We start from the raw sequence: 576,716 nt of genomic DNA, 5'->3' as shown, positions 1-576,716 counted from the left end.
GTAGAGTTACTGAGAGTGAGAGAGAGAGAGAGAAAGGTCTTCCTTCCATTGGTTCACCCCCCAAATGGCCGCTATGGCTGGCGCTGCACCAATCCAAAGCCAGGAGCCAGGTGCTTCCTCCTGGTCTCCCATGCAGGTGCAGGGCCCAAGCACTTGGGCCATCCTACAATGCCCTCCCAGGCCACAGCAGAGAGCTGGACTGGAAGAGGAGCAACCAGGACTAGAACCCGGTGCCCATATGGGATGCCGGTGCCGCAGGTGGAGGATTAGCCAAGTGAGCCATGGCGCCGGGCCCAAAATTTCTTCCAAATTTGTAAAAAACTCATTTAAAACTTAATAAATTCTAAGAACTAGATCCTATTTCAGAATGTGATTATTCTCAAAACTTGTATAAATGACCTAAAGAATACAGTTTTCCCCCTACCCTATAATTTGAAACACTACCAATGAAATTTGCACATAGCAAAGACAGTACATAAACTAGTTTCTTCACTTAGGATTTACTAATTATTATGTTTGCATAATTTTACACTTTTATGAAAGGAAAAGAATCTGTTAAGCAATTTGAATACTTTACATAATAAAGTTAATAACTATTTTGGTATATAGAGCAAAAGAAAAAAACCAGAATTTAGAATGCTTTGTCATGCAACTCATTTGCAATTAATTTTAAAGCCTTAACCTACCTCCAATATTATTGGCAATCCCATCCATACACTATGTATTAGACCTGAGACTCTGTCACCAGGAAGTATTCTCATGTTTCTTTTGAACACAGAAATTCTGCCCATTTTCTGTTCTATAACCCAATAGAGCCCACACTGATGAACAATATTGTCTACCAGTTTCCTTTATATGAGCTATCAAATTCAAGTGGGTTTGGAGATAATGAGAACTGCATTTTTGAGCATTTAAGTGCTTAATGACCTTTAAAACTATTAGCACTGGGAAATTTTATCACCTTCTTGAGGGCTTGGTGATCTTTTTCATAAATTTGGTACAGTTCTTACCATTTTCCTCAGTTATAATAAAAGTTATTCTTTTCCTGGGCTAGAGACTCATTCATGTTTATAAGAGGTTATTGTCAAATCTTTACTAGAGATTAAAACTCCCCAATGTTTTCCCTTTTTCGAACATGACAGCTAATGTTAATTAAAGCCAAAATCAAATAATTGGTAGAGCATGAGATTAAATGATGACTCTTCTATGTGATGGCTCAGATATAAGAATTCCTATAAACTTGGAGAAAACTGATGTGTATATAAATATGGCTTAATTGGGGGTGGGGGCAGGGTAGCAAGTAAAGCCTCTTCCTGCAGTACTGGCATTCCATATGAGCGCCAATTCAAGACCCGGATGCTCCACTTCCGATCCAGCTCTCTGCTATGGCCTGGGAAAGCAATGGAAGATGGCCCAAGTCCTTGAACCCCTGCACCCACATGGGAGACCCAGAGGAAGCTCCTGGCTTTGAATCAGCACAGCTCCAGCCATTTTGCCCATTTATTGAATGAGCCAGCAGATGGAAGCTCTCTCTCTGCCTCTGCCTCTCAAATAAATAAATAAATCTTAAAAATGGCCCAAGTCCTTGGGTCCTGCACCCCATGGGAGACCAGGAGAAGCACCTGGCTCCTGCCATCGGAACAGCGCGGTGCACCGGCCGCAGCGCGCTACCGCGGCGGCCATTGGAGGGTGAACCAACGGCAAAAGGAAGACCTTTCTCTCTGTCTCTCTCTCTCACTGTCCACTCTGCCTGTCAAAAAATAAATAAATAAATAAATAAATAAATAAAAGGAAAGAAAAATAGCTTAATTTATGCAAAGTGGTGAAATAATAAGGAAACTGAGTCCTTTGTGAGTAATAAACAATTATTAAGATATTACCATTATCTTCAGAAAATCTGCCATCCTAAATATTTTTCTCTTTTTACTTTTAGATTGAGGACTTGGCACTAGCATTATGGCATAGTATGTTGAGCCACTGCTTACAGCACCTGCAGCCCTTATCCGAGTGCCAGTTCAATTCTGGCTGTTCTGCTTTTGAGGCAGCATTCCTGCTAATACCCAGGAAGGCACATGGTGGCCCAAGTGTTTGGGCCTATCTCACCCACAAGCGAGACATAGATAAAATTCTTGGTTCCAGGCTTCAGCTTGGCCCAACTCTGGCTATTGCAGCTATCAGCAAATGCAATCTCTGTCTCTCTCCTGTTATAGTTTTCAAGTAACTAAATAATTTGATGGCATTACACAGTGCAAAGAAATACTCCTGTTTGTATTGAAATTGAGATCACAAAGGGATAGGTTATAATTGCTAGAACATTAATTATGTTGGAAAGACAATGTGAATTTATACATAGGAAAACATGAATGAATTTCATAAACACGTTTGAACAAAAGAAGTCAGGGCCAGCGCCATGGCTCAATAGGCTAATCCTCTGCCTGTGGCGCTGGCACACCAGGTTCTAGTCCCGGTCGGGGTGCCGGATTCTGTCCCGGTTGCCCCTCTTCCAGCCCAGCTCTCTGCTGTGGCCTGGGAGTGCAGTGGAGGATGACCCAAGTGCCTGGGACCTGCACCCGCATGAGAGAGCAGGAGAAGCACCTGGCTCCTGGCTTCGGATCAGCGCGGTACGCCGGCCGCAGCGTGCTGGCCACAGTGGCCATTGGAGGGTGAACCAACGGCAAAGGAGGACCTTTCTCTCTGTCTCTCTCTCTCACTGTCCACTCTGCCTGTCAAAAAAAAAAAAAAAAAAAAAGAAGTCAGATACCAAACATGGCATGATTCCACTTAGAAATCATAACAGCTAACCTTGGCAAAGATGGTAATAATGTGAAAGACACATAAGAGGTTTCCAAGATGCTTTTGATCTAGATGAAGGTTGCAAAACATTAATTTTCTGAAAATGTATGGAAATCTACCCTCAGAATTTTTGTACCTTTTGTTTTTGTTACAGTTAAATAAAAATCTTTAGATATTTTTGGTAATAATTTGGCCCAGAATTTTTAAAAAATGTTATATATTTATGTTTATATCCTCATTCATCATTGGAAAGTACACAGACTCAATAGAACACAATAGTTTGTTTTTTTTTTTGTTTGTTTGTTTGTTTTTTTGACAGGCAAAGTGGACAGTAAGAGACAGAGAGAAAAGGTCTTCCTTTTGCCATTGGTTCACTCTCCAATGGCCGCCGCGTTAGGCGCGCTGCGGCCGGCACACCGCGCTGATCCGATGGCAGGAGCCAGGTGCTTCTCCTGGTCTCCCATGGGGTGCAGGGCCCAAGCACTTGGGCCATCCTCCACTGCACTCCCTGGCCACAGCAGAGAGCTGGCCTGGAAGAGGGGCAACCGGGACAGGATCGGTGCCCCGACCGGGGCTAGAACCCGGTGTGCTGGCGCCGCAAGGAACACAATAGTTTTAACAGTGTACAATGTTAGGACAAGTATAAATTCATAAAGGACAAAGTGTAGTTGTTAGCTTTCTGTTTCAGTCTTCCTTTGTTACAAATTGTGTTTATAAAATATGTCTCTAAGAATCGTTAACCACAACCAGCTTTGTTTTTCTCCATTGCATGGTATAAAGAAGTTACTTTCATTGTCAAAATTATCTTTCTCTTGCATTTTTTGTGTTTTAAGTCTCAAGGAATTCCAGCTCTCCTAAGAAATCATCATTTTCTCTCTACTGTGACAACAGATTTTGAATCCTAATATTAAGAAAAAAATTATTCTGCGGAATTTGAACTAAATATTTCTATTATATTTTCAGAATAGCACTAATGTTTTATCTATTACTATCAAATTCCTATATTGTGTACCAAAGCGGGACATATAATTGTTAAAACACTTAATACCTGGGGTTGGCACTGTGGCACAGCAGGTAAAGCTACTGCCTGCAGTGCCGCTATTCCTTATGGGCTCCAGTTCGAGTCCTGGCTGCTCCACTCCAATCCAGCTCTCTGCTATGGCCTGGGAAAGCAGTAGAAGGTGGCCTAAGTCCTTGGGCCCCTGCACCCATGTGGGAGACCTGGAAGAAGCTCCTGCCTCCTGGCTTTGGATTGGTGCAGCTCCGGCCATTGTGGCCAACTGGGAAGTCAACCAGCGGATGGAAGACCCCTCCTCTCTCTCTCTCTCTCTCTCTCTCTCTGTGTGTGTGTGTGTGTGTGTAAATCTGACTTTAAATTAAAAAAATAAAAAATAAAATCACTCAACAGCTAAAACTGTATGGACTGCATTTGTGCACCACAGAATTATCTGCTCAATATATCTCATTTTTTCTAGGGGCTGGTGCTGTGGCATAGTAGGTAAAGCTGCAACTTGCAGTGTCCACAGATCATTTGGGCACTGTTTCAAGCCCCAGCTGCTCCATTTCCTGATCAATCTCTCTGCTATGGCCTGGGAAAGCAGTGGAAGATGGCACAAGTCCTTGGGCCCCTGCACTTTTGTAGGGGGCCCAAAAGATGCTCTTGTGTTCTGGCTTCAGATCAGCCCAGCTCCTGCTACTGTGGCCATTTTTGGAATGAACCAGCAGATGGAAGACCTCTCTTTCTCTGTCTCTCTCTGCCTCTGCCTCTCTGTAACTCTGTCTTTAAAATAAATAAATACGTCTTTTAAAATGTGTATCATTTTTTTTTCAGACCGTTAGCACATCAGTCGAAGAAATTTTGTTGATATTTACTAAGTACATCTCACAGTAGAAATAGGAGGAGTATGACAGAAACAGTGCAAAGTCACTAACTTGTCCATGGTTATATGTTTAAAATAGAGGTGATTAAATATTTCATCTGTGTTCTAACACAGAGAAATCAGAGACTGTTATTAAAGCATTGAAAGAATCTGTACAAGTGGAATTCTCCAGTGTACAACCGTATAACTCCTCTTCCTTTACCTTGTATAATAGAGCTCACCTAAGTTCATTGCTCAGGAAGCCACTTGTGCTATCTGTATAAGTAAATGGCATGAGAAATCCAAAGAACACTTTTGCAATGAAAAATAAATCTACAGGATCTAAAAGTCACCTCCACACCAAAGTACAACTGAAAAACTTGTGTTATTCCAGGTTAGATCCTGTAGCCACCTACCCTATGAAGCTCTCTTCAATTTTCTGAGGGCATGTGAAGTAAATGCTTTCTGAGTTCAATTTGTACCATCAATGTTATATATACACACCCTGGACTCTTTCATGTTTTTTCATAATTATACATTTTCATGTTTATTGTTCTTATATGAGTTGAGATAAAACAGTGACAATGGATGGTTGACTTGCATATAATCAATGCAAACCAAGTGATTACGAAAAAAAGATTAAAAAGGATTATGAGCAATGTTAGTTTTCAGTAAAACACAACCACAAAAATTAAGATGGTCTTAGAACTGTATATATGAAACAGGAAATCCATACTCTTTATGTAAATTTTAAAAAATTATTAAAAAATATAGTACCAAGATACAAAAAGTTATCAATTATATCATTTAAAGAAATAACATTATAAAAGTGTCATTTTGTCATCTCCCTTTTAGAGTTAACAGAGAAACATTTTCCATATTCTCTCAAATGAAAATTTATTGTTGAGTTGTTTGGAATTTGAGAATCATGTACACTTGCAGAAAAAGGTTATCAACAAGTATTGTCCATGCTTTACGTGCTAATTATTGGGGAATGATCTTTCAACATATAGTGACACATGATACATAGTTTTGTAAAATAGCTCACATTAGAGAAAAATCATTAGATAGTAGGCAAATGTATATTTTGTGTTTTTGTTTTTAAATGATTGTAAATAGGGATAGACGTTTGTCTCAGCAATTAACATATGACTTCGGATGCCTACACCCCAAATTGGAGTGTATGGTTTGGGTCCTGGCTCCATTTCTGATTAATCTTCCTGACATTTTGCAACCTGGGAGGCAAAAGGTGATTGCTAAGGTACTTAAGTTCCGGACACCTATGTGGGAATCTCAGATTGAGTTAGAGGCTCCTGGCTTCAGCCTGACCAAGCCCAAGATGGAATATCACTGTGTCATTTTTTCACTCAAGTGAGAATGAAAAAATGAGTAAATATATTTTTAAGTGAGCCCAGGATTGTTGAAATTTCTCTTTTTTTTCTAAGTTTTCTAAGTTTTCTCTTGAAAATAACTATTTCTAATTCTAGCGTAGAATTAAGGACAGTTGAAGGTTATATCAGTCAATCAAATGTAACACAATTGTCCAATTCTTTGCATCATTTTTTCCTTTCTTTGTCCCTTTCATTGCCTCTCATGTTTGCTGTTGGCCAACTATTTTGTGCTTTTCTACCTGTATTATATACTACACACTCCTTTCTCATGTCCTCATGATAAAGTATATACTCCATAATTGATTTAGTATACAATATTATGCAGTCCTAAGAAATTATATGTGTGCATTAGATATTAGATATTTTATACCATTGAGATTATCCTAAAACAGGAGAAAATATAGAAATATTTTCCCAAATTAAGAATATTCTGAATATAATATAGTGAGAGCTTTGTATATCAAGGCTAAAGTCATCTAAATCCTGTAAGAAATGTGAATATACAAATATACATATAACACACATTAAACGTACCTACTAAAAAGATACTTCATTTAATAAAATTATTTCTCAAAGGAAAAAAAGCTCAGTATTGTGTGAAATTAAATAAAATATAAAAGAGTATCCTTTGCCTTCCCTCATGGCTTAGGTGCAAAATCACTATATGGATTGTTTCCAAGATACTATGACAACATACATGATAAGATTTTCAACAAAGTAGAGGTATTTAATCTATAGATACTTTATTATCATTATCAATGCAGTACCTAATGGGAAGCTCAGAAGGTTGAGTGGAAATTTTAAACTTACAAACAGATAAAAGATCACATAAGGAGATCCAAAGTAATTTATAAACTCAGCAATAAGGCTTTGAAGTTAATTCAATTATACCATAAAGAAGAAACAAAAGAGAGTTAGATTGCATGAATGATAAACTTTCCCATTATATATACTATGCCCCATGTAAGGTAAACTGAGAGTTCAATTAAAGCAGGAAATATTTATAAATATATAAAAATAAAAGTTATATGGACATCTGAATAACTTGGAGACATTGGAAATCATATTAAAAATTGGTCTGGCTGGCACCACAGCTCACTAGGCTAATCCTCCGCCTGCAGCTCTGGCACCCTGGGTTCTAGTCCCAGTTGGGGCAACGGATTCTGTCCCAGTTGCTCCTCTTCCAGTCCAGCTCTCTGCTGTGGCCCGGGAGGGCAGTGGAGGATGGCCCAAGTCCTTGGGCCCTGCACCTGCATGGGAGTCCAGGAGGAAGCCCCGGGCTCCTGGCTTCGGATAAGTGCAGTGCGCCGGCTGTAACACGCCAGCCGTAGCAGACACTTGGGGAGTGAACCAATGGAAAAAGGAAGACCTTTCTCTCTCTCTCTCTCTCTCTCTCTCTCTCTCTCTCTCTCTCTCTCTGTCTAACTCTGCCTGCCAAAAAAATATATATTGGTCTGCTAGTCATGCAAGTATATATGTATGTTAATAACTTGTCTTTAAAAGTAGGTAGAATAATTTTAAAATGTTAGAATTACCAGAAACTATGAATATATTGATTTGCATAGAATGCATGCACCTTGGGTTCTTATTCTTGGGAGTTTAAGTTAAAGTGATCACCTGTGTTTTTAATCTATCATATTAAACTTTTTTTTTTTTTTTTGACAGGCAGAGTGGATAGTGCGAGAGAGAGACAGAGAGAAAGGTCTTCCTTTTGCCGTTGGTTCACCCTCCAATGGCAGCTGCGGCCGGCTCATCACGCTGATCTGAAGCCAGGAGCCAGGTGCTTCTCCTGGTCTCCCATGCGGGTGCAGGGCCCAAGGACTTGGGCCATCCTCCACTGCCTTCCCGGGCCATAGCAGAGAGCTGGCCTGGAAGAGGGGCAACCGGGATAGAAACCGGCGCCCCAACTGGGACTAGAACCCCGTGTGCCGGCACCACAAGGCGGAGGATTAGCCTGTTAAGCCACGGCGCCGGCTCATATCATATTAAACTTTGACTTGAGAAAGCATGGATGAAATAAACAATGGGAAAAGAGTTAAAATGACACAGAAAAAATGTTTTCCTATTTTAAAAACTGAAGCTACTAATGATTTCAAGGACTGTTATACTGATCACACAGAAAATGTTATATTTCCATAGTAGAGTATGGCTCCCACAGAATGTCACCAACCCATTTTGGTTCGCATCATCTTTCTCTAGGAGTATTATTTATTTATTATTCATTTGCTTGTGTTTTGAAGTAGAAAGATTTGTAGGGAAAGAAAGAAGATGTAAATCAGGTTAGTATTAGAAACAGCAAACTTAATTTTACTTACTTAATTTACTCACAGTGTCTTTTACCCATTTGCTCCCAACAAAAACTGATTTTAAAATCCTTCTCTCCCTCTCCCTCTCCCTCTCTTCCTCTCTCTCTCCCTCCTCTCCCTCATCTACCTCTCCCTCCTCTCCCTCTCCTCCCTCTCCCTGTGTGTAACTTTGACTTTCAAATAAATAAATCTAAAAATAAAATCCTATTTCTCTGCTGGTGTCTCAACCTCATTGATGTTGCCCTACTTGTTCATACACACACCCACACTCTCATAGACTTACATATATTCATATTTCTTCCTCAACAGTGTTGTGTTTGAAAAAGGAACATTGTTCTGCATAAAAAGAATTTGATCTCTTTAAAGAATTAATACAGTTCCATTCCTTCAAATCCATTTTCTCATATAAGCTTTCATTTTTTTTTGGTTGTATGTCTTTAATATTCCATGTGTTCCTCTTGTTTAAATGTATCTACATAGTACTTCCCCTATTGATGATGCATCAGCATAGTGTAAGCCATCTCTAAATGTCTTTCAACTACCAAGCACTTTATATATGCCAGTAATACTGAAATGAGTCAATGATTCTGTTAGTCTGAAGGGGTGTAACATACTTAAGATGAGAGAAGGGCATATAGATACACAAGTTATGATCCAAGGAGATAACTGCTAGATTAGAGTTGTGCTCTCTATCATAAGAGCCCATACAAAGTTAAAACCAGCACTTCTTGTGAATGTTTGGTCCAGGCCTAACAAACAGGGGGCCACTGGAGTTGGATCATCACATTACAATAGATATTTACCAAGTATTAAAAAAAGCCAATACAGAAAAAAATAATTTATAGAAAAGCAAAATTAAAAAGTCTGATAACATGTAGGGTCAAATGATAAGAGATCTAGAGTAGACATGGTCCAAGATAAAACTCATTAATGACAAAAAAGTGAATGCAAAAACATGAATTTATACAAGATTAAGTAAATTAATGATTTCTTAGTATAGATGGAGCAAACGTTTGCCATTTCTGGATAACTTTGAAACTTGAAATGGAGTTTGATTACTTCTTTGTCTTCTGCCCAGTAAAACTGTAGAGGTTTTAGAGAATTATGCTTTTTCTTTATTCAAAACTATGGCTTCCAATAAGTTCCGAATAATTAATAATTCTAAGACTACTTTCAGTCTAAACCTAATTCTCACTCAATGCCCCAGTTAAAAGACACAGACTGGCTGAATGGATTAAAAAAGAAAAGGCATGTATTTGCTGCTTACAAGAAACATCTTAAAGCAAAGGCACACACAGACTGAAAGGATGGAAAAAGATATCTCACATTAACAGAAACCAAAAAACATCTGGTTTGGCCATCCTAATATCAGACAAAATAGACTTAAACACAAAGAAGAGGCACTATATAATGATTAAAGGATCAATTCAACAGGCAGATGTAACTATTATAAAGGTATACACATCTAATTACAGGGCACCTGGCAAGAAAAAGAAATGAAAGGGATTCAAATCAGTAAAGATGATGTCGAATTATCCCTATTTGCAGATGATTTGATTCTACATATAGGACACTCAAAAGACTCCACTAAGAGACTACTGGAACTCATATAATTGATTGGTAAATTGCAGGATATAAAATCAACACATAAAAAAACAAACTTTTTATACAGAGACAACATCATGGCCGAGCAATCCCATTCACAATAGCTACAAAAATGTCAAGTGCCTTGGAATAATTTAACCAAGGATGTCAAAGATCTCTACAATGAGAATTACAAAACATTAAAGAAAGAAATAGAAGATGACACAAAAAATGGAAAAATCATCCATGTTCATGGATTGAAGAATCAATATCAGCAAAATGTCCATTCCTACAACAGTAATTTACAGATTCAATCAAAATAGCCTGGTACTGGTACAAAAACAGATGGATAGACCAGTGGAACAAATAGAAATGCCAGAAATCAATCCAAGCACCTACAACCAACTTATATTTAACCAACGAGTGAAATCCATTCCCTAGAGCAAGGGCAATCTCTTCAACAAATGGTGCTGAGAAAACTGGATTTCCACATGCAAAAATATGAAGCAGGAACCCTATCTTCCACCTTACACAAAAATCCATTCAAAAAGGATTAAAAACCTAAATCTTGACCCTATACCATCAAATTACTAGAGATATTGGGGTAATTCTGCAAGACATTGGCTCAGGCAAACAGTTCCTAGAAAAGTCCCCAGAGGCACAGGCAATCAAAACCAAAATAAACAAATGGGATTACATCAAGTTGAGAAGCTTCTGTACTGCAAAAGAAGCAGTCAGGAAATTAAAGAGCCAATCAACAGATTGGGAGAATTATTTGCAAACCAAACCATACAATGATAAATATTAATAACCAGAATATATAAAGGGATCAAAAAACTCAACAACAACAAAACAAACAACCCAATCATGAAATGAGCAAAGGACTTAAACTGACATTTCTCAAAAGAAGAAATCCAAAGGCCACAGACACATGAAAAAATGCTCAGGATCACTAGCATCAGGGAAATGCAAATTAAAACCACAATGAGGTATCATATCAGCCCAGTTAGAATGGCTTTCATACAGAAAACAAACAACAAATGCTGGTGAGGATGTAGGGGAAAAGGTACCCAAATCCACTGTTGATGGGAATGCGAATTGGTAAAACCACTATGGAAGACAGTATGGCGATACCTCAGAAATCTGAATATAGTCCTACCATTGACCCAGCCTCCCACTACTGGGAATTTACCCAAGGGAAATGAAATAAGCAAATATAAGAGTTATCTGCACCCCCATGTTTAGTGCAACTCAGTTTACAATAGCTAATACATGGAATCAACATAAATGCCCATCAACAGACGACTGGATATTGAAATTATGAGACATGTACTCTATGGAATACTACACAGCAGTTAAAAAAATGAAATCTGGTCATTTTCAGCAAAATGGATGACTCTGGAAAACATCATACTTAGTGAAATAAGCCAGTCCCAAATGGACAAATACCATATATTCTCCCTGATCTGTTATAGTTAACAGAGCACTTAAAAGGAAACCTCTAGAAGTGCAACTGACACTAGGAGAAGCAATGACTTGCACAGCCCTTGTCTTATCTGTTGATGAAGAGTTCATTATTCTTTTTTATTTAAAACCATCAGTTGAACTCTTTAGTTAACATAGAATTTTTCATAGGTGTATAATGTCAATTGAAAATAGATCTCAGCAAAAAACAAATATAGGAATAAGAGAGGGAGGAACTGTACAGTTCAGCACACATTCCCACATATTTAGCCCTAAGGGTAAAGCTAAAAACTTGCCATGGGACTCCAAACCCCATCAAGCTGGGTGGTACTAATGCCATCTTACAAGTTAAAGTGATTAAATTAGGTATCACATAGATAGGATTAAGTGTCAAAAGGATTACATAAGTAAAACCAAGTGTCTGGTAATAACAATAGATTGATTTCAAAAGGAGAGAATGTTCAAACATGGGAAGCAGTCCATACAGTAGAATCATCGAATGACAAATGCCGCAAACAGCACTCTAACCTCAGCATCAGCCCTTAAGGCATTTGGATCTCGCTGAAAAGCCCATGAGAGTATTTCAGGCATGGAATGCCAAGACACTGTGGCAAAAAATGTTCTACATGAAGGATCACTGTGAGTGAGACACCAGTAGAAAGAAGGGGCCATCAAAGAAGGATATATACTTTTCTCTGAAGGGAGGAGAGAATTTCTACTTTGCTTATGCCCTGTCTAAATACTGATGGAGTTTGTGGTCTCAAAAGGCTTCCATAGCCTTGGCAGCTCATGCTAAGAGCTTGGGTTTTCAATGACATCATAAATAAGAGTGTTAATTGTTAAATTAGCAACCAAAGTCACCGTGCACTTATTCCCTATGAAGGACCGCTGTCCTTAATGAGTTGTACTATGAGAATTATCTGCAAAACTTGTTCTCAAATAGTAGTTTATACATTGTGGGGGGGGGGGCTTGCAAACTGTTGAAATCTTTACTTAGTAGTATCTTAAGTATATAAAGTTAATCAAAAATGAATTTTAATGAAGAATGGGATGGGAGAGGGAGTAGGAGGAGGGATGGAGGTGGAGGTGGAGGGTGGGAGAGCAGTTATGGAGGGAAAGAGCCACTATATTCCTAAAGTTGTACATATGAAATTTGCATTCATTAAATAAAAGATTTTTTTAAAAAAAGTAAATTATTATTATAATGTACACTTATGTGGGGCATATGTAGTGTTAGTATGTGCTGCATTTCTCCTCCTGCTTGGATAGGTAAGAATAGTCCTTCATTGTCTATCATTGTGATTAGTAGATACTTGTTGAATAAATGAGTGAAGTAAGGAAGTTAGAAATGAACCAAGACAAAAATGTAAATGGTCACATAAGTTATTGTACTTTGAGAATAACTAACCCACTCTGCCACATGAAATTTCTCTCTCCTCTCCATTTTTGAAAAGCTTTCCCAAAAAATTATGTTAAAAAGATAGGATAACTGGGGCATGTGAGACATGCATTCTGGAAATATGGCGACTTATGGATCCCCAGAAGTCTGTCTTCTGGGCTGCCATTGTGGAATAGTAGATTAACCTGGTTGCCTGCAGAACCAGAATTCCATATGGGCACTGGTTTGAGTCCTGACTGCTGCACTTCCAATACAGTTCCCTGATGATGCACTTGGGAAGGCAGCAGAACATGGCCCAAGTCCTTGGGCCTCTGAACCCATGTAAGAGACGCAGAAGAGTCTCCTGCCTTCATCCTGGCCATTGCAGCCATTTGAAAAGTAAACAAGAGAATAGAAGACCCTTCTCTCTCTCACCCTCTCTGTACCTCTTTCAATTACATAAAATAAATCCTTTAAAAAGTCTTCCCATCTGAACATTAATTACACTGGAACAGTTTTTGCAATTATAGAATCTACTGAAGGCTGGAAACTTCCAAAAGAATACTTGGAAAGTAAGTGATCAGTTTTAGAAAATATCATCTCTGAAAATAGTAGCAGCTACCATTCATTTCCATAGTCCCATGGCAGCTGGCTGCAAATAACTTCCTGGAGCTGATTGCACATAGCTTGTGGGAGCTAGTGTGTCAACAAAGGACCTTGTCCTTCAAATATCAGGGACTGTGTTCAAATCAGACTGGTCATTATTATCACAGGAGTGTAGACAAGAAGGCTATGGATATTGTTTGCCTCCCTTATTGTTGTAGGTCCCTTTTATGACTGACATAATCGCAATAGCATTAGTGAGTTAGTACTTTACTTTTTTCCTTTATTTTTTCTCTTTTTCTGTTTTTTGATTGCTACACATTGTAGAATAAGACATTCATAAGCAAGTACATAAATGGAAGTAAATAAAAGTCATTGCATATATCAAGTAAAGGGGCAGGTTTAGAAAAGACCTGAAGATTTCAAGTTTATATTTTAGACTGATCCTCAGTACAGAAACAAACTCTAACTACTAACAGAACAAAAAGCTAAACCTCTACAACAAAGGAAATGACCAATAAACCCTGAGGAATGAAATGAATTTAATCTCCCTTTACCAAATTATATTTAAATGCTCAGTTTTTAAATAATAAAAAAATCACAAGTTATAGGAGGAAATAGGAATTCAGAGCCCACACATCAGAAAAGATACATAACCAACAGATACTCTGAAAAAAGATCAGAGAGAGATATGCTGGACAACAATGTTAAAACAACTGTCTAAAATATGTACAAGAATTAAAAGAAGATGTGGATAAGAAAATAACAAAAACTATGTGTGAACAAAATAAAAAATATCAACAGATAGGAGCCTTATAAACCAAGTAAAAAGAAATTATAGGACTGAGAAGTACAATAAAATATAAAAATTTCACTAGAGGAATTAAATCATATCTGAGCAAGCAGAAGAAAGAATCAACTATCTTGAAGATATGACAACAGAAATGTTCTAGTCCAAGGAACACAAAGAAAAAAAGATTAAATAAAAGTGTATGTAACATAAGAAATTTCTGATATTAAATAGACCAACATGTACATTAGTGGTGTACCAGAAGAAGAGAAAGTAATCAAAATCTTTCTAAATTTTATGAAAACCATAAAAATATTCAAGAGGCTCAACAAAATCCATGTAGGATAACCTCAAAGAGACTCATTGCAACACATTATAATCAGATTGTGGAAATGCAAAGATAAAGACAGAATTTTGAAAGCAGCAATAGAAAACTGACTCATTAGATACAAGGTAACCTTAATGAAATTTTCAACATATTTCTCAACAAAAACTTTGGAGATCATGCTGTAGAATCAATGTTTGTGTCATCCCTAAGATAAATATGTTAAAGCCCTAATCTCCAAATTGATGGTATTTGAAGATGAGTACACCAGAAGGCAATTAGGTCAATGAAGGTAGAGTCTCTATTAACAGGATATAATGCTCTTATGTAAAGGGACATAAGAGATGATTTCTCTATCAAGTGAAGGTATATCAGTATAGGAAAAGTTGGCACCCTGCTCTTGGACTTAGCCTCCAGAGCTGTGTGGCCTAGAAATCTGTCTTTTAATCCACTTATTTATGGCCTTTTGTTATGGAAGGCCAAACTGCCTAAGACAGAGGGATGATTTATTCAAAGTGCTAAAAGAAAAATAAAATTTGTCAACTAAAAACTCTCATTTTGTAGAACTGCCCTTCAAAGTGAAAGAGAAATTAAGACATCCCTGAATAAACGAAAGCTCAGGACTTTTATTATAATTAGCTCCTGCCCCTCAGAAAGTGCTAAAGAATTCCGTAGGTTGAAATGAAAGAACATTAGATAATAACTTAAAGTTGTATGAGGAAATGTTTCAGTAAATGCATAGGAAATTTAAAATATCAGTAGTTACTGTAAAAATGTTCTCTATTGTGTGTTCTATATGATTTAACAAAGACTTTTTAAAAGTCCAAAAGACTAAGTTACTTAGTTTTGGTTTATAAATCCAGACATTTTTAATTATATTTAATGATTGATTTACTTAGTTTAATGGTAGAGTGACAGAAGGAGAAAGAGAGCTTCCATACACTGGTTTAGTACTTAAGTCACCACGAAAGCTAGGATTTGGCCAGGCTGAAGCCAGGAGCACAGAACTCCATCTGAGTATTGCGCTTGGGTGGTAGGAGTCCAACCATTTGAGCCATCTCCCATGAAAATTAACATGAAGCTTGAACAGAAACAGAGTAGTCAGGGCTGGAATGTGTGCTCCAATATGTGATGTGGGCATCCCAAGCAGTGGCTTAAACACCTGTGCTACAATGCCAGCCCCGCGATCTTCAGATATTTTTTCCGATGTAAGAGACTAATGTATTACAAGAATCTTAGTTTATGTATAGGGGCACACAATGCACAATATTGTAAATTTGTGACACCAGCTGTGAATGGAGTTTGAGTGACAAAGTCTATAGACAGAGGGAAAAAGCTTCTATCCACTGGTGCAAGCCGCAAATGGCTACAATAGCCAGGAGTGGTCCAGGGTGAAGTCTGGAACCCAGAGTTCTGTCTATCTAATTCTCCAATGTAGGTTTAAAGGGCCCAGGTATTTATGCCATCCTACCCTGCTTTCCCAGGCAAATTATTAAGAAGCTGAATCAGAAGCAGAGCAGCTGGAACATGAATGGCTCTCCAATTTGGGATGCCAGCATTTCCAACAGCAGCTTAGACCACCACACCACAGTGCTGCCCCAGCCCTCTTTCTAACCCTAACCCAAGAATATATTTTAAAAAGAAATTTGATTATACATTTTTAGAAAATATTCACTCTATGTCTAGAGACTAAAATGGATTGAAAGTGAAAGTATATTTCATGCTTAAAGAGAACAAGAATGGCTACACCCATACACAAAATGAAGAACTAAAATAAAAAGTTTAAAAGAGATAAAGAGAAATTGTATATTAACAAAAGATTAAGGGGCTGGCGCTATGTCACAGCATAGAAAGCTGCTGCCTACAGTGCCAGCATCCCTATGGGCATCAAGTCCTGGCTGCTCCACTTCCAGTCTAGCTCTCTGCTATGGCCTGGGAAAGCAGTAGAAGATGGCCCAAGTCTTTGGGCTTCTGCACCTGCATGGGAGACCCATTAAAAACTCCTGGATCCTGGCTTTGGACCAGCACAGTTCTGGCCGTTGCAGCCAATTCAGGAGTGAACCAGTGGATGGAAGACCTCTCTCTCTCTCTCTCTCTCTCTCCCTCTCTCCCTCTCTCCCTCTCTCCCTCTCTCTCTCTCTGCCTCTCCTTCTCTCTCTGTGTAACTCTTTCAAATAAATAAATCTTTAAAAAATAAAAGATAAAAAATTTAGTGCAGCGTGAAGATACAATAATTGTAAACATTTTCGTACTTAGAAAACAATTATAAAAATATATGAAGCAAAATTTGAGGTTTTTACAATCACATTTGGAGACTTCAGTACCCCATTCTCAAAAAATGGGCATAACAACCAGTGAAGTGAAGGGTTTAAGCAACACAAACTAAATAGATCTAAAAGACATACCACTCTATCCAGCAAGAACAAAATAAACAATTTCTCAAGAACACATGGGACATTTTCTAGGATTTGCAAGCCCACAAATAAAATCTCAGTAAGTAAAAATGTAGATACTGTGCAATGTAACTTCACCATAATGATATAAAAAATCAGTACCAGAGGAAAAATTGAACAATTCACAAATTTGTGGAAATTAAACAACAGACTGTTCAACGATCAAAGAAATCACATGGGAAATTAGAAGATGGTAACAAATGAAAAGGAAAACACAACTTACCAACACTTAAAAAGCAGAGCCAATTCCAAAACGTTACTTTACACCTTAAGGAGCTAGAAAACAACACTTGTACTGAAATAAAAATCAAAAGAAAAAAGGAAATAGTAAAGATTAGAGCAGAGATAAAATAGAGAATACAATACATAAATCAAGGAGAAGAAAAGTTGGTTCTTTTAAAAGATGAATAAACTGGACAAACCTTAGCTAGACAAAAATAATATTCAAATAACTAAAATCAGAATTAAAAGTATTATAACTGATTCTATAGTTATATTGTAAGAAAGCACTATGAACTGTATGTCAAGAAATTGAATAACCTGGAAGTAGTCTTAGAAAAATACACAAATAAATGATGAAGAAAAAGAACATCTGAAGAGAAATAAAATTAGAGAGAAGATTCACCCAGAAATCAGAAATCTAACAAAAACTCTGAACCTCATAGCATCACCGCTTGCATCAATAAAACACTTAAAGGACCAAGATTACAAAAGATTGAAGAAAAACTCCCTAACTCATTCTATGAGATCAGCATTACCCTGATATCATAGAGAAAGACAGAAAAGGAGAAAATTATAGGCCAATATCCCTTAAGAAAATTACTAAAACTTTTTCAGCAAAATCATAATAAACTACATTTGTCAATATATTAAAAGACTTACACATCCCATGAACAAACAAAACATATTCTTAGATGGCAAGGTGATTCATTTGTCAGCATGAAAATTTATCAATGTAACGCACCATATGAACAGAACAAAGAAAAACCACCATCTTCTCAACTGATGCAGAAAAAGCATTTGATGGTTTCAGCAGCACTACATGATAAAAACAGTCAACAAATTAAGAGTAGAAGGAAACTAAGCATAAAAAAGCCATCTAGCAAAAACAACAGACATCATACTTCATGATGAAAGCCTGAAAGCTTTTCTTCTATGATCAAGAAAATGGCAAGGATGCCTGCTTTCACGACTTTTGTTCTCCATAGAATTGAAAGTCCTTGAAAATGCAGTCAAGAAAAATAAAAGGCACTGAAGTGAGAAAGGGAGAGGAAAACTTAATTGTGTATACAAATGATAGCATCTTATACATATTGAGAAACCCAGAAATATACACACATACACACACACACACACAGAGTAGCAAATTTTAAAAAGCAGCACACAAAAAAGCAAATAAAGTCAACACACAAAAATTAATAGCCTTTGTATACATGGACAATTCCATGATTGCGAATGAACTTCTAAGATCAGTCCCATTCACAATACCTGTAAAAAAAAAAATGAAATACCTTGAAATACATTTAACCAAGGATATAAAAAATCTCTGATAAAAATTACAAAACATTAAAGAAATAAAACACATAAAATGGAAAATCTTCCCTTTTCATGGATTAGCAGGATCAATATCATTAAAGTGTCCATACCACTAAACGCAATCTTCAGATTCAATGCAATATCAATCAAAATACCAACGACATTCTTATCAGATATAGAAAAAATGATGCTGAAATTCATTTGGAAACACAGGAGACCCCAAATAGCTAAGGCAATGTTACACAATAAAAAATCCAGAAGCATAACAATACCAGATTTCAAGACATACTGCAGGGCAGTTATAACCAAAACAACCTGGTATTGGCACAAAAACAGATGGATAGACCAATGGAACAGATTAGAAATTCCAGAAATCAACCCTTGCATTTACAACCAACTTATCTTTGACAAGGGGCTAAATTCATTCCTTGGAACAGGGCAACTCTCTTCAACAAATGGTGCTGGGAAAACTGAATCTCTGTACGAAGGAGTATAAAGCAAGACCCCTATCTTACACTCAAAAATAGGTCAAAAACCCACTCAAAATAGGTCAAAGACCTAAATAGATAACCTGATACTATAAAATCATTAAAAACATTGGGGAAACCCTGCAAGGCATTAGCATATCTAAAGAGTTCTTGCAAAGGAACCCTGAGGCTCAGGGAGGCAAAGCCAACATTGACAAATGGGATTACATCAAATCGAGAAGCTTCTGCACTGCAAAAGAAATACTAGGCAAAGTGAAGAGGTAAAAGAATGGGAGAAATTATTTGCAAACTATGCAACTGATAAAGGATTAATATTCAGACTCTATAAAGAGCTAACCAAACTCAAAAACAACAACCCAGGTAAGGAATGGGCAAAGGACTTAAACAGGCATTTTTCAAAAGAAGAAATCCAAATGGCCAATAGACACTTGAAAAAATGCTCATGATCACTAACCATCAGGGAAATGCAATCAAAACTACAATGAGGTTTCACTTTGCCCCAATTAGAATGGCTTTCATATATAAATCAACAAAGAACAAATGCTGGTGAAAGTGTGGGGGAAAAGGTATCCTATCTACTGTTGGTGGGGATGTAAACTGGTACAGTCACTATGGAGGACAGTATGGGGCTACCTCAGAAATCTGAATATGGACTTACCATATGACCCAGCCAATCCTCCTGGGAATTTGCCCCAAGGAAATGAAATCAGTATATGAAAGAGTTACCTGTGCCCCCATGTTTATTACAGCTGAATTCACAATCACTGAGGTACAGAATTGACCCAAATGTCCATCAACTGATGACTAGATAAAGAAATTATCGATATGTTCACCATGGAATACTACACAGTAATAAAACAAAATGAAATCCTGTCATTTACAACAAAATGGATGTAACTGGAAAACGTTATACTTAGTGAAATAAGTCAATCCCCAAAGAACAAATACCTTATGTTCTCACTCATCTGTGGTAACTAATAGAGCACCTAAAATGTAATCTACAGAAATGAAATCAACACTTTGAGATATGATGACTTTGAACAGCTCTTGTCTCTTCTGTTGAGGAATATTTTTTCATACTATTTGTTGAACTCTTAGTATAGAATTAATCTTATATGTATAAAGATAATTGAAAATAGATCTTAGTAAAGAAGTAAGAATGAGAATAAAAGAGGGAGGAGGGAGAAGGGGAGAGGACGGGTAGGGTAGGAAGATTTACTGTGTACCTGAATGTACCTGAATTTGTATTTATGAAGTGCATGAAGTTTTAATGCTTTAAATAAAAGGTATCTTAGTAATGAAGGAAAAAAAAAACTACCAAAAACAAATTGCATTTCCATGTACTTCACAATGAACCATTTGAAAAGGAAATCAAGAACCAAATTAAACTTATAATAGTACATAAAACCATTTAAGATTAAACCAAAAAAGTTAATTTTTGGTAAATTGAAACTGCAAAACATTGATAAAAGAAATTAAGGTTGACATAAACAAATTGGGAGATATTCATGTTCATGAACTTGGAGACTTAATATATTAAAATATCAATGCTACCAAAAGCAACATAGCATTTCATTGCGATCCTTGTCCAAATCCTAATAAACACTTCTTCAGATATTGAAGACTATTAAAAAAATTTTTTTGGACAGGCAGAGTGGACAGTGACAGAGAGAAACACAGAGAAAAAGGTCTTCCTTTTGCCATTGGTTCACCCTCCAATGGCCGCCGTGGCTGGCGCACTGCGCCAATCCAATGGCAGGAGCCAGGTGCCTATCCTGGTCTCCCATGGGGTGCAGAGCCCAAGGACCTGGACCATCCTCCACTGCACTCCCTGGCCACAGCAGAGAGCTGGCCTGGAAGAGGGGAAACCGGGACAGAATCCGGCACCCCGACCAGGACTAGAACCCGGTGTGCCGGCGCCGCTAGGCGGAGGATTAGCCTGTTGAGCCACGGCACCAGCTCGAAGACTATTAAAGTTAACATGGAATTTCAAACGAGCCCAAACAATAAATACAATACTTAAAAAGAATAATAATAAAGAACAGACTTGGAGGACTCATGCTTCCTAATTTTAAAACTTCATACAAAGACATAACAATCAAAATAGTGTGTGGTCCTGGGGGTGGTGTTGCAGGACAGAGTAAGCTGATGTCTGCAATGTTGGCATCCCATATGGGCACCTGTTTGAGTCTTTGTCCCATTTGGACACTTGGACAGCGTTCTGGGCTCCTAGCATTGAGGACATCTAGGGAATAAAGCAGCAAATGGAACAATTTGTCTTTCTCTCTGTCCCTCCCTCTTTGTAATTCTGCCTTTCAGATAAATAAATCTTAAAAAAATTGTGTGTATACTGACATAATGCAGATAGATCAAAGGAAAGGAAAGCAGTCTGAAAGTAAACATTCTATGTATGTACAAACAATTTTTCACAAGGGTAACCAAGACTGTTTAATGAGGATTGAAACAATCCATTCATCAAATGATGCTAGAAAAATTGGATATCTGTGTATAAAAGAAGGAAGTGGAATGCTGTTCTAATACCATATACAGTAATAAGTTCAAAGTAAATATAATGACCTATGTAAGTAGAAAAACTGTTAGCATAAAAAGAGGGGAAAATCTTTATGACATTGTATTTGACAAGAATTTCTTGGATATGGCACCAACGTCACAGGAAATTAAAGAAAAAATACCCAAATTGGGATTCATGGAAAGTTTTAAAGTTTTTTACCAAGATACATCATAACAGCATAGTGCAATGGTTATGCCGCTGCTTACCAGACTAGCATTTCATGAGATTACTGGTTTGAGCTCTTGTTGCTCTTCTTATCCAGATTCCTGGTAATGTACCTGGGAAGGCAGCCACAGGTGGCTTAAGTTCTTGAACCCTGCCACCCATATGGGAGAACCAGATGGAGTTTCTGGGTCCTGACTTCACCTTGGTTCAAACCGGCTGTTTCAGCCATTTAGTGAGTAAATTGTAGACATAAAGTCTCCCCCCCCCTCTTTCTCTCACTCTCTTTCTGTCTCTCTGCCTCTTGCTCTCTTTCTTGTGACTCTGCCTTTCAAATAAATAAATGTCTTTTAAAGTCATATTACATAGTAAAATGGAAACCCACAGAATGGAATATTTGCATTATATATCTATCTATCTATATCAAATCAAACCCACAGAATGGAATATTTGCATTATATATATATATATATATATATATATATATCTCAAATCAATATCCAGAATATTATATTTAGAGAACTCTTGGAACTCAGCAACAAGCAAAGAAAATAAAGACTTCAATAAATTTTCCAAAGAAACTTTATAAAAGAACAGTAATAATATGAAGAAAAGTTCTGTATTACTTGTTATTAGGAAAATACAAATAAAAAGTACAGTTAGGTACCATCTCACACTGATTAGGTCAGTTACTATATAATAAAAGATGTAATAAACATTGGTGAAAAAATTGGAAACTTTGTATAGTGATAGTGGAAATATAAATTGATACAGCCTCTATGGAAACTAGTATGTAAATTTTTCAAAAAGCTACAAGGAGAATTCCTTATAATCTAGCAGTTCAGGTTGAGTATATACCTGAATGAACTGAAAGCAAAGTCATAAGGAGCTATTTGTACGGCCATTTTTATAACATTATTATCCACAATAGATCAAACTGGGTAGCAATCCCTGTGTCCAAAATAGAATAGTGGACAAGGAAAATGTAAGTTTACAAGATAATACCATGCAGACTTGAAGAGTAGAGAAATTCTGATGTGTGCTACAACATGGAAGAACCTTGAGCATATTACACTAAATGAAATAGGCCAGCCATTGTAACACAGATCCAAAAGATTCCAATCATAGGAGGCACTTAGCACAGCCAAAATCATAGAGACAGGGACATAGAATGGTCATTACCCAGAGCTAGGGAAGGAGTGAATTCGTTTTTATTGTCTAATGTGTGTACAATATCAGTTTTAAAAGATTCAAGAGAGGGATAGTAATGATTGGTTCCCCCACAATATGAATGCACTTAATACATTCCACTTAGTAGTACAACTTACGAATGGTATACTTAAGATGGCTAGGATTGAAAAATTATGTTATATTTTTACTCTAATTTTTAAATTTAGCATAATGTAATTAATTCATAAAAACAAATGTCAAAAAATTTGCCTGTGATTTCCCTTTAATCAAAGTTAGAATTACTTCCAGGATTAGCAAAAAAATTAAATGGTGAGATGACAGAATTTTACAGTATTTAAAACAAAAACCCTCTGACTGAAAACAAAAAAGTGCTTACAGTGAAAAACTGGGGAATAAAAGTCAATAGGTCAATAGAGGCCTATAATCCCTTGCTTTGAAGGAAAATTAAGGCAAAGAGAAACCTAACACTCACTGGATGACACAGGAGTGGGTGTCTTTCTTCTTCAACAAGTTAGAAATCTAAATTTCTACATGTGGACAGGTATTCATGCAGTTCTTCAACTGCATTGCAGTTTAAATAATCTTTTTTGCCATCTGATCTAGGTACTTCATGACCAGACATAACGTTATATGAATTAAATAATCATCTTATTCATGAAATTTAAGATTATTTTGGTATCTAGAGAGACCGTCTAGGTAGAGACAGTCTTACTTTGCCTCTATATATAAGTGATATTTTGTGAGAATGTGATGGTACTGCCCTCTAATGGGTGGAATGTAAAAGAATTTACTCAAATTACAATGTATAAAAAATGATCCAATATTGATGATGATGAAAGCTATACTTTGCTACAGGTCCACAAACACTTTCATTATATAAATCCTGTGCTTTATATCCCTAAAATGTAAGTAGAATAGGTATTATGTGTCCTATTTTAATATCAATTCTAAAATCTAAGTAAAGGAATATCCATATTCACAAAGTTAATCAAAGTAGGAACTTAAGATTTCTACCATATATATACATATTAAAGATTTATTCATTTATTTGAAAGGCAGAGTTAGAGAGAAGCAGAGAGGAGGTGGGGTCTTCCATCTGCTGGTTCACTCCCTAAATGGCCGCAATGGCCAGAGTTGGGCCGATCCGAAACCCGGAGACAGAAGCTTCTTCCAGGTCTCCCACATGAGTACAGGGGCCCAAGGATTTGGGCCATCTTCTACTACCTTCCCCAGGCCATAACAGAGATCTGAATTGGAAATGGAGCAGCCGGGACTCGAACCAGCAGGCATATGGGATGCCTGCTCTGCAGGCTATAGCTTTACCCACTACACCACAATGCTGGCCCCTCTACCATATATTTTTAGATTTTTTATCTTATTGTTGAATGAGAGTTCAAATCTAAATATTCTCTTAACAGGTGATAAAATTTGGTCCGGAAGAAGTTATATGAACTGAAAAAGTGTTCTTACTTCATAAGAACGGCAAGACTGGGGCCTGCATTGTGGTGCAGTAGGTTAAGTACCCCATGAATGCCCGTTGGAGTCCTGGCTGCTTCAGTTCTGATCTAGCTCCATTTTAAGGCTTCTGGGAAATCAGGAGAAAATGTCCTAAGAGCTTTGGCCCCTGCTACCCATGTAGGAGGGACCAGTATGGAATTTCAGGCTCCTGGCCTAGAATCAGATGTTCCTGGCCTTGAACGTCTCTGAAATATACAGAGGAAAGTTTCTCTTTAAAATTCCAAAAAAGGCAGAGGCATTGAAATATATATCAATAATTATGAGATTTGCTTAATCTAAACAAGTTGTGAAATAATTAATTCCATACATTATATAAATAGGCCCTTTCTCCATGAGTAATAATGATTACAAGATACATTTAAAACAAAGATTCATGCTGTATATTTCTACTTATACTACAAATGAGAAGAAAGTAATTTTTAAAAAATAAAATGATTAATGATATTATTTTAATTGCATTGGTCTTATAATTTTATTTATCTTTAATTTATATAACTTATTTGGTTTTTGTAGTTTCACAATAGTTATTTAAAAAGGTATGTGGGGGCTGGTGCTGTGGAGTAGCAGGTAAAGCCGCCACCTGCAGTGCCAGCATCCCATACGTATGCAGTCCTGGCTGCTCCACTTCCAGTCAGCTCTACTATGGCCTGGGAAAACAGAAGATGGTCCAAGTGTTTGGGCCCCTGCACCCACAGGGGAAACCCAGAAGAAGCTCCTGGCTTCAGATTGGCGCAGCTCCAGCTATGGCAGCCATCTGGGGAGTAAACATGCAGATGGAAGATCTCCTCCTGTGCCTCTGCCTCTCTCTAACTCTGCCTTTCAAATAATAAATAAATCTTTAAAAAAGGGATCTAAGTCTATTTTTATAGTTGTATACACTTTAAAATTTCCTAAGAAAATAATTCATTCATCTCTGGGTATCTATGTTTTTTTTTCCTTTAAAGAATTATGATGGCATGCCATTAATGGTAGATAAAACATATTGGATACAATATTAATAAGAATCTCAGAATTCATTTAATTAATCTCAATAAACTCATTGTAATGTATGTGAAGGGAAATAAAACACCCAAAAAGCCAACTCAATACTGAAGGAAGGGGATAAAGTCAGATGACTAGCACTAACCTGCTGAAAGACCTACTGTAAAGCAATAATAATCAGCATAGAGTGGCATTGATGGGAGAATACACAAATAGAAGAATAGAGCAGAATATATAACTCAAATCCATGGGAATATAGCCACTTAATCTTTTACAACAGCTCAAAGGCAATAGAATGATACAAAAGAGATTCTTTACAACCAAAAGTGTTAAAAAAAAAAAAAAAAACTAGATGTCTACATGCAAAAATGAAAAATGAATCTAGACACAGATTTAACACTTTTTAAAAAAGATTTATTTATTTGTTTGAAGTCAGAGTTACAGAGAGAGAGATGGAGACAGAGAGAGAGAGAGAGAGAGAGAGAGAGAGAGAGAGAGTTCTTTCATCATTGGTTCACTCCCCAATTGGCTGTAACGGCTGCAACGCCCAGAACTGCACCAATCCGGAGCCAGGAGCTTCTTCCATGTCTCCCATTCAGGTACAGAGGCCCAAGGACTTGGGCCATCTTCCACTGCTTTCCTAGGCCATAGCAGAGAGCTGGATTGGAAGTGGACCAGTCGGGACTCGAACTGGCGCCCATATGGGATGCTGGCACCGCAGGTGGCAGCTCTACCCACTACGCCACGGCGCCAACCCCAAGACTTAACACTTTTCACAAGAATTAACTAAAGATAGATCATAACTTAAATAGAAAACACAGAAGTGTAAAAAAAAATCCTAAACATAAAATACAATACTGTCATGGGTATGATGAGGTTACAGGTGTATCATCAAAGGCACAATCCATAATGGAGATAATTGTTGATCTGAACCTCATTAAAATTAAAACTCTATCCTATGTAAAAGAGAACTACAGGAGAATAAAACAATCCACAAAATAAAGAAAGAAAATATTTGAAAAAAAAATCACATTTGAAAAGCAATTTTTTTAAAAATACATAACAGCAAACTTTTTAGATGCAATAAGAAAGCTAATCCTACCATGTACCCACCACTTGTGGTCCTTGGTCTTTACCCTAAAGAATTGAAAACTTGTGTCCCCTCAAAAAGCATCTACATGGTTATGCGTATCACCTTCATTTATAATTTCTAATATGTAGAAATACCAATATTGTTCAATAGATGGGTGGATCAATAAACTGTTACATCTAGTTAATGGACTATTACTCAGTAATAGAAATGAGTTATCAAGGTAAGGTAAGATATGGAGTAACTTCAATTCATGTTACTAAAGGAAAGAAATCCAAAAAGGCAGTTATATTACATTCTGGAAAAGAACTACAGGCAATAAAAGATAAAGAGTTAGCAGGAGGAAAAGTTTAATAGCTGGAACACAGAGGACTTTATAGCAGTAAAACTACTCTGTATAATGCTGTATTGGTAGACACACATCATTATACATCTGTCTAAACTCATAGAATATATGACACCAAGAGGAAGCTAATTTGTACTATAGACTTTGGGTGGCAATAATGTATCAATGTAGATTTGTAAACTGTGAAAGAAAACCACTGTGATGTAAGATGTTATCAAAAATATTGTGCATGGGAAAACTCTGGACCTTCTAAATTGCTTTGAAAATAAAAATCTCTAAAATACAAAGCTTATTTTTAAATACATGTTGGAAAAGGTAACTGGAAAGTGAAATATAGGCAGAAATACAAGAACTTAAAATTACAGTTTAAAAACTGTGACAAGGGCTGGCACTGTAGGGTAGCAGGTAAAGCCTCCTCCTGTAGTGCCAGCATCCCATATGGGCACTGGTTCCAGTCCCAGCTGCTCCATTTCTGATCCAGCTATTTGTTATGGCCTGGGAAAGCAGTAGAAAATGGCCCAAGTCCTTGGGCCCCTGTACCCACGTGGGAGACCTGGAAGAAGTTCCCGGCCTGGAAGAAGTTCACGTGGGTACAGGGGCCCATGGACTTGGGCTGTCTTCTACTGCTTTTCCAGACCATAGTAGAGAGCCAGATCAGAAGTGGAGCAGCCAGGACTCGAACAGGTGCCCATATGGGATGCCGGCGCTTCAGGCCAGGGCTTTACTGGCTATGCCACAGTGCCAACCCCAGTGATTAATTTTTTTTTTTTTTTTTGACAGGCAGAGTGGATAGTGAGAGAGAGAGACAGAGAGAAAGGTCTTCTTCCTTTTTGCCGTTGGTTCACCCTCCAATGGCCACTGCGGCCGGCGCATCGTGCTGATCCAAAGCCAGGAGCCAGGTGTTTCTCCTGGTCTCCCATGGGGTGCAGGGCCCAAGGACCTGGGCCATCCTCCACTGCCTTCCGGGGCCATAGTAGAGAGCTGGCCTGGAAGAGGGGCAACCGGGATAGAATCCGGCGCCCCAACCGGGACTAGAACCCGGCGTGCCAGTGCCGCAAGGTGGAGGATTAGCCTGTTAAGCCACGGCACCGGCCAGTGATTAATATTTTTAAAAGGCAATACTTATCCAGGCAATTTAGAGATTCAGTATAGTCCCCACCAAAATACCAATGGCATTCTTTACCAGAAAAAAATAATCCAAAAAGTCAGATAGACACAGACACTTGAAAGACACAGCAATCTTACAAAATAGATAAAGGCAGAAGCATTGCAATATTTGAGTTTCATGCACATTATAGAGTTCTTATAACCAAAACTGTGGTACTGGCATAAACAGACATAGACTAGCACAATGAACTAGAGACCCCAGTGATTACACATCTACAGCCAACTGAATCTTGACAAAGGCACCAAAGATGTACAGTGGAGAAAAGACAGTATACTTAATAAACGAGTTGGTGAACTGGATCTCTATATGCAGACAATTGAACTTGATCCATCCCCTACCTCCCCATAGGACATAAGTGTAAGGATATGAAACTACTAGCAGGAAATATAGAGAAAACAATATTCAAAGACATTGGCATAGGGAACATACTTTGGATTCTAGACCCACAAACAACAGAGCAGAATAAACACATGGGATTGTATCAAACTAAGAACCTTCTGTACTGTAATATAAACAATCAAGAGTCAAGAGGTAACCAATGAACTGAGAGGAAATACTTTCAAGCTATGTATCTAACAAAGGATTCATATCTGAAAACAAAATAAAGTAAAAGAACTCAAAAACAACATAAAAATCTAGTCAAGAAGTAGGTGAATCTTCTTAATGGACATTTCTAATTGTATTTCTACTTTCATCTAGCAATTTCATCTAGATGAATCTACTTTCATCTAGAAAGTAGAAATACAACTGATTAACAAAAATGAGGAAATGCCAAACATCACTTACCATCAGAGAAATGGAAATCAAACCACAATGATGGGGCCAGTGCTGTGGTGCAGTAGGTAAAGCTGCTGCCTGCAGTGCTGGCATCCATATAGGCACCAGTTTGGGTCCTGGTTGCTCCACTTCCAATCCAGCTCTCTGCTGTGGCCTGGGAAAACTGCAGAAGATGGCCCAAATCTTTGTGCCCCTGCACCCAAAAAGGAGACCTAGAAGAAGCTCCAGGACCCTGGCTTCAGATCGCCCCAGCTCTGGCCATTGTGACCATTTGGGGAGTGAACCAGCAGATGGAAGACCAACCCCACCACCCTCTGCCTCTGCTATCTGTCTCTATAACACTGCCTTTCATATAACTAAATTAAAAACAAAACTACAATGCAGTGTCATTTCACTCCATTTAGAAAGATTATTATTAAAAACACAAAAATATCAAGTGTTGGAAAGAATGTAGAAGAAAGGGAACTGTTACACTATTGTTAGAAGTGCAAATTAGCATAGCCATTATGAAGAACTTTAGAGAATTTATTCAGAAAAATTTAAAAAAAAAACAAATATAGTGAACACAGCTAGCTCACTTCTGAGTATATCCACAGGAAAGGAAACCAGTGTATGAGTCATCCGCCTAGAGCTCTGTTCACAGTAGCCAAGATATGAAATCCATCTATGTGTCCATCAGTAGATGAATTGATAAAATACATGCATCCAAAATGTTGTAGCATTCTTCCATACAAAAGAATTAAATCCTGACATTTGCAATAAAATGAATAGACCTAGAGATCATTATGTTAAATGAAATAAGCCAGACTCAAAAAGAAAAAAATATTACATGTTCTTACATGTGGAAGATAGAAGTTTATCTGAGGTGACTTTCAAGGTGTGAGGGATAAAGGAAGGTTGGATAAAGGGTATTAAAACACAGACAGATGTAATAGTTGCTACTGTTCTGCACCCTAGTAGGACACCTAGTTCACAATGATGTATTATATATTGTGTATAGAATTGGAAGAGAGAAGCTTATAGGATCCAAAAGTAAGGGCAAAATTAAGTAAATGGAAATGCAAATACTCTGATTATATATTATTATATAGCAGTTTATGCTCTCTACATGTGTTGAAATATTGCACTGTACCCCATAACACTACAAAAAAAATCCATGTGAAATGAACGCTTCTGGGGTCAAGATGGCCTACCCGGTTAAGCTGCGACCTGCAATGCTGGCCTCCCTTATGGACACCGGTTTGTGTCCCGGCTCCTTGACTCCTGATCCATCTCTCTGTGAATGGCCTGGGGAAGGCAGTGAAATGTGGCCCAAGTGTTTGGGCCTCTGGCATGCACACAGGAGACCTGGAAGAAGCACCTGTCTCTGGCCTGGCCCACCCAGGCTGTTGTGGCCTTTTAGGGCAGTGGACCAGCAAATGGAAGATCTCTCTCTGTTTCTCCCTCTCTAATTCTTTAAATGTAAATATTTACAAAAATTTGCCTAATAAATGAAAAATACATCTGAGAAAAACTTAAAACTCAAGTGCTTTTCCTGATTATGTCTTTTTGGAAAGGCCTCATTTAATTTATAGCACTCTCATTTATACTATCCATATGAGGTGTTAACTATGGATGTCAACCTGAAATTAAATTAACTTCAGTAAACAGAGTATCTACCTTCTAGGATGCTCCCATGTAAACAAAACACAGATGGGAGGGCATAGCAACATACAAATATTACAGTCACATCAAATATCTGTCAACAAGAAAAAGTTATTACTTTAAACAGAAGGCTTACTCATATCATACGTCACATAGAATTCACAGAGATTGTACGATTGTATAATAAGGAGAACACTTATTTTCCTTTATCTTACTTACGTATGAAACAACATACTGGGAAAGTTTTTCTTTTTAAAATTTCATATTACTATTCCTTGGCATTTTTTTTTTTACTTTTTCAAGTTGCTATCTTCATATTTACACAAGTGTAATTCATTTTCGGAGCTTTCTTACCCTATGAAACGTGAAACGACAAAAAAAGGACCTTAGCCCACAAAGACTTAAAACAAAAAATATTTCTTCCAAATTCTTTTTCCTGCTTGTTTCTAATAAAAAATAGAATGGAGATTTTTGTTTGTCAACATGTGGAAAACCAGTTGTTCATTCACTGAAAGGTATGTCTTTAAGCATTAATCAAGTCAGGATACAGATTTGGGAAAACAAATTCATTGTTTTCTAAAAATCAGCAAAAATTATCATGAGTCAATTTTTATGGTTTTGAATGTAAGAACAAAATTTTTATATTTAAATATGTGAAGTTTGATACCTTTTCTGCATTTTGTATTCATTAACCTATAAAGTGCATAAATTTTTGAGTACTTTTTGACCATTATGTTAAAATAATAAAATCTTCCTATAGCTAGTTACTAAATATGTCTTATTGCTGAATATTTTCTAAATAGTTTTTAAAGGACACTAAGAAAAACGTAACCAATATTTAACTTCTACTGAATGCAATTGATTGGTAACTCAACATACAGAAAGCAGACTTATTGACTGTAGCTTCAAGTTTTGTTTTTTTGGTTTTTTTTTACTATTGACTTAGACACATTTGATTATGGCACCCAAATCTAGGCAAACTTGCAGAATACAGATAGGTAAATTAACAGGTTCTCTCTTTGTTATTATCTATCATAATCTGAATTTAATTTTCCCCTGGTCATGCATTATTATATTTTCTAGAATCTAAGACAGCATCAACTTGAGATATACCATATTTTATGTGCCACTGAAAACAAACAGTGAATTAATCAACTGGAAGATAACAACGTAATTTCACAGATGTTGCCATTTGATTTGGGAAAGCATTTCAAACCTAAGAAAAGTTCTCTTTGATAAACCTTTTATTTCCCTGACATAAAATCCTAAAAACAGCAGAATTTCAGGTTTCAAATCTTATATTTGTTTTAATATCCCAGTACTGATAAAAGTTCTTTTGTAGTAGTACTGTCTATTCTCACACATTCTATGTAACAGCTCTGTTTATTTTTATTTAAACTCTGAGTATGCATTGTTAAGGTTGTTAAGGATGTCCTAGTAGATTTTATGCCTATACTTACTAGGAGAAAATGTATTTAAGTAAAGCAGTGAATTTTTGCTTCAACTTTTCTTTTGGTCACCAAATCTTCACCCAACAAGGTAGAACTTTGTTATTCAAGAGATGTGAATATTTGAAATCATTCAGAACTTAAATAATTTTATTATAATATGTGAAAACAGATTTATTTTATACCAACAAGTATACGCTCATATGCATAGATAGATAGATAGATAAATGGTTAAACTTTAAAACAGTGAATATATTTGAGGTAATTTGCCATGGCTAATATTTATGAAACTGTAATATAACTAAAAATGGTTACAAGAAAATAGACATACTATGTCCATCAGATTAAACTGTTTTAATATTTTAAATGTTAAAGTTCTACATGTTTCAAAGATATCATAGTCCAAAATTTAAGCAGATGATGATCTGATCACTGGAAAAGCATTTAGCTATGTTGTTGTCTAATGAATTTGACAGCCTTGAAATTAGAGAAACTATCAATGACTGCTGGGTTTGGCAACAGGGGATAATCATGATTGAAACAATTTAGGAATTTCTTCAATATTATTCATCTAGGGCCATAAATATTGTAACTGAACATCAGTCAATACCTTGCAGGAAATTTTCCTTAATCCATTTCATTTTAGAGTGGCACATTGATCTTTCACTAACAAATGTGTGAACACAACCAGCTTTACAAAATTCCATAATTTAGGGATTGTCTTTATTTTGTCTTTACAGTTTAGGCTTTCCAAGTAAAGAATAATATATATACCTATGCAAAATGACTAGTCAGCCATTTGTTAGTCTTAGAAGAGAATCCAGAAAGATGTGAATTCAAGTATTTTAGAACTCAGCTCATTCATTCTATATCAAGAATCAGTTTCTGTCCTAATTGCTTGGCATTTTACATTAACCATATATTTTACTTGAATAAGAATGGTAAGTAGACATACTTAAAGTCTACGTTCCATTTTCTTTATTACACTTTCACTTTAGTTAAATATTCTAAACGGAATTAGATAGATGTGTCACTATACCACATCAAAATCAAATGAGGCCATGGGGAGCATGTTAATGTGCATCAGAGTTCACCTAACTTTAATGTCTTTATGATCATCTTGTATTTGAATACCCCTTAGTACCTTATGAAATTAACAGACTGACATTTACATGCAGGTCTAAAATAACATAGCAATGGTGTATTTGTCTAATTACTGAAGTTTCCAGCTCCCTCATGAACAAAGCAGGAGTAATGAACCATTTTAAATAATGTCACAGTAATGTTGTAATACCCCAGTGCTTCAAAGAGCCACTTTCTTCAAGTAGGAAATATAGTCTAAGCATGTATGTAAGATGTGAGGAATAACAGATGTTTGTCACACTTTGTAGATGTGTTGGATGACATTTCATAATTCTGAAAAATGTTCCCAACTATTTTAAGAAAGTTAAAACCATGAATGCAGGCATGGCATTAAAATAGCGCAGCTATGAATGTTTCAACATTTTGCTAGAACCCCTACTATACCCCAAAGCATGGTAAAACACTGGGACAAATAGCTGTTATGTGTTCCACTGCTTAATTCATCAATTTAACTCAACAGAACCACAAAATCCTGTTCATACTTTCATTCACATTTTCATATATATCAATACTGCATCCCATATGTATGTTATGTTGAACCTTAAAGGGCTTTTAATATGTTCATGATGAATAACAACTTAACTATATTGTAAAGGGTCACACAAAATACTTTGGATTTTGATGGTTGCCTTCAACAAGTTGTTTAATGATGTATTCAGTTTTTTTAGAGTTTCATCTTTTATTTTTTAACTTCTTTAAGGTAAACAAAATTCACATATTTCATATATACCAATTTCAGAGCAAAGTTATACTTCCCAGCCTACCCTCACTCTGCTGACATCTCCACCCTCCTTCCTCTTTCCTTTCCCATTCGTTCGTTTAATTTTTACAATGATTTACAAATAGTAAGAAAAAAAAATTGTTCCTCAACAGTAGATACAACGGCTGTAAATAATCATCAAATCTCAGAATGTCAATTTCACTCATTGACATTACATTTTTGATGTATTTTAGATTTACTCTTGTTAAAAGAAACCCAGATGGCATGAAACACATTGAAATGTGCAGAAACACACTGAAATGAGGAGAATCTTTAAAAAAAATCAAGTGGAAAAGAATTTGTAATCATTATTGATATATTATTTAAAAGCATGAATAGAAGGAAACAGCAGACTAAGAAATGACCATGACTTGAACAATAACTATATTGAAACATATAAAATAAAGTCAATACATGGATAATTATTTGTCTGAGAGAATCTTGCACACTCTTGGGAACTTTAGTTGTATTAGTTCTTAAATTTCAGTCATTTCTTATCATTTATCAGCTCTACTGATGTCTACACAATGTCATTGTTTTTGAAGAAACATAAAGAAAAAAAAATTTTGACAGAGTTATAGACAGTGACAGAGAGAGAGAGAGAGAGAGAGGTCTTCCTTCCGTTGGTTCACCCCCTAAATGGCGGCTATGACCAGAACTGTGCTGATCCGAAGCCAGGAGAGCCAGGTGCTTCTTCCTGGTCTCCCATGTGGGTGCAGGGGCCCAAGCACTTGGGCCATCCTCCACTGCCTTCTCGGGCCACAGTAGAGAGCTAAACTGGAAGAGGAGCAGCTGGGACTAGAACCGGTGCCCATATGGGATGCCAGCACTGCAGGTGAAGTATTAACCAAGTGAGCCACAGTGCCGGCCCCCCATGAAGAAAATTTTATGAGACTTTTATAAAGTCCTAAATTATATTCTTCTGAAATACATTATTTTACATTGTTCTTTTTCCTTTTTGCTTTCCAAAATGTAGAATGCCTTACTTTCTTCTGAAACTCTTCTAAAGTTTATCATATATAATCTCAGCTGTTTTAAATTGTTATAATGTTATGATTCTTATAATTAGATACATTTCAATTTAATAAAACAATGTCTTGCTCATTTTCTTAAACAATAGAGATGTTTCTGGATCATGTTCAGCTAATTAGAAAGTGGCTCATACAATGTTAGAATATGTACATTAATTTCCTGATGCAGTAAGTCAAAGGGGAAATGTGGCAATGAAAAGTAAGTTTGAAAAAAACAGTCTCAAAAGAAATGAAGTCAGAAAAAAATAACTACAGTCTAAGAGTCTTTGCAGACTTTATTTATACATAAATGCTGAATCAGGAAATTGGCACATGGCTGAGCTACCATTAGTAGTCATTGCCAAAGGGAAAAGAGATTTATTTTATTATTGCACTTTTCAGTGAGAATCGTTTTATGATGTTTTCCCTGTGGATCCATAAATCAATTTATCTTATCGCATTTACCACACACAACGAGTGTTGTCATAGATTTTTTTTTTTTTGGTCTAATACTGAAATTCAGGACACTCATGTACTTCTATTATTCTTTCTTTTCCTGTAAATGCAATTAACTAATTTCAGGAACCTCTTCCTTATCCGATAACTCATTATGTAATTTTTAGATTCATATTAGAATTAATGCGACTAGAATACTCACAACACACCCTTAAGTCTAATGAAAAAAAAATCAAAATAAGAGGTACTATTTTAAAACTTATTTCTCTTATAATCTCTAAAGCAAAATAGTTTTTTTTTTTTTTTTTTTTTTTTTTTGGACAGGCACTGTTAGTGAGAGAGAGAGACAGAAAGAAAGGTCTTCCTTCTGTTTGTTCACCCCCCAAATGGCCGCCACGGCTGTTGCAGTACCGATCTAAGCCAGGAGCCAGGTGCTTCTCCTGGTTACCCATGCGGGTGCAGGGCCCAAGCACTTGGGCCATCCTCCACTGCCTTCCCGGGCCACACCAGGGAGCTGGACTGGAAGAGGAGCAACCGGGACAGAACCGTTGCCCCAACCAGGACTAGAACCCCAAACGGGACTAGAACCCAGGGTGCTGGCGCTACAGGCGGAGGATTAGCCTAGTGAGCCACAGCCAGCAAATTAGTTTTTAAAATTAATATGATGCAAAACTTTACTGAATTATGATAATTAAAAAACCATTGGGATATCCCACATAATATTTCTGAGAAGCAATTTGTCCACCAATAAAGGTTGTATAACATTTCACATGTTTGTTTTCTGTGACCCCTTCCTGAAAACCAGCGATCTGATTTAGCAGTGCAGGTCTGGAGCCTAAATCTCATGATTTACGTAACATATATCAACCATAAATCCCCAACAAAGAACTACGAGTATTTATAAATAATAGAGTTGTATTAGGAAATAAAGAACAAGTTTAAAACATATTATGTACTATGAGGTGTGAGTCTTAAAAAACCAAGATACGGCTGGCGCTGTGGTTTAACAGGCTAATCCTTTGCCTTGCGGTGCCGGCACACCGGGTTCTAGTCCCGGTTGGGGCACTGGATTCCTTTTTTTTTTTTTTTCATTTATTAAACTTTTATTTAATGAATACAAATTTCCAAAGTAAAGCTTATGGGTTATAATGGTTTTCCCCCTCCCATAACTTCCCTCCCACCCGCAACCCTCCCCTTTCCCGCTCCCTCTCCCCTTCCATTCACATCAAGATTCATTTTCAATTCTCTTATATACAGAAGATCAGTTTAGTATATATTAGGTAAAGATTTCAACAGTTTGCCCCCATATAGCAACACAAAGTGAAAAAAAATACTGTTGGAGTACTAGTTATAGCGTTAAATAACAGTGTGCAGCACATTAAATACAGAGATCCTAGATCTTCTGTATATAAAGAGAATTGGGGCACCGGATTCTATCCCAGTTGCCCCTCTTCCAGGCCAACTCTCTGCTATGGCCCGGGAAGGCAGTGGAGGATGGCCCAAGTCCTTGGGCCCTGCACCCGCATGGGAGACCAGGAGAGGCACCTGGCTCCTGGCTTCGGATCAGCACGATGCGCCGGCCACAGTGGCCATTGGAGGGTGAACCAACGGCAAAAAGGAAGACCTTTGGCTCTGTCTCTCTCTCTCACTATCCACTCTGCCTGTCAAAAACAAACAAACAAACAAACAAAAACAAGATGCATTTGTGTGGGTGAAGTTTCATCAGGACACCTTCTGTAAAATGTACCTCTTAATACCATTAGATCCCATGGTTTAGCTATTATACATTTATGTAAAAATTATTTCAAACTAGTTACTTCTGCCTGCAAACTCATCGCTTGAGCCTTTTAGTAGCCATGAAATGAAATATTGTGAGATTCTAAATCTTTATACTCTTCTACTTACAGTGATTAATAAAGGAGAGCAAAGAATAATAAAATTTTTATTTCCAAGGTCTATTGTCACAGGTACCAGGAATTTAATTCTTTTATCCTATATAAAGTACAGTCTCTGGAATAGATGAAAAATCATTTGGTTGATCTCCTCAATGAATCTGTTATGTGAAAAACAAGACACCAGCGAGAACATAGGAATGATAGCACCAAATAGTCTTTATACAAAATTTTATTAGGACTATAGAAAAATGATCTCCTTAAATACCCATCTAAAATGTAGCTAATTCTGGTTATTTATTTATTTTTAATCTTCAGTTTATAACCTTACTGATAGAGTGAAGTTAAGGCGACTTTGTTTATTGCTATAAACAAGGAGAAATGGTCGTTTAGTTTGGCATGACAATATTCATTGATTTGTGTTTTGGGGAACTATTGTACAATTATTTTAAGCATGTAACAGACTGGAAAGAAAATGCTTTTATATTATTGATAGTATTACAACCCATATGGCAGTTATTGGAACCACTGACACTCTTAAATAATCTAATTTTCAATTAATTATCAATATCATTGGAAAAAATAGTTTTTCTTCTTTTTTAAAAAGGTCAATCAGTGACTCATATTTATTTAAAAGTAAAAATATGCTAGAGAATTTATTTCACTCACGATATGACATAATCAGGCAGATGATATAACTATTTCAAAGGAAAAGCCGAAATCACTAATCTATGTGGAGTAAGAATAATGGGATATTGAGGTGAAATGCTGCCGAGAACAAAACTTATTTACACACTGGAAGGAAATTAATTGAAATAATAACTGACAGGAAAAGTATATATTTTACCAGATATTTAGAACATAAAAAGTGTTGCAAAAAACAAAAAGAGTAAGGAGGAGTATAATATAATAAATCTGGAAGGGAGTGCTAATAAAGATGGATAGTTTTTCTTGTAAGAATTTTCTGTAATATCACCCAATTTGATTAAAAATAATGTCAAAATATATTATTTTTATCACAAAAATAAAGATTAGTCTCATTAGAGTAGGCCTGATTTTTTACGTAGGAGCAGAAAGAGTGTTGATTTGCCATAGGGGTGTTCTTAAGTTTGCTTTGCTGATTGTTTTCATAAGGAATCTCAAATTGGACTTTTAAAAAGCCTCTTGAGGCTAAGAAGCCAAGCCAAAAATTCACAACCAGATTTTACCTGCAGTAGTTATGTATTTGGATGAATTTCTCTCCTCTGGAGTTCCCCAAAATCTTCAGACATTTCTTGGATTCTCAGGAAGTGACTTTTATTACTCACTGTAAGGCTGGGACCCTGTTAGCGAGGAGCCACCCAAGTCTTTTCTAGAGGGCTCTATAATCATTGACTTCATGAAGTCAACCTTTGTTCCTTTAAAATGTTGGCTCATACCTGATTGAATGAGCATCAATCTCACTTGCCATTCCAAGAAAGACCTTTGTTGTATAATCAGCATTTCTAATTATGTCTTATCATCAGAAAGGATAGTTTTTTTCACTGAACCTATCCAGATAGCTATATTAACATTAAAACAATGATATTCAGTAAAAATTTCTAGATTTTTGATGGGTCTATAAGGAAGAATAAGATAATTTATAAATGTTTAATTTCAATTTACTAACGTAGAGTTTACTGAGTGATTGTAAGGCAGAGTTTAAGAGAAAAAAAGAAAAGTCTTCCTTATATACACAGAAAACTGAACGTTAAAACAATATTGTGGCAGGTGTTTAGTTCTATAGTTAAGACATTAGGGGGGACTCCCCCAGATCTCAGATGGAGTGCCAAAATTTGAGTCCTGGCTCTACTTCTGATTCCAGCTCCTTGTTAATGTGCACCCTGGGAGGAACCATGTGAACACTCAAGTATTCAGATCCCTGACACCAGATGGAAGACCTGGAATGAGTTCGAGGCAACCAGCTTTGGACTGGCTCAGTCACAGCTGTTGTAGGCTTTTGGGGCAAGAATCAGTGATCTGTCTCTGTCTCTCTGCTTCTAATATAATAAATTTTGAAATTAATTTTTTGTATAGTCCTTGCCTATTTTCTTATTGTCTTTTTACTTTTTATTTGTTGGAGTTATTTATCTGGTGGAACCAATAATCTTTTATGTATAATGTAAATTTACAATGTTATCACAAAAAATAAATATATTTTTAAAATGAACACAATCATATTCCAAACAACATTATAATCCTCATTCAGTTTATTGAGTTCTATATGATTGTTATTCCACTGGATCTTATGTTAGGAGTCTCATCAACCCATGTGTTTCATGCAATTCCACTAGTACGTAATCAAAGCTTGTTTAAGCAATGATATTAGAAGTTCATACCTTAAAGTGCTTGGCAGTCCCTTTGCCATGGGGTTTCTGGAAGTCATTCTCTACTGGAGAAAATGCATGTTCATTGAAGCTTATTTCAGAGCTTTCAATGAAGGATCAGGATATAACAACAAATTCTGCCCAGAGAGGGGAGGATATAAATGGCTATGGTTAACTTACTAGTAATCATTTTCTGAAGTGAAGAAATCGTAATGAAGTAGGCAGGCATACAGGTTAAAATCAATTAGGTTTGTGAGCTAGAAGACCATGCCTTTGCCACACCCCTGTGTGACCTCAAACCCTGCCTGATACCTTCACCACGCCCCTGTGTGACCTCACGCCCCTACCTGACCACACCTGGGTGCCCACCAGCCAATCAGGTTAATTAACGACTCTCCTTGGGAAGTGGGTTAAAAGCCTAGCACACTGTGTGTCTGGCCCTTCCCCTCTTCCCTGGCTTCTAGACAGGTGAGGGCTGGTTGTAGCCCTGCGCCTCCAGGGCATGTGGCCTTCCGGTCACCTGTCCTAGGCTTCCTGGCCTAGATGCTCCTCCATGTGGCCGGTTCCTGGTGCTCAGTATGAACCCAGATATACCTCTCTCTTAGATAAAGCTCTCACTCTCCTATGCATCTTTCATACTAAACAAAAGCCTAAAATGTACCATGCTGCCTCATTTATTTATGCCGATATTTAGAATTCTTCTCTAAATATTAGTCAAGAATCCTCTCGGGCTTACTAATATTGGGTATTTATTAATAAGCATATGGTGATATCATATGGCTCCCCAAATTTTGGTAACATATGTGGCATCCCAGATGGCGTTTCTGGGGAACGCTAAGGGGCCACATTTCCATATACTTTAGGGGGTCCTTTCCGATATCAGTAACAGTAATCCAACTGGGACTAGAACCCACAGTGCCAGCGCTGCAGGTGGAGGATTAGCCTAGTGAGCCGCGGCACTGGCCCCAAATTGTATTTAAATAAAAATGAAATATTTAACATCTGTTGTACAGCAAGGTGACTAATATATATATTTCAAAATATCTGCTGGCACCATGGTTGGGACACCGGATTCTGTCCCGGTTGCTCCTCTTCCAGGCCAGCTCTCTGCTGTGATCCGGGAAGGCAGTGGAGGATGGCTCAAGTGCTTGGGCCCTGAACCCTCATCGGAGACCAGGAGGAAGCACCTGGCTCCTGGCTCCAGATTGGTGCAGTGTGCCGGCCGTAGTGGCCATTTGAGGGGTGAACCAATGGAAGGAAGATCTTTCTCTCTGTCTCTCTCTCTCTCACTCTCTAACTCTGTCTGTCAAAAAAAAAAAAAAATCTAACAAAAATATCAAATGTCTTCACACAAAAAAGGATGGGTATGCTAATTAGCTTGATTTAAAGATTCTATACTATATGTAAGCAAAAAATAAAGTAGCACATGGGGATAAGTATAAATAATGATTTTTAAATCAAACACCATAGTATTTGAAATGGTAAAGTCATGTCTTGCATACAAATATGAAGAGGAACATGTGTTGAATTTACTCATGTGATATAAGAGATAGGAAGATATAATGAGCATCTAAAAAATAAATCAAACACCACATGTGTGTACAAAACATAGGGATGCTGAGGTTGGTTACAAATGAGGAAAAATTTTTTCATAGAAGAGAAAAAAATCAACTAAATTACTACCAAAATGTCTGAGTATATCGCTGTTTTTTGCCATAAAAACAGTGTTTGTTAAACTTTTAAGTCTTTGTGAAATGTTAAAAATTATTTACTAGTGTAGTTTTAATGATTTTATAACTATTTTAAAATTTATTTATATAAGTAAACATCTTTGCTTTGATTACTAAGTTTAACCCATGCCTATTTCCCTGCTGGACTATAGACTTTACTCTTTATTCATTAAGCTCTTTACTTAGTGGAGCTAATAAGCCTTGAGTATAAGTAAATTAAAAATGAGCTGTCTGAAAAAATAATAAAGTTTTAAATCACCAAATAGGACAAAATTTTGGCTAAGATTTACAAATAATTCAAAATGGCTCAAACATAATGACCAGGGCTAACATCTGGCAATTCTGGTTTGATAATGCTATCAGTGAGACATATTTTTCCATTGAAATTTTTTTTCTACAAACGTATCCTATACTTACAATATCACCAAAGTGATCCAATAAATAGTGAACTGTATAGTAGCATGACAGATGACTATGTGAAAGTTGGATTACATTTTTTCTATATTGCATTTGACTAAATATTGAGACAAGAATCTTTAAATAAAGACTGGGATACACTTTCACTTTAAATGTCACGTTTTAAGGGTAGGCATTGGTAATAAATGAATAAAGGGCAAATTCTGATTTTTTTGCAATGCTTTCCAAATATCTAGTGGCAAGGTTAGAAATGATTCTTGTATACAAAATGCTTACAATATTGTCCGCTTTTCCAAGATATGTAAAAACTAGACAAACTATTAACTTAGGAAGCTCCATCAGTCCCTCAGGGTGTTAGTCTTCTTTTCATTCTGTCTCCCTCTTGTTGAATGTGCCATGAACCAGAAACTAGCTCCCCATCTCCACAATTCAAACTGCCAGGCACTGTCCCTTTGATAAGTGTACTTTTCATTAAAATTGGTGTACTCTTGTCCACAACTTAAAGGCCTCTTACTTCTACTGACCCGAGTCTCCCTTGTTAAGGTAACAATTCCATATAATTAGTTCCTGCAAAAGGTCTCCATACAGAATGGGTGGGTATTTCAGAGATTGTGATGGGTCAAACAGATTGAATAATGGTATATCCAAAGACAATCATGCTAATACCATTACATGTAGTTGCATCTACATCTATATATTTAGGGAAATCATAACGTAGTTAGTAAGTTATATTTGCTAACATAGTTCTCAGTCCATTAGCTGATTTTGAATTCTCAGTGCCTGAGAAAATTGTCCTGTTTTATTCTGGTGTTCTCAACAGTTACTGACTGACTTGGATGTGCCTATTCACCAATCTAAGGTCCAGTCTGGGGCAGGAATAATGAAAAGAATGTCTTTTATGATTGATGTAGATTTTAAAAAAAGAAAAGAAAAAAGCATCATTTGCTTTAGTTCTGTCTCTTATGCTACCCATGTCTCATGTGCTTCCTCTGTATTCCGACCACAGGTGTTAGATGATGGGCAAAGCCACCAGATGCACATGCCCTGCAAATCAGGGATAACACACCAACTGCCCATGCTCAGGCTTCTGTTTTTCAAAAAAAAGAGAGCCATGAGGTGACTTTGCTACCTTTCTCCATTTTTTTATTCACTGGCATGACCTGTGACAAATTTAGACATGCTAATTCCAGAGGGAAGCAGGAAAACATTTAAAAACAATGGACCCAGACATTGTGGTTTTATTCTGGGGAGACTGTTATATCTATTCTCTAATTTATTTATTAAATGGCTCACAAAATTATTGTGATAATGTTTAAATAATATTATTTTCAAATTATTATAAAATTGATTATGCTCCTTGTAACAACAGATGAAAATAAATAAAAGGAAGGATTTTTAAAGATATATCTATACACAAAAATAGGATATTTTTCAGTATATATAAGGTACATATACAGATCGATGTAAACTCATAAAATTAGGCCATTCTACTTACTTTTGTATCCTAGTTAAATGCAATAATAAATTGTATACATACACTTTTTAATACTGTGTGCAAGGCCTCTTTTAAGTGTCAATACAGTAGCTTATGAAATGCAACTATTAAATAAGCCTTATGTCATCCCTGTGTTATAGGATAAAATTTATAGTTCACACTGCCAGTTAATACTGGAGCTGTAAGTTAAACCAATTCTTCAGCATCTTGCCAGGGCACATCTATGTAATTAACTGAACCCACAAGAAATTTTTAATAAGAACAAGGTTTCATGGTATGAATATTTGAACTCTTTCCCTGTTATATGAAAGAGATTCCAAAGTACCTTTGCGGGAAAAATTTTATTTAACCCATTAAAAATGAAACTAGTGAGATGTTAAAGCCATTGTAAAAGACACTAAAAACAGATGTGGAGAGCAATAATGACAATTTAAATGTGCACATAGTGACACAACTAGTCTTTCAAAAAGTGGTAGGGAGGTCCCTTGAACCTCCAGTGGACAAAATTTACATTTATGTAGGCAAGAGTTATTTTGCATCATTATGAATATCTATAATTTACAGAGTCAAAAAGACCCTTTCTGGAATAAGGTAATGCTGAAATGTGTGCTATAGGCAAGACACCATTTTCCATTGAGGAACACATTTTCTCTGCAGATAAATTAATTGTTCCCAATTTTTTCTTATAAATAAAGCTTCAGTAAATAGTGTGTGTGTGTGTATATATATATATATATATATATATATATATATAATATACCTATTAATTCCTTGGAATAAACGCCTATAAATATCAATCTCTGACTGATAGATGTTTCGAATAAGCTTCCAAAAAGATGGTTATGAATGCCTATTTTTGCACAGATAATGCACATGACATGCTCTTCTAAATCCCCAAATTCTCATGACATTTCACTAGTGGCTAAAATATTTTATGCATCACACTAAAGTTAAAATTGAAGCATTTTTAAAACTGGAAACTTGAAAAATATTGCTTTGGGTAAAATAAGCTGTGTGTTCTAAGTCCTTAAATAAATGAATCATAGAGCAATGCTTTCAGAAAGGCTAATATAAAGGAATTTAGTCCATTGCCCCTGTTTTTTTATAAGAAAAGTTACATAGATGTATTCATATACATGGAAGATTCATGAAGTACTGAAGAGGAAAGAAAAGTTTCATTATATTTGTATGAATGAATGCAGATGAATACTGACTCTACACATAAGAATATTTTGTGGGACTTAAAATATACATATAGAATCACAATAACCCCAAAAATATAGCAATTGGAAGTGAAAAATTTAAAATAACTTCAGCTCTCCCAGAATCTTCAAAATGATGTTGTAAACTTAAATCATTTGCTATAATGACTGAATCCTGTTCTACAAAACAATATGTACTGCAGTGGAAACACTCAGCAAAGTGAAGAGGCAACTGACAGAATTGGGAGAAAATATTTGCAAACTATGCAACTGATAAAGGGTTAATATCCAGAATCTCAAAGGAGCTCATGAAACTCAACAACAAAGAAACTAGTAATTCAGTTAAGATATGGGTAAAGGACTTGAACAGGCACTTTCCAAAAGAGGAAATTCAAATGGCCGACCGATGAAATACTCAGGATCATTAGCCATCAGGGAAGTGAAAATCAAAATTAGTCAGGTTTCCCCATACCCCAGTTAGAATGGCTGTCATACAGAAATCAAAAAACAACAAATGCTGGTGAGGATATGGGGGGAAAAGTTCCCTAATCCAATTTCGGTGGAAATGTAAAGTAGTACAGTCATTGTGGGAAACAGTGTGGTGATTCCTCACAAAGCTGTAAATAGATCTGCCATATGAGCCAGTCATCCCATTCCTAAGAATTTATCTGTCGAAATGAAATAAGCATATTAGAAAGCTATCTGTACTCCCATGTTTATTGCAGCTCAATTCACAAAAGCTAAGTCATGGAATCAACCCAGGTATCCATTATCTGATGACTGGAAAAATAAGTTGTGGTATAGTATGGAATACTACTTAGCCATTAAAAGAATGAAATCCTATCTTTTGCATCCATTATGCTTAGTGAAATGAGCCAGATCCATAATGACAAGTACCATTTTTTTCCCTGATCTCTGATAACTAATATAAAAAAATGTAATGTGTATGAGCAAAATTGGCATTTTGATATTTGTTGATTGTCTACAGCCCTTCTCTCTACTGTCGAGGAACAGTGTTATTTTCTGCTTACTATTTGTTGAATTCTTCCCTTACTGTAGTGTTAATCTTAGGAGCATGAAATAAACTGAAAATAGATCCTTGTAAAAACTAAAAGAATAAGGAAGGGCGGGGGAGGATGGCAGCATGAGCAGGAGGGACAGTAAGGTGGGAAACATCACTTTGCTCCTAAACCTGTATGTATATGACATGTATGAAATTTGTTCACCTTAAAAACAAAATTAACCAATTTTTAAAACCCAGTATGTTCAGACCCTAAAAACTGGTACCTGTGAGTATAATCTAACTTAGAAATAGAATCTATGCAAATGTAATTGAATTAAAATGAATTTATAACCCCATTACTGTGTGTTTTTTTTTTTAATGGGGAGATCTGAACACAGAGACACCTAATTATGCTATAGAATAATGGAGATATATTGGATCAATACATATCTGAGCAAAGAAATGCCTAGGCTTTCTGGCAATCACTCTTAATTGTTTTTTTTATTGTAAATTTATTTATTTATTTGAAAGTCAGAGTTAGAGAGAGAGAGAGAGTGAGTGAGTGAGTCTTCCATCTGCTGGTTCACTCCCTAAATGGCCACAATGGCTGAAACTGGGCCTATCCAAAGCCAGGAGCCAGGAGCCAGGAGCTTATTCCAGGTCTCCTATGTGGGTGCAGGAGCCCAAGGACCTGGGCTATTTTCTACTGCTTTCCCAGGCCATAGCAGAGAGCTGGATTGGAAGTGGAGCAGCCAGATCTCGAACCAGCGCCCATATGGAATGCTGGCAGGTGGCAGCTTTACCTACTACATCACAGTGCCTGCCCCACAAATGTTGAAATAGGTATGGAACTTATTCTTCCTTAGTATGTTGTCCTGGCAAAAATCATCAATATTCAACCTCAACATTTCACCTACAATTCTTTGTAAAATTATGCTAACAAATTTTATACAACTTAAAACTGAACAAATTTACTCTTTTCTCTAAGAAAATGTCCATTCTGACTTTAAATAAATACTGTGAAAAATTTAAGGTCCTTTCTTGTAATTCAGCTCCAAAATTCAACTCAAACCTCTGTGTGTATGTGTGTCTGTGTTTGCATGTGCATTAGATGTAACTTAAGGCTGTTCTTATTGGTGTTGGCAACATTAATCACAGCATAAATTTTTCTAATATTTCTCTGATTTTGTTATCCTGTCACTTGTCTTCAAATCCTGTCAATATGCTCTCTAAATATATGGACTCCAATAGTCTACAAAGAAAAATAATTTTCATAAGTCATGTCATAAATCAAAAAGAATCCATAGGGATGAGGTTTCATTTATCTCAACATTACCTCCACTCTGGATTCCAATTCATTTCTCATCAGCAATATACCTCTCAAATTTAAGACATCAGAATGGATTTCACAGCACAGGTGACAAAAGGTCTTCCACAATCAATCACACATTTTGAAATAATTTCCTAGCACAGTCTTACTAAATATACTGCTGACCTTCAGATCCTTAATGGAAGAACCATTTGTTTAACCAAAACTCCATCATATAAGATGGGGGAATTAAAAGTCAAGAACTCAACACCTTGAGTTAAATAAATTATCAGTACAAATACATAGGAGCTGAGAAGCTCAGCCAAAACACCTATCACAAGACTTTAAGAGTATCTATAGAAAATTAAAAATAATATACATTATAAAAATGACATAATTTGAACTACATTGTTTAAGGATTTCTGTAAAAACATTTTAATCTCTTTGAAGCAGAAATAAAAGAAATTTATGACAGTTTTGTAAACATAAATTGAGGCTTAGGTTTGTCATATTTGTTCAGTTTTTACTTAAATGTTTAGAATGTTGTTAATCTCCCTTTTCTTGTCACTACACTCTATATCAGGAACAGTCAAATTGTTTGTGTAAAGTTTTGTTCAGAACATGCTCTTACTGACTGGTTGGGTGGCATTTTCTAAATGAGCCCTCTAAATAGTATTGAAAAATATTCTCCAAAAGGTCATTTTCTACAACTTCAAAGATCATTTCTTCTTGAGATTTTGTGGGCATTATTTTCTGCTGCATGACTTTTCAATGTTCACCTCAAAGATATGGGCAAGTTAATTTTTTTGGTTATAACTTAGAGTGATTACTAATGTAGGATCATTCTGTACAGAAAATTATTATGAAGGAAACTGTTTAAAAAATAAGGCTGTTAAGCTGCTATAAGAGTATCTTTGATGTTGTAGATGAGGTCTATGTACTAGCTAATAGTCTTCCTAAATAAACCAAAATGACAAAGCAATGATTAAGAGATTGTGAAGAGCCACATGAAACCACACTGACAGTGAGTACAAAGAGCAATGGTTCTCAACCCTGACTACTTCAGGATCACTTGTCAGACTTTATTTTTTTTAATTAATTTATGTATTTGAAAGAGTTACAGAAAGAGAGGGAGAGGCAGCCCTTCCATATGCCGCAATGGTCGTGGCTGAGCCAGGCTGAATTCAGGAGCAAGGAGCTTCATCTGGGTCTCTCACATGGGTGTCAGGTGACCCAAGCACTTGGGCCATCTGCTGCTGTTTTCCTCAGGCCATTAGCAGGACACTGGATCAGAAGCAGAGTGGCCAGAGCACGAATTGCCAACCATATGGGATGCTGGTGTAGTATGCAGTAGCCTATCCTGCTATGCCACAATGCCAGCCCCCTGAACAGTTTCAAAAGTTACCCAAGCTGAAAAGCAAGTGTTCGGCCTTGATACTAAGATGCTTGTGTCCCCTATCAGCATACTGGGTTCGCTTCCTAGATCCAGCCCCTGATTATAGCTCTGATAATGCAGTCCCGGGGAGGCAGCAGTGATAGCCCTAGCAATTGTGTTCACGCCGTCTACATGAGATGCCTTCAGTGAGTCACTGGCTCTGCTTCTGGCCACTGTGGGCATTTGAGGAGTGACTCAGGGGATGGGATCTATTGCTCTCTCACCCTAGCCCTCTCAGATAAGATTAAAAACAATGTTTCTGTTATTTTTAGAAATTCGGATTTAATTTATTGGGCTGACATCTAGGCAGTAATAGCTTTTAACATTCCATAGGTGATTCTAGTAGGGAGCCAGGCTTGGGACTCACATTCTAGACTAGAAAATGTATTCTTAATCTCTTCCTTGTTCACTTACATCTTGAGATATACTGAAAGCTATGGCCGTCTTCTCCAACACTGTACATTTAAACCAAGGCCACTTATAAATACTTCCTTCTTAAGCCTTAACAATTGATGCATTTAAAAGATTTTGGCAAGTATCCAAGTCATCCTTTGAGAATCTCTAGGGGAAAAAAGTTAAATAAAATGGTAAGGAACACAGTAGCAGTGTGGATACAATCAGAGCTAGAACTATTCAGTGATGTAACTAGGGAAGGCTAACATGAGAAATAACTAAACTGAAAGAAGAATAACTAGAAGATATAATGAAACTCTGTGTGCTAGCCTGGGGCTAAGAGAGAACAAACCTGGACAGGGGATCCCTCTAGTTTACAGACCATACTAGAGAAGATTTAATTGAATCCATTTGATGGCAGAGAAGTCTGATGGTTTGCCAGGCTAGAGCTGGTCTGAAGTTACAAGGCAAACAGGAAGCAATCCTCCATAAAGCAGGCAGACTGTGTAACAACTGGTGTTTGTAAACAGCAAACTAGGGGCTCCCTGTTTATCTGGATACCTCGAATAGAGGAAACACTGCACTTTGAAGAAGAAATACTTAAAGTAATTCAGTCCATTTTGATTAGGAAGCACACATCTTTTCACCTGTTCCTCTCAGCTTGACTAAACTTTAGACATGTTTCCTCCTATTTGCCCCTGATTTCCCTTTGCTTAGAATATTTGCTTTAGAAAATTTGCAATTGTAAATTCTTTGTTCCTTGAGATGTAAATTTTCCAAAGCGCTTGTGAATTTTATGAACTGGGGGATGTCTTTCAGAATGACCTAGGAACCATTGTTATGAGTTGTAACTGTCAAAAAAGACAGCATACCTAATATCCAGGCTTCATTGGAATTTAGGACCCTAACTTCAACAAGTGAAAATTAAGAAACACATACAGCCTATTGACCTTCCCTTGGCTTTTCCTCTATAATTTTTCCACTGCTCTCTTCAGCAGTTAAACTCTCCCACCTTTGTTTCAACAAAGATGAGTTCAAACTGTCTTCCTTGTTGCCACAATCTTGAATAAAGCATACCTTGCTTATTTTATCTGTCCCATAGTTTTTATTGGCAATATTGGTATGGATTGCATTAATGTAAGAATGATCCAAGATGGCTGAATAGGAAAAGACATTGATTTTATCTTCAGGAAGACTAGGAGAACAGGGAAAGGACAACATTCCCACTGGAGAGCTGGAGAGAATTCTTCAGTGGAGAAAATAAAGAGAGATTTCATGGAGCAGCAAAGATAATGTACAAATACAGCAGCTAGCAAGGGAGATGCAATCTTATCAGAACATGGTGAGAGGAAGCTACATTAGCCTGCATATCACTGAGTATCAGGTGTGAGAGATAACCTCACAGTCCCCACTGACTTTGCATTCTGCTCAGAGAGCTGGCAGCGGGACCAGTTATCGACCTGGCTCCAGGAAAGGAGACCACACTGTTTCCCTCCCTTTTCCCCACCAAGAATCCCAGCATTCAACAGGGGAAATACCAACCCGCTAAGGCAAAGTGATTGGAGGTTGCAGCAACTTGTATGCTGCTAGTGAATAGTGTCCAAGTTAGTGGTCCTTAATAACTTGGAGTGTGGGCTGCAGAGCTGATAGGGGCAGGGAGCTCACTTAGTTAAGGGAAGTGAGGAACATGATTTCCTTTTCCTCTTGACAGCATGCTGAAGCAAAGTACCAGTAATGCTGTCTTGGGCAGGAAGGTTGTTCTGGGGACAAGAGGCTCACCCCATGGATGAGGAGGCTTACAGGGCAGCGAGCAGATTCCCTGTACCGTTACTGTGGATCCCTGAACCATATAAATATGGGAGTCCTGTGATTGTGACTGTTTGATATCTACATAGGCTGGGAAAAGCATGGAATGTGGCTGGTTTTTGTGCAATCACCTGGTCTGACACTAGGAAGTCAGAACTCCCTGAAAGCTGAGGAAACACCTCAAGAAGGGGTGGGCATTCATACTATGGAGTGTAGTTTCTGTGCCTGAGTTGGAAGCATTTCCTGTGCCTGAGTGGGCGAGGTGTGTAGGCACTGTGAGCTCATCCTAGACCATTTTTTCACCTTGGCTCAAAGAAGGGCTCAGACTGTGGACATACTCATCATTGTAAAGCTCCCCTCCACCTACTGTGGATAGAGAAGATCTACCATGTGCAACTTGGGTGTCACACTGGATTCTTGCCACACCCACGAATGTTGGCCAGAGCTCCCTGGCTCCACCTAGCCCACAGATTTGGTTATCTACTGTAAACCACAGGCATTACACTAAGCCATGGAAGTATATTCTTTAGAACAAAACCTTAAAAAGAGATACCAACAACTGCTTCCCCAGATGCTTAAGTAGAAATACAGAAATATGAACAAGGAAGATAATGTGACTTTCCAAAAGGAAGACAGTATACTATTAGACTGTGAAACTGAGATCAACAAAATGCCACAAAGGAAATTCAAAAGAATGATTATAAGATATTTTTTTTTGACAGGCAGAGTTAGAGAGAGAGAGACAGAGAGAAAGGACTTCCTTCTGTTGGTTCACCCCCCAAATGGCTGCCACAGCTGGCGCTGCGCCTATCTGAAGCCAAGAGCCAGGTGCTTCCTCCTGGTCTCTCATGTGGGTGCAGGACCCAAGCACTTGGGCTATCCTCCACTGCCTTCCCAGGCCACAGCAGAGAGCTGGACTGGAAAGGGAGCAACTGGGCAGAACTGGCACCCCAACCGGGACTAGAACCTGGAGTACTGGCGCCACAGGCAGAGGATTAGCCTAGTGAGCTGCAGCACCGGCCTGATTATAAGGTTATTCAGAAGCATAAATAAGCAATTATGAGTTAATGAAATACATGACATGGATAAGAAATTCTGCCAGGAGATAGTGATAACAAAGAAGAGTCTAACTGAATATTAGAAATTAAGATCAATACATCAAATAAAAAAAAAAAAAACAGCAGAAAGCCTTGACAACAGACTCAATGGGGCAGAAGAAAGAACGCCTGAGCTAGAAGACAAATCTGTTGAAATACTCCCGACATAAAAAATGAAGAACAAAACAGAAAAACCAAAGCAGTGTTCAAGATTTATGGAATAAAATCAAAGAAACATGCATGTCACAGGTAGCTATGAAACTAAGTAAGAACTAATTCTATTCTTAAACTATTCAAAACAATTGAAAGAGAATCCCCTTTTATCCTAATCCACACCAGAACCCACAAGGATGCCCAATGCCCAGTTTCACCATTTCTTTTCAATATGGTTCTGGAAGTATTGTCCAAGTCATTATCCTTGAAAAGGGAATCAAAATGATACAAATTGGAATGGAGGAAGTCAAATTAACCCTGTTTGCAGATGACATGTTCCTTTATATAGGGGGAACAAAAAGACTCCACTATAAGACTATTGGAACTCATAAGAGAGTTTGGCAATGTTGTAGGTTATTAAAATCAACACAAAAATCAATAGCCATAACACAAACAATGCCATGGCTAAGAAAGAACTCATAAGACCAGTGTCATTCCCATTAGCTACAAAAATTTTAAATACCTTGGGATAAATTGAATGAAGAATATAAAAGATCTCTACAATGAAAAATATAGACTATTAAGAAGTAGAAGACACAAAAACATGGAATCATCTTCCATGTTTATGGATTAGAAAAAATATTATCAAAATGTCCATACTACCAAAGCAATTTACAGATTCAGTGCAATCTCTCAATCAAAATACCAATGATATTCTTCTCAGATCTGTAAAAAAATGACTCTAAAATTAATATTGAATCACAAGATACTCCAAATATCTAAAGTAATCTGGAACAATAAAAATAAAGATGGAGGCATCAAAATTGTTTCAAGACACATTACAGGGGTGATGCTGTGTCATAATAGGCTAAGCCTCTGCCTGTGGTACTAGCATCCTACTTGGGTGCCAGTTCATATCCCAGGTGCTCTTTTTCTGATCCAGCCCTATTCTAATGGCCTGGGAAAAGTAGTGGAAGGAAGTCCAAGTGTTTGGGCCCTACACCCACATGGGAGATCCAGAGGAAGCTCCTGGCTTCAGATTAGCCTTCTGTAGCTATTGTGGCCATTTGTGGAGTGAATCAGAAGATGGAAGACCTTCTCTGTCTCTCCCTCTCTCTCTCTGAAACTCTGCCACTTGAGTAAATAAATCAAAATCTTAAAAAATAAAAGATACATTATATGGCAGTTAGAATAAAAAAAAAACCTGGTACCACCACAGAAATAGAGTTGCAGACTCTATTTCTGCTCTAGCACAGAATAGAATCTAGAAATTAATCCAGGCTTCTACAGCCAACTGTCTTTCACATCCTAGAAAATCATTCCTGAAAAAAAGAACAGGGGCTTCAATAAATGGTATTGGAAAAATCAGATATCTGCATACTGAAATGAAAACAGGACCCTTATTTATAGCTTATACAAATATCAGCTTACTGTGGATCACAGATCCAAATCTGTGACCTCACACAAAAAAGTTACTAGAGGAAAACATCGGAGAAATTCTGCAAGACATTGGCACAGGCACAGACTTCATTTTAGATAAGACTCCAAAAGCACAGGCAATTAAACCAAAAATATATAAATGGTATTACTTCACACTAAGAAACTTCCACATAGCAAAGGACACACTCAACAAAGTGAAGAGGTAACTGACAAAATGAGAAAAAATATTAACAAACTATGCATCTGATAAAATAGCCAGGATATATCAATAGCTCATGAATCTCAACAATAAAGCAAACAATCAAGTTAAGAAAAGGGCAAAGAAAATGAACAGGCAATTTTCAAACCATGAAATACAGATGTCCAACAGACATGTGAAACAATGCTCAAGATAACTAGCCATCAAGGAGATTCAAATAAAAATCACAGTGAGGTTTCAATTCACTACAGTTAGAATAGCCATCATTCAAAAAATCAAAACCCTTGCCAGCAATGTTGTGCAGTGGGTTAAGCATCTGCAGTGCTGACATCATAAATGAGCACTGGTTCTATTCTCAGCTGTTCCACTTGCAATCCAGTCCTCTGCTAATGGCCTGGGAAAGCAGCAGAAAGTGGCTCAAGTGTATGGGCCTCTGCACCCATATGGGAAACCCAGAAGAAACTCCTGGCTTCTGGCTTTGTATCAACCAAGCTCCTGCACCACTTGGGGAGTAAACCAGCAATGGAAACTTTTTTCTCTTTCTCTCTCTCTCTCTCTCTCTCTCTCTCTCTCTCTCTCAAAGACAGAAAGAGGGAAGGACAGAGAGAGAGAGAGGTCTTCTATCCACTGATTCATTCCCCAAAAGGCCACAATAAAGCCGATCCAAAGCCAGGAGCTTCTTCTGGGTCTTCCACGTAGGTGCAGAGGCCCAAAGACTTGGGCTATCCTCCAATACTTTCCCAGGCACAATAGCAGGGATTTGGATCAGAAGTGGAACAGCTGGTACTCAAAGCAGCATCCATGTGTGATGCTAGTTCTGTAGGCCAGGGCTTTAACCCACTATGCTACAGCTTCAGCTCTGATAAATGTTTTTAAAAAAATCAAAAAATATCCACTGCTGGTGAGGATGTGAAGAAAAAAGTATTCTGATCCACTATTGGTGGAAATGCAAACAAAATCATTGTGGAAGATAGTCTGTAAATTTTTCAAATCTATATTTAGATCTACCATCCACATTATCCATCCACAACACTCCTGGGAATTTACCCAAAGGAAATAAAATCATCGTATGAAAGGGTCAACTGCACTGCTATATTTATAACAGCTCAATTAATAATAGCTAAAATGGGAAATTAACCTGATGTCTGGATAAACAAACATGGTATATATCCGTGCTGGAATACTATTCATGTCTTTTGCAACAAAATGGATGCACATGAGAGACCATTAGGCTTAGTGAAATAAGCCAGATCCAAAACTACAAATATTTTCTATGATTGGTTGAAGCTAGTATATAGAGTACAAAAAGTAACAAGGTATATCAGGCTAAATAACATCTGTGATTTTATTGTTTTATAACCTCTGTCAATGGGGGTCTATCTGTATTTTACTTGTAGAGTTCTTTATTTCGAGGAAAAGTGAACCTGTGATTATAAAGGAAGTTGAAACGTTGTTACCTCAAAATATTAAAATATAAAAAAAAGAACATAATGAGCAGAGGGAGAATAGTATCTTTGTATTTGTGAAATCATATCTTTGAAACTCATGAAATCTGTTCCCTATGTATTGGTAAGTAAAAAGGTAACAAAAATAGAAATTATTTTAAAAATCAAGTTTAAAAAGTAGAACATATATTGCCAAGGATTGGAGGAAGGGAGAAATTGTGTTAATTGTTCAGCGGATACATGGGATGATGAAAATGTTCTGGAAATTGATAATGATAATTTTTGCAAAATATTGTGAATGTATATTATGATAATGAATTATACACTTAAAATATTTAAATGGTCAATTTCATATTGTGTATTTTACAATATAAAACACATATCTTTTTATCAATTTTTTTAAAGATTCATTTATTTATTTGAAATTAGAGTTACCCAGAGAGAAGAGAGACAGAGAGAGAAAGGTCTTTCATCTGCTGGTTCACTCCCCAATTGGTCACAAAGGCTGGAGTTGTAGTGATCTGAAGCCAGGATCCAAGAGCATCTTCTGGGTCTCTCATGTGGGTGCAGGGGCCCGAGGTCTTGGGCCATCTTCTTCTACTTTCCCAGGTCATAGTAGAGAGCTAGATTGGAAATGGAGAAGTCAGGTCTTGAACTGGCGTCCATATGAGATGCTGGCACTGCAGGCGGTGGCTTAACCTGCTACACAACAGCACAGGCCCCAATATTTTTGTGATTAATATGTGAATTTGAATCTCAGAATCAAGAACTTGATAACTGACAGACACACTAAATTTCCTTGTCTTTATTTGAAATGCAATTGATTTCTTATAACTGGCCACTTTTATCATTGATCAAAATGTGCTGAACCACAGTGGTTGAAGAAATATTTCTGAAGAGACCTGGGTCATTTGAAAGGATAAAGGAAGCACCAAGTTTGGCATCAATGTAATTAATACTAAGCAAAATTCTGAATGATAAAAGGTTTTGCCTTGGGCCGGCGCTATGGCATAATGGATAAAGCTGCCACCTGAAGTGCCAGCATCCCATATGGGCTATGGTTCGAATCCCAGCTGCTCCACTTCAGATCCAGCTCTCTGCTATGGCTTAAGAAAGTAGAAGAAGGCCCAAGTGCTTTGGACCCTGCACCCACATGGGAGACCTGAAAGAAGCTCCTGGTTCCTGGCTTTGGATCAGTGCAGCTCAAGCATTGCAGCCATCTGGGGAGTGAACCAGCAGAAGGAAGACCTGCTCTCTGCCTCTCTTTCCCTGTGTAACTCTGACTTTCAAGTAAATAAATAAATTTTTTAAAAGTTTTGCTTTTTAATTTTCTGCATTTTGACATTTCTCCTATTATCTGGATGCCTGTGAACTCCAAAACTTACATGTTGAAATTCTAAACATGAAAATTATAGTATTAGAAGGTGATATTAGCTGAATAATGAAAACAATAACCAATTTCTATCTCTTATATAACTATAAATTTGCTTCTTCCCAAATCCTACTTCTGAATTCCCAGGAGTTTTTAAAATAATCATTTGGGTCCTCACATTACGTACATCATCTACCTGTCAGTATAAAGATCTCCTTACACTGAAGCAATACATGAATATTTTAAACTTAGGGATGAGTAAGTGTGAGGCATCCAAGTTGTACATGGCATGTGTCCTGAATGGAGCCACTTTGAAATTTCAGCAGCAGACCTTTCAAATGTGAAATAGAGACCACTGAGTTGCTGTATAATATCAGTAGCAGAATTCAGACCAGAATAAATTAAGAATAATCCAGTAATGGTCTCAGTTTCACCCCCCAACAAACTGATACCCAAAATTATGCCAAGTGAGGAGGCATGTGCTTCTTGAATAATTATTAACTCAGTCTATGCTTAATCAGTACACGATTTTCTTCTTTTACAGATTACTTTCAGATCTGATATGAATCCCATGTATGTTTAGAAGGCAACCTCAGCACTCTTCTAATCAAGCATGCAAATCCGTTTCTAAAGGAATGTGAGTGAATGAATGAATGAGGTTTTTACTTTTACAAAAAGCTTTGCTGAAGAGTCTCCTCAATATCTTGAATGTACCTTCCCTCCAGGTTTAAGAAATTCTGTATGATTTATGGAGATAAGTTTCTATAGGTAACTTATGTGCCTTTTCAACTTGATCCAAATCCTGATTACCCCAACTCTGACTTTCTTCAATATTCAGAATCCTTATAAGCAGAAAGCATCTCTAGTAAAAAATTATGAAACACTTTAAATGGGAGAAATTCCATTGCTTGTCTTACTTAATTCACTCAGGTTATCTCAAACTTCTTTGTCTTTGGGCTAATTTTTAACAATATAATTCATAGAAAACTCATTATGCAAATAATTATCTATATAAATGTAAAAGAATAATATCTAAGGAACACAACTGATGATTACCTTTAATTGGAATGTAGTTGATTTTTTATCATGCATATTTATTTTACAATTTTTTTTTATTTTTTCCACTTTGATTTTAAGTGTAGACATTATGTACGTATACAATAACTTTATCATTGAATAAATTTATTCTTTAATATCAATGCATTTTTCTACACTCACTCCAAAGCATTTAATCCTAGTAATCCTTTAGATAACTCACTGGACTATACCATCACCATCCTAAATATTCCAAAATGGTGCTGCTGGATTTCACCTTGTTGGGAGGGAAGGGATTAAGTGTCTGGTAAGATCTCCTCAATGTCAGAGAGAAAAATCAGACTGACCCTTCTTGGTAGATTATACAAAATGTGATCAAGATTCTTCATCCTTGAATTTAACTACTAAAAAGTCTTCACATTAGCTTTCACTTAAAAATGTTTAATATTTTATTTGAAAGGCAGAGTGACAGAAAGAGAAGCAGATAAATCTTCCATTTAATGGTTCACTTCCCAAATACCCACAACAACCCGGGATAGGTAAGATCAAAGCCAGGAGCCCAGATCTCCATCATGATCATATATTAAAGACTTAAACATGAAAAAAGAATTGCTATACAAACTTTGAAAAAATGTGATAAAATTTCATTTTTTGCATTTTAAAATATTTATTAAAGAAAACATTAAACAAAAATCCATAGGGATAAATTAAATACACTACACCAAAGTTAAAAATGCTCTGTGCATCAACAAATATCTAGGAAAGCAATTAGGGGCTGGCACTGTGGCTAGCAGGTAAAGCCAAAGCCTGTGGTGCCGGCATCTCATATGGGCACCATGGTGAGTCCTGGCTGCTCCTCTTCAAAAACAGCCCTCTGCTATGGCCTGGGAAAGCAGTAGAAGATGGCCCAAGTCCTTGGGCCCCTGCACTCATGTGGGGGACCAAGATCAGCTAATGGCTGATGGCTTTGGATCAGCCCAGCTCTGGCTGTTGCAGCAATTTGGAGAGTGAACCAATGGAGGGAAGACCTTTCTCTCTCTCTGCCTCTGACTGTCTATAGCTCTACCTTTCAAATACATAAATAAATCTTTGAAAAAAAAGGAAGAAATGATAAGTCACAATGAGAAGATATATATATACACACATGTATATATATATATATATATATATATACTCAAAAGGAATTAATATCCATATTTTTAAAGAAAAAATTACTATAAAGTACCAAATAAATTAATAGGGAAAATCAACAGTACAATAACTAAATTGGCAATAGTGAAAGGAAAGAGACATAGTAAAATAATAAGTAAAATAATATAAACCCTATGAGAGAAATATGCTTTACCTACTAATATTTGGGAAAACACTGTAGTTACAAACCATAATGAAATGCTATGGCTCACACTGAGATGAGTCAATAAAATAATAAGTCTGACAATATAAGTATTGATGTGAATGTACAATAAGATATTACATTCATTTGTTATGTGGTTGCAAACTAAATCACTTTGGAAAGACATTCAGCAGAATAACAAGTATGAACATTTAAAGTATTTTCATCAGTTTGAGACAAATTTATTCGATGGAAAAATTTAACTTGGTCTTATAAAAGACTATAAGTAACTGTCTTACCCAGTGTGGTTACTGGTAACTTCACTGTGGGTACAGGTGTGTGTGTTTGTATCTATTGTGGACTTCCTCATTCTTATAATGTATGGCATATGCACCAAAATATTCTTCTAAAATCAAATCTAGAAATTAAATTCTCAAATCACCTGACCCTGAGTTTCAGTTAAGACTGATATTTAATTAACTGTGTTTACATCTTATAACCTAGACTTTCCACATTTACACATACATGTGTACACACATTAATGTATAAATACAGATGCTAGAAAAACTATTGCACTGTATGCATGGAGTTATAGAAGAGAGCTTGCAAAGCATGTTTAAATAAAAAAAGTTGAAACCAATGGTGTCATGGATAACTACATTTTGATATATTTGAAACAATTATAATCTATACAGCAATATAAATGAAAGATGAAACCAGATGACACTTCTCTTTGGTTTCCAAGAGCTTATAATACTTGTATTGGGGACTGCTAGCTTTCCATAAAATTCCATTATCCTTACTTTCCATAGGGTATATTTTCGGCCAGAATATCTTAGTCAAACCTCACAGCAAAAATCAAAAGAATAATGTGTACCAGTTTCAGATTTGAGGGTTAAAAACATGGTTTTGTCTCCTTCATATTCCGTACCTCTTTTCTTTTTTCAGGAGGCATCAACCAACATTTGGCAGTGACTTGCTTATAGCATAAATGATAATAAAGAGATGGTAAAGACACACAATAAACAAATATGCAGAACTTCTGAATGACTGCAAAGAAAAAAGTTGTCTGTCATTTAGGAACAGTTGTTTTGCTATTGGGTGACTCTCCAGATGCCCTCCATGGCTGATGCTGTGGCTCCAGCCTGAAGTGGGAGTAAGGAACTCAATCCAGACCTCCTCCGTGGCTGGTAAGGAGCACCAGCTTACTGCCTCCAAGGGCCACATTAACAGGAAGCTGCAATTTGGAGCAAGACCAGGACCTGAAAAATGGCATTCCAGTATGAAATATGGACATTTAGCTGGCATCTTAATGAAGCCAAATGCCTGTCCCTCATTCATTTTTGTATCTCTTTATTGCAAATCTTTACCTTTTACTTTAATACTAAGATAGGTCTTGACATGACAGTTCAGTTTACAAATTTACAGTTTTTCAGCTTTATGATGGTAAAAAACAATAACATTTCAGTAGAAATTTGTACATCACATTTTGAATATTGACTGTTCCAAAGCTAGTGGTATGCAGTACAACAGTCTCCCGTGATGCAGAGCAGTAGCAATGAGAAACAGCTCCCTCTCAGCCTCACAATCCTGAGGGAAACTATCAGATGCTCTGAAGTGTGCTGTGATGCTAAGCATGGTCAGTTAGATAAGCATTTTCAACTTACAATGTGTGCATTAAGACATAACCCCCATGTAGGATGAAGAGCTTCTCTTTAAAAATAAGTTCTGCATCTCAAATATTCTATAATAAAGAAGAGTTATAGCACTGTTATCTGCTATCCTATTACTTTTGAACTTTGTAAGTAATTTAATGTATTAAGCTGTAAAATACACAATGTATAAATGGAACATAAAAGGAAAGTATACTATGTTTGTAATGTGTGCATGATTTCCCTTAAAAACATAAATGATTGAATTGCTTAGTAATTAGTTCTGAAGATGAAAACAAATTTTAAAATCTGCTAGAAATATGAGAGATTATACTCCTTATTTATATCATATTTGTCGTTTCTTTCCCTTCATTAATCTCTCAGTGAATTGGTAGATATAATTTAGGGAATTAAACTGAACATAATTGCTGTCTGTTAAAGTTAAATGCCACCAGAATTTGGAAAATTTCTGCTTCCAGTCAGTAGCATATACCTTTATTAGACAATACAATTTATTCCAGTTTCTATAAATTATAAAATAAAAAATACTGATTAGCATAATTATTCAGTGTTGACCTAAAGAATGGTATTATAGGTTTCTGTTTTTTCTTACATCAATTCAGCTCCTCCCTTTTGGAAAGTTTACTTTTTCATTCTTTGTGATTTTGCATCATATTGAATGGGGAAATGACAGAAGCATTTCCACTAATATCTGGACCCAGGAGAGAGAGAGAGAGAGAGAGAGAGAGAGAGAGAGAGAGAGAGAGGATCCAAAAGTTACACTAAAAGACAATTGGAACTCATTAGAGAGTTTGGCAAAGTTGGTAGGATATAAAATCAATACAAAAAATAATATAATTGGTATATATAAACAATGTCATGGCTAAGAAAGAACTTGTAAAAGAACGGTACAATTAACAACAGCAACACTTTCTCTAGAAATAGCTTCAGCTACATATTCAATTTCATCACTTGTGATTTTTACCTTCTACAAAATAGCATATAGAATTCAACTATTCTTTGCCTGTTTGTTATAAGAATCAACTTCCTCTTGTTTCCAATAACATGTTCTTAATTTCCAGAATTACCAGAATGGCCCTTTATAGCCATGTTTCTATAAATATTCTTTATTCTTTATAATTATTTATGTATTATCTAAGAAATGTAAGTTTTCTCTCAATCTCCCTTTTATTCTTGTTCTTCACTAGAATGGCCTTCAATTACCTTGTTTTGAGCATGAATTGCAAAATTATTGTCATCATTCTGTTTGTAAACTGTTTATACATCTATTTTCAGTAGCAAAATCTATCTTGTCATCTTGGGATGCCATTACAAAATTCCATAAGGTGGTACTTAAACAAAAGAAATTCATTTTCATGTAGTTCTACAGAATAGAATTTGAGATCAGGATGCCAATATGGTTGGGTGCTGGGTGCTGATAAGGGCTCTCTTCCAAGGGCACACTGTGTGTGTGTGTGTGTAGGTGTGTGTGGGGGAAGATAGCAAGATCTGAGGTTCCTAGTGGAACTAGTTTTGTCATGATGGTCTCATTCTTATGACTTCATCTATATCTAAATGTCTCTCAAATGAATGATCTCTAAACACCATCAGATAAGATCAGATAAGAAATTAGGACTTCAGTATTTGTATTTTGGGCTACACAATTGAAACCATAGCTTCATGGATATATGTGGTGGAATGAGAAGGTAAAAATGTCATGCCAAGATGGCCACTGACAACAGAAACTGCCTGGCAATAGGCCATGATTGGATGGCTTTGGAAACCACATGACAACAGAGCCTGACAGCAGGCCATGATTGGATGGTTTCAGAAACTGCCTGGCAACAAGAGCCTGACTGCCACCAGGTTGGATAGCTTTGGAAACTGCCTGGCAATAGGCTGTGATTGGTTGGGGCATAGACCATCCCTTGACTGGACTGGCTGCCTTGGCTATATAAGCAGCAGCAGCAACTGAAATAAATGAGTCTGCGGGCTGCTCACCTCTGGACTGCTTTCACCCCACTCCCAGGGTCTGTGTGGTGACTCCGTGCCTCTTGCCCCCACCACGCTTCTCCTCTCAGAACGAATCCTTTCAGAAAGAAATCAACCTCAACAGATATAGCTTTAATGTAAATGATTATTCATACATATTTTCTCCCAGAAATATTTTATTTGTAGATGACATGATCATCTGCGGGGGGCTCCAATTGAAAAGGAAACAAGACCACTAAGCCTTTCTTCAAGCTTGCCGCACTTCTGCATTCCAGTGACTCAGCATTTCCAACAACCCAAGATGGCCCCCGGGGGAGGTACCTAGCCTGAGAGGAGACTTCCATACTCCTGAACAGTATGTGTCCTTGGCTGTGATAGGCCCTTGAGGGTGTGCCCGGCTCGTGTCCTGCCTGATCTTTCAGCTGGTTGCCTCGATTCCCTTGTGCCCTGGACAGCCCCCTTTCTGTGTCTATAAAAGCTTTTTCCCCTCCCAATAAAGTCGAGAACCTGGCTGTGCCCTGGGCATTGATGATCTCCCGGCTCTGGCGTGATTCCTTTACCACTGACACTCATCATCCCGCTCAGCCCCCAAGTTCCCCAGGCTGGCCCTGAGGAGCTCCACTGGACCTGCTGCCCCATAGCGAGCAGCAATTATCTATGTAGAAAATCAGACTTAAACTTAAGAAGCAATTTTAAAGGGTTATAGGATATAAAATCAGTACATAAAATACTTGCATTTATATATAATAGCAATAGAACAGAAAATGAAAATTAATATGATTTGGAATAGCATTGGTATTTAAAATACTTTGAAAAATCTTACTACAATGTTTGGGATCTCTAAACTGATAATTAGAATATATTAATGAAGAATAAGACAGAAATAAGTAGATATTCATTGTCCCTACATTGGAAGATACATATCACTAATATGTCAGTCTTTCCCAAATAACTCTATAAATTCAGGCAAACTATCAATATCAATATCTTAGCAGAAAAAATCAAAAGGAGATATCACTTCCTAAAAACCAGACCGTGACAATAAGGACAATTATAAATGTTGCTAATAATATAGAGTATATGATATTGGTGGGAATGTAAGTGGCATGGCTAGTTTGGTCAACAATTTAACATTTCTGAAGAAGTTTTATATTTTTTTAATATAAATGGAAAAGATTTCATGCATTTCATAGGTACAATTCTAAGTAAATGACCATACTTCCCTCCCTCTCCCTCTTCGTCTCTCAATCCCCTCCCACATTCCTTCATTTTTCCTTTAAGTTTTGAAAGGACATGCTTTTAGTCCACTCTACAATCACAGACTTAAGTCACCACTATTCATAATAATCAGCAAGTAAAAAGCACCAAGACCAGATTTCCATAGGAGTATAAAAAGGGCTAAAACAACAATCATATCACAAGATGTCTGCTTCATTCCTATGCTTTTTTTGTGTTCTATATTAACTGCCATACATCAGAGAGAACAAATGATATTTATCTTTTGGGGGACTGGCTTATTTCACTACCATAATGGTTTCCAGTTACACCCATTTTGTTGCAAGAGACAAGGCTTCATTCTTTTTTTATGGAAAAAGTTAATCAAAAGGATCAACAACATTCTGGGCCATAAAACACATTTGAAGAAATTTAGGGAAATAAAAATCATACAACACATATCTCAGAACACAGTGAAATTCAACTAGGAATAAGTAACATTAAAAGTATCTTTAAAATACCCCAATACATGAAGATGAAATACAAAAAGCAATAAAATCTAAATAAGCTAAGTCAAAGAAATCTTGAAAGAAATTAAATATGTTTTATCTAAATAAGAAGCAAAAGACTTATAAAAAATTTGTTGGATAGAGCAAAAACAGTTGTTGAAGGGAAATTAACAGTATTGAAGGCTCGTAAATAGAAAGTAGAAGTTCTAAAATTAAAGAAAGGTAAGCTTCCACATTTAGATACTTAAAAAAAGCAATGTTATTAAAAAGTAAGCAAAAAGGGAAACAGAGGAATAAAACTAGAGCAGAGGGCAGGACATTTGATGGCAAGAAACTGTTTAAGATTCCTGTGTTCTACACTTAAATACTTCATTTTGATTCCTCATTCCAGCTTCCAACTATTGCAGCCCCGGGTAGGGAGAAGTGATAACTAATGTAATTGGGTTCCTGCAAACCACATTTATATATGGATTGAGTTCCAGTTCCTATCTTCAACCTCCTTCCTGATGATTGTGGGCATCTGGGAAGTGAACCAATAGATGGTAGCTCTTTCTCTTTCTGGGACTCTGTGTTTCTCTATGCCTATCTAACTCTCAAATAAACAAACAAACAAAAAATAAACAAATAAACAAAAAAATAAAAACAGGAATAGAAATCAATGAAGTTAATAACAGAAAATCAAGAGAACCAAAGCTGGTTCTTTGAAAAGTTAAAAAATTCTGTAAGCCTCTATCAAGTGTAATAAATAAATAAATAAATAAATAAATAGCTAGTATTATAAAAGAAAAAAAGGTACATCACCCCTGACTCAATGGTCATAAGATATTAAAGAATAACAAAACTATGCCTACAAAAATTTTGATAACCTATATGAAATAGATCAATTCCTTTAAAAATAAATCAGTCAGGGGCTTACGCTGTGACACAGTGGGTTAACACCCTGGCCTGAAGCGCTGACATTCCATATCCATGCTGGTTTGAGACGCAGCTGCTCCAATTCTGATCCAGCTCTATGCTATGGCCTGGGAAAGCTGTAGAAGATGGCCCAAGTGCTTGGGCCCCTGCACCCGCATGGGAGACCCGGAAGAAGCTCCTAGCTTCTGGTTTTGGATCGGTGCAGTTCAGCCATTGCAGCCAACTGGGGAGTGAACCAGTGGATGGAAGACCTCTCTCTCTCTCTCTCTCTCTCTCTTTCTCTCTCTCTGCCTTTCCTCTCTCTGTGTAACTCTGACTTTCAAGTAAAAATAAATAAATTTTAAAAAAATTTATTAAAAAATAAATAAGTCAAAACTTCCTCAAGAAGAATAGATATCCTGAATACATCTGTCTCCATTAAAGAAATCAAATCAATAATTATTAATATTCCAAAATATAAAATATAATTTCAGGTAAGTTCAGCAATGAATTTATAAGAAATATTCCAGGAGGGGCCAGTGTCAAGGCTTAGCAGGTAAAGCTGCCACCTGGGGCACCAACATTCCATATGGCTGCTGGTTCAAGTCAAAACTGTTCTACTTCCAATCCAGCTCCCTGCTAATGGCATGGTAAAGCAGTGGAAGATGGCACAAGTGCTTGTGAGTGCACCCATGTAGGAGACCCAGAAGTTGTTCCTGGATCCTGGCTTTGGATCAAGTCAGCTCCAGCTGTAGCAGCCATTTTGGGAGTGAACCAGTGAATGGAAGACCTCTCTCTGTCTCTCCCTTTCTCTAACTCTGCCTTTAAAATAGATGAATAAATAACTTTAAAAAGGAATATTCAAGGAAAAATTTATACCAATTCTGTAAAATTTCTTCAAGAATATAAAAGCAAGAGAGATACTTCCTAATGAGACTACTGTTACCCTAATATCAAAAGTATACGTAGACACAAATCAAAAGAAATGAAAGCTATAGGATAATATCTCACTTGAGCATAGGTGCAAAAATACTTAGCAAAATATTAGCAAATTGATTTCAACAATGTGCAAAAATGAGTTAAACACTGCAGCCAAGATTTACTAGGGTCCCTGCACCCACATGGGAGACCAGGAAGAAGCACCTGGCTCCTGGCTTCAGATCGGCACAGCACTGGCTGTAGCAGCCATTTGGGGAGTGAACCAACAGAAGGAAGACCTTTCTCTCTGTCTCTCTCTCTCTATTACTCTGTCAAATAAAAATAAATAAATAAATAAATACAATGAAGTATACACAGAAAACTAAAAATCTCAGAAGATAACATTTAAGAAGACCTAGATAACCATGAGTATGGTAACAACTTTACATATAAAACACCAAAGAAACTAACCATGAAACAAAGAATTATGCACACTTTTTTTAAAATTAAAAAAACAAAACATATTGTGAAAGACAATCTCAAGAGAATGAGAAGAAAAGGCACAGACTAGGAAAAACATTTGCAAAATACATATGATAAAGGGTTACTATACAAAATATATGGAGGACTTAAGGAATCATAAATTCAAAAGAAATGGTTTCCATTAATCTATTGAAATGGCCATAATTCAAAACACTGATAATATCGAATAGTAGCTAGGATGTGGAGTAACAAAATATCTCATTAATTGTTGGTGGGAAAACAAAATGGTACAGCTGCTTTGAAAGACAACTTTTCAGCTTCTTAGAGAAGTAAACATAGTCATACATGCAACTATAATCCAGCAATTGGGTATTTTACCCATAGAAGTTGAAGACTTAAATCCATACGAAACTTGCACCCTTGTTTATAGAAGTTTTACTCACAACTGTCAAAATTTATGATCCTTCAGCAGGTGGATAAGTAAACTCTCATGCATCCATATAATGGGATATTATTGAATGTTAACATGGAAATGAAGTGTCAAGCCATGACAGTGGAAACAAGAAATATTAAATATGTTACCAAGTAAAACAAATGATTCTGAAAAGGACACATACATCTAACGTGCTGTAAAAGGCAACATTATGAAGATGGTGAAGATCAGAAGTTGACATGGGTTAGGAGATGGAGGAGAGTAAATTCATAGAGGACAGCAGATTTCTAGGAAGTGAAACTATTTCGTATAATACTATAATGGTGGGTCCTTGTCATTATACATTTGCCAAATTCATAAACACAGAGAGTGAGCTCTAATGTAAAAAGCCTTGGGTGAAAATGATGGGAAATTTTAGATTCATGGATTATACATAAAATATCACGACAATGCAGGAAGTTAGTAATCAAGGGGATCGTGTATGTATGGAGATGGAGTTATATGGGAATACTGTGTACTTTCTACTTAGTTTTGTGAAAACCTAAAACTGATCTAAAAATACAGATAATTTTTAAAAGTTAAATGCATACATACTAGCATGAGTCAATATTTCCGAAACTACACATGTACCCACAAGAGGTGAAAACATACATCCACACAGAAAATTTCATATGTTAATAGCAGAATCATTCAAAAATGCAAAATAAAGTTGGAAATAAGCTGGCTTTTGGCTCAGTGGATTAAGATCCTGTTTGCAGAACAGGTATTTCACATTGGAGCATAAGCTTTGAGTCCAGCCTATTCCACATTGATACAGCTCATTGGTGATAGCCAGAGAAAGCAGCAGAAGGCCCACGTGTTTGGGCCATTGCCACACAAGTGCAAGATCTGGGTGGCATTCTGGGCTCTTGGCTTCTGGCCAGGCACAGACAAGGCAGTTGCAACCATTTTGGAAAATGAACCAGCAGAAAGAAGATTATCTCTTTCTCCCCCTTCCCCAAACACTCTACCTTATAAATAAATAAAAAGATCTTAGAAAAGCAGAACATATAAAAATTTTAAATGAACAGTAAACCGAAGGAAAAAGATAATGCAATGTTATGCTTATTAAGAACTAAAGTAGAATTATGATTATGATCTAAAGTAGAATTTTTTAACTTGATGGTAACTTAAATTGAGTACCAAAGTTTCTGGAATTATTTTTATGTATTAATATAAATCAAATACATATTACTGTTTTCTCTTTCCAATTTATTCTGAAGAATAACCTGTTTTTTCCAAGAGCAGAAGGTAAAAAGGACATGTCTCCTAATGAGCAAGAAATAATCTTTACTTAAGAACAAAGTAAAAAGTTCAATAAAGTAATTAGGGGGCTAAAAATGTTCTTTAAACTATACCTTTTGAAGCCTTTGCTTGAAGTTCTTTGCATCCAAAGTTGGTCATTTATATCCTGGACATGTGGAATTGATTTTTATCCTCAGGATATACAAGATTGTACCTTTTAATCAAATGCAGGAATTTGTAGGATTTGACTGACAAAATAACACTAAAATCTTAATCCTATCACTGACCCCTTGTAGATTGTAGAACTGTAAATTTTGACTTTCCCAGCAATAAAGTTTGAAATGTTTTTTTAAGTAATGATTTGTTCAGGAAAGAGATTAATTTAATTAGCAAAGAGAATCCTAATACATGCTCACTAAATCTTGATGTTCGATTCAAAACATAAAAAATTCATCAGATTTTTTTAATGGTATTTAAGAGCTGCATTTGGGGTGGGGGGAATTATTGCATTGAGTGAAAATATCTTACTGGCTTATTTTTAATTACTGTTTTAAACATTCTTGAAATTATGTTAGAATTAACTTTTATGCAATGTTATTTCTGCAAAATATTAGCAGAACACTTTGCTGCTGAGACACAGTTGAGTTTATTTCCTATGACAATTAGTAAGAACAGTACCCTCACAGAGTCTGATAGCATCCTATTGAGTAAAAATAGCAATGAGAATACCTATTAGAAGATGTGAATTTTTGTTTGAGGCAGATCATTGTAGTGATAGTTGGGCTGGTTTACAACTGTCTTTTCACACATTTTTTTAAGTACTGTGAAAATGTCAACTATTTAACATGCATTTTTGTCTTTTAAATTTCCCTTTTGGGGGATGAAGATTTATTGTGCCATGAATTTTTAATACACTCTCACATTTTTATCACAATTGCCTTACTTACATTTTAAAGTAAATAGATGTTTTAAGTTATAAATGGATTAAGATAGAAATTTTGATTTTTCCTGTTTTCTTAACTTATGGACCCACAGTCAAAAGTTATTATTTTTAGTAATGTTTAAAGTATCTTTGATGGCTTTGAATTTCTAAGACATCATCAGTTGGAGTGAAAATTTATCCTTATTTCAACACCGCCCCCCGCCCTGGTATCAATGGACTTTATTGATTACCATGTGAAATGGAACAGAGGAGAGGATATGACAACCCCTGCTCTTGGGGAAGCATCCGCAACCTAGCCCACCAGACTTTGAAAGCCTTTTCTTAAAATCACCATTAAATTCTAGGCAGGAGAATTCAACAATGGTCTGAATTACAAGCAGTAAAACACTTTTACCCAAATCATTTGGAATTGTATGAGATTATTTCTGAACCAATATAATGAGATGTTGCTTGATGGAATTGTCCAAATATTAATTTAAAATTATTTGTAGGTTGTGAAGCAATTCCAAAAGATAAGTAAAAGCAATGAAATATTAAGATCAAATAGGAATCTACTTTTATGGAATTTTCCATTTGAGTGTAATTTTTTCTTTTTAATATTTATTTATTTTAGAAGAGGTGCTTTTGAGTAATACTTTTTGATTAATATTCTTTTCAGAAAGAATATAGTTGATAAAGCTTTCCATTCAATACACATCTAAAAATGACTTCCTTTTTCTCCTTGTTTGTGAATTTTAGGCCAGAGGTAGACTATTTTTTAACCTAGAAACCTTCTATTTGTGCTATACAATTTCATGCATTTCATATATGCAAATTTAGCAACATAGTGATTTTCCCCACCCTATCTTCTCTCCTGCCTGAATTCTCACCCTTCTTCTTCCTCCCTCTCCTATAAAGTCTGAACTCAATTTTTAATATTTGCTACCCTGGACTTAGGTTTCAGGGATCAGATTGTGTACTTAATGAATATATAGAGGGGGCAAAACTCACTGTTCAGTAGCCAGTTGAGAATGTCTAGCACTATCCATTCTGCATAACACTTAATATATCAGCTCTTCCTTTAAGACTACAAATAGCTAGCAATTGCTGTTTAAAAAAGGTTTCCATGCAGGATTATTTTCCATTCTTCCTTTTTTATAACTAAAGGAAGCTTCACAGGGTAAGTGGACAATCAGATATGTTCCATGTTTGTCTCTGCCCTTCTACTGTCAAGAGAAGAATTTGTCGAGGCTATCATGAGTAACAGGGCATCAGGAGACATAAGTTCTAACATTTCATTGCTAAAAATTCTTTTAAGTTTCTTAACTAAGCCTCTCTACTTTGCCAGAAGGCAGGAAATCAACATGACCAGAGTGTCCTAAACTACATCCATTATGACGTATTTAACAGATAATTTTTCTTCCTTGGTATTAACGTTATACAAGTTAAATTTTTTATATACTACCTGTCATTGAATTTCTTTCATACTCAAGGACAGCACACTTGTGAAAGTGCATTACAAAAATAACTTCTGATCCACTTTAATATATCAGAAAGTTATTACAGAAATGTATCATGACATATATTATAACTGCTCTGGCATACTAGTGTATCATATTGTGGTTAAACACCAAGTAAATATGGGGCTAGCACTGTACTAGCCAGTAAAGCCACTGTCTGCCCTGTAGTGCTGGCATCCCACATGGGTACCAGTTCAAATCCCAGTTGTTTTACTTCTAATCCATCTCTCTGCTATGGTCTTGGAAAGCACTGAGTGATGGGCCATGTCCTTGGGCTCTGGGCTCCAGGCTCCTGGCTCCTGCCTGTGGATCAGCCCAGCTCTGGCTGTTGTTCCCATTTGGGGAGTAAACAAGCAAATGGAAGACCTATGCCGGGGCCTGTGCTGTATTGTAGCAAGTAAAGCCACTGCCTGCAGTGTCGGCATCCCTTATGGACAGTGGTTTGAGTCCCAGCTGTTCCACTTCCCATACAGATCTCTGCTATGGCCTGGGAGCAGTAGAAGATGACCCAAGTCCTTAGGCTCCTGCACTCATGTGGGAGTCCGGGAGGAAGCTCCTGGCTCCTGGCTTCAGATCAGCGCTGCTGCTGTTGAGGCCAATTGGGGGGTGAGCCAGCAGATGGAAGATCTCTCTCTCTCTCTCTCTGTGTGTGTGTGTAACTCTTTCAGATAAATAAATAAATCTTTAAAAAAAAAAAAAAAGACCTCTCTCCCCACCCCACATCTCTGTGACTCTGCCTTCCAAATAAATAAATCTTTATAAATAAACCAAATAAATGGTTTTTAATTATTACCAATGCCTATGAGATGTAACACTCACATAGCATTTGTCGAATAAAATAAATTATCACTGTGCCACAATACAAGTATCATGTAAAGATATGAGTACCGTAGTTAGCAGGGCACTTAGCAAGTTTTTGAGAGACAAGGCATGGGAGAGTTGTAACAGCAAGCCAGTTTTGCTATGGCAGCCTGCATACCCAAAATTTCCTTGTATACAGTGAATATAAAAATTGTATTGGCTGCAAATGATTATAGTCTTCTACCTCAGGAGGCTTTACTGTTTTTGCAACTAATTTGATTCTCAACATTACCATCTTATTCTTCTAGAATTACTTTTAAGGTTTAATTAGTTATTTGAAAAGCAGTTACAGAGAGAGAAAGAGTGAAAGAGATCTTCCATCTGCTGGCTGCAATGGCCAGGGCTGGGCCAGGTGGAAGCCAGGAGCTTGGAACTATATCCATGTTACCCACATGTGTGCAGGGGCCCAAACAGTTGTGCTTTCTACTATTGATTTCCCAGTCTCATTAGTAGGGAGCATCCAAAAGAGGAGCAGCTTGGACTCAAACCAGTGCCCAAAAAATGACCTGAATGAAAGATCTCAGTGAATGAGGTCCCAGCAGAAGGAACGGGCCATCAAAGAAGGAGGCACCATTCTCTGAAGGGAGGAAGGAACCTCCACTGTGATATGGCCTTGACCAAATATGTTCAGAGTTGGTGAACTCAAGAGGCTTCCATAGCCTTGACAGCTCATGGCAAGAGCCTCGGGTGATTACTGGTGTCATAAATAAAAGTGTCAATTGTTAAATCAACAACAGGAGTCACTGTGCACCTGCTCCCCATGTAGGATCTCTGTCCTTAATGTGTTATACTATGAGAATTAACGGTAAAACTACTAGTCAAACAGTACTCTATATCTTGTGTGGTTGTGTGGGTGCAGTCTGTTGAAATCTTTGCTTAGTATATACTAAGTTGATCTTCTGTATATAATTGAAAATTAATCTTAATGAAGAGTGGGATGGGAGAGGGAGTGGGAGATGGGAGGAAGGTTATGGGGGGAAAAGCCACAACAATGCAAAAGTTGTACTTTGTAAATTTACATTTATTAAATAAAAAAAAATTTAAAAAACAGTGCCCAAATGGGATGCTGGCATTGCAGGCAGCAGCTTAACTCACTTCACCACCACATCTGTCCTCCTAGCAGTTGAGAATTGCACAGAGCTACTGTGATCTCAGGCAAAATTTCCCACAGTCACATTACACATATTCAAGGAGCTTCCATTTTGAACAAATCCACTCCATTGCAGACAAATAAGGAGAGAATACATATGATTAACTAAAGCCTAAAAGGATACCGGCATCAAAAATAAGTTATTTTAAAGTTTGACTGCAAACGTGTAAAAATCATTACACATTTGAATATACTAGGCAGAACAAATACATTTTGCCTGAAAAAATGTAACAAAGCAAGGTGAATATGTTGGGGTCAGCTAACTCGTTTAAAAAACTTAAAGGAAAATGTATTCATTGCTATCTTCAGTGGCTCCTATCTCCTTTACACAGGTAAAATTCAGTGCTTTCAATTTTATTTCTACTTGATCTATCCCAGAGAACCGATTGTCTAAGGAGATTAGAAAAAAAGAATAGAAAAAATGAAGACGCAATATGGAAGGACTTCTGGAGAATTCTCTTTCACAATGAATTTTTCCACTGAATATAAAGAATCGAGCTATTAGGACTGAGTAATGACCAAGAGTATGAAGACCACATTCTCAAGAATAATCTGAGACAATCAACCCAAAGAAATTAAAATAGAATGGGAAAAGAGCATACTAATTTATTAGCTGGTAAAATAGCAAAAAGAGTACTCTAATACAACTAACTAACACGTTCTACCTGCTCTTAGGATGATGTTAAAGCTTGTGACAAAGTAGGTTGATTTAAAGTGCATAAAGGCTGTCACTCTTCACAGAGAAGGGACCCTTACAGGTTCCTCTTAATATAAGCAATATTTTTGTGACTCTGGGAATGGCAATAATACGACCTTATTGAATTTCAAAGTTCCCTTCCATGAAGCACTTGTCCACACCCTACATGGACTAAATTTTTCCAAAGTAAAACAAATAGGAAATGAGTTGGTGGTAACAAGAGCTCCCCAGGCTTTAATCTGTTTCTGATTTTTTTTTTTTAACAATTCATTTTGTGGAAAACCAGAACAATCTTTTAGAAAGCATAAAAATAGAAAAGATCATGAAAACAGTCTAATTATAATCTACACCATTTGGAATCATTAGCTAAATTATACTGCTTATAGTAAGTGGAGGCATTACAACTTTAAACCTCCATTAACAAAGACAGAAATACTCTTCAGAAGGTTGAACAGTAACACAAAGAACATCAAACCTTGCTTGACTTACTACTGAAAATCATGGGAAGAAGACGGTTGCTGGTCTTCCTGAAGATAGTGTTTCAACTTGGGATGTTACTTAGTACTTGTTTTTTTTTTTTTTTGGCTTATATTCATATTTAACTTATTTGATAGCTTTATTTTCCTTTAATATACTATGCTGCCTATTATCCATGTTTTAATAAAAAATGTTTATGGACTTTTTTAAACTACAAATATTTACCTGTATACTTGGGAAAACCAAGTCAATAAAGAAAAATAAAGGAATGAGAACATGTTTAAACCGAAATAGAATCAAACTTCCTACCCTTGCCTAGGCTATGGTGCTAGATTGCTTTGTCTCCATCAGTTAGATGTTGCTGTGAAGATATTTTGTATTTTTAATGTTAATTTTAATGAAGGTTATTCTCCATAATATGATAGGATTTATCCTATCAGCTGAAGGCCTTTTAGTCAATAACTAGTTTCTCAGACAAAAAATTCTTCCTGAAGTTTCTAACATAGAACTCTGAGATTCCAACCTTCTGGTCTGACTCATAAATTTTAGATTCTATAATTTTTCCTGAATATTCAAATATTCATCTGATCTCTTGTCCTGTAGATCCCACATTTGCTCCTATTAAAATTTCATAACCCATTTTTAGAATAATATCATACATACATGATATATAAAGATACATGAATAGATAGAGTATTTCAAACAGTTCATAGAGACAGAATAAATAAAAATGAAGACAAATTTATTTTGGTTCAAAAATATGTTGATATCCATGTAATGTTTTTCATAATAGGCATTTTTCCATGATCTTTGTGAAGACCATTCATATATGAATAAATATCACATTTATACTTTATATGTACAGTTGATATAAGCATATGCAATCTATAAAAATATGATTTGATGTATCTGATATATATGCATACATGATAATGATGTGCAAGGGAATTTTGAATGAGTTGATAGGAAATGGAATTAGAACTTGTTTATTTTGGTGTACAAAAGTTTTTTTATATTTGTGTAGATTTTGTTTCATATGCATTTTTCTGTTAACTTTCTGATGCCTTTTTGCACACATATGGATAAAGGATGTATATCTAAATATGCATATAGATAGATGATTACATGTATATAAAGATTCATGTGCACACACACACACATGCTGGTGGCTGCTGATGCATCAACTAAGTTCCCCTCTGGAAGTATAATTAACCAAAATGTATAAATATGTATTGTGTGAGTTTGTTCCAAGTATCTTGTTCCCATTCATGAGTTAATATAGGGGCACTCTCATGAATTAAATAATGCTAGTAACTACCAGAAGATCACAGAGTTGTGAAAAGAGTCTCTTCTACAGGCCTCAGATGAAGCATAGTCCTGTTGACATATGATTTTGGACATCTAGCCTCCAGAATAGTGACAAACAATATCGGTAGTTTTAAGTGACTCATTTATGATAATTTGTTATAGCAGTCTTAGAAAGCTAATAGCATTATGTCAATAAAAATCTTTCATATAGCTCTCCTTTGAGTCTTATGCTGATAAAAATGACCCAAACACTGGGTGCCAGAATGGTCCTAGGAACCTGGAACTTTGCAGCTGGGTCACCAACTGATTGGCTCTGAATGAGGTTTCCATTACATGAAATAGAAGGAATAACAACATCCTCCAACATAACAGAACTAAAATTGTTAAACCTTTCACCCATGGTGAATGGGGATGGGATATGGGTGAAAATGAATAAATTGGCAGATGCATAAGTCAGGTGCATGAGAAGCTACAGAGAATTGTCATTTTATGGTACTATTGAATCAGATAGTTATTCCAGTGCTTTGTTGAAAAACAAAGCTTGAAGGTAGTTAATCACAAATTAAAGACATCTGTAAGCATATGGAAGCCAGAGTGCCTCCTTGATTCTGCATAATGTGCTCTCTACTCCTATATTGTACAGCCAGAAGGCAGGACAAGCGAACACATAAGGAAACTTTGGTTGGATGCATTCTACCCTGCAAGGAAAGGGATCCACCCTGACTGTAAACAATATATATTCCATGCATTCTTTGCCTTTCATGACTCAAGAGTTCAGCTTACATAAGTATACAAAAGTTTATAGTGTCAGATCGACTTACACAGTATTTTACAAAACATCACCTCAATAGAGACTCAGTCTCAGAGCAAACACTGCATCAAAATCATATAGTAAAAGAATATTTTTTTCCAAGAGGGAAGAGACCACAGAATTCAGACTGAACTCATCAGAAAGAGGATTGGGATTGGCATTGTCTCACAGCAGGTTAATCTACCACCTGTGATGCCCACATCCCATATGAGTGCCTGCTTGGGTCCCAGGAGCTCCTCTTCCAATCCAACTCCCTGATAATGTGCCGGAGAAGGGAGCGGAAGATGGCACAGGTGCTGGAGTCCTTGCCACCAATGTAGGAGACCAGGATGGAGTTCCTGGCTCCTGGCTACAAACTGTCCCAGTCCTGGCCATTGCAGCTTTTGGGGGAACAAGCCAGCAGACAGACAATTCTGTCTCCCTCTCTTCTCCACCATCTCCCTATAACTCTTTCAAATAAATAAATCCCTTCTTTAAAAAAGCATGTGAAATTTTAATTCCTGGCATAAGTACATGATAAATGCTATGGTGAAGACTGATCACTGGAATACATTTCTGAGTTTGCAAATGTATCTATGATCGGTCCATTTACATTTGTTACTTGGTGCTCACTGTGTTTATACTCCTCCACTCAAATCTAGACTTGAGAGAATAGAACACTATTTACTTGATGATTTCATTTGAAAGGATAGCTTCCAGGTCACCAAGAAGACATCATATGATGTAAAACTTGCAAGGGACATTTAAAAACATTCATATCTCAAAGAGGAAGAAGGCAAGTTAATAATTAACAAGTTTCCTAAAATAAAAGTGCAAAGAAGAGGGAGGTCAGAACCTAGAACATTTCTAAAGTTTGATCCAATTTAGAGAAGCATTCTAGCAAGTATTCAGACAGTATGATAGATAATGGAATGACTTTTGAGGACATTCTTATAAAGTACTTGCTTAGAGGTACAACATTACAAGAACAGAAATCATCCTCCAGGATGCAGTATATATGCTAAATCAATAGATATTGTATGGTGTGTTATTCCCACTAGGTATTATATAGGCCCAGGAATCAAGGGACGGGAATAGGATTGATCCAGGTAACAACTGCTCCTGGTGACTCACGTGTGGAATCTGCGATCTTTATCTGTGAAAGTTTAGTACTGTGGATCTACATACCCTACTTCTCCGAATGGAAATTCATGTGAGATGGGACGCAGCAATATTCACATTCAATGTGAAGCTCTAGCTGCTACTCTGTCCCTTCTGGCTTCTCATGCCAAGGGACAGATTCCTACTGGCTGCCGTAGCTAATTGTGTGCATCCCTTCTCAACATGTAACTTCATATGGATAGTGTGAAACTGACCAAAGTGAAAATATTACCACTGTAAGAGACATAAAATCCAACAAATCATGGATTCTTAGCCCTAGAAGTTAGCTGTTAACATTTATCAGCACACAACTGACAAGAAGCAAGAAAAGGAGGCTCCATTCTAGCAAGAGTAATTGACCTTAATATTCAGGAAGAGGAGATATTTCACCAGCAATAGCAGTAATTCTCTGAACTCAAAGGACCTTGACCTAGAGTGAGGGCCCTGCAATCTCCTGATGACTTCCATGTGTCAGAGAACTAGTTATTCCTCCCACACTTTGCTACAGAAAATCTCTATACACACTTACTACAAAGACTCCAAACCTTTTGGCCCAGAAATTGGTGTTTTTTTCTCACTTTATTTTCCCCAAACTCCCATTCACTCCACAGCAGGAAGAACAGTGGGAAGGGCCATTTCCTTCAGGGGAAACCCCCACCTAAGCTCACAGGATGTGGTCAGATGTGTGTGTGTGTGCAGGAGCTTATGTGTGTTTGCCACAGATAAGGCAATTTCAGCAGTTTTCAGTGTATTTCCTGAAATCTGTGTAGTTCTTTCTAGATTTAAACCAAGTAGGGAAAGTATCACAATAGTCTATAGATAGATAGATAGATAGATAGATAGATTGATTGATTGATTTAGGAAAATATTCTCTCTCATTCTTCAGGGGAAAGTTGGACTGTAGATAAAGCCAATTCACGTTACATTTGGTATCTCACACCATGGTATATACATTTGATTATTTCTCCTAAAGTAGATGGGAAATTATCTTACTTCCTTCTGACTATCTTGATCACTTTTTTTCTGAAATAAAGATTTCTGTTTTAAAAGTAACTGTTTCCTGATCTGCAGATGCAATTTGGCTAGAAAAACAGAGCAGTTTCTCTTAATGGACTTTTCACTACACATGCATACATTTTTCCTTTCAAAATTGCATGTTTTAAAATATGAAATGTTCTTAGGACACATCACAATACTTCTATTTTATGTACTATTCCTCTTTTCCTCTACAATATTTTATTATATTGACAAAGTGCAATTGATTGTATGACAAAATGGGATATATAAGGTATATATCAATTTGCCTGTTGAATTGTATTACTATAAAGATTTTTATATCAGTTTACATGTTTTAATAGGAAAACAGAAAATGAATAAATCTCTGGGCATGTTCATTACTATTTAGAAACAAGTTCCTAGAAAGGGAATTATTATTTTGACTTGAAAATTATTATTTTGCCAAGTCAACCTTGATGAGAGTATTTATATTCTTCATATTGTATACAGGGGAAGTTTTTCTCATTTCCAACCAAATTCCAACTTAATAAAATAAACCATGTGATGTCATTTTGGCTACTCTTATGTTCCTATAAATGAGGAAAAAGCACTTTGGAATCACAATATTTTAATCTTCCAGATCTCATGAAACTATCCAACCATAGCAGAACTGTGCCCTACTCTCCTAACAAATTGATACATTAAATTCATAACCCCCAGTATGTCTTATATTTTTACATGAGGCCTTTAAAGTGGTCATTAAGTTTGAATGAAGCCTTGAGGGTAGAGTCCTAATCCAGTACGACAAATGTTCTAAGAAAGAGAAGTAGACACTAGATTTGGGCACACATGAGAGGAGAACCGTGTGAAAACACAGCATGGAGGTAGCTGTGTGCAAGGCAATGAGAAAACCCTCAAGGGAGATCAAATCTACTTACTGTCTGATCTTGGATTTAAAGCCTTCATAACAGCAAGTAAGTATATTTCTGTAGCTTAAGCTACCCAGTCTCTGATATTTTGTCATGGCTGCCATATTAGAACTAAGACAGTGACTGATTAAGAGCAAATAACTCTTGCCACAGCAAGGAGGGCTTGCAAGGAGTCTAACCTGGTTGTTGGCAAAGAGTGACGCCTTAGAAGACACTTCATGAGTATAGTACTTTTGCATATGGGGTGTCATGTTAAGGTTCTCAAAATAGACGTGTCTTCCAGAAGGCTCACTCCCACGCAATGTGTGGCTCTGTCTTGAAAGTTACCTATGTGACCATGCAGAAGACATATAAGACTGGGTGTATGGGAGAAAAAAATCTTCACTGACACCGGAAGCTACACAATGGGGAAAGACTTAGAAGGAGAAAAAACCAAAGCAACTCAGTTAAAAATACAAACAGGGCCCAGCTGTCATAAAAGACCTTCAAATGTGGAGAGGATAAGAATTTTCCAGCAAGTTCTTTCCTCCTCCCTTCTAAGACTCTAATAACATGTGTTTTAGATACTTTGGCTGTTTCTCATATTTCCTAGGATCTAGTCTATTTTTCCACTTATTTCTCTGTACTATTAAATGAAAACTTACAACCAATTTATGTTTTAATTTACAACTCATCTTCTGTTATATAGAGATTATTAAACATGTAATAAATGTAATGCAGATCCTGTATTTTTCACACAAAAATATTGACATCTTTATTATAGGTTTTTCTTCTCTCTTGAAATTTTCCATATTCTAAAAAGCATTTTACTTATATTTTCTTATATTTTAACATTAATTACAGTTATTTTGAAAGCTTCATTTGATGACTCCAAAGTACAGATTGTTCCTTCTAATTTTTTGTTTTCCCCTGACTACTGGCTAAATATATCTTGTTTATTCACAAGACTACTTATTTCTTATATATGCCAGACATTGTTTATGAAAAAGTCATATATAGATGCCAGATGATATCTTCCACTAATGGCATCCTTAGTTTCCTGTTTTGTAGATGGAGTGGCTAATTGTCTCAATCCAATTAGACATCGAATTTGATTGGGGCCAGATTATTAAGATTCAGTCCATCTGAGTCATCCCTTTTCCACACATTATGCCATCCAAGCTATGGATTAGACTCCAGCAGGTCCCTGTCCTTTCATCTGGGAAAATATATTTCTTCCTTTCAGCAGTTTTAAATTTAGCTAAACTCTTATCCCTCATCTTCAAAATCTCACAAGTATAGGAAACATTTGAATGAATTAGTTTTATTTTATAGAGTACCTTTTATTTTCTTATTGAATTAATCATTTATTTTATTTTAAATATAATTATGATAAAATAACATTTATTTAATATACAGTTTTCTTGAGTTCTTATGTAAAAAAGATGTTTGATAGTAGTATAAGATTTTTGTAATAAATTCTTGAATTATGTTCACAAATAATCTATTTAAAACTTCTCTCCTATAATCTAGTTTTGATTATTTGCCAGACTTCTTATTAGGATTATGCTAAATTAGCAATGTGAACCCAATAGCTTTATAAGTTCTATACAAACAGTAAAAATAGCCAACATTTAATTAGTGCTTAATATGTAAGCTTATTCTAAATACTTTATCTATAACAACTAAGTCTACATTAATTACAACTCTTTTAAAGTCAGTATTACTATCTTTATCTTGCAGATCACTAACTGAGGAGCAAAAGGGTTGGTTTTCAAAGATCACATGACTATACATAATGGATGTATAATTCAAACTTAGGCTCTGTTTTTAACATGCTATGCTTTGAACCATTTTGTTTTACTAGAGAAGAGTTATCTGTAGCCTAGAAACTAGAAATTTACTTTCCAATATAATCTAGCTTTCAACTCACGGTATTTATCCAAAACAGCTGGAAACTTGTGTATTCACATAGACCTATTGATATTTATAGTAGCTTTATTCATATTGACAAAATTTGGAAGCAACTAGGATGTCCTACATTAAATGAATGGAAATAAATTTTGAAACATCCAGAGAGTGGAATGTTTGTTATTCAGTATTTAGTGTTAACAATAACTATCCTATGGAGCCATAAAAGACATGGAGATAAGTTAAATGCATACGGCCAACTGAAAGAAACCAATCTGAAAAAGGCTACATATTCTATTATTTCAACTAAATGACATTTTGAAAAAGGAGAAGTTTTAGAAATAAAAAAAAGATCAAATAATCAGTGATTTCCAGTATCTAAAGCATAGCAACCACTGACAGAGAACAAATGACTTTTAGAACATTGAAGCTATTCTCTATGATACTATAATGGTGAACACATATTATTAGACATTTGTAAGATTGTGGATTATATAATACCTGGAGAACCCTAATAGAAACTTTAGACATTTGGTGATAACTATGTCAGTGTAGGGCCAGGAACTGGAAAAGAAAGTGCAACTGTGTTGTAGGATGTTGATAGTCACAGAGGTTGTTCATGTATTGAAACAGAGTAGAAGTAAAAGGGAATCTTTTGTACTTATCCTTCAATTTTGCTGTAAGCCTAAAAGTGATATAAAAGAGTCTATTAATAAAAATTGGCTGAAGAGAATATTTTCTCTGAAATAAACCACAAATATAAAATTTTAATAGTGTAATAGGAAACTTACAATATTTTTTGAAGAATTATGTATGGATAGTAGAAGCATTAATATTGGAAAATATCATTGATGAGTATCAGAATCCTTTGATAACTTATTTATATATTATCAAAAAAAGAAAAGCAAATCTTAAAAACATATATTTATCAATAATATTTATTTTTAATTAAATTTTCTCATTATTAGAGGTGATTTTAATTATGGTATAAATAAGGATGTCAAAAGAAACTACATGGAACCACACTTAATTTCTGCCAAAAAAAAAAGCCCTGTTTTTAATTTTGTAAGCTAGTAATTTAGGAGGGAGGCTAATCCTTATATGAAAAACAGTTGGTTGAATAGTAATTCATTCATTTGTCCTTGGCAAGGGAAGGCAGGCTTCATAATGTTAAAAAGTCATTTGAATGTACTCAATGAGCAACAAATTGCTTTAAATTGGCTGTCCTATTATAATATAGATATATTAGCTTTCAGCTGTGTCCTTTATACAAATTTAAACTATCTTTGAAGAAATGTTCTTTCCTAATATAAGTGATATTTTATTGCTTTCTCAGTTTGATTTCTTTTGTTATAATTCTACAGTATGGATAGTATTATCTACTACTTCAATCTTTGTTTCTGCAAATTAATATATAAAAGCTACTTAGCACACACCTATAGCCCAAAAGAGGAAGAATAATAAAACAAGTTTAGAATCCTAAACACTAATGTGAATGATTGCTTCTGAAAATATAACACAATTAGATGAATGGAAGTTAAGGTTGAGATAATATTTAAACAGCATTAAATAAATATACCTGTGTATAAACACTCTGGATATTGTTTAAATAATCCTCAAGTATGTTACTCAATCTATAATTCCCTTTTTTATTTCATGTGTATTAAAATTCTTCCTATGCTCTATATTTGACTTTTAGGTAAAACCTGAATCATTGTAATACAGAAGATACTAAATTTGGAACCAGGCAGACTTGATTTTGAATTCAATCTCTATCATTTGCTTTCATTGTGACCCCTTTAGCACATGTAAATTTCTAAGCGCTTTCATTTTTTCATCTTGAAAATGGGGATTATAATATCTCACTAAATTTTTTGCCAAAAAGTCTATCATACATGGATGCAATGTACCTAGCATCCATCCTAGTACATTGTTAGTGCAGTGATTAATACTAACTTTCTTATGGCTAATATCAACATGGTTCCTAAAACACTGATCAAGACATGATTATGCTTTTATATGAAGCTGTTATAACTTCTACACTAATACATACAAATTTTGAGACAAATAAAAATGAGCCTTTTTCCCTAATAATGAATCTAAGGTATAAAAGTAATTCACTGGAATTGTATACTGTATTAGTAAAATTGTGCCCATGTAGTTTCATGTGTTTTTGATGTAATTCTTCATCCTCTGACTTCTCATGTTAGCCAAAGCTGACTCCACTTGAAAAGGTCATCTCTCTTGAGAATTTATTATATTCCAAGTGGGAACTTGGAAGTGCCCCAACTCTGATTTGCCAAGATAATCTCTTTGGTAAAATATTATATCCCACTTGCTAAAGGTATGTGTAAAATAACATGCTTTCTTTGGTAAAGAGAGGGGACATGAAAAGGCTTTATTTTGATAACTATAAAAACATATTGTTAAAATATGCATTATTAAATCCTAGGTCTAGTTGTCTCTTGCATAAGCACCCATCCCTTACGCACTCACACACAACTTCTCTAAGCATGCCAAATTGAAGAACAAATTTACTTGTAATTTATAATAATTTTATAAATTTATATGTAACTATTTATTTCAGTGTAATTCTCTCTCTCATATCAGTGAAAGCACCAGACTTTCAAAAGTTTATATCATTTAATCTGCGGTTAAACTCTTATGTTTTTGAGGACTAACATAATGACAGTGATTTCTATTTCCTTCTGTTTCCTGTATAACCAAAGTTCCCAATTATTGTTTTGTAGAAAAGATTACTTTCCCTTAAAAATATATTTCTTAGGTTATTTCTCTTTATGTTTTTAATAGTAAATTTCGCATGTAAGTCTTATTTAACAAAAGGCTTTGGTAAATTCGAATTTATAAGAGAAAAAAGCTGTACTCTTTTTAACAGTCAAACCTTGGGATTCTGTAGTTGGGAAGCTGCCACATTAATCATCAGGCAGAGTTGGCTATTTCTGTTTCTCCACAAACTTCAACTGTGGCTTCAAACTCTCAACTTCAGAGGACTACCACAGCCACTGCCAAAGAGGAAGGGTAGAGTTAAAACTTCCCCATAGTGCAAACTAGAATTTGGAACCATGATAGCATCTAATGGTTGGGATATCTGAAAAGAAATGTATTAACGAATGAAAAGAAGCTACATCAGTATTTTGGTACATGTAAGTGTTACACAAATATTGACTATCACGATTACTTTCTTGAATGTTCTGAATTGTGATCTATGTAGTTTTTCTGTTTTGTACTCAAGTATCAAAATCATGTGTTTTCCCAGAAGAATATTTGCTTTATCTTGGTTTACAAATGCACTAGGATATAGTTGTTCATAATATTATTTTAGTTGTTATTTTATAATTGTTTGCTCTAATATAAATTCTACCCCTTCATTCTGATTTTTCTTTTTGTTTTACTTTATTTTTTTTGCTGATTAGATTTACTAAAAATTTATGAGTCTTACTGAATTCCAAAAAATCATATGGTTTCATTATCACTTGATCTTAGCCAAAAGGTCGAGAAGTGGTTATGGTTTCATTATCTATTCTATTCTTGGATTTCTAAATGTAGGACTCAGTATGATGGAGGATTCCCTTGAATCCCTTGAATCCCATGACTTACAGCCACAGGAAAAAGTAAAACAAGAAGATCCTAGAGGGCTTTGCCATCTATGACTCCAATAGTCCTCACTAATACCATAGACACCTGAAGCCTTGGACACCAAGGACTTCTACGGTATTCACTGGTGATGCCCCATGAGACTATGGCACTAGTTTCGACTATGACAACCTCCTTGAAGTTGGAATTGCTCGTATGCTAACCTAGAACTGGAGCCTCTGTACCCCACCTGTTCAGCATCCTCACAGCCATTTTACCCAGTTGCAGTCAGGCCATAAAATACAGAAAAGGTAAGATAGAAAAGGTAACTGTTCCCTCAAGTATGCAGACATTAACTCAAGTTTACAAGAAGCATGAGAAATAAAAGAAACATGATACCACCAAAAGAACACTCTAATTACCAGTAATTGATCTAAAAACCTAACAACAACAACAAAACCTACAGACTTCCCAAAAAGAACTCAAAATTGTATGTTTAAAGTAAATCACCAAACTAAGGGGCTGGTGCTGTGGTGCAGCGGAATAACGCCCTGGCCTGAAGCGCCAGCATCCCATATGGGTGCCATGTGAGACCTGGCTGCTCCACTTCCAATCTAGCTCTTTGCTATGGCCTGGGAAAGCAGTGGAGGATAGCCCAAGTGTTTGGGCCCCTGCACCCACGTGGGAGACCTAGAAGAAGCTCCTGGCTCCTGGCTTTGGATCAACACAGCTCCAGCCATTACAGTCAATTGGGGAGTGAACCATAGGATGGAAGACCTCTCTTTCTCTCTGCCTCTCCTCTCTCTGTGTAACTCTGATTTTCAAATAAATAAATAAATCTTTAAAAAAAAATCACCAAGCTAAAAGACAATCTATATAGGCAACTCAATAACAGAAGGGACAAATACATAAGTGAAACAATTGGGAAAGAAATCGAAGGGAAGTTGGGGGGAGGGAGCCATTGTAATCCATAAACTGTACTTTGGAAATTTATATTTATTAAATAAAAGTTAAAAAGAAAAAAAAAGAAAAGAAATTGAAACAATACAAAAAGTACCAAGCAGGGAGCCTAGAGTTGAATAATAAAGTGATTGTAATGAAAAATTCAGCAGATAGCTCCAACAGTGGACTTAAGGGAATAAAGACAAGACAAATCCAGGAGGAAAAATTATTTAGTCAGAGAAGAAAAAACTCAAAGGCTGAAAAATGTCAAGAAACCCTATGGGATTTATGGGCCACCACCAAGCCCATCAATTTATGCATTATAAATGGTCAAGAAAGAGCAGAGAGAAGGAGAGATGGAAAGTTTAAATAATGTCTGAAAACTTACTAAATCTTAAAAAGAAAATAGGCTTCAAAACATGTGAAGCTTGAAAATCACAAAAAAGAATCTATCCAAAGAAAGCTACATAACAAACATATTATAATCAATTGTCAAAAATCAAGGATAGAGAGAAAATCTAGAACATACCAATATAAATTCAATATAGCTACATATAAAGGAATAATTATAATGGCATAAGTAGGCTTCTCAGCAGAAACCTTGGAGTACAGGAGAAAATGAGATAATTTATCAAAGTACTGAAAGAAAAATATCCTGCCACAAAGAATACTTTACTTGGCAAAATTATTATCCTTTAAAAATGAGACAGGTCCAGCACTGTGGAATAGCAGGTAAAGCTGCCACCTCCATTGCCAATATCCCTTATGGATGCCAGTTTGAGACCTGGCTGCTCCACTTCTGATCCTACTCTCTGCTATGGACTAGGGAAGCAGTAGAAGATGGCCCAAGTGCTTGGGCCTCTGCACACATGTGGGAGACCCAGAGGAAGCTCCTGGATCCTGGTTCCAGATCAGTGTAGCTCTGACCATTGTGGTCATTTGGGGAGTGAACCAGCGGAATGGAAGACCTCTCTCTCTCTCTCTCTCTCTCTCTCTCTTTCTCTTTCTCTCTTTCTCTCTCTGCCTCTTTGTAACCCTCCCTTTAAAGTAAAATAAATAAATTTTTTTAAAAAATGAAGGAGACAAAAAAGGTTCCTCGTCCCAATAGAAACGCAAGGTATATCTCACCACTGGACCTACCTTAGAAGGAATGCTTAAGCAGTTCTTCAAATTAAAGTAGATACAAGCTTAATAGAAATATGAAAGCATAAATCTAACATAGAAAGGTAATTATATAGACATAGATTAACACTATAAAGTTGGCAGGTGAATTAATTTTAATCATAAAAATTGATAAAAATTTGTAAATAGATAAATAATAGAAAAAAAAGGTAACTGACTATAAGAGTTGAGTTTGTGGGAACAAGACATGAGAGAGTTTTTGTAAGTGATTAAAGTTAAGCTGTTATCAGCTTTAAAAGGAAAGTTGAAACTCCAAGATATTTCCTGCAAATTTTGGGCTATCTTTGGTAAAAATCCTATAGTAGATACATACAAAATATAAAAGACATAAATAAATTTAACCTCTACAAAAATATTGAATAACTAAGAAAAGGCAGCAAGAGAGGAAAGCAGGGGCAAAATAACTGTAAGGCAAATGACAATAATTAAAAATGGCAATAGTGGGGGCTGATGCTGTGACTTGGCAGGCAAAGCCACCCCCTGCAGTGCCAGCATCCCACGTGGGCACCGCTATGAGTCCCAACTGCTCCACTTAAAATCCATTTCCCTGATAATGTGCCTGGGAAAGCAGTGGAAGATGACCCAACTCTTTGGACCTGTGTGGGAGACCCGGCAGAAGCTCCAGGCTCCTGGCTTAGGATCAGCACAGCTCCGGCTGTTGTAGCCATTTGAGGAGTGAACCAGTGGATGGAGGACCTCTCTTTCTCTCTCTCTCTCTGCCTCTGCTTCTCTTTAACTCTGCCTTTCAAATAAATAAATAAATCTTTTTAAAAATGGCAAGAGAGTCCTCATTTATTAATAATTACCTTAAACATAAATAAATTAAATAGAAAGGGACATAGTACCTGAATATATATTTTTTTAAGATTTAATGATTTACTTGAAAGGCAGAGTTAAAGAGAGGAAGAGAGAGAGAGGGAGAGACAGAGTGAGAGATCTTCCACCTGCTGGTTCACTCCTCAAATGGCTGCAATGGCCAGGTACTCCATCCTGGTCCCCCATGTGGTGGCAGGGATACTAGTACAAGGAACCAGAGAGCTGTTGCTTAATTCCTGCATTCCCAGAGGAGTTAGGGGTAAGGGCTGAGAAGTGCATGTTCAGCTTGTAGTTCCTGGTTGGTCCGTGGTGCTCATGAACATCCTCTGATCGATTAGCGACACCATGCTTTTTTAGGGAATTCTTATGATGGTCAAGCAGACTTCAGGTCTACTCGTGGTAGTTACTTTCTGCCCCAACCTGGAATTTTCCTAAACAAATCCCTGCAGACAGTATCGGCCAACAGCATTTTATCTATTGGAGAAACAAATGACTTCTTAAGTCTGGTGAGTAGAACCTTGTTGTGTTAGCTATCTCACTCCCTCAATTCAATTCAGTAAATTCCTTTTTTTTTTTTTTTTTTTGACAGGCAGAGTGGACAGTGAGAGAGAGAGACAGAGAGAAAGGTCTTCCTTTTCTGTTGGTTCACCCCAACGGAGACCGCTGTGGCCAGCACGCTGTGGCCGGCACACCACGCTTATCTGAAGCCAGGAGCCGGGTGCTTCTCCTGGTCTCCCATGTGGGTACAGGGCCCAAGCACTTGGGCCATCCTCCACTGCCTTCCCAGGCCACAGTAGAGAGCTGGACTGGAAGAGGAGAAACCGGGACAGAATCCAGCACCCCGACCAGGACTAGAACCCGGGGTGCCGGTGCCGCTGGCGTAGGATTAGCCTATTGATCCATGGCGCCAGCCAGTAAATTCCTCTTGATAAAGGATAGGCAAGGACATCTTGAGCTAAAGGAGACAGATGAGAGGCTGGATCCCGCCCTTACATTAGAGGGATTTGGACTCAACATTACATGGTAACAAAGAAAGCAGAGGTGGCTATAGCAACCCAAATAAATTTTAATTCTAAAACTTGCACTGTATCATGATAAAAATGGGTTATTATATAATTATGAAAGCTCAAATTGACAGAAATATAAATTCACACACAAAGAACATAAATATATAATGCAAATATTGACTGACTAGAAGGTAAAAATCGACAGTAATAATAGAGAATTTCAGAACGTTGCTTACAATAATAGGTAATTATGGCAACTTGATTCACAATAGTTAAGATATGGAATCAACACAGATGTTCAAAGAAATTGGAGTATGTAAACACAATGGATTACTACTCAGCCATAAAGAAATGAAATACTGTCTTTTGCAATACAATGGATCCAACTGGAGACAATTATGTTTCATGAAATAAGCCAGTCCCAAAAAGACAAATATATTTTCCCTGATTTATAATAACTATTACTATATCATGTTATTTATAATACCTAGTACTATATTATGTTACTATACAGAGTAAAATATAAGTAATGTATATGAATGAAATTGACATTTAAAGATTTGATTTTTTAATAGCCCATATCTATACTCCTGAGGAATGTGATTTTTCTATTTACTACTTGTTGATTTCTCTTTTTATCAGAGATTTAAGCTTGTGATTATAAAATAAAGTATGTCATTGCAAAAATTAAAAGAAAAATAATAAAAGAAGGAAGAAGGAGAGTGTACATTAGGGACAGAAGAAAGATTGAGAGGGAAGTATCAGTATGTACTTAAAACTGTATATGAAATATATGAAATTTTCTCTTTATATAAGTACAAATGTTGTTCAAAACATGACAGAAAATCACTAAAGAAACACCTGATCTGAACAACATTGGAGACCAAATGTACTTAACTGACATATAGAGAACTTTCCACCAAAAGCAGGGAATACTATTCTCTTCAAGCACACATGGAATATTCTCCAAGACAGGTCACATGTTAGTTCACAAAATAAGTGTTAACAAATTCAAGAAAAAAAAACTTGCAAAGTATCTTTTTTCAAAATAGAATAAAACAAGAAATCATGGGAAGAAAACCTAAAAAACTCAATATAAGTGAAAACTAAATAATATGCTTTTGAATTAAAACAAGGTCAAATAGACATCAAGAGAGATTTTAAAAAGTATTTTGAGACAAATGAAAGTGTAAACACACCATGCAAAAATCTATGGGATGTAGCAAACAGCAATAATAATAGAGAATTTTATAGAGTTAAATGCATATATTAACAAAGAAAAAAAAAAACAATGTGATATCTAACTTTGAATATCAAGTAACAGAAACAAGAATGCACTAAACCCAAAGTCAGCTGAAGAAAAAATAAATATTAGAGCAGAGAGAATTCAAATGAAATAGAAAGAGAAAAACTCAACAAAACTAAAAGTGAGGAAAACAAAATCATCAACCTCCCAGCTAGATTAAGGAAAAGGGAGAAAAGTCTCAAAATCTGTAATGAAAGAGGAAATGTTTCAATAAATGCATCAGAATAAAAAAGTTCAGAGGGCCCATGACCAACTAAATACAAACTGGATAAAAGAAGAATTAGACAAGTTCCTGGAAATATACAAACCACAAGAATTAAGTCAAAAAGAAACATGAACAGATCAGTAACAAATAGGATTAAATCAGTAATCAAAAACTTCCTATAGGAGCGAGTATTTAGCCTTGTATTTAAGATGGACACATCTCACATAGGAGGGCCTGGATTTGATTCTGCATAAAAGGTTCTGACTGTAGCTTCCTGCCAGTGCAGATCCTGGGAGGCAGTAGTGATGGCTCAGTGATTGGGTTCCTGCCATACTTGGGAGAGACATGGCTGGCATTCCTGGCTCCTGACTCTGGTCCCAGCCCATGGGCAGTCATTGTGAATATTTGGAAAGTCAATCAGTGGATGCAAACTGTTTCTCTGCATGTCTCTCTCCCTTCTTCTCAAACAAATAAATAATAATGATGAATAATCTCCTACAAAGAAAACCCTGGTACCTGATAGCTTCAAAGGTGAATTCTATGAAATATTCAAAGAAGAATTAATACCAGCTCTTAAATTGTTCCAAAAATTAGAAGAAGGAACATTATCAGACTCATTTTATGAGCATCATCCTCCTACCAAAATAATGCACATATATTAAAGGGTAAAAAAACCTAAAGGCTAATTTTTCTGATGAATATGGATACAAAAATCCTTAATAAAACACTAACAAACAAAATTAAACAGCAAATTACAAGAATCATGCACCATTATCAAATAGAGTTTATCACAGAGATGGAAAGATGGTTCAACATATGAAAGTCAATCAACAGTATATAGGATGTCAGCAAAATGTAAAGAAAAACACACAATTGTCTCAATAGAAAGAAAAAGCACCTGACAAAGTTGTCATATATTAGAAACCTACAGCTCCTAACACATTTAATGGGAAAGAAAACAAAAGCTCTCCCTCTAAGACTTGGTACATACCAATGATATCTACTCTACTTCATTTCAATGTGGTATTGGAATTCTACCCAGAGAAATTAGGCTTACGTCCAGATTGGAAAAGGAAGTAGTTAAATAATCTATTTTCAGATGACATGATGATTTACAAAGAGAATCTAAGAACTCAATTGAAAAATGTTGGGGCTAATATCTCCAAGCCAGTTCTGTGGTATAATGAGTAAACCACTGCCTGCAACACCACCATCCTATATGGGCAATGATTCAAATCCAAGTTGCTCCACTTCTGATTCAGCTCACGGCTAATTCACCTGGGAAGGCAGCAGAAGATGGCCCAAGTACTTAAGGCTCTGCACCCATGTGGAAGACCCAGATGAGTCTCCTGGCCCAGTCCTGGCCATTGTGGGCATTTGAGGAGTGAACCAGCAGATGAAGATCTGTTTCTCCTTTTCTCTCTCTAACTTCTCCTTTCAAATAAAATAAATTTTAAAAATAAAATAATAAATAATTTAATAACCTAGAGCCAGCATTGTGGTACAGCAGGCTAAGCTGCTGCTTGTAATGCCAGCATCTCATATCAGAATGTTGGTTTGGGCCCAGCCAATTCTGCTTCCCATCCAGGTCCCTGCTAATGCATCTGGGAAAGCAGATGTGGATGGCCCAAGTACTTAGACAACTCCCACCCACGGGGGAAAACCCTGGTGGAGTTCCTAGCTCCTGATTTTGGCCCAGCCTTGGCTGCTGCTGCCATTTGGAGAGTGAAGCAGTGAATGGAAGATCTCTTTCTCTGTCCCTCATACTCTCTGTAACTCCGCCTTTCAAATATTTTTTCAAAACAAGCATAAAATTAACAAAGACGTGCAAGTCATGTATACCAAAAATTCTAAACATTGATGAAGAAAATTTAAAAAGGTACAGTTCAATGGAAAGATATTTCATGTTCATAGTTGGAAGAATTAATCAAAATAGTCTATAGATTATATGATCCCTTTTTCAAATCTCAATGATACCATTTACAGATATAAAAGCAATCTCAAAACTCATATGGCATCACAAAAGAAACACTAAAGTAATTTTAACAGGAAGCATATTTTATGATTTCATATTATATATAAAATTGCATAATTAAAACAGTGTGGTACTGCCATAAAAACAGACGTATAAGCCAATGGGACATAATAGAAAGCACAGAAATAAGTGCAAGAACCCAAAATGGGGAAATGATAGTCTTTAACAAATGGTAAAAAGAAAATTGTACACGCATATGAAAAATGAATTTTTAGGCCTTATCTCACACCATATATAAAAATCAACTCAAAATGAATTAAAGAGTTATAATTAAACCATGAAACCACTTAATCAATTAAACCTATGTTTTTGAACATAAGGAGAATGTTTCTTGACATTAGTCTAGTCATGTTTGGTATTGCCATGGGCAATGATTTTTTACAATATGATACCAAAAGCAAAAGCAACAAATGCAAAAATAGACAAAATTACATAAGTAAAAATAGCAGTGCAAATGACCAATGTACAGAATGGGTGAAAATATTTGTCAACTGTGTATCTACTAAGAATGTAATTTCCAAACTATGTGAGGAACTCATACAACTCTATAGTAAAACATCCCAAATAATCACTTTAAAAAATGAATAGAGGAGTCGAGTATTTGACATTTGAAATGCTTATATTTGAAATGCTTATATTTAAAATGCTTTTATTTAAAATGCTTCTTGGGATGCCCATATCCCATGTTAGAATTCCTGGGTTCCAGCTCTGGCTCCACTTACAACCAGTTTCCTGTTGAGGCACACGTTGAGAGACAGCAGGTGATGGCTCACATGCCTGGACCCCTGCCACTTATAAAGGTGATGCGGGTTGTATTCCAGGCTTCTAGCTTTGGTCTGGCTTAGATCTGGTGGGGGGGGGATGGTATTTAGGGGAAACAATGTATGAAAGATCTCTTTCAACTGTCTCTGTATCTTTCAAATAAATACAAAGCAAAAATATAAATTTTAAAAATGGAAAGAGCCTATGTGCATATTTTTTTTATGAGAAGTCACAAATAGGCAAAAAGATAAATAATAAAACTAATCATCAGGGAGACAGAAATTAAAACAATGGTGAGCTACTGCTTCATTCTTTTTATAATGTCTATTATCAGAAGGGCTTAAAGATAACAAATATTTTTAAGGATGCACATACGGTCATATGTGACAACCTGAATGAACATGGACATTACACTAAGTGTAATAATCCAAAGACAGAAAGACAAATTCTTAATGATATCATTTATATGTGGGATCTAAAATACTTAACTCACAGAGATAGAGTGGAATGGTGGTTCACATATCTGGGCTAAGGGGAAAGTTGGGAAATGTTGGACAAGAAAACAAGATTTCAATTGTGCAACATGAGTAAGTTCTGGGGATCTAAAGTACAATAATGCGACTATAATTAACAATCTGATGGTACTTCAAGAAATTCATTGGAAAATCTAAAAAAATGTGTATTTTGCTACAAAACATGAAATCCATGCACAGTTTTTCAAAATATTCACTTTTCATATATGTTTTGAATAACCTCTGTACTTTATTATATACTTTAAAAAATGTAGGAAGGTATATATTATGCAATCTTACACACACACACACACACACAAAGGTAAATAATCTAACGTTATGGACACTTAGATAAAAGTAATTATTTCACAGTCTATATGTTTATCATATCATCAAATTATGTACCTTAAACAGATAGCCTTTGTCAAATAAACCTGAATTAAAAAATTAAAAAGATCTCTTTGGTACCTACTCTTCTTTCTTATTTTACATTTTATCTTAGAATAAGCTGAGATTTATAAAATAGTTGGAAAAATAGCACAGTTTCCTTTATCTTTTGCATCCTTCATCTCTAACATTATCTTATAAAATTATAGTATATTTGTCAAAACTAAGAGATTAACATTGATACATCACTATGACTGAATATCAGACTTTTTCAGGTTTCACATGTTTTCTGATCATTTTTTTTCTTTCAGTGATGAAGATCTAATTTGGGTTGCCAAATTCATTTAAAGCAGGATCCTCTCTTTTAGTAAAAACTGTCCATGTATATGCAAGCTATAGTCTGCAAGTTCTTACCATGAAATTTTCTCCATTTTCTATTTCCAACATTTTACTCTGTGTCTTCCTACTATAAATCCCCAACTGGCTTTGTGTGCCTGATTGTGCCGATTGCTCTGCTGAAATACATTTTCTATTTGTAACACTATTGTTTCTTTCAGGATTCATTCAGCCTTTCGGCATCTCCCTACGCCCAACTGATAGAAACAATTGCTCATTTCATGGAGCTACTTCTTTTTCATCCTGTCGTAGAATTCACAGCCTGAAAATCATGGAGGGTATCTTTCAGTGTAATTTCTTAAGGCACAGCAATCTGAAGACATGGGTTTAAAACCCAGATCTGTGTTTTATTTTTTTTTTTCCTTTTAGTGTTTTAACAGCTGGATACATTACTTAAATGCCTCAATTTACACATCTACAAAATGTAATAATAGCACTGCCTATCTGTGTTGTTTTAAGGAGTAAATAATTTAATGAACTTAGATCTGTTGGCACATGATGAGTGCTCTCCAAATGCTGTGGTGATGGCAATGAGCAGGAACAGGAGGCGGATGTACTGTGAAGAGAGGTATAAAGATGAACCTGACTCAAGAAAGCTAACCTATCATGTCATATCATAAGTTCTGGAGCCCTCACGTACAATAAAATGACTATAACTTGCAAAGTGAGGGTACTTCCAAAAGTTCATGGGAAACAAAATTAAAAGTTGAGTTTATTTTGCTGCAATTTTTTTTGAGATCCATAATCTCAGGCTACTCCCAAGAGTGGATGTAGTGATACAACAGCGCATGAGGTGAAACCTGGGAAGATTAAAAGTAAGCTGTTTCTTGATGGAAGTGCAGGTTATATAGGTTTATCCAATTTTGAAAAATTCATCAGACTTTAAATCTATGATTTGGGCACTTTCCCATATGTATGCTGCACTCCAATAAAAACACTATTTTGAAACATGTTGCTGCTACTTCCACCATCAATTGCTGTGTGACATATACATAGTATTTACTGTACTCAGTTATCACTTTTGCATGACACCGCTCACCATTCTTTAGGTCTTTAAAAGCATCTTACCCTGCACCCCATGGGAGACCAGGAGAAGCACCTGGCTCCTGCCATCGGATCAGCGTGGTGCGCCAGCCGCAGCGTGCCAACCGCGGCGGCCATTGGAGGGTGAACCAATGGCAAAGGAAGACCTTTCTCTCTCTCTCTCTCTCACTGTCCACTCTGCCTGTCAAAAAAAATAAAAAATAAAAAATAAATAAATAAAAATAAAAAAGTCCATTAAAAGCATCTTATATTTAAAAACAGATTGGTTCCATGATTCTTTTTCTCAGACTCTGCCTCTTGAATTTTTATCTTCCAATTTCCTCAAATACTAACTTAACAGCATCTTTCATCATCAGCTATGCACTGGAGAGTTACATAAAACAATGTCCATCAAGGTTTTTGTTTTAAATCGTGCACTTGATGAGTTGTGAGAGAATAAATAACCTAAGTGAGATAATGATAGCCTCATGTTTTTACATGAAATCATACTGTTCAATGCTTTGAGTCCAAAAGATTTTTAAAATAAAAACAAATCAAATTCAAATTCAGTTGTTGAATCCATCCTGAAATAAACTTCAAATTTCTATTTTATACATATTTAGTTCAGAGAAATTCAACTGTATGCTAAATTATGCAAAAACATATGCCTCCCACACCTAGCCCATCTATTGTACTGTATGAGCATGTGCACAAATAACCATTATTTACTCCTCATTAAACTTACTTCAGTAAGGGAAAGATCAATAGACACAAAAATCTGATTCTTTTGGAGTCAACAAATAGATGATTAGACTGAACCAACTTCCTGCCTTCCCCTTACTGCCTTGTTCACCCACATCGCTCCTTAACACACACAGGCACTCCCAAAAGAACAAGCACAAAAGGACAATTATCACATTTCAACTCCACATTCCTCCTCATTTTGCAGATAGATCTACACATATAAACGAGTCTGCCTGCCCACAGACCATATGTTAAGCAATCCTGGCTTGCAAAAACTAGAGTGCTCCGTGGAATTCATAGATGTGCATTTATTTAAACTTTGCAGGTTTGCATGGCACTGCAAAGTTCCTTGGGATTTCCCTTGTATTACCATCACAGTAGGAATGCAAACACAATGCTTAGATACATCTTACAATTCAAGTGCATACTCTAACTTTTCTATTATTTGGGGCCCATTATTTGGATATAAAGCAGTTATCTCTGAGTTCACCCTGAACTGCTGGCTTTTTATCTATTTCTCTGAGCAGTTTCTTGTTCAGGCTCAAGCTCAAATTTATTCTGGTTCAGTGGTATTATCTTCCCATCATGAAGCCATCTCACATCCTCTGCACCATCTGTTTGTGGAGTATCTTCACTACAGCTTTGCTACCAGGAGGAAAGTATTCAACTAGAGTTATTTCTTTCTTTGATCAACCTATTATTATAACTTCAAGAATTTTAGATTTCTGTTTATGTATTATTTGTTCAAATATATTAATGTTTTTTAAAAGCTTCAGTGTTAATGAAATAAAATGGGCCACATTTACCCTTTGTGCTCCCCGTATAGATGTTTCCAAAAGCCAGCATTGAGAATTGATTAATTTTTCCTGTACTTTCCAATATCTTAATACTTACACACTCCTTTAAGAAGCTGATACTATAATGGTGTTCATTTTAATGATTAAATCCCCAAGGGGAAAAGTAGATTTGTTTCAGTATTGGTTGACAAAGACATGAATACAGTGTTTTAATTTCTCTTTTAAAGATTAAGTACAGTCTATTTTCTATAGTAATCTGTCAGATTTCTCTATAGTTCACTCAAGTAAATACAACTTATCAAGTAACAGTAAGTCAGCTCTTTGTTGGGGAATTCCCCATTTCATTCTATCTTATCCTAAACTTTACTCCAACTTTGTTTTTTTCCCTTGGCCGAAGAAGAGTCATAATGATCCGTATTACCAGGCAACTCCGACTACCCGGTAACTTTATAGATATTGCAGGCACACTTCCGTAGTTAAAATACTCTCAGTGCAAATTATTTGGTAAATTATATAATTAAAAAGTATTTGTCATATGCAAGAGTTAGGGTTAATGCTGGTAAATATTTAGCCACTAGCTCTCAAAGATGGAAGAAAGAAAAAAAAAAAAAACCTCTGATTTCTAGTCTGTTAGGCTTTAGGGGGGTGCAAATATTTTAATTAGGCCTCATTTAACATCACTGAATGTGCAGCTGGGATAGGGTCCACTGAGAAGAGCATCTTAGAACAAAAAAGCTGGGGAAGAACGGAGGAGTATAGGACCAGAGAGCAAACAAAGGACAACTGGCACTTGTTTTTGTTATAAAATAACATAGGCACAATTATTAGAATAGTCAAAAACAGAAAAGGACAAAGCAAAAAAAATATTAACAGATACTACATAATCACCACTGACAAATACTTTTGTATGCAAGTCTATATTCATATACAAATCCACGTTAAGATAAGCACTTCCTAAAAATATTGGATTGTAATCAAACTGAGTTGTAGCCTCTTCTCCTGTATTATGAAAATTTTACGGTAGTGAATATAATTCTTCATATATTATTCTTACTTTATATATTATAGTCCTTTATATGTGTGAACCAGAATTTTCTTTCTTCTTTTTTTTTTGACAGGCAGAGTGGACAGTGAGAGAGAGAGAGAGACAGAGAGAAAGGTCTTCCTTTTGCCGTTGGTTCACCCTCCAATGGCCGCCGCGGTAGGCGCGCTGCGGCTGGCGCACCGCGCCGATCCGATGGCAGGAGCCAGGTGCTACTACTGGTCTCCCATGGGGTGCAGGGCCCAAGCACTTGGGCCATCCTCCACTGCACTCCCTGGCCACAGCAGAGAGCTGGCCTGGAAGAGGGGCAACCAGGACAGGATCGGTGCCCCGACCGGGACTAGAACCCGGTGTGCCAGCGCCGCAAGGCGGAGGATTAGCCTAGTGAGCCGCAGCACTGGCTACCAGAATTTTCTTAAATCATCTCTTTTTTTTATTCCTGATTGGGCAGTGTCTATTTTTTATTTTCATAAAAGTACAACTAGTAAATAAAGTAAATATTCTTGACTTTGTCCACATCTGTTTTGTTTTCTTTGGAAAAATTTCTACACATATGTCACAAACATTTTAAGACTTATAACATCACAACAAATTCACCTGTTAAAAAATCTGCCAAATTGTTTTAATACCAGTAGAATGTGAAAGTGCTTATTTCTCCATGATCTCATCAGCATGGTACATTATTATTGCTCTCAATTTTATCATGGAAACTTGAAGTTAATCATATTTCAGTGTATAAATTGTCTTCATTTAACTTGAAATGAGCATGCAGTCATTTATCAAATGAATCACATTTATGTACACTGTCAGTGACTCTTTGTCCTTAGTAAGTAAGGATCACGTTTACTATTAATTGGTGAGAGATTAATTCTCCAAAAGTTTCTCTCATTGCTACATGTCTTATAAGCTATTTGATCTGGACTGTGTTTTCAAGGATACTTGTAAGAAAAACAACCATTAATCAAAGATAAGGTCTCCCTCTGGGGCACAGCAGTCATTTGATAACTATCTAGGATAATGAAGACATATTTCTTTCTGTGACAAAAGTTGAGGAAGTAGGCCAGTAGCTGCTTTAAAAACATGGGGTTTCCAAGCACTTCCTCTATGGTGACACAAACCCACTGTGTGCACTGGATCCTCCTGGTTCTTCATATCACCCCCACAGGATATGTGTAGCAAGGGGAACAAATACAAACACAAAATTCATGTCTGCTTTTCTAAGAACAATGAAGTCCTTTCTTTTTTCAAGTGACTGGTTATGTTGTAAGCCAACAATTGGGGTAAGATTTCAGGCCCATCAGAGATCTCGATACAGCTAAAACTTCCTAAATCTTAGAGACAGTAATGTATTTAGGAAATATATACAGATATACTTCTAAAAGCAATTTATCATAGAGCACCATGCTAATCAAATAATTAATTCAATGTCTGAGTGAACCAGATAGCTGGGTACTAACAGAGCAAAATGGAAGGAGTCAAAAAGTTCAAAAGGTACAGAGAAGAAAATGTGAGCCACATGAATGTTTTAGGGCCATAAGAAATTATTATCCCCAGTCAGAAAATCTGCAATTTTCTGCTCAGGACCAAACACTACGACTTCCTAGACAAACAACTCAGGCACTGAGTCACCTTATTTCACGTCTTAGCTATGATACAGATGAAAGTAAATCAATTAAACCAATGAGAGTTATGTGCTGAAAAGGTAACCTTTGAATATAAACCATTGACTTTAAAATATATTAGTTTTTTATATCATTACACAAATAAATTTTTATGGGACAAAATTACTAGAAGGGTGATAGGCCTTTAGAGAAACACATGCTTAATATATTATTCTAGGATATCAGATTACTAATCTAAAGCTGCTTTTGTTTACCATGATAGAGTTAGGGTAAAGAAGTAGGTGTGTGTTTAGCATTGTAATTGAGAAAATATATAGTATATTTCATATATTACTATATATGAAGAATTGCTACAAACCTTTTCTCCCTTTCATCCAGAAAAATAAGTGTGATATTTTAGAAAATATGTGAGTTTCTTAATTTTGGCCAATATCACTTGTGGCTTACTTATGTTGCATTTCGGTTTTATTGCTTGTTTGAAAAAAATGCTTTGTTCAAAAATATATAAATCAATAAATGCTGAATTCTGCTAAATTTAAAATTTAAATCATTTATCTTTTCCCTAAACAGGTAAGTAATTTGAGAGCTTGCTTACATTTTCAGGATGTTTGGGGCAGACTTACATTTCCTCTGTACTTCAGAGATCCTCACAAAATGCAGAGCTTCGCCTTGCTTCAGAGAAACCTCTTAACATAAAAGAAAGAAACAGAAATAAAGAACTTTAAGAATAGGTCATGCTGGGATTACATGTTTCATGTTACACTCTGTTCCCAGAATTAATTTAGAAACTGAAGGACAAATATACATGAGTGGTAAGCCTCATTTTTACTCTTAGTATCATTTTCTTGTGTTTACCTACAATATCCATAAAGAACAGGCAGAAGTTCAGTCAGCATCATGACCAGAAACATCACTGTGCATGGATTTTGAAAACCTGGGTTCTGGTTTCAGGGAGGCAATGGCATGTATGTATTTCTTCATTTCTCTAAAACTTGTATTTTTTTAAACTTATTTTAAATATTTATTTATTTTAAAGAGTTACAGCAGCAGGGTAGGGGGAGATCTCCATCCATCTGCTAGTTCCCTCCCCAGATTTGCTATAATTCCTGTGTTCGGCCAGGCTCATGCCAGGAGCTTCTTCTTGGTCGCTCACATAGGTGCATGGGTCCAAAGACTGATAAAAAGTTTATCTTCTTTACAATAACAGTGTAAAAACTAAAGATATATCATGTGTCCTTAGTATAATTATAAGGCCTTATTTCATTATTTTTCTTTTTTAATATTGGTAAATAATGTTAAGTAAGAAGCTGGCTTTCTGGAAATCAAAGATTAAATTCTAATAATCAAATGTAAAATAATCAAATGTTTTCATGTTGATTATGACAACAAAGATACCTACAATATAATTCACTATTCTTTTTTTTTTTTTTTTTTTTTTTGACAGGCAGAGTGGACAGTGAGAGAGAGAGACAGAGAGAAAGGTCTTCCTTTTGCCGTTGGTTCACCCTCCAATGACCACCGCGGCTGGCGCACCGCGTCCAGCGCACCACGCTGATCCGATGGCAGGAGCCAGGTGCTTCTCCTGGTCTCCCATGGGGTGCAGGGCCCAAACACTTGGGCCATCCTCCACTGCACTCCCTGGCCACAGCAGAGAGCTGGCCTGGAAGAGGGGCAACCGGGACAGGATCGGTGCCCCGACCGGGACTAGAACCCAGAGTGCCGGCGCCGCAAGGCGGAGGATTAGCCTAGTGAGCCGCGGCGCCGGCCTAATTCACTATTCTTAAATTGATCCGTCCTTTGTCATTTCCAACATTTCTTAGTACATGAGGAACTAATATATGAAATGTTCTGTCAGAATGCCAACTCAAAAATATTTTTGAAGGCCCACCCTATGCAAGAAACTATAATGAATGAAGCAAAGAATATAAAAACCTAAAAGACAACCTTTCATTCAAAAACTTTGTAACTTACCAGAAGCAAGTAAACAGACACAATTAATCTACAGAGCAAAGGAATTGGGGATAATAAAGAAATACAATTTTGTGATCTTAGAAAGAAAGAAAAATCATTCTTCTCCAAAGGATTAGATAATTTATAGGGAGGTGGCAGTCAATTTGGGCTATGAAGGAAGGGCTGGACATTTGTTGGTGGAGATGATAAAAAGCAGCATTCATACTGGAGGGCAAAACAGAAAGCAGGCCCAAGACAGGAAAGCTGAGCACGTTGTCAGAGAATGCTGTGTTATCCAGTTTGTAACCAATACTCAGAGTTTAGGAGATGGCAAGTGAAGAAAAAATAGATTGAAAGTTATGCATGCTAGAGATTTTAATTTTTTCTACAAATGAGGAACCATTAAATATTCTAAGGACTACAATACCATGGAGCTTTGCTTTAAGTATGAATCCAGTATCAGCCATCATATTCTCTATCCTTGTGCACGTTAGCTAATGCCCCAGTTTTTTCCACTGTGAAACTATTAATCATAACCATTCAGACAGAGATAAGATTAAACTTTAGCATATGTCAAATCATGGCATTCAAATAGGCTAACTAAATATTTTTCCTACCTGCAAAATTGTGTGGAACATTACTGAGATAAAGCATTAAATGGATCTTCAATAATGATGAATCTTTGAATAAAAAAAATTATCCCACTGCTGTTTGTGTCCAGTACATGCTTGAAAAATTAGTAATGCACCTGTGTGAAGTCTGTGCTTTTTTTTTTTCATGATATAGTAACTTTTTTCTTAACAAAACTGTTTCATAAAAGAGAACATTCTATACTCTGGCCATGCTACATGGCATTTTTGCACAGTGTGTTCAACTAGCCTGACCATCTGTTCAGATAAATGACTCCAACTTTAGGAAAAGAACATACATATTTGCTATCAAATCTGTAGTCCAAAATTAAGTTCTACATAAAGTTCATTGAGGTAGGGAAATGATGAAATGTGACTAGAAGATAGGTTTCCGAGTTTCTAGGAAAGAACAAAATCATTGATGGTGAATGCTGGGTTTCTGCTTTAACAATGCTTTTTTTTTTAAATTTTTTAAAGAGATTTATTTTATGTATTTGAGAATTACAGAGATAGGTAGAGACAGAGAGAGAGAGAAATCTGCCATCCACGGGTTCACTTCCCAAATGGCCACAATGGCCAAAGCTGAGCCAATCAGAGGCCAGGAGCTTCTTCCCAGTCTCTCACGTGGGTGCAGGGACCCAAAGGCCAAAGACCTCTGCTGCTTTCCCAGGCTCATTAACAAGGAGCTGGATCTGAAGTGGAGTAGCTGGGACTTGAACTGGTGCCCATAAGGGATGTTGTGCTGAAGGCCAGGGCTTTAATATGCTGTGCCACAGCATCAGCCCCTTTAATAAAGTTTAAGTACATTCTTTTTACTCATCAGAAATCAATACTCTTCCTTTATATTGTAGAATTTATAAGAGTATGTTTTTGTATTATAACAAAAACCCAGCCCAAGATAACTAAATCCTTTATTAGCTATCTGCTTCTTTTATAGCACTTGATCTTTAAAAATGCTATCAACTCCAAGGAGCACAGTGCTTATTCACCCTGCACAGGTTCACATAAAAAGTATATTTGATAACACTTGATTAGAGATTTCAAGTGTTTCTTAGCTGTTCACAGTGAACTCTAAAGTACAAACACATAACCGTGATAAAGAGTATACTGTGTGATCCAGCACTGTAGAGTAGTAGGTTCAGTTACTACCTGCAATGCCAGCATCCCATATCAAAGTGCTTGTCTGAGTCTCAGCTCCTTACTAACATACCTGGGAAAGCAACAGAAGATAGAATAAATACTTTGGAGACCTGCTTGGAGTTCCTGGTTCCTGGCTTCAACATGGCCCAGCCCTAGCTCTTCCTGGCATTTGGGGAATGAAGCAGCCAATGTAGCATCTATCCTCCTATCCCTGTCACTCCCCACCCCTATCTCTGCCCCTGTCACCCCGCCTTTGAAATAAACTAAAAAATAAATTTTAAAAAATACCATTCAGGTGTGTACATTTTTATTATCAAAAAATTAATTTCCATCAAAAATTACCTTTCAGCAGGTCAACAAGAAAATTTTGCTTCTTCACTGTAAACAGGACTAGCCTAAGCATTTCACAAAAATGTCTTCTGTTCCTGCTCTTTCTCTCTGCCACCCTTTTGGTTTACTCTCAAATGTAAAAAGAAGCCATTATATCTGTCTAAGAGAAGACAACACTTGCCTGCTCACCTTACTCACTGCCTGCTGCATAAAATCCAATATACTTGGTGACCTGAGTTGTCAGCTCAGGCTTGTGTGTCTCATGAAATAAAACATTATTACCAAATACCACTTCATCTCTTGGTATATAGACACACTTTTAAGATGGAAAGTAAACAATATTTTAAAGCTATGTAATAACAGATGAAATTTAAAGTACATACTCCAAACAAGGAGCTAATACTGCCAGTTTCATATTTGCTTCTAAAGTGTCAGAGTTTTAATTGAGTTCAGTTTAGAGGGGAAACCTCAATATTACCTCAATTATCTAAATCTTTAGAGTTTAGAAATTTGACAAAAAAATATATATTTGCTGATGAGATTTCTGAGTTTTTGTCTTCCTCTAGAGTTATCAATGCACAGGAGAATAATGAATCTTTCATAAGTTGACACAATAGAACCAAATAGAAGCCAGCTAACGAAAGTGCTAGTGAAATCTATCCTGGAGGTGAAAGTTCCTAAAAGACAATCATAGGTTGACACTGATAAACAAGGGAGGAATTATCTATTCCTCGCATGTGAGCAGCAGATAGATACTGTAAGGTGAGTTTGATATAATCACTGTACCATCTTTGTCATGAATGGCAAGTGTTTCTGATGTTATATTTACAAAGCAATCCAGTACAAGAATCACAGATGTTGCTAACAAGTCTGCTACTGGAATGACTTGAAACAACTAATTACACTACAATTATTTCCTTTGGTTTGTTCTAAATTTAAAACTTCTCCTCTTACTCTTTGTCTTATGAATTGTAATAGGGAAATGGAACCAGTTGTGAGTGCCTGCACGCAAGTAGGAACATGGAATCATGTTCAGATTTTAGTCAGGGTACTAGTGTGATTTTAAGCCTTTTGATGCTTCTTCCTTCCTTACATAGAAAACATTGTATAGATTCCTTTACACGGATAAAATTCTTTGAGCAAGAGAATTTATGGATTGACAAAAGAATAAAGAACAATGCAACCTTAATTATATTCTCACAGTCATTTTAAAAGGGATTCAAACATGAGTTAATATCTTTATGGGAATTAGGAGACAAGGAACTTCCTCCTAAAATTACACTCTAAGTGGGGAGTCCCAAACCACATCAGAGAAGCCTGACTGCTCAGATAGAAACAATCTAAAGTGGTCTGTATGTTGCTGGCACTGAATCGTAAATTTCTAATCCACATGTTTATGGGAATCATTTCCATTTCTAAGAAGATATGAATATCCAAGTAAATGTCCACATGTATTTAATCTATATATTTTACACTATGTGAATTCCCATCAAGATACAAGTGTAGTTTAATTTAAAAAATATAGTTAAATAGAAAATAGCTGAGATGCATCAATAAATCAGAAAGATAAATTTTAGCAGATATGTGATTAGAATCAAACCTTGAAATTCACATCTGCAGGAAATCAATATGATATTTTTGAAGAAATGAGAGGGAATTTTACATGTATATAAGTAAAACTGGCATTTGTCATAGCATTAAAAGCAAAAAGTGACATAAATTATGTACACTTGTGCTTTATGAAATAAATTTAATATATGCCAGATGGGGACATCCTTCTTCATTTTATAAAAAACATTGCTTAGCTTATGGAATAAAATCCAGAGGATATATTGTTATGTATGCATATGTTTGTAGGGATGTATTGTAATTTCTCTAAAACAAATTGGTGGGTATTTTCTAAAAAGCAACACTTTTATATTCAAGATTAAAATGTAACTTTGTATCTTTTTTGTGTATATTATCTTATCATTGGAAACTGTTACCAAGCCATGAAACAAAGCATTTATCAACCACCCCTCACATAAAGTTTAATAGCAGAGGCAGATAATTGGTAAATGGGGGGTAAATGAAGGCTGTAATTGGAAAAGTTATTTCCTAATAGAGATGTAGGTAAGAGATGTGGGCGGTGGCAATGCCAGCTGTGGAGCATTTATGCCTGCTGATTTTCATATTGTGCTTGTTCTTAATCAGAGTGTAAATTAATCATAGTTTTACTAAACTAGGATAATAATACTATCCCCGATTCTCTCCTGTGCCTCAGTCGTGTGTTGCCACACAGTTACACATTATTAGACACCATCACTATCAGCATGCTGCTTTAATTATCTATTATGGTATTACCCCAGCGGATGAAATTTATGTCCTCCAGAGGCACCCTAATGCTAAATTAACTGCTTTACAAGTAGTTGTCTGGCTAGTGCTGCCCTATTATGTTCTTCCTGTAAAATCATTTTAGTATATAGGTGTGTTTGTGTGTGTGCAAAATAATTAGCATGCACTGTTGTGGTACATAGTTGCTAGGCTACATTATCATTCACTTGTGCACATACTACCATGAAAACTTCATTGTGTATTATTTACATCCATGCATTTCTCTTTTAAGCAAGCTGATTTCTTCTCATACCCTCCATTTAGCATTCAAACACATTAGCAGAGATGAGAGATGGTTGCAGTAAAATATTCTGCTTGTGGGAAGATTCTGAATTAACGTGACACTAATATCACACTTCTCATTTTTCTTAATGGCATTTTAAGAAGAAAATTAGTTGAAGCTATTGTGAATATCTATCTGTTTTATAGAAGAAATTTATGTTTTTGAGGAAAAGCGTGCTGTAATAGTGTAAGTTCAAAGTATGGGTATGTGGGGTTGGTGTTGTGGCAAAGCAGGTTAGCTATTGCTTAAGTAGCCTCTATCACATATCAGACTTCCAGTTTGATTCCTGACTACTCAGCTTCCAAACCAGCTTCTTGCCGAGGTCCTGACATTCACATGGGAGACACAGTGGTGGAGTTCTGGGCTCCTGGCTTCAGCCCAGCTTCAGCTGTTGTTGTCATTGTCCAAGCAATTTCCATTTATATCTTGATCAGAAATGACAGCAGCTTAGCGAGTGGAGAACTGCAGTCTCCATCTTGAGCTTCTCTGTGTCCAGTAAAAAAATAAAGTCTATCTTCATGAATAAAAAGAACCAATACTAGGGAGAAAAGAGAAGTTTCTACCACAAGCCAATGTGAAAATCTGTGACTGCTTAGTACCAAGAATGAAAATAATTATTTTTAGCATATAATTTTAATAAGATAGTTATTGCACATTATAAGTTTAATAGTATTTCTGCAGAACAATGCTTGAAATCATATGTCATTTGTAAAAATTATTTAAAAGGCAGTCACAAAAACAGAGAGAAAGGGAAATCTTCTATCTGCTGGCTCAATCCCCAGATGCCCATAATGATTGGGGCTGGGCCAAGCAGAAGTCAGGAACCTGGAACTCCTTCTGGGTCTCCCATGTGGGCGCCAGGGACCCAAGCACTCGAGACATGTTCTGCTGCATTAGCAGGGAGCTAGATTGGAAGTGGACCAGGTGGGACTCACAGTGGTGCTTTGACGTGTGATGCCAGTGTTATAGGCAACAGCTTATCTTACTGCACACAATGAACAACTTCATTCGCTTGAACTCATATCTTTTCAGCAGATATTAATTCATACATTTTGAAATATTTAGCTACCTTTATGTACTAGAAGAAAGTTTCCTGTTGTTTCCATTATTTTGATGTCTGACAAATAATGCCCAAATTCCATAACTTAAAATAACAACTATTCCATTTTCTCTTGTAATATTCTAAGTAATCTGAGCTGACCTGGGTCGTTTTGCCTCCTGTCCCATTAACTGTAGATGCAGTCACTTGGGGCCTCAATTGTGTTGGCTGGTCAAGATAGTTTACTTAACATTGTTTGTAGTTAGCATCATCTGCCATCTCATAGCTCAATAAAGACTTTGATCAGAGACCGTCAATACATTCTACATGATTTTCCATGTACCTTGGGCTTCTCCCAGAATGAAGGTGTGGTTCTAGTATTCAGAAAAGTAAAGTGTCTTCTTAAAGTCCTGGTTCCAAATTCCCAAGACAGCACTTCTTCCACATCTTGGTTAAAAACCTATCATGTGACTATCCTAGATTTAAAGTCTGGTGGGGACTTTGGGGAAATAGGAAGGATATGTTCTATCTTCTGAGGTAACCAAAGATATTTGCATAAAGAAGGGAGAAAATTTATGTCAGTTACACTTTGGCAACTATATACAAATTATATATAATAGTTAAAATAATATAAATGGCACACAAAGCCAATCATTTAGTGATAAATCTACAATTTAAATTTTTACTAAGAAATATTGCTTAAAAGATCAGTATATTTGAAATACTTTTTGGATGTTGCTTTTAGGGTGGTCCATACTGAAAGATGATCCATAGCTTACATTTTATCAAGCAGATCAAGTTCTGTAGTGACGAGAAAACTTTAGCTAGCTCACAAACTTTTTCTTTTTCATCTTCATTCAATAAGCATTACCTGGTGCCTTCCATGATGCAGATATAATGTTACATATGAGGTTTACACAATTAAATCATTCCTGACCTCAAGAAGTTGTAATCTAGTTACAGTAGACCTTGATTACATATCCAAATGGAAAATTCACAGAGTTTTGAGCAAGGAGGGACATTGATTCGTGAAGATTTAAAATAGAGGAGGATGCTAGTCAGTTTACAGTGTCTTACCAGAGGAGATTAGGCAAATAAAACAAATGGCTTGGATTTTTTTATTTAACTTTTTTGATATTGAACTAATGCTGAGAGATTTAAGAAAGATGATCCCCTCAAAATATGAATTTATAGGTAAGTAACGATATATTGATCCTGGAAAGTTCAGAGCTAATTCTAAGATTTGTATAGCACAGCCTGTCAACTCAAGGGAATGGGACAACTTTTAGTAAAATGAGTTTGCTATTGATCTTTTCCAGGTTACATCTCCATCTTTTATACTTCCAAATTACTTACATAGCTATATCTAACACCTTCAAAGATGTGGTACACCAGAGGTGACAATTCATTTTATAACTTTATGAAGATTAATTTTTAAAATCCAAGTTTATAAAAATTATTTAAAGGGAAAGTTCCATATCATTTAAAGCCATGTGCAAAATTTTTTAAATTTTTTAATTTTTAAAATTTTTCCCTAGGAGCACTTTTTTTTTTTTTAAAGAAATAGGCTTATCTCTGTCTTCCAATTTCCTTGAACTTGCACACTCAGTATTAGTTACAAAATATTTTAAAATGCCTGGCTAGTTCTCCTCCAAGTGGAAATAATCCATCAGCCAAAATATTCAGCCACCTATGATGAATACTATCACATAAACCTATTATTTAATGTAAGAAAAATCAAATCTTATAAACACAATTGATATATTTGGAGTGCATCTGGATCAACATAAAATTACTCTTGCATGATACTTAGCATATTTGGGGATCTCAAAGAAGGAGGAAAGGCTTCTTAGTGGAGGTTCTAGTAAAAGTGAACGAAAGATGCTGAAAGAGAAAAGTAATTTACTTAGCTCCATATCTAAGAAGATGCCAATTTCCAGTGTTAGAAAATTTTATCTATGCTTCATGTAGCCAATAAGTGCAATGGGATGGAAATAATTTTGATTTTGTTGTTTAAAGGATTTTTTTATTCATTAGTTACAGCTTTGTTTTCAAGTATAAGCATAGCAAATTATAGGGTCAATATTAAGTATTCATGACAAGATCAACTCCTTTGACCTAAAGTTCCTTGCAGACTGAAATATTGGTGTAAAACAAGTTTTGTACTTTGAACTTAGAATATATGGCACAATTATACATTGATTTATCACATATTATAATGTAGATATATTCAGGTTACCAACAGTTCTTCACAGCTTTTCCTCTTTTCTGCAAATTAGTAACTTTGCTCAGGTATACTATACTGTTTCACAGCCAACATCATGCACTGATTCATCTTGTGTCTTTTTCCTACTGTCCTCTTATTCTTCAAGGGAGTCAAGCATTTTCACTACTTACTGTCTCCACTTTTACCTGTTTTCTTCGCCCAGATTACAGTTGATTCCTTCTCTTCCAGTGAATTTCTGCCTTTCCTCAACAGTTTCTTTACTGCTTCTCAACCAAGTCAATCTTTGCCATATAACAACCAGATAAACTACTGACAATTCAGTGCTTTAAAATTTATTTCTTCGTTGGTATTGATATAAATCATTGTAACTTTCACCTCTCAGATTCAGGTTTCTTCCTTTGAAATCATAAAGAATAAATGAATTCCCTCTTTCAGAATATAGTACTAGGAAGCCTAGAAATTTGGAATAAGATTATGTCTGTTTTAATCCCATTGACTCCTTTGTAGATCAAAGACCCTGAGATAAAAATTATTTAATATGTGCTTCACTTTATTTTCTATGGAAAATAATGAGTATATTAGCTCAAAGGATTACTGTGCAAGTTAAATGAAGATTAAGATCCTAGAACAACTCAAGTAGTATTAACACATCAGCAACTAAATTATTTCCATGTTTACGAAGTATATTGAATCTAACTACTGAAAACACAAATTTCCAAACAAATGTTCTCAATTTGAAAGTCAGAGTTACAGAGAAAGATAGAGGCAGAAGGAGAGAAATCATCTGCCTTCTGGTTCACTCCTCAAATGGTAGCAATGGTCAAGAATAGGCCAGGCCAAAGCCAGGAGCCAAGAGCTTCTTCCAGATCTCCCATGAGGATCAGCGTACAGAGAACTTGGGCCATTTTCTGCTGCTTTCCCAGGTGCATTAGCAGGGAGCTGGCTTGGAAGTGGAGCAGCCAGGACATGAACCAGCACCCATATGGGATGCTGGCATCACAGGCAGAGGCTTTACCTAATATACCAGAGTGCTAGCCCATGAATCCTGATTCTTAAATCATGTTTGTGTTAGTTTCCTTCCTCTGATATAGCAAATGAACATAAACTTAGCAGCTTAAAACCACATTAAAATACATTATCTTTTGAGTTTTAGAGGTTACACTATGACACAGGTCTGACATACCTAAAATCAAGCTATAGACATGGCTACATTGCTTTCTGGAGGTCCTAGGGGAGAATCCATTATCTTGTGTTTTTCAGCTTCTCTAACCTTTTTGAATTCCTAGACTCATGAATCCTGTCCATCTTCCAAGCCAGCAATGGCTGTTCAAGTCTTTCTGGCAGCATCATTTTTTTATTATTGTTCTTCTGCCTCCTCCTTCAATCATTTAAGGGCCATATATTATCTTGGACTCAATTGGATGAACCATGATCATCTACGTATCTGAAATTTAATTTCCCTTTGGTGTGTAACATAACATATTCTTTGTTGTTTCATGTTGTCTTTGAACACATTAGTGTCTCTCTGTCATAATGATGAGTTTATTGAATGATGGATTGACGTAAGAAAACAGAGCTCAGTGTGAAAATTAAAGGATTTAAACAGATGGATCAGAGAAGGAAGGTCATTGGAGACAAAAGAAACTCATGAAAGAATAATAGGGAAAAAAAGAGCAAACTTAACATAAAGCAAAGTTGTTGGAGCAAGAGCTTCAATTTAAAAAGTAATGATAGATAAGAAAAGTTACTTGAAAGTTTGTTATGAACTATTTACTCCTTTGGATTTAACATTATCATTTTTATTGCAAGTGCTCCTGAGGAAGGAGACATGGAGGGTAAACCATTAAGACAAAAACACAAATTGACAATTCCTCTTTGCAAATTACTTTTCTTGATTATATTGCAAAAACACTGATTATATTGCAAAACCACTTGTGGAACTGAAGGGAATGGGGCACTAGAAGAAACTCCTAAACAATCCTTGGATTGTCATTCAGGAAGGGACTAAAAATGGAGATGTGGAATACCAAAGTCAGACCTCACCTACCATACAATTTGCCAATGCCTTCTCCCTATTCTTCATCAATAATGGGCACTCACTTTTTAAATTGAGTACTGACATGTTAAGAACAATATTTTTGAATATTGCTCTAGTAGGTCAGATTTGAACATGCTGAGTCTGAAATAACACAAACAAGGTCCTAACAGTTCATGTCTCATCATTATTTCCTATGTCATCATCAAACTCTCACTCTAAAATCCTATGAAGGATATTACTACCATCTGGTGCCTGTAGGAGGAAAATTCCAAGAAAAAAAAATACAATTTGTTGTATAATATCTTCAACTTATTCAAATAAGATTGGTAATTTGAAACCCCTCAAAATAATTTTTGAAACTTACTTACAAGTTAGTAAACTAAGAAAAACTGAAAATAAATATTTTAAGTTATTTCATGGATGAAAAATAAGTATCAGAAGAGAGGGTCACTCTTCCCTTTTGTGACTGTGACCTAAAAATGGCTGCTGTGGAATTTATCATTATTTCCTTACTTCCCTCAAAACAGTGCTCTGAGAAGCCACTTTCCATTAATAAGGATTCTTATAAGAGAGAAAGTGTTAATGTTTTTGTGTTAGGGTCTATGAGAGGAATTTTTACGTACTTGTAATGGTATATTGTTCTTTTAATTCACACAAGAGTCCTATGAATTAGAAAATTCACTTTACAAATAAAAAAATGGAAAGTTTCTTATTTAAATCAGTAACCTTTTCTTGCAAAGTTTATTTACTTATGAGGCAGAATGATAGAGAGATAGGAAGACAGAGAAGGGGGGAGGGGGGAGAGAGAGAGAGAGAGAGAGAGAGAGAGAATATCTTCCATTCTCTGGTTCACTCCCCAAATGGCTGTCATAGCCAAGACAGGGTCAGGGCAGAGCTGGTACCCATAAGCTCCATCCTGGCAGCAGGGGCTCAATAGTTGGGCCATCCTCCATGATCTTCCCAGGTGTATTAGCAGGAGGCAGAGTAGCTACAGCTTGAGCCAGCACTTAAATATGGGGTTCAGAGTCACAAGCTACAGACTAACCTACTACACCACAATGAAAGCCCCCAAAATGATAACCTTTACTTGAATTAATTATCTAAAAAGTGTCAACATCAGGGCATAATGATTTGGCTATTCAAATGCTCTCAGAAATCTGATTACTTATCCAGATATTTTCTTAATTGCCAGCTATCACTTCATCCCCAAGGAACACAAGGAGTCAGTCCTGAAGACAGAACAATCTAGTGGCTTTTCCTTTTTTGTTTTTCAATTATATCTTGCTCTTTATAAGGTTTGCAATTCCAGTTATCCATTGCTTAAACTTGTGCAACAGCTGTGAGGCAGGTCTTGAAATTTGAATTAGTCTGCTCAGGTTGCTATAGCAAAAATACCATAGAGTAGGGTGGACTTCTGACATATTGGTTTAGCTGTAGGTTGTAATGCCTGTGCTCTGTATCAGAGTACCTGGGTTCAAGTCCTGGCACCACTTCCAATTCCAAATTCCTGTTAGTGTGAAGTCTAGGCAGTAGCAGATGATTGCTCAAGAAGTTTGGATACCTGCCATGAATATGGAATACCTGGGTTACATTCCCAGCTCCCACCATCAGCTTGTCCCAGCTATGGCCATTGAGAGAGGTTTGTTCTCTCTCTGCCTCTCAATTAAAATAAAATGTCATAGACTGGCTGGCTCATCAACAAGCAAAATTTTTTTTTTTAGTTCTAGAGACTGAGAAGTCTGAGATCAAGGCCCCAGCAGATGCAGTTTCTGGCGAGGACTCCCTTACTGGTTCGTACTGGACTGTCTTCTTGCTGTGACTCACATAGTTGAAGGGGCTAGTTAACTCTCTGATCTCTTTTACGAGGGCATTCACCCCACTCATTAGGACCCCACACTCATAATCTAATCACCTCCTGAGGTTTCATCTCACAACACCATCCCTTTTGGGAGTTAGTATCTTTTTAAAGATTTATTTATTTATTTGAAAGTCAGAGTTACACAGGGTGAGGAGAGGCAGAGAGAGAGAGAGAGAGGTCTTCCATCCAATGGTTCATTCCCCAGATGGCCACAACGGCTGGAGCTGCACTGATCTGAAGCCAGAAGCTAGGAGCTTCCTCTGGGTCTCACACATGGGTGCAGGGCCCAAGGAGTTGGGCCACTTTCTATTGCTTTCCCAGGCCACAGCAGAGAGCTGTAGATCGGAAGTGGAACAGATGGGTCTTGAACTGGCGCCTATATGGGATGCCGGCACTTCAGGCCAGGACGTTAACCTGCTGAGCCACATTGCCAGCCCCGGGGGTTAGGATTTCAACATATGAATTTGTAAAAGAGAAGTTTGTAGAAATATTAGGAACACAGAATTTGATCCATGAATGACGGAAATTTACGTATCTATTTGCAAATTACATTTATCCTATCTCAATAACCCCCAAAGCTGTAATTCATTCCTACAGAATTTTAAAGTCTATGTCAAACATTTTATGTGTATATCTAAGTCAGGTATTTATAGATGTCATCCATTCCAAGGGTACCTACCACCTAGATTCAACTTGCTCTTTATCTATGAACCTATGAAATCAAACATTCTATGTGCTTCTAAAGTACAATGATTGGGAGAGGAATTGTGGTACATCAGGTTAAACCTCTGCTTGGGGTGCCCTGGTCCCATATCAGAGTGCTAGTTTGAGTTCCAGCTACTCCACCTATAATATATCTCCCTGCTATTAAACCTGGAAGCAGCAGGTTCAAATATTTAAGTTCTGGCCATCCATGTGGGAGACCAGGAGGGAGTTCCTAATTCTTAGCCTCAGCCTTCCCGCCCTGGCTAGTGCCATCATTTGGGAAGTCAACCAGAACACTGAAAATATCTCTTCCCCTACACCCTCTCCCATTAAAATACGAAAATAAAATAAAACTTTTTAAAAAAGTACAATGGTGGGACTGGCTTAAAATAGACGTTCCAAATCAAAAAGGAATAAATAGAAAAAAAGATAAATGAATATAAATCTTAAGTCTAAAACTCAAAATTCAAGAAAAACATAAAACTTTAAGTTTCAAGAATAGCCATACTTATCTCAATTCTCTGCTCTCCAGACCTACTAAGGCCACTGAGCCACATGTCATATACTCTGAGCATTGCCATGTAGACATTGAATCCCCAAGGATCTAGATGGCCCTGCCCTAACTCCTTTGTGGGACACAGCTCCTGCAGCAATTCTCAAAGGTTGGAATTGCATGCTTGTGACTCTCCAGGGTTGACATAACATGTCAGTGGCTCCCCTGGCCTTACATCATCAGGATAGCCCACCTGCATGGTGGTTCTGTGCCTGCCTCGTGTGCCCAAAGCTCTGGCAATATTTATTCTTCAAATTTGGGCTGTGGGTAGCTCAGGCACAAGTCTCCTACCCTATGCACAGCTTGACGTGTGATTATTTGATTCTGCCAAAATGTTCTGTGTCCTCCAGAGGGGTAGCCATCATAGCTCAAAGCACACCTGTGCCTGCCATAACTTTATCTGGGGTAACAAGGAGCATGGCTGCAACACAGGCAGAGATGTGAGACAGAGCTAGGCAAGGTGTGCCAAGGTCCCTCAAGAGCAGCAGTCTGTACATCTGAAATCACTCTGCCCTCCCAGGCTTTTGCACTCTGAGTCTATGATGTTAGTGGCCATTCTGATGATACCTTAATTGCCATTGGAATCATTCTTCGCTTTTCTTCTGTATAGATCATGGTTCTCATACAGAGGACTGACAAGATCATTTGGACAAAACTTTCCTCCTGTTCTCTTCCAAACAAGCTTTCTCAATGCTTTCAATATAAATAGGCCAGGAATTTTTCAAATCTGAAGTTCTGCTTCCTTTTTTTTTTTTGGTTGTTTTCATTAAAGACCTCCAGGGGAATGGGACCCATATGATATATGAGTGTGTACCATACGCACACACACACACACACATGAGTTTTAAAAAGTTCATGGGGAATTTGTATTGTGAAAAAAATGTGTCAGTTTTACAAATTTTTAAAAGTACCTTCACCTCTGTGTGTGTGTTTGTGTGTGTGTAGAATATAAAAATTAGCTAATTAACAACTATGGAAACAAACAAATTATTTCATATGCCATCTGCAAGCTATATGCCTGGGAAAGCCTATGCTGTCCAAAAGTTTAAGAATCCAGGCACTGGTGCTATAGATACTAGTCTGAATTCAAAGGCCTGAGGACAGACTAATGTCTGCAGGCAGGAGAAGATGAAAGTTCCAGCATAACCAAAAGAGTTAATTCTCTGTCACATTTTTGTTCAGCTAAGACCCTCAGTGTATTAGAAGATGCCTACCTACATTGATGAGTCCAATCTTGCTTATTCATTCTACTTTCTCAATGCTAGTTTCCACTGGGAAGATCCTCACAGACAAGCCCAGAAATAACTGTTACCAGTCACTTGGGCATCCTGTAGCCCTGTCAAATTAGCTCATAAAATTAATCATCAGAAACCTTCCGATGTTACTGTCATAAGGTGCTCATATAATTTGTCATCCGAAATGATCTGCCATTTTAGACTTGAAATACACAAGTACACTGAGAAGAAAGAACTTACGCTTCCTGAGATAAATTTGAACATAGAGTTATCCTGTGCATAACCAACCGGTTAGGTGGGCAGGGGCTACTAAGTTTAATGTTCATTGGATCCTTATATTGGCAAGCATTATAAATGCACAGTTTTATCTGCAGGGAAGGTTAAAGAATAGAATAAATATGTCTTTAAAATTCCATTTCATACTACATTGACCTTAATTTAATTGACTAGTTTCAGATGCTGAGTAACAAATGCAATATGAACTTAAAAAGCATATCCATACTAGCCCTATGTAGTTGATGTTGGACAACAAGAAGGTATCATATAAATTGGCTAGATAAACCTCAAGATGAAGAATGTTTGCTATGAGAAATGTCTTAGGAAGCATAATTTTGGGATAACGCCAGTGTGGGAAAGCTTTTTTGGAAAAGCTTTTCAGAAATAAGTCCAAATAAATCCATGACACAGAAAATGAGAAGGGCAAGACAGCTTTGGGTAGTGCTAGGAGGATCCACAACCTCCTGATAGAAGTCTGGAAGAGGAAATGGGAAGAGAAAGCAGTATAATTGAATTGGGCACTTACAGTGGCTGGATTTCATGGCTTTTAACCTATACCCTAATAAAGCTGTTAAGAGAAAAACAATTTTAAAATTTATGACATAATAGTATGTTTTATTATTGCATACTTCATTTCTGTAACTGTATTATTTTGTGAACAGAAATTGTTTACATGCCTTTTACATGACTCTGATTGAGTAACAGAGCCAGTGAACAGTGATTAATGGCTTTTTGTCATATTGTGGCTCTCTAGGGACATGGCAGAGGGCTCAGTCACTAACCAAATCACAATCAATGTGTGTGCATTATTTAGCTTAAGACATCCAGCATTACATACAAAATGTACAAGGGACCTCAATTTCCTGTAATAACAGTCTTCAAACTTAATAATTTTAAACAAAGGTTACTTCTTATGCACACACTCTTCATGCATGGGCAATTTGGCTATGTACATCAATCATCAAGCTTTAAAAAGCAATATAGCCACCATCTCAGGCTTTGCTGGTTGTTATGCTAGAAGGAAAGTAAGAATGACTAAACCCCACCTCAGTTCTTATGACTTCCACCCAGATATGGCACATACCGCTTCCTCTTAAAATCCCTTATCCTAGAAAGTCATCAAGAATTCATGCCTAGTACAAGGGGACAGTGGAAAGCCAATGTGCCCTGTGCCAAATAATTAGATTGTAAAACACACATATTTCCAAGTATACTAATACTTATTGTAACTGCATGAGAAAAAAATCAATGGCTGTGATAGAGTTCTTCTATGGCCCCCCCATGTCCTGAATCCCATCTGTTCCCTTAGGGATAAACCTATTGGGTATACCTGGACGTTTGGATATGATGAATTTCTCCTCTTTGACTAGGTGATTTTATATGATCAGGATCAAGAAACTTGGCAAATGTAATTAAGATCCCAAACTCATTGATTCTGAGACCAAAAGGGAGATGATCTTGACTGCTCCTGTCCTAGTCAATTGAGCCTTTATATAGGAGAAGGTGCCTCCTGAATGAAAAGCCAATTCCAGCTAGTTTTATAAAAGAACATCGCCACAAGAGGCAGCAAAATGCAGAGGACCTGTGGCCATCCTCTGGAGATGAGACTGATACCTCAGGTGATAGTAGACAAGAAAACAGGAATCTCAGTACTGTAACTGCAGGAAAGTCAATTTTCTAATAACCTGAGTGAAGGTCAAAGAGGCAACGGACCTCCAGACTGATGAGAACACAGCTCAGCTAACACACTGACTTCTGTACTAGCCCCTGTGAAGAGAACCTAGTTATGTCTACCCCAGCATCATTACCCCTGGAAACTGAGAGACCACAAAAATGTATGTTGTCAAAATCCACCACCTTGTGAGAAATTGTTGAAATCATGGAAAATAAATGCAGTTACAAAAAGCAAGTTCATTATATATAATAATTTAAAAGCCAGCCCCAGAAACTTAGACAATGCTCCAATTTTGATTTAAATCAAAACGTATGTTTCCTTAGGAAAATATTTGTAGTGTTTATATGTGTCAAATGTTAACAAATGTACATAACTCTGGAAACCAGCTTGTCCATATCCTTGTTTATATATATATATATGTATATATATATGTAGATTCATAATATCATAAAGGTAGCTATCATTTACATAATCAAAAATCAGGTAATTTTTTTTCTTTTTAGGCTTTGCTTATATCTACATCCGAATTTACTAGAGTCTATTTATTTATTTATTTTTATTTAATGAATATAAATTTCCAAAGTACAGCTTATGGATTACAAAGGCTACCCCCCCATAATTCCCCCCCCACCCGCAACCCTCCCCTTTCCCACTCGTAGAGTCAATTTATTTTACTTTGTAGTTAGATTTAAATGAATAAAGGATGGTTTATTTAAAAACCATTGCCTAAATTTACAGAAGAATGGACATAAAATTACCCTTCAAAGACCACACAAACTATGAACATGACCACAAAACTATTATGATTTAACAATGAAGTGAGACAACAAAATAACATCAGCCATCTTCATCTAATTTAATAATCTTCATATTATTGAACTGAACAGTCGGGTATATCAAATATTTTTCTGCATATATTTTAGTTTATTAGCTAAGCCATTTTTCCAAGTCTTTCTTGGACTTTGATATGATCCTATGAGTCTTAGCCAGAGCAATGGGATTCAGATTGGCATGATAATCTACTTCATATCTAGAACCTTTTTTGTTGCTGTATTAGATTCTGTTTCCCTTCTACTATCAAGGAGGTAACCTTGGACACCATGATAAGGATAGAGAAATTTGTTGAATCTGGGCCCATGAAACCCAATCCCACCCATTTTAAACTGCTCTTGACAGCTATGTGAATGACACATATATTTCCTTTGATTGTGTTATTACATTAAATATTAGGTCTGTTATAACGGTTAATTGAGCACTTCCTCCATTCTAGACCATCTGCTAAGATTCTACCTACATTATTTGTGATTGTGATTATCATCCAGACTTTACATGTTATGAAACCAAATATCAGGGAATTTTAATCATCTTAGATTGCCATTCCAAGTAATCACCAAGCAAAGACTATAACCCAGTTCTTTGTAAATCCAAATCTGTTTATACACTTGTCTCTACAGAATTGCCATAATTTACAAAGAATTAACACAAACTTGATTGAGCTGAGGATGATTCAGCAGAGAATTGAAAAGTATTCAAACATTTTCCTGCTAGGACTCCTTTTATGGAACTGATGTTATGAGGCCTGCAAACAGAGAGCAGGAACAGAGATACTTGCAGCAGAAATGGGAGACCTGTGGGAAAATTTCAGCTCAGCATAAAAAAAATTTTCCTAATAGCTAAGGCTGTCAAACAGGGGGATACACTGTCTTCATTTATTTAACCATACATTCATTCAGTTAACATTATATATTTTTAGGCCTTCTAGTAAATGAAGAGGGTTCTAAAATGAATATGACTTCATTTGTGACATGAGTAACCTACATTTTAAAAGGCAAAACAGCAAGCAAAAATATAATGGCAATATGGAAAAATATTTGTAACAACTGCCTACAGTAGAAAGAGACTGGCCCTATTTGACTTTTTGAGGGACAATGTTCTGGAATAATGCTCCGTAGAATAATGACTGACTAATAAATTTTTTCTAGTCCATAATAAATGAAAAAATCAAGAAAAATAGGCTGAAATTATTGAAAGGCTAATTTATCACTATCTTGAGTTTATTTAAATTCAACCTTTTGATTTTAATATGCTGTTTTTCATAAAATGATGTGGTCATAGCTGGTGGCATGTTTTTTACTTGGTGGTGTTTGATATTAACATATTTACCTAGCTAGATAAGTGTTCAACAACCCTATAATGACCCTCAAATGTTTAAATATTACCAGCCAATTACAAACCATAGTCTAGTTTGAACTCAACATTGAAAAATAGAATTTTAACAGATAAATACTGCATTTTCATGCAGAAGTACATAATCAAAAACAACAGGGGTTCAAATGCTTCCTGCCTTATTTTGCAACTCTTAACAATTCTTCCCTTGCTGGACTATTGAATATCACAAGAAGAGTGGAAAAAATAGACTGCAAAAATTGAATGGGAGGAGCCTAGATGGCGGAATAGTAAGGGAGCACACTAATAGTCCGGGAAAAGATAGTTCAATAAAAGTGGAGTTACTGAAGTCTCAGGAAAAGGATGGGGAAAAAATGCAGGGGAAACTCTTCTGGATCTAGTGGATGTGACCCAGAGGACCTATGGGGAGAGCAAGGACGCCCAAGGCGTGGAAGTCAGCCGCGGAGTCTGCATGCCAGCACTGGAAGGGGAGGTGAGACAAAAACCTCGGCAACCAGAGACATTGGCAGGGAAAGGCAGAAAGAGCCTAGAGGGAATGAGGCTTGAAGCCCCGCTGGGGAAAATTCACCACCCTGACTGGAGGAGAGAAAAAAATGAATAAATAAGGGGAACCGGCACGGACACTAGCCTCTCTCTCCACTCACCATACAAAGCCAAGCAAGACAAAGAGCAGGTGCCATTTTGGACATACATAAAGCAGCGGCTGCCATCAGCCAAGTAGAAAAACCTGACTCTGGTGGGGAGAAATAACAGGAGGTTAGGACCTAGTGAAATGTGGAGCTAACGAACTCAGACTGAAAATCTGATGGTGGGTGAGAGAACTCACCGAGTACACAAACTCGGTAACCTTGGCAACCCGGTGAGAGACTGCAGAGAAATTTGAGACCACAGTGAGGGCTGCATAGACCCTTTGTGTGGTCCTTGAGGTAGAGCAGACGAATACCCACAGGGGCCAGATTTCATACATCAACTACACTCAATTCCACTCAGCTGTCCGCAATTACTTCCCTTCTGAGTCAAAGAGAGAGAGAGACAGCAAGAGAGAGAACAACCTGGGTGAGTCACCTTTGACATACCCTTAACCCTGAAGAACCAAACAGAGCACTCTGGCCACACCCATCACAGCGTCTAAGGACCCATCAAAACCAGACAGTCCACTTAATCTAGAGTCAGAGTATATCAAGAAAAAACCACCACAGTGAAGAAACCAAAGAATATCTCCACAATGCCAAACAACAAATGCAGAAACCGAGGTAACAAGAAAAAGGAAGACACTATGACACCCCAAATGAACAAGACACCCCAAGCCAAGATTATGAAGATGATGAGATAGAAGAAATGCAAGAAGTAGATCTCAAAAAATTGATAAAAACATTAAGAAGTTATCAAATTCTTGAACTACAGAAATCCTTACTGGACAGGACAGAAAATCTCTCTCACGAAAATGAAATATTAAGGAGGAATCAAAATGAAATGAAACAACTAGTAGAACAAGAAACTGTGATAGTGATGAAAATCATAATAAAATGAAGAATTCAATAAGTCAAATGACAAACACATTAGAGAGCCTTAAAAACAGAATGGGTGAAGCAGAAGAGAGAATATCAGACATAGAAGACAGAGAACAGGAAAGTATACAGTCAAACCAAAGAAAAGAGGAGGAAATTAGAAATCTAAAAAATATTGTTGGGAATTTTCAGGATACTATTAAAAAACCTAATATTTGGGTTCTAGGAGTTCCGGAAGGCATGGAGAGAGAGAAAGGATTAGAAGGCCTTCTTAGTGAGATAATAGCAGAGAACTACCTGGGTTTGGAGAAGGACAGAGACATCCTAGTACAGGAAGCTCATAGAACCCCTAGTAAACATGACCAAAAAAGATCCTCACCACAACATGTAATCAAAATCACCACAGTGAAACACAAAGAAAAGATTCTAAAATGTGCAAGAGAGAAACTTCAGATTACTCTCAGAGGATCTCCAATTAGACTCACAGCAGACTTCTCATCAGAAACCCTACAAGCTAGAAAGGAATGGTGAGACATAGCCCAGGTACTAAGAGAGAAAAACTGCCAGCCCAGAATATTATATCCTGCAAAGCTCTCATTTGTGAATGAAGGTGAAATAAAGACCTTTCACAGCAAACAGAAATTGAAAGAATTTGTTGCCACTCGTCCAGCCCTGCAAAAGATGCTTAAAGATGTGTTACACACAGAAACACAGACACACGGTCATCAATATGAAAGAAGGTAAAGGAAGGAAACCTCACAGCAAAAGATCACAGGAATTCAAAGCATATATTAGAAAATATCTTTGGGAAATAGCAGGGGCAAGTTACTACTTATCAATAGTCACATTGAACGTTAATGGCCTCAACTGTCCAGTTAAAAGACACAGATTGGCCGATTGGGTTAAGGAACAAAATCCATCTACTAGCTGCTTACAAGAAACACGTCTTTCCAACAAAGATGCATATAGACTGAAAGTGAAAGGCTAGAAAAAGATATACCATGCCAACAGAAATGAAAAAAGACCAGGTGTAGCCATTCTAATATCAGACAAAATAAACTTTAATACAAAAACTATTAAGAGAGAAAAAAGGGGCACTATATAATGATTAAGGGATCCATTCAACAGGAAGATATAACATTATCAATGTATGTGCACCTAATTACAGGGCACTGGTTTATTTAAAAGACTTGTTAAGGGACTTAAAGGGAGACTTAGACTCCAATACAATAGTACTGGGGGACTTCAATACTCCACTCTCAGAGATAGACAGATCAACAGGACAGAAGATCAACAAGGAGACATTAGATTTAAATGACACTATAGCCCAAATGGATCTAACAGATATCTACAGAACTTTTCATCATACACATAAAGCATTTACATTCTTCTCAGCAGTGCATGGAACCTTCTTTAGGATTGACCACATACTAGGCCATAAAGCAAATCTCAGCAAATTTAGAAGAATTAGAATCATACCATGAAGCTTCTCAGACCATAAAGGAATGAAGTTGGAAATTAGCAACTCAGGAATCCCTAGAGCATATACAAACGCATGGAGATGGAAAACAGGCTCCTGAATGAACATTGGGTCATAGAAGAAATCAAAAGAGAAATCAAAAACTTTCTGGAAGTAAATGAGGATAACAGCACAGCATACCAAAACTTATGGGATATGGCAAAAGCACTGTTAAGAGGAAAGTTTATAGCAATAGGTGCCTACATCAAGAAATTAGAAAGGCACCAAATAGATGAGCTTTCAAGTCATCTCAAGGATCTAGAAAATCTGCAGCGAACCAGACCCAAACCCAGTAGGAGAAGAGAAATAATTAAAATCAGAGAAGAAATCAACAGGATTGAATCAAAAAAAATTACAAAAAATCAGCCAAACGAGGAGCTGTTTTTTTTAAAAAATAAACAAAATTGACACCCCATTGGCCCAACTAACTAAAAAAAGAAAAGACCCAAATCAATAGGATCAGAGATGAAAAGGGAAACGTAACAACAGACACCACAGAAATAAAAAGAATCATCAGAAATTACTACAAGGACTTGTATGCCAGCAAACAGGGAAATCTATCAGAAATGGACAGATTCTTGGACACATACAACCTACCTAAATTGAAGACACAGAACACCTAAACAGACCCATTGTCGGGGCTAGTGGCCCTGGCCCGACATGAGATGCAGCAGGCTGAGGCTGTCCCTTATCTAATCCTGTTTCTTGTGCTTTTGTTCTGTAGGCACAAGATTTTTCATCCCACATTCCTGCAGGCAGGATGTGACTTCTGACGAAGGTTTATGATGTTCTTTGCTCTATCTGCAGAGCTTGTACCCTGATCTTTGCTACCTTGTAAACTTGTTTCATTCCTGTGCTATGCATGATTGCACACAATGAATGTTATCTGTATGGGGACTGGGGTATATATCCTTGTGTTTCTTGGTGCTCGTTGCTGGAGGTTGAACAGTTTCCCCAGGGACACGGCCTCCAGTCCCTCATCGCCGGGCCCCCTACTTTGGCTTGGAATGCGATGAGGCAATAAACGTGGTGATGAATTGACTGAGTGCTGCGTCTCCGTGTGGTTTGTCGGGTGGCCTCCGACAACCCATAACTGAGACAGAAATTGAAACAGTAAGAAAGGCCCTCCCAACAAAGAAAAGCCCAGGAACCGATGGATTCACTGCTGAATTCTGCCAGACATTTCAAGAAGAACTGACTCCAATTCTTCTCAAACTATTCAGAACAATTGAAAAAGAGGGAATCCTCCCAACTTCTTTCTATGAAGCCAGCATCACCTTAATCCCTAAGCCAGAAAAAGATGCAGCATTGAAAGAGAATTACAAACCAATATCCCTGATGAACATAGATGCAAAGATCCTCAATAAAATTCTGGCCAATGGAATGCAACAACACATCAGAAAGATCATCCACCCAGACCAAGTGGGATTTATCCCTGGTATGCAGGGATGGTTCAATGTTCACAAAACAATCAACGTGATATACCACATCAACAGAATGCAGAAGAAAAACCGTATGATTATCTCAATAGACGCAGAGAAAGCATTTGATAAAATACAACACCCTTTCATGATGAAAACTCTAAGCAAACTGTGTATGGAAGGAACATTCCTCAATACAATCAAAGCAATTTATGAAAAACCCACGGCCAACATCCTATTGAATGGGGAAAAGTTGGAAGCATTTTCACTGAGATCTGGTACCAGACAGGGATGCCCACTCTCACCACTGCTATTCAATATAGTTCTGGAAGTTTTAGCCAGAGCTATTAGGCAAGAAAAAGAAATTAAAGGGATAAAAATTGGGAAGGAAGATCTCAAACTATCCCTCTTAGCAGATGATATGATTCTTTACTTAGGGGACCCAAAGAACTCTACTAAGAGACTGCTGGAACTCATTGAAGAGTTTGGGAAAGTAGCAGGATATAAAATCAATGCACAAAAATCAACAGCCTTTGTATACACAGGCAATGCCACAGCTGAGGAAGAACTTCTAAGATCAATCCCATTCACAATAGCTACAAAAACAATCAAATACCTTGGAATAAACTTAACCAAGGACATTAAAGATCTCTAGGATGAGAATTACAAAACCTTAAAGAAAGAAATAGAAGAGGATACCAAAAAATGGAAAAATCTTCCATGCTCATGGATTGGAAGAATCAATACCATCAAAATGTTCATTCTCCCAAAAGCAATTTATAGATTCAATGAGATACCAATCAAAATACCAGACATTCTTCTCAGATCTTGAAAAAATGATACTGAAATTCATATGGAGACACAGGAGACCTCGAATAGCCAAAGCAATTTTGTATAACAAAAACAAAGCCAGAGACATCACAATACCAGATTTCAGGACATACTACAGGCAGTTGTTATCAAAACAGCATGGTACTGGTACAGAAACAGATGGATAGACCAATGGAACAGGATAGAAACACCAGAAATCAATCCAAACATCTACAGCCAACTTATATTTGATCAAGGATCTAAAACCAATTCCTGGAGCAAGGACAGTCTATTCAATAAATGGTGCTGGGAAAATTGGATTTCCATGTGCAGAAGCATGAAGCAAGATCCCTACCTTACACATTACACAAAAATCCACTCAACATGGATTAAAGACCTAAATCTATGACCTGACACCATCAAATTATTAGAGTACATTGGAGAAACCCTGCAAGATATTGGCACTGGCAAAGACTTCCTGGAAAAGACCCTGGAGGCAAAGGCAGTCAAAGCCAAAATTAACTACCGGGATTGCATCAAATTGAGAAGTTTCAGTACTGCAAAAGAAACAGTCAGGAAAGTGAATAGGAAACCAACAGAATGGGAAAAAATATTTGCAAACTATGCTACAGATAAAGGGTTGATAATCAGAATCTACAAAGAGATCAAGAAAATCCACAACAACAAAACAAACAACCCACTTAAGAGATGGGCCAAGGACCTCAATAGACATTTTTCAAAAGAGGAAATCCAAATGGTCAGCAGGCACATGAAAAAATGTTCAAGATCACTAGCAATCAGGGAAATGTAAATCAAAACCACAATGAGGTTTCACCTCACCCCGGTTAGAATGGCTCACATTCAGAAATCTACCAACAATAGATGCTGGTGAGGATGTGGGGAAAAAGGGACAGTAACCCACTGTTGGTGGGAATGCAAACTGGTTAAGCCACTATGGAGTCAGTCTGGAGATTTCTCAGAAACCTGAACATAACCCTACCATTCAACCCAGGCATCCCACTCCTTGGAATTTACCCAAAGGAAATTAAATTGGCAAACAAAAAAGCTGTCTGCACATTAATGTTTATTGCAGCTCAATTCACAATAGCTAAGACCTGGAATCAACCTAAATGCCCATCAACAGTAGACTGGATTAAGAAATTATGGGACATGTACTCTATAGAATACTATACAGGAGTAAAAAACAGTGAAATCCGGTCATTTGCCACAAAATGGAGGAATCTGGAAAACATCATGCTGAGTGAAATAAGCCAGTCCCAAAGGGACAAAGATCATATGTACTCCCTGATCGGTGACAACAGAGCACCAAAAAGGAAACCTGTTAAAGTGAAATGTACACTAATAGAAATGGTGACTTGATCAGCCCTTGCCCTGACTGTTGATGAACAACTTAATATGTTATTCCTCTTACTATTTTTTTTTGTTCTACTGAATACTATTGGTTGAATTCTGTAATTAATGCACAGTTATTCTTAAGTGTTGAAACTTAACTGAAAAGTGATCCCTGTTAAATATAAGAGTGGGAATAAGAGAGGGAAGAGATTTACAATTTGGGACATGCTCAAGCTGACTTGCCCCAAACGGTAGAGGCAGAAACATACCAGGGGATTCCAATTCAATCCCATCAAAGTGGCATGTACCAATGCCATCTCACTAGTCAAAGTGATTGATTTCAGTTCACAATTGATCATAATGATAGGACTAAGAGTCAAAGGGATCACATAAATAAGACTAGTGTCTGCTAATACTAACCGATAGAATAAAAAAGGAAGAGAATGATCCAACATGGGAAGTGGGATACACAGCAGTCTCATAGAATGGCAGATGTCCTAAACAGCACTCTGGCCTCAGAATCAGCCCTTAAGGCATTTGGATCTGGCTGAAAAGCCCATGAGAGTATTTCAGGCATGGAAAGCATGGAAAGCCAGGACATTAAAAAAAAAATGACCTAAATGAAGGATCTCCGCAAGTGAGATCCCAGTGGAAGGAATGGGTCATCAAAGAAGGAGGTACCTTTCTCTGAAGGGAGGAGAGAACTTCCACTTTGACTATGACTTTGTCTAAATATGATCAGAATCGGTGAATTCAAAAGGCTTCCATAGCCTTGGCAACTCATGACAAGAGCCTAGGGTGATTACTGACACCATAAACAAGAGCGTCAATTTGTTATGTCAACAATAGGAGCCACTGTGCACTTACTCCTCATGTAGCATCTCTGTCCTTAATGTGCTGTACATTGTGATTTAATGCTATAACTAGTACTCCAACAGTATTTTTCACTTTGTGTTTCTATGTGGTTGCAAACTGTTGAAATCTTAATATATACTAAATTGATCTTCTGTATATAAAGAGAATTGAAAATGAATCTTGATGTGAATGGAAGGGGAGAGGGAGTGGGAAAGGGGTTGGTTGCCTGTGGGAGGGAAGTTATGGGGGGGAGGAAAGCCATTGTAATCCATATGCTGTACTTTGGAAATTTATGTTCATTAAATAAAAGTTAAAAAAAAAACTGTATGGGACCATACACAACCATTTATATCATGTGAAGGGATTTTGATGTGCTCCTATAGGTATAGGGACCTATCAAAAAATGTTCATGCTGTCAGTCAGAATGACAGTATTTTTAATATGGAACCTCAAACTGTTACTCAGTTCTCACTTCATTTTATCTTGCACTTGATATCTTGTACTTGAGTTTTCACAGATTGTGATTATAATTTTAGATCTTGGCATGGCTATGCAATGAAAAATAGTGTTCATGTTAGATATCTCTTCCACCCATACTCCAAAAACAATACTTACTTAGGGTGTTCCTTTCTGACTTATTTTTAGCAGAAGGCATGAAAATAACATGATCTTGTTTATGTTTTAGAAAGAGCATGATCTTATATGGGTACTGAATTGGAAGAGAACAGTGCATTGAGAACCTCATAATGAATTAGAAGCCTGATACTATCATGGATGCCCTGGGGTTGGGAAGATTGAAGCTTTACACATATCACCAAGGCTCATAGTCCTCTTACTAAGATAGTCTTAAGAGAATACATTGATTTCCTTTTGAAAGGAACATAGACATGAAAAACCAGTATATAAGGGGACCTCAAAAGTTCATGTAAAATAGAATTAAAATTGTATTTTGCTGAAAAATTTGAAATGCAAACATATAAAGGGTCATCAAAATATTCACAAAAAATATTCATGTTTTGCAGCAAAACAAGTTATCTTTTAATTCTAGTTTTCTATGAATTCTTTGAATTATGAATGGCCATGGTAAAAACCTCAAGAAGATTGCATTTCAGTATTTGCCATTGCTTTCCTATTTTCTTCAGTCTAACAGACTACATATTTTCCTCCTAATCTGAACTTTAAAAATAGAAGCATAGGGCACTTCCCTGACATCATCTCTAAAATATATAGTAATAGTATTCTCCTAAGACAAAGTCATATTATGTGCCTAATTCTGTGCAAAACTCACTGATAATAATGTAGAGATGTTGTTGTCCCAGCTTTATGCTCCAGGCAACATCTTCATTACAAATTTACTAAAATTTCATCAGCAAAATACAATTAAAAAATGACACAAAACCCAGGAATGCAACAAATTGTCATTTCAGAAGACGTTGTTAAATCAATAATTCAACACAATACTTGAATTTAAATCTTTGAAAGAATGTGAATTGAATGGACTCAAGCATAAGATAGCTATTCCAGCTGAGACTCACATTTAAACAAAACTTTATATTCCTTAAGTATGAATTACATTAAAAGTCCAAGTAAAACTATACTTTGGAAAAAATTTCCTACATAAAGGACCCCTGTGGGTGAGACCCCAGTGGAAAGAAGTGGCCACAAAAGAAGGAGGTACTTTTCTCTGAAGGGAGGAGAGAACTTATCCTTTGCATATGGCCTTGTCCAGCTAGTGGATCCAAAAGGCTTCAATAGTTGAGGCAGTTCATGTCAAGAGCCTTGGGTAATCACTGATGTCATCCATAGGTGTTAATTTTTAAATAAACAAGAGTCACTGTGCACTAACTTCCCAGGCAGGACCTCTGTCTACAGAGAGTTCTATCATGAGACTTACCAGTAAAACTCGTCACGAATCACTTCCTTTTAGTGCATTAAATGGAGGATATTATGATGTTTCATAAGTTACAGTTAAGTCTAAGAGCTCACAAAAGATGTATCATTCTTGGGTTCCTCTTTGAAGACAATTAAGTTTCAAAAAGGAAAGGGGGTGGGGAGGAAGGGAAAGGAGCAAGAAAGGGAAAAAATAAGTGAGAACCAGTAACAAAGAACAGCTCTTGCTTATACTGTTGATGAAAAGTTCTCTTAGTTTTTCTATTTCATTATTTTCTTCTGTTTCTTTTTCTCTAACTAAACAGAAGACAGAAGAGGAAGAAGAGGAGCAATGGGTGAGTTGGTGGGTAGAATTACTATGTTCCTAATGTTGTATTTATGAGATACACATAAATAATAAAAAAAAACTACATGTAACACCAAAAAAAAAAAAAACCAAACTCAACCTTCCCTTTACAAATCGCTTCTTGATTTCCAATGAGAATAATCAAGAGGATATTATAATTATTTCTACAAGATTTATTTTTATTTATCTATCTTGTTATTTGAAAGGCAGAGCAACAGAGAAAGAAACAAAAACACAGAAGGAGATATTTTCCATCTGTGGATTCATTCCTCAAATGATCATTATAGCTTGGACTGGTCCAAGCCAAAGCCAGGAGACAGGCTCTCCTTCCTAGTCTCCCACATGAGTGTCAATGGCTCAGTTACTTGGGCCTTCATCCTCTGCCTTTCCTGGCACAGTAGCAAAAAGCTTGATTGTAACTAGAGCGGCCTGAACTCAGATATACACTCCAATACTGGATGACTGTGTCACAAGCAGTGGATTAACATACTGCGCCACAACACTGATGTCTAAAGCTATGTTTTTAAGCAACTAAAATCTAAGTTTTTAGCAATGCTGCTAATTTTTATATTCTACAATAACTGTTGATATCTTTTCATCTGTTGGTGCTGAGAATATATAGAAACCATACCTCATGTTATGTTTTGTAAAAATTTTTGAACATAATGAATCAAGCTTAAAACTAGATTAAAATATTAAATAAGTTAGTTTCCCAGTCAATGCAATAGTACTTTACATGTGGGTGTTCATACTGCTATCCAGTGCTCATTTCACCTTTTTTTTAGATTTATTTATTCAAAAAGCAGAGTGACAGAGAAGCAGAGAGAGAGGTCTTCCATCCACTGGTCCACTCCCTAGATGGCTGCAACAGCCAGAGCTGTGATGATCTGAAGCCAGGAGCTTCTTCCTGGTCTCCCATGGGATACAGAGGCCCAAGCACTAAGGCCAGCTTCTGCTGCTTTCCCAAGCCATAGCAGAGCAATGGATCGGAAGAGGAGCATCCTGGACTTCAACCAGCACCCATATGAGATGCCAGCACTGCAGGTGGGGGCTTTACCCTCTATGCCACCGTGCCGGCCCCTCATTTCATTCTTAACTTGGTTTTTACTGTCAGTGATTGTTACCTTTTTAGATCTGACAGACCTATATAATGAAAAGAGTGTCCATGTTCATTTTAAACATACCTTCCATGTATACTTTTAAAAACAATCATTTATTGGAATGTTTCTCACTCATATCTGCATAGGAACTATGAAAATCCATAGACACATTTTGGACATTTTTCCTAAAAAGCAGGATGAATCTGCAGAGGGGGCTATGATTTAGGTCAATAGGGTGCTCATCCTCTTATGTTCCAGTACAACAAAACTAAAATCCTATGTGGCCAGTTTCCCTGGAATTTCATATTCAGATTTTGCTCTCTCAGTAAATGTTATTTTGCTTGGTGCTTAATCTAGTTAAATAAGGAAGAAATTTCCACAAGGTTTGGTATCATATCCAAAACTAACTTTCTCATGTGAGCATAAACATTGACTCAACAGCTCTGAAGGTCCTGAACTTTAGGGTGTGGGATGAAATCAGTTCTGTGTGTGCCTGGTGTTTGCTGTTTGCAGTGTCTGAAGTATCAGAATCCCATCAGCAGCTACAATGTAGGTTAGATAAGGTGTTAAGTTGAAGTCCAAGATTTATAATGATTTGAAAAAAGTATCATTTAAGTTTAAAATAAGCAAAGCAAATACACACGTGTGGATTCAGTTAGACATGTACACAGAGGGGCTCCAGTATCCAATAGAAGTCTGCAACAGAGCAAGGCTGCTCTGTTTTATACAAACAGCTCTTATTTCTAAATTCACTGAGGTAATGATTTGAGGTAACATATGTAGCTGACAAGGTCACGTCTCACCCATAATCCCCCCTCTCTGCTGGCTCTGTGGGAGCAAGCTGTACATTCTTTGTTTTTAACTTAATGGCCACACGGTATGCCATTCTGCAAGACGCAGGTTCATTAGACCTTCTGTTCGAGTGCCTTAAGGCCACAATTCATTCTAGCTCTGCAATTACCGGTGACAATTTTTATATGCAGCCAAATTTTTCAATCACAGTGGGAAGGTTTGCATAATTTGTCGTTTTGTGCTCTTCTCTCTGATAATCTTGAACTGCAAAAAACATTAATGATGCATTCTGGAAAAGCAACAATGTTGCATGAACAATTTACCATTTTTCAAGAGTTAATTCTAGGAAAGGGAATATGGGTAAATAAAAGATACTAGCACATCCGTGTTTTTTTTTATAAACAGTTTGTATTGGCTTGTGATCGAGTCCAAATTCCAAGAGTAGAGGAATGCTAGTTATTTTCCAGTTGATCATTTTAACCAGAATGTAAAAGCACCATTTTTCATAGACATTTAATTGTTTGAAAGTTGTTGAGTATTATATGTATAGTCGGTTTCTCCTAAGTATTCAGTGTTTCTGAACTTAAACTTGAAGGAACCCACCAAAATTTTACATCATCAGTTTTCTCAGTGAGCCTCTAAGTTAAGAGATGCTAAATGGAAGTCAGGCAAAAATTTCCATCACCTCTGCTCAAAAATTTGGAGTGAATCTATTACAAAGCTGACTCTATGCAGAAGCACCAGTTGGAAGACAAATAAAAATAGAGCTATCTGGGGCAGGATTCCTGGAGTTTGACTTGTAGATTATCAGTGCACACTGACCTAGCACAGATTTTACAAGACACAGAGAATCTGTGTATTTAAATAAACAAACATGAATTCAGGGCAACTGATCACCACTTTCAAAGACTTCAGTCTAAAACCAATTCATTTCAACACACAAGTTCAAGAGAGATGGTTTCTGCCCAGGAATCCTGGGGCTATTTGAGAAGACTAGAAGAGATTGAAGATTACAAGGGATTGAAAAATTATGCTTAGAGGTCACAATATTAAATCAATCTTGAGAAAAAAGGGGTAAAAAAGGGGGTGCGGGAGAAAGAGAGAGACTCCAACGATAAGACAATAACACTAAAAGCTTTCCCTAAGAACTAAGTTAAATTAAGTTTGAGCAAGCATATAGTTCATTTAGCCTGGAGGAGGAACGGTATATTAACAGTCCAGAAAAATCTCTGGGGCTCTTCTTGACCTACAAACTTAAAGATGAATGGGTTGATTTATATATGCATCTGTATTTTTTAGCAACTGCAAGCCAGTGGGCAACTGCATTACTCGAATACATACCAGCGACCTGGGTTCCAATCCAAGATAAACCAGTGACTAGAGATGCCATTTAGGGTAAATCATTTAGCTTTTATCATCATCAGTGTTCTCAGCTATAAAATGTGGATAATAAGACCAATTCTCAGACTCCAGAAAGGATTAAACTACATTACGTATTTGGCCAGTCAGCTGATGTAGTAAACATGTACTGTATATTGGTCAAGGGTTTGTGAAGTTTGAGTCAAAACAGATTTTTCGTTAGGGAAATGGCTCTAACTAAAATTCTAGTAATCTGATGTTCACTAGAGGGAATAAAATGGAGGAAGTTATCCCACTGATAACAAACATCACTTGGCATGAAATAATGATCAAGACTCTGCCCTGGCCTGACAACTGCTACTAATTCCTGGAATAGATTCAATACACAAGTCTTTGTTTCCCAGACCCTAGGTAAGTTGCTAGGATACCACTGGGACCTTTTAACACTTTATTTTCCTTTTCTCGGTATACTACTGGAAAGTCAGATCTTTTTTATAAATTGGAATGTAATATATTTCTCAAGTTGACACACAGCCATCTACAAGTCTGAGTTATACATAACCTGTCATATTAAATTTAACAATACTAAGTGTGTTAGGTGATAATTGCTGGACACTTTAGCACTGTACTCTTTAAAAGTTTACCCTCTTGTACAAGCTTGAAACACTTCAGTATAAATGCTGCAAACAGTTACCTAACCACTGACAATTTGTGAATTTAAGGAGGTAGTAAAGGAAGAAAATATCCAAGTAAAACTGGACATGTGTGTTCCAAAATACTATCATTTAGTTGAAAAAAGTGCTATGTTATATAGGTAGACTTCTAATTAAGGCAGTTTCTAGTTTCATCTCAAATTAAATGAATAATCATCCATGGACTATTCAGACCCCACCCTAAACCACTTTCTGTGTAGAGACAAAAAGGAGAGTGAACATGTTATGTGGCCTCTGATCAAATGAGTTGCCTAGCAACAAGAACCAAAGTTCAAAAGATTAGGTCAATAATGTCCAACTGAATCTAATAACAGCCAAAGAATATACCCTTGCTATGTCAAACCCCAGTCTGCTTCTCGGAAAAAAAAAATTGCAATTTTCTTTTAGAATTCAAATGTGATCTTTACCATGTATTTTAAATAATAAATCTATTTAAAACTGAGTTTACAATTAACTCATGTCAAAACCTTAAAGCTATTGTAATTCATCATAAAATATTATTTTCACAGAACCTCAGTGTTATGGAATCTTCCCAATATTTGGGTCCAAACTGACCTATATGTGTGTCTGTGTAAAGAAGTATGCAAGCAGTGGTTTGAATCACATCTCACAGATATTGTACTTAATAATCTTAATATATTTTCTCTTATCTTAATTAATATGACCACTAGTTTTCCCTCACCTTGTCTGATTGACCCTTAACCTCTGGGTTGCTATATAATGAATGTTTAAACTCTTGGCTAACTCCTCTGTATCTCTCACCAGTAGCTCAGCAAGACCAAAGGCAGTGTAGCCTCATGCTGTGACTCTGTATGATCCTGGAGGGAAGAGGGATCAGACCCATCACTCAAACAGATTTAGAACCATTCTCCAGTTTGTCACCTGAGGCATTTACTGAATAAAATGTCTAATATCTTAATAGTGATTATTTGCTAAAATATCAAAACTGAGCATAATGGATTCCTACAAGGAAAGGAGCTCAGTCTTAGTACCTAGGATGCCTCTGCAGGGGCTCATTCACACTTGGATGCGAATATACTCAAAGCAGACATTTTAATTAGTTCACAAAGGGTGCATCTAGGAACAACAGTGCAACTTGTGTGAATTACATGAGGAAAACATTCAACTACTTTTGAAAATTGTACAATATTCTTTTTAATTAGCATGTATAATAATTGCATCTTTTATGGGGTGAACTATGATACTTCAATACACATATGCAATGTATATTGACCGAAGTGGGGTAATTAGCATTTAAGTCTCCATATTATTATTTCTTTATGGTTGTAGATTATGAACTTCTCTCTTCTAGTTCTTCATAAATTAGGTTATTGTGTGCTGTAGTCACCCTATTCTGCTGCAGAACACTAGAATTTACTCCTACTTGTTACCCAACCTCCCTTTATTCCTCCTTCACCTTACCCTTTCTAGCTTCTTGTAATTACTATTCTACTTTCCGATCAACATGTTTAGTTTCCAGCTATGAGAGAGAATACATGCTGTATGCCTTTCCACCTTTGGCTTTCCCCATAACTTTTTCCTCAATCCCAAACACACATGTTAGGAAGGCAGCAGAATCAAGGAAGGAAGAATCAGATCACCTCAATAGTTGATTAAATGTATGAGATTCTCACCCTATGGAATGTCCTAGAAAAAAGGCAAATTGGAAAATAGAGTTAAACACTATAATCCAATATAAGATTTCTCCTTTCAAATACAAAATAAAGTTGACTGGTTCTAATAATGAATGTGTTTGGAAATATCAGGTTAATGTTGCTGATGCTTTGTTGGCTACTCTGAAGTATTTCTATGTTGAGTCCAGGTGTTTAAAAAAAAAAAAAGCCGTTCTTTTTTTCCTAATTTGATAGAAAAGAAGCAAATAATTTGAAATGAACTTTCTAGATTAATCATGCTCATAAATTGCAACAGATTTAAATGCCCAAATCTGTTAGCTACTATGCTGGCCACATTTACCCAGTAGCCTATCCCTGAGAATATCTTATTCCATAAACCTAAGCAAGGAAAGTAGGTCCTCTGGGCTCTTTCACAAGACTAAAATCTGATATTTTGTTCAGACTCTTCAAACAACCTATTTTATTGTCTCTCCATTTTATTGCAAGTTTAGTTTCTTTCACAAATGACCTGAACTAGAGTTAACAAGCCTAGTTCCCCAAAACAATTTAGTCAAAGCTGCTTACTGAAAAACACATTAGCTTCAGTTTCCTAAAACTTCACAACAGCCTATACAGATGGGAAAGCTAAAAAAATCAGATTGATTTTGCATTGCACTATTTGGTTTTGAAAGAAAGATGTCAGAACCTCTCTAACAAAACAAGCATTGTCCTTCAAGATAGTCATTTCCAGATGTTGATTGCTTTTTTCTAAATACTTACTGCTATTCACAATGAGAATAAAATTTTAGATATTTTGTTTTGGAATTACCTTCACTGCTGATTTATAATCAACATAGGGAACATCTCATTACATTTTGACCATAAGTCATAAAGCCCATAATTTTCTTGAAGAAAGCAAAATGGTGTGTTTTAAACACAAAGTTGCACATTTCTGTGACAAAAGATCCAGTATAACTGTATTCAAGACAAAGGCTGTGGAAATCTTAGACTGGAGCTTGGAGTCAAAACAAAAATAAAGCAAGCTGTGCCTTCTATATATGCCCAAGGCTATGTCTACAAAAGCTTCCAGTTAAGAGTAAACTATCCAGCCAATTAGTTTCTTATGCACTGCCAAAAGTCTGATTTGATCTGGTTATTTATTTTATTTATTTTTCTTTTAAGACCAGTTGCTTAAAAGAACTGGGCCAATCAACTAGTTATAAAATCATCTGTAAAAAATCAGTTTCAGAGAGATACATGCTTCAGGCTTAGGCTCTAGCCACTAAACTATTAACATAATCAAAATCCTTTCAAGAATTTTTATAAAGTTAAGTATTTTTTTAAATCCTTCATAATCATGATGGTTTATCTCAACTCTACAAAACTTGCAAACAAAGAAAATGACTTTAAACTTCAGGTGCTTCAGCACCTAATATAAGTTGAATTTCATACAATAAAGATTTATATGAAAAGCATGGCTCTCTTTTCAAATGTTTAAATGTTCAAGTGTTTGGGATACAACAATATAAGTCATCGTGTTCAAGTAAGGAGACTGAAGATAAAATACCCTCTGTAGGAAAGCAAGGAGGGTATAGAACTGAATGTCAAGGTCTAAGTTTTATGTGAATGAAACAACAGTGCTGTGCATTGGAATGCCTTGAGGAGCCCAGGCAGCAGTAAAAAAGTCTCAACAGAGAAAGTGGTCCATTTGTTATCTGGATTTCAAGGTCATTGTGCTGTTCTGTATGGAGAGTATAAAATTAATTACTTTGATTTCAGGTTTAACAATCAGAAGACAATAAAGTAGAAGTGGAGATAAAGACACATAATTCCATACCATGAAGCTGTAATAAATTGTAACATGATTATGGTAGACTACAGCACTCACAGTCTAACAACCCAAATCCATACATACACAAAGCATACATGCCCCTTGATAGGGTATTGACCGTCTAATCAGGAACCCACAAACTATTCCTGCAAAACAGAAAGGCAACATTCTATTTGAAAGACAATTCAGCATTAAAATCTCTTAAATGATGCCAAACATTTTTGATGGTGATATTTATAAAAAATTCATGATGAACACTGAATTTTCTTATTTGAGTACTGCAAAGTATACCATTTTTTTAAAAAAAATTATTTATTTGAAAGTCAGAGTTACACAGAGAGAGGAGGACACGCAGAGAGAGAAGTTTCCATTCACTTATTCACTCCCCAATTGGATGCAACAGCCAGAGCTGCACCGATCCAAAGCCAGAAGCCAGGAGTTTCTTTTCAGTCTCCAATGCAGGTGCAGGGGCCCAACAACTTGGGCCATCTTCTACTGCTTTCCCTTCCTTAGCAGAGAGCTGGATTAAAAGTGGAGCTGCCAGGACTTAACCAGCACCCATATGGGATGCCAGCAATGCAGGTGGAGGCCTTAGCAGCTACACTACAGCGCCGGCCCCCTATCATCATTAATATCATTGTATTATCTTCATGATATATAAGATAGTATGAGATATCCTACTAAACTTCAATAAATTTTAGTTGTTCATCTACAAAGAATTTAAAAAACTGCTTCTTTTTTTTAAAAAAAAAAGACAATAAGGAAAATATACTTTATCAATATCTTGATTTATTACTGGATGTGTAGAAATTCTTATATTGAAATGAAATTAGCCCTAAAATCAAATTTCAGGTGTGTACTACCCTTGCTTAGCTTTGTGGAGAATAGCTAAGTAACTTTTCTATAAATTGATAAGAGCTGATCCAAAGACCCTGGTTAATCAGCAGGCATTTATGAAGCCTATGTTTTATATGAAAGACCAAACCATATGAGAGCTAGTTTAGCCAATGCAAATTTGGAAGCCAAAATATTCTACAACTTTACCTGTCTGGAAATTTTTATTTTCTTAGTGGATACAAGCCTGAAGCATAGTTTAGTCTCATGTACAAATGTGAGAACTGCATTATTTTTCAATTCCATCACTGAGTGTAACCTTGTGATCATCTATCTACAGTCCTGTAATACAAGGAATGCAGGATATGGAATCAGAGCCTAATGAAAATCTCAGACATACAAAACACCACTTGGAGGTAGCTGTGTAACGTTGGGCAATTCACTTTTCTACTTTCTAATTATTTTTCAAAATAAAAATGGAGATTTTAGCAGGTTTGCACAAACTGAGAACAATAAGTAGCCTAAAGAAAATATTTAGGGGCCAGCACTGTGGCACAGGGAGGTTAAGCCACCGACTAGTATGCTGGCATCCCATATGGGCACCAGTTTGAGTCCTGGCTGCTCAAATTCTGATCTAGCTCTGTGCTAATGAGCCTGAGAAAACAGCAGAAGATGGTCCACGTCCCTGGGCCCCTGCACCCACATGGGAGACCCAGATGAAGTTCCTGGCTCTTGACTTCGGCTTGGCCCAGTCCTGGCCATTGCAGCCATTTGGGGAGTGAATCAGCACATGGAAGATCTCTTACCTTTTACAAAACTGCTTATACTACTAAGAAACATTATATTTTTGTTTTGTGAATTATGCTTATCAAAGTAATACCTACAAATGCCACACCAAAGTCTTCTATTGTGCCTTTCCATTGTGAATGCACATATAAGGGGACTTCAAGCATTTCATGGAAATGATATTAAAAGATAAAAAAAAAAGATAAACTTTCTCAACTGAGAAATTTCTCTTTATTTTTCGATTGAGTTTACAACACTTTTTTTAAAGTGATGGTACCAAGCTTTTAGACCAAGAAGAACTGAGGGTCCTTGGAAGTTAAGGTTGTCAATGTAGTCTTTTTACATTATTAACTGAAGCAAACTAGAGGACCTTTCAAGGCTTTTTAAAGAAAGAAAACAAAAAGTCAGAAGGAGTAAAAGCAGGACTGTGAAGTGAATGCCTAATGGTTGCCTATCCAGACTCTCACAGAACGGCCCCTGTTGGAGGAGACAATGTGCAGAATCACTGTTGTGGAGAAGCGCTCTCTGGCCAGGCTTTGGCAGGCCGTTTCCCAAGATCCAACTTTCTCGAAACACTCTCCTGAGAAGCAAGTCATTCTCTGACTCGCCAGAAAAATCGACAAGCGAAATGCCTTGAGCTTCCTCCAACATGTTGCCATGACCTTTATCCTTGGCCAGTCTACGTTTGCTTTGACTAGACCACGTCCACTGCTTTGATTGTGCTTTCTGTCTTCAGGTCAAACTGGTAAAGCCATGTTTCAGGCCCCACAGCAATTCTTCAGGGAAAGGCTTCAGCATCTTGACCACCTTTGTGTAAGATTTCCATTGGAAGTTCTGCTCTTACGTGCAGCTGAACTGGGCACAATAGTTTTGACATCTGTTTGGCAGAGTTTACCCTACTTTAACTTGTCATTCATAATTGCGCAAGCTGAACCAATTGAGATGTCTATGGTATTGGCTAATGTTTCTGTTGTTGATTATTTCTCCTCTTCAATTAGGGCCCAAAAAACTTAACGTTTTTCTCACAAGTTGACGTGGATCGTCTGACAGTGTGAGATTCATCTTCAGTATCATCTCATCCATTCTTAAAACAATTTATCCTGGGAGCTGGAGTTGCGGTACAGTGGGAGAAGCTGTCAGTGTCAGTCCTAGCTGCTCTGCTTCTGACCCAGCTGTATGCTAATGGGGATGGGAAAGCATCTGAAGATGACTCAAGTACTCCAGCCCCTGCCACGCACATGAGACCCCAGCATGGATTTATCTTGGTTTCCACCTGACCCAGCCCCAACCCAAGCCACTACACCCATTTCGGAGAAGATTCTTTTCAATTTCTGCTTCTTCCTTATTGTGTCTTTTTAAAAAGCAATTTATCCATTTGTAAACTCATTATTTGGGGCACTATCATTATCAACTTTTTGTAAAACATCAGTGATTTCAACCTTTTCCATCCAAGCTTTACAATAAGTTTGATTTTTTTTTTTTTTTTGATCTTCACTTGTAGTAGAATTATCTTGCTACATTAGGGGTTTTTTTCAAACTGATGTTGATCCTTCTAAGTGCTTCAAACTAGATCCTGTTCAGATATAACAAGTTAGTACAAATCTATTTTGGTGCAAATATTTTTTTAAATGTGTTGTTTTTGTCATAATATGAATTTTCTATGGACTTTTTAAAGTTCCCCTCCTCACTGTGTGTGTGTGTGTGTGTGTTCTTACAGAAAGAGTGTGGCTCCCTAAAATTCCTATGTTGAAAACTTAATCTCTAATGTCTTGATATTTTGAGGTGGAGACTTTGGGAGATAACTAGGTGTAGATGATGTCATAAGATGGTTTTCCATGATAGAATTAGTCTTCTTAAAAAAAAAAAAAAAAAAAAAAAAAAAAACAGAGCCCCTGCTCATTCACACCCTGTCTTACTTTCACTCTCCATCCTGGCCATGTGACACTGCAGCCAGAAGACAGCCATCTATACTCCAATAAGGTAGCCCTACCCAGCGACAAAACCAGACATTACCTTGGTTCTGCACTTCCTAGACTCCAAAATATGATTGAGATGTCATTAAGCAGCAGCAGGGCAAGCATGGAATTATCTAGCAGGAAGTGAAAGTATAGAAATAGATTATGGGCCAGCACTGTGGTGTATAAGGGTAAGCCTCAGCCTGCAGTGCTGGCATTCCATATGGACACAGGTTTGTGTCCTGGCTTTTCCACTTCCAATCCAACTCCCTGCTGATGCACCTGGGAAAGCAGTAGATGATGGCCCAAATTCTCGGGCTCCTGCACCCAAGTGCAAGATCTGGAAGAAGCTCCGGCCTCCTGACTTCTGCCTGGCCCAACCCTGGTCATTGCTGCCATTTGGGGAGGGATCAAGTGGATGGAAGATATATATATACATATACATATATATGTATATATATATATATATCTTCCTCCCTCTAACTCTGACTCCCAAATAAATCTTTTTTAAAAAAAAAACATTTTTTCATACATTGCTTCCTAATTTCCACATTATTTAAATAGAGTATTTGCTTAAAATCATAATATAATCATAATATTAATGTTTTAATCACAAAAACCCTATTATCAAACTACAAATGCTTGATATGATTTTCAAGAATCATTCAATGTTTGTCTATTATATACAAGACATTGTGTTTGAGTTTGTTGGGATTGCATACTCTGTAGAGTATAATTCATTTCCAGGATCATTAATCTATTTGGACAGTACTGATTATTAACCTACTGAATGAGGAAATGGGAAATTAAAACAAAATGAGATGATGGGAAGGAAACTAAAGATAGTTTTCAGAATTCAAAGGAAATAATTTAAGTTTAAAACTATCTGAAAAGAATCTGTAATTTTAGATTAATGAAAATAAAATGTCATGTCATAAAAGAGTTATCTCTATAAAAAATAAATTAGCAAAGAAACAAACTTTACTTCATGGGTAAAATCACAAATATCTTTTAAGTTACCTATTATAATCAATAGTTTGAATATTTGCATAAAATGAATACATATTTTCTTTTGGAGGGTGTAAATTTAAATTATATAATTTAACAAATTGGCATTTCCAATTCTCCTATTTTTGTCTTTTTTTAGTCTGAACTGTTTGTGATACACACATGTGTTTTCCTCTCACAAGTCCATGTTGATAATTTAGTAATTTTGTGTTGCTGATATATAAACATTGGGTATATGAGATTTATTCTTTAGCAATAGCTATGTGACTTTAGAGACTTTAGAACTCAAGGCACTGAACAATAGCAGTACAGCAGAAGAACCATGCCTTCATGAACCCAAGAAGATGAAGAAAGGTGTTTATGTGCATAAAACTTCTTTTAAAATGATTAATTCAGTCACCTCATTGATTTGTCTACTTGATGACCCCTATAAAACACACATAAAAACTAATGTGACTTACTGAAACATATTTTAACAAAAATTCACCAGATGTTGGCAATCACTCATTGCTAACCTACATCTACTCTCACTGCTGAAAGAAGAGAATCCCACAGCCCCTAGACTATATATTAACTAGTCAAACAGTCCCTCACTGAGGCAGGACCTTCCTCCTCTCCCCTCATAGTAAATCTGTTACAATGTTTGTGCAGTTTTCTTCAGTGACTAGAAGGAAACTGGTCCCTACCTTTCAGAACATTTCAGGTGTCCTAATCTATTCAAATGGAAATACTTGGTCTCAATGGCAAAGTCACAGTAAGATTTAATAGCTTTCATTTCCTTAGTTCCCACAGTCAGTCGTGCAAAGTTCTCAATTCATCCACTCTGTATAGACACTGAGATGTGTTCCTCTTCTCAACTCCTGTACCTTTCCCCTGAGCTATTGAGAAAGTCTTCTATAAATAAATATTCTCAATGGAATAGTCTTTATTGTTTCATGTGATTTCAATTATTTCATAAGTTATATGATCCATTTGAAATTAAATTTTTAGAGATGATGATGATATAAAGTAAAATTGAGGTTTACCATTTTATATAAGGCTACCAGTAGGCCCAACATAATTTATATTAAAAACAAAATTCCTTTTCCCTAATTGTTATATTATCATTGTAACAAAATTGAATAAATATATATGTTTAAGTATATTTCTAAGTTCTCTCACTCTATCCATTATTTAAATTGTATAATGTGTTAATGATAATTTGACTACCAAATCTTCATGTTCAGTATTATAGACAGAAAGTTTACCAATTATTATTTTTAAATGATTTTGGGTATTTAGCCCCTTCCCACGTGCTTACAAATTTCAAGATTGATTTGTCAATTTAGTGAATACACATGTTAATAAGAATCAGTTCTGTCCCAGTTGCTCTTCTTCCAGTCCAGCTCTCTGCTGTGGCCCAGAAAGGAAGTGGATTATGGCCCAGGTGCTTGGGCCCTGCACCCACATGGGAAACCAGGAGGAAGCCCCTGGCTCCTGGCTTCAGATCGGCACAGCACCGGCCATAGCAGCCATTTGGGGAGTGAACCAACAGAAGACGACCTTTCTGTCTCTCTCTTTAACTCTGTCAAATAAAAAAAAAGGTTAAAAAAAAAAAAGATCATTTTCGATATAGAATATTTTTAGCAAAGTATTACAGGCTTTCACTACTAGGAATATAGAGCTGATCTACTTTACTGTTTCTCTGCTACTGAGTAAAATTATAAAATTCTAGGAATTAAAATGTGAACATAAGATGACTCTGAGAGGTAGAAAGAAAGTATCCCAGTGCGAAAACTTGGGACCTGAAGAAAAAAATGGTGATTAGGTCCCTGAGTTTTCTTTCCCCTTGATTTATTCCATATTTGGAGCAGAAGGAGCTAGTAACATGGAAAATACCAACATGCACAAACAAAAGCAACAAAATCCAGCTCTCTATGCAAATGCCTAAAAAAGGCAACAATTCAGCAACACAGAAAACTTTGAGACAATAACCACTCTACTCAAGTCAATTAGCACGGGAAAAAAAAAAAAAAAACATTCCCACGCCTTCCAATGTTAGCAGAATCTAACTGAGGAGATTGGACTTCCACCCTCTAAGGCTATTACAAGGTACTGCAAAGCCCCCACCAAGGCAGTTGACAAGATGACTCAGAGAACCAGGCAGTTCATCTCCAGCAGATAATAATGAGCTGTCCTGACAATAGCCATTGAAGTGGCACCAGAGAAAGCCTACTGGAGGACCCTGGAGGGCACCATCACCGTGGTGTCATAGGAGCTATTGTATAGAGTGGGAATTGCTTTAGCAAGCAATTATATATATATGCTTGGAACATGTAAAGCCATAGAAAATCTCAGCAAAGAATTAGAATCTATAAACAAGAACCAAACATACATTTTAGAACTAAAAATATAGTTGAAATAAAAGGATTCTAAAGAATTGGGTACATAGCTAGATGGAAGTAACAGGAAATGAATCAGTAAACTGAAGATAACAGAAAGTGCTCAACCTGAAAAAGAGAAAAAAATATGTATAGAGCTTTAGGACCTGGGTAATTCTACAAAATACCTTACATTTGCGTCATCAAAGTCCCAAAGAAAAAAAGCAAGTTGAAGAAATAATGGCCAAAAGTCTGTCTATTCTATTTCAAAACATTGTATAGTTATAGACTTGGAGACAGGGTAATGGGACAGGTGCAGTGGCACAGTAAGATATGTCACCACTTGCGACACCAACAACATCCCATATCAGAGTGCTGGTTGGAGTCCCAGCTACTCTGCTTCTGATCCAGCTTGTTAATGTGACCTGGAAGGCAAGATGGCCCAAGTGCTTGGACCTCAGCCACCCATGTAGGAAACAAGGGTGGAGTTCATGGTTCTTAGATTCTCCTACCCTAGACTTGGCTGTTGTAGCCATTTGTGGAGTTAATCAGCAAATGCAAGATGTCTGTCTCTGTCTCTCAATCTCACTGCCACGCCCCAACCTGCCATTCTGCCTTTCAAACAAATAAATCATAGAGAGAAAAATTTGGTATTGGTATTGGAGTGTTATTGGCAGATGTTTAGACACAAAGATCAATAGAACAGAATACAGATGCCAGAAATAGATTCCCAAATATTTTCAACTGAGTTTTAACAGAGACACACAAGCTATTCAGTGGAGAAAAAACTGTCTTTTCTACAACAACACCAAGAACAACAAAAAACCTTTTTCCAACTATTAATCCAAAATGGATCATGGATTTAAACACAAAATGTGAAATTATAAAAACTTTTAGGGAGAGAACATGAAAAATCCTCAGTATATGGTTAAGCAAGGAGTACTTAGATTTTACACCAAAAGCAAAGTCCATAAAATAAAAGACTGTTAAATTCAACATTATTTTCAGCCGGCGCCGCGGCTCACTAGGCTAATCCTCCGCCTTGCGGCGCTGGCACACCAGGTTCTAGTCCCGGTCGGGGCATCGATCCTGTCCCGGTTGCCCCTCTTCCAGGCCAGCTCTCTGCTGTGGCCAGGGAATGCAGTGGAGGATGGCCCAAGTCCTTGGGTCCTGCACCCCATGGGAGACCAGGAGAAGCACCTGGCTCCTGCCATCGGATCAGCGCGGTGCGCTGGCCGCAGCGCGCTACCGCGGCGGCCATTGGAGGGTGAACCAACGGCAAAAGAAAGACCTTTCTCTCTGTCTCTCTCTCACTGTCCACTCTGCCTGTCAAAAAAAAAATTAAAAAAAAATTCAACATTATTTTCATGAAATTATTTTTGTTCTCAGTCTGTTAAGAGTACTAACAAATACCATAGGCTAGGAGAAAATACCTGTAAAGCATACTCCTAAAAAAAGAACTGGTATCAAGAATATATAGTTTTTAAAACCTTTCAATTCTTAACACTTTTTTAAAATCCCGTCAACAAATACACGGATCCAAGATGAGTGAACAGAGGTTCCCTGCAGGTACCTCTACCACAGGGAAGAAACAGGACAACAAAGGAAGGATCACATTTCAAGAAAATTGACTAAGGGAAAACTTCAGTAAAGAAGTGATGGAACCCATAAACAGCAGAAAAACTGGGAAAGCCAAAATAGAGGAATAAAACACCTTGCCATTCCTACTCCACCCGGTTTCCTGGAGCAGGAATAGATAACTTCACATGCCAAGAAACGGTAAGCAGGAAAGCACAGCAATATCCATTATTGCTGCAGACTGGCAGCCCTAACTACAGAGGAATTCCAGCCCTCCCAGGCTTCAGCTCCAGTCTGGAAAGCTGACTGAGTCTGACTGACTGCTTTGCTCTGAAATATAGAACCTGCAATGCCTTCCACTCCAAGTCCCAGACCCAAGCTGCTAAAGCACAGCCTCTGCTAGACTCCATGTTGCCTTAGGAACAAGCAGACAGCCCCAGTTACCACCAGAAGCCCCTGGAAAAGCATGCCTTGCAGAGCAGAAGTCAGACCCCTCTTTATCCTGCCACAATGAGATTGTGCACAAGCCCGAGAATCCTGCTTGCTTGCTATATTTGATATCGGAAGTCCTTCTCATGTCTAGGGGCTCAGTGCTGGCAGCAGCTGCTATATAAGCCCTGATGAGCCTGGGAAGTTCTCTTCCATCTCTGTTACTACAGTCCTACATCTGTTGGTTCCCAAACCCTGGTAGTTCCTGGGGAGGTTCTAATCTGTGTCTTGTGGCTCAGGCATCTCAGCAGCCAGTGTGCAATCAAAATGGTCATCCTTGTTCACCCCGTGGGACCCGAAGAGTTCCTTTCTGTGTTTAATGGCCTAAGGCACCAAGGCTGATATGCATAACTCCCAGAATCAGCTGCGGTAGCCATAGTACCTATCTGCAATCCACATATGCACATTCACTGCTGCCACTGTACAAATCGTAGCATCGCCTCTGCTCACCTTATGGAAACTGGAGACAGTTCCATCTGAGAACCATGATTCCAGAACTCTGGCTGTTGGCGTCATAATTCAACACCATCCATGCTCATCCACTGTGAAACTGGACACAGTCCATTCTGTGTCCTCCAACAGCTCTAGGACTATAGCTGTTGGTGTTACAGACCTCAGCATATTATCTACAATCACCTTTGGGCATGGCAGGGGAAAGGTCCCCATCCTATCCTATAGCTCTGGGGCAGTTGCTGCTGGTGCTACAATCCCTGGAATCATCTGCACTCACCCCTGGAACCTACAAAGAGTTCTGTGTCCCATAGTCCCAATCCTGCAGCTACCAGTACAAAATTTCCACAATGACCCTTGAGGGAAATGAGTAAGGTACCTTCCCTGCCCTACAGTTCTGGATTTGTGACTGTTGGATCTGTAAGCCCTGAGGACACACCTGCTCGCCCTGTAGGACATAGATTTGGGGAGATCTGTCTGCCTTGTACTGCTCCAGGCCCATAGTTACCTACACAGAATCCCCAGCGTAGCCTTCACTACCCCCCGGGAAATGTCCCGACCACATCATGCAATGCTGAGACTATGACCGTTGTTGCTTTATTCCCTATGCTAACACTATGGCACTTAGATATAGACCTATCTTCATTCTAGAGCTCCAGAGCTGCTGGCGAATGATCCCCTGTAAAATATGCATTCTCCCCATAGGATGTAGGTAAAGCCTCCTCCATATTCCCCAGGTGTAGAACTTCTGCTGTTGATACTACAAGCCCTTAAATCACCCACGTACACACAGGAAATTGTGGGGAAGGTCCCATCTATCTCTGTGTTCCAGGGCCATGGTTGTGAGAACCATAAGCTCAGGCATCACTCAGCAGAACATACAGATCTCTGTGTGTGTATATGCATCACTCAGCAGAACATACAGATCTGTGTGTGTGTATGTGTGCATCACTCAGCAGAACATACAGATCTGTGTGTGTGTATGTGTGCTCCACAGAAACAGTTTGTTTCACAAACTCCAGTGTGATTGGTGCTCAGCTCTGGGGGAGCCAAGGACTCCATTTTAGAAGTCAACAGCCCTGTAAAGTCACTCTACTATACCCACAAAACGTGACAGTCTGAATAGTAGCAACACTCACACACACCACTAATATTGATTATAAATGAATAAATCACATAGTGGCTATGATCTGTGTTCATGTAGAACCAAGTCAAAGAAACTACCCAAATGAGATGTCTCATCTAACAAACAGAATAAAATCTACACCATAAAGGAGACACAAAAGCTACATAAGATACACAGACATCAGTGTAGGGGAACAAGCAACATGAAGAAGCAAGGAGTCATGAGACTTCCCAATGAACACAATAGTTCTTTAGAAAAAGATTTGAATGAAAGTTATGAAAAAATCTTAAAAATAATTCAAAATAGTAATCCTAAGAAAACTCAATGATGAGCGGCAAAGGAATACAGATAGACATTTCAAAGAAATAAGAAAAACAAAGCATGATAAGAATAAGAAATTCAACAAAGGCTAGAAATTATAAGACTGAATCACAAATCTTGGAACCAAAAATGTGACTCAGCAAAATAAACACAAAAATATAATTGGAAGCTGAAACAACAGAATAGACCAAGCACAAGAGTTTTCTTGAGGACAAATTTTGTTAAATAACCCTCAATCAGATAAAAATAAAGAAAAATCAATTAAAATAATTTAAAAAGCCCATGAATCATATGGGATGACATTATGTGAACAAATACTTGCTTTGTTGGCTGGAGTTGTGGCATAGTGAATTAAGTTGCCCCCTGCGATGCTGGCATCTCATGAGCACAAGTCCTTGTCCCGCTGCCCCACTTCTGATCTAGCTCCCTACTAAGCAGTGGAAGAGGGCGCACATGTTCGGCCCCTGTGCCCATGTGGGAGACTCTGATAAAACTTCTGGCTTCAGCATGGCTCAGCCCTGGCCATTGTAGCCATTTGGGGAGTGAATGAGGGGATGGAAAAATTCTGTCTCTCCCTCTAACTCTGACTTTCAAACAAATAAATAAATATCAAAAGAAAAAATACTTGCTTTGTGGGAATGCCCAAAGAAGAGGAGGAAATAAAGGATATTGAAAAATATTTAATAGAATAGTAACTGAAAATGCCACGTCTTAAAAGAGACATGGACATTCAGATCCAGAAATCAAAAGACTCCAACCAGACTCAACCAAAAGAGACCTTCTCTAAGGTTTATTATAGTCAGACTGTCAAAAGCCAAAGACAAAGGGAGAATCCTAAAGCCTGTTAGAGAATGACACAAAGTTTCATATAGGGAAAATCCATTAGAGTAATAGCAGAACCTTACAGGCCAGAAGAGAATGAGAGAATATGTTTAAGAACTTGAAGGAGAAAATGTGCTAATGAAGAATCTATCCACAGACGTTATCCTTCACATGCAAAAGAAAATTAAGTCTTTCCAGGACAAGCAAAACTGAAAGACTTCATCACCACCAAAGCAGTCCTGTAAGAAGTGCTTACAAGTGTCCTTCACTGAAGTAAAGGATGGTAGCACATGCAAGTATAAAATCCACGATCAGAGCAGATACCTAAGATAGAAAGAGAAGAGAACCCACCCTCGGCGTGACAGGAAACTACTGACACAAAGACAAATGATGAGAGAGGCAGAATGAAACAAAGAATATATGAAATAATCAATAATCAATAGACAAAGTGACAGAAATAAGTTCTTACCTAGCAATAATTTTGAATACCAGACTAAATTACTAAAGCAAAATATATAAGCTGGATTAATGTAAAAACTAAGACCCATGTATATGAGATACATGAAAAATATAACTTAAATAAAATTAAGTAAAAAACTAAGGCCCAACCATATGCTTTGTAAAGAACATTCACTTTACAGATAAAAATGAAGGGTTGAAAAAATAGATACTTCTCACAAATGAAAATCAAAAGCTAGTAGGGATAGCTATATTCATATAAGGTAAAAAAAGATGTTAGTTTAATAATGTAAAGACAGAACAAAAGGGTCATTATATATTGATGAAAGGATTGGTTCAGCAAAAAGACATAACATATATATTATATACATAGTATATATAAATATATATATATATATAAATACTAGACCACCCAAACATATCAAATATTAATATATCTGAAGGGAAAGATAAATCTCCATACAATAATAGGTGGGGACTTCAATATCCCACAGTCATCAATGGACATCATCCAAACAGAAAATCAATAAGACACATTCGAGTTGAAATATATTGTAGACCAAATGGACCTAATAACATTTACCAAATATCCACAGCGATGGCACACACATCCATGTCTTCAGCACGTGCAGAAGCAATATGCAGAATATGCATATATCAAGCCATAAATCAAGTCAATATTTTTTATAAATTGAAATTATGTATCATGTATCAAGCCACAATGTAATAAAACTAGAAATAACAAAAATAAGAACAAGGACAATTTACAAATAAATGGCAACAGAACAACATGGTCCTGAATGACTGATGGAACTTTGAAGATATCGAAAATAAAAATCTTGAAGCAAAAGAAAATGAAAGCATCAAAATCTATGATAAAGCAAAAGCAATGTTAGAAAGTTTATAACAGTAAGTGCATATATCAAAAATGGGTTTCAAATAAACAGTCTAGTGATTCACTGCGAAGACTAAGAAAAGCAATCTAAATGAAACTAAAAAATATATAGGATTATTGAAAGAAAAGAAAGCCGATTTTTTGAAAAGATAAGTGAAACAATCTTTAGTCAGAATAACAAAGAAAAAATAAAAATGAAAAGATTATTTCAACTGGTACTACATAAACATGAAGGCAAATAAGAACCTACTCTGAATCACTATATGTAAATTAGGTGAATTCCTCAACAGATACAAGCTACCAAGTTTTAATCCTGAAGTTTTATATAGAAAATCTAAATAGTGTAGGCTGTGATGACTTTTTGGTTAAATTCTACAAAACATTTGCAGAAAAGTTAAATCCAATATTTCTCAAACTATTCTAAAAAATTGCAAAGGATGGAATTCTGCCAAACTCTTTTACAAACCCATCAATACTATTATATCAAAACCAAAGGTAAAACAAACAAAAAAACTACAGAACATTATACTTGATGAGCACAGATACAAAAGTTCAACAACATTTTAATCAATCCAACAGAAAAATCAAAATGATCATACACCATGACCAAGTGGAATTTATCTCAGGGATTCAAGGATCACTCAATATTTGCAAATCAAGAATATAATAAATCACATGAACAGAATAAAGAACAAAATCTAATATAATCTCAAAAGATGCAAGAAATACACCTGATAAGATTCAATATCCCTTTGTGATAAAACTCAATAAATTATGTACAGAAGGAACACACCTCAAATAGTAAATATATGGCAAACAAACAGCCAAAACCATACTAAATGGGGAAAAGCTAAAAGTGTTTCCTCTATGATTTGAAATAAGACAAGGATGCCCACTTTCACTACTCTTACTTAGTTTACTATTAAAAGCTTTACCAAGGGCAATTATGGAAAAAAGTGATATAAACGGAAACCAAATTGGAAAAAGAGTAAGTTCAAATATACTCTTTGCAGGTAATATGATTCTTTTTATAAGAAATTCAGGGACTCAACCAAAAAAAAATGCATAGAACTGATAAACACATAGGAATACAAACTAAAGGCACACGTGTGCACACACACGCACACACCCTCTGTAGATTCTTATATGCCAATAGTGATCTTACTGGGAGAGATAACAAGAAATACCATTTATAATACCACTTTTTAAAAAGACTTTAAAAAAAAATGGGGCCAGTATTGTGGTGGAGCCAGTTACAGCCACTGCTGGCAACACCAGCACCACCCCATTTCAGAGTGCCAGTTCAAGTCCCAGCTGCTCCTTTTCTGATTTGGTTCACTGTTAATGCACCTGGAAAGGAAATGGAAGATGGCACAAGTATTTCAGCATCTGCCACTCATGTGGAAGGCCAGGATAGAGTTCTTGGCTCCTGGCTTCAGCCTTCAGCCTGACTCCAGACCTGTCTTTGTGGCTATGGGTGGAATGAAACAGCGAATGGAGAGTGCTTCTGCCTTTCTTTCTCTCCCTCTCCCTGCCTTTCAAATAAATAAATCTTTAAAAAGATTTTTAAAATAATAAAAGTAAATCTCTAACTATGACACCAGTTAACAATTGTACTCTTGGACATGTATCCTATAGAAAAGTCCTATAGATTTATGATTCTCTAAAACCTATCCATGAATGATAGTCCAAAATTATGACCAACCCTGATCTCCAACAAGTGAGTGGTTAAAAATGCTGTGATGGTGCCAGCATTGTGGTACAGTGGGCTAAAATTCCACTTGCAGCACCAGTTTCCCATATGGGTGCTGGTTCTTGTCACAGCTGCTCCTCTTCTGATCCAGCTCTCTGTCATGGCCTGGGAAAGCAGTAGAAGATAGTCAAGTGCATGGGGTCTTAAAGCCACACGGGAGACCCATAAGAAGCTCCTAGATCCCAACTTCAGATCAGCCAAGCTCTAGCCATTGCAGCCATTTGAGGAGTGAACTAGTGGATGGAATACCTTTATTTCTGTCTCTCCCTTTCTCTGTATCTCTACCTTTCAAATAAATAAATAAATCTTTATAAAAAATACACTGTGATACAGCCATACCATGGAATTCTGATCATAGTAATAAAAAAGAACAAAATAGTCATGGTTTGTAGCAGTCTGAATAAAACTCCAGAACTTTGAGTGAAAAACAAACAAGAAAGGTAGTCTTCAAAATTTATACCTTATACTGTTTCACTTATGTAGCATTCTTAAAGTGACAAAATTCAAGAAATGGTTATCATGAACTAACGAGAGGACGCAGTTTGCAGAGAAGTCAGAGTGGACAACATGAAGGATAATTGTCATTGCTTTGCCTGTGACACTGTTCTACGATTCTGTTAGATGCTACCATTGGAGACAGTGAGTGAGGTGTGTGTGAGATTTCTCTATAGTATTCTGCACAAGTTCATGTGCATCTACAAATATTTAATGTTTTAAAAATTTAGGAACATCAGATAAAATAGTATCACACTACATGTTAAATCTATAAACCTTGGCAACAAAGAGGTCCATACCCTCTGCAGCTGCCATATGAATCACATCTTCCTTACCTTATAGCCCTCAAGGTACAATGTTATAATTTTTTTGCAAACAATCATAATGTCTTTTTGTAAAGAGAGAAAGGAAGAGAATGGTCTTTTATTCACTGATTCGCTACTCAAATGCACACAATAGCCACAGCTGATACAGGCCAAAGCCAGGAACCCAGAACCCAATCTCGGTCTCCCAAGTGTATATCAGGGACCCAACAACTTGAGTCATCACCTGTTACCTCCCTTACTGCACGTTAGCTGGAAGCTAGGACTTCCAATGTGGAATGTGGGCATCCCAAGCAGCATTGTAAACACGAGGCCACTCACCTCTGTCATTGGCATTTTAAGAACAGAACAGGGGATGTCTGTGTTGCAACACAGCTGGTTAAGTCACTGCCTGCAATGTGGGCCAGTTCCAGTCCCAGCTGCTCCACTTTTGATCCAACTCCCGCTAATGTGCCTGGGAAGATGGCCCAAGTGATTAGGCCCCTGACAGCCACAAGGGGAGCCTGAATGGAGTTGTAGGATCCTGGCTTCTGCCTGGCTCAGCACTGGCCATTGTGGGCTATTGGGTAGTGAACCCATAGATGATAGACCTCTCTCTGTCTCTCCCTTTAACACTGCTTTTCAAGTAAAAATAATCAAATCTTTAAAAAAAAAAAAAACAGAAATTGTTTTATTCTATATTCACCATTTCCTGTTCTCTTTTAATCTTCCCAAGATCTGAATTTTCATTTGTTCTAATTTCTCTTCTTCTGGAAGTATTTCTTTTAGCATGTCTTGCAGGGCAGGTCCATTATGAATCAATTCTCTAGCTTTGCTTTTGTTTTCATTCTTTCAATATGAATATATCCTTATTGCTTCTACATATTTATATTTACATGGGATGTAGCTCTTTGAATTTTCAAGAATTGATTTGTTTTGATTTGCTTGATTCTTTTAAACAACATGAAGGTATTTGGTCTTCAGTTGTTCTAGTTTCTGGTGAGTAGTTCCCTTTATGTAATATGTAAGCTTTGGCTGCTTTCAGGATTTTCTTTATATATTTGGTTTTGGTAAGTTTGACCATCTGCTTGAAGTCTTCTGAGTTTCTTCAAAATGTCAATTTATGTCATTCAATTTAGGGATATTTGCAGTTTTGGTATTTCCCAATATTTTCTGTTCTATTTTCTCATTTCCTTCTTGGACTCACATAGGTACACTTGTTCACACAGCCCTTCAATTTCACTTATTTTTTCAAAAAATATTCTTATTTTTCTTCAAATTTGATATTTTTCATTTACTTTTTTTTTTTTTTTGTGACAGGCAGAGTTAGATAGTGAGAGAGAGACAGAGAGAAAGGTCTTCCTTACTTCCGTTGGTTCACCCCCCAAATGGCCACCACGGCCAGCGCACTGCGCCAATCCGAAGCCAGGATCCAGGTGCTTCTCCTGGTCTCCCATGCGGGTGCAGAGCCCAAGCACTTGGGCCATCCTCCACTACACTCCTGGGCCACAGCAGAGAACTGGACTGGAAGAGGAGCAACTGGGATTAGAACCCAGCGCCCATATTGGATGCCAGGGCCATAGGCGGAGGATTAACCAAGTGAGCCATGGCACCGGCCCCTCCAAACTTCTACTTTCAAGTGCTCACAGATCAATAAAATGTCACTTCAACTTCCGGTCTAAATTGATCCTCAGTTTTATCATTTTTAGTTTGTATGGTTCTTAGGTTACTTTGTATATTTGTAGTTAAAATGTTAGAGGTATTTAAATGTATCTTTATTCTTTGGATATCTAAGGCCAGGTGTTAAGAAGATTTTATTATGACAATTTCCAACTTATAATTTGCTGCTACTAAAAAATTATTGGATTTATGATTCATAGTTAGCATTCGATTGAAATAGTATATTATAGAACTGAACTACCAGATGAAGTAGGTGGAAGAATGAGTCTTTTGGTGAGTATTTATATTTGTCCAGTAAAATAAAGTGTTTATTTTCTGAAAAGAAAAGCATAAATCCATAACCATTATTAATAAAATCGTGGTCTTTTTATGATTCAAATAAATTAAAATCTGTGGTTGTAAGAGTAGATAGCATTTTCCAGTAGTGAGTGAACATGACATGTAACCCATTTCAATAGTGCATAAAGAGAATTTATTTTCATATGATAAAAAAGCATATATTAGAATAAACATGACCATTCTTTCTATCTTGTTAGACATCCTGAAATAGTTAGCGAGGACTTCTATTTCCTCTGAAGTTAAAATCATGGATGAAAAAAATTAATTATTTATTCTCTGACCATTTAAAACTCATTTAATGGGGTCATCAATATGAATTCTTCTCATTCTAACAAATGCCTGCCAAATAGTATTAATATGAAGCAAATAAAGGATTTAATCATGTGATTATTACTTGAAACAAGATACTTGAGTAAAAGAATCCATGTGCACCGATTTGTCCCAGACCAACCTCATTACCAAACACTTTGGGTGCAGAAAGAAATAGCTAAGAAAGAAATCAAAAATTATTACAATTAATAGGAACCAGCTATATTAGTACATGCTAGAGCAGAGGAAAACTCTAAACATTTTCTGCCAGTAAAAGAGAAACCAGGTAACTGGCACACATAAGGAATGTGTTGTTTTTTTTTTTTTTGTCATAATATTTCACTGAGCCACAGATTGCCAGTGAATGATGTCCAAGTGTTTTTCCTCCAACGTTCAATGAAGCCAAGGAAGTCAGGGAAACTACTTCTCCAGTTGGATGATAGAGAAGCAATTAAATATTTGGAAGATTGCTATGAAATTTTGCTGGCAATAATATGTTCCTGAAATGTCTGCAAATCACATTTTAGAAAAGACCTTCCAACTTTAAATAATGGAGAAAATTTCCCATTTTAAAAATTACTCTGAAAAAATGCAATTTAAAGTTTAAAAAATGTGTTAGAAGGTAAGTTCCCATTGATCTATTTTTAAATCCCTTTAATTTGCAGCAATATTGATTTACACAAGTTTTTTTGTTTTTAAACATTTTGGTAAATTCTTTAAAAAATTTTTGGGTAATCACTTCAAGCACATATAAGTAATGGCTAATTTCCTTAATATATAAAAATATAGTATATCAACAAGAAGTTTATCAATAACATTAAAATTAGGCAAATGACAAATAGGAATTTCTAGAATAAGAATTAAAATGATCAATAAATGTCTGAATAAATGCATAGCCTCACTGATACTAACATGTAAATGAAAACAATAAGATTACTTTTTAAAAAAATAAAGTGTCAGTTTCAAACGAACATGGAAAAATTGCACAGTGTGTTCTTCCAACCTTTATAAGTAACTAGAAAGGGTGGTTTATGGCATTTTCTCACACTCAGGCATAATGGGGACATATAAAAATGGTATAAATTAAGGAAAATGCATCTATTCTCCTACAGATTAAAAGTAGACCAGGGGGCTGGTGCCATGGTGCACTAGGTTAATCCTCCATTTGTGGCACTGACATCACATATGGGCGCCGCTTTGTGTCCCCACTGCTCCTCTTCCAATCCAGCTCTCTGCTGTGGCCTGGGAAAGCAGTATAAGATGGCCCAAGTGCTTGGACCCCTGCACCCACGTGGGAGACCAGGAAGAAGCACCTGGCTGCTGATTTCGGATCAGCGCAGCTCCGGCCGTTGTGGCCATTTGGGGAGTGAACCAACGGAAGAAGACCTTTCTCTCTCTCTTCCTCTCACTGTCTGTAACTCTACCTCTCAAATAAATAAATAAAATCTTAAAAAAAAATAGTAGACCAAATTTCCCAAGTTTGTGTTGCTTTTCAGGCTCATCCCTTCACAGAATTTATTAAATTAATCAGTGTTATTGATCCTAAATGCCTGCCTATATCTTGTTCTCCAGCTCTGATTTTGAGGTCCTTAAAATGTTCAGTGTCATCATCTTCCAAGCCTTTGCCATCATAAGAAAATTGGAAAAAGTGAAATTATTTCATCAGAGATAACCACAGAGGTACAGATTCAGAAATACAAAGAATAAGAAACATGGGAATAGAAAGGTATCTTGACAAACTGGATTTTACCTTTTTTTTTTTTTTAATAATTCTTGGACATAGATTGTGTTCTCATGCCTATATAGTCTGTAATGTTATGAGGAATTATCTTGGAAGCTGGACTCGAGGCATGTGAAGAATGTTATGAATCATTTAAAATTGTTTCTAACTGATAATAATAATAATAGCTTTATGTGTACCCCAATCTTCAAATATATACAGTAAGCTCATTGAAGAATTGCGTGATTATTGCATTTGGAAAGATATTTAGCTATCAGAAAAAATACATTGCCTTTATAAAGCTACATTAACACTACACTGGAGGTTGGAGAAACTAAATAGAACACAGGAGGCACATTAACCTCAAATTAGACATAGAGGAAATACTATAATTTTATATATAGTATTATGATAGCTCTAGCTCTAAAATGTATTGAATACTATTTCCTCTCCAGTATTTCTGTCTTCTGCATTTTAGCATATTCTTCAAGGCATATTTGACATGACTTGGGGTACATATAATCTCTGTATCCCCTTCAGACCCTTTATAGACGATCAACTATATGGGCCATGATTTCCTGAGATGAGGAGCATCCCTGTTAGACTTTCTCTTGTTTGGAAATGTAGCAGTAAGCTGGAGGGAAGTTACAGGGAAAAGGTTGTGTCAGAAGCAATTCTAGAAGCGGTGGTACTTTGTCAGGACCTTCACCTTCCTCATATTTTATTTAGGACTTTCCACAGTAGATTATGTTTAGAAATAACCTTGTCCCACATCTGTTTTCACAAAAGTTTGTACCCCAACATATTAAAAAGAGCAATATTTCTACCAGGTAGTCCTATCCAACACAACTCTGGTGATGTCACTGGTCTATAACTATTTCTAGTCTCTCCAGTGAATTGAAGTAGAGTTGTGAGTTCTGAAAATGTCAGGAAGTCCCCCAAGTCAACTAAAATTTCATCTTGCAAACAAGTGTGAAATTCAGTCCTTTAGCATAGAAATAACACTTCCTTCCATTTAGTTTGCTCTTCTCTTGATAGATGCCAATGTGACTATGAACAAACAATAAACACAGTGTACCCAAAGCCCAGGTCTATTTGAGAACTCAATTATACAACCTGAATTCAATTCAACTCTACTATTTGTACAACTAAATCTCTTGTATTTCCCAAAGACTGAAACAAAGGAAACCTCATGAACAGAGTTGTGAAACATCTCATAAGCTACATGTGATCAAGGATTGTATAAGTGCTATTTATTCCTTATTTTGAATACTTTGGGGAAAAGGCTATGTGATGTTAGTTTGTAATGTTTCTATCAGCTCTCTTACATCATCTGTTTTTCTTGTTTTTCTATTTGTAGTCAAAAGCTGTACATAACTTCTATGAATGCAGGAAGAAAGTAACTGCAAGGCCCATCAATCTCAGCACTTTGAAAATCTATTTTGAAAATATCACAGAAAAAGTCTATGCCAGGAGGCTGTTTTTAAAATGTCAGTATCTGACCATGGAGTATATAGATACCCAGAGTACACACATAGGTAAAAAAAAAAAAAAAAACACGATATATCTACTCAAATTACTGTCATCGAGTTAGTAGGAAAAACCTTTTAGCAAATGAATAAATTATGTCTTGAGATAGTGAGTTCTCCAAAAGTCTCCAGAAGTTAAAGTGCAGACATTTTATTATCAAATTCTCAGGCTTTTTACCCTGATATTGAACTATGAGATCTCTAAGGTCTCCATCAACTGCAAGAGTTAGTAAGAGAACATTAAGATTAATGTTGCAGGATTCTAGAAATACAGTTTTTACTGCTTAATTTTTCACCACCTTTCTTAATCACTTTCATACACTTAGCAATACTGAAACTCTCTGCTGCCTAACGCCAGTGATCTTGTTTTAAGGTCAGCAGTTATTTCTCTACTTCATCTTCCTTGACCTTTCTGCGGCATTTGCTACTACCAATCACCCATTCTTCTTGAAACCCACTTCCCTAGACATCCCCATTAAGGCACTCTCCTGGTTCACGTCTACAACACCTCCTCTCAGCCATCTTTCATTGGCTCATCACCAATGTGCTCACATTGTATTTCATCTTTCTCATTGATTCACAGTTCCTACTGCGGACATGCTGCTGATGTCCCCAACTCTAAACCCTACTTTGATCCCTCATAGAAGCAGTTATGTATTTTCAGTTTCCTAACAAAAATTTAAATCAAGTCATTCTGCTATGACTTCAAACTCTGCCTACCCTAGTAAATCATTCATCAAATTGCTTTCCCTTTTCTCAACTTCCTGTTCTATCATCAGTACCACACTTACAAATGTCAGAAAAAGAAGCTGAATACTGACAAAAGTTTTCTAAAACTGCCACAGTCTGTCCTATATCAACAAATTACTTTCATGCTTTCACCACAAAAAACATATCGACCCCCTTCCTGGGGCCTTCTGAGTGCTTCATTGAATTAATAGCAATCAGCCCAGACACAAGAGTCATGACCTTGGCATCAGGCCCAGGTGTGGAAAAGACCCCTTGGCTGTGATTCCACAGGTTCCTTGTAGACTAAAGCACAGTAACGTAAGAAGCAAGTTACTTGCTCATTATACACACACAGTGGTGGAAGAGGCCTGCTTATTCAGATATTAAGAATTTCAAGATGGTGACAGCAGAGGATGATGCTTCTTAGTCTATGCTCTTCTAAGCAGTGATCCTTCTATACCCAAGAAACCACCCTCCCCCATGTAGAGTTTGGAAGGGGAGAATATCAACAGTCACTGGTCTCCAGCCGTTCCGATTTCCAGCGGAATCCAATCCGCTTTTTGCTTCTAGTTGTGGGCTCAGACTGACTACCTGGAAGTTGTTTTCTGCCACTCTTAGCTCTGCCTTCTTGGCTTCTATTTTCTAAAGCTTGATTCTTTTTCCTTAGATGTAACACTTGTTTGAGTGGTGTACTCACTGTGATGGTTCCCACTCAGTAGTTTTCTCAGTTTAACTACCATATGCAGAAATCTGAGATTCTGAAGTTTGCTTCTCATTTCAATGTATGATAGAGGAATTACTTTAATTTTTTAGTTATAAAATTGTATTGTATTTCATTAGACAAAGGCACACTTACTAATGTTTTTTAAATAAACTTTTTTTCTACTTTAGGTCCAAATGAGGTTAAGGCGGGACAAGGACCTTAAGAATCTTAGAAACCTTATTTAAAGACCTTATTATGTAAAGAAAAGGGTCTGCAAGGCACATTGAAAAACCTTTGAAAGGTCTTTTGTCTTTTATCTATCTCGAGGGATCTATGAGGCATCAACTGAAATCTTTCTAATATCCTAAAAAAAGGACTTTACAGTCTCACCCTTGACCTCATCTATGACATGCCCCAAGGCTACATTTTCCTGACAGCACCCTGGATTTCATCTTTGCCTTGAGAACTTTTTTTTTTTTTTTTTTGCAGTTGAGGATACTTTGCTTGAAAGAGAAGTTTTAGATCTTCATGTATCTTTTAATCTATGCTTGGAAACTGATTATTTCCTTCCTTAGTGCAACTTTATCTAAAGGAAACAACTTTAGCAGAAGGAAACAAGTTGTCACATTTAGCGTTCTGCCTAGAAGTTTTATTAATCAGCTCTATCAGTTTTTTAGATATGTTTTCTATTTTTCACAGGATAACAGGTAATAGATTCACTTTGCTCAACAACAAAACTCTCCTTCCTTCCAATTGCCAATACTATTTTCTGCTGTCCTCATGCCTTCCGGGTCCTCCCCTTGCCATATTATACAGGGTCTATTTCGTTTTTGTCTTTGTTTCAATTGTGTGTTTATTTGCAATGACGCTGTTTCTGGTACCAATTTCTCTCTCAATTAAAGTTTCATCAGAATGGTAGAATCCTATTAATGACATCAACTGAGAGCTTTGGTATCAGAATTAAACGTTACAAAATTCTAATTGCTCATGGAAAATTTATGCAAGACTGTAATCTGACCACAGGTCAGTTAGGCCAAGATGCAGAAAAGAAGTAAGATGGAGGAAACAATGACAAACTGCAACCAACAAAAGCAAAACAAAATCCAAGAGAACAAACAGGACTCCAAAGGGACAAACATACCATTGCTAACCTCAGTGATGCAGGAGGTGGACAGAGCTGCTGGCGTCTTACGCCACATAGAGACGCTGGCAACTGGCCAAGGACTCAAAAAGAAGCCTGAGGTGGAGAGAAGTTTCTAGTGGTAGAAACGCAAGCCCAGGTGCTTCCTACCTCAACAGGTGAGCCAACAAATCACTGGCAGGTGGGGAGCTGCCACAGTGCCTACCTCTCACACTGACCTTCAGAGCCTAACAATGGCTGCTGCTTCATTTTCACCTTCCAAATCTCAAACAAATTTCCCTTGTGCTCAACACTATCTTGAAAGAATACAGGGAAGGTCGGCGCCACGGCTCACTAGGCTGATCCCCCGCCTGCGGTGCCAGCACCCCGGGTTCTAGTCCTGGTCAGGGCGCCAGATTCTGTTGCGGTTGCTCCTCTTCCAGTCCAGCTCTCTGCTGTGGCCCCTGAGTGCAGTGGAGGATGGCCCAGGTCCTTGGGCCCTGCACCCGCATGGGAGACCAGGAGGGAGCACCAGGCTCCTGGCTTCGAATTGGCGCAGCGCACTGGCCATAGTGCCCATTTGAGGGGTGAACCAATGGAAGGAAGACCTTCCCCTTTCTCTCACTGGCCACTCTGTCAAAAAAAAAAAAAAAAGAAAAAATACAAGGAAAGAAATTTCAGAAATCATATTCAGCTCAGCTAAGTTGATATAGGAAAAAATTACCACTAAAGGCTTGCTAAAAGATTTGTTATTCAGATTGGCTTTTAAAAATACTACAAGGACTGGCCGGTGCCGCGGCTCACTAGGCTAATCCTCCGCCTTGCGGCGCCGGCACACCGGGTTCTAGTCCTGGTCGGGGCGCCGGTTCTGTCCCGGCTGCCCCTCTTCCAGGCCAGCTCTCTGCTGTGGCCAGAGAGTGCAGTGGAGGATGGCTCAAGTGCTTGGGCCCTGCACCCCATGGGAGACCAGGAGAAGCACCTGGCTCCTGCCATCGGATCAGCGCGGTGCGCCGGCCGCAGCGCGCCAGCCGCGGCGGCCATTGGAGGGTGAACCAACGGCAAAGGAAGACCTTTCTCTCTCTCTCTCTCACTATCCACTCTGCCTGTCAAAAAATAAAAAAAATTAAAAAAAAAATGAAAAATACTACAAGGACTTAGCCAATTGAAGGGGGAAAGGCAAGTTGCTACACTTAGCAGGTGCTCCGATTTGCATTATAAATGGTTTCTTAAATGTTAGGCAAGAAAGTAACTTGCTCAAATTTGCATTTACACAGAAAGTTCAATCACAGGTCTAAAAGTTGGTTAAAGCAATAAGATTTCTCTCATTTGGCTTAAACAAAACAAAAAAAAAAAAAGTCCTAAACTGCAGCAACAGAGGGAAAGTTTGCTTTTGGCTGGGAAAAGGATGAGCACTGAATGGCTAAATTTTAACAATATCCCGAAGTATTCTTAATAAAGAAACATTCCTAGCAACTGCTTGAAGAATTCTTGTCATAATTAATAGAAAAATCAAATTATTTTGATCTTTGCTTTTGAGAAAATTTGTTACATTTAATGGTAACCACCACCTTAATGTTAAACATTTTATTCTACTTTTTGTGGCATTTCTTTCTCCAAGTTCTCTTACTTGTGAAACAAAACAGATCCTTTTGTCAGTGAAGCATAGCATGCTACACAGGTAGAGATTTCTTTCTTACACTTGAAATTCCTAACACCTAATGGGTAGCCCAGCTGAATTATATTTCCATATGGTTAAAGTAAAAAAGAAAAATAATTGGTCATGGAGAAAGATAAAGACATTTTTCCAGTTAGCCAGTAACATCAGAGCACGTAAATTGTAGTTTGTTTTATTTGGCAGTTGGCCTTTGCTTTTTAAACTCCAAAGCAAGACTAATTTAATAATGCAGAAGACAGTTCAATGACAGGAAAACTGTTCTGCCCCACCAGAGACTCTGCACAATTTAAAATCTTTTCAATTCCCAGTCATGAAAGGCAGAAATCCCTTTGGTCACAGGAGGAAATGGTTTCTAGATCCTCCCTGCAAAATACAGGAATTCAACCCACCCATCACGTATTCATTAAAGCCCTGCTAAACCCATTTAGCAGAGGACGTCAACGTTTAGCTTCTGCAGCAGTTTTCTCTGGGAACATCTGCAGAGAAAGATGCTTTGTATGTAGTCTCACAATTTTTGGCAGGAAAAGGAGTTTTGATAAGCATTAGAGGGTGGGATTCTTTTTAGTTTTCCTACATGTACTTTCTCCTATTTGACAAAACCAAGATTCACATTGTAGGGCTGCCAACAAGCAACATCAGCAGATTTGTGCAAATGCTGAGGCCACCCATAACCTTTAACAAGCCATCATTTTGCTGTAACACTGGGTCATGGACATTTAATGAATCAACATACCTTTATCAATGGTTATTCTCTGGCTTGTAAATAAGTCATGTGTAACTCATTTAATTGTCCCTAGACTTCATTCCCCCATAAAAATTGGATTCATCACTCACATCCAGTTATCCAATAAAATCAGCTCCTTCCTAACTCTCATTCTTTCCCAGTAGCATTCTTAGTTCCAAGAGTACTCTTACCTTCATTTAAAATGGCCGTATGTTTGTGTTTCTCATGCTTCTATTTGAAAACATACATGGTCACTACTCAGCAATATTGGCATATGTTTACAGACAAGTTATAAAGCACAGATAATGCTCATTTATACACAGACACATATACTTACCATCAATGGAATTTGACCAAGAACAATAGAGAGATTTGAAAACTTAAGAGAAAGCATCAGTTACTTCAATAACCTAAGTAGAGTACCCAGTAGAGAGGAAGAACTGAAAATACAACTTTTGGGAAAATCTGGCCTTTTTATTTTTATTTTTTTGTAATCCCCTTGCATCTTCACATCCTCAGCTTTGGGCAGTGATTCATCCGCCAGCTGCTGTCTGGATTTGGGCCTGGTGTCAGTTAAGAAGGAGGCTGGAGAGAGGCTAGTTTTTATTCACTTAAAAAAGCACAGAGATAGGATATATGAGATATATAGCATAGGTGTGTATGTCTGTATGTATGTGTCAGTGCGTGCCCTGCTTGGGGAATATGCTAGGAGAAAGAGAATCCAGTGCCCTCAAGAAGTATAGTGAGCAAAGATAAGAATTCCTTTAATCACCCCTTTCATTTTTATTCCATTCCAGTGAGACAAAGTCAGAAATTCAGGAACCTTTTTTTTTTTTTTTCTATTTTTCATAGCATCACTCACCAACGCTCTCAGCATTTAAATGTTCCACATTGCCACATGTTTGTTTCCTCTCCTTACCGATCTCAGAGAATGTCATGAGGAATGTCAATTGAAGAAGGCGCCCATAAAGGTGGGCATGACACTGTGGGAGGGAGAGAAAGGAGATCTGGATTCTAGCTGAGTTCTTAAGTGGAAGAAGAGGGCAGCCATTATGTAGGATGTGGCATTTGAATGAAGACTGATGCATGGATTCATGGAGAATGGCAAACAAGACATTGGCCACAGGGTCTGGGCAAAGTTAATGGCAAACCACCCTTTGTCTCTTCCCTTAGATGCTACCATCTTAAAAGTGAAATATCAAGTCCCGGGGTTGTTTTTAAGTTTGTAAATTTCCCATATGGACACCCTCAACATCTCAGATAATAACACAGGTAAATAGAAACTCAGCACCACAACATTTCAGTATATCTCTATAATAGGATTCTGTAAAGCCCTTGACCTCACACATGTGAAGTTTCCTTGTACAAATACCACAAGACACACTTGAAACCATCCCACCTACAAAAAATGGTTATTTTAAGGCTATAAAATTTGCACTTGTAGACTCCCTATAATGTCTGGTGAACATTGCTCAGGAAAGTCAAATCTTGCTGAAATATCAAGAGGACTTGGTGAACTTCCCTATAGTGTCCCAGTATTTAAGAATCTGAGCCTGAAACATAGCATCTTTTAAACATTGAAACCAAGAAATGAGCATTTTCCCTCATGCAATTCTGCACTGGAGCTTGTTGACATTTACCACCTTCCCACATCCCCGACCACTTGGAGATGCACCTGCTTTTTACCTTCATTCATCAGGTTAGTTTTTTATCCCTGTGGTTTCTGTCTCATCAAACACACTGGCTGCATTTGTATTCAGCTTAGGGAAGTGGATTAAATCTAAAAAAGAAAATAGGGACCAGTATTGTGGAGCAGCAAGTTAAGCCATATGTAAGCACTGGTTTGAGAGCTGGATGCTCCACTTCTGATCCAGCTCCCTGCTAATGCACCTGGGAAAAACAACAGTGGATGGTCCAAATGCTTGTGCCCCTGATACCTCCACAGAGACCTGGATGGAGTTCCAGGTTCCTGGCTTTGGCCTGGCCTAGCTCCAGCCTTTGCAACCACATAAGGAGTGAACCAGTGGATAGAAGATCTCTCTCTCTCTCTCTTTCTCTCTAATTCTGCATTTCAAAAAAAAAAAAATCTTAAAAAATAAGAGTAGGGTAAGATTCATTTATGTATGTCTGAATATTTATTTAAAGTAATATATTACATGTATTGGTTTCATTCTTGAAAGGACATTTTTATCTTTTATTCTTTTATAAAATCTAAACATAATGGTACAGAGGAAATAAAGTTTGGGTTTCCAAGTGTAAAAATGTCCATATAATTGGAAATTTTGAAGACATTATGACAAGAAGAAGAGGAAGTATATTTTCAATTTTTTTTTCTTTGCTGATACTTTTGGCAGGTTTCGCCTTTGCTTGAAAACACTAATGACCATTTCTATTTTTTGAATTGCATATTAAGTCATACAAACCTGTTCTTTATTAAAACAAGGAACTGACCTAAGAAGGATGTTGAACAATTATTTCAATGTTCCATTAAACTGTCCCTTAGCTTTGCTGGACAATTAATGCTCTTTCCAACGAGGAATCTGAACTGCCCTGGAAACAAAGAAGACACTTGGAGCTTTTGTTTTCATACTTTAAAAAAATACTGTTCTAGTTTGGTTTGGAGCTTACAACAGGCCTTGGAATATTGTTCATGTAGACAGATATCTTAAAATAATCCCCTAAGAAATGGAACACCTTTCTGAGAATAATTTGAGCTCTTTCATTTGTTTTAAATGCTAACACCAAAGAGCAAAACTGTGACTAAGGATACTTATTACCACAATGTTCATTTGAAAATACTTTTATGCATAACAGTTATTTAAACAATCATCTATTGTCACATTTATTTTTATTCCTAGAACATAGGAAAATGGTAATATAGGGCAAAGTCTTCAACTCAACGGCAGTTAAACAAATCCTCCTCACTGGGAATGTGTTGTTTCACCCACTCAGACATGAGCAACAACATGCTGTACATTTATATTTAAAATGTTCGGATTCATATTGTACTTTTCCCATCATAAGCAATTTCTTTGGTGCAGACATTCGACCTACTGGTTAAGACACAGGTTCAAATGCCAGTATTTCACATTGGAATACTTGGCTTTGAGTGCTGGCTCCAGCTCCCAGTTCTAGTTCCCTGCTAATGCAAACCCTGGGAATCAGTAAGCAATGGTTCAAGTTATTGGGTCCCTTCCACCAATGTGAGAGACCTGCATTTAGTTCCAAGCTCCTGCTTGGCCAGTCTCAGCCCTAGTCATTGCAGGCATTTGGGAATTAAACCAACACATTGGAAAATGGGAGTCTCTTGCTCTCCTTCTTATCCCTTCTTTCCTATGTCTCTCTGCCTGTCAAATTTTAAAAAAAGAATTAAAGTAGTTTTCCATTGTAACAGATGAACTATAATAATGCCCTAGGCCTCTCCCACCATGCCAACAAAATTGCAAACAAAACAAAATGTCTGACCTTTAAAGAGAATTGGGAAAGGGTATGGTGGGAAAGCTAAATATAATCAAAATTTACACTGCAGACAGATTTATTCCATTTTCTGTATCCAAGGCATATTAACCTATTGGTGGATTAACAGAGCTCAAGACTCAGCAGCAATCATGAATAAAAACATGTTGCTTGGTAATTAGGCAGAATCTTCTGTGAGCTGAAGGACAGGACAGAATGTGGGCAGCAGCTGGGTGGGGAAAGTTTGCACTGGAAAAGAACCAGGAAGCCAGACTCTCCCTCCCCTCCCAGCGTGCCTTTTGTTTTTCAAGCCACTAAGTACTACTATGGTTTATCTGATCACCTGAGATTTGCTCTGAAAAGAAGAGCTAACCAGTAATTCTAAAACTGTGTGTGTGTGTGTGTGTTGACAGGGGAATTAAAATGACAAGTAATTCTTAATTCTGGGCTCAGATACAGCTAAGTAAATTTCCCCATGCATCATTAAATCCTTTGGTCAATCCCAACAGGGAGATCCTCTTATCATACCCATTTTACAACTGAGACTTGGAGGCTTAAGGAACTTACTCATTATCATTCAGCCAAGGAGAGCAAATAGTTGAACCTAATTTTTAACTGCATTTAGCCATTATGCCATAAACTTCCTCCATGCTTCAGTTTTCTTCATAAAAGCAAGGATTTTTTTTAAAAGATTTGTTTATTTATCTCTTTGAAAGTCAGAGGGTCAGAGAGAAAAGGGAAAGACAAATTGTGTGTGTTTGTGTGTGTGTGAGTGAGAGAGTGAGTGAGAAAAAGAGAGAGAGAGAGAAACTTCCATCCCTTTACTCACTACACAAATGGCCATAACAGCCATAGTTGAGCCAGACCAAAGCCAGGAGCTGGGAACTCCATCCAGGTCTCCCATGTGGGTTGCAGGGACCCAAACGCGGCCCATCACTTGCTGACTTCTCAGGCATATTAGCAAGAACCTGAATCAGAAGCTCCAAGTAGCTGGGACTGGAGCTGGCATTGTGTTAGGGACACTCTGATCTGGGATATCTGGCTTAACCAGTTGTGTCACACAGCAGCCCTGTAGGGTTTATTGTTTTTGTTTTTTTGTTTATTTGAAAGGAAGGGTTACAGAAAGAGAAATCTTCCACCTGCTGGTTCACTCTCCAAATGGCTGCAAAGGCCAGAGCTGGGCCAGGCTGAAACTGAGAGCCAGGAGCCAGGAGCTCCTTCCAGAATTTCCAAGTGGATACAGGGGCCCACGCACTCAGGCCATCCTCTGATGCTTTCCCAGGTGAATTAGCAGGGAGCTGGATGGGATGTGGAGCAGCTGGGACTCAAACTGGAGCCCATATGGGTGCTGGCATCGCAGGCAGGGGCTTAACCCTCTGAGTCACAACACTGACCCCTAGGGCTGTTTTTAATAGTCTAGGAGTTTGTTACAGTGGCAAGAGTGAGAATTTTAAAAAAGACTGTTCAAAGCCAATTTCAATCTGAATTGAAACACAAAATAAAATCAATTTTAAAGTTAGATTTTCTAATTTTTTGAAAATACTTTAATGATGCACAACTCAAATACATAAAATGCATTTTAAATGAAGATATATTTTCAGTTAATAATAATGTAGTAAAATTACCTGACCACTTCCCAAATCTTATCTGTTGTTAACTGAAGCCTTAAGTAAAACTTTCTGTTTGGAGAGAGGCACTAGGCTATAAAAATCTTAGCGTCTTGAGCAGATCCAAAAGCACAGGAGGCGTATGGGTCCAGGAATGAAACGCTCATCCTTTGTTAGGACAAAGTTGTAAAAAATACCAGAACTCTTGAAAACGTATAAAGATTTCAGTAATTCATTCAGTGGGGGCTCAGGGCCCTCTAGGGACTTAAACCACGGCACAGCAGAAGGTGATCACACTTGCGTGGATTATGAGCCTTCAGATGGCATTGACTATGTACGCCCTATGGTGGTCAGTCTCTTATTCCTAGTGCTTAACAAAAAATGTTGTGAAATCAGGAAGACAAATTCGTTGACAGCCCACAGGAAAAGAAAGAAAGAAAAAAAAACAAAACAAAACAAGATAGAGTGCATGGATGATGTGTAGGGCCTGAGATTAAATTGGTGCAGTGGAGTGAAGAAAAAGGAATTGGCAAAGACATCTTCATTGTTTAGGTTAGTTTTGTTGATTCAGGTTTTCAGGCAGCTCCCATTTCATTCTTAGGTTTGATTTATCTCTTTCTCTACCACTGCCTCTCTCTTGTAATAAAAAGAACTGAGTTTAAATCTGAAATGACCCCTCTCCTCACTGTTCCGTATGAGGGAATAAGGCACTGAGATTTTGTGGGACCTTAATTTTCACATTTACAGAGAGATAAAAAATTTTAAATCAAAGGGTATTAGGGGGATTGTAAGAACACAAGAAGTTAGCACATAGACATTCGATCTTGTACTTGTTCTGAATCCAGTTTACTATGAAGACAGGGTAGTTTAACCGGCACTCAATAGAGGCCCTTGAGAAAATAAACATATTTTAGTAAAGACACTGTTGCAGGAGTGTCCATAAAGTGTGCGTAATAAAATGTTGCAAGCATTCAGGTATCATCAATCAAGTGAGCATAGCATTTCTATAAGTTCCAAACTGTGAGAATATGAAAAGTTAAAAAGTTGTATCACTCATAAAAATGTAGCTGAATTTATTTAGAGCCTTGAAAAAGATAACAAGGTGATTAAAAGCACACACTTTAGACAGTGATGGACCTACTTTTTTCCTTAGTAAAATAATTAAAAACTATCTCAAAGTTGTATGATTATTGTTTTTTGTGAAGCTATATCATGCTTTGCCATGTGATTTATTAAAGGCTCAATCTATATTATTTTAAGGATTTATTTATTTATCATTTTTTTTATTTCAAAGAGTTACAGAGAAAGAGACAGAGAGAGATCATCCATCTACTGGTTCACTCCTCAAATGGCTGCTACAACCAAGGCAGGGCCAGGCGCAAGGCATGAGCCAGGAACTCTATCTTGTCTCCACATAAGTGGCAGGGACACAAGCACTTGGGCCATAATCTGTTGCTTTTTCCAATCAGCTAGAAGCTGGATTGGAAACAAGAGTGGCTGAGACTCAAACTAGCACTCCAATATGGGATGGCATTGATGCAGGAGGCAACTTAACCAATGTACCACAACACTGGTCCCTCTATGTTACTTTTTAAAGACCTGCAGTTCATATATATGAAATTATTTTTAAACAAATCAAGCAAGCTTGGGGATGTTCATTGATAAGCTTTTAAATATTTTTTTCAAAGTAAAGTGATTTGCAGATGAGCCTGCATAATGCTGCTGACCTAACAATGAACCATTGCACACATGTTTGTTGAACCCGTCTTCTAAGCCTGGGTTGTTATGGATGGAGTTCCTACTACTAGTGCATCAGCTTTGATGTACTCTCAAGGGCCCATACTGAAGCACTGCACAAATAAGCTGATTATCCTGTTTTTTGTTGGTTGTAAATTTAGTTCCTGTTTTCCTTGTATATTGCTTCAGAAACGTTGACAGTTTTCCCAAGAAAAGCATCATATTTCAAAACTATAAATTCTGTCTTCATAAGGAAAGGTTAGACTCTCCATTACTGATGATTTTTCAGACATAAGCATATTCTTTCCTTTCTCATGTTCAGATAATCAAATAACTCATTTGAATATTTATCAAAAATATATAAATACAGAGCTAAATTTAGTAATCTGTTATCAACCAAGAAAAATTATTGCTATGCTTATATATTTAAATCTGTTCTTAGAATACAGCCATATCACCATACCACACTTCTTTGAGGAATTCTTTCCAAATTTCAGTTGTGGCCTACAAATGTGTTCAGTGGAAGACATCATTAAGTTTTATGTCAGTTGTTCTCTATCTAGGCCATATAGTAGTATTTCCTGGAAACTTTGATCATCCATTACTGCCAGAAGAACTGTCCAACACCAATTTAAATCTGAATTCCAAGCCTGGGGCCCAAGTATCATTTTGATTTTTTTATAGTTGTTTCTCAGGTAGTTTCAATATACCCTGATAGTATAGAGTAAGTGATTATATAAGAGAATATTCATGAACATGACTAATATTTTTCAATTCTGATTCAAAACAATCCTACTCCTATATATATTTATTTAGGTTTTCTCACATTCAGTTCTTTGTCCTCCTTTGACTCCAATACAGTCTGTTGGCCAAGGGATCACGACATATGATCTGCACTCATTGCTCACTGGCCATTGGGATCTGGCTGACCATGCAATGAAGGAGGTGAAAATCCAGCCTCATGAATGCTCACCAAGCTTGCTCAACACAGAAGCCGTCTCCCTGCAGGAATGGATGTCATTTCCTAATTCACTGCATGGGTTAGCTGTAGTTCTGTGGGCATGAATGCTAATTCATGATTTTCTTTTGTGTTAGGTTACTAACAACTCTTAAAAATGCCATAATTATAGCTAATAGATAGATAGATGGAAGGATGGATGGATGGATGGATAGATAGATAGATACATACATACATACATACATACAAACAGAAATAATCAATTAGGTCAACAAGGATTTGATGCTTGGTTTTACAGATTTTTTGTGCCAATTGGATTTTCTTATTCATAATGAATTTCTAAAGTGAGGTTAGAAAATATAGCATAGTAGAAAATGCATTGGATAGGAAATAGAAATCTAAACACTGCAGTTACTGGCCTTGTGATCTTTTACAAATCACTTTTCCTCTACTGTAAAATGGCACCCTAAATGTTTTCTGGACATTCTCAGGATTGGTATTAGGAAAAAGTGTTTCTGGATACCTTCTGTAAAACACAGCTATCTTCCTCATACTCCAAAAAATTCATATTTTTTCAAAGCACATTCAGAGACTTCTAGGATTAACCAGATATAGACACTATTATATGACTGAACAGAAAAGTGAGATGGAGAATAAGGCCGAACAAGCTGGGAGGGTTATAGAAACTGAAAACCTGCAAAATTTACCCAAACTCTCAGTCCCCACCCGCCAGATCTCTTGTTTCAGAGACTGTTTGGGATCCACAAATCTCAGTTAAAACTCATAGATGGTCATTTGCAAATCATCTCCGATGATTGGGATTACCTCTTCATGCAGCATCCTGGTTAGGCACCATGGCTATCATATACAATTGTTTAATAAAGTTTTGCTTCAAAAGATGTCATTCAAGGTCATCCTCCATGATCTGGCAGTGATCTTCCCTGCTCTATGTTTATCCTCACATATCATACAACCCAGCTAAACCCAAATATTTACATTTTCCTGAGCAGATCCTAAGCATTCCTCCCTCTGTGTTTTTGTACAAGTACACTCCTTCCCGTAGATGGCCCTTCCACTTTTCTATAGCCAGATCTAGGGTTTTGGTGGAGGAGGAGTTAAAGTGGGTCCTCTTCAAGAAAACATTGTGAAATTAGGTACAATATGAGAGTACTTTAAAATACTCTCAGAAAAATGTAATTAATAATGTTTATATGGGTGCACAATTATCCAAATATATACATATGAGGTAATCTTTTAAAAGTTCATATTATGAAAGAACTCCACAGATTTCAAAATTTTCATATTCAAGTCAGTTTATCTTTTCATTCAATTATTCCCTGAATTTTTTTGGAGATTCTACATATACTTAGAAGGGAAGTCTAACAAGCAAGAGACTCTAACATTTACATTTTCACTAGCTTTCCAGTAAATATATTTTGTACTGCATTGAAATTGTATTGATCATTCAAGACTCAGTTTTAAAACTACTTTTCAACTGCACTTTACTTGATTTTCCCAAAAGGATCCAGGTATATTTTTATTTCTATGGATCTTACTATTTTCATTCTTGTAGTTGGTTCCAGTCATGCTGGGCAGCATCATGAATGATTAACAAATAATACATCCTCTACAAGTATTTCTACCCTTCCCCCTGGCCAATGTTCTGGGATAAAACACATTTATAACAATGGATGGTGTGTCACAGCGTATCTCAGCCAACACAGAAAGAATTCTTAGAAATAACTGGGCAGTGATATGACTACAAGCCAAATCTATATCCCACACTCAATCCAAACTAAATGCATCCCTACCCCATATCCTATAACAGATTCAGTCTCACACAGCTGAGAAGACAGGCAATAGTCACCAATGATTCAGATCACACAGTAGAAAAAAAAAAAAGCACAATTCAGAATCTTACTCCATGCCTGCCTCCCAGCTGATCCTCTTACCACTAGTCCTCTTTCTCGGAGTTATTGATTCAGTGCCCCCCAGAACACAGCCACCAGCCACCCCAGACTCCCTCAAGGACCTCCGGTCTGGCTTTTCTTGGTTGTTTAGCTCAAATGGTTTCTCTTGTAAGAAATCTGAAGGTCTGGGTATGTGGAGGGGCCCAAAAGTGATCCTATCACTAACTTATCTCTTCATCCTGTAAGACCAAGTTAGACATTACTGTACTGCTTCTTTAAAGATTTTTCTGGAGAAAAATCATCATTTTTTAGTTGATTTTGTTCACAGCATTTTTACTCCTGTTAAGTTCCAAACTCTCTGGACCATTTTTGTTTTCCCTAGGGAGAATTGGGTTATGAGGACTGAAGCAGTAGTTGACAGAGATGCTCGCTCTCTTTCATGGATTTTAATGGCATCCAATGTGAATTAGAAACTCAGATCTGTACATCTGAACAGGGAATGAGTAAAGGAGTATCAATGTAGACTTCAAACTGGCAAGCAAACAGTTTGCTAAAGAGATAATTCAAAAGAATGGTTGTAATATGGGAATGCCCATAGTTTCAGATTAAAAAAAAGATACAAAATATGCATTTCCTTGAAAGATCCCCCAAATTTTGAATAAAAATTAAAATACAGTACATGGCACTCAAAAGCAAGCTTATATGTAATTGTAGCCCCATATTCACCAGTGTAAAACCTTTTCCTTAAGGGCCTAGTAGAAAATCATTCTGCAAACAGTTGGCCACTACTGATGGCAATCATGGGAGACAGAAATTGCCCAAACTGAGAAAGCAGTGTGATTGGTCTTCCAACAGCTGAGGTGTCCTCCATTCTCAGGAGCAGGGTACACAGGGCCCTGAACCTTGGCAAAACATCCTGGGACTGAAACTTTGCTGATATAGATTAGTTTCCTGTGGCTGATGTAAAAATTAGTATAGTCTTGTGGACTGAATGTTACAGATATTGATTCCCTTACACTCAGGCTTGCTGGAAGTCTGAAGTCAGTTTCAATGGGTTAAAGTTAAGATGTTAGCTGAGCTACTTCTTTCTGGAGTCTCTAGGAAAAACTATTTCCTTGCCTTTTTTGGCATCTGGAGACAGCCTGAATTCCTTGACAGCTGACCTTCGTGGAATCTAAATTGTTTCTTCCATCATGTCAACTCCAACACCCACCTTTTACCTCCTTGTCACTCTCCCATAAGCAAATTTGTGATTATATTTAGGGCCCACTTACATGATACAAGATATTCTACCTATCTCAGCATCTGTAAATTAACCAGATCTGCAAGTCTCCTTTGCCATATAGGGTAACATTCACAGGATTCGGAGATTAAAATGTGGCTACTCATGGAGGACCATATTCAGCCTAACACAAAGCATCAAACTGCCAATTAAAGTATCATGTGGGTTTGAGCAATGATGGATAATACCTGCCTCTTCTTTTACAGGTAGCAAAGGAGCCTATTGAAGTCTTCTGTAACCATAATGGAAAAGACTGGCCACCTAATAACACCTAACAAAGATTTTCCTTCAGTTCAGGGTGAGAAAGGCTCAAAAAGCATTTAACTTACTCTGTGATTTTTTTTTACATTTGTGGAATAAGATTCATATCGACCACAGCAAGATTACTTTAGTTGGACTTTTTCTCTCTGTTTTACAACCATCTCACTATTCTACATATTCTACCTTGAAACGTATTATATTTATTAAAATTTGTGCTTGTCTGCCTGTGTCCTAGCCTCAAAGAGCTATTTATTTTTGTATTGACAACCCCTTCCTAGGGTCAGGCTCATTACATAAATATTGAACTGAATCAAAAGTAAATAAAAAAAAAACCTGCAAGATAAGAGAATCTAAAATTGTCTTTTTTTTTTTAAGTTCACTAACAAAAATAGTGACAGAAAAAGACTGTAGGGCAGAAAGCAAGTTCTGGGTGGCACTTTTCTGTTTCCACTTCAAAATCACCTTCCACAAGGATTACTTGAATTTTTTCCAAATATGAAAATGAAGGCTCAGAAATCAGGGGATTGATCAAAGATTATTAAGAGACTAAGCTGAAATGTTGGATTTAGAGTAATTATTATCTGATTCTTGAGCCCGTATTTCTTTGGCATTACATTTTTCCCGATTTATTTAGAATACTATATGTAGAATGTGTTCATCAGTTTTTTTTTTTTCTAGATTCCTATCGTTTGGACAACACATTGCTGTTTGTTGAAAATAGTGCCTGCTCCTTCTTTTCCCTGTCAGGTTTTTTTTTTTTTTTTTTTCTTTTCCCCTTTCCCCAACTCCCACTGCTCCTGCAGGGATAAAGCAGAGTTATTTCCTGGGGCCATGTGGAGTCCCCTGGTGCTTGAACACAGGGAAGAAGCTGTGTCTCTTTCTCTCCTCACTCACTCCCCTGCACAAATCTTGGCTGCTGGAGGAGTGTTTATTCAGGCGATCTTTTCCACGCCACAGGGAAGAAAACCAGGCTCATTAAATCCTGAATGGTACTTAGTATTGCTTGCATAAAGTTTTTTGAAAGAGGATTGAATCTTGAATATTAGGAAAAAAATGTATGTACTGGCAAATGAAATGATCTCCTCAGGGAAGTGTTGAAATCCCTAATGTTTGAGTTACTCAGGAAGTGTGCCAAACAAGCAGATACTGGCTAACAAATGCAGAACATTATAAATAAGATCCATCCCCATTCCCAGTGATTTTATAATCCTTCCTTTACCTCCAACCCTAAAGTATAACTCCTGTTTCAGGGGTTTTGTCAACCAGGCTCCTTTTACAACAGCAAGTTGGCCCTTGGAGTCCCAGGATATTTTCCCAAAGACAGCAAGCTTCCCTGTCATTGAGAAATGAGACTGAGCTCTCTAAAATGTTCTATACACCTTGTTATAACTACAGCACTTAAAAATAATATGCTTTTTAATTATCTTTTAAACAATCAAAATATAAAATATAGCCCACCTGCTGTCATAGAGCTACACGACTGGGATAAATGGACAAAATCACCTTAGCAAATCTCAATAATCCTCCAATTTAACTACTGAAAAGCGTTGTCAATCAATAGCAATTATTTCAACAAGATTTTGTTTGGATTCCTCACATTTATAGGGTCAAATATCTAAGAAATTTTCCTCTTAAAGCTTCCTTTAAAACCTTTTTTTTTTTTTTAATTTGTACAAGTGAAATTGGTATTTTGAGAAGCAATGACTTGAACAGACCTTGTGTCTTGACTGTTGAGGAACTTTTTTTTTCCTCTTCTTTGTACTATTTGTTGAACTCTTTACTTAATGTAGAGTTAATCATACATGTATAAAGTCAATTGAAAATAGATCTCAGTAAAGAATAAGAGCAGGAATAAGAGAGGGAGGAGCAAGTTTGTAAAGCTGTATAGTGCTGCATGCATTCCTATGGACTTACTTCTAAGGGTACAGTTTAAAAATTTGCCATGGGACCCCAAATCCCATTAAGCTGGGTGCTAAAAATGCCATCTTAATTGTTAAAGTGATTATATTAAGTGTTAAAGTGATCATATAGATAGGATTAAGTATTAAAGCGATCATATAAATAAGATCAAATGTCTGGTAATAACAATAAATAGAATTAAAAAGGAGAGAATGTTCCAACACGGGAAGCAGTCCACACAACAGACTCATAGGTAAGTGACAATCACTTTAAAAGCACTCTGACTTCAGAATCAGCCCGTAAGGCATTCTGACCTGGCTGAAAAGCCCATAAGAGCATTTCAGGCAGGGAAAGCCAAGACACTGTGGGAAAAAAAAAATCCTACATGAAGAATCTCGGTGAGTGAGACCCCAGGGGAAAGTACAGACCATCAAAGAAGGATGTACTTTTCTCTGAAGGGAGGAGAAAACTTTCAACTTAGCTTATGGCCTTGTCTAAACACTGACAGAGATTGTGTATTCAAAAGGCTTCCATAGCCTTAGCAGCTCATTTCCAGAGCCTCGGGTAATCACTGACATCACAGAGTGTTAACTGTTAACAACAGGAGTCACTGTGCACTTACTTCCCATGCAGGACCTCTGTCCTCAATGAATTGTATTATGAGAATTAACTGTAAAGCTTGTTCTCAGTTTTTTGTGTGTGTGCATGTGTGGGCAAATTGTTGAAATCTTTACTTAGTATGTAGTTAGGCTTCTGTGTATAAAGTTAATTGAAAATGAATTTTAATGGAGAATAGTACTGATAATGAGAGAGGGAGGAAGCGGTGTGGTGGGAGTGTGGGTGGGAGAGTGGATATGATGGGAAGAATAATTATATTCTTAAAGTTGTACTTATGAAATTTGTACTCATTAAAGATTTCTAAAAAAAAAAAAAAACTTTATGAAAAACACACACACATATACACACAGATATATGGATGCAGAGACCCAACCACTTGAGCCCTCCTTTACTCTCTCCCAGGGTCTGGCAGGCTGCTGGAACTAGGAGCCAGAGCCAGGAATTGAATCCAGGCACTTCATTATAGGATACAAGTGCCTGTCTTATCAGCTATCATAGCCACTAGGCTGAACTCTCAACCCTAAAGTCTATTTTTACATGTTTCTTTCATAAGAACAAATGTGTCTTAGGGGTTCCTCTTTTCTTTAAATACTTTCTCATTTTCTTATACTTTTATGCATATTATTCTGTTTGAATTAAGATGATCTATTATAAGAGTTTGGGGAGTTTTCTTATTCAGGTACATTTTTGGTGGCTTTTAATTCATCTTTACAACATGTGAAAAATTATCAAATATTTTTGTAAAAAGATTCATGACTTAAATTGAATTAAATAATTAAAATTTTAAAAATGTGCAAAATTTTATGGGTTTAATATTATAAATGCTAGCTATTGCTTAATGTTTAAATGGAATTTGGATTATAATTATATAAATAATTCCATTAACATTAAAATTATATTTGAACATTTTCTCTATTTTCTGACTTAATTATTTAATATTTATAAACAAATGTTGATTCAGAAATGTTCATCCACGGGATAAGCATTTGGCCTAGTGTTTAAAATGACTACATCCCAAATCAGAGCATGATGGCTCAATACCCTACTCTAGTTCCTGAGTCCAGTTTTCTGTTAATACTAATCGTGGGAGGCAGAGGTGAGGGCTCATATAATTGGGTCACTGTCACTCATGTGGAGATCTGGATTGTGTTCCCAGCTCCCAGTTTTAGCTCAGCCCAATCCTGGCTATTTGGGCATTTGAGGAGTGATAGGGCAAATGAAAGTTCGTTCTTTCTCTCTCTCTCTCCCCTCCATAATCTCTTTCTGCCTTTCAAATAAATGGATACATTTTAAAAGTTTTTCTTATAAACTCATTGAGCTAATACACTCTTCCATGATAATTATATTAACTGTTAATATTTCTTCCTTTTTAATTGTTTTGATATTTCTTCACTACTGTTTCTATATATGGTTAAAATTTTTTATAAACTTGCAATAACTACTATAATTTTATTTCATATAATTGACAGAATTTTAACAAAGAAAAAAAACATTTTACTTCATATTAATATTGAATAACAAATATTTGAAAGTGAACTTTCTTATATGTAATATGAATGTAAAAAGCATGTTTTTTTATGCCAGTGTTGTGTTTTTAGATGTATTATTAACCTTTGTTATCACATTATTATTGACTATGCAGAAGTTCAGATTTAGCAAGAAAATATTATCGGAGTAGTCTTTGGTTATTTTTATTTTCAAAATCTAAAATTTCTCCAGAGGAGTGGATTTTGGCCACAGAGTAGATAGCAAAATATTGAGGCCATATCCAAAATTATCCCCAGTAATTCTAGTACACAATAAGATGAAACAGCCAAAAAAAAAAAAAAAGGAAATTCTAATGTGTTAAACTATTAATAAAAAACTTTAAATATGGTTTAAATTGTTAATAATGATATATTTTACTGACATTATCATGGATACCTCATGAGGCTAGTGATGTCACATTTCACTATTAGTTCAAAACACAAATTATATAAGACAAGTGTTCTCTCTGGTTTGAAGCTTTTAAAGTTTCTTCAAATTCAGTCTTACTCCAAGCATTCCTTATACCTCATCATCCATGTACCATAAGAAGTAATAAAGATTTATTAGAAAAAATAAGTTTTTATGTAAAGTAGAAACAACTGACAATCTATACTACCCAAATGCATATGTTCCCTAATATAGATTTTCCAGCAATCAAAAATGGTGTCTCCAGATGTAAAGCAAACTTAGGCACCTATACATATAAAGTAGAACAAATTAGTATCAAGGCACCTATATGTATCCTTTTTTTAAAAAGATTTATTTATTTATTTGAAAGTCAGAATTACACAGAGAGAGGAGAGGCAGAGAGAGAGAGAGGGAGGGAGGTCTTCCATCCAATGGTTCACTCCCCAGATGGCCGCCACGGCTGGAGCCCAAAGCCAGGAGCCAGGAGCTTCTTCCCCGTCTCCCATGTGGGTGCAGGGGCCCAAAGACTTGGCCCATCCTCCACTGCTTTCCCGGACCACAGCAGAGACAGGAAGTGAAGCAATCAGGTCTCAAACCAGAAGGCACCTATACGTATCAAGTACAATAAGAAAATATACATAAAATTTCTATGAGAAGTAAAATAATCATGTCCTGGAGTTGCCTGATACTTACTTACAGAAATTTACAGTTCAGAATCAGATACTGTGTGAGAAGTTGATGAGTCACTGGCAACTTCATATCCACCATGGTAGAAATATTTACGCCACAGTCATTTGCAAATACAACAAATCAGATCTCTTTTCTTGTTATGTTGGTGGTGAATTTTTCATCCTTTTTCAGTATACCACTGACTACATGAAATCCAGATATTAAAAAATTTAGAAAGGGCAGCGCCGTGGTATAGCAGGTAAAGCCACCACCTGTAGTGCCAGCATACCATATGGGTGCCGGTTCAAGTCCTGGCAGCTCCACTTCCGACCCAGCTCTCTGCTATGGTCTGGGAAAGCAGTAGAAGATGGCCCAAGTCTTTGGGCCTCTGTACCTGTGTGGGAGACCTGGAAAAAGCTCCTGGTTCCTAGCTTTGGGTAAGCTCAGCTCTGGCCATTGCGGCCATTTGGAAAGTGAACCATCAGATGGAAGACCTCTCTCTCTGTGTGTCTGCTTTGACCTCTGTAACTCTGTCTTTCAAATAAATAAATAAATCTCAAAAAAAAAAAAAAATTAGACAAAAGTCAGCCTAGTATTGCACCAAATTAAGTTGCTCTTTGCAATGTTGTTACCCCATATTGGAACACCAGTTTGATTCCCAGCTTCTCTGCTTGTGATCCAGCTTCCTGCTAATGCACCTGAGAAAACTCATGGCTCAAGTTGTTGGGCCCTTGTCACCCACATGGGAAACCCAGATGGAGTTTCAGGCTCCTGGCTTCAGCATGGCCTATCTTGGGCCATAGAAGCCATGTGGGACGTTAACCAGTAGATAGAAGATATCTCTCTGTCTTTGTCTCTCTCTCTCTCTCTCTCTCTGTCATTCTGTATTTAAAAAAATAAATAAATATATATTTTTAAAAAAAATCTAGGGGCCGGTGCCGTGGTTCACCTGGTTAATCCTCCACCTGCAGCGCCGGCATCCCATATGGGTGCTGGGTTCTAGTCCCACTTACTCCTCTTCCAGTCCAGCTCTCTGCTATGGCCCAGGAGGGCAGTGGAGGATGGCCCAAGGGTTTGGGCCCTGCACCTGCATGGGAGACCGGGAGGAAGCACCTGGCTCCTGGCTTCGGATCGGTGCAGCGCCAGCCGTAGCAGCCATTTGGGGAGTGAACCAACAGAAGGAAGACCTTTCTCTCTGTCTCTCTCTCTCACTGTCTAATTCTATCTGTCAAATAAAAAAAAATCTAGACAAAAACTTGATTGTGGGTTCATATTTTCACAATTCTACAAAATTCATATATATCATTAGAGTCCATTTTAAAATATTCTTACATCCAAAATTTCTCTTTTAGCCCCTCATCAGAAAAGCCAAGTAGCTTTACTGCTGTAAGTATGGATTTCATGAAGTTCTCCAGGCTACAACAAAGGCAAAAAATAATTTTTGATCAAAGAAAAACATTTTTAATGCTCAATACAACAGATGTTCAAAGACAGCTTTAGAGTAAACATCAGTACCATCTGGATGACCTGTCACCATATGCAGATGGAAAATTGCTTCTTAATAGTTTCTCTGAGAAGGATGGTATAAAATAATATAGTATTTTACAATTAAATGATGTTTGCATGCCCAAAATAGATATAATTTTCAGATGGTCTTCAACTCACTAATTATTATTTATACCAAGAATTACTTGAAAAGAAATAAAACTTTTTAATTAAAGTCTAAAAATTATTAGTTACTAAATTTGGCATATAGTCATGTATAATTTTATACTTTAGAAATGATGTAAAATATGATTATGTATGCCTAGAACAAAGAAAACAAAGAAGACCTCATCAATATCTCTATTAAGATGCACTGTTTACTTAAACTCTTTTTATAATTTAACAAAAGGTTAAGTGATAGTTTTCACAGAAATCACTGCTTTATATGGGTTCTAAAAGTAGTGAAGAAAAAGATTACCATTGTTCACGGTGAGAAAATTCTCTATTTCTACACTCAGCATTCCATTTCCCAATTTTCTATTCCTTATTTATTTTTCTTAATATCAAGAAAAAACTGCTTAATGACAGAAAAGATATTGTAAATTATAAGCTCTTACTATGATGCTGTAAAACATAGCATAACAGGGCATATCAGAAACGGAGTTGCTACCTAAGGGCTAGATATTCAGACACTTGTATCCTAAAGTGTGGGTTGTACCTGTCCATCAGTATGCAGGCAATACCTCTTTGCAAGATAAAGAATAATGAAAAATGATAAGACTCCATTACATGTACATGTGATTTACCATCAAAAATGTATCTCTTTACAGAAAGTAGTCTATTACTTATATTTTAATAGTTTCCAGTGATTCTATCTGTAAACATCTCTAAACATTTCTTTCTCCCTTATGTTGGCACAAGAAATGACATGTCTGGCAATTTCAAAGCAAATTTGATATTCTTTGTAATATATAATTAATACATAGTAGGCAAATGTATATTATGTAGGATATGCAGTGATTACACATGCATATTTATATGGGAAACCAACAAAATCACCGTATTTAACCTCATTTCAAGTTACAAGCATTTGAGAGAAAACTCCATATATGGTGTCCTCTGGTTCTGTCTCACCAGTGCCTTGCACATAGGAGTCTTTCAAAATTCATTTTATGAAAGAAGGAAGCAATAAATAAACAGTGAATGAAAACCTAGTCAGCATTTGATTTTTACCAGTAAAAACACACCCACACACACAAACTATGACTTACAAATTTTCCATACTATTTCATGTTTTAAAATGCTTCTATAACTCAAGGATAGCATCAATGGCTACATTCATAAAGCTGAATAGCCAAGAAAAATAGTCTGCAGAAAAAATGATTCATTATGTTGTACTTTAGTTACCCTACTCTGAAAAGTATCTTACTGTCCATTAGTTCCACTTACATACAGGCATCCAAAATGCTGTCTGTCCGTGGCCTGGCCTCTATTGTGAGAGGAGATTGGTAAACTTCTCTTCGCTGTACAGTGTTATCCTCTGTGGGCTGAAAGAAATCTTAGTGTTGCTACTGGAACAGTGCTTTCTTGTAAAGCTTGTGAAAACACTTTGTATCCTGTAGGAACGGAATCATAATCTCCTTTTGAGACCACAGGATGCCTTTCTGGTGAACTACAGTGTCTCTTTCACTGGATTATACACTATTTAACTATAGTCTTGGGATACACAAAGGAAGCTATATGAGTAAGAAAGACCTTATTTTCCCCCGAACAGATCCAAAGGACTCTCTCCTCAAGTGAGGCCGGAAATATTCGGGTTTATCAGTCAGTAGGTCACTCTGTCAAAATGCTTTTACTTTACATTTATGATTGATGACTATATTCAAATAAAAATAATCAAAATATGCTGACAGATATGAGATTAGATTGTTAGAAGTATGCCTTTTTAAAAGTGAAGGTAATTTTAGCAACACTTATCTGCTTATGCTATTTCTCTTCTAAACTCAAAACATTTTTTAGTATTCCACACATTTACACAGGCTATTCCCTCTTAAGTTATTTTTTAAACTTCTGTTTCCTTAGCACTCTGTTCAAACTCTGGTTCCGATGGTGCTTTCTCTAATATATATATATATATATATATATATATAAATAATATATATATTATTTTTTTTTTGACAGGCAAACTTAGTGAGAGAGAGAGAGACAGAGAGAAAGTCTTCCTTTTTGCTGTTGGTTCACCCTCCAATTGCCGCTGCGGCCAGCGCACCGCACTGATCCGAAGGCAGGGGCCAGGTGCTTCTCCTGGTCTCCCATGGGGTGCAGGGCCCAAGCACTTGGGCCATCCTCCACTGCTCTCCCGGGCCACATCAGAGAGCTGGCCTGGAAGAGGGGCAACCAGGACAGAATCCAGTGCCCCGATCGGGACTAGAACCTGGTGTGCCGGCGCCGCAAGGCGGAGGATTAGCCTAGTGAGCCGCGGTGCCGGCCACGGCTCTAATGTATTCTAACTGATCAATTCTTCCTCTCTTAAAAGCTTGTTATTTATTTATTTATTTTCGTGAGTGTTTTTTTTTTTTTTTTTTTTTTTTAGAGAAATTTTAGGTTCACAACAAAATTGAACACAAAATACCGAGTTCCTATACACAGGTGTTCCTTGGTATCCATGAAGGATTGATCCCAGAAACCACTCTCTCTGCCTCCCTAACCTAGGCAAGGGATACCAAAATGTATGGATGTGCAACTTCCTTATATGAGGATAAAAACCTCAAAATGTTAATGAAAAATGGATTAAAAGAAAAATTCAAAAAAATGTGAAATATAATTTTTTCATAATACACATTTCCCCTGAACTTTTTTGAATTACTTTAAAATAAAATGGCAAATTATTTGCATATAATCTGTGCATATTCTCAAAAGGCCGAGAAGTGATACTTGTGCATATTCTCTAGTACACTTAGATCATCTCTGTATTACTTATTTTTTTAAGATTTCCTTTTTTTTAAACTTTTATTTAATGAATACAAATTTCCAATGTACAGCTTATGGATTACAATGGCTTCCCCCCCCCATAACTTCCCTCCCACCCGCAACCCTCCCCTTTCCCACTCCCTCTCCCCTTCCATTCACATCAAGATTCATTTTCAATTCTCTTTATATACAGAAGATCAGTTTAGTATATATTAAGTAAAGATTTCAACAGTTTGCCCTCACATAGCATCACCAAGTGAAAAATACTGTTGGAGTACTAGTTATAGCATTAAATCACAATGTACAACACATTAAGGACAGAGATCCTACATATTTTTTTAAAAAATTGATTAATTTTCTATGCAATTTCCAATTTAACACCAAGGTTTTTTTTTAATTTTCAATTATCTTTATATACAGGAGATTGATTCAGTATATACTAAGTAAAGATTTCATCAGTTTGTACCCACACAGAAACACAAAGTGTAAAAATACTGTTTCAGTACTAGTTATAGCATCACTGCACATTGGACAACACATTAAGGACAGATCCCACATGAGACGTAAGTACACAGTGACTCCTGTTGCTGATTTAACAATTTGACACTCTTGTTTACGGCGTCAGGAATCTCCCTAATAATACATCTCTGTATTACTTATAAATTCTAACACCATGAAAATGTTGTATAAATAACTATTATTCTATATTGATTGTGGAATAATGAAAAGATTGAAAGTCTGTGTATGTCCAATACAGATACATTTGTTTCCAGATATTTTTCATCTTTGATTATATCCAAGAGTTCAGAATTCAGGAATATGAAAGGATGGTGATGTGCAGCATGGTACCCCACAACTGATGCCCAGGACAAGTGAAAGATATGCACTGGCACATTAATGCACCCAAAGCCCATGGTTGGCATTAGGGTTCACTCTCACTGTTATGTGGTCCACGGGTTTCAACAAGCCAAAATAATCATGATAATGCAACCATCATTACAGCATCATGCAGACTGGATTTAATGCCTTCAAATTCCTCTTACCTTTTGTCCCTTTGTCCCCCAACCCTCTAGAAACCTCTGTTATTCCCACTGTAGTTTCTCCTTTTCAAGAATGTCATATAGTTGGAGTCATACAAGATATATCATTTTACAATTGGTTTCTTGCATTTAGTAGGTTGCATTACGTTTCTGCCATTTGTTTTCATGGCCTGAGGGTTCATTCTACTTAGTACTGAGTGGTACTTCCTTGTTTGGGTGTACCACAAATTATTCAACCCTTGAAGGACCTCTTCATTGTTTCCAATTTTAGTTTCTAAGAATACACTTCTCTCAAAAATCTGGGGGCTGTTTTTTGTTGTTTCTTGAACCATAGATGTCTAATGAATGCCTAGTGTTAAACTGAAATTATTTTGACCTAAACTGGTCTCCATACTAGAGTGCAAAAAGTATGGCCCAAAGTCACCTCTGTAATTATGCATAGTAAACTGCAGCCTAGCTCAATGGGAAAACAAGTTGTAACATAACCTAAGAGTACACCCTTATAACCAAAAAAGTGAGTTTCAGCTAGGTCTGCAGAAGTTTCATCCAATTATAGATTGTTAACTGATCGAATCAGATCCAAATAAGGCAAATGCCTATTCACACCAGGAGCATATAAGGAAAATATCAACAGTTATTCAACCTGTTTCTGTCTGTAACAGCCTTTTTTCTGGTTATAAGTATAATCTGTGCACGTGGTAAGGTGGGACATTCTGAACCACCTTTGGCCTAGAAGACTGCCTGATTCTAGAACCTTTTTCTTTCCTCAACTAAACTTAGTTAAATTTAATGCAGCTCAGTTTTCATTTTGGCATTACTATCTGGCAAGCACTATGGTAAGCATTGCGATGTATGTGACATCAGTATGACCTTTAAACAGAAAATAAGAACAATGAAATCTTCCCTTATTATTGACATAATAGGGGATGGAATTTGACACATTTGTTAAGATGCCATTTGGGAACCCTACATCCTGTATCAGAGTGCCTGGTTTGAAGTCCTGACTCTACTCCCTTGATTCCAGCTTCTTACTAATGTGCACCCTGAAGACTGTGGCTGATGGCTCAAGTACTTGAGTCCCCACAACCTACATGGGAGACTGACATTGAGTTCCTGACTTCCAACTTCAGCATGGTCCAACCACAGCAATTGGGAGCATTTGGGGAGTGAATCAGTGGATGGAAGATTGCTCTCTCTCTCTCTCACTCTCTGTTTCCGTGTCTCTCTCTCTGTTTTTCTGCCTTTCAAATAAGTAAAAAAAATCTTAAAAATTTAAAATGTGTTTCATAATAATACCCATAAGAATAATACAACAATGAATCCACTGGTATATATTATGTTTATGTACCAGAGACATGGCAAAGGACTTAGCATGCCTATGATTCATTCAGTTATATAACATTCCCTTTTTCTTTAATATTTATTTATTTATTTGAGAGGCAGCAAGACAAGAGAGAGAATTTCCATCTGTTGGTTTACTTCCTAAGTGCCTGCAATGGTTGGGTCTGAGCTGGTTCAAAGCTGGGTGCCAGGAACCCAATCCAGATCTTCCACAGGAGTGTCAGGAACCCAACTACAACAACAGGAAAAGTGGATTGGAAACCAGGGCTAGAGCTCAAACCAAGGTATTCCCACGTGGGGCATTAGCATTCTAACTGGCATCATAGCCACTAGGCCATATATGCACCCCTCTATGGCTTTCTTAAAATGCATCTCATCTATTTTTAGATTTTCAAAATAAAAGAAGTATCAAAGAAAACAACATGACAAATATAACTGAGAAGTCAAAAATATAGCGAAAAAAGCCGGCGCCGCGGCTCACTAGGCTAATCCTCCGCCTTGCGGCGCCGGCACACCGGGTTCTAGTCCTGGTCAGGGCACCGGTCCTGTCCCGGATGCCCCTCTTCCAGGCCAGCTCTCTGCTGTGGCCAGGGAGTGCAGTGGAGGATGGCCCAAGTGCTTGGGCCCTGCACCCCATGGGAGACCAGGAGAAGCACCTGGCTCCTGCCATCGGATCAGCGCGGTGTGCCGGCCACAGCGCGCCAACCGCGGCGGCCATTGGAGGGTGAACCAATGGCAAAAGGAAGACCTTTCTCTCTGTCTCTCTCTCTCACTGTCCACTCTACCTGTCAAAAAAAAAAAAAAATATATATATATATATATATAGCGAAAAAAGTTTTACTGAATTTTTTAACTGGAAATCTGTTAGTAAACCTATGAACAATGTTTAAAATGGGAGTCAATTATAAAAAGCTGGTTATATCAGGTTTAGGAGTGAAATGATAGTAAGAAAAAGTATGGGAAGTTAGCTGTCATAAGAATTTTAAAGTAACAGTAATAGAAGTAATAAAAGAGGCAGGTAGTTGATGTAATAGTTATGATGCTGGGTTCAAGCCCCAGCTTGACTCCTGATTCCAGCTTCCTGCTAATGTGTACTCCAGGAGGCAGCAGGTTGATGGCTCAAGTTGTTGGGTCTCTAACACCTATAGTTTACACCAGGACCAGGTTACCAGCTCCAAGCTTTGTCCAGTACACATTTGAAAGGTGACCCAATGGATAACAGATATCTCTGTTTGTGTGTGTGTGTGTGTCTCTCTCTGCCTTTCAAACAAATTAAATAAATAAATAAACATTTAAAATAATAGTAGAAAGGCATACTTGGGGCTAGGGCTGTGTCATGGAGCATAAAGCTGTTGCCTGCAGTGCTGGCATCCCATATGGGTCCTGGTTCGAGTCCTGGCTGCTCCAGTTCCAATCCAGCTCTCTGCCATAGCCTTGGAAAGCAGTGGAAGATGGCCCAAGTCCTTGGGCCCCTGCACTCATGTTGGAGACCTTGAAGAAACTCCAAGATCCTAACTCTGGATCAGCACAGCTCTGGCCATTGTGGCCATTTGAGGAATGGAAGTGAATGAAAGAATTCTCTCTCTCTGCATCTACCTCTGTAACTCTGCCCTTCAAATAAATAAATAAATCAAAATAAATAAATAAATAAATAAATAAAAGAAGAAAAAGAAAAGAGAAAAGTAAGAAAAGAAAAATAAAGACATATTGAATGCTTACTATTTTCTATGAACTATTTGTGTATGCCAGATATTATTCTGACCATTTGACATCTAATATATGACCTAGTCCTCAAATTAAAGCTATCAAGAAATATTATCATTCTCCCTAACTTATAGATGAGAATATAACACTGAGGGACAATAAGGCTCAGTAATTTTTCTACATAACATACTAAGTAGCAGTTGAAGTTAGATACAAACTCAGGTAGTTTGGCTCAAGAATCTCATGTCCACTTGCTGTGACTTTTACAGGGGCGGGGAACATTTTCTACCAAGGGCCATTTGCATATTTGCAACATCACTCACATGCCATGCAAAATTATCAAGTTAAAAATTATCCTGCTATAGATTTATTGAATTTTGAGTCCTTCCCCCAACTCTGGCCATGGTTCCCTTGGCAGGGTCACACAAAATGACTTCACAGGCCTTATACAGCAAATGGATGTTACCAATCCCTGTTAGAGTAATGAGCACCCCAGGAGAAAATTGCTAATATTGCTCTATGGATATCCTAACCAATTCAATGTGAGCATTATCTTTTACTATAATTTTTTTTTTGTAATTTTTATTACCTTGTCAACAGTTGATATAACTTTTTCTTCTACCCTTCCCAATCCCTCAATTTTTTTTTTTTTGAAGCAATTCCATCCTAATTATTTTAGGTCATTTTTGTGTACCATATATAGACTATATTGTCTGATGACATTTTTACTGCTAGCAACATTAGAGCCATTACCCAAAAATTATCCTTGAGCAAGGCCCCTTTAATGTTTTAAAAGCAAATACTCGCCAGCACCATGGCTCAACAGGCTAATCCTCTGCCTTGCAGCGCCAGCACACCGGGTTCTAGTCCCGGTCAGGGTGCCGGATTCTGTCCTGGTTGCCCCTCTTCCAGGCCAGCTCTCTGCTGTGGCCCGAGAGTGCAGTGGAGGATGGCCCAAGTGCTTGGGCCCTGAACCTGCATGGGAGACCAGGAGAAGCACCTGGCTCCTGGCTTTGGATCAGCGCACTGGCCGTGGTGGCCATTGGAGTGTGAACCAACGGCAAAGGAAGACCTTTCTCTCTGTCTCTCTCTCTCTCACTGTCCACTCTGCCTGTCAAAAAAAAAATACTCTATTGAGAATTCAAGTTGGCCTACACTTTAGTAAATATCTCTATGAAAGATTATTTTTATTAGAGTTATACTTCACAAACATGAAATTGTACAATGTAGCAGTCAGCACAGGCTTTGAGGTCAAACCTATCAAATGCTACCACTTCCTAAGAGATATTACATAGGTCTGAGCAGTTTGCTGATTCTTCTATCTTTTTAAATATCCCACATGGCGTCAGGTATTCGGCATAGTGATTCTGACATGGATTGGGATGCCTGCACGCCATGTAAGAGTGTCTGGGTTTGAGTTACAGCTGTTTTCCCGACTCCTGATTCCTGTGAGTGTGTACCCCAAGAGGTAGTAGATGGTGATTCAGGTAGTTGAGTCCCATTCAAGTCAGAGACCAGGATGGAGTTCCTGGTAACTAACTTCAGCCTGGCCCAGAAGCACCTCTTGTTGAGTATTTGGGAGTGGGATTTTCTGTCTCTCTGTCTCTCTCTTGCTCTGATTTGCCACAATTTGGAAGCTAGTGAGTCTAGGGAGCTAGAATCTAAGCCTGAATAATTTATAATGAATGATGCTAGGGTGAGATTCAAATGACTGGAGATCTCTGAAAAACAAAGGCAAAATAAAATAAAATATAAACTGTGTGCTTTCATATTCCAAACATTCAGTCATATTAACCTTAAATTCATTATATTTACAGATATAAAATTTTCTCTATAACAACATTTCTGTGTCAACTCTGAACATTTACTTTAAAAGTTCTGAATAATTCAAACATGATTCTGTAAGTTACACTTCTCTAAACTGTATTTATAAAATGTTTTCAGAAGAAATAGCCCGATTATATTTTTCTTTTATTGAATACATATTTCATATAATGTTTCCTACAATGTGCTTATCCTTCCATATATTTTAAAATGCATATTAATAAGGAAGTCTCAAATGTACTTTGCAACACTCCATACTTAATGGTCAATTTGTCTTGACTTGAGTAGTCACAAAGGGCTTTTGCTCATTAGATTCAATGTTCTTCACTGACCACTGAAACCACTGGATTTCACTTCATTTAAATAAAGTAGAATTCTATATTTATGAAGTTTTATATGTTGATTTTATGATGCTCAAATTGTTTTTCTTACTGTATAATATGTTCTAGTTTTCACTTAAGGAGAAGATTTTCATTACTAATAGAGACAAAATATTTACAGGTATAATAGAAGGGATACCTTAAAACAGTAAATTTCCCTCAAGTAGTTCAAACACTTCACTAATGTTACAGTTTTGTGTGGTTTTTATGGCACAGAAACAATAAATATAAATATCCAGTTGTGGCCCCACAGTTTATGTCACCACTTGCAACAATGGCATCCCATATCCATTTGAGTCCTGGATGCTCTGTTTGCAATCCACCTTCCTGCTATTGTACTTGGAAAAGCAGAAGATGGCTCAAGTACTTGGAACCCTGCCACCCATGTGGGACTGGATAGAATTATTGGCTCTTGGTTTCAGCCTGCCCAGCCCTGGATGTTGTGGCCATTTGGGGAGTAAATCAGAAGTTGGAAGATCTCTGTCTGTCCCTCTCTCTGTGCCACTCTGCCTCGGAAGAAATAAACCTTTTAAAAAATGTCATCTTCGGGGCTGGCGCTGTGGCATAGTAGGTCAAGCTGCTGCCTGCAACGCAGCAACTCATATGGGTATCAGTTCAAGTCCCAGCTGCTCCACTTCTTTCCCAGCTGCTAATGCACCTGGGAAAGCAGGAAAGATGGTCCAAGTCCTTGGTCGCCGGTACCCATGTGGCAAGACCCAGAAGAGGCTCCTTGCTCCCGGCTTTGGATAGGCCCAGCTCTGGGTGTTGTGGCCAATTAGGGAGTGAACCATTGAATGGAAGATCTCTCTCTGTCTCTCCCCTCTCTCTGTCTCTGTAACTCTGCCTTTCAAACAAAAAAAAATCTTTAAATATATATATATTTAAATATATAAATATATATACAATATATAAATATATATTTATATATAATGTATATTATATTTATAAATATATATACTTATATATATCTTTAAATATATATACATACATATATATATACACACGCACATACATACATATAATCTTTTTATGAATTCACAGCCAAAACAAATTTATTCAAGGGAAAATAAGTCCACAGAGTTGCCTGGTATGCACACAGAGTAAGCATGTGGCAGAGAGCAAGAATTTAGGCATGTGCTGGGTTTATATAGTATAAGCCAGGTAAGGACCATGGTGGGGAGTGGGGGGTGGGTAACTGATCTTCCTTTTTCTGGGCTTTTCAAATCCAGTGGGCTCTCTGCAGCCTGGTTAGTTGGAAAAGAATGCAGAGGGTGGGGAGAAGAATATAGGGGATGGGACAGAGCCTAAAAAGCAAGGACTAGAGGGGTCCCGCTCTGCTCTCAGGCAAGGAGCTACAATGGCTCTGAGACCTATGTCCTTGTTAGTCTTCCTGTTTAGCAACACCTTAAAGCAGTACAATTAACCACCTTAAAGCAGTATAAAGGGAATCAAATCTTTGACACATTTCTGGTATAAAAGGTTTAGAAGATGTACAATGCTTGAAGAAAAATAATAAACACTGAAGAATTATTCCTTAAATATTTTTTCTGACTTCATACAAAGCTTATTTTAAAGGCCTTTCTTTTTTAAATATCTAAATATCTTGAATGATCCAAATCACACAGTTTCTTCATTTCCGTTTTTCTCTACACTATTTATTTCAAAGAGTCATTTCAAGCCACTGCTATAAAAAATGCTAACTCAATCACTCTTTCTAGCAGTGTTTTTTTCCAGTTATTTTCTCCATGACAGTTTGCTAGGGAAGATGCTTTCTGTCACATAGATGTGTTTAGATGATTCCCAGCAGGACTTTTGGAGAGTACAGACTAGTTTCTATTTCAAGAAAGGAGCTGATTTAATAGGCGATACTATGTTTAAATTTTAACAATTCTGTTTAATTATTAAGATCTGGTTGACACACTTTGGCTGACTTTCACTTTGTGCCCTGTGTTATCACACTGACATGTAGTTTTGCTTTCAAGAGAACTCTGCTTCATGGAAAGAGTCACTACCAGCCTTTGTTATAAAAAAAAAAAAAAAAAAAGGAAAAACGATACCCCATCTGGGTAGGGGGATAAAAAACAAGAAAATGTTTAAGGATGTAACAGAAGTACTAATCATTAACCTCTTGGTCCCAACATGGTGGCACCATGGATTAAGCCACTGCCTGCAATGCTGGCAGCTCATCTGAGAGCAAGTTCGAATCCTGGCTGCAACATTTCCAGTCCAGCTCCCTAATGCCTAGGAAAGCAGCAGAAGATGGCCCAAGTACTTAGGCCCCTGATGCACCTGCCCCCTTCCCACAGGGAGATCTAGATGGATTTCAAGGCTCAGACTCTTTAGTTTCAGCCTGGCCCAGTCCCTGCTGTTGAGGCCATTTAGTAGAGTGAACCAGAAGATGGAAGATTCTCTTTCTCTTTCTCTCTCTCTCTCTCCCCCTCCCTCCCTCCCACACTTTCTCTTCTTCTCCCTCATCCCTAAGTAACTCTTTTTAAAAGAAAAATGAAAGCAACAATCTCTGAGGGAGAGGAACAATTATAAAATCATACCCTTTGAATTCATGGACAAGTGGATACAGACAAACTGAACATTGGTTCGCCTCATTCATATAGCCATTTGTTTTTGTTTTGTGTAATGACCAAGCTATATAGTGGCACAAGGATGTCTCTTTTTAAAAGACTTATTTATTTGAAAGGCAGAGTTACAAAAAGAGAAGGAGAGAGAGAGTGAAAGAGAGGATCTTCGATCTGTTGGTTCGCTTTCCAAATGCCTGCAACAGCCAGGAGGAAGCCAGGAGCCTGGAATTCAACCCATGCCACATAGGTGGCAGGAGCCCAACTACTTGGGCCATCTCCTGCTGATTTCCAAGGTGTATTCACAGGGAGCTGCATCAGAAGTTGAGCAGCTGGGATTCAAAACAGTTGCTCTTATGGGATACCAGAATTGCAGGTGGTAGCTTAACCTGTTGTGCCACAACACTGTCCCCTGCACACGGATTTTCAAAGCCAAGTTCCTTTCCTGCAAATGCTTTTGTAAAAACCAGAAAAGTGGTAGATCTTGTAAAACATATCATGTTGATTCAAACTACCTTCTTGAAGTAAAAAAACAGTTCTACTGCAGGCCATCCATAATATATGAAGGTATTTCACAAGCTTTGTAGGAAAGTTGAACTCAAAGATAAGTTTATTCTGCTATAAAAATAAAATTGAATCCCAGTCTTCTGATCGTCTTCTTGTATGACCTTCAAAGGGTATTTGTAAAATCACATTTGTCTATGCTACACAAAGTGGTTACATCATCATAATTATGTTCAATTCCAGGTCCAATATCACTCATGATGCCACCCTTGGCAAGTAGCTTTGCATCTGTGATCCTGTCTCTTGCAAGGGTGGAATAATATTAACTACACAGGGTTAGGTTGAAGTTAATGGGACAGAGTTGGTAAGTTACCTTGCACAGCATGTTTACGACAGAAATATGACTAGGTTCTAATATCTGGAGGCTGACCTGTGAGGTGTATTATTAAAAGTACATTTACCTGGGACCAGCGTTATGGTGCAGTAGGTTAAGCTGCTGCCTGCAAGGCTGGCATCCCAGATGGGTACCAGTTTGGATCCCAGCTGCTCTGCATCCAGTGCAGCTCCTTGCAAATATACACGGGAAGGCAGCAGAAGATGGCCCTTGTGTTGGCCCCTGCTACCCAAGGGGGATCTGGGTGGAGTTTCTCTCGGTCACTCTGCCTCTCAAAAAATATAAATCTTTTTAAAAAATAATTATCTTTTCTTTCATACTTTAAAGCCAATATCTGTTGCTGTTGTAGTTCCTGGAACCCTCACAGTGTTGGAGCATGATTCCCTTTCATAGTATTTGACTACATTTTATGTTCTGAAACTAGATCGTCAACAAATGGCTTTAATATTAATAATGAAGACCTAAGTACATGCAAAATCTTTATTAAACACTTTTTCTTCTTTTTACATTCCTTTCCTACTTCCATGCCATTTGCATGCCCTTTTTGTTTGTAAGGTAAGGGCTTATAGAGCAAGAAATAATAATAGATATAAAAGCTATGTTCAATAATAATAATTGAGCATTTTAAAGCTATGAATGGGTTATGCTGTACAAAGCAAAGGCATCCTCTAACACCTCTGGGTACACAACGGGGATGTACCATTCTTAAGCTGCTCACTTATAGATTTCTGGCTTCTGGATAACTTACTGATGCTCTTACCATAACACCAAGGCCCATCTAAATTGTTCATCCTGGGGTTTTTCTAGTTAAAAGAAACTAAGCATGTTGGGTATAATAATCAAACTGTAGAGATGAATTGCAAATTTGATAAAGACATACGGGAAAAGAATGCTTGATGTTATAAAAATATGGTCAGTGGATGTTTGACTAACCTGTACTCAATTGGATTACTAAATTGATATTTAATAGGCATTTCAACTAAAAAAGGGGATGCCATGATTGGACATGACTACAGCTTAATTGTTGCTTTTTAAGTTATTTTTTCCCTAAAGAAGCAACTATGCCCAGTGAACTGTTAAAGCCCCATTAATTTGCTCCACCAAATGTGAATCCTCAACCATCCAATGAAAAAATAGTCAATTGGAAAAAACAAAATTGACTTTAACAGACCAACATTTGGAGCTGTTGTATAAAGGTGGATGGATTACAGCAATTCATTTAAATTTCCTGGTTCCATGTGCATGTTAATGATGACTCAGAAGAACCCTCTGATACTCTCAACATGTCAATCACATTGGGACTCATTCACTCAGTTCCCAAAGCAGGGCAGCTTTTCAAGGCTGGGCCACTAAACAGGGAAAGCTTTGTGAGTGCCTAGACGCCTCTGCCGGCCACCTGCTCTTCCTCTTCCTGGCCTCCACATAAGTAGCTTTGTTCCAAGCACGCTGGCACGTGCTCAATACCATTTAGGACAAGATTAATACTGAGAGCTGACATGGCTTTGCTGGCAACTTTTGTCTTGTCTTTTCTCTAACACACTCCACTCATTTCCTATAATGTCTGACATCACCACTCACACCACAGGGGAAAAAGTCTTTTTCTGTTTTCATGCAACATTTCAGCTGAAAATCGCAGTTATTGGAAGTTTCATCACTTCCAAGATATGTGCATACTACAATAAACAAATGATGACAAGCTGAAGCTGAGAGAGAATTTAACTATAACATGAGGAATAAATATCTTAGAGCTCAAAAAGCTACTTTTCCTGATCCTAAATACTCATTGTATTTTATCACTCTATAAAATGTTAGAACCTTAATTTGGCAGAATGATCTTTAAAGGAAGTAAATATTTAATTAACAAGATGTTTTAAGTTATTGGAAACCCAAGGTGAAATGTTATGGGTAAACAAATGACTTGCACAGTTTGACTAGACATTCTTTGTTGTTATCTATGGTAAGAGCCCATAGTGACTAGTGGCTGTCCAGTTCTCCAATGGTTACAAGCTTTCACTATCAGAGGAAATTCTTTCAAATGGAGACTGGACAAACATCTTGCTATGGATTATGGACTCAAAAGTATATCACATCTTAAAGCAAAGGGAAAAAAAGTAAGAAAGGCAAAATCTCTTAGGGATCCTGACCTTGAGTGAAGAAAGCCACACACACTGAACTTGGCTTGTTTTTTGGTTCAGAAAACATTAGCTCAGTTCAGAAGATAATAAAGGAAGAAACACTGTCTGATTAGCAAATGACAGGAACTCACCCAGCAATCGACTTCCCACAGGGAGCTTAAAAACATTCCTCCCCCAGAAATTCAAATGTAACCAGAATGGGCCCCTCTTTGATGGGACCTAGGTATGGATAATTTTAAAATGGTCCCAGATGATGTAATTTGCAGTGAAGGCTAAGAACTGAAGTATTGCGCATTTGTTGGGCCTCTCTAGGAGATGCTAATGAGAGTTTCAATTTGTAGATATTCATTTGTACAAAATTTTCAAATACTGGTGATAGATACATATTTATTGAATTAATGAATCAGTGGATGGAAGAGCTTTTTCTCTTTTTCTATCTCCCTCTCTGTGTCTCTGTAACCCTGCTTTTCAAATAAACAAATAAATTTCTAGGGGAAAAAGAATTATTCATTAGGATATTAGATGATCAGTTCTATATTTTTCCCATTGTTGATATCCACTAGCTTCACTTTTAATGCAAATTTTGCTGCATCATTTTAATGGATTCATCCTTGGACATAAGTTTATATAGAAGCAAACAACTAACTGCAAGCAGAAATGTGTTCTAATTTATATTTTGGGTTCCTAAATATCATTTGTATTTCTCTGTACATGGATCATCCACTGCAATGGCAATTTTGAAATGCACTTATTCCTCACACAGTCTTTAAACAAAATGATATCGGACAAGACCCCCTAAAATTCACACTAAAACGTGACCCCTTAAAGTTAACCGGGGTACCACATATACTACCAGAATTTGGGGTGCCTTACGATTTCACCACGGGCTTATTGCTAAATCCCCGATATTAATAAGCCCAAGAGGGTTCTTGCCTAATATTTAGAGAAGAATTCTAAATACCAGCACAGATAAACGAGGCAGCATGGTACGTTTTAAGCTTTTATTTAGTAAGAAAGGTGCATAGGAGAGTGAGAGCTTTATTTAAGAGAGAGGAGTAATTAGGGGTTCATACCGAGCACCAGGAACCAGCCACATGGAAGAGCATCTAGGCCAGGAAGCCTAGAGCATGTGGCCCGAAGGCCATGCATCCTGGAGGCGTGGCGCTACAGCAAGCCCCTTCCTAGCAAGAAGCCAGGAAAAAAGAGCAGGGTGGGCACACTGTGCCCCAGGCTTTTAACCCACTCCAAAGAGGAGTGGTCAATTAACCTGATTGGCTGGTGGGCACCCCGGTACAGCCAGGTAGGGGAATGAGGCCACACAAGGGCGTGGCAAAGGCATCAGGTAGGAGCATGAGGTCACACAGGGGCGTGGTCTTCCAGTTCACAAATCCGATCAACTCCAACCTGTATGCCTGCCTACTTCAAAAACAGTTTTGTATAACAAAAAAATGAGTAACAGAAAAATGTCTTGCCTTCAGGAAGAGGCAGAGAGTAAGCTAACTATTGGCAAAAAAAATCGACAAGATTATTACAGAAATACCTCTTTCTCTCTTGGAATGGCAAAGTATTTTTTCAATATACACATTTTTTTTCCTTTTTCAAGAATTTTAACAAGACTTACTTTACAATAGTAATATCTTACTTATTAGTGTCTTTTTTTATTTCAAGGAGCGTAAATTATTTGTTTTCAAAGAGGTGATGTGTTTATTAACTTTGTGTTTCCTTCCGAATGCACACAAGCTGAAATAACTGTAATATGCACATCACTGCAACTCCAAGAACTGACTGCTTTCGAAAGTGTGTATCAATCACTCTGGTTTTTATGACAATTTTCAGATAGGATTGTTCTCTCATGTCACCAGGTGAGCCTAAGGGATGCTGTAACTTGTGACACCAATGGCCGTGGCTCCTGAACTGTGGGATGTTGAATGGAACTTTGCTAGGTCCTGATGGGTGTGCATTGTTAATCGTAGGCCTCGGTCACAGTAGTAGAGGACATGGTGGGGGACTTTGCCCAGGACCAACAGGGTGAATACCAGTCAAGCTGTGTATCGATCACTGGCAGTCTGGGGCCTGGAGCAGCACAGTACAGGTAGGGTCTTGCTCAGATCCCACTGGATGTGTTCAGGTGACTCAAGAGAATATAATGCCAACCATCACAGTCCCAGAGTTTCAGAACAGGAGAGGTGACTTGCCTAGGTCCCACAGGAGAAATCACAGAATATCCTTAGAACTGTGCACTGGCAACTGTGGGCCTACAACAGTCCAATGCAGATCAGGACTCCCCGAGTCCCACAGGGCAAGCAGAGGCATTCCTGGGAATTATCAAAACAGGAGACACCGTTCCCGAGTAGTAGGGTACTGTGGAGACCTTGCCCAGGTCTCATGGGTGGAGGGCAGTCTATGCTGACAATGTGCACAGGCGGACATGACTCTGTAGCCGTGGACTACAGATATGGCACTTCCCAGGTCCGTGGGGGTGAACTCTGGTTACTCTGTGAACTATAGCTCCAACAGTCCCAGGCCCAGAGCTGTAGGACTTGGAGAGAAGCTTATCTAATTCCCACAAGGCAAACAGTTTATGGTGAAGACTGTACTCTAGCTGGCGCAGGATTGGAGCAGGTAAGCCCTCTCCCCAGGACAAGGGCAGGCATCCCTGCAACTCAGACCCAGCAGTCATGATTCCAAAGCTGAGTGATGTGGTGGGGTCCATCCTTAGGTCCCACAGGGCTGGTATAGGTTCTGCTGGTGATTCTACACTGACAGCCAGGACAGCTAGGGCCTTCCCAGGATCAAAGGTTGAGTGCAGGTATAACTGGGACTTACAGAAAAAAACAGGCACAGTTTCAGACATAAGACCTAGGTCCGTCCGTACCTAGCTCTCATGGGCTGAGTACAGACTACGCTAAGGATCGTGGACTGACAACTGACAACCTAAAGCAGAGGAATACTGATAGGGCCCTCCAGCTCCTGCTGGTGAGTATGAGTTAACCAGAGGATTACAGCACCAACAGCCACAGTCCCAAAGCTGCAGGAAACCAAAGTGACTGTCCCCAGTTCCCAAAGGACATGCAATGATGACACTAGGATTATGCACTGGCCACCCAGAATCCTGTGCTAAGAGACAGAGAAATAGACTTCCTCAGATTGGGTCCTGGGGCTTGGGTATTGGCTGCTCCTTGCACTGAGCCCCAAGAGGCAAAGGGTAATTCTACCAGATCACATACAATGAGTAAGTGCGTGGCTCTGGGGCTTGTGTCCAGTAATCCCACAGCTGCAGGGTGCCTCGAGGCCTTGTTCTCTGCCCTGGAAAGTGCACAGGCTCCAGACGCTTCTGGCAGCCATGGGCCTGACCTGCTAGCCCTGAAGGCAGAATGGAAGTTAGCACTGACTGCACCTATTAGCTAAGGTCTGAGGGTCGCAATGTGGGTTCCTTTTTTGGAGCAAAACAGTCGCTCAGGCCACAGTGAGCTTTGTAGATTGGATTTGAAGCCAGTGAGGACTGTGGAATTCTCCTGTAGTTAGGGCTGCCAATCTGCAGCCGTGGGGGTTGCTGAGCTGTCTTAATTCCTCCAGCCACATGGAAGGCCCCGGTCAGGAAGAGCAGGGACGGTGCACTTCACCCGCTGCCCTGTGCTGGCACTCGCTGTGCTGTTTAGTGTTCTGTCCCTTCTTCACCGCAGCTTTCCCTCAGTCAGTCTCCAGGAAAGGCTTCCTTCCTTCTTTGTTCTGGTTCTTCTCTGTGGGGCAGGGGACCGCAGGACTTCAGGATGCAGCCATCATGGATCCACGGAGACCTGCATGGAGGTTTTGATTTGCATTTCTTTGAGGGTTATTGATATTGCATATTTTTAAAGTACCTGTTGGCCATTTGTCTGTTTTCCTTTGAGAAATGCCTGTTGATTTCTACACTCCATTTTTTAATTGGATTTTTTTTTGCCCTTGAATTTTTTGCATTCCTTATACATTCTGGTTATTAACTTCTTGTCAGATGTATAATGAGAAATATAGCCAGCAGGTTGTCTCTTCACCCCATTGATTGTTTTCTTTGTTGTGCAAAAGTTTTAATGTTCTATTGTGCAGCAGGGCAATTATAAATACTGATAACATATTATGAATTTTTCACCATGAAGAAAAGTTAAGTATTTGATGAAATAGATGTGTTTATCCTTATTGGAGAACACACAATGTTTACATGTATTGAAATATAATGTGTACTCAATAAATATGTACAAATGTATGTGCTTGTTAAAATTATTAAAATATAAATGCATAAGGATAAATGAACAAAATCGAGCAATGCAACTTGCTATAAGAAAATATAACAGGGAAAACTAACATAGATTGTGCAGTAAACGAAGGACTTTTATAGAAATACTCTTTGAAAACTAAAGGATGACTGGATGGGAGGGTGCTGTAGGAAAGATTTGAAGTAAGAGAGCACTTGGTTCATTTGAAAAGTAGGCAGTAAAAGTAAAGTAAAGTAAGCGAGTAGATATTGGCAAGAGGGGAGCTTCAGGTTTAAGGAGGCAGGAGATTATGCATGCTTTATAGACTATGTCAAAGTTTGGATTTTATTCTAAGCATGATAGAAAGCCCATGAACTATTTTAGGTAAGTATATGACTTGGGATATATTAGATATATTACTTTTTAGAGAGATCATTCAGTTAACTTTGCAGAAAAATGGATGGAAAGTAGGTTAAAGTAAAAACCTGAAGGCACTTAGGCTGTTGGAGGCTTTTCTTATCTAGTGGAGAGTAGACGGGCATTTGAGTAAGGTGTCAGCTATAGAGACTGAGGAGAGAAAGCATTGAGATTTGAACTATATTTTGGAAGTAAGATTAATGGGACTTGCTGATAATATGGGCATGGCAGTGGAGAGGGAGGATTCATGAATGAAACCCAAGTTTCTCATTTGAGCAATCTTACATAGTTACATATATTATAGAGGAGAAAACAGGCTTTAAACATGTCCTTATGATAGGTTGAATGTGAAGCTCATTACACTACAGGCAAGAACTTTTAATTCAGTATAATAAAAGGAATAAATAAAAGGAAGGAAGGAATCCCAAGAAAGATACTTTTAATCTGACACCTGCACAAGAGTTTGTAAACAAAGAAGTGGACTTTCTCTTTTTGTAATTCTTAATTTAGTGTTATTCATTTGAAAGACAGGGAGAGGTAGGGGCAGGGAGGAAGAGACAAAGAGGTATCTTTCAGCTTTTTGTACACTCCCAAAATGCCCACAACAGCTAGGGCTAGGCCAAGACAGCGCCAGGAGCCTAGAATGCAAACCAGATCTCCCATGTGGATCACGGGGACCCAATACTTGAACCATCACCTACTGTCTTCCAAAGTTCACATTAGCAGAAAGCTGGAAATGGAAGTGGATCTATAATATGAATGTAGGTATTTCAATATGGGATGCAGACGTCTCATACACCATTCCACATACATCCTAACCAATTCCACACAGCAAATAAAAACCAGCCCTTGCCTTGTACTTTATGCCATGGCTTTATTCAATTACAATTTAAAAAACTGTATATTTTTTGAAAGGCATAATTAGAGAGAGAGAGAAAGAGAGAGTTCTTCCATCCTCTGGTTCACTCCCCAAATAGCTGCAATGGCCAGTGCTGAGCAAATCCAGAGCCAGGAGCCAGGAGCTTGTTCTGGGTTTCCCACATGAGTGCAGGGGCCCAAGCACTTGGGGCATCTTCTGCTGCTTTCCCAGGTGCATAATTAGGGAGCTGGATCAGAAGTGGAGCAGCTAGGTCTCAAATAGGCACCCCTGTGGGATGCAGGCATTGCAGACGGCAGCTTAACCAGCTGTGCCAGAGTGCAGACTCAATTCATATTTCTAAGTACTTTACTTGCTTCATATTTCTTCCTTCAGATTCTCAAGAAGGCAGTTCTAATTAAACCCCTTATCCTTTCAAATCCTGGCCACTGACCTGAGGGCAGTACCCAGCCTAAGTTTGGTTTTTCATGGATCAAATGCCTACAGCAAGAGTCAAAGTCAAGCCTTAATTTAGTCCAAGATGGTGGAGTAGGGAGCAATAGCTACACTGGGCTATGGATAAACAGTGGAAAAAAAGGGTAGGAAGCACAATCTCAGGGGAGAATTGGAGAGAAAACTGCACCAGAAACCCTACAAGAAGAGGAATGCTGTGGACCTGTGTGGAGGGTACAGATGTGCAGTATGAACATGAACACAGCTGCAGCAGCCAAAAGCCAGAGCAGGTGGCAATTTGGAGTAGGAGGTGAGGCTGGACTACAGCAACCCGTGGTGATATAGCCAGAGGGAGAGTGTGGCATGAGTCTGGACTGGAGCCCTGGGGGTTAACGGTTGCCCACGGACCCAGTGGAAGTAGAGGGGGCATGTTGGTCTCACTCTAGCTTCTCTAGACAGAGGTCACTGCCTGGCTGAGCGAGGGAAGGGGCCACTTTGGGTTTGGGTGGCCTCTCTGGAAGACTGTGTGCATGCACACAGCAGCTGGCTGAGACAGGACGCCATTTTGGCAGTGCTGGCAGCAGTGGCGGACAGGCAGCAATGTTCAGCCTGTGGCTCTTTGGTACATGTGTGATCCAAAGATTCTAGTGGAAGGAATGATCCACAGTCCACACTGAAATTGAGTGTGGACTCATCCACATGGGATGGTGGGGTGCCTGAAGCCTCCCAGGGTCAAGACACATGGGTAGAGCTGAATTGGGGAACATTTGGTTCTCTGTACCCTGGACAGGCTGGCAGGATGGAGAGAAACCTCTAGACCCAATGACTGCTGGAGCCTTGTGTGCTGAGACTGTGGGGACTTTGTAATTTCATGAGGTCCAAAGTGTAGCTGGGTATTCAGATCACAATGTCCAACTTAGGTGGCTCCACCCTGGAGCACTAATTGGGTGTTACCCTGAATGTTTGCTCTACCCTGGAGCACTAACTACAGCTCCCTGGCCACACTTACCAAATACCTCTTGGTATTCACTGAAAGTGCAGACATTCCACTAAGCCACAGAGGAATAGCTCAAAGATAAAGCCAGCTGGAGGTAAAAAATCAACTCCACGCTGCCTAAAAACAAAAGTAGAAACTCAAGAAACAAGAATAAGGAAAATACCCTGACCCCCCACAAAGTAATACAACAACATTTCAATATTAGAATACAAAGATGAAGTGATTGAAGAAATACTGGAAATAGGATTCAAAAAATTAATCATAGGATTACTCAGAAACAAATTCATGAACTTAAGAAAACCATACATGACATTAATCAAAATTCTTCCCATGAAATTTAGATTTTAAAGAGAAATCAAGATGAAATATTATAAATGAAGAATTCAATAGATCAAATGAAAATGCAATAGAACATGCAAACTAGAAAATAAATCTTTGGAAGTCAGACCGAAAAAAAAAAAAAACAAGAAAAAGAAAATAGAAAACATAAAGCAGTGTTAAGAAGGAAGTCTATCACAATTGGTGCCTACATGAAAAAATTGGAAAGCTATCAATGAATCTCAAGGACCTAGAAAAACAACAACAAACCAAACCCAAAATTAGGAGGAGGAAAGAAATAATTAAAATAATGAATAAACAAAATTAAAATAAAAGATCAGTGAAATGAAGAGCTATATTTTTGAAAAAAAAAAAAACAAACAAACAAAACAAAACAAAATTGATATACCATTGGCCCAACTAGCCAAAAGAAGGAGGGAGAAGACTCAAATCAATAAAATTAGAGATGGAAAAGAAAATATAACAACAGACGCCACAGAAATAAAAAAGAACCATCAGGAATTATTACAAAGAGTTGTGTGCCAACAAATTGGGAAACCTAGGAGAAATGGATAGATTCCTAGAAACTTACAATCTCCCAAACCTGATTCATAAAGACACAGGAAACCTAAACAGACCAAAAACCAAGATGGCTATTGAATCAGCAAGACCCTCACAAAAAAGAAAAGCCCAGGACTGGACAGTTTCACTGTTCAGTTCTACTAGACATTTAAAAAGAACTAATTTCAATTCTTCTCAATTTCAATTCTTCTCAAGCAACTCAAAACAATTGAAAGGGAGAGAATCCTGCCAAACTCCTTCTATGAAGCCTGCATCACCTTAATTCCCAAACCAGAAAAAGACCAACAGAGAAAGAGGGTGATAGACCAATATGCCTGATGAACACAGATGAAAAAGTCTTCAACAAAACATTAGCTAATTGAATCTAAGAACACATCAGAAAGGTCATTCACCCAGACCAAGTAGGATTTATGCTTGGTATGCAGGGATGGTTCAACATTTTCAAATCAATAAATGTGACACATCACATTAACAAAATGAAGAAAAAAATATATTGTTATCTCAATTGATGCAGAGAAAGCATTTGATAAAATACAGCATTCTTTCATGATGAAAACCTTAAGCAAATTGGGTATTGAAGGAACATTCCTCAACAAAATCAAAGCAATTTTTGATGAACCCACATCTTATTGAATGGGGAAATGTTGGAAGCACCCCCCCTACCCTTTAGATCCAGAACCAAAAAGGATGCCCACTATTACCATCACTATTTAATGCAGTCCTAGAAATTTTAGTCAGAGCCATTAGGAAAGAAAAAGAAATCAAAGGGATACAAATTAGAAATTATACAAATTAGAAACTATCCCTATTTGCAGATGACATGATCCTATATATAGGGGATCCATAAAACTCCATTTGAAAGACTATTCAAACTCATAGTAGAGTTTGATAAAGTGGCCGAATATAAAATCAACACAGAAAAATCAAAGGCTTTTGTATACACAGAAAAAGTCATGATTGAGAAAGAACTTCCAAGATCAGTCCCATTCACAATAGTTCCAAAAAGAATCAAATACCTTGGGAAAACATAATCAAGGATGTTAAGTACCTCAATGATACAAATTGCAAAACAATAAAGAAATAGAAGAAAGCGTTTAAAATGGAAAAAATCTTTCATGTTCATGGATTGAAAGAATCAACATCATCAAAATGTCCATACTATCAAAAGCAATTTACAGATTCAATGTGTTTCCAAACAAAATACCAACATTCTTCTCAGATCTATAAAAAAATGATGCTAAAATTCATACAGATACACAATAGACTCTGAATAGCTAAAGCAATCTTATACAACAAAAACAAAGCTGGAAGCATCACAACATCTGATTTCAAGACATACTACAGGGCAGTATCAAAATAGCCTAGTACTGGCACAAAAACAGATTTGTAGACCAATGGAACAGAATAGAAACTCCAGAAATCAATCCAATCTACAACCAACTTATCTTTGACAAAGGAGCTAAAATCAATCCCTGGAGCAAGGACAGTCTCTAACAAATGATACTGTGGAAACTAGATCTCCATGTACCAATTACAAAAATAGACATCTACCTTACACCTTACACAAAACTTACTCAATATGTTTCAAAGACCTAAATCTGTGATCTGATACCTTTAAATCACTAGAGAACACTGGGGAAATTATGCAAGGTATTGGTGTGGGCAAAGACTTCTGGAAAAGACCTCAGAAGCACAGGCAATCAAAACCAAAATAGACAAATGGGATTACATCAAGTTGAGAAGCTTCTGCATTACAAAAGAAATACTCAACAAAGTGAATTGGCAAACTGACAGAATGGGAGAAAATATTTGCAAACTACACAACTGATAAAGGGTTAACATCCAGAATCTATAAAGAGTTAAATAATTCAACAACAACAAAACAAATAATCCAGTTAAGAATGGGCAAAGGATTTCAACAGGCATTTTTTTCAAGACAGGAAATTTTTTTTTTTTTTAAGACTTACTTTATTTGAAAGACAGAATTCAGAAAGAGGTACAGACAGAAAGAGTTCTTCCATCTGCTGGTTTCTCAAATGTCTGCAACTGCCAGAGCTGAATGATTTCAAAGCCTAGAGCCAGGAGCCAGGAGCTTCTTCTGGGTCTCCCATGCAGGTACAGGGAGCAATCCTCCACTGCGTTCCCAGACACATTACTATGGAGCTGAATTGGAATTGGAGCAGCCAGGACTAGAACTGGCACCATATGGGATGCTGGTGTGGCAGGCCAAAGCATTAACCTGCTTCACTAGAGCACCAGCAAGAATAGAAATTCAAATGAGTAGAATTCTCAAGAGTAGAAATTCAAATGGCCAGCAGACACTTGAGAAAATGCGCAGGATCATTAGTCATCAGGAATTCAAATCAAAACCACTGATGAGGTTTCACCTCACTCCAGTTAGAATGGCTGTCATATGGAAATTAACAAATGACAAATCCTGGCAAGGATGTTGGAGAAAAGGTACCCTGGTCTAGTATTGGTGGGAATGTAAACTGATGGAACCATTGTGGATGACAATGTGGGGATACATCAGAAATCTGAATATACCTACCATATATTTCAGTCATCTCACTCCTGGAAATTTACCCAAACCAAAAGAAATTAGTGTATAAATGAGTTACTTCTATCCCCATTTTCATTGCAGCATAATTCACAATAGCTAAGATATGGAATAAAACAAATATCTAACAACTGTTGGCTGGATAAAGGAATTGTGGTATACATACACTATGGAGTACTACCCAGCTGTTTAAAAATTGAAATCAGTATTTTCCAACAAGATTGTAGCAACAGGAAACCATTATACTTAGTGAAATGATCCAGTCCCAAAAAGACAGATATTATATGTTTCCTTGATCCAAGGTAACTAATAGAGTACCTGAAATGTAATGTATTAGAGTGAAATAGACATTTTGAGTTTGATGATTGTTTATAGACCTTGTCTATTCCATTGAGGAAAAGGTTTTTCTTTTTTTTCTTTTTTTTCTCTTCATACTATTTGTTGAACTCTTTTACTTCGAGTAGGGCTAAATATATGATCATTAAATAAACAAAATTGATCTTCATAAAAATTAAGAGTGGGAATCTGAGCTGGAGGTGGTGGAGGGGATTTAAGTGTGGGCAGGAAGAGGGTAAGGAGAAAAGTGCTACTATGTTCCTAAATCTGTATATATGAAATATATGAAGCTTGTATAACTTAAACAAAACTTTAAAAAGTAAAGACTTAATTTAGAAGAAAAGATATATCTTGGTAGCATCAGATGAACAATTTCTGAAAATGAGCCTTCTGGCTTCTTGTCCTATAAGATAATGTGTTACAGGACAGCTTACTTTTATAATCTACAGCCCAGTTGGCCTAGTTGGAAGGAATGGTCACTTTTTCCTGGTGGTTAACAAGGGCTTGGAGGGAATGTTTCATCCTCTTCAAATGATTTTACATTTAGACTCCAAACAGAAAAAAAAAAAAAAAGCATTAGTCATAGAAACACAGAAACCTCTGGGACATAGGAAGTCCAGGGTGGTCAGGGAAAGTAATGTTTTGAGTTCTCATTCCCTTGAGGAGATGAGGAGATGACTGGATGGGTGGAGGCTCTAAGACCACATCACCCTACTTGCCAGTCCATTTTTAGTATATTTCTTAACATCTGTGGTAGTTTAGTGTTCCCAGCAAAGCGTCATTAAATCAGTTTTGTTTATGACTGAATTTAGGAATCTATGATCTTATATAAATTTAACAGGAACTAGAAATTTTCATATGTTATAAATTCAAGTTATATTAAACAGTTTTTCAATGGGTTACTTATGCACAATTCTTGCTAATGACATGGTCTACTTTACTCTTGGGACTTTTTCAATAAATCCAGTATTGAATTGTCTTAAAGTATAATAGAGATGCTAGGCCAGACCACCAAGGACTGGTGTCCATGGTTAAGGATAGATGGAAATGACACCTTGGAATTGTTAGGATTACTTTCCCATGGGGATCTGTATTTCAGCTGGGAAGCTGGGCTGACAACACAAGCAATGAATCACACAGAATGATTCCTGTGCATGTAGATTTCTGGTGCCTTCTTGTTTCTCACCTAAGGCTAACCTTACTGGGTCCTAGAGGAAGACATCAGGTGAATGGGGGCACAGCTGCAAGCCTGCCTTTTCATATTTGCTTGCTAAAGGATTAGGGATGTAAGGGAAAATAAAATTACTATAAAAGGAAATTCTGCTTGTCACTACTTGCATAGGTTAGTCACTTTGTTGTGTTTCCTGCTGTGATAAAAGGGTACTTCCAAAATTTCATGAAAATTATAATTAAAGTATAAGTTTATGATGGCATAAAAAATTCTTGAAGGGTAGGCAATGTGATGCAGCACTTCAGACACCTACCTTCAATAGCAGAGTTCCAGTCTATGTCCCAGCTTCTCCGTTTCTGATCCGGTTTCCAGCTGGTACACCTGGGAAGGCAATAGATGATGGCCCAGGTATTTCGGTCCCTGTCAACTGTGTGGGAGATCCAAAAGGAATTCCTGGCTCCTGGCTGAGAAACGGCTGTTGTGGACATTTGGAGGGTGAAATATTAGATGGAAGATCTCTCTCTTTCTCTCTCTGCCTTTCAAATGAATAAATAAATAAATCATTTAAAAATTTTTTGGTAAATCATACATAGTTTTTCATAATATACATTTTCAATGAAGTTTTGTTTAAATGTGCAGGGTTTGGAAGTTTTTTCTCAACAAAATAAATTCTCTTTTAAACTGATTTTTTTTTACCAACTTTTTTAAGTACCCTCTTATTAGGCAGGCATTCTAGAGCTTTCAGGGAAGCCTACTATGCATGACTAAATTAATAGGACTCTATTACAGAGTAGTGTTTCCCAGTGTTTCCAGTGCTATGACCTACATTGAAGAGAGATAAACAAAAAAGAATCTCCTGCAAGATGAGGACTGGCCTACAAGCTTCAGCAGCTTTGGACCCAACTTGGTTATCCTGATGACTAAAGAAGTCAACATCTTGGCACACTAGAAACCTATTTGTGGTTCTCTAATATTTTGTGGTGTTCCAACAAATTTAAATGAATTAAGCAGAATAGTAGTGTATTTCCCTTAAGAACTGGTGGTGGGGAGCTTGTATGGCTGGCAGTAACTCAGGTTCAATCTAGCCTTTATCATCAGCTTCCTGAAAAATCATTTCTGGTCCATATGGATGAAGATGGCTCATTGTCAACTTAAGCCCACAAGAGCATTTCAGGCATGGAAAGCCAAGAAAATGTGGCAAAAAAGGATCTATATTAAGGATCTTTGTGAGTGAGATCCCAGTGGAAAGAAGGGGCCATCAAAGAAGGAGGTACCTTTCTCTGAAGGGAGGAGAGAGCTTCCACTTTGATTTTGGCCTTAGGAGTCTGTGGACTCAAAAGGCTTCCTTAGCCTTGACAGCTCATGACCAGAGCCTCGGGAGATCACTGACATCATAAATAACAGTGTCAATTGTTAAACCAACAACAGGAGTCACTGTGCACCTCTTCCACATGCAGCACCTCTGTACTTAAGGAGTTGTACTATGAGAATTAACAGTAAAACTTGTCTTCAAACAGTAAAAAAAAAAAAAAAAAAAAAGCAGGGTAGTAGGACAGGAATAGGAAGGCATACCTTTTCCTTTAAAGAACACAACCAGTGGCATGAGTCACCTGTGTATATACCATTGCTAAGCTTAATGAAATGGCCAGGCCTAATTGCCAAAGCGTCTGAAGAAGGTAGTTGTTGATTGGAAAAAATTGAGTTTTATAGAAAATGTCATTCTAGAAGTGTAACTGGGTATTGGGAGACCAGTATTCTTTCTGCTGTCTATCCTTTTGAAATACCTTTATGTGCATTTCTTTATAACATGGAGCATTTTCATCTCCTGTATAAAAGGTATTGCATTCACCTCAGATTAGCAGATCGTCCTGCAATACCACCCAATGCAGGAGGTCCAATAGCTTCTTTAGAGTCTGAACACCTCTAAATCAAAAGACAAGTTATCTAAACACTACACTCACCTCCAAATGACACTCACTCCTATACAGCTGTGAAATCAGAACAAGAGAATTTCACTAAAGGATTGCATTCACAGAGTCGGACAATGGAAATAAACAGCCAGCCCATGTCCATTACAATAATGAAACCCCACTAGATGGAAATTACAAACATGTTTCTATGTTGGCAGTCAAGTAAGCTCCTCATTTGTTCCATGTCCAAACCTCTTATTTCTGTCTTCTTGGAGAAACACCCTTACACATTGTCCCTGCGTGTCCCCTAGAAGTTTTTTCCTGTCTGTGATCCTTAATCACCACATCTGATGTGAATTTGGGGGATTTTGACCTTCTTGGCTGCTGAATTGCCTCATAGCCCCACTCCTACATTTGGAAAAAGAGGCATTGTTTATTTCACATATCATTTGGCATGCAGGCTCGCAATCTCTGTCAATATGGATCACAAGAAACTCACTAGGTGTCTACGATATTACTTTCAAAAAATTCCATGTGCTTGTAGCCAGCTCTATGGCCTCCTTTGCTTATATAAAATTTTAGGCCTGGATATTTTATCTTTTTTTAAATTTTCTAGTCTCTGCTCATCTTTCTTAACTTAATGAAAGCCACCTTAAAGCAATCCACATAATTGGTTTATGTGACAAAGATAATCCTTTTAATGTGATTTCTGCCATCACAATGCCATACACTAAAAATCATAAGTTCAAGTATTGAGAAATACTTGAGAACATATCTCTTGTAAGACTTAGAGCTGCATCAAATAAATGTCATAGTTCAAGGCACAAAAGTAGTCTATTTTTGTAACTTTTGAGACATGCTAACATCTTGATTTACTGGTGCAAAAGAGATAGGTGGTAGCCTTATCCTAGCCATGTATATTTGAGTTTTTCCTTGCAAATTGGTCAGGAATATCCTGAGTTCATATTTCTTTTGTACAGTTTGTTGAAAGCATCACTACATCATGTATGCAAGCATTCAGCCCTTCTGTTCAAACCATTTTCCCTAGAGATGCAGTCAGCAGGTGATCAGATTCCAAGATAGCATTAGCAACAATTTTTTAAAAGGTTTATTTATTTATTTGAAAGTCAGAGTTACACAGAGAGAGGAGAGGCAGAGAGAGAGGTCTTCCATCCAATGGTTCACTCCCTAATTGGCTACGATGGCTGGAGCTGTGCCAATCCAAAGCCAGGAACCAGGAGCTTTTTCCAGGTCTCCCACACAGGTTCAGAAGTCCAAGCACTTGGGCCATCTTCTACTGCTTTCCCAGGCCACAGCAGAGAGCTGGATCAGAAGTGGAGCACCCGGGACTAGAACCAGCACCCATATGGGATGCCGGCGTTTCAGGCCAGGGCATTAACCCACTGTGTCACAGTGCCAGCCCCCAGCAATTTTACCAAATGTTTATGACAGCATCCAGGTTTCCAGTCTGGAATACTTGTATTTTTGCTGCTTGCCTCCTGATAGCTTAATTAATGAATGTCATGTATTTCAAGATGTGGTAGGTAAAAGCATTGCTTTAAGGTACCAAGTTTATAGAAATTAGGATATGGTTTAGCTGTTTCTAACAGAAATCCAACATAAAATACATGACAGAATTTTATTTTTTATATAAAACAATTATGAAATAGGCTACCCAGAGCTACTTTACCAGAGCACCTAGAGACAGAGACCCTTTCCAGATTATCACTCTGAGGGTGACCCCAGTGGGTCAATCCTTCTGCACATAAAATAAACAGGGTATACATTGTATCCCCATTTGAGAAAACAGAATAGAGAAAGGAGAAGAAGGTGCTCCTATATGATCAACTGATGATAGGTAAATAAAATGTGCTATACACTCTCTCTCTCACACACACACAATGGAATCCTACTCTGTCATAAATAGAATAAAATTCTGTCTTTGGCAACAAAATGGATGCAACTGGAGACAATTATGCATAGTGCAATAAGCCAGCCCCCAAAAGACAAATATGTTTTCTCTGATATTTCTCTGATACAATACACAAAAAAGTATAAGAATGAAACTGAAAAAAAAGAATGTCCCCAATTCTTTCCTCCTGTCCTGTATATAATTTCTGTCATTCTTTTTAGCAAGTGGTTATATCAATCCTGTTCACTGTTGATATTAATATTTCACATTAACATTTATCTATTAGATTTTACAAAGGATCATGACTGAGAAGCAGTGCATATTACTTCCTCTCCCAGACGTCAATGGCTAAGATTCAATAACACAGCAAGAATTAGCTACAAAGAATGCTGGGAAATATAGGGGTTTTTGGTGGGATTTTTATTTTTTAGTTATAACTATGGAAAATGAGAATTCTCTAATTTGGAATGAAAATGTGCCTCTCTTTCAAAAGTTCCCTGTTTCTCAAGAATCCCTTACAATAGAACAGTTAATTTAACCTCTTCTAGCTAAAAAGCATATATAGAGAATTCATGACCTTTAGAAATGGAACTACTAAAAATGGAATCATAAGATTGACATATGTTTCAGATTACCATCCACTTTGTTTGCCAGTCATTTCTTTTTTTTTTTTTTTTTTTTTTTGACAGGTGGAGTGGACAGTGAGAGAGAGAGACAGAGAAAAAGGTCTTCCTTTTCCCCTCAATGGCCACTGCGGCCAGCGCACTGCACTGACCTGAAGCCAGGAGCCAGGTGCTTCTCCTGGTCTCCCATGCAGGTGCAGTGCCCAAGCACTTGGGCCATCCTCCACTGCACTCCCAGGCCACAGCAGAGATCTGGACTGGAAGAGGAGCAACCGGGACAGAACCGTCGCACCAACCGGGACTAGAACCCAGTGTGCCGGCGCCACAGGCAGAGGATTAGCCTAGTGAGCCATGGCGCAGGCCTGCCAATCACTTCTTAATAGGTGCTTGTTAGAAGCTTAAATTATATGAATCATCCTTTGAAACTTGTTCTCTTTTTATTGATTTTAAATATTTTAATAATTGATATCAAATATTTATTTGATCTTTTAGAGAATGGGAATTGAAGATACTTTACATTCCCAAGTCACAAAAATGTCTCCTTTATATGTAAAATTTTTCTAAAACTTGCTCAGACTATAAGTTAGAGCAGAGGAAGAAAGGGACCCAGAGTGAATGAATTCTACATAAATATCTGACATATTTGAGTAACTTCTGATTTCAAAATATAAAAAATTTTATTATTACTGTGAAAATAGTGACTAACAGTTTGTTTCAGGTTCCTGTTTACAGAAAACAGAGGAGTTTCTTATATTGAATTATAAAATATGTCATACTATTATATGTTTCTAGAAACACAAATTTGTATATTGCCAACAATGTTTATCAGAAAGCTAAGATCTTTAAAGTTGGCTTCCCAGAATCAGATAACTCTCATATACATCAATTGTTGGTGAGATTACAACATTTCTTATGGAGAAGGGTAGAACAATGTCACAGGGGTCAGGCTATGACGCTAGCTATGTGAGTTTAGACTCCTAGTTCCATCACTTACGTTGGCACAATCTAGAAAAGTACTGACCACTTTGAACCTCTGGGTTCCTATCATTAAAATCCCAAAAATACTTCTACCTGCTTCCAGTGGCTAGCTGTTCCCAAAGCATTAGAAATATCAGTACTATTGGACTACTATGGATTTCAGTAACCAGAACTCAAAATTGCCTGATTTTGAAAACACAGAATTATAAAGCATTTTTCAAGCTTTATGGGTAGAGGCTTTTTGGTGTCTCCAAGTCTTCCCTGATGGTATTCAGTGGAAAATTAGAGGGAGTCCTACATGCAACGGTTCTTTTTAATAGAGCAGTTAAATGAGGGCAACACCGAATGGGTGTGACTTGATTCAAACATTGAGAACACAGGAAAACTGAAGAATTCTACCGTATCTATGAATCAGTGTCTCTTCGCATTTGTCCTCAGTATTTCAAATTCTGTGAGATGTAGAAACAAGTCAGAAGTGTATGCTTTAAAAACTGATGAACTTGAGATAAGGACATGCCTCTCAAAAGAAACCATTCTTGTCTAGTTCTAAAAATATGTCTCCTGAGGTTTAAGTTAACCTGCCTGATAATTTAATTAATCAACAAACAACCACAGTTATTGAACCTACAGTGTAGTTGCCTTTATGGAGTTGCTCAAGAGGTTTTCTAATTCTCTCCCCCAGGAGCAAAATTGTAATTAAGATAATTTTTCAAATTTGAATCATTTGCACAATGCCAAAATATTACTCAACTTTTTTCTATAATCATTTAGACAAAACACAGAGTAACAGAATATGATTTATTTTTTAATCTTTCACTTGGTTGTTGCAGCTTTACCTAGACAGCACCTATTACTAATTACATTACTAGTTGACATCTTCTGGGTGTCTTGAACTAGTTCCTAAAGCCACAATCTTTGCTCTGATAGACTCATTTGGCTATTAGAGGTAAAGAAATGCACTCATTTTCAGTTTAAATCTTTCCTCTGCCACTAGTAATCACTACTCTCGCTTCTCAAGACTCCCAGCTGCTCCCACCACAGTGAAAAAACAAATCAACTTTATAAGATACTTAGAATTAGCAAGATAGCTTCAGATGCAGTTGCAACAAACTGAGCAGACATCCTTCTGCCTACTGTAAAACTGATCCGAATATTTAGAGACAAAACACGAGGAAACAGGCACTATTCATTGAGATATGTGAGCTAAAGAATCAGTCGTATTCATTTTAAATCTAAAGAGGAAAACTGATTTTATTTCTGAATTCTATTTATCCTTTATGTTAATGAAAATGCTACTTACAAATGAGAACGATCATAAGTTATTTTTCATCATGATGCAAAACAAATAGGATACTGAGAAAGCATCAGTGTTGTTTCATATCTTACATCAACAACATCAGTATTGTTTCATATCTTACAGTATTTATGCACAGTGTTTAGCAGTCTAAGGTACTAGATATAAATAACAAATATTAGCAAGAAGAGTGCATTTAAACTTAATCAAGTGATCGTAAGAGGTTTCCACACTTCATGATGTTCTTGATCCTATTGAAATAATAGGGACATTATTAAGAAATATATTTATCTGTGCAGCTTTAAGTAGATTTTGTTTGCTTAAAATGATAATCTACTTTTTTCTATATGGCTAATTGTTAAAAAAAAATTATTTAGTACCAGGAGGCATAGAAAAACTATATTTGGTTGTAAAGAAACCTCTCAAAACTCAAAAAATCAATAAACACATCCTTAAAAATATGTCAGGGCTTTTTACACACTTGCTCTCCTGCACTTTGCAGAATAAAACCGAGCTCCAGGTGTTAGCCTTCTTTTACTGAGGAGAAAAAAAATGGAAACTTAAGGAGAAAGTCATACAAGGTCCAGAGGTCTAAAATAAGAGCTCCACAGTTGGAATCCAGGGGTTTCTATCTCCTCCCTGGCCTTTTTCTAGAGCACATGACAGACATTACTAATCAATTTCAATACTTTTTAACTCTAGGCTTCCAGATGGTCCTAGAATCATTTTGTACCCAGTACTTCAAAAAGCCATTACCAATCAATTGGCATCGGTGTACAACTTAAAACTTGTTTTCCTTTCTTGGTCCTTGCATTTCACACTAGAGCAGGCTGCCTCTTGAGAAATGATTATAGAGTGACTACTTTCCAGATATTCTGAAGTTTGAAATATAAAAATCCCAGATCTGCATGTAGCTGATTAATGTTTTCAAGTCTTCTGTGACTGAATTTTAAATAGATTCTCTTCAGTGAAGCAGCTACTCTCTGCAAGCATATTTTGCTTTTTGGAAAGCTGAGTTGGGGCAGTTCATTAATGGCACACAATAAATTAGTAATTTTGCAAACTAAAGAATGTGTTAGTATGTTAAATGCTCAGAAATACAGCAGACCCCCAAAGTGCTTTAGGAAAGACAGCTACACCACAGCAAGGGGAGCCATGGTATACAGAGTACAAAAATACACATAATGTATATGAGTAAAATTGTCATTCTGAGATGCAGTTATCATTTATAGCCCTTGTCTACACTCCTGAGTAACAGCGGTTTTTCTACCCAATATTTGTTGAATTCTCTATTTGGTGGAGGATTAAACTCATGATTATAAAGTACACTGGAAGATTGTCATTGTAAAAATTAAAAGTAAGAAAGGAGGGTGGAAGGGGGAACGAAGGAGGAAGGATAGAGTGTGAAGTATTGTTATGTTCATAAAACCATATATATGATATACATGAAAGTCGTTGTCTTTATATAAAATGGGGAATTAAAAGAAAAATATATTAGAGCAGGATTGTTCAACTTAATGTCTAGGCTTTAAGCAGAATGAGATTAGGAAGACAAACAGTGACCAAGACTAATACCTTAACTGGGGCTGGTTTAGAGAGGCAATAGAAGCCCTGATCATGTTCTAGCTGTGGTGACTGAGCTTCCTCTCTGGTCCTTAATGTTACCAGAAATGGAAGAGCGGAAAGACAGGAGGAGGCAGGGAGAATCAGATACTAGCATTACCTAGTGGAGCCCTCTCTGTATAATGCGGGCTATGATTTAAGCATTTGATAGTTTTTACTGAAACAGTTCTAAAAGGCTGCCTTCACGGGGGCCCAATTATGCTTGAGTGAAAGCTGATGCATGATCTGTTTTCACTTTCTCACCTTTGTTTCCTAGGCTTCTGATGTGTGCCATTACTAGTTAGGTCCTATCAATAGGGGAGCGATATCAAAAGAGCGAGGTTAAACCACTTCCTCAAACAGGTGGCTGCATATCTCAGTGAAACGTGGGTACTGCTTATTTAAGTTTTGAATGCTTTCATTTGTATGATATAGGGAGGGAAGGAGGAAGACCAGGATAGAGGGAGAGAGGGACAGGGAAAGCGAGAGAGGTGAAGGTGAGAGAGAGAGACTTTCCATTCACTGGCTCACACCCCAAATGCCCCCAACAGGCAAGGTTGGGTCAGGCAGAGGCCCAGATACAGGAACTCAGTCCTGGTCTCCAACACACATGGTAGGGACCTAAGAGTTTGAGACATTACCTGCTACCTCCCACAGTGTGCATTAACAGGATGTTGGAATCAAATCCAGCCAGGACTCTCATCAAGGCTAGGTACCCTTTAAACATATTTATAAGAAACATTGACTTAGAAACTGGTACTTGGGGCCGGCTCTGTGGCATAGCAGGTAAAGCCACTACTTTCAGTGCTGGCATCCCATATGAGTGCCGACTAGACTTTTGGCTGCTCCAATTCCGATCCAGCTCTCTGCTATAGCCTGGGATAGCAGCCCAAGTCCTTGGACCCCTGCACCTGCGTGGGAGACCCAGAAGGAGATCCTGGCTCCTGGCTTTGGATCAGCACAGCTCCTGGCAGTCCAGCCATTGCAGAAAATTGGAGCATGAACCAGCAGATGGAAGACCTCTCTCTTTCTCTCTCTCTCTCTGCCTCTCCTTCTCTCTGTGTAACTGTGACTTTCAAATAAATAAATAAATCTTAGGAAAAAAAAAAGAAACTGGTACTTAAACCCAAAGTTGCATTTAGGTTGAGGTAGAAATAAACATCCTTTTCTAACCCTTGTTTAATTGGACAGAGAGTAATGGAATTTCAACTTTAAAAATAATTAAAGAGGGGTTACTGCTATGCTACTGTAGGTTAATCCTCTGCCTGCAGCAGTGGTATTCCATATGAGCACTTGTTCTAGTCCCAGCTGCTCCTCTACTGATACAGTTCTCTGCTATGTCCCCCTATATCCACGTGGGAGACCCAGAAGAAGCTCCTGGCCCCTCGTTTTGAATTGGCTCAGCTCCAGCTGTTGCAGCCATTTGGAGAGTAAACCAGCGGATGGAAGACCTTTCTCTCTCTGGCTCTAGCTCTCTTTGTCTGTAGCTCTTCTTCTCAAATAAATAAAGAAAATCTTTAAAAAATAATTAAATGTATAGGTAATAGTAAAAATAAAAACTTGGCTAGTATGTTAAACAGCTTTCATCACTATAACAAAATATCTGAGGTGGCCCAAGTTATCTCAAAAACTAACAAAGGGAGGCTGGTGTTGTGGCATAGGAGGTTAGGGTGCTGTCTGAGACACCAGCATCCCAGAGGGATGCTGATTTGTGTCCCAGCTAATACACTTCCAATCCAGCTCCCTGCTGATGTACCTGGGGAAGCAGCAGAGAATGACTCAATTGCTTGGGTCCCTGCACCCACATGGGGGACCAGGAAGAAGCTCCTGGTTTCTGGCCTCAGTAGGGCTCAGCCCTGGCCATTGTGGCCATTTGAGGAGTGAACCAGCGAATGGAAGATAGATCTCCTTCTCTGTCTCTCTTTGTCTCTCTCAGTGTATGTGTAACTCTGCCTTTCAAATAAATAAAAATAAATCTTTAAAATAAACATTAAAGAGAGAGCATGAGAGAGATGAAAAGGAAGGAAAGAAGGAAAGGAGGGAGGGATTATTGTTATATTTTCAGAATTGCATCAATGATCTACATTGAATCTGTTCTTTGTATTAACATCACATTAACATGAAAAAGTATCAGAAAAAATAAATCATTAAAAAGAAAAACATTTTCAAGAAAAACTGGTGTCCTCAGTTGCCCATGATAATGTGAAGCTTACACTTTCTTCAGACCTTCAGTAAATGATCTCGTGAGGTGATGCAGATGAAGAGAGATTCGTTCCTAATGACACTATTTTTCAAACTATCTTGAGAGTAGGGAACAATTATTTACTGATACATGGACAAATAGTTGTGTTGGTTTATGTCTTGCATCTTTTGCCCTTACTATTTTTCTTCTTTACTGACCTACTTTTTTGACTCCAGATCCCAGAGAAATGAATGTTCTCTCTTCATTGTCACATCATGGAAGTTCTTCTAAAAATGGGACTTACTTAGGTGATAAGTCTGTATTTTCTCCACATTCAGATAACCTAATGATGGCTTCTCAATTATCACTCTCCACTCTAAGTGCAGAAGACTATGCAAACTGGAAAATATTTCTGGCTTCTTTTGTCAAACATGGCATTATGGCACTACAAATATTTGGAGTTCTCCTTTTCTTTAATTCGGCCCATAAGAAAATTTTGTCCATTTGCCCAGAAATTGAACACAGCTTTATAGAGACTTTCACACACTTAGGTATACAAACATATAAAGGTCAGATTAAAAATTAAAAATATGATCAAACACAAGCCCATACCCTTTAGTTCATCACTATATACATTGCTTCATCTCTTCTACAAAAGTAAATCAGGAATAGGTAATAAACCTTTAGATACCTTCAGAAATGCCTTGTTTCCCATTTGTACCAACTTGTTGACTATGGGGCCATGAACACTTTATAATCACAGAAAACATAGTTATACTGGAGTCAAGATTCACCTGGATACACTTTCATGACTTCTAGAAAGAGCCCCGAGGACTTTGTTTTAGTAACCTCTTGTTCTACATCTGAAACAGCTCTCAGTTATTTTGCCCTCACTTTGCTTCAACCAAACAGCATCCACAGAGGATGCATATTGTTATCCTCTCTTTTCCCAGTGAGGAAAATAACCACACAGTTACACACATCTAGGTTGGACCAAGATGTGTCTAATTACAAAGCAAGCATATCTTGATTATAGCATTGCTTTGGGGGGTTGCTGTAATTTATCTGATGCACTCTGTCTTGTAAAGTACCAGCCCATTCAATGAAGTTTATATTCAGTTTATACTCATAAATACTAGGACCTGCAGCTAATTTCTGTTTAAAAATATTGACATGTTTTGGTCTAAAATAGTGCAGACAATCTACATAATTGAACTTTACCTGACTGAACACCTCTAACTAGATTTTATGTATTTCATAAGTTTAGAACATATTACATACTAGTGTAAATAAAACAATGAAAGTACCACTGATATTACTTAGCTGATAATGAGTAAATGGAATTACAGTATCACTATTTTTTAAAAGATTTATTTATATATTTGGAATAACAGAAGAAGAGGCAGAGAGAGAAAGGATTTCCATCTTCTGGTTCACTTCCTAATTGTTCACAATGCAATGGTCAGAGCTGCACCGATCCGAAGCCAGGAACCAGGAGCTTCTTCCGGGTTTCCTACATGGGTGCAGGGGCTCAAGGTCTTGGGCCATTTTCTACTGCTTTCCCAGGCCATAGCAGAGAGCTGGATCAGAAATGGAGCAGCCGGGAGTCAAACTGGTGCCCACATGGGATGCGGGCACTGCAGGCGGTGGCTTTACCCGCTATGCCATAGTGCCGGCTCCAACAGTTATCACTCTTAATCTGAATTTTCCCTTTTATAGTTTATATGTTCTATAGATATAGAAAATGTGCATTGTTTCATCTCCTGGATCATAGAACGTAGAATGAATATGCGGCTGGTGCTGTGGCACAACGGGTTAAACTGCCTCTTGCAACACTGGCATACCATATCAGAAAGCCAGGTTGGAGCACCAGTTGATTTCCTTTTGATCTGGCTCCATGCTAATGTTTCTTGGAAAGCAACAGATGATGACCCAAATACCTGACCCCCCGCTATCCACGTGGGGGACCCAAAGGAGTTTTGATATCCTGGCTATAGTCTGCCCTAGTCAAAGCATTTGATACCATTTGGGGAGTGAACCAGCAGGGGGAAGATTTCTTTGTCTCTCTACCTCTCTGTTACTCTGCCTTATAAATAAAATTAATCTTTAAAAAAGTAGATCATGGGCCAGCAGAGTGGCATAGCTGGTAGAGCCACCAACCACCTGTGATGCTGACATCACAGTTCGTGTCAGTTTGTGGTGCCAGTTGGTGTCTCACCTGCTCCATTTTTTATGCAAATACTTGCTAATAGCTCGGGAAAATCAACAGAAGATGGCCCAAGTGTTTGGGCTCCTACAACTACACAAGAGACCTGAATGAAGCTCCTGGCTTAGCCCAGGCTGTGATGGCCAAGTTAGCAGTGAACCTGTGGGTAAAGATCTCTCTTTTCTATCTCTGACTTTAAATAAATCTTTAACAAGTAGAACAGTCATGTCTATAAGGATTACTGTGACTTTATACAAAGACCATCTAGCTAAGTCTCAATTGATGCTAACTTGCAGGGTAGAAGTGACAGGAGAGTGAGAGAGGAATGGATCACTCAATCAAAAAAGGAAGGCGACTATGAAAGAAGCAGCTTCAGAATCACAGTGAAAGCAAAGCTGGAGGAGGATATTTTTGCAAATTAAATGTTTTGCTGTCTGTCTTCAATCTTTTATATCTGCTGGATATGACATTCTAGTATAAAATACAACCTTGTAGAAAGCTGAAGTTGTACATGACAGTTGGGACGGGATAACAGTGTGTTTCCAGAATAAAGTTCTGTGTCCTGCTGCCTCTGTTGCCCTTTAGGATCAATGCACAGACACTATATTAAATACCTGCAGATATCCTATAATAGTGTTCTTTTTTGTAATTTTACATTGTTTTATTGCTAACAGTTATGTGCTATAAAAATCTTTTATGAATTTAACATTGGATTGACAATCATATGTGGATGCTCCTACAGTTTGAGAAATAACAGTTCAAAAATAAAGATATAAAATCAACAGCAATGATTTTTATGACAACACAAGAAATATAGTCTATGGAGACACCTGCAGTTCTGTGTAAGTTCACATTGTGTATGAGAAGAGCATAGTCAGGAACCACAGGAGACTAAGAGAAGCACAAAATTAGTGCCTCTATTTCCATTAGCATTCTATAAAGAGTCACCATTCTCTGGGGGATTGTTGGTGTGTGCCAGCTGCAGTACCACACTGACCTCCCTTTATATGCTTCTCCCAAAGAATTACCCATTCAGTAGAAGACAGAATCTCTGATCACCTTAGCACAGCACTTAGTTAGCATGACCCAGAATGAGAGCTGTTGATCTCCACTTCTTTGAAGACTAAGATGTCACTGGTCTCAAGATGAAGGATTTCTGGTCTTTCTACATCCTAGAATAGTTGTTACGATTGGGTTCCTATACAGTAGAGGTGGCAAAGTACAAAAATTTATTGTGTTGAGTTTTGAGGTATTCTAATTTGTGTTATTTTGAGAAAGATATTTTATGACAAATTCTTTTTCTTACTTGACTAAAATCTCCCTTTTCACTAATATTCAATATAACACTCTGCTGGTTTCCACTCACAAAGAACTACTGTGTTATAAATGAGACTCAGAACAGCCATACACTCTTCCATGTCTTTGTAAAAGAGTCATCAAAGCAAACAGTTACTTTTCACCCATTTTCTAAAGGATGGAGTATCACTAAATGACAACCTGAAAGCGGACTCACAGCTGATATAAAGTCTACACATTTATGAGGGAAAGCAGTCCTGAGAGATTATTCCATTTCCAAACAGTGTTGTGCATAGGTGAAACGAGAGCAAGTTTTCTAAGATACGTCACAGTCAAGATCATTCTATTGGATAATTACATGTTTCTTTTTTACAGCTTTTTTTTTTCAAATTAAATATTTAGTTTGCTGTAGCATGCCAATTTTCTCTTCTTTGAATGTTTATCAATATAAACAAATTTCATGTATTTCTTAGCTACAGTTTTTTAAAAATATGTTTATTTGTTTGAAAGGCAGAGATACAGAGGGAGAGAGAGAAAGAGATCTTCCAGCCATTGGTTCACTCCCCAAATGGTCGCAACAGCTGAGACTGGGCCAGACGGAAGACAGGACCCAGGAGCTTCCTCCAGGTCTCTCACATGAGGATAGGGCCCAGGCACTTGGGTCATTTTCTGCTGCTTTCCCAAGTTAATTAGTAGGGAGCTGGATTGGAAGTGGAGTGGCCAAGACTCAAATTGGTGATCATATTGGATGCCTGTGTCACAGGCAGTGACTTTACCTACTATGCCACAATGCCTGCTCCTTACAGATAAAACTCTAAGAAGATAACCATACTTCACTCCCTCCCACAATCCTCCCTCCTTCCATCCTTTTTCCTTTAAATTTTGCCTTAATTTCAATTTACTTCATAATTCAGCTCGAACCACAATGTTCAACAACTAAAATGTAAATAGCCCACTGTTGCACAGGAGTATAGACAAGGGCTAAAAACAATAATCAAATCATAATATGTTTCATTCTCACACACTGTTTCTGTATTCTATATTGACTACCACATATCAGAGAAAACATAGGCTATTTGTCTTTTTAGAACTGACTTATTTCACTAAGCATAATTTAGATCCATTTTGTCACAAAAGATAGGATTTCATTCCTGTTTATGGTTTGGTAGTATTACCTACTCTATAAATACTACATTTTCTTTATCCACCATCAGTTGATGGACATCTGGATTGATTCCATATTTTAGCTATTGTGAACTGAGATGCACTAAACTTAGGCAGGGGGTACAGATTACTCTTTCATATGACTTCATTTCCTTTTGGTAAATTCCCAGGAGTAGGATGACTGGGTCATATGGTACTATGAGCAGTGGATTAGGGTACCTTTTCCTCCACATCTCTTCCAGCATTTAATATTTTTTTGATTTTTGACTGATAGCCATTCTAATTGGGGTGAAGTAAAACCTCACTGTAGGTTTTTTTTTTTTTTTTGAATTTACCCAATGGCTAGTGATCCTGAACTTTTTTTTTTTCTTGTGTCTGTTGGCCATTTGTAATTCATGCTTTGAAAAATGCCTGTTCATGTCATTTGTCCATTTCTTAACTGAATTTTCTGTTTTGATGTTGAGTTTCTTGAGCTCCTTATAGATTCTGGATATTAATCCTTTATCAGATACATAGTTTGCAAATATTTTCTTCCATTCTGTCAGTTTCCTCTCACTTTGAGTTTCCTTTGCTGTGCAGAAGCTCCTTAGCTTTAATCACATTTGTCTATTTTTGCTTTGATTGCTTGTGCATCTGGGGTCTTTTCCAAGAAGTCTTTGCCTATGCCAATGCCTTTCAGAGTTGCCCCAATGTTCCCCTCTAATAATTTGATAGTATCAGGTCACAGATTTAGTTACTTGATCCACTGTGAGTTGATTTTTGTGGAAGGTGTAAGATAGGGATCCTGTTTCATAATTCTACATGTAAAGAAACAATTTCCCCAACACTATTTGTTGAACAGACTGCCCTTTCTCAAGGGATTCATTTTGGCTTATTTGTCAAAGATTAGTTGGTTGTAGAAGACTGAATTCAAGATACCACAGACTGGCCTGGGAGGAGAGCTGGCCAGGTAAAGGCAGCGGGCATCTCTAACAAGAAATTTACAGTTCTGCCTGCAATGTTGCTGACCCTACTTGACCATAGCCTCAGCTGCAGTGGTCACTTTGGAAGTTGGGCTGAGTGAAGGGCTTTTCAGCTTAGAGCCAATAAGATCTGTGGCTCTGACCTGGGCATCCTTCGATTCCAGGCAGGTCCATTTCCAGTGATCCAACTCTTGGCAGAGCTGCCAGGGCTCTTCACAAGCTGACTTCTGCTGAAGCCCAGGCTTACCACATTGCAAGCCACTGCAGTGGACTGGCCTGTTGGGTCTCTTTGAGGCAGATCACTGTACAGATCAGCCATTAATAGGCCTGCCACCCATTGCTTCTGATGCCGAGCTTTCTTTTCCTCCTGGTTTGTGTTAAAGCAGACCAGAGGATGCAAGTCAAGGGAGTGCCCAAGTCCCATCTCTAATCTTCGGTGGCCTGAACTACAAGTCTATAGTCACAGGCACATTCTGTAGTAGTTTTTCTAAGGTAGACAATGCCCATGAGGAAAATTATATTCTCACTTTAAAACTTTCTTTCCCTTTGGTCTAAAAGGGAAGTTTTTTCTACTAACTGTTTAGCTCTCCTCCCAGGCCAGCCAAGTAATGAAAGTCAACAGAGTGCCTTCCCCTAGGAGGTTCACACCTCCCTTAGGATATACCCCATGTGAAGAGATAGATAGGTCTGGGCCTCTGAATTTACAAGGCCTAAAGCCCACCAGATTATTATCAAGCCCCTTCTATCAGGTTCTATTTGTCTCTCAATCAGAAAAATTACTTGTAGCTTAGACAGCACCTTTCTTAGCTCCTCTAATAATGACTCTGTCCTTTGTTCTAGGCCCTGTCTAGTGCACTTGGGCCTCATTCCTTTGTAATCATAACCTCTACTCTACCACCAATGGCTCTACTCCCAACCTGTGTGTACTGATGGTCCTCTTCCCCATTTAATGCTGTATAATTGTTCAAACCTGGTAAATGCCACTCTTAGGATCATTGCTTACTATCCTCACTCTGTCTTTTATGACCTTGTCTAAATATGATCAGAGTCGGTAAACTTGGAAGGCTTCCATAGCCTTGGCAACTCATGACGACAGCCTAGGGTGGTTACTGGCGCCATAAACTAGAGTGTCAATTTGTTGGGTCAACAACAGGAGCCACTGTGCACTTGCTCCTCATGTGGGATCTCTGTCCTTAATGTGCTGTACATTGTGATTTAATGCTATAACTAGTACTCCAACAGTATGTTTCACTTTGTGTTTCTATGTGGGTGCAAACTGTTGAAATCTTTATACTAAATTGATCTTCTGTATATAAAGAGAATTGAAAATGAATCTTGATGCAAATGGAAGGGGAGAGGGAGCGGGAGAGGGGAGGGTTGCGGGTGGGAGGGAAGTTATGGGAGGGGGAAGCCATTGTAATCCATAAGCTGTACACTGGAAATTTATATTCATTAAATAAAAGTTAAAAAAAAACATAAAAAAAAAGATACCACAGACACAATATGAAACTGAATTTTGTGTCTTATTTCGTGCTGTGAAAACTGTCATTTGGAATTTTCTAACTGATAAAAGCTGGGAAATTAGAGCATTCTAAACTTTTGTTATAGTGAAAGCATACTACTTGATGGTATCATGTAAATAGGTACACTTGACTTTCCCATTGATGGGCGTTCCTCTAGATAGTTAAGACTGTTAAAAGGGCAAAACTACAGAGAACTCAAAGCATCCCGACATTTCAAGGAATGAGCTCTGCTCCAGCATGATTTGGAGTCGTGTTGTACAAGGCTTTTAACATCTTACAATGAAATAACATATCAGTTGTAAAGTGCTGTTCAGCTGAGAGTTATTATGGTTTATGCTAATCCAATTCTACTTCTTCTGTTCTAAAATGAAGAGTAGGATTGGGAAGCACTCTGTAAACATACATTGACTTATAAAAGTATAATTATGAAGTAATGAATTCTGCATTTTCATTTCTACTTCATAAATGTATTCAACAAACATTTATTGAGTGCCTAAATGTTTTATAGCATGAATACATTTCATTTGCATGTCAAATTAAGTATTTCAGAGAGAACAGGAATTACTGAAAATTAATCCAATGCTTCCCCCACCTCTAGAATTATTGTCTTAATCTCTACCTTGGCCTCGTGCCTGGATTCTCTTAGAATTCTCAGAAAGCAAGGAATTGTTGTTATGCAACTCAACTAGTCTCATGCTACACTCTGCATTCTACTACCAATTGCTTCCGATAAATCTATTTTTGGTTCCTATCTAGAAATGGGAGACTAACTGGAGTTGTGGAACAGTTTTATTTTTAATTATGATCTGTGAGAGGAAAACACAGTAAACTACAAAAAAAAAAAAAAAAACATGGTTTTGAAGAAATAGTCTTCATATTTCTTACTTGGTGAAGTATTAAGTCTTTTTACTCTAATGTAATTTTAAAATAGGTTACCTCAAAAATATAAAAAAGGAAGAAAAAGTGTGGGAGAGAGGGGAGGGAGTGAGGGAAGAAGGAAGACAATCACTATGTTCTTAGAATTATATCTAAAATTCACATTGAATCTGTTAAAAGTAATTAAAATGAAATAAACTTTAAAAAAAGAAATATTCTGTACTTGTTAAGAGCACTCATTAACAAGGATTTAAGAAAGGAAAAAAAATGGAAGGTAAATCTTCCGATAACTTTGAACTTCATTTTTTGTCTCATGAGGAATCTTGTAAATGTTCATAGAAAACTCATTATGAAAAAACTGTGCATGGATTTCAAAAACTTTTGCACTAAATACACTTATGGTTTAACTCCATTTTTCCATGAATTTTGTGAGGTGGTACCCTTGTATATAAAAACAGCAATTTCACTTGAGTTTTTTGACATATCTTTAAGTGGGCTATAAATGTTCTCAAAACTTTTTTTAAGTGTAACACCAATCTCAGATACTCACAGTCTTTCCTTTTAGAACTTTTCTCATTGCCAGCCTTGTAAAGAATCAGAGTTTTGTTTAAACCGCTTTGAGTAGTTATTATTAGCACAGTCCATTAAAGCCCGATGTTTACCTTCACAAAGAGAGTGAAGCACTAGGGCTGAAGTGTTCTCTTGATTTGAATTGAAAGATTGCAAAGCAATTAGGATACAGAGTATTTAGCTGGAGTTTGAAGCATCTGTCTGAGCATTCTTTCTATGCAATGATGTTCGTAATTGAAATTAGACTCATTTAGCTGTAAGGCTTTTTTAGGATCTATTACCAAAATTGTAACACTAAAGTCAGTTCGTGAATAAGGCTTTGAAATACAGGATAGAAGAATCTGCTTCCTAATTGGCAAAGTCTCGGGAGAGGAAGAACACTGACACATTCACATCCACAGATGAAAAGTGCAACTGATTTGTCATTGAGTGTCCTGCAATCCAAGAAAGTCCTGTTTGCTGACAATGGATTCATTAGAACCTCGCTCCTGCTGCCAAGAGGCACAGGAAAAAATGAAATTTTTCTGGCAGTTCCCAGTGTTGATGGAAGAATCAAAGTAGCTTTCAATGGACCCTTGTAAAGGAAAGCTTTGTTTTGTGTTCCAATAGGCCTGAGAATGGTCATTTTGAAACTCAATAAAGGTGTATGTTCTAGGAGGTCAGAGGAGTTGTTTGTTAATACACTGGGCTCCAGCAGAGGAAGCTGCGTTAAATATGTCACTAGGAAATTTATGATGCACACAGAGAAAACTTCCTGCTTTAAGTCTCCGAGGGATTCTGTACTAGAGGAGAAAATCAGCAGGGGAAGCCTTTATTGTGAGATACAAACATCAGAAGACTCCATCAGCTTTAGAATTCATTTGGAGTGAACTAATTTAGGTAAATTTTAGGTACTATTTCATTCTTAGAGTGTTTTAATGAATCAGTATTGAAAGGAAATCCTGTAATCCTGTGTGTGTATGTGTGTGTGTATAATCAATGTCATGACCAATGCCTTTTGTTTATTGAGCTTAGCCAGCATCCTCAGCATTGGGGAAGCTACATATCTTCTCTAGGCCAGCACATAGTTCTTCCATATTTCCATAAAATATAACCATAGTGATTTCTACATCCTTCACTGTGTACTTTGGTTTCGCTCCTTTTATTTTTTTAAAGATTTATTCTATTCATTTGAAAGGCAGAGTTACAGAGAGAGGTAGAGACAGAGAGAGGTCTTCAGTCTGCTGTTTGACTCCCCAAATGGCTGCAACGGCAGGAGATGAGCTGCTCCAAAGCCAGGAGCCGGGAGGTAGGAGCTTCCTCTGGGTCTCCCACATGGGCGCATCCCCCTTGGGCCATCCTCCACTGTTTTCCAGGCCACAGCAGAGTCAGATTGGAAGTGGAGGAGCTGGGATTCAAACTGATGCACATATGGAATTGGGTGCTTCAGGCTAGGGATTTAACCCACTATGGCATACAGGCTAGGGCCTCTGGTTTTGCTCCTTTTACTTAGCTGTTGATTGTTCAAAAAAGCTGGATAAAAACCTAAGACATCATAACACACAAGCCTGAGACAAAGGCGAGACATGCTGGAGACAAAGGAATTTCAGCCTCTGAGTAGACAGCCCTGTATCTGCATCACTACATGAAAGCATATGAGGTTACTATGAATAGCTTATACAATACCCATGAAATGATTTGTTAGGATTACATTTATGAATAAAATGCAAAGTGAAATTATCACAAAGTCTAAACATTCAGGCCATCAACTAGAATTGATTACATTGATTTATAACAAGAATTAAATTTATTTATGTGGCGGCCAGCACTGTGGCATAGTGGATCAAGCTGCCACCTGGAAAGCTGGCATTCCCTATGGGCATCTGTTTATGTCCTGGCTGCTCTACTTCCAATCCAGCTCCCTGCTAATGGACTGGGAAAAGCAGAAGATGGTCCAACTGCTTGGACCCCTGCATCCATGCAGAAGACCTAGAAGAAGCTCCTGGCCTCAGTTGGCTTAGCCTTGGCTTTTGCAGCCATCTGGGAAGTGAACTAGTGGACTGAGGATCTCCTCCTGTCTCTCTCTGTCTCTCTTTCAAACAAATAAATAAATCTTGTAAAAATTATTCATGTTTAATGTTTCAGCCCTAAACAACTGTACAACTGGCATTTTCAAGTACTTCCCTAGTCAATGGATAAAAGACAAATCAATATCAGTGGTAATGAGTCAGACATTGTCTTACCTGTTCTCAGAGAGATCATTCTTGGTATATGTTAAGCATCCTCAAGGTGCTGACTGTGTATCCAGCTTCCTTGCTGCTATGGTCTGAATGTTTGCATCCCTCATAAATGGAGTTAGTGTCCTCATAAAAGAAATCTCAGATTCCTTGACATTTGTCACTATGTGAGGACACAGTGAGGCAATGCATCCTATATTGCGAAGAAGTGGATCCTCAGCAGACAGCAAATCTGCCTTAAACCTGCCTTGATCTTTTACTTCCCAGCAACCAGAACAGCAAAAAGTAAATTGCTGTTTATAAATTGCCCAGTTCATGGTATTTTTGGTGTAAACTGGGGCAGGTGATGACACTTGACATACGTTTAACTCTAGGATCTTCTAGATTCTGAAACCAATTCATCTTCTACTGCAAAGTAAAAACTGTCTCCCTTTTATATGATACTAAATAGACCATGCTGTTTTTTCTTCAAACTTCTAGTGAAACAGGGTATTTTATATGATATGGATTATGCTGCAAAAGTCAAAATAATTTTTTGCTTTTCACTCTTCATCTACCTTATTTCCTGAAGTAGAGGAATTTAGGTGGGCTACTTACAACATTTTAAAGAACACAAAATAATGTTTTATTTTTTAATACAAAGTTGCTAAAGCTAAATTAAACATGCAGTCTCCTAATCCTGTTTATGTTTTTTTAAATTTTCATAATTCATAATTTTTCTCGGTCAAAGTTCTGGAGTGAGCATTTGGCACAGTGGTTAAGATGTTGCTTGAGAGGCCCACATGCCATATTGGAGTGCCTGGATTCAAATCTCAGCTCTGTTGCCAATTCCAGTTTCCGGCTGATGTTCACCTTGGGAGGCAGCAGGTGAGGGCTGAATTTCTTGGGTCCCTGCCATCCACCTGGATTGAGTTCCAGGCTCCTTGCTTTCTTTGTCAAGCCCAGCCCAGCTATTGGTAGACATCTGAGAAAGTCAACCAGTGGATAGAAGATATATGTCTGTCTCTCTCTCCATATGTATGTCATTATCTCTGTGTGTCTGTATTTTAAATAAAATAAAAGACAATTCTTTCAAGTAATATAAAAATAAAAAATAACAAAATAACTACTTCCTTGCAATTGTCCAGGCCAGAATCTTTGGAACCCCCCCTTGACTCTAGTTTTTCTTACACTACTTTCTATGGACCAGCCATTTCTGTTGGCTCTAACCTTAAACTACATGCAGAATTTAAGTACTTTTTGCCATCTCCCTTGCAAATGCTCTGCATAGATTACTGCGACAGACGTGCTTAAATAGTTTCCTTGCTTTGGCCTTCTAATTCCAGAATCTGGGAGGAATAATATGTAAATAGCCAGTTGTATCATGTTGATCCTTTGGTTAAACATATTGAATGGATCTGTAATTCACTTGGACCAAAAACCAGAGGTTGCATGGCCAAATCCTGCTTCCCCTCCACAGTGCATCTCTACTCCTGTCTTCCTCATTGGCCCATAATTAGCCACATCACCTCCTTACCAGATGGCTATGAAACCATGGTGTCTGCATAGAAGCTCCCTCTTCAACCACCCTATATAAGTGGCACCCACACCACCATGACCAACATTCTATGTCTCCTAAATCTACTTTACTTCTTGATTATGTCATTCACTTAACACTCACTATGTAACCTACCATATTCCAATCTCTATTCTAGATACTGGGGACAAAGAAGGCGACAAAATTTGTCAAAACTGCTTTTGTGAGTTTACATGCTGGTGCACCTTATGTTTCGGTAACAGTTATCACAGTGTGACAAATTAGTCGCCTGTTGGGATTTTCTCTATTTTTTTCTTGCTTTATTAAGTTTTATTTGAAGAGGAGAGAGAAAGAGAGACAGAGACAGACAGACTGACAGATCACCCATCCACAAGTTCATATTCCAAATGCCCTCAATAGCTATTTGGGCCTGGCTGAAGCCAGAACTAAGAATTCAATCTGGGTCTCTCCCTTGAGTGTCAGGGACCCAAGCACTCGAATCATCACCTGTTACCTCCTGGAGTGCATGTTAACAAGAAGCTGGAACAGAAAGAATTGGATCTCAAACCTAGGCACTCTGAGATGCTCGTGTCCTGAGTGGCTTATTACCTGATGTGCAATTGTCTACACCCCTTTTTAAAAAAAAATGATTCTTGGGGCCAGCACTATGGCTCACTTGGTCAATCCTCCGCCTGCGGCACCGGCAACCCATATGGGTGCCGGATTCTGTCCTGGTTGCTCCTCTTCCAGGCCATCTCTCTGCTGTGGCCCGGGAAGGCAGTGGAGGATGGCCCAGGTGCTTGGGCCCCTGCACCCACATGGGAGACCAGGAAGAAGCACCTGGCTCCTGGCTTCAGATCGGCACAGCACCGGCCAAAGCAGCCATTTGAGGAGTGAACCAATGGAGGGAAGACTTTTCTCTGTCTCTCACTGTAACTCTGTCAAATAAATAATAATTTAAAAAAATGATTCCTTTCCCCCTCTGGATAAATTCCAGGATAGCAAGGAGTTTGCTTTCTTCAGTGGTAATCCTTGGAGCTTGGAATACTGCTTGTTGCATGGTAGGCACTAAATGTTTTGTGACTGCATCAATATATGAATGAATACATGGATATATTTTTAAACCTAAAAAGAGAAACCCTCAATTTTTCTAGATTATGATTTTAAAACTGATTGTACAACCTGCTTTCCAGGCAACATTCTAGAATTCAATACTAAATTAGAAAATTATTTTTCAATGCAAGAGAAGTCTCTTAATATAAACTATAACAATTTTGCTCATATAACAATTAACTGATATATGTTAAATTATAATATAAACTAAAGGCAGTACCATAAATTAGCACTTACATGAGGTTAGTGGAAGAATGAGTTTACAAGCTTTCTGGAAATTAAATTTGCCTTTACACATGTTTTCTCTGAAAGTTAGCACCTACACATTTATTTCAAGCAAATAGAGAAGACCACAAGTTATAACCAAGTTAACTTTTAAAAATTTATTTCTGTTCATTCTTTCATTTTTGTTTGTAATGTAGAGAGAGGAAGACAGGCAGAGAGAATCCTTTTCCATCCACTGGTATACTCCACAAATAACCTCAACAGCCAGGAATGGGGCAGGCTGAAACCAAGAGCCTGGAACCCCATTCAAGTCTCCCATGTGGTCACATGGACTTTAGCATTTGAACCATCATCTTATGCCTTTTGGGGTGCAAAGAACCAGGAAGCTGGATCAGAAACAGAGTTGCTGGGACTGGAACCAGGCACTCTGATATGAGACATAGCCATCCCAAGTGATAACTGCTACATCAAACACTTGCTCTCAAGTAATATTTATAGTGATGAAAACTTCAAGATAATATATTTATCCTTTCTGTTGCCTGTGTATAACTCTATTAAAGAGTACACTCTACCACCAACCAAGTTGTCTATCACTTTGCTCTCTATCATGGTACAACTCTATTGTCTACCAAGTCCTACTAAAATCTAAGTTTTATGACAGCAAAATGCTTTAATGTTTTGTTCTTCGCCCTTTTCCCCAGTACATGGAACAGAGTCTAACATACAACACACTAAATAATTGTTGATTGAATAAATAAATGACTGGAAAAATCATTTAACATATAAAGCACTTTTCAGTACTGTAATATTGGACAAAGTTCTTAAGCTATTGTGACAAGGTGAGGTGTTCCAAAAATCTAAAAACCAAGACACTAAAAGTAAAGCAAAGGTGTGTGGGTTGTGTTGATTGAACATTAAGGAAACCTTTCGTACCAGAGAACATCAGATGCCAGACACCTGGAGCCAGTCACTGATGTCAGGCAGGAATAGGTGCTGATTACTGGTTGGCTAACTGCTTCCTGCTTGCTCACCATGCCCCCACTGCTGATAACAGAATGTGGTTTTTCCTTTAAACACCTCCGGCCAACTGTAACTGTCCCTCCCCCCCAACACACACACCCCCGGGACTACTGCAACTTCTCCGGGACTTGCTCTGTGAGAAAGGCAGTCGCCAACTGGCTAATAAGACTCGTAACTTGATCTCACAGTCTCACTGTTTTAATCGGTGCGCCCCACAACACTATCAGGGTTGTAATATTCTCATACATACAATAAGGAAAATAGTAGCATCTATCTCATAAGAGCATGAGCAAGAAAGAAGAAAAATAAATTGTAGCCGCAGTATTAGGTTAAAAGCCAGTCCACTGCAGTGGCTTTCAATGTGGTAAGCCTGGGCTTCAGCAGAAGTCAGCTTGTGAAGAGCCCTGGCAGCTCTGCCAAGAGTTGGATCACTGGAAATGGACCTGCCCTGGAGTCGAAGGATGCCCAGGTCAGAGCCACAGATCTTATTGGCTCTAAGCTGAAAAGCCCTTCACTCAGCCCAACTTCCAAAGTGACCACTGCAGCTGAGGGGATGGTCAAGTAGGGTCAGCAACATTGCAGGCAGAACTGTAAATTTCTTGTTAGAGATGCCCCCTGCCTTTACCTGGCCAGCTCTCCTCCCAGGCCAGCCAAGTAATGAAAGTCAACAGAGTGCCTTCCCCTAGGAGGTTCACACCTCCCTTAGGATATACCCCATGTGAAGAGATAGATAGGTCTGGGCCTCTGAATTTACAAGGCCTAAAGCCCACCAGATTATTATCAAGCCCCTTCTATCAGGTTCTATTTGCCTCTCAATCAGAAAACTTAATTGTAGCTTAGACAGCACCTTTCTTAGCTCCTCTAATAATGACTCTGTCCTTTGTTCTAGGCCCTGTCTAGTGCACTTGGGCCTCATTCCTTTGTAATCATAACCTCTACTCTACCACCAATGGCTCTACTCCCAACCTGTGTGTACTGATGGTCCTCTTCCTCACTTAATGCTGTATAATTGTTCAAACCTGGTAAATGCCACTCTTAGGATCATTGCTTACTATCCTCACTCTGTCTTTTATGACCTTGTCTAAATATGATCAGAGTCGGCAAACTTGGAAGGCTTCCATAGCCTTGGCAACTCATGACGACAGCCTAGGGTGGTTACTGGTGCCATAAACTAGAGTGTCAATTTGTTTGGTCAACAACAGGAGCCACTGTGCACTTGCTCCTCATGTGGGATCTCTGTCCTTAATGTGCTGTACATTTTGATTTAATGCTATAACTAGTACTCAAACAGTATGTTTCACTTTGTGTTTCTATGTGGGTGCAAACTGTTGAAATCTTTATACTGAATTGATCTTCTGTATATAGAGAATTGAAAATGAATCTTGATGCAAATGGAAGGGGAGAGGGAGCGGGAGAGGGGAGGGTTGCGGGTGGGAGGGAAGTTATGGGGGGGGGAAGCCATTGTAATCCATAAGCTGTACACTGGAAATTTATATTCATTAAATAAAAGTTAAAAAAAAAAAAAAAAGAAAGAAACGGCCATTACAGCACAAACACACACAGTCACACAAACCATGAACTCTTTACTCTTCATGCTAAATGGGCACTTACTACTGTAGAAAAATAGTGAAAGACTGCTTTCAAAGGCTAGCTAAGAGCTCCCAAACATGATGCAGTGTTTAGTTACTTCCCTGTTCCAGGATGTCTATATTAGGATCAGCGATTTGGGGAACTTTCATCATGCTGTAGGCAGTGACAAAATAGCAGGTGAGTTTTGAAATCAAACATACCAGGAAAAAATAATGAAACCAGTATTGCCTGATAAATGATAGCTTATGAAGCAGCTGATGGTATTCTTGGGACTGAGCGATGTCTGCCTAAAGCTTAACTCCTGCATAGTCAATGGTCTTGCCTAGCTGAGCGAACAATAATCCCAATTTCTATATTTCACAATTCTAGCTTGCCCCTTTCCTTAATGCCACTATACTTAATCACATTTTTGTTGGAGACAGTTCAAGCTGGTGATATAATAAGAAACAATATATCTGCTCGCAGATGGCATTGAAATTGTGGTCTATTTCACCAATGAGGACTCCTAGGATGAGTTGTAGGTATTATTCTAAGTAACATGGATGACCCATGGAAACCTGGTTATAGTTCAGCACTCCAAACAAAACTTTTTAGCTTATGCCCCTTAAAGTGAATGATGACTAGAATTGAGTGTTTTGCTTTTTTTGTTTTCATTTTGAAAGATATCTATGGTGAAGCAAACCGAGAAAGTATGAATACTGCATTTTCACTGTATTGTGATTTTTTCTTTCCTTACTGTTTTACTTTGCATACTGCATATTTCTGCTGATGAATAAATTTTTATTATTTTCTTTCACACTTTTGGCAATGCTCATGAAAACACGCAGCTATATTGTTCAGATTTCAGCCAAGCAAGTTTTCTTAGCTGTTCTTTATTTCTTCTTTTGCTTTTCAACTTTGTTGACAAAGGCTGTTGCATCAGAACTTAAAATATGACATTCAGCACCTGGGTCTCTTAACTGTGCTCAGCATTATGAAAGAAATATTAAACTAAATAACATGAAACAGCATCTAACTATATGAGGACAGCTGTCAAGCCAAACGTTATACATTCCACTGATGAAGAGTGAATTTTGATAGTTTAACTTCCAAAGTAAGAACAGCTGGAACTAATGCTGTTTTCTTTCTAATAAAAATAGGATTCTATTATCAACAACACTAGAGGACACCTGAGTTATTCTGTTCCCGTGGGGTTTTACTAAAAGCAATACAAGTGTATAAATCATATTCTAGTCTACATTGATAGGATACGAAAGTGAGCAGGATCCAATCTCTCAAGAGTGATTTCACATATGGGTCATAACTCGGACTCATTAAGAAAGAGTGTTCAACACACACCCTCTCTACTCTCTTCTGACAGAATCTTTGCTTCCTTGAGTGGTATTCTGTGAGCTAAGTGAATTACTGAAAGTATAGAATGATGGAATATGGTGGAGAGGAACTGGGTAGAGATTACCAAGGAAACTTAGAACAAAGTGTTTGACTACAACAAACCGAAGCTCCCTATTCTTTCCACTATGAAGTAAACTACTGAACAAAGCACTTTGAATAGAAGGGGAACTATAATTTAGAGAGGAAATCAGATAACGCCCAGACTATGCTTTCCAAGGAAACAATGCAATTAGCTTAACAAAATACTGCTGTTTTCATAGGCAATCAGCCAGGACATGGGTCTAATTTGGCTTCACAAAAAAAGATTTTGTGCTGATGTCATTGGACAGAGATTTTACTTGTATTTTTCCTGATCTTGCCTGAAAAGTCAAACTTTTTTTTATCTGTCCAAGGTCTTAAAAAGAAAGGATGCAAGTTCCCTGTCAATATACTTCCTTTGCTACTGATATCATTTCTGCAGAAGCCCAATTCATACTTGCCTCTTTATCACACAGATGTCAGAGAGGAAAGGAGACACTGTTATGTACTAGATGTCCCCACCAAAATGCATGTTGTAATTTAGTCCTCACTGTAAGATATTAAGAAGTAGAAATGCAATCTGTAGTATTTGAAATGAGACCATTGTGAGGTAAATAATGTTAAATGAGGCCATATGGGTGAAGACCCCTCCAATGGGATTGGGGTTTCTTAGGAGCAGGAATACAGACCTGATGTAGGATGTGTCTCATCATGCCCTACTCCATGCTGGGATTCTACTGAGGCCGCCAGTGGCCATCTGATTTTGAATCTGCAGGTTTCAAAGTTCTAAACTGCATAAAACTTCAGTTTTTATAACCTTTTTATTCTGTGGTATTTAGTTATAGCAATAGCAAACAAACTAGGAAACCTACTTGCTCTATGTTCCTTGTACCAGTTTGTTCATATCTCTATCATAGAGCTTTCAACATTGTGTTCTAATGACCTGTCTTCTCCCAAAATGGTGTGTAACTTGAGAATGTGTCTGGCACAGTGTCTGAAGAATTTCAATATAAGCTTATGTAAAGAGAAAATTTTTCTTTATCCATATCAGTTCTGTTGCCTTAAACTTCTCACACATGTAACCCAAAATGTATTTGCTGCTTAAAACAGAATTTAAGGAATGTTTCCAGGACAATAGACCCCAGGGTTGTTTTTTGTTTTTTGTTTTTTGTTTTTTTACTCATTATCTAATATGTGCCAAGGTAGTCTTCATGCACAATATCACTTAAAGCTGACAAAAGTATGAATCAAAGATTATTATGCCCTTTTAGAAACAGGTAAATTCTGGCTATGGGAGTTATACAGCTTTCCTAATGTCTCCAACGTGACTAGTATTAGGAGCCTCAGCTGGGAGGTGAGCATAAAAAGAGAAAGGTACGGTGTCTTCTGGGTACATTCTCAAAACATGGTGACTTTTCAGTATGATTCAGGTAGTATCTCAACATGAAGTTTCTTAGACCTTTAAAAATTATATTCCAGGGAGTAGTTTGAAATAAATTCTTCAAAAGTTAGGTGCAGAGATTTGAAGAATTGATGTAAGGGTGATGTATTTTTGTTCTTTTCACTTGCCTGCTCAATCCTCAGCTACAGATGGGACACTTTTCCCCAGCTTGCTCACTCCATGGGCTATTAGATTAGAATCCATATCTTTTCTAGCACAAGATCCCCACTCTGATTACACTGCTTCCCTTGTCCTCCAAGGCAATTAAGAAGATCCTCAGGGTCTACTTTTGGTGTCAGTTAACACATGGAGCTTCCAGAATAGTGATCTCAAGACTCAAATGGAAAGCAAGAGTGAACATCAGTTATCATCCTTCCACATAAATGTTGAGAAATGCGGTAGGTTGACTAGTAGTCATCCAACAATATTCACAGAGTATCCCCTGGACCCCTGACCAGTCTACCTTTCACAGCAAACAGAATTCACAGTTGTAATCCAGTTAAGGTACTGGAGAGAGGGAAGACTACCCTGAACTATCCCTGAGGACCAAGCAGTAAGGTTAGATTTAAGAAAGGGCTCTCACGGCTTCCAGCTTTGACTATGGAGGAACAGGCTGCTAGCCAAACAATCCAGATAGACGCTAGAAGGCATCTAAACCCAGGGAAAGGGTGTCTCAGTCTACTCAGTCTGCTTTTGTGGCTATCATGGAATACCAGAGACTGGGTAATTTAAAAAAACAACAACAACAACAAAAAACAAACATATTTTCTCACAGTTCTGGCTGAGACGTCCGAGACCAAGGCACTGTCCACACCGAGCCCACGCTATTATCTTCGAAGGAAGACAACTAGATACAACACGGGCCACAGGCTGCGAAGACCTCTTTTAAAGAGGCCATCATCCCAGGAATGAGGGAGGTGCTCTCAGGGCCTAATCACCTCTTAAGGGGCCCACCTGTTAGTATTATCACATACGCAGCACTTGTGTTTGCAAGGGATACAGTCACACCATGGCAAAGGAGTTTTGCCTTATAGCCTCCAAAAGAAACCAGTCCTGCTGCTATACTGATGGACATTTGATCTCTATATTTGTACGATAGTACATGTGGATTTGTGATAATTTGCTACAGAGGCAATAGGAAACTAAATGGTAACTACAAAACCACCTCTTCCTCCCTTCTTCTCTGAGCACTTGAAAAGACAGAAATCTAGCCTGATTTAATTTATTTCTACGTGTCACATAACCTTGTAAATGGTTGGATGATCTGAAGTGGTTTTTGTGTTTGTTCCTATATAGAATGAGATTGAATACGTTAGAAATGGTTCAAGGACTTAGGGAGAGCTTAAAAGATGTGTGTGACCTTCTACTTTTAGCTGTTATTGTAACATTTGAGACCTATTTATCTATCTGTAAATGAGGGAGGAGCAATGGGCTTGTCCACCACAGAGAAGAGCTGTTTAGCTTCATTTGTTAAAGCTTGTAAAATGCTGTGAAGATAATACATGCTAATCTTTATTTAATCAACTAGGCACAAAGACAATTAAATGAAAGACCAGGAGTGTGCCTTCCAGCACGGTATCTGATGGAGTTCTTGTAGCTCAAACCAACAGAGACCTATATTTAAAATACAATTTCCATAATCTGCCCTATCAAAGTGATAAATTAAGGTTTAGGGCTTCCAATTTCTTGTTTATCTCAACTGCTTAAATTCAATTGCTTTAATTAAAATTGCACTGAGAATGCATTTTCCAATTTAGACTTTCAAAGGCCATTGGGGGTTTATTCTATTACATCCTTCTCAAGTTATAATGTTTGAAGAAACATCACTTAATTTTCTCAACAGTAAAAGGATATTTTCTTTCTTAAATTAATAGTTATTGTTCAACAAATTTGGCAGTTGCTGAGTTAGTAGTTGATAGAGATCATTTTATAATCATTTTATTTCTGAAAACTGCTTTTCCCTTCATTTACAACATACAGAGACAATTCTGCAACAAAAATCACATTTCAATGAATAAAGAAAGCAGCAAATAATAAGGAACCTCCAGTTACCTCAGATCAATTTAGCATTTGTATGCTGACCCAAGAGGTGACCTGATTCATTGCGTTTTGAGGATTAGAAGTCAGGAATAGGAGAATAAAAGAGAACCACCAAACATGGTAACTAGTCCTATGAGAATAAATTTGGATAGTTACAATAAAAGTGTATCACTTACCAACTCCTACCTCTTCATTCTAGGCATTAAAAACCACCAAGTCAAAAGAAATTCATTCTACTTCAAGGCCAGGACAATTTACTCCATTTCTCCCTTCTTCTCTTTCTTCTCTTTATGTAATTTCAGAGTTACAAGAACATTTTAAGAATAATATAAGAATTTATTGTATGCCTTTAATCATGATTCCAATATTGTTTACATTTGGGGAACTGATTTAGCTCAATAATTTCATTTTCCAGGTTAGGGAACAATGTCCCAAAAGTTGTCATTTAATATGAACCAATAACCTCTCCAAACCAAATAAAAATATGTTACTTGGACTGAAAGATAGAATGATGTCAGGAAATGCTAGAGTGTTTTAAAAAGTGATGTTTAAAAATTTTGATTCTTTGAGAGGCTGGGGCTAGGGTATGGGGAGAGGCAGAGGGCTCTCATCCACAGGTTCACTCCCCAAAGGTTCAGAAATCATGCCTAGGAGCTAGGAAGTCAACATAGGCTTCACAGGTGGGTGGCAGGGACCCAAGTACTTTAGCCACACCTGCAGCCTCTCAGGATACACAGGAGCAGGAAGCTGGAATCAGGAGTGGAGGGGTGACAGGACCTTGGGCCCTCTGATACTGGAACGTGAGTGTCCCAAACTGTGTCGTAATCTCTGTGCCAAATGCCCACCTCTATTTAAACATTTTTATTTCATGAATGGGTTCTTGTGTTGAGACTGGATTTGTATTGATTTTCTATGTTCCTATCAAAATACAGATACCTCTAGGAGACACAGAGTTTTATGCATATTTTTTGCTAATCTAATTAATAGCAAAAGACTTCAAATTGAACACAATCTCAAAGCAAATAGATGACAGGCAGGAGGTAGGAGCAGGATGAGGAGGTATGTAGCAGATGAGCTGCTGAGAGACAACCTAAAAGCTTAGCCTACAAGATAATTTTGCCCTACATGCAGGAAGATGCTGACTAGAGAAAAAAGTGGTCCCAATTGTTGAAACTGCAGCACAGAATATGCTTTGTAGCAAACAGGAAGTGACAAAAATAACTACCTTTTCAACACAGGCAGTGGCTTTAAACAGTGCACAATGAATTTTTCATCTATCAATTAGATTGCAAACTAGAAAGTCAGGGATAACAAGGATGCCTCCGTATGTTACTTCAGGGGACTGTTTAAATATAGAAGACTGCCGGAAAACAGGAGAAGCATAATCAATACTGTGATTAATGGCAGTAATTTCACACAAACATCTGGGCAATTAAATATGCTCTTTAGGAGGTGTTTCACCTCGTGACTAGTGAAGGAATGAATGAGTTCAAATCAAACATCACTGTCGGTGTATTGAATAATTCACAGCCACAAACAAATTTAAATTGGAACATTTCCAGCTGTGCAATCCATAAAAAGTCTTCTTTTGCTTAAAAGTAAATATACTTGGGATCAGCTCTTCATTCTACAACCCTTCTTCATTCAATTAAAAGCACCCATATATATATATATATATATATATATATATATACATACACACACATATATGTATGTGTGTGTGTATATATACATACATATGTACCTGAACTTTGACTATGTGCACTATGGAAATAATAATGTCACATGACTCCTGTTCTCAGGAAATACAGGATTTTTGTTGGCTAAGCAAAGAACAATATTAAGAAATAATTAGCCAGCAATGGTGTCTGTTAGCCAATTATCCAAAATATTTGAGTTATTGTTAAATTTAAATCAGCAAGTCTGATGTGAAATACATAATTGCACCTTTAAAAAAACTGCAGTACAGTTTTTAAGAAAGTATAATATAACATTTATATCTGAAAAATGGTAATATCCAATCCTAGAGATGAAACTATTTACCCTAGGATAGTCCTAAAATTAACTGGCTTGTCAACATCTTTTTTGGGGGGCAAAGGTTCGAACATCCATATAGTTCTATATAATTCTGTTTTATGCGAAACATTTTCTTGTAGTCATCTGCAAAATTCAGGATTAGAGTACTTAAAAAGCAATCATTTGAAAATTAATCTTGATGTGAATGGAAGAGGAGAGGGGGTGGGAGAGGGCAGTGTTGTGGGTGGGAGGGAAGTTATGGGGCGGGGGGGAAGCTATTGTAATCCATAAGCTGTACTTTGGAAATTTATGTTCATTAAATAAATTTTTTTAAAAAAAGCAATCATTGTTAGAGATGAGGTTGGGGGAATAACTTGCCTGATTTCAAAGTTAACTAATGATTCACTGAACTCCTGTGCACATTTATTCATCACATCCCACTGCCTCTCCCAGAGAGAAATGGTACCATCAGTACCACTTGGTACTGGTAGTAATTTGGTATCTGTACTATAATAATTTGGTATCTATACTATTAGTTTAAATAGTTGGATGTTGACTAACAAATCAGATGACACTGTCACACCTCTTACAAAAAATATCCTTACTTCTAAAATATGATATTTTTTATTGCCAGAAAATTAAAATTATGATCAAATGCCTTCAGTTAAGTAGGCATTGATTTTAGTTATGAGAAGACATTGCTGAAGAAAGACTACCCCATTTCTAAAAAGTGAGACAATTAAGAATGTCCATTGACAAGTTGGTTACCATGGTTATAATCTTACCTGTTTCACCACCAAGATCTCCAGCCAAATGATTAGCCAGTGCCTCTCTATCACATTAGACACTTATTTCAGACCACCCCCCTCCAGGCAATGAAGATTTATCATTTGAAGAATTTCTTTTCTCTGTTCTTTTTCAAAGCTACTCTTGAACAGGACTTTTACAGGGCAACAACTTCTCAAGCTGTTGACATGTCAAGTAACCCATAGAACAGGCTAGAAATATTACCTCCTAAGATCACGGCTGTGGCTTGAAGATACAGGAGAAATAAATTGGGAATGTGAATGGCTTTGTTATGCAACTTATGTGTTTAGGAAACCTGTGGACTTCATCTACAATATTCCACCTCCTTTTGAAAATGGAATCCTTTTGTAATGATAGCTTAAACTTCCAGTCATAAGACAGTGGGCAGAATCTTTGTGGTTGGTGGTTCAGGATCTAATACAATACAGTAGCAAGTCAAGAATTATTCTTCAAAATGAGAACTTGTTGAAAAGTATAAGGTTGTTCTAAAAGTCTTAATATTTTGTCTTTTACAGATTGCTACTGGTTAAATCCACCAGATAATCTCCAGATCAATAGATCTACTAGATCATGACAGCCTGATAGTAAATTGTTACGCTCTGGACAAGCATCTCTGTGCTGAGCCCCTCAGATCTAGCAGTCTTGGGCTATTGAGTACATGCATTGAACAACCACATCCCAAAGTGGTGTATGTGTTCCTTTCTTCATGGAAGTATCTGTAAGATACAGTAACTTATTCACAAATTTCTAGGGAATATGATAATCTACCATAAATAATTAGATGTATAGAAATTTCTTTGGCTAGAACAGACTTCCGTATGACATTTTATCTCAGTATAGTAAAACTTCAATTTAAACAAAATAAGTGAATTTACTTACTAAATGAAAATAAATTTCAAAATAAATAAAATTTTTGACTCATCATCAATGATTTGAACTAATATTGATTCCAAGTTCACAATAGTCCATGCTGATTGACCTAGCTCATTTGTTGCAGAATTTCTGCTTACACCCAGTTTTGCTTAGTTTGTCTAATTAAAAAATATGTTCTTCCCTTCTTGGTCTAGCACGTCAGGGTCCATTCCCATCCATAATATCCAGCACCTGATGACACAAGGTAGCTGAATTTTGTAATTTTTTAGTATGTAAGCTGTTTCCTCCAATATTTGACATCATAATTAATTCTTCCTCAGGGCATTTTGGAATATGACTCTAAATTTCTCTCTGGAGACAATTAAATGTGTTAAGAAGAGGCAAGGGTTTTATTAACTTGTCTTTGCGAAGTAACTCCATTGAAATTATTACAGTATCTTTAAACAAGGCAGAACAGTCTCAAATGATGGGGAAAAGTAGATATTTAAGCTCATAGAAGGCTAGGAATCAGGAGGTAGTATATGTCTTTCCTAGTGTTCTTTTCTTCCTTAAACCTTACATCTCATATGAGAAATCTAATAAGGCTTAAATTAATCGATATTGAAATTTATTAATTATCAGGTCAAATGAGGGTTTTGTTTTTATTGCTTACTTGGAACTGTTGCTGTAAAAATAAAGAAGTTTATAATTTGCAGTAAATTCCTGAGCAAAGAAAATAGGAATTTACCTTATAATTTTTTAAAAGCTTTCATGCATTATTAGAAGTAATGCCTTCAGCATATACTTGGATACCCTAATGTCTTTCAAACAACTATGTAAAAGCAGAGGCTGGATCATCTAATGCATTTCCCTTCAATTGTACCTGATTCAAGGCAACAATAGTAAATGATTTAATGTTTTGCCTTGTGTACCAGCACCTACAAAAGATAAGCTTCTTGAAGACAGGTGAATTGTGGCCCATCCTGTGGCATGGCAGTAAAGCTGCTGTCTGTGATATTGACAGCCTATATGGGTACTGGTTCATGTTCCGGCTGCACCATTTTTGACCCAGTTCCCTGCTAATGGCCTGGAAAAAGCAGTGAAAGATGGCCCAAGTATTTGGGCTCCTGCTACTCACATGGGAGGTCTGGATGAGGCTCCTGGCTGCTGGCTTCGGCCTGTCTCAGTCTTGGCTGTTGCAGCCATCTGGGGAATGAACCAGAAGATGGAAGTCTCTGTCTCTCCCTGTCTTTCTGTAACTCTGACTTTGAACTAAATAAATAAGAAAAATTTTTTTAAAATAGTAATTTTTGTACCCACAAATATGTGCAGTTGTTGCGTGTTAACCAAAAAGTCTTTTAAAAAGTTTAAGGAGGAGGCCGGCACCGCGGCTCAATAGGCTAATCCTCCGCCTTGCGGCGCTGGCACACCCGGTTCTAGTGCTGGTCGGGGCACCGAATTCTGCCCCGGTTGCCCCTCTTCCAGTCCAGCTCTCTGCTGTGGCCAGGGAGTGCAGTGGAGGATGGCCCAAGTGCTTGGGCCCTGCACCCCAGGGAGACCGGGAGAAGCACCTGGCTCCTGCCATCAGATCAGCGTGGTGCACCGGCCGCAGTGCACCGGCCATGGCGGCCATTGGAGGGTGAACCAACGGCAAAGGAAGACCTTTCTCTCTCTGTCTCTCTCACTGTCCACTTTGCCTGTCCAAAAAAAAAAAAAAAAAGTTTAAGGGGGATGGAAATGGTAAGTAACCTGATTTGATCATAATCCGTCAAAAGCATATATCAAACTATCACCATCTGCCCTACAAATACATACAATTAAAATAATTTCAAAAAGAAAGATTACAATAGAACTGATACATTCATATTGCGTAATTGCGTAGTGACATCATAGGCCTCCCAAGACTATTTTTTTTTTTTTTTTTTGGACAGGCAGAGTGGATAGTGAGAGAGCGAGACAGAGAGAATGGTCTTCCTTTTTGCCATTGGTTCACCCTCCAATGGCCACTGTGGGCGGTGCATCGCGCTGATCCGAAGCCAGGAGCCAGGTGCTTCTCCTGGTCTCCCATGGGGTGTAGAGCCCAAGCACTTGGGCCATCCTCCACTGCCTTCCCGGGCCATAGCAGAGAGCTGGCCTGGAAGAGGGGCAACCGGGATAGAATCCAGCGCCCCAACCAGGACTAGAACCCAGGGTGCCGGCGCCACAAGGTGGAGGATTAACCTGTTAAGCCACGGCGCTGGCCCTCAAGACTATTACAATGTAGTATTCATGTGTTTGTGATGCTGGGGCACACCCCTACAGTGCTGTCTGTCATATACCAACACAGCATGTACAATTATGTATAGTACATACTATTTGAAAATGAAAATGACTAATACCAGTATGTGTTTACCATACAATAACATTATCATTATTTTAGAGTGTATTCCTTGTACTTGTGAAATCAAGTTTATTGTAAAACATTTCACCCTGTTATGTAACAACTGGCAGTAACCTCACACATCTCTTGTTTACAGCATATCTTGATTGTATCAAGAGACCCTGGTCAGTGAGTGGCTTATACAACTCAGGTTTGTGTAAATACATTATGGAATATTTACACAATGATGGAATTCATTAATTGATGCACTTCTTAAAACATGTTAAGTGATGCATGACTGAATATCATAGTGTATAATATGCTATACTGCATCATGCATTGTATACTATGTAATATACAATTACAAGATTATGATAGTTTAATCAAATTTGACATCCCAATTGTACTTTGCACATCCTATCCCCATCCTAGAAAATCCCTGAAAGTTAACAAATATTCAGTTAATATTGAATAAAAAGTAAACTAAAAGTTTCTTGAGACAATAATTTATAATGTTATTGTAACACCATTACATGGACTGATAACATGCTATTGTTATAAGCATTTCTTTAAAACACACAAGCATTTTTCTACATGAGCATCAATCTTACCTATTTCTTCAGGATCCTCACTTCTAGATAGGGAAGATGACCTCAAATTGGTTGACATTCTGTTCTAATGTAATTTTACTGACTGTCAGTTACCTGACTGATCCTTTCCTTTGAAAAATAATTCCCAACTCAATAAAACTGAAAAGGTTATCTTTCCTAGATGTTGTCATCCAAAAACATTTGACCAAAAACTTCCCCAGGGCAAGGGCTAAGTGGCCTTGAAAGGCAGTTGCCAAGATTGTGATGGCTCTGTTTTTACTCTGCCACTCAGTGGGGAACCACAGAGGCTGTACAAGAGGGATGGAGAAGGGAAAGAAAAGATAAAAGAATATTATGCGAAGTGGGTGAAAAGAAAAACAGTGATCAAGCGAGTGTGATCAACCTGCAAAGGCAGAAGCCTAGCAGTGGAGTCATGGTTAGAGCAGCTCAATGTCCATGAAAATTATGGTAACCATAGATTGTTGTGCTTTAATTTAAACTTTCTATTATGGGATTAGCAATACATCATTAAAAACTTAACACTAAAATATTCATAAACATAGGAATAAGTATAAAGGATTACATAAATAAGACCAAGTGTCTGCTAATAAGAATAGATAGAATTAAAAAGCAGAGAATGATCCAACATGGTAAACAGGCCACACAGTAGACTCATAGAATGATAAATGCCCTAAATAGCATTCTGACCTCAGAATCAGCCCTTAAGGCATTCAGACCTGGCTAAAAAGCCCATGAGAGCATTTCAGGCATGGAAAGCCAAGACACTGTGGTAAAAAATGGCTTACATGAAATATCTCTGTGAGTGAGATCCCAGTGGAAAGAAGGGACCATCAGAGGAGGTACCTTTCTCTGAAGGGAGGAGAGAACTTCCCTTTGCTTATGGCCTTGTCTAAATAATGATGGTTTGTGGACTCAAAAGGCTTCCATAGACTTGGCAGCTCATGACAAGAGGCTCGGGTGATTACCGACATCATAAATAAGATTGTCAATTGTTAAATCAACAACAGGAGTCACTGTGCACTTACTCCCCATGTAAGATCTCCGTCCTTAATGAGTTGTACTATGAGAATTAATGGTAAAACTAGTCCTCAAACAGTACTTTATATTTTGTGTGTCTGTGTTGGTGCAATCTGTTGAAATATTTACTTAGTATAGAGTTGAACTTCTGTATATAACGATCATTAAAAATGAATCTTAATCAAGAATGGGATGGAAGAGGGAATAGGAGGTGAAACAGGAGTGCGGGTGGGAGGGCAGGTATGGGGAAAAGACTCACTATATTCCAAAAAGCTGTAGCTATGAAATTTATATTAAATAAAAGCTTTTTTTAAAAAAAAAGAGAGAAAAATAGGCCGACGCCATGGCTCACTAGGCTAATCCTCCGCTTTGTGGCGCCGGCACACCGGGTTCTAGTCCCGGTCGGGGCGCCGGATTCTGTCCCGGTTGCCCCCCTTCCAGGCCAGCTCTCTGCTGTGGCCAGGGAGTGCAGTGGAGGATGGCCCAAGTGCTTGGGCCCTGCACCCCATGGGAGACCAGGAGAAGCACCTGGCTCCTGCCTTCGGATCAGCACGGTGCACCGGCCGCATCGCGCAGGCCGCAGCGGCCATTGGAGGGTGAACCAACGGAAACAGGAAGACCTTTCTCTCTGTCTCTCTCTCTCACTGTTCACTCTGCCTGTCAAAAATAAAAAATAAAAAATAAAATAAATAAAAATAAAAAAAGAAAAAAAGAAAAAAGAAAAATAAAAACATAACACTAAAATAATGCTATAATAAAACATAACCATTCCCACTCCCATCTCCATTCCCATATGTTCCTGCTCAAAATGTCTTTTGATATTTTTGGCTCAATAAAAAAAAGTCTTAATAACTTCAAAGTAACATATATCTACTTTCATCTTTAAATACTTATCTCTAGATTTCCTATAACATTAGATGAAGATTAAGCTGTTCTTCTGTCATTTCCTCTGCTTTCCCTCCCCCATTCTCCAAATCTTGTTTTATTACAATTTCAGGTTACATAAAAATACACCTGTACATTATCATGCCTATAGCTAGCTCTCCTGAACTGACCATGCAATTGGATTTTTATGATATTCTAAAAGCATGTTTTTTAAACAATTGCCTTGTTATTACACTTGCTTCGTTTTTATTGTATCTGCTAAATTTCCCTATACTACAAATGTCTGCAATTGCAATTTCTCACAGGGTCATTCATGACAAGTGATCTATTGTTTTTACTTTGTGGACTATGTTTCATTCTGAGTATGGGTTTCAATTTGTGTGTATGTGTGTGTGTGTGTTTATGTATATATGGCTACAGTTATGTTTGTAATCCATATTCTAATATGAACTAGTTTTCCTCTCTAGGTCTACGATCCAGGATTTATCTTTTCTTTTAGGAAATTTATTTGTCAAGAAATGGATTCTCTATTCCATAGGTTCTTTAGTTACTTAGTTTGACAGAGAGTTAGCTAGAGAGAGCCTTCCCAGCTGCTGGATCACTCCCCAACAGCTGCGGCTAAGCCAGGCTGAAGCCAGGAGCTGAAAATTCTTTCTAGGTCTCCTACATGAGTGGTAGGAACCCAAATACTTGAATCATAACCTACTGCTTCCCAAGTTCTGTATTAGCATAAACCTGGATTCAGGATCTGGAAGTAGGTGTTGAACCCAGGTACTCTAATATGGGATGCAAACAATTTAATTGGTATCCTAACAACCAGGACAAATGCCTTCCCCTCCAATTCCTTAGATCTCATATGTTCCATTTTTTTAATTTATTTTATCTTGGTCGAGGTCATGCTGAAGTATTCTGATGGATTAAAAAAAGATAGTTACAAAAGTAATGAACATGAACATCCTTTCTATGTGTGTCTTTTTATCATGCTTCTCCAATCTGAACTGGATGTCTTCTATGCTTGGCACAAAGTTATAATCTTGGCAGTACCCTTTGCCAAACGCTTAGATAATCCCTTTGCTTCTTTTATTTTTAAATAACTTTTTAAAATCTGAATTCACTGTATCTGCTGAACTTGTCATCATAGGGGAACACATTCCTTAGTTGAGCAATGGAAAATAGAAAATTTTTTTTGAAAATTTGCCTATTTTTACCCTACATTTGTTATACTTCCCTGACCTGTGTATAAGCTTCTATATTAAAAATAGTTATCATAGGATTTTGAAGACATCACTCTGTGATCTTAATATTCTACTATTTGGAAAAATCTGAGGTCATTGTAATTCTTTATATTTTTAAAGTAAATTTTATGGACTATTTCTGAAAGCTTATAGAGTGTTTTCTTTGTCCTTCACAATCTGAGTCTTCATAGTGATATATCTTGAGTGTATTTTCAACCATTTTACATAAAACTGCAAACTGCAGTCTCCAGATTCTTGGAAGTTTCACTGAATCATGAATTGATAATTGATAATTCTTTCTCTCTATCATCTCCCTTCTTTTCTTCTAGAACACTATCTCAAAACTGTTGTACATCCTGAAATTGTGGACCTTTTATCTTTTTTTTCTGTTCTCTAAGATATACATGTTCTATACTCACTCATAAGATTTCCATTGTTTTTATCATGTTTTTAATTTTCAAGAATAAGATATCAGATTTGTTTTTTGTCTATAAGATACTAGTTTGAGAAGAAGACAGTTCTTTCTGTATAATTTCTGTAAACTCTATTTACTCCATTATATTTTTATTTACTTATTTATTTTGGTCTCCATCTTTCTGTTTAAATCCTTTCTCAAATGCCTGTGGCTCATTGGTTGTCTGATCTTGTTTGAAAAGAGGAGACAAAATCCTGACAGGAAACACTGTGTGGATGGGACTCGTCTGTATGAGATTTAACAAAGGGTTATCTTGCAGGCCATTTGTTGGGGGAAACTTTGGTCATCAAGTATTATCCTTTTTGCTGTTGGGTTGTTGCACTCACCAGAGAAGAGGGTTCCATTCTCTTTCCTAGAGAAAAACAAACAAGAATACTACACCATCAACACTTGGCTGTTGACATGCCTATGATAAAGCAGACGGAGAAGTACTTGGGACCTACTTTTTACTGTGGATGTCTATTCAGTAGAATGTCAAGCCCTTGACTCTAATATTGATTAAAAATATGTTATCTCAAAAACTAAGGAAGAAAGGAAGGAAAAAGAAAAGGAATAAAGAGAAAAGAAAGGGAGAGAGAGGAAGGGAAAGATGGGAGGGAGAAAGAAAATATCATTCTATAAATTATATTGAACTGTTCTCTTTGTATTAACATTACATTATTTCTCTTTGGATTAATATTACAATATTATATTATTATGTATCTATGAACTACACTGAACCTGTTCTCTTTGTGTTAATCTTATAATAACATGGAAGAAATAAAGTGTATTTAAATAAAAATGTATGAATAATGTTAAAATAAAAATATTTAAAAAAATACTCAGTATCCAAACTGTAGAATAGGGAATTCACTTACTCCCTCGGGGTTTTGGTATGGAACATGGGCATCCCTTACTTCAAAGAGTTTCTTTGACTCTCTCCATGCAACAAACCTTGTGTGAAGAGACAGAGAAGCTGCCCAAAGGCAGAGAGGCTTGGTCAAGATCTGGAATATGTATCTGTTCCTTATGAATAGTCTACATCTTAATTTAGTCAGCTCCATTCACCCCAGTTACACAGCACTTGTTACTCCCACTCTTGACCTCTGGAACATGATGTGGCAGGTCCTGCTTGCTGCTGACAGTTCATGATTGGGTTTCCTTTGGTCTGCTAAGCCAGTTCTCAGATGTCCACTTGCTTTCAGTTCCCAAATGTTTCTATTGTGTATGCTCTGCTATTCCATTTTCCTATGTCTTTCAAAAAAATGAAAAGAAGTGAAAGAAAATCTATTTTCTATATTTATAGTAGGGCTTTGGAGGGAAGAAAATTAAATACCTATATCCAAGCCATCATTTGGCCTCAAAGCGTCTCTACATTTTAGGGGCATGTCATACACCAGGTAAAATCTACGAGGAGTGAGTGCTCAGGTGAAAGTTATTTTAAGTATAATGGCCCCAATAACTGTTCAAAGCAACAAATATTTTTGAAAGCTATCTTTTCCTGCCCTGGATCTGTTTAATCCTAACCTCTCTTTTATTCTTGACATGGTTCTTTCCCTTTTTAACGCCTGTCATCAAAGTCTTAGTCACTTCTAGATTAAACACTGTGTTTGATATTCGGCGCTGTAGACCCAACAATAGCACTGCAAGAATTCAGACGAGGCTATATTTCCCTCTGAACAGGCAAAATGACTCCAAAGACTTTTAAAGTCTTTTCAGAATGTCTCTTTGTGAGAGATTCTGCCCCACCACCTCACACCAGTTAACTAGTAAATATTTCTTTGATGTCTGTGCACAGGTTTGAAAAAATAGGATTTGATTGTTTGAACATCATAAATCCTATTCACTGCTGCTTTCAAGACTCATGTCTTCCCACTTCTCTTGCCTACTCTTGCTGAAGAATTCCTTCTGGGTTTAAGAACTGTTAGAAATAAAATATGAATGTAAAAAAAGAAACTAGTATTTTATGATTTTACAAGAAATATTTCAATAGGGAAAATTAAGGTCTTAAAAAGAATAGAGGTGAAATGCATAAAATATGTGGTCTTGGAAACAAACGTTTGAGAATGTTTTTATTCAAAAAGCTCCTAGAAAATGGGTTAGAGAATGTATAACAGCAAAATAAGATTTCTGTAACGTCGATAATAGTAAAATTTGATTTAGTGCAGTAAATATTTCTGAAGCTGCTTCTTTATGCGAGTCACTGCATTAGATACTATAGTAGTAGGAAAAAAAATAGAAAACATAATATCCAGAAGCATAGGCTTTTAGCAAGGAACAATAAAAAGAAATTCACATAAAATCAACTTTAGCTACCAAGTTGCATAAGAATATTGCCATATAATTTATTAATAACATAGGGACTCTTTTGTAAGGAAAGGGGGTGATATGAATTATATTGGGATAGTCGTAAGCAAAACACAAGATCTTTGAGGTGGCATGAGGTTTCAAATGAGGGAGAGTTTTATCTATTCAGTGAGGTCAAAGAAGATAAATATGTAGAAGGTGGGGTTGAAAGTAGAGAGACCCACCCAAGTGAAACCATACTAAAGGATAGTGGATATTTGGATGGTTTCAAGTGGAACGATATATACTGGTAAAAAAAAAAAAAATCTCAAAAGACAAGCAGAAAATATATTTTGGAGAATTTGAATAAAAACTTTTTGTTTTTAATATACAGAGGAGTGACATGATTCAAACTATAGGTTGAGAAGATGAAGTCTCTTGGGATATGCAGATAGGCAGGAAAAGAGAGATTGAGTTAGCAAGAAGAATGAGAAGGAAAGAAGTAATGTGACCTAAATAGGCGAGAATGTCAGGGAGAAATCAGAGGCTGGTGGTAGAATTCATGGAAAAGAGTAACGTCTAAGTGGTCATGTGCAGGAAAGGGAGAAGGACAATGTGGAGACCGATAAAAGTTTTAATGGGCAGCTCTCCAAGAAAGTGTAATGATATTAACAGAATTCAAAAGGAAACATGTTTATTTTGAGGCAAGGAAAAGAATTGTGAAGTATTAGTTTATTAGATTTAATTTGGTAAGCTAAAGAAAAATCTAATTTATTGAGCAAGTGGTAGACATTGTGAATCTGGATCCACAGAGCTAAAGCCATGATTGTGAATGAGGGTGTAAGAGAAAGTGAATAAATAAGTTATGAAGATATAGGGCGACCTATGTACACACACAGGAATTAGTATAAAGTTAGGTATAATGGAACGAAACACATCAGACCCTAATTTCTGGAATTCAACATTTAGTGGGGGCTGACTCTGAGCCAGATTTGCTACCAGGCTCTGGAGATGGACAAAGAATGATAAGCAAATTCTTCTATGATCATGGGGATGCCTAGAAAAAGTGATAATAGTAGATTTTTTAGCAAGATTAAATACTGTGAAGAAGCCAAGTAAGTTGAGGAGTGAAAATCAACTAATAAAAAGCTTTGAAGATCAGTGAAGTTGTGAGGAGCAACAAAATTACAATAAAGAAAGAATGAGTATAGACGTGAAAGGAGTGGGTTAGAAACTATCCTTTCTGCCGGCGCCGCGGCTCACTAGGCTAATCCTCCGCCTTGCGGCGCTGGCACACCGGGTTCTAGTCCCGGTCCGGGCACCGATCCTGTCCCGGTTGCCCCTCTTCCAGGCCAGCTCTCTGCTGTGGCCAGGGAGTGCAGTGGAGGATGGCCCAAGTCCTTGGGCCCTGCACCCCATGGGAGACCAGGAGAAGCACCTGGCTCCTGCCATCGGATCAGCACGGTGCGCCGGCCACAGCGCGCTACCGCGGTGGCCATTGGAGGGTGAACCAACGGCAAAAGGAAGACCTTTCTCTCTGTCTCTCTCTCTCACTGTCCACTCTGCCTGTCAAAAAAAAAAAAAAAAAAGAAACTATCCTTTCAATGAATGAAGCAATTAATGGCGAGGAAGTGAAGAAATGAAAGGGAAGGGGAGCTGAAGAAGGAAGAGGAGGCGGGTAAGAGGAGAAAAGAGGAGAGCTCGTGGGGCACGGGGGTAACTAACTTTACAGGCTGGTAGGGAGTTTGAAATTGGGTTTTACATCACTTTTAAAATATATACTCCAAAATATGCTAACATTATTATTCACCTCAGCCAACACTGTGTTTCTACAGTGTACTAGTTGTGCTACTAGCTTTTCTGTAACTGGACATTTTTCCCCATGAGTGTTCTAATTAGGTCCTTTGTTATAGTAAAGACCGTGTAATAAATATTGCATAAAGTCTATTTTGCTATTACAAAACTCTATAAAGTTCCATGTACATAAAAATACTCCTCTGTGTCAGACTAATGTTTCTGGCGTGTGCTCTCCCTCCCTCCCTCTTTCTCTCTCTCAATAATAAGAACAAGGGAGAGGTCTTCTTGGATTCACCCGGACACTAATGGTTAACAATCTTAAAAGCTTCACAAATTATATCTGCTGCTTACATGTCTTCTACAAATAAAAATAAACTATATTTTTGCTTGGATAAACTTTGTAGGTTCTTTGATATGTTCTAAAAGTCCGAAAACTCTCATCTGCAAATCTTCCTGGAAACTCATGATAGATTTCCAAATATCTAGAGATTTACCCTGGATTCAGAACTCAAAAGCTTAGAACAAACACTCTAGTCTACTTTTCACAGAGGCAATGTAATCTCCCCGATCACTTAGTTAACCTGCTTCAAAGTCCTTCCTTGGTATATAGATTAAAAGTTGTATATAGATTAAAATTCATAATTTATTGGTGCACAGCTATATATAGATTTTTTCATGAGAGAACTTTTTTACTTATTCCCAATATGATTTCCTAATTCTTCCCAAAATTCAGATGCCCTTTGGCACTAGTGAAATATGTTACATCTGATTTTTGGGAAACTCTTAGTTCAACACTTGTTTACAGACAACTGTTTAATGTTTTCAGAAAGAAATTTCACAGCTGATTCTGTGCTCAAGATAATTTATGAAAATGTTATATATAAAGATGTTTACCATTAATGCTTGCTTTCATTCCCATAGTCAGTTCTCTGTTCATACTCACTCTTTATTAGTATCCTACTAAAACAAAAGAGGGAGAACTACTTCAAATAGAATCTCCTAGAGATTTGATATAAATGAATATTTGATATAGTACTAAATCATGAATAATTAATTATATATTATATAGAAGGTATGAATATCAAATATGACTTTAAACAATAAATTATACTCACCTAGCCAAAAAGTTATCTTTTCTTCTTGTCAAGTCTTCATAGAACTCTTAACCTATACTACGTTCATAGGCACTTCCTAGATATACATTTGATAAAGTGCTGTTTTCAGCTCCTGTTCTTGAACATAGTTATATATATCTAGTTAGTCATCAAACAATTCTCCAATTGGTGCAGTCAGTTTAATACACTTGCCAATTTAGGCAAATATACAGGCTTTTTTCCCTTATATTACTTGAGAGTTTTCATCAGTTTCTTATTGATTAGGGAGACATAATCAGCAAAGACTACTGCTACAAATCATATCTTACATATTGACCATAAATGCATATAAATCATTCATTGAGTAAAACCACAATGTCTAAGAACCATTTTTCTGTTCTCTTATTTATTGACAGTCTTTTTTGTTAATTACAACACAATGAATTGATGGTAAATACAGAAGATGCAATAGTATAAAAAGCCATTTAACCCTTCCCTAGGTTAAGACACTTACAGCAGACAAAAACTGCCCCACCCAAAATCCCCTCCTTGAATGGAAACAAAATAAATATAAATTAATAAATACAAAACAAATCACTGCACAGCCCTTAACTCTTTGATTGCCATGGCAAGAACCATGTTGATGATTCTAGCTTTTGACACTTGGGTGGTTAAAGGTTGCCGCAGCAGTCAAAGGGTTATAGCATTGTAAACATAAGTACTTGATGGAAAAGTTCAGTCATGTTAATGGTCTAAAGCAATGGGATTAATAGCATGACCCCTTGGCCTTTAGTGACGCAACAGTATAAGGAGTTAAAAGAGATAGTAGCTAGGTGAGCTGTTACATAGACTAGTCAACCATTTTATTTAACAATGTGCTATGAGGCCTTGATTTACTGATAAAAGACAACTTGTGAATAATAAACACTGTTCAATGCACTGATCAATAAAATCAATGAAAAAATTAATTTAAGCACCACAAAATTTTGCCTGATTATATCTGACAGTCATAATACACTTTAGCACCATTTATTTAGCCTTATAGTTGCACACAAACAAGCTTTGTGTTTGTCAATAGAAGCTATGTGAAAAAAATATATATGCCAGATTTACGATGGTGTATAGAATCCTGTGTGGGCAAAACACCAGTAACCACTTGGAAACCTGAAAACTCATTCAACAAATAAATGTGTTATTTATTTCTTTCCTTGCACACAAAAGACTACATATTATCCAAAGATAATGAAATGGTGTTGAGTGTATGTGAGCAATCCAGAAACATGAACTTAGATTTTAATACTTTTTGCACAACTAAAAATATCATAGGGGATTTTTAAAAAAGTATTGTCAGACAGCCACAAGATAATAGCCTAAATACTTAATTTCCTGACATTTCTCTCTGCTTCACAGTTTAATGTCATTTAAATAAAGTCTGCATTACTTTTAATTTTTTTCCATTTCCCATAACCACAATATAGAAAGGAAAACTGATTTTCACAAGGAGCTATAAAATGTGTATTGTTAACCCAAAAGACAACTTTCCTTTGCAATTGTTTCCATCTCATTATGACTCTGAAAGATAAATGTCTGTGCAATTTTTTAAATATATGGTATTTATTTGACAAACTAAGTTTATGGGAGTTTATTCCCCTTAATCTATCTAGTAAATATATATATATATATATATCTCATATATACTATATATTTCCAAATCTATATTACTAGATAGCTTATATGATGTTATAAATCTGCATTCATTATCATATCGATCCTCTACTGGAATCAAGATAATGTCAATACAGGTACACAAGGTTTAAAACATCTTGAAGATAGGTTAATACACTGATGAAGCAGGCAAATTTCTCAATGTTAATAATTGATTCTTTTAAAAAACCACCAACAGACTATGAACTAATTAGGTTTTATGCTTTTGTTAAAAAATTAAGTTTATTAAAAGTTATATTAGCGCAAAATTGAACTAGTAAATTCCATTTATCCCCCTCCTATAATATAAAAACAAGATATTTAAAATTAGATACTTAAAAAAAAATTCTTTCAAGACTTTTAAGCCTGAAGCAAATTTTTATGGCCAAGTCTCTAAAACCCCTGAAAATAGAGGTCCATGATAGAAATGCTGATGCAATGCAATCAAAACCATGCAGCAAAAAGCTGCCACTATAATACCCCCAATTCTTTTATTCTATCCCTCTTTTTAATATTCATGCAATTTACACATGAAGGGAGATAGAGCAAAGAATCAAGGTTTGAGGCATTTACATACCCATGATGTACCTTAAACAGAACACTGTATTATGGTATTTACTTTCCCATATACTTACTTAAGATACAGTCTCCAAAAAACAAATTTCCTTAGCTGTCTTATCAACAGACAACAGCCATCATACTCAGCATTTCACTTTTCTCAGGGGGATAGCTCTATAAAAATTAGAAGCCAGTGAAAGATAGGTGGATATGTGTGAAATTTTCAAGGACTAAGACTTTGCATGAAACAAATAAAGGAAAATACTGAGGAACAAAGACATATTTCCTGGACACCACCTCTGATAGACAATGCTGCTCAACTCTGGTTTTCATAAAGGGAAGGGAGAAATAAAATCTGTAAAAAGGACAAGGTGGAAATTGAAAGGAAAGCAAATATAGGCAGAGACTGCATAAGACAGTACAGTATAACAGATCCCTCCCAATCATCTGTATTTTTGGATGACAAACAGAAAGCAAATAATGATCTCAGAATTGGAGGAGCAGTAAAACTAGGAACACACTCACCCTTGTTTGGAAATCATATTTGCTTGAAAGCAAAGGAACTAAGACTATGAAATTTTGTATTTATGGATATCTAAAGGAATAATGGATTCCATGTCAGATACACAGAAGTAAATGACAAAAATAACTAAAAACCCAATTTTACTCAGGCAATGATGCACACAAAAAGCTGAGAGATGACATCCATGATGTGGCCTCTGTGATGTTATTTCGGTGATAGTAAAAATAATGACTTTGATTTAAGGATAAATCCTCATATTACTACCAAAATAATTCATTCAAGCAAAGCATATTTTATATTAACAATTGGGATGTCACTATATAGAGAGGGAACAGGTTCAAACTGGCATCATGTAACAGTAAATGAAACATGCATCCTGGTGCTTTTCAAATAGACAGCTCAAACCAGGCTTTTTTCATTCATATGGCAAGACAGGCCAACGTAGCAACATACATTCATAGAAAAGGTGGACAGTACAAGCAGCACCATACCCTATCCTAGGACAATGCATCCTACCATGCAGTCATATCTCACCAAAGCTTCATCATATATGAGGCATATATAAAAAGGCCTGTGTCAAAATGATTCTGCCTAGGAACGAATCTAGCTACAGACCAAGTATGACAGAGATAGCTGTATTGTGACTGATAGTTTCTTACAGATAAAAACAAATGGAGAAAATACTCAAGAAACACTTTTGTAAGTCAAAAGTTTATCATTTTATTCTTTACCATTCTCTCCTTCAGATTTCTCTATTTGAAATAAGGGTTGAAGACATCTTGCTCTGAAACTAAGTGGCCTACCATTATACAATTATCATATGTTCATATTTATATTTAATTGACTTTTCTCCCTTCTTAAGGGCATATAAATCCAGCTCTATAGCAGAGCACTTGGCAAGGCTATGTGAATCAGTTTATGACGCATTTCCCTGCACTGTTCAATGTGCTCTTAAATTTAAGGACACATTTAGTGCAAATTTGAACATCATACCCAGTCTGATGTTAGTGTAGGATAGTTTCTAAGACATATTTCTCTTTACATTGAAAAGGTGTAGACTCCTCAGAAATCTCCATATAAAAACATCTTCCTTACATAATATTTCATACTTATGCAATGGCCATGAATTATTTGGTATGCCCTCATTTTCATTAAAAAGCATTTGTTATGAATGTTTGTGAAATCTTTATTACAGCACTATGCTCCCCACAATCTTATATCCTTACTGAGTATAAAGAATTAGCATTGTTCTAAAAAATGATGATGTCACCTCCAATTGGAAACTCACAATTCTGTTTAAAAATCAAAGGTTGTTACTTCTGTACAATACCAGAGAATTAATATGAATTTTAAATATCTCATGTGTTTTTCCTCAATTTCTGTGAAACTGTCCAATCTGTGTTCATTCTTAGGCTTTCTATACTATTGATTTGAATTTCAAAGTAGACATACGTATAAAATATTGAAAGAAATATTTGTAATTGGATATTATTAATCTGACCAGACAGTTCAGAATCATTTCAAATTACACCAATGGGGAAAAAAAAATGGAGAACCATTTGAATGTACATCAAGGACAAGAGTTACAATTTGATGAGACTAGAACACTAAGGCAACTTTTTTGCTACTATGTTGTGTTTAGTGTTACACGATTATTGAGGTAAACTTCTATCCTAGGGAAATGGCTTTTCTCAGGGGATTCTAACATTATATGTTTCAAATTGCAGTTACTGAACACCTACTTCTGACAACTTTAGACTATAAGGCAATGCATGAGCATCAGATATGCTTTAGTAATGTCTAATGACCACTGGTTAAATATATACATTGATATATCACATACTCTTCACTAGTGCAAAGAGCTTAAAACTGCATTTTTCTCTACTATTTTTGTAATTGCTAATGTAAAATTTCCAGCTGTATTATTAGGGAGTGCTAGAGTATGTCTATATTTTACAAAGAAGACTCACTTTCCTCCTCCATTTCCATTATATTTCTTAAATTCAATGTTTAGTTTTCATATTTATTGTATGGTACTATCGCTGCTTGCTGCTTTCTTTATTATAAAAAGTTCTCCTTTTTAAAGCATAGCAGGCAAAGCTTTTCTGATGGTTCCCTCTTAGGCAACACAGAACCTGTAACTCAGACATATACTCTGGCACTTGTTTCCCGTGGTCACAATGAATCAGTATCATGAAGATTCATGAAATCCAATGGGATGGTTAGAGTTTCCTCTATGATTGACTCGATATCTACTGTGATATCATATGTCGGCTGAGATTGTACTTACAGCTATTTGAAATAGGTCATCAGACTTTTACATTTTCGGTTCAGATGGAAAGTTCTGTTTGACATCTGTGATATTTTGGAATATTCTCTTAAAAGCATCAAAAATTAAATAAACTTTGCTGTGATTGCTGAAAAAAGATCTCACTACCACCCACAGGTTGTTTCAGGATATACTACAATTCCACAGACTCAGTGCTATCAGTAAATTGCCGCCTTTATTAGTTTCTGGAAATAATTGTGGAAGCTTAAAAAAGATTATTTTATGACTCTGGTTTAACACAGCCTGTTTGATTACAACATCCATTCCTCTTCAGATAGTACATTGAGTTTAGTCAGTATGGACACACTGGTTATTCTAGTGCGAGATCCAGAAAGAGTGGGTGTGTGTTTGTACCATACTAGAGATACAAGTATAATATGTAGAATTTGTAAGTATTAATACAACTATCCCTAGGATCCAGTATATATTTCATCATCCATGTATTAGAAGTACCAGTGAAGTTTTGGAAATGTTTGTACCCACTACATTGTGTTTCAAATCACCCAAAGAAAGGGAATGAAAAGAAGTATATAGTATATGAAAAAGCCAAATTATAGATAGTAGACAAAGATTACAGGCAATATAACTAGTAAAAGTAACATATTCTTATTTCATTGAACCAGTCTGTATCCTTTATTTCTTTGTACTGATTTTTTTTTTGCTAATCATTATTTTGCGATATATTACATGTGATTCAGAAAAGCCTTGCCCCCTGATTGTAACAGAAGTTGTCTCTGCTAGTATCACCTAATGTTCTCTAATTTTGCATTGTAACCCTTGAAACTCTAAGGAGCATTTGTATTCACTGGCTCTGATTGCCATGTCAGTAGACACTTTGTTCTGAAATGGATCGATAGTTAAATTCATACCTTTGTATAATGTGAAATTTCAGCTTTATAGACAGTTCAAGCTGACTGGCTATTTTAATACTTCACTCATTCTAGTTAATAATATATAGAAACATATTTACTAAAATTATAAACTCTAAAATCATTTCATGGAAAGAACATTACCTTGTTTAAATTTGTGTTGATACTAGATAAAGTAATGAGAAATTAAGAAAAAATAGAATACCTTTTCGTGAGCATGAATGAGTTTCAATTTCATTGAGAATCCCTAGGTTTGAGCTTTCCATGTTATCAGTGATGAGATAATGAAAAAGATTTGATAGGTTGCATGTCTTTACAGATACTGTCTCTACTGATACATTACATGGTTGACTCATGGAAATTTATTTTACGCTGTTTTTGAATCACTATTTTCATGTGCCAGATTAGTAACTTTCTCATTATCACATTAGGATTCAGACTTTTCTTCCAAACCTCAAGTGGAAGAGCAGTAAGCCACCATACTTGCAAAGTGCCTGGTGTACAATAAACAAATGGAATCCCAGTGTTTGTGATTATATTGTACTTATTGTTTCCTTATCTCTTGTAGACTTCTAGTCCAGAGAGCAGCCATATACACCTTTTCTCATCACATAAATCTCATCTCATATTCAAGTAAATATGACCCAAACCTTATCCATGACATTTGCCATCATTCAAGCATAATGATAGACTTCTTCCTTCTTAATGCTATGATTATTTTCTAGCCCTTAAACACTGATAGTCTTAGGATGAATCAGGATATTGGGTTGAATGCGTAAAGAGGCAAGAGATTGCTTCTTCTGTCTCTTTCTTATTTTAGAGAAAATAAAAAAAAAAAACAATTTTCAATGCAGGTTGATGGAGTTCCTCAGTGATTTGCACATGTTCCAAAATGGCACAGTTCCTCATTTCTATCTTTAGCAAAATATAGTATCCAGTCATTTTTTTTTTCTCTTGACATCAAAGTCCTACAAGGAGTAAAGCTCCCACAAGCAAACATTGTGTAAAGGAGTTTCTGTACAGTCCTGCATGCTCAGCAGCAGTGTTAACTCTTATATCCCAGTATCATCTAGGATGAAAGCTCTGAAGTAAAGCTACCGGGCTGACTCTGGTCCTCTCTCCTGCCTTCTCGGCCCTCACACATAACCCCCATATGATCTTGTCCAAATAGAGTCTGCATTGCATGTTGTCTTGCTGTAGAGCCATCCTTTTTTTTTTTTTTTCTTACTATTCTTTTTTTCTTAGTCTTTATAGCATATAAGTTCAGGTTGTAAGAAATAACAATCTGCAAGTCTTTGCAGCATGCCACCCATGATTATAAAATATTTTCCCCAACCAAATCAGAAACATGTAGTATAACCAAAAGGCATTCTAATATTCATGCTATGTTAAGTATAAATATAAATTCAAGGCAGCCAAACTATCCATTTCCAAATAAGAATGTATACCTACACTCATTAAAAATCATCTGGAAATGTGTATTATTAGCAAATGAGTAAGAAATTTTCACTAGTATAAAATTCCTGCTTTATATAAAAGCCACACTGGCCATTCAAGTATTTGAGGTTTTTTTTTTTTTTTCCCTATAGTTTTATAATTTGTACTAAAATGATGAATTTAGGCTTGAACTTATATTAAAGAAAAATTAAAAGTCACTTCTACCTATAGGGCATATTAAGAGTGTGCATGTGAAGAGCAAAGTGTCCATCTGCAGATCCACTATCAATACTTTTTCTCTCTCCATTCTAGGGAAATAGCTCATGCTAACTAGGTTTTAGAGAACAATTAACAATCCAATGGAGAAGCAACAGCAGATTTCCTTCAGTTTGTGCCAGTTTGCAAGTTAAAGGTCAAAGGGCAAAGACATGGAACAAGACTCTTCAAGGAAATTTTCACAGAAGACAATGTTTAAGTTGTTGTTAATGACAGTCAACAGATCAATAATCAAGTTCAAGGCAAGCTGTTCATTGTTTCAAAAGCTAATCCCCTCCAAGCTGGCTTTCACACAAAGCCAAGGTCTGACTCATGGGGTGCATTCCTTCTGACCATCTCTAAAAAGTTCACAGCCCAGTGGCTGTAAAGCCTTTCACTGCAAGAAGCAGCTCCTAAAAATCAATAAAGAGGTCTGTCAGTTGCTGACTTTTCTCTAGGAAAAAAATATTGATACAGACCTGCTCTGCAGGTCACATGAAAATGACAATACTGCTTTGAGGACAAATTACACTCAACAATGAAATGCTTTGGTGGTCTCTTGGATCTGTCCGTGATCAAATGTTTGGCTAAATGCCAGAAGCCACACTAACCCTTTGAGAACTATGGTTGACATGCAACAGGTAATGCATTGAAGGATACTCATGCAACCTCAGAGTCATCAATTTTACAATGGCAATGCGAACTGCATATACCAAGGCAAATTGAATCTTCATGCAATGGATTTTATAACAGAAATTCAGTATGTCGAGGAAAAAAAAAGGCCATTATAAACAGTTGTTCAAATAAAATTTCACTCCTAGAAGATATTTAACAAAATACCTTTTTTATTTGCCAGCAATTTTTTGGCAAGTAACATCATTTCTGTTTATTATAAATGCATTTATGTAGCACTATAAATCATTTAAAAATTACATAGGACTATAGGATATGTTTTCAAAACTTGAAATCCTTGAACCCGTGACTGCTTTTAACCATTGCCCAGTTGATTAATTTACCAGATAGCAAGACTGACAATCCCAAGACTCTGAAAGCTGGTCTGATAGTTCTCAAAGGGTTATACCAATGTATTATTAGTGTCACAAATCCTTGTAAAATAACTGTCACTTTAATCCACTTCAGAGGCATACTGCTTCTTGCTCTGCTTTGAAATGAATTCCTCACAGACCCCATGTCAGGCCTGGGGCAATGACTTAATACAACCTGGGGAGATCATCACATGATAAAGGGGTAGAGTGGCAAGAAAGGGTTTAGAAACACTTCAAAACAATTAAAAGGTCCTTTTTGAACACAGCTATGAATATAAATGTGATGAAACATTGAGGACATAGCTGAGAACAGCTGTATAAAATGAAAAATGGATGTATTATTAAGGCTGTTACTATATTGCAGATATGTTGGCCCCTTGTTTGTTGGAAAATGGCTGTCCCAACAGTCTAAAGTCCTGTATGTGTGTTCCGGATCTCCCACCTGACAAAATGAAGCGCAGGAGGCTCTCCATAGCGGTCAGAGCTATCTTCTTTGGAGACAAAGCTGTTTTGGGTCTTCACACTTTCCTGAAAGTTCAAATGTGGGGTTTTTATTTATTTATTTATTTATTTTTGTTTAGAATTTCTTTTCCTTTGCTTTAAAGCAAAACAAGAAAATAAATCGTGGGTTTTCTGTTGTGTTTTGTTTTCCCCCAGAAATGGGCTCAGACTTCAGAAGGAACATAATATTAAAAACCTTTGAGAAGAATCTTTTCTTCTTTTTTTTTTCTTCTTCTTTAGTTAATCCTGAAATTTTACTGGGCATTGAGCGTGCAGAGAAAAGGCCTAGAACTGAATGACAAAGAAAGACAAAGGACTGGAGAACGGCAGATACTGTGCATCATGGAAGCTTCCCCATGAGTGTATTTCCACTCATGCGCAGGACCAGCAACCCTCTGGGTTTGAAAGGTCAGCCCTGAATCAGGCTGCCACAAGCCTGTTCCTAGCTAGGAAACAGCATAACAGCTCTTGTCTTGAATCTCAAGTTACCACAAACTCCTGGAAAAGAAAGAAAGAAAGAAAGAAAAACCCTACATCACACCCACTCTTGCATAGAGCGTTTACAGTACAGTATGTGGCGGGGTGTTCCTTTCCTCTTGAACTGGAACACAGTGTAAACCAATACAAGGAGGCATAAGGCCAAGATGCAGGGAATGACAATAGCTATGGCTTTCACAGTGCTGGCTGTGTTGTCCAGTTTGATGACAATGTCTACATCATCTGGAGGGCTGTGTCCTTCTTTATCTCTGTCTGTTGGTCCATCACAGCCCATAAAGTCCTTGAGGATGGATCTCGGATATCCAGGTTCTACCTTGAGTATCTGGTTGTTGAATTTCCAATATTCCTTTCCTTTGTAGAAATATGTAAATCCTGGAGGACAAAACACACAGATGCACAGACACACACATACACATAGATACCACTTATTTCTGAAAGTACATGTACAGGGATTTTACTCAAATAGGTTATTTCTCAAACAATATATTTTAAGGCCCTTCAATTCCATGGGAAGGAAATAATATCTTTAGCTCATCTGTCAGTTGAAATGTGTGCTCTCTAATGTCTATGTAGAGCTGTAATGAGAGAAGAATGAGGTTAAAAAGCTGAAGGGTCATGCCTCTCTAATCCTAGACCACACTTGGAAAGACAGATTTATCCTTCTGTTCACTTGTAGGACTCCTGTTACAGAACTACACATTCATGTGATAATATTAACCTATGATGTAAGATGTGGAAATTGTCTTATGAATTAAAACACCATTTACCCTCATTTTTTTCTTGGGACTACCATCTAAATTTTGTTGCTTTTGTTATACAAAATTCTCAGGATTTTTTTTTTTTTTTATGTATTCATAGCTCCTTCATGTCAAGTTTTTTTGTGAATAGTCTACTTGGACTTAATTCTTGCTTTGAGATAAACTTCAAAACAATTCAGAATTAAGAATTAATTTTTAGTTCTATAGTTACTTAAACATATTAAAGTTAGCTATTTTGAATAAAGTGAATATTTTAGAGTTTATTACGATTAATAAGGATTTTCTCTTTCTGATTTTAGGGAGCACTTATTATGAAAGAGTAGGGTTAAAAGCTTAGACATAGCATATCTTTTAGTCTCACAACCACTCTGTTAGATAGAATTAATTGTCCATTCTTTCCAGGCAAAGATACTGAGGCTCAGAGATTTAAATATATACATCTACTTAAATATATATATTTTATATATATGACAAAATCCTGGTGGAAGTAGGATTGAAATTGCAGTCTAGATCTTCAGCCTGAACATGTAATAATGTTGCCAAGAATGGACCCTTTAGATATCTGCTTTTTATCAAATACTCCTTGGTTCAACATCAAAGGTTGAGATGGAGATCCTCCTGATACAATGAATTCTGACATCTCTCAAAAGCATTCCAGACTGGACAGACTACCACTTAATGTCACTTCACTTGGATAGCATTCTGTTCCATGCCATAAAAATATGCTGTTTCTTTTAGTTTCAAAGAACAGCTTTGTGATCAGAGCAACTTGTGAAGTGAAAACAGGTCTATGTAGATTCAAATTGTTCTACAGGGAGCTGGTATTTGATCACTCTAATGATATCCAATGTAATTACTCAATGAGCTTAGATGAAGAAAGGTTGAGGGTCTGTACATTAGACCCTCACAGGTGAATAATGGCACTGACTTAAAATTAAACAGACCTCTTATAATAGGTGCATGTACTTATGTTTAGAAATTGGAGACCAACAGCTCTAAGAGTCCTCGTCTTTCATTTTTAGCCAAAGCTAATTACTATAAAAGTGTTGGACTTTAAACTAAACTCAAGAGGATTCTATAGTATTAATTTGTAATTAATAGCACGTTATTAATTAATTAAAAGTAATTATTAATTCATACTAATCAGTTCTGCAGGCCAGATTTCATAGTAACATATTACATATGTAAAAGTGGAAAACATTTGTTACAAAAAAAAGAAGTCTGATCTCTAGGAGTTTGATAATGTAACTATCCGGAAGTAGCCAAAAGAAAGAAGTAGCCTGAAGTTAAAAGTAAGAAGTAAAAAGTAAAGTAGAGGTAAAAGAAGTAGCTGAAATCTTTGTAATAGAAACATATCAAACATTGATCCTGCAAAAATCAAGTTTATTTTTTGTTATCAATTATAAATATCAATTGGTTGAAGAAATGTTGGGTTTTTGTATTTTTTTCCTTTCTAAATGCATCTTAAAGTTAGATTCTTGTACCTGATATATTTATTAAGAGGAACAATGTCTGAAACATTCTTCCTTGGGTATTCATTTTTTGGAGAAAATATTGAGAAAAAAAATCAATGATGCTGCAATGTATTTTTTAGTATTTCTTTGTTTTTATAGTTGACTGGACTTTGCTGCTTCCTTTTCTATTGCTTCACCGTAAAAATGTCATGGTGCATAGTCCACTAGAGGCATTTTACTACAGCCTATTTAGTGTTCCTTGATGACAGTGCTTCTATGTTCCATTCTTTGTTCTCACTCATTTTAGAGGAAATTATCAGTACTTAATAAATGTGATTGATTAAACTGAATCTTGTGGCATTTTTTAAATCAAATTTGTACATTCCACCAGAGAATGAGTGTAGAGGTAGAGAATTAATATCACAAATCAGTAGAACTAAGAGTCTAAACTATTTTAAATGGCTAAATGTGGAGTTGTAATCAGTAAAATGAAATGCAATAGTGTTAACAATAAAGTCTTGCATTTACTGGAAAGCATATTTGTAAGGAGAGGAGACCGAATACTTGAGTGGTATTGCTTGACTGCAATTAATGTGGACACAGTTTGAAGGAGGGGGTAATTCTTTACCAAAATTTTAGTGTTTGAAACACTGTTGAGAATTGAGTATTAACAAACAAGTAATTCCAATATATTCTACATTAGTTAAATCTTGGGATTATTGAAGTTATTTTGGTGGACTGAAGATGAAGAGGGAAAATAAAAAATAAAAACATTAAGGAGGAAAAAAAATGTTAAATTAAGATGATTAAAGGTACGAATCAAGAGGCGGATGGCTCAGGAAGCTGCATACTTAGAGAGCCTGGGTTGTCTGGTATGGTCAATAAACTTAGCCATACATGATAGTCAACCACGTTTATGTAGCATAAAAATATATTAAGTTTTCTTCTTTGGAGAGAATATATTGAAGCACATTCATTGAAGATAGAATGTGCTAGTTTCTAACCTTAGAGGCATCTGTTACTAATTTTATGATCATGAGTAAATTATTTAAACTTACTGAATGTTGGTAAAGAGGTATTTGTGTAGGGCAATTAAAGTAGGTAATGATTTTATGTAACAGACTTGAAACACAGCAGGTACTCATTAAATGGTACCAGATAGCAACATTTCATTAGTAAAGATGGCAGAATTGACCTCAGTAGACAGTTAACAACAACATAGAATAATATTTTACTTCAATAGGAAACAACTTCCTTCAAAAATCTTTGAATGACTTTTACTTAAAAAAAAAAAAATACTATGCAGAGAGGATTCCTACCATGGCAAATTCCTACCATGCTGGAAGAGCAAACTGGAGAAAATGTTTCAGAGCTCTGTCATCTCTGATTTTGTAAGCATTAAACATCATGGATTTATAGAGAAGTACTTTCAGTCAAAATAATTTACATATGAACAAGAGGAAAGAAGCTGTATAAAATCTGAGTTTAAGGTCAGAGGTCACAAGATTGAGAAATCTGAGTACAGGGTAAGAAATGGAGAATGTGCAGTCAGCGGACCATGCAGTTGGAGACCTTCTAGATTAGTTAACATTGCTATCACACAGAGCAAATGATTATGACAAATAAGGTAAGTCCTCTACTTTAATAAGGGGATGTTTAGAAAAGTAGAAAAAATAAAATTTATTCCATAACTTACATATATTGAATGTTTAGTATGTTACTAAATTCAAAGAGCCTATGCTAGAGGAGAAAATGGACAAGCATGTTAAGCATGATGTGGTAAGAATCTGAGTACAAAGGATAGAAAAACAAACAAACAAAAAAAAAGAAAGCATTTTGAAAGGATTTCTTGAGAAAAGAGAGTGAGCTCTAGGTTGAAGGCTATCAGAGAAAGGGCTGGAGTGGGAAAGGTCTGCACGACATCAAATGTGTGAAATTTCATCTGAAGTTTTTAGTTACTTGCAAGCATTGATTTTTCCAAAAGTCTCATGTCTTTGTATTTTATAAAGTTTTCTTTATTATGTAGAAAGAAACGAGAGGGTTTTGAATGTAAGGAAACAGATTTTCTGTTTATGAAATTAAACTTGAGGTGAGAACATGGTAGGAAAATGCTATGGAAATGGGATCATGGTGTTCAGTCCTATTTCGTAAGACACACCAAACTGAGTGTGCATGAATTTTTATAGATGTATAATTTGGTAGCATTTTGTTAGTTAAGTTTTATACAAGAATATAATTTAATTTTTAAATTACTCTTTTATGTTAACTATGATTCTTCAGAGTAATTCACAAACAATTTAAGGGAGCTGCACAGCTCAGACTACACATTTCAATACTATTGCACTGATTTATATTGAACATTATTAAATTGTTCAAAAACAAATTGAAAAATCATAAAGGAAGGAGGAATATTATTTTTATATAATTGTGATTTATTTCCAGATAAATTGAATCTGAAGTGTCAGACTTTAAAGGCTTTGTAAATAGGAATAGAGGAAATATAACAGTTAATTTGAAAATGGATTGAGATTCTGTGTCATTTTCAAATTTTTGAAAATAATTTGTTTTATTTTATAATTTATATTTACCATAAAAGTTATGTGAACTTTTGAAAATAAACAAAGATAAGAAATGAGAAACTTAACAAACTTGCTAATCACTAATAAGATTTTAGCTTAAGTTTCTATGTGGATATTTTTCTATGGTCTGTGACAGCACATACCAAAAAGTAGTCTAAGTAGTAATAATACCTGTGTTGGTGTGAGCTAGAGTTGGTTTTATCCAGGTTGTAATTTTAGTCTGTCTGCAAGAAATCTATTAAATTTAAATGTGACCATATTTCACATTTCTTCATTTCTTTGTGCTTTTTATCTGCTCAGTTTTCAAAGTTTATGTCATATTTTTATCTGATTGTTGTGCTGCCTCCAAGGATACTGCGTTATGACTTCTCCCACTTCCGTATTGACTATAATTTTATCTGAGATATATATATTTTCATCTTGATATCTCCTTTTCTATGACATATAACATAACAGCCACACCTTAGCTTGATTTGTTAATTCTCCAAAAAAGTTATAATTCTTAGCAATTGCTACAATCAGGGCTTCCAGGTCCTTTTGGAAAAGTTAAAATGGCAATAAATTATGATCATTATTTACTCCAATTAACTGATCCCAGAAAGAGATGTGGTCATACTTTACATATACCAACTGATAGAGAGATATGGATTATCCATGTCAAGAGGATCTGGCTGAATATCCAATCCTGAGATGGAGAACAAGGAAAGGAGGAAGCTCTTCCATTTGTTTCTTGCTGTTAAGTCATCATACATCCATTCTACTGTATCAAGTGGGAATCTTCTTGTTTCTTGACCGTATGAAAAATTATAATCCTCAACAGGCATTATCAGGTAAACTTACATCTTCTCCTACACTTATACCATCATCCTTGGGATAGTTCCTGTCTCACATATTTTTGCTAATATCTTTATAGGAATTTTATTGGAAATACAGGTGAGGTTACTTCAAAGTTATTGATACTACAATATTGAACTGCTACCTATATTTTATAATGATTTTTATAAACCAAAAATAGTTGATATTAAAAAATCTCTAGAGCATGTTAAGTGTAAATCTAGGAAGAAAAATTATTAGATATATCACATAGCTTTAGTAGGGCACTTTCTGATTACTTAACATATTAAAAACCAGAATAAATTATAAAAATTGCTGGAAAATTCTAAAATGTATAATGCACATGATGCATACCATTTTCTTTGTGCACAAAGGCTCCCTGTGGGGATTCAGGGATCCCTTTCCAGACTGTGATGGGCTTGGGATAGCCAGGGTCCATGGTTTTCATTTCTTCACTATATCTCCAATACCTAAAATGAATAAAACAACAACATGTGCACAGGGAAATTATGTATACACACTGACAGGCAAAATCCACTAAATCCATGCTGCATGCTTCACTGTTACCTGTACATTTGGTACTGATTGACCAAACACTAGTTGGGAAGCTACGATTTCAATTACCAGAAAGACAGTGGGCTTAAAGCATGCATTCTGTTTGTTCTCCTTGCATTTGTTAAAAATGGGGATACTACTGTACATATTCTGCATTTGCTAAAAATGAGCATTTTTTCACCTTGCCAAAATCAATAGGATGCTAATTATTTTATGCTAGACAACTATGTTTACAATTAGTACTAGTCTCATCAACATGTACCTATAATCTTGAACATTGAAGATTGATCATTTAAGAGATACAAACTTGAATTAAGAAAGACATGCCCCAGCTCTTTCAATCTTACATTTCAGGATATGTTAGACTATAAGCAATAAGCCAATTTATTTGTAAATACATATTATGATAGGAAATGGTAACAGTTATGAGGCTAATAAAGCAGACAAGTGTATCTAGGAATGCGGGGAAGCCATATTAAAAGTCTTCTTTGATAAATTGACATTCTTCAGAGAGAAGTGAGGAACAACACATGGGGACTTTGAATACTCCAGGCAGAGGAATTCAGAAACAAAAGTCTCTGTGTTAGGCACTCTTTGAATACCTAAGCATCTATAAGGAGGCTAGAGTTATGGGATTTGAATTATTTATGGAGAAACAAGAGCACAGCAAGAACCAAGGCCTAAGATAAAATGGGCCTTTGCACTTCAGCAAAGTCTTTGATTTTCCTCTTGGAGAGACGAGAAACCAATACCTATTTTGAGGAGAGGTGCTTCAATATATGGATTGTTGCTGAAAAACATACACTGGTTGTTGTGAATAAAATAGCTTGAAAAGGACAAAACTGAAGTTAGGGTATCAGTTACACTGTCATAATTCTTAGACTGGGGAGTAAGCTGTGTACTGTACTATAATTTAAGGGATTTGGGTTGTACTTTGAAGGAAGAGCCCAAAGGATTTACTAGACAGATTGGATGCAGGATTTGAGAGAGGGAAATTGAGTATGATGCAAGAATTTTGAGCTCACTCATCTGAGGACAAATGTTGCCATTCACTAAGATAAGGAACCAGGTGAAATTAAGCTGAGTTGGTTTGAGGAATCATGAGTTTAATGTTAGTAACATTAAATTCTGACATCACAGTGGGCTGCCAGATGAAGCATTTGGGTCTACATATAGATTTTCAGGCAGTACTTGATTGGAGAACCCATGGTGTACGCAGTAAACAAAGGGAAGCTCACCATGAGTGAGAATTTTCAGGTTCCTACTCCGTGACTGGAAAGCCTATGGGCCAGTTTCACAGAATCCCAAGTTCCAGGGAAAACACTGAGCATTCACATTTCAAAGCACTCATTTTTGTGTACATGTTCCAAGAATAAAAGAGGTTTCTATCTTAGATGACCAAAAAAAACTGACAAAATGAGGTGAAACTTTTTGGAGTTCATCATGATTCTGCCCATTTTAGGGCAGGCATAGTGATATATGCATGATTGTATTTAATCATTACAAAACCAGGAGCTAGTCATCACTGTCCTCATTTGAGAGGAAAATTCTTCAAGGATAATGGATGATAGGTAGACATTCAACCAAACTTCTCTGATTTCCACAAAGTGTTTACTGTTTTCTCTATAATAAAGCTTCCAAATTTATTTGAACCATCAAATATACTTGCCAAATTTATCTAACAATGCTTTTTTTTCTGCCTATTAAGCATCTATGACCATCTACTAAAGCTAATGTTTTACCAATAAAGGTTTGGGAGATTATACAATTATTGTATTATTTTTAGATTAGCCACTTTGCCTGAAATTAGAAGAAGTATTATCTGGTCTGGATATTGTCCTGTGTCATATCTCTGGGGGATCTTTTTTCTATAGAACTGTGGGATCTTGTGCAGAAGGTTTTGCTATAAATTCCTAGAAACTTCACTCAAGCAACATCTGCAACATTAGCATTTTCCACATCTCCAAATGTTCACATAAAAAGGAGAAAAAGGCTTCCTCATTCCAATGAAAAACCCACAGTCAGGTTTATTCAAAAAGAGAAACAAGAAGTCAGTAGTATTTGTCCCAGGTTCTTATCACATGGAAGATGAAAACAGATGGACAGATAAGGAAAAACTTCAAGGAGAAATTCTGAGCTGCCATCATGGTGACTGGAGCCTATGGAAGCAATCATTGGTGTGTCATTCTACTAATTCTGAAATAGGATTCTTTTACATTTTGTTCAAGGAAGCATCTGCTTTTAAATTATTTCTGAACATGCCTTTCCCAAAGAATAATCTGTGATGTATATAGAAAGTTAATGGGGTTGATAATCTCACAATGTCACTATCTCCTCTCAAGTCAGTATTACAAGAGGATTTACAGCAGTCATAGATGTTAGCTAACTGCTTCTAATACTTAACTAAAGGTAGCCTCTCACAGGGAAATAGTCAAACATGTTATTTCATAGACATTAAGAAATATTTTGTTTTTCACATTTTACATCTGTAAACATTGGAACACATCCTACAATCAATACAGTTTCACCATTTACTTGGCAGGGTTTTCTCCTCAAAGATAGGTTATGTAATAATATGTATTACAATAAATGACATTTTTAGATGATACAGACTATGACTTAGGGTGAGCTTTTTAAATGCGAGCCTAGTAGTTGTTGAAATCCTAGGGAAATGGGATCACATTCTGGATGTGATTTAATTCACATTACTACAATTTTAGAAGTTACATGAACTTTTTGTAGTAGTTACACTATTGTACATTTAATAAAACTGTATGTGGTATTTTACAGCTTTATAAAGTAAGTTTATGGACAAGTACATTATTTCACCAAAAAAACCTCAACATTTTTTATATTACATATTACAATGTTTTCTATGATGATGATATCCTAACTAAAAATTTACTGCTCAAGGTAATTCAATTCAATCAATGACAGACCATTGGGTATCTTGTTAGTCAAAGAAAAATCATTTATTCTCTTTTGTTTGTTTAAATGTGGTGGTGTTGAAATTCAACGTACTATGTTTCATTCATAGTTTAGTACAGTTTTCAGCAGCCACAGTGTTCCTACAATGACTGTCAGTCTTGTTCACTTGTGCTCTCATTCAAATAACTGGTGTTTGTTGTTTGAATATAATTTTACTTTCTCTATTTTTTATTCACCCATATATCCATTCAACCATCAACACATTTTAGCAACTGTACTATATGGCAGGCACATAAGATTTACAGACATCACATTACAAGAAAATATTCATGGGATATAATTTTTATTAGATTTTCTTGTAGAAACACAATTATGGCATGAATTTGTCAAATGTATTTTTTCCTCTCCTAGCCGATAATACAAAGTTATAATTTAGGATCATTTCACCATTTTTGAAGACTGAACCTTACCTTGAATGCTCAGATATTTTTAAAGAAATTATATTTTTATATATTAATATTTATTAGTATGTAAAGAACAGATTTCATCAATTTTATAGATACTATTCCAAGAATACAATGATAATCGCTTCTCCTTCCCTCCCTCTCCTTCCTTTGTTTCCATTTTTTCTTTTAATTTTTTGTGGTAACATACTTTGAATTTGCTTTATAATCACATTTATAAAATGCATCTTTAACAAAGAGCTCTACATGTAAAATGCAGATAGACCACTGTTCCACAGGTTCATGTTCAAGGATTATGGACAGCAATCAAATCGCAAGATGTCAGTTTAGCTCCATATACATTAAAGGTTTTTTTTTTTTTTTGTACTCTATATATCAGCAAATCAGAGGAAACATATTTTTCTTTAAGTGAAATATGCTTAAGCCTCAGATTGTCTATTGCGTGCCAGCTTTGATATGTAACTAGTAAGTAAAGTTGAACATGATCAGAATTATCTGACTATATATTCACATTACCTTATAAAAGGTACTGAGCAGCATTCATGAACACAGGTTTGTATTTACTTATTCTGAACCAATGATTCAAAATAAATTGTTGCAAGAAACAAGAGTTAGCCTCATTATAGACCTTATTATGAATCACATCCATGAATGATGAGTTATTAATGTAAGAGTATACAGAATTTTAAAAATTCTTTTTGTGTTGAGAAAAATGTAGCTTGGAAAATTCTAGAGTGAAATATTTCAATAGGATGTTGCTGGAGTTTGAACCCCAAACTACACATAATATGTATGCAGGGGTCACTTCACAGAATCAAGCTGTTTCCTCATTTAACTTAGTCTCATTTTTTTAGCTTCTGTTAAGTTACCATAAAACATAAAACCCTACTTTATTCATATGTAAATAAGCCTTCAAATCTCTACTTGAGAGACATTCTTTATCAAATATCTATTTTAATGTGTAGTTGAATAATTTAAAAATCTTATATATTAAATAATTATGGCATAAACACACAAGTTGGAGAAAAATAATATATTTTCCTATAACAAGTAATAATTATAAAGCTAAAATGGACCTAAATTTTATTTTTCTTATTTGAAAGTATCCTAAAATTCTCAATGCTTAAACTTAGAATGAAATATGGCAATGACATCTCAGATATGTATGTGAGAAAATGCTGAGAGATTTAGAAACACAACATTTTGAGTGAAATGCTACAAAGATCAAAATGCATCCAAATAGCAAATTACAGTGTATCAAGAAAATGACAAGTAGGAAACCAAGGGACTGAGTTCCATGCTGTCCGTACAACGGCAAAGAGTAGATATTTTAATCTGAATTTGCAGATCTATTTCAAGATCCATCACTTCATCTACTTTAATTATCATTATACTTGGAAGATTTCACGTGCCCTTTGCGTGCCATACCATTTAGTTATCAATTACTCTCAAATCTGTGTCTGCGGGTGACCTTTGCATTAAGACACAAACTAAATTATTAAACTACCTATTTGCCTTTTCCATTTGGAGCATAAACAAGCATCTCAGTCTGATATAAACAGTTCAATCTTTTATTCTTCAATCCCCAATTTTCTCCAGACATAGCACTACTCAATTATTTCAATAGAAAACTCAGAAATTAACATTGATTTATTTGCTTCCTCTTCTGTAAATCTAAGCCATAAGAATAACCGGTATGGTTACATTCAAAATGTATACTGCACCTACCCACTTTACTCCATCACCACTGCCACTGTCCTGCCTTCCCAGATAGGCCTTCTAATTACCCAGTTTGATTTTATCCTTGAAGCCCATCCCTCACACAGACAACAGAATGATCTTTGTGAATATGGCCAAGATCATGTCACTCCTATTGAAAACTTGCCTTTCCATTGTACTTAAAATAAAATTCAGACTGTTTACCAAGGCCTACAGAGGCTTATGTAATCTGGTGTCTGCTTGCCTATTACCCTTCCTACCTCGTCTTAATGTTCCAGTTACCAGTTTTTGATTTTGTTTTTGGCAATTCAACTCCATGCCACCCTTTTACATGACTGTTTCGTCTACCTGCAATCATTTGTTCTAGCTTTATGTGGCTATAACTTCTCCTGATTCTCTTCCCCACTCAAATGTCACCTTCACAAGTGAGGCTTTTTCTGAATCCCACACTAACATCCCAGTCACTCCTTAGCACCCAGGAGTCTCAAAGATATCACTTTGTTAAATTTCTTTGTAGCTTTTCTCAATGCCAATATTACTGTTTTCATTTATTTGTTTATTGTCTATTTATCTCTCCCAACAGAAAATATCATGGGAGTAGGACCCTTTTTGCTTCATTTTACCAATCTATCTGTATAACCCAGTATATATTACATAGTAGGAACTCAAAAATAACTCCGGAATAAATGAAAACGGGCTAGGCCAGTACATATAGTACAGACGTCTTAAGGAAACAGGCATTAGAGCTACTGAAATGAAATGGACTATATTTTATGTTCATATTCTTGACTATAGTAAGTTGATAGAATGGGGTAAGCTGTCAAATCCTGAACAAGTATATTAAGAAATGCTGTGCCTCTCGAATTACACAATAATGTGTTTGTACTGTAATTGAGGGTGTCTAGAGTTTGGTAAGAAATGATCATCCTGAGGGCTCACATATGGCAGTATTTGGAACAAATCTAATTTAGAGATGTGTTTTGCCTGGCACATAATTTTAAATGATCGTGATTGTGAATGCATCTCTATAGAGTATATGTACTTTCCTGTACACCAGAGTACTCATAATCTCCTATTGCTTTATATACTATCACTCTACCCAGTAGTGTATAAAGGTATTTTAATCTACCTGGGAAAGCACTAGATATGATCCACAAGGAAGGCTTGATTGGAATTTGGGGATCCTGACTCTAGCCTGGCCCGGACCCTAGCACCAACTGTTGTGGTCATTTGGGGAGTGAATCAATAGATGGAAGATATTCTTTCTTTCTCTCTTTCTCTTTTTATGTCTTACCCCCCAATCACTGTGTTTCAAATGAATAAGTTAATTAATTTTAAAAATTACTCCCTTTAAATGAAATCCAGAATGTGGTGAATTTTTACAAAATTTAAAGAAAAACTAACTCGAATACTCTTCAAATTAGCCCATGATACAGAAAAAGATGGAACTCTTCCAAATTCTTTTTTTAAGGCCAGCATTACTCTGATACCAAAACTAAGCAGAGATAAGACACAAAAATAAAATGAAAAGTTCTCACCTAAATATTAGCAAACAGAGTCTGACATAAATAAAAGAGATCATAAATACCACAATCAAATGATAGTTGTCTTTGGGATGCAAGGTGGTTCAACATTTGCAAATCATTAAAATCCTCATAAATCACTCCAAAAGAACAAAGAACAAAACCATGATCATCTCAATAGATGCAAAGAAAGCATTCAATAAGTAACATCCCTTCATAACAAAAATTTTCAACAAATTAGGTATAGAAGGAACTTACCTTAAAATTAGAAAGGCTATATATGACAAATCAACAGCCAACGTCATACTGAACAGGGAGAAGTTGAAAACACTTCCCCCTCAATATCCCCTCAAAACTAGGAGGCAAAGATGTCTACTTTTACCACTCCTCTTCAGTAACACAGTATTGGAAGTATTAGCAAGAGCAATATGGGAGGGGCTGGCATTGTGGCATAGCAGGTTAAGCTGGTGCCTGCATTGATGGCATGCCATATGGGTGCCAGTTCATGCTCCGGCTACTCCACTTCTGATCCAGCTCCCTGCTAATGTGCCTGGGAAGGCAGTGGAAGATGGCCCAAGTGCTTGGGGCCCTGCCATCTATGTGGGAGACACAGATAAAGCTTCTGGCTCCTAACTTCGACTTGGTCCAGCTCTGGCCATTAGAGCCATTTGGGAAGTGCACCAGTGGATTGAAGATGTCTTTCCCTCTCTCTCTCTCTCTCTCTCTCAGTACTTCTGTCTTTCAAATAAATAAATAAATATTTTTCTTTTCTTAAAAGAGCAACTTGGTAGATTAAAGAAATAAAGGACATCAGAATTGGGAAGAAGGAAATAAAAATATTGAGTTTTGAAGATGATACGATTTTATATGTGGAATAACCTCAACACTCTACCCAAAAGCTTTTAGAACTGATAAAACAATTCACTAAGGTTGCAGGATAAAAATAAACTTATAAAAGAAGTACCATTTTTATATAACAATAATAATGTTGCTGAAAAGGAATCAAGAATTCCCAGTTACAATGGCTACAAAAAAATTAAAATATCTAGCAATATATCTAATGAAAGAAGTGAAAGTTCCACCACAAAGAAAATTATAAAACAGGGACCTGCCTGCAGTGCCAGCATCCCATATGGGTGCTGGTTCGAGACCCAGCTGCTCCACTTCTGATCTGGCCCTCTGCTGTGGTCTGGGAAAGCAGTAGAAGATGGCCCAAGTCTTGGGCCCCTGCACCCACATGGGAGACCCAGAAGAAGCTCCTGGCTCCTGACTTTGGAACGGTGCAGCTCCTGCCATTGTGGCCCTCTGGGGAGTGAATCAGCGGATGGAAGACCTTTCTCTCTCTCTTTGTCTCTCATTATCTCTCTGTGTAACTCTGACTTTCAATTAAATAAATAAATCTTTAAAAAGGTTATAAAACAGTGATGAAATGAATCATCAAGAACACACAAAAATTGAAAGGTATTCTGTGTTTGTACATTGAAACAATATCGTTAAATCTCTTTACTACTTAAAATAATTCACATATTCACTGAAATTCTTGTAAGCTACCAATGACACTCTTCCTAGAATTAATTTGAAACTACAAAAAAATAAGAACTTAAATAATAATCTCATAGCTAGATTCACTTCGCCATCAGTGAAGTATACAGTAAGTAGAAAAAACCTCCCTTTCAGACCAAAGGGAAAGAAAGTTTTAAAGTGAGAATATAATTTTCCTCATGGGCATTGTCTACCTTAGAAAAACTACTACAGAACATGCCTGTGACTATAGACTTGTAGTTCAGGCCACCGAAGATTAGAGATGGGACACGGGCACTCCCTTGACTTGCATCCTCTGGTCTGCTTGAACAAAAACCAGGAGGAAAAGAAAGCTAGGCATCAGAAGCAATGGGTGGCAGGCCTATTAATGGCTGATCTGTACAGTGATCTGCCCTCAAGGAGACCCAACAGGCCAGTCCACTGCAATGGCTTTCAATGTGGTAAGCCTGGGCTTCAGCAGAAGTCAGCTTGTGAAGAGCCTTGGCAGCTCTGCCAAGAGTTGGATCACTGGAAATGGACCTGCCCTGGAGTCGAAGGATGCCCAGGTCAGAGCCACAGATCTTATTGGCTCTAAGCTGAAAAGCCCTTCACTCAGCCCAACTTCCAAAGTGACCACTGCAGCTGAGGGGATGGTCAAGTAGGGTCAGCAACATTGCAGGCAGAACTGCCACCTGCCTTTACCTGGCCAGCTCTCCTCCTAGGCCAGCCAAGTAATGAAAGTCAACAGAGTGCCTTCCCCTAGGAGGTTCACACCTCCCTTAGGATATACCCCATATGATGAGATAGATAGGTCTGGGCCTCTTAACTTACAAGGCCTAAAGCCCAACAGATTATTATCAAGCCCCTTCTATCAGGTTCTATTTGCCTCTCAATCAGAAAACTTAATTGTAGCTTAGACAGCACCTTTCTTAGCACATCTAAAAATGACTCTGTCCTTTGTTCTAGACCCTGTCTAGCACACTTGGGCCTCATTCCTTTGTAATCATAACCCCTACTCTACCACCAATGGCTCTACTCCCAACCTGTATGTACTGATGGTCCTCTTCCCCACTTAATGCTGTATAATTGTTCAAACCTGGTAAATGCCACTCTTAGGATCATTGCTTACTATCCTCACTCTGTCTTTTATGACCTTGTCTAAATATGATCAGAGTCGGCAAACTTGGAAGGCTTCCATAGCCTTGGCAACTCATGACGACAGCCTAGGATGGTTACTGGCGCCATAAACTAGAGTGTCAATTTGTTGGGTCAACAACAGGAGCCACTGTGCACTTGCTCCTCATGTGGGATCTCTGTCCTTAATGTGCTGTACATTTTGATTTAATGCTATAACTAGTACTCAAACAGTATGTTTCACTTTGTGTTTCTATGTGGGTGCAAACTGTTGAAATCTTTATACTAAATTGATCTTCGGTATATAAAGAGAATTGAAAATGAATCTTGATGTGAATGGAAGGGGAGAGGGAGCGGGAGAGGGGAGGGTTGTGGGTGGGAGGGAAGTTATGGGAGGGGGAAGCCATTGTAATCCATAAGCTGTACACTGGAAATTTATATTCATTAAATAAAAGTTAAAAAAAAAAGTGAAAAAAAAAAAAAGAATCATAATAGCCAAAGTGATCCTGAGCAATCAATCAATCAAATCAAGCTGGAAGCATCACAAAATATGATTTGAAGTATACTATAAAGCTATTGTAATTAAAACTGAATGTTACTGGCATAAAAACTGACCCACAGATCAATGGAACAGAGTGAAGATCCTTGAAATTAATCCAGACATCAATTGATTTTTGACAAAGGTACCAAGAACCAATAGTGGAAAAAGAAGAATGTTTTCAAAAGATGGCTTGGCAAAACTGGACATGATGATGTAGAAGAATTAAATTAGGTAACTACATCTCATCATATAAAAAAAATGAACCCACGTTGGATCAAATATCTAAATGTAATACCCGAAACTAAGAAATCGCAAGAAGAAAACATAGAAAAACACTTTAAGACTTTGGTTTAGGCAATTGATTTTTGGAAAAGGTTCTAAAAGCACAGGTAACAAAAGCAAAACTAGACAAATGTAAAATAGAATTAAATAATAAATTTTTGTGCAAAATGAAATGCATATATATATATTTATATATCACAGGTCTTCAAAATTAATAGAATATCTGCATTATGAAAAATAGCGCCAAAGTAAATGTCTTTTCATTGTATTTTTAAATATTCTGAAGTGTCTTTGTATATTTTATTCATCTTACCCCTTCAATCAATTTAACTTTTTATACCTTGACTGGGTTCTCTCTAAAATCCCTTCTACTCTTAGCCTTATTAAATTGAAGAATGTTAGCTACTTTTCCTTTTAAGCAGAAAGATAGGGGTGGAAGACAAGAGGATAAATAGGTAAGGAAAAACTAATTCTTCCATAAAAGTGACACCCAAATTGTTGTTTATATGTTTGACTGAGGTAGTCTGATGTGTTCTTAATCTATTTTTAAATCTAGAATGAATGTTTTGATCAATGTTGGGATTTGGGAATTAAATAATTACACAAATATTAAGTAATCTGTTTGTAAAACATCTGAAACTCATGATGTCTTACAGAAGATCACACACATGAAATTAACTGGATTCTTATTTCCAATATTTTTAAAACCTGTAAAACCACAGTTATTTATGTAAAACTTAAAAATGATGAAAGCATTTTGAGATATTTTGCACGCAGCTTTTCAAGCAAGAAACGAACTAAAAATCCTTTTCCCATTAAGTAGTATTCATATTCCAATATAAATTTGCTATCTAACCTTCATTGGTTTCACGGATTTAATATAAATGACATTTAATCTCTACACTTACATTTTCTAATAAGCCCTAAATCTTTAGAATGGAAAGATTTTAAAAGAAATCCCTGCATATGTGGAAAAGTGACTATCTGATAATGAAATGGAAGTTTTTATTATCATCTATGACACTCTAATTAAAAGTTATATAAGAGGTAAGCTTCATGTGCAGTTTTCTAGGAGTTACCTTCTCCAGTCTCCCCAGCCTTCCATTTCCATATTATACCTGGTCCAGAAACAGGACAGTCAAGTAGTTAAAACTACTCAGAGGCCAGCGCCGTGGCTCACTAGGCTAATCCTCCGCCTTGCAGTGCTGGCACACCAGGTTCTAGTCCCGGTCGGGGCACTGGATTCTGTCCCGGTTGCCCTTCTTCCAGGCCAGCTCTCTGCTGTGGCCAGGGAGTGCAATGGAGGATGGCCCAAGTGCTTGGGCCCTGCACCCCATGGGAGACCAGGAGAAGCACCTGGCTCCTGGCTTCGGATCGGCCACAGTAGCCATCGGAGGGTGAACCAACGGTAAAGGAAGACCTTTCTCTCTGTCTCTCTCTCTCACTGTCCACTCTGCCTGTCAAAAAAAATAAATTAAAAAAAAAAAAACTCAGGAATTTAAGAGTTATAACATTTTAAAGAATATGTTGTAGGTCTTCTTCTCTATCTTTTATTTATTTATTTTATTTGAACGACAGAGTGACAGAGATAGAGGGAGAGATGGAGAAAGAGAGAGAGAGAGGGAGAGAGAGAATGAGAGAGAGTGAGAGAGAAAGAGCTATATCTTTCACCTACTGGTTCACTCCCCAAATGCTCAGCAACAGCAGGGGCCGCACCAGGCAGAAGCCAGGAGCCTAGATCTCCACCCTGGTCTCCCGCATTTATGGCAAGGACTCGAGAATTTGGACAATCATTCGCTGCTTTCCAAGAGGGATTGGCAGGAAGCCAGAAGAGAAGCTGCATAGTGGGGACATGAACTAGCACACTAATGTGAGATGTGAGAGTTCCAAGGCAAGGCTTAATCCAGCACTCCAAAGTAGTCACCATGCTCTGGCAATAATGTTCTTCATTCTTCTAATTGTACACTCTATTATATTACATCCTGTTTCAAGTCATTATACTGCTTGTAGCTTTACACAACATCTATTCAGTGGATCCTTGTGATTTAATGAGAAATATTTTAGCAAAGCCTTAGATTTATTACCGTGGACTATATGTGAACATTTTAATAAAAATATATAAAAATATAAAACTAATTATAATAAATTTAAAAACATAAATTCTTATCCATGGAGGCAATGAAAGGATCATTTTGTTCATATAGTTAAGATTTTCGAAACCATTTATAGTTAATAATTACAAATTTCTAAATAAACTAAGTTTACACCCTTACATAGTTTTCTCCTATGTTGGAGACAAGTTATAGGATTATTTCAAGGTAGCAAATTATATGCTTTCATGATTGACATTAATGCCTGTTATTCATATGTAACTATTTTAAAACATTTACTGGAAAAAGGAAGTAAAATGGTTTATTTAAGTCCTACAAATCCAAGAAAGTTACTAACAAGTTTTCACATTGTTAGCTAGTCTGTAGGTAAGTAATTAAGGTTCAATTTTTCATCTTTACTGCTTTTTGTACTTAATTCACATTTAAATTAACAAAAAATATAGGCTTCAATTTCCATATATCTTAGAAGGTAATAATATAAGGCAAAAAATGAGCAAGGTAGAGATAAGTATATCTGGTAGCTACTGTAAGCTATAATATGAGCAGTTTATTTATTTTTAACCCTGTTAGCAATATAAGAAAACAAAAAAAAAAGAGAAAAAGTAAAAGCTCTGGGAAGGAATATTTTATTTGAGGCTAAAAGCATTAAGGTAAGATAGTTTGGTAATAGTTTACAATATCTGCTTGCTGTATCTAAATACATAACTTCTTAAGAAAAACAACCCATGACTAAAGTGAAATTAAAAGAACCAGGGTCTTTTTATATATTGTTTATTGAATTCTTTATTTAGTGGAGTATTATTAGGCTTTTGACTATAATGTAATTTAAAAATATGTTATCTCAAAAATTTGAAAATATTCATAAATTTGAGGAAAATGTAAAAACTCAGAGTGTGAAATCATAAAAATGCCTGTGCTGAAAAGCTTTTTGCCAGGTAATGTCAGTAAAATTGCAAGAAAATGTATTATATGGATATATATACTGCTTATATCACCTTTTAGACACGTTAAGATTATGGGGAAAAGAAAGAATATTTGCTGTTGTACATACACACATTACTAAGAAAGCCACATTAGGTAATATATTAGGATATGCATTTTAAATATTATTAAAAATATTTAAAATATTTTCAGTTATATCAACGTGTTTATAGTCACACAGATTCCTCAAAAATACATATTTATGATAGGCTAGAAATGTTTACTTATCCAAACATTAGTCAGTTGTTTCTCTCAAGTAAAATGTGTACTAACCTGTCCCCCTTGAAGAAATAGGTTTTCCCAACATCTTCCCACCAAATGGCTGAATCAATACCATGTGGGGGAATTCCACTTCCAAGGGTAATCAAGTCATGTGGATAACCAGGCTGGAGAGTTGTGTCCTTGAACACCCAATATTTGTTACCTGGATTTAATAAGGGTAAACATAGAGTACATTAATTTAATATCCGAAATTAGAATGCACCTGTTAATAAAATGTATTTAAAATTACTGTACGTTAAATTCATGAAATAAGTTAGCAGTGTCATCTAGAATATTGACATTATTTTTCAGACATCATTATCTTCAAAAATTAATATAATGACTAACAACAACAGTCAAATCAAGATTTGTGAGTTAATTTTCAAAAAATTGGACTACAATTTATCTCTAAAGAAACAATTCTGAATCAAGGATAAATGAAGCTTCCACCTAGGACTCAGCATCCCTATTTTTGTCCCAGGCCAAATCACTCCTCTGTTTGCACATTTTGCATGCATGTAGAAGCTCTAGTGGGCCTCCCCTATATTGAAACATTGCTTCTGGGCTCACTTTTCATTCCATAAACATTCACAAGGCTGTCTAGTCTCACGAAGTCATCCTCCTTTGACTCCCTGCTGTAACACAATCCCTCTCTTTAAGGGAGGAAACTGAGGACAGGAAAACCTTACCCTGGTTTGGAATGGCCAGAATATAATTATACCAAAACAAAACAAAACAAACAAACAAACAAACAAGCCAATTTTCGTTGGTTTTATTGCTGTTTGGGAATCTCCTTCTGACAACTCCCTTTCCCATGCTCCGTGCCCCTGTCAGACTGCACCTGAAGCTCCCTTCATCTGTAGGCCTACCAAATAGCCTACAACCATTTGTCATCCCATGGAAAGTGGATTTGATACCTAATAGTCCATACAAACTTTTGTCCTGGAGTCATCAATGCTCTCCAACTAAAGAATACTCCACCTTTTTCTAATGACATAGTTGATAACTTAGAGCACTTTCTTCCATGAGCTGCTAGAAAAAGATCTTTTAGTTTCCCCCTTTCTTCTCTAGCTTTCTTGGGTTTACTTCATTTCATTTAATTCTTGAATATTAATGTTTCCCAGGGTTCTGTTTCTGGTCTCTGCTCTCCTCTGCTTAACATAAATCAGCAGTCACAAACTCAGATTCCTCTAATGGGCAGGTTAAGACTGACAGATATAGAGTGTCTTCACTAATATTGAGACATTTTCATAGAAATCAGTAAATAACCGTTTTCTTAAGGACTTATCTCCCTCTACCCTTCATCTTCCTAGATCTTCCTATGATCTCATAACCTTTTGAATAACTAATCATTCTTGGGATTGATATCTGGCAAAGCAGGTACTCCTACCACCTTTCTAATTGATGTAAAGCCCTACTTGTTTTTACAGTATTTCAATACCACTTCTACGTGAGGTTTATGGAAAACTACAGCACTCATGTCACACCCAAAGTTACTGAAAAAAATTAAAACAAAGGGATGCCCTAAAACAATACAGAATCAACCAACCAAAATCCCACAATTTTAGGGTGGTTTTAGCTAAGACTCTCCAATTTATAACCATGAGCAATCTCATTTATTCCAAGATCTTCAACCATAATTGATAACATTTAAGTTAAAACAGTATTTCTTGAGCTTCCCCAGTAGCCTAAATGTTATGCTGGACACTAAGGATAATAAAAGGGAATAAGATGGACCCAATTGCTACCCTGCTGCAAGAGGTAGAGGAAAACCAAATATACATATACATAATGGTAGTAATCAAAAACTAGTAAATTCTATAAATAAGTGCACCAAAAAATGAGAAAAAGACAAATAAGGGAAATGTATAATAATATCACGGAAAACCTCCCTGAAGAAACAATGGAAATTTGCAGGAAAACCAACATGAACAGGTGTGCTTTTATTCTGAGTGCATTGGTACTTACTAATTCAGGGGAGATTACGTAGGGGAGATAAAGGGAAACCACACTGGACTTTTAGAAACACGAGGCTCCCAAAAAAGATCACATACGGGAAGAAAGATGAGTAGGCAAATAAAGAAGAGGCAATGATGAAGACTAAACTAAAGGAAAACATCAAAGCCAAGAAAAAGAAAGTGGTCACAGTGGCTATCTGTCGTCCAAATATATCTTAGAACTGAACAGTATTTATAATTATCTACTGAGATTTTCTACAATGTTGTCCCAAAGTCCAAAATTGACCTCACCCCAAGACCTTTCTCTTATTCCCCCTCTTTATTCAGTAGCTCCTATCAGAAACCTCTCTGCTCACTGTTTTCCATTTTAAAAGGATCTTTGTATTCAGCTGATTTGAGTTCCTAACTCTTATTTGAACCTGTCACTGAAGTCCATTTTTATTGCCACTAATATAATGTATGCTTTTCCATTGTCCCTTCTTAAGGCAATTCCTCAGTCCAGAGGATCTTAGGTAGTCACCTCTCTTTGTTCTCTGCATATTTGCTCTAAACTATCCCTTTCTTTATGCTAGCCAAGATGATAGAGAGCTATGGAAATCCAGCTCGGTCCAATAAGCAGAGAGGAGTGGAGTCGTTCACCCCTTTTTCTTGGGAATCTGACCTAGGAAATATCAAGAGAGACTCCCACACTGTAAGAGGAACTGACTAGTACAAGGCCTGTGCAGCTATGATGGTTATGCCTGGTAGACATTGTGAAGAGGTAAAAATTGAGTAAAAGCAAAGGATTAAGAGAAAAGGAAGGAAAGATATACAAAGAGCAAAACTGTGAATGAAAGAGACCAGAGGGCCAACTAGAGAGTTGATAGGTATGGCCCGTTTCTGAGCTGTGTGAGTTCCTATCACATCTCTTAAATATTCCCTAGGCTCAGTTGACCCCATTTTTAAAAGATTTATGTTATTTTATTTGAAAGGCAGAGTTACAGGGAGACCAAGGGAGAGACAGAGAGAGAGAGGACTTCTATCTGCTGCTTCACCTCCCAGATTGTCACAATGGCCTGGGCTGGGCCAGGTCAAAGCCAGGGTCCAGGAGCATCCTTCGAGTTTTCCATGTGCATGCAGGGGCCCAAGCGTTTGGGCCATCTTCCACTGCTTTCGCAGATGCACTAGCAGGGAGCGGAATCAGAAGTGGAGCAGCCGGGACTTGAACCAGTGCCTGTATAGGATGCTGGCACTGCAGGCAGCAGCTTAACTTGTTACACCACAATGCAGGCCTCTGAGTTCATTTTTCTTTTATCTGAATGATACTGTTCAATACAAATTTTTGATCACCCAAATGTCATGGAACCTTATGTACATATTATGCACATATTATGAGATATTATGTACCTATGAGCCCAAGTCTATTGAACTAGTCTATTGTCTAGGCTTTTAGGCAATACACAAGGTTGTCTTCCAGCCACATGCCGAAGAGCAATGTTCTCCCTGGTATTATTCCAACAGCTTCCTTTCTTGTCTCCCTGCTTCCAGTCTGTCTCTTTTTTTTATCTTGTACAAGGTCACTAAACGAACTTCCCCAAAATGCACACCTGATTTTGCCTTTCTTCTTGGTGGTTTCTTATTAGATTTAGGATAAAACCCATACTCAACTATGTCATTTCCAAAGTCCCTGTCCATACAGATTGCTTTGCTCATCTATATTTCATTTATTTCCCTTTCTGGAAAAGTAGGATCTTTCAAAATTCGACTTAGTATCATTTCTCTGGAAAGTGTTTCCTACCTGAGTAGATAAATTTAAAGATTTTTAAAGCCTCTTAAATTGCAAGAGTATCCACACTTTACCTTTATCATATCAATCATTAGTTACCTTAGTAAACACTATCTTGCCACCAGTTCTAAATTGTAAGCATCTTGAGGAAAACCATTATATCTGAAAAAATTTTCCTGCTGCAAAAAACCATATTTAATATTACATGAATAATTAGATGATCAAACATCTAGTTAAAATATATATTAAAGACTAAATAACATTTTGGGCATTAGAGTGTGTGAATAGAACAAGAAAAATGAATTTTATAACTACTAGCAAGGTTGGGAAATCACACAGGCATGCCCCAGTATTGTGTTGGAAAAACATTTATTGAAGTGATTATCTTTAACTATGAATTGAGAAATGCTGTCCTAAAAATCCAAATCCAAATAAATCATAAAAAAAATCCTCTCACCCAAAGGTCCAGATCACCCCATTGCCAGTCAGTGGGACAGAAAATCCAGAGAGCTATTTCACAGCATGCTCTATAGTTTGGTCATATCTCTGTGCCATTTAAAATACAAAGTCTAAAACAATAGAAGAAACAGAAAGAAAGACCTGTTCTGTTGGCCTGTACCTCAGCAACTCATGGCGTAGTTTCTTCTCATCTCCTTTTTAATTAGGAAAAGGGATACAGTTCCTATGCCTCCCATGCTAGCTATTCAGAATAAATCTTTTATCAGTTCAACCCAGTTGGTTTTCCCTTTCAAGTAGAAGCACTGTAGTAGCCTTTAGAATATTTCCCCTTGCAGTTCCCAAAATATGTCATTTGGATGAGAATTTCTTCCTGCTTTTTTCAAGTGATTACATCGGGCTTATCAATACCCAGGGTGCCTGAACATACAGTCAGAGAAAATGTAGACAGAAGCTTAATTTTTGTGTTGTACAAGTGTTGCAGGTGAGGATAGAATAGGAGCTACTGTTAAAAGTTACTATTATTCCATCAAAAGGCTTTTTAAAATGCATTTTGGAAATACTTTTCTGTACTGTTGCTCTAATGTTTCCCATCAATAAAAGAGACAAATAATTAGTCTCTCACTTTTAATTATCAAAGTATTTCTATAGAAGTTTTTAATTAGCATTCCCCCATTAGAAATACAATCCAAGTGATTTTGAGAAAAAATGCATTTATATTCTGTTTAGAAAACAAAACAAAAAAAGAAATCAGTAAATATTTGCTGTAAGTCTGTATGAAGGAATCCCTGCAGTCATAAACACAAAAATTAAGAGTAACATGAGTTTTCCTGATGAGTTTTTATAGCATAAAATTAAAAGAAACAATGATTATGAATGGTAACATTAAAACTTATGAGTATTTGTTAAAGAAATAAAAATACACAATTCCTTTTGTGTCTTGATGAGGTTAAGAGTTTCAGGTGACAAAGTTGAAAATGTTTGTTTCTAGTTTGTGATTTTTGGGTAAGTGGGGGAGATTCACATTCAACTCATTTTTTTTTACACACAAGTGGTACGTTTTTCACTACCTTCCCATCAAACAGTCTGGTTCTCAAGGAAAATATTGGCTTTTTGGCAGGATAGGAGTATTTACTGGATTTCATGTGAGGTTGACATATTCTGGAACAAGTGGAAAAAACTGGTCCACACTGACTTTGTACTTGGCAGAGCACAGAGGAAAATATCAATAATTCAGAGTTAAAGACAGAAGGGCTTTACAACCACAAAGAATAGCCTCAGGTAATGTTGACCATAGAGAGGTCATTAGAGATCATGGCTACCATGCTTTTTCATGAGTTTTATCCACATATTCATTTGATAGATATTAATTCAGGGCCTGTGGCAGCCATTCATTGAACGAAGAACTGCCAATACACAGAAGGAGGCAACACACAAAGTTCTAGAACTTGTGGAGCTGATAGACTAGCAGAATATATAAATGCTAAGCGAAGAATCCTAGGAAAAAATAAAATTAGATGCTATTCTTCGTAGGAAACATGAGGTCTAATGATTTTTTTTTTTCATTTTTTTAATCAAGAGCACGATGCCTACCCTGGAGGCTAAGATTAATACCTGAGTTCCTAACACCCTTGAACTGAGACACTGGTACTTATGGACTGACAACATTGCTCAAATGTACTGGTTGCAAATCCAGCCTAACATTTCTGTTTACTTTCCAGGTCAAAGAAGTGACATGCCTAAAATTACAGGACCAATTGCTGGTAGATTTGTACCATAGTCTAAGCCTTTTCATTCAGTTCTTGTCTTTCTATTCCAAATTGACTCTCTGGACAGAACAAGTTCATACTCTGGCTTTTAGAATTGCAAATGATTTCCTCTTTCCTCACCTTGTATCAGTCTATTACTCTACACTTATTATTATACTAACTAGACTTCTCATACTTATTCGCTGTACCCTTAATAATCACATATCTATTGTGCCTTATTGCTAAATGCATTTTTAAAAATTAACTATGGTTTTGGTCTCCTCAAAGTTCACAAAATTCTATTTACATATTTGTATTTTGTATCTTCAGTGACAACAGGGATCAGTATACTAGGGCCTCCAGTTGCTGAATGTCTTTGCAAACTATGTTTTATCAGAACACACCCATACCTGTTTACTTATATACTGTCCGTGTCATATTGTGGGAGAGGAACAAGGATTCAAACACAGGCACTCACATATGGGATAGGCTGCAGGTTCTAATTGCTGCATCAAATGCCTACCCCCCAGACAATTCTAAATCTTTTTACAAAATAGTCACAGAGGTGTGCAGATCAGCTCTCCCCTTGAGAAAGCATTTGCCATCAGCTCAGTCCCCTTAGATCTAGTGCTTCAGGTGGGCTACGGGCATGCTGTTCTCTGGCATCCTCCGACCAGAGATCGACCAGAGCCCTAGAGTCTGGCCATTTTTGCTAAAGGGCAGTCCTAGCCCTAAGCTCACCACCGAGTTTGCCAAGTCTCTGTCACGTGCAGCACAGTCCTAAGCTCTCCAACCATCCTGCCATTCCCCCTTCATCTTCTACAGGTTCACCTCCTGCAACAATCAACCTCTAGACCTGCTAGCTTGTGTCAGTGTCTGCTCCCTGGAAAACTCAACCAGGCATAGTCAATACAGGGACATGATTAAAGTTTTTGAAAATATAGAAAACTATTAGTTATACAAGTATACTGATGAGAAAATATTTCAGTTTGACATAATAGTGTGAATAATCATTTAAAATAAATAACCCATAGTCCATTTAATTCTTTTTAGGTATAGCAATACTACCAGTGGAGACTTTTAAATATTAAATATTTGCACCTTTAGTTTTGGTCACTTCATTTCAATCTATAATAAAAGTGTTTATATTAAAATTGCTTGAATAGTTATAATTCAAGAAAACAGTATAATTCACATACTCTAAATCTATTTTTGTATGCATCAAGGCCAATAAATATGAATTTTTTTTTTATTTTGACAGGTAGAGTTATAGACAGTGAGAGAGAGAGAGAGAGAGAGAGAGAAAGGTCTTCCTTCTGTTGGTTCACTCCCCAAATGGCCACTATGGCCGGCGCTGTGCCGGCCCAAAGTCAGGAGCCTGGCACCTCCTCCTGGTCTCCCATGCGGATGTAGGGCCCAAGCACCTGGGCCATCCTCCACAGCCTTCCTGGGCCACAGCAGAGAGCTGGACTGGAAGAGGAGCACCTGTGACTAGAACCTGGAGCCCATATGGGATGCCGGCACCACAGGCAGAGGATTAGCCAAGTGAGCCATGGCGCCGGCCCAGTAAATATAAATTCTTTAACCTTGTGTAACTTCACAGATGTCAATTTTCCATTTCCTCTTAAAGAGAAACAAGTAATCACTACACTCCTCTATTTGTTCCAAAAAAATATTTTAGGTTATATATACTATGTATGAAATAATGCATTTCTACCTCAAATGAACTTTTTTCACATTCTCTAATCCTTCAAGGGCAATGATTTGTAAGCTGCACAAAGAAATTGCTGGTTTATGAGTGCTCATTTGAAATAAAGTAAAAATGCAAGTCCTATAAATCATTTCTGAAATGGCTCTTTGCTTTGCCATCCTTCAGTCCTACATATTTAGACATCTCTTCATTTTGATACAAATCTTCATATGCCTTTCTTATTCCAAAATGTTATTACCCTCTTCTCTGCTACTTCATATATTTCAGTTCCCATTATATAGGTGATTTTTACTTCCTGAAATGAAACTGTCAAACGGAGTGATAAGCATTGCTTAAAGTTATTAAGTGATCGTTCAAAATTATTTTGGAGACAACTTTTTGACTACCTGATTTTGTCTGTCACTGACTTTGACAATTGAAACTGCTTCATTTTTTAAATCACTTCCAACTGTTTAAAGAGATTTGCCATTTCAATTTTCAACATATACACACACAGATATATATATAATATCAGTATCTCTCTCTCTCTCTCTCTCTCTCTCTCTATATATATATATATTATATATATATATTATATATATATAATATATATATATTATATATATATATTATATATATATATTATATATATATATATATATATAGAGAGAGAGAGAGAGAGAGAGATACTGATATTATTATCACACAATCTTTCAGTCTGAGCCTCATAATTGAAAATGTAAACATCTGGCTTGATAAAGCTTATAAAACATGAGTCTCTGATACTGGATACAGCTGAGTGACAGTAAGACAGCTAATCTGCACAAAGTGTATAGTACAGTCAACTGCTGGAGAAAAGCATGTGACTTCCTTGAGGTACACTTTCTATTTCTGGATCTCTTTAACTACAGAAATCATCTTTGGGACTAAAAAGAGGACATGCAGGGTTAGCTGCCACGTATCAAGAAGAAGGCTAAGGAAGTCCATGGAGAAATCACAACCACAAACAATGCCAAGCGATGCTTACACATATGAAACAACAATGTCAGCTGCCAGCCAGAGACTTGCCTTTGCTTTGTGTAGCTACACTCACACTCACATGCAAGCAGCCTCACTGCATGGCCTCTGAACTGGTGAGGGAATACAATACATAGGGCTTTAAAAATGCAAAAGAAGACCCCACACATCTACACACGTGAAAAGAATAATTTCTCTAAAATAGGTATTTATTTGCTGGTACCTTGCATCTTTTCATAAAAATGTAAGGCTCTCATAGGAAACCTATGTAATGAAATGGTAAAACATAAAAAAAAAAAAAAACCTAAGACATATAATCAGTGAAAACAATATATAAATGCATAAAAACAATATAAAATAACAATGAAATTATTTAAATGTTGCCATCAAAATAATTTAATATCATTTCCATTATAGAAACTTAATAGCAACATCTAAAGTTAAATTGATATTATATACTTTTTAAAATATATCTCCAGTAAATGAATTAGTTCTTCATTAAAACAATTTCTCATTCTACTATTGTCAATAGAATTTTAACTAAAAAATTAGGTTACTGGGGAATTAATTAAGAGGGGACATTGCACTTTATTATTGATGGGTATCAACAAGTAAATAAAAGTAGCATTGATCTGAATGCTCATAATTAACATGTTCTGGGATAATGATGAAGTAAAACTCTTCTGTCCATGTTCATTAGTATATTTTAATTTATGAAATATTAGCATAAACTATTCTGACATGAACTGATGTGCTTAGTAAAGCTATTTAAAAAATAAGTTTATTTTGCTTAGCTCTCACACAATTAACAATATATATTTAAGATTTGCTAAGTTTTGATTGTGTATGTTTCTGCCAAAGTGTGTGGACATATTCAAAACAATAAACAATTTCTTCATCCTGAGAAGTCTGCTCCCATTGCTTTATGTTTCATCCCAGTCAACTCTTGCCTTTACCCAGAACACTGAGGCACGTTTTGTCATAGATCAGCTTGCATTTCCTAGAATTTTATATGAATGTTATAATACATCATGCACTTTTGTTTAGTCTGAATTCTTTCTCCTTAGCAAATTTATTTTAAGCTTCATTCATGTTGTAATGTGAATAAGTAGTTCATTCCTTTTTGTTTCTGAATAGCTTTACATAGCCAAATCACAATTGGTTTATCCATTCACTTCTTGAGAATATTTATTTCTAGATTTGTGTTATTACACAGACAGCTGTTTTGAATATTCATATAGAAGTCTTTGAATAGACATGCTTTCATTTGTCTTGGGAAAATATCTAAGAGTATGACGGCTGGGTTATCAATAGCCATGTGTACAATTTTTAAAGATACTGCTGTGGAGTGGACATTGTGGTAGAGCGGTTCAGCTGCACTCTGAGATGCCCACATTTCATATCAGAGTGCCTATCTCAAGTCATGGCTACTCAGCTTCTGATCCACCTTCTTGTGCACATGTGTAGGAGGAAGCAAGTGATGGCTCAATTACTTGAGTCCCTGCTACTCATGAGGGAGAGCAGGATACAGTTCCCTGGCTCCCGGCTCTGGCTTGACTCAGCCCCTGCTGTTGCAGTCATTTGGGGAATGAACCAGTGGATGGAATATCTCTTTCTCTTTTTTTTTTTTTTTTAAGATTTTCTTTGATCTTATTCCGATAGGGTCATAGTCAAAGTGGAAGTTCTCTCCTCCCTTCAGAGAAAGGTACCTCTTTCTTTGATGGCCCCGTTCTTTCCACTGGGATCTCACTCACAGAGATCTTTCATTTAGGTCTTCTTCTTCTTCTTCTTCTTCTTCTTTTTTTTTCTTTTCCATGGTATCTTGACTTTCCATGCCTACAATACTCTCATGGGCTCTTCAGCCAGATCCGAATGCCTTAAGGGCTGATTCTGAGGCCAGGGTGTTGTTTAGGACATCTGCCATTCTATGAGTCTACTGTGTATCCCGCTTCCCATGTTGGATCCTTCTCTCCCTTTTTGATTGTATCAGTTAGTATTAGCAGACACTTGTCTTGTTTGTGTGATCCCTTTGACTCTTAGACTTATCAGCAAACTCTAAAGGCTTCCATAGCCTTGGCAACTCATGACTAGAGCCTAGGGAGATTACTGACGCCATGAACAGGAGTGTCAAATTGTTAAGTCAGCAACAGAAGTCACTGTGTACTTACATCCCATGTGGGATCTGTCCTTAATGTGTTATCTAATGTGCAGTGATGCTATAACTAGTACTGAAACAGTATTTTTGCACTTTGTGTTTCTGTGTGGGTACAAACTGATGAGATCTTTACTAATTATATACTGAATTGATCTTCTGTATATAAAGATAATTGGAAATGAAAAAAAAAACACCCTGGTGTTAAATTGGAAATGGCATAGAAAATTAATTAATTTTTTAAAAAATATTATGTAGGATCTCTGCCTTTAATGTGCTGTGCACTGTTATTTAATGCTATAACTAGTACTCCAACAGTATTTTTTTCACTTTGTGTTGCTATATGGGGGCAAACTGTTGAAATCTTTACCTAATATATACCAAACTGATCTTCTGTATATAAAGTGAATTGAAAATGAAAAAAAAAGATTTTCTTATATTTATTTGAGAGGTACAGTTACAGAGCGAGGGAGAGACATTGAAAAAGGTCTTCAATTCCCTGGTTCACTCCCCAGATGTCCGCAACAGCCAGAGCTGGGCCAATCAGACACCAGGAGCCAGGAACTTTTGAGTCTCTCACATGGGTGCAGGGGCCCAAGCACTTGGGCCATCTTCTACTGCTTCTCAAGCCATAGCAGAGAGCTGGATCAGAAGAGGAGCAATGGGGACTTGAAACAGTGTCCATATGGGATGCTTGCACTGCAGGCAGAGGCTTAGCCTACTGAGCCACAGAGCCAGCCTGCCTCCCCCCCTCCATACCTCTCAGTCTCTGTCTCCCTGCCTTTCAAATGCATGCATAAATAAATATTTTAAATAAGAAACTGTGAAGTTGCTTTATTGAAAGAGGGTACAATTTGACATTTACACCAGACATATATATGAAAGTTGCAGTTCCTTCAAGATCTTACCCATACTTAAAATGGTCTGATTTCTAAATGTTAACAACTTTATCAGGTATACAGTGGCAATTCATTGTGATGTTAATATACATTTTTCTATTGGCTAATGGTGTTAAATATCTTCTCATGTGTTTATTTGTCATCCTAGGTTATTTTTTAAAGAAAATATTAATTAATTAATTAATTTGAAAGGCAGACTGATAGAGTGGGAGACAGAGAGGCATATCTTATATCCCCCAGTTCAGTATTTGAATGGCTGCAACATCTGTGCTGGGCCAGGACAAAATGATGAGACAGGAATTCTTTCTTGGTCTTCCATGTGGTCAGAAGCACTCAGGCACTTAGCCCATCACTTGCTACTTCCCCAGGTGCATTAGCGGGGATCTGGAGGAAAGCAAAATTACAGGCACACAAAGTGGCACCCCAATATTGAATGCGGGCATGAAAAGTGCTGGTTTAACTCACTGAATCACAACATCCGCCATTCATGGTCTAACTTTTGTTCAAATCTTTCGCTCACCTTTCTTGACTTCTTTTGCTTCTATTTCATTAAGTTTTGGGAGTTCTTTATGCATTCTGGATACAACACTCTTATCGTATATATAAAGGAATTTCAAAAATCTATGAAAATGCACATTATCTTTTAATGTCATGCTTCTAGGAACCTTCTGAACCCTCCACATATGGTTCGCCAGTAGTGTATTCTTGTTGGTGAGTTGTCTTTTATATTTTCTTAAATAAAATGAAGAGAAATCTTTAATTTGATGAAATCTAATTTGCTAATATTTCTTTAACGGATTGTGATTTTGGCATATTATATAATAATCTTTCACTTAAGCTGAAGTCATCAACATTTGTCTCCAACTCTTTCCTAGAAATGTTACAGTTTCAGCCCTTACAATTGGGTTAGAAACACTTGGAATTCATGTCTGTGAGTCATGTGAGGCTTTGATTGAAGTGTATTTTTGTATGGATACTCAGTGGTCCTGATATTATTTTTTTTTTGACAGGCAGAGTTATTTTTGAAAAATTTGTCTTTTCTTCCTTATATTTCCCTTGTGTTTTCAAAGAAAAATCTCTGAAATCAGAAGTTACTCGCCTGTATATGTTCTGAATCTATTTCTGGGCTTTATTCTGTTCCCCTGATCTTTTTTTTTTCTTCCATTTTTATGTCAATGCTTCAGTGTCTTGATTATTATAGCTTTAAAATAAGACTAGAAATCAAGTAGTATTTTCAAAGTGGTTTAATTTACATTGAATCTTTTCCATATAAATTCTGCAATCAGCTTGACCATTACTATAAAATAATCCTGCAAGATTTTGATTGGGATTACATTCTGTAGATAAACTTTGTTATAATTGGCATTGTGATAAGGTTGAGTGCTCTGACTCATGAACAAAGCATATATATCCAGTCATGTAAGTCTTCTGTACTGTCATTTTTTTTTAATATTTATTTTATTTATTTGAAAGAGTTACAGAGAGAGGTAGAGACAGAAGGTGAGAGAGAGAGGCCTTCTATCTGCTGATTCACTCCCCAAAAGACCGCAATGGCCGGAGCTGAGTTGATCCGAAGCCAGGAGCCAAGAGCTTCTTCTGGGTCTCCCACGTGGGTATAGGGGCCCAAGTACTTGGGCTATCCTCTGCGCTCTTCCAGGCACATTAGCAGGAAGCTGGATCAGAAGTGGACAGCTGGGACTCAAACCCATGCCCATATGGGTGCTGCTGGCTGGGGCTTTAACCCATTGCGCCTCAGTGCCAGCCTCTTCTATACTGTCATTTAGCAAAATTGTGTAGTTTTTAGTGTATACGTTATATATACCTTTTTGCAGTTTGATGATGCAGTATTTGATATTTGGAGATGCTACTGTAAATTGCCTTTAAAAAGGTTTTTCAACTGTTGATTGGTCTTTGTTAGTGTTTGATGGAAAATCATTCTCCATAGGTTCCTTGCTTTTCACTATGTCTGCAGAGCAAAGGCACTGACTGCTTTTGCTCTGGGAAAAATTTTCAAACAGATTTAAAGCAAATTCTTCTGCATTACAGATATGGTGTCTCCCTCGATATCAAAGGGAAGATTTACTGACCATCCAATGTAACAAAGAAAATTTATCCCTTCATGGAAAACGTTAGGCAGGCTTACATCTCATTATAAAATAATCAGCATCTCTAAGATTCTTTCCTGAAACAAAACTGGTTACATAAATAGACCCCCTACAGAGCATCTTTCCATATTAGAGTTCAGGGAAAATGTGTAAATGGCTATACTCTGGCTACTGAATTTGTCACTGTCTTTTGTTCTGACTCATCATTCTCAGGTCTTCTGCCAATGCACATCAAAGTGAGGCAGGCTAAGTTGTTACCTTACAAACAGAGTAAAATCTCTGACCCTTCACAATTCCTTAAAATGCACAGGAATAAAATTAATTTTTGTGTAATTATCTTATATCCTACAAGCTTGCTAAAGTCAGTTATCAATTCAAGGAGCATTTTTGGTTGAGCAAATCCTAATTCTACTTTTATAACATGTTGATTTATGAATATTTTTCTTTTAATCTATATTTTATAATTATTATTTTTAGTTCTTCCTGTAGTACATCTAAATACAACCTTCAGTAAAGTGTTGAATAATCTTGTAAGTGTGGACACCCTTGTCTTTCTCCTGATATTAGGAGAAAGTCACATACTGTGAATTTTACCTTGGTAGGTCAAAAATTTTGTATTCCCATAAATAGTTTTGAATTCTGTTCTAGGACTGTTACTTGGAAATAATTTGATTGTTTCAGGCCTTACTTTGCACATGTGTTAGGTAGGGCCATGCTCACTACAGGATACTTATTCTCCACTACTGAGACAAGATCCTTCTCAGGACTCTGTCCAATACCCTGAACAGGTAGCTTGGGCAGTGAGTACTGCTAAGCCACTATGTTAGCCATTGTTTCCTGACTCATTCTCTAGACTTGAGCCATGTCCTTATACAGATATGCTGACCATATTTCTTCCAATATTTATGGGGTTCCATCTGCTAATCTATAGCTAATAGGATTATACTAAAAATATAGAATTGGGGACCAGCACTGTGGTGCTGGGGTTAAAATCTAGGCCTACAGTGCTGGCATCCCATATCGGCACTGCTCCACTTCCAATCCAGCTCCCTCCTAATGTGCCTGGGAGAGCAGCGGAGGACAGTCCAAGTCCTTGGACCCCTGGACCCACGTGGGAGACCTGGAAGAATCACCTAGTTCCTAGCTTCAGATAGGTTCAGCTCCAGCTGTTGAGGCCATTTGGGTAATGAACCAGTGGATGGAAAACCTCTCTCTCTCTACCCTTCTGTCTCTACCTCTCTCTGTAACTCTGTCTTTCAAATAAATAAAATGAATCTTTAAGAAATATAAGGCAAAAGAATATAGAATTGATTACAGGTATACAGAATATATTGTTTCATGTTTTTATAATTTGTATACTGAAAACATATTACCTTTGGTGAATATATATATATATATATATATAAAATTTTGTCCAAAGTTAAAATAGTAATATTATATTAAAATATGGTTTTTTAATTGTAACTACTATCCACCCATTGTTCTTAAGATATTTGTACAAGTTCAAATGAATATAACATGGTGTGCTTTTTTATGTATTAAAACATTTGTACTTTACAAATAAGCATTCATTTATAATTGAATCTATGCCTTCAAATTCTTGTATAAAATGAAGATGAGATTAATACTACATATTGTATAAAATACATGGTTAAGTAAGTTTATATCTAAACATAGGCTTTAGTTTAACAGTGGGGAAAAAGATAAGACTAGTCAAGAACAAATATTATCATATAATGTAAATTAGAAAGAAAAATGGGGCGGGTATTGTGGCAATGGGGTGAAGCATTGCCTGCAATGCTGGCATCTATACGTGTGCTGGTTCATGTCCTGGCTGCTCCATTTCCCAGCTGCTCCATTTATGATCCAGCTCCTTGCTAACAGCAGCCTTGGAAAAGCAGTGGAAAAATGCCTCAAATATTTGGGCCCCTCGACCCATGTGAGACACTTGGATGAAGCTCCTGGTTCCTGGCTTCAGTCAGGCCAAGGGTTGGCTGTTGGGGAGTGAACCAATAGATGAAAGCGCTCTCTCTCTCTCTCTCGCTCTCTCTCTCTCTCTTTCTAACTCTGACTTATAAAAAAAAAGGAAGGAGAGAAAAACATACAAAGAGGGAAAGATGAGGACAAGGAAAAGGAAGGTAAAGAGGGCTGAAGAGCAAATCAAAGAAGAGAGATGCTTAGAAAATTAGTTACAGTGGTGCACAACTATTGGTAGAGGCTGAGGCTGGCTCATGTAGGCTGTAAATTCAGACTAGGGTAAATTTTATTCTCAGTTCATTCAGTCTCTTTGGGGTGTTGACTACATTCTAGGTTCCACTTAAATGTAACTCAAAAGACTCTGACTCACAGCCTGTTTCATTAAAGCCCATGATTTAAGAACAGTTTTATATTTTAATGAATCATAAAAACACATACAGCAAAAAACAAAGAAGAGTACAGACTATGTGTACTGCAAAACTTAAAATATTTACTATTGGTCATTATAGAAATTTGCCTCAAGCATTGGTTTAAGAGATTGGGAACAAGAGTATAAAAGGCAAAAAAAAAGGAGAAGCAGAGTGAATACCTTGTGCTTACACAGCTGACATTCTAGCAATGAGATCGCAGATAAGTAATAAGTAAGTAGACTATCTGGTTTATCAGATGGAATGTAGAAAATTCAAGAAGAGAAGAGGATTTAGCTGGAAGAAGAGGACTCCAGGTCATATCACAACTCCTGGAGCTAAATGGGATGGGTAGTCTAAGGGCTGAGGAATGGTCTACTTATCTGACAAAGGCCCTAAAGAGATGCTATCAAGTATCCACGACCATTCTGATGGTGAATATGCTGAGTGTAGGATCATATGTATTTTAAGTCAATTGGAAAATGATCCCAGTTAAAAATAAGAGGGGGAATAAGAGATGAAGGAGGTAGTCTATAACTGTAAAGCAGTATAGTTCTGCATACAGTCCTACAGACTTACTTCTAAGGGTGCAGCCTAAAAACTTATCACAGGACTCAAAACTCATAAAGATCGGTGGTTTAAATGCCATCTTAACTGTTAAAAATGATCATATTAAATGTTAAAGTCAACATATAGATGGGTTGAGGTATAAAAGTGATCATATAAATAACATGAAGTACAGGGTAATAATAAGAGATTTAAAAAGGAAGGAAAGTCCAACATGGGCAGCAGTCCACACAACAGACTCCTAGAATGACTTTCACTGTAAATAACACTCTGACCTCAGAATCAACCCTTGAGGCTTCCTGGTCTGGCTGAAAGGTCTGTGAGAGCATTTCAGGCATGGAAAGCCAAGACTCTGTGGCAAAAAATATCCTGCATGGAGGATCTCTGTGAGATCTCAGTGGAAAGAAAGGACCATCAAAGAAGGATGTACTTTTCTCTGAAGGGAGGAGAGAACTTCCATTTTGCTTATGGCCGTGTCCAAATACTGATGGAATCTATAGTCACAAAAGGCTTCCCTAGCCTTGGAAGCCCATGGCAAGAGCCTCGGGTGATCACTGACATCATAAATAAGAGTGTTAATTGTTAAAAGAACAACAGAAGTCACTGTGCACTTATTCCCAATGTAGGACCTCCATCCCTAATTAGTTGTACTATGAGAATCGACTGCAAATTTTGTTCCCAAACTGTACTCTATATGTTGTGTGTGGGTGTGGGGGCAAATTATTGAACTCTATGCTTAGCATGGAGTTGGTCCTCTGTATATAAAGTCAAACTAAAAATGAACAATAATGAAGAAGGAGATGGGAGAGGGAAAGGAATGTCAGATGGGAGTTGGGGGCAGAGGAGGGTGGGAATGGGAGAAAGAATCAGTGTATTCCTAAAGTTGTATCTATGAAAAAATGCATTCATTAAATAAAAAAAAATGTAATGTGGCACGCTGCTCAGGCTCTTGGAATATGGAGAGGAAATTAGGTAAAAATTAAGCTATCTTGAATAAAGTGTGGATTTTGGTTAAGAAAAAAAAAGGAAGGAGAGTGGTTTCTGCCTAGGGTTCTGGAAATTCTTATTTCTCCTCTGCCAGTGATGAGGCAGAGACTAGGGACGAAAGCTGCCTTGCTGGGGACAGCCAGAGTTTCAGGCTCCCTCTGATTCAGCAACGGTGTCTGGAGCAGGGGAGCTGCATATCACAGCCGGACTTTGAGTAGGCTCCTCTGAAGAAAGTGGTGAGAGCAAACTGGAGGAAGGAGGCACCAGAGCAAAGTCTTCAGGGTGTCAAACGTTGGGAGAGCAGACATTTCCCCGTGTGACGATGTACCAGAAGACACAACTGAGAAGCACAACTTGCTGAAAGAGCAATACATCTGACAGCAAAGTTATTGCTGCTGTTAGCACAGTAACATGAGAAACTAAGTCGAGTCAATGTTTAGGGATGCTCGTTGAGCGCCTACTGCGCACCCAGGTCTATTTCAGCAGCCGCAAGCACAGTGCTGTGCCAGGCAATCTAGACTAGAGCCACGTCTCGTGAGACTTGCATGCAAACACTGTAGGCAATTTCACATTTTTACAAGTGCTGTGTGTAACTTGGACGGTATTCCTGAAATAGGGTGGGTGGGAGGGCACGCTGAGGACATGCCTTTTATGCTGGCTGTTGGAAGATGAAAAGGAGCCAGCCATGCCACAAGTGAGCAAAGAAAGCCAAAGTGAATAAAAGTGAGAACGGCCCGAGGCAGTCGGGAGCTGTCAGCACACTGATTTATGGCTGTGGCAGTTCCTCCTCAGGCAGTTCAGTCAGAGAGCGCTATTGATCCTGCCTTGAGACAGGGCCTCTGAGAACAGCCCTCAAGCCCGAGGCTACCCTGGGGTTCTCCTTCCCTTCTTTCTGTTCCTATTACTCCTGGGACCCAAGAAGGGTGAGAGCAGGGCAATTTCTGTCCAAAGATCATGCCCCTAAGATTCACAAGCTTTATGTGGGATCCTTGCTTTGGCTAGACTGGTGCAGGGCATGTCTGCTCATTTAAACGCTTATTATAAAATAGCGAGCAGGCAATAATATTAATTATAGTAATCCTACTAGCAGTAGCAATAGCTGGCATTTACTGAGCCAAGTATTGCCCATGTGGTAATTAATCCACTGCTTCAAATAATCCTGAGGTGGGCAGTAGCACAAACCTGGTTTCTCAGGTGGGGAAATTGAGGCAAAGAGAAGCGAGTAGCTTACCCATTTCATACATGTAGTAAGCATTCAAAACTGACCACAGAACCCTCGCGTTCTTACAACTAATACACCACAGTGCTTCTTTCCTCAAGGAACAGACTGCAAAAATAAAAGAACTTCCAGGTCTACTCTTTCATTGCACACAGGTAGCTTGAATATCTCTTAATATTACAAATGTCTCCAAAAGCCCATGTTTTCATTACTACAAATTCTTCCACTTGATTCTGCGAATATTTTTTTTTTTAATTTCTTTAGGACTCCCTTTCCCTTCCCTCAGCTTCTATCCCTCTCTGAGCTCATTTTCAGTCCTTTAGGCTTGGAATAACACATTCATTCATATTTCTACATTCTAGCTTCCCTTTGCCTCAGCTCAAATACAGTCTGCAGTTCCCTCAGGCCCTCCTTCAAGCTGTCTCTCATCCCTAAATTCTCCATTAAGAGTTAAGGCTTACAGCTTTGCACTATAGCGATTCTGTAGAGGGAACACCAGGCTCTGGACTAAGCTCATTTTCCCACATGATCTCACTTTTGCATGCCAAGCAATCAGCTGTACTCATGCGACTGAAGTTTCTCACTGAGATAAATTTCCGATGATAAACCTCACGACACTGAAAACTGAATAAATTCTCCTAGTCCTCAATTTTTCCTACTTTTAGCAGTAATTTCTTAGTTTCTCCAGAAACCACATAAACTGATTAAATCAAGTAAAGTTTCAGAGATTACAGATGAAAACAAGCAAGCAAGCAGGATTTCTTTCAAGAAAAACAGAGAGCAACTCCAAAGACTCTAAAGAAGAAATAAGTGGACTGAAATACCTTAGTCAGTGTAGAAATGGCTGCTTATTTATTTTCTTTTATATGTTTAATGTAAATCTTAAAGTTCTAAGAAAATAAAACATATCTTAAATTTGACTTATACATGAGAATACCATATGATAAAACATTTTAAAAATTAAAAATATCTTTATTTTATTTCACTTCAGTATCTAGTCAATATGAAGTTTGTTTCATGTAATCCATTAGCTACCTAATTTCACTTAGGAGGTCTGACTTAATCCCCCTCTGTGTAGGTGGTACAGGAACCTGGACAAAATGATCAAAATACAAAATAGCCAAGACTCAAAGAACAATCTTACCTTTAAAGAAGACAAAATTCCCATCACTGTTCTCATACACTGCATCGATACTAGGAGGCAAGCCCCGCCAGAAGTAAGTAATTTGCATGGGGTATCCATCCATCACTCTGTTGTTTCTCACTCGCCAAAACCACTGGTCCTGCAAACCAAGCAAAGCATCTCTCAACAGACATGCAGGCCTCCTTGGCATTTCAATGCACCATGGTTGGTTCAACTCTTTGAAAGCTATGCCAGTCTAGTTGTCACTGTGTTCTAACAAAACAAAGAGCTAACCAACTGTGATTACACAGTAAACTCCCAAATGTCTAACCCGTAACTGTGATTAAAAACAAATGTTAAATTTGCCCTCAACTTGCCATCCACTGCCTTCTAGATAGAAAGACAGAGGTGGTCGAGAGAAGTCCCTGGCAGACTTTGGATGCAACTCAGCTTCTTAAATATGAGAGCAGTGCTATAACCACACATGCGTGCTAGCACTTGCAGACACGTGCAAAAAATATAAACTCAAGATGCTAGGGATACAATGGAGAGTCTATACCTAATAGGACAATGTTACACATATCGTCTCCACTAATTTTAAGTAGAGCCCTCTTTCACTAGTGAATGTGTGTATAGTTTGGTTGAACAACTATATGGACACCCTACATGGGTGTTAAAAATACCTTGAAAAAAATTCCTGATAGTGGGTTCTAGACGAATCGTCTCTTTTATCTATTCTTGTGATACATTTTATCTCCTCTGTCACAGCATAGGTCACTTTATATCAAAAGTATACATTCTTGTCTCTACTAAACAACACTTGCCCTGACCTACAGAGTGATTAACCTATAAAATCTATGTTTCCATATAAGTATTTTTAATGCCACAAGAGAATCTTACCAAAAAAGACACAATTTAAAATTTGAGAAAATTTAAAGTGCTTTAATAATATAAAAGGCAGGCATATTTCAAAACTAGTGTCCAATACATTACAATTTCACTTTATTTCAACTTTCATTTTAGATCCAGTTTCTATACATACAAACATTTCTCTTAGAAGTTAAATATTTTTCCCAACTTAGACACTAGTTAGTGATTTATTATAGCAGTTTCCCAAGCTTTTGGCTAAGAGTAGGTTAGAATGACTTCTATGGTCTTCTATAGGATTCTAAAATGTATCAGTTATTCACATATTCTTTCTCTGTGTGTCTTTCTCTCACTCTCTATTCTTGTCTGTGTCTCTTACATACATACATACACACACACATAAACTAGACTGAAAAGTTTTGGATTTCAGGTAATATGCTAAAAATAACTTTTCCACTTAAATCAATCAAAATATTAAATTTTCTTGGGAGACTTAGAATACTTGGGCTTTATTTTAGTGAGTATAGACTGACTTCTCTGCTAACCTTGGTTACTTACAAATAAAGGAGGAAGGAGCTTAACTAATGATTCTGGGTCGAAAACTTAACCCTTTTCTCTCTGCTAATAAATGTGCTGACTTTATTGAGATACTTAAGATTCACTGATTTAGTGCAAACTAATATATAACTTATAGCATGATTTCTAAATTTGACAGAAAAGACTTTCTAGGGACGAGGCATATGGCAGCACTGAAACTACTGATGATTATTATTGGTAACATTATATGGAAACTAGTTGTCCTACTGCTCCATTTCCATTTCTTTCTTTCTTTCTTTTTTTTTTTTCTTTTGACAGGCAGAGTGGATAGTGAGAGAGAGACAGAGAGAAAGGTCTTCCTTTGCCGTTGGTTCACCCCCCAGTGGCTGCTGCGGGGTACACCGCACTGATCTGAAGCCAGGAGCCAGGTGCTTCTCCTGGTCTCTCGTGGGGTGCAGGGCCCAAGCAGTTGGGCCATCCTCCACTGCACTCCTGGGCCACAGCAGAGAGCTGGACTGGAAGAGGAGCAACCGGGACAGAATCCGGCGCCCCAACCGGGACTAAACCCTGTGTGTCGGCGCCGCAGGTGGAAGATTAGCCTACTGAGTCGCAGCACAGGCCCCATTTCCATTTCTGTTCAGTTTTGTCTTAGGTTCATCGTTTGGTTTTCAGGTTTCAGATGTATTATGATTCTACCTAAGCATCTCTTTTTCCTATAGATTTTCTTTGGTTACTAACCCTTTCTTGATACTTTTCATTACTAGCTAGCCTGAATTGACAAACATTTTGATCCACAGGCAGTAGACAAATTAAAGTGACTTTAAAATACACTGTTATTTTATAAAAAAAGATTAAAAGAAATATTGATAGGCATGAGGAACAGGGGTTTCTGCTAATAGAACATGAGTAGGCAATATTTTTATCATTGAAAAGAAAAATCACATTTTGATCTAGCTACAACAGGCATTTTTAATTCAGTGTTAAAACTATCCCAATCTCCAAGTAAAATGTATTTATTGAATTGTTGTAATCCATGTGTCAAAATAATAACTAAAATTACTATATACCTATCAGTTATAAAGAAATAATTGATAATGATTATTCATAGAAACTTGAATCAGAAAGCTTTTCTTTAAGCTGGATACTGGGAGGAAACCTGGTGAAAAAAATATGAACTCTATTTCAATTTTTCTTAAAGACACATTTCATATTAATATAATCTCCCCATGAATGTCAACAGGAGCCAGTAACTCTTTGGAACAGACACATTACAGTCTGAAGATAGGGCCACAACCTCAGCTTGCCACTAATAGAAAATAAATGAAAGTTCTTCCACCAGATAAGCATAGCCCATCTGCAAAACATCAGAAGGAAGTGTGGCACCATGGATGAATTCATGACCATTTCTTGTTGACTGCAGCATTGGTAGAGTCATATAAAATTATAGATATTCAGGTGGTGCCTCCAGTCAACCAGCCACAAATTCTATTTTGTAGAAAGCAATGTCACAAGTAATTTAGAAAGTGTTGTGACAACAAGTATGTAAACTAATAGCATGGTCACTATAGACTGCAAATTCTGAACTGGAGATTATGAACAATTAACTAGGAAAAGATATTGAAAATGATATTTGTAAATTTTCTTTGTAAGTGAAACTTCCTCTGACCTCTTATCTACAGCTGAAGCCATCATTCCATCCAGGCACATCTGTGGCCTCCCTTAACTACTTTGCCTGCTTTGTTTCATTGCATTTATTACTTCCTTATAGGATACTCATTTTATTTATTTATTATTCATCCTCTCTCCATTAAACTATTAGCTCCATGATTGCAAGGATATTTGCCTTTCATTCACTTATGGTTCTCCATTTCCAAAAAATGCCTCGCATGTTGTAGATGCTCAATAAATATTCTTGAAGAAAAACACAACTTAGGAGGAAAGGTCAAAGCAATGGTAAGTGATCCTTTCAGCAGCTAAAGCTTTGAAATTAAATCTCAGTTTATTTTCCCCTCTCTGGTCAAGATGGTTTCTTGCTCTTTAAAAATCAAAAGTCTATGGGTTAACAAGTGCGCAAAAATTTTACTTGACTTGGCAGATATTTAGCACACATTCTGTTTTCTAGAAGTGTGTGACATTTAAAGCCTTTTAAATCCTAGAGGAAGAACACATTTGCTTTCATACTTCTAAACAACATAACTTTTGTAATAGCTTTGAATATGAAGATAAAGAAAGATGAACAACCTCTATAGGACTCAATTGCTGCTGTTTTATGTTACTTCTGGCCTCTTCTTTTTAATCATCAATACAAAAACATTTGCAAAATCAACTTAGAAAAATGAGCACTTCACAATGACCAAATGGGAATTTCTACTTAAACACTAATCTTTCACTTACAATGCAAGCATTTACTGCCTTTCACACAAACTCATCTTTCCATGTACCTTCGGTCCCAGAAATCCCCTTTTGTTGCCATAGAGAAGGCCACAAGGAACTCATCATGTACACCGGGATACACTGACATACTAGAGAAATTCAATTTACTTTGCTTCTGTTTTCTTTAAAATTCTGGCTTATAATAGCATATTGTTTGCTGACAACTATATAGTAAATGTGTCCCCTGTTGTGGAATGTGAAGCGAAGCGATCACATTATTGATCTCTCCATATAAGATGTGCTTTATAGGATCCTTTCAAAAAAAGACAGAAAGTAGAACTCATTATATTGATCTCTTTTCTAAGACGTCTCTGACTTTTTGATTTAATCATCAATTGGATATAAATCTATGACTATATCATGCAGCTCAAACTAAACATTACATGTCGCCAGTTGTTCTCTGGGTACTACCCTGATCAGCCAACTTGGTCTTCCTCTAATGTTTCTCATTTCTCAAATGGTATCTCAAATCTTTGTATCTCATGTCCTCAGCACTGTCATCTTAGTCTGAGCTGCCACAGCATTTCACTGGGTCAGCTGCAATGCCAACCCAGCTTCAGATTAGTCTCTCACTGTAGGATGGAATTTACATCTGGGCTTGGCTTCTATTTCCTACTGAGCAACTTGCAGCCGTGGCTCCAGTGACATAAGTATCCCTTAATAAGCATCCTTTCAGCTTCGTAAGAGAATGAAATTCTCTTCCTCCTTAACTTTTCTTGAATGCAGCTTGCTATACTTTGCATGTTCTTTCCCTTTTGCACAATCTTCATTTGATGAACTGTGAATCATCCATTAGTTCTCAGTAGAAATATCATTTCCATAAAAAGTCTTTCCTTGCCTCCCAACTGAAATTAGGTAATACTATGCTATAAATTAAATGCTTGATTCTTCCCAAAATTTCTATGTTGAAATCCTAGACCCTAACGTGATGGTATTAGGATTGGAGACTTTGTATTAATAGAGATTGATTCAATCACAGACTTTATCCAAATTTTACCCATTTTACATGTAACTATGAGCATTTATGTAAATTTTAATACTGAATGTGTACTTTTACAGTGCAGCCATATGACAGTTTTCACCTTAATCAAGTGATCAGGCTTTGTATTCATGATAGTCTAAAAATCAATTGTATATGCAACTTGATATTATATGCTGTGTAGAATAGATAGGTATCTGAAGATCACTGGATCATCTATGAAGTACGAACGTGTAGAAACCAAATCTGTTAAACTAGAATCTAATGGAGGCAGTTTTAACATTCTTCTAGCTTACTGGATGAAGAAAATCAGTTAAATGTCATTTCAGAAAGCAATCAAGCACATTCTAGAATGTGAGAAGATTTGAAGGACAACTGGCATGGTCTCACCAAAAGGAAGGAAAAAATAAAGGGAAAAATGCTTGCAAGACTGGTCTGTTAAAAGATCTAGAAAGATCTAACAGCCAAATGCAATAAATGGGCGCTTGTTGGATTCTGTGTTTAGAGGTGAAGTTTCATGATAACCACAGCTTTCTTTCAAATATTTCACAAAACACATGAACATGTGCATTACATTTTCATACACACACACACACAGAAAACATAGGCAAATATCTACAGTTGTCAAATCTGAATTTTATTTGTGAACATGTCTAATCTTGGAACTTTGTTGTATTATTGAAAACTTTCTTAATAACATGTATATTCATTAGAAAATCTGGAAACACATACAATCACAAAATGTTAGATGATCTTTGTAAATACTAGTATGGCCAAACAGTAATGTGGCTAGTGAACATAACTTTTTTCCATATACTAGCCATTTGCATTTGCTGTTATGTTGCAACCAAAATCTTGGTGCTTTAAAAAAGAAACAAAAATAAATTTCATGTTATGTAATTGGTATAAGCCATGCTCATTTGATTGTAATAAATGGGACTAGAAATATAAAATCCCACATTATTACAAATGTATTTTAACTTCATTAATTTAATCTCATACTAAACTATTGTTCTCAGATTTAATGACTGTAGAGAGTATGGAAACAAGTAGTGTTTAGAAAAAAGAGCAAAGGTTTTTACACTGAATTAGCTGCAATTCTTTTTCAACACTGAGAAAGAAGAAGTAAAATTATAACTTGCAGATGTATCTGGGAATCACAATGCCATTCTGGGAAACTTTCATTATCTTGTCACTAGAGCTGACACAAGCTGATCCTGGGTCTCTAAACGTTAAGGGAAAACTTGTTCAAAGCAACTATTAGAATATACTTTTTCACCAAGATAATTATGAATGTCTGAAATGATTTTCAGGCATGATTTTATGGACTCATCAATCAAGATCGACCAGATGTAATTCTGGGAGAAATGATTCAGCGATAGGTCAATCACTTTGGATATTCTCTGCACTTTTGAAAAATGTTCAAAACAAACTCACTATAATAGATGAAGGAAGTGAAATATTAACCAGTGAGTCTTCTTAATCATTTTAAAATTCACAATTTGGGAATTTCTCTCAACATCTTTATTTTCAAGGACAAATCTGTTGGTTATCATTTTGCTTTAGAAATGTAAACTACTTTAAAGAATAAACTGTATAGGGGCTGGCATTTGGCCTGGTAGTTAAAATCTCAACTAAGAGGCCTATATCCAATATCAGAGCTCCTTGGTTCGATACTTTCTGTGGTTCCTGCCTCCAGCTTCCTGCTAACACTAATTTCACACCTTGGGAGGCAATCATGATGGCTCAAGTAGTTAGGTCTCTGCCACCCACTTGAAAGAACTAGATAGTTCCTAGTTCTGCAGTCATTTGGACAGTGAACCAGGGGATGTGAGTTCTCTCTGTATCTCTCTGTCTCTTTACCTTTCAAATAAAAATATAAAATAAAATAAAATGAATATATAGAGTGTTTCAAAGGGGAGTTAACATATTCAGACTTCTCTTTCTTTTCTTTTACTACTTGTGCTAAATTTGTTACAGATTTTATAGCTGCCAAGTGTTAAAAAGAATCCTTTGTTTTTGACAAATTTACATGAAAATTCTGAACATAAAAGGATTAAGTAATGTACCAGACATACCTCCTTACCAATTAGAAGTTATTAAATCATGTCATAAAACAAAGAAGTTTTTAATACTTAAAAATTTACAATCATTTACACATAATCAACATATACTAACATAAACACTCATTTTAAAAATATTGTATTTCTATACATAAATAATGACTAGTAAGGAAGAATGACTGTATAGATGCATGGCTCAGCTCTAATATAAAAAACACATCAGGACTAAGTGAAAGATGAATTGTGCTGACTTTGGTTTCTTATTAGGTCTTTTTATCTTCTTTCTGATGTTTGCTTGAATCTACAAATGTTTAGACAGAACTTGGAGATGCTTGGGAGGATGAAGAGAACAATTTACTGAAAAATGCACCATCAATACCTGAATTAAGGTTAAAGAGTCAACCCCAGATGAAAGTGCACTAGAGGGGACCATGAAGCTTTGCTCTTGGTTATCCTCCTGTGGGACGTAAGGCTCATGGATGCTGGAAAGGTCACCTAAATTGCCTACCATATAATTAAGTGTTGAAATATATATATAAAAAAAGTTTCTTTTCCTTCACTTAACTAACTGTTCTAGATTTCAAAACAAACAAACAAGAACAACAATAACAAAAACCCAATGGTCTCTAAGAGTGTATATTCAGCCTACAGTGAAGAAGCAAACAACTAATTTCAAAGTGCTGTGTGCAATGCTATTACAGCTGCTTCTATAAAATGGGAACTACTATTTTTTGAGTATAATGAGCTGGAAAATGGCTGTCATTAGCACACCTCTCAAGAATTACCATCTTTTTATTTTTGACCTGAAGTATGATATCTCATTTACAATGAAAACTGTTTTTTTTTTTTCTCTGTATAAAGTCTAGGGCTATTTTTGCCCAAAGAGTTTTTAACCAGATGATCTAAAGTTATCTCCTCAGTCTTTTTCTATCAAAGTGTTGTGTTTTATTTTTTCATTATAGTCATTGTTCTCTGAAATTGTCATTTTTGTTCATTCACCTGTTTCTCATCAGAGCATATATCTTACCTGTCCTATTAAAGCACTGTACCTTTTGGTTCTATAACAGTGCCTAGCAGTATTTGTTGAATGAGTATACAAAGATAGGGAGAGAAAAAGATAGTAAGAAAAAAATCAGCAAGTCCTTTACTTGGCCTGGAATTTAGGGGACTGATTGGTCAATATCCTGCTTATAGGTTGTTGCAGAAATCCCTCCTCTAGCCCCTTCACTGCTCCTACTTCTACCAGCAAACTGAGATCAATGCATGGCAATGGAAGATTGGCCAGTTCTCCCATGAACATCATTATCATTCTTTGTGCTCTCTCTGCTCAGTCCTAGCTCACCTACTTTAGGGATATTTAATTGAAACAGTGCCTCCTATTCTCCAGGGACGACACATGCCTTTTAGCTCCTCTTTGGTATTCCCAAATAGTTCTAAGAGTCTTCAAGAAGTTCATGGAGGGACCGGCACTGTGCCTTAGTAGATTAAGCCTCTGCCTGTGGTGTTGGCATCCCATAACGGTCCTGGTTCAAGTCCCAGATTCTCAACTTCTGATCCAGCTCCCTGCTGATGGTCTGGGAAAGCAACTAGGGATGACCCAAGTGCTTGGGCCATTGCACCCACATGGGAGACCTGGAGGAAGCTCCTGGCTCCTGGCTTTGGAATAGCCCAGCTCCAGCTGTTGCAGCCATTTGGGAAGTCAACTAGGGGATGGAAGTCTCCTCTCTCTCTAACTCTGCCTCCAAAATAAATAAATAAATATTTTTTGAAAAGGAAGAAGTTCATGGAGTATGCATATTCCAAGAAGCTTATGCATAGATCTCAAGTTTTTGCATAAAAAAAAAACTTAAAAAAATTCTTGTGGGAGGAGAAGCAGGTTAAACCTCTGCCTGCAGCACCAGCATCCCATATGGGTGCCAGTTTGTGTCCTGGTTTTGCTCCTCTTCCCTTTCAGTTCCTTTCTAATGGCCTGGAAAGGTAGTGGAAAATGACTCAAGTGCTTGAGCCCCTGTACCCATGTGGGAGACCCAGAAGAAGCTCATGGCTCAGATCCACTCATCTCTGGTCATCGTGAACACTTGGGGAGTGAAATAGTGGATGGAAGAATTCTCTCTCTGTCCCTCTCTCCATGTACAACTCTTCCTCTCAAATGCATAAATATTTAAAATAATACTGGGGCTGGCATTGTGGCATAGCAGGTGAAGCTGCCCCCTGCAGCATTGGCATCCCATCTGGGAACTGTTTTGAGTCTCAGCTGTTCCACTTACTATCCAGCTCACTGTCAGTGGCCTGGGAAAGCAGCAGAAGATGGCCCAAGTGCTTGGGCCCCTGCCATCAGCTCGGGAGAACTGGAGGAAGCTCTGGCTCCTGACTTCAGCCTCGCCCAACCCCAGCTGTTGCAGTCATCTGTCAAGTAGACCAGTGGATGGATGATATGTATGTGTGTGTGTGTGTGTGTGTTTGTCTTCGCCATAACTCTTTCAAATTAATAAATAAATACTTAAGAAAAAACCTTCTTCACTTATTTGAAAGGCAGAAAGAGAGAGAGAGACTGAGAGAGAGGTGCATGAGATCTCCCATCTGCTTGCTGACTTCCCACATGCCCTGAACACCCCCAGGCTGGGCTAGGCCAAAGTCAGGAGAAAGAACCTCAATTTGGGTCTCCTACATGGCTGATGGGAACCAAAACACCTGAGCCATCAGTGCTGCCTCTGAGGGTGCACATTTTAGGAGCTGCAATTCAGAGCATAATTAATGCTCTCATTTGGGACTTGGGCATCCTAACAGATATCTGGGTAGTTTTTTTTTTAATGTTTTTCTTCAAAATTTTTTATTCATGAGGGGGACATATTTTATGTATTTCATATATACAGTTTTAAGAGTGCAATGATACTTCCTACCCTATTCTCCCCCCTTCCTTCCTTTTACCCTTCCTCCTCTTTCCTTTCTTATTTTTCCATTAATTTTTATAATATGCTTTCAGTTTACTTTATATTCACAAACTTAATCCATCCTACACTAAATAAAGAATTCAACAAGTAGTAAGTAGAAAAACCACTGCTTCTCGAGTATAGACAAGGGCTATAAACAATAATCAAATCTCAAAATGTCAATTTAGCTCATATGCATTACATTTTTTTTACTGTGTATGTTAGTTACCACAAGTCAAGGAAAGCATATGATGTTTGTCTTTTGGGGACTGGCTTATTTTGCTAAGCATAATGGTCTCCAATTGCATTGTGTTGTGAAAGACAGGATGCCTGCCCACGATTATAAACATCTTTTAATTCTGCTTTTCAATGAAACTTTTTGAAGTATCCTCATATTGTGTAGCTCTTGTAATATTGGCCAAGGCAGTATGACAGTCTCATGCTAAGAGCTTCAGTGAAAGTAAATGTTTCATGATATGACAAAGGGTTGAGCCAGAGCTACTGAGTATATTTAATGCAGCTTGGTCTTCAGTTAGACATATTCTTTTTCCACACATCACCATTCTACACAGAGGAAAGTAATTGGGTAGAAAAGAATGTCAAACCAGCTCAGCCAACATTAAAAATAATATACTGAGCAGAGATGGAGAGTCATTAATGGAGCACACTTACAGGCTGAGCAAGTGTGAGGACCAAGCCAGAGGGGAGAGGCGGAGGGCTACACAGGAGGGAATTACCACGGGGACTTTCCATTTCTTTCAAAGGGACACAAAGTTACTTGTCAACAACTTAATGTTAAAGGCCTATGCTGAATTAGAGACTTGTTCCTAAGAGATAAAGGTAGATGGGACAAAGTATTCCCAAAGAAACTACGAAGCAAACTCTTGAAAGATTCCTAAGCGACTCTGCTTCAGAGTTCAGGAGCAAGTGTTGCCATAACAGGAGAGAGTAATCCTCATTAGCATTACCTAATTGCTTTATGCTAATATGCTCTTGGAAACATGCCTCCTGTTGCCACTGTTTCCCTGTAGTTTATTTACTTTAAAAACAGAGTTCAAAAGGTAACTGCCCTTCCTTACATTCAAAGCAAGTATTCTACAAACAGCTTCATATGCAGTAAAATAGCAATGAAGTTCTAAGGCAGTCCTGAGGTGAGTCAGGCAATCAAATGCAAAGGTGTGGTGCTTCTGGCTCACATCTATCAAGTGAAAGAAACAGGAGTTTTATCCACGGTTTGCTTACTGTTGAAGAAAAATAAATGGAGAAACTTCTGCAAAATAAGAATGTGCAAATATTCCATAATCCTTCACATAATGGATCCTTGAACAATTGATAAGGTCAACTAATATTGAGAAATTATTCTGAGTAACAAGAAATGTGAAAACATAGGATAAATGGAGTGAGATTGGTGGAAAGGAGTCGAAGCGAGCTTTGTGAAGTTATAGAAGTCAATCAGAGTAGCAGGAATCACTTTGGCAAAAAGAGAGAAGATGCACCTTCCGTGGTCAGAAGTTGATAAATGAAGAGCTCTAACAGTAGTATCTGAAGGAGTGGAAGGTTGGTAGTGACTGAGCGTTCACAGGAAAACTCTGGAATGTTGTAGGAAAGGAAGTAAAAGGAAGTTACAGCATATCTCAGGAAGGAATGCACACAGAAGTTCATGCTCTTTCAAGCTGAGGGTAAGCTGGAGCAGAATGATCCTGGGAGAAAGGGAACTTAGATTGAAGACCAGGTGATATTGAAATAGTGCATATTAGGGGTGTGTGTGCTCAGAGGGTAGAATAGTCACTCAGAGGAAAATAGGAGTTGAAATGAAGGGCTATAAAAAGGAAGAAAGAGTGAAAAATATGCAGTATAAGAGTAAGCTGACAGGCTGCAAAACATTGTGCTAGGGTTTAAACAACAAAGAGCACTTGGGACAGGGTTTGGCATACAGGAGTGCCTATGTTTGAAACCTGGCTTCTCTGCTCCTGATTCTAGCTTTTTGCCAGGTTAGACTCTGAGAGATGGCAGGTGATGGGTCAAAGCACTTGAGTCCTTTGCACTCATGTGGCAGGATCCAGCTTGAATTCCAGTGAGTGGGTCTGGCCCCAGTGGAGGGCCATGTGGACATCCGGGAAGTGAGCTAGTAGATGGAAGCTCTCTCTGTTTCTGTTTGCCTGTCTCTCTCTCAAAAATAACTAACCAACTAAATAAATAAAAGAAGAAAAAAGGAAAGAAAGTGCTTGACACCGGTAAAGTAGTTAATGCTAAATAATTAAATTCTTATGTCCCTGAGTGTAGTTGCTGGTGAAGAGCAAGACCTGTAGATAATAAAGAATAAGTCAGATTAGGCTTCCTGTTAAAAAAGGGGGTGGGGTCTATGCAACATAATTTTACGGGTGGGAACATTCCTCCTGCTTAATCACATATCCTATTCCAAATGCTAAATTATGCTCACTTGCAGCTTTTATGTTGGGGGATATAGTTGGAAGCTGAAGAGTAATTGAGAATGTGTAATTCTGCCTGTGTTTCTTCTCGAGGATTCACAGAAAACCATCTTATTTATCTGATCAAATAAAGTGTTTCTGTCTTCTGTTTATACGTAAAGGGAGAAATGTGTCTCCCCCCCTCCCCACATTTTTTGCAAAGTTTAAGAACTTTTGAATCCTGCTTGATTTTTATTGTGTACTTAAAGAAAGAAGTTGCACCTGTAATTAGTTTTACAGATATGATAAATATCTGTGGATCTAACTATATGCCACAACCCACTCCTGAAAAATTGGTTATTGATGACTGGGAAAAGCAAACACTTTCTCAACTGAAATAAAGGGATTATTATATAATGGAATGATATTTTCAAAAAATTGTTTAATTTTATAAGTGTTCTTTATATGCAGGATCAAATCAAACACTATAAAAATGATTTTGAGGAGTCGACGTTTAGCCTAACAATTGAGACACTAATGTCCCATATCAGTGTACTTCATAGCTCAGACTCCTGCCTCCAACTTCCTGTCAGGGTAGACCCTGGGAGGCAGCGGTGACCAGTTAAGCAACAGGGGTTCATGCCAGTCACATGATAGACCTCAATAGTTTTCCTGGATTCCAGTTTTGGCCTAAGTCCAGTCTTAGCTATTGTGGGTATTTGGGAAGTGAACCAGTAGATTGGAACTCTCACTCTCCCTGTCCATCTAATTTCCATGTCTCATTCTCTACCTCTCAAATAAATAAATAAAATAATTTTAAAACCTTTTAAGACAATTATTTTTAATGTTAGATATTTATGGTTCAGAATTTTTTATATTAGGATACATTTAGACCATTATTTTCTGAAAGGAAAACTGAGTTACCTTACATATAAGTTGAATGAGCTGGTGATATATGATGTAGCTCACATGTCTCCTAGTTGGTGTGCACATTCAATAGTAAATATTGTCCATTATTTAATCATTTAAAGTCATATTTTTATGCATATTATTAAATATAATTAAAAATGTGTTGACACCATTTTTTAGAGCTTGAAGAAACATACATTATTCCGTTCAATTGCAATGCTAAAATTCATAGTGAAAAAAAATTAAGGCCCTGAGCACCTTTGAAATAGCTTTGGTAAGTAAAATGTCTTATGTAATCTAGTTTATATAGAATAAACATTGTTGGTAAATACCATTCTCATTAATACAAACAAATATATTTGAATCTGAGCTGCCAGGTATGGCATAGCAAACACAGTGCCTAGAAAATCTTGGAAAGGGGAAGGCCTTTCTTCCTCTTTCCTAATGACCTTCCAAAAGCCATTCTTCACTTACAGTCACTTCATCTGGGATTTAATGAACACTATTTTCATAGCTGTTTCCCACAGTGGTTTGTTTTTAATTTTAATTTTAATGGAAGGGTAGAGAAATAAAAAAGATGGTCAGAGAAAGAGATAGAGGTGGAGAAGGTTAGCGGGAGTGAGTGAGAGAGGGAGAGAGAGAGAGAGAGAGTTCTTCCATCTGCTAGTTCACTCCCCAAACGCCTGCAAAAACTAACGCTGGGCCAGGCTGAAGCGAGGAGCCTTGAACTCCAGCAGGGTCTCCCATTTAGGTGGCAGGGACCCAAGAACTTGAGCCATCACCTGCTGCCTCCCTGAGTGTACATTAGCAGTAAGCTGAGTCTGAAGTAGAGGGGTGTGAACTCAAGCTAGGCACCCTGAAACGGGATGCATACATCTGAAGCAGCATCTTAACTGATGAACCAAATGCATGCTACTACTGGTTTATTTGTTTTTGTAAGATCTGTGGCAAGCAATCATCATAATTAAACAAGAGTCATTCATATGATTAAAAATCAGATGTTTTTCTACTGTCAGTGATCAATAGGGAATTTATAGATAACCTATTGATTTGAAATATTTTTATGCTATCATTCATTCCTATCGAATGATTGTTTTGGATAGACCAATAATGCTTTATTTTCCCCCAGGAGATCTTTATATTTTTTCTTCTTTATTCAGATTATGTCATAGCTATTTCTTCTTACTCGTCAGGAATAGTGGAAATTTTTACTGTACACATGAAAAACATCAAAGGAATGGGAGTTAATGGTCTTCAATGTAATAGCCTTCTGCATATTGCTCTAGTACAATTCTCTCCTGTGCAGAGTGTTATACAATTATTTCCAAAGTCACAGAAGGGAGAAAACTATTTCAGCATTTGCTAAAAGAAAAAAAAAATGAGAAAGTGTGGTGGAAGGAATGTGACTAATTTTATGAATACACAAACATGCACACATTCCACCTGAAGGGTATTCAGAAAAGTCATGGACAATATATATCATGAAAAGTATGCGTGGGTATCAGGTTATTTGCAACAAAATTTATCTTTTAGTTCCACTTTCCAACAGAATTTTACAGTTCCCTCAAGTGTTTGTGTGTGTGTCTCACGGTGTGCATATGTACATCTTACTTGTTTACAATATTCCCTCAATCAGTATGTTCCCGGATTACTACTTTCACCTCTTATTAAAAGCTCAAGGGTATGACTTCTGACTTTTTAAATATCTATTTACTTATTTGAAAGCAAAATGACAGAGAGATGGCAGGACAGAGTGAGAGGGAGGGAGATGTAGAGAGAGTTGTTGTTGCTTCCTGTGTTGCTTCACTCCCAAAATGGCTGCAACAGCCAAGTCTGTGTCAGGAGACTCAGGCACTCCATCCTGGTCTCCAACATGCACAGCAAGGGTCTCCAACATGCATAGCAAGTGCTTGCATTTGGCGCATCCTCCACTGCCTTCCCAGGCATGTTAACAGGAAGCTGAGTTGCAAGTGTAGTGGCCAGGATTCTAACTGCTATTCTGAAATGGGATGCTGGAATCCCAAGCACTTTCCTAACCTGCAATGCCACAATGCTGGTGCCAGCTTTTGAATCTTTAAGAAATAAGTAATTCATACATTCCAAAATAATTATAAATTATTTAAAGTTAAATCACTAGTTCTGAGCTATCAATATTATAGCCACTAGCCACTTGTGCTCACTTAAATTTAAATTAACTAAACATAATATAAAAACCAGGGCTGGGCATTTGGTACGGTCCTGACTCCTCCAGTTTTGATCCATCTTCTTGTTCATGCAGAATCAGCAAATGATGCCTCAAATACTTGGGTCCCTGCCATCCATGTGAAAGACCTCGACTGAGTTCCAAGCTTCTGGCTTCTTCCTTTTTAGCCCTGGCTGTTGTGGATGTTTGGGGAGTGAACAAGCACATGGAACATGTCTCTTTCTCTCTGCTTTACAAGTAAAGGAAATGTAAATAAATAAATAATTGAAAAAAATAAATCCCTCAGTTGTGCTAGCCATGTTTCCAGTGCTCAAGAGACATATTACTAGTGATTATCACACAGGACTGCACATGCACAGAGCACTTCTTTCACTGTAGCAATTCTATAGGAAAGCACTGCTCTACAAAAGTAATAATACATTTTGATACGATAGATATATAGTGATAGATGGTATGATTTTTCCCTGTCTTGATTTAAATCTTCTGCATTGCTAATAAAGCAAATTCCAAAATGTAGCAGTGCTCCCAATCTATAATAAAATGTTTAATGAGATCACCCTAAAGCACTAAGAGTTTCCTTAGATTATCTTTATCAGAAACTCTGTAACTATTGATCAGAAACTTGAAATGTTTCTACCACAATACTGGAAAAGACAGTTGAAATGTTAATTGAGGTATCATATTATCATATATATAGTAGGAGGTACTGTGATTAACCTTCTTCAATTATCTTTCTAAAGAATCTGAGGACAAACAACTTTATTTAGCTGAAGGTCTAACTACTGGGTTGGTCTTTCTTTGTATCTTTGCATTGCTAGTTCCTTTTGCTGTTTAAACCTCAGCTAAAACGTCACCTCTTCTGAAAAGATACTTGTGGGCCATTAATAAATCAGAATAGCTTCCTTCCCACATAGCTCCAATCTTAGCTTCTATCACATTATCCTGTTTAATTTTTTTGCCATTGCATTTATTGATGCCTTGAATATTTACATATATTTGATTTTTGTCCCCTTTTCCTCCAAGTAATGGTTGCAGAAGAGGGATTTTGCAGTGTTCAATGAAGTATTCCCAGATCCTAAAAGGCTGCCAGGCAAAGCCAGGCACCTTATAAATATTTATTGCATGAATAACTCAAAGAAGGCATTGGACAAGCAAGGTAGATTAAAGTTATTCAAATAAAAATAGAATTTTTAAACATAAAAGTATTTTTAAGTAAAAAAAAATCCCTTTCCCAATTTTGTCTTTATCATTATTATTTACTAAACTTTATATCACAAATGTAGTGGCTAACTACAAAGTTACCTACTGAACAGATAAGTTTACCTTTATGAGAGTTCAGGTAGGCACCGACAGATGAGCTGGGTCATCTATAGCACTATGATCATAGCATCTATGATCAAGCATCATAGCTATCTCTTAGCTACCTGGGATGTGTATGAAAATCTACTGAAGAATGACACAGATACTTCTGCTTCAGGTACTAAATATTTTAAAGAAATCCAGTGTATATGGCAGTTTTGAAAAGGGGCAATTTAAAGTCTATATGTGTAGAACAAAGGTACAAAAAGTTGCTAGTAGTAGGTTACTTCGGAGTATTTATCTATCGATACATGGTTTGGCCAAAAAAAAAAAAAAAAAAAAAAAAGAAAGAAAAAAGAAAATGTCCTACATGAAGGATCTCTGTGAATGAGACCTCAGTGGAAAGAAGAGGCCATCAAAGAAGAATGTACTTTTCTCTGAAGGGAGGAGATAACTTCCAATTTGCCTTTGGCCTTGCTTAAATACTGACAGAGACTATGGTATCAGAATGCTTCCATAGCCTGGGCAACTCATGGCAAGAGCCTCAGGTGATCACTGATGTCATTCATAAGAGTGTTAATTGTTAAATTAACAGCAGGAGTCACTGTGTGCTTATTCCGCATGCAGGACCTCTGTCCTAAATGAGTTGTACTATGAGATTTAACTGTAGAACTTGTTCTCAGTTCTTTTTTTTTTTTTTTTATATTTAGTGTGTGTGTGGTGTGCAAATAGTTTTAATCTTTACTTAGTATAGAGTTGATCTTCTATGTATAAAGTTAATTAAAAATTAATCTTAATGCAGAATGGGACTGAGAGTGGGAGAGGAAGGAGGAAGGAGAGAGGGAGTGGGGATGGAAGGGCAGGTATGGTGGGAAGAATCACTGTGTTCCTAATGATGTACTCATGAAATTTATACTCATTAAATCATTAAATACAAGGTTTCTAAAAAAATTAGTAGGAAGATAATATCTTAGATTGGAATAAAATATAACAAAAACAAGCATACAACATTGAAGATCAAAGAAAACAAAAAAACCATGGCTTTGGGCCAGCATCATGGAGTAGTGGGTTAAGCCACGACCTGTGACACCTGCATCTCACTTGAGCATGGGTTCAAGTCCTGGCTGTTCCACATCTGATGCAGCTCCCTGGTAATGTTCCTGGGAAAGCACTGGAAAACAGCCAAATATTAGGTCCTTGCATCCACATGGGAGACCTGGAAGAAGCTCCTGGCTCCTGGCTTTGGCCTAGCTCAGCCCCAACCATTGTGGCCATTTAGATGGAAGACCTATCTCTCTCTGTCTCTCTCTCTATATATATATATAACTCTGTCCTTCAAAAAAATCTTTAAAAAATGGCTTTGGGGATGCCACTAGGACTAACTGCTTCAGAAGCAGACTTTTGATTATAATATAGCTTATAGTTCAGAATCTTGTTGAGCATAAATAATTCATTTCTTGTAACAACTGTAATTATTAATATAAAAATTAGTAGCCATTTTAGTTCATGCATCATCCAGTCTTGCATTTTTGGTTTGTTGACTGAGTAATTTTGAGCCAAAATCAAAAGGCAGCTTGGTCCATAATACCAGAACTTTATCTTTAAAAAAACTATGTATTTCTATTTATTAGAAAGGCAGAGAAACAGAAAGAGAAAAATTTTCTATCTGCTGCTTCACTCCCCAAATGCTTATAACAGCCAAGACTGTGCCAGGCTGAAGCCAGGAGTCTGGAACCCTTATCAGGATTTTTCATTTGGGTGGCAGGGACCCAAGTACTTGAGTCATCACGTGCTGCCTACCAGAGTGGATATTACCAGGAGGCTGGGTCAGAAAGAGAGCTGGGACTCAAACCCAGGCACTTCCATATGGGACGCAGGCAAACCAAATGGCATCTTAAAGGCTGTGTTGAATTCCCACCACCACAACTAGATCTTGAAGCACTCCCACTACAAGAGCTGGCCTCCTTCCTGGCCATTTTTAACATTTTGAAGTATACTATGATGCTGGTTTACACTGTCTTAGTATTCTTTGGTATCCAGAGGTTTTTTTTATTTTGCATTACAATAAATTTTAATATAAAAGTTTTTAAACATTAAGAAAACATATAAGCAGTGTATGAGCTTTCAAAGTAGCCCCCAGTCGTAGCAGAAGACATCACTACATGTTTTACCTGGACAGGCAGAATACAAACACTGTTTTACGCTGTTGTGGTATGTCTGGGTTACAATTAAACATAAAATACAACCATAAGTTATGTTTTCCTCCTTTATATTCGTGTATATACTAACACTTTCAATGGTACTATAAATGTTTCATTTTGAAATGCATAATTAAAGAGCTTTAAGAAAACAATCTCTACATGCTATATCAGAGTTTGCCCAAAACCCACATTGAATTCTCACATTAATATAAAGTGCCATAACATTTATTTAGTATAAGGCGGGCCTGTCTTGGGCTTAGACCAAGGTAGAGTGAATTACTGGAAATAACAGAAAGAACTCTTTATTTCACATGTAACATAACCACATATTGTGGGTTCTTGGGTAAGCACGATAGTATATTTTTAATATGGGATAATTATGTTCATTTCTTTTTTTCCCAAACATACTTTCACCCTAAAAATAACTATTCGATGGTGGTTTCTTTTACATATTCCAACAGAATACTTGAAAATAACAGACGACTGCTAGATAACTACAAGCACAGATTCCAATGAGAAATATTATTGCAACCAAAATAATTTACAATTATTTTTGTGCTGTTAATTTATAGAACAATTTATAAAGAAATTAACCCTGATCATCTGAGATTATTGATAGTAATGAGAAGATCAAAAAAGAAATCTAGCTAATTATATTGTTAACTGATTTTTTTTAAAATTAACATTCTGTCTTAATGCCAAATACAATGGGTTATTGCTTTATTTTCAAAATTGTTTACCACCCCAAATTGTAAAACATGAGGTACACACAAACACAAAATAATATATTTCTCTCCTCTTGCTATAATCTGACTATAGTCTAAATTATGGAAGATAGATCCAGAGTTAAAAATGTCTATTTTAAAATGTATAAATATTGTGCAAAGTACTTGATATTGCAACACACAGCTCTCAAGGAAATGAAAGAGGCAGATACTGACTGGCAGTGTATCTCAAAAAGAAGTTATTCTGTGTCCTCCACCCAGCACGCCTTAAAAACATAACTTCAGGCTGAAATGTCAGCAGTAGGAAAGTCTGTCCACTTTCTTTCCAGATCTTATGAAAAACCGTTGGTCTCTCCTACTGCAGCAGCCGTTAATAGGTTTTACTGGGTGTGTTATGCAAAGCCTCTCTGTGCGCCAACATGAAAAAGGCCTTTAGAGGAATGTCAGCAGCGTCAGAAAATCCTTGTCAAAAGATTTCAGTTTTTTTCCCTTTGGCCTTCCCCAGCCACTTTCAAAGGCTTATTTCATTCCTGCTACTTTCCATATTATTAACACATATAGCTTGCAACTCTAATTCGGGGTGGACCACATGGTTAGAAAATTATAGACAGACTTGATTAGGTATAAAAATAAAAGGCAGAGCTACACAGATTTTACAGTACATTAAGATTTTACAAGTGCAATGCTTAGTGGTCTGGAGGAAAAGAAGGCAACAATTTGCTAAAAGGCATTAAAAAACGCTCTATTAATTTTGCCTTGAAAATTGACTTTAATTTTACACATTTATTATTACCATTACTGCTACAGATGGACTGAAATGTCCAGGGAATTTTCTTTATTTTTCACTTCTTCTGTCTGCTAGCAGCATGCATGACATGGCAGGAAGCACTGACAGAGAGCTTGGTGTTCCCACTTTGAGTCTGACGTCTGGCTTTGGTGATTGGGGCGCTCGGGCAAAGCAGCACATCTCTCAGGCCTTAGTTCTCCATACACACGATGGGGAGAAGATATTCAGATGCTATGGTTTGCATGTGGTTTGTTCCCACCAAAACTCAACATTGGAATCTTGGTTGCCAATGTAGTGGCACCTGGGAGATGGAGCTTTAAGAAAGATTAATGTTTTTCTCAAGGGACTGACACTTCCTGTAGAAATGGGTTAGTTCCTGCAAGAGTAACTTCTCATAAAGTGGGTTATCAGCTCCTTTGCTCCCTCCCTGTCTTTCACACTCATTTTCCTGTTAGTCTCCCACATGCTTCCATCATGTAACCAATCCATGCTGCTACGATGTAGCATGAAGTTCTTTCCAGATGCAGCGGTCCAATCCTGAACTCCTCTGCCCCCACAAGTGCGAGCTAAATAAACTGTTTTCTTTAGAAGTTGTGTAGTCTCAGATACTCTGGGATAGCAACAGAAAACTGACTAAGACAAGGCGAGCTGAGGAGTTTCCAGCGCTGCTAAAGCACATTAGAAATACACAGGAAGCAGCTATGCTAGTTACAGAAACTGAAAGATGAGTAATAAAAACAAAATCACTCATTACTAATTAGTGAATATTGTTTTATAAGGTGATTTTCTCCTCTCAGAAACAATATACTTCAAAATTGAGTAAACCTGAATCTCTGCCTGATTATCTATTGATTTTCTGACAACGTAAGGGTGTCCCTACTGGCTGAGAAGTCAAAAGACTTCCTACATCAATGATTATCTAAAATTCCATCATGTAAAAATATGTATTTTTAACCACTGTAAGCTAGGTATTGGAATTACAGTGCTATAAGAAAGTCAACTGTAGTTTGCTCAAATATAAATATATTACATATTTAATGTATAGAAGTTTAATATATTTTAAATATATTTAATATATATCTAATTATATGTATATATTAGATATATATAGTGCTTTAAATATATATATATATATATAAATTTATTACTTGTATATCCCAAGGTTTTGAAATACCATAAATATTGCTATTTCTAAAATATTGGTAAAGGAAAATTAAATCAGTCAAATGTTGTTTTGTTACTTAGTGTGCAATATTCATTGTATCACTGCATCCAGCTTCAATTCCTTATCCAAAATTTTGAACTCCAGACAGGTTGTAAAAAGGAAATTGTTTCTTGAGTTTGGTGCAGACTTATTTGGCACAGCACCTGACTTGAGGACTCTTAGGACTATTTAGATACTCAAGTATCTGCTTCCCTGAAATAATACTTATGATCTTGATCATCAGTTGCTCTTCTAGAAACTGGAAGGTATTATGGAGGAAATGTTTAGTGCATTGAATACTCTGCTGAAATAAAAAAAAAAAATTAATTCAGATTTTTGCCACATAAACTGGCTGGCCACAAGAGTTTGAGATAATATATTTGCAGATGTCTAATCATATTTACATATAGTTTTTTTTAAAAAAAAAACTTCAGAAAAGTCTTATTTTGCCACACTGTATTAAAATAAAATTAGCACTTCAGTGGCCTTATTTGTAATTCAAATGGCAATGGCAATGGCATTATTTTCAACACAAATGGTTATTTCATTTCCTCTTTCTTTGATCCTTTTGAGGATCATTGCCATTTTTGCTTTTCATCTTTTGATGTTTTAAAAATAAATAAGAAGAATAACACTAGTTCAAAAATTGAGGAATCCAAGCTCTTGGCCTACATCTGAGACCCTAGGTATATAATTAACTGGTAGGCTGAGGGTCTTGACCCGAGCCAGAGGCAGGCAGGAAGGCTGATGAAAACTTCCCTGCAGACCACGTGGAGACTGATCGGATGCACCAAATGCACAGCCCTTACATAGAAGTCACACCCTCTTCTAGCAAATACTGTCAAAATATGGAGCTATATGGATGTGTGCATTTTCATTTTTTTAACTTCCCAGTCAAATCTACCATTGGAAACATTGGAAAGCATTTTCTTTTTAAATTTCTTATTTTTTAAAAGATTTATTTATTTGAAAGGCAGTGAGAGAGAAAGAGAAATAGAGATCGTTCATCCATTGGTTCACTCCCCAAATGGCCACAGTAACCAGGGCTAGACCAAACCTAAGCCAGGAGGCTGGAGTTCCATCCAGGTCTGCCTCCTAGGTGGTAGAGGTCCAAGCACTCCAACTATCTTCCACTGCTAGGAAAACATTTTCACATCATCAATTTTAATATTGAAACACTGGAAGGGATCGTAGTTATTATATCCAGCAGCAGATTGCTTATCAGTCCCCAAGTGTGAGTGTATAGTCTCTGCGGTGACAATGTCATTGAGAAGGATGCTATTCCTGAGGCAAATCCAAATGTTGATTCTATCATGACCTCCACATACACGTGGAAAGTGACTTTTAAATATTTGGTGTCACCCATAGTCATCTTTTGAGTGATTTCTATTAGGAAGTTCATTGTTTTGTTTCACTTTGTGTTTCTATGTGGGTGCAAACTGTTGAAATCTTTATACTAAATTGATCTTCTGTATATAAAGAGAATTGGAAATGAATCTTGATACAAATGGAAGGGGAAAGGGAGCGGGAGAGGGGAGGGTTGCGGGTGGGAGGGAAGTTATGGGAGGGGGAAGCCATTGTAATCCATAAGCTGTACACTGGAAATTTATATTCATTAAATAAAAGTTAAAAAAATTTCTGATATGAAGTTTTATATACTTTATCAGGAAAATTGTTTTTCAATTTCAGTTAAATTTAAAATATTTGGAAGGAAGTATGTTTTTTAGTTAAATAAGAATATGAACCATATTTATCCTCAATAAATAATTTACCAGGAATCTTTTCTAAGTAGAGATTCCTGCTACTCAAACATACTATTAAGAATAAGAAGAGAAAAATATGGAGAAAAAGATGGAGGATAAAGGGCCAGAATTGGTAAGAATAAAACTCTTTAGATTCAAGAAGGCATTACTGGCAACAAAGATAAAATACGAAAAATACATTTGGGCTGGTGCTGTGGCACAGTGGATTAATCCTCTGCCTGCGGTGCCAGCATCCCATATGGGCACCAGTTCTAGTCCCAGGCTGCTCCACTTCTGAGCCAGCTCTCTGCTGTGGCCTGGGAAAGCAGTAGAAGATGCCCAAGTCCTTGGAGCCCTGCACTGGTGTGGGAGACCTGGAGGAAGCTCCTGGCTCCTGGCTTCGAATCAGCACAGCTCTGGCTATTGCGATCATTTAGGGAGTGAAGGAAGACCTCTCTCTCTGCCTCTTTCTCTCTGTAACTCTACCTCTCAAATAAATAAATAAAATCTTTAAAAAAGAAAAAAATATTTTTAATTCCTACCCCCAGGCCAGTTTAGTTTTTAACCTTAGAATATGGAGCTATGGCTGAGATGAAAATTTTGTGAATTTCGATAATAGCTAGTGCTTAGAGTTAGCCAAGCTTGAGGCTAAGGGTACGATTTTCAACGTTGCCAGGTAACACCATGGCCTGCAACACCAGCATCCCATATAGGAGTCTGTTCCTGCCCTGGCTGCTCTACTTCCCATCCAGTTCCCTGATGTAGCCTGTGAAAAGAAGCCAAAGAAGGCTCAAGTGTTTGGTCTCCTGCCACCCACATGGAGATTCAGATGAAGCTCCTGCCTGCTGGCTTTGGCCTGGCCTAGCCATGGTCATTGTGGGCATCTGGGGAGTGAACCAGTGGATGGAAGATCTCTCTTTTTCTCTCTGTCTCAAGCTCTGTCTCCCTATCTCTCTTCTTCTCTCTTACACTTACAGTGAAATAAATAAATCTTTTTTTTTAAATGTTATTATAGATTACCATAATTGAAAATGCTTAGTTGGAGATTTTTAACACTCACTGTTTTCTAAGCAGAAAGTACAGTAGAAAGCAGTTTTAGTGTCTAGTATCCAGATGACACAGCTCTAGTTTGGTACTTGTATAAGAAAACTGAAATAGAACATTATAGACATTAATTTTACAAGAAGCACCAAAGGAAAAGGAAGAGTCTATAAATATGTAAAGAAAATTAAATCCAACTTACAATAACTTTTTACTGTTGATACACTTTTCTGATCATTATTTTGTTCATACTGTATGAATACTCCTGATAATGAGTTCTGAATTTAACCAGCATAATTATAGTAAAATAATTTTTCTAATATATAATATCAATTATTTTTCCATAACATTTAGAAAATCTAACTCATAGAAAAATTTATTATATTAAATATCGATGATTATGTTCTGAAAAGGATATAAGATCCAATTTATTCTCTAAGAAAAAAGGAAGTCTTTAAGTAAAAGCCAAATAAGAGTAAAAACAGTAAAAAGTTATCATATTTTTCAGGTTTCACATCACTTCTGATAACAATAATTTGTCAAAGTTGCTCTCCAGAAACTTCTAGTTTTAAGATAGATGTCTCCTGTATAACATAGACCAACTTAATGAAATCCCAAACAGTGAAGTTGACATCGATTCTATACTTAAAAATAATTCATCCTACAATTTTTGTCAATGATGACAGTCTTATATTCTCTCAACTATTTTGGAATATTCAAATGCTCTTCACCTCATTTTTTTGTCTCATTGTGAGATGAGTAACAGAGATATTATTAATTGAAATATAAGAAATTTACATTCCTCAAACTGAAATTCTCATCAAAGTAAATATATCCTGTCGCTAAATGCTAGATCTTCTGACTTTTAGTCCAGATTTTCTTTTCAACACAGTATTGCTTTTCTTATAAAAAAGAGAGACAGCTCAAAAAGTTCCATCAGGTCTTCATCAGAAATGCCTCTCGGGCAGGCGCCGTGGCTCAACAGGCTAATTCTCCGCCTGCGGCGCCAGCACTCCAGGTTCTAGTCCCGGTCGGGGCGCCAGATTCTGTCCCGGTTGCCCCTCTTCCTGTCCAGCTCTCTGCTGTGGCCTGGGAGTGCAGTGGAGGATGGCCCAAGTGCTTGGGCCCTGCACCTCATGGGAGACCAGGAAGAAGCACCTGGCTCCTGGCTTTGGATCAGCGCAATGCGCTGGTCACAGCGGCCATTGGGGGGTGAACCAAAGGCAAAAAGCAAGACCTTTCTCTCTGTCTCTCTCACTGTCCATTCTGTCAAAAAATGAACAAAAAAAATGCCTCTCCTGATCTTATTGGAATTTTTAGAAAGATAATTATTATTCATTTTTGTTCATTTGAAAGGGGAAGAGAGACAGAGCAAGCTTCCATCCACTGGTTCATTTCCCAAACGTCTCCAACAGATGAGGATGGGCTAGGCCCAAGCCATGAGCTCAGAAATCAATCCAGGCTCCCACATGGGGTGGCAGACTTGAGCCATCACCTGCTACCCTGCAGGGTGTGCCTTGACTGGAAGTTGGAATCAGACGCAGAGCTAAGACTCTAACCCAGGCACTTCAATACAGGATGTTTCTGTCTCAAGGGGCATTTTAACTGGTGCGCAAAATCCTCACCCCTTGAGAAGGCTTTATGCACAGAAATACAACAATTTATAGGGTCTTACCGAACTATGCGCCATTTTAAATTTGTACTTAATACTGTGCACTTTAACTTGCCTCCTTCTGATCAGTTAACTAATGTCCATGTGTTCCACTGGACAGTAAGTCCTTTAAGGACACTAGCATAAGGTAGATACATAGATTTTCATCTTACAGATGAAGAAACTTGGTCTCAGGGGCACAATCTTGCCCATCCTGGTGGCCACAGCATAGGTTTTTCTCTTTATGTCATAACAGTATATTTTTGTAAACCCATCAGAGTTGCAGAAAGGATTCATCAAATAAATACAGAAATCAATCAGAATATATGAAAAATTTCAAAATATTCATAGAAAATATATATTATAAAAATTGTTTATGGACTTCAAAAATTTTTCCCTCATCAGTCTTTCATTTTTTCCACAAGCTTTTTGAAGTCCTCTCTCATGTATCATTAATTTTTTGTCATATTTGCCCATATAGTACTTCCTATATCATATATTTATTTAAGAGAAACCAAACTAAATGAAAACCCTCATGTGTACCCAAAAGGGATTTGGGCAAATTGTCTTTTCATGTATATTTAGTAAAATATATTACATTTTTCCAAGTAATCTTCATTTTTTTAATCCTTGAATTTTATTTTGATTATCTATTTGATCCATAGTTTACGACAACAATGTGAAACCAGATTGTATTATCTATTCTAACAAATTTGTTATATAACCAAAGAAGTTTCCTAATCACTGCAAATGTAGTTAGTTAGAAAACATTGTCTCTAGTCCAAGGGTTTCAGGATTAGGAGCAAGGAGGTTTATCTGCCAGCGGCACATGAACAACCAGCTCTTACATCAGGTCCTTTGGGTTTTAGCTCAAGGATATACATAATGACCTGACCAATAACTGCTACAAATAACAGCACTTCACAAGTGAGTACTGCAGCTCCATGGACGCACAGGCACATCAATTGCTCCAGGAGAGGGGTGAAAAGGAGCAGTTTGACAATAACTACATTTAATTCCACAACATCCAGGGAAATGTTTCCTTATCCCTTGACTGGAGAACATTAAGAATATAAATTGCTTCCCCCTGATGGCTAGTGATCCTGAGCATTTTTTCATGTGTCTGCTGATCACTTCCTCTTTAAAAACGCTTGTTCAAGTCCTCTGCCCATTTCTTAACTGGATTATTTGTTTTGTTGTTGAGTTTCTTGAGCTCTTCATAGATTCTTTTTTTTTTTTTTTTTTTTTGACAGGCAAAGTTAGAGAAAGAGACAGAGAGAAAGGTCTTCCTTTTGCCGTTGGTTCACCCCACAAATTGCCACCACGGACGGCAAGCTGCGCCGATCCGAAGCCAGGAGCCAGGTGCTTCCTCCTGGTCTCCCATACAGGTACAGGGCCCAAGCACTTGGGCCATCCTCCACTACACTCCTGGGCCACAGCAGAGAGCTGGACTGGACGAGGAGCAACCGGGACAGAACCAGCACCCCAACCAGGACTAGAACCTGGAGTGCTGGCACCGCAGGCAGAGGATTAGCGTAGTGAGCCACGGCGCCAGCCTATAGATTCTTGATATTAAGCCTTTATCAGTTGCTTAGTTTGCAAATATTTTCTCCCATTCTGCCAGTTGTCTTCATTTTGGTGAATGTGTCTCACAGTTCAGAAGCTTCTCAGCTTGATGTAATCACATTTGTCAACTGTGGCTTTGATTGCCAGTGTTTCTGGGGTCTATTCGAAGAAGTCATTCCCTATGACTATGTCTTGCAGAGTTTTCCCCAATGTTCTTTAGTAATTTTTGATGGTTTCAGGTCATAGATTTAGGTCTTTGATCCATTTTGAGTGGATTTTTGTGTAAATTGTAAGGTAGGGGTGTTGCTTCATACTTTTGCGGAAGAGATCCAATTTTCCAGCTCCATATTTTGAAGAGACTGTCCTTGCTTCAGGGAATCATTTTAGCTCTTTTTTCAAATGTAAGGTGGTTGTAGATGTGTGTATTGATTTCTGGAATTTTCTATTGTCTTCCATTTATTTTTTTGTTGCTAGTACTAGTCTGTTTTGATTATAACTATCCCGAATTATGTCATGAAAACTGGCATTGTGATGTGTCCAGCTTTGTTTTTGTTGTATAAGATTTCTTTAACTATCTTGGGTCTCTTTTGTTTCCATATGAATTTTACCATGTTTTTCTAGATTCGAGAATAATGTTATTGGTATTTTGAGTAGAATCACCTTGAATCTATAAATTGCTTTTAGTAGTAATGGGCATTCTGATGATGTTGATTCTTCCAATCCATGAACATGGAAGATTTTTTCCATTTGTTTCGTGTCTTCTTCTATCTCTTTCTTTAATGTTTTGTAAAATTAATCATAGAGATCTTTGACATCCTTGGTTAAGGTATTTTTTTTTTTTTTTTGTAGCTATTGTGAGTGGAATTGATCTTAGAAGTTCTTTCTCAGCCATGGCATTGTCTGTGTATACAAAGGTTATAGATTTTGTGTGTCAATTTTATACCCTGCCACTTCACCAAACTCTTCTATGAGTTCCAATAGTCTCTCAGTGAAGTCTTTTGGGTCCCCTATATATAGAATCCTGTCATCTGTAAATAGAGATAGTTTGACTTCTTCCTTTCCAGTTTGTATCCCTTTTATTTCTTTTTCTTACCTAATGGCTCTGACTGAAACTTCCAGGACCATATTTAACAGCAATGATGAGAGTGGAGATCCTTATCTGGTTCCAATCTTAGTGGAAGTGCTTCCAACTTCTCCCCATTCAGTAAGGTGTTGGCTGTGGGTTTGTCATAAATTGCTTAAAGCGTTCATCATGAAAGGATGTTATAGTTTATTAAATGCTTTCTTTGCATCAATTGAGAAATCGCAATGAGGTTTCACCTCATCTGTTAGAATGGCTGTCATATAGAAATCAACAAACATCAAATGCTGGGGAAGATGTTTGGGAAAAGGTACCCTAATTCACTGTTGTTTGGATTATAAACTAGTACAACCATTGTGGAAGTCAGTATGGAGATACCTCAGAAAGCTGAAAACAGATATAGAATATGACACAGCAATCCTAGTCCTGCAACTTTACCCACACAAAATCAAACCAGCATATGAAAGAGTGATTTGTACTTCCATATTTATTGCAGCTCAGTTCACAATAGCTAAGATAGGGAATCAACCCAATGTCCATCAGCTGATGATTGAATAAAGAAATTATTTTACACACACACACACACACACACACTATGAATACTACACAGCAGTTAAAAAAAGAGAAATCATGTAATTTGCAACAAAATGCATGCAACTGGAAATCATTATGCTTAGTGAAAATAAGCCAGTCCCAAACGGTCAAATGCCCTATGTTCTCCCTGATCTGTGGGAAGGTACTCTAAAAGAGTAAAATTGACACTTTGAGATGTGATGATTTTTAACAGCCCTTGTGTCAACTATTGAGGAGCAGTGCTTTTTTGTTGAATTCTTTCCTTAGTGTATGGTTAAGCTTATGAGTATAAAGTTAACTGAAAATATACCTTTGTAAAACACAAGAATGGGGACAGGAGACGGAGGAGGAAAAAGGCTTGGAGTGTGGGTGGTAGGGAAGGTAGGGTGGAAAGTATTACCATGTTCCTGAATCCATACATATAAAATGTATATACTTTAAATAAAACTTTATAAAAGTATCTAAAAAAAGAATATACATTGCCTTTTTTAAAAATTAAGTTCCAGTAAATATTATTATACAGAGAAATGGAAACTATATGACACTTTTGTTAACTGAAGTCCTAATAATCCGGTATATAGAAGAACTTGTATTTCTCATCCTATTCCAGGAATGAGAGTCTGGTTCTGATTCCGTGTTCACAATTTTTGCTGTCTGTGCCATCTGAAAACCTGCCCATGTGTTCTCCCTGTCCTCTTTCTCCCCTGTCCTTCCTCTTCTTCCCCTACTCCTGCTTCTTTGATAGTCTAATCCTGTTCTCCAACAATTCACTGTCTAACCATCACTCTTAACTGTTAGAGTTCTTAGAGCTGCTCTTTTGTCTGTTCCTCAAATTCCTATTTTTGCCAATTGCTTTAAATTCTGCCATTTGGTAATGGGCCTTTGCTTGCTCTTACCAGTTCTTTACCAAGAAGCCAATTTTTGCTCAGCACTTCTTATTAACTCTGTCTCCTGTATTTTGCTTCCAGAAGTCACTCTTGTTGTAGTCTATTGGTCAGTTTACCTAACCAGCAGAATAAAATCTCCAATTCTCAACACAGCATAGAAGATCATTTATCAAGCAGTCCCATTTGTAACTCTTTGGACTTGTTTCTTAATATCCATACCTGGATTTTTATAAGAAACTTCTAGTATCTCCATATGAACACACCACTTTCCTCCAGGCTTAGCTTAATTTATAATGTTTTCACAGAAGTACATGAGGTGTCCTCCACAAGCAGTCTTTCTCAGTTTATGTTTCTCTCCTATGTTTTTCAACAGTACTTTGCATATGGGCCTATTAAGGCACATAATTATGCATTGCAATCATCTAGCCCCTGACCTACTCTGTGCAGCTATAATCTTCCTAATTCAAGAAACAGACACAGGCCTGGTCATTCCCATGTGAAGCTATTATTTGGTAGTCACTCAAAACTTTACTGAATTAAAGAATAAAAAAAGGACTTAAAGCTTACAGTAGCTACAAGCTTTTTGGAGCAAAGAATGTTGTCATAGACGATTTTATGATCACTTTAAAGTCAAACACAGCTTTACTTGATATTACTAATGGTGGTAATAAAAAAACAACAATATCATCAACCACTGCCACAACAAAACTGCAGCTGTTAAAATAACTTGAGCACTTTCTATGTACCAGGGCTCTGGGCTAACTGCCTTTCACAGCATACAATTTGTCAGTGTTTGTTGGGCTGACAAACTTGGCTGTAATGGCAGTCCACACTGCATAATTTAACAACACTCTTTGGATTAATTGCCAAATATCTTCTCACTGCACAATTTTAAAGTATTTCTGTTATAAACAGAACAAATTCTCACCATGATATCTATAAACTGGCAAAACTGAATATAAACAAAGTATGTGGTTAATTTGATTCATTAGAACTTATTCCTATTTGAGACTAATGCACAATATGTATAGATGCCTATCTAACTGGACATCTTTGCTAGGCAGGCTAAATTATAATCTGAAATCTGTCATCATAATTTTGTCCAAGGCCATTTAGTCACAATCTAAGGGAAAATTCCAATGAATACTTGAATTGCTTTGCCTATGTATATTTTTGAATATGATATGGCTTTACCATCACTTAATATAATACAACCTTCACAGTTATCAAGCTTTTATGCCATACACACACACATACATACATTAGTATATTGCATTGTTATATATATTAGTATTATACACAATATTACTAAAGAATATGCATTTAAAAATATCTGTAACTCTAAGATTTGATTATTTTTATAGATGTTTCTATGCCCTAGCAAATTCACATATTACCAATAATGAAATTAATGACACATAAAATATTATATTTTCTTATTTTACGTATATATGTATTATTATAATATCTCACAGTTTAATACAGTCTTCACAATTGACTTTTCAGATGATTATATTACTTTTCATGGAGTTAATGGACTATTATTTGTTGTGCTGCCATTGCATTACTAGATAATTTGGGTTGGTTTGCAAAATTATTTCCTACTGGCAACAAAATTGCAATGTTCATTTTAGTTTTTACTTTATTATTTTCTGGATGAATTACTATGTACTGAATTACTGATTTAGAAGCTATGTTCATTTTCTTGTTTGTTGGAACACATCCTACTGTGATACTTTAAGCTTGAAATTTTTTTTTTAAATCTTACCAATTTGATACTGATATTACCTATAATTTATTTTACAGTCACGTAAACAACCACAATATAATGCTTAGAAATTGTATCGGGCATAAGAAATAAAGTTATTAAAAAGAAACATTGTAGGATTACAAGTCAAGTAAACAAACTCTAAGCAGAATTCCATGCCCTACCTTCTCCTTGTCACCTTTTTTTCCCATTCCTCGTGTAGAGTAAAGCAAGATATTTGAGAAAATGCGTTTCAAATTCTCACAGTTTATTATTGTTTATAAGGCAATGTGTTTCATTCTAGAGACCTATGATGGTGTTTCAACAAATGGCAGCAACAGTGCACTAGACAATAGATGAAGACTGATCCAACCTTAAAATCAGTCCCTCTTATTAAGGACAACAACAAAAATAACATTTCCCTGATTAAATGCTCACTGAAGAGTAAAACAACAACAAAAACCAATGTCAGAACACAATAAAATACTAAAATAGTATTGTTTTACAATCCAGAGCTGATTGTTCTATACTTGTATTTAACATGATGGTATTGATCCTTTCATTTTTTATTTATATGTGTGTATGTGTGTATATATAAATATATTTGCATACCTTTGGTGCATACTAAGGTGTTTCATGTAAAATGCAATCAAATTTTGGTTTAGTTTGGTGCATGTTTAAAAATTAATGCATAGTTCTGTTCATAGAATATATTTCCTCTGAACTTTTTGAAGACCCCTTATTTGCAGGAGTTTCAAGATTTTTTGCATTAACATAAACAACTTCTGATTCTACTTCTCACAAACTTTTTGAGTTGTCTTCATGTCTGAAAATATATATTTACATATTACATATGTATGTGTATTTAGTTATATATTATTAATGATTTAATTTGTAGCTTTTATCTTTCTTTCCTATCCCCTGACCACATTTTTCTCCCCACCCCCAGGCACTCAGTGTTTCTAGTTTCTCATGTGTCTTTGTAATATTTGTGTATCAATGTGTATGACATGAGTGTGTTCTCCAAGTTTTCCTTCAAAAACTGTTATAATAGTTCTGCAACTTATTTTAAAAACACATATCTTGGACAGTCAGTTTAATCTTTAAAATAGTTATCATGCATTCTGTTGGCCAGGATACAATTCAATGTCCAATTCTAACTTCTTGTTGATGGACATTTGGTTTGTTTTTACTTTTTTGGCCACTGTTAACTATGCTGAAATAATTATGCATGTACCCAGTCTTCAAGTGCTTGTGAGAGTGTATCTTAAAAAAAAAATTTCCTAGGCAAAGATTCCTGATGATTAAGTAATTTTCCAAGGGATGGTAAAAATTTATGCTATTAGTTTCCCATTTCTTGAAAATATAGTATGTTATTATCTTCTTGATCTTTGTAATGTCAAGAGATACAAATAATATCTCACTGTATTAATTTGCATTCATTTTTATGAATGTGTATGAGTTCTTTTAAATCTACTTGTATTTTTAACTGCATGTTGATAATGTTTATTTTTTAAAGTTTTACTTTGTTAATGATTTGAAAAGCAGAGTTAGGGGGTCAGGGAAAGAAGAAGACAGGGAAAAAGGGACAGAAATAGAGGAAAAGAGAGGGAAAGAGAGAGATACTCCATTCCTCCATCCAGGAGTTCACTTTCTGAACGGCCTCAACAGACAGGGCTGGGCTAGGCTTAAGCCAGAAGCTCAGAACTTCATCTGGACCTCCCCCATGGGTGGCAGGGGCCTAAGTATTTGTATGCTGTTCTCCCACTGGAAGCAGATGACCGGTGATCTGACATTGGAAGCTGACATCACAAGTGGAAGCCAGCTGGCTGTTCTACAACGCTGTCCCTGACAATTTTTAAATGAGTGTGAATATTTTTATCTCATTTCTTTGCTCTCTATATACTAAAAAGTAGAAGTCTTATATGTATTCAAGTTTGCTACTGATTTTTTTACCATGTAGAAATGTTCTTAAATAAATGTTATTAAATTATTAAATAAATGTTATTAAATCTATTAATCCATATTTAAAAAATATTATTTATTCAAAAGGCAGAAAGGCAAAGGTAAAGACATTTAGACAGAGGGTTGACAACTTTTGGTTTATCCCAAATACATCTGTCACAGCAGGAGCTAGGCTAGACTAAAATGAGGAGCTTGAAACTCAATCTGGGTCTCCCACATGGTAGGCAGCAAAATAAGCACTTGCGCCATCAGTGGCTGCCTTAAGAGAGCTTTAGTAGAGCATGCAATTGGAAGGAAGACAGGACTCGGACCCAGGCACTTTAATAAAGCATGCAAGTGTCCCAAGTGGTGCAGTATCAAAGTCATCCTTGTCAATCCATTAATATTTATTGAATTATGTGCCTTATTTAGAAATATATTCCCATTGTGAGATATATAAAATAATCAAAATAGAAAAGTTTTCCTATGTAGTTTTATGGATTGACAATTTTTTAAATCATTCATTTATTTTCATTATATTTCGAAGACAGACAGACAGACACACACACGTAAACACACACACGTAGAGACAGATTGATCTACAATTTGATGGCTTATGGCCCAAATGTCTGTAACAGCCACGGTTGGGTCAGGTTGAAGCTGAAAGCCAGGAACTCCCCCAGGATCTCCTTTGTGGGGGCAGGGAGCCAAGTCCTTGGGGCATCATCGGCTGCCTTCCCAGGGTGCATGTTAGTAGGAAGCTGAATTAAAGGTGGGACTTGAACAAGGCACTGTGATTCAGGGTGTCAGTGTGCCAAGCAGCAACTAATCACTGAGCCAAAACTCACCCCCTGGTTTAACATCTTCATATTTAAATACTTGATATACCTTGGAAATTTGTTTAGCTAACTGTTGTGGAAGGTTCTGTGTATGTTTGTCCAGTACTTCTTTAATGTCTATTTGTTTTAACTAAATTCGCTTAACAATACGTTTAAGGTCCAGCAAAAGGGGTTGCCAATGTAGCATAGAGGTGAAAAGTCCTGCTTGGGATCTCCATATTCTGTAATGGGATGCTGGTTCAAGTCTCACCTCTACTTTCAATTCACCTTCTTGTTAATGCTTCCGGGGAGGCAGCAGATGATGGCTCCAGCTGTTGGACCCCTCACCCACAAGGGGAACCACTATGGATGAATTACAAATTCTTGGCTTTGGTCTGGCCCAGGCCTGGGTTTTGCAATCTGTTGATGAGTGAACCACAGCAAGCCAAATCAATCTCTCTCTCTCTTCCTCTATCTCTGTTGCTCTACCTTTAAATAAATGAAAATAGGCAATCAAATGCTCAATAATATCTAACATATACTCATTCCTCTTTTTTATACATTTTTTCCACATTATCTTTTCTGCTACCTAGTTATAAACTATTACACTAATTTTAATTTCATGTTCAAATTGCCATTTTAATTTTATTGTCTTCTTATAAAAGAGTACATTTTTTCCTCATTTACCGAAGGTTTCTGAGTCTCTGACTCGAGTTACTTTTATTTGTAGAATAATTTGAGTAGGAGTAACTTTTTCCTTTTTTACAGTACTGGAATGTTTCAGATATAAGGTAATGCTTACCATCACGTCCCTATTTCCATCTTTAAAACTGGATAGTTTGTGGTCTTTAAGATTTTTAATATTTTAACTGATATTTCCTCTTGGGTACTGGGATAAAAATTAATTTAAGGTTGGATGTATAAAACTGATTTTTTTGGTAACACTGATATTTTAATGATGAATAGGATACATTTTTCTGTTTACTAAAATCTTATCTTGGTTCAACAATAAAGTCCTCTTACTCATGAAAGTCTGGGCATTCCTTATTTCTAAAACATTTATTTATTTAAGACTAAGGCAGAGAGACACAGAAATAGGGAGAGATAATGGGGGACTGTTATCCCATCCACTGGTTCACTCCTGAAATGCCTGCAGTGGCAGGGGCTGGGTCAGGCCCAGAGTGAGGAAGTGAGAATGCTATTCCTGTTTCCTATGTGGATGTCAGGAACCCAATGATCTGAATCATATTCACTGCCTCCCAGCATCTGCATTGAGGGGAAGCTGGATTCAGGACCTGGAGTTGGGAATCAGGCACTCTATTGTAGTATGCAAGCATCTTAACTTGCATCTTAAGGGATAAACACCTGTTCCCACACATTTCTTTATCAGTTTGTCCCATGTGTTTTACATACTGTTGCTATGGCACTGATATCTTTTTATCTCCTCAATATTTTCCTATCAATTATGGTCGAATTCACTTTCATGTATCAATAAAAATACTTGTTGGATACGAAGAAAAAGTAACAAGAGTAAAAATAAGAATTTCACAGGTAAGCTGTCCAGAACTGTAGTAGTACACAGGGAGATAAAGTGAACATTCTGTCTCCCATTCTGATGCAATCTGAGGTATGGCAATAATCATATTTACAAAGCACTAAGACAAATAAATTCCTGGTACATCTTAGGTGCTTAGTAGGTATTAATGACATCAGCCTACTCATTTACAAGGCTGGGCTGCCCCTCTACAGAATTTATCCCTGGTTTTGCAAACACAAAACGCTCATGTTATCTCTCCCTACTCGTTTGCTACAATTTTTCCATCTTATGCTTTAACAATTGGTGTGATCCTATTGAGAGAGACAGAGAGAAAGGTCTTCTTGCCGTTGGTTCACCCCAAAATGGCCGCCACGGCCAGCGCCGTGCCAATCTGAAGCCAGGAGCCAGGTGCTTCTTCCTGGTCTCCCATGCAGGTACAGGCACCCCAGCACTTGGGCCATCCTCCACTGCCCCCCCGAGACACAGCAGAGAGCTGGACTGGAAGAGGAGCAACCGGGACTAGAACCCAGAGCCCATATGGGATGCAGGTGGAGGATTAACCAAGTGAGCCATGGCGCCGGCCCCAATTCCTGCTTTCTTAAGAGAGTTGCTTGGAATATAGCTGCAGAAAGAACAAAGAACAGAGAACTGCAAGCCATATGCCCTGAACTGTGGAGAATGAGGAAAACGTAACCTGTGCAACCAAAGAAACAGCTGCAAAACTGGGATTTCAAACACAATCCCTTCAGAAATGATAGTTCTGTTGGACACAGAAATCTAGAGGGAATGCCCTTTTGACTCTGCTGGTCTGACTTCAAGCTATTCATTCAGCATGTGACTCACCAGTGTTTCCACATACTGAATTTTTTCCTACCTAATCCATAAAACTTTCCCACGATCCCAGTTGGAAAAGCCGATTTTAGTCATACACCCTGCCTTTTTTGCTTGCTAGCAAATAAAGGTTTTTTTTTTTTTTTTCCAAAAAAAAAATATGGGTGTCAGAAACTGGTATTTGTGTGCAATTGGCAGCTGAACTACTTTGTTTGGTATCAACTACATTGTTCCTTCAATATAAGTGGACTATATTTTTATCAATAGTAAGAGTTGGGTTAAGCTAATAATTTGGGCAAACAAATCTGTTTATACCTCAAACAAAAATGAATTGTAAATGAAATATTAAAGTGGAAAAAAATCCAGAGAACCAAGTGCAAAATATATTAGAAAAAAGAAATTCTGTGACACATATATACATAAATCAGCAACTTTTTATAAACAATAATAAGCACCTAGGTACTATTGCAGAAACAGCTAGCTACCTATTCAGAATCTGGTTTTCCTGTTAGGAAATTCCTGATCTTGAGAGAGCAGTGTGTACACGTTAACCTCCTGCCTACTCAGGCATCTTTGAATCTAAGACTGGGCATACAACAGCTCAAGCAAGGAGAAGCAGCTGAGTGTTTGCATTTTTTTTTTTTCCTGCTACGGTTAGTCCATCTCTCTGGTTTAACTTTTCTTTTTTATAGAACACAGATACCTGGAGGTGCAGCAATCATGGTATCATGGTGTGTAGGGAAGTGGTGATTAGTATAGCTATGATGGAAAGCCTGGCATGAGGTTTAGATAATGTCCATTACTGTCCTGCTTACATAGAGGTTAGGGTCTCACTCACCACACTCCTATGCCATTGGCATTATGATTAGAATAATTTGCATTCTGTAGAACAATGTGGGAGAATAATGCTTTCCTTTCTTTTTTTTTTTTTTTGGCAGGCAGAGTGGACAGAGAGAGGGAGAGACAGAGAGAGACAGAGAGAAAGGTCTTCCTTTGCCGTTGGTTCATCCTCCAATGGCCGCCGTGGCCGGCGCACCACGCTGATCCGAAGGCAGGAGCCAGGTGCTTCTCCTGGTCTCCCATGGGGTGCAGGGCCCAAGCACTTGGGCCATCCTCCACTGCACTCCCTGGCCACAACAGAGAGCTGGCCTGGAAGAGGGGCAACCAGGACAGAATTCGGTGGCCCGACCGGGACTAGAACCTGGTGTGCCGGCTCCGCAAGGCAGAGGATTAGCCTGTTGAGCCACGGCGCTGGCAGAATAATGCTTTTCTAACACTAAGTCTTTCAATCTGAGCATTTGGAAAATCTCTCCATTTACTTAATCCACTTTAATTCGAACCATTAAAGTGCAGTTTGTTGTGTTTTGTGAATAGAACCTTTATTTCAAGGAATAATTGCAGAGTGTTAATGACATATTATTCCAAGCATCAGGAATAGAAAACGAACAAGGTAGCTAAGAATGCCCCTTGCGGAGAGTTAAAAGGAGAGGACAGAAGTAAAACTGTTGTATATTTGACAAGTATTTATGGAATGGCATCAACTCATCAGCACTGCTACTTAAGTTGAATCCTGTCAATTGCTTATTTGTATAAAATTTCTTTCAATTATATGGTGTACCTGATTATAGGAAACACTGGATTTTATTTTTTATTGTACTCTGTGGTGTTTTGTTAAATGCTAATAGTTGCAATTTTTTTTCTGTTGATTTTCATGGGGTTACAAATGCCATTAAATACTTTGAAATTAATTATACTTTTACGTCTATCTTAAATATTTACAAACGCAAGCTCCTTCAGTGAAAGATAAGTAAACACAACTGATTTTGAAGATCTGCATGTTTAAGTTGCTTCACACAATCCACAAAGCAGAATGGAAATGATTACACAGTTAAAGAGGTTTAAAACGACAATAGAGGGGTTGTTTGTGGCATAGCAGGTAAAGCTGCCATCTGCAATACCATCACCCCACGTGGGTAGCAGTCCCTTTCCCATCTCCTCCACCTCGGTGGAAAGCCATGGAAGATCCCAACTGTTTGTGTCCCTGTGCCCACACGGGTGACCCAGATGAAATCCCTGGCTCCTGGTTCATCCCTGGCCATTGTAGACACTTGGGGAGTGAACCAGTGGATTATAGATATCTCTGTCAGTCCCTCACTCTCTGACATTTAAATAAATATATGTCTTAAAAGACAATAAAAAGAAGAAAGTCTAATTTTGGCTTTACAGAAAGGCAAGAGATTAAAGCTGTACATTTAGAGATGTCAAATATGAAGCAAAAATTAGAAAATTATGAAATTTCTAGAATAAAAATATCCTTTTCAATGCCATATTTCTTGCAATTCAAGTTTGCTTCTTTTTTTTTTTTCATTAAAGATTTTTATTTATTTATTTGACAGGTAGAGTTTCAGACAGTGAGAGAGAGAGACAGAGAGAAAAGTCTTCCTTCCATTAGTTCACTCCCCAAATGGCTGCAATGGCCAGAGCTATGCTGATCCGAAGCCAGGAGCCAGGTTCTCTTCTTGGTCTCCCATGCGGGTGCAGGGCCCAAGCACTTGGGCCATTCTCCACTGCCTTCCCAGGCAACAGTAGAGAGCTGGACTGGAAGAGGAGCAGCTGGGACCAGAACCAGGTGCCCATATGGGATGCCAGCACTGCAGGCAGATAATTAACTTACTGCGCCACTGCGCTGGCCCCAAGTTTGCTTCTGTGTCTTGAATTAACATGAAAGTGTTTTGACCATGAGTTGTAAATGAGCGCTTTCTATATAAAAATCTCATTAAAAATGTAAATGAAATATTTAAAATATGATAGAAAAATATACATTTTTGACACTGAAAATATTTTTATTTCTAATAAATCTAGAACATTGTTATGTACTAAAAAGGCTTTCAAATTGAATCACAATCAATATACTTTCAGAAATCATTTTTGCTTGATTATGTCTATATAAAATTTACATCAAAATAAAATGTATATGATAAAACATATCTCAATCTCAAAAATATATACCATAAACATATATTTAATATATTTAATACTATTAAAACTAGCTTTTTGAATGCAAGACAAGTATCTAAATAGGCTCAGAATATTTATACTATCAAAAACTAAATGGGGCTGGCATGGTGACTCATTTGGCTAATCCTCCTCCTGAGGCGCTGGCATCCCATATGGGTGCCGGGTTCTAGTCCCGGTTGCTCCTCTTCCAGTCCAGCTCTGTGCTATGGCCCAGGAGTGCAGTGGAGGATGGCCCAGGTGCTCGGGCCCCTGTACCCGCATGGGAGACCAGCAGGAAGCACCTTGCTCCTGGCTTCGGATCGGTGCAGCGCTGGCCTTGGCAGCCATTTCGGGGGTGAACCAATGGAAGGAAGACCTTTTTCTCTGTCTCTCTCTCTCACTGTCTATAACTCTACCTGTCAAAATAAAAAAGAAAAAGAAAAAGAAAAAGAAAAACAACAAAACTAAACAAAAACTAAATGACTAAATACTTAAACTACCCAAAATGCGGTAACTCTGAATCCAATCCTAATGAATAAATATTTATCTGATTGCCTCTAATAGATAGCAGTCAGGAAAAGTCAATAATAATACTTGAAGTTTTAAGGAATAAATCTTAAACCATAGTTGGATACAAATATTTTGAAAATCAATAAATATTGACATTAAAATTTGAATAATCTCTGTTGATTCCTAAAATGATATTGTTCTATAAGGAAATTTTAATCACTTCTCTATTTAAAATGTCCTGGCAAATGTTCCTTTTGGTTTTATGTGAATATAGACCCAATTATAGTATACTATTAATATTATCAGGTAATACTCTCAGGCAATACAGAATTAAGAAAGATGTGACTAAGAGTAATTTGTAATTATCTGGTGCTGATTTTTCTTTTCTCATTTTTTTCTTGTTTTTAAAACATTTTTCGATTATCTGCAAGCAAACTATTGTTTAAAGATTTATTTCTTCATTTGAAAGTTTATTTGAAAGAGTTACAGAGAGGCAGAGGCAGAGAGAGAGAGAGAGAGAGAGTCTTCCATTCACTGGTTCATTCCTCAAATGGCTGCAATGGCCAGAGCTGGTCCAATCTGAAGCCAGAAGCCTGGAGCTTCTCCTGGGTCTCCCATGTGGGTGCAAGGCCCAAGGGCTTCGGCCATCCTCCACTAACTTCCCAGGCCATAGCAAAGAGCTGGAATGGAAATGGAGCATCTGGGATTTGAATTGGTGCCCATATGGGATGCTGACACTGCAGGCAGTGGCTTTACTTGCTATGACACAGTGCCGGCCCACCAACATAATATTTTTAAGCAGTTCATTGAGTAAAGTTATATGATATGAATAACAATAATAAACTTCTCCATTTCTGGCCATTCTGCTGTAAGAATTAAGACCATTTTCTATAATTCACTCAAATAAATTATTTTTTAAATTATTACAAATCATGATAGAATTTGAGTTAATGATACAAAGAGCAATTAAAATTCTGACTATAATCTTGCTATTAATAACTATCATTTTCTGAGTTTACTGTGTAACAATGATGGGCATGTATTATCAATGACAAATATTAGGAAAGCAAACCCAGAGATGTTTAATAAGTATTTTTTGTCTGCTGTGTGCAGGACACTGGGCAATTCAGCAGAGACTAAGTCACTTACAGTCCTTGCTTGGCACCTACAGCAAGTGGAATTTGACTCTCTCTCCCTTTCTTACTCCTAAGAGGTCAGAGCTTGTTTTATCCAAATATAAACAAAGACACACTCCTATGCAACTCACTAAATTGAGAGTTGGGGAAGATTCCTTTTACCTGTTAAAAAGAAATCTATCCCATTTTGTGGTCCTAAAATGCCACAAGGCATGTTACCCACAATGAACTCCAAGATTCTATAAGCACTGCTATTCCCTTTCTCAAATCTAGCTTCATGTAGAACCATACATCAGAAGTCTCGACAGTAACAGACACTGATGTGCGCCTTCTGCTGCTTAAGGTATAGCAAGAGAAACCTGGAAGACAAGTAAATATTTTCTATTCAGCAAACTCAAGAGCACCCGGGAAGTTGGAGAAACAAGAAGGAGGTAAAATGTGCCTGTAAATGAGAGACTAAAAGCAAAGAAAGATGGCAGAGGTAGGATCAAAGGGGTAGGAGGAAGTGGGCTGATCCTGTAGTCTTGTGAGCAGCTTCAGTCATTTTGGCTTTCATCCTGAGTTAGACATGGAAGGTTTTCTTTTTTCTTTTTCTTTTTTCTTTCTTTCTTTTTCTTTTTCTTTTTTTCTTTTTCTTTTTTTTTTTTTTTTTTGACAGGCAGATTTAGACAGTGAGAGAGAGAGACAGAGAGAAAGGTCTCCCTTCCCTTGGTTCAATCCCCAAATGGCCGCTATGGCCAGTGTGCTGAGCCGATCCGAAGCCAGGAGCCAGGTCTCCCATGAGGGCGCAGGGCCCAAGGACCTGGCCCATCCTCCACAGCCTTCCCAGGCCACAGCAGAGAGCTGGACTGGAAGAGGAGCAACCAGGACAGAATCCAGCGCCCCAACCGGGACTAGAACCTGGTATGCCGGCACCACAGGCAGAGGATTAGCCACATGAGCCGCGGCGCCGGCCAACATGGAAGTATTTCTAGCAGTACAGTAATATGATCTGATCTATTTTCTTAGCCTATCAATCTGCATGCAGTCCTGAAAATAAACTGCAGTCTATCCAGGCAAGAAAGGTAGCCAGAAATTCAAGGTGGAGAATAGGAAAATACTTAGGATGAAATACGATACTGCCTTGGCTTGGCATCATCGTAACAGCACACAGGGAGAGAAGAGATAAGAATCTGCTAAACAGAACAGTCACCAGGTTCAAGTTAAATAACTGGGAAGAATTTCATCACAAATCAATTTCATGGATATATTAACTGAGGGCAAAATCAAAACTATGTCTTTCAGCAATTATTTCTATTCTTTATCTCTCTCCTATCTCTTTTTTATACATTCTTTTTTATTTTATTTTATTTTTATTTATTTATTTTTTGACAGGCAGAGTTAGAGAGAGACAGAGAGAAAGGTCTTCCTTCTGTTGGTTCTCCCCCTAAATGGCCGCCATGGCCAGTGCGCTGCGCTGATCTGAAGCCAGGAGCCAGGTGCTTCCTCCTGGTCTCCCATGTGGGTGCAGGGCCCAAGTACTTGGGCCATCCTCCACTTGCACTCCTGGGCCACAGCAGAGAGCTGGACTGGAAGAGGAGCGACCAGGACAGAACTGGCGCCCCAACTGGGACTAGAACCTGGTGTGCCGGCGCTGCAGGCAGAGGATTAGCCTAGTGAGCTGTGGTGCCAGCCTCTCTTCTTTCTCTTAAGAGTTTAAAAACTCTCCTTTTATGAAACAAACCTACCTCTTGCCAAGTGAAATTGCACTATATCCTGTCATGAACTTGTAACTATGATTTTTCAGTAGAATTAAGCAGTTGGACATAAATGAAGGTGGGCCTATTTAGGAATAAACAGCTTTGTGATAAATAAACAGACACGAATTTGACATAGGAAAACAAACCGAAGGATTCCTGTTTTGGGTTGATTACTTTGGTAAAATGTGGAATGCTTTCCTTACCCAGAGTCAGGAGTCTTGCTCTTCTCTATGAATGGGGAGGACACTTACTACACTGTTTTGAATATTGTTCCAATATTCTTCAAACTAGCCTTTCCAGCTGTAGCTCAAAGCACTTGTCTTTGCTTTTCTTTTGGTGTAAAAAAAAAAAAAAAAGTGGTCAGTACTCAAACAGAATCATCTTTATTTTTTTGTACTGAAAGGACTCTTCGGGTGCTGGATACCATTTTTCTTCCTATATATAAAGAATATAGTTGCCATTGTAATCGTACATCATACATAGTGGAGTATATTAAAATCGGTTCTACCACCTTGGCTAATTCTGCCTTCTGCTTCCCTCTACCCACAAAATGACTAAAAGAGTCAATGTTTTCATCCTGCTGTCTGAAGGCACGCTGAGAGTATTCATTTGAACAATCAGATCTTGCTCTTATCAGCTCAGTCACAGCAGCTTACACTCTTCAGGGAGTAGTCTTAAAGTCACCTTCTCTAAAGCAAGCACAAAGCTGCTCTTGTCATTGCTATTTTGTTTCTCTGTTCCTGGGTATTTGATTTTGATTTTCATTTCCTTGCTCTAGGTGGTTTACATTCCCCAAAGATTATGAAGCTGCATATTTAACTTTCTCATGCAGAGGGTATATACAAGAGGATACTTGGGAAAAGTTTGTGGAAAACGGAATTAAAAGATAAGTCTATTTTGGTATAAAATTAAAATTCCATGCATATCAGAGGTCTTCAAAAAGTTCATGGGAAGCACACATGATGAAAGCACTATGAGCGGATTTCAATTATTTTTGTACCAAAATAAACATATATTTAATTCTATTTTTTTCCTCAACAGTTTGAAGCACCCTCATATATCTTACCCATCATATAAACATTCACATGATTTTTTTTTAAATAAATGTGTGACCTGAGAGCTCAAGGTAAATTACATGCCCTGAGAGGAAGTTAGCTACCAAAAAGAATTATGTTGAAACTGCTATTATAAAGAACAGCTTCTTCCTAGGAAGAAAACAAAATTGCCTGATGGTAGTACCTCTTCCCTGTGTCCAGATATTCTCATTTTGGGCTTACAAATTTTACACAGAGATTGTAGGTAAATAATGCTCACTAAAATCTTTGGTATGGAGTAAGAATTTTCTAGAATGAAAAGGTTTCAATAATCCCATTAGGAGGATTTTCATTGTATCAACAGGATTCTAGCCATAGTTTGATAATCTAGGTATTTACATTAAGATCACTGCTAAATCACATGAATGAGGTTTATCATCTAGTCAGAGATACACTACAATGAGGAATAATTAGAGAAGACAGAGATCAATAACCTGGCGATTGGATATACAGACTAAACATCCAAATCTCCAGAAAGACTCTGGGCAGAAGCGGCAGTCAGAGAGGCTGGGTATTTGGAGGATGCTGAGGAGGGAAGCCCTGGATGAACAGAGGCGGCTTCCTTCCTGCTCTCCCAAACACTCCTTCCATGTACGCTGGCTGCACATGCACGTGCCTTTTTATGTATCTGCTTTCAAAGTAGCTGCTACCACATTCTACTTGAGGGTATGGGCATATTTTATTTGTTCTTGTTCCAGGAATCAGTGATGATAGCATCTCATTTTGTCAGTCAAGAGCACTTACTGCCCCACTACAACATGAAGAACAAAAGCTAGAGAAACCAACCATTCGCGAGGGAGACACTCCTCTCTTCTGATATAAGCCATTTACTTAAGCAGAAATTATGAAAAAAGGATGTACGGAGAGTGTATTTTATATCCTATTCTCAGAGACTAGTGAAACTTTGGTGATATCACTGATACCAAAATATAAAGCTACAATGTTGCCTTCTAGAATGACAAATGATTGCATTTGGCTTTTACTTAAGCTAGCTGCAATAAATAATAGTTGAATATACATACACATATGTACACCTATATATATATACACACACATACATATACAAATATATGCTCTTTTTTACTCTTAAGTTTATTAACCTACTTGAAATTAAATTGTGATATTTAATTAAGCATTAAGCACTGTAGATCATTTACATAATTCAAAAATCTATTCATGTGTTTGAAGAAATGTATTGATTTTTCCTGGAAAGTGTGATGCTCTTGTGCATATTACATCAAATCCAGTTCTTATTCTTCAATAAAAGAGATACAGTGCTTTGTCTACTAGAAATTATGTGGAATCTATATTTTTAAAGTATAGCCTCTGGTAGATAGGAAATTCTATGTAAGTAGGACAATATTTCATTATTTATTGATTTATGCCAACCAAAAATAGCAATATATTATTTTACTTTCAAATGAATTATACTGTAAAATATGGGCATTTTAAATCTCTTATTCCAGCAAATAAAGTTATGTCCTTTATTAATCCTAAAATTAACTTACAAATATTGAAGGAGGAAATCATTTTCATATTATTATACTATATTCACCTTTCAATATTATCTAAAATACTTTTGATACACTATTCATAGAGATAGAGATATTCATTAGTGTTCTATCTAAAAAACAGTATCATTAAGAGCACATTTAGCAAATGTAAAATTAGTTTAGCTTGTAACTTTTTAAAAATAATGTAAATTAGGTAGATACAAATATCCAAGGAAAACAACAAGTATATCTAAAATCAAAATTATAGTCTCATAGAAATTTAACTCAAATGACTATGAATAGACCTGAAATAAAATGATCAGTATGCCTCCTAAAATACAATGCATTAATTGTCAAGTCAAATTATAGGGATCTATAAAGAGGTGTAAACCAGATACAAGAGTTGCAATGTGCCTGGAAGTGGTTAAGCTCTCAAGCAAATCATCCCTATTAGTTGCTATTCACGATTTAAATTATGCTATTTTATCTCTTCATAACATGCAGCATTTTTTTCACCCTCACATTTCTAGGCATTTTAGCTTCTGCTGACATAAATGCATTCCCAAAATAAAATGTTACAGCAATCTTCTGCTAGGCATTTAAGTCAATTTGTGCATTTATTTTTAAGATGCTTTTTTTGAACCTTCTAACCCTGAGAGGGTTTGGAAAGTGATGTTAGAATGAATGAGAACTTGTTTTCTAAAGCGACACTAGACATTTGATCCGCCATTAAAAAAAAAAAAAAAAAAATCACAGCCTCCTACCTTGAAAACAAACATCTCCCGGCGAAGAATAGCTAGAGTGTTAAAGTTCCCATCACAGATGTTGGGTTTGGCTCCGGGGTAGGAAGGTCTGCCAGTAGGAGGCCGAGGAGGTTTGGGCCTGTCATTTTTCCTTGGGTCCACAGGAGGAATAGAGCGGTGTGGGGGCACTGTCGGCAGAGGTCTTGTAGGTGGAGGGATCTTGTCAGGTGGACCTTTTGAAAATATGAGGACAGTGCTTGGCTCACTTAAAACAGGAATAGTGCTGGAAAATATGCTACAGAGAATAATCACTTATCAGCAGAGGGCACAGACTAGGTGAGCTAAGAGGTCTTTAAGAATGTATATTTTCTGGAACAAAAAAAAGTCTTACCTAACAAACTGTTGCCAAGTCTGTCTGAAACTGTCCTTATCATGTTAGATTCAAGATCCAAGGAACTACACTTTCTTTGTTAATTTTTAATGAATTTTTTTATACCTTCACCACAGTCCTCATTGGAAAGCCTCCCTGAAATATTTTTTGGAAGTAGACAGTGTGTAAATAATTAATAAATGACAATGACTACTGGAACCATGAATGGAACTTCCACCAAACTTAATCCTAGATTTCGGTAGACAATGATTCTACAAAAATATTTCCAAAAGACAAATATTAGCTAATCAGAGTGTTTTCTACCATATGTCTCCAATTATTATTGACTAACCTTTCATGGATTTTTGACTATTTTCTTCCAATAAAATATTTTGATAAATTGCCAGAGATTGTTTTATTTAAATAATGAAATAGCAAGACACATACTGATTACAACACCATCAGTAAAATATTAATGTGAAGAAAAATTTCTAAAAAGAGGCTTCTAAATGAAGCCAAAGTTTACACATGTAATTGTGTACAGATGTCAAGCATCATTCCTCAAGGGACTTATATTTTTAAGAAGAAATGCAGGACTGTTCACACTTAGTATTTAGATATGGGAAGGATATACTTTTGCAGACCTTCCGTCTAGACTACTAATTCAGGAGGTCATGAGAAAGAAATTTCTTTCAGTTAACCACTTAAGAGGAATTTCTGATGACATAAATTTAGAAATAGGATATCTCAATTCAAATACAAGGCATTTCTCTTTGAGTCTGAGACATTTCCCTGTTCTCAGTATCCTAACAAAATAAAAAGAAGCACAAAAGTTGACCCTTTTTTCCAAGTCTATTTTAACCCTAAGAGGATTCTTGCCACTGTGATGTTGAAACCTAATGACTGCAAACCAATTAGTGAACTGAAACTATGCTACTTAGAACTGCAAATGACCTCTTCTGGATCCTGGGTATTAACAAAGGGACAGCACACAGTTGTCTTTGTATTATAAAAATGAAAGCTTCACTTCATTAACTTAGTGAAGCATATTTGCTGTATGTAAATTATAAATGTCAAGTTCTTAACAATGATGTGTGAAATAAATGCCTTTGTATAGGTCATTGGTTGTATTGAGGGAGTATTAGGAGTATAGTAAATATGCGTAATGGTCTTTCTCCCTTTTCCTTTAATTTTCATTCATTGACTGAATCCCATAAATAAAAGCATTATTGTACTAAAATTTTGTGTTGTGCCATATGCTAATGAACTTAGTCATTTGCTGACTTTCACTCCATTGTCTGTTGATTTTCACTCTGATTTAGTAATTAACGACTTGCTTGTGAGGACAACTTGATACATCCATCCCATACAGGCCTTTTCTGGACCTTCAAATGTCCTTTGTCTAGGAACTATTGGAAATCCAATCTCACAAACTCTGATTCAATCTCAGTTTGTACTAAAGTCTCAGCATCTAACATCTCTCATTGTTTTTATTGGTGATTATAATTTATGATTATTTCCACTTGATTTTGAATATAAATTTTTTAGAACTTAGTATAACATCGTTTCAACTATACTCAATAAGAAAACTCCAACAGTGGTAAATATTTTTCCATAATCTGTACATTAAGATACATAGGACTACTGCCAACAAAACTTAATTGATCTGAAGATTTTTGCCAATACATGAGATATACACATGTATACTTTTTCTTAACTTTTTTCTCTCATAGAGAATCTATTCCAAAGGAAAAACAAAGCAGGATTTTTGGCTTTACTGTAGGATTAGCCAAACAGAAACAGTGATAACCTACCATATATCTTCTGGATGCCCTGCAAATCATCATTAGGTAGTTTGAAGTTGTCTGTTTCCATGTACTGGTAAAATGGAGCCATGATGGCAGTGGGGTCATTGGAATGCTCCAATCCCAGAGCATGTCCCAGTTCATGAACTGCTACAAGAAATAAGTCATTTCCTGTACAAACGAGAATAGAAGTTATTGTAGCTAATAATATCCAAGTACAGAATTGAAAAGGACAAATTGGTGTTATCAAAATTTTACCCAGGAAAATTGGAGAACTCTACTTCGGTTATCAGTATGATTGTGTTACTGATGTTCCTTCTGGAAAAATCCAATATCTTTCTTTTTGAAAAGATCAAAGGGGGAGGTGGTAATGATAAAGATAAACGAGTTTAGAAACTAAAGGAAGAACAAAGAATAAAGGGCAAAGAAAGAGCAGCAGCCTCAGAAATTGAGATGACTGCTGTTAAAATATGCTTTCAATGAAAAAGTGCATGATGTAAAACATCTCATTTTTATAATCTTCTATTTAAGATAATTCTAACAGTTCAGTAAAAAAGAAAAACAGAGGCAGGCACAATCACTAATTTTAAAATGATGAGCAAATTAATAGGTGACAAGTCTTGTCAAGAGGAACAGATCTTTGTATTTACAGAGCTGCACCTAAGACTCTAAGGTATTATCGCTTTTCAAATAATGCATCAATTTTTTACTCACCTAGAATATAGGAATACAGTGGTATAAAATAAAAGCCATAGATTAAGAGTCATATTAACTAGAATTCTACTACTTCCATACATACCAATTCTAATCAATTATCGGTAATCTGAATAGAATATATCTATTGTAGAATTGCTATTGCTCACTGAAAATTTCCACCTGTGGTCAACTTGCACAGCAAAGTGTGTATAGTACAAAACTCTGCAGAGATACAACTTGGTGTGATTTTGCACGACCAAATCCCTGCTCATAGTCTGTACATGGTGTCCACTCCCACATTATCATTACTCATTATGAGGAAAAAAGGTGGCCCTGAATCTATATTTAATTCTAAACATTGATTTGGAGCATTAGAACATGAAATATTTAGGACTGTTACACTTCTAAAGTTTGAATTTCTAAGTGAAAAAATTTTAACCTGACTGGGATAAAGTGAATGTTTTACAAAAATGACTTCCAATGAATGCAAATAATTTCAACAGACATTAATTTTACAAAAATTCCTTTGCAACTATTTTTTATAATGTACTGTGATGATTTCCCTTAGGGTCTATATTTTTTAACACAAAGGCCAGTTAAATAATAATTTTTTGACTCTCTGAAATAATCTGTCATAAATGAATGGATGAGATCATGTGGCTGATTCCCCATACAACATTAGAAGGTCTAACATGATTCACTAGAACAACATTTGTAGAAACTCACTTGACTCTCCAGGAAAAACTGACAAAATAAGGTGAAACAAATTTGAAGTATTTATAAACAAGCAGAAATTACCATTTTCAACCACAAATATCTCATTCCCTGTTTCTAACAAATGACTTAAAAGTAAAAATCAAGACACCAAAAGAAATATTTAATAGGTACTTTATTAATAGGCACTTTGATATTAGGTATAATAACAAAATATTCACTATCTCCATTGAAAGCGCTTCTATGGGCATTCTGAATATGGTATTTGAATTATCTCATTTAATTTTTGCAAAAATTCTGTGAGTCAATCAGTCACTGATCATCTCCACTTTAAAAATTAAAACCAGGGGGCCTGCACTGTGACACAGCAGGTAAAGCATCCACCTGCAGTGCCGGCATGCCAAATGGGTGCTGGTTCGAGACCGGCTGCTCCACCTACAATCCAGTCTCTGCTATGGCCTGGGAAAGCAGCAGAAGATGGCCCAAGATCTTGAGTCCCTGCACCCGCATGGGAGACCTGGAGGAAGCTCCTGGCTCCTGGCTTCAGATTGGCCCAGCTCTGGCCATTGTGGCCAATTGGGGCATGAACCAGCAGATGGGAGATCTCTGTCTCCCTCTCTCTGCCTCTCCTTCTTTCTCTGTGTAACTCTGACGTTCAAATAAATAAATATTTTAAATAAACTAAAACCAGGGTTGGGGACACACATTGGCCTATCATTAAGATCCTGGCATCCTATATCAGAGTGCCTGGGATTGAGTCCCTCAACTTCTTCCAATCTGGTGCCCAGACAATGCACACCCTGGGGAACAGTAAATGGTGGCTCAAGTTGATGTGTGCCAGCAGTCTATAAGGGAAATTTGATTGGGTTCCTGGTTCCTGGCTTTGGCTGGGAGCAGTACTGGTTATTATGGGTATTTGGGGAATAACTCAGCAGATGGGGACTCCCTCTCTCTACCCCCTGCAAAAAAAAAAATACCCCAAACTCCTTCCTTCTCTATTTCTTACTCTGGGGAAAAAAAAAAGAATAACAAGGCTTGAACATACTACATATATTTTATGAGTTGGAATTTCAGTTTCTCTCAGTTCTGCTGAAGAAATTAAGCTTAGAAGCAGTATGGTAAATAAGCACAATGAACCCATGTTAGTATGCTTCTACAGTTTGAACACAATTTGGCTCCCAACTCATGCAGACATTTCAAATCTTATATTAGTAGTTAATGGATCAATATTAATGATTGATGGATTAATGGTAGAAGCTTCATCCCATTATGATGTTTCAGAGATGAGCACTGTGGGACCTCTTTAGATATTTGCAAGCATGACTTCAGAAAGTAGTTCTTCCCAAAGAGTTGGTTGTAAAAGATGGTGTGCTCTTTCTCTCTATTTCTTGGTTTGCTAGGAGATCCTCCTTTTGCAGGCCTTCCACCATCCACCACCCACATCAGACTCCAGGCTAATGTGGTTGCTTGATCTTGGGCTGTGAATCTCCAAAACATGAGATGATATAAAACTTTTTTTCCTCTCTAGTTACTTCCTTTCATGTATTTCACTTATAGTGCTGAAAAGTGACCAACACATGTGCAGACTGAATAATCTTATGGGAAAAAGTTTAATTCATTAGATCATTTATTGTATATCTACTGCATGTTAAGTACTGATCTAGGCTCTGATAATGTATCAAGGAACCAAACATAAAAATATAAAATATCATAGCATTTACATCCTAATAGGAAAGACTGAAAAGAAACACAATAAAAACAGCACAGATAGGATGTCACACAGTAATAAATGATCAGGAGAGATAATGAAAAAGGAAAATAATGAGGTCAGAGAGGAAATGTGAGTTAAAATTATGGTTTTTGGCTTCTAGCTTGACAGAAGTAGAAAGCACTAAATGTTTTTGAGTAGAAGACATAGAATTCAACTTGCATTTCAACAGAATCACTCTGATAATTGCTCTTGAAGATCAACTGTAAGGGGCAAGGAAACAGCCTGATTCAAGATCTGAAGGTAGCCCAATACTCAGGCAATAGTTCAGTTAAGATCAAAGTGGAAACAGTGGAGATAGGCAGTGGAAAAATCCATGATGTATTTAAGAGAGAGACACAGGGTTTCACAGGTTTCATGGGGACAGATGATTAAGATGACACCAAAATTTTGACCTAAGCAACTGGAAGAATGAAGTTGCCATTCACTGAGATGGAAATCATCAGAGGAGGAACTTTCTTTTCTATATTTAAATTTATTTATTTACTTATTTATTTAGGGGTGTGTGTGTGTGTGAAGCTGGAGATGGTTTTAAATATTCAGCAGAGAAGGTCAAGTCCATTTGAATATGCGAGTATGGAATTAGCAGGCGGTTGCAGGATAGAACTATATATAAATGTGAGATATAAAAGCATAGGTGGGTAAAGTACACAGTTTGGCTTCACTTAAAAGCCTGATTCATTTGACTATAGTAACAGAGAGAGACAAAGAACAGAATATAAAGGCACAGATTCAGGTAGGCTGGTTCAACTGATACTGGGAAACCTCTTCTGAAAATTTTTAATATGTTTATTGAAACACAAAGATGTTCATCAACTGAGAGAACACAATGGAGGAAAAAAAGCGAGAGAAGAAAGGATGAAAAATTTACATAGGGAAGTTTAAAAGAGAATAGAAGAGGGAATACAGAGAAATGCAGAATAACTGCCAGATAGCATTCATGACCATAAAGTATTGTAGGTGGGAGGAAAGGATGGGGAGAAGCTGAGTAACAGGCAGCAAGTCTTAGTTAGAGAGTAAGAAACACCAGGCATTCCAATGCAGAGTAGGATGATTATAGATGATGATAATATACTGTATCTGTCCCTAAAAATAAGAAATAAGAAATAATGATTTTGAATGTTTTCACCATAAGGATATGTGACATGTATACACTCTAAGCAGACAGAACTCAATGTATAGATTGCTGAAATATTATCTGATACCTCATAAATGTGTAAATAATTGTTATTTAATAATTAAAATATGCATACACAAGTGGAATTCATTTCACCATGTGGTTGTGTCTTTCTTTTCTAATTTTATTCAGTGAGGTTTATGTAGATTCTGGTGAGCAGAGAGTATTTCATTAAATTTTTGCTGACACCAAGTGGATATTAAAAGTAGAGAGAAAGGCAATGAAACTGTGGATATATGCAAAGAAGTGATTTTTGATTTACTTCACCATGGCACTGTGTTAGGAAATGACAGCATCATGGAACGACAAAGCAAGATGACAAGATAAGTTGGTCTGATAATTTAAGATCAACTCAAATTCTGATGTGGTCAAAGGATATTTGAAGTCTTGATGGTACTGGGAGCAAGCTGGAAGCATATTCAGTCATAATAACAACTTGTAAAACAGTTTCAAGAACATTATCATATCACAGAAGTAAGTCTGAGTTAGAATGGACTATCAAATTATTGAAGAGGCGACCTAAGAGCAGACTGGAAAGTGGAAAAATAAGGTACATCGATTGAGTTCATTAAGAGTTAGTACATTAGGGCCGGCGCCGTGGCTTAACAGGCTAATCCGCTGCCTTGCAGAGCCGGCACACCGGGTTCTAGTCCCGGTTGGGATGCCGGATTCTATCCCAGTTGCCCCTCTTCCAGGCCAGCTCTCTGCTGTGGCCCGGGAAGGCAGTGGAGGATGGCCCAAGTGCTTGGGCCCTGCACCCCATGGGAGACCAGGAGAAGCACCTGGCTCCTGGCTTCGGTTCAGCACGATGCGCCGGCCACAGCGGCCATTGGAGGGTGAACCAACGGCAAAAAGGAAGACCTTTCTCTCTGTCTCTCTCTCTTTCACTATCCACTCTGCCTGTCAAAAAAAAAAAAAAAAAAAAGGAGTTAGTACATGGGCAGTGTAAAGAGAGTAGCACTAAAAGAGGATGCATAATCTTCAAAGAAGAGGAGAGATCATCTGTGAGTTAATAGATGACTAAATGGAAGGAGAACGCAGGTGAATAATCTGACAAAATCATCATCAAAGCCAAAACTTTTCATGGCAGAATGGAGAATGATCTGGAAATGAAGAAGATCACAGGGACACCATGCATCGTGTCTCCGACACTTGTGGTAGAAGGATTGTGGAGGAGAAAACAGACACTATTTTGAAGAAATATAAGAGAAAGGGTATCATCAATGGAGACTGATTTCAGTTCTAAACAAAGACCTTACAGGGAATATTCTCATGGTAAGCTGATTACTAAGGGGATCTTTGCTAATAATATCCCCCCGTGTGAAAAGATACAGAAGCAGGAGAGGGGAAGGGAAGGAAGGCGGAAATGGAGGTAACAATAGTTAGATCAAGTCATACAAGATTTATCAAGTTCAGGGGCCAGGTGTGTCTTATGCTTCTTGTGGTGTTCGGTATTAAGTACACAAATAGACAAATACTGCATGTTTCTCTAATATGTGAAGTTAAAAAAGTATAAGTCAATCTGACCTTAACATAGTGAACACTGGAGTTAGAAAAGGCTGGGTATTGAAGAATAGAGGACAATTCACAGTAGACACCAAAATGCAGTGAGGGGGTGGTTCTGGTGTTCCACAGCACTGGGCGGGGGTGACTGTAGTTCACAATAATGTAACATATACCGTATAAAGAACTGGGAGACAGCATAAGCTGATGAATTCTGAACACATGAAAATGAGATGGAAAGGCAAATTGTCTGGGATGATTTGTTTATATGTGAAAATATTGACTGTACTCAGTAAAAACGTGTACGTATTACATGTTAATCCAATGATATACAAAAAAGAAATCAGAGAAAAAGGAATTGAGTACCATGGCTTACGGAAATGACAGGGAGTGCAGTTATAGAGGTGATATCATAGGGGGAAAATGCGTAGTGGTGGCAACGACAATTTCTCATAATTACTCTTTCTTAAATTCCTGCCATGTTCCCACTCCCTACAAAAGAATTCGACATTTCTCAGTATGATAGCTGACGCACTTCATGTATAATTCCTTGCTCTCCCTGTCCAATGTTAGCTTTCATTTCTCGTGTGTGTGTGTGTGTGTGTGTTTCCAGGTCACAGACATATGCTTGTTCATTACTGAGTTTCTCTGCATAAACTGTTTCCCTTCTCTCCATATTGTGTTGAATGCACACTTTGTCAGGCTTGCCATGACTGCTTCATATTAGTTGCTGTAGGAAGTTTTCCTCCAAGGGAGGCCATTGTCATGTGCTCTCACGGTTGGCCTCCCATGTCCCCTTGTGCAACCCCTGGTACTTTATTGTGACCAATTGCTGACAAATCGTCCCAGTATATTTTGAGATCCTTAACATCTGAAATTGTGCAGCATTTTTCTTATTTTCACCAGTTCTGAAGGCATTGCTCGGCACATAGTGGATGATTAATCTTTCAAATGAATAAGACCAGTTTTTAGGGAGTAGAGGAACTTGAATTTGGGGAAGAAAGAATGGAAAAGAATTTCCACCTAAATGTGGTTTTGATTTTTTTGTTTAACTTTGTGGCAAAGAATTGGAATGGAAAGAGAAAAGACTGAGGAGGCTATCAGCTTTAGGTAGGAGAGTGCCCAACACTGTGTTAGTCATTCACTGTTCAATCAATGTCAGCAAATCTTGTTTGTGCAGATAATGAATACAGGACATAAGGCAGAGGAAATCACTTTGGAATGCACGGCAAGTTAAGTTATAATTAAGGAGGGATTATAATAGTAAGGAATAAGGCACAGGGATGCGATGGTCACAAGGCCAGACAATGGAAAATCATGGTTTGGACTTCAGGGTTACTGGAAAACAGGAAACTGACTTAAAAAAAAAAAAAAAAAAAGGCTGCTATGAGTGGAAAGCCAATGGAACGTGGCTACTGGGGACCATCCAGGGAACATACATGGGTACTTCAAAAAGTTTTTGGAAATTGAATTAAAAGATTAAGTTTATTTCAGTGAAAAAATTTTTGAAATCCATGCATATAATGGATCTTCAAAATATTCATGTAAAATGTATATTAAGAAAAGTACACATCATTTCAAGACATTAAATTCATTTTTAGATGTAGAGCATCTATCTCTAACTTGAAAATGAACATATTTTGATTAGAAATTAGAGGTTTTTTTTAAGAAACAAATCTGAAACAACAAGTCTAATTGCTATGACTAAGAAAACAAGTTAAGTGGGAGAAGGGCAGGTTTGAGCATACTCACAACCAGACAACAGGAGAATCTGACTGTAATGTGCTATCGACGGGTTGAATGTGAAAGGAAACTTTCACCAAAGGCAGAGCTAGTGGCAGCACAGAGATCCATCAAACAGCCAAATGATCAACGACAATCAAGCAGTTGAATCAAGAGCAGAAGACTCCATAGTTGGCACTCAGTTTTACCAAAAACAAGTCCCTGCTGAGCTCAGCAAGAAAACAGTGCAGACTTAGGAACTGCTTAGACACTGTGGCCTTCTTCTGGCAAAACTGATGCAACTCCTTTCTGAGAAAGACCTAATGCGGCCTTGCAGGCATTGCTTTGTTTTTATTCTTCCAAAGGAGAACTCCGACTTTCATCATGTTCCCCTTACGTATTAGGTCCCCTTCACCAGGAAAAAAGTACCTAGAAATTTTTCCTAGATAAACACTTGGAACTCACTGTCTCACTTTTAGGCAGATAATGTTGCTGCCAGTCATTTGCTAAACTTTTGGCTAGTGGCTTAGCTGAATTATTAAAAGCACTTCAAATCTCTCACAGGAAAGAAGTCTCTTGTTCACAAATTATTTTTCATTTTTTTCTGGCTAGTAAAAGGAATTCCAAAAGAGAAAAATTAAACAAACCTGACAGTAAAAAGGTTATAGCAAAGTCATTTCTTTTCAAGTATCAGGTCTCTTCATATCATTCGACTTTCACCTATGTACCATTCCCAAAGATGGAGTTGTAACTCAGAAGGAATAAAGCAAGGCCTTAAGAGGAAGTTAGAGGATTGGAATATTAATTTATGACCTGTTGAGCATGCCACAGCACTTTTAATCAGAAATGCTGGCCAAGGACTCCAAGTAATTACCATGCTTCAGATGACTGGCAATAATGTAATTAAACCTTAGTTGCAGCTTCACAACAATTTAAAAGGGTACATTGTTAAATAAAGCACCACCCTATGATCAGAATTCCACCAGGAACAAAAGTTGTTGACACATGATGAATTCAGACAATTAAAATGCAGTAGACCCCTTTCCTTATGATGAAAACAATAACTGCTCCTGTGACTTATCGCTAATTTATATTACTCAGTGTGATCATATCACCACATATGTAACAAAGGAACAATCAGCCTTTTTGTTCTCACGACAAAAATAGTGCTTGTTTCTTTTGCAAGAATTTTGAGTTTTTGGATTTCAATTGTATCTATAATCTTTTTTTTTTCCTTTTCTATACTCCAATACAACTGCAGATAAGTGAGCTATATTTTATGAAAGACAATGCATTATTTATCATTTCTTTGTCATAATGATGTCTCTTTTTCCAAGCTTTTTCATCTCTTCATGCATTTTGATTTGATGTTCACTCTGCTGACAAGTTTTGAATATTAAAATAGGCTCATATAGTAGTTCACACATAAAATTGTTATTTTTAAACATTTATGGTCCTATAAACTCTTTCAAACATGGGAACTCTAGCACCACCAAACCTACCTTGATTGTTTCTTATCCCATAATTTTGGCTCCCCCACCTCTGTCATGGTTTTAAATTTTTCATTTCCTTCCTTACATTTGTGTGTTTTTATCAAATATGCATGTGTCAATAAATTATAATTTTCTTCGTACTTGAGTTTTATACTTGGTATCATTTTGTATGTTGTCTTTTGAAACTTGCTCAAACAGCATTTTTGTAATACAAATCTTTTAGTTTGTGATTCCTGAAAAACCATTGTCAATTCTTTAAAACAAAACTCAAAGTCACCTCCCCATGAACCCTTTCCCAAATCCTTATTTAGATCCTTTGCCTCCACGTATCCTTTAATTTTAGTAAATAACTTGGTTGTAACACATCCCATGATTGACTTGTCAACTGGCATTCATAACCCTTACTTGCAAATTAAGTGGATCAGGACAAATCTGAAGAGATTTACAATTTTAAAGACTTAAATTTAAAACACTAATATCTATGTCTATAAATAGCATTCAGAACTCAGCACCAAATCTTTGAGTTGAAGATTGGTAGAAACTGCCGCAGTGCTTAGGAGATGGCTAGGAAGGAATGATCTTTCTAAACACTCAGCTTTGTATTCTAGCTGAGAAGTTAAAGGGTATGTAGGAGACAGCCTCTGAGATGGTGCCAATGATCCCTACCTTCTGCTCTTCACATTTCTATCGTATTAGAGGTGTATAAGGTTGCTAAACAAGAATACAGCAGAAGTGGTGAAACCTGATTTCCCAGGTAAAGTCATAAAATACACTCATGTTCTTGTCATCGTTCTCCTTCTCCTTAAATTACCCCCTCACCATCCCCAACTTCTTTCTCCCCCTCTTCCCTTTTCTCTCATCATTCACTCTGGAGAAACCAGCTGTCATGTTGTTCAAACAGCTCTTTGGAGAGGCCCACATAGTGACAGACTGGGGCTTCCTGGAACAGCAATGTGAGTGCGGTTGGAAGTAGATTCTCCAACCTGTTCAGCTGATTGGCAATACTCATCAGTAGTGGACCTGAGAGTCAGAACTCAGCCCACCCAGCCAAGCTACCCCTGGATTCCTGATCAAATTGACTGGAGGCAATAAAGGCTTATTGGTATAAGTTGCTAAGCTTTGTGGTGATGTTTTTAATGCAACAATAGAAATTAAATTAATACATATACTTTAGCACTCTAATTCTTGTCTCTTTGGTTGGGATTAGGAGCTAGGAAACAAAAATTGAAAACCAAATAGAAAGGATGCAACTCTAAATTTAGTGTTCAGAGAATAACCATGATATTAGGAGGAGACTTAAATTTTGTCCAGTCCAACCACCTCTACATAAACTGAAAGATTCAGCAGTGAACCTAACTCTGAAGGAAAGTCTGCGAATGAAAATTCCCACAGGTTGAAGTACCACCTACTCCCCTGCTTCATCTGTCTTCTCAAGTCTGTAAAACCCGATGCCTTGGTTTCTGCTACTCTACTCTTCAAACTTCAGTGTAAAGAGAGTCACCCTTCTGGTCAGGAAAACTTGTGGTTCTTGCCAGAGTGCCAGAGCAGTTGCATAGCCAGGTATGAAAAAGAAAGAGAAAGAAAAACCATTTATTGAGCACCTATTAGGAACCAGGAATGTCACTGGATTTGTCACTGAAACATCTTAACCTATACTGACTTCCCTGTATGAGCCATGCTTTCAGAGGTTACGGAACTTGCCCATTCAGACAGCTCCTACGGGCAGAGTTGGAGTTTACATCCTGGTACTCAGGTCCAAATGAGAATTAGGTCACATCTTTGTTCCACAGACAGAAGCTCAGAGAAAGTGATCTTGGGTGGATTTTCCTTCATCTCTTTTTCACACCATTTCTGCCCCATGCAGGCTTCAGTTTCTTAAGGGCTTCATGACACCCTCTTGCCTTCTCTGCCCACCAGCCCTGTCCTCTACATTCCACCTAGATTGAGCTACTCCTCCAGAGCCCCAAGCTTCCCAATGATCCTGCTGCTCTTGCTCTGGCCACTTCCCCAGACTCAGTCAGCCATAGTTTACTATGAAGATAAAATAAGTTGATTATTGCAATCATTTATCAGTAGCTTACCATGGATGGGCAAATATAATGCAATGCAGTTACAACTACAACCAGTATCTACATGTGAATTAGATACTTTTTATTTAGTTTTATTTGATGGAAAATCTGTTTTCAAAAATGTCCAGACTTTTGAAGTGGTTTGTTTTTCATAGTACTATTATTATGTACCAACACTTGAAGAACTAAAGAAAATAAAATAGTTTTTATATCATATTGTTATAAAACCAACAGGGGGACATGTCAGTTAATAGTCACATGTACTGAGCAGAGTACTAGGTACATCATACCTATTAGGTTATCTATTCCTCCCCATGTTACTTAGGTTTTATTATTACTCCTGTATTACAGAAAAAGCAACTTGAGACCTCGGGCAGGTGTTTGGTGCAATTGTTAAGATGTCACTCGGGAGGCTGGTGTTATGGTGCAGAGGGTTATGCCACTTCTTGGAAAGCAAGCGACTTAAATCAAAGTGTTTGTTTCAGCCTCAAGGACTCTGCTTCTAAGCTTCCAATCCAGCTCTGGTGGCAGCAGATGATGGTCCAATTACTTGGGTTCCTGCCACCTATGTGGGAGACTTAGATGGGGTTCTGTATTCCTGCCTTCGTCCTGACCTACCACAGGCTACTGAGGATTTTTGGTAAGTGAAACAGTGGGTGGAAGCTCTCTCTCTCTCTTGCTCTCTTGCTCATTCTCTCTCCTTTTCTGTCACCTTATCTTTAAAAAAAAATGAATGAATAGTTCTAAAAAGAATCTGTAAAAAGAAAGAAAGAGATGCCACTTATGCACCCATACCCAACAGCACAGTGCCCAGGCTTCATTCCTAGCTCTGCTTCTAATTCTTGCTTCTTGCTAATGTTCACCTTATGAGGCAGCAGGAGATAGTTCAAGTGGTTGGCTTCCAACCACCCACAGGCAGGGCTTGCTGAGTTTTGGGCTCCTCCAAGCGGCCTGGTCCAGTCTTTGATTTTGTAGGCATTTGAGAGTGAATAAACAGATGGGAGATTACTTTCTCTCCCACACTCTTTTCTTCCTTTCAAATAAAAAATATTTGAAAACATGGACAATTGCTGAGCCTTCTTACAAAATAGAGAAAGGAACAAACTGAGACTCTCTCACATTATGTGCTTTGACCGAAGTTACAAAATAAATGGCAAAATTATTTTAAGTCCCATGCAGTCTAGAAACAGGAACTTGGTGTGCTGGGCAAATGGCCTTCTCCACTTCCTCAGACCTGCACAACTTCTCAAGGCCACAGCCTGTGCTGTGACCAAGGTGACCAAGGTCATCTTGCTATGCCACCTGTTCCAAGAACAGGACTGCTACAGCAGGGCTCTCTCCAGGATTCTGTATTAACAGCATTCTTCTCCATTGAGTCAATGATAAAATTTCACGCGTTACTACTTGCTTCCTGTTTCAGTCAGGAGGAAGAGATATATAAGCCAATGTGATAAGTAAATATCACAAACTGGGTGACACAGGAACAGATTCCTTTTTCTCCTTCACAGTTCTGGAGGCTGGATATATGAGGTCAGGGAGCCAGCATGTGCAGGGTCAACCGGCCCCCTTCTGTGTGTTTTCTCGTAAGGCAGGCATAGAGGAAAAGAAAGCTCTCTAGAGTTTCGTCCTATCAGGACACTCAACTCCTCAAATGCCTCCCACCCCCAGGACCTCATCAAACCCTGATGACCTCCAAAGGGCCCTATCTCCAAATACTATTCTACTGCCTCCGAAATATGGACTTTGTGAGCACACCTCATCACAAAGATTTTCAGTGCAATTCTGGATGCTCAGAAAGTTTTGATTATTTTCATTTTTTCTAACTTTTAATTGTGTCCGAAAGTCTCGGATCCAAGAAAATATATCTAAACAATGAGGAAATAGATTTCATCCACTGGTTCACTTCCCAAATTGCTGTGACAGCTGGGGCTGAACCTGGCCAAAGCCAGGAGCCAAGAATTCCACCTAGGTCTCTCACATGGGGACAGGGGCCTTGGAGCATCCTCTGGTGCTTTCCCAGCTCCATTAGCAGGCAGTTGGCTCAGAAAGAAGAGTGAGCAGCTGGGATTTGAACAGTTGCTCATAGGAGATGCTGGTGTCACGGGCAGAGCCTTAACCCACTGCACCATAACACCAGCCCTGATTTGAAATGAACTTCCAATTTTTAAATTATATTCCAAAACATTTCTACATCAATTTAGTAGAGTTTTCTGGGAATGTCTGAGTTGTTTGCATGTGGTCAGGTTTAAAGTATGCCACAAGTGTACACTAATAAGACACAATTAAAGACTGGGCACTTGAAATATGAGGAAAACAAACAGACATCTAACAGGTCTTCTAAAACTAGTATAAATATTTTCAAAAATCAAGCACCAAACAGTTATAGTTTATAACTACACATACACTTTAAAATAAACCAGTGTAATTAAAACAACTTACGTCTATGACAGCCAGGTAAAGTAGAAAATCTACTAAAAATACCTGGAGAATCAAAGCCAAAATACAATTTTTACTCTTTAGGCTGTTGTTTGCCTATGAAGACTGTATTTAAAGCATTAGACATGTCCTCCGTGCAGAGAATTCTGCCTGAAACTAAAACGGGCATGGCTAGCTGCACAATAAGAAGGACTTATTTTTTGTTTGTTTGTTTGTTTCCTCTCCTGTTGAGCTCACTGAAGATTCTTCTATTCTCAGGTAGGGCCCGAGCTACCTCCGCAGGTGCGGTTTATCTGAGGTGCACTGTTCCCATGGGAAGCCCAGAGGGTCACGATGATTTTGGAGGTGTATTTCCCTTCCCTGACACAGCATAAAGGAGAGCAATTTTACTGACAACGTAAATAAGGGTAATCATGGAATAAACAGCACAGTCACTTTTCAGGAACTGATTTGAATTATTTGATATATGAGTATTTGCATAAAACAAGTTGTTATTGTATAAAACTCTGGTAATACATGTTACTATTTCCAGGTCAGCAGCAACTCTGAGTAAGGAACTATCGTAGAGCTTGAACTACTGATAAACAATATATCATAATACACATGATTTTCCTACTACGAACTAGGAAACATGAATGCTAAAGACCCTAACAGATAAACCACTCCAGGCCTTTGTTCTTAATGAAAGAACTGAGCGCTTAGTTTGGTGATTCTGAGCTCTTCTGGGTTCATAAACCTCTAAGAGAACGTGAGAAACTATGGGGTTTCTCCTAAGGAACATGAATGATGCATTAGCAAAGTATTTCATGTGGTTATGGAGTTAGTCTCACCTCCCTTACAACAGTCTCCAGGACAAACTCTCAGTTACAAATGAGTAGGTCTCAGCGAGCTAATGTGTATAAAGCAGGGCAACACTGTATTTTATACTTGAAATTTTCTAGGAAAGTAGATCTTATATGTGTTTATTAGCAGAATAAAATGGAAGGAGGAATGGAAGGAGGGAAGGATAGAAAGAAAAAGGATTGGAAAAAGGTTACTATAAGTTTAACTAACTTGATTGTGGTAATTATAGAATTACAGAAAATCATCACATTGTACATCTTTAAAACATACACAAGGGAGAAAACTAAAGATGTAAAATCCAGACTCAGCTACTGACTGTATAAAATTTAGTAAATGATTAATTTTTTCCATGATTTGATTTCTTTTATAACAACTTGGAAGGTTATTTTTAGATTAAATAACACCATGCATCTTAAGTATTTGTCACATTGTTTAGAATATAGTTTTATACTGACTGTTTCAGCAACAATAACAACTACTTATATTCCTACAACTGTCAAGATTTACAATTAACATTTTAGGTAGATACAAATCATATGAGAATAATCTGAAGCTCCAATGCACTGGATTGCAAAAGGTCAGAAGCCTATTATGTACTATAGCAGGCATTTAAATACTTGTTCTTACTTTGCGAAACTACTGTGCCAATTTGCTAATCATGGCCATGATACAAACATATGTGACAGTGATGAGAAATATACATTAGCATCAATATGTGATCAATATGTAAGAGGAGACAGAGTAAGTTAACAGTGAAAAGATGTTACTGGAATTTTGCCTTGATAAGCAAACATAAATGAAGTAGGGACACGGCTAAAGGCAAATCAAGCTGTTAGAGAGCTGCTTTTTCTTCTAACTTTTACTTTACTTTAATTTCCTTAAAAGAAGGGAGAGAGAGAGAGAAAGAATCTTTCATTTGCTGGTTACTGGCCAAATGCCTGCCACAGCTGGGACTGGCCTAGACAAATGCCAGGGGCCCAGAACTCCATCTGGATCGCTTATAGGAGATGCAGGGAACCAAATGTGAGAGCTGTCACCTGCTGCGTTTACAAGGAATTACAAGGGGTGGAGACAGGTTGGCACAAAGGCACCCCCATATGGGTTGTGGGCATCCCAATCAGCATCTTACCCACAGTGCCAAATTCCTACCCAGAGAAGGCTGTTTAATAGTAAAAAATCATAGGTGATGAAAACCTATGTTAAGGAAGTGATGAAGGAAACCGAAAGCAGGACTCGCTGAGACTGGAAAGGAAAATACTAGAGTGATAGAAAGATCAATTTTTTTTTTGAATTTTGCTACTTCTCATTAAATTAGAAGCAGTTATAACCCTTTAATTATCATGTAGCCACATCTCCTATTCTCCTTAGGGTCAAAATTAGCAAAAATTAATCTCAATTTTTAAATTTTAATTGACAAATATTCTAAACACCTAGAATTTTTAAAAGTTGTCCATTTTAGACCTATATATAAATATTTTATATAATTTTCACATTGTATCTTAAATTGGCTTTTCTGTAAATTCTGCACTGAACTGAATGATGACTAATTAGCAAGCAGTGGTGCGGACACTTGTAAAATGATTCACTCAGCCGCTTGTTCCGGATCTGGAATGCAGTCCCTATATGTTCTTTGCTACATCTTTCCAGCATGTCTTAGTTGATGTGAGCATATCCCACAGAAGGGCTAAAAAGGCTCACTGTAACACCATTGCTAATGTTTCTGTTATATTTACACCAGGGTTGGCGCATGGCACTGAGATCACTTGGCTCTTTTTGAGGAAGGGCATAGGACTAACCATGAGGCAAAGGTACAGAACTGGAAAGGAACAGCCTCTATAAACAGCACACTGCAGCACTCAGATCAAGCCCAGCGTCTGTCTCTATGTTCAGGTGATGGAGAAGGAATTGTTTCCTGTCAGCCTGTCTATACAAGCCTTCACATAGTGTGAAGAAAGTACATGCTGCCATAGGAACAGAATAGTTAAAAACAAAAACAAAACAAAACAAACAAACAAAAAACCCAGGGCCTGTGCTGTGGCACAATCTGTTAAGCTGCTGTCTTCATCGACGACATCCCGTATGAACATTGGTTTGAGTCCTGGCTGCTCCACTTCTGAAGCAGCTCCCTATTAACATGCCAGGGAAAGCAGCAGAAGAGGGTCCAAGTACTGGGCCCATGCACCCAGGAGGAAGAATCAGATGACCTCCTGGCTTCTGGCTTCCATTAGGCCCAGCTCCAGGCCATTGTGGATGGAAGATCACTCTCTCTCTCTCTCTTTCCTCTTTCTCTCCCTCTCCCTCTCCCCCTCCCCCTCCCCTCCCCCTCCCTCTCCCTCTCATTCCCTGCCTCCCCCCAGCCTCTCCCTCTCTTTTTATAACTCTGCTTTTCAAATAATTGAATCTTACAAAAAAAAAAAAAAAAAAGCTTTTTTTTTTTTTTTCACAAAATGCCGGTTTTCTTTTTTTCCACCCAAAAGTTAGGCACCACACTTTAAAATGTTACACTGCAAAGGAACTTTCCTTCATAATAAAGGACAAAGTGCAGAGCGCTAACTTGAGACATATTTGGTAATTTGTATCTTAACTTATAAAAGGTAGCCTTAACTGTCCCTTTAGCTTGATTTGTCTTTAGACAGGCTTCTTCCTGTCTACAGAATCTGGGGTCACTTGTCCAGAGTATTTACTTTAGGAGACTTGTAATTAAACTTTTTTTCTCTTCTTCATTAGATGTACATATTTCCTCAGCCTCTTGGCAGTTTTGCAAGCTGAGCATGTCTCTCAAGGACCTGGGATCTATCTCTTTAAAATGTAACAATTAAGAAAGACAATGCCCCCATCTCCCACTTTTTATAAGAAGGTAGGAGCCTCATTTTGATTATCATCAATTGGCAAACACAGATGGCCCAATCACACTGACTCCTCTCCCCATGCATCCACCCCTCCCCCCACCACACACACTGATGGATTTCCATGCCAGGAAAAGTACTGGGAAAGCGTTCTTGGCTGTGCAAGGAAGGATCTGAAGGAGCTGGGATGGTGATGGGGCTCACTGGGACACCTGGATATTCGCAGGTGGCTTTCTAATCTATTTCCATTTGCCAAAGAAACACAAAATGAAAAACAGTTGGGGTAAAATCACTAGTGCTTGAGGACTGGAATAGAGTCATCAGAGAATGGGTGTATGCACTCCAACACAAGGGTTTTAGCAAGGGAAAATTAAGAGGCTGTAGAGTGGAGGAATGTTACAGAAAGACCTAAATAGACGGAGTTGTGCATTGAGCCACTAGAGTTTGTGGCATGGCCTTCAGAGCAAATGCATTCAATGTATTTCTCCAAATCCAGATATGTTTACATGGGTAGCAGCAGGTGACCCATATTCCAGTATAACTGCTTGTTTTCTGAGCTGCAACTGAATAAACAATTATTAGATTTACATGTTGGATGATGGAATTTTAGTGGCTTGCCAAATTTTGCTTTTTTCCATTCACTGCCATCTCACAATTCATTGTTGTCAGGTTATAGAACTAATGGTCTAGGGATGGATAATTTCCTGTTTTCACAAAACATGCAAAATCAAACAAAACCTCTCTACACACAAGTATTTGCACAGAGCTTTACTAACAACTTAGAAACTAATTTGTTTTTAGAAAACAAAACATAAGGAACAGCAAGGGCAGTGAAGACGTCGTGTGGCTTCACCACCATTCACTGATTCTTTTCCTTTTCTCTGAATTGAAGCTCTTTTTCAGAAGAGGCTGTTTTTACTCTAAAATATTTTAATATTAATTTTTTACAGAATCTTAATTTTCAGTTTTTCTCTAAAGCAACAATCCTTCCTTACTCTCCTCAACTTGTAATTTCTCTTTAAGATATTGAATAGTAAAGCTAGACTGAAATACATGTTTAAACTACAAAAATTATAACCTGAGCTATATAACAGAGCTTCTTATCATATATAATGTGAACTTGTATACTTGCCAGTGAAACACTGCATCAATTTTCTGGCTGACCTAAAGAACGATTGCCCAGAGCTTAAAATCAAAAACTCAAGAACTTCTCACAAGCGAGCTATTTCTTTTAAAGAAGATTTCCCAAGTTATGGGAGGGGGAAACCATTGTAATCCATAAGCTGTACACTGGAAATTTATATTCATTAAATAAAAGTTAAAAAAAATAAAAAAAAGAAGATTTCCCAAATTGATTAAAGCTACCAATGCCAATAAAGTAAGGGAGATGTGTTTGCTGTTCCATAATCCTCATGTCATAGCAATATTTGAGTCCAAGCTTGTATTCTGAGAGCAAAACACATTTTTTGTATCAATATACTATGCTACATGTGATGGTAAAGGAATTAACATGCAGGATCACACATTTGATAAATTTGTACATTCAATATGAGTGAAGTTTAGGTGAGCTAGTTTTAGTAAAGCAGTGGACTTTAAAATATATATTTATATAGCACATATAAATATAATCAGAAAATTCATGCTTGGCCTTCTGTTCACACAGCAAATTTTGAAAAAAAAATATTTCTGGATATTCAAAAGGATGTGATGTCACCGAAGTGTCTTCCTTATTTGCTTCATTGGGTTTGCCTTTGAGGCATTAAAATTAAAATGGTGGGATAAAAGCAGAAGTGAAAATGAAAGAGCATTTCTTTTCAAAATATTAGACATGTTTCATATCGGTCCGTGACTTAGACAACATTTTCTATATTTACTACTCATAATTAAGTTATTTTAACCAAGGTACAGCAAAATATCTTGTCTCATTTTCATTTAGAAAATAAATATTTGCAAGGCCAGGGTTTTAGCTTAGGAGCTGGCAGAAGATTCTCTTGGCAGCATAGTTAAGAATTTGAAATGTTCTGAAGACAGCTTTCTTTCTAGGATTCATGACTTGGAAGGAAACCATAACCTAAAAGTCTCTAATTTGAATTTGTGTGTGTGTGTTTTGTAAGGAAAGCAATGAATAAAGCACCTATGTCTCATAACGTTCATAGATTTTACAAAAATAAATTCAAATAATAGCCTCACTGTAGTCTTGGACATTTTTTCCAGCAAACGAGATTTGAGAATGTATCAGAAGCACTGACTTAAAAAAAAAGGCAAGACATGTAAATCTCATATTTGATATTATGTTCACTTTTAATTATATTTCAATTGCAAATGACCTAACTAATTGAGAATGGTTTTCTCATTTACTAAAGGGGAATGGCGATTAAGAAACATGCAGTATCCACCATGGCCCAGAAACTTAATCCTCACAAAAATTCCTAAGGTGATTATAACTACCCCCAGTGACAGCAGAGGAAACAAGGGCCAGAGGTGAATAATGTGAAACCTGGAAACTGGTAGAGGGACTTGTATCTAGGTTCGTCTGAATCCAAAATCTCTTCCCTATCTCCAGCAATTTATTACTACACACACAATTTATACTACACACACTTGCCTTGAGTAAACTTCATCATATCAAGTCCCTTATGACCAAACGAGAGAGAGAGAGAGAGAGAATGCGAATGCTGATATCCAAAGAATTATCATTTGTTTTAATGTTTCCTCATGAACTCTTAGTTTCCATGAGTTTTAATAGAATAGATGAATATTTTATTTTCTACTAACTAACCAATCAGTGACATATACGATCTATAGGAATTACAAAGTCCTCAAGGAAATTTCTATATTCCACTAGAAAACACTCCTGATACGATACTATAGTGATAGGGCATTAATAAAACATCACCACCCTCACAATAACCCTTTGCTCAACATTCTAACAGAGTTTCTTACTACATTTTTTTTTTTGACAGGCAGAGTGGACAGTGAGAGAGAGGAACAGAGAGAAAGTTCTTCCTTCCATTGGTTCACCCTCCAATGGCTGCCGCGGCCGGCGCACTGAGGCCAGCGCACCGCGCTGATCCGAAGCCAGGAGCCAGGTGCTTCTCCTGGTCTCCCATGGGGTGCAGGGCCCAAGGACTTGGGCCATCCTCCTCTGTACTCCCTGGCCACAGCAGAGAGCTGGCCTGGAAGAGGGGCAACCGGGACAGAATCTGGCGCCCCGACCGGGACTAGAACCCGGTGTGCCAGTGCCGCAAGGCAGAGGATTAGCCTGTTGAGGCACAGCGCCAGCCTCTTACTACATTTTGAATCAACTATTGTAAACTATCTTCCATATTCTGGGTCAAATTCTTGTCCCCATCCCATCTGTCACTATTCACCAACATAAAACTTCATTCTTAACAGTCTCCCTAACAAACATATGAAAGTACTTCAACAAGTCTGTGGAAAAATGGAATTAAAAGATAAGCTTATTTGGTGCAAAATGTTTTGAAATCTATGCATTACAGAAGTCTTCAAAAAGTTCAGGGTATATAATGAACAAATTAGGTGCAGATTTCTAAAACTTCTTGTATTAAAGTAAATTTATTTTTTAACTTTATCATTTCACGTTTTTTTTTTTTTTGGCAAAGGCAAGAGGAAAGTTTATTTCATTTGCAAATGGGCCGTCTCAGCAGCACCCTCTAGTGTAGTGCAGAGAGAGCGGCCCCGAACATCAGCTTTACAGGGTATTTAAAGCTTAAAACCACAACATTAGCATATTTAGTCATGTTACAATTCTATTGGATGCTAATGGTTACTGGGTAAGGGGCTAGGGAAGGGGGTAGTGCGGGCAGTTTCTTAAGCAAGCAGGGCGGGGGATACAGAAGCAGAAAAAAAAAGCATGGTTACAGGGTTTCAATAAGACAATGGGGTGGGGGCATGCAGAAAATATCTTGCATACTTTTGCCGTCTATAAGGGGCGGTTGGGTGCTTCCCATGCCTTTATCTGGCGCCGTTATCTCAAACCGCAGCTGCCTGCCCTTGACTTGTGGTTTCGGCCCAATTTCCAGGAAATGTTTTACTAGAGTTCCCTAAGATAGTGCTGGGGTAGTTAAAATGGCGTGACCATTGTCAGGGTTGTTCACTTCCTAGTTTTTTAGCAGGTAAATTTTCAGAAGTCCTTCATTCCCCCCTTTTTGTTTTTGACCAATTTTAATCTTAAAATTTTAGGGATCACCCTTAACCCCTGTCTCTGTTATATCCTCTGTTCTTAGACTCTGATATTGTTGAGTTAAAACTTTTCTTGAAGGTCTGAAACAAAGGAAGGGAGCAGGGTGATTGAGATGCAGATACTAGGCTGCACCTGGGAGATTGTGGAAAATTTATCAGGCAGGAAGCAGGAGGGGTGAGGGCCTCCACCTGGCAGGTTATCAGGTAGAAGGGGGCAGGGCAGGCAGGATGCGAAATCTGGGCTTCCCCTGAAACATTGTTAGGATGACTTTGAGATGCAGATGCATATAGATGTCTTCTCTTTAGGCCTGTCACACACACATAAGCTCAATTTCTTCATGCTGATACCTCATAAATAAATGTTATAAAACATTTGCCTCAAAGTTTTAGTATATATTTTAATGTGATCAAATATCTGATCTTGATATCACATTTATTCTTACTTACATTTTAATTAAGGATCTAATTAGTTAGGAATGATTTCTTTGAACTTTTAGCATTAAAAAGTGCAATTTAACTGTATGTGAATGAGTCCATTTCTTAAATTATATCACTTATTACTGCAAGGAATATTCCTTATTACTGCAAGGAATCTGTCTTCTTGGAGACAGAATTCCCCTCTGAAACTCCCTTAACTATTCACAAAAACTCCCTCTGGTCTTGTGCTCTGTTTTATTAGTCATCTTAACAGCAAAGTGGTATTTACCAAAAGCTTTTTTAGCTGTGGAGATTCAGAGATTTGTTTTATATGCCACTAAATATCTCACACATCCCCTTGTAAAAATGTACAAAACTAGACATTTTGTGTGTAACATTTGATGTTTGAAAAATGTTAAAAACTTTAATGCAATTTTTCATTTTTGTCTTAAAATAACTTACATTGATTACATTTTAAGTTAGCCATTGCTACATAACAAACAAGCAGCTTAAAACAAAAGTTAGTTATTGTCTCACACTTTCTGTGAGTCAGGAATCTGTGATGCACTTAACTGGGATGTTCGGGAAGAATATTTCTCATGGGCTTGTAGCCACGCTGTTAGCTAGAGGGGTCATAATGTTTCCTAGGGGCTGCCCTGCTCCAAAGCACTCTAAGTTGAAGATCCTGCTGTCTGTTGGATAGACAGGTGGTCCTCACTACACGGGCTCTTTTCCTAGGTCTCTGCTGCTTTCCCCTGATATGTCATTTGGCTTCTTCCATGGTCACTGATGAGAAAGAAAGACTACTTCAAATAGAAACAGCTATCATTTATAACCTAATCTTGGAACTGAGTTACCATCAGCTCTTTCATATTCTGTTCATTAGGTGTGAGTCACTATATCCAGTACACTGAGGAGGAAGGATTACATAAGGACACAGTGCCCAAGAGTACATCATTGGCATCTAAGTTAGTGGCTGGCCTCTCCAGCATCAACAATAGCGAATGCTACCATTGTGTAGCAATATCCAGGTTTCAGATATTATACTACCTATTTGCACTCACTGTAATAAGAATGCAAAGAACAGATTTCATCCACATTACCCAAGAATTTTACATAAATAAAAAGGATTACTGTTAGTAACTGGCAGATCTAGAATAACACCTAGGTCTATTGTTTAGTTCAGCAATTTTTCTCCCCTGCCATACTTTGACCTTTTATAGAATCATCTACAATAATACGGATAAATGATTTTAACTGTGATGAATTTTGCTCCACACACTGGGGGAATTTGTGATATTTATGCATAGAAGAACAACAAATGATATTTAATCATCCTGCAGTTAATTTAATAAATTTGGTTCTAGGAGAAAATTATAGTCTTAAAATATGACACTTTTCTAAGATTTCATTTATTTGATAGGAACATTACAGATAGAGAGAAGGAGAGACAAAAAGGTCTTCCATTTTCTGGTTTAATCCCCAAAATAGCTAGAATGGTTGGAGGTGAGTCTATCTGAAGCCAAGAGACAGGAGCTTCTATTGGCTCTCCCACATGGGTGCAGGGGTCCAAGCACTTGGGCCATATTCTGCTTTCCCTGGCTTTAAGCAGAGAGCTGGTTTAGAAGAGGAGCCAGGACATGAATTGGTGTCCATATGGGATGCTGGTGCAACAGGTGTAGGCTTAGCCTACTACTTAAAATCTGCCACGTTTCAGTATCACTCTAAATACAGAAAAATTTTAGAGTAGATCTGAGTTATAAAATTCTGGAATAAGTATGCTCAGAATTGTTCTCCCAAGAATTATGCTGAAACGTAGTGGACTCTTCACCTTTGTCTTATATGCTGGGAGACTGCCTAAGCAATTGGAGATTCTCTGAAGGTAATCCGATATAACTCTTCTGTACTGTTTGCATCTTCATAATTTACTGTTGAAGCTTAACTATAATGCTTCATGGTAAAGATCTTTTCGGTCATATCTGTTAGACTTCTAAGTGTTTCCTGTACTTGGATGTCCCTTTCACTAAATTGTGGAGGCTTTCTGCTATTATTTCACTGAATAGCCCTTCAATCCATTCTCTCGTTCCACACCTTCAGGAATTCCTATGATGTATATGTTGGTCGTTTAATAGTATTTCATAAATCTGGAACACTGTTTTGAGTTTTTCTAATTTTTTTTTGGTCTGTGTGAGATATTTCCAAAGATTTATCTTCTAGGTCAGATATTCTGTCTTCTGTCTCACCACATCTGTTTTTAAGTCTTTACACTATTTTTATTTGACATATTGAATTCTTCATTTTTTAAAAATATTTTATTTCTTTTTTAGCCTATGTTCTACCGAAGTGAGCACACATTTTATTTCTTTATTTGAGATATAGAGTTAGAATCAGAGACAGGGAGAGACAGAGAGAAATATCTACCTTCCACTGGTTCACTCCCCCAAATGGCTGCAACAGCTGGGCCAATCTGAAACCAGGAGTCAGGAGCTTCCTTCAGGTCTCCCATGTGGGTGCAGGGGCTCAAGCATTTGGGCCACCCTCTACTGCTTTCCCAGGCCATAGCGTTGAGCTGGATCAGAAGAGGAGCAGCCAGGACAGGAATTAGCGCCCCTATGGGATGCTGGCACTGCAAGCAGAGGCTTAACCTATGATGTCATAGTGCGGGCCCCAAATTCTTCATTTCTAATATCTCACAGCAAAATTTTTCATCCATATTATGTATGGGTTTAACTCATGAATTGCTTCTCATTGTTTTTGAGGAATCTTATGATCATCCCTTTGAGTTCATTTTCAGGTATGTCATCAATCTCTTCAACTTCACATTGCAATATTCAAGTGTTGTGCTCCTTTAGGGGAGTCATGTCATCTTCCTTGTTCATGTTTCTCATATTTTCAGATTCATCTTTAGGTATTTGTAGAACTGCTTCCAGATTTTCTCCTGCAATGCTTAGAAGTTTTGAACTAACAATATGACAATGTTTTATATAAGTCAATATAAAAATACTGTTTTTCTCTATGATCATTCCCATTAGGATAACTATCGTATCATTGTTACATATTAATTATATTCAGTTGTTGTTTTGTATCCTGTTGATCTTTACCTCATGATACAGTCTTAAAGCCAACTACATAAAGACAAGGAAAGATAGTGGTTGGCAATTCATCAACAAGATGCAAAACAGGAAGCACACTTTTTTGTTGTAAATAAAATGGAGTGATAAAGGGCCCGGGAGGGCAGTGGAGAATGGCCCAAGTGCTTGGGCCCTGCACCTGCTTGGGAGACCAGGAGAAGCACCTGGCTCCTGGTTTCAGATCAGCACAGCGCTGGCCATAGCGGCCATTTCGGGAATGAACCAACGGAAAGAAGACCTTTCTCTCTCTCTCTCTCTCTCTCTCTCTCTCTCTCTCTCTCTCTCACTGTCTATGACTCTACCTGTCAAATAAAAAAAAAAAAGGAGTGATAAAACAAAGGAAAAAAAAAAACACTTGAGTCAAAACATCTAAACCAAGAACTCTCAAGATGGTGGAATAAGGAGGGAGCTTACTGCTCTAGTCTGCAGGAAGATAGTTTAAAACAAACATAAGCAGAGAGAGTGCAATCTCAGGGACAACTGAGGGAGAAAACCACAGTGAAGTTCCATGGAAGGAAGAGAGATGCTGTGGATCTATGTGGAGGGTGTGGACACACAGCACACGCACAGACACAACACAAGACTCCAGCAGCTGAAAGCCTGAGTGCCAGCTTGGAGAATGAGGTGAGATCAGATTACTGCAACCCGTAGCTGTGGGGAGTGCCTAATGCGAGTCTGGCCTGAGGCCTTTAGGTGACAGGGTAACTGCCAACACAGAGGAAAACAGGGGCACATTTCTCTCTCCTTGAACCCCTGATAACAGCACCTGGCAAATATCTGAGACAGAACAGGTGCCATCTTTGACATACATAACATCCGCACTAGCTCTTGTCCATGTTCCCAGCAACCAGTCCAGAGGAGATGCCTGAGTTTGGCTGGGAGGATTGATGGGTTCTGGGCAACCGTATAGGACTGTGAGGTGCTCCCAGCCTCCCAACACACCACAGGCTTTGGGCTCAAACTGCTTAGGTGGAGCACCCACAGGAAGCTGGCTTTGGGAGCATCTCTGCCTCTCTCTGGGTGGGGAAAACTAATAGAGCATAGTGGCTCCTCAGCACCCGTTGACTGGGAGAGCCTTGTGTGCTGAGATTGTGAGGACACTGTGACTGCAGGAGAAGGCACAGTCTCTGTGTCTGCATGAACCAGACAGAAAATCATCAACAAAGAAATAACAGAGCTAATCTACACTGTGGACCAAATGGAGAGCGGCTCCTGACACTCAGAGCTTCCTGACTGCCTCAGGCGGGTCATCGCTATGGGAACCGTGATCACACGGAGGACTGCACAGATCCCCTCTGTGGTTCCTATGGCAGTGTGGATGGCAGGGTTCCTATGGCAGCCACTACAGGCCAACACCTGGGCACTGGTTGTGTTCCTTTGGGGGTGTCCTGTTGTCTTCCTTATTCCTGTTTCTTGAATTTCTGTGTTTATTTTTAGGCACTTGTGGAGATACCTGTTTTTTGCCATGATTGTCTTTTTCTTTGGACTATGGCTCTGTGGCTTAGTGGACGACTGGCTCTTTCAGTGAATACCTGGAGGCATGTGCTGGATGTAGCCAGGGAACTCTAGTCAGTGCTCCAGTGTGGGGTGAGTATCCAGGATGACACCCAAGTTAGGCAGGGTAGATCTCTCTTTGCATAGTCATACCCTCACCTCCTCTCACAGCTGACTTCTCATCAGAAACTACACAGGCTAGGAGAGAATGGAGGGAATAGTCCAAGCCTTAAGAAAAAAAAAAAAACTCTCAATGCACAATACTGTACCCTGCAAAGCTCTCATTTAGGCATGAAGGTGAAATAAAGACCTTCTGTAACAAACAGAAATTGAAAGAATTTGTCACCACTCATCCAGCCTTATAAAATATGGTTAAGACTGTTCTACATACAGAAACAAAAAAAAAAATGGTCACCACTTTGAAAGAAGGTAAAGGCAAAGATACTCCCAGTAAAAGTACAAATGGAATCCAAAGTAAGCAATAAGGATATTTATGATGGGGCCAAGTCGTTACTTATCAATAGTCACCTTGAATGTAAATGGCCTCAATTTTCCAGTTAATAGATACAGAATGGCCAAATGGATTACAAAAACATCCATCTATTTGCTGCACACAAGAAACATAACTTAGCAACAAAGATACCAACAGACTGAAAGATAAAAGATGGAAAAATATATTCTATGTTAACATTACGCAAAAAAGAGAAGGTGTAGACATCCTAATATCAGACAAAATAGACTTTAACAGAAAAACTGTTAAAAGAGACAACAAAGGGAGCTATGTAATGATCAAGTCATCAATTCAACAGGAAGATGTGACTATAATTATCATATATGCACCCAATTACAGGGCACCTGACTATTTAAAAGGAATGTTAAGGGAGCTAAAGAGAGTTATAGACTCCAATGCAATAGTAATGGGGGACTTCAACACCCCAATTTCAGCAATGGACAGACCAACCAGACAGAAAATTAACAAAGAAACAACAGAACTAATCTACACTGTGGGCCAAATGGGACTAACTGATATCTACAGAATTTGTCATCCAACAGTTGAAGAATTAACATTCTTTTCACAAATTCTTGGAACTTTGTCTAGGATAGACCATATGGTAGGCCATAAAGCAAGTCTCAGCAAATTAAAAAAAAAATTGTTGATGTGAATGGAAGGGGAGAGGGAGCAGTAAAGGGGAGGGCTGCAGGTGGGAGGGAAGTAATGGGGGGGGAAGCCATTGTAATCCATAAGCTGTACTTTGGAAATATATATCCATTAAATAAAAGTTAAAAAAAAATTGAAATCATACCATGCATCTTCTCTGAGCACAATGGGATAAGCTGAAAATCAACAACTCAAGAAACACATGGAGACTGAACAACATGTTCCTGAATGAATAGTGGATCACAGGCAAAATCAAAAATTTTCTGAAAATGACAAACACAACACATCAAAATTCATAGGATATAGCAAAAGCAGTGTTAAGAGGGAATCTCAGCAGTTGATGTCTACATAGGAAACTGGAAAGGCACCAAATAAATGAGCTATCAATGCATCTCAATGACCTAGAAAAAGAATAATAAACCAAACTCAAAGTTAGTAGGACAAAAGAAATAATTAAAATTAGAGAACAAACAAAATTGAAACCAAAAAACCAATACAAATGATCAGTGAAATGAAGAACTGGTTTTTTGAAAAAGTAAACAAAATTGATATACCACTGGCCCAACTTACAATAAAAAAGAGGTAGACCAAATCAATAAAATCAGAGATGAAAAGGAAATGCAACAAAAGATACCCTAGAAATAAAAAGAATCATCAGGAATTACTACAAAGAGCTATATGAAAACAAATCAGGAAACCTAGAAGAAATGTATATTCTTGGACACATATAACCTACTAAAATTGAGCCATGAGGACACAGAAACCTAAACTTACCAATAACCAAGATGGAGACTGAATCAGTAATAAAGACCCTCCTAACAAAGAAAAGCCCAGGACCAGACAGTTTGACTGCTGAATTCTATCAGACATTTAAAGAACTAATTCCAATTTATTTCAAGCTATTCAAAACAATTGAAAGGGAGGGAATCCTCCTTAACTCCTTCCATGAGGCCAGCATCACATTAATTACTAAACCAGATAATGAAAAGCAGAGAAAGATAACTATAGACCAATTACTCTGATGAAAATAGAAGCAAAAATCCACAACAGAATACTAGCCAATTGAATCCAACAACACATCAGAAAGATCCTTCACCTGGACCATGTGGGATTTATCCTTGGTTTGCAGGGATGGTTCAACACTTGCAAATCCATAAAGGTGATGCATCACCTTCACAAACTGAAGAACAAAAACTGTATGATTATTGCACAAGATTTCACACACTCTAAGTATAAAGTTTAGTTCGTCATCAAAAATTAAAAAAAAACAGACCAAGAATTAGATGGTTATTAGATATCCATATACAGGGACCCTCTTCCTGGTCTTTCTCCTTTCTCATTCTTACCTCTTTTCCACACCATATACCTCCCACCCTCTCCATAGTTGTGCTTTAGCCTAGGTATTTTTCTACCAATGGATCTTCCAACTCAAGTATCTTTTATTGTGCCTATTACTCTATCAAATATATCTATTCAGTTATTTTATTGTTTTCATTTCTAGTATTGTCCTTGGATCCTTTTCAATAGATTCCATTTTAACTGTTGAAATTATCCATTTTCTAATCTAATACTTAGATATATTCATCAGTTAAAAATGTAAATGATAATTTCAATTTGTAGACCATGTGTGTGTGTGTGTTGATGCTTTCCTCTAGGTACAGTTTTTTGGGAACTGGCATTTTTTGCTGAATTGGGCCAGGCACTGTGGATAAAATATTGGGCAATTGCAGATGATGATATTTTTGTTCAGAGAACATTAATCCTGTCAGCAGATAAGTACCTAAAACAGCAGCAGATAAACTGCATTTTATCAGTGTCTGAGATGTCTGTGTTAGACATTTATTAAGACTTTACTCCTGGAGTGTAACCCTCCAGATATTCCAACTGGGGACATGCAATTTTCCCCAAAGTCTACAACCCTTGGCAGATCTTATACTCATCCTCATCACCAAGTGTCAAATGAAAATCCTGCTAAGTGTTTCAGTGGCATTTTGATTGGCTCTTAGTCTATCATCCTTTTTCGGTTTATGAATGTTGTAAATACCAGGAGAGATAATGAAGAGTGTTAAAGTTTATGTGTTGGTGCTTTCCAGCTCTCAGGAATTTTGGCCTCTTAATCCTGGCTCCTTTGATAGCCTCAAACTCCAATCTGTTGTCTGCTCATTTTCAAAAGTTTCTGAAATGTTCTTCTGGGTTCTCAACATCATAGCAGCAAATGCTCATGTGATCTGGCAAACATGCTGAGATCACCTACTCTGCAGAGTAATGGTTCCTTCTTGGTTCCTTTTATCACCAGGATCTTCCTTATCTCAAGTGCTGGATCTCTTGGAAGCTCTCTTTTGTTTTTGAACTCATAAACATACACACATGAAGTAACATATTCATGTTACTTTATCTATCTTTTATTTTTGTCAATGGGAATACTGGTTTGCTTTAAGTTCTGCATCACTGCAAAGACATTTTAGTATAAAAATACATTTAACCACTGTTTTGAATTTTCCAGTTAGTAATAAAGGTATATTAAAAAGTTTCTAATAACTTGGACCCTAAAAATACTGTTTTTTGGATCTCTAGGTTATTTTGCTACCAAATAATAAAATCTTAACTTATAGCTGATTATTCAGATTCCGACATTCTGTATGCCTCATTTGGATTCTTTTTTTTTTCCTGCAAATAAAGTCCTACATATTCTCACAGAAAGCACAACTTCAAATTTTATGCTCAATCATCTCTCTGCGTCCTCCTCAGAGCTTTTACAATTTATCTCAGCATTTTTCTTCTTGAATGGGTTTAAGATTTTCAAAAACTCAAGTACTTTCAATGAGATATTAGGTCATAGTACTTATTCTCAGATTATCTAATTATTTCATAGCCCCTTGTCAGCTATTTCCAAATATTCTACATATTTTATGTCCATTTAAACTCCCTTGCACATTACTATTCATTAATTTATTATTTGAAACTCTAGTAAAAACCTTTAGTAAAAGCAGATATGCACACTGATATATTTAGGCCACTTTTCTCCTCTATGTATACATACTTATTGGCTTTTCTCTCAGTAAATATTAGAAAAGTAGAGAATATGTCCATTTGTCTATTATCTTTTTATTTTCTTATATAAACAGAGAAATTAAAGTAAACAAAAACATACCCTTTTATATGACCATTAATGAACAAAAAAATTTAAGACTATCAAATTTTAACTAGTAATTTGCATATATTTCCTGTATGCTTTTAGTTTCAAAATACTGCAAACCATTTTCTAACCTAAATTTCCTGGGTAATTTCTTAAATGCCCTTTGGCTGGTTATAGAGCTGTCTTAATTATCTAACACTGTATCACTTATCTTCAAATACATAGTGTGTCCAGACAACAATGATTTATAATGTCTCAAGGAATTTGGAAGACACTTGTGAAGTTTCTCCAATGGCTACAATTTGATAAAGGCTGTGTTTGTATTCTTCTAGAGCTTTAACAGAGATGGGATATTTCATTTCCAAAGCATCTCATACATGTACCTAGAAAGTTGGTGCCGGCTATTGGTAGAGATCCATTTCCCCTTGGGTCTATTAATATGGATTTCATTTCTCTAAAACTTGGTTACTGAACACTAAAGCAAATATTGAGCAGGAATTGAGAAGGAATGAGACAGAGGCAATCAGAAAGAGGGAGAGGACAGGAAGGGGTGGGGGGAGAAAAACACCAATCTAGTTCCAGATGGAAGTGATATGCTGTTTATGAGCTACTCTCAGATATCATATACATTTCCACTATAGTCTGTTCATTAAACGTGAGTCATGGGGCAAAATTTTGGCATATGTAAGTGGTTGCTTATGATGCTCGCATTCTGTATCGGGGTGCTTGTTCCAGTCCTCACTCCTTTTCCTTCAATACAACTTCCTGTTAATGCACATCCTGGGAAGCAGTAGGCTATGACTCAGGTCCTTTAGTACCCCCCCCCCCCTCCAACCTGGGAGACCTGGACTGAGTTCCAGAATTAATCTTGGCTCTTTCAGGTATTTGGTGAACTAGTGGATAGAGGTTCTCTCTACATTCCAAATAACTAAATAGACATTTTAAAAATTAAAAATAAATGAGTCACTAAGAATGGCCCATATTCATTGGGAGAGAAATTAGACTCCATGTTTTGAAGAGACAAGCCAAGTATAAAAGAATTCATGGATACATTTAAGAGGTTCCATAGCAGCCAAATGTGTCTGAAATTAAAATTGCGATTTATTTAATTATAGAAACTGGGAAGATAACATTAATCTGGTTTCTACTATCACTATAAAGAGAATTTTGTTGAATTAACTTTTTTGGTGTGAAATACTGGATATGTAACTAAGTTCTTTGTAATATTCTTCCTGTATTATTCAAAGGTTTTAATAACCTTACTAAATATATTTCATAACATTTTGATTAGAAAGACTTGCTGTCTGCAAGAACTCAGAAACCAATTATTTCACATCAAAAATTTTAAAAAGAGAATATATAAGTATGTCTAGTAAGTCAGACTTTATTAAGATATTAAGAAATGTATTATATACTACAATAGGGAAGATTTAAAAATACAGAAGAGGAAAAGACATAGCATTTTGAAAACTTACTAAAAGTAAATTATCATTTGGATGAAATCTTAATACTGGCTTATCCCAACTTATCAATAAAACATGTGTGTTTGGAAAGAAATGTAATACAACAATGGGGAAAGCAACCTATGGCTGTCAACCTGGTATCCAGATAAATCAAAGATAGTGCTTATGGGCAAATCAAAGAGGTATCTTCCTTATCCTTTCTTGTGAAATAAGATGGTGGGTATTATCCACATTTTTAAAGTTCCCTTGTACATTTCCTTCCAATGTCTCTTAGCAATTGGCATAGAATTAAAAACACAATGAATACTCTGATTTTAGTACTTTGGGAAGTACTGATTGTATGATGTTATTCTTCACTTAGAGACAGAGTGTATGTATTTATGGATTTAATTTTATTAATGTTGAAATGAATTAAATGGCATCTTTTGAAATATACTTCTGTCTCATTTTCAATCAGAATACTTTTCTGATTCTGTGCTTGCTTATTTCTGTCATTTTATTTCTCCACTTTTCTATTCTATGAGAGAATCTATAAGTTCTAAGCTTGATCTATTTACCAGGTCATCTATATCTGTCCTTCATCCATGGCTTTCACATCATTTTATCTCTTCGTGCTTTTCTAGAAATGACTTATGAAGATTACCTTCCACATGACAGATTCGGTTTTTATAATAATAACAGGTTTTCTTTTCCTTTCTACAGAAAGTTTTTATTGGTTGTTCTGAGTTGTTTCCAATACTGTCTTTCCACTTTGCTTTATGAAATATTTTCTGAGACACGCTTTCCTCTTAGTATTCAAGATATTTTCTTTCCTTGTCTTCCCTGATTCTTTAATATCCTTTCCATGGTATCATTTTGTTATGACTACCTGAGGGTTTGAATACCAATGAATATTCTGTGCCTCAATTTCCTTGCAAAATGGAAGTAACGTCACTATAGTTGATAGACTGCGTATGAGAAATAAATGAGTTAAATTCATAAAACAAATTTAGCATGGTGTCTGGAACATACTAAATGTATGATTAAATTTGGGCTTTTTAAAATTGTTTTTCTTCTTTATTCATATTTGAATGAGACTGATGATAATCTGTAATGAGCGTTTTTGAATGAACTCTCGATTTCTCTACTTTTTTTTCTGGCATGCTGGTTGGTAATCTTTTCCATTAAAACTTAGATATCAGGCTGATGATATTTTACAGACTTAAGTCAGTTTTCATTGCTCAAGATACATGCATTAAGACCAGCTTTTACTAACAGAGGTAGAATCTTCCTCTAGGCCTATAGTCTTGTTTTCTAAATAAAATCAATAGAAAAAGTATAATTCCCACTGTAGATTATAAAACTTCTGCTCTGTTGTTTCCCTAACATGTAATTGATGGATTCCAGAAGAAGAATTTGCAGCAATATTTGATTGTAGCTGAAGAACAGGTCAAGTGAAAACTGAGAACAATTAGTGAATAATTTTGTTTGGTATAAACTATAAGGAATTTATAAAAATGGTGTGGTTGTAATTCTGCAACAAAACCCCCACAAAAACTAAAATAGAATCTGCTTTGGGTTGAATAATTTAAGCAATATAACTGATGAATTATTAATGCAAACCAATAGATTTAAAAAATGGAAATTGTCTACATTTTTATTTTCTATTTTACTTTAATTTTTTAATTTTTTTTAACATTTTATTTATTTGAGAGGTAGAGTTACAGACAGAAACAGGGTGAGACAGAGAGAAAGGTCTTCCTTCCGTTGATTCATTCCCCAAATGGCTGCAACGGCCGGAGCTGTGCTGATCCGAAGCAAGGAGCCAGGTGCTTCTTCCTGGTCTCCCATGTGGGTGCAGGGGCCCAAGCACTTGGGCCATCTTTTATTGTTTTCCCTGGCCATAGCAGAGAGCTGGATTGGAAGAAAGGCAGCCAGGACTAGAACCAGCACCCATATGGGATGCCGGCACCACAGGTGGAGGATTAACCTACTGTGCCATGGAGCTGTCCCCATTTGTGTGAAGTAGCACCTTGACAGTAGGGACTCCATTTTGGAGCACTTGAGACTCCATTCTGGGAAAGCACCCCCACCCCCACCCCCCGTGAGACTCTGGTCTGAAACTATGATCTAAAACAGTAGAACAATAGCAGTCCACTACATCACACTTGCAGAGCATAGAAACCCCCTAGCATAATTGTTCAAGCTTAAAAGTAAAAAGGTTGCACCTGGGTTAATGATAAAAATATAATTTGTCTATGTCCTACATATAATTAAAACCAATACCTGGATTAATGTCAGGATTATAAGATTGTAACTGGTATTGTCAAGATTATAATTAATACTAGTTTCGCATAGGTTTTAGGTCAGCTTGACCCCGGTAACCATGTATTCCCCCCTGTTCCTAGCAACCATGAATTCCCCTCCCGATTTTGTGTTTTTTGCCTTTATAAACCCTGTTGCTTTAGGCTTCAGGGTCGAGAGTTCTTTAGGGCATGAGCCCACTCTCCACCGCCGGCAAATGAAGGACCATCAAATTTTATCAATGTGTGGAGCTCCTTTGTTCATACTCCCTCAGGTACAACAGTGTACATTATTAAAATTGACTAAATTTGTGATTTCTATTTCATTTGTCTTGTTGATGATTCTCTAGATTTAAGGACAAAGATGAATTAGAAGAACATTTTCTACATTGATGATGGCAAGAGATGTAACAGAAAGTAAGTAATGGTTAATAAGGAAAATCCATATGAAGATAAATTATGATCATGTAACTCACCCACAGATTAAAAGCATACCTAAAATCTCATCTGACTGTTTTTCCTCCCAACATACTGGGGCAGCAGACATTGACTATCTCATTGAACCCATTGCCTTTTTCCAGTCTTCCTTGTAATTAGGTGGAGCTATAGGATTACATTCTAGTTAGTGGATTTTGGGCAGAAATGTTATGTGTATCCTTGTTGGTTTGGCAAAGGAAACTCTTCTAAGAGCCAATCTATCTTGGTTTTCCTACCGGGTGGATGGCTAGACATTGACATGCAAGTCAATTTTGGAAATCATGGCTGAACGCCATTAGTGTAGGACTTTGAAAGAGTATGTGGACAAAACCCCTCTGGCCCACCACAGGAGTATGATGAACATTCCACTGTATGAAGCTAAGGGAATTTCTGGCTTTGTCTTGTTTCATATACTAAAAACTCCATATGATATTATCTAATGTTCATGATCCATTTATGTATTTCATTGATATTGACATTATGAATTATTTTTGCCAATGTGACTACACCAACATAACTTCTATGCTTTGATTGCACACAAAGATCTAAAATAAATAACCAAGTAGATATTGCATAGTAATCACATGAAGCTACACAGTTGAAAGATTTTGGAAAAAAATTAAGAGTATCAAATTTAAGTCACCAGACTAGTGAAATAAAAAAAAACTGAGTAAAATGAACTTCATTCCAGAAAAGAAAGGAAATTTTTTTTTAATTGTTTATTTATTTGAAAGGCAGAGAGAGAGAAACTGATTTTCTATTTGCTGGTTCACTCCTCAGAAACCTGCAATAGCTACGGTTGGGCCAGGCCGAAGCCAGGATACAAGAGACACCCACACGGTTGCATGGTTGGCAGAGGCTCAAACATTTTCCATTGCCTCCCCAGGCACATGAGCAGGAAGGTGAATCATCAGTGGAGGAGTCAGGAATTGAATTCACACTCTGATATAGGATGTAGGCATCCCAAGAAGCAGTTTGACCCGATATGCCTCAACATCTGCCCCAGGAAAGTGGTTCTTAAAACAAATAGGAAACCTGCACAGTTGGGAGAATACAAATTACTCAGAGAGATAAGGCACTTATGTTTTGGTAAAATGTGATAAATTAAGAACTATGTGTAGTTCACATATTTAAAATCTCCATAAGAATTCCTGCTTAGGGATATTTTAAGGTCCTTGACTACTCAGTCATATTACACCCTTCTCTTATCTTCAACAATCATAGAACAGATGGGTCTAAACAATGCTCCCACAAACTGCCCTGCTAACAGACAGCCATCATCATAGATTTCCAGTTGACATCTACCCCTTTTTCCCATATAGTTCAAAGCACAAATTCCTTAGGCTTCTGAGAAATATTACAGAACTAGTAGCAGCAGCTGCAAAATGAGCAGCAAATGCTAGGTGATGTCAGAAGGCTGCCTCCGTTCCAGGTTTCTTTCTGGGCAGAGGTTCTCTGCACCGGTGCACAATGGTAGTGTCTCTTATGAGAAGCTGGAGTCATATCCATCTACTACCATCACAGCATGACGTATTTAACTTGAATTAGGTGGACACAGGAATGAATGGGCTAGATGCAGAATTTAATCATTTCTCATTTAAGGGCGCATTAGAGTTATGGGTTTTGGTGTTTCCAATGACTTTTTGTCACTATTTTTCTTGTTTTTAGAAAGCCTGCTGCCACAGGTTGACCATCCTACTGGTTACCTTCTTTTCCTAGGTAATGATCTTTCTGTACATAAACAGAGCTATTGCAATGCATTAAAGTTACTACTACATGATAAAACAAGATATGTCTCTGGGTTTCCTTTTGTCATAAGTAATTTTTAATGTCATTTATTTATTTGAAAGGTAGATGGGTAGAGAGGGAGAGGGCCAGAGAGAGGAAAGGAAGAAAGAGGGAGGGAGGGAGAGAGAGAGAGAGAGGGAAACAGAGAGGGAGAGAAAGAGGGACAGAGAGGGAAAGAGAGGGAGAGAGAGGGGGAGAGAGGGAGAGAGGGGAAGAGAGAGAGGGAGGGTGAGGGGGAGGGTGAGGGTGAGGGAGAGGGAGAGGGAGAGGGAGAGGGAGAGGGAGAGGGAGAGGGAGAGAAACTTTTTATTTACTGGTTCAGTCCCAGAGCTGGGCCAAGTCAGACTGAGGAGCCAGAAAATCCATCCAAGTCTTTCATGTGGGTGTGCAGGGACTAAAGTACTTGAGCCATCATCCGCTGCCTCCCAGAATGCATCACTGCGTGAATCCCAGTTGTGTATCTGATATGGGATGTAAGAGTCCCATAGAAGCTTAACCTGCATCACCACAACACCTACTCTTGTCCTACATTTACATATTATTTAAACAGGTAATCTGCTTTTGCTTGGAAGTGATTAATTTTAGATTTTATTACCACAGTAGAGAATTGTCCAGCTAAATATTTGTGATATGTTTTGTGTTTACATAGATGGTGCAGTTTAAACTCTATATGATGGTGGAGGAAACAATATGCTAATATTGCTCAACATTAACCTTAACATTATGGTAGAATTAAATTTTCAAACTCAAATTTAGGCAATGTATGCTTTTAAAAATGCCTTAACATGATAAATATTTTCTACTTTGAATCACTATGCACATGTTTTGCTTTTCACTCTATGAAACTAAAAACTCTTGCAAAAATGGAAGATTTAAACATTAGTATGTAGGTATGTATATGCGTGATAATGTGCTTTTGTATTCTAACAAATTTATTGTGTAATTTACTTAATGGTCTTTAACTCGAGTTCTCAAAAAGGTATCATGACTATAAGCAAATTGATAGGAAAGTAGATAACAATGAATTAATGGTTTCTGGCAGCAGAAGACACTGTTTATCTCTTTTGAGGTAGACAGAATTCAAACTGCCTTCATTAGCTGAGCAATATGCTGTGGAGAATGAGCTGAGTACTTATCAAAGAGACTCTTCCATTTGCATTTTTGCTTAATAACCAAGCTGCTTTGTTTTCTAGCTGCTCAAGAGCTGTGAATAGGAGAGAAGAAAGAATCTGATTCAGGTAAGTGAGCCAGGGGGCATTACAGGACTAGATTAAAGAAAACAAAACAAAACAAAAAATTATTAATGAACATGTCAGAATTGTGCCATGTGTGTTTGTGATACAAAAAGATAGTCTTACACATAGTAGAGATATAGGATGCAGAAATGCCTAAATTCTCCCTGTATCTAGCAGTATCACAAGCAAAGCTAGAGACTGTTCTTTTGATAAATGATCAATACTTCAGTCTGACACGACCCTAACTGCCCGTGTGTGACAGGTTAAAAGTTTGAATTTCAATTAAGCAGTAAATAGTTATGAAATTACATCCCCAACAGTCAATTAACATTTTCCTAATCCCCTTCATTCTGAAACACTATTATTCTACAGAGTCCTTTCCTTTAGGCTTACACAGGAGGCAAAAGATCCTTATTTGACTGGTAGAGACATTGTTTTATTTGTTGCATGCCTATGTACAAAGAAAGCTATATTTTTACAAGTTAAGAAACAATAAAATGTCTTAATAAATGCTCTCAGTCAACAGTGCCTTGTTTTGATTGTACGGTGTTAGTTCATGTTGTATTTCAGAAGTTTTCCACATATACCTTCCTTGCAAAACTTTAATAACATGCAATACATGTAAATATTCAATATACTGATCACATTTAAATCAGGGTAAACATTCTCCTTCCTGTGTCATTAAATCTTCCTATCGGTTTTAAATTTTTTAATTTTTAGAAAGCATTGGTTGATGCCTAACAAACAACTAACATCTAAGGGATTAGTGAAGCCTTCTTTATTTAGAAAATCAATAATTTAAAACAAAACATGGGCAGACTTGTAAGCATCTCATTCATAAACGAATTTAATAACTTTAAATTGATGTGGCCACAAATTCAAAGTAACACAAATTTCAAGGGAACCTAAATGCTCACCTATAAGTTAAATCTATGTACAGCGTTCACAGCCCTGCAATTCAAACTACCTAGTCAAAACATGACATCAGAGTTAGCGATCAGTTAGCCAGCATTTAAACACGAACCTGTTTGAAGCTTTTGCCTCCCATTCTACCATATGGAAAACTCAGACATATCTGGACTACCTTCAAAGCAGTTCTTAAAATATAATCATGATTTAGTATTCTATTAATATGCACAATTATTAATTTTTATATACAATCTGATTTTATTATTTGTATTTTCTACTTCTCAAAGGCATAGAGGATAGTAAACTATGAATAACCCATTTACTTTATCTCAGATGGTACACATGTCTATATCAGAATAATGCTGCTAATGTAATCATCATCACGATGCTGAATGAGAGCAGTTACAATATGAATTCATTTGATCTATAACATTACCGAACACTGGGTATCCTAAAAGCACAAGGTTGTTTCACCTAATACACCAAACTCAATTTCTAATACACTGGGGCCTGTGCTGTGGCGTAGCAAGTAAAGCCACCACCTACAGTGTCAGCAGCCTTATGGGTGCCAGTTTGAGACCCGGCTACTCCACTTACAATCCAGCTCTCTGCTATGGCCTGGGGAAGCAGTAGAAGATGCCCTAAGTACTTGGTCTCCTCCACTTATGTGGGAGACCTGAAAGAAGCTGCTGGCTCCATTAGCCCATATTCAGCCATTAAGGCCATCTGGGGAATGAACCAGCAGATGGAAGATCTCTCTCTCTAAATCTCTCTCTCTCTGTCTCTGCCTCTCTATAAATCTGCCTTTCAAATAAATAAATCTTTAAATTTTTTTTTCTAATGCACATGATTATACTATCAAGCAGGGATTAGGAATTTTATTGGCTGATTAGCTGGCATTAAAGCATTGCATGCTTGTAGAAGAGGAATATTATACAATGCTAAAGAATAAAAACATTTAAGCCTTGATTATAAGAATTTTGAATATGGTTGCTTAGGAATTATATAACTCTAAGAGCTTATAATTCTCTGAGTTTTTAAATATATATTTGAATTATTCTTTGTTATCTAGGAAGAAACACATGCTTCTTATTCCATTTAACCATTTAATTATTGAGTTTATAATCTCCATATTACCCTTTCATTTCAGAATAATTATAAATATGAGCAAACTGAAGGATATATTGGGAAAGGGTCAAAGAAATTTGTTTTTGATAAAAATAAAGATATAATACAAAGATAATAGATCATGTAGTTATAGCAGTTTGAGAGACCAATGAAATGGATGACAGAAAATTATACAATATAAATAACCAAAAATGATTTTAAAAATGCCAACAAGAATCCTTGTGAAGAAGAGTAAATAATAATTTATTTTATTTTATTTTTTTAAATTTATTAGACAGGTAGAGTTAAAGACAGCAAGAGTGAGAGACAGAGAGAAAGGTCTTCCTTCCATTGGTTCACTCCCCAAATGACTGCTATGGCTGGTGCGCTGCGCCAATCTGAAGCCAGGAGCCAGGTGCTTCCTCCTGGTCTCCCATGCGGGTGCAGGGGCCCAAGCACTTGGGCCATCCTCCACTGCCTTCCTGGGCCACAGCAGAGAGCTGGACTGGAAGAGGAGCAACTGGGACTAGAACCCAATGTCCATATGGGATGCTGGCGCCACAGGGGGAGGATTAGCCACATGAGCCATGGCGCCGGCCCATAAATAATAATTTCTAACACTGTAGAGGGCTCCCTAGTTTTCTTTAAGTCTTCCAAGGATTTATTTAATCCTCACAAAGCACTTTTAAGGTACATGCTGTCCTTGCCATAAGAAAAGAGGAGCAGGGAGCTTAAGATATGTATTCAGTTTCATGCAGCTATTGATTAGTAGATAAAGGATTTGCATGTTGCAGTCTACAATTTTTGACCATTACTCAGAGTGCTGGATTGAAAACGATGGGAAACTTTATAGCAGACAGCCAACTTAAACTGAATTAAATTGAAACATGAGTTAAAAAGAGCTTCTTCTTAAACTTTTGTATTCATTGTGAAGCCATGTTTAGATGAAATTAAACAATGAACACAGTTCTAATCAGATTTCCTTTTTTTCTATTAGCTCCCTTTTAAGTATAATTAAATCAAATTAATGTTATTTAAATGTTCAATTGTTACAAAATTATCTTAATAAACTGACTTCCTTCTTTCTTCCACTCCTTTCTCTATATATGCATAAGTGATCCCTGGAATTAGTGTTATAAAATATTAGACAATTGGTACATTTGTGTTTGGTCTTTGTAATTATTTGTTATAATTTTTCTTTATACTTTCCTGTATTGATTGATTTTTAAATTATAAAAGTCTGTAACATTTCAAAAAACACTATAAATCATTATTATAAAAAAGAGAAAATGGCATAGAGATTAGAAAAAAAGAGAAAGAGAAAAATTATAGATTAGAAAGGTGAAAATAGAACTGAGAACAACACAGAAAAGATATGGTGGAAGCCACACTACAAATATTAATCACATTAAATCTGAAGTGGAAATGCAGCTATAAATACAGAAAAATAGCAGAGTTTACTTAATACATAACTAAGTATGAATTTTTTTAAGAAATGACATTTTATAGAAAATGAAACTGCTTTAGAGTCCTTATATAGCATAAAGTTATTTTCTTTAATCACCAGGACACATGTGCAACTATTAGCAAATTAAATTACTTTTGTAAGCCATTATAAAAATGTAAATATTGCTTTATAATTTTTATGGTAAGCATAGAATTGATACCTTAAATTTGTAAATGAGTAATTTTACAAATAAATTACTTGAACATCCTAAAAATAAAAATGCAGTGTTTTACATTTAAAAAAAAATCACTTACCATCATGATTAGGATTTCCTAACGTCCATGGCTCATCTGAATCAAAATGAGTATCTCCTCCAATTCCTGGTCCAGGGAAATAAGCATGTGCCAGAAAGCCTCCCTCCCCATCAAAGGGAGAACTGTCTCCATGAAAACCAGAAGCGAAAATGATGGTGATATCCACATCGCGTTTGCCATTTTCTAATTCACTGTAGGGAACTTCTTCGAATGTCAGTGGAGTTACATTCTGCCACACATCAAAGGCACGGCGAATAGCTTTCCGGGTCTCAGGGTCTCCTACTTTCGGAGTGACGTTCTTTATGCTAAAAGTCAGAGGTGGTAATAATCAGTATGGTTTTGTTATATGCAATCTGACTTATTATTACAGATTTTCATTTATTGAGTTTACTTAAATGTAAGGAAAAATAGTCACATTAAATTGATTGGCAGTGCATTCATTTCTCCTATCTCTATAGCTAGAGTTCACTATATTGGGACCATTGAATTCTCAGCAGTATAATATTCAATGAGAAGATCTGTACAGAATGGCTAACAGGAAGGTATCTAGATCAGTCAGTCACTTTGCCTCCTGGACAATAGGTAGGTAGAACTGCTAAATGATCAAACAGGTGTAGTAGTTTTGAGTCAGAATAAAAATTTCAAATTTCTTTTTGATAACTATTACTTTTAGAGGTACACCCTTGTGTCTGTGCCCATCAGTGTACATCAGTTCCTATTAAGGTCTTTCTGCTTTTCTGTATCTATGAACACAAAATCAGTGGGTGCAGAGTTATTTCTAAAATTTCAAAGAAATTATCAAATAATTACCATTTATGATTTCCTATTGCTTCTTAATAAATCTTTTTAGTAATGCCATGGATTATGGATAATTATTCAGCACAAAGATTAAAAGTATGAATTCAAATAAATGATACATGATTACCTTTACTTTGTACTGATACAAAATAAAATTATTATAAATACAGTTCTCAATTTTTTCAATATTAATCAATATTTACCATTTACAGCTATTCTCTGTTGCTTTCTAAGCAACAAAACAAATGAAGTCCATATTTTTATTTTTTAGATTGTAGTACTATATACCTATACCATGGAAGTGAAACGATGGCTTATTTCAGATATTTTGGTTCAATAATCTTATATCCATTAAGTAAACTAAGGACATGCTTTAATACAAAAGGTAATATATAATATTAAGTTTAATATTTACTGCAATACAATCAAAAAGGAAAATAGGAAGATATGCAATTTACATTTATGGAGTGATGGTTAAATACTGGCATCTCCAATGCATATCATTATATATTTAGGACTCAAAACTTCTTATTTTATTATTTTGAAGGCTATTTATCAGCATCGAAAAACTTGCAAGATACACATTCCAGTGGGACAATTAACACACCAATTTTATTTTTAACACAATTGTAATTGCATCAAGATAATTACAAATGTCAGGCAGGCAGGAACTATGCTCAACTAATAATTGTTATTAATTGAACATTTACTATAAGCCAGACTAGCACTTCACAATGGTTCATTTAATTCTGTGAGTAATTCAGTGAGATGGGTATTTGTAAAAGCTTACAAATGAAGAATTCTAGGAATTTGGAAAATAAACCTTCAAGGTGGCAAAACTAGTTTTCAACTCAAATATTCTGTAAGAATCTATTGTCTTAAATTCTATGCTAGACTAACAAAAATTCTAGAACATATATTTACATAGCATTTGAGAGTAAACACTGTTCATTACATTTAAATGAAAAAGGCAGCACACCATTCCTGTTGAGAAATAATGGAGCTTTGCATCAGAATGTCAACAGCATATACATTTATTTTATTTGAAAGTTAGAGAGAGAGAGAGAGAGAGAGAGACAGACAGACAGAAAGAGAGAGAGAAAGAGAGAGAGAGAGAAAGAGAGAGAGATCTTCTATCTTCTATCTCCTCAAATAGCTGAAATAGCCAGTATTTGATCAGGCTGAAGCCAGAAGCCAAGAACTCCATCCAGGTCTCCCATCTTCTGCTGCTTTCTCAGTGTACTAGCAAGTAGCTGGATCAGAAGCTAAGTAGCCAGGACTCAAACCAGTGCTCCAATCTGGGATGCCGGCATGGCAAGATGCAGCTTAACCTGCTGCACCACAACACTGACTCCTCTAATTATAATTTGCATAAAGTCCAAACTTGAAAAATAAAGATTTACTTAATAAACATTATATTACTCAATGTTTCTATTACTGTTGTGAAAAGTTTAAAAATAGAGCTTACTCAGAATTTATTAGCTTATTCAACTATTACACACTTATTTCAACTATTACACAAATGTTGTCTAATTTATCTAACAAGTCAGTAAAATTATTGGTTTCAATTATTTCAATGATGGCAATTCACAGGATGGATAATTTAATTTCCTAGTAGCTCAAAACATTAGACCCTTGTGAAAGCCTTTTCAAGTTTTAGAATAACTAAAAATTGTACCCAATAAGTATTCTTTTCATTACATAGAGAATTCTTAGGTAGAATTTGGGGTTGAAGCTTCAGTAAACTGTCTTCAAAATCCCTCAGCACTTTATTGCTTTTTAAGAGGTATCCATTAATTGGCCAGGAAACAAAAAAATGTGGTCACCAGAAGAGAAAATGTACAACAGTGCAGTCTTAGCCAATAAACTAAGGAGAAAAAATTGGCATCATCATTGCTTTGTATGTTTTGCTCTCTATCAACATAATCTAGTCATTTTATTTTTTCTGACTCAAACTATACTGCTAACCCATCATGAGTTTGCTATCACATAACATTCATATTCCAAAACATTTAACCCAACTTCTGTCTGCATTTTGCAATGACATACTTCAGATATCTTTTCATGAATCATAATCTTTTTTTAAAAAAATATTTATTTATTTATTTAAAAGTAGAGTTGCACAGAGCGAGAAGGAGAGGCAGAGAGAGAGAGAAGGAGAGGCAGAGAGAGAGAGAAGGAGAGGCAGAGAGAGAGAGAGAAAGAGGTTTTTTCTATCTGCTGGTTCACTCCCCAATTGGCTATAATGGCCGGAGCTGAGCCCATCCAAAGCTAGGAGCCAGGAGCTTCTCCCAGGTCTCCCAGTTGGGTGCAGGACCCCAAGTACTGCACCATCTTCTACTGCTTTCTCAGGTCATAGCAGAGAGCTGGATCGGAAGTAGAGCAGCTGGGTCAAACCAGCGCCCATATGGGATGCTGGCACTGCAGGCAATGGCTTTACCCGCTCTGCCACAGCATTGGCCTCATGAATAATCTTTTACATAAGTGTCACATTTTGTACTTATTTCTCTAAATATAATAAAAATAGTAACAGATGTTTATACTGTACTTACTGTACCACTCAGTTATACAGAAGGAAAATCAATGTACTGATTTAAAAAATTTTAATTTTAAGCTTAAAAATGTTATTTTTACAAAGACTAAGTATAAAATTCTCTTCTCATACAATTCAATAAAAACTCTTAGAATCATATCTATGAAATCCATGGTAGAAATAAAGAAACAAAATTGAAAAAAATAATTCTTGGCATCCAACTCTCCCAAGTACCCCTTTCTCAGCTCATTGCTTCAACAAGCTCTTTCTCTTCTTACAGATCATAGCTAAGTGGTCATTTCATTTAGGTGACCTTTGCTGGTATTCTAGGATGGACTGAATGACCCTGGTTTAAATTTCTCTAGCATCCTGTTCCTTCCTTTTCTTTTTCTGTCTTTTTCTTTTTTTGACAGGCAAAGTTAGACAGTGAGAGACAGAGAGAAAGGTCCTCCTTGTTCCGTTGGTTTACCTCCCAAGTGGCTGCCATGGCCGGCGCGTTGCGCCGACCCAAAGCCAGGAGTCAGGTGCTTCTCCTGGTTTCTCATGTGGGTGCAGGGCCCAAGGACCTGGGCTATCCTACACTGCACTCCTGGGCCACAGCAGAGAGCTGGACTGGAAGAGTAGCAACTGTGACAGAATCCGGCGCCCCAACCGGGACTAGAACCCACAGTGCCGGTGCTGCAGGCAGAGGATTAGCCTAGTGAGCCGAGGAGCCGGCCCTTCCTTTTCAAAACACACATCACATTTATACGATTCCTCAATTTTTGTACATGGCTGAAAATTCCATGGGGAAAGAAAGGGTTTCCATGTTTCGTTTTGTTTATAATGTTTTATCCTCCGGGCTGTTTTTTGTTTATACTGAGATTCAATCAACAAATAGGAACACTACAATAGCAACCATTGTCATCATTTTAGGATAGTATTCTGTATCATTGAAGAGAATATAAGAAAATATAATCCACTTGAATAATTATCTAAAAAATGTAAACTTCTTAGACTGATGGTAAAAGTTAATCAATACACTTAATGATAATTATTTACATGGGAGATATTTTTATGCTTCATTATTTGATTACCTTTTACATTATGAATATTTATCAAAAGACATTTGTTAGAACATACATCTCAGAATTCATCAGAATATTGACATTTCTTCTGAAAGTTGGAAGACATAATTAGAAAAGAGACCAAGTGCTTCAAAGACTGTCTAAAATGTCCTCAAATGGACAACTTATTGTCTACTCAATTGCAGTTTTAAATCCATTTCATTAATATTACACCCCTGCATGTTAGCCCGTATTCAACATGTAGAAGTTGTCTAAAAAATGTCAAAACATCAATAGCTTACTTTAGTTCTCATACCTGTAAGTGATATGTTTATGCTGCCACTTCTGTCCTGTTAATGCATATCGCTTCCGACGAACATTAAATTTGGAGCTACCTCTTGTCTGGTCAGGTACACCGCATCGAGGCTTCTTCATCCAACTGCAAAAAACAGTATGTTCCAATCACTTACAAATAACTCTAATCATTTATCTCCAAGGAGATCAACTAGGAGGTTAACCTGCGACAGTCATGATGACAACAACAAACCTTTAAAGGGGGAAAATGTCAGATGTCTTGCAATTTGAATCTAAGTATACAGCATATTTTGAATGATCAGAAACCACTGGGTACTGTTTAGGTCTGTGAGATAATTATCACCTCTAATTCATTTGAACTAACCGAACAGTGAGGTACTCTCACGCTTCTAACTAGAATCTGTTGTTAACAAGGTACGTAACCTTTGGCAAATCATTAGTACTCCATTTCTGTCATAAAATGTATTCTACCTTTGACATTCAAAAATTACCATAACCTGTTACATCTTAAATTTGGGAATGAATTTGTTATATAATACTCTCTCCTAGCTTACACAAGGGTAGATTTTTTGTTCAGACAACATTTGCATGTCTCTACTTTTTTCTTTACAGGGAAGCATTATTTTACATTCCAAGTAGCAGTCATTGGCTTTGAATCTTTAATAATAACTAAATAAAATTCTGAAATAGTACTTCTGAATATGAGGTTTAGCACCATGTCAGTAAATTTTAACATATTTATGTTTGAAAATAAAGTGCTGGCCGGCACCGCGGCTCAATAGGCTAATCCTCCACCTGCGGTGCCAGCACACCAGGTTCTAGTTCCGGTCGGGGTGCCAGATTCTGTCCTGGTCGCTCCTCTCCCAGTACAGCTCTCTGCTGTGGCCCAGGAGTGCAGTGGAGGATGGCCCAGGTCCTTGGGCCCTGCACCCACAAGGGAGAGCAGGACAAACACCTGGCTCCTGGCTTCAGATCAGTGCTGTGCGCCGGCCGCAGCGCGCTGGCTGCAGCAGCCATTGGGGGGTGAACCAACGGAAAAAGGAAGACCTTTCTCTCTGTCTCTCTCTCTCACTGTCCACTCTGCCTGTCAAAAAAATAAAAAAGAAAAGAAAGTGCTACTTTCAATTTATTAATTTTAACTGATATAGTAATATAACTTTTCTTCTGTATAATTTCATTTGCCCATTGTCATATTTTCTATTCTTGCATCTTAGGAGAATATTTTCATGATTTTGAGTAGATTTTCTATAATGCTTAAAAAAATGGCTTTACTGTTCATTAGCTCCTTTATTTTAATAATTACAAAGCTAATGCAGAATCTTTGTAGTGTTACAGATTTAAAAAAGTAGAAATGAAAAGAATCCATTTTTTGTCTATTTCACCAAGGATTTAATTCTCATACTTTTTAAAATGGAACTGAATATAGAGATAACACTCTGAAGATGTTCATTTTGTGAAAAATGAATTGGTTTACTTGATATGGAGATAAATCAGCTATCTCCTTTTATAAACATCAGAATAACTTCATGCAACAATGCAACAATGACTTTTACTCCTTAAGAAAAGTACATTCCTAATAAGCATTAAATTTCTGCTTTTCATTCTGTTAGCAATAATGTAGAAATTGCAGTTACCAGATTTTGTAAGGTACATCCTATTTCAATGCATTATCGAGTTCTCAGGAAACCACTTTCCCACTTATTAAAGTATCCAGATCAAATGAAACAACACGTAAATGTCCATACCAACTATTCATTCATTCCTTTACTCATTTCATCCATCATACAATTTTTTTCAACTTTTACAACAAGCTGAGTAATCCACAAGTGCGGATAAAAAAGAACAAACAATAGCTCCTTCCTTCTGAACTTATACTTTATAGGTAAGAAATGCATGATAATAGTTACAATAGTTAGTCCAACACAGCCATGGTTCTGCATGTATGGATTCCACATCTGAAATTTGATCAACTGCAACTTGAATTTTTAAACTGTTTTTATACTGAACATGTACAGACTATTTTTCATATCATTGTTACATGAACAATATATGCATAGCATTTACAAATAATAATGTATTATAAGTAATTCAGAGATGATTGAGAGTACACAAGAAAAAGGATATGTATAGGTTACTTGAAAATACTACTCCTTTTTATATAAAGGACATAGGCATCTGTGGATTTTGGCATCCACAGGGTCCTGGAATCTGTCCCCTGAGGATACAGGGGACAACTGGGATACCTGCTTTCACATCTTCACCTACATATCTTGTTATCACCTTTGTGCTGAATATAATTTAAAAACTTCTGATTGTCAAACTTGCACAAATTGATCTGATGTCTTATCTCAACTGAAAGTTTTAGCAGCTCTTGAGGCCTATACAAGACATCCAACAATCATCCTCTACTTATCTCTAGTCACATCCACTCACCATGTAGTCTCTTCTGCCACCATAACATCTCTTGTATCTCTCATTCTTATCAGTACCTTTCTTGAAAATACTAACAATAAATCTTCCCAGAGCAAAGATGTGTTTTCAACATGGTGGACATATGAAAAGCCTTTATAGAAAGAATCTGATTCAGGATACTTAACAAGGGTGTTCCCTGTCTCCCTATTTCCCAGCATCTGCTCAGATTTCTACAGAACCAAACCTCATTCCACCTTTGTATGTAGTGACCTCTTCTGGAATACCTTGTCTTCCATGCTCACCCTGAAAATCCTGATTTTTTTTTTAAGTTCTCAAGTCACACAGGTCCAGTGTACCAGCTCAATGCAGCACATATTATACTGTGTATTCCGATTTGTGTCGGTCTCTTTTCCACTGACTTGTGAGTTGGAGCCCAAAATGAGGTCAGCACCCAGCAAAGTCTCCAACAAGGAACATGAAGCAAATGGAAGCAAATGAATGAAGTCTGCACATCTTCTTACTATACTGATCTCCCTCACTACCCAATATGTTTCTTGAGAAATTCCTAACTCTTTCCAGCTCTTTGTCTTGAACAAATATGTATTTCATAGGCATTGTGGTGTGGCCACTTCATATAAAATTAACCATGAATTAGATGATTTAAGAGTAAGAAATAAACAAAAACAACAGGCAAAATATAATATTAATGATTTAATGCAAATAATTATTAATGAAGCTTGGTCAAGTTGAGAACAGTCTTTGTTAATTTTTCTAACATTTGTATCCAAGTATTCTGGCAAAGACATATTAGTTGGTATTAAAAAAATACGTAAAACCCCAATTACATGATTAAATCACACCACTGAACTTGACTCATAATATTTGAACCACATAGGCATCTGAGCTTTTAACTTGACTCTCATATCTGTACTGGCAGAAATCTGGAGTAGAAGTTGGAGCTGGGAAAAGAACTCAGGTGCTCCAATATGGGATATGGGCATCACAACCATTAGACCAATGCTCACTTCCAAACCAGAACATTTTAAATTGCTGGGTAGATCATTCATGTTTTCTTTTAAATTAATTAATCTTAAAAGAAATATATATATATACATATATATATGTATATACTTAGTAAAAGTATATTTTATACATATAAAATCACTAAAAACTGAGAGCAAAAATTCTGGTTTCAGACTTTAGCATTCCCAACCTGATTCCACTGACTCACTAGTTCTGCGATGTTTTTAGGTTACTATTTCTTTCATGCATAAAACAGACATGATGATATTTCCTCTCTTACTGAGTTACTTTGAGGATTATTATATTTAATTCATATGGAGAATTAGAATTGTATGGAGATAGTTACTGTTATTATTACTAACATAATAATCGTTAGTTTACATGTATTGGGAAGCAGTTATAGTAGCAGAAGTAGTTCTAGTATTAGAAGCTGCATGAGTAGTCAAATATGAATTTCAGCATATTTCAGTTCACTGTGACCTATTTTTTAACATGCATTATTTTATGTTATTCAGAACAGATATCTTATCAGTACTTAGGTAACAGAAACATCATCAGCTTCACTATCCTGTTTATGTAAATAAAGTTGACTGAAAGTTTTAAACACTTTTGCAGTATTGTGTATGTGTTTATATACACATGAAGGCGTGTCCATTAACTTCAGTTAAACATTTTGTTTTCTTTCAAAAGAGTAGGGCATTAATGCCAGTAACATAGGGTCACACATTGCATTATTCCCAGAAGAGCCTTCAGGTTGTTGTCCTTGTACCTTGTGCCCCTGCAATGGTGCTGCAGGAGGGCAGCCATACGTGGTGGAATGCTACACCTCGCATTGAGTGTTGGACCACATGGTGACTGTGTGTACATACAACTACCTTTAACAAGAGAGACAAAAGGGGGGGGGGATGACAAATGTAATGTGTTTCACTGATTAGTGCTCTACAAACAATATTCATTGTCACAATATACTAAACATGTTTCCATCCTCCAGATTTTTCCAAGTTTTGAGGTATGAGCAATACTTATAGTTGGCTCTAACAGATTCTTCTAGAAATAGCTTAATATGCTTATTTTATTATCTTAAAATTCTGATTTGTTTTCACAGAGTCAAGTTAAGTAGTCATGAGGAGATTTTAGGTAGTACATTAACTTAGAGTTCAAAATCTTGATAACTGACAGCTCACACTGTTGAGTTTCTTTTTTTCTGTCACCTCATTGACTGCCTGCCTCGACATGCATGTTATTCTCAAGGCTGAAACTTCAGCAGGACAGTATTTAAACACCTGACCACAGGGAAGACATGCAGTAAGCCATCATGATCTTTGATGTGAACAAAAGTTCAGGTAGTGTCAGCTTTTATTAATGCTTTCATCTTTCACGTTTTCCAATCGGAATCTAAAGCCCCTGCTAATTTAGTTATCAATTACCTCTGTAGCTACCAAAATGAAGACTGACCTACCGCATAATGTACACTGACTACATCTGGAATATTTAGAAATTAAGAAACAGATTTTTAATTACCAAAGAACATATCTTTTACATCCAAACCGAAAAAGAAGATAAAGTATTAACAATGTAGATAAAAGAAGAAAAAGAAGGTTACACACTGACAAGCCAAAAATGTTAGAGTTCTTAATATCTCTAAATAGTTAAATTATAAAATTAGGAGTTCAAACATAAGCACAATTTATAATAATTCTTTGAAAAAAGCTATTTACTCAATTTGAGTAAGTTAGATTTCTTGGTATGGTTTGAAAAAATTGAGCAGAATTATTCAGCATACCAATATATACGTACATTTTCCCTGTTTAATAGTGTATATTTATATTATTTATTGCATAGTAATAAATATAATATACAATATGTAGGTATACAGAGGGAGCTCAAAATAAAAGATTTACCACTTTAAGAAATAATATCTTAGGGTGGGTGTTTGGAATAGTGGTTAAGAAATGGCTTTGGATGCCTGCATCCAATATTGAAGTACTGGGTTGCAGTCCCAGCTCTGCTTCTGATTATCTTCCTGCTAATTTGCACTCTGCAAGGCAGTAGATGATGCCTCAAGTATTTTGTTCCAAGTCACCCCTGTGGGAAACTTGAATTGGGTCCCTGGCTCTTGGCTTCAGCTCTGGCTATTTTGGGTATTTAGGGAGTGAACCAGCTGATGGGGGATCTTTATCTCTCTGTGTTTCTCTGTCTTTCTAAAAATAATTTAAGGGGCTAGCATTGTGGCATAGAGAGAAAAGCCACCATCTGCAATGCCGCATCCCAGATGAGCACTGGTTCTTGTCCCAGTTGATCCACTTTTGATCCAGCTCCCTGCTGATGCACCTGGTAAAACAGCAGAAGGTGGCCCAAGTGTTTGGGTCCCTGCATCCATGTGGGAGACCTGGAAGAAGCTCCTGGCTCCTGGCTTTGCTCTGGATCAGCCCTGGCCATTACAGCCATCTGGGAAATGAAGCATTGGATGGAAGATTAATCAATCTCTCCCCCTCCCTCACTCTATTTCTTTCCATTGCTCTGAATTCCAAACAAATATATCTTTATTACAAAAATAATTTTTAAAATAACATCTCATCAAGTATGCTTCAGTGCTTACCACTGTGTCTACATACAACATTAACAAAAATGGAAATGAAAAATTATTAACATTATGAAAGCATATCAAACTAATTTTCATTATTGTCTTCTTTTTGCTCTCCTTGATAAATATATCATTTTATACACAATAAAGGTTTCTCCACTCATTAAGCAGCTTAAGTGAATTTGCTTACTAAATTAGCTAAACAATCCATAAATTATAAGAAGCATTACAACATAAAATAATGAACTCATTGGGGAAGGGTTAGAAGTATTTATTACTATCTTTCTAATATCATTGCTAATTAACATAAGAGCAATAAAAAATGCCACCTACAGTAATACCTAAATTTGTTGCTTGAAAATGGTTAAATTATTCAGCCTAATATAAGTCTTAGCATAGCTATCATCATTATTTTTCATTACTCAAGAGTTATAGAATAAATGAATCGCATGTCTGTTTCTCAAAGGAGGATACAATCATTTAATTTAAAAATAAGTTATCTTGATAGGATTCTAAAATTAGTTAGAATTTGAAAATGGATAACGCATTATTTTAATATCAAGGGATAAATTTAGGTATATAACTATAGTCCATATTTTATGTAATAACATTCCTATAAGATTAATAGCTTATAATTTGATCAAGTAAAATAACAGAATCCAATTTCAGCATCAGTTGTTCCTACATATTCATTTTAGATCACAAAAGCTCAGATGAGCGCTTTACTAGATTGAATACAGGGATTATACTTTCCCAAATAGTATGTTATTTGATTGGATTAACCCAAGCAATAACAACTTATTGTGGAGATACATCACTGGTGAAGAAAACAGGCAGGGGGCAAATGAGGCCATGGGGTTTCTAATGTGAGGGACAATGAAAGTGAAGTCTCCAAAAAGATATAGGAAACAGAGAAGGCATGACAGGTTAGGAGAGCTTTTAACAAGGCTTTTGGGGTTTCCCATTGAAGTAACTGCCACGCATAACACTGTTTAAAGGGAAAGATGTATTTCAGAATCAGAAACTAAAGAAACAAACAACTGCCCCCAAATTAAAAAAAAAAAAAGACTAAATTAGAAAAAGGTTTATTTTAAAAACACACACATACAACACACACACCAAAACAAAACAACCAGATAACAAGCAACACAATTCCTTTGGTTTTACATTAAGGGTCGCCTATAGATAGTTCATCTTTTTCTTTAATGCTGTGTCATAGATATTCTACTTTAACTCCTCTGCACTGATACAGACCTTCATCTTTCCTAGTCTGGAAGCTGAGCTAGTCTGTGTCTCTACATCTGCACATGTTTTACATCCTCCTTTCAGACAACAACAAAGTGTGCATCCATTCCTATTCCATTATCTCCTAAAAACATCTTTACCTAGCTGCTTTAGAAAATTAAAGCTATGAAACCCAACTTCTTCCTATAGAATCTACAGAAGCTCTCAAAGTTGGTCTTTGACCATCTTCTGTGGTCTCTAGTAAATAAGAATCAAGAACATTCCCATTATTGTGACAATAGTCAAATTAGATATTCAAACCATTTAAGGGAATTTTGTTTCTAAGTCCTTAACTTACTTGTATTTTAACAAATTGTGCCATAATTTTAAAGAATACAATTTAGAAGCTTACAGTTCTCCACTGGGGAACAAACCACAGAAAAAGTTGGGGTGAAGAGGACAATTTACCTGGAACTCTGTACTATACCAGCAGAATACAGGACTTGCTGGAGGTTTTGCTGTTAAATTAAAAACTGCATATAAGAGGTATATGATGACTGAAAATGAGATTTGATATATAATTAAGAGAGAATATCAATGATTACAGGTTAATAGGTATAAAATGTCAAAATTCCAGTTCCAATATTGATAGTAAGTTCCTACAAGTTACAGAATATGTTATATTTATTTTTTAAATATTTAGTTTTATTTTGTAAATGTTTAGTTCTTTATTTGGAAGTCAGAGTTATGGAGAGCAGAGAGACAGATAAAGAGGGAGACAGAAAGGGAGAGAAAAAGAGAGAGCGAAATCTCTTCCATATGTTGATTCACTACCTAGATGGTGACAATGGTCAGTGCTATGCAAGGTCAAAGCCAGGAACCATGAGTGTTATCTGGATCTCCCACGTGGGTAGCAGGGGCCCAAATACTTCCTCTGCTTTTCCCAGGCCATTAGCAGAGAGCTGAAGCAGCCTGGATTCAAACCTGTGTTAATAGAGTATGTAGGTGTCGACGGTGGCATATTTACCCACTATGCCACAATCCTGCCCCAGAATGTGTTGTGTTTATTATTGATTTTATTTTCCAAGATGTATTCATATTTGTACATAAAAAATTCATATTTGTATATATCTTAAAAGTGCTAGGAGAGGTAATGCATACTTTTCAAATTGCTTTGAAGTTTCATCTTAAAGTCTTATTATGTACATTCCTGTCTTGATGAAATAGAAATGCCATGGTTAGCATCATTCTGCAAGCATTAGAAGGCAAACTAAAAATCAAAAAGTACATATTAAATTACTTTTAGATGTCAGAATTAATTAAGTTTGTCTGAATACAGATATTTCAGTATTTAAGGATTAAAGAGAGAGATAAATATGTGTTTCTTGAGATACACCACAGGCAATGTTCTACACTCCACATCAAAACACCTGGGTTCTAGACTTCACTTAGCCTTTGACATTCAATCCCTTTGTTTGATAAAGCAGAGAGAGAAACATGTCTTTGCCTTCCCTATTACACAGGGTTGTTAAATGATGATAAAAACAAAAGACAAAACAAAGCAAAACAAAAATGGAAACATATTCACTTTGTGAGTACCAAGGATTCTAAAGACACATATGTTGTTTTCCATCTATTGAAAATATTAATCATTTCTTCTTTGGGGGTCCAGAAATAATAATGCTGTATCATAATATTAGAGAATTTACTGTGTGCTTCTGGCAAAATAATTTGTGACTGTATGTAGCTGCGCAAAGAACAAAGGTGCTTTCACAAATAGATTGTATCTTCACAGTCGGTGCAAGTATACCCTTCAATCAGAGATATAATACCCAGGAGTTACTGGTTGAATAAATAAACGAAGAAATGATTGATGGATAAATCAATAAAATAATATTAGAGAGTAAGAACAAGGATTTCGTTCACAAGAAATTGAGAGTAAAGACTTTGAGTGAAAACTTTCTTGATTTAAGCCATTTTTATGTATCACCAACGGGGATTTAGTGAACTGTTAATAACCAGTTCACTGATACTGCTCCTGCCACCCAAAACTTTTGTGTTGCTCCACGTTTGTATTCCTTTCCAAATTTCATGGATTAAATAATTCCATTATGACCAATTCCAAGGTACTAATGTGATGCCACCTAACATATATTTGAGAAGAGACATGCACAATATTCTCTTGCCAGCTGCACAAACCAGTTCCATCATTCATTGTCATTCTGTCAATCAACTGGACCCCAACTTTGATTCTATTCATGGATTTAAAAAAAAATGTAGCAAAAATCAAGTGAGTAAACTCGACTTCAAGTCTTACATGTGTCATGAAATTTCATAAGAGTGGGCCGGCGCCGTGGCTCAACAGGCTAATCCTCTGCCTTGCGGAGCCGGCACACCAGGTTCTAGTCCCGGTCAGGGCGCCGGATTCTGTCCCGGTTGCCCCTCTTCCAGGCCAGCTCTCTGCTATGGCCCGGGAGTGTAGTGGAGGATGGCCCAAGTGCTTGGGCCCTGCACCCCATGGGAGACCAGGAGAAGCACCTGGCTCCTGCCTTCGGATCAGCGCGGTGCGCTGGCCGCAGAGCACTGGCCGCGACGGCCATTGGAATGTGAACAACAGCAAAGGAAGACCTTTCTCTCTGTCTCTCTCTCTCACTGTCCACTCTGCCTGTCAAAAAAAAAAAAAAAAAGAAATTTCATAAGAGTGAAGTGAAAATAGGGGGAATTCCAAAAAAGAACTCAGAAGACAAATTATACCATTTATGGTTGAAAGAGTTCATGTAAAGTTTTTCAATAACTTAGTTTGGCTCAAGTCTAAAAAGGAAGGAGTGCAGATGCCGGTACTTACTCGATTGTGTTTCTGTCCACTTTTCCTGTCATGTTAATGCCATAGAACTGCTGCATGGCAGCTAGGGCAGACTGCATGGTCTCTGCGGAACGCAGTACCGACATTCTGGGGTCAGTCGGTGGAAGGTAGCCGTACTTTTGTAACCAAACCTGCAATAACAAGTACAGTTCCTTTTAGAACAATTTTGCAGTTTAACAGTAATTGTCTGCTAAACTAATTCATGTCTACAATATATTTGTAAAGTTTATTGTATCTTCCAGGGCAAACATCCATTAGTACTTGATCTGTTTGTAACTGTATTGTGTAGGTCAGGTTGTTTTTAGATAACTTGAAGGGTCATTATGGCTCTTTCAAACATAACTACAAATGCTAAGTGAAAAGAAATAATTATTTCTTGAAAGCTGATAGTGTGCAATGTACAACAGCAAATAGTCGATAAAAATATCATACAGCTAGTTGGGACAAAAGTTAATCAAAATGCACTTTTTAATATAAACTAGTACTTTGAAAATTCAAATAAGTTCAGCCCTGTCCTCCAGGAACTTGACTTCCACAAAAGAAAGTCAGACTCCATCAAGACATCAGGGCTGTAAGGAGAAATTAATGTGCAACTGATACATCTGAAAGTCTATTTTCCTGAACAGTTGATCAGTTACCACAGCTGTGATGACAGCATCTTTACAGAAAAACCATGCTGTTCTATCTTACATTTTGGGTATAAAGTTCCCAAAATGAAATGATGCCACCAATCTACCCAATTGTAGTATGTTATCTCCAAGGATAGGTAACATTTTCATGCAAAGAAACTTCTTTCTTCATATGTTAAATGTGATTCACTTTATTCCAAATCATGCTAGCCATCACTTTTCACCTAGGGATGAAATTTGACTCTTTCATCAAGTATTTTTAGCCCTCTCTGTAGGGGTCTCATGATTTCATTCCGCCCATCCTTGGTGAAGAGGTATCTGGGAGGACAGTGAGGGAGAAAAAATACAAGAGTGGAGTTCACACCTTAATCATGACTGGAGCAACAACTGAGAGTCATTTCCAGGTAGATTCTAAAAGTAATAGAAAGCCCAGGGCATATCCTACTGTCCTCTACCACAAACTTCCCTAGGGCTCCAAGATTTCATGAGGCACAGTGAACTACCTGTCAAATTGATAAGGGCCAGGTAATTCTACTCCTGGAGTAAAACAGAAGCCATGCTGTTCAGGGAAAGGTTAACACCACTGTGTGTGGTTTCCCTCCCCATCCGGCTCCATTCATCACATAAATGGTGATGCTATGAAAGTGTAGCTTTTCACTGCAAGACGGTTATTTTCCCAATAAAAATAAACAGCAAATATAAAAGCTAAATTTCACCAAAAGAAATCAATAATAAATATGTCAAAGGATTACAATGTAAAACAAGAAGTGAAATCTTTTAGGACCTTTCCAAAAATTGATCCCTCCCCCCACACACAAAGTACAGTACTATAAAAACAAAGTCCTGCAAAAAAGATTATTACTTCTGGAACTACTTAAGAGATGAGCAATGTATCACTGTCAGGAAGGTGTGTTGGTGTAATTCAATTGAGTAACCTCATCTACCACCTAACAAAAGCATGCCAAAGACACTCTTCTCATCTAATCTGTAATGAACAGGTTGCCAGGGAAAACAGATATTATTTTACCTAGTTAAGAGTTGTGTATTTTGAAATAGATTTCTTTATTTTTGTGAATGGATGCCATGATATTATTTAATATGAAATTCAATATCTATTGTCATGAAATTCCTCCAATATTAGAGAGTTCCATTTTGATTTTTAATTGTATACATGCACTAACATTCTTAATCTGAACAATTTTTCCATAACACTTTGCTTGCATTCTTTTCTTACTTGTTAGAGAGCTGACTTGTTGCTAGGTTACTCATGGGTGCTAAGCTACCAGCAATTATGTTTACGAGGACAGCAAAGATAAAACCATTAATAATAAACTCTATTCTTTATACACAAGTAGGGCTATAGAAACGTAAAAGTGTTAAGTACATAATGAAAAAAATGCCATATTCCAGAAAACACATATTTATGCTTCAGTCTTTTAAACAATAAATATAATTTCAAATAATAAAAAAACATGATTTTTCCTCACATTCTCTTTTACAATGTGCTTTGTGTCCTGAAAGCCTGTTTTTCTAAATGATTGCTCAGTGGATTATTCTTTTTTAATTGTGAAATAATGGGAAAGCTGTGAAGTCTAACATTTGATGGTCAAAGTTTGCTTCCTGGCTGACAAACCAATGACATGATTTATCAGCCAGGAAACAAAATAATATTTTCTACTAAACTGCAAATATGTTCTATGTAAAAAATACTAAATCCTTAATGGTAATATTTGAAAGTATGTCTTGGCACCTAATAACAATATTCTACTAGCAAGAGAAAATCATTATCAATAAACCCTATGATTTATATACAAATTGAAGACTTGTAAAATATGTATGAAGTACATGGTTATAAAAGTCTGTTTTAGAAAGCACATATTCAATTTATGCCTTACCCTTCCAAATAAACACTTAAAGGTATACCTTACCACTTCCTATTCTCCTATTAAAGATTAGCAATTTTGTTGTAGTCTTTGTATGTTTTTCATGGTTAATAAAAATACAATTAAAATATATAGGTGTGCAGGTGTGTTTGTATGTATATATGCCTATATATCATGTATGTCACAGACTATATCACAGGCAACCATTCTCATATGTTGTTGCCTTAAATATATCCCTGTTTTCAATACTGTTTTTAAATCCTGCCTACTTTGAATGATTGAAAACATTAAATTTGTTTCTCAAGATTATACCTGAGTGTCTTCAATGCTCTCAAAAGCATTTCATGGATAGTAAGTAATGACTGCTTCATTTGTTCATTTAGAAGAAATGATAAATAATTTGTAAAGTAAATATGAGGATTAGTGAAAATATGCTAAGTCCCCAGCAAAATTTTTGCTCGCTAAGCCTTATTATCCTCTTACGGTTAATAGCACTGAGTTCTTAAAATTATGCTCACTATAGTTAAGATTTGTCCTTGGTATGGGACAAGAGTGAAAATATGGTTTGGGTTTAAATATTCGAAGTTGTGAAGAAGGACAAACAACACATGCCATAGAATCTTTTGCTGCTTGAAAATCCCTTAAGTCCCAAAACAAATAAGGAGAGTATGAAACTTTCAACAAAGTGATTTTTATTGGGTTTCCTTTGTTTTTGTTATATTATGCTCATTGCATTGACAAGTTCAGATGAGAAATATAAAGTATCAAGAGAGATACAAATTTCTCCAAGGCAAAAGTTAACTTATTTTAGTATCTGGGATCCTCATTTAATTATCATTAGATCAAGCAAGCACAGAAACTCAAGTGGAGCAACAAAATCTTTTAATGATGTCCCCTTTGTTACTAACTCATTCAGCCATCTTGCTAACAAAACCAATTTTCTGTATCTCGTGATTATTCAATTGTAGGAACAACCAGAAGAGTGCTGCTCTCTGCAGAGTAAGACATATCAAGCAATAAAAGGTAAATTTTAAACATTAAATGCTATGTCAATAGATGATGCCTCTATTAGATTCTAGTGCAACAGGGAACAGAAGGCGCATAAAATTTCATCAAAATCCACTAAAGAGTATTTTTGTTACCAATACTTGATGTATTTATATTGTGAAAACCTATATTAACTGAATCAGTTGTTTATACACATCAATTAAGCAGTATCCTAAAAGATGATTTTCAAAAAAAAGGATATCTTTGTAGTTCTCATGACTAACAATAAATCTTAGCAATTAAATTTTAGAATAGCAGTTAATTTTCAGAATACATATTGTTATTTATTCCTTCAGGCTATTCGAACAACCTAAAGAAATAAAATTTTCTCCAATCTTTGAACCTAGATATTGTTTTAATGTATAGTTATTCATTTATTCAAGTAAATCAAAAATGCAAAAATTTTTAAATATCCGTAGTGATGGGATATAATATATGGAAAGATTACTTTGAAACAATGACCCTGAATATTGAAGGTGATCAGAAAATCAAAGGCAGGATAGAAGGAAGGAGGGAGAGGTGGGTGGGATGGAGGGATGGAGGGGGAAGGAAGAAAAGAATAAATGAGAGGTAGGTATTGGTGTTGTGTCACAGCAGGTTAAGTCACTGCTTGAGACTCCTACTTCCCAATCTCCGTGCCAGTTCTGAGACCTGGCTACTCCACTTCCGATCAAGCTTCCTGTTGATGTACCTGGGAAGCAGCAGTATCTGACTTCCTGTGAACCATGTGGGAGATATGGGTACAGTTCCTAACTCCTGGCTTCAGCCTTGTGCCGTCCCAGCTATTTCAGTCATTTATGGAGTGAACTAGTACATGGAAGATGTCCCTACCTTCCTTTACACCTTTGCACACACAAACACACACACACATATATACACACAGTCTTTAAAATAAATAAGCAGGGGCCCGTCCCATCACATAAGCAGGTTAAGCTGCCTTCTGCAGTGCCAGAATCGCATGAGTGCTGGTTCAAGCTCCATTTCTGATACAGCTCCCTGCTGATGCACCTGGGAAGCAGTGGAAGATGGCTCAAGTACATGGCCACTGCACTTACATTAGAGACGCAGGAGAAACTCCTGGCTTCAGATTAGCCCAGCCCTGGCCTTTGTGACCATTTGGGGAGTGAACCAGTAGATGGAAGATCTCTCTCTCTCTGCTCTCTCTTTATGCATCACTGCTTCTCTCTCTCTTTCAAATACATAAATAAATCTTTAAATAATAAATATATAAATATTTAAAAAATAAAAGGCTACATGGTTAAGTGATGAAACTACTGAATTATTATGGGTGGGAGGGATGGATTAAAAATTATGATGGGAGGTAAATATAAGGAAGGATTGGCTTGGAATTTTATTTCATCCAAAAGATTACTTGGTAAATCAACAATGGCTATTTGTGACTGAGCCAGTTGTTTCAGGTTTATGGCAGGTATCATTCTTTTCCAGCTAATATCTGACATGCCAAATGCTACACTGCTTATATTCAATATGACCCAAGGCTTGTAATTCAGTGTGGGATGAAAAAGGTAAAAATGATAAATATATTTTAGAATATTTATTTATTACCAATCATTTCCTTCACAGAATAAATATACTCTTATTATTATGAGAAATGATTTTTAAATTCTCTACTTCACATCAAATTTTAACATACTAATAAAATATTTAAAGCTATGCTAGGTAATATACATTCTGTTATAACTCACTTTCTTGATGAAATACAACTGAAATAATGCATTTTCAATAGATACATCTCAATGCAATAAAATTAATTTCCAGCTTTCAGTATGAGACATTTACACAGATTTGTTAATTTCTCTTATCAGCTAAAATGAACAACTAAAATGCAATTACCATCCTATCTTCTAGTATTATCAGAAAAGCAAAACCTTAAGAATATTTTCCCCTGAAATGCTATAAATTCACTGGCTATAAAAAATTGTAGGATCTAGAGCCTAGTGTTCTAGTGAGAAAAGAGGCTATAAATAAGAATTATAACTACCTATTAACCAAAAAATTAAACTGACGTGGGAGTAGTTCTTCAGAACTGATCAAATTGAAAATTCATAGTGTAAGTTAACGAGGCATAAATTAGCCTTTCCTTCATTCAAAAAACAAAATGGGCTCTAAATCAACATCCTGTCCCCACTGTGAATGAATTGGTATATGAAATCGCACACATAGAATTGGATTCCTTTAGAATTTTACCATCTACTAAATGGCCTCTTAAAATGGAAACAGAATGGTGACAGGACGAAAAGCTACTCCATAAAATTTTATCAAGAAGCAACATTCATGTGGAGATAGGAAAACAGCTGGGTTATTAGTAACAGCTGTGATGACAAATATGACCATATTAACACGAAACTCTCTTATTTATAATATAAACTAAACACTGAGGTTGCAAAGGGTGGGCAGAATTTTCCACTTGGATTAAAAGTGAATCGCACTTTATACTTAACAACTATGAAAGCAAAACCCCCTCAATATGTCATGGCTAGGAGCTGGCACTGTGGCACAGTGGGTAAAGCCACCGACTACAGTGCTGGCATACCCATATGGGCGCCGGTTTGAGTCCCGCCTACTCTATTTCCAATCCAGTTCTCTGCTATGGCCTGGGAAAGCAGAAGAAGATGGCTCAAGTCCTTGGGTCCCTGTTCCTGCATGGGAAACCCGGAAGAAGATTTTGGCTCCTAGCTTTGGATCGGCTTAGCTCTGGCCATTGAGTCCATCTGGGGAGTGAACTAAAGGATAGAAGATCTCTCTCCTTCTCTCTCTCTCTCTCTCTCTCTCTCTCTCTCTCTCTGCCTCACTATAACTCTGCCTTTCAAATAAATAAATAAATCTTTTAAAAATTTTTGAAAAAAAAAAATAAGTCATGGCTAGACTCCAGTGATCCAAAGCAAAGCAAAACAAAACAATCAGCAGCACCTCAATTGGGATTCCATCATGTACAGGTCCTGGTGCTGGAAGTTACAGATGCTATGATGCACTGTCTCCTATGTCTTTACTGGTTTTTCTGAGTGTCTTTAGATATTTAAAGATGCATGATAAGATACACACACATAAACAGACACAGAGATATATACAAAGTAACAAAACATGACAAAAAAGAACAAAACACAGCTGTCAATAAATAGCAGTAGGTCACAATACTTTTTTTTAAAGATTTATTTTATTTATTTGAAAGACAGAGTTACAGAGAGAGGTAGAGACAGAGATCTTCCATCTGCTGGTTCACTCCCCAGATGGCCGCAACAGCCAGAGCAGAGCCGATCTGAAGCCAGGAGCCAGGAGCTTCCTCCAGGTCTCCCATGTGGGTGCAGGGGCCCAAGGATTTGGGCCATCTTCTACTGCTTTCCCAGGCCACAGCAGAGAGCTAGATCAGAAGTGGAACAGCTGGGACTAGAAACAATGCCCATGTGGGATGTTGGCGGCTCAGGCCAGGGCTTTATCCCATTGCGCCACAGCGCCTGCCCCATCACAATATTTATAAATAAATAGGGTACATTCCAATTAATTGTGTAATCAAAAGTGTGGATATCATAGAGTTGATACAAAGATAATATTCTCTTTTTAAAAAATGAAGGCACTTCCTTAAATTCTTTTCACTGTATCAATATCTGTTTATTAGATTTTGTACTAGATAATCTCTAAGCTCTTCTTGCACCACGTCCCATATCCTGCAGGAATAATTTCCTAGGCTTCCAAATCACCATGATTTTGCAAAAGTTTCCCTTACTACTTTTCTTCATAGAATTTATTCTTTGTTCCTTTTTGTTTTTAAAAATTTTATCTATTTATTTATTATTTATTTTTGGACAGGCAGAGTTAGACAGTGAGAGAGAGAGAGACAGAGAGGAAAGTCTTCCTTCTGTTGGTTCATCCCCCAAATGGCCGCTGTGGCCGGCACCCTGCACTGATCCGAAGCCAGGAGCCAGGTGCTTCCTCATGGTCTCCCATGGAGGTGCAGGGCTGGAGCACTTGGGCCATCCTTCACTTGTACTCCCGGGCCACAGCAGAGAGCTGGACTGGAAGAGGAGCAACCGGGCCAGAATCCAGCCCCCCAGCCTGGACTAGAACCCGGGGTGCCGGCGCCGCAGGCAGAGGATTATCCTAGTGTGCCATTGCACCGGAAGATTTTATCTTTATTTTAGAGGTAGATTTACAGAAAGAGAGAAGGAGAGACAGAGAGAAAGATCTTCCATCTGCTGGTTCACTTCCCAAATGGCCCCAGGGCCGGAGCTGAGCCAATCCAAAGCTTGATCTCCCATGTGGGTGCAGGGGCCCAAACACTGAGTGACCTTCCACTGCTGCCCCAGGCCATAAGTAGAGAACTGGATCAGAAGAGGAGTGCCTAGGAAAAAAACCAGCGTGCACATGGATGCCGGCGCTACAGGCAGAGGCTTAGCCCATTAAACCTCAGCGATGGCCCCCCATGGAGCTTATTCTTTAGCCACACTGAAATAGCAGTACTTTCCTCACTAGGTCTTTATAAGAAGAGAAACTGCCTTTATTGTTCACCATGTACAAGGCAATTTATGAGCATTATCTGTAAATTGAGTAGTATAATCTCTGTTTTATAAACGACAGGATAAAAATCCCAGAAATACCAAGTAACTTTGTTAAGCAACATCAATAGGAGGAAAAATCACTCTTCAAATATCAGGGACCTTCAAAAATATGGAAAATCTTTATTATGAAAAATATGTAAGGATTTCTAATTTTATGTATCCCTTGAGCATAACCATTTTATTTGATTTTCCACATACTTTTTGAAGTATCCTCATGGGGATGTGACTGACACCCAGGCTCGGCTCTGTCTGCCTAAGTTGCCTCTGAGACCTAGTTCAGTGGGATGCTGGGGACTCTTAGGACCCTGTTTACATATCAAAATGATAAGGCAGAGTGTCTAAGAAGATACCTACAATAGCTGAGTATGTTCAGGTTCTATGCAAACAAAACAACACAAACTGGCAGTGAGCTATGGTTCATATGTTCCGGATGTAACTCCTACTTCCAAGGGCTTCTGTAAATTGCAAATGCAAAACAGACTTGCATAGTCCAAGTTGTCCAAACCAATTAATATTCCTAACTCTATTTTGAATATCCCATTCATAGCCTTTTCAGTTTCATGCTGTAAGAAACCACTGAAACCTCTTTGCCACAGACATCCGTTCTTCACATTTATTAATCTTCCACAGTACTTTCTTATGTTGGGCTCCACAATGCCTGCTGACTATACTTTGCTCTCCCTGACTGTCTTCTAAAATTAAGCCCTAAATAACACACATGTATTTATGAAACACCAATTGAATCCTGACTTCACCCAAAATATCCAGAGACTGCCACCATACTGTTGTTTAGACAAGAATTATAGGAGCCAAACTTAGTGCACTGTTTCCTCTTCCTGCATATCCCTGATCGTATCTTAGCTCCAATTTTTATCTGAAGTGGGAAATCTTTTTTCTGCTACCATCCTTGGTTCAGCACACAATCATTTCCCAGGAGGAACTCCAACACTTTCCAGACAATTTCTCTGCTATCTCTTTGCCCAACTAATGAATGCTCCCTTTTAAAAACCACAGTAAAATACACATAACCTAAATGTTATCATTTTACCAATTTTCAAATGCAAAATTTGCTAGCACGAAGCTCATTCACACTGAAGTACAATCAGAACCACCATTCATCTCCAGATAATTTTCAACATTCCAATCAGAAACTCTATATTCAATAACAACTTCCCATTTTCTCTTCTCCCAACTTCTATTAACACCCATTCAACTGTCCCTATGCATTTGACTACTATTGGTACTTCATGTAAGATGGATCATAAAATATTTGTCCCTTTGTGATGGCTTAATTCAGGATAACATGTTCAAAGTTTGCCCATGCTGCAGAGTATAGCATGTAGCACTTAATATTTATTTGAGAAGTAGGGTAGGGGAAAGAGGAAAGGGGGAGAGAGGGAGGGAGAGAGGGAGAGGGAAAAGGGGAGAGGGAGAGGGAAAAGGGACCAGGGGAGAGGGAAAGGGACAGGGAGAGGAGAAAGAGGGAGAGGGATAGGCAGAGAGAGAGGGAGAGAGAGAGAGGCAGAGGCAGAGGCAGGGAGAAGGAGAGGGAGAGGGGGAGGGAGGGGGGGAGGGGGGGAGAGAGGGAGAGAAATTCTGCAATGCTGGCATCCCATGTAGACACTGATTCCATTCCTGGCTGTTCTACTTCTGAGTCAGCTCCCTGCTAATGTACCCAGGAAGGCAGTGAAGGATGGCTCAAATCCATGCACCCTGCACCCAGATGGGAGACCCAGAAGAAGCTCCTGGCTTCAGATAGGCCCAGCTCATGTTGTTTTGGCCATTTGAGGAGTGAACCAGTAGATGGAAGACTTTCTCTCCCTCTCCCTTTCCCTTTCCCTCTCCCACTCTTTCAAATAAATAAATCTGAGAGAGAGAGAGAGAGAGAGAGAGAGAGAGAGAGAGAGAGAGAGAGATCTCCTGTCTGCTGGTTCACTCCCCAAATGTCTGCATTGGCTGAGATCAGGCTGGGTCAAGACTGGGAGCTGGGAGCTTGATTTAGGTCTCCCATATGGGTTATAGGGACCCAATATTTATGCTATTACCTATGCCTCCTGGGATACACATCACCAGGAAGCTGGAATCAGTGCAGAGCCGGGACTCCAATCCAATCATTCCAAAATGAAATGCAGGTTTCTTAACCAGTGCTTCAAAATGCCAGTCCACATGCCTGCCACACATATGTCATTTTTAATACTGAATAACATCCCATTGCATGTATATGTTGAACATTTTGTTTATCCATTGATCTGTTAAAAAATGCTAGGGACTATATGCTTGTCTCTCTCGAATGTTCATATGTTTGATATCCCAAGTCGCAATGTGATGGTATAAGGTGGTTGGGCCTTTGGGAGGTAACTGGTTCATGCAGGTGGAACTGTGATGAGTAGGATTCATGTACTAATAAAAGTGAATTGATAGGCTCTCTAGATTTCTTGCTGCCATGTATGCCTTTGCCAAAAAGACAGAAGTCTGCAACCTGGAAGAGGACCTTCATCAAAACCCAACACTGCTGGGAACAAGGGGTGAGACTCCCAGCCTCCAGGAGGCAAGAAATAAATTTCTACCATGTATAAGTACCCTTTCTGTGGTACTTGCTAACAGCAGCATGAATTTACCAAGACAAGAAAGATCCACAATGGCCAGGATTAGGCCAGTCCAAAGTCGAGAACAGGGAACTCAATCCAGGTCTCCCACATGAGCCCAGTTACTTAAGTCATCACATGCTGCTACCTTCCAGAGTGTACCTTAGCAGGAAGCTGCAATTAGGAGCTGGAGCCAGGAATCAAACACAAATACTCCAATGTGAGACACAGCCACCTCAACTGGCATCCTGACTGCTATGCCAGATGCCCTCCCCTTAGCATTTCTTTTTTGATGAACAGATGTGGTGGAAGTGATGCTATACAACCCTGAAGTCCGAGAGGAAAGGTAATAAGCTTCTCCCTATTACTCTCTTTTGGAGACTCACCTTGGGAAACTACTGACTATAACATGAGGAAGCACAGGCCATATTCAGAGGTCACAGGTGAGTGCTCCCATGGACAGTCTTGTCAGATTCCCAGACTGTTAGCCAGCAGCAGGGACTGCCAGACAAGTGAATGGCAGGCTTCAAAAGATTCCAGCTGCAGCCCTTGAGCAGTACTAATAGAAACAAGCTGCTGCCCTTGCTGAGTTTTGCCCAAATTACAAATTTGGAACAAAATAAATGCTATTTTTAACTCACTAAGTTTTGGAGAAAGTTGTTTCATAGCACTAGATAACTGGAATAGCACAAGCTTATTTTTTTCAAAGAACTGAAAGAAAGCCATCAAGATTTAGAAGTAAGAATAGCAAAAAGCTACTGGACAGATCACACAAGAACTAGTAGGATTTTGCATGGGGAATGTTAATATGGAAAGTAGAGAAGGGTTTAAACCTTAAGTGACAGGATCAGATGTAGTGAATTAGAGGTAATAGAAGTCCAAAAGGAATAGTTAGGAAGCAAATGCAATTCTGGTAGTAGCTGGGGGAATGGATAAGTACATGAATTCATGATCAGAACTCTTGATTTAGAAACTAACATAAACTACAGGTATAATTGCTATTACCAGTATTGATTTCCAATTTTAAATTTTGTGCATACCTTTTTTTAAATAGAATGTTAATCACTAGAATACATAGGTAAACACAGGATGTTTGCCTTCAGAGAAACAAGCAGGAGCTCTGACAGAAGCTTAAATGGGCACCACAGGCACACATGAAGAGAGCACTCAATCCTCAAAGGGTTCAGCTATGAGGAGATGGAAACAGAAGCACAAAAACAGGTGAAAATCCACTTCAGACAAGATCGGGCACGTATAGGCTAGCATGGCTGTAGACGAAAAACTCACTTCAAAAAGTCTAAATTCTCTAAGATGCCTCTCCAGTACCCTTTTCATTTCCAATCTGAATACACTAGACTATCTTTTTCTCAACATTGAAGTATCCTAAAATATGATTTCCTTTATTCAATTTTTCTGCACAAGACACTATGGTTGATCCCATTATCATTGAACTGGTATAAAATTCTTCAAAAACTTATAAACTCCAAAGATGCATGCATAATTGTCTCCTCAAGTTGACCTAACTTTAAAGACCCAAATACTTTCTAGACATCATCCAAACCTTGTGGTTGTCTATAGAACACACAACATGCTTCCTGAGTGTCATGTACTATGTTCACATAGGCCTACACCACTGTTATTCTATGTACCACAAAGTGCCTTGGCTGATCAAATCCTAATAATCTCTTGAAACTTCATATACCTTATCTCTTCCTCATTGCATTTAGTGTGCAGGCAATCTTAGGTATGTAAAGTCATCATCTGAGAGGTGATGATGTGTAGTGCATGTGGATACAGTCACTGATTCTGGAGGACACGAGTTCTTAGTTGGATGAAAAACTTGCAAATTATTCTCTTGAGCAAAGGACATGGCTTTCCTAGATGTCAGTTTCTGTATCTGTGAAGTGGAGATAACCATACTTTATAGGACTGCAGTGGTGAGGATTCAATAAAATAACCCATGCATGCATAATTAGCACAGAGACTAGCAATGTAACTCAACAGTGGACAATAAACTACTCATCTGTTCATGCTACAGTTATTTATTTAGCCTATTTTTGAGATATATAAAGAATACATGACAATAATAGGTGATAGATTTGTTTAATTTCCTAACAAAAATATTTATAATCTTTAAAGCTGCTAAAAAGAAACCACACACACACACACAAATACCAAAAACACTCTTTGCTATCATATTGTTTTATTGATTAGCATTACATGAGGGTCTCTGAGATTTCATCATTTCAGATATGGGTCCTGTGAACTGCACCCACTCTCCACCATAACTTTTGTTTCCCACTGATTATTATGTTGGAATATCATATGCTTTCCAAAAAGATTCAGATGGACCCATTTGATCATATAGGAAGAGGTACATATAAAATATAAATAAGTGAAAACACATACACTCACCTACATATTATGTTTGCATAAGCACACAAGATTTATGGACATTTGCACAAGAAATTATTGAAATGATTATCTCTTCTGAATAGAACTGGTAGGAAAAAGATTGAAGTAGAAAACACTACTGCTTACTTTTTCTTTTTAATTTTTTAACTTTTTAATCTTTTAAGACTTATTTATTTATTTGAAAGGCACAATTACAGAGAGACAGAGACAGAGAGTGACAGAAAGAGAGAGAGATAGGTTTTCCATCTGCTGCTTCACTTCCCAAGTGGCTGCAATGGCCAGAGCTGAGCTGATCGGAAGCCAGGAGCCAGGAAAAAAATGGAGAAAGATATATATATAGAGAGAGAGCTCATATCTACTGATTCACTCTGCAAATGCTCACAGCAGACATAACTGTGCAAGGGCAAAGTTGGAGCCAATAGCTCAATTGAGGTCTTCACTGAGTGTGGCAGGAACCATCATGGCTGCCTCCCACAGTCTGTATTAGCAGGAAGCTGGAGTCAGGAACCTGAGTCCGATGTGGTACCCAAGTACTCTGATGACATGGGACATGGGCATCTTAACTGTAAGACTAAATGCCCACCCCTATTTCTTTATGTCTTAACATTTATATTATTATTTATAAGACTTATCTAAAAATTTAGAAACAAAGTTTGGTTGAAAGCAATTCTTTTCGGCATAAGCATATAGTATCCTACAAAATTTTCAAATGTTGCTTAAAATAATGGATGCTAAATTAATTTCAGGGACTATGCTTGTACTGATTAAACATAATGAGTTCAATATTTCTGTAGCAATATCATTAGATCACTAATCCAGTAAACATTATGTTGAGTCTCTTCACACTGACACTTATACATTACTCATTTGTGTTTAATTTAACATGTCAGTCTGACTTGATAAACACTGCAAATTGAAATTTGAAATGGGTCAACTTTATGATCTAAGCTGCTTGAGACTGAAGAAAACTGATCTCTAAAATATAATTACATAATTTTATTTTTATTCATTTAAAATATTCTACCTCATTTAATATTGAATGTTCACATAGACATTTATGCAATAGGTTTAGTAGATAAGAGTAAAAGAGTAACACTGGGGAGAAAAGAGTAGAAAATAAGACATTGCCAGCAGTAGAATGCAGATTAAGTTTATACTTTACTATCCTGTATAGATGCTATATATCTGACTTCTCTGAATTCCTAAAGCTCATAGCAAAGATAGAAAAGTAATCAAATTTAAGATCAATTAAATCGGTCTCAGAACTGCTCTACAAGAAGCACAAATATTTTTTCTGGTGCTAACCCTGAATGATACTTTTCCAATGAGCTTTCTGACACTATGATCTTGAGGCCATATTTATTTGCGTTCCACTTCTAATTATTGACCAGCGGGGATGCAGCTAGAAAAAGATGGAGTCACTTAGGATAGCGAACATGAATAGCATTTAGCAAATTGGAAAAGAAATCCAAGTCGTATTGCTCTTTCTATGTGCAGATGCTTCTTCCGTCCTAGGGAAATGATCTGCCTATTCAATCTCCCTGCAATTAGACAACTCATCTTCTCCTAAGGCACTAGTTGCTGAACCTCTCTGATTATAGTAAGGTATTGGCATATCATACTTTTTTAATAGATGGAGACTGCTAATAACAATAACAAAGAAGTCTTCCATCTGTAAATGCCTACAAATCCTGTGTGCAGTGCTCCAGAAATGGACATCAGATTTTCTAACAAATACCTACATCTAGATGTGTCTCTATGGCACCTCCCGTTTCCCAGGTTTGAGGCTGAATCTTTCATTACTGCTTGTCTAGGCAAACATAGTCCAGTCTTGTATTATCAATACAGAAAAATGGTGCTATACAGTGTATCAAACACCAAATCTGGGAGTGACCTTAAACGTATTCTTTTTTCTCTTTCTTTCTCAACAAATCAACCAGTCCACATATCTGACAAACTGTGCACAGAAAATACATTTTAGAACATTCACCATCTCTCCATCCTCAACCTGGATTAGGATCTCAATCATTTTTTATTCCAGTTTATATTGTTTTTTAGTATTTCTACTTTTAATTGACAAATAATAAAAATTATATTTATTTATAGCATCCAACATTAAGTTTTGAAATATGTGTACATTTTGGAATGCCTAAATCAAACTGACACATGTATTATACATTTATCTTTGTGGTGAGAACAATTAAATCAGCTCTCAGCTACTTTCAAAGTATACATACATACAAAGTATACATACATAGTGACCATGTTGGATGACAGAGTCCTTGAACGTATTTTTACTAACTGAATTTTTATATCCTTTAGCAACGAGCTCCATTTTTTTTGATACTGAAATATAGTAATGGCCTCCTAATTTGCCTTCCTGCATCTACTGCTGATTCAACTTCCTGTCTAATACCACTGGGATCATCTTCAGGGAACTTTCCTAACACTCGAAGGAAACAGAATAAGTGGGCAGAATTCATATGGACACATTCCGTGTGTGAACTCTCAATGTAATTGCTGAGCTTAAGAAAAACCCATAAATAATAAGTCACACACAAATCTCATGATTTAAAGTTAGGAAACTTTAAAATGAGTACAGGCAACTGAGTTTGTAAACATTTCTTTAAACATTATGCAGTTTAGTTTCCATTTGTTCATCTTAGATCTGTTTTTTTAAACCCCTTCAGCACTGTCCTACAGGATGCTAACCTCCACGGACTGAGTCACCAAGACTCTCTGGCCATTTGACTTCCAGTTGAATTCAGTTAATAGGAAGTAGTATCCATAGAGATGACAGAAGAAAGAAGAAGTTGAGATGATCAAGACTCCTATGCTATCCTCACTGCATTTCTCTGACGCTCCATGTTTGTTGAACAGTTACTCTTCCAAGAGGTCAGGTCTCATCAGGTTTTGAAAATGAATTATGGCAGACGCCGCGGCTCAATAGGCTAATCCTCAGCCTGCGGTGCCGGCACACCAGGTTCTAGTCCTGGTAGGGGTGCCAGATTCTGTCCCGGTTGCCCCTCTTCCAGGCCAGCTCTCTGCTGTGGCCCGGGAGTGCAGTGCAGGATGGCCCAAGTCCTTGTTTCCTGCACCTACACGGGAGACCAGGAGAAGCACCTGGCTCCTGCCTTTGGATCAGCGCGATGCGCCAGCCGCAGCGCACCAGCCGCAGTGCACCAGCCGTGGCGGCCATTGGAGGGTGAACCAATGGCAAAGGGAGACCTTTCTCTCTGTCTCTCTCTCTGTCCACTCTGCCTGTCAAAAAAAAAGAAAATAAAGAAAGAAAGAAAGAAAGAAAATGAATTATGTACCCCTGATATCCTAGTCCTAGGAATGAATAATGAGGACTGTATTTTGTTAATCTCAGGAAGTAGTACTACACAGAAGTTCTTTTTAGTTAAACACTTTATAATATGTCATCTTGTTCTCCACAAGATCCTGATTGTCATGCATAACTAATGCATATGCCCACCTCAGGTATTTCATGAATAGAAACATGCAGCAATATAAGATTATCTCACTTTGATAGCCTTTAGTCAATGCTCATGCAAGCTCAAAAATATTTGGTATGATTTTCCACACATTTATGACACTCAACAGTTTATTTCTCAGAATAATAAGTACATATTTTATCCCAAAAGACAATTTGTAATCTAGATCAGTATTCCTCAAAGCATGATCCAAAGACTGGTACAACTCTGAGGTTATTACTACTTCTGACTGATTTTGATAAGTACAAAAATAAAAGTAATTTTTTTAGCAGAGTTGACACTGCATAATATTTTTACTGGATTTGACAAAAGTAAAGATACATTATAGACTATAAAATAAATTAGCTGGTTTTCATCATAATTTCTTTTGTGAAGTAATCATAAACTTGTAAACTTAGAGATATAATATGGAATCATTAAGTTTTCTGAAACATTGAGATAAATTACTAAAAACATGATGCCTAAATACCCTAAATACTGGATTTCTTATAAATGTAAATAATTTCCTATATAGCAGAATATAAACATCAACATCAGGACATTATTATCATTGAATCAGCAGACCATACATGATGTTATCCAGATGTGTAAATAATACATTTAGCAGCAAACGGACTCAGTTCAAAATCATGAGTTGCCTATTGATGCCCCCTTAATCTCCTATGTCTAGAAAACTCCTCAGTCTTTTCATGACATTTGTGACCTTTATACTTCAGAGATCTAAAAGCCAATTTTTTGAGAATGTCCATTAATTTTATTTTGTTTTTGTATATTGTCTCATAATTAAATTTCATTATGCATATTTGGCATGAAAATCTCAAATTGATGCTGTTGGCATACATCAAACAATGTATGGCTTCAATTTTCCCTGTTGGTGATGCTTACTCTAACCAAGTTTATGATGCCAATGAATTCATGCTTTCCACAATTTTAATTCATAAGAATCATATGGCTTATACTTTGAAATTAAATATCTAATTCTTCATGAAACTTCAAATTACTTATTTATTTATATCTATATGGGCACATGACTTGGTATTTTATTGAATAGACTTTTTTTTACCATCATTATTTACTTTGAAACTGCTATTACCCTTGGCTCAAATAGTAGGACACCCTTCAAGCTAGTATCTGTCTCCTTTCCACGTGTTCTCATAATTATATAAGGACTCATTATGGCAAAATGATGCATGCCAGACTCATTTTTTTATTTTCCATCCATTTCCCTGAGCCAGATGTTATTACACAAAGCTGCAGTCACTTTTAGTAGAGAAAGGTATTTATAAGTCACTATCGGTGGCGCTGTGGCTCATTAGGCTAATCCTCCACCTGCAGTGCCGGCACCCTGGGTTCTAGTCCTGGCTGGCATGCTGGATTCTGTCCTGGTTGCTCCTCTTCCAGGCCACCTCTCTGCTGCGGCCCGGAAAGGCAGTGGAGGATGGCCCAAGTGTTTGGCCCTGCACCCGCATGGGAGACCAGGAGGAAGCACCTGGCTCCTGGCTTCGGATCAGCGCAGTGCGCCGGCCGTGGCAGCCATTTGGGGATGAACCAACAGAAGGAAGACCTTTCTCTCTGTCTCTCTCTCTCACTAACTCTGCCTGCCAAAAAATAAATAAATAAAAAAGAAGTCACTATCCGAACAAAAGTTATAATCAGTGTTTTGGGTCTTCACTCATCTAAGTTTTATCAATGTATAAAGCTGGGGAATACCTGCACATAGAAAAGGTATTCTAAAATGTACATGCAAAGTAGACTAAGATAAGCTCATTTTAGTATGAAAAATTTGGAAACTCTTGTGTAGTTTTTTCATCATATGCATTATCCACGAACCTTTTTGAAAATACACACACACACGGTTACATGTGAGAACAGATACAAACACATTTCCATATATTATTAGTATATTGTTTTCTCATACACATATATTGATAACTACATTCATTTCCAACTTACATGTTTAAAATTATGACTTGATGAGACTCTTTATAATATTTATACTCCACAGGACTTTATACAGTTTTCTCCTTCTCTGCATTTTTGCCAATGGAAAATTAGATTTCATCATCCTTAAGCTATTTAAGTTATATAATCAAATCAATCTCCTTCTATGTAACCAATCTCTTAGCTCCATCAACACAAATTTTCCTGTTCCTTCATGCCATTGGTAGTTTGAGAAGTTTTGATCCAGATGCATTCTACTTTATACAAGCAAAAAATATGCATCCCCAGTATCACCATTTTCATCTAATAAAAAGCAAAAAATAAAATATGAATGTTTGGAAGGACAATACAAAAATAACTATTTGCAAAATAAGTAATTGTTTATGGGAATTTCAAAGCCATCACCTGGCTGAGAGAGCACATGAGGTTCCCAGAGATATATCCTTCAAATCACAAGAAATGCTTTGGTCTAAATGGACTGATCTCTCCTTCTGCCCCACCCCCACACAAAACTTTGGTTCTTCAATAACAAAACACTGAGATTAAGATAATTTAAAATGAATCTTAATGAAGAATGAAATGGGAGAAGGAATAGGAGGTGAGACAAGATTCGGGGGGTGGAGGATGGATATGGGGGGAAGAACTGCTATATTCCAAAAGCTGTACCTGTGAAATTTATATTTATTAAATAAAAGCTCTCAAAAAAAGATAGGCTATATCACTTACTTTTATTGTTTTGCCTTGTAGCTTTCTCAATGGCCCATGGTATCAAGCAAAATGTCTTATGGCCTTTGAATGCATTTCCTGTCTATTTTTAGTAATTAAAAAAGTCACCAAGGAAAAAATTAGGGTGGGAGATTACATAAAATATGTATGCATCTTTTCATCAACAGTAGCAATAGACTCCCAATATTTTTGAAACAACACATTCATATCATGGGTAAAATATCTATTTAGTATTAGTTTAAATCTAACATAAGAAAGGGGAAAGGCTGCCGCTGCCGCGTAGCGGGTAAAGCTGCTGCCTTCAGTGCCAGCATCTCATATGGGTGCTGGTTTGAGTCCTGGCTGTTCCACTTCCCATCCAGCTCTCTGCTATGGCCTGGGAAAGCTGTAGAAGATGGCCCAAGCCCTTGGGCCCCTGCACCCATGTGGAAGACCCAGAAGAAGCTCCTGGCTCCTGGCTTCAGATAGGCGCAGCTCTGGCCGTTGCGACCATTTGGGGAATGAACCAGTGGATGGAGGACCTTCTCTCTCTCTCTCTCACTCTCTTAGTCTCTCACTTTCTCTCTCTGCCTCTGACTCTCTGCAACTCTTTTAAGTAAATAAATAAATCTTTAAAAAAAAGACATGAGTGGATTTTGGTCATAGAATACAAACTTTTACTTACAGGAGGAACAAGTTCTGGATAGTTAATAAATAGCATAGTGGCTATAATTTTATTTTAATGTGTTATACATTTAAAATCAACAAAGACAGTGGTAGATCTTAAGTGTTTTCACCATATACACACACATAAATGATGAGTATGACAGTGATGGATAGGTAAGAATGTAATCAGTTGAAAATTTTCATCAAATACACCTAGCACGAAATCGCACAGTGATATCATGAATCCTTCGAGAAAACTAGCAGAAGCCCTTATGCTTGTTCACAGGACCATGAGGCACATTGCTATTTAGTTCAGAGTTGTCACAGCATCCATTAAAATCATATAGTTAAGTACTTATAGAGCACCAACTATGTGTAAGGCATTCTGGTATGAGATCAGACAAGAGAGGCAAAAATATTGGTTCATAGACCAGAGAAGATGAAAAAGGTAATAAAAAATATTGAAAAGGTAAATATGGGGCAGGCACTGTGGTGTAGTGGGTAAAGTTGACACCTGCAGTGCTGGTATCCCATTTGGGCGCTGGTTCCAGTCCAGGCTGCTCCACTTCTGATTCAGCTATCTCTCACGGCCTGGGAAAGCAGTGGAAGATGGCCAAAGTCCTTGGATCCCTGTACTCACATGGGAGACCAGAAAGAAGCTCCAGGCTCCAGATTATATCGGCCCAGCTCTGGCCATCTGAGGAGTGAAGCAGAGGATGGAAGATCTTTCTCTCTTTCTCTCTCTGCCTCTGCCTTTCTGTGACCCTGCCTTTCAAATAAATAAAAAGGTAAATATACAGAATATGATGTAGAGCTGAGAGTCATAGGGAAAAATAAAGCCACACAAGAAAAGAGAACTGGGAAGGGAAAGTTAGTGACAAATAGCCAAGCACAGTCTTACTAAGATGATGGCATTTTCAATAAATACTGGAGGAAGGAGCACAGCATCTCAGTCAAATTTCACATGACACCGAATAAGCATCATAATTAGTGATGTGACTATGAACCTCTCAGGCAAGACAATGGCATTTTAAGACCCATGGGACAAGAGTATACCCTCAGAGCTGGAAAGGAGAATGAGGAGAAAGCAATTGGAGATGGAGAGAAACACAGAGATAAGAGTTAGAAGACATGGAGGCTGTTTAAACGACTTTGGCTTTTCCTCCACATGAGATTGTAGCCACTAGAGAATGAATGTTTTACTTATCTATAAGAATTTTATTTTAGACAAAGCCTTTTGTGATCAGCAGCTCATTCATTTTAGGGATTTGCAAGCCCTCTGGAGCTCTAAAATACATAGGTAGTTAGGCAGTGGGCTATTTAATAAAAAGTCACCTAAAAGAAATTTTATGCATAATAAAATGTATTGGATGAAAATAAAACAAAACCTCAAAATATTCCAGTTATTTATGAATATTTCAACATCTAGCTCTAATCAGCATGCATGCATCAGTGCAAACACTGTAGCTTCAAAGGCAGTTTGTGTACTAGCATCCTTAATGTCATTCTTTTGTTTTGAATTTGAATAGCTTTGAATTCTGAGTTTTTCTAGAAGCAAATACATGCATCTTTTGAAAGAAGGAGTCTTTCCAATCATTTTTACTTTGTATGAAATATTTCAAAGACAAAAGTAGAGAAATTATAAATGAAGCCAATGTATCCACACCACCTTTAACATTTCTCAATATATTTAAAGTCTTGTTTCATCCATACTCCTTACTCCTCTAACCAAACAACAGGCCCAAGATATTACTACATATCATTTTATTAGCAATTTATTTCAGTACTAATTCCTAATGCATACAAATTCTCAAAAATAACTCTAATACTATCAACAAAGCTAAAATATTTCCCCATAATTATTTAATATCTTCAAATATATAGTTTCCATTTTTCCCACCCAACTATTTCATATTTTATTTTTACAATTACTTTCACTAGAATCCAAAAAATGCTATATATTATGCTTAGTATGTTTTTATAAGCTCCCTCAGTTCATATTTCCTTTTATTTCAACTGACTGTTGAAGGAACCTCGCTGTCCTACTGAGATACCCTCAGTTTGTGGGTCTAGATTCTGCTGACTGTGTCTCTGCTGTATAACTCATCATGTTCCCCTGCTCACTATGTGTCCTGTAAATTGGTATTCATGTCTAGAAAACTGTCCACATCTAGATTGTTTTGTGTATATGTGTGTATTACAATATGATTTTTTAAAAGTCTATTTCCTAGGAAGTGTTGTATACCATTAGTGTATATCTAATCAGTGATTGATAATCTTCACCTAAGTATAATTATTCACTACAAACTGCAAGGTCCTTATTTCTTAGAGTTGTAATCATCTGTATGTATCTACTGTGCTGACCAAGAAACAATGGTGTCAGTAAAAGAAAGAATAGTTTGATGAAGTCAATGTGAGCTGAATGATATAGACAAACTGCCTTTTAAAATGCTCAGTCTTATCCAAACAAGTGCAATAACAATTTTTACAAATAATCAAAAGAGATGTTTAATATTTCTGGATAAACTTGTCACCACAAGTATACATATTTCTGTTGTTCCCTTTGGAAACTCTACTAAATTAAAAAATAAATAAATCTATAAAAACCCCCAGAAGTCATATAAGTATCAATAGACCTCAAGAATCCAACATAGATCATCTATGAACATAGGTGACTATTCTACCTGAGGCAGTAGTAGTTCAAGAAAAATCTAACCAGGAGGTTGAAGATTCAGAATTCCCAGGCCTGTTAAGTCTTGGAGGTGAGGTACATAGATCGGACACTGAAATGACTGAGATCTTGAGGAAGACAGAAACAGTTTGCACACTTAACGGTGAAGTCTTCTGTACATTTTATCATCTGCTTCCTAGGCACACATCCAGGTATGTTTTCCTTAGGCAGGAATATCTCACATGATAAATCAAATGCCAGAAGAAAACCCTTTACAAATGGTAAAGTCTGAAACCCCAGATGGCTACACAAATTTCAAACAGTGAAACACTCCAGCTGGCTAGTCTGGCCACAACCTTCAATAAACTTTTTAGTGCTTTATCTTGCCTATGTAACATGACTAATAATCACCAGAAAATGAAAACAAGACAAAAAAAAAAGAAAAGAAAACTTCTAAGTGAGAATTCAAAACAATTAAGTTCCATAACATTAAAAAAAAACACAGAGACATCAAATAAAATCAAACATGAAGAAACTGTCAAAAGAGAAAACAAAATATCCATAATCAATATCCTTAGAAGACAATTCTCTGAAACCAAACAATAAAATTAATAAAAATTACTGAAACATACAAGAAAATATAACTAGTAGACAGGGCAAACCAAAATTATCCACAGAAAACAGAACAATGCAAACACACGCACAGTAATACAGAACATTTAAAAAAAAAAAACTCAGAGTGTCAGCTAATGTCTTTGAATTAATTGCCTCTAACAAAGCTCAGAGGAATAAAAATGAAGGAAAAAGAAATGTTACTATTTTGACATGACTATCCCATGTTTCACTGAGATCTTTACAAAATTGATACCTTTTAAACATCTAGTGATTTTAAGTCACTACAAATCAGATCATTTTCAGGAGGATTTGGCTTGATGTATTTCAAAACATTTTTTATACTTGTTGTTTTTTTATTTTGGAAGAAAACCATTCTTTACTTTGTATAGTTTTTATATCTTATATTGAAAAACAGTTGATAAGTATATTGTGTTCAAAGCAGCATTTTTTTTTTTTTGACAGGCAGAGTGCAGAGTGGACAGTGAGAGAAAGAGACAGAGAGAAAGGTCTTCCTTTGCCGTTGGTTCACCCTCCAATGGCCGCAGCGTGCCACGCTGATCTGAAGGCAGGAGCCAGGTGCTTCTCCTGGTCTCCCATGGGGTGCAGGGCCCACGCTCTTGGGCCATCCTCCACTGCCTTCCCAGGTAACAGCAGAGACCTGGACTGGAAGAGGGGCAACTGGGACAGAATCTGGTGCCCCAACCGGGACTAGAACCTGGTGTGCTGGTGCCGCTAGGCGGAGGATTAGCCTGTTAAGACATGGCGCCGCCGGCCCAAAGTAGCATCTTAATACTGAGATAAAGTAATCACATGTAGATCTTTTCAGATCTGTACACCCCATGTAATAGTAGGTAATGTACAGATAACAAGAGTAAAGACATCACATATCTTCCTTTTAAGTAGTTTTCAACTGAGGATATAAAGGTTTTACAAAATTATAAAAAACAACTTACATAAATGAAATTAGATATTTAATTCTGAGATAATCAGGAAGAATTTGGTAAGTGCTATGGTTTGAATGTGATTTGTCCCTCAATGGTGCACATGTTGGAGGTTCTATTCTTAGCATGGCCTTATTAAGGTGGTGGGGCTTTTAAGAAATGGAGCCCACTGAAAGGTGCTTAGATCACCGGGTATTTGTCTGCAGAGATTAAGGACCCTGAGTTAGTTTTCACAATAGTGAGTGATTATAAGAGCAGGCTTGATCCCTGACTCACCCTTTCTGGTTTTCTGTTTGGCACACACGCCACATCCCCTCATGCTCCTGGACAAGATGCCATCCTCATTAAGCCCTCACCAGACCCCAATCCAATGGTGATGCCTGCCTTTGGAATTTAAGCTTCCAAAATTGTAAGTTAAATAAACCTCTTTTTTTCATAAGTGTCTAGCTTCAGGTAATTCCTTATAATAACATAAAATGGACGAGTATTTATGCAAGGTGTACCTCTAAGATGACAAATTCTGACACTCAATGTGAGAATGAGCTCCAGGAACATGAGAAAAGACATGAGTACCAATCATGCACATACAGAGAGTGGAAGGAAAAGGCAGGGGAGAATATTATGAGTGAGAGTGGACAAAATTGAAAAAAAAAAATATGATTAGGTCACAAAGTGGTGGACTCTGTTGATTTCCAAGAAAGGTTCTATTAAGACTGGAATATTTAGGGGCTGGCGCTGTGGTGCAGCGGGTTAACACCCTGGCCTGAAGCACCGGCATCCCATATGGGTGCCGGTTCTAGTCCCTGCTGCTCCTCTTCCAATCCAGCTCTCTGCTGTGGCCTGGGAAAGCAGTAGAAGATGGCACAAGTCCTTGGGCCCCTGCACCTTTGTAGGAGACCTGGAAGAAATTCCTGGCTCCTGGCTTCGGAGCAGCGCAGCTCCAGCTGTTGCAGCCATCTGGGGAGTGAACTATCTGATGGAAGACCTCTCTCTCCGCCTTTCCTCTCTCTGTATAACTCTGACTTTCAAATAAATATATAAATCTTTTAAAAAAAAGACTGGAATATTTAAACATTAAGGTAAAAATCCTATGTATCTAATGGTGGTTTTTACTAATATGGATACTGGTTTGTTGCCATTCTCTGCATTTTTAAAAATATCTATAGTAGGTGGAAATAAATAATTAAAATTAGAAAAGAAACAAACTTGAAATGAAGAAATAAAGTTCAGTGAAATGAACAGCTGTTTTTTGAAAAATTGAATAAAATTGATATACCATTGGCCCAACTGCCCAAAAGGGGGGAAAAAAAAACAGGGGAGATTCAAATTAGTAAAATCAGATAAAAGAGATGGAACAATGGATACCACAGAAATAAAAAGAATAATCAGGAATTACTACAAATATATATTTGCCAAGTAATTGAAAATCTAGAACGAATGGATAGATTCCTGGATACTTATATTCTACAAAAATTAAATTATGAAATAAAAAAAAAACTTCAACAGACCAATAACCAAGATGTATTTTAGTAATAAAGACTTTCTTGACAAAGAAGAACCCAGGACCACATGGTTTCACTGTTGAATACCACAAGACTTTTTCAAGAAATAATTCCAATTCTTCTCAAGCTATTCAAAACAACTGAAAGAGAGGAAATCATCCCAAACTCATCATCTTAATTCTAAAACCAGAGGAAAGAGACTGTAGACCAATATCACTGATGAACATAGATCTAAAAATCCTCAACAAAATCTTAGCTAAGCAAATCCAACAATGCTTCAGAAAGCTCAATGACCAGGACAAAGTGGGATTTATCCTTGGTTTGCAGGGATGGTTCAACATATGCAAACCAATAAATGGGATATATCATATTAATAAACTGAATAATAAGAACCATATGATTATCTCAACATTTACATAGAAAGCATTTGAGAAAATAAAACATTCTTTCATGATAAAAAAACTTAAGCAAATTTGGTATAGGAGAAACATTCCTCAACAGAATCAAAGCAATTTATGACAAAATCACAGTCAGCATCATATTGAATGGGGAAAAGTTGGAAGTATTTTCATTAAGATCTGGAACCCAACAAGGATTTATTTCCAATACAGTCCTGGAAGTTTTGCCAGAGCCAATAGGCAAGAAAAACAAATCAAAGGAATAAGTCAAATTATCCCTATTTGTAGATGACCTGATTTTATATTTAGGGGAATCAAAATACTCTACTATGGCACTATTGGAACTCATAAGAGAGCTTGGTAAAGTTGCAGGATATAAAATTAACACACAAAAATCAATAGCCTTTATAGGCATAGACAATGTCATGGATGAGAAAGAATTTGTAAGATCAGTCCAATTCATAATAGCTACAAAAAATTTAAGCACCTTGGGATACATTTGACCAAGGAGGTGAAAGATCTCTACAATGAAGATTACAAAACTTTGAAGAAAAAAATAGAAGAAAACACACACACACACACACACACAAAGGAAAAGTTTTCCATATCATGGACTGAAGAACAAATATCACCAAAGTATCCATACTGAAAGCAATTTACAGATTCAATGTGATCTCAATCAAAATACCAATGACATTCTTCTCAGATCTAGAAAAACTGATACAAAAGTTCATATGGAAACAGAAGAGATCCCAAAAGGTAAAGCAAACTTAAACAAAAAAACAAAGTCAGAGGCATCACAATACCAGATATCAAGACTTATTACACGGCAGTTAAAACCAAACAGCCTGAACTGGAAGAAAAAATAGACATGTAGGCCAATGGAACAAAATAACAACCCCAGAAAACAATCCATATATCTACAACCCACAAATATTTGACAAAGGAAATAAAATCAATTCCTAAGAAAAGACAGTCTCTTAAAGGAATGGTGTTGGGAAAATTGGTTCTCTACATGCAGAAGTATGAAATGAGACCTTGCCTTACACCTTATACAAAAATCAACTCATAATGATCAAGAGTCTAAATCTGCGACCTGATAAACTTGTCTACATTCATCAGTGATATTACTCTATAGTACTCATACTTTGTTGCATCTTTTTCGGTTTCGGAATTAAAGTGATGCTGGCTTCATAGAAGGAGTTGGGGAAGATTCCCTTCCTTCCAGTTGTTTTGAGTAGTTTGAGAATAATTGAAATTAATTCTTTAAAAGTTTGAATTATGTTCAGCAGTGAAACCATCTGAAGCTGGGGTTCTTTGTTAGGAGGGTCTTTATTACTGATTCAATTTCGATCTTGGTTTTTGGTCTATATATAGAATTATATCAAGTTAAGATGCTTCTGTACTGCAAAGAAACAATGAGTTTTTTTCTTCTTACTATTTGTTGAGTTACTTATATACTGTAGGGTTAATCTTCTTCTTACTATTTGTTGAGTTACTTATATACTGTAGGGTTAATCTTATGAGTATAAAATAAGTTCGAAGTAGATAATTTTAAGAATCAAAAGAAAGAATAAGAGGAAGGAGGAGGGAGCATGGGAGTACGGGTGCATGGGAGGGCACAGAGGGAAGTATCACTATGCTACTAAGTCTTTGTATTTGAAGTACATGAAATTTCATCACCTTAAAATTTTTAAGAAAGAAAAAAGAAGAAAAAAGTATTAATATGAAGATAACAGATTTCATGTATTTCATAGATACAATACCATTCTTCCCTCCCTTCCTCTCTCATCCATTTTCCTTCCTTCCTTTTTTTCTTTAATTTTTGCAGTAACGTAATTTTAATTTATGTTATAATCACAGGCTTAATGTGCCAGTAGTCATAATGTTCAACAAACAAAAAGGAGAAAGACCATACAGGGGTATTAACATTAGGCTATAAACAAACTGAGGCCCATTTTTATATTTAGTTCTTCAAAAAATTAATACAGAATTCTAGACACCATATGATTTGAATTTTAAGTCTAATTAGGATATATATCATATAAGTAGGACTCCAAATGGCAACAAAATTGCAGCATATACTACAACAGATGTTTCAGGTTAATTTGCTTCCATCAATACTTACCTTTTCCCAGTATGCACATGTTCATTGCTTTCAAAAGTATTTTTCTCCAGACAGTTCATGTAAATGATAAACTATGCCATTTATATACTGAGTACTCAGAAGTAAATTCTGACGCGTTCACCCAGAACTATTATTTTGTACCTAATTTAAGTCTCACTTTAGGATAATCAAAATGAATTAACAGTGCAAGACAGTCAAAAAGAATTATTTTTTTGTTATTGTTTAATTATTTTCCATGTGACCTGGAAAATCAACAAAAGAAGATTAAACTAGAGAGCATTTCCCAAGTTTATCTGACCACATGATCTTTAATTTATGGGTATTTTTCTAGAATATCCATTAGTATTTCTGAATAATTTGAGTCTCTGGTGTAGAGGATGAAATTAGCCTCTGATCTTTTCTGCAGTTTCCTGAGTGAGGTGTTAAGTAAATCTGGACAAACAGTTCAAATCATTTATGAACAAGCACCACCTGTTTAAATATTTGAAATACTTTCATTTTACATCAAAGTATAAAGGATCTATTTAAAATTAAAATAAATTCTGAAATCATATATTTTACAATTTAACCAGTTTTAACATGAAAGAACTCTAAGTTATTTTATTTAAAATGGATAAAAATACAGAGTGAGAAAACAAAATAGCTCACATTAATATTAGGTCAGATTAAGACTTCACACATTGTACAAAATGTTTCTGTTGAGCATTAAAAATGTATACAATTTGTTGGTTATCTGTTACTGCTTTTAGAATTCATTCACTTTATCATTTTATTCAAGTAGAATTTATTGGTGTATAGATGGGAATGGGGAGCTGTTTGTTAGCTTTAAAGATGTTTCTTCATAATTACTAAAATACATTTAAGTAAATAAAATGATCTTTATCCAAGCATAATGAATTATATACATACACAGTAATACATGAAAAGATACTCATTAGAGGAAATGTAAAAAAAAAAATTCACTCAGACATGATGGTAATTTCAATATATTGGCTTTGAACTTGTTCATTTTTGAATATTCATTCACTCATGCACACATCCTTATGTATAGACACATACATAGATGGGACAAACACATACACATACACCAACAAAATCCCTATGTTTCCAAAATTGCCCACATTCACTTTTCATCATATACATGTACTCTCTCCATACAAAGATACACACATATACACAAACCCATAACATATGAACATATATCTATGGAACAAGTTCACAATGCCTGAGGAATTGTTCTTAACTTTCTAACTTCATGCCTTCTCTTGAATAGTTTTCAAAATCATTAGCAATTTAAAACACACTGAAAATTCCTAGAAGTGCTAACGTAGTATTGATTATATATAAATATTTTAAAGTTTTAGTATTTCCAAACTGCCCTTGGAAATATTATACTGGGGCCGGTGCTGTGGCTCATTTGGTTAATCCTCCGCCTGTGGCGCTGGTATCCCATGTGGGCGCCGGGTTCTGGTACCACTTGCTCTTCTTCTAGTCCAGCTCTTTGCTGTGGCCCGAGAGGTGGGCAGTGGAGGATGGCCCAAGTGCTTGGGCCCTGCACCTGCATGGGAGACTGAGAGGAGGCACCAGGCTCCTGGCTTTGGATTGGCGCGGCGCCAGCCATGGCGGCCATAATTCTCTCTCTCTCTCTCTCTCTCTCTCTATATATATATATATATATATGTCTATAACTCTATTTATTTATTTGACAGGTAAACAATTTTAAAAAGAAAAAAAAGAAATATTATACTGTATTTACTTTTCCTATCAGATATGAGATGATAACTCAGTTCCCCATATCCTTGATAATACTCTGGATTAGAATTCTTTCTGGCCAATTTCACAGGTAAAATTGCATCTTATTCTTCTGATTTATATTTGTTAGGTTATTAGGAAGACTGAACTGCGTGTATGAATGTGAAAAGGGCACATTCACATTCTGTCCATTTTTTTTTATCAGTACATCCACATTTGTTAGTTATTTCATATATTAAGCTTTCAAAACATTTTCATATAAGTAAATTATTTTCCAGTTAGATACTTGCCTTTCAATTATTTACTGGAAACTAATAAAATCACACATAAATGTAAATGTAATAGATGTATACATACACACATATACATGTTTTGAACTAATATTTTTTTCAAATTTCCGGATGAAATTGAGACTTACTTTCTCAAATTCATGCTCGCCTTTCCATTTTTATTCCTGGAACCTAGACAAATGTATATTGAATTACTAAATTAATTTTGGTAGAACTGCCATCATAAAACAGCATTTACTGAAGACTCACTATTTTCTAGACTCTACTTTAAACATAGGTACAACTACTATTTCAATAATACCAATGAAAATATTTGGACATGCATATTATTTACCAAGAATAAGTGGTAAACACAGGATTTCAACTCATATATTCAATTATAGAAAATTCATTCTCAGGTTCTATGGAATTTGTTATGAATTGTTCTAGCAAGAAGCATTTTAGGTGCTTTATTAAATCATCTATTAAAAGTCTAGACAAATTTTCCAGTTGTCCTCAAGTAGATCACTCTTTTTTTTTTTTTTTTTTTTTGGACAGGCAGAGTTAGACAGTAAAAGAGGGAAACAGAGAGAAAGGTCTTCCTCCCCTTGGTTCACCCCCCAAATGGCCACTATGGCCGGTGCACTGCATTGATCCAAAGCCAGGAGCCAGGCGCCTCCTCCTGGTCTCCCATGCTGGTGCAGGGCCCAAGCATTTGGGTCATCCTCCATTGCCCTCCCAGGCCATGGCAGAGAGCTGGACTGGAAGAGGAGCAACTGAGGAGCAACCGGGACAGAATGTGGTGCCCCAACCGGGACTAGAACCCGGGGTGCTGGCACTGCAGGTGGAGGATTAGCCAAGTGAGCCGTGGCGCCGGCCAAATCACTCTTTTTACATCCAACTCTTCCTACCTGGATTTTTTTTTCCTCACAGATTATGGGATTCTTTGGGGGTACTCCTCATTTCCCAAAAGCAAGCTATTGGGTCTTTCTCTGTTGGTAAGAAATAACTGAGATTTGGTCAAAGTCTCTTAGACGTATTCCCATCATGTACTGTGGGGAGGGCAGACTTTAATTCTGTCAACACCACCTTCAACCTAGGCCCTGTATAAAACATTCAGGAAAAAAAATGTCCATGGATATTCAAAGGGCCTACTTTTATTTATTTGTTTATTTTCTCAAAATATAGGTTTGATTTAAATATTTTATAAGAAAACAACTAGAAATTCAATAACCAGAGTTCTCTGTATATAATTTATCCTACCTACATAACACAATAGTCATCTATAGATTATGAACAAATTAGTTAAGTTATGAACAAATAAGTTAGTTTTGTATGGAGTACAATTTCCTTTCAATAAGGTGGTCAAAACTTGAAATGAATGACAATGAAGTGTCTCCCAGATCATGGTTTGTCTCAGATTAAGACTCTTCAGTATCTCTGCTTTTAGGTAATTGGTTAACACTTAGAGATAAAAAGTAAATAATTTAAATTCTCACAACACAGCTATAGCAAAAAAAAATTCACAAGATTTAAAGGATCAAATGTGAGCCATCAAATGACACTGTTTAAAGTAATGATGAATGTTTATTAAGTATTTCATGACAGAAGGAATTTCCCATGATTTAAAAAGATGAAAAACTACCACTGAAAAAATGTAGATTGCACATTGTCATAGTTGAAGCTCCCAAATCTGAAGAGAAATACAGAGAATATAAATATAAGAAACTCAGATAGTCAAAATAACTCTGCCACCGAAATCTGACAGGGATCTAATGCCCAGCATTGGCATGGATCTGGATTCTTCTCCCTTTAATCTTGTCTAAGGTTGGATGATGATGATCTCAGCCATTCGACAATTCAGCTTCTTAAGTGGCAAGCTCCATTTGCTGTCCTGTTCCCACTCTGGTATACTTTACCCAAGCTCTCTGTTTGCCCTTTTCAATCTATAAGACATCATTACTATCATCATCATCATCATCATTATCTGCTCAAAGGAATTCAAAGTTCTATTAAGTAAAATCTGATGCTTGCTCTTTGGCCTACAATTTCCTTCATAAACAGGTCCATCAAATCAGAAATACACTTCACTTTGAAGACCTAAGATATACAAGAACATAAAAAGTCATAATATTTTTAAGAGCCTTGTAATCGACAAAGGGTTCATATATTTAACAGCAAATGTGCAACTACAATTAGAAACTGGCAATGTTTGTGAATGGAAAATTCCTAGAAGACATGCAATGGCTAATGAACTAGGAGATATTCAAAGAAGACTAATCAAAGAAATGCAAATTAAAACAAAAAACTGGTTTCTCCTATAAACTAAGCAATGATTAAAACATTATGATAGTGCTAAAATGGAAGCACTAAATCAACCATTCTCATATTCCACTAATAGTACATATTTGCAAATCATTCTGAAAATCTTGATATGATGTTTCAAGAGTTTTAATTAATGTTCATACCTTTGATGTACTACTTGTGGATTATTACAAGACAATTATGAGAAAACTGAAATATAGGCTTGTACAAAGATTTTTATGAAGAATTATTTTAGTAGATATATCAAAGTAAGTAAGTACAGGATAACTAAATGGTTAAATACTAACACATGTTTAAATTTACATTTTATTTATTTAATTTACCTTTTATTTATTTGAAGGGCATATATACAGAGAGACATAGAAATGAAGAGGGATCTTCAATTTACTGGTTGATTCCACGATTGCTCAAAAAGCCAGGGTTGGAGAAGGCTGAAGTCCAGAGTCCAGACCTCAATCCCAGTCCTGCACATGGTGGGCAGGGAGTCTAGTCTATGTCCATCAGCTGCTGTACATTGGTAGGAAGCTTAATCAGAAGCAGAACAGGAACTCGAATCCAGTCAATCCTCTATGTCATAATTGATGCTTCATTAGCCAGCCCCGAAATACCTAAATCTTTTAAATGGAATATTTAAGTCATGCTGATGCTGTTAATCTGGGGACCACACGTAGAGAACTCTTGCCCTGGAGCCATGTTACTCTAGGAACAGTAATATAAGCTACTTTTAAGTAACTGAAGGGTACATGAAACATAGAAAAAGAACTATTATCGTAAGAGACTAACTCTGGGGAAAGCTGCATAGAAAATCTTCAAGGGGAAGGCAAAATGGCATTTTGAAAATCACGGCATTGTTTCAGCATCACAAACCAAGGTCCACAGAACCTAGATTGCAGTTTTACACTAAACACAGACACTGGATCAGATTATTTTGACTTTTTATTAAGGAATAGAAATAAAAGCAATGGAAACATAGCTAACAGTTTAATTTCGCTTTTCAAAATTGACCCTCAATTCATAACAAGCCATTTTATAGAGTAAGGAACATGAAAGTCAGACTATGTATAAGTAGAATTTAAAATCTACATTTTTCAATGATAGCAATGATAAAAAGCAAACAATATCTTCTAAGAAATGTTATAATATTTTATAAGATTGATATGAATTCTTACAAATGCTGGATAAATGAGCTACGATTTTTCTTATTCACAAATTTGCCATCTGCTTACTTATTATTCATGATTACTCTGTGAGTCATATAAAGCTGCATGCATTACAAGATCTTAGAATTCAAAAATCAAATTGTTCCAAGAAGTCCAATAAAAAAATCCTCTCATTTACTGTTGGTGCAGATATAGGAAGGCACACAAGGTCATAGAGTGATCAAGTGGAGACAAAAACTTCCACTGACAAAATACTGCTGAATTGAATTAGGCAACATAGGAGTATATTATTTGTGTCAGTATCCAACCCAAAAAAGGATTCTAATAAACACTATGCTTTTCTTGAAATAGCCAATAATGCCATCTTGAAACTAATTATAAAATCCTCTTTTTGATTTTTTATATCTATGATAGAAAGTATATTCAATATACATTAGAAAGAACAAAGCCCAGTAGCCCCTTCTTGTGCTGATCCTGAGCTATAAGCCTGAGACAGACAGAAAGATGAAAAATTTTGGATGCTACTTTCAGTTGATTCTAGGGAAGATATATAAATATGGAAATGGTCAAATGAATTGCAGTACACACTGTACAAACTGGAAATCTCATCTTCAATGAAGAACTAATAATTTTATGTCTATATTGGGTTATGTGTATAATGACCCAGTGTGAGTAGATTCACCCCTGTCATTCCAAAGGATAATGAGGAGACCAGTGAAGGCACCATCTGGAATGACTCAGTTTCTCTTTACCTCAAATCCTTAGGCAGAACTTCAGCTTCAGCACAGGAAGGTGCATGCATTCCAAACAGACAAGTAACAGCCCAGCAAGCAGAAAGCGAAACAATCAGAGCACCTGTCACCTCAAACCAGGCAGCCTTCTTCTCCTACCTGAGCTCATGAGCTCCAAGGAAGATCATCAGAAGGCCAACTGGGTGACCAAAATGTCCATAGTAAAAGTTCCTAAGCCTAATCCCATTATATGGGATATATGAATGAAATCATCTGGTAGATTCCTTCTCTTCTACACCAAAAATATCTATTTTATCAAAAATATTTTTATTCTGAAACATTTTAAAATACCAAAAATTATGTTATAGAATGTGACTACTAAAAAAAAACCACTTTTTCCCAAAATATTTCTGAATGTGATAAATATATATAGTACTTTTAAGTTATAACCTAGAAAATATCATTTCCTTTCTCATAGTCATCCTATCTAAAATCCATTGAAAGTTAAGTAATCTAACATGACATGATAATAATGACACTTGCTGCACCAAGTCATTTTCAAACTCTGGGTTCATTTTGAGACATAGTCATCAAACCAAAATGAAGAGGAAATGGGGTGAGGAGGAAATCGAAAGGTTATCATGAATTTACTTCTCTAGTTTTTAATCTATGGAGGTCAAAGTTCACATATGGGCAGTAAAGAAGTGATGCCTATCATCTATTTAAACCTTGACAGATATTTAATGATGATTTAAACTTCTGAAATAGCTTTTATCTTTGATTTCAAAGTGATTTAATAGGAAACTCATATTTACATCAAAATTGCATGATTTTAGCCTAATTCTACATAGGACAAGATTCAGTGATCCAAGAAAAGAAAAGCACTTCATAGACAATGATAAGCCAGCCATCAGTCTCCAAATTTGGCAGAGCTACACTTACTACCCATTAAAGGGAATAATTATAAACTTGTACACTGCTCATTATTATTTCTGTCTGCTAACATGTGGTCACTTAACATGTGATCGCGCCAGTGATCCACACAGAGTTCTATAGTGTAAATCTCTTCACAGGCAAGCAGAGTCATAGTAAGTTTTGAAGCTTGTAAAATTTTTTAATTTTAAGAGAATCAGACTACTTTTTAAATAATAGTGCAACTGGAACAGAGCCAATGCAAGTCAGCAACAACCACCTCATAGTGAATCAAATATTATTGTTGATAAATGGCAAATGGGCTTTCAACATATATTGATGACTTCCTTTTGAGCCAGTTTATACTTAGCATGAGTTAAGGCAGTGAGGAACAGGCTCAATATTAGAAAATGTAATTCTTGTTTTTGGTGACCTTAGTGTTTACACAGAATTACAAATAACGTGCATCTGCTTTTCCTGAAGTCTGAGATCATAGCATAGCAAATAGGAAGATTTAGACTGTGGAGCCAAGGGATCAAGTGTTGAACTCTCTTTCCCATGTATAAGAATCACCCATATGACCCTAAGCAACGTGCATCTAAGGCACAGACTTTGCATCTATTAAATAGGGATAATAATATACATATTTTTAAATTTTCATGAGAATATGAAAAACTTAGCAGAATATACAGCATATAGTATTCAAAACATGTCAAATCTTACTATTGTAATTATACTTTTCCCTCTCCCCCAATGCCTTTAAATTTGCCTATCAGATAAATTTTTTCTAAGTCAGAAATTTAGATATTTTCATTTTATAGAGTGCCCTGCTTTTCTTTTTTTTATACTAAATTGTGCTTTGTTATTTTTTATTTTTATAGAAAGCTTTTATTTAATAAATATGAATTTCAGAAGTACAACTTTTGGATTATAGCAGTTCTTCCCACAATACCCACCCTCCCAGCCCCCAACCATCCCACTTCCTACTCCCTCTCCCATCCCATTCTTCATTAAGATTCATTTTTAATTATCTTTATATACAGAAGATCAACTCTATACTAAGTAAAGATTTCAACAGTTTTCACCCAGACAGATACACAAAGTATAAAGTACTGTTTGAAGACTAGTTTTACCGTTAATTCTCATGGTAGAACTCATTAAGGACAGAGGTCCTACATGCGGAGCAAGTGCACAGTGACTCCTATTGTTGATTTAACAATTGACACTCTTATTTATGACATCAGTGATCACCTAACGCTCTTGTCGTGAGCTGCCAAGGCTATGGAAGGCTCTTAAGTCCACAAACTCCGACCTTATTTACCCTGCTGTTCTAGATTCCCGATCATACCACTCTCCTGTTGGCAGTTGATGCTAAAGTCAAACCACATTGCCAGCCCTTCCCAGAATTCTTCTGTCTTTGAGTATCTCCTTCATCCAACTCCAAATGCCCTTCCTATCCTAAAATCACCATTTCAAAGCAAATTTCTTAATGTTCAAATTCAAGTGCTTCCTCTTAAATGAAACCACTCTGATTCCCCTGACCAGAGATATAATATCTCTTTCATTTAAATCCCAAGAGCACATTCCATATAAGCAGATGAGAACTTTCCAATACAGAGGTTGAGTCCTTAGTGTCAGGACTGAGTTTTTTTTTTTTTTTTTTTTAGATTTTTTTTTTAATTTTTTATTTTTGACAGGCAGAGTGGACAGTGAGAGAGAGACAGAGAGAAAGGTCTTCCTTTGCCGTTGGTTCACCCTCCAATGGCTGCCGCGGTAGCAAGCTGCGGCCGGCGCACCGCGCTGATCCGATGGCAGGAGCCAGGTGCTTCTCCTGGTCTCCCAAGGGGTGCAGGGCCCAAGGACTTGGGCCATCCTCCACTGCACTCCCTGGCCACAGCAGAGAGCTGGCCTGGAAGAGGGGCAACCGGGACAGGATCGCTGCCCCGACCGGGACTAGAACCCGGTGTGCTGGCGCCGCAAGGCGGAGGATTAGCCTAGTGAGCCGCGGCGCCGGCCAGGACTGAGTTTTTTTTTTTTCTCCTTTCAATCACCCAAGCAGGGATGAGAGTTTAACCTAGCAGTTCAGATGCTGTTAAGACACTTTTGTCCCACATCAGAGTGCATGTGCTCCAGGCTTGCTGCAGCTGTTGATTTCAGCTTCTAGTTAATGCAGGCAATGGTAATGGCTTAAGTTTTTGGGTTGCTGCCAATCACAGCGGAGACCTAGATTGAGTTCCTGGCTCCCAGTTTCAGTCCAGTCCTCGCCCTGGCCATTGGAAGCAAATGGGGAATGAGACAGGGGATGGGAGCACTCACACTCTCTCTTTCCTCTCTTTCTGCCTCATAAATAATTGTTTAATTAAAAAAATGACCAAAGCTGGCAGCACATTATCTATATTAAACAAGATTGAAATATATGCTGAACCATGCTAAATGAAGTAGTCGAGGTCACAACATGTCCCTAACATGGAAACTTCCCATACTGCAAACTTGATTCATATTTCAATAAATATGGTACAAGACACAAAAGCACTCAGCTTTCCAGTTTTATTCGTAATGTTACTTGAAAGGTTCCCACATTGTAAAACCTAGTAATTTCACAGTGATAATTCTATTTTATGAGAAACATATCAAATGACATATATCATGTACAGCTTCAAGTTGTCTTACCTCATAAGAATATTATTCAATCACAGATTTTTGAAAAGATTTATTCATTTATTTGAAAGAGTTCCAGAGGGTGAGGCAGAAAGAGAAAGACAGAGAAAGAGAGAGAGAAAGGTATTCAATCTTCTGGTTCATTCCCCAAATGGCCATAAGAGCCAAGGCTGGGCCAGGCCCAAGCTAAGAGCCAGGAGCTTCTTCTACATCTCCTATGTGGGTACAGGAACCCAAGGACTTGGGCCATTTACCATTGCTTTCTGAGGCATATTAACAGGGAGCTAGATCTGAAGTCCCGGAACTCGAATAAGTGCCCATATGGGATGCTGGTGCTGCAGGCAGCAGCTTTACCCACTATGCCACAATTGTCTGCCCCCAGATTTTTTTTTAAAGAGAAGCTGGTGAACAACTCACTATACTTCATTTAGTGTATGCTTTTAATCTCTTAGTAATAGAGATTTATGATCAATCTTTGCAGGTAGAAAAATCTAAAATGTCTCATCCATAATGAAACGATATAAAGTTGTGCTCCTATCACCAAAAAGTGGATATAAATAACATAGAAACTCCTCTTATTTAACACAATATGTTTATTCATGTGAGTCTGTCATTTCTGTACCCTTAATTTTTTCACCTAAAATATAAGCTAGAATTTGGGGTATGCCACAGATCTAAAATGTGATAGTCTTTTTTTTTCCTGAGTATTTCATAAAAGTTAAAGTTTTGGCAAGAGTTGCAATACAATCCAAATCAAGTGAACACAATGTTACCCAACCATTCCTGGAAGGGATGTGGCCTTACGAGTGATGCACCCAGGTTCTTTACATTTCAGTGGCTCAGGGTGCAAGGGGTCTCTGCAGCAATTATTTTAAAATTAATGACGGCTTTCGGATTTAATTATCTAACTAACTTTTCTGCCCTGACTCTTCTTTAACTGCAGCAGATCTTTTGTTTTCTCTAAGAGATGTTAGGACAAATATAGCAACTCCAGGGTTATGCCCTGCCCTTTACTTGCAGACACAATTAGAGCAGGGCCTTTTAGCTCTGGTGACTCAGTAAAACAGACCCTCTGAAAGAGGCCAGTGGAGAAAGGTCAAAGACTAATGGAAGAAACGTGCTAAGTGCCCTTGCAAAACCTCCAAGTAGATATTTCCCTCCATTCCACTGACTAATTGCTTAAATGTCTTAAAAAACCAAGTGATTTAATAATAAGTTTGCAGCATTACTCAAATTACTACCTGTTGGTCAATAAAGACTAACTGTGGACCAGGTATTATAAACTGATGACCCCAGGAAGGGCTTCAGGTAGTCCAACATCCTTGACCTATATGCAAAATCTACATTTGGTGCACTTATTTCTTTTAGCATACATATTTCTTACCATCATCAATTACTTGAAGGATTTAGCATCCCTATACTCAGGTTAAAAATCACTGATGGGGGCTGGCATTGTGGCGGAGGAGTTAAGCCTCCTCCTACAATGCCAACATCCCATATGGGTACCAGCTTGAGACCCAATTGTTCCACTTTTGATCCAGCTCCCTGCTCATGAGCCTGGAAAAGTAGTGGAATGTGGCTCAAGTCCTTGCGCCCCTGCACCCATGAGGGAGACCCAAATGAGGCTCTCTGCTCTTGGACACAGATTGACACAGCCCCAGTCATTGTGGTCATTTAGGGAGTAAAGCAGCAGATGTAAGGCCTCTCTCTGCGCCTCTCCTTTCTCTGTACCTCTGCCTTTCAAATTAAAGAATCACTGACTTGGAATACTTAAGACAGTTGTGAAGGACAATTAATTTATGCCAAAATCTTTTTTTAAAAAATTAATCATATATAATTTTTAACTCATAATAAGATAGTAGAGTATAAATCCCAGAATATGACCATAGATGTCTTATAGTCAAATAACAAGATTTGTTAGTGTGAATGCATTAGCAGTGAACTATCAACTTTTTAATTTTGAAACTATAAGAGTTATTGGAAACAGGAATTTCATAGTGTGGAAATCTGCCCACGGAGATGGGAATTGGAGTTGGAAAGTGTATAAAAGAGCAGTTAACACAAAGGAGTCAGGATAGCGCAACTGAGAGGCAGGATGGCATAGCACTTGAAAGCAAATATTCTGGAGTCTGATGATCTGATGATCTGCAGTGGAATCTGACTCCACAGTTTATTAGCTAGTGATATTGTCTCTGACAGGGCCAGCATCACTCTGATTGCAAAACCAGACACATGAAAAGAAAGTTACAAACCTATATCCTTGACAAACATAGATGCAAAAATTTGCAACAAATACTAGTGAACTGAATCCAAAACCACATCAGAAAGATCACAATCAAGTGAGATTTATCCCAGAGAAGTAGGGATGGCTCTATATTCACAAATCAATAAATATCATAGATCATATCAATGAAGAATGAAGAACAAAAATCATAGAGTCATCTCAACAAATGTAGGTAAAGAATTTGCTATGATTCAACACCTCTTCATAATAAAAACCCTTCACAAATTAGGCTTTGAAGTTACAACTTCAAAATTCTAAAGGCTATAAATGACAAACCAACCACCATTATCATATTGAATGGGGAAAAGTTGAGTGCATTTCTCTAGGATCTGGAATAAAACAAGGAGGCCCACTTTTACCACTCTTACTTAATATAGTATCAGAAGTATTAGCAAGAGCAATTAGGAAGGAGAAAGAAATAAAGAGCATCAGAATTGGAAATGAGCAAGTCAAACTACCCATTTTGGCATGACATGATGTTGCACATGGAAGAATCAACTTTACTGATAAGTCAGTAAAGTTACAGGTTACACAATAAATATAAAAAGCAGTAGCTTTTATATATGGTGATGAAGTTGCTAAAAGAGAAATTAAAAAAAGGAATGCTATTCATAATAGCCACAAAAATCCATAGTTGGCAATAAAGTTAACCAATCCAATGAAGGATTTCTACAATGAAAATTATAAAACATTGATAAAGAAATTATTGAGGACAAAAAAATGGAAAGATATTCTTTCCTCATGGATTGGAAGAATTAGTATCATTACAGTGTCTATACTGGGGCCAGCACTGTGGCACAGTGGGTTAAGCCTCTGCCTATGGTCCTGGCATCCCATACAGGCACTGGTTCATGTCCCAACTGCCCCACTTCCAATCCAGCTCCCTTTTAATGGCCTGAGACAGCAGTGGAGGATGGCCCAAGTGCGTGGGCCCCTGCACCCATGTGGGGAACCCAGGAAAGTTCCTGGTCCCTAGCTTCAGATCAGCCCAGCTCCAGCAGTTACAGCTATTTGGAGAGTGAACCAGGGGATGGAGGACCTCTCTCTCTCTCCCTCCCTCTCTCCCGCCCTCCCCCCCAAACTCTGCCTCTCAAATAAATAAATAAACCTTAAATATCTATACTACCTAAAGTCATCTATAGATACAATGCAATCCAGTCAAAACACCAAAGCCACTCTTTACAGAAATAGAAAAGAAATCCTAAAACTCATATGGTATCACAAAAGAGTCAGAATAGCCAAAGTGATCCTGAGGGGGGAAAAAACATACACAAAAACAAAACAAAAAAATATAATCTGGAAGCATCACAATACCTGAATTCAAAGCATACTACAAAGCTATAAAAATAAACCGGTATGGTACTGGCACAAAAAGAACACATAGATCAATGGAACAGAATACAGAACCCAGAAGTTAATCTGTGTATATATAGCCAATTGATTTTTTGACAAAAGTGACCAGCCTATACATTGCACAAAGAATAGCTTAGACAGCACCTTTCTTAGCTCCTCTAATAATGACTCTGTCCTTTGTTCTAGGCCCTGTCTAGTGCACTTGGGCCTCATTCCTTTGTAATCATAACCTCTACTCTACCACCAATGGCTCTACTCCCAACCTGTGTGTACTGATGGTCCTCTTCCCCACTTAATGCTGTATAATTGTTCAAACCTGGTAAATGCCACTCTTAGGATCATTGGTTACTATCCTCACTCTGTCTTTTATGACCTTGTCTAAATATGATCAGAGTCAGCAAACTTGGAAGGCTTCCATAGCCTTGGCAACTCATGACGACAGCCTAGGATGGTTACTGGCGCCATAAACTAGAGTGTCAATTTGTTGGGTCAACAACAGGAGCCACTGTGCACTTGCTCCTCATGTGGGATCTCTGTCCTTAATGTGCTGTACATTGTGATTTAATGCTATAACTAGTACTCAAACAGTATGTTTCACTTTGTGTTTCTATGTGGGTGCAAACTGTTGAAATCTTTATACTAAATTGATCTTCTGTATATAAAGAGAATTGGAAATGAATCTTGATGCAAATGGAAGGGGAAAGGGAGCGGGAGAGGGGAGGGTTGTGGGTGGGAGGGAAGTTATGGGAGGGGGAAGCCATTGTAATCCATAAGCTGTACACTGGAAATTTATATTCATTAAATAAAAGTTAAAAAAAAAAGAATAACCTATTCAATAAATGGTGCTGGCAAAACTTGATTTGTATATGTAGAATAATAGGTACCTCTCTTTCACCATATTCAAAAATCAAGAGCAAGCAAAGATCTAAATTTAAGACCTGAGACTACAAAGTTACTGAAAGTAAATGGAGCAAAATATTTCAATATATTGGTAAAGGTAATGGCTTCTTGGATAAGACCTCCGAAACACAAGCAACCAAAGCAAAACTAGACAAATGGGATTATATCAAACTCAGAAACTTCTATACATCAAGGAGACAATCAATAGAGTGAAGAGATGGCCAACAGAATGGGAAAAAATATTTTCAATCTCCTTATCCAACAAAGGATTAATATTTATAATATATCAGCAACTCAAAAAACTAAACAAAAACAATCAGTCTACTTAAGAAATAGGAAAAGGACCTCAATATACAATTCTCAAAAAAATGCAAATGGCTGATAAAGACTATTCATGGGAATGTAAATTAGTGCAGCCACTGTGGACAACAGTATGGAGATTAAATCTAGAAACAGACTTGCTATACAATCCAGCAATCCCACTACCGGGTATATACTCTCCCAAAAATGAATACACTGTATCAAAGAGCTATCTGTGCCACCATGTGTATAGCAGCACTGATCAAAACAGCTAAATAGGAATCAACCAAGGTATCCATCAGCAGACCAATGGACTATTATTCAGCTACAAAAAATGAAATTCTACCATTTGTATCAAAGTGGGTACAACTAGAGGACACCACGTTGAGTGAAGTAAGCCAGACACAGAAAGACAAATAACACATATCCCCTCTTCTTTGTGGGAAATAAACTAAAAAAGAAAAAAAATTAAAATAACAAAAAAGGAAACTCTTGTGTGTATCAGTATTGCAGCAAATACAGTTTTATCAAACTTTGTTTTATACCCCAAACAGTTAAGAATGGCACATTACTATAATTTTAATGATCTGTGATCTTTAAAATCTGTATATGAGTGAAATTCACATTATTCATTTGATAATTCCTTATAGCACTTGCCTATATTCCTGCTAAACTAATCTTTTTGCTTTTCACTTGTCAAACTGTTTATTTAGTGGAGCATGAATCCTTTGACTATAGTGCAAATTAAAAGTGTATTATCTTAAAAATTTTAAAAAGAAAGTAAAAAGGAATGAAGGAATGAACATGGGAGGGAGTGGTTGATGGAGGGAGAAAGGGATGAGGAAGGGAAGCATCATCATATTCTTAGAATTGCATCCAAGTACTACCTTAAGTTGGATCTCTATATTAAAAAAAATAAAAAATTATGAGATATGTACACCTTGGACTACTACACAGTATGCAAATCCTATCATTTGCAACAAAATGGATAAAACTGGAAAACATCACACTTAGTGAAATAAGCCAGTCCCCAAATAGACAAATATCATATATTCTCCCTTATCTGTGGTAACTAATAGAGCACCTAAAAGGTAATCCATAGAAGCAAAATTGACACTTCGAGATGCGATGGCTTTGAACAGCCCCTGTCTCAACTGCTGAGGAACAGTTTTTCTTTTTTCATATTATTTGTTGAACTCTTTACTTAGTTTAGGGTTAATATCATGAACATAAAGTAAATTGAAAGTAGATGTTTGTAAGAAAAGGAATAGGCAAGGGAGGAGGAAGAAGGGTGAGAGTGTAAGCGGGGGGGAAAAGGGGGTGGGAGAATCACTAAGTTCCTAAATTTGTATATATTAAATGCACAAAGCTTGTATACCTTAAATAAAAGGTTTCTTGGAAAAATAAATAAATCTCAAAACAAAACAAAACAAAATTTTAAAACCAAACAAGGAAAAAGACTAAAAGCCACACACACTCACAAAAGCAATAAAAACAAAACATTGTACCTCGTTGGGGCTGTGTGAGTTTTAATGCAAGATGCAGTGACTGGCACACAGTATGCACTCGGACAGCTGACAACATTAGCTGCTGCCGACACTAATCGTGACAGAAGAAGGACTCACATGAAGTGAACATGAATGAGTTAACTTCGACCCTAGGACCAAATCTGTTCACCTTCTCTCTCCTTGCTATGACTTACTTTTCAGATCTAGGTCACCACCGCTGAGCTCAGCTTCTCTAACAGCTATTCTTCAACTACCCTTTCAAGATTTCTTGTGTTATATAGTACTTAGGACAGAATTCATATTAGTAGTAATGAAAATTAAATCATGAATGCATATAATATCTCACAGTCCCTGTGACACTGCAAAGCTAGGCCAGATTGAAAATACTCCCCTTTTTAAAGATGGAAAACGTAATCACTGCTCAAAATCACGTACAAATTAATTACAAATGACCACATCAGCAATTGACTGACAATCCTAATCCTCCTGAAGTTGAGTACTTCCATTTTCTGATAATACCATCTTCCAAAACATCTCTTATAAAAATTCTGGCAAGAATTTTAGTGACAAAAATGGATCTCACACTTTTTCCCAACTACCTTATTTTATGGATGAAGAAACAAAGTCATGGACTTTATCCATCTTGCTCAAAGTCACACAGCTAGCTAGGGATGACTCAAGTTCACACGCCTGAATTCAGCTTTTCTAAACTGTATCTGGATACTGCACGTACGTGGAGCAGTGCTTGCTAAGAAGGTGCAGGCAATCATTGGTGATCTGCTTGTGTGCACATTTGTTCTCAAAGACTGAAAATGAATGTCTCCATGCTAATCAGTCATATGCTTTGGAAATGACTTGTGTGCTTATTGCAAATATTATTTATTATAAGTAATACAACCCATAAAAGAGTTTGCCTATAACCCTCTCAAAGAAAATTGAGGCATTCGTCATCCTGAAGTTGGCAGGACAAACTTCAAAGTAACATGTTCTTCCTCCAGCCCCATAGACAAAAATTAATTATAATGTGATGAATTGCTTCAGAAAGTACTCTTATTATGTTTATCAAAGCCAGGTGGAATACGGTGAACTTGTCACGAGAGGATCATGCGTCTTGCAACCTTACCATACTCCGTACAAGGCAAACAATAATCTAGATCACCAGTGTCACATGGGAAGGACAAACCTAAACATCAAAGACATGTATGAGACTTCAGTTTTTCATTTTTCATCCTGCAGTATGTTTGATGCAGTATGCATGTATTACTTCTGTAATAACCTAGAGGCATGTTTAAAAGTTAATTGTATTTAAGTTGATGGCATTCAGTGAGAAGTTAAAATCTTCTTTTACTTTTTGATTGGTTTAATTCACTTTCTTTAAAAATCATAAATATCTTCTGGTTTTAATTTTAATATTGTCACACTTTAATAAAATAAATATAAGTCATTGTTTAACTCCTTTCAATGGAAAAATAGTTGAAGAATACTGTTACAAATGCAAACCATCGCCTTAGCATCAACTAAATATTCTCTTGATATGGTCATGTATACATGGAAAGACACAAAGGAAGGAAGGGAGGGAAAGAGGGCTGAGGGGGCATGACAGGGAGGGAAGAGCTGTTGGACAGGGTCAAGCTGTACAATACTGGTTGTGCAACGTTGAATGAGGGGCATGGGAAATGGACAGAAGTGACCTCCAACACACATCCTGGTCACCGAAAGGTCACTAACCAGTTGTGATGGTTAATTTTATGTGTCAATGTGGCTAGGCCTTGGTACTGATGTATTTAGAGAGAGGAAGATTTAATTGAGATCTGAAAGGTCAGTGAGATTTATCTAAGAGAATGTAGTGAAAAGTGCTGTCCATTGAGAGAACAGCATGGGTGGAGGCCCCGAGGCAGAGTTAGGTGCGTGTGGGAACACAGGGAAAGCAAAGCAGTGTGGTGGGAAAACAGCAAGCACAGCAAGGGCAGAGAAAGAGGTGGGGGAAGGGGCTGGGGCCTGCAGGAGGGTTTGGACTCCGTATGTTTTACACTGATGGAAAGTCATGTAGGGCTTGTATTTAAATGGAAAAGTCACATGACTATTTGTGTTATAAACTGATCTCTTTGCTGTGTGGATGATGGACTAAGAGGTGGAAAGGCCCCAGTCTGGTGGGTGGAGGGGGTATAATTAGGACACCATGACAGGGATCTAGAAGTGGTTCCATATAGCAAAATCTTTCTGAGCTTACCAGCATAAAGGTGTCCATAATATCCTCATTACGATTATGTCTCTGTAGTAGCTATAATTACTTCTCCAGTAACAGCTTATTTCTCTCCTCTCTTTTATAATTATTAATCCTGTTACAGTTTGGTCTATTTTTGTCAGTCTTTCAACAACCAGAGTGGCTTTATGAATTCAGTGAAATATGTTTATTATAACATATGCTGATTTTTCTCTTCATTCATAATCTTATCTTCATTATTTCCTTCTTTCCACATCTTTTAGATATATTCAGCTATTCTCTTTTAATTCAAAAATGGATGCTTAGCTAAGCAATTGAATATTTAATTTTTTCTTATGTAGCATATGGGTCATAATTGTTTTCTTCAGAAGAAAGCTAAACAAGCGCTATTTCTGCTTCCTCTCACACACTGATATTTTGTATTTTCATTCATATTTTTCATCATGATTTTTCTTAAATCTGAATTGTTTAGAAGCATTCATCGAAAATTTCAAGTATGTGGTTTTCTTATCCTATTGCTTTACTTCTAGCTTACTGAAGAAAATTGGTTCTACCAGGAATTTTTTAAAATGTTGAAGTTAAATTTACAGTTTAGCAATAGTCATTTTTAATAAGTTCCCACTTTTTTGTTAAATATGAATTTCTTTGGGCAGTAGTTGAGATTTCCTGCATAGAACATTTAATATTGTAAAATGGCTGGAGTGGGGGAAGCTATTCTCTTTGTTTTAAAATCATTTTGAAAGACAAGTAAAACATATTGTTGGTATAGATGTTTTGATAGATGTGTACATTGTATATAAATAAATAAAACAAGCTATTTAACATATGCATTATCTCACATACTTCTACTGAAGTCATAAGAACCTTTAAAATCTAGTATTTTATCAATTTTCAAGAACACAATATAAAGTTATAAAATAATCACCATTTTGTAGCATAGATCTCTTAGAGAGATTCCTTTTGAATAACAAGTTATTCAGACCAACAGCTCTCTAATCCTCTTAACCTTTTTCACCCTTCATCCTCTGATTCTTCTGAATTCAGTAGTTCTGTGCTACACATGTAAGTCAGATCTATTGGAATGTGCCTTTCCATGCCTGGCTTATTTCACTTAGCATAACCTTCTCTAGGTTGACCCATGTTGTTGCAAATGACAGGACTGTCTTCATTGTAAAAAAAAAAAAAAAAAAAAAAAAAAAAAAAAAAAAAAAAAAAAAATTACCTGAGAGGCAGAGATGGAGGGAGACAGAGACGAGAGGGGAGAGAGAGAGAAAGTGAGCAACAGCGAGATCACTGGTGCACTTGCCAAATGCCCACATGGTACCAGCTGGGCCTTGCAGAAGACAGGAGTCAGGAACTCCATCCAAGTCTCCCACATGTGTAGCAGGAACCCAAGTATTTGGGTCAAAAACCACCTCTTTCTTGTGTCATCATTAGCAAGAAGCTGGAATTAGAAAGAGAACCTAGGAACCAAACCCAAGTACTCTGTTGTGTGATACAAATGTAATAAACAGAGTCTTAAGCTCTAGGCAAATACCTACCCCACTTAATTTTTTAAGGTAGAATAGAAAATCATTGCATATATATATTGCATTTTTTAAAATCTATTCAATGATTGATGGATACTAGTTGATTCCCTATCTTGGTTATTGTTAACAATGACACAATGAACATGGGAGAATTTTTAATATATACCGTTTTCATGTCCTTTGAATATATGCCCAATAGTGGAATTACTGGATCATATTGTGGTTCAATTCTATAACCTTTTGGAGAAATGTCCAATCTGTTTTCCATAATGGATATACTAATTTACATTCCCAACAACAGTGTAGGCTGCAACGATGTAATAGATGCAAGATGATATCTCATTGTGGTTTGAATTTGCATTTCCCAGGTGATTAGTATGTTGAGGACTTTTTTTTCATATACCCGTTGGTCATTAGGATATTGACTTTTAAAAAATATCCATATGGGGCCGGGGTTGCGGCTCAATTGGCTAATCCTCTGCCTGCGCGCCCGCACCCTGGGTTCTAATCCCAGTCTGGGTGCCAGATTCTGTCCTGGTTGCTCCTCTTCCAGTCCAGCTGTCTGCTGTGGCCTGGGAGTGCAGTGGAGGATGGCCCAAATGCTTGGGTCTTGCACCCGCATGGGAGACCAGGAGAAGCACCTTGTTTCTGGCTTCGGATCAGTGCAGTGCGCTGGCCGCAGCGGCCATTGGGGGATGAACCACTGGCAAAGGAAGACCTTTCTCTCTCTCACTGTCCACTCTGCCTGTCAAAAAAAAAAAAAAAAATATATATATATATATATATATATATATCCATATGGGTCTTTTAAGAATCTTTTAAGTTGGGCCGGCACCGTGGCTCACTTGGTTAATCCTCTGCCGGCGGCGCTGGCATCCCATATGGGCTCCAGGTTCTAGTCCCCGTTTCTGCTCTTCCAGTCCAGCTCTCTGCTGTGGCCCAGGAGTGCAGTGGAGGATGGCCCAAGTGCTTGGGACCTGCTCCCGCATGGGAGACCAGGCGGAAGCACCTGGCTCCTGGCTTCGGATCAGTGCAGCGCACTGGCCTTAGCGGCCATTTGGGGGGGTGAACCAACGGAAGGAAGACTTTTCTCTCTGTCTCTCTCTAACTCTGCCTGTCCAAAAAAAAAAAAAAAAAAAAAACCAAAAAGATTCTTTTAAGTTGGAAATTTATTTTCTTGCTATCGAGTTATGTAAATTCTTTGAGTTGGTTATATACTATGAATATTAATCCTTTTTCAGATGCAAGCCTTGAAAATATTTTCTCCCACTTCATCTGTTGTCTCTTCACTCTGTCGATAGCTACTTTGTTGTAAAGAAACATCTTATGAAAAAAAAAAAAAACAACCTGGTGTTAAAATGGAAATGGCATAGAAAATTAATTAATTTGAAAAAAAAATTTATGTAGGTTCTCTGTCTTTAATGTGCTGTACATTGCTATTTAATGCTATAATTAGTAATCCAATGGTAGTTTTTTTTTCAATTTATGTTGCTATATGGGCAAAATGTTGAAATCTTTACCTAATATATATTAAACTGATCTTCTGTATACAAAGAGAATTGAAAATGAATCTTTACATGAATGGAAGGGGAAAGGGAGCGGGAAAGGGGAGGGTTGCGGGCGGGAGGGAAGTTATGGGAGGGGGGAAGCCATTGTAACCCATAAGCTGTACTTTGGAAATTTATATTCATTAAATAAAAGTTTAATAAAAAAAAACATCTTAGTTTGACATAATTCTACTGATCTATTTTTAATTCAGTTGCTTGGGTTTTGAGGGTCATAACCCCCAAAAAGCCACTGTTTAGACCAATGTCATGGAATTTTCCTGTCTGTTTCCTTTTACTTGTACAGTTTCAGGCCATGCATTTGAGTCTTCAATATGCTTTCAGGTTTGTTTGTTTTTTAAACATATGTGGTAACAGTTTAATTTCATTATTCCGCATGTTATTATCCAATTTTCCTAGTGCCACTTATTGTAGAGACTGTTTTTTCTCATTGTATATTCTTGTCATTTTTGTAAAAAAAAAAAATTTTAAAAAAAGACCATTAGCTGAGGGTTTGTTTCTGAGCTCTCCACTCACTCCTCTCTACCATAAAATTATCTGCTGCGCATTCCAGTGTTTCTGACAAATACATGTACTGACATATACGCATGCTCTATTAATGTATTTTTTACTTCCTCACATTTCATGTATTTTCATTCCTCTTCTTGAACATCTGACAGCCAGGTTCCTAGGTAATATAAAGTTGTCTCCGAAACAAAAAAAAATCAACTTAAACTGATCAACTCATGTAGAGAAGCTTTATTATTTCCCTGCTCTATATTTGTTTTTTCCCTCCTACCTGCTCCCACTGTGCTCTGTTAGAGCACTTAACTCACCAACTGTGGTTATGGTCTCCCCTACCAGACTCTCATTGCTTTGAGACAAGGCTGTGTAACACTTTGTATTTCTCGGCCTTGGTATAATGACAGACTACAGGTGCTAACAAATGTATTATTCGTGAATACAAAAGTTAACCAGAGATTTGTTTAAAGCCCTACAAAATCATAGTAGATTAGGGGAAGACACATTCACTCTGCAACTTGATTCTGTTATGAAAATGTGAAACCACTTAAAATCCTTAATAAGAAAGAAAGTTTATAGCATCAAGTTAGTTATAAGATTGATTTTTAAACACAGAGAATTTATGTGTAAAAAAGTTCAATTAAATACTTATATGAAGAAAAACTATTTTGCAAAATTGAATAAAAACGTCAGCAACAAGATTTTTTTAAATGAAGGAGCAATTTATAAATTGTCTAGCCATCCATTGTAGGTGGGTACAGTAAGAAACCCCTTAAATTGGCATAGGGAAAAACATGAGTGGCTTTAGCACAGGAAAAACACCATCACACGTCTAGGCAGGAGAGCCAGAGTTTAGCATGAGTCAGTTCACACATTCTTATCAAATATCTACTTTGGTTACTATTCTACATCACACAAGTGATAAACACATTTGCCTGCATGAAAGCGGATTTAATTACTGGTATATAACATCTGAAATAAACATTTATTAATGTAAGTATTTGCCCACTGCAGAAATTATTCATGTGTCTGAACAATACTTGACAAGGAAGAAGGTAAGAATTCTGGGGACACATCATGTCAGCAGAGAAATGTACTTCACTATGTAGGAAAATAATTTTCCTGGAGTTATGGAGTTATCATGACCTGGGAGAAACATGCCAAGGGAAAAATCCATCTTCTCTTGCTGTATTTATATGCTCATAAAACTACCGATGATGCCTAATTCTCGTATTCTGAGCAGTTAATTTTTTTCACTGAAAATACGATTTTAAAAGAACTATATCAAAAATATATTTCCTAATTATATTTTCTAATAGAAAAAGTAAATCCAAGTCCCTGAGGAACTGATGAATTTAAGATTCTTATCCAGGTTAATGATCACAACATCAGGCCTAAACAGGGTTTTCACTTTGCACCTACACAACACTGCTTTTCAATGGCATTTCAAAGAGTCACATATCTCCTTCAAAACATCAAAATCTATTAAACAACACAACTAGAAAAAATTCTTTGCATTTAACATGTAGGAAAAATTGTGAACTATGCAAGATGTATCAAAAAATATCAATCTGTAGGTATAATGCAACTTACTTTTCAGGAGAATACACGTTTATAAACAACTAACAATAGTCATAGTTATGCTTAATTTTGGTGAATATTGTATCTCAAAGAAATAATGTTCAGAAGGAACTGATTACTAAGTGATATTTTAGTCAAAATGGAAATGAAGATAGCAAGGGCAATATTATTTACCCAATTATAGGTAAGTATCTCAAATATGGTATTTGTGAATACCTGTTTTTGATGTAGCCTTAATCTTAAGAACTGAAGAAGCAATCTAAATTTTACTAGAACAACTGAAAATATGCAAACCTTTCAATTTGAAAGAAGCAACAGAGAACACATGAGATTTATGTACATAATGGAGCAACATATGCAATTTTTAAGTGTTCATGTAGAAAATAAAAAATAAACCTATGGTGCAGTGGGCATTTGATGCAGCGGCTAAGATGCTTCTTGGGATGCCTGTATCCCAAATTCAAGTGCCCGAGTTCACGTCGCAGCTCCACTTCCAATTCCAGCTACCTGTTAACATGTAGCTTCTGTATATCAGTTCTTGCCATCCGTGTGGAAGACCAGAAGTGAGTTCCAGGTTCCTACTTCGGCCTCACCTAACCCCAACTATTGTAGGCATTTAGGAAATGAACCAGAGGGTAGAATCAATCAATCAATCAATCAATCTCTCTCAGGTTTTCAAATAAAATGAAAATAAACAAATATGATTTACTTAAAAGAAAGATATGGAACCAACTCATATAAAGATCTTGAAGTGAGATAATAAAACAGGTTTTGTTCGTTTTCCCCCATCTTTAATGATGAAAGGAAGAGTTCATAGCTGTAGGTAAGAGCATTTAAGCGCACAAAATCTATATTCATCATTTTGTTTCTTTTTTATCCTAGCATTTGCATCTTTCACTCTGTAGCAAAAGTTGTAGACAAACTTTCTAGATCAGCTGTCAAGGGGTTAGGCCTTATCAACATTATTCTTCCAAGATACTTTCAGACAAGCATGACAGTGGAGGGGGAGATATTTTAAGCCAAATGATACTTTGCAGTAAGGTTAAGTATGTTTTCGTTGTGCAATACAAAGTACTGTGGTCCAACAGAATGGTCAGAAGACTTGAAACCAAGCTTTCATAAACTGTAGAGAGGCCAGTACCACAGACATGCACTGTTATTGAGTTGTCTATGTAATTTCCATCTAGGCATAGTGAGCCTTCCATGTGAATGCCACATGAATGCTGAAACTGATGGTTTGAGTTCATTCTAAAGTCAAACAGTATCCTGAGATTTTAAAATGTAGAACTCTATCCTTGGACAATGTGAATCTCAATAATAACAGCATACTGTGGTCACAATTTAAATACTATGACTGGAAAATGCTGGCCCTTAGCCTGCTTGGTTAGTTAACAGATAGAAGATAATCCTCACAGCTCTGTGTCAATGAAAGAAAAAGACAAAGAAAAGTCAGCATATATGAAGGGGCCTCAGAAAGCTGGATCGGAAATGGAGCAGCTGAGACTAGGACCGGCGCCCATTAGGGATGCTGGCACTGCAAGCAGTAGCTTTACCTGCTACACCACAGCGCCAGCCCCTGATAATGTATATTTTCCATGAACTTTTTGAAGCCCCTCAGAACCTGTTTTGCATGATTTGGCAAGGCAGTCAGTGCATTCTGCTCATATTGCCCCCACGTGAGTGAACCTTAAGACGGCTGAATGCTGAGACTCATCAGCGCTGGTACACAAGGAAAAGGTCAACGCCTGGTTCTCCCCTCACTGCCTCCAATACTTCACTTGGCAATTATAGGCGACAGCAGCCCTGACCATTTCTGTGACTAAAATTATTTAACATTTCACATATGTCCTTCTAAGTTTATTTCTAGTCAGCATGATTTCACGAAGAAAATTCTGCAGCAGGCACTGGAGGAAGATGCAATGAGGGAGTAGATGCTTAAAAAGCTATATTTAAGGCAAGAATACTCAAATTTATTATGGAATTGCATTTAAATACTAGCTTTCTGCTGATGTAGGCAAGTTTTTTTTTCAACGTTAATAGTTGGAAGAAGGCCCAAATCCTTCAGTTCAGCTCAGCGTTGTTTAGAAAGCAGGGCTCTTTTGAGCTGCATGTTAATAGAATATGTGATGCCATTGTTTCATTTGGGCAACTGCTCAAAATAGATGAATAATGAACTGCTTTCTAGGTAACAGTCCTTGGGCTGCCTGTTCAAGATAATGCAATGCTTAGATTGCTAGAATTTCACTCTTGCAGCAATTCTTTTGAGTCAAAGCATTAACCAACAGGGAAGTGGGAAGGCAAAAGACAGCTACAACTTAATATTTTAAAAGGTAAATTAGTTACTAGAATAGATTTTATTAAAGGGAAAACATAAGTTTTTTTTTTTCAGTTTACCCATTGACAAGTCTTAGTAAAAAATCTTAACAATAAGGCTGATATCTCCTTTGCTCAGAGCTACACACGATTTCTGCTGCAGTCACAAATGATACTTTGTATTCTATCAAATCACAAGCATACTGGGCAAACACCTCAGCAGACACATTTTTTTTTTCTGTGCAGTAATCTGCCTTATCTAGTTCAAGTACTTTCATAATTGGGAAACATAAAAATGTCAGATCCCAGTATTATTTGGTGAATTTACAAAAATACATTGTATGACTTGCAGGTATTAAATGTGATTGAAAAGCTTTAATGGACCAGGATTTAAAAAGCTCCATAAATATCTTAGGGAGAGGTTTTGAAATTTATCTGAAGATGAAAAATATAAGGTCAAGGGGCAAAAATAGGTTCAATTTCCCTTGTGACATACCATGCATTTATTTTTAATATGCATTTCAGTGTCTGTAACAATGATTTTGGAAGCTATCACACATGAGGCATTTTTTAAGTACCAAGCATCCATGTAAGTACTTATATTCACTAATTGATTTGGCCTAACTACACAAAATATGAGTAAAACAAGATAGAGAGAAGTAGAGTAACTTGCCTAAAGTCACACACCTGGCAAATAGCAAACTTAGAGTTTGAACATAAGCAGCAAGGCTCAGAATTTTGGCTTTTAATCCTTCTATAATACTGCTCTTCACCTTGTGGCTTTCACACACATAAACAATATGATATCACAAAGATTCTGAACACATGTGTGTAATTACTCAGTTATTGTTCATCCTAGTCTCAGTAGGTATTACTCAGACAACTCCCTAATACATACAGATATATCCTCCTTGGGCTGAGAATAAACCTCAAGGCAAATGTATATCCTTAGCTCCAGTGAAACACCTTTCATTTTCTTCTTTGTGTACCAATGTACGAAAACCGGAGCACAGAGGGTACAGGGTCCATTAAGGCCCAGACTGGTGCTATTTGTCTCCTGCGCTAAGGTTTTAATGCAAAATCTTTCTCTTATTTACTGTATATTTTATGTGACTTCTTCTCTCAGACTTGAAGATTTTTTTTTTCTCTTTCCAACTATGCTTAACAGGTCTGACACTCAATACAGAGGTATTAGCACTGAAATTCTCCAGGTTAAATGATGATCTAACCTATGTTTCCATATCACAGTTTTAACACACAAGGTCCTTCTTACTTGGGCACGAATACTACATAAGCTATTCATCTCGATGAAGATTCTAAGGATTCTGAATGTCATATGTAAACGGTCTTGGGAGTTCATAAAATATAAGACACTCGAGTTCGGCAGTTATATGAATGCACTCTCTGACAGGCATAAAAATCAACAGTGTTGTAGTATTTTGACAGCTGAGCTAGTTCTCCAAGAAAGTCCCCTGTGTAAGGGCAAAGAGAAACGCTGTAGCGCGGGAACGGCTTCAAAGGAAGAAAACAAAGCTGAAATAGCATCCGATTTCCCTGAACAGGGTGAATACACAGGGACCGCCTCGGTATGAGACGGAAAAGGAGCCGCACGAGCCTGAGATGACCAAAACGATCAGAGCAAGGATTCAGGCAGACTGGTGTTTCTGGCACACGACAGCCCCAGGTGCCTGCAAATTCCAGGCGTTCAGTAACAGCGGTGTCTGATGGCATCTAGCAGTCACAGGGGAATGGACAGTCAATGGAGTGTGACAATATCAAGGTGTGACTTTGTAGGCAAACGATGGGCATTCCTGAAGCCCATGGAAAGCAGGTAACAAACAAAACATACAATTCAAATAAATGTAATAAATCTATCTCTATGAGACCATTCACGGTACTTTATGAAAGACTTCATAAAAATGTATGATTTCAAGTTCACTTTCTCTGCTGAGAGAAATATGAGAGAAAAAGAAATGTTCTGTTAACACATCTATTTCTTTATAAGACAGAGGCGAGAAAATAACTCAGGCCGTTACAGGGTAAAAGAAGAAAATGCAGGCTGGGTTAAAGTTCTCAAATTCAATCTTAGTGGGAGATTGCTAAAATAAAGGTAAAGAAAGGCCAAAAAGATGAGGCCGCTCCATTTAAAGTCACACTAAAAGAATGAGGACGAGAATACTGGCAGTGGAAAAGCTACTCAGATACACAGATACAACACACGAGCCAGCTGCTATGATCATGTTTTCATTCTCTCCATAGGCTCACAGGTTGAGAATTAATTACCAGTGTGATATGTTCCATGGGCTCTGAGAGGGTTACTAAGTCATAAGGGTGGAATTCCCATTAACGATACTATTGCCCTTCTAGAAAAGATCCAAGATATCCCTTATTCCTTCTACCACGTCAGAACATAAAGATACTGAATATACAACAGGAAGAGGGCCATCCCTTGCCTCTGGTTCTGCCAGGCTTTAATTTTGGACCTCAAATCCTCCAGTACTTTATGAATTGAATTGCTTTTATTAATGAACCAGCTAGTTTACGATATTTTGCTATAGCCCAACACCTCTGGAAAAGAAGCAGATTGTCCTGTAAAGCTAATGACTTTGTGAAAAACTGAAAATATACCTGGAAGACCATGCCACATTGATAAAAAAAAAAATGGCAGTCATTATATGGAGAAAAATATATGAAAAAGTTCCTACTACATGGGAAAATCCTTTTATAAAACTGGCACATTGTAAAAATTTGATATGTTCAACATGCTCTAAAGATCACAACTTTTTATAGGTTGCATTTAACTGGAGAAGAGTTTTTAGGGTAAAACAAAGTTGGTAAACAAAACAAAACAAAACAAAAAAACCATTGGCCGGCGCCGCGGCTCACTAGGCTAATCCTCCGCCTAGCGGCGCCGGCACACCGGGTTCTAGTCCCGGTCGGGGCACCGATCCTGTCCCGGTTGCCCCTCTTCCAGGCCAGCTCTCTGCTGTGGCCAGGGAGTGCAGTGGAGGATGGCCCAAGCCCTTGGGGCCTGCACCACATGGGAGACCAGGATAAACACCTGGCTCCTGCCATCGGATCAATGCGGTGCGCCGGCCGCGGCGGCCATTGGAGGGTGAACCAACGGCAAAAGGAAGACCTTTCTCTCTGTCTCTCTCTCACTGTCCACTCTGCCTGTAAAAAAAAAAAAAAAAAAAAAAAAACCACATTACATTGGATTTTAATGAACTATTCTAAGGTAGCTAGAGAGACAAAATTTAACCCACCTTTTCTGTGCAAAAATAAAAGCTCACAACAATCGTCACCTAGATTTATATGTCTTGAGGAGGTTAATTATCAAACTTATGAATAATCAGTTTATTTTTATTTATTTTAATTTTTAATTTTTTTTTTTTATACGTAGAGTGGACAGTGAGAGAGACAGAGAGAAAGGTCTTCCTTTACTGTTGGTTCACCCTCCAATGGCCACTGTGGCCGGCGTACCGCGCTGATCCAAAGCCAGGAGCTTCTCCTGGTCTCCCATGGGGTGTAGGGCCCAAGCACTTGGGCCATCCTCCACTGCATTCCTGGGCCACAGCAGAGAGCTGGACTGGAAGAGGAGCGACTGGGACTAGAACCCAACCTACACCCATATAGGATGCCGGCGCCTCAGGCAGAGAATTAACCAAGTGAGCCACGGCACCAGCCCTGAATCATCAGTTTGCTAAATATTAATCTTGAGTAACACTTTAAATGATAGTAACAATGGTTAAACTTTACTTAAAAGGTGACTTACTTTGAGATACTTAAACCTTCTTTATAATAATTAATCTAATATGTTCAGGTTTGTATAACTCAAGGAAATATGAAAAATTCATGAAGCATGGATCACTACATTACTATTCATAACTATTTCTGTTCTACTAACCCTTAACTCTGACAATATATATGATGTAAAGGATTTCTATATCATTTCTGTATCAGATTACATTTTAAAAAAATCTTTTGGATAGGCACTGGTACAAAGCAATCTATTCTCATACTGATTAAAATAGTGTTTATGACTTTCCAAAAATGTTAAAGAATTGGAAGGTAAGCTGGCCATTTTCACTAAGAGTATTTTTTTTAATTTAATGGTACTTTTCATTTTCCTCATGGACATTATCTTCTCAGAAGGTATTATTATAAAAAAAAATCACATTTCATAACATGAGTAAGTTTTCCTGTGAAGCCAAACATCACAGGAAACACTAAGACAGCATTGCAATATCTATTTTAATCAAGTGAAATGTGAAGTGTTCCTGCATTATTTCAGTGAAATGGACCAGTGGATTTAAAAAGTGAGGAACTTATAAAGATGCATATTTTTGATTTGGTGAATATAACTATATTTTCATGTCCTAATTTAATATTATTTATACAGATGACTTCTCAAAATATAAAGTATTTTTCTTTCTTAACCATTCATAGTGTCTATAAAATTGAATTCATCAACTAATTTAGTTATTTCAAAATCAGTTACTTGCACCAAGAAGCATCCAATACAGCACATTTAAAGAACAGGTTATATGATTTTCTCTGTGTGATATGTGGAAGGAAGAGAAAAATGTCCAGTCTGGGCACTTTTAAGATTGACTGTGAAGCAATGTCATATTAACTATTAAGTTCAAAGAAATGAAAATAGTCTATCATCTATGCAAAAAGACAATTCACATAGAAATCTCCTGAATGATAAATACACCCTCTCCAGCTTTACTTCAATATATAATGGAATAGAAAATAGAACGCTAATGACATAGGGACCCAAAATAGTATATTAAATAATTAGTGATGTGTTCCAAATTTTAAAGACATAAACAAACACATGCTCATGTGGTCACAAATGAGTTGATGAATTTAAGTGTGTCATTGTTTGAGGAAAAGATCCTACCAAGAGACATGAAACTTTTCAATGAGAATGCCTACTCTTAACCAGTGATACTTAATGTCCACTTAAATTTAACTATCTAGACATAGTTCAAAATAAGAATATACCAAACACTGTTTCCCAGAAGTCAAAACTGGATTTAAAAAAAAATTAGCTTTCCATTTCATTCATCAAATTAACTCTTACTGTGAGTGTATTTACTCTGTATCATGTGATTTTAATAGAATGAAAATCCTCTTTAAAAAAAAAAACTGCTACAGAATAAGAGTTAGAGGAAACAGTTCTTCTGAAGGCCACAGGAAATAATCATAACCAACTAATGAAAAACAAAAATCTCAAACAAACAGCTCAAAAACTGCAAAGGCATAGTGGGGGTCATTCAGGACACAATAAATTATATCCACTATGATTATCTTACATCTTCATAAAATGTTTAAATATATACAATTGGCAATGTTTAATAGGAAATGTTTTAACAGCCTTTTAAAAAAGATCCCCCTAAATTATGTTAGAATAACTCAAATAAATTCTTTTCAAAAATGGTGTTAGGATAATTGGTTATCTACATACAGAAGAATGAAACTAGATGTCTACCTCTCACCATGTGCAAAAATCAAATCAAAGTGGATTAAAATCCTTAATGTTAGGATTAAACTTTGAAACTAATTGAATAAAATATAGAGAAACCTATATGGCACTGGAATAGGCAAGGAGTTTCTGGATCACAACACAGAGCAAAAATAGATAAATGAGAGATTTCATCAAACTAAAGGGTTTCTGCATAGCAAACATAACAGTTAATGGCATGAAGAAACAACCTACAGAATTGAAGAAAATACTTTCAAGTTACTCATCTGAGAAGGTGCTAAAATACAGAATAGGGACTGGTGCTGTGGCATGGTGGGTAAAGCCTCTGCCTGGGGTGCCAGCATCCCATACAGGCACGGGTTCTAGTTCCAATTGCTCCTCTTCTGATCCAACTCTCTGCTGAGGCCTGGGAAAGCAGTGGAAGATGGCCTAAGTCCTTGGGCCCCTGCCCCTGTGTGGGAGACCCAGAGGAAACTCCTGGCACCTAGCTTCAGATTGGATCAGCTCCAACTGTTGTGGCCATTTGGGGAATGGGCTAGCAGATGCAAGACTTTTCTCTCTGTCTCTTCCTCTCTGTCTGTAACTCTGGTTCTCAAATAAATAAATAAAATCTTTTTTTAAAAACTTTTATTTAATGAATATAAATTTCCAAAGTACAGCTTATGGATTACAAAGGCTCCCTCCCCCCAATAACTTCCCTCCCACCCACAACCTTCCCCTTTCCCGCTCCCTCTCCCCTTCCACTCACATCGAGATTCATTTTCAATTCTCTTTATATACAGAAGATCAGTTTAGAATATATTAAGTAATGATTTCAACAGTTTGCACCCACATAGAAACACAAAGTGAAAAATACTGTTGGAGTACTAGTTATAGCATTAAATCACAATGTACAGCACATTAAGGACAGAGATCCTACATGAGGAGTGAGTGCACAGTGACTCCTGTTGTTGACTTAACAAATTGACACTCTTGTTTATGGCATCACTAATCACCTTGGGCTCTTATCACGAGTTGCCATGGCTATGGAAGCCTTTTGAGTTCACCAACTATGATCATATTTAGACAAGGTCATAGTCAAAGTGGAAGTTCTCTCCTCCCTTCAGAGAAAGCTACCTCCTTCTTTGATGACCTGTTCTTTCCACTGGGATCTCTTTTTACGGAGATCTTTCATTTAGGTTTGTTGTTGTTGTTGTTTGTTTGTTTTTTGTTTTGTTTTTTTTTGTTTTGTTTTTTTTTGCCAGAGTGTCTTGGCTTTCCATGCCTGAAATACTCTCATGGGCTTTTCAGCCAGATCCGCATGCCTTAAGGGCTGATTCTGGGGCCAGAGTGCTGTTTATGGCATCTGCCATTCTATGAGTCTGCTGTGTCTCCCACTTCCCATGTTGGATCATTCTCTCCCTTTTTTATTATATCCGTTAGTAAAATAATTAAAATTGTTAAAAAAATACAGATTATTTAAGGAACTCAAACAACTCAATAAAAAAAATCCACTTAAAAATGGACATAACTAAGCAGATCTCTCAACAGATGACATATAGTGGCTGATGAGCACATGAACAAACATCCCTAATCATCATGGCAATACAAATCAAATTGAAAAGAGATATCACCTCACTCCAGTTAGACTGGTTATTTCAAGAAGACAAAAATAACAAGTTTTGGTGAGGATATGGAGAGAAAGTAATCCTTATATATTGCTGGTGTGAATGTAAATTATTATACTCATTGTACAAATCATTGCCAAAAACCTAGAAACTGAACTCCCATACAATCCAACAATCCCACTCCTGAATATATATATGCAAAAGAAATAAAATCTGCTTAAGACATCCACATTCACGTTACTGTAGCATTATGAACAATAGGAAGGAAATGGAAACATCTAAATGTCCATCACCTGATGAATGGATAAATAAAATGTGGTGCATACAAACAGAGGAATCCTGCTCAGTAATAAAAGGATGAAATATTGTCATTTGTAACAACACAGATGGATCTGATGGTCATTTGGTTTGATGATATATGCAAAGCACAGAAAGTCTAGTATCACATGATGTCACTCATCCATGAAGCACAAAAATGTGGATCTCATAGAAGTTGAGAGTATAATGGTGGTTACCAGAGGCTGGGGAGGTGCAAGGGATGAGAAAGATTGATCAATGGGTATAGGTTACAGCTAGACAGAAATAAATTCTGGGGTACCACCTCACAGTAAGGCATCTACAAATAATCTTAATATGCTTTATATTTCTCTAAAAAATTCTTAGAAGATAGAATTTTAGATGTTTTCAACATAAATAAACATTAAATATTTGAGGTATAAATATGCTTACTCTGATTGGACAATAGTCCATGTGTACATTAACAAATCATATAATATCCTATAAACATATACAATTTAAAAATATAACATTAATTAAATCAATTGTATAATTAATTTTTATTCATTAAATCAAGTCTCATTCTTGGTATATTTATTCTCTATCATGTGATTCTAAGTAGAATTAATATCCTTTTAATTAAACTCTCACAAGACAGAAAAATGATTCAAAGCAAGCTAATCTTCTGAAGGCCATGAGAAATAATTATAACCAACCAATGAAGAATGAAAATACTAAACAGCATCAAGATATGCAAAGGCATAATGGTATCATTCATTTAACATACCGAATCACAACATGTTTAAAATATATACAGAAGGCAGTATTTTAAAATGTAGGAATAAATTAACAACTTTTTTTTTTTTAAGAGAGAGAGACAGAGAGAAAGGTCTTCCTTCCATTGGTTCACCCTCCAAATGGCCGCTATGGCTGGCAAGCTGTGGACGACGGGCTGCGCCAATCAGAAGCCAGGAGCCAGGTGCTTCCTCCTGGTCTCCCATGCGGGTGCAGGGCCCAAGCACTTGGGCCATCCTCCACTGCACTCCCGGGCCACAGCAGAGAGCTGGACTGGAAGAGGAGCAACCGGGACAGAACCAGTGCTCCAACTGGGACTAGAACCCAGAGTACTGGTGCCACAGGTGGAGGATTAGCTCAGTGAGCCATGGCGCCAGCCAGTTAAGAACTTTTTAAAAGATTTCCAACAAAATCATGTTGGAATAACTCAAGCATGTATTCTCCACAGCAATATTTTCCATTGTCATTCACTTTGATCTTGTCATTTGGAGAATTTTATGTGGGTGCAAACTGTTGAAATCTTTATACTAAATTGATCTTCTGTATATAAAGAGAATTGAAAATGAATCTTGATGTGAATGGAAGGGGAGAGAGAGCGGGAGAGGGGAGGGTTGCGGGTGGGAGGGAAGTTATGAGAGGGGGAAGCCATTGTAATCCATAAGCTGTACACTGGAAATTTATATTCATTAAATAAAAGTTAAAAAAAAAGATTTCCAACAAAATCATGTTGGAATAACTCAAGCATGTATTCTCCACAGCAATATTTTCCATTGTCATTCACTTTGATCTTGTCATTTGGAGAATTTTGTAACTCTTGAAATGACACAAATAGTTAGTCAGAATAGAAGTTTTCAGAAACATGAGACAAGGCACCCAGGTGCTATAAGGAAGTGACAGCCTTCATGGAAGCATTTGCTGTATACAAGCCTGCTCTTGCATGGTAGTAGCTGTTCCAATGCACTGTCCATCTTTTTCTTAGGGAAAGCTAACAATCTAGAGAATTCACAGAGGAAGAGGTTACTAGACTGGAAAATTAACACCTGTATTTCTAACAAGAATATTTTCATGCCAATCTAGGATAGAGACAAAGCAGAGCAGGACTGATCACAAAGGTGATAAATAACTGACACAACTCCAGGAGGAGCAGTCAAGAGAAAAGATTGGTCCCAGGGCATGGACAGAGGGCAGGCTACATAGACTTCAGCTTTTCCTATTCCCCACATAGCTTAGTGCTGACCTTTTAAATCACCCCATCACTCCCACCTCCAATAAGGAAATCACAGAATTCAAAGGCTGTATGGAGTGCCTGCCTGTTCTAGGCATCTCTTCTACTTTCTCCCACAGTAATGATTAGGCCTCTGAAGCTCTCAACCATGGAAGTACATGGACTTCATCAAAGCGATTCTGAAAAAGTAGTGATGTTTAGCCCCACTCCAGACTAAGTGGGCCAAAGGTACACTGGAGAGATGTTAATGCAAAGTTTTGTTTTGTTTTGTTTTGTTTTGTTTTGTTTTGTTTTTTTACACTTCCCTGGATTGCAACATTACCCATGTTAAAGCACCCTCCACAACACACACACCTGAGAAACTGGGAGGCAAAACTGAGGCTTCATTAGTGGATAATCTATGGAGACTCTACTCACCTCCAAAAAACCTCAATAAAAGAAAAACAATGTCCTAAATTATCTATACCATGTGATACAAAATTAGTGAATAAAGGAGAGCATGTATTTTAAAAAAGCATATGAAATATCACCAGAGAGTTAAGGAATTTAGAACTCTGAGCAAGCACAAGAAGAAGATATAACAAACTACTGGAGATGTGGATAAGCAAAATATAATAAAAATCATAAACTCCTTTTTTACATTTGTTTATTTGAAAGTCAGAGTTACAGAGAGAGTGAGAGGGAGAGAAAGAGAGAGAGCTTCCACTCACTGGTTCACTCCCAATGGCTGCAATGGCCAGTGCCAGGTCAAGCTGAAACCAGGAGCCACAAGCTTCTTGCAGGCCTCCCATGTGGGTGCAGGGTCCCAAGCACTTGAGCTATTTTCCACTGCTTTTCCCAGGCCATTAACAGGGAAATGGATCAGAAGTGGAGCAGGTGGGACATGAACTAGCACCCATACCCGATGCCAGCACTTCAACGGCAGCTGTACCCACTATGAGTTGTAACTCATCTATTAGACTGACGAACAGAATTACTTAGGGTAAAGAACGAATTAGCAAGTCCAGTTTTGGTTTGGAATGATTCAAGAGGGTATCAGGAAAGAATAAACATATGGAGATGTAAAGAATTTTTTCAAATTGTAGAAGGAGACAGAAGTGGCAAGTGCTAAGTTCCCCATCAAAGCAAACATTCCCACAGGCACTCTTCTCTTCATTGGAGAGCTTCTATTCTGAGAGTCCTGTAATAGGTTTTAATGGCTTCCATTTCCTCTAGCACTTCTATTCCACATCTCTGAGGTCAGCAGTCTCATGTTCATGTATCATCACTATATTTCCAGAAGTACTTGCTTAGTGTGGACACAGGGAAAAACAGCTGTTTTTTTAGGAGAATTTTGTTGTAGGGCTCTTATATTTTTACTGTGTTTCTCATTCATAACACAGTTTATATTACTATGACTAATATTCAAGAGTTAAAGGAATGCTGTAATCAAATTTAATCTATAACTGCATGTTATGAATTTAAGAATAATGCTTATTTCTCATAAAAATCCTATTTAAAAAAGCCTATGACCAACACAACTCTTCAAATTAGCTGACTGGAGAGGATCAAGATTCCACAATTCACCAGACAGGCAATAAAAGACAACAAGTTAGAAAAGCAGATAAGACCAAACCATAAGTAAGAGCACAGAGGTTTAAAATGTTATTTGAATGCCTGGTGGTGGGAGGATGGAAAGAATGGCATTTGATAAGGACACATGGAGATTTAAGGAAAAACTCAAAATGTGAAGCCAGAGAGGCAAGAATGAACGTAATAGATTCAGATTTTTTTAAAAGCATTTCGGGGGTCTGCTGAGTACCTGCCTAGGACTTTAGCTGCCTTTGTCTCAGGCTTCTATTTCCATCAAAAGTCTCATGAATGGGTGAACAGAAGCAGAGTAATGGTACAAGGTAAGAGGAGTGGAGACCTTACCCCAGCCATAAGAGGTACCTGAGTTGGATTTGAAGGAAAGCAGCCAGGACTTGAACTGGCACTCATATGGGATCCCGGCAGCGGGTAAACCCACTGCACCACAATGGCAGCCCATGATGTCTCTGATTTGTAAAGAGAATCCCTACCTTTCTGACTCCGAGGGTACCTTGCTCACTTCTCCATCACTGTGCCTGCAGGATCCTTTTACTTGGAGTCACCAGTTAGAGAATCCAAGTTTTTTTGACTGAAATTGGAGAAAGTCTTTCTTTTTAGCTAGACAAGTCATTCTAGAGGGAGTTTTTCCCTCTCTTTCTCTCTCTAGCAAAACCTCCTCCAGACGGTGGTTTTCAGAGGCATGAAAACACCCTAAGAGTGTAGAACATACAGGACAGAGTGCCAGGGTAGACAGTGAATGAGAAAGGAGAGCAAGAGGGCTGGGATAAAGGTGAAACTGCCCAACTAGGCATGTCTCTGATATCCTTGGCAAGGAGGACCTGGGTAGGAAATTAACATTTTATCTTTTAAGTCTTTTGTCTGCTTTCCAACAAATATTTTGTATGATGCCCCCGGAAATCTTTACTTCCTTTATTTTAGCGCTACTTGGGAACATTAAAAGTAGAGATCTATAAATGAACATTCATTTTGGAGTCATCTTTGCTTCCTTTTTATCAGTGGCTTCTATTGTTTCCCCACCATTCAAACTATGTTCTAGCCAAATGGAATGTCTATCCTACTTTTAAGCTGTACCACATTAATACCTTAATTCCAGTCTCATTGACCGAAATGCTCCTTTCTGCCTCACACTTTTCTATGATGCAAGTTCCAGAAAACATTAAGACTTAACAGCTCACTAACAGAAACTCTAAAAACTCCTTATAAAGCTATATCATAGAACCTATCTTACAATTTTTTAAACACTAACTAGATTGCGCATAGGTATTTTGTCGTAGATTCAATTCCAGCTACTTGATATTCTAAGTATTTCTTCTATTAAAGCGCAAATAAGAAGAAAATTAAGTTCCAGGAGCAAGAATTGTCACACAGTGGGTTAAGCTGCCCCTTGCGACATCTGCATCATGTATCGGAGTACAGATCTGAGGCCTGGCTACTCTTTCTGCTAATGCACCTGGGAGGCTACCCATGATAGTGCACATACGTGAATCACACACACACAAGCGAGACCTGAACGGAGTTCCTGACTCCTGGCTTTGGTCTGGCTGAGCACTGGCTTTTGTGGGCATTTGGACAGTGAATCAAAGAATGGGATCTCTTTCCATCTCTCTCTCTCTCTCTCTCTCTCCCTCTCCCTCTCCCTCTCCCTCTCCCTCTTAATCTCTGTTACTTCATCTTTCAAGTAAATATATAAGTTTAAAAGGAAAAAGAAAACTAAGTTTCAAAATTTTCATATCCTTAAATAAAGGTCATACACATTGAAATATGAAAATATCATTAACTTCATTTTGGAGCCACTTAATAAAAGATAAGCAATTTTATTCTCCCTTGGGATCAACTTATTTGTCTTAGGAAGATAAAAAGTATCTCAGAGCACTTGGTAAATGGCTAAAAAATCATCAACTATCCTAAACAAAGAATGCAAAAGGCCTATTGGTAAATGACAAAAATATTTCAGCTATCAAAATTTGTAGTAAACAACACAAAAGTGAAATTAGCCAGCCCCTGAGGTTTATGAAAGCAGCCCTCCATGTTTGTAATCCTTTGGTGTAGTTTGTAAAATCTTCCGGCTTTCATGACTCTGAGAGCTGCAGTTTTTTCCAGTGTATTGTGCTAGCCCTTCTTCTACACTGCTCATTATCTTAATGGATATTACAGCTCTCCCACTGATTTCTCAATCACCACACTTAATAGAAACATTTTCATTATTGTATATACTTTCTGGTTTGACCAGCAAATACATTCTGTTTACTTCCTTTCTGAATTCTTACTCCAATATTCTTTCAGTAGCTTCCTCTATTTGTAGTCTTGCTTTCAGAAGTTTTAATACCACTGGTCAGTTTGGGTCTGAAAATATGAAATGGAATTAACATGTTATTCATATGTTTTATTATTTATTTTTAAACATTTTTTTCTTTCTTTCTCTTCCTCCTTCCTCCCTCCCTCCCTTCCTTCTTCCTTTATTGTTAGGCAGAGCAACAGAGAGAGAGAGAGGGAGGCAGAGAGAGAGAGATCTTCCATGTGCTGGTTGGTTCCCCAAATGGCCACAAGGACCTGGGCTGGGCCAGACTGAAGCCAGTAGCCAGGAACTCCATCCTAGCTCTCCACATTGCTGGCAGGGGCCCAGGCACTTGGGTGACCTTCTCCTGCCTTCCTAGGCACAATCCCAAGGAGCTGGTTTGATATATAAAGATAATTGAAAATGAATCTTGATGAAGAATGGGATGGGAGAGGGAGTAGGAGATAGGATGGCTGCAGGTGGGAGGGAGGTTATGGGAGGAAAAGCCGCTACAATCAAAAAGTTGTACTTTCGAAATTTATATTTATTAAATAAAAGTTTAAAAAAGGTGAAGGAGTTGTGTTTGGAACAGGCACAGATATGGATGCTGGTGTCATAAGTGGTGGATTAACCTGTCACACAACAATGCTGACCCCTGTATGCAAGTTGTATATTGTACACTGCTGTGAGAAACATGGTAAAATCATGCACTGTCTTGCTCTGTTCATCCTGGGACAGAAATCATCCTTTTGTCTAACAATTCCCTGTATATACAACCTGTTCCACATCATCATGGTTCAATGATGCAGGACCACCTGAAGCAGATGATCCTCCTTCTCACATAAATTCAGAAAGTTGACAGTACCCCAAGGCTATGTCATAGTGCCTATGTCATCAACCTCACTGCATCTTATCATTTATGCACGGTATTAGCTCACATCATCACACAAAATAAGAAGGGCATAGAGCACAATACAGTATTTTGAGAGAGCACCAACATTCACATAATTTCTTAAAGTGTATTTTTATAACTACTTTTTTTATTACTAGCTATTGTTAAACTCTTACTGTGACTACTTTATAAATTTAACTTTACCAACATTAAGTAGGTATGTAAATAGAGAAACACAGGATAGGGCTCAAAATTGTACATGCTTCAGGTATCCACTAGGAGTTTTGGAATGTATCCACTGCAGATAAGAGGGATCTATTGTATCTGCCAAACATAAAAAAGAAATATGTGAAGAGACTCTACGAATTTCATGGAATGTGTAATTAAAGATAAGTTTATTTTGGCGCAAAATAATTGAAACTCATGCAGAGCTTTCTCATAACACTTTCCATGCCCATTTGAAGATGGTTTACAAAGTTCCAAAAATTAATTTGAAATAAAAATTAGGTTGAATAGTATTTTGATGTGACATCTGAGAAACAAGTGCTTTACTGTATAACAGCAAAACAGAAAAAAATTTAATGAAATTGAATAGAATTGCAGGAATTTAAATTGCATTTAACATTGTTTTGTAAAAATTTAAATTGTATTCTACAAAGCATTTCCAATAGTGATTATTTATATTTATTCATTTGAAAGGCAAAGCAATAAAGAAGGAGAGAGAGACAGAGACGGAGACAGAGATGAGAGAGAGAGATAGAGAGAGAGAGAGAGAGAAATAGTACGCGAGAGCGAGAGCGAGAGCGAGCCAGAGCACTTCTCTTTGCTGGTTCATTCCCTAAATGGTTTCAACAGCCCTGTCTGGGCCTGCCCAAAACCTGGAGCCAGGACCTCCATACTGATCCCCCATGTGGATGGCAGGAACCTAACTAATTAAGTCACTCTCCTCTGCATTTCCTGGGGCATTTAACAGCAAGGTGGATCAGAAGCAGAGCAGCACGGAATCAAACCAGCACACCGATACGAGATACCAGAGTTGCAAGCAGCAGCTTAATCTGCTAAGCCACAAGGTCAGCCACAACAAAGAAATATTTTAGTGCATAATAAAAATGAATAAAAAAATGAATGCAACTTAAAATTCCCCTGAGAATAGCTGGCCTTAACACTTTAGCCAAATGAAAGCAGTAATATAGAAAAAAATATTATGTAAAATAGAATATAAATTAGATAACTAGATTTATCTGACTTAAGTGAGACAGATTTGAAAAATAAGTTTTCAAAGTAGTATTACATTTGAAAAATAAATGAAAACATCTCTGTGAATGAGTTCAGACACTTGGTAAAGAGTAGAAATGAAGATTGCAATAGCACAATTCTTCAGAAGACTATTGCTTTCACAAATAAATTCTATTTTCTTTTTCCTCATCTACTCCCAACTTTTAAAAACAACTGTCATGTATGTGCAAAGGTACTGGTTACCTACAATGCATCTGACACTGTCATTATTACATTTATCATTAATAATACTGATTTAAACAACTATATTTTCTCAAGTCTTTTACAGGCATGGTCCTGTTGAATATTTACGATAACTATCATAAAATAGGTATCATCCTATGGGCATAGTGACTTCCTGCCAAAGAGAAAACTATGGGAATACAGAAAAAATAGTGATACATTGGAAAATGCTGAAAAACACTACCATAACCAGGTGATCAAGACACACATAGTGATACGGCTTGTTGCCTCTATGTACCTTTGACAAGATGTGATGGAAATGGCCTCGGTGTTGTTACACCCCAAAACCCATAACTCTAGTCAAATTATGAGAAAAACATCAGACAAATCTCCATTGAGGGACATTTTACAAAATCTGACCAATACTCTTCAAAACTACCCAAATGATCTAAACAAGGAAAACCTGAGGCACTGTCATCACCTCCAAGAGGGCAGTAAAGGGACATGATAATGAAAATAACGTTGCACCTGTCCGGAATTCTGGCACAAAAAGGAGCATTAGATGAGACTAAAGAAATCTGAATGAACCATGGACTTTTCTAGTAATACTGTACATCCTTGGGTCATTAATTGTGATTGATGTACCATACCACAGCAAGATGCAATAATCAAAGGAAAACTTATTTTTCAGAATATAGGAACACTGTTATTATCACAACTTGTCCATTAATTAACATCTATTGCAAAAAATTTTTATTGAAAAATCACATAAAAAATTCACACACACAAATACACACAAATGCATCACCATAAGTTGCAGTATAAAATGAGATACTCAAGAGACCCAGGGATCTGTCTGGATACTAACAGAAACTGACTTTGAACCACTTAGGTAATTTTTCAAATCTAAAAGCAAAGCTTCCTACAGTATGAGAGACTTGCCTTTTTTTTACACATTAATTATAAATACTCAACACAACCATCTGGGTTTAACACAGTATATCCTTATTTGTGAAATGATGAATAAGAAAAGAATGGTTAATTGTTAGGATTTTTAATACATGTACAGAAAACACATCAGGCTTATATAAATATACACATGGATGGGCAGTTGAGCAAGAGTTTGAATTTTCCACCTAGCAAAGCAGATGGCTTAAAGAGATCTTTTTTTTTTTTTTTTTTTTTTTTTTTTTTATAAAGTGATGGAATCCAATCATTTAGATCCCAATTTCTGCAGTCATGGCTTTGGGGAACTTTTCTGTAAATGCTGGTTTCATTTTCTCCTACTCTATCTTTTCATTTATCCAGAGGTCATTCTTATCTCTCCTCTCTCTCAGCTTATCTTTGTACTGTCTCTGCACCAGGTGTCCCTGATCTTATTAAAACAGCTCATCTCCTGTTTTCAGCTTGTGGTTTTTCCAGGCTATATTTTTAACCCATTTATTTTTCATCTCCCAAGTCTATCTTTATGTGTACAGTTGAGTATTTTCTAAGGCAATTTTAAGATCATTACATTCTAAATAGTTCTACAAACAAGGAAACATACTTCTTTTATTTTCCTCATGAGACAAGAGGACTGATACAAACACTCTTTTTATGTGCAAAATCTATTTTATTAATTTATGATTAGCCTGTGTGTGATAAGGATAGATATTTTCAGTAAAATAAATGGGCTATTGTAATTTTTTCCAACAAATACTGAATGGTTAAATGAGTTTTACATGACAATTTACAATGTTGATCTAAACACATAATTATGCGACCTAATGTTTTGTTTTCTCTTTTACATAAAGCTTTGTCTGCTGTAAGATTCTGATGTCTCTCCTACCTTAGAATGGAATTATCAGTATATTTAGAATTCAGTCAATGTGTTCCTGTGTTTAATGTAGACTCAAAGATTCTAAATGTTGGCTACCACACCAGCTCTGCCACAGAGCAATGGAAACAGCCAGAACATACTATGTTGTTACTATTGAAATTGCTTTGTGCCAAATTGCGTGTTTTCCAACCATTTTTGACAGTTCGGGCTTTCCATTGTCATTGAACTTGTCACCTTCATCCATTCTGTATGACAACTTCTCAGATCAACATCTAGCGATAATGTTTGCGGAACTCCTGGTGAGGATCCACAGTGCACAGTACAGAAGCAGGGACCTAGACCAAGTGTGCAAAAGGTCTCAACTGAACAGACAAGGTCTTTCAGGGACTTCTCATGACTGAGAGGGAGGGAAGCAGGGGAACACTTCCAGATATATCAAACCAGGAAGTGACCAAGAACATTGCATTTCCTCGATTTTCCTAGCCTGATATTTATCTTCTTACCCCATCTTTTTTAAAGAATCTCCTCTTTTTTGAGTTACTCCCCACTTATGCAGTCATAACCCCTACAGTGCAGGAATGGCTTAAGCACCTTTTTATCCCTGAGGCAAAATAGAGCTTTGTCAACATGAAATGATTTTTTATAAAGGTTTGTTGAACTGTAGAGTCTTCAGGATACCAATAAACACTGGCATGTGAAGATCAGAAAGTACATAAAAAATCACATGTGGCGTAGTTACAATTTGTTTTATCATTGTTAGGAATTTGAACATGATCTGTGGGATTTAAGAGCAGAATAGTACTTAAATAAGTTAGTTATATGGAGCTGGCAGATTTCTGAAGATGCTCTTTTTACATTCCATTAATGTTAAACTGTGAAAAAGATCATAGAAGGCTGGAGATATTAAGAAACTCTAAGGAGAAATTCAATATTAAAAATCCACCCATAACAAGTCTTTGAAATAAAGCTGATAATTTTCCATGACAGCTATAATTAACTATCACGTATTTCAATTCTACTATTAGCATGCTATTTAAATCAGATGCATAAACAGACCGTTCCTGTTTAACAAATCTCAGACCCACATCCTCTATGACGTCAAGCAATTCTCTAAAGTAACCTGGTTTCCTTCAAATAATGCTCTTTCTATGAATGAAGGAAAGAAGCAGGATGGGAATAGCGTGCCTAAGGAAAGAACCTCCTCCTGTTTCCTCACTGAATTCAGGCTTCTCTCTGGTCCTACACTGCTATTTCCCTTAGGTTCCCACAATAACAAGGAACCACAAAGATCTGCTGTGGGTGAGCAGCTGTAGAAGCCCATGCTGTGTCTTCAAAGGCTTTCCTGGAACAGCTGGAGTCAAATCTAGCATTTCAGTGACTCAGAGTAATTTTGAGATGGCAAAGTCCCTAGAAAAGGCCATCCATTGCACTAGTTTAGAAATTCTAAGTTGCAGAAATTATATCAGTTTCATATATTTGGCCACAATCTTAGTTTTATTTTCAGAGAAGTCCTTTGCAAAAACTCCTGCAAATGATAACAATTCAAATATTTTCATAAGAATTGTCTATGATCACTCTAATAGAATTGTATTTTAAGGCTGACAGGACTTAGATATTAACTGTCCTCAAATATCTCACTTTATGTCTGATGAAACTTGGTTATATAGAAATTAGCCAATTCATCTATAGTTATATAACTGAATACTGGAAGTAGGAAGTCCCCTGACTTCAAGACCAATGGTATTTTTGCCATACTCTTTTTTTCCCAGTAAACACTTCTATGTAGGATAATAATAATAAAAAAATCTAAATTGGAAACACAACTTGTTTCCCTTCCTAATGAAAGGCATCTTAAAATATCTACCATTAATGAGGATCAACCTGACTTTTGAAATCTATCCAAAGAACTTGGCAAATCTTTCCTAAATTTAACAGTGATGGATTGATGGAAAACTTTGATCTCAGCATATAAAATTTCTTTTATGGAAACATGTTTAATGAGTCCATTGTAAATGCTTTCTGTGAGAGTACTTCAAAAAGGTTGGCGCAAAATAGAATTAAAGGAAAAGTTTATTTTGCTATGAGACAAAATTTGAAATCCATGCATATAAGAGGTCTCCAAAAGTTCATGGAAAAATTATTATGAGAAAAAATATCCATGGATTTCAACTTTTTTTTTTCAGCAAAATAAACCTACTTTTTTAAAAGATTTATATATTTGAAAGGTAAGAGTTACAGAGAGAGAGAGAGTGAGAGAGAGAGAGAGATAGAATCTTCTCTCTGCTGGTTCATGGATAGCAGGGGCCCAAGGACTTCACCTGCAATTCTGCTGCATTCCCAGGCTCCTTAGCATGGAGCTGGAAGTGGAGCAGACAGGACTTGAACCAGTGACAATATGGGACACCCACATTGCAGCCATCAGCTTAACCTGCTGTGCCACAATGCCAGCCCCCAAATTTACCTTTCATTCCATTTCCCCATGAATTTTCTGATTCTCATTGGAAGGAATCACATTTTGAACATGTTTTCTCTAACACATGAAATAAGCACATATTGTCAACCTACTTTTTTAACTTTAATGAAATATAACAGATGAGCTAAGAGTTAAAACATCCAATATAATGAAAAACTGCTCTGAGCTGCTTTATTTTGTGTTCTCAGAAATCTTTAGACATCTTAGGACCTGGGATCATACTCCATTTCTCCAATCCTGTAGGCAGCCACACCTACTAAAACCAGGGCCAGGATTGGCTTTCCCAAGGCCATGGTCTACTGCTTGCCTTATGCTCTCTTTCTCCTATCCTACACGCCTATGCGAGTTCTTAGTTTCCTGCCTGGCATTAAACACTAAATTATACTCAGAATCAGAGAAATGCTTTTTCTGACTGGCAAGGCAAACTACCGAAGTATATACAGATAGAAAACAGAGAGAAAGGTGTAGCTGTACATCTATACTGTCATCAGGCTTTCTTCCCCTCCCCCTTCCAACTCTGTCCTTCCATGACTGCTCCTTAACATACACAAACCATCTTCACCATCAGAAAGGCTGTATCACACATCAATAACACAGAGTGTCATGGGTTTATAACCTCCCTAGCCAAAGTACAAATGTCCACATTGGATGACAAGCTTTTCTTGCTAGAAGTTTTCGTCAGATCAAAATAGCCAAATGTTATTTTTCCCTTCATTTCAGAATCTATTGAAGCAATTCTGAACATATTGGATTATGAAAGTTTCCAAAATACAGAACTTAGATTTATTAGAGTCCTCCCAAATTTCTTTTGTCCTATTTTCAAAAGAACGGCCACTGCTTTCCAGAAAACAATGTCTTTCCTCAGCCCCTGGTGTTTCAAATTCAATAATTTCATTTTCTTATAAATTTTTAAGGAGTTTTCATTTGGCATTCTTGCAATGGCTGTTATTCAAATACTTTTAAGGCTGAATTTGATCTTATTTCACTTGATCCAGTGAATCTGCCCACAGAAAGACTGGTTTACAATTAAACATATAAACCTACATTCATTCAATAAACATGCAAGGCAGCCCTTGCTTATAAGAGGTCCAGACTGCTTTAGGAAGTCAGCAGTAGATAAACAATAGTAAACTTATTTGACAATGTACTCTGGAAACCTGTATGAGGTACAAGAGAACTAAGGAAAAAGTCATCTTCCAGCAGTTGGGATATTTACTAGAGGTCCTACCTCACTGACTTTGGAAGTACGTGTAAAAATGTAGTGAATAAAATAAAAACACAAACAAATGAAAAGTTAAATATAGTCTGTAATTACTTGTGACTCTCAGTAGATTATGCATCTTTCTAAATAGATTTATGTTCTCTAAGGGATCTTTCTTTGATGAGGCTTCATATTTTTAACAGTAAAGCTCATAGCAATTTTGGTTTTTACTTAAGAATATAGGTATGAATTCCACTGAAATATAAGTTTATTTATTCAGAGATGCATTATAAGTATCTAGGAGGCCTAACAACTTTACACTGAATATTTGCTAATCTAAGTGAACAAAACCCCCAGCATTTTATTTTTATAAACATGTACACAGTTCACTCCCTACAGGATATCCTGGGTCTCACTATTCTATTATAAACAGACATTTTTCAAAGGATGAAATACAAATGACCAACAGACACATGAAAAATTGTTCATAACCACTAGCCATCAGAGAAATGCAAATAAAAACCGCAATGAGATATCACCTTACCCCAATTAGAACAGCTATCATTCAAAAATCAAAAAACAAAAAATACTGGGGAGAATGTAGAGAAAACTGTATACTAATTCACTGTCAGTGGGAATGCAAACTGGTATAATATTTATTGAAAACAGAATGCGATTCCTCAGAAAACGAAAAATACATCTTCCATGTATGACCCAGCTAATGAACCCCTGGGTAATATGCCCAAAGGGAATGAAATTAGCAAAAGAAAAAAAAAATCCCTGCATTCCCATGGTAATAGCAGCTCAACTCACTGTAGCTAAGATATGGAATCAACATAGTTGTCCATCAACTGACAACTGGATAAAGACAATGCAGTGTACATATACACAATGGAATATTGCTCAGCCATTAAAAATAATGAAATCCTGACATTTGCAGTAAAATGGATAGAACTGTACAACATTACACTGTTTTCATTAGTGTATTTACATTTACATTAGTAAAGATTCTTGGGGTATGAGAAATGTGTGTGTGTGTGTGTGTGTTTAAAAGATTTTATTTATTTACTTGAGAAGTATAGTTACAGAGAGAGAGAAGGAGAGACAGGGAGAAAGTTCTTCCATCTGCTGATTCATTCCCCAAAGGTCTGCAATGTCCAGAACTGAGCTGAACTAAAGCCAGGAGCCAGGAGCTTTTTCCGGGTTTCCCACACTGGTGTAGGGGCCCAAGCACTTGGACCATTTTCCACCTGCTTTTCCAGGCAATAGCAGAGAGCTGGATCAGAAGAGGAGCAGCCAATACACAAACGGCACCAATATACGAAACCGGCGCTTCAGGTGGAGGTTCTGCTTACAGCGCTACAGTGTAGTAACACAGTATATGTTTTTAATTTAGAGGTTGGTTACTTTACATCAGAGAACCAAAAACTCATTTATCGATACACTTATGTCCATTTCTTGGTATGCATACTGTATTTCAATGAAATGTTTAAAAATGACCCAAAAAGAAACAATGCTAAACTAGCCTCAAGATGTTTATAATTAAATAAAATACAGTATTAAGGTGAGCTATGTTACTTCTCAACTAGGAAAGAAAACAATTTTCCAGGACTAGAAGGGTAGGCTAACAGGGAGGAAGAGTCACAACTTGGGAAGGGTGCTGGAAGTCATGGACCGAAGCTAGGAAATTGCAATTTAGTGTTCTCTTGGACAGGACTTACTTCACATCTTTTTCACTTCTGATTGCTTTGTCCAGGCCGCCTGTGGTTCATACCTCTGCAGAGTTAATAGAACTTCCTTTCTTTCCTGTCTTCAAGATGATTAAAATGCACCTAGTTCCGCAGTCAGAAGCCTCAATGTTAAGATCAGCAGCTAAAATAGGTTTTCAATTTCAAAAAAAATATGAATAAGTTACCAAACTAAGTTTCCAGTGAGTCAGCTGTAAGACATCATAATTCCTGTCTAACACCACATCAGGCCTCTCTCTGACTGGAAAAATCCCTCTCTGCCTGAGCCCTCATTTGCCTCCCCTAATTTTCCCATTGTGTTACTTGCCCTTTCTTCTAAAACAACAGAAATCACTAAAAAAAGCAGAACTAAATAAAACCCTATATGAACACAGTATATCTCCTGAACAAAATTGTCACATGTGATTTCTGTAACACCCAGTGCACAGTAAGTATTAAATAACTGTTTACAATAAAAGGGAAGAAAGCAAGCTGATAACTCAGTGACACTCTCTTTTCCGATCTGGGCAATATGAGCCAACCTACTACTGCTCCCCTATCTCAACAGCAGAAATTGAGTTATTTCTTTTTATAGCTAGAAGGTAAAATATGAAACTTGGAACACTTGAAAAATATAAAAGAAGTGCCACTGATAAGGAAGTAATTAACTCAAATAATTGGTTTCATCTCTTTGAATGTATGTATAGCCATAATTCAGATATTTCATTTCCTATTTACAATAATATAATATTGAAAATACCATGAAAATCTAAAAAGACTCATCCAGGGTCTGCACAAGAGAGCATGACTCCTATCTTCTTTGTTTCTTCATTTTATCATCCATCAAATCCACCTCACAAATGAAGAAAAAGAAGACTATGGGGGCCAGTGCTGTGGCGTAGCAGGTAGGGCCTCTGGCTGCAGTGCTGGCATCCCATATGGGTGCCGGTTCAAGTCCTGGCTGCTCCACTTCCCACACAGTTCTCTGCTATGGCCTTAGAAAGCAGTAGAAGATGGCTCAGGTCCTTGGGTCCCTGCACCCACGTGGAAGACCTGCACGAAGCTCCTGGCACCTGCCTTCGGAGAAGCGCAACTCCAACTATTGTGGCCAATTGAGGAGTGAACCAGCATATGGAAGAACCCTCTCTCTCTGCCTCTGCCTCTCTGTAACTCTGCCTTTCAAATAAATAAATAAATCTTAAAAAAAAAAAAAAACCTGAAGACTGTGTGGCACAAAGAGATTAAATCCTCTGTCATTTGGACACATATCTATCTAAGTCCAGATTCAGCACCTTTAAGGACCTATAGATGGATATGATCTACATGTAGAATACATATAATTGAGAAGAACAAAAATAACATGATAATGTTCACATATTGGTGAGGACTCAGCATTTAAATTGATACACCCTTACTGTGAAGCAATTTGGTAACATTTATCACAATCTAAAAGAGCAATTGTACTCTGGAGAACCAATTCTAGGCAAACCATTTAAACTTATAGAAAAAGGGTATATGTACACAAGGATCTATTTTATTACATATAATAATGAGAGAGAGAGAGAGAGAGAGAGAGAGAGAGAGAGAGAGAGAATGGAAGAAATAAAATCCCCAACCATTCGGACTACAATTGTGCTAACGGTGTAACATGAATTCCATTAAATACTATGCAAGATATAATAACCATTGATTATTTTTGAGGACTGTTTTAGGAGGAGGTACAAATGCTTATCATGCGTGTTGGTCCTGTCCAACAGCTCCAGCTATCAAGAACTCCACCTTACCCATCAATATTTGTCAATGAAACAAAAGAAATATAACTTGAATATGGATCTCTAAGAGTTTGCTCCATTTGGTAAAAAGTATGTACAAGTCATTATCCATTAAGTGGATTAATTGGTGCTTCTTTGTCCTTCTTCCAGAAATTTTACTTATGGCTGCTAGAAAAGGTAGAGAGCATTAATTAACTTCAAGTGAGATGAATAACTATGTACTCAAAAAGCACACAGTGAAAGGAGGTGGAAAGAATAGGCCCATAGTGATATCACTGAGAAGAGATAAGTAAGAATAATTGAGGGGCTGGGGCTGTGGTGCAGTGGGTTAAAGCCCCAGCCTATGGCACCAGCATCCCATATGGGTGCGTTTGAGTGCTGGCTGCTCCCCTTCAGATCCAGCTTCCTGCTAATGTGCCTGGGAAGGCATCAGAGGATGGCGCAAGCCCTGCATCCACATGGGAGACCCAGAAGACGCTCCTGGCTCCTGGCTTCAGATAGGCCCAGCTCTGGCTGTTTTGGCCATTTGGGGAGTGAACCAGCGGATGGAGGACCTCTCTCTATGTCTCTACCTCCCTCTGTAATTCTTTCAAATAATTAAAATAAATCTTAAAAACAAAGTGATGAAAATTATAAGTCTTTTCAAACTTGCCCTATTTCCATAGTTCTATAAAATGATTCAACTGTTTTGTAAAAATACTAACAAAAATGTTTCTTCTCTACAATGAGATTACTCTGAAATATTTGTCATAACCACTCATTTTTAAGCAATGCATTTTCTGCTAAATCAAAACAAATACATTAAAATATAATGAAAGCAAAACGACTTACTTTCCTTGCCACTTAAAACCGACTTACCTTCTTTTTTCTCCTAAAAATTTATGTTAGGGCCAGTTATTGAAATTTTCTAAATGAGTTACTAAAACAAGTATACATTGTTGGTGATTTTATTTATTTATTTATTTTTTTAGTTTGTAAAGCCCTGAGCATCACGTTATTGATAAAAACAGAATATCATGTCTCCATAGACTAGCATCCAAAATGACTTAATCAATTCACAAATAAAATCCAAAAGAGATTTCTTCTACTCCTGCCAGGTAAAATGGCCAATTAACCAAGACCAAAATTACTGGGCGGCAGGAGGGGGTGGGGAGTAGTGTCAACATTTTAACCAATGGCAGTTACATAAAACTTAGCAACAACAGTATAGGTTAAAAGTTAGGAAAACTAGCATAGCGACATGATGGAAACATCTTCATGTTTTATTATCATGTTCTGTTGTGTACCCCAGTTAACAGACCCTTTTAACCACTAGCTATGAGATTTCAATCTGTAATCACCTTAAAAGCCAATCGCTACAATTTGATGAGCATTATCGCTTTAAGTAATATACAATTCTAGTGCAGCACTAGCTACTTCTTGTATTAGTGATCTTTGATAAGGAATGCACTAAAGCACCTTGGATGCAAGCACACTGACAGCTCATTTCTGTTGGCTTCTCTGGGCAAGGCAATGCAGTGTATTTTTGAATTGCTAAAGGTATTTAAAACTTTTTAATGACCATATGTCTCAAATATACTCTAGATTTCTATGGTTTAATAAGCAGACATACAGATTCTAATTTAATAATTTCCTTAGGTCTCAAGAGCATCAATATAAACTCCATTTTACCATGGTAAGTGCAGATAGTTTATAAACTCTTAGATTTATACTGCTTCTGTTGATTCAGGTTATTGAGATTAGAAAACATTAAATAGATAAATATGCTTATCTTTGATTCAAATATTATTGCACACAGGCAATCATATTATGCAGTCCAGAAGAAAATGTTACTGTATATTAGGCACTTCGGTTTTATGTAGGAAAATAATACACCCTACAATTTATAACAGCATTTTACTTCTAAACTCCAATTCCCTAAACTCACATCCTATTGCTCGTTTTTTACTACCACACTTAATAGTATAATCGATATTTCTTTTTCTGCTTCACTATTCAGGCAATGTTTTCAACCCAGCCATTCAATTAAAACTCCTTCTCCCCATCTGGACTCTGTACAAACCACTGAGCAGAAGACAACAGGCAAAGGAGACCATGAATCTTCCTTATACCTAACACTGGAGAAACACAACAAAACACTTTCCATTAGGTGTGACACATAGACACAAACACACCATCTACTAGTGGAAGACAAATAAAGTAACATTTACTGAGTGTATTTTATATCTGGAGCACTACATATAGCAAGCACACACATTATATTTAATTTCTAGAGCAATTCAATGAGGTTATAAATATGGTAGGTCACCTCTTATTCACAGGGAATAAGTTCTAAGATACCAGTGAATACCTGAAATAATGCCTTATATTGAAACTTGTACATCCACTATTTTTCCCATATGTACACACACATGGATATAGTTTACTGTATGACTTAGGTACAAGAGATTAACAGCAATAATAGAATTATAATAATGTACAATAATAAACTTTAATATGGTCTCGAAATATATCATTGTACTCTATCATCCTTTTTTTATAAAAAATATTTGGAAAGCAGAAAGAGAGAGAGAGAATGACAGCAAGAGAGCAAGAGCATTCCCATTTGCTGGTTCACTCCTCCACCACTTAGGCCACAACCTGCTGTCTCCCAGGGTACACACTGTAGGACACTGGAATCGGGATCAGAGCACAGACTCACATTCAGGCACTCTGATATGGGGTGAAGGACTCCCAAGTGGCGTCCTATTCATTGAGCCAGATGCCTTTTATGTGCACTCACCCTTCTGCTTCCTGTAATGATGTGAAATAATGCAACTCACAGGTGATGAGATACAGTGAGGCCAAGGCTTCTACTGACTTTCATTGATAGTATGTCACAAGGCAGATCATCTGACAAGGGTGACCCTGGATCATGGAGCCAAAATCATGTCAAATGGCTGGATGTCAGCAGATGATGTCAATGTTTAGGGTTACTCCACAGTTGAAGGATTTAAAAAAAATAGAATATTGTAAGAGGAAATCACTGTGTACTTTTTAACTCATCAAAGTAAAAGGTTGTAAACACTTCACACAGGAGACTTCATTGCTGCATTAATCCAAGGTTAATATTCAAAATACTTTTGTTCTTTAACGTCCACGTGGTTTGAAACATTTTCACAAGTGATTGTAATGTCCACCTTGTTGGTTCAGCTCCAGTTTCTTCTTCCTCTTCCTCTGAAGATGACTCTTCTTCCAATCCCTAATGTATTTAAGATCCCTCAATGACCTTCAATATATTCTTCAACTTCTTCAACAAGCATAATGGCAAATTCTTTTCCATTAATTTGTTTTGATGCATAAATTATTTTCCAAATTTCTGTATTGATTCCCAAGAAAAATTTCCAATCATTCACAACTTCTCTCATTAGTTATTCCAACAAGATTTGTACTTTCTGGGTAAAATTCATCCATTATAGCTTTGATGAACATTATTATATCAGCAATAATGGATGATTTCCAGAACTGCATTATGTCTAGATTAGGGTCTGCATTAACTGTCACAACAGTAGGATGTGATCAAATACCACAAGGGTATATATGGCACTGACAAACCAAATAATGACCTCGTCAAAGGGATATGCAAGGAAATTGCATTTGGTGTTAATAATGGAACTTTAACGTTTTCATTTTGTTAGCAAACCTTCAGGCATTCAGGATGGCCTGGCACACTGTCTATTGTTAACAGGACTTTAAATTCCAATTCTTTCGTTTTCAATTTTTTTTTCTACCTTTTTGTCTGGGAGGAAGCATTGGTGGAATCACTCCATATACAAGATGGCTGTCATTTATACTGATTTTATCGGGAGAACATGGGATGATTGTTTTCAGGGAGAGGACATTCACTTTAAGAATATGTGAGTTCTTTGCCTGTACACCTTGCCTGGTTTTATTGTATGCTCTGCAATGTTGTCTCATAGCACCACAGTCAATCTGTTCTTCTGTGTTTTAAACCCTGGTACTTCCTTTAGATGCTTATGAATGTAGGTTTCATTGGGAATCTTCCACAAGAGCTTGGTTTGAATCACAAAGGCTAGCTTTTATGATATACCTTTTCCTTAATCAACTTCAACTCTGCTGGAAATCTGGTTGCAGCTTCTTCATCTACAGGTGCAGCCTTTCTAGCATTTTTTTTTTAATCTTTTTCAGTCTGAACCAATTTTTGAATCTGTGTAACCATCCTTTACTCAAAGTGAACGGCTGGTGTTCTTTCATCTCATGGGAACCTTTGCTAAATTCCTATAGGCTCAATGCTTTCTGGTGTAAAAATTGCTGGTAATGGGATCATATTTTCTGTTCCCACCTTCCATCCACAAGCTTAGTTTTATTTCCATTCTTAACTAAGCATTAATGCACTACGGCCACAGGAATGAAAGCAAAGCTAGCATGGATTTCTTTTTCCTTCTTCACAATTTCGGAGACAGAAAATGCATTATTACTTTAGATCTAATCAAAATCAGTAAAATGTCTTTTAAACTTTCCTTTAGAATTTTCACTTTCTCATTTAAAGAAAGCATTTTATATCTGCTCTTGGCCATATCTAAATTGCCAACACATTACTTTCATGTTTTGGGCCACTGATAAGAAATATAAGCAAGGCAATAATGTGATAGTTGATCTGATAACCAGATAGCTACTAAGGGACTAAAGGGTGTGTGCTGTATACAGTGTGGATACACTGGAAAGAGTGATGATTCAAAAACTGGTCAAGATCAAATAGGATGGAGCAAGATCTCATCATACTACTTGGAATGACTCACAATTTAAAACATATGAATTATTTTTTTTAGAATTTTCCATTTAATATTTCCAGATGGCAGTTGACTGCAGATGAGTTAAAATGCAGAAAGCAAAACCACAGGTAAGTGGGACTACTATAATTAAAGACTCACAGAGCAACATGGCCAACATTACTTAGCTGGTATGTAAATAAGATCTATTGACTATTAGCCCCTTGGGGTTGAGGACTATGCGTCTCTGGCTCTGTATACCAGTGGCTAACACGGAGCTAAAATATGGGTGTTTCATGCTTATGACAAAAGTGACATTTGAACCTCACTCATTCTAAGCGAAAGCTTCACTCTCACCGAAAACAAAATTCTAAAGCGTACCCAGTACTATATACAACAGTAAGATGTATTGTTACAGGAAAAGGGTGGCCGGTGGAAACATGACAGCTGTACATTTCTTAATAAATAATAACATTGGTGCTGGCACTGTGGCATAAGGGGTAAAGCCTCTGCCTGCAGTGCCAGCATCCCATGTGGTGCCGGTTTGAGTCCCAGCTGCTTCACTTCCAATCTAGCTCTCTGCTATGGCCTGGGAAAACAGTAGAAGATGGTCCAAGTGCTTGGGCCACTGTTCCCACATGGGAGACCCAGAGGAGGCTCCCGGCTTTGGATTGGCACAGCTCTGGCAATTGGGGGCATTTGGAGAATGAACCAGTAGATGGAAGACCTCTCTCTCTCTTTGGCTCTCTGTAACTCTGCCTTTCAAATAAATAACTAATCTTCAAAAAATAACATTTAACTTGAATTTAGCTCTACAGAAAACTGTCATGTGTCTTACAGTATGGAGGCGCACAATAGGCTTAAGAGAAGAAACAAAACTATGTTTACATTTTATTTTAAAGCAAGAAATGATAAGCATCTTAAATGCTTCCTTTTAGCAAATTGTATTTGATTTGCTTCTTAATATCTTCCAAGAGCTTGGCATGGTAAAATGAACTTGTCTACCAAAATTATAGTTCAGAGAACGCTAAAGCATTTTTTTCTAGAACTTCAGCAGAAACACAGGTTAAACTATTTACTTTCATTTTACTGTTTTTGCATCTATTAGGAAGTATACACTTTGAAGCTGCTTACTGGAAGACCTGCCTACTACTTATCAGAATGTGCATGTTCAAGTTTGTTGCTTCCCTTCACTATTGTGACAGTTTAGAGGCTGTTGGTTGTTTTATTTTTGGGTTTCGATGTTTCTTGGCTTTGCAAGCATTATAAACTCTTTACTTTGAAAAGTTCTTTTCGGTAATTGGAAATTTTGGAGTGAGTTGAAGTATAAGAATTCAAAAGTAGTGTTAATATACCAATACCTTTGAAACCACACTTCTTGATAAATTACAAATAGACAAAATCAACTATAAAAGTCAAGATTTGTACACTATAATAATGTCATTTTCCATTGCCCCAGCAAATATGTTTTAAAACATAGCATTCAGAAAGATGCACTTTCCAAAAAGAACAATTCCATTTTCTTTCCATTTTAAATATTTAGCAGCACTGACTTCTGTTTTCCAGAGACATTCATCCTATGAAACATATCACAGTACATATAAACTCTTCTGGCATAGTACTTTAAGCAATGCTTACATTACAGGACAGCCAGGAATAGAGAGACTTATGTGGATAATCCCCTACCCACTACACATATCACTTTGCTAGGGTTGACATAAAGTATGCCAGACTGCATAGCTTACACTACAGCATTTGTCTCTGCTCTGGAGGCCAGAAGTCCAAGATCAAGGTGCAAGCAGGATGGGTTCCTTGTGAATGTTGTAATGACAATGTTTGTCTCCTCCTATATCTTTTCACATCATCTACCCTCCTGGCATGTTTATATAAAGGAGAAATTACACTAACCATATAAATTTAACTGGATAATCTCAGTAAAGATCCTATGCAAAAATAAGGTGAGAACTCTGACACATGAATTTTCCAGTGTTACAACTCAACCCATAACACCCCTATTCAGAAGTAAGTGTTTATAAATCCTCAACAAAATGTGTATTGTGCATAACTGGCTAACTTTACTGCCCCACCTTGTCAACAAAAATAATGTGTGTCTGCATGTGTGTGGATATGTTGTACGAAGGTACATCAAAAAGTTCTTGGAAAATGGAATTGAAAAACATGTTAATTTTCTTGCAAAAAAATTTTTGAAAACCACACACACAAAGGGTCTTCAAAAAGTTCATGTGTTTGAGGTACTAGCATTGTGGCATAGTGGGTTCATCTTCCACCTGTGATGCCAGCATCCCATATGGGTACCAGTTCTTGTCCCAGCTGCACCACTTCTGATCCAGTTCCCTGCTAATGACCTGGGAAAAGCAACATAAGATGGCCCAAGTGTTAGGGCCTCTGCCATCCATGGGAAACTTGGATGAAGCTTACAACTCCTGGCATAAGCCTGGACTATCACTGGCCATTGTGGCCATTTGGGGAGTGAACCAGCAGATGGACGATTCTTTCTCTCTCTCTCTCTCTCTGTATGTATGTATGTATGTAACTCTTTCAAAATGAATAAATAAATCTTTTCTTTAAAAAAAGCTCATATAATTGTGTACTGTGAAAAATGCAATGTATGGATTTCATTTTTCACATCAAAATAAACTTATCATTAACTTTATTTTCCACGAACTTTTTTGAAGTACTCTTGTTTGTGTGTATGAATGCATATTTATACAATGCTTTAGATCAGTCCTATACAAAAAGTAGCAGCTAATAAACATTAACAGAAATAAAAACCAAGAGTCTAATTTATAAATCTTACATTTTAAAGTATTGAAAACAATGGCAATGTAAAAACTAAGAAGTATCAATATGAAAAGAGCACCTACCAAGTATAAGGCACATTTAGGTGATTATCCCAATTCTCACTACAATTGTTCAAGATATGGCTCAAGTCACGGCCAGACCTGTCATACTCAGAACCCCTGGGCCTTGCACACAACACACACACAACTACTGTGCTACGGATGAGTCATCATTATTCAGTGGCAGCTTATTGCTCCTGTGTGATGTTAAGTATTGTCATACATTATGCTAATAAAAAATGTGGTGTATTATAAATAGCACCCTAAACCCACATCAGTTTATACAAACATATAAAGAAAATGATGCTGAAGTTTCAGGTATCACGCAGGATACCTCCTTGCATTGGCTTATGTATACTATAGCAGAATCAAAGACCTGGGAAACTAAGCCAATCGAATATTCCATATGTGGTGCTACTTAAATCATTACTACACTCAGAATCCTGTAAGTTTACTGTAGAAAGTTTTAATTTGAAAACCGTTAATGTGCCTGAGCAGTCACTCTCACCAGTCCTCAAACTCAGGCCTCAGGTAGACAAACTCATGGTAGAAACGATCATTTCCATTTTCAGATAAAGAAACTGAGTCCTGAAAAAGGAGGGTGGGCAAGAGAGGAGGGAGAAAGGAAGGATATACCATTATATTCTTGGAATTGTATGTATGAACTGTAGTGAATATGTTAAAAACTATTTTTAACTAAGAAAAAAAGAATATTAACTTAGCAGAAATAGGGTCTCCACCATGGTCTCTTACCCCAAATTAATTCCAGAATTCCCATTTAGGAGTTCAAGTATTTAAGGTACTATGAAAACCAGAAATGAATAAAGCAGTCTTTGATCACAGGGAACTCAAAGCTTCATGCAGGGGCGGGTGGATCATTAACTACTTAAGTTCAATATGTTGAAATTGCTATTAAAGGGGCTGCCTAGGAAAATATCTGTGGAACTTTTAAGCAGGCTTGCATGTGTTAGCAAAGGCACTGTAGCAGAACTGACAATTTATGTAAAGAAGAATCTGTGATTTTATTGCCAATAGAGCCTGAAAGTACTGCAAAATTACAACTCAATTCACAATAGTTAAGATATGGAATAAATCCTGATGCCCATCAACTGATAACTGGATAAAGAAAATGTAGTATACATACACTATGGAATATTACTCAGCCATAAAAAAGAATGAAATCCTGACTTTCACAACAAAATGGAAACCATCATACTGAGTGAAATATGCCCATCCCCAAAGACAAATACCATATGTTTTCCCTGATCTGGGGTAACTAATAGAGTACAAAAAATGTAATGTATAATTACTTGCATTGTAATCTGCATAAAAATTATCCCTGTACATAAACTGTTGAGAAATGGCTTAAAATCTAATTGCACTTAATTATTATCTTGTAACCAAATAGGATATATTTACATGTGACATTGTCATTGGCTCTATTTCTATGAATGAAATTATGAATGACTAATTGACAAAAAATTGTATATGGGTAAAATGATCACTTATACATTCAATTATAGTGTATAGCCATCATTTATATTCTCACTAAACTAGGACCTTTTTGCTTTGTACTTATTAAACTTCTTATTTGGTGAAGTACTAAGCCCTTTTACTATGACGTAAATTTAAAATATATTATCTCAAAGACAAAAAAAAAGACAAAGAAAGGTAGAAGGAAGGACAGTGGGAGGAAGGGAGGCAGGGAAGTAGGAAATATTATGTTCTTACACTTGTATCTATAAATCCTATTAAATCTATTAAAATAATTAAAATTAAAAACAAAAGAATCCATAAATGATACAAATAAGGAATCTCATCTTTGTTCTTTGAGAATGTAACACCTGCTTAATCTGGCTACAGGGAGACTTAAGCTTAGGAAGCAAGCAATGTAACCAGACCAAAAAGCTGACATATGATGTTACATTTAGGTTAATTTTATGTATTCACATAAAGATACTGTTGATAGAGCTTTCCCAATCGGTACTTAATACTGGGACCTAAGTACAATAAATCACGTTGAGTGACTAGGGAATCCTAGATCTGCCACAAACTCGCTCGTTTTTCAGGAACATCACGTTTTATTCCCTGTGGAGAACCACACCCACCCATGTTGGAACTGCAGACTGAATACATTCTTAATGTCTGTTTCTGATTCACTAATCTGTGTCTTTGTAGTTCCCATCAGACTAAAACCATCTATTAGTGACCACTCTATCCTTTGACACAACTTTCTTCAGTTGATAAAAAATTGGGATTCAAAACTTGTTGCATAAAATCAGTGTTATCAAGAGGTTTGGAGATTATCTGCTCTAAACATGTCTTTCAGTGCATCAGACCACAAACTGGAACTGTTAATAATTATCTAAAAACCAGGTCTCCTAACATTTCACACTTTTGAGGAAAGTTTCTCATAGCAGTTTCACTTATTGCTCTCTAAGAGACCATCAAATGAGCAGCTTGTAGAAACAGAAAGAAGTATGCCTGTTTAAGGTGAGTAACTATTCATGTTTTTAATGGGAGGACTTAGAGCTGGAAAAGGGGAACATCTTTATTCTAACCAATTTCATCATTTGGATTTCAATCATGCTGAATCAGTAGCAATTACCTGCAAATAGCTATTCCATCACGCCTGAAAACCTTTGCTTTATTTCCTCAGAAGCTGGTAACATTAGTTGAGAATCTAATAACCATTCTAAAATAGCCCAAATGCATGAAGATTGCAGGAAATTAATATGCATAGAGAAGGAAGATGCTTATGGGGTGAATGCCAAATTATATGACACTTGTGGTCAGCTGATATTATTAGTCAACTCCTTCCTTTTTCTACCTGAAAACTGCCTGTACATTTTATGAAATTTCATTTCTTTTTACATTGGAGGCCCTACAAAAAGAAAGTTAACATGCTTATAGCATTTAAGAATTACAAAACACTTCCAAAAATTATGACCATTTGATTTTTATAAAACTTGGGAGTCATGCGTTGCTATTTTACAGCTGAGAAAAGCAAGAAGAATCTAAAAGGTTAAGCAGTTTGTCCAAGACACAATTGCCAGTAGTGACCAAGCTTTAAATCTGTATCTTTTCATTTCAACTCTCAATCACTTTCTTTTACTCAAGGCTCCCCCACTTACTGATTTGCTGGAGCCCCATAATACACACAAGACATTGCTGATGTAACATACTTGCCCTTATGTCACTGCCTCTTCACATTACAGGTATTTTATATGGTAAGAACTGCATCTGCCTTACTTTTATATCATCCATCACTTAATACTATACATGGAACATAACATACACTTAATAATTGCTCACTGAGTGCATAAAAATATGTCATTTCGATGTTATGCGTATTTCTTACTGTGTCAAAAATTAAGGATCAGGTGTATCGCATAATTGTTCAAGCCACTTCTTGGGATGCCTGTATCCCACATCAAAGTGCCTGAGTTTTATGCACACCTCCAGCTCCTATTTCGAGCTTCCTGTTAAAGCTGATCCTGCAAGGCAGCTGTGCTGGCTCAAGCAATTGGGTTCCTGCTATTCATGTGGGAGACCTGGATGGAGTTCCTGGCTTTTAGTTTTGGCCAGGCTCAGCCCTAGCTGTATATGGGGACTGAACCTACAGATGGCAGCCCTGTCACTATGATTCTCAAATAAGTAAACTCATTATTTCTCAAAATTAAGAGTCAGTTGAATTGTTAAACATGGTGGATGGCAAAATGATGTTATTACTAAATACTGAAAGGGATGTCCATGAGAAAGTTCAGATTACATTATACTTGGAATTGCCGAAAATGTGTAAGCCCATAGTAATTCATTAAAAGGTAAAAGCAGAATAATTAGGGGAAATATTTGAGACAATTTTGTAACTGGTCCATAAATTCACATCACAATCCTATTCAATGACACTGGTAAATAGACTTTCATTACATGGTAGTGTGAATGCAGAAGGTAAATGAAAGAATGAAGTATTAAATATGTTCACATAGAAGAAAAAAGATAGATTTAAACAAGGCTTTATCTGTATGAGACAGAAATTCCTGCTAAATATACCAGGATTTCCAGAGAACAATGTATTTGTCATCAAAATGAATCCTTCACCTATTTAACAAATATGCCTGGTTCATGATAGAGAGCAGGTACAGAGAACACAAACAGGAACTTCAGGGAGCTTGTAATTTGGGTCTAGGGTGTCCATACATTTTTCCGACAATGTGATTTTATTCCACAAATGAAATTTTAATAGGAATTCTACTAATTGAAAGGTTTTCTTGGAGAAGGGGAAGGACACACTATCTCCACTTGCTTAGAAGACAATTTCTTGGCCGGCGCCGCGGCTCTCTAGGTTAATCCTCCACCATGCGGCGCCAGCACACCGGGTTCTAGTCCCGGTCGGGACACCGATCCTGTCCTGGTTGCCCCTCTTCCAGGCCAGCTCTCTGCTGTGGCCAGGGAGTGCAGTGGAGGATGGCCCAAGTGCTTGGGCCCTGCACCCCATGGGAGACCAGGATAAGTACCTGGCTCCTGCCATCAGATCAGCGCGGTACGCAGGCCGCAGCGCACCAGCCGCAGCGGCCATTGGAGGGTGAACCAACGGCAAAAGGAAGACCTTTCTCTCTGTCTCTCTCTCACTGTCCACTCTGCCTGTCAAAAAAAAAAAAAAAAAGACAATTTCTTGCCAGCAGTCAATTAATCAATCAACGGTCTAGTCTTCCAAACATCTGGATTTTACACAAATGCTTCAATTTTCCTTTCCATCCATGTGGAGGATATCTACTTAAATGTGTTGTTTCTATTCACCCTCATGCTAATAAGATTTTTTTTCCATTTCTTCCCAAAACCACACTCATTTATTGCTCTGGGTTTCTTTCTCTCTTTCTTAAGATTTATTTGAAAGGCAGAGCTACAGAGAGGAGAGAGAGAGAGAGAGAGAGAGAGAGAGAGAGAGAGAGAGAGAGAGAAAGAAAGAGAGTGAGTCTTTCATCCACTGGTTCACTCCCCAAATGGCTGCAACAGCCAGAGCTGAGCTGATCAGAAGCCAGGAGCCAGGAGCTTCTTCCTGGTCTCCCACGTGGGTGCAGCGGTCCAAGGACTTGGACCATCTTCCACTGCTTTCCCAGACCACAGCAGGGAACTGGACCAGAAGTGGAGCAGCCAGGTCTGGAACCAGCGCCCATATGTGATGTTGGCACTGCAGGCGGCTGCTTTACCCACTATGCCACAGTGCTGGCTTCACTCTGGGTTTCTTAATCTTCCTACTCACTCTTCTTCCATTCTCTCCATTCCCAGTACATCACTTCCCACAATGAATTCCCTGAACACTTGTCACAATTCTTAGCTGCATTCTTTAAACAAAGACAGGCTGAGTTTCTCAGAACCTGGGATGAGGGATATAAACTGAATTCCCCCACTGTAAGAAACTGCAGTCCAGACTCAAGCACTTGGGTGTATATAATAGGCAACCAGAAACGACTGTATCCACTTATAAGACAGGGCTCTTCATAGAGCTTAAAGAGCAGATGGAAAGGAGAGCAAGGCATTTTGGTAATATACAAGATACTTCCATTTTTTTTCTTTTTCCCTTTTTTTCATTTCTAGAACTTTAATCTGTTCTCATCCATATTGACTGTAGATTTGTGAAAGTGGTGACAGGTACATAGCGAAAGTGTCGAGCTTTTTTGGCGAATCTTCATCCGCTTTACATTTTCTGGACAATTTCACACAGATGCGGTATGGAAGATTCCTTATTCCTTTGGCCCAGACAGCTTTGTTGAGTCTAGTGTCAGCGCGCACATCTGGAGCCCCCATCTCTTTCATGGCAAACTTCCAGGTCTCTTCTCACCACCCTTCTTCACAGGGGCCAACTTGTAGGGCCCAGGTTGGAAAGCTGTGCAAGGTAGTTCTATGTGAACATTTCACTGTATTAATAATTTTTGTAGCTTTTAATTTTATTCATGGAAAACAGTACTATGTGGATACAATTGCATCAGAACAAGATTCAAAAATCACTCAGGTATTTCTTTCAGGGCACCAAAAAGATCTGACCAATATTCGATGTGATACTGTAACTGGCCAAGAGTAGACATTTGGGCTTTTGTTTCAGTCCCCAGTAGGGTTTGATCTAAGGAATCGAAGCCTCAGAGGGCCTGACTTACACCCCACAACTTGTCTTTTGCTACAAATGCCCATTTGTATACAAATGTTAAATAAATAACAAAAGAGCAAAATAGCAAGAGCTCTTTCTAAGGTAATACCATCACAGAGCAAACAAGTTGAGCCATGACAAAAGCTGGCAAACTCCTCATACCCATCTATGTGGTGAATGATGGAGACAAAGGACAGCTGAGAGGAATAAATATTTATTCAGAAAAAAAATTACAATCAAGAAAAAGAAACTGGAATTGGGAACAGAGCTGATGGGTAGCTGGATTGCACCAGTACAGCCTGACCAACTGCTATAACCAGGACAATTTCCATTCAGCACAGTAAACAGCCACCACCTCAACTACTTCCTTCACGTAACCAATGGCCAAACAACTAAAGTGTGACGCAGTCACCGCCTGGGTCCTGACGGAGCTCCCACACCAATGATAAGCAGGGCAGCCACGCCAGTGGTAAGTACTTTCTTTGCTCTATGATCTTTTAAACTAGCTCAGGGTTACTCCTAATGGGGACGTGTTTTAAATGTTTTTACGTAGAATTTAAAAGAAAACTCCTGTTCATGGCGTCAGTAATCTCCCTAGGCTCTAGTCATGAGTTGCCAGGGCTATGGAAGCCTTTAGAGTTCGCTGACTTTGGTCTTATTCAGATAGGGTCATAGTCAAAGTGGAGGTTCTCTCCTCCCTTCGGAGAAGGGTATCTCCTTCTTTGATGGCCCCGTTCTTTCCACTGGGATCTCACTCACAGAGATCATTCATTTAGGTCTTTTTTTTTTTTTTTTCCCATGATATCTTGGCTTTCCATGCCTGCTATACTCTCATGGGCTCTTCAGCCAGATCTGAATGCCTTGAGGGCTGATTCTGAGGCCGGAGTGTTGTTTAGGACATCTGCCATCCTATGAGTCTGCTGTGTATCCCACTCCCCATGTTGGATCTTTCTCTCCCTTTTTGATTCTATCAGTTAGTATTAGCAGATACTTGTCTTGTTTGTGTGATCTCTTTGACTCTTAGACCTATCAGAGCTATCAATTGTGAGCTGAAATTGATCACTTGGACTAGTGCGATGGCATTGGTACATGCCATCTTGATGGAATTGTGTTGGAATCCCCTGCACATTTCTAACTCCACCATTTGCGGCCAGTCCGATTGAGCATGTTCCAAATTGTTCATCTCCTCCCTCTCTTTTTCCACTCTTAGATTTAACAGGGATCACTTTTCAGTTAAAATTTAAACACCTGAGAATAATTGTGTGTTAATTACTGAGTTCAACCAATAGTACTAGAACAACAACAACAACAACAAATACTAAAAAGGATAAAGTATTACATTGTACATCTAAAGTCAGGACAGGAGCTGATCAGTTCATTGTTGCTTATAGTGTCCATTTCACTTAACAGGTTTCCTCTTTGGCGCTCAGTTGTCATCGATCAGGGAATGTCAAATTGTTAAGTCAGCAACAGGAGTCACTGTGTACTTACACCCCATGCGGGATCTGTCCCTAATGTGTCGTCTAAAGCCAAGTGATGCTATGACTGGTACTGAAACAGTATTTTTATACTTTGCGTTTCTGTGTGGGCGCAGACTGATGAGGTCTTTGCTAATTATATACTGAAGTGATCTTCTGTATATAAAGAGAATTGGAAATGAAAAAAAAAAAAACAACCTGGTGTTAAAATGGAAATGGCATAGAAAATTAATTATTTTGAAAAAAAAATTATGTAGGATCTCTGTCTTTAATGTGCTGTACATTGCTATTTAATGCTATAATTAGTAATCCAATGGTAGTTTTTTCACTCGATGTTGCTATATGGGCAAAATGTTGAAACCTTTACCTAATATGTACTAAATTGATCTTCTGTATACAAAGAGAATTGAAAATGAATCTTTACATGAATGGAAGGGGAAAGGGAGCGGGAGGGGGGAGGGTTGCGGGCGGGAGGGAAGTTATGGGAGGGGGGAAGCCATTGTAACCCACAAGCTATACTTTGGAAATTTATATTCATTAAATAAAAGTTAAAAAAAAAAAAGAATTTAAAAGAAAACTTGAAATAAAATAAGGAGTTCATTTCATAAACCATTGTTATAAAATATATAAAACTTGGGGCTGGTGCTATGGTGCAGCAGGTTAACACACTGGCCTGCAGTGTCGGCATCCCATATGGGTGCTAGTTCGAGACCCAGCTGTTCCACTTCCAATCCAGATCTTTGCTATGGCCTAGGAAAGCAGTAGAAGATAGTCTAGGTCCTTAAACTCCTGAACCCATGTGGGAGACCTAAAAGAAGCTACTGGCTCCTGGCTTCAGATCAGTGTAGCTCCAGCTGTTGCAGCCAATTAGGGAGTGAACCATCAGATGGAAGAAGACCTCTCTCTCTGTCTCTGTCTCTGTCTCTCTCTCCCTCTCTCCCTGTCCATCTCCCTCTCTTCTCTCTGTATAACTCTGATTTTCAAATAAATAAAGAAATCTTAAAAACAAAATATATAAAACATATTGTATTATCTCATTACGCAAACAGACATATTTATTTTTGTTTCTTTATGTAGTTAGAATAAAATACACAGCACTTTTAACACTGATGCCTTATGTGATTAAATTGATGGGCTGATGCTCACATTCAAGCACTTCCATGTTTTTGGAATGGCACTGCCATCTGACTCAGTTCTTTAAGACAAAGGGCAGTGTCATATTTCCAGCACAGAATACGGTGACTCATAGAGGATTTCAATAAGTAATGGTTGGATAAACAGGGTTATTAAAATGTCATAACACTCAAGTGCAAAACTAAAGACCAAATTCAAGTCAAGCAGTCAATGAAACAATTGAAATGTTATCATCCTGTTTCAAAATTTCCTATGAAGTTTATCAGTTCTCATCTGTGAATACCAGGGAGAAAAAGAAGGAAATTGGACAACGTGCACAGGAATCAGAGAATAAGGCCTGCAATTATCGTATTCCTTTTGCAATTCATATAGTATCTTGAATATAATTAGAAGTATAATAAGATAAATGATTTGAAAATCAATATATGGCTTCCAAAAACGCTCTGAAATATCTCTGAATATTTATAACTTATTGTGCACATTTTGTTGATAAGCAAGCAATCAGAGAAGTTCCTCATAGAAAGCAAAAAAAAAAAAAAGATAGGGATTAGGTGATTATTGAATTAATAAATGTTCCACCTAAGCCTATAAAGACTTTGGCACAAAATAAACAGATAAAGCGATCTCTTTTCATTTCATCAGATATCAGGCCAAATGTCATTTCCTTCGATATGTCTCCTTAATACCCCAGAATAGGCTTAATCTCTTTACCTACTTCACACCTTCAGAGTCCCCTGGTTTCTTTTCAACACTCATCCAATTTCATTATTTTTACATAGTACATAGTCTTCTTACCTTAGCTCCTAGAAAGAACTGTCTTCCTTACATCATCATCCAAACACATTCAGGTCATGCCAGAAACTATTTGAAAGACTAACGTCTACCTTATTACCTCTGTATACACCCAGGACCAGGTACAGTGCCTGGCATTTGCTAGGTGTATGGACAATAAATAAATGAGACTGCAACAAAATAGGCACACTTGCACTAGATCTGAACTATGGTTTAAATCCCAAGAGACATAAATATAACATGAATGAGGAAAAACAGGACATTCTATGGGGGAGATTATAACAATTTATATATACAGATAGAGGAAAGAAGTGATAATTTGTGCATTATAAAACTGACAGAAAACAACAGTATTTTGAAAAATTTCAACTACTTATGACCTACTAGAACTCTAATTTAATAGGAAATGTTATTGATGGATTATTTATTTTTTCACCATTCTCCCATAATTTGGATTATGAAAACAAATGTAGGAAATTCTTCTCTAAACCTGACTCTAAGACTTTTTTTTAAAAAAAAGGAGAGGTTTGGAAATGTGTGTACAAGAGAAACTTGATAGAATTATTTTTTTGTAAAAGCTTATGAGATACACCTTAGGCATTGCCACTCATGGATTTGAATTTTAGGAAAAGTTGACTCTCAAAATCCCAGCAAATATTTAATATTATCCCATAGATAAAAATGCTAAAGCAGAAAAGAATCTTGCAATTGAGAACTCTCAAGAGAAAATGTTTAGTTAACAATAAAATGGTAAAAGAGACAACCACAGAACAAACGAAAAAGGAAAAGGTTAAACCTGTAAAATTTGTATCTTCATCTTCATTACATTAATGGTTACATGAATAGGCTTTGGGGCTAGAGAAGGCTAAATTTGAAAACTAGCTCAACAATCTACCAGCTAAAAGATACTTAAGTTTTCAATATGTTCACCTATAAAATGGAGATAACACCTACATCATAAAACTCCTTCGGGGATTAAATGAAATGTTATACCTAACAGGCACACTATGATTCATGGTACATGGTAAACACTCAGTTAAATGTACATGTATGTATATCTGTGTGCCTTGTGTGTGTGTGTGTGTCTGAGTGAATGAAATGCAGTTGATCTTATATTATAAGTAGTATTATTGGCATAATCATCCTCAGGGTTAGAGTGTTTTCATTAAGAACAGAATTATATTAAGCATTACATTATCATCTTCATCATCATGTTCATCATCAGAAAGACAGTATTATCCTTTTAGACTCCTCACTTGGAACAAAGACAAAGACCTTCTAAGACAGACAGAGTAAAAAAAAAAAAAGGTAGCAAAGAATATGTACATTTTTTACTTAAAATGCACATGCCATAGTAGAGAACAGCAAAGGGCAGGTTGATTTGAATCCTATTTTATTTCTGCTTCTCTATCAAGGAAAATGCCTGTAAAAAAATGAAAGGAGTATGAACATGATTGAGAGAGAGCTGAAGCACTATTCACCACAGCCAAAAAATGAAAAAACAAACAAACAAAGCTTCCACCCAATAATAAATAAGGTAAATGTGATAGATATATACCATGGAATACTACTCATATATAAACAGGATGAAAATCTGTCATTTGAAACAACATTGATTGAACTGGAGGTCATTATGCTAATTTAAATAAGCCAGGCACAGAAAAACAGCATTTCATGGATCTACTAATAGGCGGGCTAAAAATAGTTGATGTCATACTAGTTAAGAGAGTAGAATGGTGGTTTCCTGAGGCTAAGGACTGCAGGCAGGTGGGAGGAATGTGAAAGGGTTTATTAATGGGTAGTAAGTTATAGTTACAAAAGAGTAAGAAGCTCTGGTGCTCTATTGCACAGTTGGGTGACAAGGGCAAGTACAGATGATGATAATATACTGAGTATTTCTTTTAAAAAATAGCAGAAAATTTTCTGAATGTCACCATAAAGAAATGTTAAATGTTTGAGATAGAGATATATTTCCTCTGATAAGACATTATGCAGTGTATATAAACATCACACAGTACCAAATTAATATGTATTAGTAGAAAATAAAATGAGACAGACAGAGAAAACTGTAGCCCTGAGATAGAAAAAGTGAGATTATGAAGTCCCCAGAGTTACCTTTAAACCCAGGAAAATTATATTCTGGAGGAAGTGGCAGAATTTGCAAATAAATATAATCACATAAACATGGTGGATGGTATTTGTGTTGTCATGAGGAACAGGCAAGCAGCCAAAACCTAGAAGCATAACAATCATGAAACCTGTGATGAAAAGGTTGTCAGGAAATACATTTTCAAAACTGCAGACCAGTGAACACTGATCGCTGGTGAAATTCTAGCAGAGATGCTTTGTAAGCACACAGGTCAGGGAGTAGTGATCACCAAAAGGGAGTATCATAGGGATACTGAATGGAAACTTAGCCTATCTAACCTCAAAATTCTTCCCCAGAGACTGCAGGAAACAAAATTCTATGATTCCATGATTTTAGACAAATCAAATGAAGTAGAATTGTAATAGAATACCAGGGCCCAGTCTCTGCTGCTTGGCTGGCTTCCAATAAATCATTTCAGGAAAAAAATTCTCTTGCTTTGGACAGCTAAATAGTAAAGAACTTGGCTTTATGAGAGCTTGGTCTTGAATCTTCTAAGCTGACCCATTTGAAGAGCTTGTCTTTTTGCTTTTAATAACTTTGTACAGTCACGTATATAACACATAAATTAAGACACAGGGCAGTACCAACATGCATTCTACCTACAAATTAAATTGATAAAATAAAATTCATATACCAACACAATTTATTAACTAAAATACCTGAAATCAATTTGTTTTTCCCAGTGTTTTGCAGCCATAAACCCATTATTTAAAATGCTCTTTTCTAGTTCAGATATATAAAAATTCATACAAAACTGTTACCATGTGCTTACAAATACTGGAGACTGTTAACAGGCATCTTCAAAGGCAATTCTTTTTCCTTAATAATTAAACAGTCAACAAAAATTTCATTCCAAACATGTTATTTTCTTCCAGGAAAGAACTCAATAATATAATGGGGTGTCATCACACTAAAGACCACTGGTGTTTACAAAATGCAAAGAGGCACAGCAGTTAAGACACTGGTTGGGACAGCTGCATAAAAGGGGTGCTTAAATTCTGTTCCCAAGTCCAGTTTCTGGCTCAGTATACCCTGGGAGGCAGTGGGGATGGCTGAAGTAGTTACATTCCAGTTAACAATGTAGGGGACTTTGATTGAATTCTTGGATCCTGGCTTTGGTTTGGATGAGAGCAAGCTGTCAATTGAGCAGTGTGGATAGGGTTTCTCTCTTTCTGTTTTTCTGTCTTTTCCCTCTCAAATAAAATAAATACTTTTTAAAAGGCCAGAAAGGATCAGTCACTGGGTAGGAGGAAAGCACAGGTTTAAGTCAATTAAAAAAAAAAAAAAAAAAAAAAAAAAAAAAAAAAAAAAACAGCCAAGTGCCTCATCAGGGATGGAAAAGTCAAGATATGATAAGAATAATCAGCTAGGTTTGCCAACACAGAGATCACTGATATTCCTCAAAAAATATGTTTCTGTGAAAGCGTAGGGATAGATACCTGGCTGCCTGATAGAGAATGTGTGGTGAGAGAGAGACTAAGGCAAATTGAAGGTTTCTTCAGTTTTGCTGTAAAGGAAAGAAGAGAAACAAAGTGGAATTTTAGGGCATACTAATGAGGGTCGAGTGCCTTATGGTTTCTTAGATAAAGAGATGATGGGCAAATCAATTAATACATATAGGAGAAACAATTTATCTATATAACAACATAAACAACCAGGTGAAGAAAGAGAAAATGATGTTACAAGAGTAGAGAAGGAACAACTCAGAAAATCAAAATTTTGATAATACGATGGGATGGGACACCATAAAGCACTACCATCATCCACACCTCTGTCAACACTGTCATCTTCAACATCACAACAATCATCACTAATATTTAAGGAGCTGAGAGAAGTAGATTATGAAAATAGAAGAAGCTATCACAAAATAATCATTTTTGGTAGTAGGAAAACAAGGGTACTACAGAGCCAGGAGAATATTCAGTGGTGTTGAGGGTCCGAAATTTCTGATGACGATTTTAAAAGTAAAACCAGTAACTGGACTTGTGTTTCTGTTCAGCAATATCCAATTAGGTACAAGCACAGGATCTTTACATGGTTGAGTTACCTAGAGCTAAATGCCTGCCTTGTAAGTGCAAAAAAAGATGAAACAAAAGCAAAATTCAAGGTTATGTGTAAGAGAGGAATTTGTGTTTGTTGTTACCTAATCTTCTGGCATATTTTATAACACTCATCATGTCTGATGTCTAATAACATCTCCAATCCCATATTTTACCTCTCTTTCACCTCTAACACCTAACTCCACAGACATGTTCAGTACTTTGCATGCTCTTAAATCTGCCCAGTGTTCTATCATCTTTGTCCTTTTGCACACATTGCTTCCTTTGAATTTCTCCACTTTTTCTTCCTCTTTTTCACTTGTCAAAAATCCAATTGGTCTTTCAAGTCTTGGTTTTGCAATTAGCTTTCTCTGATCGCAAAGCTCTATGGGCTTCTCACCTGATCTGCGGGCACAACTGTTCCTTTGCCTGCACTTACTAACAGAAGATGAAGAGTCCTTCAGGACAGGGAATGTATGAATTCACCTTTGATCTCCAGAAGCCTAAACTGTGCGTGGTACAAAACAAATGCCAAAAAGAAAGAATAAATGTATTAAAAATGGTGAAGTATTTTATTCTTGAATAAAACAGTAAAAAAGAATGACACGCAAGTTCACTTAAAGAGATTCCAGCAAATTCACTGCTTAAATATAAATTATCCAATCTGTAATTAGTAAGTTCTCTATGTCTAACTAATCTGAATTGTTATTATGTTCTATATCTGTGGAAGGTAAATGATTCTGATAAAACATATTCATCTATGCACCTCAAGAAAAGAAGGAAACTAATATTTGCTATATCTCCAGATACCAGGTGAGAAAAGAATCACACCAAAAAAAAAGTAATATTTAAGGCCAGTCTGGATTGAAAATAAAGAATGAGAGCAGCCAGCATCACTAACCAAGAACATTGCTAAAGAAACCTGAAAAAATACATGGTCAAGTAAAATTACCAAAATTTTCCAGGAAAAATCCCAAACATGCATACAAATTCATAATTATATATCACTATCCAATTCTCTGACATATCCCTACAAAAGAATTTGGTATACTAGAAAGAGAATCATGTTAAGAAGTAAAAAAATAATAAATATTTAATAAAGCTAAAGCAATGATTAGCCATAGAAGATATTTTAGATATGCTATATAAAATTTACAGGAATATGAATAATTTAGTCTTGTAGTACTATTTTTTTAAGATTTTATTTATTTATTTGAGAGGTAGAGCTGCAGACAATGAGAAGGAGAGACAGAGAGAAAGATCTTCCATCTGTTAGTTCACTCCCCAATGGCTGCAGCAGCTGGAGCTATGCTGATCCGAAGCCAGGAGCCAGGTGCTTCTTCCCAGTCTCCCATGTGGGTGCAGGGGCCCAAGGACTTGGACCATCCTTGACTGCTGTCTCAGGCCACAGCCGAGAGCTGATTGGAAGAAGAGCAACCAGGACTAGAACTGGCACCCATAAGGGATGCCAGTGCAGCAGGCAGAGGATTAACCTACTGGGCCACAGCGCCAGCCCCTATAATACTATTTTTTGAAAAGGAAATCATTGAATCAAACTTATAAGCTAATCTTATTATTTTGTGTGAACCTGGGTAAAGATCAAAGAGACCAAAAACTAATAATTCACAAAAGCAAAAAAATGTTAAAAATGACTGTGAAATTATTCAAAATAAAAATAGCATGCATGAGCTGGCAGTTGCAGAATAAACCTAAGTACTTATATAATGCATTTCTTTACCATCTTTAAAGACTAAGATAAATTATTTCTGTTCCTGGAAATGTTTTTAAATAATGATTTCAGTGCCAATATAGCTTAGTAATTTTTTTTTCCAGGATCCATTTTATCCTATTTTATTCTAACCATATTTTATTTTATGTCTAAACAGCACACTGCATCTACTACATTGCATCATGGATTGTCCTGTTATTAATACTCAAAGTGACAGTAACAATTTCAGGGAAAAATGCCCACCAACATCATAAATCATGCCATTATTAACATTTAAAAATGAGTAATAGTGTATATTTCTTCTTGGCAATGATGGGAACAGTCCTCATCATTCTGTAAGCTATGAATCTGAAGTCCTCATGCCCCATCACCAGTAAAATCAACTGAAAATCACTGTTAGTCCTTTGCAAATTGTAGGATTTTAAACATGTTCAAGACAGTGTCATATTTTAGCTGTAGCTTTCAGATTCTCTTTGTGAGATCCAGGGCACACAATTCTTTGAGTGCTTTTAAAAGCCAGACTTCTAACATCTCAAATAAGAAATGTATAAAGTAAAAATTACAAACAAATAAATTTTAAAATGTGTATAAACAGATACAAAATATCTTAAAAAAAAAACACAATTATTTCCAGTGCGAGGCACCCTTACTTGGAGTGACAAAACACAAGCAGTATTTACACTGCAGGAGCAATGTAGCTTCTTATACTCACAAATGTGTAAATGTATGTGTGCATATGTTTGTGTGCCTGGGTGTGTGGGTGTGTGAGCACATGCTGCATGTGTTTTAATATTCTGCCAATACTCTGGTTTGCTGCAATTCTGGTCCTCAGCATTACTCATTTCCCTTGGGGATAATTCTACAGTCTCTACAGAAGCTTAAATAAGATATGAAAGTAATTCTCTGCTTCCTGCATTCAAACATATTGCTTTGTATTTATGTAAATGTTCAGCTCAGTCTCTTGGAAAATTCCAGAGAACTACCCTAAATAACTGTGAAGGCAAAAATTAGTTACTCAGGATTTCAAAGAAAATATTTTTAATTTTTCCCTTAAATATGTAGGACTTAGAATACTATAATCTCCTGCTTCATCAGTCTGTGTCTCAAAGAATGCCAAGAAGTATATAAAACAGTTATTTCTGTTCATATGTTTTTACCAAAAATCATCTGGGGCTTGGTGATTATCTGTCACTGAAGAGAAGTTCATCCTCTCCATCTCTAAACTGTAAATGAGAACATGACTTTCAGATTCATTAACTTCTCTGTTACTGGTTAAATTAATTAAATGTTAAGTTTCATTCTAGATTTGTTTAAGTATTAAATTGTGATTCAGTTGAATGTACAAATCACAAATATTCTATAGTAACACACTATAATAAAACAATTATCTTTATTTCTGGATAAACTTTTTTCATTTCATAAAATTCTCAGTATAATACATTTTCATTTTAATGTTCCAAGCATCTTATTACAACATAGAGTTAAAAAAAATGGAGTGAAATAAATGTGCTCTAGGCAAAGAATGCATGCAATACATATTAACTATTCTTAAGCCATCAAAGTAAAACTAACGATGTTCAACTTACACATTTTAATTTTTCTTCCATCTCAAAACATTTGGAATTTTTAATATGAGCAAAAGCTGTGAGAAGTCAGCAGCTCAACAATAATTACTTTGGATATATCTTGCCCATATATTTAATTTGCCAATATGATTATGTGTATTTTCCTTCAAATCCCTTTAATTATGATTATTCTATTCAGGCTATCCAGATAAAGTCTCCAAGCCTCCGGATCAACATCTACACCCAGGTGTGCTATTAGAAGGAAACTCGTGTAAGCTTTAGGGAAATTCTAATCAAGAGATGCACAGATGTCTTCCAGAGAGAGTGGACTGAAAACAAAATGCATAGCACCCTTTCTCCCGTCTTATCTCCCAGAGCTGAAACTGTGCTCTGGGCAGCTGCACTGGTTATTATGAAAATTAATGTTTATTCAGACTTGTAGCATGCAAGCAGTTTTGTAAACCATCAGGGTAATTGTGTTTAAGTTAACTATTACAGTGTCAGCAACACTTCAGATGCTAAATTTCACAAGGAATAAATGTATGGTCTGCACCCCAGTCAGCGATGGGTTTAAGACCAGAAGCACAAAGAATAATCTTTAGCACACTAACTTTTCAAACATAAGATTAGCTCTGTATCATGGGATCCATGCAGTCTCAGAATGGTACTCTAAGGTTTGAGAAGTTAAATAAGATAGGCCTGACTCTCCTCACTGGTAGGCAGTCCTCACGCACTGATACTTGACATGGTGATATCTGAGTGGTATTTGTATAATCTTTCCCAGCACTACTGATTGCACTGAATTCACAAAAATTTATTGAGCATCTTTAACAACTAAGATCTTATTGCCACTTACATGTGCCTGATATTTCATATATAGCAAGCAAAATAGATAAACATATTTGAAAGTAAAGATCAGAAAGATCAAACACAAATCCCTTCAATTCGCTCCTTTTCCTGCCCTAGCTTTCCTTTTTTTTTTTTTTCAAATCATCACCATTCAGATTGAATTCCTGCAATATACACTTTGGGCTATTCTGACGTCTCTGTGAACCCTGATCCCCCAGTTAACACCATGTTCCATAATGTGGATCTGAAATAGCGGGGTGGCAATGGATTGTGAGCATATATCTACTGCTTGGGAAATGCTACTGAAAAGTGACCCAGTCATAAACTAGTACACTGGCCATGTTTGGTCCTGAGACCGGAAATGCTGCAATCTTGAAACTGCAGTTTCTTCTGGCTGTTAAGTTCCTAGAACTGTGAAGCAATGGGAAGCATTAGAGATACAAGGCCAGGACAATCCAACACAAAAAGCACCAAAAGAAACTATACTGATTAACATGGAAGACATGCCAATGTCACAGCAGCTGCAGAAATAATTCAGGTACAAGAATGCGGCTATGTGATGCTCCTCTGCATGGCTCAGAAAAAAGGAAAATAAATAAAATAAAAATGAACATGAAAGGCTTTTTGCACATAATTTTGAAATATCACTTCTCTGGGGCTGGTGCTGCGGCACGACAGGTAAAGCCACCTTATACAGTGACGGCATCTCATATGGGCACTGATTCGAGTTCTGGCTGCTACACTTCTGATCCAGCTCTTGGCTTATGGGCTGGAAAAGCAGTGGAGGATGGCACAGGTGCTTGGTCCCTGCACCTGCATGGAAGACCCAGAAGAAGTTCCTGACTCCTGGCTTCGGATAGATCCAGCTCAGGCTGTTGAGGTCATTTAGGGAGTGAACCAGCAGATAGATTTTCTCTCTCTCTCTCCCTCTCCCTTTTCTCCCTCTCTCCTTCCCTCCCTCCCTATAACTGCCTTTCAAGTAAATAAATAAATCTAAAAAATAATCACTTCTCTGACCTAAAACAGAAGAATGATTAGAGAATGATTTCTGTAATTGGATGGTAACAAAGGATTCCCTTAGAATGAGAAACTACTCACACCTTAGGAAGCAACTGAAAAGATTTTACAATGTTCTGCTTGCAACACAATGACATTATTATCAGGGAAACTGTATAAGCCTAACTGGTGGATCTGTGTTAAGTACCAGAGCTGGACATAGAAAGGGGAAGTATTTACAGTGTAAACTATTGGTCCAGGGCTGCACTGTCCAATATGGCAGCCACCAGACACATGGGGTTACTGAATGTGAAATCTGCTTACTGACACACCTTCAGTTTAAAAATAAATGAAGCAATGTACAAAAATATAAACTATATAATATCTATTTGATGATATGTTCAAATATTTTACCCATATAGTATTATATAAAACATAATTAAAATTATTTAGCTTCAATTTACCTGTGTGAACATAGCTAATAGAAAGTTGCAAATTATATGAGAAGCTTATATTATATTTCTATTGTGCAAAAATAGCCTAGTGAATTAAATGGGCAATATAACAACCTTCTAAAAGTATTTAGACTTGTAGAATGACATCAAAGAGCATCTTATGAAAGTTTTGAGGAGTTGGTTTTCCCACTGCATTGCTCTCATGTGGCAGTAAGGATGCATCAGCAAGGTTTATAAAAATAACCTCACAAAGTTGCAGGCAGGTGTTTTCTGGAATTCTCCTTAATTACTACCTCTAGAAGGGCAACCAGTATGTCACCATAAAAGTGACCACTGCATTTGGTGATCAAGAGTGAAAAACACCAAAACTTACTCTTCCTATCTAATTGTACCTTTGTACCCACTTTTCAATGTCTCTCCTTCCTACTTCTGGTAACCACTATTCTACTCTCTTTTAGGATACACAAGTTTATATTCCATATATGTGATAGACATGCAACATATATTAACACATGTTAATGTTTTATTATACAATACACATGTGTGGCAACATCACACTGCAGCCCATAAACATGTGCATTATGCGTCAACTAACAATCGTAAAGAAAAGAGTTTAAAATATGGTGTCATGTTTTGCACACATTAGCAGTAGAAAACATTCAGTGATTCTCCGTATTTCTGTTTGGGATACCATCTTAAAAGGACGAGGGACTCTAATATGCAACAGTCTTCAGTGAAACACAATGAAGCCTTAGGGAACCAGGGTGCCTCTAATAAAATCCATAAAGCCTGGCATGAGTGTTGAGAGAGAGAGAGAGAGAGTTAGAGATAGTGGAGCCAAAATGTTGATGGCTGCCTAAACTCATAGGCGGTTCTACCCAAGGCGCAAAAGAACATCAGTGGTTCAGAATTCAGAGATCTCCTCAACACTCTCACCTCTTCTGTAGTCCCCTCCACCAAAGAGAGTCCCTATTTTATAGAAGAGTCTGCCAGAGTTTTACAACCACCAAGAAACAATTGACAAAAAGCCGAACAACATCTGTTTTCAGTGGCACAATTTTTACATACACATTTTTCTCTACTTTTTTCCATGTGTAACATAATTTTAACAAAGATACCTTGAATTAATACAACAATGCAACTCTATTCGCTTATTTCATGCAAGTACTGCATTCAGTTGGGTGATAGATGACTTTCTGAAAAGTATCCTGAGACTGAAATGCCACCAGTAAAACTTATTTTTCCATGTACTCATGTGAAGAAAGATAGATCTCTGTAGAACAAACAGAACTCTACATATGATACAATAATTAAGCAAACACAAATGGCAGAATGTTGGAAACACCATCTCCATATGTCTTAAAAAGGAGGGATTCCAGTATTTCTATGTCTTAAGATGTTAGTTCAGTGGACATGGGAATATGAAAGTACCTCAAAACATTCAGGGAAATGGAATTAAAAGATCCATTTATTTTGGAAAAAAGTTTTGAAATCCATTCATTGTTTTTTATAGTACACATTTTTCAAGAACTTTTTGAGGTCTCTTTGTCATGTAGTTATTTATGTAGATAAATATAATTTTCTGTTTATTTTTTAAAAAAAAACCTCCAGAAATTTTGACTTAAGCCAAAATTTTTGGATGTAACATTGCAGAATATTGTTCCAAAATATGAACTTTATCTTCTCCAAGAAATGCAGAATAATCTACAGGGGAGATGGAATGAAGTATTTATACTAATGGATCTATATTGGTTTTATGTCATTCCTTTTTTCCTATCTACTTTGGGTAAACTTTAATTGATATATATATAAAATTTACCAACACAAAATAAAATATATAGAGATATGTTCAAAAGATTTAATCTTTGGAGATTATCTTAACAGGTAACTATACATTTATAAGGGCATCATTTGATAATAGACTAATTTCAATCCAAACTAAACCAATTTGTTCAACTTAGAGAAAATGGACACTAATTGAAAATTTACAATTTTAGTAATGTCAATAATGAGAATTTTTTCATATTCTTAAATCCCTCTAGGTGTTGTTGTTGTTGTTGTTGTTGTTGTTGTTGTTTTTGACAGGCAGAGTGGACAGTGAGAGAGAGACAGAGAGATAGGTCTTCCTCTTTCTGTTGGTTCACCCTCCAATGGCCACTGCAGCTGGTGCGCTGCAGCCGGCGCACTGCACTGATCTGAAGCCAGGAGCCAGGTGCTTCTCCTGGTCTCCCACGTGGGTGCAGGGCCCAAGGACTTGGGCCATCCTCCACTGCACTCCCAGGCCATAGCAGAGAGCTGGACTGGAAGAGGAGCAACCGGGCAGACTCCAGTGCCCCGACTGGGACTAGAACCCGGTGTGCCAGCGCCGCAGGCAAAGGATTAGCCTATTGAGCCACGGAGCCAGCCAAATCCCTCTAGTTTTGCTGTCACTCAGTATCCTCACATATAAGTGCATGGCTTAGTTTTACCAACTCTATCTATCACACACAAAATCAGGAGAAAACAAAATACTATGTATAAAACTTCACTCTAAAGCAAAAGCTAAAAGTGGGATACAAAGCAATACCAAAACTGTGGCCCTTAATCAAACAATGAGTCTTTGCAATTTCAAAATTTAACTTAATTCCTCTGGTTAAAAAATTAAATAGAGTTAAAAGTCATATCTTTTCAGAATGTTGGAAGACAAAAGGAAAAGTATATAGATAAGATCATTTTAACTAGGGATTTATTCATACTATATTAGGCTTCATCTTAAGTAAAAAATGTATTTTTTTAAAAGATTTATTCATTTATTTGTAAGTCAGAATTACACGGAGAGAGGAGAGGCAGAGTGAGAGTGAGCTCTTCCATCTGCTGGTTCACTCCCCAGTTGGCTTCAATGGCCAGAGCTGAGCCGGCCCCACAAAAAAGTATTTATACACTTTTTACTGGCCCATAGGAAATAACAGGTTATCAGCACAAGATTTAAGAGACAAGCTTCCTAGGGTAAGGAGCATCCCAATGTGCTTCTTTATCAAAACAGCAGTGGAAGGGTCAGAGGAAGATGGAACTCATTTTCAAAATTATCCTAAAGGCAACCTAAAATAATATTTGAATGATAATAGCTTTGACCACCATCAGAAAGATGCTGGGGCTATTGTGGCTGCTAATATCATAATCAAATTAGAATCTGGGCATACTGACCCCTAGACCAGTAATCTTTCCTATCTAGAGTTCAAAACCAGAAAATCAATGGAAGTCACCTGTGGTCTTTTAATGTCTACATTCCTCAAACCCCAGGAGCCCAGAAATCTGAATTTAAGATCCACAGAGAGCCTTCCCCAACCTGATGTTAGAAGCACCGCAGAAGGCTGTCCCTAGACTCATGGGGTGGATAATCAGCGCTTTCCCAAATGCACCATGTTTTCTCACTTCTGGCCATGCACTTTCACAATCTAGGAAACTCTATTTAGTTTGAAAAGGTCTATTCATTCTTCCGGAAATTTCTTTCTGGGAATATCACCTGACCATGACCCTGTCCTTACTGATGGAACAAGGACATAAGCCTCTGGCCTTTTAGGTTCTTGTGACCCCTGCCTTCTTTCAAGAGACCAATTTAGTCTCACACCCTATTCTCTACCCCATCCCTTGCATTCTTCCCCAGGTTTGGAAACCAAACTTGAAGAACCTGTATGGGTAGGCTCACCTCAGCCTACCACCCTCCACCCAACTTCTATCCCACCTGAGAAATGAAAAGGCCCAGCCTGCTAGGATCTGGGCCCTCTGCCACATGGTCGGTCTGTGTGCACGCTGGCAGTTGGTCGACCTTGGCAAGTTTATTCTCTTGCGTGAACTCGGTCTGGCTGCGAGCTTGTATCCTGTCTCCTCTCTGTTCTGTGCCCTTTATCTTACATTTGGTGCCGCATGCGAGGAGGCACTATGCTGCACTGCTTTTCTTACACTTCCCACCCCATATCCACAGGGTCTTTTGTGCCCCAGAGGAAGGTTTTAAAATTTTATCCACACAGTTCCTGCTTATTTCTTGGAAACTAAAATTTAGAACATATTGTTTTAAGAAATATTAACATATTTTCAGTAATGAATTAAAAGTAACATTAAAACCACCCAGAGTTTTTCCATATGTAGACAAAAAATGAAGTATAATAACCTAAAAATTATGAATATTAATGCAACAGAATCTCAGATTTTCCACAGATACAGTTAGATGATAACTTTTTATAATATTTGTATGTATATCTATACATACATATATTAAAGTATATATACACACACCTACATAAGGGGAATTCAGAAACATCGTGGAAAGTGGAATTAAAAGATATGTTTATTTTGGTAAAAAACATTTTAAATCCATATATAGTTTTTTATAAGATGCATGTCCCTGAATGTTTTGAAGATCCAGGTTGGATGTGTTCATGTAGATACATGTATTTTCCTGTTTCCTAATTATATTGACTTGGAGTCTTAAACAATGTTCATAACGGTAAACATGAACTATTTGATATTATTTCCTCAGAATCAGCCGCAGATGTTCCTATGTATTGAATTATTTTGATTCTCAGTGTTGGTAGATAAATAGGTTTTTTAAGAATTATTTATTTATTTTGAAAGTCAGAGTTACAGAGATAGAGGGAGAGACAGAAAGTCTTACATCTCTGGCTCACCCTCTACATGGCTGCAATGGCCCATGCGGGGCCAGGTTGGATAGGATGGACAGTGCAGTAAGGGAAGTGTGGTTGCCTTCTTGGAACTGAACCTATGGAATGCATAAAATCTGTTCTCTTCACATTATAAAGTTACAAAAATTAGTTTCTCAAAATCTTTTTGGCATTCTTTGGAAAACAATGTGTTCTTTTTCTATAATCTACTTATAGGGTATATACTATTAAGAAACTTCCATTTCTAGGTTGCGTTTCACTGCTTTCATGCATTATTCTTTCAATATATTGCTTATTTCAAGCTTATTCAATATTTACACATGAACATTTATACTGGTAATATTCTATGGCTTTCTTTTTTATACATGCTATGTTTTAAGTTATAGGCTATCAGCATGGAATTTTGATATAAATGTATATTTTCATCTTCAATTTTCAAACACCTCTAATACCAAGGACTCTAATCTTGAGTCAGTTGACAATAGATTCTAGTACCATGAAGACCATTTAATAAGCAGCATCAATCCTCCCTTTCTTCAACGTGATTCAGTTTAACTGTAAAAGGGATAAAGTTATTTTATACACAACCATGTACTAATATTCTTCCTTTGTTTGGCCTGCTTGCCTACCTGCCTTCCATCTTTCCTCCCTTACCTCATTTTTTTTTTTTTAATTTGTGAGCATAATTAAATCAGAGTGCTAACTGCATGAACACTGAGTCAGGTAGACCTTGCTTCTGGATTTAGGTGTCAAAGCTTACATTTTCTAACACTAGCCAAGTTATTTAATCGACCTCTGCCTCAGTTTCATTATATAAAACATGTGGATATAAATGGAGTTAACTAAAATAAAAATCACTGACACAGATCACATAATGTAGTTGGCATAATACAGGCATTGACAGAACCATTCCTCTCTGCCCAGCATGACTCCCCACCCCAGGTATGTCCCCAGTCAGTGACTTCCCTCAGAGATGTCACATGGTCTTGCCTAACATCCTCACTTCGATGCACTCTATTTATAAGTATACTATAACAAAGCGAGAAATGTGTTTTTAAAAGGAGTATTATTAAAAATAATGAGGCTACATATAGACCTGTGAGACCTAAAACATGAGAAAAATTGACTCACTTTCCCAGAAATGCACTGCTTGGGTGTGGTTTTACCTTCTACCCTAGGTGACACCTTCATAAGGTGCTCAGTGACGATAAAGCATCATTATCTATGTAGCCTGAACACCACTAACATAACATGTATCAAAGTACAAAATGATGCTAAAAGTTCCTCATTTATTGAGCAGTGAATATACATTGAAACAATCAGTGCATGTATCAAAGTACAAAATGATGCTAAATGTTCTTTATTTACTGAGCACTGAATATACATTGAAACAATCAGTGCTAATTGTTAACAATAAATCCATAGTCTTTCATAAAAGGTAAAAGATGCACCAAAGAATCACCTTTAGTGTATAGAAAATATTTTGTCAGAAAAATTGGTGACATTATTAAAATAATGTTGTGTCCCAGTAATTTAGATAAAGTCATTTGAAATGCACTGTTGTGTTGTCCAAGGAAGCACAGTTACCCTTCAAGATATACTAAGCAGCATCTAACAGATTTTACAAACAAGCCTACATGTGTAACACTGACATACACACATGCATAAGCACCTCACGAATAATTTCTGTCAACCCTTGGTCTTTGCTCTTAATGTGGCATATACCAAATGTGTGTTATCTGACCTATAAAAATTTTTAAAATTGCCTTGTGAGAAAGGACCTGAAAGATCACCTAACTTCACTGCTTTTATTTGTAATGGCAACAATGAGTTCCAGAGAGAGCGTAAATAACTTGTCTACAGCCATAGAAGCAGAGTCAGAGGCAAGACTAGAGGATGGGTCTGCTGCTACCCAGCGTAATGCTCTTTTCAACACACCCTGTTGTCTCCTTTGTGAAAAGTAGCTCACTGATGTGGAATGCTGAAAAGCACTCCTGAGAAGTAGAGGACAGACAATGGAGGTGGCCAGAAGAATGCTGCTGAGTGCTTTTTACTCACCCTGTCTGTGTTGGCCTCTCTCTGCAGCTCAAATGTTTGCGACAAGGCTTCCTAAAATAATTCCACTCCAGCCAACTGTAAACTGCTTTAATTCTATCTTTGAATGCTTCAAACTCACTTCTGCCCAAGGCTACGTCTTTCTTTCTTTTTTGTTTTGTTTTCAATGTTCTCTGCCAGAAACATGCTTCCCCCTCCTTGTGTAACTCTAATTCCTACTTATTAAGCTGCAACGTGAATGTAAATTCCTGAAGGTAAACTACCCTGATTCCTGACATTTCCTATTCTGCAGCCCAGAAATTTGCTCCCAGGATTGGTTTCCTTATACTATTTAGCATTTCTTCCTTGCTATCACTTACTTGTCTGTAATACAGTCCAGCAGGGACAGGGAATTAGCTTTTATCTTTCCCCCCACTTTACTTTACCCCCAAGGCCTGTTAGATAATAAAACTCAAAGAAAGAGCCCCATGAAGAGTCCTTCATGTTCACAGTATTACACTCACTTATGAAAGATGCATTATTTTTACTTCCTAAGACAAATTCCTACAGCCATGTTGGATGCCATGCACCTCCTTTCTTGTTGAACGGATAAAACATTTGATTATCTCATCTGTTTACTGAGTATTTCATGTCTTCTTCTCAATTGGATCCTCACAATGACATTTTTTGCTTTCCTTTAAAAAGGTATTATTGTGATAAGACATATAAAACAGAAAATTTACTATTCTAACCATTATAAGTGTATAGTTTAGTGGCACCAGGTACATTGGTATTCTTGTAAATCCATCACACTATCCATCTTCAGAACATTTGCCATTTAAGTATCTCCCACTTAAAAACAAAACATAAAACTGGCATCTCATTCCCCTCCAGGGATCCCCTTTCTGTTTCTCGCAAAGCTAACTTCATAAACCCTTGATATTCAATACCTAACTCACTTCAATCTGGATCAGATCATCTTTGTTCTTCCAAAATGACCTCAGGAGTAATGCTTCTCCAATTTGATGAATTCACTGTGCTCTTTCCAATTCTCAACAGCATCGTGATAAACTGCTTGCCACCCCTTCCTTGTCGGTGCAATTCTCCCTTCATTTCCCTGGCCTAGAATTCTACATTTTTGCCTCTCTTCCTTCCAGGTGCTTCTTCTTTCTAGAACCTTTGTATGCTCTTTTGTCCACACAGAGCACTCACTCAGAGTCCCAGAAGTCTATCCTCTAGGGAGGTCCTCGCCCTTCTCCATCTCCCCACCTATACTATCATAATTGCTATAGCCATCTAATTCATCTACATCCATCATGGAGCCAATTCAATACTTTCTCTACACTTTAGCATTCATTCCCATATCTCTACCCACTTGAAACCATACAAGACCTTTCCATTGCTCCAAGAATAATCACAAAGCCACTTAAATGGCTCTACCTGATCTGATTTCCTCCCTTTTACTATGAAAAATGGGTTATTAATATCAGAATTGTCATCCATCTTCATCTATGGAATACTAAGATTTTTTTCCAGGCCCACTTATTTTCTACACCAAAGCTTTTATGACCTTGTAGACATTCAATAAATTTATTTAACAAAAGTTCAGTAACTTCCACCTCACTTATGAGGCACCATTTCTCAGAGGCATTAGAATCCACAGCGTTTAAGACAGAAAGCAGGACAGGAAGGATGAGAATCCCTGACACATTTCACACTTAAGATAAACACTAATCCCAAACCAATAAAGCAAGGGTGGTGTTCACTAAACCATGACATCTCACTTGATTTGCAGCCTTCTGGAAGATAAAACCAAACAGATGAAACCATCACCTAAGCTAAACATAGCTTTTACTCAGTTTTTGTTTGCACAAGCACAATAGGGCAAGTTTCCTTAAACATTCAAGAAGTGAAGTGATTATCTCATTCTAGTAGGTAAAATCTTAACTTGACATTTGAAACCAGTTCAAAAATAAGGTTAATTTTTTAGGTACTTAAAGCTGTACTACTATGGACATGGCTAAACATTTTAAAGTCTTAATTAACCTCCAATTACCCTTTTTGTGACAAAACCAGCAGCCACTACCAGAAACTACCAGGAGCTATATTGACATAAGTAAACTAAAAGGATCCTCCCCATGCATTTCAGGGCTCTAGTTATAAGGCTCTATGCTCACTCCCTTCTTTCACTGCAAGTTAAAAGCTTCTTAGAGTGAGGACAGAAAAGAGGCCCACGCTTTTCCAGAGTTTGATAGAGGCAAGCTAAAGCTGTCTATTCTTAATTAAGCAGAAAAATATACTTGGAGGTGAACAAGTTAATAAAAAGTGAAAGTGAAGAAAAAAGACAAAGAGGGGCTAGCGCTGTGGCACGGCAGATTAACGCCCTGGCCTGAAGCGCTGGCATCCCATATGGGTGCCGCTTCCAGTCCCGGCTGCTCCTCTTCCGATCCAGCTTTCTGCTATGGCCTGGGAAAACAGTAGAAGATGGCCCAAGTCCTTGGGCCCCTACACTGGCCATTGTGGCCAACTGAGGAGTGAACCATCGGATGGAAGACCTCTCTCACTCTCTGGTTCTCCTCTCTCTGTGTAACTCTGACTTTCAAATAAATAAACAAATCTTAAAAAAAAAAAAATAAGAAAGACCAAGAGAAGGCAAAATTTAGATTTAATAGCCAATGTTTAACTGCAATATTTAGAATAAACTGAATAAAATGAGAAGACAAAAGAAAATTGAAAACTACCAAATTATATTTTCAAAAGATATATTTTAATGCAAATTACAGTTACCACTTTTGAGAACTTGGTGTTGATTCGATGTTTTATAAATACTAGCTTTGATTCACACACTAGCAGAACTAGGTAATAATTATTAGCTTATCTTTAAATACGAGGACATTAAGATGCAAACATGCTAAATAATTTTCCCAAGGCTCAGGAGAGATAGTATCTTGAGAAAGTATTCTTTAACTTCAATCTGCTTGGATACAATGTTCATTCCCATTCCATTGCACAATGGATGCTGCCTCCTCAAAACAGTATCTTGAAAGTCAAAATCAAGAGTTATTAAACCAGAATTATTCTAAAAGAGTTACATGCTTTCCTGAAAAGACCGACATTTAACAAGAAAATAAATTTATAAATTAGAAGCTAGCAAAATCACTTTAACTTACTTTACCTTAATTTGTATTCTTTTCTAAAGATTTATTTTGAATGCAGACTAACAGAGAGACAGAGACAAGAGAGAGAGACAGAGAGATCTTCCATCTACTGGTTCACTCCACAAACAGCTGCAACCTCCAGGCCTGGGCCAAGCCACATCCAGAAACCAAGAACTCCATCTTATTTTGTCCCACATGGGTGTCAAGGACAGAAGTACTTAGGCCATTTTCTGGTCCCTCTATGGATGAATTAGCAGGAAGCTGGATTGGATGCTAAGCAACTGGGACTTGAACTAGCACCCCAGTATGGGATGGCAGCATCAAAAGCACACACTTAGCCCACTGTATCACAACTGTAGCCCCTCACTTATTAAAAATATCAGCTCACTGAGGCCGGTGCTGTGGCACAGCAGGTTAGCACACTGGCCTGAGGCATCCACATCCCATACGGGCACCGGTTTGAGACCCGGCTGCTCCACTTCCGGTCCAACTCTCTGCTGTGACCTGGGAAAGCAGTGGACAATGGCCCAAGTCCTTGGGACCCTGCACCCACATGGGAGACTCAGAGGAAGCTCCTGGCTCCTGGCTTCGGATCAGCGCAGCTCTGGCCGTTGCAGCCAAGTGGGGAGTGAACCATCGGATGGAGGACCTCTCTCTCTCTGCCTCTCCTCTCTCTCTGTAACTGTGCCTTTCAAATAAATAAATAAATCTTAAAAAAATCAGTTCACTAAGTCAATAATTTTAAGTCTTAGTTAATGAGGAATTATGGAACCATCCCCCTCTTAAGAATCAGAAGAAAAGATCCTGAGAAAATACACATAAAAAAATGCTGCACACACTTTACAGCATAACCTTTACTCTGATGTCCTTCTACTTCCCCTCTAGAGTTCTATAACACTGGTAGAGAGGCCCTCACCAATAAGTACATATCCTAACTGGAAAGAACAGGCAACCTTGAAATAGTACTCGCTTTCATGTACCCAAATTGTAGGCTGGGGGAAAAGGCGAAATAAATCAATAAATGTTGGTGGTAAATACCTAACGGAAAACATATGATTGGGGGAAGTATATAGATAAGAGATAAAACATCACTTTCAGTGGTGTTAATGAACTCTAGCATCTGGATCAAAAAACTTCTCTGGGGCCAGCATTTTGGCACAGCAAGTAAAGCCAGTGCTTATGATCCAGCTTCCCAAAGTTTGTGTTCCCGGCTGCTCCACTTCCAGTCCAGCTCCCTGTCAATGAATCTGGGAAAGCAGCAGAGGATGACCCAAGTCCTTGGGTCCATGTATCCGCATGAAAGACCTGGAAGAAGCTCCTGGCTACTGGCTTTGGTCTTGGCCCAGTCCTGGCTGTTAATGGCAAATTGAGAAGTGAACCAGTGGATAGAAGATCTCTGTCTCTCCCTCTCTGCAATTCTGCTTTTCAAATAAACAATGAATCTTAAAAAACATAATTTTTCTTCTATTGGTATTTACAAAAGCCTTAATATGGAAACCCATAAGCAGTACCACCAAATAGGAATCACAAGACTTTGCTGAAAATACTAAATGACCATAGTTTTAAGTCCTAGTTGACAATGGGTTTTGAAATCCTTTGAGATTCTAAAAAAAGAACCTCTGGAAAATACCTATATAAAAATGCTACACATAACCACAGGGAATTGACCACTTCCATACTGCCTCTCTATTTAACCCTTTGCAGTTTCTTTTACTTTTGGTTTCAGAGACATCTTTAAAAGTTAACTGATGAATAGAATGTATTCTTGAGTTGGCCAGTGAACCCCGCCTAATCAAATTCACTCTCAATTCCAAATATCTGCTAGAATAATGAAATTTAAATTATCTATTGTTTTTATTCAAATAAAGCTGCCATCTAAATGACAATGAGAATAAACACTGAAATTTTAATCCATTCCTTTTAAAACAGATCATCAGCCATTTCTTTATAGTTGAAAAAATAACAAACGCATATTGGAAATACTTTTTTTTTTTTTGACAGGCAAAGTGGACAGTGAGAAAGAGAGGCAGAGAGAAAGGTCTTCCTTTTTGCTGCTGGTTCACCCTCCAATGGCCGCTGCGGCCGCCGCACCGCGCTGATTTGAAGCCAGGAGCCAGGTGCTTCTCCTGGTCTCCCATGGGGGGCAGGGCTCAAGCACTTGGGCCATCCTCCACTGCACTCCCGGGCAACAGCAGAGAGCTGGCCTGGAAGAGGAGCAACCGGGACAGAATCCGGCACCCCGACCGGGACTAGAACCCGGTGTGCCGGCAGGCACCGCAAGGTGGAGGATTAGCCTATTGAGCTGCAGCGCTGGCCCAGAAATACTTTTTAAACATATACTGAATTTTCTTCACTCTCATTTAATCCTAAAACTTAATCTGTAAAACAGATACCTCTTCCTTAGAACAGCAAAATGAACTTCAGGAAATTTTAAGCAATTTACTCAAGTACAAAGTATATGTGAAATTAGAATCTAAATCCAAGGGGTGGACCTTTGGCCCAGTTAAGATGTCACTTTGGATGCCTGCAAACCAGATTGGAATCCCTGGGTTTGAATCCCAACACCACTCCTGTATCCAACTTCCTGCTAATCAATTTCCTGGGAGGCAGCAAGTGACAGCTCTCACGCAGTTGGGTTCCTGACACTCATATGGGAGACCTGGAGGGAGTACCAGGCTCCTGGCTTAGTCCAATTTTCACAGGCATTTAGGGAGTGAATTAGTGGATGGATATTCTGTCTTATCTCTCTCATTCTCTCTCTCTCTCTCTCACACACACACACAGCCCACAGATACACACATCCTCCCTCCCTTCTCTCTTTTTCTTTTAAATAAATAAATAATTAGACACATTTTAAAAAAAAATTAAGTCCAGGACAGTGGATGCCTTCACTCAATCTTTCCTCTTTGTATAAAGCACTCCCAGTAATTGAAAATCTCAAGCTAATGTTTGTTGAGAAACTTCTGTGTCAGACACTTTTCTGCACATTCTCTAATTTGATAAGAATTAACGTAATGGAAAAATTAAGCAGCAGTCTGAAGATGAGGATAATAATGTTTCACAACTTGAACAAGCATCAATCCAACTGCCTTACAGTCATTCAACCAAAACAAATACAGTACTCAAACCTGATAGATGAAGAATTTGTATTTTACTTGAGCTGTCAAGAGATTTTCCCAAGATGCTATTACTAAGGAAACCCTGTCGTCATAGCTACATGTGTACACGTGCATGCACACACAATGAGCTTTCTTGGTGCAATTCCCAGGTCCACACCTGGAACTGAATCCAGACCGACTATGAGACCACATGAACTGATGCGTAAGCTCTGTTAGTGTGTTTCAGGTTGTACTTCTTTTTGCTGGATCTAACATCTCACTATTATCAATAAATAAGGGAGGGAAACACTCATTTAAGTTTCAATCCTTATTTCAATGGATTAGTGCTGCAACCATGTCCTAGCAAGAAACAGAGCATATTTCAGAACACAGCATAAAGGAAATGGGAATCAAGCCTCATCCTAACTCATGATGAGATCAACAGTTATTAAAAGTACACCTTGCTTCCATGTTTCATCTTGGATTTAAAATTATTCTCTTCTTTGGAAGGTATGCACTGCACCAAGTTTCAATTTTGCAAAAATAAATAATTGGTTACTTATAATAATTATAAATATAATAATTGCTTGGCCCCAGAATCCAGAATGTAGGTTCTCCAAAGACTTAAGAAGGAAAACAATAGCTAAGCAAAGCCCAACAATTCCAAATGGGGTCTTCTATCAGGAATGACAATCTGCAGACTAAGAAGTTGAAGAAGAGAGAGGAAAGAGAGAAAGGTGATATACAGGTTCAACAGAGCCCCCAAAACTCAGATTTCCTACTCTTTCAGATAAAAACTTATATAATAGACAATGTATCTTATGTCTTAAAAGAACAATTTAAATATTTTCTGATGGTCAATTTTTCAGTGGGTCAAGACCACCAAAGAAAGATATTTTCAAGTGGCTTGTTTTGCTTTGCTTTTTTTTTTTAATTGCTGCTCAAATTTAGTAAACATGGTGGTTTCAGAAAAGAATTCAGAGATGTTCTCCAAACCTTAATATGTTTTCCTAAAACATATGTTGGTTAAAGAAGTAAAGTAATTCTTGATATTGTGTAGTAATTTCTTTGGAGATTATAAGTGAAACACAGATGGTTATGCATCACTTTTACAGGATATATTTTTATATGCAGAATGATATTATGATGAACTCTGTACTACACCACTTTACTCTCACAAGATATGAAACAACGCCATAATAGTTTCATGAAGGAAAACAGAAAAGTCAAATAAAACCTTAGATTAAAATTTTGCTTCAAGGCATTCATATTAAATTTCATAATGGTGATATATATTCATTCTACATTAATCCTAATTATTAATAGAGACTATTCTAATAAAATACCTCATAATGGGTTCATAACCCAATTTTTTTCCACCTCAAATTTCTAGTTTCCATCATTTATTTAGTTACTCAACAATCATTTACTTGTCTGCTAATTGCTAGGCACTGTGTGGGGATGTAAAGATAAATCAGATAGGTGGGTATTGGGCCTAGAGTTAAGCAGATGAGTTTGAGCCTCAGCTCTGGTCCTGATTCCACCCTTCCTGCTGACAGCAAGGAGGCAGCAAGTGATGACTCACGTAGCTGGGTCCCTGTCCCCATATGGGAGGTCTGGATTGAGTTCTAGTCTTCAAGCTTCTACCTGGTGCAGCCCCAGCTGTTGCAGATTTCTCTAAGATGGACATGCCAAGTCTAGAAGAGAAGTCCTGCAAAATAGCTTCCCCCAAACCCAGACAATTCCTCTGTAGCCACTAGGCAGGTCTCTCAGATCTAAAACTAGCCTTTTGTGGGTACTGGCGAGAAGAAACCTGCCTAAGTCATTTTGATGAAACATACGAATGGTTTCTATGAACATGGACCACCCCAAATCTTAGGATACTTCACCAAAGGTGTAAAGACTCACCCATCAGAGAAATGACATGCCTTCCTCATGAAGGACTCAGTGGTGACCTGAAGTGAGGACTCTGACATAGTCAGGACGCGGCTGATTTTTAGCCATACTCCACCCCAGCCTATAGATTTTAAGTACTAAGTGCTGGTGGCCAAAGCGTGCTCTGGGATTAGACTCTATGAAATTATACCCATATTTCATATTTAACTATTTGCAAGAATTCAGTTAGGCAAATTTCTCAACTCCTCTAAGACCACCAGTCCCTCATCTGTAAAATGAGTTTGGTAGTAATACCATGTACACCTCAAGGAGTTATAAATTAAATGAGGTAATACATGCCACATTTACCATAGTGCCTGGCACATTTGCAAAGTACTCAACAAATGTTGGTTATTTGTCAAGGCAAAGAAATCAATTCTATGAAGACAACAACTGAAAAAAGAAAATTCAGTGCAAGCAAATATAATTCCACCATATTCAGCGAGCACAGCTGTATACACTGCCAAGACCTAGGCCTGTCAAAATCTATAGGGAGAAAAGACAAATGCTGGGTAAACAGAGTGTGGCTAAAATTATATCTGTGCCTATTCCAAATTGTTAGAAAGGAAAAGAGAAGGTGAAGGAACTGGCAAAAGGTGACCATTGTGAAAACAGAAAAGTGCTGCAGGAATATTCTAAACACATTCAGTTAAAACTCACCTGGGAGACACTTTCCCTCATTCTCCCTCAAACTTCCTGTATTAGGAATACAAAGGGTCTTCCAAAAGTTCGTGAAAATGCATACTGTGAATAAGCCATGCATGGATTTCAAAACCTTTGCACCAAAAGAAACTTATATTTTACTTCCATTTTCCACAAACTTTTTGAAACACTAAGGTGCTTCAAGGTTCAAGAAGGCAGATCCATGCACACATCAAAGTGCAAATTGGGAGGCAGACAGCATAGTGCTTGCAATTGCCAAATTTACATGTAGAACAAGAGATAAACTAGAGGATTACAGGCCAATAAACCTGAATTCAATTTAGAGGAAAAAATAGAAAACATGTGGAATTGCTGAGATAACAATCCTCAAGGAAATTCTGCAATTGTGCTTCCCAAAGCAAGAGCAACGTTTTCCACAGCATCAAAATCGCTTTGGGGTGGGGAGATTTTTCTATCAAAATGTAGATTCTGGAATCCCACCCCCAACCTTCTGAAATAGATCTTCATCACATTAGACAACTCCCTCCAGGTGACCCAATTCCACAGCAGGTTGGAGACCCAGTGCTCCACAGCACAGAAAACTGTGACAGCTGGAGATCATAGACAAAAAATTAAATACGAATACACCTTTTCAATTGAGGGCAAACTCTTCTGTGATTAGCTCAAAATGAGTGTTATTGATACTGCTTTCTAAGAGCTACCTTATTTCAAATGCATGTTATATGGTTAAAAGTATAGTTTGAGAATCCAGACTGAATTTCAAAACATAATTATAATTAAGTTAAACCATGCTGAGGAGATTTTTAATAATGGAAAACTTATAGATAAAATTGACTTCATTAATTTATAACAAATTTATAGCTTGTATCTTGCTTAGTACTAATCCAAAATTTGTCTTTTGAGCCTTTGTCCTTTGAGATCACACAGTCAGAAGAACACAGAGGAGAGATGACCTTCCATGGGAGAAAAGATACATGGGAGAGAGGAACAAAGTTGAGTGTATGTAATGAAAAGTTCCATCCCCTTTACCTACACTCTGTAACTACACATACATCTGTTCCCAATTTTAGAAAATGCATTGTAAACACTTTAGTTCATGTTTTCATGGCTTGTCCTTTTCAGTTCAGAAGGTAAATACATCAACCCTTGCTTCAAAAGTTTTTGTTTATCCGTTGGTATCCACATGACATTTAAATCAAAAAGGTTTAAAAAAAATGAAAGAATGTCAAACTCCAAATTGTTTAATTAATTTAGTTAACACCATGTCTCCTAATCCTGTCTGAATCCTGCCTGGAATTTGTAAGCCAAGCAGGAAAGGATCAAGAGATGCACTCTGATTCCCCATCACCCACTGTTTCCTCATCCTCAAATACTTCTGACCAAAAATAACACCACAGGCCATCCTACTACAAAAGTAAATAAATAAAAGTGCATAATTTCACCTGCAAATGGTGAAGGCACTCAGATGTGTTTCCGCACATGGTGTTATCTAAGAACTTGGGACTGGTACTTCACCCAATGGGTCAGTTTGAGGCCATTTATAACGATGTTATTAAAGTGTTATGTGTCCTTAAATGATATGACTTGGAAAACATTTAGTCAACTGCCTCTCAGAAGATGGATACGAACTCTTTTTATCCACAAAGTGTTCCCTGTCCTGCCAATTACAAATGAGTCTATAAATTATATCCTATTACAACAAAAGACCTATGAAATATGTTGTCTTATTTTCTACACTCAATTCACACATACATCCTTATCTTTCCAGACTATACACATAGTGAAAGCTGTAACATGTACTCTTTGTGTATTTTGCACACTAGACACAAATGAGAATGCATATTTATACTCCCAATGACTGTATTTCATTCCTTTTAAAGTAAATCTAATTGTCTGCCATGTGGTGGGTAAGTGCCAAGAAACATTCACATTAACAAGGTGAAGGAAATGTAGACCATATGCAAGTAGTTTCTCTAGAAAAGAGTACCCAATATCTCTATAGCTATCTACTATTGTATATGTGTATATATATATATATATATATATACAGAAGATAATAATTTTATCACTTCCTTCAGGAAAACTGAGGTGGAAATTCTAATGAATCGTACTATTCTGTCCTTACATTGTAAATTCAAACTCCCTGTATTAAAACTTTAAATAATCAGTAGATATAAATAGTGTATTCATATCCTCAGGCTCTCATCAGTGTCAGCAAGAGAGAGAAACTCAGAGACAGACAGACAGACAGACAGAGAGAAACACAAAATTCAGAATCTCCTGGCATTGAGGAAAGAATGAACAGAAAGTGTCTGTTCTCTTAACAGCCTGAAACTGGAGTAACTCCACCACCAGCTAATGAAATCCAAGCAGCTACAAGAACCAAAAAGGAACTCAAACCAGTGATAAGAGAAAAAAAAACAAGGAGAGGAAACACGAAGTTCATTCTTTCTATGCATAATTTTAGAGGAGGGGAGAAACAGGAAGTTGAAAGATTAAAATGAGAATTATCACTTAAATCTTAATTTTTGCCTTACAATGATGCAATAAAATTAATCAATCATGTACTTTGCACAAAACACCCTTTATTTTAAAGTTAGTTTGATGAAAGATTTGGATTACCTCCCACAGAACTTCGTCCGATAATTCTAGAACAAAGTATTTGTTGTAGCAGCACTAAGTCTTCTAGGGATAATATTCAAGAGGGGAAGAAAAGTCCTTCCTCAGCCTTCTCTTGTCCCCTAAATATCCTCCTTGTCATCTCTCCCTTCCCTGTCTCTCCTGTCTTATCACTGCAAAAATCTTAAGCAAGAAACCTGGGGGAAAAAAACAAACAGAATCCCTGGACCTTAAGTGTCTGCTGCTCTTCTCCACTCTTCCCTGGAGACAAGAAAGCACTTACCGCCTTTTAATTTCTCTCGGATTTATTTGCTATGAGTTCTAAAAATAAGATGAAAATCCCAGAACATATATAAAACAGCTGATGCTGTATTCTATATCCTTCATGAACATACAGATACATGCATGGATATGACACTATGTGTATGTAGTAAACATGGCTTAACTGTAACATTACAGATGAATATAAACAAACAGGAGAAAAGACGGTCTTATTTGATAGTGTCTAAAAAGGACATGCTTGAATCATAGCCACAACACACACCTCCTTGCTACTGAGGAAGAATGTCGATCTCTAGTAAAATTATGTGAGGCAGAATGAAGTTGTCCAAGGTTACAGACAGAAGACATTTGTTAATGTCCTAATATTCACCTTCTGTTCCTTGTGGTTTTCAGGAAGTAACGCTAATGAATTCACACATCAGTATTCAAATGGTTATTTTTTTTTTTACTGTTTTATATGGTATTTTTGTTAATAGTGAGCAAAAATTTTTGTTTGTTTTATCCTAGCTCACTTTCCCATAAACTTTCACAAGAATACTAGATTCAGAACCTTGTTTTCATTCATTTTTCAAAATATCTACTTGCTTATTTATTTAATTTGAGAGGCAGAGAGTCAGAGAGAGACTAACAGAGAACTTACCACCTTGTTTACTCCCCCAGTACCCAGAAGGCAGAAACTCAAACCAGGTCTTCCAAGTGAGTAGCAGGGACCCAGCAACTTGACCCATCACCCCCCGCCTCCCAGGGTACACATCAGCAGGAATCTGGGATTAGGATCAGAGCTAGGACTCAAGCCCTGGTACTAAGGATCACCCTCACACAGAAGTTTAACCACTTCAAATACCCTCCCCAGAAGTCCTGCTTTCTACCACAAACTTTCTACGAAGCCTGTTGTAAAGTCATATTCACAAACAGTCCCCCAGACCCCTCATCTTAAAAAAAAAAATTGATCTACATTATAATTAAATTTCTAACATGGAAAATAATTGAGAGAACAACAGCAACCTTCTCAGAGCTTTGATGTCACACCATCAAATAAATCAGTCCAAGAAGCTGCTGGAGAGAAAACTAAAAGTATGTATTTCTTTTCTTTTCTTCTTTTTTTTTTTTTTTTTTTTGACAGGCAGAGTGGACAGTGAGAGAGAGAGACAGAGAAAGGTCCTCCCTTTCCGTTGGTTCACCCCCCAATGGCCGCTGCAGCAGGCACACCACACTGATCTGAAACCAGGAGCCAGGTGCTTCTCCTGGTCTCCCATGAGGGTGCAGGGCCCAAGGACTTGGCCATCCTCCGCTGCACTCCTGGGCCTCAGCAGAGAGCTGGACAGGAAGAGGGGCAACCGGGGCAGAATCCAGCACCCCGACCGGAACTAGAACCCGGGATACCGGCGCCGCAGGTGGAGGATTAGCCTATTGAGCCGTGGCGCCAGCCTAAAAGTATGTATTTCTATGTCTTGAGGAGAAAATGCAGAGGATGTTACAATGATTATTGATTAAACCCAAACTTAATTGACAACAAATGGCTTTGTGTTTCTTTCGGTCACACTAGCTCAGAACTCTGCCTCATTTGGTCTAATTTTGACCTTTGTACGTTAGATAATCTGTGCACAAAAATGTTTTGCCTTATTTCTTCTCCATTGACACCTCACCCTTGCAATCATAATTCTGCAGGAACTTAACTTACCACTGTCTAGTAGAGGGGTGTAGGTAGTATATGTATGAGATAGGAAAGCAATTGTGTGTGGGGGGTGGGAGCACTTGGATATGCAGAAGGGGAAAGAGAAAGACAATGGCTAAGAGCAGAAAAAAATCATCTATCAATTCATCTGTCTTAGATTTTCATTGCTGAAACTGTCCAACTTCTCTTCTTAGTTTTCTGAGCAAATTGTTACTCCCTAAACCCAGCTCTCTGATTCTAGTAGACATTCATAGTCTCCACAAACTACTTCCACCTACAGGAATACTTAGTGATCCAAAATGGCCTCATGGTAAATCTTTCCTTTTAATATTTCAGAGAAGACTTGGAATTACATTCCAAAGGGAGAAAAGTAACTTTCTCCCAGATAGGAAATAGAGGGCCGAGACTGCCAGGCAATGCACTGATCCTAAGGAGAAAGACAATCTTCACCAATAAAGAGGGAAGCCAGTTAATGGACAGAAGCTGGGATCAGGGTAACAGAGCTTCTGCATAGACCCCAGGTTTAGGTATCTGCAACTGCCCCCAGGCTAGCTTCATCCACCCTTCCCAGCTATCTCTGAGCTGCACTGATATCTTCTGATAAACTTTGTATATTGTTCCAGGTATTCAAGTGGGCATTTTATTGCATGAAGCCAATAGTCTTGAATGAAAGCCTTGAAGAAAATGCCCAAATTCCATAAAAGCATGAATTTAGCCACTGTTCCATCCATCACTGCCCTCCCATCATTGCAATGGTCATAGAAACACCCAAACACAGAGTTCAGGGATCTAAACTTTAAGGAAGCTACAAGGAAATGTGAGAAGGGAGAACAAACACTTTGAAAATCAGGAAGACAAAGGAAATGTTGAATGAGAAACAGATACTATAAAATCCAAATTCAAGATTGTGTTATCCTCACCATTAATCTTAATTTAAGGGCAATACAAAAAGATTCTAGAATTAATTACCCTGCATAAAATGACACCCAGTTCAATTTTTAAGGTTAATGGTTGACAATTAAAAACAAATGGATCTTTATATCCCTTAAAGTCAGAATAAAGAAAATTAGAGTGTATCACAGTAATTACTTTACACTGCTCTGGAATAGGCAATTGAATTATCCAAAAGAATGAATTAGAGAGAAAAATAGAGAAGGAGGGAAAATTATTTTTAAGTGCAAATGCTTGAGCATGAGCCAGGCTACTCAAGATAATCTATAGAACGATTATACTAAACAATATGATCATCTAACAGGGTAGCTATTTAAAATTAATATATACAACTCTATAACTTTTCTTTAAGTCACTTAATGATTATAGAAGTTCTCATTCTAAAAAGCAACAAAATAAGAAGACACTAACTACCTAGCTACAAGAAGCAGAAAACCTAGGAAAGGAAGTAAACAGAAGAGCTTGATATTTCCCTTCAAAAATAGACTACAATGTGTAAAAATTAGGACAGAATCAAGACAGCATTTAAAACAATGAAGGTGTCATAGACTTCGTTATTGGTCCCGATTCTTAACTTCTTTCTGCATCCATACCCTTGCAATGGCCTCATCAGAGGTGAAGCGTATATCTAAGCTCTTTGATTTGGAGCTTTGCCATAAAATTAGATTGCTTTAGGCAAATGAATATAGTCAATGAGCTTACGTGCTGAGTTATGAGACTAGAGTTAAGGGGCATCACATGTGTGCTGCTTGTTCTCTGGTGTTCCTGCCATTGTCAAGGGAGCCTGTTTACCACTGTTCCAGGAGCATTTGAGAAAGATGAGCGTACAGTGGAGCTGCCCTAGTCAAAAGATGAGAGGCAGAGGAGCCCTGGACAACTCACAATCAGAAAACCAGGTGGTGTTCATTTTCAGAGACGCATACGCATTATAGAAGAAAAGATGGGCCGGCACCGTAGCTCACTAGGCTAATGCTTCCCCTGAGGTGCCAGCACCCCGGGTTCTAGTCCTGGCTGGGGCGCCGGATTCTGTCCCGGTTGCCCCTCTTCCAGGCCAGCTCTCTGCTATGGCCTGGGAGTGCAGTGGAGGATGGCCCAAGTGCTTGGGCCCTGCACCCGCATGGGAGACCAGGAGGAAGCACCTGGCTCCTGGCTTCAGATCCGCGCAGCACACTGGCCATAGCAGCCATTTGAGGGGTGAACCAATGCAAGGAAGACCTTTCTCTCTGTCTCTCTCTCTCACTGCCTAACTCTGCCTGTTAAAAAAATAAAAAAAGAAGAAAAGATGTATTACTCAATGTATAGCACTGAAGCATCTGTTAAATAATTGGGGAGGGGGCGGAGATGAGCCAGATTCCAATTTCATTGCCTACACTAAAAGTATTTTACACAAATCAAAGTTTTATACAGATAAAAAGGAGAACGGAAAATGTTTTTAAATGTTCTTGAAATGCTAAAGATTTAAAGCATGAAAACCAGAATCATGATATAAATAAATAATCTGAAAAATATATTAGCAAATTCAAAACATCACAAAATTTATTTTATTAAATATGGCAGAGAAGCATCAAATACATAGAGAGCTCTTATAAGCAAAAGAAAGTAAATAATTGCAGGAAAAATGTCCTAACAATAAGAAAATAAGTATAAATATATCAAAATACAGAAAGATTCAATATTGATATTAGTTTAAATTTGCAAAATAAGTAATTACTTTCTTGGCATCTATCGAAATGACCATATGGTTTTCATTCCTCATTTTGTTGATGTGATTTATGTTTATTGATTTGGAAATGTTGAGCCCCCCCCCCCTTGCATCTCTGGGATGAATCCCACTTGATCATGATGTAGGATCTTTTTGATGTGGCTTTGGATTCAGTTTGCTAGTATTTTGTTAAGAATTTTTGCATCTATGATCATCAAGGATATAGGTCTATAGTTCCCTTTTCATGTTGTGTTTTTGGTAAGTATTTGATAAGATTCAATATCCCTTCATGACAAAAACTCTCCACAATTTGGTACAGAAGGAATATACCTCAAAATAATAAAGGCTATACATGACAAACCAACACCCAATAGCATACTGCACAGGGAAAAGCTGAAAATATTCCTTCTCAGATCTGCAACAAGTAAAGGATGTCCACTTTCACCACTCATATTCAATACAGTTCTACAAGTATTGGCAATAGCATTTAGGGAAGAGAAATAAATAAAGGTCATAAAAATTGGCAAGGAGAAACTCAAAGTATCTGTATTTGCAGATGACATTATGGTGTACACAGAAAAGCCAAAACACTCCTCCAAAACGCTGTTAGAGCTGATATATCAATTCAGTAAAGTTGTGGGGTACAAAATAAGCATATAAAAAGAAAAAGATATCCCTTGCTCATAGATTTGGAGAATTAATACCATTAAAGTGTCTATACCATCTAAAGCAATCTGCAGGTCCATCACAATTCCTATCAAAATGCCAATGCAATTCTTTACATAATTAAAATTAAAATTAATTACACTCATATAGGATTACAAATGAACTCAGAATAGCCAAAGCAATCCTGGTGCAGAATAGGGAGCAGGGGCAGCAATCAAGCTGGAGGCACCACAGTACCTGACTTCAAAGCATAAAACAAAACTGTAGTAATTGAAACTTCATGGTACTGGCATAAAAGCCAACACAGAGATAAATGGAACACAATGGATAGCCCGGAAGTTAACCCATGTACATGTAGTCAACCGATTTTTGACAAAGGTGCCCAGATCAAACATTGGAGAAGGAATAACTTCTTCAATAAACGGTGCTTACAGAACTGGAAGTATATATGTAGGAGAATGAAATCGGATTCCCTCCCATCTCACTGTATACAACAATCAACTCCAGATGGCTCAAAGACCTAAATTTAAGACCTGATACTATGAAGTTTCTAGAAGAAAATGTAGAGGAAAGACATTTGTGTAGGTGATGATTTCTTGGGATAAGATCCCAAAGCTCAGGCAACAAAAGCAAAAATAGAAAAATGGGATTATATGAAACTCAAAAGTTTTTGCACAGGCAACCAAACAAATAGAGTGAAGAGATAACTAACATAATGGGAAAAATATTTCAAACTACTTATCCAACAAAGGATTAATACTCAGAATAGATCAGTAATTCAAAAACCTCAGCAATTAAAATAATGTCTAGTAAGTAAATGGGCAAATAATCTCAATAGACGGTTCTCAAAAAAAGAAATACAAATGGCAAATTTATGAAAAAAAAAAAAAAAAAAGCTCAACACCATTAACCATCACAGAAATGTGAAACAAAACTACAATGAGATATCACTTCATTCCTGTCGGAATGGCTATTATTCAAAAGACAGAGTAGTAAACATTGGTGAGCATGTGGAAAAAGGGGCCTCTCAAACACCGTTGGTGGGAATGTTCTTTAATGCAGCCACTGTGGAAAACAGCATGGAAACTTCTTTTAAAAACCAGAAATATGTTGGCATATGATCAGTAATCCCATTACTGGGTATACACCTGCACCACCATGTTTATAGCTGCACTGTTCACAACAGTTAAAAGATACCCATCTTTAGGTGAATAAAGAAGATGTGGTATACGCACAATAGAATATTATTCAGCAATAAAAAAAGAATGAAATATTATCATTTGCACCAAAGTGGTTGCAACTGGAGGACAGCATATGGAGAGAAATAAGCCAGACATAGACAAATGTTGCATATTCTCTCTTACATGGAAGAAATAATTTTTTTAAAAAAATCTATTAACTGAAACAAAAACAGAAATATAAATGACTGTGTATAACAGTACTACTGTAGACAGTAGTTTACATTTTGTTTTATTATTGTCAAATTAATGATATACTATATAATTTTAATGATCTGTCATCATTTTAAAATAATGAGTGAAGCTGTCATTTTTTCATTTCATTACTATTTATGGCCCTTGTGTATATTCCTACTGAACCATGAGCCTTTTATTTTTTATTAGTCAAACTCTTTATTTAGTGGCACATTAAACCTTTACCTCTAATGTAAATTTAAAATGTTATCTCAAAAATATTACACGCAATATTATGCTAAGATTAATTTACTACCTATCATATTATGAATAAAAATAAAAAGTGTTGGCAAGTGTGTGTGTGTGTGTGTGCAATCAAGCACGCTCAAGCACTGTTAGTACATGGTAAACTTGAATATTTTGGGGATGGCAGTTTGGCAGAATCTACCAAAAGTATAAATATTTACAGTCATAATACAGTTATTCCACTTTTAGTAATTTAACTTGTTAGATAAAGTCATACATTTAAAAAAGCACACTCCAGCCGGCGCTGTGGCTCACTAGGCTAATCCTCCGCCTTGCGGCGCCGGCACACCGGGTTCTAGTCCCGGTCAGGGCGCCAGATTCTGTCCCGGTTGCCCCTCTTCCAGGCCAGCTCTCTGCCCTGGCCAGGGAGTGCAGTGGAGGACGGCCCAAGTGTTTGGGCTCTGCACCCATGGGAGACCAGGAGAAGCACCTGGCTCCTGCCATCAGAACAGCGCGGTGCGCCGGCCGCAACGTGCTACCGCGGCGGCCATTGGAGGGTGAACCAACGGCAAAAGGAAGACCTTTCTCTCTGTCTCTCTCTCACTGTCCACTCTGCCTGTCAAAAATAAAAAAATTAAAAAAAAAAAAGCACACTCCATAAATTTTATACTATGAACAACCTTGAAAATAACTTATTTTTCCAGCAGTATATAGTTAGATAAATTACCACACAAGTCCTAAGTTATGAGATTATTTTATATGTGCTAATACAAAACCCCCCCAAGGTATAGTACCATAACAGTGTACACAGTATCACGTACGTATGCATTCGCTTGGAAGGCAGGCAGGCAGGCAGGCAGGTGGGAGAGAGGGAATCATGTGCGTATGTGTTTATGTTTAAACAATTTCTGGAAGCTCTTCAAATACAAAAAGAAAAGAAAACTAGCTTTTTGTTCCTTGTTGAAATGAATGATAACAGCAACCTCAGGGCAGATGGCTGTCCTCAACCAATAGGCTCAGTACGTTTTGACATGCCTAACGTGACACTGCAATATATGCCTCCTTTTTCCTGTTAAATGCCTGTTCATTAATGAACTGCTTAATATTCTAAGGCCGATTCCCTTCCTTCTCCTAAGAAAGACATAATTCAAACTTGTTTTCCCTCTTCATACCCTATCACCAATATGAAGGTGTTCAGCAGAGAAAATGCACCATATCTCTAACACTTCGCAAGTCAATTCATCATGGGTTCTGTCTTTTTCAAAACCAAAAAAAGATATAATTTTCATGGAAGTTACATGTAAAAGAAATTTAAGTTATATGATTATACTAGAGCTTTACATGCTAATGGACATACTACTTGACAATATATCAACTTGTGTTTTTTTCACCCATGAAGCTAAAAGAAGGACTGAAATCAATGAAGACTTCAGGTGAAATATAACCAAAATCATTTTGCTCATTCCTGAAAACTATCTAGGAGAAGCTGCTGTTCATTACTAGCAATAACTACAACTGAAGTCACTGAACTAAATAGAAGGTTACTCTCCTTTTATATATCCCCTATATATTCTGATACACAAATCTGAAATAAACGACCAACTTTACAGTACGTTTAATGTCAAGCCAAAGGTTCAGATATAGATGTTCTATTGGTGAATGAAGATTGAATACATGCTTTATATCAAAAATACTGATATTACATTATGGAGATGGCTAGAAAAGCCAATCTAGAAGTCCAAGTCACTTACTAATTGACATTTAATCATGAAAAGAATATGACTCTTGATTGTTTGAAGCTAACTATCTTTAGTAAAGTAGAATACATGTAAGGTAATGGCACCACATTCTTACTCCCTTGGGCTAAATGAGTTGAGGGACTGGCAACTACTGCAGCAGGTCATAAAATATCAGTTAAACTAGAAACTAACACCTATGAATGAGGTGATGTAATCCATGCATTTCTTCTGTGCACATCTACTGAGCGTCCTGCTTTTCATAGGGCAGTGGTCAGCTCATATATTCTAGGGCAATATAAAGTCATAATAAAATCAATATAAATCATAAAACCTACTTGAGAAAAAGATAGTCTATTATCCAAATACCCGGTACAATAGAATATTTTCCCAGGCATTTATTTGTCTTTACTATACTGGATTTAACCTTATGTTCCAGGCAAGAAGAGAGAAAAAATTTTAGTTCAGTCCCTTAGGTTTCTCTGCCAACAAACCTGAATTTGATCTACCTGTCTTTCCAGAGTCAGGAGATCGAAACCCAAAAACACAAAGAAATGAAAGAGTTTCATAACTGGCTTCTTGTTTTCCACTGGCCAAGTCTTAGAAATTAAGAAACCAGTAAGTAGATTCTTAACCAAATTTGTACGAAGAAGCCTTGTGTCTTACATTCAGCTATCTTTGGAGTAAAACATTTTCAGATGATAAATATAAAAGACATTTTAAGGAGTAAGTAGAGGAGACTGTCATAAATGCATAATGATGGAAATGACCTAGAGGAAGTGAAGATGGAGAATAAAAGAAGGCTTCATGATATTTATGCTGAGCACTAACAATTACAGAAACATAGAGTTTAGTATTTTGATAAGATGGGTATATCTGGTAGTGTAGGTGTTAGAGCAGAGGTGCTCAAAGTTTGGTCCAGGAACTTCTGGGTGCCCTAAATTCTTTCAGGGTTCTGCTATATCAAACTATGTTATGAAGACATTATTTGCCTTTTCACTCTCATTCATTTGCAATTAACAGCCAAATACACCAAAGGCCACATAATTCATAATATTGTAAGTGTGAATACAGAAGCAGAGAAGAGAATCCAGCATTATTTGCATTAAAGGTACTTAAAATGTAAGATAATTTGTTCTGTAAACTTTATTTTTCAAAAAAACATTGTTTACGATCATGTGTTGACCTGTTATTTATAAACAAATTTCTAACAGTTTTAAACACTTTCATCTTTGTCTAGTATTATATATACACATATATACACAGACATAACAACATAATAGAAGCCTTTTGAAGTTTTCACTTTCAGGAATATACAGGAGTCCCTAGCTTGAGGCCCACTACACATTATTTCCAACAAGCAATCTTTCATCCTTGCATATTCCCACTCTGCGTAAACCACCTGCTCTTCTATCTGTTTTAAAGATGTCTCTCCTTACTATTCACTTGAGCACGTTGATGAGGATATGCCTCAGGGTAGTTTCACTCAGGTTCTGTGTGCTTGAGATTCATTGAACTTCTTGGCCCTGAGTGTACATATTTTCCAAAAAATCAGGAAAAGCCTTTTTCTTCCTGATTCTCTTCCCTTTCCAAACTCAAGTTACATTTACAGTAGGCCATGTGCATTTGTCCATATCTCACTGGTGTTCTCTTGTTTGGCTTCCTATGTTTCTCTGTAGATTTCTTCTGTTGCTGCAACTGAAGTTTATTTACTATTTTGCTCTACAATAATGTCTAATCTGCTGTTAGTTTCAAATTCATTCTTTTCATATATTGTAGTTTTACCTCTGGAAGTTCAATTTGGATTTAAAATATCTTCCATGTGCCAATTTTTGAATATAAAAATATAATTATAACTGCTTTAATATTCTTGACTGCTAATTCTTAACACCTGTTAACATTGTTGGTATCAGTTTAAATATACAGAACATCTATCCATGCGTAGTTCTTTTCTGCTTCTTTATATGCTTGATAATTATTTTTTGTCTGGCTGCCAGACATGAATTTTATCTTATCGGGTGGTAGGTATTTTTTATATTCCAATAAATACTGAGCATTGGTGTGGAATGGAGGTCAGTCACTCAGAAACCATCTGATGCTTTCACGTGTGTCTTTCAAGATTTGTTCATCTGAACCAGTGTGTTCAGTCCACTGCTAACTATTTCCCACCACTGATGCAACAGGCTCACCCACTGCCCTATCAAGTACAAGGTTTTCAGTCTGGCTGGAAGACCTGGGCACTATCCCCAGCCTTTCATGAGCAGTAGGCCTTGTTATTCACTCTGATCCTTTCCCAGGCCCCTGGAGTGATTTCACAGGAAGACAGAGGTCAGATCTCATCAACATTCTTAAAGGGCCCCTCTGCAAACTTATGGTGCTTTCACTCTTATCAGTTTTCTCCTTTTCCAGTTTTCTGAGCTACAGACTCTAGCCACCTTGGCTTTACATACTCTCAGCTCCACTTCTTGCAAGGAGTCTTCCCAGTTCACCCTGAGCTCTACCTTTTGGATGTGATTGCTGGAAACTCCATCAAGGAGGTGAGCTGAGATAATCATCGGGTTCACTTCCTTTGCTTCCCCTCTTTCAGAGATAACTACTTCATTACTCAATGTCTAGTGACACAAAAATCACTGGGTCACATATTTTCTCCTTCTATTTTTTGATCATTTCAGGATGAGGGAAAAGCAAAATAAAGAAACTGCTGACTTCATCTTTGTCCAATATCTCTGAACTCTCTAATCTTACAACATTCCTTGAGTTGCATATCATCATCTCTATCCTACAAAGACACTTGGTCAGAAACTTGGCTCACGCAAAAACACAGAACTTGTAAGTGGCACAGCTAAGAGTTTAAGGCATTATTTTCAAAGCTCTTCAACAAAGCCTTTATGACACCTGGCCTCTAGAGAAGTTGGAAAGTAGCCAAGTGAACATGTAACACTGATAAATTCTGTAAAATCAGTTGGATTTTTACCTGCACCTAAACAACACCCCCAGAAGATTAATGATGGATTATAGGAGCCCTGAATGTTAAGGCCTGAAGACAATTCTTTACATGCACTGGACAAGCGCCCAGTTGGAGTTTCTATCCCCTCCACAGCAAAGGTATTAACCACACATCAGGCCTGTCAAACAATGAGGAGGTGCTTGCTAACTTCCAAAGGACCTGATCCACCTCTGGACTGTTCCAGTGCTGAGAAAATTCCCTTTGTATAACAACTAAACAGGCATTTTCACAATAATGAAAATAAATCTATTTCCTTGTAGCTTCTACTAAAGGAAATACATAAAACTAGGAAATGCCAGAACTAATAAAACGTGCCATTCAGTGGCCATATACAAACACATTCCTCCCCAGCAGGGCTGTGGAACATCAATTTTTCTGACTCAGATTTTCCATTACATTTTCTATAACACTATAACACTCAATTATCTTAATCTTAGACTGTAATCAAATCTTCCTGAATCCTCCAAAAATCACATTTAATAAGTTGTAATATGACAGTTAAAAAATAAGATATCATAATTGAATATTATATGTAACTAAATAATATTCAGGTTACCAATAGGTAGGCTACCAATTTTCTTCCAATTAAAAAATCATAATGGGTATTAAAGAGTAAGACTTTACTAAGTACCACATAATTAACCTTGATCAATCAAATCAACAACAAGCTATCTAGTTTTTATTAAAACTAAGATTACACTTTATGTTCGACACAGGGCTATCATTTTCATTATGCATATTAAGTGCTTTTAGTTTGGAATACAAAAGAGGATTTGTTTTCATCCCATCATTATTGGGAACCTGGAAGCTAACTTATTTTTTCTTTTTCTTTTCTTTCTTCTCTTTTTTTTTTTTTATCTCCGGTGCCTCAGCTCTGCCATCGGCCTGCTTACCTGGGATTCTAGGCTGTTGTACCTCGACACTACATAATAACATGGCTTGCCAACTGCCTAAACCTCTCTGTGACTCAGATCCCTTGTTTGTAAAAAGAGAAATAGTAGGCCGGCGCCGCAGCTCAATAGGCTAATCCTCGGCCTTGCGGCGCCAGCACACAGTGTTCTAGTCCCGGTTGCCCCTCTTCCAGGCCAACCCTCTGCTGTGGCCCGGGAGTGCAGTGGAGGATGGCCCAACTGCTTGAGCCCTGCACCCCATGGGAGACCAGGGTAAGCACCTAGCTCCTGCCTTCGGATCAGCATGGTGCGCCGGCCGCGGTGGCCATTGGAGAGTGAACCAACAGCAAAGGAAGACCTTTCTCACTGTCCACTCTGTCAAAAATAATTAAAAAAAAGAGAAATAGTAGGAATAACTCACAAGATTATATATGAGAATTAAGTGTGTTTACATGAAACATGTAGATACTAACAGGCACATAGCAAGTGTTCAACCAATGTTTATTAATGTACTTTGTATCATTAAAATAAGGTATTTAAATGAACTCCAAGTATTACCATTTTACTGGTTATTTGGAGTTGTCCAGTTAGGGGGCAGTGCCAGAATCGACGTGTTCCTGTATTCCCATCATGGCAAGGAATGCAGGAACTGAGACACCTCCCTTTCCTTACGAAGGGGAGTGCCTGGCATTGTCTCAGTGCTGTCATTACAAACTGTACTATAGACAAGCAATAAAGGTCAAGCATTCATTATAGAAATGTTCAAAACAAGGAAAAGGCTACATAAAAAATTTGCTTGAGTCCCCCATAAAACAAGCATCTTTATGCAATCCTTCATACAGGAACAAAGTAGTAAGTTGTATGAGTAGAGTTGTTAGATTGGAAACATTCACACTGTGGGGCTGGCGCTGTGGCCTAGCGGGTAAAGCCACTGCCTGCAGTGCTGGCATCCCATATGGATTCCAGTTCAAGTCCCAGCAGCTCCACTTCTGATCCAGCTCCTTGCTAACATGCCTTGGGAAGCAGCAGAAGCCCACGTGGGAGACCTGGAGAAAGCTTAGCTCCGGCTGTTGTGGCCTCTGCCTCTCTGTAACTGCCTTTCGAATAAATAAATAAATCTTAAAAAAAAAAAGAAACATTCATACTTCCTAAAAGGATGTTACTTATTACTGTCAATGCTGTCGACATCTTAGAAGTCTGCTCTCTAGTTTATACAAGTCATTAAGTAGATGTTAGTTTCTATAAGCCGCATGAATCTATTCTACTTTATTCAAATAAAATAGAATAAGGAGTGGGGTAGAAATATGGTTCTCATAAAATGCTTCCCAAATCTAACTTTGGGTTTCTACAATATAACTGAGATGTGGGCTTCCTCAAGACGCCAACTAGAAGACACAAGTTGTGACCACGGGAAGGACAGGCTGGCAATTATTCAAAACAAAGAAGGAATGAATATACAGATAGCAGAAACCCAAATAGAAACCCAAAACAAATACAAGGATCTACTCGTTACAAACAAGAAACTATGAACACATGCTAGGAACTCAATTGTGAAAAGTCCCTATTAAAACAGCTGTACTGACATCACTCAGCAAACAAGGGCATCAGCTGGGTGCAGAGGCACAAGAGTGCATGCCACTGATATAACATCAGGTGCATACAATCAGGGGACATGAAAGGAAGTTAATAAAAGTATCCAGCCTGGGGCCGGCACTGTGGCTCACTTGGTTAATCCTCTGCCTGCAGCGCCGGCATCCCATATGGGTCCCAGGTCCTAGTCCCGGTTGCTCCTCTTCCAATCCAGATCTCTGCTGTGGCCCAGGAGGGCAGTGGAGAATGGCCCAGGTGCTTGGGCCCTGCACCGGTATGGGAGACCAGGAAGAAGCTCCTGGCTCCTGGCTCCGGATCAGTGTAGCTCCAGCCGTAGTGGCTATTTGGAAAGTGAACCAACAGAAGGAAGACCTTTCTCTCTGTCTCTCTCTCTCTCCCACTGTCTATAACTCTACCTGTCAAATAAATAAATAAATAATAAAAATAAATTTAAAAAGCATCCAGCCTGCCCTTCAAAAGAGTAGTTTATAGCCCCTCACTTAAGTGTAACTAAAACAAATAGTATAAATTTCCATTTCAGTGAGTAACTTATTGCGGTTTATTTGCTCGTTTGAATACAAACTTATTGCTTATCCTAATGCATTAGTGAGTACCTTTTTAATCCCCCTCTCTCCACCAGGAGTCATGTAAAAATCTGCTCAACTGGAAACATTTCTGAGGTTGCTATTTATAGAAACCACATTGTTTCACACTTTTGGGGATCATTTCTCACATACTTCTAAGAACAGGTAAAAATATTTTAAATTCTTCTTCCATTAAAAAGTATTTAGTCACTAAGTTCCTAGTAAACATTTTAAAATAGAATAACATTAGTTTCATGACCTTTCAAAATTGGATTTTTGCTACACATAATGTAAAAGGCATTGCCAAATTAAATTTATCCCACCTCTAATCTGAAAAACCACAGTTATTTCATTAGTCATGTTAGTTAAAATGGCAACACCAAAAGCACTGACAGCTGCAAAAATGTATACTTTCTGATTTACCCCACCACACGTAAAAGTAAGATAAATATAAAGCAGTCATGCAATATAACGTTTTTTTGTCACACTGTCATGCCCAGAACCTTTTTCCCCCTAGAAAAGTATTAATTTCCTTCTTAATCAAATATTTAACTATTGGCCCCAAGCAGTTCCTAGTAAACTCAGCTTACATCTTAAATTGTCATCGATTTTTCCAAGTTATCTGTGATTGGCTATGGTTCTTTTTAAGACATGATTGCACCAACTGTCTTTGATTTTAAACCAAATTCTTCCAAGCCATTGGAGTACTTAAACAGCTCAATGGCTCCCTCTAGCCACTTTTTATATATTGCATCCAGAGGTCATAATTAATCAAAGGTAGGGACTATGGTGGGAATACTTATACTTGGCTAAGCATCAGATACATGGCTCTTCAAATATTCGAGTGATCCAAACCCAAGAATGTCTCTTGCCAAACAGTCATGGTGAAACACCAAGACAAACGATATCCATTCTGAAAGCTAAATGACAGGAAGCAACAATCAAATATGGTTTCATAAATAATCTAAAGATTTAAAAATAGCTTTCCCAAGAAAACGTTAAGTATCACACATTTTATGCTTTTTTTTTTTAATTCATTTGACAGGTGGAGCTACAGACAGTGAGAGACACAGAGAAAGGTCTTCCTTCCGTTGGTTCACTCCTCAAATGGCCACTCGCCAATCCAAAGCCAGGAGCCAGGTGCTTCCTGCTGGTCCCCACATGCAGGTGCAGGGCCCACGCACTTGGGCCATCCTTCACAGCCCTTCTGGGGCCACATCAGGGAGCTGGACTGGAAGAGGAGCAACCTGGACTAGAACCCGGCACCCATATGGGATGCTGGCGCCGCAGGCGGAGAATTAACCAAGTGAGCCACAGCACCAGCCCCACATTTTATGCTTTGAGCATGGATTTTTGCATCATTCACATAAGTCATATATATATTTTAAGGTAAATGCAATTTGATTCTTCACTTTCAAAATGAAAGGTGTGATGGAAACCAAAATCAGTGTTCCAAGAGTAGGTGTCAAAATTATTTACTACAATGGGCAAATGGAACACACAGCATAAACACTTCATTTTACAATAAAGTTCGTTTGTATATATAGGCAGAGACATAGACTGAAAATAGCCCCCCAAAACACTCAATTAAAATACTCAGCATAATACTCAATTAAAACTCACATTTTGAACTTATTCCAACTTGCTTCCTGATGACTGATGTACCACTTGTAGATGATATATATTTTGTAAAATAACATTAAGATATCTGGATAAACATTACATTGTAATGTTTACTGCCTTGGCCAACAATTGATTTTTTTAAATTATATATCATTTACTGCCAGTGTTTTACTACTCAGGAGAAGGTTAGGATTATTTCCAAAATGAAGTACCCTTTGTCACTACAGTTGACAACATGTTAGCTGTAAGGTATACATTCTGTATTTTCTCAAGATACTCAGTTCAAGAAAAAAAAAAAAAAAAAAAAACCTAAACTCTCACTGTGATCTAGTTGCCTCCAAATTTACAAGGTAAATATTGTACTTCCCTCACCCCCTGCAATAAAAACAAGAGCTTACAAGCTAACTACTATAAAATTTCAAATTTAGGGGTGGCCATTTAGCCTAGTGTTTAGGATACCAGATAAGAAGCCAGTGTACCTTATAGTAGTATCCAGGTTCAATGCCCAGTACCAGTTCCTATTCCATCTTCCTGTTAATGCAAATGCTAGGAGGCAGTAGTGATGGCCCAGGTGATTGGATTCCTGCCATCCAAGTGGGACACCTGGACTGGGTTCCCAGCTCCCAGCCTAGCCACAGACATTGTGGGTATCTGGGAGTGAACTTGGCGATGGGGAGGGGGGAGCAGATGCATGCTCGCTTATTCCCTCTCTCCCTTTTTCTCTCTCTCTCAAATAAAATCTTTTTCTTCACATTTTAATTCAGAAATGGCTTCAATAAGATTAATTGAATTCCTACTTTTGTAGATGAAGGCACTGAAAAAAATTACTTGCCCAAGTTCAAAGCCATGCAAGCTCCAGAGTTCACAATCTTTGAATTCAGTCCCAGTAGTCCATTATACTACATTGCGATTTCCAATATTACATGGACATACTTTTTGTGTCTTTTCCTTAAATTATTTTGTCAATATAGAGAACACTCATTTTCTGCCCACTCTTATCCCATCCCTTTCATTGTTTAAAGGATTTTTTATGTTCTGATGTTGGAGTATAACACAGAGCTGGCCTGAGTTATATATTGAACTGCCTCTACTATGGCATTGAAACACTTAGGCTTGAACCAATTAAAACAAACATGATTACAGACTGATAAAGCCTATTTATTTTCTATGGTATTAGGGAAAAAAATGAACAGATTTCACAAACCCAGTCTTGTTAAACAAGGTGTGAGCCGAACTTGACATTCTATGATAGTAACAGATGACAAGACAAAATGTGAAAATCATATTTCTGAAATAAACTCTCTAAGAGAAACCCACAGGAAGAAAGTGTACTGGATGCTAATTGGTTGATTTTCAGTACACAACATTTTTTTTAATGGAAAGGTATTAAATAAGGTCTTCCTGGACTAGCTGGTATGTCTTAAAAATTTATTATGACAATAACAATAAATAACATGAATAGGAAAAAGTAGAAACTAACTTCAGGTGAAAAAGTTGCTATTGAAACCAACTTTATCTTACAAAATAGGAGAAAGAGAATGAACCCAGCTGTTCAGAGGGATGGACCTGGACTGTTTTTCGTGGGTTTCTCAAGGGAACAGTAGGAACAAACATACCTTGCTGACATGTTGACCTGCAAAGGGCATGAATAGCCCAGATGTGAGGAAACCTGCCCAGGCAACACTGAACAGAGAAAGGTAAGGACAAGATAGAACCAGCCTCTGGTCTCCTTGGCATCATTTTCAGCCCTTATACACAGTTCAAATGGCCAGTAAATCAGACAAGTCTTGCTAAGACTGCAAACTTGAAGATTACAAACTTTTATGAATTAATCACATAGGCCTTGCTGACCAGTCAGAAACAGCTTGGAGAAGCCAGGCGTGCCCCTGGGTCAAGGAGGCATGGTGTCATCATTGTCATATGAGCAAATAAATGATTACATCCTGATTATTTAAGTAAACACAGAATGTGAGGTTAAAAAATGTCATAGTACACTTTAAAATCATGACAAGTTTACATGTGGTACAAAGCCACTCAATGCTAACTCTGACTTTTTGCGTATGTTCAGACATTTTCCAAAAGGTGAATGCATCTTAAATCAGTGAAATACACTGCAAGAAAAAATTAGGAAATGATTACATCTCTATTTCATAATATTTGTCACAGAATAGCCCTTTGAAATACAGAACCACTCTTCTTTAAATCTGGAACAACAAAATAAATTTCACTTCATAAACATTTGTGTCAGAATAATCACATTCTTATGTTTTGACATATGCATTTTTAAGATTTCTACACATTTTTCTATTGTTAATTGCTTTAAAATTTTTCCTCACTGGAAATGTGTGCTATGTTTTATTTATTAATTGTTAAATATTAGTGTATTAACATCTGACAATTATAAAAGTTGGTGAGTTATTACTAAATGACACATTAGTGTTACCTGCAGTGTACAAATAAAGAAAAGAAATAAAAAAAAAGAAATATGATTATGAAAAGCCCCATCGCAAGGTAACTAGTTTAGGGGAAAATGATTTTTCAGAGAGCAGAGATAAAAACATAATTCTTCGTTAATCATTTGGATTCCTCTGACCAATGAACACCTCTGATTCAGGATGCTGCCCAATGAAAACAGTTTTTGACTTCCAGTTAATAGTAACAGCATGAGTCCTTCACATGATGCTATTACACACTAACAGACTCATTTCCAAAACCAGAATCCAGCAGTACACAAAACAATCTTTATTTAAGTAAGTGTATTCTGAAAATGTAACTTTAAAAATGGTTCCACCTGAAATGTAAGTAGAAAAGATGAATTGAATCTCTTCCATAGTACTACTCTGGTAGCATCTAACCCTTTCTTAGCTGAAGAGGTGCTCCACTTCAGTTCTTACATAACAAGACAAAACAAACAGAAAACAAATGCTCACTTTCTCTGTAACTGGCTTTCATCAGCACATTAAAAAGTAGCTCACATTCTGATCATTAAAAATTATAAATGCTTTTACTCTTAAAAATCAGACAAGAAAGAGTTAACACAAACACTTGTAATATAACCATTCCTGGGGCAAGGGGGTTGGGGAGTGAGGGATACAGGATTTTGAACCTACATCATAAAGATGAAACGTATGAGGATACCACAAATCATTAAGTTCAGAGATGAATAAAGCATTATAATCTTTATCAGCCCAACAGCATCTCTCTTAAGCTTTGTTCCAAGTATAATAACTTGATTGCTTACTAGGAAAAAAAATATGACCCCTCTGAGCTTCATGCATGATTGATACCATTACTGCTTATTTTAAGATTGTCCTTGAGAATCAATCAAATAAAGCATCCCTAGTGTGTATATAGTGCAATCAAGAATGAGGCACAAAGCATAAGCAGCTTTCTGGAGAGAAAGTGATAGACTATTCTTCCCATTAGAGTTACCTACTAACAAGAAACATCTAATAATACTGATTCAGGCAGAAATTAATGTCAGAAAACACCCTGTCATCCTAGGATCTTTATAGTATTTTGAGTTTACTAGGAGCTCCTCTTATAATTTCAACAAAAAATAAGGGTTCTCAGTACATATAAAAAGGCTTATAAACCCAACCAAATGCTCAATAGCTTTAAAAAATTACTGGGGAATCATACAAACTACGAAACCTAATATACGATAACTCATTAGAAAATTCCCATTTTATCAGGCAAGGTTTTTGAGGACTCAGATGGCCAATGGCTCTCCATCTGTCAGTAGACTGAAATCTTTGCAATAAATATGGATGGAACAATTTACATACTCTAAAAATAGAAAAGTAACTCCTTTTCAATGAACCACTTTTTAGCAAACATCTTAAGGCAGAAAGAAAGAGATCACTGAAACCCAAAACTGATCCACTGTTCTTTAAAAAAAAAATGTAACTTTTTTCTTGCATAGTAATATCTCATTAAACTAAGGGGCTCCCCCCCCCAATATAAAATGCAATATATTTTATGTTTAATCTCAGAAAAGAAACCTAATGATCATCAAAATATTGATGCTAATCCACTCTCAGAAAGCAAATCTGACTTTCCCAAAGCAAACAGCCGTCAATCTAGGCTCTCCCTGTCCTCTCATGGTGAACAAGGTAGAATCTGGTATTTAACTTTTAACTACCTCGCCCCCCCCCCAGCACCACTCAAGCAATAGGTTCCTCTGCCTGTAACATTATATAAATAACAGCTTGCCACTTTCATTCCTACAGTCAATGAACTAATGACTTCTTCATTTTAAGTGAAATTATCTCTTGACTTAAATGTTAGGTACAAAAATCCATCTGTGGTGTGTAATTTCCAAGTTTCAAAATTTGCAATCAAGGGAAGTCAGGACATCCCCTTTCCACTTCTCTTTTCATGCAGAAAAAAACATAGTTGTATTCTTCAAAGGGTTAAATAATTCTGGGTTTCTTATTGGGGTGTGCGTGTGTGTGTGCCATACATTCCTAGTTAACCTTTGTAAACTTCTTTAACTCTTTTGAAAATGGTCCTTCCATTTTTTGAACCAACCATCATTAATTATGTGGAATCCTGAAAAAAGGGTTTACATAAATAGTTAACAGTCAGTATATACCTTCACACCTGGTATTTATTATGCACACTTTGTATATAAGTCAGTTACATGAAGCATGTTCAAACACCCAACGTGCAACAGGTCCTGCTATTGTATAAATGCACTCTCCCCAAAATGACAGTACCAACAATATAAGGGGAAAACACCCACATTATTCCTTAGTGACTTAATCACAATTCCTCCGAGCTGTCACAGCATAGGAGACCTAATCGAAAGGAGTAAATTTCCCCAAGGCTTTCTTACTGCCTTTCTAGCCCACCGTCTATGTGATACACTTGTGCTGCAGCTCAGGTGTGGACCCACTTGCACTGATTGATAGCACATGACTGGCTTTGAGTGCTGAGTGGAAGGCAGGAGGAGTACTTTGGCAGAGGTCTGACAAGTCCTTATCCTCAAGTTCCCTTTTGCTTTGTGCCGTCTGTTTCCAAAGCTATCAAAGTAAAGCCAACGCCAGTCTAAAATCTCTCCGTCTGGCCCCAAGAGTGTGAAATCAAATTAAAAACACACCTCAGAACTATCACATTGAGCCACGTTTATTCTCAATTGGCGGGGAAGGGGGAGAGAAGACACTTGAAAGAGATGGATTTCAGGTCCTCGGTGTGGCCAGATCTGGTTACAGCCTATTAAGTTATGTCTAAATGAGAAAGAGGCTCGGTCTCCTCAAGTGTTTTATATCAAAGTACTGTTATTAAACATATCAAGTATTCCCACGCTCTCCTCTAGATTCTTTGATTTTAACCTCCTTTGTTAGACACCAACCACCGGCACAAAGATTTCAGGAACAATACCAAGGCAGCACAGGATGCCAAGCAATTAATGCTGTCTCTCCCAATCTGTTTATCCATCATCATAAACTGAGGCTGCCTCTGAAGCCACACGTATGCTGCATGGAGGACTTCGCCTCGCGCCCGCCCGGGAGCGAAGCATGGGTCGGCTACAATTGTGTCTGAGCGCGCAGCACCGTGCTTTGTGCCGCTGGGGATAACGGATCCTCGGTCTCCTGCGCATCCATCACCTAACACACACGGAAACTCAACAAGGGTTTTGGCGGCTAGGAGGCAAACAATGTGCTCAGCCCTCTCCAGGCTGCTTCGAGCCCCAAGGATCCGACGAGTGAACGCAAGGTTTCAGGGAGCAGCCCAGGCAGGGGGAGAGGAAGAAAGCCCTTGTACTCTTACCTCCACATTGAAATACTGCTCCGTTCCGCAGACTGTAGCACATAAAATCCAAAGCAAGGTTTGCAAGAAAAACACCCCCGAATGATGCACGAAATCCAACCGTCTTCCAGTGCTGAATGTGAGTAAGATCATAGTGAACTGTGCTTCAATGGATGGACGAGCTCCCCTTCGTTTTCTCCCTCTTTCCCTCTCCCTCCCTCCCTCGTTTCCTTTCAAAAAAAAGTCCTCCGGGTGGGTAAGGAGCCTGCAGGTTCACCCACAGCCGGGCACGGGGAGGAGATGGGGCCCCGCGCTCGGCAGCCCCGGAGAAGCAGCGGCGGAGGCAGGGTCAGCAGCAGCCTGCGTTCACCATCGTCGGGGGTCCGTCACCAGGAACGTGGAGCCCAAGTTCACCGGCGGTTCCGACTCCGAGCGCCGAGTCGCAGCCGCAGCCGCCTCCAACCCGTGCGTCCTCCGCCTCCGCCTCCACCGCCTACTCCCCCTCCACCGCCGCCGCCGCCGCCGCCGCCGCCGCCCCCAGCTGCTGCGGGAAGGGCCTCCGCCGCTCCTCGCTCTCGCTTCTGCTTCTCCTTCCCTCCTCGCCTCGCTCCCCTCCAGAAAGATCATCCGTAATCTACATAACTCCTCCTTCCCGGGGTCTGCCTGGCTCTCGGGGCCCTCGGTGCGCGCGCGCACACGCACACGGACGCGCGCGCGCGGACACACGGACACACACACACACTCTCACACACACACACAACACACGCGCGCGCGCTTCTTAAAGGAGACGGCCGGTAAAGGCTTCTCAGCTAATGTATGGCGAACTGGAGGCATCCAGCCCGCGAGAAGGGCCCTGGTGTGAGACAAGCTCCTTTAACAGTATCACCCAAGGCAGCACCCGGGAACCTGGGCGGCTCCATCCTTTCGTCTTCCTCCACCACCACCCCCAACACACTCCCAGCTTCTAGAAACCAGCGCGCCCCTCCCCAGCCGGGGACTGGGTGGGGCTCGGGATGTGGACCCTGGTGGGGCCCAGGGATCGGCCCAGGCCTGGTCTTTCAGAACGGAGCAGCTCCGGAGGATTGGGGAGCAAGGAGTCAGAGGAGCGCCCGTCCCCAGGTGCTGCTTGAGGGCCTGGGGTCAGTGGCCAGGGCTGCCCAAGTTGGGGAAGCCAAGAGTACGAAACTTTGTTGGGGTCCGAGGAGCCTTGAATTCCCTCTACCAGCGCTCCACGCCATCTCCCAAGACCGGGAAGAAGGCTCAGGACTCGGGGGCTGGGGTGGAAGCCAAATTCCAAAGCGGGATCCAAAAGCTCACTTTGCAAAGGAACGGTGGCTGCACGTATACACGGAGTCCGGGAGAGGTGGTCGCGGGTGTTAGCCAAACATCCCTCCGGAGAGGCGGGCGCGGCTGCTGGGAAGAACCCCGCTGCGGGAGCCGGGGCAGGGACTGGGGAAAGGCGAGCACAGCAGCTGGCCAGGGCGGGAGGAAGCGGCTGCGCGCAGACCGAGCGGGGGAGAGGCAGGCGGGAGCCGGGAGAGCTGCGGGGGAGAGGGGGAGGCTGCTGGCACGAGGCACCGTGAACTCGCGCTAGGGAACTTCGGAAGAGGCTGCCAGCGAGGACTGGAGCTGCAGCAGTGAGAGGCAGTGGACAGGGGAGGCTGCAACCGCCAAGCCCTTGGCAGGTGATGGCTTGGCTGGAAGAGGAAGGGGGGGAAGGGAGGGAGGCAGGCATCTGTTTGGGGGCAATGCCAATAAATGTGCTTCTCCTTGGCAGCCAGCAGAGGGGAAAAGGAGCCCACGGGAAAGAAAGGCAGGCGAGGGAAGGAACGGAGAGTGTTCCAGGTATGACAGCTATCTCGCTGAGATGGGAGCTAGAATTGACAAGGCGCGTTTCACGGGTGAGTTGGGAAAGCAAAAGTAAGACAACAAGAGGCCACGTTTGGTAAGCAGATGGGAAATGTAGAAAAATAGGTTGCCAGAAATTGTTTTGGCCTGTAATAATCTGTATCCTAAAGAGGAAAAAAAAAAAAAAAAAGCTAAGGAATGGTACTTTGAAGCTATTACTTTAAAAATAGTAAGAAATATCAGAGTATTTTTAAAATGTTTATGGAATGGAGTTAAAAGATTATTCGGGTGCAAAAAATTTGAAATCCATTCATATTTTTTTTCATTATTCACGTTTTCCACGAATTTTTTAAGACGCTCCGAGTTCCCATCCTACCTGACCCCAGATTCTCAGACAGACCCCTGCTTAGCATACAATGTACACAAAAGGATTTTGAAGACATAATAGAAAAGTGATACCTTCGATTGTAGACCATATTAGAATTTACATGAAGGTTCCAGACATAGTATCTTGTTTAATTGACACAACATCCCTGAGAGTTTAGTTTTGGTTTTAGATGGCAGTAAGAGATAACTTTTCAGCAAAGCATCCAAATAGCAAACTTCAGACCTTTGTTTCTTGACTCCAGTTCAGTCTGTCTCCTACCATACTCAGAGTCTTTCCATACAGAAATTCCTTCCTGCTTTTGACCTTTCATAACCCATAGATTGAGATGACTTACATCAAAGAAACACAGGATAACATAAACGCCAAGGTCATCATGTACAAGTTCTATATTGCCAATATAAAGCAAAAACACATAGTGGTAAGTATTTGTCAATAAATTAATAAACATTTTTGAGTGCATTATGTCTAGTAAAGTGCAAAATTTAGAAAACAGAGGATACCAAAGAAGTCTAAACTCAGTTTCTTGTCCTTGATATTGAAGAGAAGGAGCTATAAGGAATTTATACAATAGATACAAGAGAAAACAGTTCTACATGACAATGCCCTTGCGAAATGAGCAAGAATGTTAGAAAAAATTTTTAAGGGAGTTGAATGTGAGCTGAGTGCCATATGGAATCAGCAAGAAGGGATTTCTCATTGTATGTAAGAACCCTGTCCTTTCAAAAAAATAATGAGCTAATAACAGAGAAAGTACTTGAGGAGGACAAGGTGTGGGGAGAGGGTTGCCCTGACAGACCGAATTAACATTTGACCAAATAAACAAAGAAGGATTGCTTTAGAGAAGATTATCTTCACATTATGCAAAAGATTGGCCAAAAGAAGGAACTGGATACCAAGATAGATACCAAATAAAATTTCAGTCCAACTATGAAATGGTCAGGGCTGGACTAGTGGGGTGTCCTTGGAAACCTATGCTTTCAGGAAGCAATTCTAAGGGGAAGAACTTCATTGAAAGTAGGGAATCCAAAATTCAAAGGGTAATCTCAAATTCAGGATTAAAAAGAACAATAAAAACCACATGATTTGGAAACATGAAACTTATTCATGTGTGGTCATTCACTAATGCACAATGAATGAATAAGTGGATGTTCAGTATTCTAGAAATATTAGCAGAAGTAAAATAATGTTTTTCTGTTTTCAGTGATAGAGCTCAGAAGAGTTCATGGTCCAGTTCAGGAGACAGATGTACAGTGCTTTAAGGACTCAGGTAGTTATGTATGCAAGATGGTATGTTACAAACGGAAAGAAGTAGTTGATTTGCTCTGAGGATTTTGGAAGAAGCATCACAAAATAATTGATCTGCAAGTTGAATCTGGAGAAATAAGTAGAGATTTACCATGCAGATGAGAAAAAACAGAACACTTCAGACCTGTGTGCAGTGGAGGAATAAATACACCAGGATACATGTGTGCAACTGTAAATTGTTTGTCAGGGCTAGGGGCTAGGCTGTATGTAAAATAAAGTTAAGATCAGGGTTTGCATAGATGAATGTTCAGGGGTCAGATTAGGAAAGGTTTTGTGGGCCATATTTTGGGCTTTAGACTTTATCCTGAAGAAATTAAGAAGAAATAGTTGAATTTTCATTAAATTTGCTGTTTGATTACTAGCTCCAGAAATAGTTACCTTCTAGAAGTTTTTATATGCATGTTTTTTAACCTGATTTAATATCTGTTATCTTTGTGGATCATGGACTCATACCTGTGCTCATCCAATAAGCCTAATGCAACAGTTTCACATATGGACTCAGCTGGGTAGCTGCAGAAATGTTGTCACTTTATCAGGTAAGTTTGTTATTCCATCTTTTATCTGTTATGCAGACTGATGTTTTTAAAGGCTCAGAATTATGAAGAAGTTCCTCTTCTCAGGTCTTTGTACTGTGAACTTCTCAGGCCCCTCAGAGAAGTAGATATTTTCCTTTCCGCAGTGAATTAAAAGATAGAATATCCTATTTAGGGTGTTAATGATACATTTTCTCCCAACACTTAGCTCTTGGGGCACGTGCCTTTTTTTAATTTTTTTTTTTTTTTGACAGGCAGAGTTAGTGAGAGAGAGAGAGAGAGAAAGGTCTTCCTTTTTCAGTTGGTTCACCCCCCAAGTTGCCTCTATGGCTGGGCCTTGCGGTGCACTGTGCCAATCCGAAGCCAGGAGCCAGGTGCTTCCTCCTGGTCTCCCATGCAGGTGCAGGGTCCCAAGCACTTGGGCCATCCTCCACTGCCTTCCTGGGCCTCAGCAGAGAGCTGGACTGAAAGAGGAGCAACAGGGACAGAATCTGGCGCCCCAACCAGGACTAGAACCCAGAGTGCTGGCGCCACAGACAGAGGATTAACCTAGTGAGCTGCGGCGCCAGCCAGGGGCACGTGCTTTCTTTCAGATACTTTATTTTTCTCACAATTTCACAAAACTAAGTAACCATCTCAGAATCACATGTGACTGAAGAAAATAAAACTCAAAAGAGATTCATTAAAATGAATGAATGAGAAAACCAAAGAGTAAGTGCTCCTGGCAAAGGTTAGCTGCAATTCCTTAAAATATTACATGGGAGACAAGAGGTCTGAGGAGGTGAAGGATGTGTATGCTTCAACAGGCAAGTGACGGACACTTAAAAGTGATCAGTCACATGCTGGACTTTAGACATAAATTCGGTATTATAACATCACTGGACCAGATTGCGGAGTAAACTAGAACATTCAAAATGAATTCCATAGCTTGGGAAGTCACATCAACTTGGCTCATTTCTCTCTCATATCAATTTACGTGCTTTCTTCCCAACTTGCATCAGTTCTGCAGTATTTTTTTTTAAAATTCAGAGAATATTGAACTCGTACTCAACTAGTGGCATCCTGTGCTGCATCTGCCAGTGGCAGAGGCATGCATATGTGGACCGTAATCATCTGGAGAATTGTTATTTCAGGTGTGCTGTCTGCATGGAGCGTTATGGCCTGGGAACTTGGCAGAAATGCCGAATCTCTGGCTGCAGCGAGGTCCACTGGCGATTTATAGTTGTGGTAGGGGTGAGTAGCACTTTTCTAGAGTTTGCTCATGGTTGAGCTAGTCACACTGCTTCCACCACCTTAATGCTATTTATATCATGCTGTAAAGGATGGAGATGATCAATTCCAATCAAGGTAATCCTTGTAGTACTAAAGGATTATCTTTTTTTCTCAAAAAATAGAACCTGCTGGTCATAATTTACTGATACAACTTTTAACTTTCAGTGACATAGTGTTTCCTGAGCACCCATTTTGGGCAAAAACCTCTCATATTTGATAAATAAGAAAAATCACTAGCTATTATCCCTGCCCACATAGAAAGCATGATTTTTTTCCTCTATGTCTTTCATTGACATATGCTCCCTTTTTAACCTCCACTATTAAGTGTCTCCCAAACATTTGATCTTCTTCTCATTTCTTTTTTATTCATTCCTCTACTGGACATTTGTTAACCACTGTAAACTAGCCTGCAACTTAAGGTATAAAAGAATAAATGTGGACAAAGTTAAGATAGACAGATTGGGTTTGGTTAGGTCCTAAGAGCAATGAAGATGAAGTCTTGGACTTTGAAGTTGTTTTTCCCGAGGAATTACTATTGAAATAAAGAACTTGCAGTACCCAATGTAAGATTCCCTTACCTTAAAGACTGATTTATGTTTGCAAGTCCTCGATGTCTGGACTATAGAAGGAACTCACCAGATGTGTGAGGAAAAGAAACCGAGGGCTCCTGGACTTTTCTCACTAGCCCATCGATGGAGTCTCGCTGGTGTCCCTAGTGGTGTCTTCCACCATGTAAGGACTTTCCTCCAGCGCTACAATTACCTTCTTCCCAGTGACCTTGATCTCATGTAGCACATCCCAGGATATGTAGAAGGCAAAACCAATTTTACTCTTCTCTCATTCTCATCTCCTTAAGAAAGATTATTCCCTCTTCATATTTTAATCTCTTGCTTGTACTTGGATAATTTTCAGATCTGCATCCCCTGGCTTAAATTCAATTCCATGGTCTAAAATTTATATCACTACTCTCACCTAAACTCAGCGTGACCCCAACCAAGTTCACCACCTTCTACTTTAGGAAGTGTTTCCTAAGTTTCCCTTATTTCAGTCTGGACCCACTGTTCCACCAAGCCTTGAATATCTCGTTGACTCCAGTGTTAATGTGTGCTTAGTGTTCAATCAGTTACCATAACATGTCTTTCTGTCCAAGAGCATTCTGATGCGCTCCTTCACCTGCTCTCGCAGTTACTCATTGTCTCTTATAAACACGGATGTCATTTCATTGCTAACCACTGTAGTGCCTTCAAATGTGTTGCACATTTTAATGTCTTTGTCTCTAATTATTCTTCCTCCTCTGAAACTTCCATCTTTTATGATTCCTCAATATAATTTTTATCAAAGACCTGGTACTTATACATTGAAAGGGTTTCTTAGGTTCTTTAAATGCATCATTAATTAGAAGAGGAAATTATGGCTCAGCAGGGTTATATAAATCATGTGATCGGTTGGCAAAGGCATGAAAACTACCTGTATTCTGATTTACAGCATATTTTTTCTTTAAAAGGAAAAAGATTCATTGTAAACTCCTAAAACATAAAAGGAAATACAAAAACAGCAACCTAGCTCAACAAATGGCTTCATTGCTTTTTTTGCTGATACCATGTAAATAGTTGTGATAAAACAAAATTGCATAACACTCCATGGACTATTAGACAAGCCCTGGTTTGGTATATCATGATGTATGATGAAAAAGGACAATTCATTGTGTAGGTGGCTAGCGAAACAGAGAGGAGGATTGAGAATCCCTCTGGACACTTACGTAGCTTTAGAAAATCTGTGTCTTTTTAAGTTTCATTTTCTTCATCTACAATGAGGATTTATATTCTTTGAGATGATATGTGGCAGATTTCTATGAATTTTGAAACACTAAAGAGCATAAGAAATTTTTTGAAGAGTTTTTTTTATGGTTTTGTTTGAAAGGCATATTTATTTATTTGAAAGGCCGAGTTACAGAGAGAGGGAAGAGACCCAGAGAGAGATCTTCCATCCACTGTCTCACTCCCCAGATGGCTGCAATGGGCAGGGCTGGCCCAGGCCAAAGAAGCCAGGAGCTTCATCTATGTCTCCCATGTAGGTGGCACTTTGGCCATCTTCCACTGCTTTTCCCAGGTTCATCAACAAAGAGCTGAATTGGAAGTGGGGCAGCCGAGATGCAAACTGGCACCCATTTGAGATGCTGGCATCCCGAGTGGCAGCATAACCTGCTATGCCACAATGCTGGCCCCTAATTTTTTATGTTAGTGTAATATCAATACAAACAGTGCAGATTCAATGTAATTCATAGACAATATACATACTACATGTAGCAGACAAACATCAAAGACATATTGAGATCGGATAATGTTCAGAATGAAGAATGTGTGAGAACGTTCCTGGTCAGTTGTGTTGGGGAATAGAAAGTGCTATGAGTTTAATGGATATCAACAGAAGTGAAAAGGGGTTTTATTTCTTAGCAAAAGAAGAAAAGGAGCTATAAAATGGTGCTCTTTAACATTGTTATCAAAATATAATTAGTCCCTTTTGAACTATTACACAGTGTATTAAGTACACTTTTTATTAGCTCATGAACAAAGAAAAGGAAATGGAAAACGAAATGGAAATTAGATTTTCATGCATTAAAGACATAAGATCACAATGAAAATATATGATGTAAAAGTATTTATATTAAATTAGAGGCATTGAATTAGAATCTAAACTTATGAAGTTCAGAGAAACTTTGATGAGCTAATTTCCAACAGTAATGAGACAATAAACATCCCTTTTCTACATATTAGAACAACTATAAAGTGAATTAATCCATATCAGTTTAGTTATAACGAAAGGAAGGACAGTAATAGAAAAGATGTCAGATAACCTTAGTTTTAGTATATTTTGTGCTTTCATTATGTTTCATCATTTTAAAATTAGTTAACTTCACTTATCTTTAATTTCCCCAATGCTAGAAGAGGCACAATCATTGTTATGTTGCTACTTCTTATTCAGATACTAAACATAATGAAGTTAGTTGTCTTCTGTATCCTTCACTGTCTGACTCACTGTTTCCCCATTTGTTAAAAAGTGGGGTGTTCTAAATGGTATGGTAGTCTAATATGTAGTTGCTGTTAACACACGCTTACAAAATCTCTCCTGAGAGATTCAATTTCTTTATGTAGGTTAGATGTTGTTATTTTTTGTTAATACTATTAAGATATCTGTTTCTGGCCGGCACCACGGCTCACTAGGCTAATCCTCCTCCTTGCGGCACCGGAACACCGGGTTCTAGTCCCGGTCGGGGCACCGATCCTGTCCCGGTTGCCCCTCTTCCAGGCCAGCTCTCTGCTGTGGCCAGGAAGTGCAGTGGAGGATGGCCCAAGTGCTTGGGCCCTGCACCCGCATGGGAGACCAGGAGAAGCACCTGGCTCCTGCCATCGGATCAGCGCAGTGCGCCGGCCACAGCGCGCCAGCCGTGGGCGGCCATTGGAGGGTGAACCAATGGCAAAAGGAAGACCTTTCTCTCTGTCTCTCTCTCTCTCACTATCCACTCTGCCTGTCAAAAAAGAAAAAAAAAAAAAAGATATCTGTTTCTGTTTATATTGGAATAGTTGCTCATTTATGTCATTCACAGGTCAAAAATAGGCAATTTAATCATTGTAAGTTATAATCAATGTCTGCAAATCTAGAGATTTATAAGAATTTGTTTCTTTTTTTGAAAAATAGAGTCATAGCAGATAGGCTTAGACTTAAGGAACTTTTTTTCATGTAATCAAAAGGTAAGCAGTGTAATTTTAGAGTAGGAATTAAAATGAGCATCAATAAATCATAATTTGACAGTTACCATTTATTTAATTTTTAAATAAAACATATGACTGTCTCTATAAGATTGAATGAAAAAGTTAAAATTAATATGAATAAAAATATATAAAATATCTATAGCCAGGTTTTTCATATACATCAGGTACATCATCATATATCTCACAGTAAAGTCATCATCACATTAGCCCAAGGAATCCGAACAACACATCTTAGGCCTTTACTTAGATTCTTACAGCTTCCATAGGACACAAAAATATAGTACAAATTGCCCAAAGATGTAATTTAAATGTTTCTATAAAACATTTCTGGAACTGGAAAATGAGCAAATGATGATGATTTTGAAACTTTAATGTATCCGGGACTAGAACCTGGCGCCCATATGAGATGCCAGCGCTGCAGGTGGAGGATTAGCCAAGTGAGCCATGGCACCAGCCCTGATATATTTTACTTTCTACCTTTTTAAAAAATCTTGCTCAGATGTTTGTTTTACCTTGTAAAATAAGTCAATGAATTTAGCTCAATATTGTTCACATGTTTGCTTTAAGTAAAATTGAGATCAAACTTCATGTTTTAGTGAAGACTCAACTGAGAAAATTGAGGGGCCAGCTCTATGGTGTAGTGGGTAAAGCTGCCACCTGCAGTGCTGGCATCCTATATGGGCGCTGGTTCTAGTCCCGGTTGCTCCTCTTCCAGTCCAGCTCTCTGCTGTGGCCCAGGAAGGCAGTGGAGGATGGCCCAAGTGCTTGGGCCCCTGCACCCACATGGGAGACCAGAAGGAAGCACCCGCATGGGAGACTCCTGGCTTCGGATTAGCAGCCATTTGAGGAGTGAACTAACGGAAGGAAGACCTTTCTCTCTGTCTCTCTCTCACTGTCTATAAATCTACCTGTCAAATAAATAAATAAAATCTTAAAAAAAAAAAAAAAAGAAAATGGAAGTGATAGAAGAACTTAACTGTGGCTTGTGCACGGAGAGGATGCCTCATTCCATGCTGTCATTCATTGAAAAAAGTCGTTTCCCCTTTGTCATTTTGGGATGCTATACCAAAAATAGCATAGACTTGATGGCTTTAAAAATGAGCATTTATTTCTCTCAGTCTGAGGCTGGAAAATCCAAGAGATTTACAATCCAGTGTCTCATCGGGGCTTGCTTGCTGGCCTGAAGATGAGCATCTCCTTGCTGTAGCCTCACATGCAGAGTAGACCTAGCTCATCTTTTCAGTGCCCCTTAGGAATCCCATGCATGAGAGCTCCACCCTCCAGACCTCATTATCTCACAAAGTCTTTAGCCACTGAAGATTTAGGCTTCTACATATGAATTTGCAGAGAAATCAAACAGTTAGTTCATGTCACTGACTATTCCTAAAAGTTGTCATTCCGCTATCTCTTGAAGACAACCATAAACGGGAATCTGAATACTTAACAAGGCAAAGCATTCAGGGGAGCTTACAAGCACACATGATTGTGGGGATTTTGCAAAGTGTGCCTAGATTAAAATTATGCAGCTTTTTCATTGTCAAAATTTTTTGTTTGAATAAGGATCTATATCCACATAGAGAGATATATGGATACGCCCTGTGTGCATGCATGTTGTTCATTTTAAAGCTTCATTCTCACCACTCCCGTGTCATTTCTCAACCAATTACTGTGTTGTTCTGGAGAATGAATATCACCACTCTGATACACCATCAGGTGAGCTATTCAAGTCTTTCCATTTCTCTCCATTTTAAAATGAAATTCAAAACTTGAAAACTTAAGATTTAGAATATAGGAGCTAGGAACAGAATAACTTAGAACTAGGAACAGAATAATATATTTTAAATGTGATTATGAAATTTCAATAGGTTTAACCAAAATAAGGCATAAGTACAGTTCTCGAAAATGTTTCATAGCAAGGTATCTGGGGACTTGTTAAAGATTATTAGTCCTGTTTTCAGTCAAGGATTTGAATCCTCTCTACCGTATTCCCAATTTTTTAATTTAAAAAATCTCCAGTATTATATCACATTTTTTACATATTTATGAATTCTTACTAAAATTTCATACTAGAATTGAATGTAAAATGTTATCTATGAAATTAAATCTATATTTTCAGAGTATTACATAGTGTTTTACTTGGTTCTCTGTAATTATAACTTAATGGCTTAAAGTTATTACATTTAAAGTTTTTCCAAGTTTTATTGGTCATTGAGATATATACTTAGATGTGCCTTAACCTTAATTAGAATTTAAGATGTTATTTCTTGTCTCTCAGATTGTGAGTGTATTCTAAACAGAATGAGATTAATACTTTTCCTCAAGAGAGATATTATAGGCTTTTCTTAATCAGTATTAGGTCTTCAAACACAACCACAAATTCTTGGTCTTTTTACCTCTTGCATAAATAAAGTGATCATTCAGTAAGCAGACGAGTGAATACTGGAAATCACACTGAGATGTAGTCTAGAATCCTTTCTAACTGTGGCTCTGTCAGTAAAGAGTTGACTGACTCTGTAAGGCAGTCAACTGTCCTTTCTCTATATATTCTGTTTGTGAAATCAAGAATTTAAATCAAATAATCCTAAAGTATTTGGAAATTCTCAATCTCTATGTATAAACTGATATTCACCCAAAAGTCATTATTATTATATTATTATATATTAATTTTTTAAGTTTTTTTTAAAATTTTGACAGGTAGAGTTTATAGACAGTGAGAGAGAGAAGCAGAGAGAAAGGTCTTCCTTCCATTGGTTCACTCCCCAAATGGCCGCCATATGGGATGCCGGCACCTCAAGCAGAGGATTAGCCAAGTGAGCCATGGCGCTGGCCCCTATTATATATTAATTAATAGCTGTTTTGTTAAGAAGCCAGAATTTAAAGTGTTGGACTGGATATCAATATAATCTAACCTAAAATTTTTCCATTAATTTAGTATTTTTTTTTGACAGGCAGAGTGGACAGTGAGAGAGAGAGACAGAAAGGGCTTCCTTTACCATTGGTTCACCCTCCAATGGCCACTGCAGCCGGTGCGCTGCGGCCTGCATACCACGCTGATCCGAAGCCAGGAGTCAGGTGCTTCTCCTGGTCTCCCATGCCGGTGCAGGGCCCAAGGACTTGGGTCATCTTCCACTGCACTCCTGGGCCACAACAGAGAGCTGGCCTGGAAGAGGGGCAACCGGGACATAATCTGGTGCCCCGACCGGAACTAAAACCCGGTGTGCTGGTGCCACAGGTGCTGGCCTAATTTAGTATTTTTCAATGTCTCTTCCATATTAAGTAAATGACAGCATTTTCTTAGATCACCCTGAACTAAATGTAGGAGAACACATGGGATGATGTAATAGTAGGGTGAGTTTTTATACTTGCTTCTGGATTCAAAGCTACTTAATGTGTGTATACTGGGTGTGTCAGCGTCTGTATGCCACATTGGCCAGTTGTTCCCAGCGGGGGTCATCATAATGTGTATGACTGAAGGGGGAAGAAAACTTTTCAACCAGTCAGGACTTTTTACTTTCATCTTTTGATAGATGCAACAAGATCTGATGATCGCCTTTCTTTATGTATAACATCTATGGAAAAAAGGCTTTTTCTGTTAACATTTGTGTACAAGTGTTTTACCATAAAAACTACTTTTCTTTTTGGAAAGAGAGAAAAATTATAATTTGCTTTCCATTCCCCCTTTTAATGTGATTCAAATTCAGCATCTGGTTTTCCTTCCTAACTTCTTTTTACCTTCTCTTTTTTTTTTTTAGTCACGTAAGGCAATCAATAAGATGTTCCAGTGTTTTAGAATTAGCCAGTATATTGGTTGATATATGGTGGCTATCTACATATCTGTAAACAAATGTGTTTTTCATTCCATTAAAATGAATAAGAATCAGTTATAGGAAATGATACTATAAAATACTCAATTATGATAAAACTGGAAACTAGTTTTAAGTAGATAATTGTAGTAAGCATCAGTAAAGCATTTTGTCACATTAAGTTTGGCAACATTTCCTTGTTAATTTATATGTTTGCTTGAAAGGCAGAATAATAGTGATCTTCTATCTGCTGGTTCACTCCCCCAAATATCCAGGCACTATCCAGAGTGGGGTGGACCCAGGCCAAAGCCAGGAGCTAGAACATCAATCTGGATCTCCCACGTGGGTGGCAGTGACTTAAGTATTTGAACCTGTATCTTCTTCCTACCAGAGAGTATGTTAGCAGGAATCCAGATGAGAAGCGGAGTTGGGACACAAACTCAGGCACTCTGCTACAGGATGTGGGTGTCCCAAGTGGCCACACTATGCCACAACACTTGTGCTGACAATTTCTAATTGTGGTAAAGATTTATATCACCTTGGTGGACCATAGACATATTTTAATACTCTGCAAAGTGACTGTTAACATCACTTAATTGTAAACCATATATATTAGGTCTATATAAAAATATAGTTACTTTTGGGGTTGCTAGATTTAGCAGATAAAAACACACAGGAATATGATTCACAGTTAAATATGAGCTTCAGATAAGCAGCAAATAGTGTGTAGCGTAAGTATATACCATGCAGTATTTGAAACATAAACCAAAGAATTATTCATTGTTTATCTGAAATGTAAATTTAGGTGGACAGCTAAATGTGCATGGAGAATCTCCTTAGGGTGTAAATATTTATAAAAGTTTAAAGCAATTTCAAAGAGAGAGGGAGAGATGAATGATATGTATAACCTCAGTTATCTGAAAGTCAACTTTAAACTTTCTAAATGCTAAAGAAGGAGGAAAGTTCAGAATTAGACAGACAGATTGAGTGAAGAAATGTGAACTGGGAAGGAAGGAAGCAGAAAACAACCACCGAATTTGACCTAGTGATCTGAAAACATCTAGCAACTTTACAAAAGCCAAACACAACAAAGAAGGATTAAATTGATGTTCTGAAATTTGGGTTTTACGGCAAGTCAAAAACAACACTCATATCAACAGATAAATTGCACAACAACTGAGAGCCATATGGAATAGAGATTGGGGTAGCAACAAGAGCAAAAGAGAATTATGGGTGAAGATAAAAGAGAGTTACAAAGAGCCACACTAATGACAACAGGAATGGCAGTCTTATCAACAGTGGAGACCCAGTGACTTAAATCATTTCTGCTACAGTCTTTCATTCTCAGGAACTACCAAGGGAATTGGTTTGCCACTTTAAAACCACATTGTATCTTAGTGAATTTTGTAGCATGCAGAGAATGGAAATTAGCAAGGTCATAACAAAGCCCTTTTTTATTCAAACATTGGACCACTTTGGTTCACCAAAATACAAAGCAGCTTTGCCACAAATCTGCCTATTTCAGTGAAACAAGAGAACTTGCCCAAAGTCATGCAGCTAGAAAAGAGGTGGAGCCAGTACACAACCCCATGTTTACAGCAAAAGGCCCACAGTTATTTCACCTAACATGTCATCATACCCACTGACAGAATTACTTTATCAGGAAGGAGGGGTGCATGACAGAGATGAGTTAAATGATAATGCAGCAGGCATCTGTGACTTGCATGGTAGTTTATTCATGGACTAACAATTTCAATTAACTATGTTATAAAATCCAACTGGTGAAAACATTAAAGATATTCTCACTGTGACCTCATTCTAATTGAAAATACAAAAACATTGAATACAGTAGTACTTAGGAGTGAATCATAGGACATTTTACAATGAAAAAAGTTAGCTCTACCCAAGTGGTGAGAAATGACCACTAACCAGTGAAATTATAGGATTCTGGGAACTTTATCATCAGAAGAGTTGGAGAAGAATTGAGTGTAGAATGTGCAAAGTGTCGATGAAGTGTTGATAATTTGCACTTGTACTAATGTTGCAATTAATAACTGATCACATATATAGAAAATCCTTTCTAGATAATTTACTGAAAAGACCATACAAACCCATATCCTTTTCCAGGCACTGTGAATCCAATGGTTCTGTTTTATTTTATTCTTAGATTTTATCACTAAAGAAAGTTATATTTTCTCCACCATTACACCCCCATTTTCAGACCCCCAATGTTGTGTGCTCCGTTAAAGTAGAGATTTCTCTGAACTGTTAGCTACTATATCACCACTGTGCATCTTAATAAAAGATGCATAAAAGAATGGCAAATTTTTGTTGAATGAGTAACAGATAGTTATATAAACCAATTCAATGCATATGATAACTGCAATTTTGGTTTTTTGGATTTTATCAGAGAGTAGTTTTTCAAGGTGGAGTCATGAATTACATTCCCTGATTTATTTTGGCTTTTAAAATCTGTCCACTGTTTTTGAACTTCAGTTATAAGTTGAAAGTAGTGTAAATTTGATAGATTTCTCTTTCTATCACATAATGAAAGCCCTTGGACATATCTGGGGTTGGCTTGTGATTATATAATTTTGTTTTGATATTGGAAGCCTGCTGACAACTTTTTGTCAATTTTCCCAGCATGTGCTAAAACTGCTTAATGTGGTAAAATTTGGGGGGTGTCAATATTTAAAAAAAACTTTCTACTATCAGATCTCTGAATACTTTTATATTTTATTTGTTTTCTTTTTCTACTCCAAAATATGCATAATGGATTAATGGATTCCATTTATCTTTTCTTTTCTTTCTCCCCCCCCCCCCCCACCCCCGGGGCAGAGTGGACAGTGAGAGAGAGAGAGACAGAGAGAAAGGGCTTCCTTTACCGTTGGTTCATCCTCCAATGGCGACCGCGGCTGGCGCACTGCAGCTGGCGCACCACGTTGATCCGAAGCCAGGAGCCATTTGCTTATCCTGGTCTCCCATGTGGGTGCAGGGCCCAAGGACTTGGGTCATCCTCCACTGCACTCCCGGGCCACAGCAGAGAGCTGGCCTGGAAGAGGGGCAACCAGGACAGAATTCGGCACCCCAACTGGGACTAGAACCTGGTGTGCTGGCGCCGCAGGCAGAGGATTAGCCTATTGAGCCACACGCCGGCCTCCAATTACTTCCTAATATATGCCAAGATCTCTTGTCGAACTGGGCCATTAACAGCCACCTCATAAGAGATTTGTATTAGAACCCTGCCTGGTAAGAAATTAACAGTCAGTTAATGACTGCTCTGCTATCCTTACATGTAAAATGGAACAGGATTCACTTGGTCAACTGAACCATTAATTGTCATCAAGCTACACAGACAATGTCTCAGTAACAATTCATATTAGATGTTGGTATGCTGGTGTTATTTTCCAATGTATTTTTAGTCAAAATGCCAAGATGTCTTTCCTGATGAATCTAGCTCTCATGGCTTTGACTTATTGCTAGTATTCCTTCTAATAATTAGAATATTATTTATAGGCAGAGATTATAGTTAGTTGGTGGGCAAGTGTGTATGCCCATCAATCTAACTTGCCCACATTCTCCTTAATCAAAAATAAGGTTTAGGAACAGTATATTTCCAATCATCTCTGTTTATAATCCAGGAAATTAATTCCAACCAGTTTAAGTAAATTGCTCAAGGTTAGATCAGCCTCTGTTGTAATTTTGATTTCATTGCTTCTTATAGGAAGTCATCTATGTTTTACACTTGGAAAGTATAGATCCAAAGATTTGGGAATGTAGAATACACAAATATTTGTAAAGAGATTACTTGTGCTAATTCTTCAATCATTGTGGATTTCTCCTCTTTCCTGCTTTTTCTAGATTGAAATAGTTCTTAAAGTTGGAGAAGACAGAAGCAAAATAAGATTCAAGTCATGAACATTGTCAGCAGATGGCTAAAACAAAGATCATCTCTGATAGGCATTTCTATTTCTATTCATCCTATATTATTCTTTCTGTGACTATGGCTTTAAAAATCTGAATTTTTTTTTTATTTCTGCTGTAGAAGTGTTTAGTAAACACCATCGCATTCTGAGGTTTGTTGTACAAACACTATCACTATTACTCCTTTTTATGTTGTATTTTAAATGTCTTTTTTGTTATATGCTTAGATACTAAAACAATTGTAAAGCTAATTAGATACTTAGAAAATATTTGCATTGCAATTAAATGACTACAAAAATAAGAAATTACTATCAAATTTATAGAAAATAGTTGTAGTTTATAATTAATAATAAGTAAATTAGTGTAAAGTGCCAACTTTGAGAGAAAAAGCACTGTTCTACCCTTCAAAAATAATATTTTAATGTATAATTTTTGTAAACCAACTGTCCTCACTCCATATGGGCCCTATTATGTCACTACTACAATTAAACATAAGCAGATGTTACCAGATACAGTACTTGTTAGCCTTCTTAACTAAAGCATAATGTTACATGGGAAGTGTGCATTAACCTATTTCAGACTAGAATTTAAGATCCTCTGAGCATCAGCCACTGCCGCCTTCTTTTCAATGTCACCAGCATATATCAAGCTTTTTCTTTGACACAATGCATCTCATATTCCTCATGATTTGTTTCCATCCTTTTAGGTTCAAAAATCATTTTAGCACTAGTTCTGAGAATACTCAGTTGGTGTGAAAATTTAATGTTACTAGCTAAGTAGGGGAATGAAAACAAATATTTGAACTTCAGTTAAATATTATACACATCTAGGATTAAATGTATGATATCAGCACATAAATTTTAGCAAAGAGACCCATTTACATTAATTATATAAATAACAGTATCAAATTTATCTGAAAAGGATTAATTTTAATTCCCAAAGTGACAATTTTTATCAAAATTATTAATTTTATTTTGTGATGATTTCACATAACTGTTATTGTTGAAATAATTATCATGGGTTTTTCACTGGTCTGTGTATATTGTGTGTGAGGTATTGACTGAAAAATTTTTCTGGACTTTTTGTTTTAGGAATTTTCGCATAACAACCAGATATGGGAGATAAAGTGCATTACTCTGAAGTCAAGAGTAAGCTATCTGTTGCCCAGCCTGAGAAGATAGTAACTCCCACAGCTGCAAAGGGTCGGCAGGTTGATTTCCTATGATAAAAGTTTCAAGTCCCTTAGAGTTCCTGGCCTAAATCCAATGTGATTGCAGGGCTCATCAAGGCCTCTCAAAATCTCCCTATGAGAATTAGGTTTCATGGAATCTATACAAAATTCAGATATTTCAATTAGTAATCATTCAACCTGGGCAAAAATTCAGATATCTTGACTAATGTTACTGCCATGAGAAATACAGTATTTTATCTCTGACCCAGAAATCTTTGTCTTCTCCCAGCATCCATGCAACTTGTGGGAGAATATCTTATAATCTTGCAATTTAAGTAAAAATCCAAGATCCTTTGTAATTCTTGAAAAATGTTTTAACAACTAAGATAGAATATTTATAAAGGTAAGGATTTCTGGAAGAGGAAATATAGAGAGTCACGTAGACTGATAACAGAATTTAAGGGAAGTTCTTGGGAATTCGTAATGAGCACATTAACCGAATTTTATGGTCAATCAGGAAATAAATGGTCTTCAGTGTTATTACCGTTAATAAGACAATATTATTCAAGTAGCTGCATGCTGACAACCATAATGTAGGTTCAAAGAGAAGCTGTTGAATTGTGTGCTGTAGTTGCTAATTTTCTTGTAACCAAGGTGTAAGTTGGACATAAATGAGAAAGGAGAGCTCTTCGCATGATTAGGAATATCAGGTCCATTCCATTGTTTTTGTTGTTGTTGTTGTTTTTGACAGGCTGAGTGGACAGTGAAAGAGAGAGACAGAGAGAAAGGTCTTCCTTTGCTGTTGGTTCACCCTCCAATGGCTGCCGCGGCCGGCGCACCGCACTGATCCGAAGCCAGGAGCCAGGTGCTTATCCTGGTCTCCCATGGGGTGCAGGGCCCAAACACTTGGGCCATCCTCCACTACACTCCCGGGCCATAGCAGAGAGCTGGCCTGGAAGAGGGGCAACCAGGACAGAATCCGGCGCCCCACAGGGACTAGGACCCTATGTGCTGGCGCCTCTAGGAGGAGGATTAGCCTATTGAGCCGCGGTGCTGGCCAGGTCCATTCCATTGTAACAAGCATGCTAAGATTAGTCTTGGAAGGACAGAAAAGGTTCCAATTCCTTTCAGATAACAGTTAGGTGGATGAACATCTGTGGTACCATGAAAGGAAGACAACTCCTAAGAGCTATGCACAGAAACCAGGTGCACCTTTTAAAAATTGGCTAATTTCCCTGCACCCATGTGGGAGACCTGGAAGAAGCTCCTGGATTTGGATCGGCACATCTCCGGCCATTGTAGCCATTTGGGGAGTGAACCAGTGGACAGAAGACCTTTCTCTCTTTCTCTCCCTCTCACTGTCTATAACTCTCTCTCTAATAGATAAATAAAATGTTTTTTAAAAATTGGCTAATTTATTTCACATAAGAGGAGAGATGCATATATTGATCCTGTAGGAAGAATTAAAATAACCTTGGTATCTTTTTTGTAATTTTTTTTTTATTTGAAAGGTAGAGTTACAGACAGTGAGAGAGAGAGAGAGAGAGAGAGAGAGAGAGAGAGAGAGAAAGGTCTTCCTTTCACTGGTTCACTCCCCAAATGATCGCCATGGCCCACACTGCGCCAATCCGAAGCTAGGAGCCAGGTGCTTCTTCCTGGTCTCCCACGTGGGTTCAGGAGCCCAGGCACTTGGGCCATCTTCCACTGCCTTCCTGGGCCACAGCAGAGAGCTGAACTGGAAGAGGAGCAACTGGGACTAGAATCCGGCATCCATATAACCATGGTATCTTAAAACTGTCTCATTCCCATCTTAGATTCATTCAAAGATGATAGTAAAAGGCTTGAATTTTGAGGTCTGTTTTTTATTTCCTCATAATAGTTACTGTATGCTATAATGATGCTTTGATCCTCTGGAATTAGATTTTCTGAGAGAAAAATTCTTGTGTGAAACCATGGATGTGGTGGTGTTTTTGTTTGTTTGTTTTTTTCTTTTTTTCTTTTTTTTTGACAAGCAGAGTTAGACAGAGAGAGTAAGGTCTTCCTACCGTTGGCTCACTCCCCAACTGGCAGCTATGGTTGGCGCACTGTGCCAATCCAAAGCCAGGAGCCAGGTGCTTCCTCCTGGTCCCTTTGCGGGTGCAGTGCCCAAGAACCTGGGCCATCCTCCACTGCACTCCTGGGCCACAGCAGAGAGCTGGACTGGAAGAGGGGCAACCAGGACAGAATCTGGTGCCCCAACAGGGACTAGAACCCTAGGGTGCCGGCGCCACAGGCGGAGGATTAGCCAAGTGAGCTGCAGCACCAGCAAATGGATGTGTTGTTGACTAGAATTAAGGTTCTTATTGCTCCAGAGAGTTTACATTGCTGATAATATTGGTCTATTGGAAAATGAGAAACGATTGTGAAAACAAATACAGACAAATTCTTGTGTTCCAGTACAACACCTCTTAACACTTGATTGATGCACACTGGTGTGCAGTACTCATTTGCTCCCTCCATCCTTACTCACTCCTTTCACTGTATGTCAACCTCAACTGCTTTAAAGACAAAGATTATTAAGGAGAGGTGCAGCTGTTCTTGTCTCAAAAAAATCCAAAGACCACATACTAAGATGTGTAGAACTTCAGATAGAAGAGGGATGCAAAATACATGTTTTTGTTGTATACAATCAAGCAATTCATCTAGATATTTGGCCATATGGGAGAAACGGTTACACAAGTTCAGCAAATGAATTTTGGGCATAGTCCATTGTGGGACGGAAAACTAAGTGGACTTTATGGGTAGAATCTATTTAGTCAATTCAATGTGCTATGTGGTAAACAGTCAATTCATTGTACATATGTGTCATATGTTTGTTGTAGGAATATCAAAATTGCTAGTGGAAATTTCCCTGAATGGAGAGAGCCTCAGGTAGGGAAATGCTGGGCCACATAACCGTAATGTCCTATGTGAGCTACAATTGGTAGTGCTTGATAATTTTCCACAGGAGTGTCTGACAATGAGAGGCAGCCTCCAGACCATGGCTCATCTGGTGCTGTATAGTAATATCCTCCTTTACTTGCTATCAGGTACATCCTTTTGTAAAGCAGCTGTTGGTTTGTTGCTGAGGCTCTTAATACAACTGAATACCTGAACCAGGGAGGCATGATGCTCTCCACATTAATATTCACGTTTTGAGATGGGTTAGCTCAAAATCAACAGCTAACAAGGTAAGAAGGAACAATGTGTCATGTCTGTCCAACTGGAATGGCATATACAAGTGTGTACCAGACCAGAGTCTAGCAGGTTCTTAGCATTAGATGAAAAGTGATGTGTACACTTTGGAGAATTTTATTCCCTACTCTGTGTACCAAATCTTGTTCTATGGAGTCCTCAACTCAGAGGGTGTCCTCCAAATTCTAGGGATTAATTACTGAGGATTTGGCTGAGTTAAAACTTGGTAGTGGCCGGCACTGCGGCTCAATAGGCTAATCCTCTGCCTGCGGCACCAGCACACAGGGTTCTAGTCCAGGTCGGGGCGCCAGATCCTGTCCCGGTTGCCCCTCTTCCAGTCCAGCTCTCTGCTATGGCCCGGGAAGGCAGTGGAGGATGGCCCAAGTCCTTGGGCCCTGCACCGGCATGGGAGACCAGGAGAAGCA

General features: G+C 37.3%; 1 protein-coding gene across 1 annotated transcript; it reads right to left on the bottom strand.

The window, feature by feature from the left end:
- Positions 1–256,146: 256,146 nt before the first annotated feature.
- Positions 256,147–555,483, bottom strand: MMP16 (matrix metallopeptidase 16). Its single transcript, XM_062188289.1, has 10 exons — positions 555,086–555,483; positions 409,137–409,285; positions 399,050–399,172; positions 394,357–394,661; positions 352,537–352,698; positions 350,374–350,585; positions 303,699–303,837; positions 283,620–283,770; positions 269,942–270,057; positions 256,147–264,334 (listed from the first exon to the last, which is right to left on the bottom strand). The coding sequence occupies exons 1-10, from the start codon at positions 555,215–555,217 to the stop codon at positions 264,000–264,002; spliced, it is 1,824 nt and encodes a 607-aa protein (XP_062044273.1). The 5' UTR covers positions 555,218–555,483; the 3' UTR covers positions 256,147–263,999.
- Between the last annotated feature and the right edge of the window lie 21,233 nt (positions 555,484–576,716).

This window comes from Lepus europaeus, chromosome 4, assembly GCF_033115175.1.
Source record: "Lepus europaeus isolate LE1 chromosome 4, mLepTim1.pri, whole genome shotgun sequence".
Classification (NCBI taxonomy): domain Eukaryota; kingdom Metazoa; phylum Chordata; class Mammalia; order Lagomorpha; family Leporidae; genus Lepus; species Lepus europaeus.
Note: the sequence above shows the minus strand (reverse complement) of the source record. Positions and strands in the feature narration are given on the sequence as shown.

Bases quoted from the DNA above. Each gene is read 5' to 3' on its own strand.
- MMP16 (XM_062188289.1), bottom strand. From the start codon at position 555,217: ATGATCTTACTCACATTCAGCACTGGAAGACGGTTGGATTTCGTGCAT. The intron at 352,699-394,356 runs GTAAGTGATTTT...TCGTTTGTACAG, and splicing joins AGGAAATCCTAATCATGATG to GAAATGACTTATTTCTTGTA. The intron at 264,335-269,941 runs GTATGCATCATG...TTTGTCCTCCAG, and splicing joins CTTTGTGCACAAAGAAAATG to GATTTACATATTTCTACAAA.